Source organism: Pleurodeles waltl, chromosome 3_1 (genome assembly GCF_031143425.1).
Source record: "Pleurodeles waltl isolate 20211129_DDA chromosome 3_1, aPleWal1.hap1.20221129, whole genome shotgun sequence".
NCBI lineage: Eukaryota > Metazoa > Chordata > Amphibia > Caudata > Salamandridae > Pleurodeles > Pleurodeles waltl.
In genome coordinates, this window is record NC_090440.1 from 1,893,866,161 (window position 1) to 1,894,442,876 (window position 576,716).

The following is a 576,716-nucleotide window of genomic DNA, read 5'->3' on the forward strand; positions in this document are numbered from 1 at the left end:
GTGTGCTGGACTTGGACTCCGAACAATTGTGGCTCTACTCTTAAGATGTCATCCACCATGACTGCATGCTCTTTATGTATAATAGGTGACAGTGACTTACTAAAAAGGGGTAGTGCAAAAGGGTATGACTGAACAAAAGTGTGTACAGGGTGTTGCATGGAATGGTGAAAAAAGTGGTGCCTAGTATCTGTCCTGTGTGGCAAATATATCATTCTTGCTTGTGTGTTTTGCATTGTAAATACCGAGGATAAAAGGTGGGAAGGGGTGTGTTTTAAAATGTGATTTGAGGTGTGTTGAGTGTGGCAATAAGTGTCAGTTGTGTTGTTTTCAAATCCATCCATTATGCTGTTGTGTATTACTTTGGTGACCGTGGTTCGGACCGCTATTGGCTTACAGCCATGCGTACCTGTCACTACGACTTTGGACTTGTAATACGGTCAGTGGTTGGACATGGGGCTGTTGGTGCTGTATTTCAAACCGCCTATTTCCGGATCTCCGCACCACTGCTTGTGTGCCTTTTTTTGTTAGCGGTTAGCAGTCTTGCCTGTAGAACTCGTAATAGGGCGGTCTGGGAGGCCGTTAACTTGTGGTCTTTTCAGGCCCACCAACGTGGCAGTCTGGAGGTCCAACCACCAAGCTCATAATGAGGCCCTAAAAAATTGAGTTTAAATTACTTTATCTTTAAAATACTCCTGAGCCCTAGACCCTAACATCCGGCAACTTAAAATTCAATTTACATGGTATTCTTTATATTTTTATCTCCCCCACATCTATAATCTTAACATACAACTCCTTATTTTACATTTTTATTTAGATTCTAGAATATATAATGTAATATATTTACCAATATTTAATAATATTTACAATTTAATAGATTATAAAAAATATATCATGCACCAACATGCAGGGTAAAGGTATGCGGAGAAAAGGCTTGCAGGGTAAATGCATGCAGATTAAACTTACGTGCACAGTAAAGGCTGCTAGTTAAAGGTAACATGCAGTAAAAGTTGTGGGTTAGAGGTAACATACCAAGTTGGCACTATTTTAGGTTCTCCCATTTGGAGACAAACCAGCCCCCATTGGGCTCACTAGCACCCTTACTCTGCCAGAATGCCTCCTGGATGCAAAGAGTATTGAAGATGGATGCAAAGAGTATTGAAGAACCACTGTAGTTGGTCAAATGGATGATTCATGCTAAGTGATTCTGAAATAGATTGTGAGATTCTGCCTGGGTTCTGAACTTACAGAAATATCACCAGGGGGCATCAAAGGTGTTTCATTTAATTGGCACATTTATTAATACAGTGCAGGGGAAGGTTTTCTTACACAACAGACAGATCTGAAGTGCTAAGAATATTTTTTTGTAGTTTTATATAGCACGTGCAAACTTGATCCGTTGGTATTGGAGCTCATTACATGAGGATGATTTACATTGCACAAGGACACATTCATTTTGGTAGGCACAGGGAGAATTAGGGCCTGATTACGACTTTGATGGTCGGACCAGCCAACCGCCAAAGCCGGGGAGAGGAGGCTGCTGTCATGCGGCGACCTCCTTCCCAGTCATATTACAATGTTTCCACCGGGTTGACCAGCGGAAACATCATATATCCCTCAAGGGAGCCGAGGCCAATGCTGTCGCACAGCATATTGGCGGTGCATACTTCATCATCATCGGCCAAGCCTATTCCAAAAACACAGTTGACATGGTGACCCTCTTGTGGCAGTTAGCTGGCAGCGGTCGGCCACCGAGGTATGCTCACAGCCAAGCATCAGGACTGTGGCCATTGGATGGATTAAAACAAAAACACAGCTGACATCCATTCGCCAAGTGGATACACCCGAAAATCACACTATAAAAAATACCCATCCCAGATCATGATCTTTGCCTCTCCACTGCAGCACAGCAAGACAGAGGCCACACTACTTTTTGCAATTTTCGTCACACAAGGCAGCCCTTTTTTCCTAACCCATTTTTCACCTTTCACACACTTCCCAAATATCAAGTCTTGTTTAGTTTGTCACTGTCATCCACTTTTTTCTGCATGTCACAAAAATCCATGTTTTTCAGAGAACGAGTTGAAAGTTATGGTGGATGAAATCATAAGAGTAGGGCCACAATTGTTTGAAGTGCAAGATACTCCTCTCAGTAGGAACATGGAAATGTGGCAAAGGATAGTCAACAGAGTAAATGCTATAAACACCACCTTGCACACAAAGGGGGATATTATGAAGAGGTGGAACGATCTGAAGGGGAAGCTGCATTCCTCGGCCTCCAGTCAACACCTGGAGTCCCTGAAGACTGGTGGTGGTCCTCACAGTGCTCTATTACAACTCTTTCCCTGGGAGGTGACGGTCTTGGCCATCCTGCATCCTGGGGGGCTTGACAGATATAGCTACTAGATCAGAGTCTGGTAAGTCACACCACAAAAACTGTCACAAAACTTCAATGTCCTTTATGCTCACATCTCAGCTTTTTCCATTGTGTTGTTCATCTACTTTCATAACCTGCAGTACCCTAAGTTTCAGAGATGGTAGATTGCCAATGTGTATTGTCATACATAACATCACATGAACCAATCTCCATCACATGCCATATGTTGGAATGGGGTCTCTAAGGGGGTCATTCTGACCCCGGCGGGCGGCGGGAGCCGCCCGCCTGGAGGGAACCGCCAGAATACCGCAGCGCGGTCAAAAGACCGCCACGGGTATTCTGGGTTTCCCACTGGGCTGGCGGGCGACCGCCAAAAGGCCGCCCGCCAGCCCAGTGGGAAACACCCCTCCATGAGGATGCCGGCTCCGAATGGAGCCGGCGGAGTGGAGGATGTGCGACGGGTGCAGTGGCACCCGTCGCGTATTTCAGTGTCTGCAAAGCAGACACTGAAATACAAAGTGGGGCCCTCTTATGGGGGCCCCTGTAGGGCTCATGCCATTGGCATGGGCAGTGCAGGGGCCCCCAGGGGCCCCACGACACCCCTCACCGCCATCCTGTTCCTGGCGGTCGGAACCACCAGGAACAGGATGGCGGTGAGGGGGTCGGAATCCCCCATGGCCATGGGGGATTCCCAGGGCAGCGGAAAACCGGCGGGACACCGCCGGTTTTCCTGTTCTGACCGCGGCCGAACCGCCGCGATCAGAATGCCCTGCGGGGCACCGCCAGCCTGTTGGCGGTGCTCCCGCCGACCCCGGCCCTGGCGGTCCTTGACCGCCGGAGTCGGAATGACCACCTAAGTGTTTTAATATCAAAAGATCAACCCAGGACCAACGTGTCAACATGTAAATGTATGACCTAACCTAACTGCAGTGTGGCAACAGGTATGTCAGACTTAACATTTATCAAGTGCTAGGAAGTAGAGAGAGTAACATAACTACAACTACCATGAGGCCCGCTTTCTGTAACTGAAAACAAGAGGCCCTTGTGCACTTGCCCAAAGACACTTGTTAGACATGTCACAACTGATATTCAATTAACCAAAATTCATAGGATCACAAACTCAAAAATGTATAATGGAATGCTTCAAATGATCATACAAAATCCACTGGTAATCCATGGAACAGGTGCCAATCAAGGGTATCGCCTTCTGATCAATAGGCGCACAGATTCAGACTGACCAACCAAGCAACCTCCAATTTGGGGGTGTCCCCCTGATGCACTCAAAAATAAAATTTTCAAGCCTCAAAAAGTGTTGATGAATTCAGTTATTTATTAAAAAAACAAAGAAGTCTTCTTAGAGTTGTGTGATTTATGAAGTAATGAACAAAAACATCAAATATTTAATCTCCAATCCTTGTGTTAATCAAAAGTGAACCATGGGGCGTTCTTGATGTTGTGGGTGGCGATGTGTTTTCTGAGGGGGCTAGTGTGTATGCACAGGTAGTGATCCATTTGGAGAGGTTGTGTGCTCCTGTGTTGGGGTCGTTGGCGTGGGGGGGGGTATGGGCCAGTTGGGAGTTTAGTCGTTCTGTGGGGATCTTGTCTCTCATGCGGTAGGGGGTGGTGTGTTGATGGTAGTGTGTGGGGGGTTTGGTGAAGGAGAAGTGGACGCAGTGGTGGTCAGTCCAGAGGAGTTCGGTGGTGTGGGTAGAGGCTATGTGTTGGCTTGCGGTGAAAATTGCGTTGAGCATGTGTCCTGCTGAGTGGGTGGGTGCGGTGACCAGTTGTTTGAGTCCGAGGTTGGTGAGGTTGTCTATGAGGGAGGTAGTGTTGTGGTCCTGTAGGTTTTCTAAGTCAAAGTTGAAATCACCGAGGATGATGTAGTCTGTGGAGGTGAGGGCGTGTGAGCTGATGCTGTCAGCGATGGTGTTGCAGACTCTGTGGACTAATTCAGGTCACTTTTCCATTTCTGACAGGAGGAGTAATTTGGACTTTGGAATTCAAATGATTTGGCATCTACAGCTATGGTTTCATTCACTATGACTGTCTCCTTCACTTTTTATTATGTTTGTTTTTTCACCAAGTATGTCCTCACCTTTAACACTTTAATAAACTCACAAGTCACAAACTCATTGTCTGCTGTAGTAAATTTCACATTTAGCATGTAGATATGTCTGAGAAGATTTTTATTGCAGTGTTCAAATCATAGGCTGGCAAGATGTCAGATACATAGAAAATCAAATATGATTGAATTGTACTGTGCAAGTAATCAAATTACAGGTACAGACCTCTAGAACATGGAAGGAAGGGACATATCAGACATTGTCCTGTAGAATAGGCAAAAATAAATGAATTTGGTTGTTGTCATCAGCTGGAGCCATATCGCCTACCTCACAAAAGGATTCCAACATCACAGAATGCAACATTAAGACAGATGTCAGTACAGCAGTTTCTGAACACATGGTCATTACAGTCCTGTGATTCTGTATCTGGTGGTATGTCACATACAAACGTCAATGATGTGCCACATGCACTTGGCCGACAATGATGAAACACATAAACAGCTACATACAGTTAGAACAAAAAAGAGTTTAGCTCATGTGAAGTAAAACTAACATGGATTAGGCTTACATCTACATAAGTACTGACCACATAATGACACACATAATGTATAATGGCCACCACATGACAAGGAACAAGTCCAATGGAGTCTCCTAAACTTCCATCCTATCACTGTGCAAGCTGTCTTGGCACAGGTCAAATACACCTAAATTCTGTGACATACATTCCCCAAGAACAATCCCTGTCCACTTTGTATGTCCCAAAAGCACAAAATAGCTGCCAATATCACAAATATGAAATGTCCAAATGAAGATGCCTTGGTGAAGGTACCTAAACAAACACAAAAACAAAGAGTATAGTTATGAAGCCATACATATGAAACAATTCACATAGCAAACATCTGGAGAATACAATCTATGAAAAAGCTTCATCACCAAATACACTTGCCAGATTTTTCCAGAGCTTAAGCCTCCTAACACTTTTCTAAAAGCATACTCCTCACATCATCACAACAAGAGTCAAACTCAGGACATCTCATGACATACTTACACACACGAGAAGAAGTTGTTGAGGTCTTGGTGCAAGTTAGCTCCTTCCTCTTCACCACAATCATCATAATTTGGCATTTCAGGATCCTCACCAGGTGGCACCTCAGGCTCTCCCTCCTCGGCGATGTAAGGGATGTTCCTGCGAAGGGCGATGTTATGGAGCATGCAGCAGGCCACGGTGATCTGACACACCTTCCTGGGTAATTAGAGGAGGGCTCTCCTAGTCTTGTCCAGACAGCGAAATCTGGCCTTTAGGAGCCCAAAAGTCCACTCAACTGGCTGCCGTGATCTTCCATGGGCCTCATTGAAGCGGACTTACCATGGCGTAGTTGGATTCCTCAGTGGTGTTAGCAACCAAGGACAGTTGGAATATGCTGAGTCTCCTGTTTTGAAATGAGACTTAAAAGCTACAATGAGTCACTCACTTCCTGATCATAGCTTCTGACATTGGGCACACTAAGTTAGGACATATGTTACTTATCAACAAGCCAGGACCTCTCTGGTTTCAGTTGTGACATCAGCTGCGGTATGGTGCTCTTCCGCATTACAAAGGAATCATGGGCTGAACCTTGGAAGCAGGCACAGATGCTTGAAATTTACAGATCTGGCAAGCAGACAACTTTCACATTGATGGAATGGAAGCGCTTCTGTTTCCGATAGACTTATTCACTTGCATGCTGTGGCACTAATGCAATATAGGTGCCATCAATGGCTCCCACCACATGTGGGAGGCGACCAAATCCATAACCTTCACATTGGCTAAGTCCTCATGTCTGGGGAACCTGATGAAGCTGTCAATGTATTTCATCATTTCTTATAGCAAATCTTTTAAAACACAACTGAACATAAGTTGTGACATACCACCAGCTATGGCCACTGAATATCAAAAGGACCCTGTGCCCAGAAGGTGTTATACTGCCATGAGTCTCACAATGGATGATATACATGTTGGATTTGTGTTTTGAAGCAGAGATCTAGCTCCAACTGACGACATAGATCTTGTATAGTTTGCTTATTCAGATGGAACTGCTTCATCACATTACTTTTTTCCTTGGTCTAAAGGTATGGAAATGGACGGTACACTGGAGGTTGTCATCTTCTCCCTCTCCCCGGGTACCTATGTGTGGAATCAAATAAATAGGTGCATCAGTCATAGTGTCCAGAGCTACATTTATGATGTGTAGGACAAGAGTTATGTGACAAAACATCACTGACTGAAAAATCATTACACACATTGCACATTTCAATTGTCTACTCCCCAAGATCCAGCTATAATTCCTATTGTTGTCTACACATGTCTACAAAATATATGTGCACATCACACACCTATATGGTCCTCATGTGCATCTTGCCATGGCAAAATGTGTTTTCCCCTCCCACAATACCGTCATCGGCGATGTACATTGCACCGTGTTTATGTGGCATTTATGACCAGTAACACACTAAACTGATCATTGTGTACTAGGAATTACACATCAATGTAGTATTGCATATGTGTACATGTTATGACACATTTGTGGAGGCAATGATGCATTTACCAGTCAGCAATACTGTAGTTTCAACCACTAAAACAGCAGATGCCTGATATCGCAGAAAGGACATTTGGAAGTTTCCACCGCCGACGGAAGTCAGCCACGCCGTGGGCAGTTTCATCCACAGAGGTCCCAGCCTTAGGCTAACGTTGTTGATGTTGGCGGTCATAGACCAATGGCTGCGCCTGCCAACGGTGAGGACCGCATATGTACAGGTACGCTGTGGTTTGAAAAATAATTCATTTGCCTCCTGACAATGCTGCCATCAACACCTTCACCACTTGCCATGTGCAGCCTCTGGGAGCAATCATGTCAGGCCAAGCAGGTGAAAGGGTCCCTGCCTTCTCTCCAGAGGAGCTGGAGAAACTTGTTAATGAGGTCCTTCCCCTGTATGATCAGCTCTATGTCTCACCAGAGAAACGGGTAACTATTTCACATACATATTTGACTCTGTTCAACACCGTCCTTTTCTTTCCCACAGGCTACAATGTGTCTCTGATTCCCAGATATCTTTTGCTTTTCTACTCTGATCCATCCATAGGATGCACTTGTCATAGATTGTGGAGCCCTATACTTTGTGAATTTCAAATGTGCATTGTGTTGTGTGTGATAAGCCCTAGATCCTTCTTCTGTAGCATTCACATGTTTATGCAAGAAAGATACTCAGAAGTATTTCGATTTGTCACTTTTCCCTAAGTCATGTTTGCACTGTACTGGCCTCTTGCACGACTGACAAATGTACAGTGCAGTTTTGGAGAGATTTTTTACATGTGAGTCATAAGCTTTGCTACACTGAAGCAATCTAACCAAACATACCTTGGTATGTTGAATGTCATCTCTGTAAGAGTGACACAGATTGTAAAAGGTGTGTCCTGCAGTATCAGTACAAACCACACAAACTCAACCAGATGTAGCATTAGATTCCATTATATTGTTCCAGTGGTGGCTTGCTTCGCTCATAAGGAGTAGGGCGGGTATGGCACGTGCAGGGGGGGTCTAAAATTTAATTAAAAAATAAAACAAATAAAATAAAAACTAACCTGGATCAGCCACGCCGCTCTTCTTTCTCCCGTCGTCGCTGCCGATAGAGGCTCCCATCCTGCCCTGCAGCCAATCCTGATGCTGCTCAGAGCAGCATCAGTATTGGTTGGCTGGCTGGCTGGCAACAGCCAGTAGTTAGTTATAGTTAAGACCACTTTTTTCCAGAGACAGAGCATTTTTTGTCTTGCCAATAACTTTGGCGCCGTTAGATGAACCTTCACAAAATTTTCAAAACTAATACGACATTCACTTTAGCTGGTGTCTTGCAAGTTTCAGGGTCAATCATCAAGGGGAGGGCAGAGAAAAAGAGGGAGTCCTAAAACTCTTTTTCCTAATTATATGTCTGTGGATCTTTTCAAATTTTGAACACGACTACAGCCTGAACCACTGAATGGAATTACACCACATTTGGCAGAAAGTTAGATCTTGGTCCAGAAAGTGTGTTTTATTAATTTGGTCTAAATCCATCCATAGTTTTGGAGTTATTTAAGGTTAAAAAATAGAAATCTACACAGTCGCGATTCCTCCACTTATCCACCCGCAGTGGTTCTGCGGATCTGAGGGAAAAGCAAGACCCTGAATGGCTGGCTGCAGCCAGCCAGAAAAGTTGCATTTTCTTTGTTGCATCGGCTGGGTGGTGGGAAAAAACACTGCAAAACACATAAGGGGTCAAGACACAGGTACCCTGACCCCATAGAACACATAGAGGGGTTCCTTAGGGACTCCTCATGGGCAAGACATTGCCCAATTATTTTTTTTGTCTAATCCGTGGATCCTCCAAAGGGCTCAGCGCATCCCCATGTGTAAATCTGCAGTGGAACCGCAGATCCAGAAAGAAAATGAAAAAAAACACCCACTGCATCCAATACCATGCTGCGCACAGCCAAAGGCCGGGCACAGTTTAGATTTGGGTGCATATGGGAGGGTTGGCTGCAGGGCTTGGTCATTTGCCAGGTCCTGTGGCCAAACCCTCACCGTGCACGGCCAAAGGACATTCTAGGCGCTGGTTATATTAACGTGCGTGTTAAAAAACACAGAAATTCACTGAAAAAAACAAAGGCTACAGGGACGTTATAGTTAAGTTGACATTTTTACATTTCAGGGAAAAAACACAAGCCTTCTTCTGCAGCCCTTTTTTCCCATTGTTTTGAAAAAAACGAAATTTTCACTCTATTTTGGCTAATTTCTTGGTCTCCTTCACGGGAACCCACAAAGTCTGGGTACCTCTAGAATCCCTAGCATGTTGGAAAAAAATGAAGCAAATTTGGCATGGGTAGCTTATGTGGACAAAATGTTATGAGGGCCTAAGCAAGAACTGCTCCAAATAGCCATAAAAAGGCCTGGTAGCGAAGGGGTCAAAGTAATATTTTCTTACCATGTATAACTATGCCAACTCCCCCCTTGCGTATGGTCAAAGGTAAGGGTGGGAGTTATAGTTGCTTTAAAGCACAAGTTATACTTATTTCAGATAACTATAAATAGTGAATTTCAGTGGTATTCTTTCTTTAAAACTGTAACCTAACTATAATATCCTTTTAACTTTTGTTTTTTTCAGTGAATTTCTAAGTGTTCTTTATAATTTAAAGTAGGATACTATTACAATTTCTAACTATGACAAAACTTTAACCGTTGATGTTCTCAGTAAATTTCTGTTATTTTAACGTAAAGTAAAATGTCCATCGCCGTGCATGGCATGGGGCTGGGAGTGCAGCTTGGCCTCTGGTCAAGCCCTACACCAAACCCCACCGACAGACACCCCACTGCGCATGGCCTTTGGCTGTGTGCAGCATGGGGTTGTGCGCTCAATCCTCACATGTGTACAGGCAGATCCTGAGGCCAACCCCCCCATTGGTGCGCCAGGCTGACTTTGGCCCTCATTACAACCCTGGCGGTCGGTGATAAAGTGGCGGTAATACCACCAACAGCCCGGCGGTAAAAAAAAATGGAATTATGACCGCAGCGGAAACCGCCAGCACAAACAGCCACTTTAACACTCTGACCGCCACGGCGGTAGCAACAAGCACTGCGGTAACCGCCAACAGACAGGCGGAAGACAATGTACCGCCAACCCTATTACAACAAGCCAATCCACCAGCTTTTCCGGGGCGGTACCATCGCCATCAAAAGCACGGCGGAAACAGTACACAGAAGGGAAACGACTCACCTATGGACATGCAAGGAAGAACCACGATGCCATGGAGCCCGAACTACAGGTGTTACCTATGCTGGTATACCTCCTCCTACACCAGGAACACGAACGGCGGCGAAGACGACAACGGTGAGTACCGCACCTAGCACACAAGGGAGTGGGGAGGAAAAAGAGAGTGACACCCACGCAACACGCATCACCCCCACCCCCAACACCATACACTAAAACAGATGCAACAACATTACATATTCACCCCATAACCCTCAGGAATAACGCAAGGACAAAAGGAAGTGAGTAAAGTCAGTGTAATAATATAAATTGCGAGAAATACGTCCTCAAAGCACAAAACAGTATCTCTGATCCATCCATAGGATGCACATGTCATAGATTGTGGAGCCCTACACTTTGTGAATTTCAAATGTGCATTGTGTTGTGTGTGATAAGCCCTAGATCCTTCTTCTGTAGCATTCACATGTTAATGCAAGAAAGATACTCAGTAGTATTTCGATTTGTCACTTTTCCCTAAGTCATGTTTGCACTGTACTGGCCCCTTGCACGACTGACAAATGTACAGTGCAGTTCTGGAGAGATTTTTTACATGTGAATCATAAGCTTTGCTACATTGAAGCAATCTAACCAAACATACCTTGGTATGTTGAATGTCATCTCTGTAAGAGTGACACAGATTGTAAAAGGTGTGTCCTGCAGTATCAGTACAAACCACACAAACTCAACCAGATGTAGCATTAGATTCCATTATATAGTTCCAGTGGTGGCATGCTTCGCTCATAAGGAGCAGGGCGGGTATGGCACGTGCAGGGGGGGTCTAAAATTTAATTAAAAAATAAAACAAATAAAATAAAAACTAACCTGGATCAGCCACGCCGCTCCTCTTTCTCCCGTCGTCGCTGCCGATAGAGGCTTCCAGCCTGCCCTGCAGCCAATCCTGATGCTGCTCAGAGCAGCATCAGTATTGGTTGGCTGGCTGGCAACAGCCAGTAGGTAGTTATAGTTAAGACCACTTTTTTCCAGAGACAGAGCATTTTTTGTCTTGCCAATAACTTTGGCGCCGTTAGATGAACCTTCACAAAATTTACAAAACTAATACGACATTCACTTTAGCTGGTGTCTTGCAAGTTTCAGGGTCAATCATCAAGGGGAGGGCAGAGAAAAAGAGGGAGTCCTAAAACACTTTTTCCTAATTATATGTCTGTGGGACTTTTCAAATTTTGAACACGACTACAGCCTGAACCACTGAATGGAATTACACCACATTTGGCAGAAAGTTAGATCTTGGTCCAGAAAGTGTGTTTTATTAATTTGGTCTAAATCCATCCATAGTTTTGGAGTTATTTATGGTTAAAAAATAGAAATATACACAGACGCGATTCCTCCACTTATCCACCCGCAGTGGTTCTGCGGATCTGAGGGAAAAGCAAGACCCTGAATGGCTGGCTGCAGCCGGCCAGAAAAGTTGCATTTTCTTTGTTACATCGGCTGGGTGGTGGGAAAAAACACTACAAAACACATAAGGGGTCAAGACACAGGTACCCTGACCCCATAGAACACATAGAGGGGTTCCTTAGGGACTCCTCATGGGCAAAACATTGCCCAATTATTTTTTTTGTCTAATCCGTGGATCCTCCACAGGGCTCAGCGCATCCCCCTGTGTAAATCTGCAGTGGAACCGCAGATCCAGAAAGAAAATGAAAAAAAACACCCACTGCATCCTATACCATGCTGCGCACAGCCAAAGGCCGGGCACAGTTTAGATTTGGGTGCATACGGGAGGGTTGGCTGCAGGGCTTGGTCATTTGCCAGGTCCTGTGGCCAAACCCTCACTGTGCACGGCCAAAGGACATTCTAGGCGCTGGTTATATTAACGTGCGTGTTAAAAAACACAGAAATTCACTGAAAAAAACAAAGGCTACATGGACGTTATAGTTAAGTTGACATTTTTACATTTCAGGGAAAAAACACAAGCCTTCTTCTGCAGCCCTTTTTTCCCATTGTTTTGAAAAAAACGAAATTTTCACTGTATTTTGGCTAATTTCTTGGTCTCCTTCACGGGAACCCACAAAGTCTGGGTACCTCTAGAATCCCTAGCATCTTGGAAAAAAATGAAGCAAATTTGGCATGGGTAGCTTATGTGGACAAAATGTTATGAGGGCCTAAGCAAGAACTGCTCCAAATAGCCATAAAAAGGCCTGGTAGCGAAGGGGTCAAAGTAATATTTTCTTACCATGTATAACTATGCCAACTCCCCCTCTGCGTATGGTCAAAGGTAAGGGTGGGAGTTATAGTTGCTTTAAAGCACAAGTTATACTTATTTCAGATAACTATAAATAGTGAATTTCAGTGGTATTCTTTCTTTAAAACTGTAACCTAACTATAATAGCCTTTTAACTTTTGTTTTTTTCAGTGAATTTCTAAGTGTTCTTTATAATTTAAAGTAGGATACTATTACAATTTCTAACTATGACAAAACTTTAACCGTTGATGTTTTCAGTAAATTTCTGTTATTTTAACGTAAAGTAAAATGTCCATCGCCGTGCATGGCGTGGGGCTGGGAGTGCAGCTTGGCCTCTGGTCAAGCCCTACACCAAACCCCACCCACGGACACCCCACTGCGCATGGCCTTTGGCTGTGTGCAGCATGGGGTTGTGCGCTCAATCCTCACATGTGTACAGGCGGATACTGAGGCCAACCCCCCCCATTGGTGCGCCAGACTGACTTTGGCCCTCATTACAACCCTGGCGGTCGGTGATAAAGTGGCAGTAATACCGCCAACAGCCCGGCGGTTAAAAGAAATGGAATTATGACCGCAGCAGAAACCGCCAGCACAAACAGCCACTTTAACACTCTGACAACCACGGCGGTAGCAACAAGCACTGCAGTAACCGCCAACAGACAGGCGGAAGACAATGTACCGCCAACCCTATTACAACAAGCCAATCCACCAGCTTTTCCGGGGCGGTACCATCGCCATCAAAAAGCACGGCGGAAACAGTACACAGAAGGGAAACGACTCACCTGTGGACATGCAAGGAAGAACCACGATGCCATGGAGCCCGAACTACAGGTGTTACCTATGCTGGTATACCTCCTCCTACACCAGGAACACGAACGTCAGCGAAGACAACAACGGTGAGTACCGCACCTAGCATACAAGGGAGTGGGGAGGAAAAAGAGAGTGACACACACGCAACACGCATCACCCCCACCCCCAACACCATACACTAAAACAGATGCAACAACATCACATATTCACCCCATAACCCTCAGGAATAACGCAAGGACAAAAGGAAGTGAGTAAAGTCAGTGTAATAATATAAATTGCGAGAAATACGTCCTCAAAGCACAAAACAGTATCTACAATACATACAAATGGAGGGACACTGCCCAGTCCAAATTGTCCGTGGCCCAATGGGCCATTTCACATAGGCCAAGGCTCCACTTGATTCCTGCCTCAATACAGAGAGAATACTGCTGGGGCATCAGGTCCAAAAAACACAGGAACCTCAGGAGGAAGAGGAAGGGGGGCACCTCATGCGGAAGATGGTATAACACCACTGCTCCTGGAGGGGGCTACATGCCCACTGCTTGGTCCTGGGGAGTGCAAAGCCACAGTCTCTCAAGAGGGTGGTTTGCCCACTGCTTGGTCCTGGGGAGTGGAAAGCCACAGTCTCTCAAGTGGGTGGTTTGCCCACTGTTTGGTCCTGGGGAGTGCAAAGCCATAGTCTCTCTAGTGGGTGATTTGCCCACTGCTTGGTCCTGGGGAGTGTAAAGCCACAGTCTCCCTAGTGGGTGGTTTGCCCACATGTCTGGTCCTGGGGAGTGCAAAGCCACAGTCTCTCTAGTGGGTGGTTTGCCCACTCCTTGGTCCTGGGGAGTGCAAAGCCACAGTCTCTCAAGTGGGTGGTTTGTCCACTGGTTATGGAGGGGGCTTTGTGCCCAGTGTGCTTCATCCTGGCAAGGAGGGGGTGAGTGGAGGCCTTCTTCCACTGGTTCTGGAGGGGTCTTTGTGCCCAGTGTGCTTCATCCTGGCAAGGAGGCGGTGAGTTGATGCCTTCTTCCACTGGTTCTGGAGGGGGCTTTGTGCCCAGTGTGCTTCATACTGGCAAGGAGGGGGTGAGTGGATGACTTCTTCTACTGGTTCTGGAGGGGGCTTTGTGCAAAGTGTGCTTCATCCAGGCACGAAGGGGGTGAGTGGATGCCTTCTTCCACTGGTTCTGGAGGGGGCTTTGTGCCCAGTGTGCTTCATTCTGGCAAGGAGGGGGTGAAAGGATGCCTTCTTCCACTGGTTCTGGAGGGGGCTTAGTGCCCTGTGATGCAGATCTTGGAGGGTGCAAGGTCACAGTCTCTCACCAGGGTGTCACACCTACAGTTGTTGCAGGGGCCAGGATGCACTACGGCCTATGGAGGCACGACTACACACTGTCCGCCGGTGGTCTCGGCTGCTCAGTGGTGGCAGTGTCGGTGCTCGCGGTGCTGGCATCGGTGCTGCCTGTGGTGGGGGGAGGCTCCAGCCCTTCCCCCGCAGCCTCCGTCGGCTGCCCACTAGGGCTGCTGCTGCTGGGAGTGGTGGTGGCAGTGGTGCTGGTGGCGGTGCTGGCGGCGGTGCGGGTGGCGGTGCTGCCTGTGGTTGGGGGAGGCTCAAGCCCTTACCCCGCAGCCTCGGACGGCTGCCCACTGGGGCTGCTGCTGCTGGTAGTGGTGGTGGCAGTGGTGCTGGTGGCGGTGCTGGCAGCGGTGCTGGCGGCTGGGCTGGTGGCAGTGCAGGGAGGCTCCAGCCGTTTCCCTGCAGCCTCGGACGGCTGAAGTGCCATGGCTGGTTTTGTGTGCCCAGATGCTGCTCTAGCACCAGGCTCCATATCCATCCTTCCTGCGGCGTCTGTGCATTTCTCATTGTCCTTGGCAGCTGGTGTTCCCTTCCTGTCCTTGCCAGCTGGTGTTCCCTTCCTGTCCTTGGCAGATGGTGTTCCCTTCCTGTCCTTGGCAGATGTTGTTCCCTTCCTGTCCTTGCCAGCTGGTGTTCCCTTCCTGCCTTTGCCAGCTGGTGGTGCCTCCTTGCTTCTGCCAGCTGGTGGTGCCTCCTTGCGTTTGCCAGCTGGTGGTGCCTTCTTGCGTTTGACAGCTGGTGCCCCCTTTTTGCCCTTGGCAGCTGGTGCAGGCACACTGGCTGTGTGGCTGTGTGGACGGGTGTCTTCACAGTTCCTCTCACAACTGCAGTGGCTGCAGAAACGACGGTGGCCGTGGACTGGGTGGCTGAGGTGCTAGCCTGGGTCCTGACCACCCTGGCCCGAAGTGAAGGATGTGGGGGGGAGGGGTTAGGAATAGGTCAAGGGTGGAGAGGAAAAACTTTTTAGGGACACTGGGACTGGAGAAGGCTTGGGAGTGCAGGAAGAGGGAGTGGTGGTAGGAGGTGTCTGTCTGCTGTGTTTGGGTGCAGGTGCATGGGCTGGATGCTGTTGTGAGGTGGATGGATGTTGGGTGTCTGAGTGCTTGCGTTTGTGTACCTTGGGAGGAGGGGGCACAGACACAGTGGAAGAGGACACAGGGGACGTGTGCATGAATGTGGGGGTGGTGACTGCCAGTGAGGGGCGTGTAGTGATAGGCGTGATGGTGATGGGGTTGTGGATGAGGATGTAGTGCATACAGGTGTGGGTGGAGACGCTACTGGGAGGAACGTGGACAACGATGAGGAGGGGTACACAGTGGAGGCAGTAGATGTTGGTGTGTCTGCATCTGGATGGTGCTTGCGTGAGTGCCTGTGGGATGAAATGTGGTGCTTGTGTTTGCCTGAGCCACTTCTGTGTGTTGATTTGGGTGCATGCTGGTGTGAAGGTGTGCTTGGGATAGGCTGGGGTTGAGGGGAATGAGACTGGGTAGAGGAAGTTGGAGGGGGAAAGCTAGAGACAGGGACAATGGCTGCCATCACGGAGTTGGCCAGAGCCTGGAATGATCTCTGTTGGGCCGCCACGCCAGAGTGAATGCCCTTCAGGAATGCATTTGTTTGTTGCAAATGCCCTGCCAGACCCTGGATGGCATTCAGTATGGGTGACTGCCCAATAGAGATGGATTGCAGGAGGTCAATGGACTCCTCACTGAGGGCAACAGGGCTGACTGGGGCAGGGCCTGAGGTGCCTGGGGCGAAGGAGATGCCCACCCTCCTGGGTGAGCGAGCACGGGAAACACGGTGAGGGGCTGCTGGGAGGGCGGTGCTGGTACGGGGGTGGCGGCTGTACCAGTAGTTGGGGTGGCCACAGAGGTGTCCATCACCGCCAGGGAGCTTCCATCGGAGGAGGTGTTGCTGTCAGAACTGTCCCCTCCAGTCTCTACCGTGGTGCTCCCCTTGCCCTCCGTCCCACTGGTGCCCTCACCGTCGGTGGATTCAGCCTCATGGCCATGTGGGATGCAGCTCCCTCCGTCGTCTGTGCCTCTGCTTCTCCGCCAGATGATGCTAATGCAAACAAGGACAGGGTGACAAAACAAAAAGGGGGGGAAGAGACAGGGAATACACTTGGTCAGTGCCAGCAACAACACCACTGTTGGCGTACACAACACACAGGGAACAGCCCTATGCACTAGGCCATGCGCTACCAGTTACTATGCTAATCCCCAGGATATGGAGTACAATGCCTAACGCCAATAGCAGCACAGCTGAAACCCACAGGACCCTGTCCAGTAGGAGATGCCCACTAGCATATTTGGGATTAGAGTGCATCAAACCCTGCCCATCATGGAACCTACCCTGCCATGTTCGTCCTGGCCTAGGGTCATCCACAGACCCACATCCCCCACCCAGATAACACCTCAACCCGCACAATTTTCTGAATCTAAAACTGTACTCACCCCATTGTGGCTGCTGTGATGCCTTCAAGCGCCCATCCAACTCCGGATAGGCCACCGCCAGAATGCGGAACACCCCTTCCTCCTTGGGAGGCCATCCCCAGCTGGGCCTCCGCAGTCTTCCTTGCCCAGCGGCGATTTGCGACAGTAGGTGCTCCGCCAGTCAAAGACCCCTAGGGTCCACACTTCCTTGGCGATGGCATGCCAAATACCCTTTTTCTGATGGGCGCTGACCTGCAGAAAAAGATACATAGAAAAAGTTATTAGTCATACCGTCCGGCCTGTTACACTCATGGCCCGCCATGTCCCTCCCATCCCCTTACGTACAGACATTGACCACCAGACATGCAGCACTCTGCCCAGGACCCCTCAGCCACCCCCTCACTTACATGAGGCTTACACACACAGTACTCCATGCATTCATGCCCCATGCATCCTGCTCACAGTGTACTCACCTGTTGGTCTGGAGGACCATAAAGTAAATGGTACTGGGCTAGGACCCCATCCTCCAGTCTCTCCAACTCCTCCGAAGTGAAGCAGGGGCCCTTTCACCAGACACTCGAGCCATGATCACTTCCAGACACAGGTAACAGCAGCACTGGCAGTGTAGGTCCACTCCTGTTGAAGGTCAGGTAGCAAGTGAGTGAACATATAGCAAATGGCGGTCACGTTTGCGGCGGTGCGTAGCGTCAGCGCCGGCGTACATCACCATTGGCTTCTGGAACCCATAGGGCCCAATGATAACCAATGAGGTGTTGCACAGCGGTCGTCGACTGCCTCCCGCATCGGCACACAACGTCAGCGGTATTACTTCATTTCCACTTGTCCGTCCACACAGGTCAGGCGGCCGCCATTTCAGGGGGGAATAGGCACCTAACTGCATCACAGCACACATAGGCACATTAACGGAACTACGCGTTCGCATATTGTTTCTGTCACAAGCAAGGCATTTTACTCTGAGGATATGTATGAATATGACCATCTGCTCACCGTTTTTCACCCTAGAGTTCAACCGCTGCAGATGAATAGGAGATGGAGACATACCCCGTGTACAGACCCCTGGTGGACCTGGCAACAATGGAGGACAGGCACATTATCCTCACCTACATACCTGATAGGGCCACAATCCAAGAGCTGTGTGCCCAATTGGAGCCAGACCTGATCCCAGCTATCCGTCACCCCACTCGGATAACTCCTCTTGTCCAAATCCTATCAGTGCTCCATTTCTTAGCAAGTGGCTCCTTCCAAGCGATAGTGGCCATGGCAGCAGGGATGTCACAGCCTATGTTCTCAAACGTCCTGACCAGAGTGTTGTCTGCCCTGATGAAACAGAGGTGCAGCTGCATCTTATTCCCCCAGGTGGAGGATTTGGCCACTGTGAAGGCTGACTTCTATGCACTGGGACATATCCCCAACATCATTGGTACACATATTGCCTTTGTTCACCCCCGGAGAAATGAACAGGTCTTCAGAAATCGAAAGAGCTTTCACTCTATGAATGTGCGGATAGTGTGCCTGGCCGACCAGTACATCTCCCATGTGAATGCAAAGTATCCTGGGTCTGTGCATGATGCCTATATCTTAAGGAATAGCAGCATCCCCTATGTGATGGCTCAACTCTAGAGGCACCGGGTGTGGCTAATAGGTGAGCCTATGGTCCCCACCCAGTGGATGTTGGTATGTGGGTGTGGGGTTGGCCCTAAGGGTGAGTGTCTGGCTAAATGGCATCCTTCGGTATTTTCAGGCGACTCTGGTTACCCCAACCTCTCATGGCTACTGACCCCAGTGAGGAATGCCAGGACAAGGGCAGAGGAACATTACAATGAGGCAAATGGGTGAACAAGCAGGATCATTGAGGGAACCTTTGGCCTCCTGAATTCCAGGTTTAGGTACCTCCATCTGACAGGTGGATCCCTGTGCTACTCACCCAAGAAGGTCTGCCAGATCATTGTTGCATGTTGCATGTTGCACAACCTGGCCTTGAGATCCAAGGTGTCTTTTCTGCAGGAGGATGAGGCTGGAGATAGTCATGTGGCAGCGGTGGAGCCTGTGGACAGGAGGAAGAGGATGTGGACAACAGAACAACTATAATACATCAGTACTTCCAGTGACACACAGGTAAGACACTGTAATCTCACCTTCCATTGCTGTTTTGTGAAGTTAACATTTTCTGGCTGGCTGCTGTTCCAACTACACAGCCCACTCATTGTACCCTTTAACATGTCTATTTGCAGATATTTGTGCACTCCAGTGGCTTCTGGTGTATTGACTGCAGCACATTACAGGTCATAACTATGTTTACACCACTGTACTGTCTATTTGCAATGTCTACAGATTGTTAAACAACAACATCATTAAATCATTTGACAGACTCCATACGTGTTTATTCCAAGGGTGTTTATTTCAGTGCTGAGAAGTAAATGGGGATGTGCAATGGGCTTGGGTGATGGTGGAGGAGAGTCCATGATAGAGTACCAATGGTATCACAGGTGCATTGTCCAAGGGGGCATAGGAAGTGGAGCAATGGCAGTTCAAGGTGGACAGGGTGACAGTGTGGGACAGAAGGGTAACAATCAGGAGAGTCTTATTTCTCTGCGGGGGTCTTGGCAATGTTTTCTGGCTTCTGCCTGGATCGCCGAGACAGTTTGCGGGGTGGTTCTCCTTCTGCAGGGGGTGGGGTGCTGGTGGCCTGTTGTTCCTGTGGCGGGGCCTCCTGTCCACTAGCGTTGGCAGAGGTGGAGGGCTGTTCATCGGTGTGGCTAGTGTCAGGGGCCCGCTGGTGTGCCACTGACTCCCTCATGGTGTTGGCCATGTCTACCAGCACCCCTGCAGTGGTGACCAGGGTGGTGTGGATGTCCTTCAGGTCCTCCATGATCCACATGTACTGTCCCTCCTGTAGCCGCTGGGCCTCCTGCAACTTGGCCAGTATCTGGCCCATGGTCTCCTGGGAATGGTGGTATGCTCCCAGGATCCCTGCAAGTGTCTCGTGGAGGGTCGGTTCCCTTGGCCTGTCCTCCCCCTGTCGCACAGCAGTCCTCCCAGCTTCCCTGTTGTCATGTGCCTCTGTCCCCTGAACCGTGTGCCCACTGCCACTGACCCCAGGTCCCTGATTGTCCTGTGTTTATGGGGTTGCCTGGGGTCCCTGTAGTGGTGGCCACACTGCTGATTGACGTGTCCTGGGGACAGTGGTATGGGCCCGCTGGGTGGGTGCTGTGGTGGAGTTTCCTGAGGGGGGAGGCTCTGTGGTGGTATGGGACTGTGGCTGGGTAACCGACTATCCCGAGATCCAAGGTCATCCATATCCAGGCGTGCAGAGCTGCTGTCATCACTGTGGGCCTCTTCTGGGGGTGGACTGGATGTTGCTGGCACCTCCTCTACGGTGACGTTGTGTGGGGGTCCTGTGGGTATGTAAATGAAGTGTTATTGTTTCTGCGTGTGACATATGGTGCAGGGATGTGTTTACGGCTATGGTTGTTATTACCAAGGCAGCTTTGGCTTGTGTGAGTTGAAATTTGCTTGGCTATGTGCTTGGCGCTACTGTGCATGCTGTGGTGATGGGTGTCCATGCAGGTCTGTGATGGGTGTCCATGCATTGGTGTTGCATGCAGGGCTTGGTTGTGGGAGGGGTGGGTTGTGATGGTGGGGTGTGTGGGAGGTGGTGGAGTGATAGGAGTGAGGGTGGGGGTATGTGATGGCATGCAGGTAGGGGGGTGAAAGTAGTAAAGATTTGACTTACCAGAGTCCAGTCCTCCTGCTACTCCTGCCAGGCCCTCAGGATGCATTATTGCCAAGACTTGCTCCTCCCATGTTGTTAGTTGTGGGGGAGGTGGTGGGGGTCCACCGCCAGTCCTCTGTACTGCTATCTGGTGTCTTGCACCCACAGAACATACCTTCCCCGTAGGTCGTTCCACCTCTTCCTGATGTCATCCCTGGTTCTTGGGTAGTGTCCCACGGCGTTGACCCTGTCCACGACTCTCCGCCATAGCTCCATCTTCCTTGTAATGGATGTCTGCTGCATCTGTGATCCGAAAAGCTGTGGCTCTACCCGTATGATTTCCTCCACCAGGATCCTTAGCTCCTTCTCAGAGAATCTGGGGTGTCTTTGTGGTGCCGTGGGTGTAGTGTATGTGTGGTGTGTGTGAGTGTGTGGGGTGATGTGTTGGGGTGTGTGCTGTGAGGTGCGTGGATGGTGGATGGGTGATGGTGTTTTGTGGCTCTGGTTCTGTGGGTGTTCCTGGCGTGTCTCTCTCTCACTCTGTTGTAAATTGTTTGTTGTGGTAAAGGGTTGTGGGTAATGTGGGTGGGTGTTTTATAGTGGTGTGGGTGTGTGGGTGTGGTGTGTGTATGTGTGCCAGGTGTGTGTTATTCAAATTGACCAATGTGGTGTTGTTTTATAGGTTGTGTGTATTCTGAGCACGGCGTATGTACCGCCAATGGTTTACCGCGGTTGAATGTCCGCTGCGGTGATTCATGGGTCATAATGCTGTGGGCGTAGTTCTGTTGGCGTAACAGTGTGGGTTTTGCTACCACCAGTTTATCACTGACCTTTGGTGTGGCGGACTTGTGTGTGTGTCTGTATAGTGGCGGATTTCTATTTTTTGGGTCATAATATGCATAGCGGTATACCGTTGCGGTATGTTGACGGCAGTCAGCATGGTAGTAAGCGTGACTTACTGCTAATGTCATAATGAGGGCCTTTGTGTTGTAATAATATAAAGGGTGTAATTATAAGTGAGTCAGACTTTCTGACTTTGTCAAAGGGTCAGCACACCAAAATATAAAAAGTGGACATATGGGACTTATCAAGGGATCTGCACATCAACATCTATAATACAGACCTATTGTCTTTGCGAAAAAGTAATCTATAATGATATTCAAATCTATATTTTGTACATTCACACATTGCAATATTTAATAAAAGTGACTGTCGTTAAATATTTTTAATAAAGCCTGATTAAAAGAAAAACATCATGTCCTTGAGTGTCTTATTTTTAATTTTCAGACCACAAAGCGCAACTATAGAACCAACCACAAGGAGTCCCTGCACTGCAGCTAAAGATCATAAAGCTCCAGTTCAAAGTGATTTAAAAATGTGGTAAACTCTCCTGGGGTCATGGATTCAATGCCCCAGGAGACTTCCTGTGCTTTTTTTTTAACTTGCTGGTGGATTGCTGCATTTCTGCCATTTGCCACAACATAACAAAATGGTTGTTGGTGCACATGCCCCTTCTAGGGGCGCCATAAGGAAGAAAAAATACATGTAAAAAAGCTCTATTGCATTGTGGGGTGCTCCTTGCATGGAGCAGTGAATAATATATATATTTTTAAAGTTGGTACCCAAAAGCCTACCCAGGGCACCCACAACATACCCAAATGTTGGAGGTTGGAGGAGGAGCCCCAAGGCCCTGGGACCCCTGCTGGCTCTCCACCAGCATGCATCTTTCAAAGTGGGTGCCAAGGTGCAAAGTTGTGCAGCGTGCCCGGGAGAGTGCAGGCAGGGAATACAGCAGTGTCCCGGGGATGGGGTCCCCTAGACACTGAAGCATTGCTAGGGCCGATGTATGGCCCAGGGAGGGGGGCTGGATGCCCACCTTTTCTGAAAACATTCCTAGGGGATGGGGTCCCTGGGTCCTCTAAGAGACTCAGGGATTGTGGCTGCACCCCTCACATTAAATTTAAATTGTCCCATGGGGATCGGGTCCCCAGAGCATCAAGCAGGCTTGGTGAGGGGGCACATGCTCTCCTCCCTTATAAATGTATTCAGCCTGGGGAATGGGTTCCATGGAGCTTCAAGATGGCCGCACGTCCCCTTCCCCTATTAAATGACTTTGTGCAGATTCCCTGGGCCCGACCTACCTGGGAGGCTTATGTTAAAATATTGGGGATGCCACACTTTTTTTCTTTCAAATGGCACAACAGAGCGACAGTTGACGCTTTGGGACCACCTGTCAGTCCTGAGCAGGCACTGTAGCCAACCCCTGCTGTGCACGGCCAAAGGTCACATGCAGCTGGGGCTGGGTGTTCCATAGGGGGTGAGGAACAGGACCTGGCCTGTGGTCAGGCACTGCAGCCAACCCTAACCAAAGGCCATGCACAGTGGGGGTTGGCCACTTGCAGGGCTAACTCTTGGTCTTATAGACGTAGGGATAGCCGTACAGCACTATTCCAAACAGACCACCTCCTTCCAGAACAAAGCACTTGTGTCTAGCATTTGATATGGAACAAATGAAAACAAAAAGTAATTGATATTTTGGATCAAACTATTAGCCTGGCTTAGTTCCAGAATCACTTTCCTCTCCTGCAGTTGATGTAGAATGGCACCACAAGGGTGGTGGCATCCCCATGGAAAGCTTCCAGAGAGCACCGGTCACTGACATATGTAACTTTGGCCTCCAAACACACCTTCACAGCACATTACAAGACAGAAAGTGCAGAGGTCACACACTTTGTAAAAGTGGTGCTCAGCTACGTTAGTATGTACAAACAAGTTTTATTATTTGTTTTTTCTGTTCAGTCTCAAAGTTGGTCACAGCTGAGACAACTGCTTAGTGATCTTACTGTAAATAGACTGGGACGAGGATGAAGGGTGATAGAGTAGTGCCATGATTACTTACAGTTAATCTGCATTACACTCAGGCCTCTCTTTCTCCCATGACTCCTTCATTTCACATCTCCTTCCATTCATCTATTGTCCTCTGTCTTACCAAGATGTATGAATGGGTGCGTCTGTGTGCTTCCTCTGGGGCAAGGGATTTGCTGTTTTTTGTATGAGTTAGTAAAGAATCTGTCACCAGTTGGATCACATCACTGCCGAAGGACTTTAATAAGGAAGAGTAGTGATGAAAACTATCAGTAAGTAATCGGGGAATCACCAGGCAACTGTATTTTTTAGCACCCATATATGATGGCTGTAGTGTGGCAATCGGGTTTCTTTTCTGTTTTTAAGACATGTTTTGTCAGCATTTCATAAACATCACAGACATACATTCACCTTTGCGTTTCATTCCTCAACTTTACAAGATTTTATCAGGTGCACAGAAGCATCCACAGGTGTCTAAGCTTGCAGGCTCTTCTTTGTATAAGCATTCAAAACTCCTGCTAGTAGGTACAGTTTGTAATTTTTTTCTGCTACAGTTTCGTACAATTTGTGGTCATTAAAACAATATGTTCATCTTGATTGACATTGTGCCAACAAGGTATGTAGCCAAGTTCATGAAGGTGACAGATAATATGTCATGACAACTTGTAACCAAATCTTAACCTTTCCCAAGGGCTTTAAAAGGTAATGGGTAACATCTTCCAAACCCAAAGTTATAAAGATAATGTGGATCATCCCATCCACCTGTGGTAACACCTCAGGAATGTAGATGTAGTCGAGGGTGTCCAATGCATAGGGAGGATCAGGTGCCCAACATTTGGGTGAAATAAGGGAGGCTCCAATAGTCATGGAGAACACCATCTCGATTTAGAAGCAGTTAGATGCCAAGCTGGAGGAGAACTCTGTAATTATCTCAAAGAGTTCTTGCATCCTCTTTCCTGGCATTGGACAAGGCTGTGGCATTCATCCCACTCCCCAGCAATGGGTTATTCACGTAATCTTTAGGCCTCTTCTCTGCATAGGGCTGTGCTTTCTATGGCCACAATTTTATGGTCTGCTGTTAGCCATTGCTTTGTATTGAGCCCCAAAACAGATTTGCAGGTCATTGTTATGGCTAATTTCACCAATAACTATAGGAGGTCAGCAAACTTTGTCACTGGCCCACCACACCTGGGACTGGAGGCTAAGCCAATGAGACACGCCTCTGGAGGCTTGTATGGTGACCAACTCATCACCCATTTTAGCAGAGCCTTAATCTTGTGTCCGTACAGAGTGGTTACTGAGCACCTCTACCTCATATGAAAAGAATTAGCTATCTCTGCTTTGCAGTGGGGAAGCAAACCACTCCATTGTGTTGTAGCTTACCTCTCACATGGGGGACATTTAAGCCCTATGTGACTGAGAGTATTGAATCTGTTGGAACTTGCATTTCAAGAAACTTTCCTTGGATACTCAAGAAACCTATCCCAATTATTGTCACTAATGGAATGGCCCAGATCCCCCTCCCCCGGAGTTCGAAGTCTGGTCAGTGGGGTAGTGAATTACGTGACATGTCTTCACCCTGTGCCCATACTGAAAAGGGACTGCATTAGGGTGACCACTTGGGATGGAGGCAAATTCTGGACAGGACTTGAAACATTCATGACAAAGGGTAAAAATTCAGGACAAAAATTCAGAACTAAGGGTAAAAATTCAGGACAAAAGTAAAATGTACCGACACATCCAAGGACAGGCCATACAGGACTACTTTATCAGTGCATTGATTTACTATTTTCTGTTCTTTATGTGATTGCCTCTAGGAATGCTACAGTCAAGTGGCACGTTATGTCCTTGTTCAGTAGTAAATTGGTACCCTTGAGCACGGAGTCACGGGCATCCGCGCTATCCAACTTTTCCCAATCTTTCTCGGAAGAAAGCAACAGCAACATTTTGGTTATGTTTCTAAACATTTCAAAACCTATGCATACAGTTTGGGAAACAATACTAACTGGGAGATAGACCTGGCTAAATCTCTGCACGATGCAGACTGTGCTAAAGTATTGGAATGTCCCCATAAAGTATCATGCGGCTTCTGTTTTAAGTATATTCAATTTAATATTCTGAACTGAGCCTACCTTACTACTGCCCGAATTACCAAAATATAAAAGGAAGACGCAGTTGCATTTGCCTATGAAGTTAGATGTCAGTTTGCTTCATATTCTTTTGACTTGCCTCACACTCTTTTATACTGCCAGAGAGTTGCTGAGGTGCTGTCAACCATGATGGGCTGTGTACTAACAAATCTCCCAGAAATGGTCCTACTCGGCATATTCCCTGCCCTATGTTCGAGAAACCCTCCACCAAATTCCTTGACTTGGCACTTCTTATAGTAAAACATAATATTACACTGCACTGGAAGGATCCATTTCCTCCTATTAGCATAAATTTGACCAAGGATTTGCTCTCTTCGTTTTGGTCTGAGAGTACCCTATTACACAGGAAGAAATGAATGGTCTGAGAAAAAAGTTTATTGCACAGAAGTAGGATATTTTGGTGGAGGCTACACCAAGGATGATACACTTCCCCTGCAACCCACCCCGACACACACACTCTTGGTTTCTATGCACGAGTTGTTCTTGCCAAATTTATGTAATGACACAAGACAGTGGTCTAGGGGCACCTAACACCGATGCACTGCTGGATTTCCACACTAGAACACCTTCCTTTAAGCACCACAGGGTTCATTTCTCTGCTTCCCTCCACTGAAAGTTTAGGCAGCAGCGATTGGGCAGGAGGATGGGGATGAACAGTTTATTATGGGTCAGCTTGTTACTCAGAAACTTTTAAACATTGTGTGCTAACTTCTCATAAATGTATATAGTCCAGCACTGTACTTCTGTCATTGTGCAAAGGAATCTTTTGCTACATACCTGACTACCATCATGCGATGTAACCTCTTTTTGGCATACAACAATAAAATCTTTAAGAAGTATATACAGTAGTGTTTCAATTTAGTATGTTAGATCAGAACATTGCATCTGTATTTATTTTAAGTGAACCTTTCTATACATGAAGTTTAAAATATTCCTTAACCCACCTTTTTGACAACACCAGGAGTGGACTAAGTGAACCAATTATCCGGGGTTCCTTAATAGCCAGTTATTGTTATGGATGGTGGAACAATACAGACTAATAAAACATACAAGTGAGTTTTTGTGCACAGTCCATCTTTAACTGAATTACTTGAATGTGCTCTTAAATATTATTATCATGTAAAGATCCTACAATTTATTTATGAAGGGAATCTTGGATTTTAACCAAGGCTTTCCTGGTACACTTAAGCCACTGACTAGATTAATTTATTTTTCTCAATCCCCTTTAGAACTAGAAGACAGTGTTTTGGTACAATCCTATTAAATTAATAGTACACTGTGTTAAATAAACACAGATCATAGGATAATCTGACACAAAAAAAAAAAAAAAAAAAGCATTGGCAAAGCCAATAGGTCTCACCTGTACAAGAGCTAATGGGCTTTGGCAATGTTTTTGTCATGTTGTACACCAGTGTGGCTGCTGTTCAGCATGGCTAAAAGTTAGTGGTGTGGAGTGTCAGAGTGGAGTGGGGGAGTAGAGTGTCATAGAGTGGATTTGCTGGAGTGTTGTGGAGAAGGTGGAGTAGAGTGTTGTAGAGCGGAATAGAGAGGAGTAGCCTTCAGTGGTTCAGTGGCAGAGAGTGATGTAGAGTTTGGTTGAGTGGGGTGGAATAGGGTCAAGTGGGAGGGTGTGGATTGAGGTAGTTGGGTGGATTGGATTAGAGTAGAATGGGGTGGATTGGAATTGAGTAGAGTGGGGTGGATTGAGTGGAGTAGGGTGGACTGGAGTGGGGTGGATTGGATTGGAGTGGGGTGGTTTGAAATGGGGTGGAGTGGATTGAGTTGGGGTGGTAGATTAGATTGGATTGAGGCGGGTGGTTTGGATTGGAGTGATGGGGTGGGGTGGATTGGGGTGGGGTGGATTAGATTGGACTGGATTGGGGTTGATTGGATTCACTGGATTGGAGTGGGATGGATTGGACTGGAGTGGGAGATTGGACTGAAGTGGGGTGGATTTGAGTGGGGTAGATTGGATTGGATTGGAGTGGGGTGTATTTGATTGGAGTGGGGTTGATTGGAGTGGATTGGAGTGGAGATGAATGGGGTGGATGGATTGGATTGGATTGGAGTGGGGTGCACAGAACAGGGGTAGAGTGGGGGTGGATTGGATTGGGATAGAGTGGGGTGGATTGGAGTAAAATGTGGTGGATTTGAGTGAGTAGGATGGACTGAAATGGGGTGGGGTGGATTGGAAATGGAATGAAGTGGGCTGCAGTGGGATGGATTGGCTTGAGGTGGATTGGATTGGAGTGGGTGCATTGAATTGGAGTGGGGTGGCGAGAATTGCATTGAGGTGGGGTGTATTGGATTGGAGTAGGGTAGGCTGAATTGGGATGGGGTGGGGTGGATTGGAGTGGATTGGATTCGCATAGGGTGGGTTGGATTGGAGTGGGGTAGATTGGATTGGATTGGAGTGGGGTGTATTTGATTCGAGTGGGGTGGATTGGAGTCGACTGGAGTGGAGTTGAATGGGGTGGATGGATTGGATTGGATTGGAGTGGGGTGGGCTGAATTGGGATGGGGTGCGGTGGATTGGAGTGGATTGGCATAGGGTGGGTTGGATTGGAGTGGGGTGGATTAGATTGGACTGGATTGGGGTTGATTGGATTCACTGGATTGGAGTGGGGTGGATTGGACTGGAGTGGGGGATTGGACTGAAGTGGGGTGGATTTGAGTGGGGTAGATTGGATTGGATTGGAGTGGGGTGTATTTGATTGGAGTGGGGTTGATTGGAGTGGATTGGAGTGGAGATGAATGGGGTGGATGGATTGGATTGGATTGGAGTGGGGTGCACAGAACAGGGGTAGAGTGGGGTGGATTGGATTGGGATAGAGTGGGGTGGATTGGAGTAAAATGTGGTGGATTTGAGTGAGTAGGATGGACTGAAATGGGGTGGGGTGGATTGGAAATGGAATGAAGTGGGCTGCAGTGGGATGGACTGGCTTGAGGTGGATTGGATTGGAGTGGGTGCATTGAATTGGAGTGGGGTGGCGAGAATTGCATTGAGGTGGGGTGTATTGGATTGGAGTAGGGTAGGCTGAATTGGGATGGGGTGGGGTGGGGTGGATTGGAGTGGATTGGATTGGATTTGCATAGGGTGGGTTGGATTGGAGTGGGGTAGATTGGATTGGATTGGAGTGGGGTGTATTTGATTCGAGTGGGGTGGATTGGAGTCGACTGGAGTGGAGTTGAATGGGGTGGATGGATTGGATTGGATTGGAGTGGGGTGGGCTGAATTGGGATGGGGTGCGGTGGATTGGAGTGTATTGGCATAGGGTGGGGTGGATTGGAGTGGGGTAGGCTGAATGGTTTGGAGTGGGATGGACTGAACTGGGCTTTACTGGGTTGAACTGGGATAGAGAAGGATGGATTGTAGTAAAGTGTGGTGGACTGGAGTGGAATGAAATGGGGTGGGGTGGATTGGGATGGGGTGGATTAGAAGGAGTGGATTCAGGTGGGGTAGGTTGGATTGGGGAGTGGTGAATTGAATTGGGGTAGATTGGAGTGGGTTGGATTGCATTGAAGTGAGATGGATTGGATTGGCATGGGGATGAACTGGAGTGGGGTGGATCGGACTGGAGAAAAGTGGATTGGATTGAGTGGGGTGGATTGGACTGACAGAGTGGATTAGATTGAATGTGGTGGATTGGATTGAGTGGGGTGGATTAGGATGGGGTCGTTGGAATTGATTGAGTGTGGTGGATTGGGTGGGGTGGACTTTTTTGAGTGCGGTGGATTGGAGTAGACTGGAGAAGGGTGGATCGGATTGACTGGGGAGGATTTGATTGGAGTGGGGATGATTGGATTGGAGTAGGGTGATTGGATTGGTGTGGGGTGGATTAGATTGGAGTGGGGAGGATTGGATTGGAGTGGGTGGATTCGATTGGTGTCAGGTGGATTGATTGGAGAGGGGTGGACTGGATTGAAGTGGGGCAGATTAAGGTGGTTTTGATTGAGGTGGATTGTACTGGAGTAGGGTGGATTAATGTGGACTGGATTGGATGGAGTGGGGTGGATTAAAGTGGACTGTATTGAGGTTAAATGAATTGGGGTAGTGTTGGTGGATTGGATTGAAGTAGAGTGAGGCGGACTGGTTAGCAGTGGACGTAATTGGAGTGGGGTGGATTGGTGTGGGCGTATTGGGTTGCATTGATTTGGAGTGGGTGGATTGGATAGGAGTGGGGTAGGCTGGAATGGAGTGGATTGGGGTGGGGTGGGTGGATAGGATTGAATTGAAGTGGGGTGTATTGGATTGGAATGGAGAGGGGTAGATTAGACTGGGGTGGATTGTATCGGTGCGGAGTAAACTGATTTGTAGTGGGGCGGATTGGAGGGGAGTGAACTGGAGTGGGACAGACTGATTAGGATTAGGGCAGATTGTACTACTGTGGATTGGAGTGGGGTGGATTAGTTTGGTGTGGGGTGGATTGGATGGGAATGGGGATTGGAATTGGGTGAATTGGGGTGGAGGGGTGGATTGGATTGGGGTGGGGTGGATTGGATTGAGGTAGGGTGTATTGTTTTGGATTGGAGTGGGGAGATTGTAGTGGGACAGATTGTTTTGGATTGGAGTAGGGCAGACTGAAGTAGGACGGATTGGAAAGGGGCAGATTGTTTTGTATTGGAGTGGGGCAGATTGGATTCGAGAAGATTCAAATGGGACAGGTTGTTTTGGATTAGAATGGGGTAGATTGGAGTAGGGCAGATTGTTTTGGATTGGAGTGGGGCAGACCGTTTTGGATTGTAGTGGGGCAACTTGTTTTGAATTGAAGTATAGCAGTATGCAGTGGGGTAGATTGTTTTGGATTGGGGCAGATTGGAGTAGGGCAGATTGTTTTGGAATGAAGTGGGGTAGATGGGAGTGGGGCATATTGTTTTGGACTGGAGTGGGATGTATTGTTTTGGATTGGAGTGGGGCAGATTGTTTTGGATTGGAGTGGGGCAGATTGTTTTGGAGTGCTGCAGATTGTTTTGGATTGAGTGGAGTCAATTGGAGTGGGTCAGATTAAATTGGGGTGGGTTGGGAGGATTGGAATAGGTAGGTTGGAGTTGATTGGGGTGAGTGGTTTGGCTTGGAGTGGTTTGGAGTGGGGTGGACTGGTATGGGGTGAGGTAGGGTATTGTAGTGGGGCAGATTGAAGTTACTTGGATTGGGGTACTGCAAAATATGTGTTAAAGAAACATTTCAGAAAGTACACATAGTAATGAAACAATGTTGCTTAACAATATTTAGAACAAGATAATCGTCATCTTTTGAGAACAGAACCCACTAGAAAAAAGAAAAGAAAACATGAGTACTGGACACGGGGGCGTGGCCTGAGACCAATGGAGCTGCACGCGTAGTGCGGCGCTCTCGGACCACAATCCAGGCCCGAAGCTTAAATCCTGTCATAATAACGACCGGAGGTCTTAAAAGTTGAAGAGAAGTGATCGGAGAATATACAGCACAAGTAGAGACCGAGGCGATACATTTTGGGGCAGAGTTTACTAAGAAAACTCCCCCCGACAACTCCGCGGCTGCCGTGACCTAAAATGGCGGCCGCGACAGAGCAGTGAACCCGCTGCAGCCGCAGTCCGCGGCTGAGAAGATACGAATGTCCCGTGGAGGTGAGGGCCCCCACATCATTCATTGGAGGGTATGAGGGGCTCAGACACCTTCGCCACAAACGGCGAGAGCAACAGTATGAAGCGGAACATCAGCGAAAGCGGCATAGCGTGGGGCCTCTGGGCCACAATCCAGGCCGAAGTTTAAAACTTGCCATAGTGACGACCGGAGGTCTTGGGGATTGAAGAGAAGCCATCGGAGAATATACAGCACAAGTAGGAACCGCGGCGCCCCACCCTGGAGCAGAGATCACCCGGAAAGCTCCCCCCGAAAACTTTGCGGCTGCCGCAACCCAAAATGGCAGCCGCAACAGAACAGAGAGCTCGCTGCGGCCGCGGCCATCGGTTGTGAGGACACGAGGATCTCGTGGAGGTGGGGACCCTCACGCCATCCATCGAGGAATACAAGGGGCTCAGACACCTTCACCACCAACGGCGAGAACAACATTACGAAGCGGAGCATCAGCGAATGCGAGTAAGGTGGCGCCCCCAAGCCACAATCCAGGCCCGAAGCTTAAATCCTGCCATAATAACAACCGGAAGTCTTAAAAATTGTAGAGAAGCGATCGGAGAATATACAGCACAAGCAGGAACTGCGGTGCTCCACTTTGGGGCAGAGATCGCCCCCCCCAAAAAAAACTCCCCCTGACAAGTTTGCGGCTGCCACGACATAAAATGGCGGCCGTGACGGAGCAGGAAATCAGCTACAGCTGCGGCCCTCGATCCATTGAAGAGCGCAAAGGACTCCGTCACTTTTGCCACTAACGACGAGAGCAACAGTACGGAACATCAGCGAATACAGTGTAGGGCAGCGCCCTCGGGCCACAATCCAGGCCCAAAGCTTAGATACTGCCATAATAACAACCTAGGATCTCAAAAAGTGAAGAGAAGCGTCTGAGACCTGTTACAATGGTAAAACCAAAAAAGCAAGACAAATCACCAGCGGGGGACTCCCCGCACACTGAGAATCCACCCCCAACGCCCGCCAGAGAATTGCAAACGGGGCACGAACAACAAGAAACAACTCTGGACACTGTGCTACTGGCTATTAAAGATTCCCGGGAAGCGCTTGAGCGTAAAATCGATAACCTCACCACAGATCTTTCCCTTTTGCGAGACGACCATCGTAAATTAAAAGAAACAGTGGGTTTGCACGAGACCACGTTGACAGGAGTATTAGCGGGGCACAAAGGCTCATCCTCAGAAATCAAAGACCTGACCACCTGGCTGAAAACATTGGAGGCAAGGGCAGAGGATGCAGAAAACCGAGCCCGACGGAACAACATCAGATTAGTGGGGGTTCCGGAGGGGGCGGAGGCCTCCGCAGCTAATATAGAAGTATTCCTAGAACAGTGGCTCAGAGACACGATAGCATCAGAGGGCTTCTCACCATTCTTTGCAGTGGAACGTGCCCACAGGATCCCTGGCGGACCACCCCCACCAGGAGTCAGGCCACGGCCAATAATCGCTAGATTACTCCACCACAAAGATAGAGACTACGTACTGTCACAATCTCGCCAACTAGGTGAGATTCAATTGGATGGCCAAAAGGTTATGATATTCCCAGACTTTACGAGAGAAACACAGGCGCAAAGGGCATCCTACATCGCAGTAAAACGAACCATGCGAGAGCATGGTATAAAATATGCCATGCTCTTTCCGGCAAAACTCCGAGTGGAATACGATAACAGAACCCACTTTTTTCTCACACCCCAGCTGGCGATGGAATGGCTTGAATCGCTGAACATCCACTGCAGAGCAACCCGCGACCGGACATTCCAAAACCCCGGGAAGAAACGTAGCAGATCCTGGAAAAAGACCACAGAAGCGACTCCATCGAAACGTCACTCACAACAGGTGATGCGTGATGCGGTGGAAACAGCAGCAGCATTAAGCGGGGGAGACTTCCACACACGCCGGACACCAGATGCTACATCAGACGTTGACTCAAACTGCGAACAGTCCTCATTATCCTCCCAGGACACTCTCGTCGGCTTGCCTTTGATCACCCCAGGAACGGCAGACGAGATTATCTGACCTCGCTAAAAGAACAAGTTGGCAAGTGAGCGGACAATTGTGGGGGAATCTCAATCTGTTTAGGGACATTGATAAGACCCAACCGTAAATATAGAGCTATAGGAACCTAGATGTCATTTCTTAACCGGCACATTACATATAATCGGGCCTGGGGGAGAGTTCGGGACGCTGCCTCTTGGTCTCTGGCACGCCTCCCTCCAATAGGTTGATAATTAGGATTACAATAGTTGTAATGGTTTGGACGGGGAGAGTTGTAGGTACCGGTCCTGGGGAGAGGGAGTTACAAAGGGGGTTTGATTTTGGTTGTGTTGTCTTCAGGGTTTATCAGGCACATCTATCTCACAGCCCAAACGGTTCACACCTTAGATTACGAGACTCAATAGGTTTGTCCAGTAGTAGTAATAGAGCGGTGTTAGCGGACCGCCTCCACACCCCTCCCTAAACTATGACCACAGAATACAAGATAATCACATGGAATGTCAGGGGCCTAAATAACATGTCCAAGAGGTACAAAGTTCACAGCTTTCTTAAACGAAGGGGAGTGCACATAGCTATCTTACAAGAAACTCACTTGTTGGAGCAGGAGATCAAGGCCTTGAAAAAGCGCTGGAGGGGACAAATATTCGCCACTAACCACTCAGCATTTGCGAGGGGAGTGTTGATATGGATCAGACCAGGCGTTCCATTACAGGTTCTTCATACCTTGATCGACACTGAGGGGAGATACGTAGTAATATCTGGTAGATTGGACGGGAGAGAGATAACTCTTGCGGGACTATACGCCCCAAATCACGAACAGGGAAAATTCCTAGACAGATTATCACTGACCATGAGCACACTTCTCACTAGCACTACATTAATAGGAGGAGACTTTAATTGTGTAGTGGATACCGCAATGGATAGATCGAATCCACCATTGTCACAATCCGTAACTCATAAAACAGCACTGCACTTCCAGCAGTGGCAAAAACACTGGCAATTAACAGATTGTTGGCGCAAACTTAATCCCCCCAATAGAGAATACTCTTTTTATTCAGCAGTTCACGACCTGCATGTACGACTGGACACCGTTCTGGCATCTCCAGAGGTGCAATCTGTGGTGGCGAAGGCCGAGTATGTTGGCCGCACCATCTCAGATCATAATCCCTTATTGATCTCTTTGGCCTGGTACGGCGAAAGACCTTTGATTCCCACTTGGCGCCTGAGAGCAGAGTCACTTGAAGACGAAGCTTTTAGACCCCAACTGGGCACGCAGATTACGGAATTCTTCGAGAACAATGCTGGAACTGCCTCATCCAGATCTGTCGAATGGGAATCCTTTAAAACAGTGATCAGGGGATATTGTATTAGCACTACTGTGGGAGTACGGAAAGTGCTAGAGACAGAACTAACCGATCTCGAGAACTCCCTTAGGGAACTCGAACGTAAGCACCCATCACAACCCGACCTCTCAACACAACTAGAAGAGACAAAGACTAGAATAATAGAAACTAACACTAGATTGTCATGTTTCGATTACAAACAATTCTTGCAGAAGCAACATACAGAGGGCGACAGAGCAGGCGCCCTACTGGCATGGCTGGCCAAACCGCCCCAACTTCAAACCATAGTGGTGGAGTTGGAGACCACCCCGGGTATAAAAGTATATGGACAGAAGGAGATCAATACCACCTTTCTTAAATATTACTCAGAGCTGTATGCGCCTCCCTCCGAAATACTCAGCGACGCTCAATTACAAGATCTGGGGAACCTCAACCTCCCAGCATTGAAAGGGGAAGATAGAATAGCCCTGGCGACTCCCATATCACTTACAGAAATAAAGGCTGCAATCCAGAGTATGGCAAGGGGCAAGGTACCGGGAGGAGATGGTCTCCCTCTGGAGTTCTACCTTACATTTCAGGACTCATTAACCTCCCAGCTCAGCATCTTATATGCAGAGGCATGGAATAACAACAGCTTACCTCCTTCCACTACAGAGGCAATAATGATTCCCCTTCTGAAACCTACCAAACCCCCCACAGACGTTCGATCATAACGCCCACTATCAATGTTGAACTTAGATTAGAAAATACTAAGCAGGGTACTAGCTAATAGACTTCTATCATATATGTCCTCATTAATCCATCAGGACCAATCGGGATTCATCCCAAAGAGAAGCACTGCCCAAAATATCCGTCGATTGATCTCACTCCTTCATGCCCTACCCCCTGACGCAAACAGAGCAGTAATCATCTCGATAGATGTTGAGAAGGCTTTTGATAGCTTACGATGGGACTACCTAGAACGAGTGATGCTGCAGCTAGGACTAGGAGAAGGATTTGTCAAATGGACGAGGCTTCTCTACACAAACCCCACAGCGAGAGTACGCACTGGCCGTACAATATCCCCTTCCTTTGCCATAGGTAGGGGTACAAGACAGGGATGCCCGCTTTCACCTTTGCTTTTTGCATTGGCAGTTGAACCTCTCGCCCAATCAGCTAGGTCCCAGAGGTTCTACGAAGGTATTACAATCAATGCTTGGACGCATCATATTGCTCTCTATGCGGATGACATGTTACTCTTCCTCCGGAATGCAGAGACCGATCTACCAGGAGCAATGACAATGTTAGACAACTTTGGAGCCGCATCTGGACTCCGGATAAACTGGGGGAAGTCGTCCATTTTTCCAGCTGCTAGGGGTATCGAAGAACCAATGGACAATCGGGGTCTTCCGTGGTCCCCGTCCACATTCAAATATTTAGGGGTCAATATCTATCACTCCGCTGAGGATTTACTAGAAGGGAACATTCAGAGCACAATTAGGAGTATCAAAAACAGCATGATATTCTGGCAGACACTCCCGCTAGCGGTTACTGGGAGAGTTGCACTGATTAAGATGATAGTGTTACCTAGAATGTTATATTATTTTGCAACCATCCCACTCATTATACCGAGGGTGGTATTTAAAACAATTTCGTCCTTGATTACAGGATTTATATGGGGAACCAACAGACAAAGGATAGCATTGCGCACCCTCCAGAGAACAACAGCAGAGGGTGGTTTGGCTGTTCCTGACTTTGAATTATACTATTGGGCGAGCCAACTCCAATGGCTGGCGCGAATCATCAGAGCACCCCCAGTGGGGGAAGCACTAAGAACCCCTCTCCACTGCCCCCGTGATAGAATTCTGGGCATTCTACTAAACCCCAAGAAACAGAAAAAAACACTTCCGATAGAATGGGAAGCATCACGTCACTGCTGGGAACAATACCTAAAACGAACACACACCAGAACACCGTACTCGCCAGAGGCCCCCCTGATCTGTATAGGAACCGTCACAGGTAATCATGTAATAAGGGGTATCACCCAATTCATGGCACTTCAGATCAACACCATAGGGGCTCTATATAATAACGGGAAACTATGCACTTATGCAGAACTGCAGGAAAGGTTCCAGATACCACCAGGGCTGTTCCTAACCTTTAACGCAATTGCTAGGACTCTTCGTAGACAATGGGGTACAGGACTAGAAGAGCCCCCCAGACATAACACCTGTGACCAAATATGCACTAAAGGAGACCAAGGGAAGTTGATTTCAGGGATATATACATCTCTACTAACCAGCATATGTCTTCCCTTAAATAAACTTAAGACCAAATGGCAGGGGGAACTGGATGTTACAATAGATGACACACAGTGGACCAGAATAACCACACACATATATACAGTTTCCAGAAATGCCAGGTTTAAATTAATAAACATATATGTTTATCACAGAGCTTACTTAACCCCCTATATGATATCAAAGATTTATGGTGTAGAAAATGCCAGCTGCCCCCGATGTGCAGAACTAGCAGCAGGGTTGCTGCACATGCTCTGGAGTTGCCCACTAATCGGGGACTACTGGATGGGGATATGTGAAGCACTCTCCACTTGCACGGGCAGAAAATTATCCCGATCAGCCATGGTGGCGGTTTTGGGAGATTTCCCTCGCCCCAGCAAGCATAAAATCACAAACAGATTCATAGACCTGGCTTTGATACTTGCAAGGAGAGAAATAACTTCACACTGGAAAGATCCGAAGGGACCACAGATAAATCGTTGGAGAAATGCATTAATCAAGTGGGCGGAAACTGAAGGGACAGTATTACTAAGGGAAACACTCAGGGGACTAGGAACTAGAGACAATGCTCAGCACTGGAACATGATACTGGAGAATTTTAGAACACCTGACACTTCTAACTCTGATGCGGAGGCAGATTTACCAGAAACAGATCATGTATAATTGTTCAAGACATTCCTGTTGAAGATCGTACAAGAGACCAAATAAGTGATTCATTTGTGAACCAAACAAATACCTCTGTATAATTGATGGGAAGTGCGAAAGGGGAGAGGGATGGGGAGGGGGAGTTACAAAAAGATGGGAAGTTATTTTGTTTTTGTTTGCGTTCATGCAATTATAAGGCAATAAAAGAGATCTTAAAAACAAAATGAGTACTGGACACGGTTTTGCATGTCAAGAACCTTCTGTTTGCAGGGCACTAGAACTTAAAAGAACAAAATAGTATCTCAATCACAGAGGGAGCGGTATACGGGCACTGATTAAGTTGAGTCAATTAGTGCTTGGTCCCTGCTCCGCACAGAGGAACGGAAATGATGCTTGGCCTGCAGTGACGAATTGCGAGGCTGTAAAGAAGAGTACCACGCAAGCCAGCAAATGGTAAGCAACAAGCAGGCCATAAGCACTTTACTGTACACAACAGAGTCACCCAAGTGAGATGCATGCCCTAGCGCATACACTTGCAGCCTCAATCCTAAAAAAAGTACATAATGAAGGTAAGGGAAGGCATGACACCATATCCTAATATCACTGGCTTATTAAGACATTACAGGGCATATTTAGCAAGGTTTTGCATTTCCATTGTGCCACACAGTGCGACGCAAAACCCAGAATGAGATTTACCATGCTATTCAGATGCACCCTGCATGGCTTGGTAAATCTGTTATAGCGCAAGGCAGCACAAGTCGTTTCCCTGTGTTACTCCATACCGGGAAGACATTCTATGGGTGGAGCTTGGATGTTCCCATGCATCCACCCATGTATTCTAAGGATTCCCAGATATACTAACAGTGGTAGACCTGGGAATGCGTTAGAAGTGTTTCCCTTCCCAGGTGAGGTGCAACAAGGAGAATATCTTTATTTCTCCTTGCTGTTTCCTCCTTATGCTTCTAAGGAGTGTTTCGTGTAGGGAGGTGTCCTGTCCTGCACAAAAATAATTCTGCCTGTAACACAGGTACTCTTGCACCACTGCACAAGGGTACCTGCATTAGCACTAGGCTGCAGTTTGTGCGCTAGCACAGGTAGAGGACAGCAATGCGCAATCTTTTGCCCTCTCTCTTCAAGCAGCACAACAAGTTGTTCTGCTGCATTGCATGAAAAAAATGTTAAATCTGGGCCTACATAACTATTCAAAGTGGCAGTCGAACTGCATTTAAAAAGTATGAATACTGCAATGGGGACAGAGGTCAGTGAAGGTGGAGTGGGAATCAAAGGCACTGATAAAAATAACAAAATATTCTGTAACTGTTTTGCTGATCTTTCACAATCAAGTAACTACATATAAAATAACACACGCCCCAAATGAAAAAATAAATGAATGTTGAACTTTACAGTGGCAATGCATTATTTTATGTCATAAAACCTCTATTGGTTAATGCAATCACTACAGATGCCTATGTGTGCAACCAGAGGCCCCTCAAAATTAATCCTGTTTTGGTAGAGCTCCGAGGTCACTCAAAGCACTCTGAATGTGTAATTCATCATTTTAAACATGCCTTACATGGAGTATGATATAGTCTGCCACATAAAGATCATATACATTTAAATTAAGACAAGCAGAGCTTCTAAAGTATATCTTGCAGTAATATATAGAGTATACCTAGTGCACACCCTTTGTATAACTTTCCATTAAAAGCATGCACTCCACAGCTCAGCTTGTAGCGCCCTTTCAGTACTTCTCAAAAAGGAAAATATAATGTGTCACAGGAAGCTTAAGGTGATTCCATCAATTAAGGCCTATCTTAGATTCAGAACACCTTTTACCATTGTAGATTTAACCAAATGCACACATTTGTATTTCTTCCTGGGAAGCAGGCACCCTCCGAAGAAAACTTGTTTCTTGTTAATGTGTCTGCCTCTCCCGCGGAATGTAGAAAAGGAGACTTCCTCCCTTCAGCTTCAGCTGGGGTGTGTGTCCTTTAGCTGAAAGGCCAAAATTACGGGCAAATGGTGTCCATTAAACCTTTCACAATGGACAACAGACCTGATGGTGAAATTACGGGCAGTCTGTGAAAATTACGGAGGGGTGGTCACCCTAGATTGCATGTGACCCTGGGATTGAGGATCCGAGCTTGTGATGCCTCAGAGTGGGCTCATCTGTGGCAGAAGAGGTCTATGAGCCAAAACTAACTGAGAGCAAGGTCATAACTAGGAGTGAGTCAACAACGAATCTAAAAGGATTAAAACTCCATTCTCAAGAAGATTCCGCGGTGTAGCAAGCCCCGCACGTTCCCAGCGGTTCACTGTTCTGGTATCCCAACACAGCACAGTTGCAAATAAAAATGTAAGTGGTAGATTGGCAATATAAGAGGATGTGCCTTTTACCCCCCGTGGTACCATGCAATGGCAGTATTGTGCTACTCGTTGGAGGTAGAGAGTAGTAATTGTGGTCACTTCAGCTGCAAGAAGCAACCAGGTAAGGTCTTGAACTGCTGCTGTCCAGTTCTAAGCTCATCTAGCTCCGAGCCATCAAAAGTGAAAACCATTGTGCTTGAGCCGCTAAATAATGTAACTCAAAAACAAATCCAGTGCCCTCCTGCACTACCTGCCTCTGGGGGGTGTCTAAGGCAACATTGTGGCGACTACCACTCCAGATCAAGTTTCATAACAAACTGCCCACTAATTTAAAATGTTGTTTAGTGAGAACACTTGGTAAGGTAGCACACTAATAAAGGTGGCGTGGCAACATTATCATTAAGAGAAGGATATCTGCCCAGCTGCCATAAGAGGGAGAGAGGATCAGAAGGTCACCTGAGAGCAGAGGGACCTCATGCCTTCAATAACGTCTGCCATCCCTTGGTAGAAATGTGTTCCCAAGTATCTGAAGGAGGGTGTTTCAGGTTTGGGGAATACAGACAATGGATCACCCCATACCGGGGATCTAGGTCTCAAGGCAAATAACTGGTCTTCCAACAATTCACCTATGGAAATCAGGTTTCTTCCATATGCAATTTAATCACTTGCCTCAGGTTTTACTTGGACATCGAATTTTTGCTATGATAATTATTTTTTCCATGATTTTTGACATTTTCTTTAGATATTGCAGGCCAACAACCAATTACACTGCACACTATGTTATTATATTATCAGATACAGAGGCTAGAATACAGACGCAGGGATCCCAAATTGGTGACAGGAATACATGTGCGTCCACTGGATCCAGAAATTCATTCCTGCAAGGTAATACGCTCCTGCAACACTTCCTTTTCACCATCTTTCCCTTTCATTCACAGCCTCTGATGTAATGAATGCATTTACTAATGTGAAAACCTATAAATCATATGCAAAGTAACTGGAATTGTGCATAACCTCAGGATCAAATTATTTGGAAGGGTATGACTTAATTATGCAACAAGAAAAGGTAAATTATGGAGCATGTTCTGTGACACCATTACCTCGATATTTTCATTTTTATTGTATTTGATTGGTTAACGTGTCTGGGTATTGGTGTGGGTCGGAATATCATAACTCCTAATCAGGCCCTAAATGTCACATGTACCAACCTTGGTTGATTGGATCTATATTTTCTGATCAGTTCTGCAAACTTTAAAGAACATAATGGAATATGAAGCAAATCCATAATGGCATAATGGCATGGAAAACTCTGCAGCCCTAGAACCAAATAATAGAAGTAGTCCCAACCATAATGATCAACTGCTCTATTGAACTTGATTATTTTTTTTGCCATAACACCATCCATTTATTTCTATCATGATAGTTGTTTGGGCCATTTCAACATATATGGCTACTCCAAAACAAAGGAACCAGCAAGTGGAAACCACCAGGTCATGCAGGGATCAGATTGTATCCCAGTAAAAAATAAATTATGTTGCAAAGGTGAGAAGCTAGTCATTCTTCTTTTACACTTCCAAACTTGGAATCACATCGAACTTAAAACAGTGTGGCACAGCAACATAAAACAATGTTTAATTCACCCCGTATGTCTGACTTTGCAACCTCACAATGCGGGCTCCTGCAAGCAGCACTTCCTCCTTACTCATTCCAGGTCACACAAAAACTAACCACAGTTCTCACAGCAACATTTTTGAAGGGGCCATCCAGTGAATGATGTTACGATGTCTCAAAGCCCCAGCAGATATCATCAAGAAAATACATTTTCTAGAACAGTGGTTCCAAACGTGTGGTCAGGGATCCCTTGGCGTCCGCGAAACGAATTCAAGGTGTTTGTGAAGGCTTTAAAAATTAAATAATATTAACAGTAAATTATATATATAAAAGAAGCAAAATTTACAATTGAAAATGTTAAAACATTTAGTAAATATGAAGGAATTTCAAATTGGAAGCTTAAAATCAAGGTAGTATCTTCAGAACTGTTCATGGGGGAAGTGCAAGTGCATCAAACAGAATATGGTCTGGGCAATGAGATGCCTCTGTTAAATTTAGAAAAGCTCCAAACTTGCATTTCAAATTTAGTTTTTTTTTATATTTGTTTGTGAATTAAACAAAACATTTCATCATTTTTATATTTGTTTGCTAGTTTCTGTTTTTTTCTGTATTGTTTTGTGGTTCAATTTATTGACTCAGTAGGGAGCACCCGATTCCAGTAATGATTCAGTAGGGATCCCTAGGTTCCAGTAATGATTAAGTAGAGGTCAACAGAAGTCAAAAGGTCAAGAACCACTATTTCAGAATGTTTATTGTTGATGGCTGAGCATGATGCCAAATAGATTTTTTCTTTTCATTCATGCCTTCTTTAAATCTTCTTGTAAAGAATGTTACACGTCCAGCACCAGCCAGTTGAACACCATCACATCTCCAAAACTCCCAGCAGCCTTTCTTCATAACTACAGTACAAATGTGGGTATGGACACCATGGAGCTTCAACTAAAGCAACAATCTTTAAATAGCTCTATTTCTTAAAATATAGTGGTGCTTTAACTATGCCCTCCTTGATGGCCGCAGTCCTCAACCTCTTTTTGTCTTTAGTTGATGGGTAGGGTATGTTTGTATATCTGGTTTCTCCCAATCAGCACCCTGACAGAGGGGGACCATAGACAAAAACTGCAGCATATGTTGTTTTGTTGCTCAATTACATTATTTGCTTTAATGAGTTCCCATTTAGGTTAGCAGAGGTCCCCACTGGCGGTAATGTTTGTCAATGCTAAATTTATTTTGCCTCCACAGTTTGCTGGATTTTGTAACCCATCTCTTGCATGGCATCTCCTTCATCTCACATCAAGAGGCCCTAGCAACTGATGGAGGGCTCCCAGGCTCCTCAGCCTCGTGCCCTCGGAGAAGTAGGTGTTGTCCATACGCCACATTGCAGGCAGACTGGTAAGTACCAACACTACCTCTCACACAATAACTAATACACCATATTAGCAATTTTAAACCCTTAATCCAGTGGTCTTCAAACTTTTCAAGGCTGCCCCCCTCCCCTTGGAAAAAAAGAATCATCTGGCCCCTCTCTGAATATTTCACAATTACCCTGTGAAATGGACAATGTTTAAATATGTGTACACTTATTTAAACATTGCAGTTATGTTCTGTTACTGTTTTAAAGTGTAATCAAATAAATGATGCCAAACATGCTTTTCTTGTCAGGCAGACCTTACTAATGTGTAACTGTGTCCACAGTGTGATTATTAGACGTGGGGTTAGGGTGGGGGTTTCAAAGAGTATTTGGAGTCCCTTCCTTTTTGACACAGACTCCCAGCTTGGATATAAAGGACAAAACATGTTGGTGATGGCCAATTACATACCGGTTTACTGCTGCTCATTTTGTTTAGCTTAAAACAAAGCCCTGTAATTAGCATAATGCTTCTTTTGGCCAGAGCCAGGCATCCCCCTTCTCTGGGATCACTGGAGGCACCCCTAGGAGGGACCACCCCTCCAGTTTGAAGACCCTGCTTGAAACCCTAACACAAGTATGTACACTTACAAACGTTTTGCACATGTTGGCTATCTGACGTCTTTCACAACTACCTACATTATCTATATATTTATAATCTACATTTCACTGGCTCAACATTCTCCTTAAAACAACTCATAGGCAACAAAATCAACGAGGTGTGGTCTGACCTTTGGACAACACCTCCTATGTATTGACTACTGAACTTATGACCATGCAAGCTCAGTCTACTCTTATCATAGTCACATAAGACATACTATCTCTCTTTATCTGATACAATATAAAAGGAATAACGTGTGGGAATACAAGTTCGAACAGGTGAAAATGATCCAGTTCTGATTTGAGAGTTAACATATCACTGAATTATGGGAGTTTATATGTATTCCTTTATGGGGTTATCGAACAAGCACACAATTCTAATGATATGTGAAAGTTAAGGAATGGAAAATTTAAGCCATAGTGAAGTTGATCCATTTTGTCTTGTATGTAACACTCTACTTTGACACATATTAACGTCACACATAACTTAGTTGAAAAGTGCAGGGACAACTCATTTTTGTTTAACAAACAAATACACCTCTGTGGGCTTGTCTACATCCTAGTGGAAATATAATAATGTGTATATGTAGGTCACTGAACAACACCACAAAGTGGTCTGTGTCTGCCTGCTGACCAGAGTGATTCAGCTGTCTAACTCAACTTTAGCACAAAATGCCTCTGCTAACAACAGATTATCAGTGGAAGGGACACCTTTGCCACATGATGACCAGATATTGCTTGTCAGTCTACAGGGAAAATACCGCCATAAATAGAATGGAAGAACTGGGGTGTGGTGCTGCACCTTCTCTGTGTACCCAGCTAAGATACCAAACTGTAGAAAAGGGGCTGGTGGAGTTACAGAGATTCACACTTGCATTTTGCCTAACAAAATGTGTAGACTGTTACAATATACAACTGGTATTTGTCATACAAATCAGGAGTCATTGTGACTCTATACTTCTAAATGGACTATACAAGTGTTGCAATTGTAAGGTGCTGTATATTCTCATTCACTTCCATAAGAATCCATGGGATTGTTCAGAATTACTAATATTGACATCTAAGCATTTTGAGGGACTCAATGCAGTTTTGCTAAGACATAGTATGATGAACCCAGGGACAGGAGAGTGAAACAACTAGGCCACACTAGGCCAGCCCTGACTTGTGAAACCCAAAATAACTTATTTTCATTTTGAGCTAATCTTTCTCAAAAAAACATTTTTGGACCCTCAGTTTAATCTGAAGTGTGAAACAATTCATCATTGATGACTAGTTTGACTTTAATAACATGAATATTGGGCAAATGTTCTAGAGTAAATACTTTTCTAAAAATTGGTATCAACTATCACTGCAGTCGAAAATGTTATTTTATTTATATTCAAGGTACAGCAGCAAGCCATCAACCTCAACTGTGTTGGCCACTCTACCTGAAGAAAGAAGATCACAAGCCTTCAGTGAGTGCAATATTCTTGTCAATGAGGATGATCTTCAATACTTGCCTGGCCTATCCCTACATCTCTACCTTTCCCTTGCAATACAGAAGCACTACATGCAGCAGAGTCCTGACCCCCATTATGTACACTAGGACCCCCACAATTAAATCAGTGCCTTAATCTTCATTACTGTCAACTTACTGACATGGCACCAACATCACCCTGGCGTTTCTACTAGCAATCGTGATCAGGGAAAAATGTAATGTTTATCTGCAGAGCAATGTTGTGAAGCATACATGACACAACAATCTTGCAAGCCTTGCTAGAAGATTGGAAGAGGGCCCTTTGATCTTCTCCAGGCATCTGAACTGGGCCTGCAAGAGCCCAAAAACCACCTCCACAAGACCCCTTGTTAGCAATTAGGCCTCATTCAAGCCACTTCCTCTGGCATTTGTGGGTCTCTCAGAGGTGTTAATAGCTATTTACGACTTGGGAAAGCTGAGTACCCTGAAAAATATAAGACAAAGGCAAACATAAGTAAAATTATGATTAGAAAGGCAGAAAGTTAGAACAACAATTGACACCAACATAATTTGTAATACTTACCAACAAGGCAGGACCTCCTTGGTGCAATGTCTGCCATCTGTTTTGGTATATAGCTTTTGCACAGAATCAGTGAGTTATGGGTGGAACCTTGAAATCTTGTACAGACACTGGTGATGTTTAGGTCTGCTATGGAAACCACCTGCACACTGATGGAGGGAAAATGTTTCTTTTCGTGGTACACTTGCTCTCAGCCATTAAGTGGCACCAGTGCAACATGGGTTCCATCTATGGCACCAACTACAGGCGATATGGTTCCCAATCCATAGACCTCAGACTTGATAATTTTCAGTGTGGCATCATCTGTTGTAAATTGAGTGTACTCATTCATACGTGTGAGCAAAACTTCCAGGACCTGGTTAAGAACAATGGAAAATGCCCAATTGGAATTGCTAACATGTACTGGAAGGAGTCCTTAGCACCAGAATTTAACACTCACATAATCTTCACAATATGTGGTATGGCAGCCTGAATACTGATGTCCTGCAAAAGCTTTTTGGGGCATCGCTCAGCCTGCATATCTTAAAGGTGTGTCTTTTCTGCATGGTTTCTATAACAGGATATGGTCTGTATACACGTTTATTTCTTTGACATATCGTCTTGCCTAGGGTGGTTGATGAACATCCTATGAGTGCAATGTGTAAATATTATATGTTGACCCACCTTTCTTGGCCATATGACAAAAATATTAAAATTTGGCACTTGTCAACATACAAACAAAAATTATATTTCAAGAATATAAAAAATGTTTATACATTTGGTTCTATAATCTTTAATATCTAAGAAAATATGTATAAACCTGTATTTCAAAAAAATACAATTTTAGAAAACTCACAAAAATTTCAAAATGTATATTACTCAATTTTAACACATATTTTAAAGTAAGAAACTATCTAAATTTTTATAAATGTTAAAAATAGTGTATGGATGGTCAGAATATTTTTAGATTTTTTTCTATCATTTTTGGAAAGAATCACAAAGTTTTAGATAGGTCACATGGGAAACTGTGTATATCTATAATTTCTAATAGGCATGTTCTAGTTGTTATTAATGGAAACAACTTCATGAATTGAGTTTTTTTCAGTCAATAATGTACTCCCAGTCTGCCATATTCTCTGGCGTACCCTATGCTGACAATTTTGTTTTTTTATGATGGACCAAACATGGCGGATGCCTGACGTATTCATGAATGACAGACTACTAAGTGCAGTCTGTACCTATCTTTTCCTGTGTCAGCAGTCCTGCATTGGTTATAATGGTCTGTGATTGACAGAACTCATCATTCGTCATGTAAGGGTTCATTGATGGACATTCTGTCATGCTAGTATACGCATTATTGAGACCACTAGGTCACTTGTCTCCTAGCCATCAACTGTGGTAGGCCTCCTCAAGTGTTGCTGCTCATTTACTTCTGCTGGGACCCACCATGGCTGAAGGATCAGATGACAAGACCCCTACCTTCACTCTTGAAGAGTTGGACATTCTTGCGTATAGAGGTCCTGCTCTATTACAGCCCGCTAAATGGGCTAGCAGAGAGCCACGTAAGCTACATATGTGAAAAGCACCCATATTTATATTGATGTAAGTAGTAAGAATACTGTGAGTGACTACACCTATAGGGGGTGACACTCCGTACTTACTTCATTCCCTCCCCCACCTCCATACTGAAGTCTCCTGTCTTCTTATACTGGTCTTCTTATGACCAAATTCCTCCCCGGAGCAATATCATCATCCAAAGGCTCCTTTTTGACCTTCGTTACCTTATTTTTAGGAGCAAACGCAAGCGCTCCGTCTCTCTTCTAATCTCTCTTTAGGGGGATTTTAACTACGCCAATGTAACGTCAGTCACTTTCATTGTTTCGTGGGCTTGCCTTTTAAAATCAGCTTGTTTTAATTTGTGAAAGGCATGCATATGTCATGCCTTTTCTGGTGTTTAGCCCTCCTCGAGAACACCGGTAAACTACTGGAAACACATGAGGCTCCATGTTTTCGGTATGATTTCTGGACTACTTTTTCTCTTTATTTCGCAGCGTGATCGCATTCATTTTTTTATTTTTATTTAATGTGGCAAGAAAAGCCCGGCAAATAGCTCTAAGTCGACGTAATGCAAGACACATTGCATTGCAAATGCTTGTTTTCTTTATTTCTATTTCTATTTATGTTTTTCTTGTATGTTACTTGCAAAGTTGTATGCCGATCCAGCACTTGCTAAGCCCCACTGTCTGGCTTTATTTTCAATCCTGCCTTATTCCTTACTTGTTTAAAACTGACTGTTTAGTCCATGCTGTTACTACAACAGAGAACACTTGTTGGATATCTTCATATGCTATCAAACTCTGTATTTCATGCTATCTTGCTTTGAAAAACCTTGTCAATAAAAAGATTTCGAGTAAGAAAAAGAATTCTGGGAGTGACTTGACAATCAGTCCCTAATATTTTAAATGTTGCATCCACCAATTGAAAACATGTTCACAACCAGGCATGATCAGGCAAAATGTGCTTTATACACGTGTGTAAAACCACATTTTAATGTAATTTGTGTCTCTAAAATTAGAGTTTAAATAATGAATTAACATATGTTTTACTGAGGAATATAAAAAAAACACTGCCCTAGCTACCCACCCAGTTTTCATTACTAAAAGGCAATGTCTGATCAAAAAAGCAAACATAGGTATTTTCACTTCATAGATATCTGCGTGGAACATTGTGCAGGGTCTAGTATATATTTTTGGAACTCTAGCATGTCAGCATTTTGTACGTGATGTACTCCCTAAACTTTAACAATCTTGACAAAATGATTAGCACCCATACTATCATTAAACATGTCATGCTTTCCTTTGCCTGTTGTTTTAGGACACAACAGCTATTACAAACTGCAGTAATGGGATCCTATAACATGCACTGAAACTCAGAGTGGTAAAGTAGAGACTGGTTTGTGCTGCAACAGACAGTACCCCTGCAGCAAATATGTACATTCATGGGAAATGCAAAAAAGCACAACCCCACTAAATATGATAAACGTCAGTCCAGAGCACAAAGACAACTACATTAAGATTAATTCCAATGCCATATTTACATAAAAAGACTTATTTTTTAACTAATTGTAATATTTGTTTGTGTTTCCACACTGGGGGAAAAAAAACAAATATATATATCCAAGGGATTTTCCATCTTGCTGTATTTCATTTTTTTAAAGTAAAGGAAATTCGAACTAAACTGAGCAAAGTGGAGAGCACTATTTACTGGGCCCCTTAAGAAACTTGACAGAAAGTGACAACCCACACTCACTGAAGAAATGACTTCTACTAAAGGAAATTAAAAAACAAGGGTGTCACTGGTTGAATAATATGGAGCCTAAACATTGAATGATGGCGGGACCTGGATGGCAGAGCTAAGGTGAACTGATAGTCAGTCATCTGTCTTTCCATTTGAAATATCGACCGATCTATTTAAAGACTGCTCAGCTGTTTGATTCTTTTTTGCGCATTCACTTTGAGAAAGGCAAGTGTTGCTGAAACGCGTCTGTGGCGCAATAAATTGGATTCAAAGCACCCGTGAGTGCCCCATGTTTTCTTTTGTTTGTAAATTGATAACGTGCAGCCACTAGCACGTAATGGAGGCAACCGTTAAGAGTTCGGCAATTACAAGTGGACATTGGTGATTAATATATATATATATATCTATATATATAGATATATATTGATATACATATATATATATATATATATATATATATATATATATATATATATATATATATATATATATATATATCACAGCTACAAAAGCACAGCCAAAAATATGAAGAAACTTTATAAGATACAGTATCCATACAGATGTACCAAATTGCACACATTGGCCCTCATTCTGACCCTGGCGGTCGGCGGAGAGGCGGCGGTCGGACCGCGAACAGACCGGCGGTATTAAAAATGGCATTCTGACCCTGGCGGGAACCGCCAACACAGCCCGCCAACTTAACACTCCGACCGCCACAGCGGTACAAACAAACAGCGCGGCGGTTCCCGCCAACAGCCCGGCGGCAGACAAAGTACCGCCCACCCTATTACGACCCACCAATCTGCCACCTTTTCCGGGGCGGGAGCACCGCCGAAAAGAACACGGCGGAAACAGACTACGAACGGGAAAACGCTCACCTCTACGCACTCCACGCGAGATTCCGGCAGTATGGAGCCAGAGTTGCAGGTCATCCCCGCACTCCTATTCCTCCTCATATACCAGGAGCACGCCCGGCGGCGCGGAAGACATCGGTGAGTACTGCACCTACGACACAGGGGAGGGAAAAGATTACCGGCACACACCCACCCACCCACACCCACTACAACACACACATCAATGCATTCCCACAGATCACTGTCACAACCCACAAACCACCCCCCTCCGAAATAATGCAAAGACCAAAAGAAGAGATCATAAACGGCCAGATATATTGAAATATGGACACCAGTAATCCAAATAAATAAATAAACTAAGTACAAAATATATACAGCTACTAAATGTAGTCCAACCACTGTCCGTGGATCACAGGGGTCCTGTGCAAAGGGGCAAGGCCCAGTCCCACGACAAGAACTCCACGGAGAGAACACTGCAGGGGCATCAGAAAGAAAATAGGACAGGCACCTCAGGGGGAAGGGAAGGGGGGGCACCTCAGCCACTTGAGTACACGACGCCAGATCCACGAGGGGACTCCATGACCACTGGCCCATCCTGGGGAGTGCAAAGCCACAGTCCATACAGTCCATACAGTGGGTGGCCTGCCCACTGGCCCATCCTGGGGAGAGCAAAGCCACAGTCCATACAGTCCATACAGTGGGTGGCCTGCCCACTGGCCCATCCTGGGGAGTGCAAAGCCACAGTCCATACAGTCCATACAGTGGGTGGCCTGCCCACTGGCCCATCCTGGGGAGTGCAAAGCCACAGTCCATACAGTCCATACAGTGGGTGGCCTGCCCACTGGGCCATCCTGGGGAGAGCAAAGCCACAGTCCATACAGTCCATACAGTGGGTGGCCTGCCCACTGGGCCATCCTGGGGAGTGCAAAGCCACAGTCCATACAGTCCATACAGTGGGTGGCCTGCCCACTGGCCCATCCTGGGGAGTGCAAAGCCACAGTCCATACAGTCCATACAGTGGGTGGCCTGCCCACTGGGCCATCCTGGGGAGAGCAAAGCCACAGTCCATACAGTCCATACAGTGGGTGGCCTGCCCACTGGGCCATCCTGGGGAGAGCAAAGCCACAGTCCATACAGTGGGTGGCCTGCCCACTGGGCCATCCTGGGGAGAGCAAAGCCACAGTCCATACAGTCCATACAGTGGGTGGCCTGCCCACTGGGCCATCCTGGGGAGAGCAAAGCCACAGTCCATACAGTCCATAACAGACCCCACTGCCACTGGAGGAGGCAAGTTGGCCAGAGGACATCCTGCAGCCCTGCCCGAGATAGATCCTGCCCTGCCACGTCTGCCAAAGGGCCAGCGGTTCTTGCCCTGAAGGGCCCAGTTCAGCGGTTCTTGAGACGGCGGGGCCCAGTTCAGCGGTTCTTGCCTTGAAGGGCCCAGTTCAGCGGTTCTTGCCTTGAAGGGCCCAGTTCAGCGGTTCTTGCCTTGAAGGGCCCAGTTCAGCGGTTCTTGAGACGGCGGGGCCCAGTTCAGCGGTTCTTGCCTTGAAGGGCCCAGTTCAGCGGTTCTTGAGACGGCGGGGCCCAGTTCAGCGGTTCTTGCCTTGAAGGGCCCAGTTCAGCGGTTCTTGAGACGGCGGGGCCCAGTTCAGCGGTTCTTGCCTTGAAGGGCCCAGTTCAGCGGTTCTTGAGACGGCGGGGCCCAGTTCAGCGGTTCTTGAGACGGCGGGGCCCAGTTCAGCGGTTCTTGAGACGGCGGGGCCCAGTTCAGCGGTTCTTGAGACGGCGGGGCCCAGTTCAGCGGTTCCTGCCTTGAAGGGCCCAGTTCAGCGGTTCTTGAGACGGCGGGGCCCAGTTCAGCGGTTCTTGAGACGGCGGGGCCCAGTTCAGCGGTTCTTGCCTTGAAGGGCCCAGTTCAGCGGTTCTTGAGACGGCGGGGACCAGTTCAGCGGTTCTTGAGACGGCGGGGCCCAGTTCAGCGGTTCTTGAGACGGCGGGGCCCAGTTCAGCGGTTCTTGCCTTGAAGGGCCCAGTTCAGCGGTTCTTGCCCTGAAGGGCCCAGTTCAGCGGTTCTTGAGACGGCGGGGCCCAGTTCAGCGGTTCTTGAGACGGCGGGGCCCAGTTCAGCGGTTCTTGAGACGGCGGGGCCCAGTTCAGCGGTTCTTGCCTTGAAGGGCCCAGTTCAGCGGTTCTTGCCCTGAAGGGCCCAGTTCAGCGGTTCTTGAGACGGCGGGGCCCAGTTCAGCGGTTCTTGAGACGGCGGGGCCCAGTTCAGCGGTTCTTGCCTTGAAGGGCCCAGTTCAGCGGTTCTTGAGACGGCGGGGCCCAGTTCAGCGGTTCTTGCCTTGAAGGGCCCAGTTCAGCGGTTCTTGCCTTGAAGGGCCCAGTTCAGCGGTTCTTGAGACGGCGGACGGTCTATGGCCAACTGCTAAATGCCTGGTGGTGCCCTCCTGGGCAGCGGGGATGGTGCTCCTTCACTGCCCACCTGGGCTGTGGGTGGTGGGGCCCTCCTGGCCAGCTGGGCTGGGTCCTCCCTGGGCAGCGGCTATGGGGCTGGTGGGCTCTCCCGGGGCAGCTGTGCCGGTTCCTCCCGGGGCAGCGGCTATGGGGGTTGTGGGCTCCTCCTGGGCAGCAGGCCTGCTGCCTGACCTCTCCAACTTGCTGCCCTTGCCCTCCTTAGTCGTCGGCCTGTGGCCCTTTCCTCCCTTTGGAGCTGTGGCTGGTGACTGTCTCTGGGTGGTGTCCGGGGGGGATGTAGAAGGCGGGCTCCTGCGGCGCCCCTTCCGCCTTCTGCTCCTCTTCCCAGGGGGTGGGCTGGCTGTCCCCTTGCTGCTGGGCGAAGATCCAGACATGCGGGCTGGCGGGCTCCAATACCCCTGCACCCTTGTCAAGGGGGCTGCAGGGCTGGTGGTGGCTGAGGTGCTCTTCTTACCCCGACGAGAAGGAGGGGGGGGCTCTGGGTCAGGAAAGAAGTTAGTAGTGGCGAGGAAGAGCTTCTTGGGACAATGGAGAGTGGTAGGTACAGTGGGAATGGGAGTGGAGGGAGAGGATGTGGTTGTAGGTGAGTCACGTTTGCTGTCTTTGGGTGCAGGTGCAGGAGGGATAGGCTGTCGTGAGGTGGATGGCTGTTGGGTGGGTGGGTGGCTGCGTTTGTGTGGTGTGGAAGAGGGGGTGACAGACACAGTGGGAGAGGACACAGGGGACGTGTAAATGGCAGTGGGGGTGGTGACTGCACGTGTGCGGACTGGAGTGGAGGGTGTGCTGGTGATGGAAACACTGGCTGATGGTGAGGTGAATGGAGGTGTGAGTGTAGACGTCACAGGGAGGGAGGAGGGAGACGAGGAGGTGGGGGTCACAGAGGTGGTAGTGACTGTTGGCATGTCTGCATCGGAATGTTGCGTGTGTGAATGTCTGCGTGATCTGTGGTGCTTATGTTTGGATGAGCTTCTCTTGGGTGTTGAGGTGTGTGCAGGCTGGTCTGATGGTGTGGGTGGGACAGGCAGAGGAACAGGAGACTGGGAGGAGGGAGTTAGTAGAGGCAGGCAGGAGACAGGGACAATGGCTGCCGTCAGTGCTGAGGCCAGAGCCTGGAACGATCGCTGATGGGCAGCCTGACCCGAATGAATGCCCTCCAGGTACGCATTGCTGCGATGAACCTCCCTCTCCACCCCCTGGATGGCATTCAAAAGGGTAGTCTGCCCAACAATGAGCGTTCGGAGGAGGTCAATGACCTCCTCACTGAGGGCAGCGGGGGTAACAGGGGCAGGGCCTGAGGTGCCTGGGGCGAAGGAGATGCCCGGCTTCCTGGCAGAGCGGGCACGGGGCGAACGCGGAGGGGCTGCTGGGAGGGCGGAGATGGTGCGCTGGGTGGCGGCTGTACCTGTAATGGCGGGGGGCACGGATGGTGCCACCCCCGCAAGGGAGCCCCCTTCCGAGGACGTGTCCGTGTCGCTGCAGGCTCCAGTCGTCCCCGTCGTGGAGCTCCCCTCGCCCTCCGTCTCACTGGTCCAGTCTGACTCTGTGGCATGGCCCTCCTGGGCCATGTGAGATGCAGCTCCCTCCTGCCCCGATGCCACTTCTCCTCCGCCTGATGATGCTGATGCACACAAGCACAGAAAGACAAACAAAAAGGGGGGGGGAGAGAGAAATAAAGGGATATTGAGTACATGGATCTCCGGTACAGTTAGCGGACATGACAGACACAGATGCCCCCTGCACTAAGTTGCGCACTTGGGGTCCGCTACGCATTCCGTGGAACATGCCCTACACGCCTAGAGTTGTCAACTGCACCCATGGATGACACGGCCCAGGGATGGCTGTACTGACACACTACTGAGGGTGGTGGCTGGGGACACAGGGGCTTACGGGGGTGCCCAGCCTACAGATATCGCCCTGGCCTAGGGGGACCCACAGCCCTCCTCCCCCACCCAGACACCTCCACTGCACGACAACAGAGTAGATGATGCTTGTACTCACCCCCTTGTGTCTGCTGTGCTGCCCTCACGCGCCCATCCAAATCAGGGTAGGCCACCGCCAGGATCCGGAACATCAGGGGGCTCAGTTGACGGCAGGCACCCCGCCTACGTTGGGAGGCCATCCCCAGCAGAGACTCGGCGGTCTTCTTGGTCCCGCGGCGGATGTCCTCCCACCTCTTGCGGCAGTGGGTGCCCCGTCGATGGTGGACCCCCAGGCCCCGGACTTCCTTGGCGATGGCACGCCAAATCCCGATCTTCTCATGGGCGCGGACCTATGTGACACGTACAGGGAGGGAGAAATACCACGTTCAAGTTACTCAGCATTTTCCTTTCCAGTGGCCCAACGCCCCCCATCCCCGCCAGGCCCCCCGCCAGGCCCCCCGCCAGCCCCAACATGCACCCCATCCCCGCCAGGCCCCCCTCCAGCCCCAACATGCACCCCATCCCCGCCAGGCCCCCCTCCAGCCCCAACATGCACCCCATCCCCGCCAGGCCCCCCGCCAGGCCCCCCGCCATGCCCAACATGCCCCCCATCCCCGCCAGGCCCCCCGCCAGGCCCCCCGCCAGCCCCAACATGCACCCCATCCCCGCCAGGCCCCCCTCCAGCCCCAACATGCACCCCATCCCCGCCAGGCCCCCCTCCAGCCCCAACATGCACCCCATCCCCGCCAGGCCCCCCGCCAGGCCCCCCGCCATGCCCAACATGCCCCCCATCCCCGCCAGGCCCCCCGCCAGGCCCCCCGCCAGCCCCAACATGCACCCCATCCCCGCCAGGCCCCCCTCCAGCCCCAACATGCACCCCATCCCCGCCAGGCCCCCCGCCATGCCCAACATGCCCCCCATCCCCGCCAGGCCCCCCGCCAGGCCCCCCTCCAGCCCCAACATGCACCCCATCCCCGCCAGGCCCCCCGCCAGGCCCCCCGCCAGCCCCAACATGCACCCCATCCCCGCCAGGCCCCCCTCCAGCCCAAACATGCACCCCATCCCCGCCAGGCCCCCCGCCAGGCCCCCCGCCAGCCCCAACATGCACCCCATCCCCGCCAGGCCCCCCTCCAGCCCCAACATGCCCCCCATCCCCGCCAGGCCCCCCGCCAGGCCCAACATGCCCCCCATCCCCGCCAGGCCCCCAAGCCAGCCAGTGGCCCCAAATCCAGATAGAATTAAACTCACTTGTTGGTCTGGAGGACCGTAGAGTAGCGCATACTGGGGGAGGACCCCATCCACAAGTTTCTCCAACTCCTCTCCAGTGAAGGCAGGGGCCCTTTCCCCAGTCGCAGCAGCCATTGTCCCTTCCAGACCGAGGTCACAGCAACACTTGCAGTATAGGTCCTCTCCTGTGAAAGTTCAAGTCGCAAGTGGATAAGTAGATAGAAAATGGCGGTCACGTCCGCGGCGGTGCGTACCGCGGCGGTGCGTCCCGCCACCGCCGGCGCCCTTCGCCATTGGCTCCTGAAACCCATAGGCTTCAATGTTAACCAATGCGGCTTCGCGCCGCGGTCTTGGCCCGCCGCCCGCCGCGGTGTGCCACGCCAGCGCATTGACCTCACATCCCATTGTCACACTTCACAGGTCAGGCAGCCGACATTTCCAGGGCCCACATGGCTCAATTTCAACTGCGTCACACAGGCCTAGGCCTTGCATAGCCACTCATACACGCCATTCACTGCATAGAGAATCGTATACTGTGCTAGCTGTGAGTACGTACCTGTGGGTTGCTTGACTGTGTGCTCCATGTTGTCCTTCCTAGGCACCGTCCGCTGGGTTGGGCGAGGAGACGGATGAATCCTCCCGTGTACCGACCGCTGGTGGACCTGTCGACAATGGAAGAACGCCACATTATCCTGACCTACCGTCTTAACCGTGCCACTATCCATGAACTGTGTGCCCGGCTGGAGCCCGACCTGATGTCCCCCATCCGCCAACCCACAGGGATTCCCCCTCTGGTGCAGGTCATGTCAGTACTACATTTCTTGGCAAGTGGGTCATTTCAGACAACCGTGGGAATTGCTTCCGGGATGTCTCAGCCCATGTTTTCAAAGGTGTTATCCAGAGTGTTGTCTGCCCTGATGAAATCCGTGAGGAACTACATCATTTTCCCTGAGGTGGGCGAACTGGCTACAGTGAAGGGTGATTTCTACGCCCTTGGACATATTCCCAACGTAATTGGTGCCATTGATGGGACCCATGTGGCTTTGGTTCCCCCAAGAGACAGGGAGCAGGTGTACAGGAACAGAAAAAGTTACCATTCAATGAACATCCAGGTGGTGTGTTTGGCTGACCAGTACATCTCGCATGTAAATGCCAAATTCCCAGGGTCAGTGCATGACGCCTACATCCTCAGGAATAGCAGCATCCCTTACGTGATGGAACAGCTACAGAGACACCGTGTATGGCTAGTGGGGGACTCTGGGTACCCCAACCTGTCGTGGCTACTGACCCCAGTAAGGTATCCCCGGACCAGGGCAGAGGAACGGTACAATGAGGCCCATGGGCGTACTAGGAGGGTGATCGAACGCACCTTTGGCCTCCTAAAGGCCAGGTTTCGCTGCCTGCATATGACCGGTGGATCCCTAATGTACTCACCTAAGAAGGTGTGTCACATCATCGTGGCCTGCTGCATGCTTCACAACCTGGCTTTGCGCCGCCAGGTGCCTTTCCTGCAGGAGGATGGTCGAGACGGTGGTGTTGTGGCAGCGGTGGAACCTGAGGAGAGTGACGAGGAGGAAGACGACGGGGCTGAAACAGACAACAGGGACAGAATCATTGAACAGTACTTCCAATAGGACACAGGTAACATTTCAAAGATAATTTAGTAAATGTTAACTACTCTGCAGCATCTCTGCTGCCTGTCTATTTGCCCCAGTGTATGATGACTGAGTTTTGGCTTTTCCCTCCCTATTTCAGATCTGGGGTCCCCACTACGAGTCCTGTGCTTCGTTTCCCCATGGACTACAGCTTTGTGGCAGCTGTTTGTTGACTTCACCATGTACAAGGACATATTTGCACTGTCATGTCAATTACAATCTATTGAAATCACAGCCAGACTCCTGATATTTTGGTGCAAAATAGGTGTTTATTGAAGTGCTCAAAATGGGATGGGTGGTTTCAAGTGGGTGGGGGCTATGGTGAAGGAATGTCCATGGCAGAGTCCAGAGTAACAGTCACACAGGTGCATTGTCCAGAGGCCTGTGGAGAGATGGAGCATGGGCAGTTCGAGGATGGACAGGGTGACAATGTGGGACAGTGGGATGACATCAGGTGGTATCCATTGCTGGCGGGGGTCTTGACATCCTACTCTGTCTTGCGAGATCTCAGGGCCCTCTTGCGGGGTGGTTCTTCTCCTGCAGGAGGTGGGGGTCTGGTGGGCTGCTGCTGTGCGGGGGCCTCCTGTCCACTAGCGCCGGCGGAGGTGGATGGCTGTTCTTGGTCCCGGCTAGTGGCAGGGGCCCTTGGGTGTTGTTCAGTGTCCGCCCTGCTGTTTACGAGGTCCTGCAGCAGCCCTACCATGGTAACCAGGGTGGTGTTGATGGCTCGGATGTCCTCCCTGTACCCCCGATAGTGTTCCTCCTGCAGCACCTGGATCTCCTGGAACCGGGCCAGTACCGTCGCCATCGTCTCCTGGGAGCGGTTGTATGCTCCCATGATGGTGGTGAGGACCTCGTGGAGAGTGGGTTCCCTGGGCCTCTTCTCCCCCCCCTGTCGCACAGCTGCCCGCCGAGTTGCCCTGTTTCCCTGGGCCTCTGCCCCCTGGCCGGTGTGCCCACTACCACTGCCCCCAGGTCCCTGTTGTTGTTGGGGTGGTGGGTTATCCTGGGTGCCCTGTAGTGGTAGACACACCGCAGATTGACGCGCCCTGGAGACAGAGGCATGGGCCCGCTGGGTGGGAGCTGTGCTGGTGTTCCCAGAGGGGTTAGGGTCTATAGTGGCCTGTGCCTGTGTGAGGGGAACCGACTGTCCAGAGGTCCCCGATGGTCCGGGCTGGTCATCGGTGTCCAGATCGACAGAGCTGCTGTCATCGCTGACGGCCTCTTGGGTGGGGGGTGTGGATAATTCTGGCCCCTCCGCCGCGGTGTGTTGACGGTCGGGTCCTGCAGGGGTATAGAGGTATGGTTATAGTTTCAATGTGTGGCATATGGGTGTATCTGTGGGTTCCCGTGTCCCCAAGTGCTGGCATTCGTGTGTGGGGGCTTTGGTGAGGGTGGCTTGTGGGGGGGATGTGTATATGCATTGGGCATGCTTTGGTGATGGGTGTCCATGCTTAGTGGACGCATGCAGGCCTAGGTTTTGGGATGTGTGGGTTGTGATGGTGAGACATTGGCGGGGAATAGGTGTGCTGGGGGTGGGGGTGAGGATGGTGGTGGGGGTGAGGATGGTGGTGGGGGTGAGGGTGGGGGTGAGGATGGTGGTGGGGGTGAGGGTGGGGGTGAGGATGGGGGTGGGGGTGAGGGTGGGGTTCGAGGATGGGGGTGAGGGTTGGGGTCTGATTTGGCATGCAGGTGGGGGGGAAGCAGTATTGAAGCTTCAACTTACCAGTATCCATTCCTCCGCCGACTCCTGCGAGGCCGTCAGGATGCAGGATGTTCAAGACTTCCTCCTCCCATGATGTGAATTGTGGGGGTTGAGGTGGGGGTCCTCCGCCAGTCTTCTGCACGGCGATGTTGTGCCTGGATACCATGGAACGCACCTTCCCCCGTAGGTCGTTCCATCACTTCCTGATGTCTTCCCGATTTCTGGGGTGCTGTCCCACTGCGTTCACCCTGTCGACAATCCTCTGCCATAGCTCCGTCCTCCGGGCAATGCTGGTGTATTGGACCTGTGTGCCGAACAGCTGGGGCTCTACACGAACGATTTCCTCCACCATAACCCTGAGTTCTTCGTCTGTGAAGCGGGGTTGTCTTTGGGGTGCCATGGGGTGGTGTGTATGATGTGTGGGGTGGAGTATGTGTATTTAAGTGAGTTGAGTGTGGTGGTGTGTGTTGTTTTGTGTGTGGATAGTGTGTGGGTGATGGTGTTGAGTGGCTGTGGCTGTTATGTTTTGGATGCTGGTGTCTCGCTCTTGCCTTCTTAACGAATTTGTAAGCGTAGGGGTTTGTGGGTGATGTGGGTGGGTGTTTTATATTGTATTGTGTGTGTGGGAGTGGTGTGTGTATGTGTATCAGGTGTGTGGGATTCAAATCGTCCAATGTGGGTGAGTTTTGTTCGTTGGTGGGTATTCTGACCGCGCCGGTGTGTCCCGCCAATGGAATACCGCGTTTGAATGACCGCCGCGTGGATTCGTGGGTCGTAATGGGATGGGCGTATTTCTGTTGGCGTGGCGGTGGAGGTTTGGTCACCTCCACCTTTCCGCCGACCGCTGGTCTGGCGGTCTGTTGTGGCGGTCGGATTTTCGGAGGTTTGCCTTCTGCGGGTCAGAATGACCGTGGCGGGTTTCCGCGACCGCGGCGGGATTATGGAGGATTTCTGACCGGCGGTAGGCGCCTTTTACCGCCGAGGTCAGAATGACCACCATTGTCTCCACGTGTTCCATTTGTGTTCAAGATGATATACAATCAATCTTAAAGCTTTCTAGTTGTAGCTTTTGTGTTGATTTTGTTCCATAACAAATCGAAGAGAGGAACAAACAGCCAACATGTGTTTTGTCTTTGGAATAAAAACTTCTTCAGGGCTTAGACATCACGCCAGGGCAAATCAATCAATAACCATGTTCCTAACTTTGGCGTATTGGCATACTGAGGTCTCCAGGTTGTGGAATTGTACAACTGAGATTTATAAATCCTTATCAGAGATTCTTCTGTTCGCCTTATTCTTGTGATGATTTTCTCGTTTTTTCATACAAATTCCTCAATAAAGAGCACCCCCATTTTTTGAGGTATCAAGGTTTCGTTCTACTTGTAATACAAAATTATAGCTGTTTTTTATTCTTCTTTACTGAGTCAGTCTGGAGTGATGATTATTGATGTAAATATGGAATTGGATTTATTCTTAATTTGATCATTTAGAACATGGCACTTTCTGAGCCACAGGAGGCCCTGGCTGTGGAAGTTACCTATCCTACTTTCAAGCTACTGAGGACTGTATATTTTAACATTTTGCAATACGCTTGATTTGTAGGCTGACACTGATAATTTGTTTTGCGAGAGGGTGCTCCCTGACATTAGGAATGGAGTACCGTCAACATAAAGCACCTGTATTTCTGTTTGCCAGAATGGTTACTCTATCACAGCGTGACACACACACACACACATAATTCCAGTACTCTCTAAGGCAATTGTAATTAGGTGGATTGTCTACCCCTTACATTGTTATGTAGTAATTTGTCCAAAAATTTATAAATGTGGACCAGAGTGTGGTACTTAATGGTGTCACACAACAGTGAGTGATGGCCAAAGTGAAACTAAAATACACTTTTCACAGCAATTTTAAAACACAATAGTCAGGTTAAGTGATTTGTTTGACATGTTACTCGAACACAATGCAATGGGTATCTCATCCAACTTATTACAAGCTACATAGTATAAAACACACTTGATGGTATATCTGTCATATTTGTGATGCAGTAACACTTCAAGAAAAAACACTATCAGCTCCAGTGTCCAGAAAAAATATAATGATGCACATTTATGTCTTTGAAGACATGATTACTAATATATATTTTATGTTTACTTATCTTCCTATGTGTAGGTTAGCCCCTACAATCAGAAGAAGATATGGTGAGCCATTGCCAGGTAAGAGAACCACTCGGAGGCCTTCAAGCACCGCAGCATCTACTGCATGAAATGTTTGGAGGACCTTCAGTGGTGCACCTGCCTCATCGCACTAACAAACGTTGGAAGGTCCTCCAAGCAAAAAAACAAAAAACAAAAACAAATACAGCAGTTGCTGACCCCCATGATATGGCGAAATCTGTCAGGGGCCTATCTCAACTTCGATGGGGAGCTGAAGGCCATAGAGCAATGACCAGGGTGTAAGATTATTCATGTGAACAAATATGTATGTTGTTTGTAACCCTTCTTTACAGATTTCAGGATGCAATATAATGTCAAAAGATTAAAAAATATAAGAACGTGCCTTTTACAGGTGCCATAGGATATAATGATGTTGGACCTGAATTTGGGAATAGTGGACAACTACTGAGACACAATTGCTTTAGATGTCCTGTTCGTCTTATTACAAGTGCCATTGGAGTGAATGCACGTGTAGTAAGGTGGACAGGATATCAGTCATATTTGTGCCACATTACCACAACCATCAAACTATAAATCAGACCCACTGTCAATTAGATTTTTTAACTTTCTAGATGAGATATCTTCAACAGTACTGATGGGGTATTTCCTAAAAACAAAAGTTGCAGCTTGACCTTTTATCAAGTGGTTAACAGGACATACATTCCTGTGCCACACGTAGAAGGTTTTGGACATTTTCATATCTGTATTAAACATACTGTGTTGCCACTGCTGTGCTAATAATACTATTATATGGCATGGACAGTCCCTTTAGCCATCACTACAGGCTCTATTTTGTTTTGGACATCCAGGTTCTGGGCAAATGTATGAGCACATTATTGTACAAAGTTTACTTTTGAGCCCATATTGTCAAGCAAGTGTGATAGCAAGCCTGTTCAGCTGTGAATGCAGGGCATGGGCTACGTGTGTACACCATGCACTGAACCTTGCTGTCAACAATATTTCAAAGCAAAAATACAAAAAATAACAATATGTGTCTGAGTTTGAGTTTTGGAGACGGCATATACCTTAAATAGCATGGCTAAACAGACACACACCATTTCCCAAGTGCGTTAATGTATATCTAATTTGCAATGCGCTACATCAAACTCTACAGATGTGGCATGCAGTTTGACTTTGGATTACAATTGTACATACTTATGGAATTTTAGATTCACTGAAAATAAGCTCATTAATATATTTTGCATAAGTATGAGATTTGCACATGGGTAGTGTGTCATAGAATTGACGGATATCCCGTTCGCTTTATTACAAGTGCTAAATAATATAAAGTGCTTGTAATAAGGCAGACAGAATATCGATGATATTTGTGATGGAGCAACCAGTCTGACAAAATGAAAATCAGGCCCTCTATGGTGGCATACATGGTGCCCTTTATTGACATTAGTATGCTACAAGTTCACATGTTTGGACCTCTTTGATATCTGCACCTTTTGCTATTGACCTCTGTAATATGTATCTGATGTGGGCACATGTCTGCTTTTGGCTTCCTCCAAGGCAACCAAGGGAAACATTGGCCAGACTTTTAGAGACCAGCCAGAGAGCCACTGGGCGTCAGAAGGTCAAACCATCGACATAGAGGAAACTACTGGCAATGAGTGTGATTGAACTGCCCAGGAGGCCACTAGTATATCTGATTGCAAGGCCTCAGACTTGGGCCAGGCCCTCGTGGGCAAAACAACACATCACAACAGCTATTGCTGTGGCTACCACTACCAATATCAACACCACCACCTCACTCCTACCCCCTGATCAAATGCCAGTGGTCTCCTTCACCCGGACACCTCTCCTCTGCCACATCCTGCTAGGGCTGGTATCAGACAAGGCACTAGAAATTCTAAAATATTTCTTTGTGTGGCAGACAGCATTGTTGGTGTCAATCCGAAACTCTTAAGTTATTGCCAGGACATCAAGGAGAGGTGCTGTCTCTTGTAGTGTCTCTGATGACACCAGTTGTTCCAGCACACTTGAGGCTATTCCTTTTTCTGCTTCAATTCCAACCCTTGAGCCTATTCCACCACCTGTCTCCATTCAACCTATTGACAAGTTCCACCACTAACCCCCATTCAAAGCCCAGAGCCTTTCCAAAGCCCACCCAAATTTCTCCTGGGCATCCAATCTCTCCACCTCCCTCCACAATTCCACCTGTCCCAAAAACATACCATATTGCTAAACATTTGCATCTCCCCAATCACTCTCAAACACAAAAACCTCACGATTCCTGTTGTAATTCCTCTCTCAAACCCTGTGGCCATGTTCATCCTAAGAAGATTGTGAAACACCCACCCCATCCCAAAACGTAGTTGGCCACATATGCATCTGCTCCAGGAGGATGAAGAGACAGATGAGGAGGACACTGCTGGGATGTGGAGGCACGATGAAGGCCTGGAGCCTAACACAGACTGTGATGGGGTACTATTCTTATTACTCAACCCCAGAATTTCATTTGAATTATTACTTTTTAATGACGTAAAACTACCTAGAGAAAGAATTTTTTTGTTCCTTGTTTTTCATTTGATAAAAGTTGTAATTCAGCTTTTTGTGTCTGTTGTTTACTTGTAGATATGTTTAGTTTTGTTCAATGTTATAATGTTTGTTATATGTGATGGAAAATTCCAATATGATGTTTACGTTACCCATTTGTTTCGATTTCCAGGTCTTGTGAAGTCCTATATGTTGCACTGTGGACCATGATGTTTCTATCCTTTCCCACATGTGTTAAGGGAAGTGGGAGTGTTGAAGTGAGATCCCGGTGCATGTGATTTTAAGGTAGGGATGTGTGTGACTACATTTAGGGCCAGATGTAGCAAAGGTTTTTACCCATTCTGCGTCTATGGGAAAAAGTGTTTGTACATATGGCCCTTAGCTTTATTTTTGTGAAACAAATTCAATAAAACTTTCAGATAAAGGAGTTCAAATATTGAGGATTTGGGTGTACTATATGATATGGCTGTCGGTCCTTATCCTACAGTACACTCTCAAATAACGTCATGGGTCCAGTCAGGTATGTTTACTTAACCTTCAGCTCAACTCTGGGTAGCTGTGCCTGTGAGCAGTAAGGCTTAGCAAAGGAGCAATGTGTATAGCATTTAACAGCACCAAACAACGAAATAAGAAAGCAATGGCACACAAAACAAAAAGGACACAGATTATAAAAATAGATTATATTTTTATGATTTTTTAGAGATATTAAGAAACAAAATCCAGGAGAGAGTTCTGGAGATACAGACTTTTAACTATTTTATTACTGTTAAATGCTACCGCAAACAAGCATTATTCAACAATAACTTTGGAAAGTTTTGAAGAGTTGCAAATATTTAGTTCCACTACTCAGGTATGGGTTGGGCAACCAATTCGAGCGGGACAGAGGTCTAGGTGACAGAGTGGACACTTCGGACAGTTACCCGGCCACCAGAGCATTTTTGAAGCAAAATCCAAACTCTACAGGACAACCGTCATAGACGATAATGGAGTAGTCTTGATTCTATGGTATGCAGGCAAAAGATGCTCAAAGTATGCTCTGATTGTGGTGCGGTCTACGGGAATATCCTTGTGGATGCTCCATTGTTCACGGGTAAAGTGAAGCGAACTTGACCACAGAGATCGGAGTCCCTCGAAACCCTCTACGTTGCAGTAGCAGGCCAGATGATGCTGGACTACTGGTCAGCCTGCACCACATTTGGGGCAAAATCCTTAGGTGGGGGCTGTTATCCCTTGTGTATGCTGAATCCAAACTTTGATAGCACTCAAGGGTCAAGCAGACTCAGTGCATATTTTGCCTTTCTCTGAATTGTCCTTTTGTGTGCCAGGTGACTGGTAGCTGCAAAACTTCTGCAGGGGCTAGCAACTTGGTGATTTGGGCAACTTCAGCCGTTGTGTCCCTGGAGCTGGTACCAGGAGATCAGCCAACTCATCCTTGGAGACACTGCTATTGTTGGATGTTGGGAATCAACTTTTTTCCCAAACCAGGATGAGTATGCACAGTCAAAAATGTTCTAGCACACAGTGAAACAGGTGCAGTCCTTTCGAGCATGCAATCTCTCTTTGTTCAGGTTAAAGGGCAGCTGGGCAGTCTTTCTTTGGTCCTCTCTTCGATTCCAGCATGATCTGAGGGTCAGAGTACCAGAGATGCCATATTTATCCCTGGAATGTGTCCTGAAGGTGCCACACAGTCACTAGCCAAATCGCTACGGGGTCCCCTCCTAGCTAGTGTGAAGTACCTTGGATGTGTGGCATCTGGCTATCCCAGAGTACCACATTCTTGCCCATTTCAAGATGACATGACCATTACTCAGTCGTTAGGAGCTTGGTAACCCACCCTAAAGGTTCAGCTACCAGCGGGCTATACGCCCATGGTAGAACTGGTTTAGGGGTGAATTTTTCCTCCTTGACCCTGTCTCCACTTTGTCTGCAGGAACAAAAGGAATCCTCCTCAGGGTTGTTTGTGCTACTTCCCTCACAAAGGTGTCTTCACCTTTGAAGTTCGCCTTTTGGGCTAACACCCTGAGTGGACATCCGGGAGGAAGAGGTAACACCTCTCTCCATGGCAACTGCCTTTGTTTCTGTGCTGGGGAGTTGCTCACGTCTCCCCAGGTGGTCAAAAATCTTTCTGTGTGCCATGGCCTATAGATGTCCACTGGGCTAGTTGGAGCACAGACTGGTAACTTTCTAAAATTTGCTTATCTTTAATAGTGGTATTAACTTTTACTTGGGCATCAGGTAAAGGGACAAGTACTACACTCACCCTCTACTGGGTACTTTTTCAGGAACAGTGATAAATACTACACGTTCACCCTCTATGCAAACATAGACTCAGCCATAGATACTGCTCCCATATGACTCCTGCATAATCATCCAGGAGCAGAGTTTCAAACAAGAAGCACTAACTCCTCTCAAGACTCTTGCATAAACAAATACAACAAGCACTTTTTCCTGACCGCTCCACACAAATAGGGATAGAAGGAGCAACATGTACAATACAACTGACAGAATCTCCGGCACCAAACACAAATTCCTCCACTCTGGTGAGCGACATCTCCCCCGAACCTTCACATATTACACTGCCTGTGGACCCAAAATTACTCAGTTCCAGCATGAAACTCAAAAGGAAGCCCTTTCACATTTCTGAAAGTGTGGTTAACTGGTCATTGATGCTGCAAAAAAATAAGTGAGGAAGCCAAACGTCATCTTTGTGGTCCGTTTTGACACAAGACACCTCTGCCCAACTGAACGCTTCACACTGCCAAGCACTTCCTGGATAAAACGCTGCCAAATGCTTCCTGGGCTTGCCGAGGCCCGCCTTGTCAAACAAAGCAGTGCGCGTTCCAGTCGCTAAGCTGTGAAGTTACCAGTCACCCGTATGCTCGCACCTCATACGTGCTTGGGAGAAAGGTCTGCACTTGTGCCAGGAACAGGAATGCCCTTATCCCCCTGGAATTCTCAGCAGCAGTACACTGCAGCCTCACGGTCATTTTAAATGCTGCACTCAAATGTCATACTCAGAAATCCTGGCAGCAGCTTACACTAGCCTTGCGGGCCTTTTCAAATATTGCCACAAATACACATGTTCCTAATGCATGCACAATTGGATAAGGCCAAAAATAATAGTCTACGGTCTAACACTTGACGTTAAGTGCCCGCTTTTCACTCACTGTCTGTTCACTTTCCAGTGGTATGTTTTACTCACTGATGTTTCGTTCACCACTGGTATGTCTTCACTTACTGCTGGTATTTCTTGAAAAAGAGACGAATGCTGAAATCAGGTCCACACAATATTGGCACTGGTTACACAGTTGTCACCTGTGTATATTCTGAGTTCAGTAGGCCACACTTTTATGTCTTACAGTCTTCGATTTCATTGTCTGTAGGCTTTCTGATAGAAAAGACACTGGTGGGGTACAGGGCGTCTCTTTTTCTCATCTTGTTCCTTCAATGTACCTTCACTTCTTTCTTTCCATGAGTTCCCTTCATGTGTGGTTTCACTTTCAGGTCATCATCAGCGTTGCAATTGAAAAGATTCCCTATTGGTAAGCAGGAGACAGGTAGCCAGTTCACATAGGTTAATAAGTTATAGGTTTACTGAAGCTGTCTGCTCAGTCCACTCTCTCTGTCTTCTCCTTTAGTCACTCACCAGCATTACATGACACCACACACTGGCTCAGCAAGGCGGGGAAACAGAGAAGCTGTGTATAGAATGCATTGCAACCATTTGAGGTTATTACATTCATTACAGGTTATAACAATAGTGTTAAGGGATAGGGTGTCTTTTCCATTGGAGAGAATGCAAAGTCAAACTAGCAGTGAAAACAATGTCCTTCCACTCTGCAGTGGCAGGCTGGGGGGCATTTTGTACCTTATCACACACAGGGTTGAGCAAATAGTGTTGCAGCCCTGAATGGACATTCTGCCTTACATGCCTTGGGTACCCCATACAGGGGACTCATAAGTAAGTTAGTCCTCGTCATTTGGGTGTATTCAATTCGACATGCAATTTGTATAGGGCAGAAGACTGCCACTGAGGTCTGCTTAGCAGGCCTCAGTGCACTCTCAGAGTCTAAAAACTAGCAGCATCAGTCCATAAATATGGGGTGAAGATGCAAAAAGAGGCATTTGCTTACAATATATAATCCATACCATAATTTATGTATGCCTGTACCTAGGTTAACTATATGAGTGCAATATATGGCATATAAGTGTGTATCCTGCCCTCGATATTATGTGGTGGAATTATACACACCTGGACATACGTACTTGGAGTACATGGTTGAATCATATGATTGTGTTGTGTGTGCTAAGTGGGTAAAGTAGGATGAAGGGAATGCTTGGATTAGTTAAGTGATTCACATAAAACACTCACATTTGAAAAATATTATTGGTATACATTTATTTGGTACAAAGATAGAACAGCTTAGTTATGGTTATATTAATTACATTAGCTAGTACATATTACTCAGTTCCATTAGTTATTATATATTAACTTATAGTTATATATTATTGTGCTGTGTGAGAAGTGCCTTGACATGGATATCTATCAACTCTTTAAGATTCAGTTGCTTTTGAACTTCTTTTACACTTTGCAAAAACATTTAATGAACCCTTGTTCTCGATGTGAGGCTATAATGGTCTGGTGATATGTTTGTGATAATTCAGGATATTGACAAGACAGCATATGTACTAGATGTTTTATCCAGCAAAAGAAAAATGTCACCTTACTTGACTGCTGTTCTTACACTGTATGGTACATAGACATTGCAGCTTGCTATTATCTGTTTGAATTGTGAACGGTTCTTTAGTACCCAGTATGAGATATCTCGATTTGGTACAAGCCATTTTTATGGCTAAATGTTCTCTTTCAAATACTGGATAGATCTGCTCACTCTCGGACAATATGCGCAAATAATAGAAAACATAGGTTTTCCGGCCCATATTTTCAAAATTGTTGCAGGACAGGTTCAACTGGAGACTGAATGAATAACTTCAAATTGTAAGTAATATAATTAGTGAATTGAACAACCCTTTGAAAATTGCTGATTAAAGCTTGCAAAATCAAGAAAGTTTTGAGCCTCTTGAACATTTTAGCGAAAGAAAGCCATATCAAGATGGCTGAAATGTTTTTCCAATACATTGGCAGCCCAAAGGAACTGAACCTAAATCCTTGATATTGTAATTATTTTGATTTCAAGTTCACATTTATCAGATTTGCTAAGGACATGCACATGTACTAGGAAGTAATGTCTGCCTTCTGCGCTTGTGCAATGCACTTGAGTTGTTCCATGCATGCACAGTCTTGAAACACTGCTTGCCCCTATTTAAGGTGCACTGATATAGGCTGTAGCACTTCACAAATGACTGCCGACCAGCCAGCATTACAAAGATCATGTTTCCTTACTTTCTGCCATTTTGTAATTCCTTTTGCCCCGCCCCAGCCTTGTGCAGCCTTCTATTGTTTGTCTTCATCCTACCTCTGTCTTTCTTCTACCTCCAGAGCTCTCTCCTTTCCTCATTTTACCAGTTAGTCTTGTGTTTCTTCCTGCCTCACTGCCTTTCTGCTATCACTTGTCCATCAGTTTTCTCCTACTACCTCTCTTCCTTCCATTGGTCCTGCAATTGTCTCATGATTTTGAGTCCCTCTCTATCTTCAGCACCAGTTTGGCTCACAGTGAGGCCATGGGCTATCATCCTATGAACCTTACTTCTGGAATCCTCACTTGGCCCTACTATGAAGATATCATGATGGTGCTCACGTAAGTCCAGTTTACCATCCATTGGTAATTACTGAGAGACTGGTTCAGGTCTGCTACTCACATTTCTCTGTCCTGACAGAAGTGAACGAGGGTAGAGATGAGCTCCTCTTAGTAATCTGATGAAGGTCTATTACCAAAGGACTGCTGATTATTTATTCCCTAGCAATGCCATTTGGCAGGTGGTTAGAGTAAGGGGCGGGACTGCCGGTTCTGTTGTTCAAGATGAGGTCTTTCAAGGCTGGTCCTTGTAGTGTCGTGCCAGTGATGAAACTGGGCGCTCGGCACTACCACTGTTGTTTGGTGCTGAGGGGTTTGTATGTTGCTCCTCAGCACCTCGTGGATGTGTTCCTCTGCTGAGGGGCTGTTGGTTGGTTGGACCCGAGGTCATGTGACCCAGGGTTAATAAAAGGCTGTGAGGCCGGGGGCGTGTGTCTAGTGCGCCGCAGAAGACACCGGAGATGAGCGTGTCTTCCCACGGTGTTTTCACACACACGCATCGGGCCGTGCCAAGCCACAAATAAATAAATCACGGTGTTGGCGTGTTTTCATTCCATTTTAGTAGTGCCGGCCGGAGCCGACACTACAATTTGGCGACGAGGGTTCGGAACCCTCGCAACGTGCGGTACCCCGCGGCGGCCGCAGGACAGGCGGTGCTTGTGCCGCGGGGGGCCCTGCAAGTGTACAAACTGTTGCCTAGCAACAGCTCCCTATCGTGGCCTTGCTCCGGTCAGGAAAAGGAGTGTCAAGGCCAACTATTAGATGGTGGAATGCACGCGACGTGCTACATAAGAAATAAGACCACGTGCTGCACAACAAATGACAGTTATTACCTGTGATGTCTCCTCCATTTGCCAGTGAGTAAAAAAATAAATAAAATAAAACAGCTTCTCTCCTCATGCCAGGCATTGTGTGGCTACCAACATTTAACACAGCGGCCACGCCCTTGTCTAAAAAGTCCCAAGGCCCCTGGTGTCAATAAACTGCGCTGCCCGTGCTGGGAGAGAAGGAACCACAGTGCTGTTCCAACTGCCCTGAACTGGTGTTCTAAAAAAAAAAAAAAGGGGGGGGCAAGGTGCTGCCATAAAGACTGCCCTGTGATACTGCCCCAGGTCCACGGTAGTTGTACAGCCACGCTCCCCATATAATCCATCATGTCTGTAATACCACCAATAGAGCCATTTATGGAGGAAGGAGCTCCGTCAGCGCAAGCTCCAAAATGGAGAGACTGGGTGGCAAGAGTCATGTTGTTCTTTGAGGCAACGAAGGTGGAGGACGATCAGAAGAGGGCAATGATCATTCACCTGGGGGAAAGACATTTACAATATATCCAAGAACCTGCAAGAAGATGCCCCCAAAACGCATCTCACCCTGATAGCTGGCCTGAACAGACACTTTGAACTAATGGCTAACACGGACTACGAGTGGTTCGTTTTTAGACAAGCAAGACAACAACAGGAGGAATCCATTGACTCGTTCCATATGCGGCTGCACGGACGGGCCAGTACCTGTCGATTCGCCGATGAAGCTGAAGAAATACTAGGGCAGGTAATACAGGGGTGTGCGTCAATAAAACTTCGCGAAAGAATCCTGGAGGAGTCAGGGAGGTCGTTAGCTGACTTCCTCATGATGGGACGCACCAAGGAGCTGTCAAAGGCGCGGGCGTCTCACATGGAGGCAGCACTGCAGAGACCCATCAAAGAAGAAGCTGTGAACATGGTGACTGCACTCACAACCAAGACAAAGCTGCGCATGCCAAGACAACAGCCGAGACAGTGTGGATATTGCGTTGGCACACCACATCGACCGACGGAGTGTCTGGCAAGAGGAAAGAAGTGTGCTGGATGCGGGAAGTTCAATCACTTCACGAGAGTATGCCGATCAGGTAAACCACGCACCGGCAAGGCAATAGTAAACATCACAACTGGTAAATCAGAACAAGGGAGTGACATGGATGACGATGAGGCTGAAGAGCACGTCATTCATTCGCTGTTTATCATTGGGAACACCGCCGAGTCATCCAAGAAACTACCCAGATGCCAGATAACGGTGGACACTCATGACATCCTTGCTGTTGTGGACACAGGGGCATCTATAAATATTCTCGCTGCCAGCGAATATAAAAAAATTATCCCGCTACCGACACTCAGGTCAGAGTGTATGCTTATGGACAGAACACCCCGCTGGCCTTAAAAGGTATGTTCCAGGCAACAGTAGCACATGAGTCTAACGCCATCAGTGCCAAAATATATGTAGCCGAAAATGGACATGGAATGCTTTTGGGCTGCCAGACGGCGGAAGACCTGGGGGTTGTCACTTTTGCGTTTGGAATACACCAGGAGGCTGTGGCAGAACTCATAACCCAGTACTGTGACATATTTGAGGGGATTGGGTGTCTCAAGGATAAGGACGTGAGGCTGCACATTGATGAGAGAGTTCAACCAGTGGCACTCAGGCACAGGAGGATAGCCTTCCACCTCAGGCCCCAAGTAGAAAGAGAACTGGAACAACTGGAGAAAGCTGGAATAATTGAGAGGGTGACAGGACCGACTCCGTGGGTATCGCCCATAGTGGTTGTGCGCAAACCAAAGCAACCAGGGCAAGTCTGCATATGTGTGGACATGCGTCTTCCCAACACCGCAATCAAACGTGAGAGACATCTAACACCCACCATAGATGACATCATAGCAGAGCTTAGTGGGTCATTTTGGTTCTCCAAGCTGGATTTACGATCAGGATACCACCAGTTGGTTCTCTCCGAAGAGTCGAGGTACATTACAACCTTCTCCATTCATGTTGGTTTGAGGAGATACCGAAGGTTGAGTTTTGGAGGATCGAGTGCCGCGGAGGTGTTTCAAAACACCATACAAGAACTGTTGAGGGATCTGCCTGGCACGATTAACATCAGTGACGATATTCTGATTCATGCCCCCACTGTCGCAGAGCATCACTCTCGACTCCGCAACGTGTTACGCAGGATTCAAGAATCTGGTCTCACCCTCCATCGCCAGAAGTGTGATTCCTGACAGACCATATTAAATTTTTTGGCTATGTCTTTTCCGCTGCTAGTGTAGCTTCTGAGCCTGCGAAAGTGAGGGATGTAAAGGACGCTCCTCCCCCGACCTGTGTGACTGAGGTTCGCAGTTTTTTAGGCATGGTCAACTATTGTGGCCGATTTATCCAAGACTTGGCGTTGTTGACGCAACCACTTCGAACCCTGACGAAGTTGTCGGAACCTTGGATGTGGGGTTCGGCTCAACAGGAAGCGTTTGAAGCTGTCAAAAGTGCTCTATCGAGTGACACCATGTTAAGGTATTTCGATCCAAAGAAGGAAACCAAGGTTGCAGTGGATGCGGGCCCAAAAGGTTTGGGTGCGGTACTGTTTCAAAGACAGAACTGTGGAGATTGGTCCTCTGTGGCATTTGCAAGCAGGTCCCTGACTGAAACTGAGCAGAGGTACTTTCATATAGAGAAGGAGGCCATTGCGGTGCACTGGGGCTGCAAACATTTTCATATGTATGTATATGGTCACCCATTCTTAGTTACTACAGATCATAATCCTCTCATACCTCTGTTTAATGGCACTGCTTCTAAGCCTCCGCCGAGAATTGAAAAATGGATGCTCCAGCTGCAGGACTATCGATGTCAGCTGGAGTATCGTCGGGGTTAAGACAATCCGGTGGACTACCTTTCCAGGCACCTTAGAGCCGCCTCGGATAATGAAATCAACGACGCTGAGGAAACCGAAGAATATGTCAGGTTGATTTCTGACCGATCCAGGCCCAGACCTCTCTCCGTCGGTGAAATTGTTCAAGCCACAGCCAACGATGAGTGTCTCCAAAAGGTATTCAATGCCATCCATAGTAATCAGTGGTTTCTGGTCAAGAAACAGATTCCCACTTTGACTTCCTCGTCACAAAGGGTTTTGGGGAGTTTGTACCAGGTGAGGGATGAGTTGACGGTGGATGCTGAGGGGTGCCTCCTCCGAGGATGTCGATTGGTGATCCCGTCGTCACTCACATCCTGAGTGGTACAATTAGCTCACAACAGACACCAAGGCATGGTGAAAACTAAGAGCCGATTGAGGTCCAAGGTATGGCTCCCTCTCATGGAACAGGTGGAAGAGGTGGTAAAAACCTGTGAGTGGTGTCAAGCATCGGGAGAGTCGAACCGCCCAACTCCGGTGAAAACTGAACCGGGCCCAACCTCTCCATGGGTTTCTGCCAGCTTGGATTTTGGAAGCCTTCCGGATGGACGGCACACTTTGGTTCTTGTTGATGACTTTTCCAAGTATCCCGAAGTGGAAGTGATCCCGTCTCTGTCCGCGGAGGTGGTAATTCCCCGTCTGGAAAAGATAATGGCTACTCATGGCCTCATATCTGAGATCAAGACTGACAATGAGCCTCCGTTTCAGAGCAAGGAACTGTCTGAATATTTTGAAAGATCTGGTGTTTGCAACCGAAGAATCACCCTGAGGTGGCCTCAGGCAAATGGTGAAGTTGAACGCCTTATGCACACGGTAAACAAGGTGTTACGCATTGCTCATGCCAGTGGCCAGCCAAGTGGATATGCAATATATTCTTTCTTGAGAAACTATTGTCAGACTCCACAGTCCACAACTGGTAAGGTGCCAGGGCATGTTGTGTTTAGGAGACCGGTGGTGGACTCAATACCTCATCATAGGACCTGGGTTCCCAATCCCATTGATCCTGTTCAAGTCCAGGAACGCCGGTCTGCCACCAACCGATTTGCAAGCCGCCGTCGTCGGTGGACCAGACCGTCTGATCTGAAAGTAGGAGATCAGGTGTTGCTCAAGGTCACCACTCCTGTGAAGCGACGAGGGTCATTGGTGGTGGCTCAAAGAGGGAAGGACGTGGTGACCAGAAATGTGTCGTTGTTCAAGAGGTTCCATTGCCCAGAAGGGTCTCAAGCGATGACCTATCCTTGATTACCAATGGCGAGGACTCGGCGGAACGCTGTATCGAGAGCGGAGTTGGTGTCCCGCCTGTGTGTTGTCAGACGAAATGTCTTCACCTGTCAGGTTCATCCATGAGCACTGGGCGAGCGGAGAATACCCGGTACCATTTGTGCCATAATCCTGCCCCATCAGCCAGACCTCATGATCATCTTGTGGATGTTTAGTCTGTGATAAACCGTGTTGTGTGCAATTGTTTGTTTTTCAATTTTTAGGAGAATTGTAGTGTTGTGCCAGTGACAAAACCGCGCTCTGCACTACCACTGTTGTTTGGTGCTGAGGGGTTTGTATGTTGCTCCTCAGCATCTCGTGTATGTGTTCCCCTGCTGAGGGGCTGTTGGTTGGTTGAACCTGAGGTCATGTGACCCGGGGTTAATAAAAGGCTGTGAGGCCGGGGGCGTGTGTCTAGTGCGCCGCGGAAGACACCGGAGATGATCGTGTCTTCCCGCGTTGTTTTCACACACACGCATCGGGCAGTGCCAAGCCACAAATAAATAAATCACAGTGTCGGCGTGTTTTCATTCCAATTTAGTAGTGCCGGCCGGAGCCGACACTACAGTCCTGTCCTTTTGCATACCCCTGTTTCCCCATTGGGCCTTGCTTTGAATTGTCCTGCTTAGAGCCAGCATCACTGATTCCTGCTTTAAAAAACATCATCTTACACAAAGGTGAAGGCTCTCACACTTTCTGGATGTTCACCTTGCTGAGGAACAGTGAGAAAATAATATTTGAAAGAGAAGCAATCCAAACCAGTTCTGAAACCTTGGACAGTGGATTCACATCCCCTGTCTAGAAAATGCATTTAAAAGTGGGATCCCAACCACCACACATAGGGGCCACATGTACGAACACATTTTCCCATTGACATAGAATGGGAAAAATCCTTTGCTACATCTGGCCCATAGTTCCAGTTCCACGTTCTTCATTATCAAGGGCGGGAGTGCTCCACAGAGTACTTTAAGGACTGCTGTTTTACTAGGTATGGCATCTGTCTGGCAGCCACATTCCCAGAAGTGAGGGGGATATCAACTGAAGTCTGTACATTCTCCTGAATGAGCTGGGGGCATGCCTAGGGGCATATTTTATTGCAATGTGTGATAATCCTTCAAAAACTACACTATCACACAATTGCGTCTTGCTAAATAGAACACATTAGGGGAACGCTGTGCATTATTTGTTAGAGATTTTGGACCAATGTAGGGATCAGGGAGATTACTATCTAACCAGGAGTACTAGTTCTGTTTTAGGAATGAACGATCATGCGGGTATTTAGAATCAAATATGCGGCACCAAGATTATGCACATGGCTGCCAACATTCAGAAATTGATGAGTGGCGATGTATTTAAATAGAATGTACAGCGTAAAATTCATAGAATGCGACACCTTAAATGAGAAGGCGACAATGTTGAAAGTGAAAAGTAGAAATGCAGAACAGTTCTGTGCATTGTGTATCCGAAAAGCGAGACGAAAAAAGCATTCTTACCAACTAAAAGGGCATGGGTATTTTGCTGTCATAAAACTGGAATTTATTTGTATTTTAGTTTAATGCGTTTGGCATGCACTTAAGCTTCATAATGACGAAGGAGGCATATAACATTACATAATGTAAATAGACAAATCGAGGTTTTAAAACCGAGAGTAAGTCATAAGGAATGTCCCCGTCACTGAGTGCCTGCGCTGGAAGGCCCCTCTGGCTGGCACGGTGAGTGCACGGCTGGGACTGCATGTGGTGGGGAGGAGGGGTGGAGTGTGGTCGAGAAGGGGCGGGCGCGAGGACGCACTAGGCCTCGCCTCCGCGCGGTAGGATTGGCCACAGTCTCGCTTCAGGGAGAGGGTGGTGGTGGGCTAAGGGAGGAGGGGAGAGCCGCCGGATGTGAGGGAGCCCAGGCCGCGGTGGAGGGAGGGATAGACGACCGGGAGGAGGGAGAGGCCCAGTGTGACTCACAGCTCCCGCTGGCCGAGACATAGAGAGACCGCTGGCAGTGGTGGTGTAGGCGTCCGGGAGCTGAGAGACAGACACTGGGCAGCGGCGGATATACCTGGCAGCGGGGCTTGTACCCTCCATTCATTCAGCGAGCAGAGGAGAGTGCAGGCCGGAGCCCGCGGCAGAGAAGGGCAGTGCTCCCGGTGCCGCGAGGACACACCGAAACGAGCAAGGTAAGTGCAGATGCCCTCCTGTCACTGCATTCTGCTCAATCACTGCAGCCCCATCCCTTCTCACGCTTCCATAGCTCCCTGACTCCGGCTCATCCCTTCCCGTGTACCCTACCTGACTGCCCCCAAGTCCTTGTACCCCTCCCATACTCTTACCTCCCCTGGCACCCCACCCACCTACCTGCATCCCTCTCACACTCTCCCCTCCCCTGGCACTGCGCCCACTGGCACCTCACAGGCATTTTCTCTCTTCTTTTAATGTGCATCCCTAATAACTGAACCGCCTTTATCGCCAACCCCTGCATCGCCCCCCATACTTATCCCCTGAGCACGTCATTCCTTCTAGCAGTACCCTTAACCAGATTACTTTATTTCCGCTGGACTGCTCAGTCTACGCTTACCCCGACCCCCTGCATGACAGCCCACCCCTCCCTCTCTGACAGTCTAATCCTGACTCTCATAGTACTCCCATTCTACCCGCTGCGTCCATGCCTGTCTGTGCAGCGCCTCCCTCCATCCCTCCCTGGCCGTTGCCCCTCTCCCTGCCTCGCTTTCAGTTGCTCGGTGTCCCTCCCTTCTCTGCCCGACTGTCATCCTTCTCTGTTCCATACTGCCCAAATATTTTCCCATTCCCCAAACGCTTACTGCTCAATTCCTCTTACTGCCCCAAAACTCACTCATAGCTGCCGACCTCTCCCTCCTGTCAGTCCCGTCCCTCCTCTCTGTCTGGCCCATCCCACCGCCACCATTTGCTCCACCCTGTCAACCTCCCCTTCGCTCCCATCGTCTACCACATCCGTCTCTCCCTTCCGCCCCATCTCTTCTTCATCCTCGATTAATTCCTTCACGGTCCCTCGTCCCTGGCTGTGTTCCCCTATTTTATTCATTCTGTTCCCTCCCACCTTGTTCCGGCTCCCAGATAGCCCATCTCCCCTGTGACTGCTTCTCGCGCTACTTTCTCCCCCCATTCTGTCCTTATCTCCATCCATCGGGAGGGATAACGTTTATAGTCTGAGCGGCATGAGTGGGCTACGGGTCGGGGCGGTAACTATCTTGGACACGGCTTGTGCGTGATTCTCCTCTCACGCATTACACACTCGCGTGTCTTTTCTCTGCGAACTGGTGTTGCACATTCCTTTATTGTTCCTAGAGGCAGGAGGCATCGTTTCTTGCTCGCCGTCTTTGCTGAATCAGGATATTTTTTTCTTTGATGGCTTGTATTTCTTGTTCTTGGGGGTGGGTGGAAGGTAACGATGGCTGTACGTGTTTGCAAAGTAGTAGTCTGATTAATAAAGAAAAATGCAATGGTAATTTGACCAAAATACATCTATTCCTAGTCAGTAAACTGCAATGCAAATTTAAACCTACCTGCAGCTGTTTGCAAGTACATCCGAAACCCACGTCTTAAAAATGATTTTGGAATGGAGCCTCCTCACTTGCATGGCTCTAGGACGGGGGATTCTGCAGCATGAAGTAGATGATGCTTTCCTAGGATACTGCCTCGGGGTCCGGTTGCATCCTGTAGGAAACAATCGGAGACCCGACCCAGGCCTTTGGAGAAAAACAGGATTCGGGCACAACACGGCCTGCGTCTCCCTTTCAGTAGCCAAAGAAACACGAACGCGTCTTTCACTTTTTCCATATTTGAAAAATTTTGCTGCGTGTAAAATGTCAATGTCTTATGAAACGTTGTCTGTTCAGAAGTGCTGCCGATTGTGCCAGGGCAAGTGGGAGACGGGCAGGCGTGTTTTGCCAGGATCACACACTTGGTCAAGGGAGAAGCCGTCATTAGAACCTGAATGTCTTGAGGCCCATGTTGCAATTGATGGGCATCTTGATGGCAGACCACAGAACGTGGATCACCTGTTACAATTTATGCTAAAATACTGCCCGGGGATATTTGCGCATAGAGGTGGAGCGGCTGGCTTGGGGTACTCTTGCACCGTCATGTTTGGAAAACCACATGTTACAATATCATGTGACTGTTGACCTGAATACTTTTTGTCCATTATTATTGCTAAACCACTTTGTATTTACTCTGTTCATTGATATGCAATAAGCGGAACCTTGAAAGTGGGTTTCATTTATCTCCGTATTGGTGGGTGCAGTGCTTAATGTGTATATAATGCATGTACACAAGGTTTCCCTAAGGGAGCCTGTTGCTGTCTTCATTCCACCTCATGCCTTTTATTCTTCCAACTCTCTGGCTTTTCACCACCACTTTATACCTTTGTCACTGTTTTCCCAACGTTCTCCCTTTTTATATATTTCTTTATCTACCGCTGGGCTTTCTGAAGACGACAGAGGAGTCCTGGTTCCCAAAACTGAGTGCCAGTGTCCACCTTTTCAGCCATCTATATGAATAAAGCACTGGGTGAGACGGTCAGGCAGCATAGATCTTGGTCGGTGGTTGCTTGGGGTTGATTAAAAGTGGTAGTGGTTGTTGGACCGAAAAAGGTGGGGTTGCACGCTGTCTAGTGGGAACTCGGAGGGGATTTTAGGGTGATGCTGACCATTGTTTCTGGCCAACAGCAGAGTAGAGCTGTCATGGTTTGCTTTTCTCCTCCCAGTGGTTAGGCTTTGCTTTGAAATAAACTTTGGCAATGGGTTTAGCGTCCAAATGTCTTTCCAAAGAAATGTCCTACAACATGCTTTCAAGCTCCTTTCCCTCTCTAGAGTTAGTATTCTGAGGATGTCTTGCTCTGCCTGACAACTGACACAAGTACATTGCCTGTCTGTAAGGCTTTCATTGGCACTCGAGCCAAGGAGAGTTGCTTACTCTGAATAGAAATTCACGCTGCATGGCGTGGGAAGGGGACAAGGGTGTTTGTGTGTTTGTTAGTCTGTTCGTGTGTGAATGCCTTCTTGAATGCAAACGCTGGACAGGTCTTTTAAATGGACTGCTTTCTCCTGCTTGGTTTCACAGGCCCTACTGCCAAAGGCAACACTGAGTTTATGAAGTGACAAAGCTAATATGCCATAAAGTCACCCAAGCAAATGTGTAATGTATTATCTCCAAAGCCAATATACTCACTTTTTTATGATCACATCTGAAAATCCGACATGTCATACCATGCCCAAAGGTAGAAGTGCTTCTGCTTTGATAGTTGTACCATCTCAGAAGTTGGTAATTAATACCATATCACTTCTAACCGACTGTAGTATCTTGAACTCACGTGCATGATGACAACTTTGTGGTCCTTTGTTGGTCACAGCTAACCACATGCACAGTTCTTTCTTGGACTGGTGCAGTCACTTTACCTTTGTGCTGTGCTGCAAGTGTGCATGTTCTTCACTGTTGACTGCTTAAGGCACGAGGGCGTGCAGAGGAGGGAGGGCCTCACTGATTAGATCAAGATCACAATATGCTATGTTATCTTGCTTCATGGAGTTTCATTGACAGCTTCGGCCTTAATACAGTTACTCACACTTCCTTCCTTCTAGTGCACTCGGAAACTGCAGACTGTGCATTGCAGATCTTTAAATACATGTTGGCAACTGTATGTTTCACAATGAAGCTTGACAGTCGTTCCAAAACACTTACGCTTGGGAAAGAGAGCGCCCAGATTTGTGATCTTGCAGCCAAAGTTGATGGCATGAGCTCTTGAGCATTAACGTATCATAGTATCCCATCAGAGAGTGACTTGGCCTAATGATATCAGCATGGGTACTTTCTGAATCTTTTTCTGAAAGCCACAAACTTTTCCTGGATTCTTGGATGGTGGCAGAGGCAGTTCCTATGGATGCACTATGTTTTATTTGTAACCAGTGAAGGATTTTTAATGCCTGAATGATGTAGTCCGAGTGGTGCAGTCTCAGGAGGAGACAGTTAGAATAGTCCAGAGTCCTTTCTAATCTCTAGGTTTTTCCCCTGTGAAGAGGAAAGTTCCAGGTTTGATTGTGTGCCTCCTCCTGCAGAAGGATAGACATCATGTCACAGTGGTGCCTCCGACTGGATGTGCATGCTTAGGCAGGTGAGCAATACTGTGCTGGTAGCAGTATCAAACATGCCTAATAGTGCCACCAGACTCCTGTGCCTAGTGTACCCTCCCTCCGAATTTGCTGCAATCCAGGTGCTTTTTAATGGACTAGATAAAGGACAGTACAGGCGGGTACCTTATTTATTGGTAGGATGAACAGCACCTATTACGAGTTTCTGGGGAATAACATGGATGTTGATGCTTACTGCACCAAAATCTTTATGGTACGGTAAATACTGTGCATTTTACACTCTCAAATTCGTCATTTTTGTCATGCCTAAATTTAACAAAGGGTGAAATATATAATTCACCCCGTAATTACTGGATGCAGTAAATATCACCCTACGTGAATTCCTGTCCCTGAGCAAGCATGTAGGGGTCTGAAAGAAACAGACCCAATTGCAATCAGGGCCTAAGTGATTTTTTTTGGGGGGGGGGGAGGGAGGGATTCTGGACACAAGTAATTCCCCTCTACAATTTCTGTTAGTGATTCCTGTTCCTCTGTGATGGTGAAACCAGACTAAAATTTTCTTAAGCTGCAGTGTGACTCCTGGTGAAAAGTGAAAAGGAAATTGCTGTTGACTTTTGTCTCTGAAATCTTCACCATACAGAGAAGGCTAAATGTTGTCCAGAAGAGGGCTTGTGTGTCAGGGTCCGCCCCTTTCCTTTTTTGTGTGTGTGTTTTTAATAGAGGTGCATTCACATCCTTTTTGAACTTCATTTAGGAGGAACATAATTTGTAACAAGCATGTTCCGCGGAATGGACACAACAAAAGGGGTCCACCAGAGTCTGGCCACCTCAATTTAGAACATTTGTAGACCATATTTAAGCATCATGGTTGAACTTGCTGTTTAATATGGGGCACTCTTGATGAGTCACTCCTGACATGAATATGGGGCACTGTTGATGAAAAGCTTCTTGTGATGACTTTCTTTAAGTATCTTGCATAGTGATGGGATCACGTCGAGGACCATGTGGTGTTTTTATAATGAGAAGACATTGGAAGGGCTTCATTACACTCATCTATTTGTCGGAATGCTTATGGTTTGTGCTGCTACATGACAACTTGACTCTTGAGTTTTTGTTGAGTTTCACTTGTAGACAATAGCAAACCAGCCAGTGATTTGTTGAGGAAGGCGGTAGGTATCAGACTATTGAATATTAATGTTCTACCATAAAACACTCTCAGACCCCTCCTCCTTCTGCGAATGTGCACCCCACAGCTGGCAGTAATGTATGATTAACAAGGCCTCGTCTACTGTGGTACTTAAAGAGAGATGTTCCTGTTGCTGTGCATTTAACCACTGAATTAATGCTTAATGTGTGCCCTATGTGCATGTGTTCTATGACAGGGCATTGATGCACAGCAACATGCGTGAATATAATGCCGGAGGAAAGATACCTGTTGTACAAAGTGCAGGTATGATCATAGTGATGGGCATAGTAGAAGGAGATTTGTGGGGCAGGTTAGGATGGGGCTACGTAGGATCTAATACTAACTGGTTGATTGTGGTGTCTTGGGACTTTGCAGAAGAGACACGCCACAGAGTTACTTGCACATGATGAGGGAAAGGGTCTTGCTGATATCCGGTGCCCTGGTGTTTCCTGGATATCTCCCAGCTCTTCTTTTTTGGGAAGATGCTTCTCTTCTTGGAAAGATCGTCATCCTCCAACATGCCACGCGCCTTCTGTAGTTTAGCCAGTTCGTCTGCCATGCAAACTATCTCACCCACTAAAACAAGTTTCCATTCATTGACTTCAGTGAAATCACCTTCTAGAAACACCTCACTTCACCCTCCTTTGAGACCGGATAAGGGGTATGCATGAATGCCTGCAGGTGGACTGACCAAGAGGTCAACGGCTAGAAACAGTTAGGACGTAGGTTGCATGTGAGTACTGAGCCACCTCATGTTGAGATGTTCTAGCAATATTGAGTCATTTTTGGTCTGTGCTGGACCTTAATGTTTGGGGGTGTTTTAGTGAGCATTAGATAACTTGGTGTTCCCTCATTTTGGTAAGTTGTCTGCCAGCACAGCACCATTAATTTCCTAGTTATGGTGGGATCAATGTGTTGGGAAACAGGAGGGCAAAGAAAGGTAGGGTCTGTGATTGGTAGTATACATGGTGTCAACTGGTTTGGGAATCTGCGTGTTATACTTCTTCCACGAAGCTATAACAGGGCTAGTGAGCAGAGTGGGGGCAATAAGTTGACGGTAAGAAGGGCATTTTAGGGTATATGGTTTCTTTTCAGGATTCTTGTTTCCTAGGCGGGTACTTGAGAAAAGGGTGCTAACATTTTTCATATGACAGCCCATGCTGGTGTAATGTTCAGTATTGTGAGTAATGCAACATGACTGACAGTTTGGGGCGGTTCTCCTTGAATTCTGCATGCTAATGCAGTCGTGCTCAATTGTATTTGTTTATCGAGTTTTTCCAAATAGCATACCATGTTTTCTATTTGCGAGAGAATACGTGTTCGAATCTTTAACGTGGTTTGCGAGCGTTTTAGAAGAAGCTTGTAAAATCTGCCAGGGACATATTATTAGCTTCCCTTACACAGTTCCCCCTGTGTCTGGGTTGTGGATGGGAAGGGTGTGGCCAGAGGCAGTGTGTGTCTTCCCCCAGCTCATGTGTGAAGCTTTGTACTACACAGGGCTATTTTTACTTCTGAAGCGTTGGCGACATTCGGAGGCCCCTGTGTCAGGCCATAATTGCCCGTGGCATATAACGGAGGCATTATTTTTAAAAAGGAGCTTTTTGTAGTTTACTTGGCCGGATGAAGATGCTTTTTGGGACATATAGCAAGCTGTGTTGCGCCAGGGGGTGTGTGCCAGTGACGCAACTATGCAATAGTCAAACACATTACTCTTTTAGGGACCAAAGTCCTTCTTGCCCTTTTGTCTTGTTTGTTTGCCTACCTTTGCCATTAAACTTTGCTCCTTGGGCGTTGGGCACATCAATGACTTCTGGCAGCATTTCAATTTTTTGACTTGAGATGACTAACAGACTTGGCCAAGCATGTACTAGCCAATATAATGCAATATGCATTAGCAAAAGGATAAATGTGTTAATTCGTGTAAAGTGATGGTGAGCCCCGATCGTATCCGCGCGCTAAGAAGCACTAGAAGGCCATGAGCCAGAGGGCCCAGGGAAAATAATGGTTTTAAGGCAGTAGATTTGATGTCATGATTAAGCTGCCAAGTTCGGAACCAAGAAGTGGTCCGTCATGGATTAGCGTCTGCGCTCTGACCATGTAGCGCAAAGTAATGCATCCTCTAGGCATGCCACACCAGTGCTTAGGCCGAGCATTCGGTCGCTTATGACACCACAGCTTGGGCCTCGGGCGAAAGCGCAAGCATGAACCCTTTCAGTTGAGTGTCTGCAAAGTTTTCAAAATGCACACTTATCTAGGGTGCACCTTGAGACGTCCCTCCTAGAAAAGCAGCTCATCTTTGCTACTCCTAGCAGAGAGGCTAAACGTCATCTTAGAATCCTTCGTCTACCACGGATGTAAGTTTGACATTACTTGGAAGCCTTGCGGCTTTCTGCGGCTTCTCTGAGGGACACTTGTCAGAAGGTACCAGAAGCGTCGTTGCACCCTCCCCTGTACAGGTGAGGGTGGCGTCCTCGCATTAAACCGTGCACGTTGTGGGTGGATGTTTACACAGAGGGCTGGGACAGCCGGAGCCTGCCAGCCTTGTGGGCGCAGGAGGCTGAGCAGCCGCCGCTGACGGGTCAGAGGTAGCCTGGCAGTTTGGAAGAGAAGGGCGTTTACAACAACGCTCCTTACAACTGAAAACTTGTGCGGGGCGGTGACTCTTCAGTCTGATGACTTATGTTTTTGAAAGATGTGGTTGAGCGTGCCCACCTGTTTTGCTGGTATTCATTCTGCACTCCACCCTATAACTTTTCTTATGCGATTATTTCAATATCTTGAGTTTTCATTAAAAGTTCCCTCCTCCTCAAGTGAGTTTGCCTTTGCATTGTGAACTGGGTTTATGACGTCCTTCCTTGCTGAAAACCAGCAGAAGTCACACCTCCTCCCAGGGCAGATTATCACAGTGAGAGAGGTCTCGACAGCAGAGATCATGTGCACCCTCTGAGTTCGCAGATGGATGGTGACCTTTGTTATCATGGGTACAGACAGGTATCACGAAACCCCTCCAGCATCGGGCCCTTTGTTGACACAGCTTTAAAGGTGATACTGCATGTTCTTTCTTCTAATCACATAGTCTGAGTACCAGGGCAGCAATGTGAGGCAGGCCTTGCCAACTTCCTTGATGTGGTGAGCAGTCAGTCTCTTGCTCACGAAAAAGGTATGTGTCCAACATTAATAAAGATTGTTCTCCAGTCAGACGTGTCACCTTTCTAAAAGGGAGATCTCTTTTAGCAAAGATTTGCAAATAATCCAGATAAAAATTGAATAATAAGAATATCAGAGGCCTATAGCTAACTCTTGCAGTTTAGATCCTGAAACTGCTTTGACATAGAGACCGGTTTCCTCCCCGCTGAAAATCTATAGTATATTGTTTGCCTTTTGGCTTATTACCTTGGTGTACATTTTCCGCACTATAGAGAGCTTCAGAGACTTGTATGCAACTGAAGTATTTTACAGTGAGAGGGGTCTGTAGTCACAAAAATGTGCAAAAATGTTTTCCTAGTAATGTGTCTTCTCTTTCAATCTGTTATTTGCAGTTAAAGGAATAAGTCAAGGGCATTTGAATGAAAGTTACATATTAATATTCGATAGTGTTTTATTGTTATTCTCCCTGGAATTCTCATCCACCTCACTGTTAGGTGCCATTGAGTGGCAAAACAGTACCCTATCTCAGTTGGTGATGATCACGGTCATGATTTCCTTTGTTTCGTTTGGGGTCTGAAGGTCTTAATTGGTTTCCAGTTAGAGGCCACTGGAAGGGACAGCTGTTGTGTATGTCAGTTCCTGGCTGACACAGTTAACATTTTTGATTCCTCCTAAAGCACATGGGTGCTTTGTTATCGTTCAGTTGGGGGTCCACAAGGAGATGATTTGAGCCTAACCCGTCGTGGTCATGGTGAGGATTATTTTTTGCCCCTGGCTTGGCAAGCTCCTGTTTTTTTGTGGCCATGAACAGCAGTTGAAGCTTTTAATTTTGTTGGTTGCACCAGCTGATTTCCCGGTCAATTATAAATGGTGTTCCTGGTACCAGGTAAATCTCTTTGAGGCAGTATGTTACTCAGTTACTAACTCGCCATAGGACCCTGAATATTGATAGCGTGGTGCTCTAGGGAGGCCTTCAAAGCTGCTATAGAAGAATGTAAAGGGGTTAGGTTGCAAAGAAAAGTGTGGACCAGGGATGTGGAATTTAATAAAATATCTCCTTATCCACGGGACAGGTTGCTTCTTAAATCTACTTGTCCTGTAAAACATCTACTTGTCCCTTTGGTGTCATGTAGTGCAGTGAAAAATTATGGCAGCAATCTCATTATGTAAGAGCTTTGATAATAGCCCCTCTGACAGGGCTACTACTATAGTAGGGCTTGAAAACCTGCAATTTCAATCCCTACTATAGCAATTTCTTTATTTTGCCACCTTTCTGCAGATCTACATGCTGGGGCTGTAAGAAGCAGTAAGCAATAGTTCCATGGCTGGAATGCCATTGAGTCTGCAAACCTACTAACTTTCATGTTTTAAGGATTTTTACCAGCTCTTCTCTAATTTTTTTCCATAATGAGAGAGGTTGAAAATTTAATCCTGTCAATGGCAGAAGTTGTTCTTCCAGGGTTGGGGAAAAAAGTGGTTGAAGGGAAAGTGAACTTGTAAAGACTCAATAGATTTTCACATGAGCAAAACTACACATGCATATTTGCTCGTGCTAAAATACAGTTCACAAATATTTTGTAGGAGTATGATGTCCTGATCTACTTCTGTAAGTTCTTGTGAATTCATGAGAGGCACCAATTCCTAGACATGTACCATGGGTGCACTTTTGTGATGTTCTTTAAGAATTGGGTCCCTAATTAGGTCTGGCGTTAACAAAGACATTTTGTATTTATTAAAATTCTGTTTCTCTCTCTTTCTCATGGCTGGCTTTACTGTGAGTGATTGCATTCTGCTCTTCTACAAGGAGCATATTGGCACACAAAGTCGTTTTGCTCCGTGCCAGGAACTGCTGTGGCAGTCGGTGTCATAACAAGACTGTAGGTGGCCTCCCTGCAAAGAACATGGAGGGGGACACGCTCAGCCCCCCACCCCCAGACTCCCTCCCTCAGTGCAGGTGCCATGCTGAGTGGGCCCCCTGGGCTGCATGGCCTTTGTTAGGCTACTGGTGGCAATGTGTGCTTTTTGAGACAAAAACTTTCTTTGCTTTTTGCCAATATTTCTTACAATGGTAAAAGCTTGGCAGCTCCCACAACAATAAAGGGTTACAAAGGCCATGTCAAAACAATCATGCATTGACGAATCCAAAAGACTCACAAAAATGTTGGATTGGTTGGCTTTGCCAGTGCTTGGTTATTTTCATACTTCCCATACTGTTGTTGAAAATGGTTACACTGATTTTCCATTAGGAATATTTTTTAGAAATAGTGACACGCATCAACACATTTGACTAAATGACACTTCAAAGAAATGGCACCTAAAATTTCATAGTAGCAAAACTTTTTTTTTTTCCCACTTGCATTTTTTGCTGAACATTTTATTTTGAAAGCAGAGAATCATCACTCTTGCTTACAAGCTTCTGCAAGCATTTGCATCTAATTACAGAGCATTCTGGGAGCATTATACTTAGCCTCATATTGTTAAACTTTTAAAACGTGTGTAAAACAATTTGTTTTACTGGAACCACTGTCAGTAGTGCAGTGTGACCATAAAAAGTTTTATAGCGCACACCCTAATAATGAAGGCTTTTCATTATTGAACAATAAATACAAGTTCCAACAGCATTAACTTATGGACACATATTACTTCAACTGAGACAATTCACCTCTCTCTAAACTGGCATCCAAAGGGTTTGTGCTGCAGGGGTCTGGGCCTCCTTGTCCTAAGGACAATATAAACATGAAAACTTGTTGCCCCTGACCTCAAACAATATGTCCCGCGATAGAAATTCCACATAACTGATGGACACTGGCATGGAGCTAAGATCACAGGTTGTGCATTAGGGAAGCCTTCATGTGTTTTTTTGTTTCTTTTTGAGGGGGTAATGCAACAATTTTACACCCCACAGTGGCCACTGGAGTTCACAAGCATTGTTCCCACAATACAAGGCTGCCACCTCTATGGAAGGGTTTTGTGACCTTTGATGCATTGGTGGTGAAGCTATATGGTAGCCTGTATGTTTACTGTAGGCTGCTGTGCCTGCCTGCTAGCTTGGAAGTACTGCCACAGGGAGATCACAAGTGACCTCGAGGCCAGAAGTGGTGCTAAAGTCTCGGGAATCCTCACTATACACACTAAAAAGCTGCTACAAATAATAAGGTGCAAAGGGAGTGCTCGCTCTACGTCCTCAGGAACAGTCTAGCAAGCATTCCCCACAGAGTGACCTTTTGTGATCAGTTTCCAGCACCATTTAGCTTTCATCCAACATGAGGCCTTTGAGGGTAGAATCCAGGTGCTAGATATTTGCCCCTGAGCAACACTGCCCTCACAAGTGTTTATTGGGCTGGGAGTGGAGAGTTTGGTCAGCATCTGTCCCCAGGATCCAGAGCTTGCTGAATGAGACCACTAGTTCCAAATGTGGAGCCTTGTTCCGTCCTGGCTTGGATTACCTTTTCTTGTTTGTTATTCGAGCCAGCCCTCCCCTGAACATCAAAGAAGAGACTAACAACTGTAAATCCCCAAAACCTACTCAACCATGTGACTAACATCAATGTACTAATGTTGCTCATTCCTAAGTGAGTCCAGTGTGCACCTAATATTAATAGGGAGATGGATGAAGGTCTTCTTCTGTCCAAGACTATTGGAATTTTTCTCAGCACAACCAACGGTTTTAAAGATCTAACTGTTTATTTAATTTGGGGGCTAACATGATCTCCCTCTCATACCTTTCAGTGCTTCCTATAACTTAAGAGTCTCAGAAAAGCCTCAACATTTCACGAACAAGGCTGCGAAGAAGGCAGTTTTAGGGTAGAGGGATGACTGGTAGGAAAATGGTGGAGCTGGGTCATACGGAGAGTGTTGAAATTGCTACAGATTAGGAAGATTTAGCAGACGGTACGCACCAAGGAAACTTGTTGATAGTTTGACCGGAAGTTGTGAGAATGGAGGGAAATAGATGTGGTAATATGTGGTGGGATAGATGGTGGTATAAGTTTAAAAAGGATTAATAAGTTCTTGTAGGTTTTTACACCTCTAATGGACACCCTCCATTAGAGAAAAGGGGTGCACTTCTGGGTCTGAGGAGCTGATAGTGGGAATGATCACTGGTTTTCAGGAGGTTGATGCATAGGGGATTATGGATCAAATTGAGGATTAGGTGCATAGTTGAAAGTGTTCTTTTAGGTGAATTTGAGGAAGATTGAGCAGATGCTGGTGTGGTGGTAGAAGGATGCTATTCAGTTCAAGTAAATTTGATTAGTCATGGAAACCCTGGCTTTTGAGACGATCAAAAGCACAATTAGTTGTATGAATTAGGGCGTGGTCTAATGGAAATGAGTATCTGGTGAGAGAGCCAGGGCATTATATGTGAGAATGAGGTCCACGGGTTGCTTTACAAAAGATTGGTACAATAGTCGTCGTTAGGCACTGGTCACTCTAGGGCCAAGAGCATTTTTATTCATCTTGTGCAAGAGAGTCCAGGGCTCTTCGCTATCCCTCTTGGTCCATCGCGGTTTTCACCTACTGTACGATGAGCTTTGCTATCACCACTGTTAATCCACCCACATCACGACAATGTATTTTCTAACACCTGATTAAACAGGACAGGGTATGTTGGGGCTGGCACAAGTTGGGTCAAGACTGTTAAGACATGAATAATATCAAGCTGCAGATGTTTATCCAGACAAAGAGCGAAGTGATGAAATTTGGCATAGAGCACAACATGAGAATTTTAGCAGTTAAAGGTCTGCTTTCCTTGCCAGCTCCAAAGCCAAAAGCCTTGCCTCATTGCATACGGTGCTGCCAAAGAGAGCCTTGCCAGCCAGTAAAGTGTAAGACAGTTGGAAGGTTTTTTTGCTTCCCTTCTCGTGTCTCATACATGAAGGGGTTAATTGGTATCCTTATTTCCAATGAGCGTCTGACCCTTTCTAGTTGTACTCCCCTTCCAGAGCATTGACAAACCCCCCAAAAAACATATTTTTTGTCCTATTTCGATTTAAAAAAATTATATATACATATTATATATATATATATATATATACATACATACACAATCAGTAGCAGCTGCGTCATAATATTTGTTAGCCTATGTTTTTCACCCTACCCCTTACCTCACTGGAAGCAGTGGGAAATCACGTTATCTCAGGATCCTTCATAATCCACCCTGCCCAGGAGAATGTTGGGTTGAACACAAAGGGCACATAGGCCAGACCGGTACTGTATGCAGAAAATGGACTGCTTTTTAATAATAATAAAAAAAATCAAATTATAAGTTGGATATTTTTCCAGAACCTCTTATGGGCTGATCTCATGCAGATGAGTTTCAAGAGACATGGATAATTGCAATATTGCCGATACATTTGACTGAAAACGAATTTATTCTGCCTTTTGTTTCTCTCCTTCGCGCTCATGGCGGCCGTAGCGCTTTCAACCTGCTCGCTTATGTCAACTGTTTCACTTTTCATTTTAAATTTTATTTAACAAGAAATGTCCAGTTAGGAGTTTACAATGCTAATACTTCTAACTAGAGCAAACATGAAACCCATTGCATTGAAAGTGCTTGTTCTAACAGTATTGGGACTGCAGAGAGCAATTTCCATTAGTGGAGGATCAGCTTTGATGCGCAGTGTGCTTAGGTAATTGTTAAAATATGGTATTTAGGAAAAGCCGTAAGCACCATGGGTGTGGAGTTCTTTAAAATCCAAGAATTTGGTGAAATCTGCTGATGTGGTCCAACCTGAGAAGCCAATAACCTCCTTGTAACATTAGCCAAACTTATTCTCAAGAAGTGGATAATTAATGCCCCAAAAATTCTATCCTCTCTAGGTTTGCAGGTCACAAGTTTTATTATCCTCCAAAAGCATTTCCAATTACTTGAAGAACTCTTCAAAGTTCATATTTGTTATGGGGAGAGCTCAATACTAAGAGACAGCTGTGGTTTCAAACGTCGGCTCCATCTTTCACTGGAAGCAGACCCTGCCACACTTTCATGAAAGGCCTAAGATTCGCCCATAGCCAGTGCAATGACTGTGCCCTCCTGCAGGTAGATCCCAAGTGGTCCCTGGTACCCCGTGACTCTGGTGAGGGGCACCCTCTGGGGCATACTGAAGTGTTGCCCAACTCCTATGTGGTGTACTTTCATTGTGCTTCACAAAGGACTCCGCCTCCGTGCCCATGTCTGTAAAATGACTGGAGACAAAGGGTGTTATCATTTGCATGCGACCACGCCCCCGTGCAACCGAAGGAATGGCCTGTCTGGATTTTGCCAGCCCATTTTTCAGTAGGAGCTGCATTGCGGCCCCTCAAGAAACAGAAAACACACAAAACACCTGTTTTGTCTCCTGTGCACTTTCTTAATCTTCTTTAACATGGCCCCAGATGTTCTCACTTTTGGCAGGATTAGCTTCTTTTTATTTTTTTGGGGTGGGGTATATATTTTCATTGTATTCTACCAGGGTGCCGGTATTGTTAATGAATGATCGGAAAGGATTTTTGAAGATCAGTTGTAGTGGTAGTTATTGAGAAGTGAAGATTGGCTGGAAAACCTTTTATATAAATGAAGACGTGATGTTTATAATGGCTGTGTGCCTCAAATGTATGCTTAAATGCATGTGTGTGTGTGTACCACCTATGCTACAATTTAACTTTATTATTATTTGAAAGGGGGGTGTTATCTCTATCTCCCAACTGTGCTCTTATCTCGTTATATCCGCCCCCCCCTTTGTGCGAATATCTTTTATTTTTTTATTTTTGAACCGAAGTATATTTTTTATAATCCATTGTAGAATGTAAATTAGGATATTTTACATGCTCCATCTTATTGGGCTTTTTTCGGTGAGCCTGGGTACGTCACTAAACGATAGTCTAGGTGGTGTTCATGTAGTTAGCACACATCAAAAAGGGAAAATAATGTCCGCTGCTTCAATTTTAACAAGCCTACCCTCAACCGATGTTTCTTCCTGTCCCTTCCACGTGACTGCCGCCATTGCTGCGTAATGGTGGGATCAGTGCAGACGCAGTTCTTAGGCCTGTTCTATAAGGACAGATCAAATGTGTATAAATGACACACACACCTTAGATTGAGATGCATAAAGACCAAAGGTGGCAAATGTTTATTCATTATTTTACCCGATGTTCAGGTATTAAAACGGAAATAGCTTATTTTATGGAATTTGGCACGAGTTGCTAAAGGGATTTGAGGATGTCATACACTTTAATACAAGTGATAGAGGTTTAATGGCTTTTTTGCACCTTGTAAGTTGTTGAAAGTGGTAGGTGGCTCTGGTCGTCACCTCATACATATATCGGGTTACCATAGCATTATAGTCCACTTACGAAGGCTGTAGCAGCCAATATGTGTTCTTTTGCCAGGTTATAGGCCAGTGCTGCGGGCAACTAACTACTATAGTATGCGTGGGGGCATGTAATGAGCATGACCAGTATAGCATATGACAAACGAGTGTATTAATATTCGAGCCGTCTTCACATGGAGGACAGAACGTTCCCATTATATTACTCGGCATAACACGGGGCAGACGTGTCTGACCAGCAGAGGGCTTTTATTGACGGTTGCCTTCAGTGGAGCTCTCGACAGCCCGGTGTGCTGATGATATTTCAAAAGTATCTGTTGGTGCTCAAGCCTGTGTCGCCAAAAACATAACTTTATTTCACAAAGTTCACAAACACTAGTACTTCCCTCATGACACGCTGTAGCAATGTGTTTTATTCTTTCACTTGTAACTCTATGCAGCTATTTGTTTGGTACTGTTAATACGAGGCAATCAATCCTCCTCTTTTTTAAACCTCAGGGTGAAAATGTGCTTCCTTGACTGGTAAAAGCTGCGCATTGTCTGCACTGCCGTCAGATGGTGGCTTTAAAGCCTTTAGAACATAAGACAACCCTGCAACGTGCAAAGATCTGCGCGTTACTTGCTGCATCACTGCAGCAGATATCAAACTCGTGCTACAAGCTTTAACCAGCAGCTGCCCTTTGAACCCGAAGTGCTGGGGTGTACAAGAAACCAGCTCTGCTGCAATCCATTATTGCTGCCTGGCCAGACTTTTTTTTGTAAGAGTTGGGGTGTACTCGCCCTTGGAGTGACTTAAAGTGGGTTGAAGGAGACCTGTTGGTGCTACTTAAAACAGAAAAGAGATTTGTTTTACTTAAAAGGTATACTGTGTAGACATTTAATTTGGTGGCCAATTTAGAGCACAAACGTCTTGGCGAATAAAACCTTAGAATTCCCTTCAGTATTGGAATCTGGTTTGGAGGGAGATGACTGGCAGAAAGATGGAGCAGGAACCATCAAGAGAGATTCGGGTGGCACCAGTATTAGGAAGAACCACATCCTCTGAAGAGAAAGATGTCAAAGTTGTTGAGGTTTTAGTAGACCCCGTAATGATTGCCAGTCCCTGAGAGAAGATGATTGCTCCATAAACCAGTGATGCCCAAAGCCTACATAAAAAATGGTCTTCAGCTGTTCCTTCAATGTCTTATGACCAACAATGGCAGTCTTGCAAGTTAGAATGAATTTCCACTTTTTTCTATTGTGCCATACCCTTCTTATCTTGTGTACAGTGTGACAAACTCGCATTACCCAACATGTTAGCAAGCATTAGAGCAAGAACAATCCTAGTCATGGGAATCACCTATGTGTAAGAAGAAACGCACCACAATTGAGTCCTATCTCCCACCTACCTGTGTGCCCTACCCAACCTACACCCTCTTTACATTTGCTTTACTTCCAGCAGCCTCGAATATGACGATACCCAGGTTTGCTCAGACATGAATATACAGAAAGCTTGCCAAACAGCACACTCCTGGAAAGTTTTTATTTAGTTCCTTGGCTGTTGCAAAACTTGCTTCTCTGCTCAGCCCAAAAGGCGGCTTCACCAAAAAGCCACAGAGCTCTTGAGGGCTGAACGCTAACCAAAGAAGCACAGCTGAGCCCCTGACGTGCTGCCTGGATTAGAGAAAACCACATCCTGCTCTCGTCAGCCCCTACAGACAACCTTTCAAAACTGTTCCAAGACACCTAGTTCCTCAACAAAATTAGGTAATCGCAAGACTTGGCCCATGGCCGTGGGAGGAGCAGGAATTGCAAAACAAACTGGGAAAACCTGTGGAGGCAAAAGTTAATGGCAGTGGTATATGGAGACGGAAGATAAACACCAGAATGGAGACCGACAAACGGAAGGAACAAATAATGTTCTTATTTCACCCCATGAGGCCTCCAGTCAGCCTTTAGATACACATTCCTGGCCCTAAGGGCGTTTTTGAAAACCCACTCTTACCTGTCCTTTGAAACACTGAAGTGAACTACCTTCAAATGGCGTGTTCTCAGAATAGAACTAAAATATTTCGACCTCTTTCTGAGGTACTTGGACCATCAGCCTTCTGTGTAGTCACTATAGGAACATGGTTAAGCAGCTCACTGCTGGATGGTCCTTACTGACACCTCTAACTTACTGTGATTGGCATTACCAAGATGGATGATTTTCGGATTGGATATTATTGCCATTACTCGGGGCATATGGGTAGAGGATACTACTGTAGCTGGATGCCCAAAGCTAGGGGTGAGGGGTACAGTTGGCTTAAGCAAACTTTACGGTTAAATCGATTTCTCCTTTACTACACAGTACTTGATTAATCCATGAAAGGCTATAAATGAGTGCAACATGTCATTCTGCTTTTAGCAGAGCAGGATAAAAAAGGGACATGGAGGGCAGACCTAGAAAAGACTTTGCCAAATTAAACCATATTTTGAATGCATTTCAATCGCCTTTACTTTTGATGTTTGGATGCACAAACAATAGCAAAGCGGTGTGACGGTTAATTAAAAAACATATTATGAGCGTATTCCTTAAAAATCAAAAGAATTTAAACAAAAAATGCCTGCAGTGAAAAAGTAAATAAAAGTAACCATTAGGCATTATTTTAGTAGGACATGACGGGTGCTGCCACATAAGTGAACCGTGGGTAATGTGGATTTGCACAGGTGATCAGGAAAAGTGCAATCTCTGAAAGCACAAGGAAGTCAGTGGCTGAAGTGGTCTGACATGTTGCCTTGTACTATAGGTTATGGTGGGTGGAAGCAAAATGTCTGCGACAGCTGAACTGCCCAGTGGATGATCTGAAATCTCTCTACGTACATATGTATGCATTTATTTTATTTAGGATTTGTTTTCTTTATAACAGATTGGTGAAACAACCTAGGCTGTTAGGCCAGGCCTAAAAATGATGCCAACAGTTGGAATGGGGCTCAGTAGTTTACTGCCAATGCTGACCTATCGTTTGTCAGAGTTTTTTTCTGACTCTGTTCAGCAATAGCAAAAAGAAAAAAACAATGCAATGACACAAGTGCATAAATGCATCATGATGCTTCCGACTTTTTTACTTTAATGTTTCAAGATGGAGGACACCTGTCTTGGCACAGTAAATTTATTTATTTTTAAAGTTCATTGTGCACAAATTGCAACTGCCAGGCCCTCCAAAATCGCTTAAAAGAGCAACGTTGGGGGATAAGTAGGAATAATTGGGGAGGACACGGGGAAGAGCAACCGAGAGTCAAGTTATGGCAAAGCAATGGAGGAGCTTGAGGAAAGGAGGGAGAAAATAACAGAAAAGGGTATTGTGGGTAACGGAAGCAGTGCATAAGCTGGGGAGGAGGGAGCAACAAAGACCGTGGGCTGTTACTTAAGGTAGGAAGATGCAAACGAGGAAGAGAGCAACAACCAGCAGCGGCTCTTCCGCTTTGTGCAGTACACAAATGGGAAAAATACATTATTATCATTTTATCATTATTATCATTTTATTTTTCCTCGGGGAGCCAGGTTAGGGTGGGGAATGGCTGGAGTAGGAGGAGGGCTGGAGAGTGGAGTGGAGTGCACATAAGTGCGCACGACGTTATGCACACTTTGCATTTCTCCATCCGGCAATATTGAACAGCTGGGAGGAGAAAGTGCACAGGGCCCTGCTCCCTGTCTGAGCCCGGAAGCAGGGCGCTCAGACTAATCACGATGCTGCTGTCATGCTGTTGACAACAGCGTTGTGATTGGATAGGAGTCTGGAAACCTTGTACTTCTGGGAGTCCGAGGAGGACTGAAGGAGAGACAGAACCGTTTCTCCGAACACAGAGGTAAGTTTTGTTTTTTTAAATACCCGTCACTGGCAAAAAAACACATGACCCCAAGTTCTGAAGCAAAAATAAAAAAATGTATTTTAACAAGAAAGCCAACCAATGGCAAGCAGTGGGGTGGCTCAAAGCCCATTGTAATATTGGTACTGTCCGCAGTAGGTTTATGGTGGGACCTAAAAATCCTGCTGCAGACATGGCCTACATGAGTGGATGATTTACTACTAATGTGTGTCTCACCATTTGGTTTAGATTCCTTAACAAATAAATTAGCCTGGCTATGGTGATAATGCATCCAAGGGAGAGCTGTCTGGCTGCTGTCATAGGAAGGTGCTGCTCGCAGTTTGCGTGTCCCCGCAGCCTGGGGCTTCAAAGCTACCCTGGATGAGTTTGTAGGGACTCATTGTATTGGTGGGTCCAGTATTCAACTAAAAGTGGCAATTGTTTCATCAGAGTGTTACATTTTGTGTCTAGAAATTGTAAAGGTTTATGAAACTAGCAGATTTAGATTATATATTTGCAAACATGTGCTTTATTTTACCACAACACCCACCTACTTTAATATTAATTTGTAGTGAAGTACCATGGATGATTTGCTGTTTTTAGGCAACATACACCGCTAACCACCAACTTTGACTCAGGGTGATGACTTGATTGAGCTGGGAGATGGGACTGAAACTGTGCCAAGAAATATTGGACTGCTTGTCATTTTCATCATTTTAGGTGTTGCGTTAGTTAATAATTTTTGATTTATTTTACTAAAATTATAGACATTCTACTTTCTGCCTTCAGCAGCCCTCTTCATCCATTGTGTTTTTATGTCATTCGCTTTATTTATCCACCAACAATACAGCAGGGGGACTGGGCATCCCACTACACTCATGAGTTAATTTCACTGTGAGTGACAACACTGCTCTTTCATAAGGAACACATCCACACAGTTTTTCCCTTCAGTGCGTGGGCTGTTGTTGCAATGTGTACTTTCTGAGGCCCCAAAAATATTTTTGCTTTAAGCTATTTTTATATATCGACAAGAGCCTCCCAGCTAGCTGCTCAAGCAAGATTTTCTTTCTTTTTTTATTTAAAAAAAAGACAAAATAAACAAACATTGATAACGCCAAATGCCTGGCAACCAACTTCATACCTGTTGGCTTTGCCAATGCTTTAGTGCATAGGATAAAGTATTGTAGTGGAAGACTCTTCTTTCAGGCGAGGCCATAGTGCTCATTTTTAGGGTCGAGCCTGCGTTGCATGCGTATCGCAGCGAGACTCTTTAGGTATTAGAAAAGGGCTCGGAGCCCTGTCGACGTCACGTCAGTGTTTTTCATTGGTCCTTGGGCTTGCCTATTAAAATCTGCTTGCTTTCATTAGTCAAAGGAATGCATATTTCATGCCTTTTCTGGTGGCTAGCCCTCCTCGAGCGCATCGACCAAGTACAGAAAACATGCGAGGCTCGCTGTTTTCTGTCCGTCTCGTGGACTACTTTTTCTCTATTTTACTAGCACGATTTCGCTTGACAGAAGTCGAGCGCTTTACACAGTTAATTGCACTTTTTCGGGTTACGTACATAAATGCACTTTTGCCGATAGGTGAAAACTCGGGTTAGGAGTTTACAACACTATCAGCTCTAACATGAGCAAACGCGAGTCCCATTGCATTGCAAATGCTTGTTATTTCCTTGTTTCCGTTTTTCCCCAGAATCACTCGGCTGGCTCATAATTAAAGTCCCTGTTTGCATGCGCAGCCTGGGTTTTGTTTTGCCAGCAGCTGTTTGCTTGCTCGGGCTTATCAATTAATATTGTGTAGAGGAAGGGAAAGTAGGACCTAAAACGAAGACTGACGATCATTCAGAGCTCATGGGAGAGGATATCACAGCCAGAGCTGATGACTTTGGAGCTGGGGAACCAGTTTTACGTCTCGGCGCCTGCTCAACATCCTGTGATTCTGGGCAAATCACTTAACCTCTCCCCACATCCCAAAAAATTAATGTGATCGTGTGAAATGTAACTGATGTTCATGTAAAGCGCCCCAATACCTTTGGGTCGTGTTCGCGCAATATAAAACTGCAAAAAAATAAATCCTGGGACCTTTTGTGGCGGCGGATCGTTGTCTAGTTGTTGTGAAGTTGCCTTCCCCACCCATCAAGCCCCTCCCTTTCTTCGTTCTTGGTGTTTACTGCTTCATCGGTTAAACCTTTGGGAGGCTCCTCCTCGGCTGCTCTCATAGATAATGCAGTTCGTTGAGAGTGAGTAGAGGCGCGCGCCCCACCTTGATAACGGTCGTTAAAAAACGTCAATAGGGCGTGCATTTCTGCTGGTGGCCTGGCTGGCCTGGCTTGTGCAGCTTTGGTTTGGCATTGCTTGCTGCTGGCGGTGGCTGTTTCCTCTGTCGCCTTAAAACTCGATTCCAGCCCTGTTCTCTGTGCTGTGGTGCCAGACTGCATCTGGGCCTCGGCTGCTTCTCGCAGCCCCTCCCTGGGTAATTAGCGTCTTTCACCGCCCCCACCCCCACCCCCTCCTTGTTCTCTGACACTGATTGCCTGTTTCCTCTCAGTAAACAGTTGGGTGCTCATCAAATGCCAGTTGTGATCTCCTGCAGCCCACAGAGACTCCCTGCTGGGACTCGACATCTGCAGACAGCCACCCTGGTCTGGCATGGACAGGCCGCACGCTGCTTCCTGGCACGCCAGCCGTCTAGTGTGCTTTCTCGTTAACAAATCAGGACAACGATAAACGTGAGCATAATGACGGTGACGAACACAGTCACCGATATGGACCAATGACGAAAAAAGCGGAATCTCCCGGGGTCACATCGGACTTTGCAGCGGACTTCGTCCCAGCGAAAAGCCCCGCGCTTTCCCTCGGAACTCCGCTCTGGTAGTGGATGAACAAGCACTTCCAGGTGGCCTCCTGGTGATGTCAGCTTTACTTACCACTAAATAAAATAAATATAAGCACGGATATCAACACAATGGTGGATACATCGTGTCTCTGTCCTTGAAATATTGTGTGCCTTCTTTAAAGCGCTTGGTACAAAGGTGACACATTGTTAGGCCACAAGAAAAGCCAAACTCATTTGTCTCCTTATACTGCGCAGGAAAAAAATGTGCACAGTGCACCAGGACTCCTGAAACCTGTTTTAAACACAGTTCTGGGTAAGAGTGCCCACCAGTGATCTTGTGTTATGCAATGTCATTAAAAACTCTGTGGCAGAAAATAAAATACAGCCAGGATTACTGCTCTTGTACACCAGGGTGCCACCGTTCTTCACCAGGGAGCTTCTGGTAGAAGGTTTGCAGTATCTGCCCTTACTCCAAAGTGCTCTAAATTGCATTGATGTTCTGCTCACATATTGCAGGGAGTTGCTATTGTTTTTTTACCACAAGGTTTGGATTTGTTTCTATATGGATTCATCACCCGAGTACACTCCGATTGATAGGTGTAATGGAAGGATGTAATGAGAAGGCATGGCTTTCTCTCTTAGCGCGTGCTGAGGAGGCGGGGCTTTCCAGTACAATCGATGATAACAAGGCATGGACTCTGACACAGTATGTGAGAAGGCGAAGGCTTCCTGTTGTAACTTATCCCGAGGTTTCCTGGCATAATTTATTATGAGGAGGCAGTGACTATTTTAACAGTGTAAGATGAGGTGACTGGGCTTCCTGTTATAATGTTTTACAAGGATGCGTGGACTTTTGTTGATGTGTAGTGTATTTTGAGGAGGCGGCGGCTCCTGTTGCAGTGTATGAGTGGCAAGGACATCTGCTACAATGTATTATGAGGAGGCCCTGATGAGGAGACAGGGCTTCCTGTTACATTGTATCATGAGGATGCAGAGACTCATGTTGAAGTGCATGGTTGAGGGAGCAAGGGCATCTGCTACAGTGTATTTTGAGGAGTTAGCGGCTCCTGTTGCAGTGTATGAGCGGTGGGGACATCTGTTACAATGTGTTATGAGGAGGCATCGACTCCTATTACAATGTAAGATGAGGGAACGGGGCTTCCTGTTACAATGTATTATGAGGACACACAGACTCCTGTATGGGGAGGGGACAAGGGCACATGATACTGTGTGTTATGAGGGATAAAAACATCTTCTGCAGTGTAGCACGAGGAGGCCCTGACAAGGAGACAGGACGTCCTGCTACAATGTATTATGAGGATGCAGGGACTCTTGTTGCAATGTACGTTAAGGAGCCGGGACCTCTACTACAGTGTTAAAAGGAGATAGGGGTTTCTGTTACACAGAGTGACGAGGAGCCAGGAACCTCTGCTACAATGCATGATGGGAGTTTGCATGTTCTTTGCATTACATAATGAATGATGGTGCGAGAAGATCAGGCCGATTTGAAGGAGACCAGCCTACTCTGACATTAAGTCCCGTTAGTGCGATCTCCTTCCTGAGAGGCAAACCTGAAATTAGAAATCGCAGACTAAGATAATTAGATCAGAGAGGGCGCTCCATTACGACAAAACCGAATACACACTGCAACGGAGAAGGAAATAATTGCTACATCAATATACCTGGTTCAGGCAGAATTCCACCAGAAGGGTCTTGAAACCTCCATTTATTTCCGTCTATACACGTTCCTGACAGCTCCTGGCTCACCTAGGAACAACTAAGGCGTTAAGTACCATGTTGCTTTTGCAAAACCAGTACCGTAGCACATGGAGTAAGCTTCTTAAGTTTAACAAACCTCTCTTTTTAAATGCACACAAATAGGTTTCTGTTCAATAATTAAGAGCTCATCAAAATTATTGCTAAATGTAGACCATTTCAGTCGGAGAGTTTCCCAGGTGAAACTGGTCTCTGTTTGAAGGCGAGTTGGAAGGTAGAATAAAAAAAAAAAAAAATGTATTACATGTTTATCTCATTAAACAAATCTGCAGTATTCAGACATATGATATTTTTGCTTTCCGGTGCCTGTACTTCACAGTTGCATGTCAAATAGAAAAATATTATAACTTCAAACATAAACCCCATGCTAGAGGTACAGTCAAGTAACCTGTCTTGTGTGACACAGCTCTTTCTATCCAGTGCGAGGCGGTTCATTAACATCTTTCCACTTGGGGGTCCTCCACAACCCACTCGCTTCACCTCTCTATGTGGCTTATCAGCACCTTCCTCATGGTTCATCCAGTGGGAACCTTAATGTCCTGGGTAACTCTGGGGTCAGTTCAAACAAGTTTTTTATTTTTATTTATTCTAGCGCCTTCTGCTGTGCAGTGTTCTGCAACCTCTTTTAACCACCCCACCACTTCTAGGGTTCTATTACTGAGCCAGTTAATTGCCGTTTTTCTAGAAATGAGATTTGATCACATTTTTTAGCCCAGATAAACTAGTGTCATTCTCTCTATCTGTAGAGTTTATCTAAAATGTTGCTGTTCAAGATCCCTTTACCTCTACAGTATTTGAACTCTATAATATGATCACCTTTCAAATTAAAGTGATGAGCCAGAAAGGGTCCTGGTTAAAAATCAGATTAAACGGAAGATTCTTTGTGAATTCTGGAAACATGTCCAGAACCTGTTACCAAGTTATTTGACCGGTCATTTTCAGTTCCAGAGGAATTTACAAGCCTTGTCCTCTGAGGTGGGCCCAAAACTTAAGTATTTCCAAATGGTGGTATACTCAATTGGAAGGAAAGCTCCAGTTACAGGGGAGGAAGAGGCGCAGTGCTCTGGAACGAGTTACCTGTGCAGCAGTACCGTTTTACTGTTCTTTAGAGATTTAAAGTTACTTTGAAAATGTGCTTGCTACATTCTTCTGAGCCTAACTTGAAGTCTTAGAATAATGTTATGGTTCGTCTGCAGCTTGTTGTCATGAACAGCCATTCACCAAATGCCAGGGGTCGAAGAAGTGATGTCAGGCAGCACCATGTGTCCTTCTGGTAATATCACATAATTTACATCATCTGACCTTTGATCCATGTGACATCACAAAACGTGATGTCATGTCACATTTGAACCTGACGTCATCACAAGATGTGAATTTGCTTGACATTTAAAACCGCTTCTAGTAGAAGTTTCTTCAAAGTGGGTACACTCATTCAGGGTTACTAAAAGGATTAGAATGGTTTTCTTCTCTGGCGACAACTTTGAGTTATGCTGAATAACTCCCTTTGACAATGCTGCACAATACGGCCTTGTGTCTATGGTAAAATAGTAATAATTGAAATAAATATGCAATGTGAAAGAATACATGTTTGAGATTTATGAATAAGACAGCAGGGGTGTCAAAATTCATAAAATGTCTTTTTTTATCCATGGGATAGGTTGTTTATTAAATCTACTTTTCCTGTAAAAAAAAATCCACTTGTCCCTTTGGTACCACATAGAGCGGTGACAGATTATGGCAGCAATCTCATTATGTAAGAGCTCTGATAATAGCCTCTCTGATTAGGCCAGGGCTCATAGTATAGTAGGGCTTGAATACTAGCAGTTCCGTTATTTTGCGACCTTTTGCAGATCTGCATACTGGGACTGGAGTTAGTAGTAAGCAGTAGTACTGTGGCAATGTGTGCTCTTTGAGGCCAAAACATATTTTTGCTAATGTTTGTTAAAATGGTGAGGGCCCTGCAGCTCCCACAACAATAAAGTTTTACAAAAATCATCTAAAAACAAGACACGTGTTGACAAAATCAAAAGGCTGGCCGCCAATGTTAGACATATTGGCTTTGCCAATGCTTGTTTATTTTAATATTTCCCAAAATCTTGTTGAAACTGGGTACACTGATTTTCCATTATGAATATTTTGTCTATATGCTAGCGTGTACCAACACAGTTTATTAGATGATGTTTCAAAGAAATGGTGCCTAAAATTATTTCACAGTAATTTCGCAAAATGTTTTTTTTCTTTGTTGCATTTTCTGGGAAACATTTTATTTTGAAAGCAAAGAATCAATAATCTTGGTTTCAGCATCTGCAAATATTTGCATGTAATGAGAGAGCATTCTGGGAGCATTATAAGTACCCTCATATTTATAAACTTTGGAAACGTGTACACATTTTTATACAGGAACTCCTGTCAGTTATGCAGTCCGAGCCTATAGCATTTCGTTAGAGCGTTTCCCCTAATAATAAAGGCGTTGTGTTACTGAACCACAAATACAAGTTCAAACAGCATTAATATGTGGGGCACAAATATTACCTTAACTGCAGACAGTGCCCTTCCATGTTCCATAATGTGTTACAGTAAACTGGCAGCCAAGGGGTTTGTGCTGCAGGGGGTTGGGCCTACTTGTTCCAAGGACAAAATAAACAATAAATATTTCTGTCCTTGACCCCAGACAATATGTCCTTGGCATTAGGCTATAGGAGTTCCACAGTGATGCAATGCTTTGTTTAAGAATCTCAGTCATACTTACTAAAAACAGCAAGCACAACACAGATGAAACATATTCAGAAAAATTCAGACCCCTCAAAAAAGAATCCAGCAGGATTCCAAGCAAGAGGACCTATGTAATTCCTGTGTGGATTCAACAATATCCCTAAATTGGTACATAATTATGGGAGTACATGTAATCGTTATTTAATACATTCACAGCATGGGCATTGAATTTTCTCTTATAAGGTCAAAATGTCCAAGAGTCATTGATCAAAAACTCCTAGGTGGAGGGGTGAAGTCCAGTCAAATATTTTTCCATAATAATAATGCTGACGCGTGTTTTGGTGTCGTCTTCCCACGCTGGGAAGGAGAGACAAGTACTATGCACGACGCAAGGCTAAATGTAGACATTTTCAGTCGGACATTTGTTTCCTCTGTGTTGTTCATTCTGTTTTTAGTAAGTATGACTGAGATTGTGTGAATTATAGTTTTTCATTTTTTAAAATCTTTTTTGGCATTTCCCTTGTTGCAAAGGACTATTTGTGCTATATATATGCAATATCAAATCAATGTTATTATAATTGTAAAATTATATACAGTACCCTTATTTGAACGTATGTTAAAGACCTTGGCTTGAAGGGTTGTTGTTATCAAATTCAGGGATTCCGATTGATTGGAACCATCAGTGAAGGAGGGCTATTTGTTTTTTGTAGAGCACAAGTATTATTCAGATGTAGAGGGGGCACTGTAAGTTAAGCGTGAGTATGGAATCCAGGTGAACCCTACATGTCTGGGAGTGGCTAGAGGTGTGTGTATTTCCGAATCTGTCCAGTTGATGAAATTGTTATCTCCCACGCATGCTCATTGAGAATTATTTGAGCACTGAGACATCAATGCCCATGCGTAGTAGAGTGTAGTAGTGCTGAACACCATCAGTAGCTCGAAATCAGAAAGCAAGCAGGTGTCTCCTCATCCCATTACCTGAAGAATGTTGCACTTGAAGAGGGACCCTGACTGGTGGGACTCCAGCAGGTAGTGTTGGTGAGGGTCTGTATACATTTGGAGCGTCACTACGCTTATAATATTTTTCCTAAGAAGGGAGGCGGCAGATAGATTCACATGTGGTCTCTTTGTTGAGTTTGTTGTGAACAAGAATGTTCTTAACATGAGCTTTTTCGGAAAAGGTCTCAGAGAATAAATATTTGAGCTCGATTTTTAAACCCGTTTACCAAATACAATGCTGAGGAATGCAGGCCAGCCAATATTTTCCATCCTATTGAAATTGAGATGCAGTTCTTGAAAAAATATCAACTGAAAAAATATAAAATATGCGTTTTGGTAAGAGGTGATGCTTGTGAGTAGCAGTGCATTGTGGGTCTATATTGACATACGGACATTCTGGTTGGTTGGATGGTCCTGATACTTGACTACAAAACCAAAAGTGAAACAATTTGTCTTTTACCAACCAGATTGAACTGTAGGAACAAATTACAAGGGTTTCCCATGCATTTTATATCTTACATTGTGACGGAAAATGAAACGAACGGAGCCTGTCCTAAAAGGCCTCTGCTTATTCCCTGTCAAAATTAGGTTTAAGTTTAAAAAAAAAAAAAAAAAAAATCCATACACTGTGGCAGGCTTGGGGCGAAGATCATGATTACCTTAAAACACGGAGTGGACGATCCGCTCCAGTCATAACCTGCGCCCCTACGAGGCGCACTCAATAACACGGCCTTTTTAACAAACGGCAGCAGAGCCTTCTGGGGCAGAGTCTGAAGTTATGTGAGTCTTAGTAGCACATGTTTGAAGAAAGCGGGTTACCTTCAGTTGAGCAAACAAATGATAACCACACTCTTCAAACAGGTCAACCTAACCAGTGAAACATACAGAAGCGAATAAAGAATGCCATGTTCAGCTTCTCTGTAGACATACAACTGGGCTCATACTCTCATGTACCCTGAGCTTCCCTATAGTTTCTGTATGTGTTTGTGATCTGATGAGGCCTGAAGGGCCTGTAGTTCATTACAAAACCCAGTGTTGTTTTAAGGATTGTGGAGGTCCCAGGCAAAATATGTATTTTGGGGAAAATTTGAATTGCATTATCCCTTCTAGTCCACTTGATGTCAAACAATGCTAGATTATTTATTACTTTTGAAAAAGGTCACACAAAACAGTTTAGATATACCTTGCCATGGCCCCCCAAAATCTTAAAGGCTACACTGGTTGTGAGAGGCTGAGTAGAGGTAATGTTTGGCAGAGGTGAAATAGAGAGAAAGTTCAGTTTCCCAGAGGGCCCCTTGGCAGGCCTTAAAACGTCTCTGGCAAAACTTGTAAATACATGATAGTGTAATATTTATGTTTAGTATGTGTTACAGATGGAAAATCCGTGGTGAGTGGAAATTACATGACACTCCTAAACTATACTCCATAACACACGGGTACTTTGTTCCCGTCAGTGACCCTTTTAACCCATTGGCTAACATGAAATAGTACACCTTACTAGTGTTGTTTCTGGCGGCGTTGCCCGAGGCGTGTAGCGTTCTAGCTCTTCAGACAGCAGGTGATAGACGCCTCTCAGTGGTGCTCGTGTCGAAGATGAAAGGCTGAGAAGGGGGTCCTTGCCTCGATCCTAACATGCTATGTAAAGTTTGTACACACATTCCAGCGGCCAGTAACTCAATGGGCCGTGTTACAATCTCTCCCTATCGGCTGTAATCGGAAATACAGCTCTGTTGACTTGTACATTTAGGGTTTCGAAGGAAGCGGGGAGGTTTCCTTCCTGCAGCATCCTTTAGCATGTTGGGAGCACTTGTAAAACTTTACGTACTCACTTGAGTTTAAACTGGGTATTGTAGAGTCCGCCGGTGTACTGCGGCTGCCCTGCGTTGTTTTGCCTTTGCAAAGTCGCCAATATTAGCAGTTCACAAACCCACGCTTACTTCCAAAGACGACTCTTGAGTAGCTGAGGACATTCCAAGCCAGAGGACTCTCGGATGTCCGCAAACATGAGGGTTTGGGGTCTTTCCCGCCGACATTTTCAGCAAATACCCATTTTCTGTACCCTAAACGCTTTTCAGACGCAGATGAGGCGGTTTATGGCGGGCACAGGCCAATGCCTCGTCTGCCACGGGGGGGCTGAGTCCGGCCTCTGGTTGCCGTCCTTTGAAGGGACGTCCTGCTTCCTGGCCACTAAATTGCTGATTTTCTCCGCTCCCTGTACTGGGGGCGGCGGTGCTCGCGCGTGCTCGGCTTCACGAGCTGCACCACGCGGCCTTTCATTTCAAATCCATCTTTAAAACAAACCGGCCTTTGTGTTGCTTGTATTCCGCTACTTTATTTGGCCCCTGGGAGTGTTGGAAAATCTTTGAAGCGGTCATCAGTGTGTTTTATTTCGACCTTGTGACATCGATTAACATTATCACGGCGCACCTTGCCTCCAGTGGTGCCCACTGTGTGTGTGTTTTTTTTAATATACCATCCCCTTTAAAAATGTCACAAAGGAGCAGCCGGGACCGCCCATGTGTGGTCGAGGTATAAGGTCGCTGGCTGCAGCCCTCGGCTTCTTGTTTACTGTTCAAGAGCTGTTGGGACAAAATCCCCCCCGTCCCCCCCCCCCCTCCCCCCCATTTCCCCGGAGGAGGGCCACCTCTGCTGTGCAGTGTCTGTTCCCCTCCCTATCGGAGAGTCGGCTGTGTTTTACAGAGTATTCCCCCCCCCCCCCGCCCGAGGAGCGCCAGCTCTGCAGTACTGAGTGCCCGATCCGCTACTCGGGGGAGAGCTAGCTGTGCTGTACAGAGTGCCCGCTCCCTTCCTCGGGGGGGGGGGGGGGACAAGATGTGCTGCAGAGCCTGCCCACCCTTGTCCCGGAGGAGCGCCAGCTCTGCTGTACTGAGTGCCCACCCTTGTCCCGGAGGAGCGCCAGCTCTGCAGTACTGAGAGCCCGCTCCGCTACTCGGGGGAGAGCTAGCTGTGCTGTACAGAGTGCCCGCTCCCTTCCTCGGGGGGGGGGGGGGACAAGATGTGCTGCAGAGCCTGCCCACCCTTGTCCCCGGAGGAGCGCCAGCTCTGCTGTACTGAGTGCCCACCCTTGTCCCGGAGGAGCGCCAGCTCTGCAGTACTGAGAGCCCGCTCCGCTACTCGGGGGAGAGCTAGCTGTGCTGTACAGAGTGCCCGCTCCCTTCCTCGGGGGGGGGGGGGACAAGATGTGCTGCAGAGCCTGCCCACCCTTGTCCCCGGAGGAGCGCCAGCTCTGCTGTACTGAGTGCCCACCCTTGTCCCGGAGGAGCGCCAGCTCTGCAGTACTGAGAGCCCGCTCCGCTACTCGGGGGAGAGCTAGCTGTGCTGTACAGAGTGCCCGCTCCCTTCCTCGGGGGGGGGGGGGGGGGGAACAAGATGTGCTGCAGAGCCTGCCCACCCTTGTCCCTGGATGAGGGCCAGCTCTGCTGTACTGAGTGCCCACCCTTGTCCCGGAGGAGTGCCAGCTCTGCTGTACTGAGTGCCCGCCCTTGTCCCCGGAGGAGGGCCTGCTCTACTGTACAGAGTGCCCGCTCCCTTCCGCGGGAGGGGGGGGGACAAGATGTGCTGCAGAGCGTGCCCACCCTTCTCCCTGGATGAGGGCCAGCTCTGCTGTACTGAGTGCCCACCCTTGTCCCGGAGGAACGCCAGCTCTGCTGTACTGAGTGCCCGCTCCGCTACTCGGGGGAGAGCTAGCTGTGCTGTACAGAGTGCCCGCTCCCTTCCTCGGGGGGGGGGGGGGGGGGGGGGGACAAGATGTGCTGCAGAGCGTGCCCACCCTTGTCCCCGGAGGAGCGCCAGCTCTGCTGTACTGAGTGCCCACCCTTGTCCCCGGAGGAGGGCCAGCTGTGCTGTACAGAGTGCCCACCCTTGTCCCCACCCTTGTACCGGAGGAGGGCCAGCTCTGCTGTACATAGTTCCCACTCTCCTCCCGGGGGAGAGTCAGCTGTGCTGTATAGTGTGTGCTCCCCTCCTCATCGAACAACCAGCTGTGCTGTGTAGAGAGCCCCCATCACTTACTCAAGGTGTGCTGCACAGAGTGCAGTCCCTTCCTCGGGGAGGACAGAGGGCAGTCTTCCTGCGCTGGGATGTTTCTGCTGTTAGAGGCGCTGCCTCTCACTGGCCTCTCTCTTCACCAGTCCAGGTCTGGTTTCCTCGCAAAACTATTATCGAGTCTCCAGCGTCGGCAAGTTCACATTAGAGCCGAATGGCATGTGTAGCCGCTGCCACGCAGTCTGTGATCTGGAAAAGTTAATTTAATCTCCCCGTAGAGATATGGGACACTTGCTCAATTGGGTCTCTGTATTGTACCTCTGTTCTGACTGCCGAGCCTCTAAATAGCGCACCCCGGCCTCCATTGTTTCTTGGCTCTTGCTCAGTACAAATGAGTAGCATTAAGGTGAGTAATATTAAGGTCTACTATTTATAGAAACGTGCAAGACTGGCAGCATGCCATAACAAATAATTGTTATTGTTTTATGACCAATCTACCTAGAGTCAGTCAGTGTTACAAAGTGTCTTCTGCAAATGATGAAGTCCAAACTATCACCCTGACCCTGAAGAAAACACTTCCACTGTTTATCCCAACACGATTTACCCGCAGTTTACATTTAGGATCCTTAACACTGATATTGATGAGTTCATTTTCAGGCTGTTATGAGTTTTTGATTTTCCATTTATAGAACATATCAGTTTGCTTATTATGGTCACTTCCATCCTATTTCTACCATTTTTAAGGTCTGAATTTCACCTGGGTCAGTCACAATCGAGTGCCACGCGGGCAGTGGACAGCACTAATCCATACTTTGGTACCATCCCTGTATGCAGTCTGGATGAGAACACTGGAGCTTCTATCCCACTAAGTATGGTAAAATACCAGTGGTCCGAAGACACTGAGTTTGTGAAGAGAAGATGCGGATGAGTGCTGGCAGAGCTGGCCTTTGAAATGGAAGCTTGTGCTAGGAGATGGAGCAGTCCACAACCAGTTACACGAGGAAGTAACAGGAAGATGCTCTTGTGGTCTCACCAGCATTGGGGAACACCAAAGATTCTGTAGCAGTGGCGCTTATGTGTCGCTCGGGTTGAACATCAAAGAAACATTTGAGCTTAGAGGAAGTGTGGTAGGAAACAAACGTAGCGAAGTGAATGTGAAGTGCAATGAGTGGTCAGCAGTTTCCGTGGTTGATGGTTTGCTGGCCAGTGTTTAACCACAGTCGGAGGATTCACAGATAGTAAGTACCCAGCCTTTCACCGAGTGCCAGTTTCCGGGTAAGCCATGTATCACTCAACAGTCACCACATAGATAGGTGCTGATGCTTAATTTGAGAACAGGTGCTTCCCATTCAGGGGTGATATGTCTTTAAGTTCAGTCTTGTACCTTGCACCAGCTATAAGTGGCATCTTGATACTTCTCCACTATCTCCTCCTTCCAGAGTTGGTAGCAATATCTCTGTCTCTCAGGAGGTTATAACCAGTTAACCACAAAACCTCCACATGGGTGCTTAGGTAAGCCTGTCAATGGGGCTGTTCTCCGATACCAGACCTGCGATGGGCAGGTGTTTCTTTAGTGTTCTAGAATTAATTCTCCTTTCTTTTCCATGCAGAGAAGCCAGCTTCAGGAAATGCAATGTATCCCTAAATAATCTGCACTAGAATTACATAAATAACTAATGAAAATAAGCATGGCAGCCGGGAACACAGTGCTAAGAAAGGAATTAGTCAGTGCAGGCTTTCCATTAAAGGTAAGTGTGTTTGTTCTCCCCCGCTCCGCGGCGGCAGCAATGATGCACATCAGTTCAGCTCAGGAGCAGGCTGACATATTCTGAGGAAAACGAATGAATGAGTAGTCCTTTTGGAATGAAGTGCCTTTCATAGTTGCTTTGGTGTACTTTTATTTCAGCAACTGAGCGCTGACGTATCAGAACATCTCTGGTTTACAATGGATTTATTAAACACCAAAAAGACTAGTCCTTCCTTAAGATGGACTCTCCCTGGAGAGTTGAGATACATTTATCCTAGTTTTGTGGATTCTCATTATATTGTTTCTGCATCTGCTTGTTTAAGTATTGGTATCTTGCATGTGACATGGGTCAGGATAGGGTGGGAGAATATGGGAGACTTTGGAAAAAGTTCGAGCAGGAGTCAGACAATAAAACAAAGACAACCTTAAGACCTGAACCATCTTGGAGGACTGATCCAAGCAGTAAGTGCAGGCACATTCCTATGCCCACACAGGGGCTGCTCGCTGTTAAGGCATTTACCAATGTCTGCGGAAATGCACGAAGAGGGGGGCACTCCTAATTTTTCAAGTTTTGAGAGGGTGCCAAGCTTGAACTATAAACGGAGAGGTGTAACGTTCTGCAGAAATGGTCGAGCTAGAATGCAAATCCCCTGAAGTGTGCAAATGAATAACAAAATTCAGAATGACTAATGAACGTTTCCATGAAAGTTTTGCTCCACATTTGTTTTTGTTTAGCTCCCTCGTTTGTCTCTGGTGTGATCATCTGTATTCCATTTACTTATTCCCTATTTTCATACATTATTTGTGTCGATTGAATGTTGTTTTTATCGGGCAGACTAACGAGCTGAGTGGATTTACATTGAAATCTGGCCTTTATTAATCTCTTTGCCCCATAATAGGATAAATTTGGGCCGATGGCCTTTCGTGCAGGCAGAGTGTCTAATTGACTTTTCTTGAATCCGCTTCTAAGGAGACAAATGCAGATGACAGTTGTGGGGCAATTAATTTCTCTATAGCAAGTGGTGCATGGCTTGAGTTGGATGAGTCAGTTTCGTGGGACCCACCCTCAGTCAAGAACACTTACTTATTAGTGTTGGCAATGCGTCTGCAATCCCATGGTAACGGTGTTCTTAATTGGGATTCGTTTTCTACATGGAACATGGCAAAATAATATTTTTTCAGCCTAATTGTCCTCATTATCACTCTGAATACAGTTTGTGTTTATGTAGGAAGGTTTTACCAGTGACTTGATTGCATTAAATGTATAATGATGGATGGCGAGCCGTGTAGGTCTTCTACACCAGTTTGTGAGGTGGGAAGTTAGAACCCGAGGTGGATATCCCCCAATCTAGCATTTACTTTTCCAGTTGTTTAAGAGTATACGCATAAGCTTTTCATTTTTTAAAATGTATAATTATTTTTTGCCCCCTCGCTCATCTGAAGCTCCATGTTCATTCTGAATTTTAGCATTGATTATTTTGCATTTTTGGATGCAGCTTCTGCTTAACCTTAATGCGTTTTAGCCCTGGATCTACAGTAGCAAGTGAGACGGTGGAGATCCTCATCCAAAAAGCTGTGGATGTAATAAGTATAGCACTGGACAGTAGTGCTCGGCAGCTTTTTAAATCACATGCCCTCCAGCTTCCAGTACTGATTGCCCTTGTTTTTGTAACAGAGAAGATCTTTTGGGGCAGAGGTCTGTCGTCCCTCCTCTTGGCCCCTTTGAGAACACCCTACTAGTGCCGGTCGGAGAGTGGCACCTTAAGGAGATCACATGCCCTATGTTTTACTCTCTTGGGAGAAGGCTAATCTTTCAGAACGGGGCAGTTGTTAGGGAATCGCTGAACTGCCCGCTGGCCAGCACAGTAATTAACGTGGCCAAGCAGGCTAGCTCAAAGCATGACTTGCATGGTACGGTTGGCTAGGGAAATATGTCCCAATGTACAACTACATAAATAACATATATAGAGCAAAACAGACTCTGGCTTTGTGTTTCAGGCTAGGAATTCATAAGAAAAATCACATCAATTGCCTTCCTTCCTCATGCAACTAAGTTACAATGTAAGAAATAATTTTCCAACGTTCAATACAAATTTGAACAACAGACTTTACTCTTCAGACAAAAAGAAAGAGAACATTTCTTGTTGGATCTCCAAATGCATTGAAACACTAAAGTATACAAAAAGGTGATGAATGGAATGCTTGAAATAATCTCAGCAACTATTATTACTCAGGTCCTCCCCATCCATCGTTATTTTGCACACCATGTCACTCAGTTTGGTCCGAGCCATATGCAAATCAAGATTGAACTTACTCTAATGGGAACAGTGCAGCCTGAATTGCTGGCCAGGTCCGCCCTGAACTGAAACTCAATTAACTCAGGACCGGGTTCGCTCTACTTAGGGCTCTTCAGCCAGGTAAAGCTTGGTTCCTGTGACACAGTGTGCATAGGACCGACGTCCATGCGTACATGTCCCGCTTAGGGTGACACACTAAGGTATACAAAAAAGTGAGGAATTGAATCCTTGAATTAATCTCAGCCATGGGTAATTACTCTGGGTTGCATCCCAGTCCTTCCTTGGTTTGCATATTATGCCACCTCAGTTCAGACCCAGCCACGTGCAAATCAGTTTAGACCATGCTCGAGTGGGAACAGTGTAGCGCAAACGGTCTTACTGGCACCCACGGACACCCATCAGATGAAAACAAAAATATATATATATATATGTGGGCTGTCCTGAGTGTCTGTGGTGGGTTCCTGCAAACAGAATGTTGGCCATGTGGCCTTTGGCTATGCGTGACAAAGCATTGGCTGCCTGCCCCACACAGCCAAAGACCGGGCTCTGCAGCCAACCCCACGCAGCACTTGCCCAAAGATCATGTGTGGTGGATGGTTGGCTGCCCTTTGGGTGTTAGATGCAGGGCCTGGTGGGGGGCAAGTTATAGTCACTTTAGGGCACAAGTTCTGGTTACTTGAGTTAACTGTAACTGTTAAATTTCGGTGGTTTTGCTTGTTTAAAACAGAATGTTTTAATTTAGAATTTTTCCTGATTAAAACGTCAATTTAACTTTTGTTTTTTTTCAGTAAATTTCTAGGTTAGGGTTTTCTTTTAATGCAAAGTACAATTTCATTTCCATAGTTAATTATAATGACCCTTTAACCTTTGTTTTTTCAGTGAAAAAATACTTTGCAATCTAGTCAACAGTTTTTTGTTTTTGTTTTTTTTGTGTCCCCAAGTATAGTGTAATTGTGTTATCCAGCCTGAATGTAATTAAGGGATGCACAATGTCTTTCTGAGTAGAAACTGGGAGAAGTTTTAATGGTGTTTATTATTTTTTTTAATGATTTTAGTAGGACAAAACAGACCACTGCTGTCAACTGTACCTGTGATTGAAATGATAGTTTAGTGTCCGGTTGTACCCCCAAATTCCTGGCCACGGTTGGAATCAACGAGTCCCCCAACTCAGCTGGCCATAAACTCTGTATAGCCAATGCAGTAACATTCCCAAAGACTAAAAGATCAGATTTATCTCAGTTCAGCTGCAAGCATCCAGTTTGCTACAGCCGAAAAAAGTCCCTGAAAATTAGCAATTGTAGTGTCTTCCAATTGTTGAAAAGTAAGCATCAACTGAGTATCATCTGCATAAGTTATGATATTGAAAATCCAGGCTCAACTTCTAGGGCCAATGGAGCCATATACATATATAAATATTAAACAGGTGAGATTTAGAGCCGATCCCTGTAGCACACCACATTTTATTTCTCTATAACAGGAGGTGTAAGGTGATACGAATACTGCTTGTAGTCCGTCTATCAAAAAGAGTTTATCCACTGCCAGGCTTTTTCTTTGGTGGCCGCCTTCCCATGAAGTTTGGATACGATTAAGGCTCTAATTTTGCACACTCCTCCAAATGTACTTGTTCATGGGTATTCACCAGCTACTCTCCAATGTCTTCCCACACTTGGAAAGGGTGGAAATTTGCTCCTGAAAAGGACAAGAGAGATTTGCTTTTTTTTTTTTTTTTTTTTTTAGAGGTGTAGGGAAAGTGAGTTGGTGTACGGCTGATTTTTGCATGAGTAATTTGCTCTTGTGAGAGTGGAATTCACAAACTTTTGCTAAGAGCACAGTTTCCAGGCCTACATCTATAGCGTTTTATGAATGTATGAATTCTGGGTGCACTTATGTGACCTACTTTCAGGTTTGGGCCCCTAATTTATTTTAATGTTGTCCATAATGGTTTTACATTTAACCCTCATTGTTAACTTTTTTGACATTGGTTTGCATCAAACACATTTTACCAAATGATGTCTTACAGGAATGCTATCAGACATTGCTCAGTAGTTTTGAAAAACTAAGTTTTTTTTAAGTTGTAATTTTTGTGTCCATTTTTATTTTGAAAGCAAACTAACTTCACTGTTGCTTTCAGGCTTTAATTTTTATTTGCATGTAATCAGTAGGATTGTGCTGTAATTGGTTGCCCAAATGAGCTCCAATCTTTCGCATGTCTGCTACGTTTCAGAAAGAAACTGAGGAATTAATGTTCTCCTTATGATAACTTCAAATATTGCCTTCCATCCTGTGGTGTGTTCTCATACCTCTCAGCTACCATCACGTGATAGTGCCCTTATAGATTGATTGATTGTCTTATATATTAACTTATTTATTAAAATTGTTTGCATCAGCAAAACATGCAATTTTAAAACTGGTGTGCAGCGTGCATGCTTAGTTCAGAAATTCTCCAATGATTAACTGGACTCATTACGCATAGTTGCTTATTTTGTTCTGTTCTCGTTGTCCTTCGATTGATGAACAGGTGATGGAAGTTCGGTGGAATGGCCTCCTGTGTGTGTCATGGTGGGTGTGTGTGTGTGTGTGTATGTGTGCGCACCCTGCAGGTGTGTTGTACAGTCTCTAAATCCTCAGCTGGTAACATCTCCTCCTCCTCTGAGTAATGCTTGTGCAGAGCAAGCATTGCAGGGGTTGGTTGCCCTCTAATTAGCTAATTGCTTCCCCAGCAATTTCAACTGTGCTGTAAAGTCTGAACTTGCATTTATTTGTCAGGATTGGACCTGTTTTTGAGAAGAACATGCAAATAGCAGCCAAGTAAGCATTATGCGCCTGGAAAGTAAGGATGTATTTTCAGTATATCCAGTCTAATACCAAACATTGAGTATAGGCTCTTTGGCCGGATTCAGTGTGTGTTTTTTAAGGTTTTGAGTTGGAAGAACAACAGCACTTTGCCCAGTATTCCCACCCCACTGGGCAAGGAGGCTTATGTTGTGGGTGTTTATTTTTATTTATCTTTCTTTTTTTTCCAGTTGGCGAGGAAACTCAGTCCATATTCATCCCTGTGAGCACTTTTAGTCAAATATGTGAAGTAGCATGCCATCCAGGTGTATGATGCGCTACACAAATTCTCAAGAAGAAGAGTAAGTGTTCTTCGACTTGACCCAGTCAGTGAGATGACATGACATGACATGGGACAAGGAGCATTGTTGCTCTGGGCCTCCGTCCTTTGCGCCTACCTCTGGGTCGGCTCGGCATCTCCCCCAGTTTTCAGGAGCCGGAGTCACCCCTGCCCAACTCAGCGAGTTTTATGAAGCCCATGCACCTTGTTTTTGGGCGAACCGACCCTGTTGTTGGCCTTCGGGCTCCGCCGCGTCAGAAGAGCCCCTTTCGGGTTCTGCACCAACAGCTTTAGCCTTGGCTCTGCATGGGGGGTGGGATTTGTTTCCGGATCCCCACCGGCTTCGGTCATGCCAGTGCAACCTTCCCCGATGCTGGTGCAGACGTCGAGGATCCAGATGTCAGCTGGGCCAGCGGCTGCTTTGACCCCATACTTATCACTGACTCCGATACGGAGCTGGACTGGCATCGCTAGATGCTGATTTAGACTTCGATGGGGACTGTGCTTCCTCAGTCGGATCCTACCCCTTATTTGTGAGGCTACGGGAATGGTGAAAGTATGGATGGGTCACTGGACGCTTTAGAATACCAGCTTGATGACCCCATGGACTGGGCTCAGGATCTGGGTGAAGCCAGTGGTCTTGATACCTCTCCTGATGCTGGCATTCCTTCTTCCCCTACCGTGGCTATAGAGGAAAAAGAGTCCTATTCAGTGGTTAGGTCGTGGGGTTAAGGAGGTACAAGTTTAAGTTTTGGAACTTGGAACTTGTGGAGCCCGCCATCACATTGGGTTTCCATCACAGTTGATAGTCAGAAATGCCCAGAAACAGCTGTGTGTTTTCTGCAATGGCCTTTTCACGTCTCTGACATACTTCATTGGTTCCTTGTTGTTAACTTGTTGTCTGCTCTTGTCCCACTCCCTTAAACCGCTTGGTGAAAGTAAGGAGAGTGTTGCCCAACTATCTTCCCATTCAGAGTTTCATATTCTTTGAGGGTTTTTTTAATTGGTTCTAATGAATCGTCTGGGTTTGAATCTGGAGGTGGTTTTGCTGGATGCGGTTCTTCCAAAAAGAACAAGGTATCCCTTTTTTCAGACAAGAAGAAACACAAGAGACAAAGTGCTGGTTCCATGTGGCATCACAGTCTAGGCACGTCTTGGTTCTGTCATATTGGGTATTTTGATAATCCGGTAGGGTGCGGCAGAACACTTGACAAAGGGGCTTCTTCAGAATGTATTCATTTTTAAAGACAGACCGCAGTGTACCAGAGTCTGTCAGAGCTGAGGCTCACCTGGGATGTTACTGACTTGGCCACAAACTTAGATGCCATTCAGCAACCTCCTTTTTTTGGGGGGGGAAATCTTTTTATTGAACAACAAAACAGCAGTTGGGGGAGAACATGGCGGGCTACGCAGGTCGCGTAGCGCGCTAGAGCGCCTCCCGTTCTGGTTCCCGGGGGCGTGGCAGGACGCGGCAGTCGAGCGGCGGAGCGAGTGGAGGCACACGGATGTGCGCGGATGTGCGCGCCATACTTCACAATACCGAAGGAAACTCGGAGGGCAGCGGGGGCTGTCTGTTGGTATCGGGCTGCGCTGGAGCTGCGCAGGACCCGAAAAAACGTAGCGCGAATTCCCCTTCGGGGGAATAGCGGCAGCTGCAATATCAGAGCGGCTGGAGCCGCGTTTGAGAAGCGGCGGCCGAGTGAGCAGCCCAAGGAGAACTCGGAGACTGGCACAAGAAGCAAGACGGTGAGGCAGAGTGGGGAGGGGGGTGTTTTTCTTGCTCCCCCGCCCCCCTTAACAATAGTGGAGGGGTCGGCTCAGTTGTCCCAGGACAGTTCGGTTCCTATTATAGAGGAGAAAGGAGGATCTGTTAAAAAAAAAAAACCTTGAGACTGAAACCGGGGGAATGAGGTAGGACTGTGGGGTGGAAAGCGGGAGAGAGTAAACTTAAAGGCAGAGATAGACTGACACCCTCTTTAAGGTCCTTCTTTAAAGTGAGACCGGAGGTAGTTACGCTTATCCCCGGGCAGGTTAGAGCTGCAATGGAAGATACCACTAGGCAGGCGGAAAGTATTCTGGGTGAGGGCAGGGAGGGGGCAAGGACCTCCCCGCCAGGGCTAGGAGAAGAACAGACGGCCCTGGTGTTAGTTCAGACTCCAAACAATAGCCTGGCAGAAGTTCAAGATCACGTATCTAGGGCAGTAGTGCCGGAGCCCGTTCAGGCCACCTCGGGGACCCCCCCTTTATTGAGTACTTCATTGGAGGCTTTAATCTTGTCTATTTCTGAGGATGTTAAAAAGGGTTTTGCGAACTCGGAGGTAAATCAAGGGGAGATAAGAGAGGTGTGTGCCAATCTGGAAAAGAAAATTGATGGCGTAATGGTAAGAACAAAGGCCCTGGAGGAAGCTATGGGGGGTTTAAAGGAGGAGCTGATACAGCACAAGGTCGAGATTGAGACTTTGAGGAGGAGCGAACTGGCTGTAAAAAACAGGATGGAGCAGATGGAAAACTATTCAAGAAGGAATAATCTAAAATTGTTGAAGGTACCGGAAGGTGCGGAAGGAGGCGATCTTAAAACCTTTGTAGTGTCATTAATCAAATCAGCAGTGGATCTAGAGGAAACCGAGGATGATATTGGGAAGGATATTCAAAGAATTCACCGTGACCCCTTTAAGCCACGCACAAATAGCAGTAGACCTCGGAAAATTTTGATAAACTTTCTGTCCTACCAGATGAAAGATAAGATTTTATCCAGAGCATTGAAATTGAAGTCTTTGAGAGCGAAGGATATTGTGTTCGAGGTCAGGTCTGACCTATCCAGGGCGACTATGGATAGGCAGTGGGAGCTGGGGAAACGCTTGGAGATTTTTAGATCTATGGGGGTTTCGGCCCAGTTGAAATTCCCAGCTTTCCTTAGAGTCATGTATAACAACAAAATGTACAACATTAGAGACATTAGCGAGGCGGATGAATTATTGGCTATGGTTAAAAGTGAGCAGGCTACTGAATAAGGCTGCGTGTAATGTACAATGGCAAAACTCTCCTGGGAACCTGGGGGCGCTCTAAAATTTGGATCAGTATGGTCCTTAGTTGGGGGGGGGGGTTCTCTATGGGTGGGGGTAGGCGAGAGGGTAGTAGGGAGGGGGGCGGAGTGGGGGGGTTGGGGGGGGGGAAAGGGGGGAGAAAGTAAAAAGTAGAGCCTCGTTCAGCCCAACTATTTGTTACTATTTAAGATTGATAGATGGCTAGTAGGGGGGGAGGTCAGAGGGTGCTGAATATGCCACTACAAATTTTGTCATGGAATGTCAATGGCTTACGGGTGCGAGGAAGAAGGGAACGAATATTACAGTACTTGAAGGACTCTATGGCACAAATTTTAGTTTTGCAGGAAACGCATCTTACCAAGGCGGAGTGTACTAATTTAATACAAAAATGAAGATGGGTGCGAGCATTCGCATGCACAGAACACAGCTATCATAATAAAGGAGTGGTAATTTTAGTTAAACATGTACAGCAGGGCGGTGTAGCAATTTTGGAGTCTAAATCAGATTTAGCAGGGCGATGGGTAATAGTAAAAACGCAATTTGGAGGTCGGAATTTGATATTAGCAGGATACTATGGGCCCAATCACGACGATATAGAACCCTTAAAGCAGCTTTTCTCTCAGCTTTTGGAATTTTCAGATCCGGTTATTTTGATGGGTGATTTTAACGTAGTACTAGATAATGAGTTAGACAGGCATAACTCTAAATCACGAGGTACTCCTAAGTCGCAACAGTATTTAAGGACGATGATGAAGGAATTGGGTCTATGCGACATTTGGAGGCAGAGGGCGGGGAATAGTAGGGATTTCTCTTTCTTTAATAAGAAATACAGACACGCTTCGCAAATTGATTATTTTTTATTGGACATGCGTTTGAGAGAGGAGGTGGAGAATATTGCGTATCTGCCTTCGCATTTATCAGATCATTCTACGGTGCAGTTAAATTTGTGCTTCCGTCAGACAAGTTCTAGTGGTCGGTGGACGATTGATCGAACTCTGCTACTAGATCAAGAGGTGTTGTTAAACTTGCGTAAGGAAGCTGAATTCTTTTTTAGTGTAAATATGGGCTCCGCCCCTCTATCGGTAGTATGGGACACGTTTAAAGCAGTCATTCGCGGGGAATTAAGGAGTTATTCCATCCAGAAACATAAACGGTATAAGGAAGAGATTTATGTATTGGAGCAGGAAATGCGAAAATGTAAAGCTAAAATAATCGAGGCAGGGGAGACTGCAACGGTGAGGTCCAGCTGGGAGAGGCTGAGAAGTCAGATGGAAAAGGTACTACAGGGAAGAATTCAAATCAAATGGGAAGCAAGCAAGTTGGCCCATTTCGAGTACGGGGAAAATGCCGGGAAGTTGTTAGCCTGGAAAGGCAAAGCGGACCGTGTCAGGAATTATATTAAGGAGGTTGAAGCGGAGCACTCAGGTGAAAAAACAATAGAAGGGACGGTAATAGAATCGGCTTTTCGGAATTTCTTTTCGCAACTGTATTCCGAGAAGTTGGAGGTGGATGAAGGTATGATAACAGATTGGTTAGGGGCTGATGCATTCCCTGGTTTATCGCGGCAGGAGAACGAAGTATTGAATGCCCCAATAACAGCCGATGAAATTAGGAGAATCCTGACTAGTAGTAAATCGGGAAAAGCGCCAGGCCCGGATGGTATCCTAGTGGAAGTTTATAAGGTACTAGAGGATTTAGTTATCCCAGTGCTGACAGAATTGTTTGGAGGGATCCTGGAGTTTGGCAACGATATTCCTCTTTCATGGAATGAAGCAGTGATCTCCCTAATCTTGAAACCGGGTAAAAACCCAGCGAAGTGTGCCTCATACAGGCCTATATCTTTGTTGAACAGCGATTATAAACTGTTAGCTATGCTTTTAGCGGATAGGCTAAGTAAGACAGTGAATACTTTAGTGCACCCTGATCAGAAAGGGTTTTCACAAGGTAGATATCTGTATGAATCAACTTTCGAACTGATTGGGGCAATAGACCTGGCCACAGCGTTTGGCTCACCCTTGGCGGTTATGATGTTGGATGCAATGAAGGCTTTCGATCAAGTTAATTGGAAGTTTTTGAAATCTGTTTTGAGGCGGGCCAATTTAGGTTCAAAGTTTTGTGGTATAATCAATCAGATTTACACTTCCCCTTATGCTAAGATTTTGGTGAATGGTAAACTTACGGGCCCTATTTCCATTTCAAGGGGTACAAGGCAGGGTTGCCCCTTGTCCCCAGTATTGTTTAATCTATATATTGAGCCACTTGCTAGAAAAATCTGACAAAACCCTCTTATCCCATCCTTCCGCTGCAATGGTTGGGAAAAGAAAATTTCTTTATATGCAGACGATGTACTAATATATACTAATAACCTGACCCTCGCTTTTAATACAGTTAAAGATTTGGCTGAACAATTCGGAAGGATATCAGGGTACCGGATCAATGCGGGGAAAACAGTAATTATGAAGTGGAATATGGTAGGAGGGCTATCAACAAATAAGCAGGAAATACAGTACCTGGGTATTTTAGTGACCCAAAATTTGAAGGACTTAGCAGAGAAGAATACTCGAAGGCTATTAGTCGAGTGTAAAAGTATGCTACAAAAATGGGCATGTCTCCCTTTGACGATCATCGGGAGTACAAATCTAATTAAGATGTTTATTCTGCCCAAATGGAATTTTCTGTTTTCAGCTATTCCTTTGGCAATGTATAAGGCCCACTTGGATAAAATGCAGCAAGCAATAAGTAGTTTCATTTGGAACTCAAAGGGGCCGAGGATATCATGGAAAAAGCTGCGTAGAAGAAGGGAAAAGGGAGGATTGGCTCTTCCTGATTTGACATATTATGCGTGGGCTTTTTTGTTTAAGAATTCAAGTATGCTGTTTAGATCCCCAGACGACTCTACAGTGGGCAGAATGTATAAAGCTATGGTGTCATCGGAAAAAGGGGGCTCACAGTCTTTTTTATTTAAATTTGGTGACCCGAAATTTTTCAACAAAGTAAAACTAAAAGTGCTGCAAGGGATAGCAAGGAGCTGGTACCAGTTGAGGCGGCAGTTGGGTGTACACTATTACAGTTATCAGGCCCCTATCTGGGATTCCCCGGGCACCCAGTATGCTTCCAGGATATTCTTGTATTACCACTTAAAAAGGCAGGTGTGGAAAGGTGGGGGGAGATTACGCGAGAAGGTACTCTACTTTCCTGGGATGAATTGGTAAGAATAACGGATGGTTCTCTGTCCAGGTTAAAATATTTACAGATAAGACAGTGGGAAAAAGTAACTAAGGAGGGATTAGGGGTGGTAAATGTTTTGGAGGACTCTTTTTTAGACCTGACCGTTTCGGCTTGGGGGAAAAAGGTGGCAGCTTGGTATTGGGAAATATTAGAAACTCTGGACGAGAACTTCGACCTACCAAGCAAGTTATGGGGCAAGGTGATGGTAGGTGATAAGATTGGGTTGTGGTGGAGGAAGTCGTGCATGACTTTATATGAAGTAGTAAAGCCGGCCCCACTAAGAAAAAAACATCTTTACACTCTACATAGAGCATATATATCTCCAGCAAAACTTTCCAAATTTAAGAAGGGGGAAGAGATTAAGTGCTTGAAATGTGGTGGGTTAGGAGCAACGGATACACATATGTTCTGGGACTGCCCTTTGATACGGCTGTTTTGGGAGGAGGTTTTTAGGGCTTTGTCGAGTATGTTGGGCTGGAAAATCAACACATCACTCCCACTAATTATCTTTGGGCAGCCCCAGGATGAGGGGATATGGAAAACAGTGAATAAAAATAGTCGTGCACTTTTGTTTTATGTAACTGTGCTGGGACGGAATGAAATCTGCAAAAAATGGCTGAAGGAGCACCCGCCGAGCTTTACAGACTGGTTGAATGCTGTTCTTCGTGTGGCGAATCTGGACCTAAATGTGCAGGGCCCAAAGAAAAGTGTAGAAATGTGGGCACCATTAATAAAATGGGCAGAGCATCGTCCAATGTTGTCTTCTTGAAAATAGTTCTTGTTAAAATTCTCACTGAAGGGGATTTATCTGGAATTGTAGATTGGAGGTTTTTCTTTGCCTTAGTCCAATGATTAAGCACCGTATGAAGTCTTGGTAGGTCTGTCTAGGCGGACCAAGTGAAACAAAGGTGCACCCCTGACTCGACTCTCTCTTCTTAGGTAAAAGGGCGAAGAGGTTACTGGAATAAAGAGAGATTCTAAGCGGGACTGAATGAGGACAAAAAAAAAAAAAAAAAAACAGCAGTTGTGCAATGCAGCATGCGACAATATAAGACCGATTGTTTATCGACAACTCAGAGACCGAATTCAGTAGGTGTCAAATATCAAAGATATAACATTTCAATCAAGTATCCCCAGCCATTCAGCAACCTCGGCCTTCTGAGTGATCCTGCAATTTCTCTGTAGGCCTCTTTGACTCTAGTACTTATGCCCACATCTAGGACAAAGACGTTAGCACCGTGGCATGTCTAGGTGTACCAGCGATGGGACAACAAATCTTCTATATTCTGTTGAAAACAAGCATTGGCAAAGCCAGTGGGTTTTGCCTTTGGGACCACTTGGCTTTCCCAAGTGATTTTAGTGGTTCTGTACAGCATTGGTACACTTTGCAGCATCATCAGAAAAAAAGGCCACTGTAAGATCTTGGCAACTGAACAATAGGTCTTTTGTAAGCAGTCAGCTTGCTCTGTCTGGTAGGCTTGTCCTTAAAAATAAATAGAATATAAAAGTCCGATCAGGTGACTGCTGCCCGACCAAGGTGATAGTTTTGTTCTTAAAATCACTTTCAGTAAATAAAAAAAATTGCTCCTTAGAGGTTGCTCCATTGCCTACATTTCAGACTGAAAATAAATAATTGTGGCAGGGTAATCTTTCTGTGAGGTAAAATTTAATTTTGATTTCTTCTGTGCGTCTTAATCCACAAAATGTGCATAATAAGGGAGTGTTTTGTAAAGAAATCGAGATGAACATGTTAAACATATGGTCACTCAATAGGTACCTGCTAGGATTAAAGAACATACACTTGGTTTTGAAGCTATATTGAAATCAAACTTTATTTCCATTTGTAGGTTTAGCCTGCAGTGTGCATTCTTTATCAGCAAAATCTATTGTGAATTTAACAAAAAAGCTTAACGGCTTAGAGCCCACCCTATACTTAATGTTACTTACTGTTGGTTGACTCCCACGTCGCTCTCGTTTCCTTGCTCCTCATTGGTTAGAGCCTCCTGCTGCTTCCATTTTCTCTTCTTCCTCTTTGGTCGTCTAGTTATCCTTAGAGCTTCGATGAAGTACATTTTCTAGTCCCTGTGGGTAGTGTCCTTCCACTGGCCACTGATGGTAGAGGTGGTTTTGTTTCCATTTGTAATCTAGCACTCCAGAAGAGTGCATGTGTGTGCAGGCCCTCTCTACCCCCTCTCCTATCCTCATTGCTGCTTTCCCTGTTCCTCCCACACCTTCCGCTTTGTCGTTGCCTATGTAGGTTTTTTTCCCTTTTTTTTTTATTTTATTTTTATTTAGCGCAAACTTGACCCAAAGGTATTGGGGGCTGCATCGTTCTTTTCAACACACTCGTCTTGCCTCCATTGTTTTCAACCCTCCTCCCTACGGTTGCTTTTAAATATATATATATATATATATATATATTTTCAGAATGTTTATATAGCACGCACTGGACCCGAAGGTATTGGAGAGCTTTGCACAAGCAACATTTACACATTAGTTTTCATTTTTAGGAACAGGGAGTTTGTGATTTGCCCTGAGTCCATTCCAAGACGCAAACCTGCAGCGGCAGTTCTGGATATAACACCACATCCTCCCTATAAAACATTAACAAAGCCAAATAGCTCGCACAGAGGTATTTGGGTTTGTTAATGTTTATTAGAAATGTTGCACGGCAGTGCAGGCTGGGGTGCAACATATTATGGAGTAAACAAAAAAAGCAGTGAGACACTGTCAGCGCTGGCCGCGCCGTAGTGGTTTGTTTTTATTTACTTTCAGTCAAGTTGCACAGTAGCTTTCGCTGCTGTGCAACATCTTTAAAAAACATTGACAATGCTAGTAGGTCTCGCATAGGCCTCTGGGTTGATGAGTGCTTCAGATCGTCTCGGAGGTGTTGCTAGTTGTGAGTCATGCAGTCGTGTTTGTTAGTGAAAGATGCACTTCCTTCATTCCATGCCCCTTGGAGGTGTGAGATGTAGGTGTGCTTCTGTGTCTGAGCTTGTCTGCTGCTTGGATGATCAGAAGCTGAAGTGGGTAATTCTGTTAAAAGCAGCATCAATAGATTGCCCTTTCAGCTTGCTTTTCTTGTTGTGGATACCATTGATCTTTCTCACATACCCTCTTCAAGTGGCCAGTGGGCCTCGGCAACCATTTTAAGGTGTTGTATGGGATGTACTAGACAAAATAGCAGGCTAAGGTTTGGGTGGATTTTGTTTATTGATCACTAACTTGAGAACATGGTTCAGCATGCACTGATCATGCAGAGGCACACTCTGTACAGACATGTTTCTTACTGTTCATCTAGTGGCCATCTTTCCTATAACTTGCCTGATTTAGTGAAGTTTACTGTAATCTGATGCGCCTGTCTCCTTACATTGTTGAAAATGTAAAACACACTTACACCTTACTCGATAGAGTGCCATTTGGAGATATGTAAGATAAAAAAATGATTTCATGGTAGTAGAGGGGTCTTGCAGCCACAAAACCGAGGAACTCTTACACCAAAAGACAGAACAGAAAGTCATGTAATGCGCAGGTCCGGAAGCTGTACTGGGCATGCCATGTTACTTCCGGTTATTTGTGAAAGGAGGGCAGCAATTTGTATTTCAATAAATGTTCTCAGATTTGCTCAATAATGAGCATCCGCGTTTACCCTGATGGCACTACTTCATGTGCCTTGATTGAAGGGAAGCCCTGCCAATAGGAGCTCGGGATACAATCCCGTGTCCAGGCCGCAGACGTACTTACCTGTCCCCCAATGACTGCCGTTACAAATTGTGTTGCGTTTGATGGAGCAAAAGAAAATTGAATCAGTCCCCTGGGCTTTGAGCACAGGTTACATTGTAAGTACGGGGTGGATTCGCCCATGGCAGCGAAATGTAAGATCATATCATGCAGCCCTTTGTGGTGCCCTTGTCCCGACTCTGACAGCCAGTTGTTTCAAGGGGGATAATGTTGCTTGTTTAGGAGGTGGGAATAGACGAAGAGAGCAGGAGGCAGGTGATGTCGGCGGCAGCGCATAGTCCCCGTGTCCTGGGGTTGGGGAGGGGGTGGTGTCAGGGGAGGGGCTGCCTCAATGTATGGCCGGTTAAGATCTTTGAGATTTGGAAATCTCCGGGGCCTTTCGACCAATCTGCATGGGGTGTGGCCGAGTCATCATTTCCTACATCACAGAGTGGGGTAAAAAGTCAATTTGCAAGGACAAAACACATTTTCCATTTGTTAATCAGCGGTCGTGATGACTTTTTATTGAATCAACTCTTGACACCTTTTTTAGTTATTCGGATTGTTTTAGGCTAGGCAGAAGGAAATAGTGCCTCCATGGCAATTGATAGATTTCACAGCATGCATTTTGGGAAATGTCCCGGTTTCTCCCTCTCCAGTCTGCCATATGCTTGTTGATAGAAATGCTCCTTCAGATTTTTAAGCTACTTGTGGCAGAACAAAAAAACTACTCGATTCCACACTTTGTAAGTTCCTATCTCCTGCCAATGGTATTGTAAATTCTTTTTGAAGTGTCCTTTGTTTACTGTTTGACTGCTGGTATTTCACAGAATAACAGATTGTGTCCATTTAAAACTGTCCTTTGTTATGGAAAGCTTTGGTATTATCCTTGTGAATTAATAAAAGAACAATTCTTCAGAACACGTTTATTCTGTACTCAATTTCACCAATGGTTCTTTAATAAACTTTGCTCAGGAAGTAAACCAGCCTTTATTGTGTCTAATTTGCAGTACTAGTAACACTTTTTATTGCCTTCTTTTTCTTTCCGTTTTTCCTTAGTTTATTTCCTTTCGTCTTTCTCACTTTCTTTCTTTTGTTCCACTTTCCTTCTCTTCTCTTTTGTCTTTAATTTTTCATCCCTACTTTTTCCTTTCATTCTTTCATTCCTTCTTTACTAGTTTTTATTTCATTCCTTCCTGTGTTCTTTCCTTTTTTCATTATTCCATTCCTTCTATCCCATTCTTTCATTCCTTCTTCCTTGTTTCCTTTTTTCTTTCTTTCCTCCTGTCTTGATGTCCTTTTTTCTTTCATTCCTTGTTTGCTTTCCTTTTTTATTCTTTCTTTCTTTTACTTGCCTTCTTCCTTTCCTTCTTTCTTTCTTCTTTCTTCCTTGCTTTGTTCCTTGCTTGTCTTCTTTAGTTGTGTCCTTTCTTGCTTTCATTCATTCTTTAATGCTTTCCTTCTTTCTAGTTTTCCTTCCTTCTAGTCTCTTTCATTCCTTCTTTTGCCTTTCATTTTTCTTTTTTCACTTTCTTTCCTGCTTTTATTTCTTGTCTTTCTTCCTTTCTTCCTCCTTCTGTCTTTCTTCCTTTCTGTCTTTACTTCTTTCTTTCCTTCTTCCTGTTCTATCATTTCTTTCTTACCTTTTTTCTCTCCTTCTTGCTTCCTTTCCTTCCTTCCTTTTTTCTTTCTCAGTGGCAAGAGGCTGACCAACTATCGCTCAGAGGTTGGCCTTTTTAGGTTTGTGTTACTAAAATTATGTGTAGGGGATTACAGCTGCACTTAATCCATTTGTTATTGGTTATTTCATTTACATTTATCTCCAGCCCATTCAGGCATCTTGCAAAAGGGCAACAAATCACCCCACTTCAGATGTTGGCTGACTTCTCCGAGTTACAGCATCTTTATTCAAGGATTTTGATTAGATTCTCAAAAGTCATGACAAAACAAGAATGGACAATGCCAGACCTATTGGCTTTGCCAATGCTTGTTTTAAATGCCTATCTTGGTTACATCTCATTTCACGAACCCTCACACTTTCACCCCGCATTTCTGGAAATTGCTTTCGTCCATTTCTGCGATCAATCCCAGTAGGGAGTGATGCACATCCCGAACTCTCTTCACTGATCCCAGCTTATCTTTGGTTTCAAGGTTGTCTTATGTCTGCATGGTGGTTTTTATGGCCAGAATTAGTTAAGATTTTTTTGTTTTTCCTCAAGTTATAGGCATAACATACTTACAGGGGTTTCAGCCAGCCCTCTTCATCCATTGGTCTGTTACTGTGTAATTCAAAGTTTTTTTTTTTCTCCCACCACAGCATGCAGCAGTGAATCGGCCCACTTCAGTAATAGGCCAAATTCACTTAAGGCATTCTGCCCTTTCACAAGGAGCACATCTACACAAAGCAGTTCCTGACAGTACCAGGGGCAACTATGACAAGGTGTGAGTGCTTTTTGACACCTACAAATATTTTAGCTTTTAGTCATTTTTTTTATTTTTTGATTGACGTGGGCGCCACAACTTTTCCACCAACAATGTTTTCCAAAAACAATAACACAACAAGGAATAGCAAAGCTTAACAAAACTGTTGGCTTTGTCAGTGCTTGTTGTTGTGCAGTGGATCTAGCCCATTAAATTGGCACCTTGGGTTTTCAGATTAACCTTCATTGCAATGCAAAGGCTACTGAGTGAACAGTCTGACTCCATCCAGCGTACGATATTGCTAAACTAAATCAAAAGCAAACAATCTGAAAGAAAATACAACGTTGTAGCAGAAAACCGGAGGTTGACTTTAACCAGTTGTATAAACGCAAAATTTCACTTTTGTTTTCGTCTGTTTTGTTCTTCTATTTTTAGTGGTAGCAAGCTGTGATCTTAGGGTTCAAGAGTCTGAATCTAAAATTGACAGACACTAGCTGCTGTTTTATTTATGGAATTGAAAACATTCAATTATGCCCAAGCCATGTTGCTTACATTGTGGCAGAATTGCCTCACGACAATGTAGTGCCACCGCTAAACATCTGGGTCAAGCAGACAGATGTGACTGGTGTATTCACTTCATTTTATGCGGTTTACATTTTCTGTGGTTTTGCAGACCAGAGAATGTAATGTCAGCAGTGGTGGTGATTGTCACATGGTAACTGGGCGCCTCTGCTCCGGAACCACTGGACAGCGGCGTCACAGCCAGATTGCCATATGCTCCAGTTCTACTGTTCTTTGCCTTGTAGAGTGGAACTGTCAACAGGTTGGGTGTTATGGAGAATCAAGAAGTGCAGTTTCAGATAGAAAAGGTGGTGGAAGGCACGACAAATAAGGCATACGCCTTGAAATAAGCCTGATGCTGCACTAGGTCACTCTAGAGGTGGGGCATCTCGTGGGGGCATTCATTGTGTTGTTGGAAGCCCTGCAGAAGTTGGGGTTCGGCTTGCTCGGTGAGTTGCCGTCTTTTGTTTCAGCTCTGTTTCTCAGTGCACATCGCAGGGCCGGCTTGTCTGCTTCCTGGTGCAGATGTACCGGTTGCATCATTCCAGGTAGAACTGTAGAGCACAAGGGAGACGGGGAGCGGCGGTGCGCAGCCGCAGAACAGCCTGTAGTAAAGGGCTTGCCCTCGGGCTGCACGACTATCAACCTGCCTCTTTCTCACCTTTTATCCTCTTCCTCCTTTGTTCAAGAGACAAAGAGCTGACTCCTCCAGACCTGACCCTGGGGCTGCGCCTGGTCACACCTGCTTCACAGACAGTTTATTCAGTGTGGCCTTCAGAGAGCTGTTCTCATGGCCCACAGAAGGTGCAAACAGCACAGATGCACGGAGCCAGCAAGTATTTTGCAAAAATCGCTGTTCAGTTTGCTGCATGTTGTACCTTGTGATACTTTTGATTGAACAGAAAAAAATCTGTAAAACATGCATAAGCCATCTTTGTGCTTCCTTTGTTGATTTAAAGAAATAGACTCCCTATTCGCCAAAAATAATTATTAAATCAGCAAAGTGATGATTTTTTGCTGGTTGTCTATAAGGTCAATCTTTTTTTGCAAATAACATGGTAGCAGGGTTGCAGCACCTTGCTCCCACTCGGACTTTTCAGATGCAAATTACGCGAGTCCAGATTACGCCTCATGCAGAGATCTTTCCGGTGTAGCAACCTCCCTGACCGACGAAGCTTGAGAAACCCATGGAAGTTCTAGTGGCCTCAAAACATAGCCCTTTGTTGAGCCCTTGACTTAGAGCACAGTGTTTCTGCAAGTTCTTGGTACACAGACTTATATCTTAATGCAGCTCTCATTGGTCCCACTACTCGGCCACTGTGTGGCTGGTCCATGGCCAGTTTGTTTCTTAGTCACGTTTTGCCATCATAGCACTTTCTGAAGATGCTGAAAATCCAATATCTTGGCAAAAGCAGTTAGAAAGGAACCAACGCACTTCTCTTTGTTATTTCTAATGGAATATTGCCCTAGATTATACAGGCAGACCTCAGAAGTAAACATGTCATTATTTACACTCTCCTCATCTTCCTTTTTCAGACCCTAGAGCAAAGTTCCTGGTTCTAAAGTGGGCATAGAGAAGGGCGTTTGCTTGCACACTTCTCTTGTCCCCTTCAAACCAATGCCTGCGTCCGCCATCCTTTGAAGCTGGCAGGAGGCACATTCTGTGTTCTCCTTCATCTAGCCGCACGCTGACGGCAATTCACGCCATCCCCGCCGATTAAGGCCAGAGATTTGTTGCGGCCATATTTAAGTATTGTTTTTCACCTTGTTTCCCTCTCCCTAACCATCCCTTACTCCAATGGAAGCCGGACACACACACTTCTGTTTGTGCTGCAGAAGGCCCGCCTCCCCGATGCTGGTTTTAGGTTGGCAGCATCAGCCGAGCACCAGCTTAGTGCAGGTCATCAAGAAGGAGAGGCGTGGCACCAACCCCACGCCCCTGCCCCCTGGCTGCAGAATGGGCATCTCCCCCCTTAAGGGCCCAGTGGGGCTGGTTAGTGTAATGCCTTACCCGAGCAGACTCATAGGTATATTTTTTCTAATACTCCACAGAGGAGTCAACAGTAGCTGCTTTCTTTATCGCATTATCCAGTTTCTTGCAGTGTCGGGAGGCTGCAAGGGCAGACTTTGCAGTTCATGCACGTCTACGCAGATTCCAGCTGCGTTCGGGCAACTTCAGCAAAAAGAGCCCACTGGCCCTCGATTCTTTCCTTCGGGGGCGGCCGCCAGAAGGAATAAAGAAAAGCTTCTTCTCTTGTGAAAATGTTAAAGTTGCTATCGCCGACCCCTCGCCACCAGGACACAGGCCTGGTTGGTTGTGCGCTGAAATGTTTGGTTTTGCTGCAGAGCGCGCTGTCCCTGCCGGTGCCGACGTGTCAGAGGGGCGGCTGAGCTTCGCAGCAGCTGCCCCTCCACCCTCAGCTGTGTGTAACTTGTGTTCTTCAAGGGTCAGGGGGCGGCAAGACACTGGCCCCTCTCTTGTTTAACAGCTGTCTTCATTCGCGATCCACATAGGAACAGAGACTCTTAAACTCAAAGCATGATGAGGTTACCAGACGCAGGCATGCTTGAATAAAACACGCCCCTTCGCTTTCTATGTAGTTTCCCATGCTTTACGTCTATTATTTGCATCACATGTAATTGAACGTGGAAAGGTAACCGTGTGTTTTGAATGGGATTGGTGTTAACTTGCTGTTTTTCCTCCTCCCAGAGGTGCCCATTAGAACAAAGTTTGTTTGCTAATTCCACTATTTCTCTTTTCTCCTAATGTTATGAAGAACGAAACAATCCATTCTTACACTGTCGTCTGTTAAATTTATGTCCTACAGATTCTACGGTTGTAATTGTAGATGCACTTTTTAGGGTACAAAAGTTGGCCTTTTCGCGGTTATATTGTTCGTTTGCAGGTGTATAACTGCTAATCTAAGGTTAGTATGGTTTTCAACAGGGCTTTAAGTGGCTTGACAACATGATGGGGGGGGGGGGGGAGGGGTGTCTCAAAAGGGCAGCCCAATGTAATTTAGGCCGTGCCTTAAACACGTAAAATAAAACTGTCTGCTGTCTCACTGGTATTTCGCTGCCTGTTTCTGTTATTGCATCTAAATATATAACAGAACAAGTGGCATGCACTTAAAAGAAGCCCAGGCTATTGGCTTTATCAATGATTTTTAGGTGTCGAAGAACAGTGAGTAACAATGACTGTGGTAAATAATAGTGAAATGCTTCAACTGTGTAATTATGAGACTGTGAAATAACTATACCACTCTATGAGAAAAGTTAAATAAAACTCTTTGTAAAGTACTTACTTTTTTTTGTCGTGGGCTTGGAAAAATATCTAGAAGCTGGTAATAAATATCTGTCAGTAGCTCTTTCACTGCACACCTGTTAAATTTAGAGCCATGAGGCAGCCCTTCACTCCTGCCCCTCTGCGGATCCCCACCTCATGCACTTCCCGATCACTGGCAGGTGATCTCTGCGGATCCCCACCTCATGCACTTTCCGATCACTAGCAGGTGCTCGTATCTTCTGATTAGCTCCTTCGTGGCAGCATGTGTAACAAAGGAGCCTCTCCAGGGTTACATCAAAGGCTGATGATGGCTGGTAGTGTCCCCTGAGTGAAGATCTTTTTTTCACACTGGGGCTGAGGGCGAAAACAAAGAGCCCTACAAGGATCTGTCTCAGCCACCTCTTTTTTAGAACTTTCTGTGCTTAGCACTGGCAGAGCCCGGGCCACTTAAAGCCCTGTTTTTGTAATATCTTTTTGTTGTTTAGGTTGTGTCTATCCAGATGTTTCCACTGTGAATCGGAGCGTGATTCGGTTAAGAGGAGTTGTGTGTCGAGAATGTGAACTTCAATGAGTTACAGCTCATCCTTGCTGTTTGAGACCTTTTTTATTTGGTTCCAGTGTCCATTGTCAAATGTATATATTGTAAATAGTTAATAGTAGAAAGTTTGCCACATGTTCTCAGCTTTGATGCAATAGCTGTATCCACAAGTGGAATGAAAACGTCACAGTGAGTTGTGGACTTTGTAGATTTAGGCAATTACTGTTGTTATTTTCTTTTTTTATCAATGGCTGTTGATAATGCAGCTTTTTTTGTTTCTATCATGGTACTCTTCTGTCCTGTTTTTTTTTCACTCGAGAACAGCTTTGCTTTGAAAGTAATAGTCTGGAGGGTAATTTGACTGTTAAACTGATGTGATCACATGAATGCAAAAAACCTAGACATTTACAAAGCCAATTGGCTATGCCTTTAAAAGGCGCTTGTTAACGTTTTGGCTTTGGCAATGCTTATTCCCAATTTTGAACGACATTGACAAAAAAAAAACCAACCCAAATCCAGACCCTGCCTAATGACCTTAACACGCACACGTAAGTGTCATGAGGCGGCAGCCATTTTAGCTTTTTTTTATTTAGCGTTTCAAGCCAGCAGACGTCCATCTTGGAGTGGTAAATTAAAAAAATCAAAAGTAATTGAAAGGGCATTTTGAAAAGGGAGCAATAAAGCACCTCCTCCCCCCCACCCCCACCCCCCCCCCCCCCCCCCCCCGAAGCAAAAAAAAAAAAAAAATGAATATTAGCAAAGGATGGGTACAAGTCACCCTTTCAAAAGTAAAGCAAAGAAGCTATGCATGCACCAGTGGATGGACATATGGAAGAAGTTTGAAGAAAGCCATCAAATAAGCAAGTATTTGAGTTTGGCAAGAAAGCTAGCCAGTGATGACCAAATGGACTGACCCAAAGCCTCCTGCAAGCCTTTACATTGTACACAGTAGGTCTTTTGACACCAGACAGCTAAAGCTTTCTGTAGGCCAGATCTAAAAAAAAGTTAGTATTTCAGAAGCCCTCTACATCCATTGGTGCAGTAAACCTGTTGCACTCACGATTGCTGTATTTTTTTTTTTTCTCCGTCTCTTTTTCTGTCCATCCTCTTATGCTAGAAGGCTTATCTGCCCGTTGCTACCATTTCTATCATATTATCATACTATATTTAAGACCCAACATGCCTCTGCCAACTTCAGTCAGTAACCTCAGTTTTGGGTTTGGCATCCACTGAATTATGCAGCCTCTTGTGCAGTGTTACACTGTTTTGAGAATTTCACTGTATCCACCACGTCTGCACTTGTAACTTCATTTTATACATTTTTTAGGTTTGTTATCAGTTCCTCTTATGTCTCATCATTTTGGCTGTCCTGTTTGTTCGGTTTTCAGTCTGCCATTATTCTATATTAAACTAAGTTTAATCCAAACCATCCCATTTGTTGCTTGTTTTTTTATGAATAATCTCTGTTGCTTCATAGTGTGGTGAATAGTTGTGGGGTGTGTGCGGAGCACAGCTCTGGGAGTACCTAGTCCAGAGTTGAGTTCTCTGTTGAATATTGTGTGGTTGAAGGTGGGTATAATCTGGTCGGTTAGTCCAGGTAGAAATACATATTTATTGCCATGGTAAAAGTGTCTTGTTTTTAAATGTTTAGGCCTAGCTTGACAGCACAGTTGTCTGCAGTACATATTGTTGCCTGTTCCTTAAAATAAACATTGGTGAGCTTTGCCTCCTCCGAGAAGAATATTAGCCTCTCATCTCATGCTGTTGTCTGCTTGGTGTTGCATTCTGCCCCCTATGGAGTTGTTGCATTGCAGTGTATGCGGGACTATTTTACATCTAAGAAATACATTGTTTTCACAAATTCCACCCTTTATTACATACATACATTTTATTTTATCTATATAATTGAGTAATTTCATTATTTATATTTTCTAACTGCAGGAGGCTCCTTTTATTAAAGGGGGCATCCAGAGTGGAGAAAAAACACTTGGGTGTAGCAATCACCAGCAGTAAGTGTTCCAGAATGTTATTTGTTTGATGATGTCAGCTGGAGTTTTTAGAGCTAGTATGACAACATTCTCCTGATGGAGCTTTTCAAGGTTTTGTCGGGGTTCGAGTGCAAACAATTATCACCAGTACCTTTACCATAATCACCAGTACTTCCAGCATTATAGCCCCAGCAGTTGTGTGCATTCTTGTAAGCAGTGCCTTAAATGGCCCGGTCCCGTCCGGTACTCTGTACCGGCACTTTTTTATTTTGAGAGAGAGAGTACCTGCACTTCTCAAGAAAAACACAAAACTTTTAATTGCGGAGTACCGGCACTTCGCAGAAACAAGCAGGTACTCTGGTAGAGAGTACCTACATTTCTATTTTTCCATTTCAAGCACTGCCTGTAAAGTGTTCTCGTGCAGGTGACTGTCCGTTCGATGTTCCTCTATTGTCTACAGCGTATTGATTGTGTTGGTGTGCGTAGAATTCCTCACTTCTGTATATTTATTTGTGGCACTAAAACTGTGCCATCAAGAGCTCATGAAACCATGATGAGTACAGGCGCTAATTTCAGTTAGCTGCCCTCGTTTTCTGTGCAATTTAACACACCCAGTGGAGATTATTCGCGTCCCTGCATTAAAGTGATATTGATTACAAAAAATGCAGCGTGAATTGAGGGTTTTTGGCAGCACTCTTTCAGTCGGTTCAATCCATTTTAGCTACAGTGTACTAACACATGATAGAAAAAAGCTAACAAATTGCTTTGCTAATCAAGGTAAATCAGCATTTGCATCAGGAGACTACAAATGAGATTACAGTAATTAAGTGCAAGATAGACTTAGATCGGGCAACATGAGCCTGTTTTCTCGAACAGTCTTTGATGGGGCTGACCTATTTTTTCTGTACAGCAGGAGTGAATAAATCGCATCTCATAAAACGGCTGGATCGCTCCTCTAAGTAATAAAACTGCACCATCGTACAGTACCAGTTGGTATAAACTGTAAGATATCTTCCATAGATCTTCTGCCCCTTGAGGCACTCCTCTTCACTCCTAGAACCGCCTCCTGCCCCCACGAAGCAGTTTCTTCAGGGGCGAGTCCTTTGCAATGCCGATGGAGCGTGGCCCTCCTGGCTTAGAGCCAGCAGCTGAAAAATGAAACAATATTATATTATATTATATTATTGTTTTATTTTTCAGCTAATGGCTCAGCCCGCAGGTGCTGGGAGAGGCGGAGCCAGTCCATGGAAGGGGATAAAAGGGGGAGTCCAGTCAGTGCACAGGTCAGTTTGGCTAGCTGACTCAGGCAGGCGAAACTGACATGCGCACTTAGGTTTCTCCAACCTGGCTGTGTTGCACAGCCGGGTTTGGAGAAACTACACAGACTCCCATGCAGTGTCTGAGTGGCAGAACAAGCTGCTTAAACCAATTCTGGTGCTGCTTTCATGCTAGGTGAAGCTTGAGAGCAGCACCAGTATTGCATGGGGAGCCTGGGCTGGTGTCCCAGGGACTAGTGTAGCACCAGGAGAGAAGAGGAGGAACGCGGCAGGCGTCGGAAAGATATGTTTTTTTTTTTTAATTTATTTTTTATTTCCCTGGTTTCCTCCCCACCCCTCCACCCCCCCCAACCCCCCCAACCCTCCACCCCTCCCCTTGAGATTTGCGGTGGCTGCCACTGAGTTTCTTTCAATCCACAAGGATCCGGTCAGGGGACAAGGGTTCATAGAGATGTGCTGTGTAACATTCAACAACTGTGGGGTGGTCTCGGGGCGGGCAAGTAACGCCACTCAGAATGCCTACCCTATATCATGATTGGCATCCTCCCTTATCGATGAAACTACATGACTGAGGTGGTTTGGGTAGAGCTAAGTCTCTGCAGAAGCCGGTCTTCTCCACCACCTCCCTCTGATGACATGAGCAACCACTGTCTGGTTACAGGAGGTGCCTTGGGCAGTGGACATAGCCATAGAGACTGCCTGTTCACCACTGACCTATACAGTACATATTTTCTGTTAAGCCCTCAACCTTGAAAAGTATTGAGGAAGGGTTCCAGGAATTCTGGACTAAAGACAGATTTTCATTACCACTGGCTAATACAGATGCTCCGACTAGACAGGGTCGACCTGACAGACATCCTACTGGTCCACGTTTGGAAGAAATCTACCTTGAGCTATTGGAAGAACGCAGGAAGTCTGTACTCATTGTCCTTTGAGTTCAAGGCTGGCCAACATTCTGTAGCAAGTGGCATGTGGTATTCCCACACTATATTCTTGTTGTATCAATCCCGACACTACTTCCTGTCACCATTCCCAAGATATTTTTTTTATGAGAACTCAATATAATCAGTCCACCTGAGCAGACATACAGTGAAAGTATTTTTTCTGAATCTATATTCATTACCCATACCCTCAAGGTAAGGATGACAGAATTAGGAAGTATTCAATATTCACATTAGATTTGGTTCCATAGAGTAATATAAGGGAAGTTATTTAGTTTTTGACTGGAGTACAGTCTGAGGTACTAGGCCTGCACTCTGATAACCAAGAACAACGGAAGTCGTTCTATTTCAGCGAGAATGGTGTGTGTTCTGCTTGAAGAAGCGAAATATAGGGTCCTTGAAAGTTTTCAGATTAAGTCTGTCACTCTGGGTTCTGTCAAAAGAACAAAGTGCATTACTTCATGAAGTCACTAAATCCGCCAGACCTCAAGTACTACTAGAAATATTTCAACCTAGTTGCACATGCCAACTGTGATTTATAATGTTCATGCTGTATCAGTTTCTCAGCTGCCTAGGATGAGTCTGTTAGCAGTAGTCCAACTCGTCCACTTAAGGTCGTACAGTGCTAGAAAAACGAAAACTGTTGGGTCCGAGGTGTATTATTTTCACAGATTGCTTTGGCAATGTTGAGTGCAGTGATATACTTGGTTTAAAACTGTATTATCCCTTCGGGGTTTGGTTAACCAGCGCCAACGCCTTGGAGTTTGGTTTGACGTGTTCTGTACATTGAAAGTAAAACAAGAAGACATTTTAAAATATTAGCTTCAGCCCCATCTGTGGAAAACGGGAGCAAATGTGGCTTAGCGTTAGAAACCTGAAAAATAAATGCTCTGTGTGACTTACTGCTAGAGGTGCGGGTGCTGGTAGGTTTTTTGTTATTTTGCAATTGCTGCCAGTAGAACTGCTATAACCCATAAGTGTGTGGATGATTGCATAGTTGCAGTTTCCGGCCCCACAGAATGCTCCCCCACGATCTCTATCAGTGCAGACTGAAGGTGCATAGATTGTGCTGGAGGACAGCAAGTATCCTAGCCAGAAGCATTATATTCTATGGGACATTTTTGCCAGAGATTAATGAAAACCCACCACCGTGCCCTTGTCTATGTTCTTCCGTGTGTGAAAACTGGAAACTCAATGTTGGTGGCACCACTGGTAGCCCATGCTGGCAAAGACATGTTGTGCACTAACAACATTTTATTCTGCACTATTTTTAAATATGTTCCTCTTTGCCCAAGAACAGTATGTAAGGACGAGTGAGTAAAAGTGAATGTTTTTTTTTTCTTCATGTGAAATCTATTGTCGCAGAGTAGGTACTAAGCTCAAGTGTAGAGAAGTAAACAACCCAGGAAAATTCATCTGAGCCATTCATTTTACTTCCTTTTGTTTTGTAAGAGCTGGAAGTAGAGGTTTACTCTCGCTAATGGTTCAGGTGGAGAACCATTATATTGGGTTGGTTGTTGGCCACATGTTCTTTTTCAGAAATGCTGTTATTTATTTTTGGATCGGGCTTGGATTGTTGATTTGCTTTTACTGCAACTGAATGCGCCCCAAGTAATTATCAGAATTATTGTTTTCCCTTCTGAGGTTGAGCATTTCAGAACTGGACCTTTTCCATCTGTGGGACGCAAGCGGCATTTATTGGTATTTGCTTTGCTCTAAAGGTATGGGCTTCGGAGGATGCGTTAAAAAGCCTGGAAACTGGAGCCATGCCTGGTCCACATTATTTCTTTGTCTGTGGCATATGGTCTCTTAATTGCTTTTTTGGCTTGATCCCTGGAGGCCTCCAGTACTGTCCTTCCTGAAGGGCCTATTAGCAACCCCTGGAAATCAAATCAAGATACTTGGAGTAGCAAAAACAAATATTTCAGGTGAATGCTAAGAAATATATTTTAAAGCACTAAGTCTAGCAAAAATGTATCCATGAATCGATGCCGTGGTGTTTGGCCGTCATAGTTTCCTTCTTCAGGTCACTATAAACGGAGATCCGTGAGGTGGGCTACTTTGGTTGCTGCTGGAGATCCACAGAGCACAAGGGAATGATTCCGCCCCACTCTTGGCTCAGTGCCTCATCACATCAGAGCTAGAGGACCACGGAGGAAAGCATACTTTAGATGCAACTTGTACCAGTCTTCCAGCTGCCAAATAATATGAAGTGGCTGTTAAAACTCTCAAAATAAATATCCAGCGGATGGAAGGGACGGGGCTCCTCCTGGGAGTTGCCTCCAGGGTCCTGCAGTTGAAGGCATTTGCAGCAGGCAGTGCCCCCCCCCCCCCCCCCCCCCGACTTCTGAAACTGACCCTTCCCTCTCTACACTTCCCCTCTCTCTCTTACCTCCGTCCCTGCTTTCCCTCTCGCCCCCCTCTCCTCTCATTTGTGTTTTTATTCATCACATGATGATGCTTGCAGAACGATTTGTATTCGTTCTGCCACAGTCTTGCTGTTTTTGTTGTGCTGCCTTTCTGTCATTGTTACTCTTTGTCCAATTGTCACATTTTGTTCGATACCGCATTTGATCAACTCAAGGACAACCTTGCGCTGAGAAAATGCTACATTGGTTGGTGGGTCAGGCAGATGAAGTCATAGTCAAGATCATTTGTTTTTAAAGTGAGACAGTTTTCCCATTAAATAGTAATGTCAGTCTATGCAGGTGGTTGATTTAGGATCCCCTCTTAGATATCATGATTGGGACTGCAAACAGTGTGCTCCTCGTTTTATTTGTCAAAAAAGCATCAGTGCCATTGCAACTCTTTATCACAATATTTTACATCTTCATGCTATGTAGATGAAATAATTGGACGAACCAAATTACTGTAACATCCCGGTAAAGCCACACTATGTATTGCACTACTGTTCGTAGCGAGTAGAAGAACATCGGATCCCAGCTCCCCGACCCTCAAGCATCTCTGCTCGCTACAGATAGAAGCATGTGTGACTTTCAAGATCACCGGTGTAGCACACTGAGCAGTACACTCAGGGACCCCATGCTACCTGCAAGAAAAACTCCACACCAATAGGATGCAGAAAGTAACAAGAGGGAAAGCAGACTAGCACTGGAGGTCCCTAAAAACGAAGAAAACCAAGAATGTGAAGCTGGCTTATTCCTGACTAGCACCAAGAGTATGGAACTGTATACCAGAATCCATAAGAACCATCCCAACCCTGCTAACCTTCATAATGCACGTTTTCAGACACTTTTTACCATAGCATTCTCTTTCATTGTACCTAGGTGCATTCCAGTCATGCAAATTCCCCCATAACACAGTTAAAAGTAGAAGTTGTAGACCTGTTCTTTTGTATCTGGATTGTAAGGAACTCCACTCTTCGTGTGAGTAGTTTTGAAGACATCAAGAAAAAGCTCAGACTGGTGTTACACTGGCCTTGCTGTATAGACATCTTTTTTGTGGGGTGTTTCTTGGAATTAAATAATCAAATAAAATGTAGGAGAATTTCCATGCCCACGGCCTTTTCTATTATGCTGTCTTTTTTGGGTGGTGATAAGGGGAATGGATATCAGAGTATCCTTACTTGGGGGTTATACGAGGTAGGAAGATTAATTAAGCAGCACTTGGGCAAAACTGAATAACATTTTCTATGGAGCCAACAGAATATAAGCATGTATTTATGTACATAATGTACAAAATAGTGCAGGGCGAGCAGTTACCTGAGCACCGAAAGTGGCTTCTGCATCAAATAAATACCACTCCCAGTGGTCCAAAACTCATACCTCTGCAGAAAGTTTCCTTCTTGCGTAGAAAAAGCCCGCACAAGGGCGAGGATTGTCTGACCGGTCAGATCACACTGCAGGAACAGTAGTAAATAGGATAGAGGCCTGCGTAGTACCTCCCAGTCGGCTTGGTGCACTAGATTCCTTGCAATTCTTTGCAATTCAGTTCCCCTCTGCCCTCGTGTACATCCACTTCCAGCCTGACATTTAGCGAAACTTGCCTCATTTGTTGGTGGTATGCAGGGATGGATTAGAGTCACCATCTCATGGCCTCTGATGGAGGAGAATGCCTAATGTACCACTTGCCTATCTCACCCATTAAAAACAGTGGGTTAACCCACCCACACCCCTTAGCATGCCAGGTTTGAGATGGGTACCTCTGAATTTTATAAACATTTGAAAATACTATATTTAATCATGACCTTTCAAATGTGATTTGTTTGTCTTAAAATACACAGCCCCTTAGCAACCATGAAGGAAGTGAGTTCAGTGATTCATTTTGGAGGGGCAGCTTTAATGTGGTAACAGCAGTATGTGGAAACATCAACCTGTACTGTTTTCACCCTGGCTGCTGAGTCATGGTTGGATAGGTCACTCACCCAGACGTTGTAGCAATTATCCCTTGAAGTCTCAGTTGCTAAGAAATCTGATTTGTCTGTTGCAAATGACCTGCGAGGTTCTAAAATACTTCACTTGTTAGTGATCAATAAATCGGCACAATCCTGTACCCCTGGGGGACTGCCAAGGTAATATTTCTTTCAGGCATGTTTTCTCAATCTTTGTGTCGGAAGCACAAAAAGGGTATATAGCTTTAACAACATGTGGTTTTAACTCCGTCCACAAGGGTGCTAGGACGTTCTGCTTTGCTTTGTTAATCATCATTGTTGCTCTCCATTCAGCCTGTCTTGTAAATGAGGACATATATTCCATCTAAAATATAGCTTTGGGTGGCCATTGACCTTTGAGTGTTATATGAGTGTGTCATGCGGTATCTCAGTTGCTAACTCATCCCCTCCTAGGTTAACCATTGACTGCCCAAAAGAGTCCTAACCAAATGCGAGCCTTTTACACTTTTGAGAAGAGCAGTGGAAACCATGGCCCTTTGACATCAATGTTTATCACATAGAAGCTACACATCAACAACAAAGGGCCCAGGACCCACAGAGCAGGCCATGCCTGCTCCTGATTTTTTTTATTTTTTTTATTTTCCCCAAGTCAGGCCCACCCTGCTGCTTGTTTAACATCACTTCGCCATACTACTCGCCCAGTGTTTTTTCTTACAGGACTTGGGATTCGTTTCTTCAGGTGTCCGATGCTTTGATCATCTTTAAAGTGTTATCCAAAAGGTTCATTTTGTGCCGCCATCAAATTATGTGCCGCCATCAAATTATGTGCCTGCACCTCTACCCTGAACTGTTTGCACATCATTCCTCCTCCACAAACAATTATGCACTGGAGTGCTGTGAACACATTTTTCGGTATTATTTAGATGGTCGTTCTGTCTTGATTTGGGTGCATTCTTGTTCTGCAGCAGTGTTGTATTTTCATTTGAGTCATTGGGCCTGTAGGGACTGCGGTCACCTAGCAAATTCAGAACCAGGTCCTGATAGTCTAGTAATTTTGCCACCGAGTGGCATTCGGCACTCCTCCGGGGTTTCAGTTGTGAATGGAAGCTTACCTGGAGTGACACATTACTTTAGAAACTTCTCAGAACGGCTGTTTTTACTGATCCCTTCTTAAGTAAACACTGCATATTCTAGATACCTGACGAGAGTGGTACTTCTTTCAGAGGCTAGTAATTTGATTTTGGTTTGACTGAGGTTGTCATATATAATCCTTACTTATTGTTTACAGTACGTCTGTGTAGGAAAATACGAAATCAGGATTCCAATTTTTAAAACTGCACGTTTTGTAAATCTACTGTGTGCAGTTAGTCTTTTTTACTGAAAGTTTGCTAAGGGCTTTACATCCTATTATATTTTAGTCCTGATTGGTTAACTTTGGGGTGGTAGAATTGCTTAGGTACAGAATGTTTGTCTGGAGCACAAGCCCAGGATTTATGCAGTCAACAGCTGCTTGTACCAGCTGCGCCATCCTTCCCTTTTTAGGGTCGAGCCTGCGTCGCATGCGCTTGCGCATGCGTATCGCTAGCGTGACGCTTTAGGAATTAGAAAAGGGCTCGGACCCCCGTCCACGTCACGTCAGTGTCTTTCATTGGTTCGTGGGCTTGCCTGTTAGAATCTGCTTGCTTTCATTAGTGGAAGGCACGCATACGTCATGCCTTTTCCAGTGGTTAGCCCTCCTCGAGCGCAGCGACCAAGTACAGAAAACATACGAGGCTTGCTGTTTTCCGTCCGGTTCGTGAACCACTTTTTCTCTATTTTCGCAGCGCAATCTTGCTTGGCAGAAGTCGAGCGCTTTGCATAATATCGACCCTGTTACACAGTTAATTGCACTTTTGCTGGTTACGTATATAATTGCACTTTTGCTTTTAGGTTTCATTACGAGTGAACTGTAGCAGCGCGATCACGCTGTTTTTTTCTTTAAGCTTATATCTAGATCTGCATGTATGTAGAGACTCAGCGCCAAACATGATTACCACGCTTAGTGCCCCACATCGGGACAGGAATATAGAAGGCTTATTTCCTGGTCACGAATAAAAAAAATGCAACTATTACAGCGTGTGATGGCCCCACCTCTGGTTTCGGTTTAGACATTCACTCAGGGAGCCAATAACTCTCACGGCGGCGGTGGCACTTTGAATTGGCTCCCTTCTGTCAACTGTTTTACTTTTCATTTTCAATTTATGTGGCAAGAAAAGTCCAGTTAGGAATTTACAAACCTAATAGCTCTAACTAGAGCAAACGCGAGACCCACTGCATTGTAAATGGTTGTTTAGTTTTCCATACTATCACTGAAAGAATCGTTTTGGGGGGGCACAGCATAGCTACACTCCATGAGTGATATGTTCCTCCACCATTGGAAGTTCAGTGGTGCCCTGTAAAGGGAGGCTGTTCTCATGTCACCCCATGTTGATTTCCTAGCATGCTATATAAATAAGTGTGTGTCTAACAAGATGGTCGAGGTGAGCCACATCCTTTACTGCTCCTTGGTTTGTCCAGGACAGCGGGGGGAACTACACAGTCATTATTGGAAGCCAGGGGCCACAGCCTACGCAATTTTCTGTAATTTGAAAAATAATGCACAAATACAAAAATAAATGGTAAAATATTGAAACATTTTGTTTAATTCAGAAATATAGAAAACGTCATCACGTTTTCAATTTCCCTCTATTTGTGTATACTTTATTAATTTTGAAGTATTCATTTTAATATTATCTAATTTTGTAACACAGTGGTGGACCCCCTGAGTAAGCCGCAAGGACCCCTAAGAGGAATCTACAAATTTGCCTTCCCAGTGAGACTGCCTGAAAAGGAACTCTTGGAATGTACCCTGCCTGTACGTTAGACAAATCTCACAGCCTACTTTAAGTGGAGATCCCTATTTCTTGCCCAGCAGGGAATAGCCCTGCTCTAGATGTCTGACTTCTACATGGTGATTATACGCACCCCGGCACCACCAAGTGACCTTTTGTAAACTGGGAAGCCTTCCATATGTCGTCCATGCAGGATTCCCCCAGCCTTCATTTAGGGTGACATGTGCCACCAGTCTTGAGAGTGGGTGCCAGAAAAATGTCCATACGCCACATTATGGCTCCCCAATTACCCCGGCAAGCTGTTTGTTGGCCCAGCAATTGGCTGGCTAGGAGAGAGCGGATTCTAAATTTGTGAACATGTACTGTGTGGCCCGCCTGAGCAAAGATTGTAAATGATTTAGGATTCCCAGCATGTCAAACCAAATAAATTGACTCATTCTCTACCCTGGACCACTGGGGACCAGAGTGACTCTTTATTCAGAAGATAAATGTTATGAATAACAAATCTACGGTTACTTAACCTTAAAAGAGAAATAAATGTGTTATGCCGCTGTACAACTTAGTTCCTTTTTTCGTGAAATAACCAACTACGGTGTTTGACTCAGTTGAGAGCCCAAGTAATTAGGGGCCAGGGACATTATCATAGGACAAGTATTGGTTTATTATATTGCAATAAGTATTTGTACACAAAGGAAAACAAAGTTCTGCTGACTCTTGTTCCTTCACAAAATATCAGCCAATCCTGACGTGCAGTCACTATTCCCCTGTGAAGTCTCTATTGGGAATCCCCTTATACAAATGGTGCTTCGCTCACTCCAGTCTACACACTCACTCCAGTCCACCTCACTCTGTCCCAATCCAATCTACCCCACCACTCTCCAGTCGAATTCACCCCACCCCACTCTAATCCACCGCACCCTGATCCAGTCCACCCCACTCCAGTGAATCCAGCCCACCCACCCCTCTCCAGTCCAATCTAATTCACCCATCCAATCCACCCCACTCCAGTCCAATCCACCCCAGCCCCATCACTCGAATCCAAACCACCCACCCCAGTCGGTCTCATGCACCCAATCCACCTCACCCCATGTCAGTGAACCGCACTCCAATCTAATCCACTCCGTCCACCCCACTCTACCCCAATCCAATCTACCCCTCTCTACCACAATCCAATCCACCCCCCTCTACCACAATCCAATCCACCCCCCTCTACCTCAGTCCAGTCCACCCCACCCCACTCTACTCAGTCCAATCCACCCAACTGTACTCCAATCCAACCCACCCCACTACCTCAGTCCACTCTACCTTGTTCCACCCCACTCCACTCTACGACATACCCCACTCCACTCAGCAACTTTCTACTCCCCCTACTCCACTCTTGACACTCCAACAAATCCACTCTGCGACATTCTGCTCCCCAAATCCACTCTGACACTCCATACCATTAACTTTTAGCCATGCTGGACAGCAGCCACACTGGTTTACAGCTTGGCGAAACACATTGCCAATAGCTCTGGTATAGGCGAGACCTATTGGCTTGGCTTTGCCAATGCTTGTTGGATAAAGCTGTCAATTTCTATTCATGTTGAAATGAGTGACAGGTTGGCCACTCAAGACTTGCCACGTTTTGTTGTAAAGTGTAACTAATTTGGGATGAGTTAACAGTTTTACAACAAACGTGAATAAACCAGCGTGTGCACACTCTTTCTCCAGTTCTGGCTCTTTACCGCCCGTTCCCACTCTTTTTCACTGGCATCAGTGCTTTAAATGGGCCGGTACTCTCCGGTACTGAGTACCGGCCCTTTTTTATTTTGAGAGGGAGAGTACCGGTTTATCTCAAGAAAAACGTAATACTTTTAATTGGAGAGTACCGGCACTTCTCAGAAACAAGCAGGTACTCTGGTACAGAGTACCTGCACTTCTATTTTTCCATTTAAAGCACTGACTGGCATGCTCCTTTTTTAAGATGTGAAGTTTTCTATACCATGGAGAAAGGGCTGTGGGAAAACAGAACGGCTGCCTCACGGACAGAGGACTTAGAATAGGCTTCGTGTTCTTTGGAAATATAGATTAGGAAAAAACGTGCAGAACGGTACAAATGCCACATAACTACCCTTTTTCTCCCGGTTTTCCACCTGCACTTGTCTCAAGGGGCAGATAGAAGTGACATCACTGAACACCCTCCTGTCAGTGCCTCCCCTTTTGCGAGACAAAATCCAATGGAATTCTTCCGAAAAGCTTAGCGCCACTATTTCTCTCAGAATTTAAAAAACAGCCACAGTGAATCGAAACAAGTGCATGCTTGAGAGAGAGCTCAATAGAGAACGGAACATACCGAAAATATTCCCCCCCTCCCCGCCAAACCCGGTGGCAAATGGACCCTTCTAGGTAGAGCTGCGTTCAGGACATGGAGAACGCGAAAGAGCTGATCCGGACCCGAGATCACCTTCACAGTAGGTAGTAACACGCGGCTAAGGCCTGCCCTGCAGCCCCAGCCACTGCTGCGTCATCACCTCGCCAGGTCTTGCTTTCGACATGTCTGCATCTAATGACAACCTCCGAGGCTTTTTAAGACAAGTTTTGCTTTTTCATAGACCTAGAATGAATATTCGGCTAGCAGTTTTTTAATGGCTTACCAAATTTAGAAATAGTTAGTTGGGAAGTCTTCCAAGGAAACGGTTTTGAGCACTAGAGTGCAGGTTCCCCCCTGGGATTTCTGCGTAATAGATCTACCTCACTTCCCCTGACATAACTGAACTACCTCGCATCTCCTCGCATCACTGAACCACCTAACTTCCGCTGGCACGAAGTACGAATAGTTCGGCCCAGCGTATTATTAGAAAGTCTGATCTATAACCGCAGTGCTATTTTGCTGAGCCGCTCGAGTACTAATGCAGCGTCCGGTCTCTCTTGCCAACAAGATGTCAGATACTTTCCCGCCAGTTCCACTTCCCTGTTTCGCATGTTGGAGACCGTGGCTCGCGCCTCACAGCGCAGCGAACGTAGGCCCTAAGGAAGACACGTCAGGCTACACCCAGGGGGACAAGTTTCTACTTATAGAATGTGTTACAAAGTCAGCGCATGTGGAATTTTCTTGGAGATGTTTCAGTTCCAAAACAAACATGGAAATACATTTTAAAATTATTCTTAATGATGCCATATTATCGCAGAAAAACCTTTCGGAAAAAGCCCGTCCAGCTGCACAGCTGTGAGGATGACACAACATTGTGCACATGTTCTAAATAGCTACAAAAATCAACTTCCTTCCTTTTCATGAAAGCTGGGGTTGGGACCAGCCCCTTGTCTGCCTCTTCCGAATGTCTTCAACACGAGGTCTTTACAGTGGCGTCAGCGTGTACTGTTCATACTGTGAGGCATCCTTTTTTCTAGGTGATTAACTCCTCTCAGGCTACCAACCTGAAAGAGTGAACCTTTTTTTGGAAAATGTATTTTTAACGGAACAGCACGGTGGGACTGGGACACAAAATGGGCCCTTGCTCACACCTAAAAGTGTGGCCCACGTTAGTGTATTAGCTTGCAAAAAATGGCTCATGTTTGCAGGTTGAGGCAGTTTTTAGCTTGTAGCGATATGCTGAATACGTGTTCTGCAAGGTATAGATGACAGCGTGGATTTGCGCTTGCTGATGGCAAGGCTTGTTTTGATATCGGAAAATTAACAGTAAAAGCTGGCTCAGCAGAACATAGCACAGGCCCACAAACAGCCCAAAAAGTAGGCCCACACAATGACCCGCCAGAACAGCCCTTTGGGCACTGTCTGATTGCCCTATAGACCTGTCCGACTCTGGACACCAGTGTGAAAAGCTGGGATGACTGTAGATATGGTTAGATACGGTTATTTTTGTATTGAGGCTTTGTTGCAGTATTGTTCTCAGTTAACCTAAATGCGAAGCCTTTATTATTTAAAACAAATCTGTACACAAGCCAGGATTTTAAGTCTGGTGGGTGTGTGTGTCAGACCAGTTAGTAATTAAAACTGACATTGAAACGGGTCCCTTGGGGCCCTATGTTCATGTCCTTTACTTTACTGACAACCAACATAGATCAATTAATGCAAATAACGTTATGATAACCCATGTCAGTGAAATAGGGCTAGATGTGCAAAGCAATTTTGCATTTCTTAACGGTCCGAAACGCCAGTAGACTTTGCAATTTGCGATCTTCTAAATAAGTAATCACTATTTGTGATTTCCTATTTGCGATTCCTATTCAGATGTACAAAGCATTTCCTAAATTAAGGAAGTGCAAAATTGCATCTACACACAAAATTGCATCTACACACTTCTAGCCCACAGTTTTGGTTCATATTTCACATCTTTGACTTAATCTTGCAACAAAATACCGGTCGGGTGGCACACTATAGTGATCACAAAAATTTAGTTTATGTGTTTAAGCCACACTCCTGGTTACACAGGCCACGCCCTTGTGTAGACGTTCTTCTTGTTGCATTAGACTTAAAGCCCTGACAAACTCATCCTTTCACCAGCAGCGTTTAAAGACGTGGCTTTGTGTTGGACTTTTCACGTACTCCATAAGTTGAATTTACATCCCTCTTTTTAACATCAAATGTAACGTGAGTGTTCATGTTCGATTCTTGGCTTCAGTGCTCGTGCTTTGTCACACGGGTATTGAAAGCATTTGAGGTTGAGTCAGCCGTGCATGTGAACCTAGATGTTGGCAAAGAGCACTGAACCCTTCATGATCTTTTATATTTTCTGAAGAATAGATGATCTCAGATACATTGCATATGGAATTTCTCCACATGCATTCATACTGCAAGATGAGCTCATTTTTAGGTTTTGAATATGAACAGCTGTTAGCTGTCTGTTTTCGACGTACTATTGTGAACGATGCCAATACTTATAGTGGGTTTAAAGTTCACCAATTGGTAAGCTTTATCATCATTCTCATTTGCTTTCTTCTTATTCGTCAGCTTCCAAGGTCTTTCATTCATCTACTACTGTTTGTCCTTCCCCAGAACAAGGATTCATTACTTGCATCCTCCCATTTAAGATGCTACTGATTTTTCTCTTTCGGTAAGAACTCTGAGAGTGCATGTGTTTTTCAGCTGTCTCCATCGTGTACTTAGTGTTCCTTTTTCTTGCCTGTGTGGTTCTCCTTTCACCCTCCCTCACTTGCCATTCTTCCTGCTTCACCACCCACCCACCTTCTTTTGCCATTCGTGCTTTTCCGTCTCCCCCCGCCGCTATTCTGCCCTTTAAAACATTAAAATGGACCTGTGTTCTTTTATATTTTTTTACATTTACCAGTCCAGAATGAGCATCTGCCATCTTGTAACACTAAATTAAAACTTAAATAAAATAGCTACCTTATCATGACTCATTATGTTTTGGCCCCTATGGCTTCATGATGCATTTGTGCAGAAGCATGTTGACACGTGCACACATACTCATCAGTGTTTTTTTGTTGTTGTTGTTTTTTTTGGCTGATGCATTCGGCAAATGAGCATTCTGCATCAGCAAAAAAGCAATGGCATACCAAAACTCTTCGGTACCGCCACTGAAAGGTGAGATTGATTGGTTTTGGTAATTCTGGTTTTGTAAAAGAAAATGTTTCACTGAGTGGTGAGGCAATTTTTTTTTCTTATGTGTTTTAAATTCTAAAACAAATTATTGGCATAGCTTTGAGATCAGCACATTAGAGAACAGGACCAATGTGTTGTTTAGAACTTTTTGCTCAACGCTGAGTCTGTTTTCATAAACATTGGTAAAATCTGGTTAAAAAGGTTGGACATAACAGCATATTTTGCAAATGGAGCAATAGAATTCAGAATTGTTAACAAGTTGGAATTGTTGTGAATTTTGGAATTGGGAGGATTTTTTAAATATGAATTTGTATGCAATAAACATTGTTGGCTAGTTTTAAAATAAGTGACAATGTTATGGAAAACAAATTTATTTTAGAACTTTCAAAAATATTGAATGTATTGTAAAGACGTTTACAATTCTACGCTGATGGTCTAGTGTTTTTGGAGCGTTTTTGAAACTAATTTAAAAACCTTTTCTTTAAAAAAAAAAAATACTTAATGTTTTCATATCTAAATAAATGTTAAAAGATTTTAGCAATGATACTTTTAATTCAATACAGCCAAAATGTATCAAATATAAACGGTTAGAAGTTCACAAGACTTGCAGTGATCTGAGTTTAACCATTAAAAATTGCCCAGCGCCTTCCAGAAGGATGAGTCTTGTAGTGACCCGCTTCTTTTTGTGTATGTGTAGTGAGCAATAGGAAATGCTGCACCGAGATGTTTAGGTTTCTTTTAACAGCAGACAATCCCACAGGTGAAGAGCTACTTAATGAGGCTCTTAGAGTCCTGGAGGCACTCGACACTTAATCAAAATATACTTTCTAATAGCATAATTGACTTTATTCATAATGGAAACACCAGCTTTTCAATTCGAAGTACAAAATATTGCATGAAACAACCACATTTGCTAACTCATACAGATGTCTTCGTTATTAGCCTTGTCTTTCTTGCAGTTTTGTTTCATGTACTTGCATTATGCAACTCCTGCTCCACCTGCAGCACCCACATAAGCTACTGTTAATGGCAGACTGCTAGAAAAAGCAAGGGTGCCACAGCTCCTGGCAGTATTGGGTATTCAATGAGCTTGGGCAGACCGCCAACATGTGCCCCTGATGCTTTTTTTTTTTTTTTTAGTTTTCAGGGTTTACATCCTTATCAGCCACATTCATACTAAACAAAGACCAGTATAGCCTACAGGTTTTTGGGGGGATCTCTTTACTCCTAAACCATTTGTTCATTTGTGTTTGATATGGCCATCTCCCTCATCCTGTTTGAGGCAGTGAAGAAGCTTGGTCTGGACGCTGGCACTGGCCACTGAAAATAACATTTGACTACCGGTAGAGTTAATATAGGGAGAGCGTGGATTGCATCACACAGAGATTACTTTGTGAATTACAAAGCATCGACAACTGTTGTCCTTTGCAGTTACACCCATTACTGAATCCAGTGGCATTCGGGAAGTATGACTTGGGAGTTCAGACCACCTCAACCCGAGCCAAGTTTTGCAGCCTCATCTTTTGACCATCCGCTGCTTCCTGTGAATTTGCCAACAATTCACAATGCACACATTTCCGGCTAAAATTCTCTTCTACAAACTGCAGGAAGTGACTGCATCGGTGACCTGCTCCCTGATCACAAACTTATTGTAATAACATTTGAATCTGTCCCTGTTTGCAGTTAAATAACAGGGACCGTGGATGTGGAGGAGGTGACACCATCTACTACGCAGGGACTGGCTGTCTTGGCCGCCGCAGGCCATGTATCTGGAAAGTGAGGTCACTTGCTTTCCTAGAGCTCAGAATAGTGGTGTGATTTCATTAGACTCCACGGAGAACGGGATGTGATGTGTGTTCCTTTGCTTGGCTTTGGGCAGTATTGCAAATGCTGCCTTCTGCTTTTCAGGAAGCAGGCAGGTGTACAACACAATGGATTGCACAAGTGGCCAACTGCATGCTCCGATTAACGCTCTGAAGGCAGAAAAGACAGCAGAGTTCCTTGTGACTCCTTGTAATTCATCTGTTCCCATGTAGTACAATCCAGACCTTTTGATAATGTTGAGTCCATACCTATTTAACTAACATGAAATGCTCCCTGGTTACTATGTGTCTGGTATTTAGTTTGGGACATTTTCCTCTAACCGGCAGTCCAGAGGCATTGGCTAAATGATGTACTGTTAGGAAATGTTTTGAAAATTAACTGCAACATCATGTTTTTTTTGGTTGAAATCCTATCTCTTGACTGTTGCCTTTGACTGACCACGAGTTGCTGTGAAAACAGCATTCCTCATACACCCCCCAATCTTGGGAGACTTTATCATAGCTTCAAGTAAGCTCTGTAGGAGACCTCGTGTTGTGCCTTCACTAATGCTAAACCTGCAATGCCTGGGCCTACTGTATGCATCCAGAGCCTTTAATTTTGCAGGGGGGTGATGGGGAGTTGTAAGGAGAGCATTCTACTATTTTTTGAAGATCATACACATTAGGATTCCCAGTAGTGAAAGTATAGAGGACAGGTACAAAGGGATTTACTGTACCTTGGGAGGGATCCTCTGCTGAGATCCCAGCTGGTAGTAATGTGGACGTGGGTTTAGTTGGGGCACATGCTGATATACCAAAATGTACAACTTTCACTGTGGATTTAAAAATTCTAAATACGACCCTTGGGACATTGATTTTTGTGTAAAGTTGTCTTCCCTTTGCCAACTATACCATTGCATGCTGGATGAAGTACTTCGGTAGCTCAATAACTCTTCAAGAATTGACCTGCATGCTCAGGCATTGACTCACTATTACAGGTCACAAGTGTTTTGGTCAGTGTAGTCTCATAGAATATTATGTGTTTTGGGTTTAAAGTAGAGATCACTCTAGGAGGAAATGCGTGAATGCACCGTAGTAAGATCATGGTGTCACCGGTGAGAAATGTCCAGTAATCCTGGTCATGTTTAGCTTCAGAAGAGTTTGGTGGTCATTCGTTAAGGAAATGACTGGGCCCACTAAGACAACGTACAATTCCATACTGAGTGGTTCTGTACTGTAGTGGGAATTAAAGCACCAAATCCTAAAGGTCATCAGGCCTGTGATCACTTATGTCATGGACGGACCAATCTTAGAAGGAGCCCTGACATAGGGTCACCGTTGTCACATGGGATATCATTCACTATTGTAACCTCATGATGGTGTTGACGAACAGCTGTTATTTGTGTTTATGCCGGTATACCTTCTAAAGTGACATTGTTTGCAGACTGTCAGTAGGTAGTCTTTGCATGCAGCATGGAGTCTGGTGTTTCACTTGAAAGAGATTATACTAGTTGCACTCAGCTGGGTAAAGGCCATTGCCTGCGTCTTTGTAAGTCTACGAAGAGAAATCTATCGGGTTTAGCATATTCTTTTGTTACCCATTGGTGACAACTTATATGGTGCAGGTTGAGTCATTGCTACGAACATTTATTATAAGAATGACGACCTGATTCGGCCTGAGAAATGCTTTAGTTTGCAGAGTTTTAATGCTAAGGGGTGCAAGTATCCGGTGTCTGGCAAAAGTGGTTTAAAGAGTTTTTGTTTATCAGGACTATGTTGGAATCGAGACATTGCTATTGTCTTTTTTGGAACTGTTTTTTCTGGGTGTAAGTATATTTTGAAAAATAATGGTGACATTTGAATCCATTATTTGAGTCTTACAAGGTATTGTGATGGGAGTGGACAACCCTAAAGTGTCCTTTGATACACATATTGGACAATTGTTGGAGCGCTGTGTAGGGCGCATGGTATGAGTTTAGTGTATTCTTGGGCTAGTTTCCCTTCTGCTTTCTCTGTTCTCAGATGTGGAATTTGATGCTCTTACCTAAGGAGTCTGTCCTTGACTTCTGAGGGTTCCAAATAATTTAGAAGTTCGTCAGAAATCTAGAATGAGTTGTTCATTGCAATGCAATTTTAGATGAGCTATTGAATAGTCTGCAACATGACCTCTGACAATTGGTATAATTCATGGCGGTCTTGTGCGCATATTACAAGAGGATATAGGACAAGCCGAATTTGTCTCAAAGTAACTTTTCACATTGCATTTCCTTGCGAATTCTGTATCTCTGAGTGTTATGCAATGGATTGGCAAAAATTATTATGAACATCTTTTGTTATTGGCTAGCAAATTAGTAGTGAAAGTAGAGTGTATAAATTCTGTCCGCTTCATATTATAGCTGTCACCCTTAGGAAATTAGGGTATTTTCAGCCAACAGCACTAAACATGCCAGCACTTGCATGCCCGTCTTAATAATAGAAAATGTGAAACTTTAATTACAACTACATGGTGCTGTTTGCTGAAAAAACATTGTTGCTTCAAGTAACCTTCGTGATGTGGTGTAGGTTTGCTTATTGTACTATATTGTGTGCAAACCGCATTAAGTCAGAAATTCCGTTTCTTGCATGGCCCTGCCGAAGGAGGCGTGACCGTGCAAGCTTTAGATACAGGGCAGATTGGTTCTGGTGTCATTAACGTGCATATAAACTAAAGTGTTGTCACTTCTTTACTGGCAACACTTTGCTACTATTAGTGTTATCCTGTCTGAGTTTGGGAACAAGTAGCCAATGAATCTCTGAATTTGATTAGATTACTGTGATATAATGAGCATAGGACTAAAAGAGGGGGCAGGGGTGTGGAATTTAACAAAATATCTACTTTTCCATGGGACAGGCTAGATCATAAATCTACTTGTCCTGAAAAAAAAACCAAATCCACTTGTCCCTTTGGTGGCACTTATTGCTGCGATGAATTATGGCAGCAATTTCATTACATAAGAGCTTGGATAATGGCCTCTCTGATTATGCCAGGGCTCCTACAATAGTACAGTTTGAATACTAGCAATTTCCATTTACCACCTTTCCACAGATCACATACTGGTGCTGGAAGCAGCGGTGAGCAATAGTGCCAGTGATGAAACGGTCATTTCAATCTGTACAAACCTACTAACTTGCATGTTTTAGGAATTTTTACCAGCTCTTCTTTGATCTTTTTCCATACTGAGAAAGGTTGGAAATTTAATCCTGACAAGGGCAGAAGTAAAACTTCTCCCAGGGGTGGGAAAAAGTGGTTAGAGGTAAGTGAACTTGTAAATACTATGCATGTATATTTGCTCATGCTAAAATGCAGTTCACAAATATTTTCCTGGCCTATTTCTGTAAATTCTTGTGAATTCATGAAAGCCATAAATCAGCGCTAATGTAAGGATATATACCATATGAGCACTTTTGCAACTTTCTTTAAGAATTGGCCCCCTAAATGGGTCTGACGATATCTAACACAATTTGTTTTTATTAAAATTCTATCCCTCTATTTCTTGCTCTACTCTGAGTGACAACTTTCTGCGCTTTCACAAGAGCATATCTGCACACAAAGTAGTTTTGTTTAGTGCCATGGGCTTCTAAGCAATGTGTGCTTTTTAAAACCAAAAAATAATGTTTCCTTTGGGCCTGGTAGCTCCCAAGACATGCATATGACAAAACCAAAATGCTGTCTCTGTTCCCCTCCCCTACCAATGCACAGTGTCCCAGAGTAGACTTAACCAATGGTTCGCTGACGGTATGGTTGGCCTGGGTGATTATGTGGGTATGGGAGCCATGAGCCTCCCTACACCTCCCTAATGGACTAACGATGTTTAAAAATAAAAATGAAAACTACTGATGTATAGAGGCCAATCAGTAGGCTTGCAAGCTAAACAGAACTAGCCTTGGCAGAGTTAACAGGCCTGGGTTTAATGTGGCAGCCAGCGGAAGTGGATAGAGAGGGGTGTAGCAGTAAAGATGTTCCTCATGCAGTTCAGTGCAAGCACTCAAGTGCAGGCGGAGTGGTACACTCAAACAGCCAATAAAACTGAGAGATTAATGACCACTGGACTGAACACAGCTTTTATTGACAACGTATCAGGCCAAAAACTGAAAGAGGGTATTTAAAGAAAGCCATCGGCAGTAAGGGGCAACAGACCTAGCGCTATACCATGTGTGCATTGTTATTGTCCTTTTGACAAAAGACGCTACCAAAACCTAGACCTAAAAATAAGAGGCCCATTGCCCCGGCACCTGCCGTGCCCCATGCTTCACAAGAATGCATTCTGTCTGCTCTCGCCACAGCGGCCGTGCTCTGCTTCTCTCCACTATATGCCTCTGTTTCCTGTGGTTTCTTCCAGACTGTAGGATGCAACGGCAAGGCTAGTGTAGCAGGTTGCCAGTTGTCCTGGTGCTCCTGCCTCTCTGCAAGGTGCCAAACGACGCACAGCCTGCCCCCCGCCCACTTCTCCCTCTCTCTCTGGAGGGCGCGATAGACTTGCAGGGAGTCACTACGGTTTCCGAAGAGCAGGCACTTGGGCTGTGCGCTCCTCCTGTCACCACCTCATATGGTTAGCGTGGCCGCCGCTGTCAGCACAGAAACGGAGAGCACCGAGCGCGGCCAGTCGGGCATGATGTGCTCTGCGAAGTCTTTCGCGTGTTTACTGTTCATTGTAAAAGACCCAGCAGCGTCCTCTGTGATTGGCGGGGGCCTGTACAGCGCAACAACTCTCCACATCACTGTCCGAAAACATCTGTGCTTAGGTAAGATTTCTCAAAGGGACAGGAAGGCCTGGACATCAAACGACATGTAAAGTTCTTTCCTTATCAGGAGACCTGGAGAAAGCATGTCCCTCCTGACCCGTGTTAGTGCAGAATGTCTGCCCTCACTTCACTAGCCGCTACTCTGCCGCATGGATAGAAGGGAAGTCGGCAGCAGCGCTGCAGCATTCGGCCTGCAAGAAACCAAGATGGCGGCGTGAGGCCGGCCGACATGTGACGCTGAGATTGAAACTCGTTTCATGCACTGGTTAAAATAGAGATTACAAGGGTACTGAACAGGTTTGTCCGGCTTGGGGAGTGGGTGTGGGTCGTTAGTTGCTTATTTGTTCGGACATGAGGCAACACTTGCTGTGATGCTGTAGAAAAGCTTGGTGATTGTGCCTGATGAAAGCTAGCCAAATGGTTCCTATGTGGCATCTGCGTAATTAGGTCCTGAGGAGGCTCATATGGGCAGTCTCGTGAGCCCCTCAGAGTTGGAAAGGTAGGTAAGGAATGTGCCATTAAATGAATGTATTAGATGGTGGATTTTCAGGATGAGTCCCATATATTTGGGTATCTTCTCGTTCTGCGAGTCTGCTCATTGCCATGAAGAAGTATTTACACGGAGGTAGCTGGTGGAGCCATCTGCGGCTGGGTTCCATTTTAAATGGTTACCTTGGAAGTGTGATAGTTATGTTCTTATGAGTTATGTTGCAACATTTTTGTGTGTTAGTGCTGTGCATTGCGTGTATATTGAAATGAATATCTGGTAAGAATCTGGGCCGCTGTGGAAGAAATGAACACACACAAGATGTGGAATTAACTGTCCTTCACTTTACTTGCAGCAGATCTTCAGTTCCTGTAAGATATTTTATTTCAAGTGCTGAGTTTCATTTCCAGTCCTGCTGCTTCTGTCGCGTTATATTTTGATCTCTGTCTGCTGCGGGGCTATCAGCCAGGCCCGGCATTAACCACTGCACACAGCGTGGATGTTAGATATATCTGCGGATTGGTACAATTGCAGCCACCTCATGCCAGTTAATCACACAGCTTTAACCAGTGGCACCCTTATTAATACAGGATATGGGGTGCGAGTTGTTTTTCAATGCTTGGGTTTGCTAAGTATCTTCATTGATGAATTTCACCAATTAAAGGTGCCCATCCCTCACCAGTGTGAGCCAATCCACGCACGCTCATAAGGTAGTTGAACTGGCCTTCCATGCTCGGGTTCCTCCTGTGATGGTGAAGAGTGGGGTCTTAAGGTTTTTAGTAATTAGGACTATGCAAGCCCTTGATAGCACAAATTGTCGTGATTGGCTAAACTGTTTTGGCTATATTTCCAAAACATGAAGTTGTCAGGTAATCAGAAATATAGAGGTGTAGAAAGAGAATATATAATGGGTAGCCATATAATATGGTACATTATTGCATCAAGGAGACCGTATCACATCATAAACGACGAAGCTGAAGTCTGAGGGGTTTGTAAATGTCACCCACCCCTGAGATATCATAGACGAACATCTGTTATGTTTGTCTGTTATGTTTTGTTTATATTACATGTTTATTTTGAGGTAGTTAGCTAGAAAAGCTGTTTTCATCAAATGGAGTTAACAATAGGCACTGATTGAAATTAGAATGTTTAGGGTTTGTTTACCTTTCTTGAACATATTGTTGATAAAACAATGTACAATTGAGAGGTCCAGTGAATTTATGCTATTCTGTGGCTGCAGCTGTTGCTGCATAAATATTGACTTATTACATTTGCCACATAATTTGCATGTCACCAAAAAAAGTATTTCTAATAAAAATAGTACTGTCAGAGGATGTAACATAATTTGCAGATTTTTGTTACAAAATGTAGGTAACCTTGCCACAGAATTTGTTTTACCCTAAGAAATAATATAGGTCATGTTCATTGTAGGATCCTCTTTGCTTTGGGCACTTGCCAGTGAACTACAAATAATTTTTTTTACGTAAAAGGTATCCTTGTCATTATTTTTTGCTAATAATGTGACTTTGACTGGGCCAAGTTAACATGTTTTTGAGAGTTCTCAGATGACTTTCTTAATTACGTCCAAAAGTCCCATGCACACATAGTCTCAAGAAGAGGCTGGAAGAAAAATATTTTGATTCACTCATGTATGAGTGTATATTTAAACTCCACTCTGGTAAAGCAGACTCCTTCACATGTAGAGAGAGGCCTATGGACTTGCAGAAATACTACCAGTTGGAAAGGTCTCTTGAAGGTGGAATTTTGACATGGCAAATTTTTTTTTTGCTTGTATGTGTTGAGTATCATAGGAAGCCAAGATTCAAGTCAAGTCAAGTCAAGTCAAACTGAAGGATGGTGGTTTATTAAGAGCAGCAGACGCTCTTATGATGAGCCGTTGCTGAATACCTATTAGCGTCTACAAAAAGCAATTCTCCCAGGTGCTTAAAGTTGTAATGTTCTACTTGAGGAAAGGTTTGGTTATTTGGTTGTTGATTTTTGTATGGTTGCAACTCCAAGATTATAAACGGCTAAGAGCTGTTTTTAAGACCCGTCTTTTTATTTATTCCGGAAGGCACCTGAAATATATTTGCTTAAGCGCACCCTAAGAGCAACACTATTGCCAACTAGTATCTATCTAGCTTTGTTAATTCCAACACATCCTCTGCTTTGAATTACCCTCAATCGATTATTAAAATAATCCCATACCTATTATTTTATGGGAATGTTTCAACGGAGACAATGGCAGTGAAGGCTGAGCGACTTAGCTTAACTGCCCTTCATACTGCCTTGCTTGAAAAGCGGGCGTGTGTTTTTTACACATTTTGAAAATGAGCGGCACCTCACCCATGTTACTCTCTACGTTTTGAAAACGGCATTGACAGAAAAAAAACCTCCTCCTCTGTCACGCAGTAGAAGAGTTCTATGGATGACGTCCCATTTGAAAATGCATCTTTTAATGTATTGAAACTCTACCACTGGGAGTGATAGAACAAGGATTGTAAAGTGCATTGCGACCTCATCAGGGCACTAAGAGAGCGAAAGTTGAAAACTGTACTTTAATTGGATGTTTAAACATTGTGCTTGCTCCCAACTTTTGTCTTGTTTATTCGGTTGTACTTCGAAGTCAAGCTACATGTAAGCACTTTGCCTGGGTGGATAATGGGAGTGGTCAAGAACATAATCAGATTCAGTTATGGCATGTTCAAAGACCGCATCTTCTGGCAGGATGTTGCTGCTTCAAGGCCATCAGTTGTGGTGTAGTCCTGTTGGTTCAAATGACTTTTCTGGACTTTCCTGAATGCCCAAGTCTGCTTTGAGGTGAAAGGGGTAGAGGAAGGGAGATTCAATGAGGTGTCCTGCAGGCCTAAATAGTTTAAAAGATTGGCGAAGGGCACAAGTCTCAGGTTCAAACCACAATCTTTATTATCTTGCTGATTTGCATAAAATCTTTCGACAACACTCATTACGCAAATTATTCACTAACTCAGCGCCGCATAGTGGTGTATCACAATCAATAAATCAAAAACCCTACATTCAAGTAAATATGTAAACTCCTACTTTGGGAAGAAATGTTACATTACTTCTAGATAACTTTGCTTAATTTCACACATACTTGTTGGCCTGACCTCTTCTTGTGCATTCTTTTATAGGTCATTTTGACACAGTTTGAGAAATACATGTACTAAATGCAGTACACTGTAACCACATCTCTACAGATATGTATTTAAAAAGAACTAGACTAGCATCTTAGTATCTCACAGTGGTTCATTCGTATTCACCGTAGTCCAATATTGCAGTGGCACTGTATTCTAATCTCAACTATGTTGATAACAAATTGTCTCAAGGCGCACAGGCACACTTCATAATCTACGACAAGTTGATCTCTTTTTATCTTCAAATTACTCCTCAAATCCCCCTCTCAAGAATACATTATTTTTAATAAGATACAATTACCTCATTCTCGCGCTTCACTGTTGTGTATTTACTGCAGATTTCTTTGATCACATACTGCTGTTTGACAGACTTTTTTCAACACTTATCAACTAGCTCTCACATGATCCATGTTTGTTCGCAATTAATTTACAAAAATTCTACAATCTAATACCGTCGTACCCATCCTTAACCGGATATGACTCAATAATTTGTAATCAATAAATAATCAGTATAACATCTAAAACTTTAACTATTGTTTACACATTACGTACTTCATCGGCAGTATTATTTAATAATGCTCCTCACTCACTAGTACTATCAAATGAAGGATTGCCTCAACCCCCTTATTGTAAAAAGTGTCTTCTTTTATTTTGGTAATAAGGACGTTCCTCATATGTTAAGTCATTTCCTTGCACAATATATGTATTTAACAAGTCACTTAAAAAGATGCACAGTGTTTTACTGTTTCAATGTCGAGCCGAGCAGGTTTAGTGCCTTTCCCTGTGCGAGGACACAAAGTTTTAACTCCAAGTGGCTGACCTTTATATAGGGGTGTTCCAAAATGGGTGCTACCATCTGGAAAACACATTGAAAGTCTCTATGGCACCATCTTTGATGGTGACGTTTTTCGGCTCTATGGTTTCATTTATTGCACAAAATGGTCGCCCTTCACCTTTGGGGTGCCCTTCCCAAAAGTCAAGCCCAAAATGGCTACCTTCACGTTCAGGTCATGTCTAAAATCTCAATGCTGTTTCTCTTTCATATCTTAAAATATTTTAATATTATATTTATGATCAAAACGATCACCATATGTAAATACATATTATAAAAAGTATTAATTCTATAATCATAACTATTGTGTGTATTCTGAAGCACACAAATTAAAAAAAAAAATTGACTGAGACTCAAACCCATAGCCTTGGCTAGTCTTAATCTCACTTGTGGTGCTGTTGAAGTCAGCTAACACTTCAGATCTCATGATATTCTATAAATGCCATCACCTACGCAGTATTGTATAGATCTATTTCTAATATAAATACAGTTTGATGTATAGCAAGCACGCAGAAGAATGGTTGGGTGGTGAGACGTGTGTATCACACTAACAGCTATAAAGTGTCTCAGCCGGGATTCATGCAGGCCAGGAGCTGCCTTAGTAAACACAGCTCCATGCTTTTTCATTGGAGACATACATATGGGTGTGGGCGAAATGATAGGGAATCCTTTTAAGGCAAGGGGTGCTTTTGTCCACACTGCCCCTTTCAATCAAGCCTAATCTTTCTTTTTCTCTCTCTCTGTCTCTGTCTCTCTCTCTCTCATTTTCTCTCTCTCTCATATGCACAAATGCACACACTGCCTTTCCCCACCCCAGAATCCTAGTAGCATCTATTGTGGGGCCCCTTATCGACTTTAGAAGATTCAGGATCAGTATTGCAAGCAACACACCAGGGATTTCTGAGTGAAACTATGATGGTTTTGACCAACCTTCCACCCCTTATATGCTAAATAATGGGACTGCCATGATTCCTGGTCTGGGACTATGTAGGAATTATCTACAACTCCTGTTAGACCACAGTGGACACAGACCTGCTAAGGCAGTGGACTGCTAAGGTGCCCGGACCCACTCATAGGCTTGATCACCATATGTGGCCATTATGAGAGGTTGCCCACTTCACCACCAGGATCTCGGCTGCTCTAATCCATCAAAGCAGAGAGTGGTTCAGCCCATTCTGAGCGTTATCTTCCAGCAGCTTAGGATAGGCATTTTGCACACCTGATCTATTGTCAAATTGCCTCTAAGTTCTGTCCCAGCCGATGGGGGAGGGCAGGGGTTTGGCTGCATGACTGTGGGCCACAGGTAGAACACCTCTGAGGGTGCTGAATCAACACTGCACTCACTGTGGGACTTTGTTACCAGTGTGTCACACTGGCTGATCAGAATGTTCTTGGTCTAGGCAGACTCCAGGTACATTCCTTCATCCAGGTAGACGGCCACTCACTAATTTGTGTATACCAATAACCAGGCCCTACCGGGCGTGGTATTAGCCAATTTCTTGTTATGTGAAATTAACTCGTATTCAACCCCTTCTTGGCCGTGTCTAAAACCGCCAGCAAAGCACATGCATGATAACTACAGATCTGTGACTGGATCACAGATGCACAAAACCTTTCGCTCTGTGATGAGGACCTTGCATACGCATATCATTGTGTGCGAAATTCTGTATTTTGGAGTGGCTGAAAATCTGTTTTGGGGTGCCCAGCCCAAAATGAATTTTGTAGTTATCAGAGTGTATGGTTGATCAATACGTCGTCATCAGATTCAAAACTTAAGAAAAATGCTCAAACATGGGAGTTTTGAATTAAACATTTTGCTTGGCTGGGAGCCAGTTAAGTGGCCATATACATGGTCTTTATGCTTCAGGCCAAGAATGAGGAGAGGACCGAGACGTTTTAAGGCATAGGTAAGGTGAACTGTGGCCCAGGGCCCCAGACTTTAAGGGGGCACTTGTTTTACAGAGAATCTTGTGCTGATGACTTTGGGGCCCAGGGCCCCAGCTTTTAAGGAGGTGCCCCTTACATGCCCCCTGTTCTGCAGCCAATCTTGTGCTGATGAACACGAATATTTCTTAAAAAAAGATTGTTTTAAATACTGTTTCTTTTAATTAATTTGTGATGTGGCTGGTGTGTGGGTGTGTATTACAGACATTTTGCAGAGAAAAGTTTGTTTCATGCAGCATCCGTAAAAACGTTTTTTTGGATTAAAAGCGGACCTCACATTTGAGAAATGGGAGGGAGTCACAGAGATTATTTTCAATTATATTGGTGAGCTGCAACTGTTTTACCAATTGCAAACTCACCTCACTATCTTTGAATATTAGTTGCAAACACATTTAGAATTTGGACCTGTGTACTTGTACACTGTCACTGACCTGGCCAAAGAAGACATCAAAGAGCTCAAATTATAGGATACATTTAAAGCTGTTCCGAACAGATTTTGGGGTCTGGGGCCCCCAAATTTTTTTAAGATATCCCTAGGCAGGGACATGATATTGCACTCTTAAATGTTTTTTTCCGCCTTGTCGGGGAAGGGTGCAAATCATAGTATAGAGCTCTGCTGTGGCTTTGGCCTCTCAAAGTTGGCAAATTCCTCAATTTAAATTTGAAGCTCAATGATATGTATAAGATGTTCTCCTAATTAGTACAAACTATACTATTTTTCTCCTGTTCCTTGTTTTCTCAGCTCCTTCTGCCTCCACCTCCCCCTCTCCTCAGCCCCCACACACCTCAGCAGATCCATTGGGCACGTCCTCTGCCATGGTTAAAGAATTTAGAAACAGAAGTTCACACAACCTTACCACACCACATGCAGGGTACTTGAAGGGTCATGAATCAGAAAAACCTGAACAGAAAGAGCTTGCCCAATAGACACAATTCATGGAGGAGATTTCCGATGTTTGGAACCAAAAATGGCTCAATTTTAGCTCCATCCTTCTAAAATTATCTCTGCTTCAATAGAAGTTAATGGGGAAAATGCGTTTCCCCGATTTTTTTCCCAAATCTCCCGTTGTGTAGTTTCAAAATGTTTGCATGGTTGATTACTCTCGTGCACATACATACATGTCTGAAAGTGTGTTTAATGGGCGCTTTCAGCAGTGACTTAGCACCTGGTTGTCTTGGAGTTTTCGCATCCCTTCCACTGCTAGTGCACGATGGTCCGTCTGTAAAATCAGGTAATTGCATATAAGCTTAACCGGTGCGCATGCGCACTAGTTCTCGCTCGTTTTGTGGAGGCAATGTATAGAGCACACATTGGACTCTTTCGGCTTCTGCAGTTAAAGGGAGCTGGGCTTTGTCTCTTCACAGTGAGCTCTCTGTGTTGCTTTCTGTCGCACTGCCCTAGCGCCTGAATCATACAGAAATGTTTGTTTATTAGGACCGGCCTATCCTTCACTGCAGCAGAAGCTGGCGATAAAGTCGCTAAAGTTGCCCTTCTGTCCAGGTCGGGAGAATGCCGTTCATTGTAGATAAGCGTTTGTACCTCAGTGTTCCTCACCCGTGCCGGCGACACTCACAGCTGATGGCAGATGCCCGAGATGTTTTGACAGCTGCCAGTGGCCTCCCTCGGTGGGTAGGGCTCATATATTTTTGTTTTGACAGGAGGAAACGGTTCTGTGGGTAATAGGTTTCTACTGGAGTGTATGTGTCCTCCGCCAAATTCCGGTATAGCCTTTTTTGTGGTGATTGTCAGGTGCACGTTGTTAAGGGGAGTGGATAATAGCTTGTTTACAATCGTGTTTCATACAGCACACCTGCCTTTTCTAAGCACTGTAAATAATAAATATTACTATCATCTTCTTTAATCAAACCTAGTTCATCGACCTTGGAGGATGGGGGAGGGGGGAGTCAAGTTTGAGGGGATTTTAACTTGTGCACTGCAAATCACTGCACGCCAATTAACTCACTCAGCCATCCTGCATTATATTCTGCGGATCAAAGCGAGAGTGTGGGGTGGACTTAACTATTTTTTTATGGCCTTCTTGAAGGAGTCTGGGGTGGACCACGTTGTGTAGGGACAACTGATCCTAAAGCTTATAGACCTGGATGGTGAGTGAATCGGAGACCCCTATTGAGAAAGAGACCTCTGTATGATGTGTAACTGTCGAGATTTTGTATAGGGCAACAATTTCAGTGAGATATCTGGATAGCTCAGGAGGTAATTTAAGAATTGTTTTTCCTCTCATTTGGGTCCTGTGACGTTTCAGCGGCCTGCAGACCAGCTTAAAGTCCTCCTGTCATATTTTGCACCACCAGGAGGTGGTTAAGCTGGCACTTTGAAAGAAGGCCTAAGAACAGGACACGCAATCACTATTAGAGAGGGGTAGGTGCAAAAAGCCACCACATTACCTCCCTTAAAGTTACCAAATCACAACAGGGTGCTCTGGCTTGCAGAAAAGCCACTATTATGCTCTCAACTCCAGGGTATATTCCAGACCCCTATTTGGGTAGGGAAAAGGTCTGTCCGCTGTCTCCCCACCCTAGGAGGCCAGTGCCACCTGTGCGGACTCAACCTCCCTTAATGTGGCAAGTGGGAGGGGTTTCTTAAATTATACTGGATAGCAGTGGGGATCCAGAACAGGTTAAAAATACCTTACGGAGCCCAGGTTGTCAGCTTTATTAAATTGGGCCCATGGGTATGGTTAAAAACCTTATGTGGTGGTATTTGAGATAGAGGACTCACACCATCTCTTCAGGCCAGCATGTTTTTGCTCTTCTAACAGCTTAACTGGTCCACAGCATTCATAAAGTCGGTAGGATCCCTAAGAATAGGCCAAATTGTCAGAATATTTATTCTAGAACAGGTAGCTCCTACATGAATAAACAAGTGAAGTACTCTATTTTAACCGGTATCTAGCCTCCTGGTCTGGAGAATGGAGGGTGTCCTCTATAATCACACTTCCATCAAGGGGTCTCCGTACCTGTGAACTTGCAAGTATTCAGCCCAGTTCCCAGCCGCAATTGGAGCTTGAGAAAAGGTGACTGAACTGACATGAAACGTTGTGTTCACACCAGCAATATGGATGGACTTCCATATTTCTTACTAACATGGCAAAGGTGATGAAAGCACCTGGGTGCATGAAAAATATATTTTTTTAGCAGGTGTCTGGCCCCAGGAATCAGGCTTCACTATTGACCCTGTTCAGCTAAATCCTGCATGTGACCACCCGATCCTACAGACATGTTTGTCTTTCTTTTAGAGATGAGAAGTCATGTTCTCTATCGACCCGAAGGTAGATATGAGTGCTGTCTGTTCCATTCTGAGAGGAGAGACCTAATTGGTTCTTAAGAGTGGGGAGCACATCTAAATTAAACTGAAGTGGTAATGGGCGAGCTTTAAGCTTCTAAGAACGGGAACTATTGGAGGCTCGAACCTGCAGCTGTGACTCCCCTTATCTTTTGGCCAAGTGTTGAACTCTTTTGTATCAAAAGGAACAAGATTAATGTAATAGGAAGAACATTTAAGGATTCTTCATCAGTGATGGTTAGGAGGTCACTTCAGACTTTGAGGTAAATCTTTCCATGGCTTACCGCCACCTGCATTCTACAGAATGCAGGACTCCAACAGATACTGAAATTTGGAGCAGGCCTATGTTTCCAGTTACTTTGTAGTGTCCTTGAGTCGTTAGGCTAACATTTAATTTAGAAACTAGTATATGTATTATCTTATCTTGATTTTCTATTTGAGACAAAGAAACTTTAGTCCCAAAGTTTTCCAGTGGTCTTGCTGAATATGCCAGGTGGAGACTTCCCCTGTTACACCGTAGCCAAAACCGGTATTCTTTCCCCTGTGCTTCAATCTGTGATCCCGCAGCTTGGCTCCTGCGGAGCTATTCTGTGCACCAGCACTTACATTCTCTTGAAGAGGGCAGTACCCTGCTAGATCTCTGTGTATGTTCAGGTACGCATTGTCAGTGATGGCCTCTGTTAATTGATATTTGAAGTGATGATTTTTTTTTCAGCCTATGCTAGCTCTTTTTCAGGGCCCTGGGCATTGAAATGGCACGTTTTTGCATAATAGTATTGGCCTGGCTTTTAAACTGCAAGATACATATGTAGGAAGCCCATTGAACAGACTTCCATATGAATAACCGTGCCGCACAGCTGGGTACACAAAGGCTCAGTACTTATTGGGCTGGCCATCGACAACTTCACAGGTACAAAATTCAACGTATGTCACTGATTGTTCAGAGTGTGGTAAGCTCGACCAAGCACCTGGTTGATGTTCTGTCTTAATTTGTACAGTACTATACCCAAACTGATAGAACCACCCTCCTTGATTTGTAGCATCTGAAAACATAATGACATGTTGCCTAAATTAGGATAATAGAAGGACACTGGGCTGTTTATGCCAACTAGAACCACAGTTGCAGTGCTATTCTTTTTCACTCTCTTGTCAAGCTTTCTCCTGCTCCTTCTATCCATTGCAAGGTTTTGAAAGAGAAGACCTTGACATAAGTGGAAGACGGACACTTGCCAATATCTTGGAGACTTTTCAGTATGTGATGAATGCCATGGGAAGGTCATCAATTTCCAGTCCTTAGTGCATGATACTACCAAAGCCTACAAAGATGTATCATTTTAAAAAAAAAGAAAAAAAAAATCCTAAAATTTGTGGTTAGTCCACTAATGTTTTTACTGAATTTCTTTCCAAGACACCATTTTGCACTTCTCCACGATGTTGCTTCATGATGATATAGAGTTAAAAGATGCACAAGGTTTCATGTACCCTCAAATGGATGCCTTTCCCACTTTTGCTTTCTTTTGGAGGATGCCTGCGAGACCTTGCAGTATTAAATTCACTCTTTCCCTTTGGCCTGTCTAACTCCTTTGTAGCTGTTGGTTGGCAGGTGTTCAGCTAAGGTAGATAAGATTTAATGCACCAGAGTGCTTCTGCCTTTCAAGAATATAACTGAATTCCCCCTTTTTTTTGACAACCAAATTTTTATTGAGTTTACAGAGCTGGTGTCATCCAGTGCGATAGGTCATCAATAGAAAAGCTTGCCTGGAGAACAGTAATATATCAAACAGTAATTACAAACAACAGCCCCATCATGATGGCATTCTGTGATCAGCCCACCATTTCCCCCATATTTTATCATGCTTCTGGGTACAGCCACATGCCTCATATCAGTTTCTCTTAATGAGCACACCAGTCAGCTCCCTTGCACCATTGTTGGATTGAGGGGGGAGAGGGGTGTTTCCACAGGTGGGCAACGTCTCATTTTAGCTGCCATTCAGGCCAGCCCTATAGAAATCCTCTTGGCGCGTAGCCCCCCGGTTCCTCCAGAAGACCCAGCAGTGCCACCCTGGGGCCCAGGTCGATCAAGAAGCCCAGAACTGCTGGTAGTTCACAACCAGTCCCAGAAGGAGCGCAATGATGGGTCATACCACGCCACATGGTAGAAGCCTACAGCGGGGAAAGCGCAGTCCGCAAATGCAGGTTGTGCTGACCTGAATTCACCTTTAGGAAAACTAAAATATGCCACCACTTTTATGGACGTTTTCTGTGAATCTGTCCATTGCTTCACCAGTGCACTGTAGTTGTTACTCTGATCTGCCTTTGGAGGTGAGGGCTGGGTATTGTTATTGTTTTAACTCTAGTACTACTAACTCGGGCTTTACAGCCAGGTCATTGATTGAATGAAGTAATTGCTATTGGAATTAATGGTGCAGATCAAACATTATCGTATTGCTTTGTGTGATTAGACCACTAGTTACTGGATCAACCATACAAAACCTATAACGTTGGAGCTGGGGTGAAATAAAAGCTTGAGGGCCAATGGAAAAGCCACTGGGATTACTAAAAAAAACCAAATAGCATTCTGCAGCGTTTCTTTTTTTTTTGTGTGACTGTATGGTTACCCCGGCAGCTTTTGTTGGTAGGTGTTAATGATTTTGATACATTTAAGGCTTTACAAAGCAGATGTCATGTGTCACATTCTTTGCGATGCTAGAGAAGCCTTTTGTGGCTTTTTCCTAAGTACCTCTCCCGTTGTCTCCTCCTGGTCATATTTTTGTCATACTTGCATTGAATGATGCAGCACACCGTTTCTGATTGGACAGCCATTGCTGCTTTAATGTGTTTCCTGACATTTGAAAGTCACAACACAGTTTTCCTTTGTGAAAAAAATGTATTTGGAAGTTATGCATGCCTGTTTTTTCAGTACTCTACTAATGAAGACTGTCTGCTAAACAGAAAATCTAAGGAGGTAGAAAGACAACCATCCCTAGCTTCAGGACCTCAGACTGTTTAATTTATTCGGTTTATGGAGGCTTAGCCTGCTTTACAGCAGGCCTTAGAATATAAACCAAAGCTGAGGTTCTATTCTGGGCACTAAACAAAGCAACCGATGTTAAAACATTAGCCGTGATTCGAGGTGAAGAAAAGCATGAATCGGATCAGAAAACAGTGGGCTCGATTCACAATTGCAAATGTGCAGATCTGTAAATCTGTTATATGTATTAATAGGGTTTGCCCAGATGTAAGCATTTTTGGTCGGGCACAGGACCATATAGGAATGTGTATGAGGCTCCTTAAACCTCGTTGGTGGCACAAATTTTCAAAAATATTTTTTCGACTTTCTTAATGTGTTTTTCCTTGATGATGAATACATTTTGCCCATGGAAAAGACCCTTCTTCTTCACCCGCATGAAATATGGGGTCTACCCACCCCTCTTCCACCATAAAAGGCGTTTTCTCCTGTATTTTACCGAAATAGTAATGCGTGAGTTCCCAGGGTAGGATCTGACATCGAACAAGTTTGTGAATTCTTTCAACGTTTGATTTTGTGAATGTTGACAGCCTTTTTTGTTTGTTTGGCTTCCATGTCTGGTTGGAGAGTTACTTCATCAAAGATGCTTCACAACTAGCAGATTGTCTCCATTAGCAAATCTGTTTTGCAGGCAGAAATTCCAGTGAACCGGATTCATCAAATCGGGATTTGAGATTTTCTATGCACCAATACTTTTTTGTGCACATTTTCCCACTTGTGCACATAAAACGCTCAGTGAATCATGCCTTGTACACGTAGTAGCCTTGTTTCCTCTCGCCCATTACAAATAGAGTCGAAAACAGTTGATCGAGTTGATCTTGGAAGGTGGATATTGTGATTATTGTTTCAGTGCTGTATTTTTCTTGGTTTCTTCTTGGCGCACACGGTTCTGATCCTTCTCTTTCTGCCGGAGGATGGATGGAGCAAGCTGTGACAAAGACGCAAACTTCAGCTTCGCCTAAACATATGAAAAGGCCATTGCGGCAGTCCAAGCAATTGTTTTACACATATTGCCACCACGTGTCTTTAGTTGGAGGTTGTTCGTGTCCATTTCAATACTCCCAGAGAGATTCAAAGTTGGTTTACTACACACGTTCGCAGCACGTTACTGGAAACGGGAACAAGCCCCAGGCATTGTACAGTACAGACATTGAATTGTAACTTGGAGTTTTGATGGACCATTCATGGTGGTGTTCCAGAAGTATTACTGACCCTAACCAGCGGGTTCACTGAAGATTGCTGACACTTAATCTAAATCAGTACCACATTAGAGGTGGGGTTGCTTTCTAGGTGGACCCCTTTCGACCTTGCTGCTGAGACGAGCTTTTGACAACCATCATTAAGCCACAAACTTAAGCCGTTTCTAACAAAAATGTGCATTGTCAGGACTCCAGCTTCTTTCTTGACTGTGAGTCGAATATGTTTGTTAAAGGGCCGAGGGCGCATGGGTGGTTGGAGAATTTTTTCTACTGTACGTCATTGTGAGCACTTTTCCAAAAGTCCTTCTGTTTGCATCGGAGGCATCTTACCGATTTGCTTATGGAACAAACTGAAATTACTCTTGGCATTTCAATACGCTCATCTTATCAACCATTTAACTAAGAATTGCTGGCTCTTAATTAGAGTGTGCAACCCGCAGGTTACATACAAAGGGGTCTCTGCAGTGGGCACCCCACCACTGGGGGTATGTTGCCAACCCAAGAGATATTATACTTTCTATTACCAGTGAAAACCTTCTTCTAGGCAAAGTGTGCTTAGAGCAGAAAAAAAGTAGGTGTTCATCAGTATTAATGCAGAATCTGCAGTTTCTGGTGCCATCTAGTGAAATAGCCCAACGTGCAGTAAAAGCAGCAATAGTGAGTGCTGCACCTAAACTGCAGTAACAATCTGCAGGCACATAGAGGTCTAATAAAAGCTAACAATTCTTCAGCCATAGGTATAGCTTTGTGAATTTAAAAAAAAAAAAAAAACATTTAGTCAGCGTTCCTCATCCACCGTCCTGTTAAATCCACATATTTACCAACCCCCAATATCTTTGCTTAGCCTTTTGGGTAGCATTAATCGGGGAAGTCCATGGAGCATCCCAGAACTCCAGTAGACCCAGGTCAGGCCAGACTTTCTTCATATTCCTTAACCACTCAGTCTTCGCCATTGCCTTCTTGCACTGCATAACATTGCCGAGGTCAGGCCCATTACTTTGGAGTTCACTAGTAGTTTATAGATTAACCCATTATAGTAGCGGTCTTAGCGCTGCCAACTCAACGACTGGGTAGATTCCAAGGTCGAGTGAGAGGGGCAGCAATGGAGTTCCTTTTCCTGCACCCGTACTAGCTCTATGGGAATTATTCTCCTTAACGCTCATGGTACTCAAATTATAGTGCCCCAAGGTACTGCCCCTTATAGGGCTCCTCCACTTACCTGCATTTTGTAAATGTCTACCTCAGGATTAACTGGGAACCACCGTACTTTTTTTGCTGTTCTAATAATAGCCCCTGCTCGATGGCTTGTAGCCTGGTTGCTTTTAACTGTCCGAGGGAGCAAGGACTCTGAATCCGCCAGTCTCACACCTAAATAATCAATCTCGTTACCCCTTTCCAATACCTCATTATTTAGAAGGGCCGCACCATGAAGCCTCTTCAGTTTTTTTAAAATAAATCTTCTGTTTGTTTACTTTCAGGCCAAAGTATTTACAGAATGCCCAAAACCTGTTCACTAGATTTTGCAACCCCATTCTAGTTTTGCTTAACAAAAGGGTATCATCAGCATAAAATAGACCTGGGATTTTCTGAAGGAGAGTCAATGCAGTTAGCTAAATACCCTATGCAATTATTGATGTAAAGCAAGAAGAGGGCGCCAAGCAGCAGCTCAGGCGAACCCCCTTATTGACAGGGAGTACGTCCATTAGTTCACCCTTAGTACCATACTGGATGCTCACATAGCTCCTTTCATGAAGGCGTGTGATAACATTTAATATATCTTTCAGGACACTCATCTCCCGAAGAGTAGCCCACAACATCCCCCCCGGGAACTAAATCGAACGCTGCACGGAGGTCTACAAACACCACATATAAATCTCTCCCTCCTCGATCCACAGTCTTCCATTAATCTAGATAATTCTGAATACTTGGTCAATGGAACTGGTTGCAGGTCTAAATCCTGCTTGTAGATTAAAAATTACATTATTCTCATCTATCCAGTCCACTAATCGATCCAGTAGTTATTTACAAAAAACATTCTGGAGGTTGTCCAGAAGGCTTATTGGGTGGAAGTTTGCTGGATCACTAGGACTTCCCTTTTTAAATATGGAGATAATATCAGCCCCTTTCCATGTCTTGGGGAATTGGAGCACCGGCAGTAGTAGTATTTGCAATTTTATTAATGTATTGCACCCATATAGTGGTGTTGGATTTATTCAAGTCCCCAGAAATTCTGTCCAGACCAGGGGCCTGCCTTTGTTTAAGTGTGTTAACCACTGCTAAAGGTAATTAAAATGTAAATTCAAGGAGGCTGCAATCTCAAAATTGTCAGATTTGGGGACCTCCACATTAAATTCTGGATATATCTGGAATAAAGACTACCAAAGTGGGCTGTCCAGTCACCTGGGAGTATAGAGGACCCCGTCAGCGACTGAGGCTTTCCACTTCCATTGCTGACAAGCAGCCAAAAGCCTCTTTGATCATTATTCCTGTCCACTTCATAGAGGCCAACCCACAATTCGTCTTCCCATTCTCCACCTCTGTTTGGAGCCAGCCATAGGCAAATCAGTATTGCCGCTGCTCCATTAGGAGCAGTCCATCCCAAACTGCTAGGCCACATCCTCCCTTGAATGGAACATAAGCAACCCTAGGCTAGTTTTGCCCAAACTGGGGCTTGGCAGTCAGGTGTAGATTGGTCCCAGTAGCACAGTGAGCACAGGACACACATCTGGGCATACCCTTGACCACTCGGTGGTACTTGAAACACACAAAAGGTGCTGGAAGAATACTTAGAGTAAGTCTAACCATTGGCAATGGCTCAGGGTAGCATTCCAGTCCATCATTCTTTACCCACCATGCCACCTCAGTTTGGACCCGACAAATGAGTTGCGACCCTGCTCCAAAAGAACAGTCTAGCCTGAGCTGCCAGGACATGTCCTCCCTGAACCAGAACATAAGCAAACCAAGACCAGTTTCACCTTAATTGGGGCTCTTCTGTCAGGTGTAGCTTAGTTCCAGTGGCACAGTGAGCCCAGGACCCACATCTGGTCATACCTTTGGCCACTAGGGAGGTACATGAAACACACAAAATGTGACTGGAAGATCCTTTGTTTAATGTCAGCAAGGTGACTGGAGTGGTTCTGGATCCTTGAATGCTTGGATTGTCTTCCTCCCCTTTCTGAATAAAACTGACCTTGGCGGAAGTGAGTCCAGTAACTTCTGTCTGAGTATCCTCTTGTTTAATATGGGGGGGCCTGTTGAAGATGCTGGCTGCCAAGCAATTGACATGCTATTTCAAGAATCTCAACATTCTTGGCTCCTGGAAGACGGGCTTTAGTCCAGGCAGTGGTGCAAAATTTTGTAGTTGCTCTGGATTGCATCAGACTCATCTTGAATGAGGGAGATATGAGCGAGTGATTCTCCTGGATCCTTGTCACCTTTGATGCTGTTGAACATGCTATCTTACATAAAAGGTTGGGTGAAATTGGCACTCTATCATGCTCTTTACCCCTCTATTCTCACTGGTACAGGTTATATACCTAGGATGTGACATGTAGAGTGTCACAAGGATCGTTCCTGTTATCTATTCTCTTTGATCTGTATGCTCAACCTCTGCACTGATTAGTTCGATCGGGAGAAGGGCTGCTTGAGGACACTCAGCTAATCATTGGGTTTCAGCCTCAACCTCTGTCATGAATCTTAGAAATCTCCTGTTAATACTCCAATGGATGAGACAAACGACCTAAAGTTAAATTTGTTCCTTGGAGCTAACAGCATCTGATGGGATAACACCCTCTAACTAATGATTATTTGACTCTCACCTATGTTTATTCAACTTTGAACAGCTTGTATTCCTTATCTTCTGGTTCTAGTACAGCGCTTGTAAAACTTTACATAACAAATTAATTTGTAAATAAGCCTGGGTGAATGTTTTTATTACACTGGCCTAATTCATGTAATTTTGTGAATTTCCTGTTTTAGTTCTTAGGCAAAATTCTGTCATTATGCCACTTTGTGTAATTATGATCCACTCATGGCAAAAATGTACTGCGAGCGCACCGTTTGCGGTACAAACTTACTGCGAGCGCACATGCGCAACAGAACCCAGTGACTTATTCGTGGAGATTTGTTTATTTGCACTGTTTTTTTCTTTTAACACAAAGTGACTGATTTGCATTTTACATAACCCATACATTTGCATATTTTGCTGAAAGTTTACATAATCCTACAAAAGCTAATTATGTCAATTTCGCATACCCTTAGTTGTAATTCAGGAGGTTCAACTACACGTTCGAAGCAGGGAGGTAACTGCTCTTACGTGCGGTGGAAAAGAAGGCGCAGTGTATATTTTATTTGGCTCGCAGATGCTAGCAGGGAGGTGATGAATCAGAGTGACCACAGTTGTTGCAGCTATACTCTTCTACTAAAATGTTGGGTTCAACAAATCCGCGCAAGATATGCGTCCCTCGCATGAAGAGGGGACGTACTGTAGGTGGTCTTCTCTCGTTCTGCCACCAAATTATGGAACCAACTGGCCCTGGGGCTGAGAAGTCGAGAGCGCTTTGAGTTTTCTTGTTCCTTGAAAATCTTACTCTTCTACTAAGGTGCTTTTCAAGTAGATAAGCTTCGTCGTTTTATTGTTCCTTTGTATGCTTCAGGATCAAGACGACTTCTTTGCAGTCATGTATTTTATAAACAAAAGTAATCTAAATAAAAGTGGAGCTTCACCTAAGTTCAACTTATGCTTCTGCACCACCTCTCCCCGCACCCCAGCCTTCCAAATGTGACAGTGTTTCATGCTTTGTCTTTATTTGGACTCTTATCTCACTTCTCTGATTCCCTCTTTCCTCGAGCTCCATGACTTACGTCTGTAGCATTTATAACCAGCCCTTCAGTCATCACAAGCATGCCGGCATCCTACCACAGGCAGGACAACACCCTGGATGTCCCACACCCATTGTGCAGCGTGGACATATGGTCTTATGAATTCCAATTGCACTTGGAGTGCCACAGTGTGCTTGTCCAGGGACCTCGCAAGACCTTCTCGCGATCATGATGCTGGCACAGGCAGCTGTCGGGACCAGGGTCCGGCTGCTGGCTGTCTGCACTGCTGTGTGGTGTGTATTTTTAGCTCTCCCCATTCTGAATGCTCCCATTGAAAAGGGAACTTATGCAGACTGAGAGTGGACAAAGGGTACTATACATGTGGTTAGTGTAGACCAAAGCTTGATGTCAAATTATTGTTTTGGCTCCGAGATACACCACTCAAAATTGTGATTTCCCAGCATCAAAACTAAATCTGTTTTGAACATCATGACATTACGGGATCCCTTACTTGGATGTGTGATGTTGGGGCGCGGGGGAAGGGGGTCAAAAACCACTGTTTAATGTTGCCAGCGCTGGTTAAGCTATGCACAGCTCTTTTAGCTTTTGTTGAAAACTAGAGTCAACTCAGTCACACTGGTCCCTTCAGAAGATGGTGTTTAGGTTGAGCGTTCTTTCTTGAAATTGATCCAGTGGACACCCGTACCTTTTTGGAGTGTCTCTGTCTAAGCGACGCATGTGTCGGGATGAAGGCAATTGGTTCACTGGGATGGATCAGAGCAATTTCAGCAGAATGGTGAGACTGTAATAGGGTTTCACTGTTGCTTCTCTGTTGGCTGAAATTCAAATCCGGATGATTCAGATGCAGGCGACGCAGGACCAGGGGAAATCGGCTGCTGTTAATAGATGCACTTGTCTGTCACTTTCAAGAGCGAGATACAACTCATGCAAGTAGTGAAATAAAACCATGGTCGTTGACGAAGGGTGAAACGAGTATCACCACTTTAGAGTCTATCAGTTTTGCGATCCAGATAGCTTCGAATCTTTATCTTTAAACATATTTCTGTGGCAGTTAATGGTGAGGGGAAGAAACTCCCTTAACTAGGTGTAGTTATCCATTGCAGTTGATCTGTTTGAGCACAGGCTTCCACAGACAATGGACCGTCCTTAGAAATCGTCCTCTGATGCAGAATTGTATCTGTTGGTGCACTAGATATAATGGTTTTGCGCGGATGCTTTCCCTTTTCTATTATCCCGCCAACCCACGGTTTTCTCCATCTCTCCTTCTGTTTTCCTTTCCCGTATCCTGGCTAAATTATAGGCTTCTTTTGCGCTCGCTGTGCTTGTGAGTCAGCATATCCCCAAGTGCCCTTTAATGATACGTTTGCAAACATAGGAGAACATGGAACGGGGGGCTCTGCATATTTGATGCGTCTTTTCTTTCCGTCATCCTTTTGTAATGCATTTTTTGTTTCCTTATGAAATTTGTGCAAGCTTCAATTTAGGGAAATAGCACTTGCTTCAGCGCTGAAGAACTAACTGGAAACGGGCCCCTCCTTTATACACCAGGAACAGGGGGAGCTGGGGAGGTCGGTTCTCAAACACCACTTTTATGGGGTAAATATGTTTAACACTGTATTATTTAATAGCTGTTAAGATTGCAATTTATAATCCTTTGCGCCCTCATTAAAATAGCGTTTTATTCTGTAGCTGTTAGTTAACCATTCAATGAAGGCAGCCATTTAATAGAAAGCCTATCTTTTTGAGTTTCGGTGTGTTTTTTTAAAAGTTAGTGATATTGTTTTTTTAGGGGTGTAGTTTGCGACACAATGTATCTTTCTACGCTATTGTGACTCAAAGTCCTGCCGTTTTTGTGCCTCTTTCCCCTTTCCACTTCCTGATAAGAATGCTTTTTGACATTTTATATTGTGAGCTGTCATCCAAGTGATCAGACATGACAGTTCTGGGTTTGTGCTAGAATTCCATGGTGCTTGCTATATACGGGTGGGCCTAGTAACTTTCTATGGCACAAGTAATCCTCGACCATCTGGCTATGTTGAAGTTGCCTTGTCGGTGGCAGAATTACATTCCACAACTGGGCTACCAATTGCTTGGAAATAGTGGGTAACAGAAACTGACCCACCCTGCCTGTTTTGCAGATGCTTACAGTAGCGACAGCTGTTGCCAGCCCTCTCTTCAGGCTACTAAGGACTTCATCTGCCACTTTAAAGGTGTGCTACTTTAGCCCTTCAAAGGAATGAGACCCTGCATCCACAGTTGCAGGAAATGGCTGCCGCCGATGGTGCCATCATTTGGTACTCCCCAAGTTCAAAGTGTCCCGCTAGCCTGCTCTACCTGGGAAGAACATGAAAAGCTCCAGTCTCTTATCCCTCCCACAAAAAAGGCGGAGTTATAGCCAGATACTCTGCTGTCCTGCCATGTTGGCTAAGTATAGCTTGGGAACAATCTATGGTGATGAATCAACCATGTGGCTGCACACAGCAGCTACCTACCTGAACTCCACACAGCACCAATTTATGTTCTGACATGGCCCCCCCCAGTATAGAAACAAAAGTAGTGCCTCCTTTGTGGCAGCATATTGCCCTTGTTCCATCAACAGCTTTCTTACCTTGCATGTGTTGATCAAACCATACCTTACTATGTAGACAAAGCTTCTCCAACGAGTAGCTTGTGAGCTACTGGTAGCTCTCCGGCCACCTATGAGTAGCTCCCCTCTGTTCAGCCCACTAAATTTGAAGCCTTTAAGTGATTGAAATAACATATGTGCACCTATATTGAGAGTGCCTTTATTTTCATAACTCATAAGCTATTTATAGAAACATGGCTGGATTTCCAAAATATAGTCTGATATTTCATTGATAAATCACGTGACAGTGGGGAGACTTTTTACAGATGTTATTACCTTGGTGCCACAGGCATTGCTGCTGTGGCTGTGATGTTTTACCCATTGTTAAACCTGTCAGCTATTGGCATGGTTCCCCCTGTCTTTTGGCTTCTGACCTCCTGTTTTTGATCCTGTGCTGCATTTTGCTTGTGTTGGCTTTAGTACTCTGGGCACTTTACCACTGCTGACCAGTGCTAAAGTGCAAGTGCTTCCTGTCTAAATTGTATTGGTCATTGTTGTATCCATGATTGGCTTATTTGATTGACTAGTAAGTCCCTAGTAGAGTGTACTATGTGTGCCCAAGGCCTGTAAATCAAATGCTACTAGTGGGCCTGAAGCACTGATTGTGCCACCCACATGAGTGGCCAGGTAAGCATGTCTCAGACCTGCCACTGCAGTGTCTGTGTATGCAGTTTTAAACTGCCATTTCAACCTGGCAAGTGCACCCACTTGTCAGGTCCAAACCTTCCCTTTTACTACATGTAAGTCATGCCTAAAGAAGGCCCAAGGCAGCCCCATGGGCAGGGTGCAGCATATTGAAAAGGTAGGATATGTACTGGTGTGTTTTACATGTCCTGATAGTGAAATACTGCTAAATTCTATTTTCACTATTGCAAGGCCTATTTCGCCCATAGGGTAACATGGGGATTGCCTTGAAATATCTTTTAAGTGTAATTTCCCATTGGGATCAGCTAGACATATGAAGTTTGGGGGTCTCTGAACTCACAATTTAAAAATCCATCTTTTTGTGAAGTTGCTTTTTGAATTGTAAGTTTGAAAATGCCACTTGTAGAAAGGGGGCATTTTCTTGCTTTAACATTCTGTGCCTCTGCCTCTCTGCTGAATACACGTCCGGTTCAGGATGACAGTTGGGCTGTTTGTCCATTCACTCTAGACAGTCACACAAAGGGAGTCGAGGTGTGACCGGCATATACTAATGGACTATCATCAGGCTGATGGGTCTTCCTGAGTTAGAGTGGTGGGAGGAGCTGACACTTGCACCTGAATAGGACTGTGCCTGTCCTCACAGAAAGCAGTCTCCAACCACATGGAGTGTGCCAGGGGCCAAGGCAGGGAAAGACAGGGTCTTGTGCATTACAAGACTTCTCCTTGAAGTTTGCCTACTTCAGAGACAGAAATGGGTATATATACTGGACCTCTGACACAACATAGGTTGAATCCTTCAGGACTGAGGAAATTCTGCTAGGAAGAAGAGCTGGATGCTGTAAGAGGGACTGTCACTCTGCCTGTTGCTTTGTTGTGCTGGCCTGCTTCTTCTGTCCTGGGAGTGAAAGGACTGGACGTGGCTTTTGTACATCCTGCTTCCAAAGGTTCTCCAAGGGCATGGGCTCAGCTTGCCTCCTGTTATGAAGTCTCAGGGACATCAAAGACTTCACCCTTCAGCACCTGGGCTATCTTGCTGAGAGTCCTGACTTTCCAGGTGGTGCCAAATCTCTAGCTCCTGGACCCTTGGGGAGTGAGCTCTGGTGCAACAAGGAAGAGACTAGAGCATCGACTTCCAGAACAATTTCAGAACCAACACCGCTGTCTGACCCCGTGCTACTGCCTGCACAGGAGGCTTTGTCCCCACTGAGTTTAACAACCGCTACCTACAACGCAGGCCTGATGAAGCTGCAACGCCTCAGAAGTCCTGCCACTGCGTGAGACTAGAGTGTCATGTCACCTACGTCCGTGGCCCACAGCTCCGTTGCAGCACCTGTGGCCCCATGATGTGATCGCAACACCGCGAAGTCTGCACCTTACGTCTTAACCTACTGAATTCATCAACCTACTGTTGTCGTGAGGAACCACCGCCTCGCCCCCAACGCCCCATCACCTCCTCTGCAACCGTAAGAAACGGATGCCTCACCTCCCCTGCCTAGCAGTAAGAAACCAACACCTCACCGTCCCCGGTGGCAGTTCAGAACCGACGCTGCACCGGCTCCAGCGATGCCTCACCTCCCCGACTCCGTGCAGCGTCTTTGTTCCCATCATCGTTTTCCAAGATACTGCAACTGGGGTCTACACAAATCAGTGGCTGGCCACGCTCCCTCGCGGGTGGCGCTGGACTGTTGGAAGTGACTCTGTCATGGCCATTTTGATAGCGCCAGCCGTTTTGATAGCCCCAATTGGAGCTATGTGTTTCTAAGCACTATATTACATTTTATCTTTGAAAAATTGTAACTTTATTTGTGTATGTTGGGTTTTTGCCATTTTAGTCTTGTTTTACTCTGATAAATATTGGCTATTTTGTTTTTTAAACTGGTGTGGAGTACTTTTGTGGTATTTTCACCATGGCATTGTGTGTGTGTTTACAAATACTTTACATTGCCTCTGAGATAAGCCTAACTGCTTGAGCCAAGCTACCAAGGGGATGAGCAGGGGTGGTCTTAGCTGTGTGACTCCCTAACCCTGACAAGAGTAAGGGTCCTTAAACAGGGTTCAAACCACTGCCAAGTAGAGACCCGATTTCTAACACCCATGTAGAGGCATTCTGTATTAGCAAATCTTTTTTTTTTTTTTTTTTTTTTTTTTTTTTTACTGCTGTTAACCACACCTGATGCCCTCAGTTCATCACTGGTAGTAATCTTCCATATGGTGGCCACTAATGTAATCTTGTAGTGATGTGGTCACTATTACAATGCAAATACTCATAGTAGCTCTCAATGAGTTTCATTGAACATAAGTAGCTCTTATTACAGAAAAGGTTGGAGACCCCTCACCTAGACTGTTGTCTCCTCTCCAAGATTTTCTCAGGGAATTTAATGCAGCTCATGTTAAAATACCTGTGATAGCTGCTTCTTCACCCCTTACGTGAAGCCATAGATAGCCTCCACTATCCACATCCATCATGCCAACAGGTGCTCTAATCTGACCACACCCTTGCATGTAATCCTGCCAGCACTCACAGCTGCCTGGAACCAAGCCGCTTTCTCCTACCTTCACATAAGTATATTTTCCTCATTAGTAGCATGCCAACGGTCTAAATACTCCGCCCCCACCCACTCACTCATCCACCACGTGGTCTTCACTGAACACAGATGCGCCTCCACACACATCCTGTTTCTAGCTCCCTCTCCCACCTGTCCCTCTTACCCAGCCCACTTCACTGTCCGATTTATGTGCTATTCATATTGCAGCCAACCCAGCTTTCAACCACCTACCCTTTCTAAATAATATTATCAACTCACTTCCTGTGATGATATCACTCCACCAGGCTTTTTAAGATATAACTCACTAGTTTGTTCTGTCGCACCACCTTTTCAAACATCATTGTTCTTTCACATCTCCCACCAAAAAAGAAAAAAAGCTAATCCTATTTGACCTCACAAACTGCTGCCCTCTCTGCCTACTCCCTTAACTCTCCAAGATAGTAAATCTACTAAGTTTATACAGACTCAGACTTACTCACAACACCCTGAACAATCCACTAACATTAGGGGTTCAGTGGAAGCACTCCAGAGACCACTCTTACACAGGTATCCAATGTTACCATGACAGTAATGATCCATCCTACTCGCCACTTATTTTGCCATTGATGAGCTCCACATTACATGCTCCTTGCCACACCAGTCTATTTCTGCATCAGGCAGGCATCTAGATGTGTTCACTTTCTGTTTGGAAGCCCACCACTAATGTGGTTCATGTGCTTTGCCACCTCCCCTGACTCGCTTTAGGCTTCCTAAGGTCTCTATCATCTGTCCCCTCTTTGCTATACCCCTACTATTGTCAGCATTAGAATATGTTTCGACTTCTGCCAGTTCTTTAATGGTACAGAAATATTATACTGCCACTCCTCAAACACCAGTGCCAACACTGAACCTCTGATAGACTTGACAGCCGTGCTTCACTGGAAGGCCCTGCACTGCCTTCTGCTCATACAAGCTGAAGTATAGATCACTTCCTTCTTGACCTCATTTCCTACTCTTGCATTGAAGCTTTCTCACACCATTCCCTCCTCTTTTTCTCTTCAATGTTAGTCTCTCTTCTTCCACTGGAAACTTGAGTCCACTTGGAAAGCCACATTGAATGCTTTTCCTGGCCCTCGCTCGTTTGAAGACACCTCTTACTCTGTCTGCCTGCTGAACTGTTCTAGACATGGACTTGGTCCTGAACTTCCTCATTCCGCTCCCACCTCCTCCTTTCAAGACGATGCTGGCTGCACAACAAAGCTAAAAAGTCTACATGGTGACCTACATATGTGACATCCCACTTAAACCTTGCCCAGACTATTTCCCTTTAAACACCTACTTGTTCCCTTTGCTATCCAGCTGTACATCTCCTACCCACTCTTGCCTGCATCCAGATTGTTTCCTTTTCCATTACAGCAGCTCTGCACTGTAAAGCATGAGCAGTTGACCTGAGAGCCCCCTCACCCCGCCTCAACCCACATTCAAAGCTGACTTAAAAAATATTGACCAATAAGCCTCCACAGAGTCTACGACAAAGATCCCTTGGACACCTGATCTGAAAGGACAACCAAATACTTTTCTGATGCGTCTTTCTTGTATTGGCCAGCGTCCTAATGTCATCCCCTTGTCCCACTCCCTATTGTTCAATATCAGGTGCCAAGTAATCACGTACTTTCTATGCAGTGCTCATCCTAAGCATAGGCTTTCTTTTCTTTAAAAGGTTTTCTTCTTCAGATAAATAATACTATTCATGTACTTCTGGAACACAGCCGGAAGACTGTTCTGTACCTTACATGACTCATTCTCCCACTCAATTTATGTGCCTTATTGGGTGGTTCTTGTCGTGGCAACGTTCTACACTCTGGCTCTGAAAGAGGAGATATCTTCCAAAGCATCCCGAGAGTCATTGGCCATATCTAGGGGGTTGAAAAAGATTTTAGCACAACTGAGGCCTGCGGATGTTTGCTCTGCTGCCAAGGGTCAGCTAAGGAGTGCCTGCCTGCAGATGTCTTTCTTTATGATAACGTGCTAGGCTCTGGGAACAAATACTTTTCCCAAGGATAAAGTCCGTTCCTTCTAACTCTGCAAATTCTTTTCCCCAACATGACTTTTTAATAGTTGTTTAAGGAGAAGGGCATTCCTTCCACTGCTGCTTGACCACAGATTATCCCCATTTCCTCTGATCAAAGGAATGAAAACATGCAGTCAATTTCTTATGCTGTCTCCTAAGTAGACGGCACGCCTAAATTTGGATCCTGGATCGGTGGCTAAACCCATTGGAGGATATGACATTTAGAATAAAATAAACTACTAATGTGAACATGGAAAAATAACCTAGGACAAATAGTCCTATAACGTTAGTACAAATGCATGTATCCACATACTAATAGAAAACAAAATGCCTGCCTCTGACTGCTTGAATTAAGTTTGAAGTTACTAATCCAAGTAATGCTGCTACAAAGTTCAAATACCAAGGATCAAAAATGTGGCACTTCAACAGTTTTCATGTTTACTGCAGAAATCTGTGCATAGCTGACTAGGCACTGGTCTGAAATCAGCAGCAAGGACTATGACTTTTATTTTAAAAACGGATAAAACAAAACATCGAGTTCGGCAATATCATCTTGTTCGAGGAATTAGAAACAATTTCATTTTTGGTCTGTAGTATATAAACGATAGCTTTTTTTTAATTACCGAACAGCAACATTTTATCCTCTCCTTTCTCCCATAATACTGAGTTGCACTTTTCCCATTCTTCTTTTACTCTTCCCCTTCCCCCTGTTAATTCATCTTCAACCACATCCACTTTTTCTTGCCTCCTCGCTGTGACTTCCTCTCCTCTCCTCTGTTTGTTTGCCTCATTCGTCCCTTCTCTTTTCCTGTTTCCTTCTTTACTATCAGATATTCTTCAGACTACCAGGTACCACAGGTGGTTTATAAAAGTGATCCTATACAAAGCATACGTTTGTATAGGATCACTCGGTACCCATGGTATCCCCTGGTAACGCGCTCGGCTTCTAATAGGAACCCAGAAGCAAAACGGCGTGGTCGACATCTTTGCATCTCTGGTCCCTGACAGGCCCTTGTTGGTGGTGCCCGAGTCCGGGGCGATGCTGGCGGCGCTGCCTCACCGAGCCGGGGCTGGTTTACGAGAGACGGTTACTACTCCAGAAACACGTGTATTTACTGTGCTTGGATGAGGCCGCTCTGGCGTTCCTCCTGGAGACAGTCCACTGACAGTCTCCTGCCGAACGGATGCGGCGGTCAGAGTCCGTATTTTTTCCACGATCCCGGGAATTTCTGAAACGTGGCCAACTGGAGCGCGAGCTGGTTCCGTGTTAGCGCGACTTTTGGCCTGGCCTCTGTTTTCTGTCTACGGCAGGCCCAGATCCAAATTATTTTAAATGAGTACACATTGAACCCGCAAAAAAAAGAAGAAAAAAAACAACGGAATACGACAGCCAATTCAGAGGAAGGTGAGGTACGCAGCACATTTTAAAAGCATTCTTAACTGTCTGCTGTGATGCACCTGTGAGTAAGGACACAGAGCCCCGCCTCCCCTGGAGAGAACCCACTAGTGCGCATAGCACCCGCTTCACAGCACTACTTCTCACCAGGGGCGGCTCCTCCATTAGGGCAGAGGAGCGTCCGCCCCACCACCCACCACCACCACCCCTTGCAAAGCAATCAAACGATAATAAGCTATATGATTGTGTGGTTGTTAAAGGGGCGGGGCCATGGAGTATGATGAGGGAAGTGCACTGTGCACTCCCCTCAGTGTGCATGTGTGTTTGGTCGTCCGTCTCGGGCTGGCTAAACACACATGCGCAGAGGGCTCTCGCCAGGCCATCAACACAGTTGCCGGGCTGGAGGGAACCTGCACAGGCTCCCAGTCTGCCTGGGAGCGCCCTGGCTGGGAGCTCCCAGCCAATCCTGACGCTGCTCTGAGCAGCATCAGGATTGACTGCAGGACAGGCTGGGAGCCTGTGCCTGCTTGCAGCGACAGGAGCAAGAGGAGCGGCGCGGGAGCGGAGCAGGTAAGTTATATATATTTTTTACATTAAAAAATATATATTATTATAATCCCCCGCCACGCGCTGTGCCCTTTTAATCCCTGTTAGTCGCCACTGCTTCCCACTCTGAACACCTCAATATCCTTGTTCATGGTTTTCATTTTTTTAAAAATTTTGTATAGCAGAAAGGAGCTGTGTGCGTCGCTGGGTTAAACTTCATCAACTGTGTTCTCTGCCTCGTGGTGCCAGCCCCAGAATGTGTAGAGTCCCGCTGGTGGGCACAAGTGTCTAGTTTATTGCAGTGTTTTGCAGAAGGTATTGGCTGTATTCCCACTGTGAATGTTCACAACATTACTCTTACCGGATAGTTTAGTAATGTTGTGCAAACTTTAACTACGTCGGGATAATTGGGGTCGTTTTGGTAATTTAACGGTGCTCTTTTGGTTCAAAATTTCCAATAATTATGTGATTATGTCCGCTTGCATAATTTGGAGTAATTAGCAAAAATGCCTCCCAAGAGCACAGGAACGGACTGCGAATGGATTTCGGCTGCCACTGCTTCTACTCTGTTGCATTTAGCTCTGTATTATTTTTGAGCACAGAATGCATCTTTGGGTTCATTATGGACCCGGTGGTGCACTTTCAGCTAAGAACATACAGCTAAATGCAGGGTTATGCTCCTCGCGTCACTCCTCCTAATTTTGCATAAACCTGCTACAGCAGATCACGCGAGTTAGGACGTATCGTACTGGTTGGTATTCTTGTCGCCTCTTCACTCTGGGGTCTGCCTTTTTGGTGAAGGTGTCTGTCGGACTACAAACTCTCCAGTAGGTTCTGCTACCCCTAGCCCATCTCCAGAGCGCCACGCAGGACGAGGCTCTAGAAGCACCTGTGCAAAGCATCTGCTGCCTGCTTGAAAACCACTTACTTACCTTACTTGCTGTGGGTTTGTGAAAGCCTTGTGCTGTGCAGCTCTCCGGGAGCAGCCGGGCCCTGGCGTGGTGGCTTGCCATATTGTACTGCGATTAGAAACCACATCCTCGGCACAAACACGCGCTGGCCGGTAGAGCATTGCCCCCTGCCTCTGGGCCAAGGGAAGGCCAGTCCTTAATATTTACAGTGGGTTCAAAAGAGCACCCAATTCTAGGGTCCCGCGTGCTGTGAAGGGATGTCACTGGAGTTCATCGGCTTGCATTCGTCGCATACTGATCTGTGGGTTAAGTATTTCGTCCGGCCAGGACAGACGGAACATATCACTGACATTGCTCTGCCCTAAGATATCTCTGTGAGGCATTTGCAGTTTTGCGCAACAGAGTAACAAAAACATTGCTTACACAACACCAGCTGTACTGCACAAACTTTCCACAGATATTTTGGATGAATTCCTGTGATTCGTTGACCTACTTTATCGCCAATCATTATGAAATGACATTTATGTGACCTTTTTCTTTTGAGAGAAGTTTAGATAACTAGAATATTATCAGCTGCGGGGCAAAAGTGTACTAGAAGCAGAGTGTATAACAACAGTTCTGTTCTTAAAACCACAAGCGAATAGTGTGCAATGAATCTGGTGTGTGCTGTGCAGCATGCACTGTGCAGGAGAGCGAGGCCAAATTATTTTATTCTGGTTGTTGGTACCTGGCAGCCTGTACAATAGGGAGAGTTTGAAAGACCTTACAAGAGAACAACGCATTGGCAAAGCCTAGATGGTCTTGTCTTTTCATTTTGTGTCCTGGCTAAAACTTTAAAGCAAAGCCTACTGCAGGAAAAAAATAAATATTTTCTGCTTACAGTGCCCGTATTGGATAAATAATTTAATGTATGACTCATCAGTTTAATTTTGAGATGTGAAAAAGAACATCGTGCACTGCAGTGGAAACAGTCTGTAGCAGACGCAGTGCTACACCACACAGCCAACAGCAACAAGTGAGAGAAAAAATACTCTTGGCAGAGCCAAAATCTACTCATATACATTTTAAGAATTATTGACAATAGTTCCTGCAGGCAGTTGCACTATCAAGTCAAACCTAAACAATCATAGACAAAGCTAATAGTTATGGTATTGATGGCCAACCTTTTGCCTTTGTTTGTGTTTGATTTATGTCACTGTTGGCTAAAAGAAAAGGAATGTTGGTCTCAAAAATCACACATTGCCATAGTAGTCTCCAGCACTGAAGAGAACTGCATTATTTGGGATAGTGCTGCATGTGAAAGGGCGTAGTGCTGTCACTCACACTGTTAGCCAGGAACAAGGCTTATCACCCAATGAAGAAGTGTAGTGAAGTTAAAGCCTTCATAGTTGTGCTGCATCCAAGGGAGGGGCATTCAAAGAGATTCTTGAGTTTGTTTCTGAACCACTTTTCATTGTTGAAATTGTTTTGCAGAATTAGGCTGCGGTGGGAGCAATGTTTGAAAACCATGTTGAATTCTTCTTCCATTTAGGAAGACAATGGCACCATGCACATAGCATTAACCTGTGCCATAACATTATCCAGGCTGAAAAATACATTAAATGTTTAAATGTTTGAAAACTATGTTGAATTCTTGTGGCTCTCAAGCGAGCCACTGTCAAGCGCATGGACAATCCACTTGTTTCACTGGGTCCCTGGTGACCAGCGCAGTGGTGACACAGGCAATGATGTACTAAAGAGAGACAATACATGTCTGTGTAACTTTACCTATATGACCACAGCGATAGTACAGAAAGCGACTTTTGGCGGATTGTGTGCACAACAGGAGTTAGGATAACTGTGATATTTTTGGTTCAATTGTCGTCAAGCAGCAGTCCCAGCTCATGAAAAATGAACCCTTCTGATGTACAGTGGAAAAGACATGGCAGGATGTGGAAGGATGTGATGATGCAAGGAAGTCAAACCCCAGTTTTTTTTACCATTTAATCAAGGCATAAAATTTGGAGACAAAAGAGAATACATGGTTGATTTCTGTGTGAGAACTTCTTATTCCAGTGAGGATGTAGGCTATTTTTTTTTACATGTTGGCGCAATGGTGATTTAGCCCCACTATGAAAAAACTATTATAGTTCATCTTTCAAGAAATGGACAACTTTGCAAGAGGTGGGTAAATGTATTACACAGCGTCTCTTTGCCATGACAAAGGGGCATTGCTCTGACCCTTGCAAATGTGCCAGGAAAGTTTGCACTGCTGATGCCCCTCTGCTGCTTGTGCCCTTAGTTTTGCTGATGCTCGAAAAAACGTTTTCACTAAGCCAAACGATTGACATTGTCAATGCAATGACAAATCACAGTACAACCTGCTTTATGCACACACATTTAAAAGGATACAAGGTGCATACATACAGTTGGAAACAAAATCTGGAGACGTTCTTGGAGGTACTTGATTTTTGGAGGCTATGTCAGATGTTCCTCTGCCCTAGTATCTTGTGAATTGAAAGTACTGCTTGGCTGCTGCTAGGAAGTTTATCCTTAAGCATCTGCTTTTGAGATGCCACAAACACTATACAACGTGTACACTTGATTATTGTGTAAATGGATTTCAGGGTAGCCACACCTCAAATGTAACCTTTCATGCACATGCTGTTCTTTGTCTTGGCGACCTATTAGCAGTTGTAAGGAAGGCCCAACTTAAATACTAAGAGAAATAATAGTGTTCCAAAGCAGTCATGAAACGTGCATAGGCTTAATTACACCACTGGCCTTTTTATTATAAATCTCACCAAAGCTTACAGTTCCAAGGATGTTGTCAGTAGTACTCAGTGAAAGTGGGTGAGATAACGCAGAACCCTCCCTCTTGTCATTGAAGGCTCCAACTACCGCCTCCCATTTCACTTGTCCTCGTGTGATTGGCCGATAGGACACCTGGCTGCTATTGGCTGATTGACAGGGACTCCTATGAGCAGCTGCTAATCCCTAAATACTATCCCACTGTATGGCGGAAGACTTTGCAGTCCGAGGACTCTCCCTGACGCCATGTAGTGGAAGTAAATATATATTTTTTTAAAAGACACCCACACAGAAATACAGGGACTTGGTGTCCTTAAATTGCCTCCCCACCTGCCCCTGGTCACCTTTGACCTTTTAAGTGTCCTTTTTAGAGGAGTTGCAGTGCGAGCAATGCGTCGCCTTTCTTCCCACGTTCACTTTTCAACCGGGGTGAAAATGATACGGTCGCGGAGAGGTTTCTTCTAAAGATGGCAGATGTCATGTGTTGACTGTAACGGACACCCCCCTTGTGGGAAGAAAGAGAGAGGACAACACACAGAGACCAAACAAACTCGGAGGCGATAGGGTTTTAAAAGCTCGCGCTGGCCAACTGCTCGCAGCTGATCTCTGCGAGGCACGCGCATCTCGACTCCCGGGCTGTGCACGGCAGAACGGTAAGAGGAGAAAAGATGGATCCCAAACCCACCTGGCCCCAGCCCTAAAAAAAGAGATCTCCCCTAGAATCGTGGCGAGGACTCATAAGGAGTATGTGTAATTCTCGCGTTATAGCCTAAGAATTTCCCAGTTTTTAAATGTCTTTGTTTGAATCATCCCGATGGCCACAACATGGCTAATTATTCTTCCTTGGCTGACTTTCACATTTAGTGGTCCTAGCTGTAAATTGGGAGATTATTCCGAATTTATTATAGGAATCTGAAGACAGAAGTTTGGACTTTCTCAGAGATAGTTTGCGTGCTTGCAGTTTGACTGTGATGTACAGCTTGCCACAAGTAGTGCATCTTTGCTCCCATAATGTTTGTGTAATTTTTGTAAGCATTGTTTATAACCTCTACGTTGTAGTATGACGGGTGCATTACTCTCTTCTAGCCTGGTAGGGCTTATGTGAGATTTGTTTTGCACAGCACACAGACTGCAATACTGAATGGGTGTAGCTGGATAGCTTAGACTGTGATGCTGTGGGACAGGTGCATTCAATATAGAAGTGAAATTGTGGGGGATCGTGCATCAGGCAAGTCTTGTTCATGTCAAGGGCTGGTGCAAGGAGGGAGCAGTGCTCTGTGTAGACTGTGAGGAGGAGGATGAACAACCCTCCGTACAAGGAGTGGTCCCTGTATTTACAATACCATGCTCTACCAGTGTGTGTATGTAAGATGGCTAGGGACACGTACTAACCAGTAGCCATTCAGGAGCCACCATATCTTAAATTCCTATCCATGGACTATTAAGAACTCTGCCTCATGTCAGTCATAATGTAGGCACTAGCTTCCATTTAGGAAGACAATGGCACCATGCACATTGCATTAACCTGTGCCATAACATTATCCAGGCTGGAAAATACATTAAATGCTTTACTTATATATTTTTTTTAGCAGTCGTTGGATTGCCTTTTTTTGTTTTCCTTTACATTTATTGACCCTTCCAGGTTATATACCCCTCACTAACCAAGGATACACCAATCTGGATACACCGGTTTACCTGTCCATTGTAGGGTACTGAAACCACTCTCCCGAATGGCAGGTCTAAATGTCGGACCAGGTATAGCTCTGCATGTTGAGTCTGCTCAACTTGTCTTTCACCGTTGACACAGCGCGCCATGGTAACCCTTTGCACCATCTTCATTCTGTAGCCCATGCCTCTGACCATTGTGTAATCTGCTTCACATTTTCCTCAGTGGCTGTTCTCAAGTAGTAAGACTAGGAGAGTTAACATTTTATCACTGCAACTTATGGGGTCACCCAGGTTCCCCTCTGTTTCCCTCCTTCTTTAACATCTATGTAGTACTCCTCGTCAGTGTGTCATTCATTCCACCGCCAACCCCCTCCTATGCTGATGAGTCAGTTTTGAGATTTATAGGCTGCACCAACCCATATGAGAATGTTTCCAGTGGTCACAGCTGAACTCTGTCTCAGAGATTGAAATCCTAGTTATCGGTCCTCACCCCCTATCGCTTGAAACAGATTGAATCCCTCTACCTCACACAAATCTTCTTCAGTGATACGGTACCTTTCAAAAACTGCGAGAAACATAGGCTCTGGTACATCGGTTTCAGTTTATACTCACAAATTGCATCAGTGGCTAAATTATGCCTCCCAAAACTTAAGCTGCTGAAAAAGACTCCCTTTCATTCTTAAAACATCTCACTCTGCTATGGTGGCACTCTAGTTAACTCCTGTGTGTACTGTTCCAACTCTCTACGCCAGCCTTCCAAATGGACTCCAGAAAGGACAGAACTCTGGAGTCCGGTTCATAAACAGCCATAACATAAAAAATTGCCAGCACACCTCACACCAGTGCAAAAATCTCTAATGGCTAACAGGCAGGATCATTTTCAAGATCCTTTGCCTCAACTTCAAATGCGTAAGTGGCTCAGCACCAACTTACCTACAAGATGTTTTTAAAAAATATCTCCTAGCTAGCCCACATGCAGTCCACAAACGTCCGCCTCCTCTACACTCTCAAGTGCAACTGCAAATCCAGAGGAGATAGATATGGATTGTAGAAGGGTCTTTACTTCGCTCACAGAACTCCAGTAACCTCTTCTCCTTCAGAAAACAGCTAACGTGTTCCAATTGGTTCTCTCTCTCCTGGTGTCCTAGCTCCACTTTCTTCTGCGCTAGGACTAGTTCAGTAATGCAGCGTGCACAATACAAAAATGTCTAGATTGAAAAACCAATATTGTACCTATGTAGCACAGTTTTGTCCTCGTTTGCCGCAGCGATTTTGTAGGCTAGTGAGGCTAAAGCTGACTGAGACAAACACTTTCAATTTGAGTCTTTTGACTTTCTCAGTACTTGTTTTATTTGTTATGTTTTTTGGTAAAACATTTATTTTGTAGAGGGCAGGCCATTGGTTGTCACTAATGTGAAAGCCCAAAATTGTATGCAAATTCACTTTTTGTTTGGTCTAAAAAACCACACAGTTTCATAGTAGTCCCTGGCATTAAAGGGAACTGCTTGGTGAGTGGATGTACTCCACATGAAAGAGCAGATTGGTGGCATTCACAGGGAAGTTAGCTGGTTGGTGAGGTGGGCTGACCTATTGCTCCATGCTGTAGTGAGTAGAAGAAAAATGTGAATTACAAAACACAAATGGGTGACTGGGGCTGACTGAAAACCTCTATAAATATATATACAAGTGTGTGTGTGCATGTACAGCACACACGCACAAGTTATAGTTAGGTCAGAGTTTCCAAAGAGAGAGGGTTTTTTTTTTTGTTTGTTCCGCTAATAACTTTGGCGCAGTCTGGTGAATCTGAGAGAAACTTTTTTTTTAAATGTTCGACATCATCTTTTTCCTGGAATATTTCACACTGGTCAATCGGAGGCCCAAAAAAGTTGAAACTTTACTCAAAGTTTTATTTTTTTGTATTTGGTGCAAATCTCTTCAGCCATTCCAAAGAAATTCATGTTTAAAGAGGTGTTTAGGTTGGGCTTGTAGTAGTTAAAATGTTAGGAACATCTGTACTATTGGTCCCATGGAAGTCTCACAGTACCACAAATTAAAAAAATAAAACCAAATAGGACCCTGTGAGAGCAGCTGCAGAAGTGTGTCCCCCCCCCCCCCCCCCCCAGTCGACCATTTCAGTACCCCGGGACCAGCCCTGCGGTACCAAGCAATCTGATTGGCTGCCCACAACTCAGATGTAAATGTTGCTGCCTGCATTACAAGATTCGGGGACAGGGGCCAAAATATTACAAAACAAGTATTTGCAATGCAACAGGTCTCGCATTTCTCCGAGTTAGAGCTATTAGCAGTTATAAACTCCCAACCGGACTTTTCTTGCTACATTAAATGGAAAAAAAAGTGTGTGATCGCGCTGCTACAGTTCACTCGTAGTGAAACCTATTGGCAAAAGTGCAATTATCTACGTAACCGGCAAAAGTGCAATTAACTATGTAACAGGGTCGATGTCATGGAATGCGCTCGACTTCTGCCAAGCGAGATCGCGCTGCGAAAAAAGATAAAAAATAGTCCACAAACCGGACGGAAAACAGCAAGCCTTGCATGTTATCAGTACTTGGTCGCTGCGCTCGAGTAGGGCTAACCACCGGAAAAGGCATGACGTATGCATGCCTTCCACTGATGAAAGCAAGCAGATTTTAACAGACAAGCCCAAGAACCAATGAAAGACACTGACGTGACATGAACAAGGCATTGAGCCTTTTTCTAACTACTAAAGCGTCTCTCAAGCGAAACGCATTCGCAAGCGACGCAGGACCGACCCAAAAAAAATGATACCGTAGGTACCTATGCTACTGCCTTGAGCAACCATTCAAGCTTCAACTCCATGGCGCCGCAGTACTGTGCAAGCTTCCTCGGGAATGTCATCACTGATGCCATTTAATGTGCCATGAGTGATGTAATGTGTGTGGTCATAAGCTGTAAGCAGAGCATGTGGGGGTGCGAGTTATAGTTAGCAACTTTTTTTTGTTTGTTCATTTTTCTTATTTAAACACCTATCCATAATCTCACTTTAACATTTGTTTTTTTGTTGTTGGCAAACAGATATGTCAAATACACAGCCGTGGAATATTTTATATGCTGGAGAGATCGTAATGTTTTCTCCGTAGTACGTAAAAATGACAGACCAGTGAAGGCTATAAAATTGCCTTTCAGTTTCAAGTTGAGGAAGTCCAAGACTGACCCTATCACACTGTGGAACAGAGGAAAGTGTCGGGTGGATGCGTCCCAGACTGCAGCAAGACAGACGATGCATCTGGTGCCCCATCTTCAGCAGGAGTCTAAACTCAGTGCTTGTTACAAGGGGATGGTGCCAGCAGTTGATGCAAGAGCACGGTTGCTTCCTGTTACGCAGGACGTTGCGCTCTTTGAAGGGCAGGTTTGCTGCTGCCTCTTTAAGTGCTTTTGTTGAAATATCTACGATATAAAATTAAGGGCTAAGAGTAGGAATAGTTGAGTCACTTTCTGGAAGCTCCTGTGAAAACCATGCCTGGTCCATCCTTGCATCATTTACATGCTTGCACGCATTTGTGCTGATGCCAAAGCATAATGGCACCAGCCCTGTAATTGTCAGGTAGCGTCAGCCTCTTGGTACCACCACTTAGGGATGCAGCAGCACTGTTAATGGACGAATACTGGCACCAATTAAAAGAGTGCAAGGATTGAGTCTGGAGCACTTGCATTTATGTATATTTTATCCAGGGACTGGGCGGCACAGATCCTAGCCCACAACTGCTGCCCTGTTTTGGGTCTTTCAGTGGACTGTGGTAGTCTCTAGAGCTTCAATATTAGGACATGCAAGTAGGATGCCAGTGCTGGAAATGTACTTCCCGGGCCATTAGGCCCCTTATTTGCTGACAGAGATCCATCACTGCCTTATGGCTGTCATAAGGACCTTTCTGCAGTGGCAAGCGTAGGTAATGTGATGTTGTTTTAGAGAAGGTCGCTGTGCTCGATAGTGGTCTCGTTCACGCAGACTTTGCCAAAGAGATCTTTTTACGTCCTCCTTTTAAATGAAACCCCTCGAGGTTTATATAATTGACACACTGCATTCCCTCACCCATCAATATTTTATCAGAACTGTGCATATGCACTTTCACCCTCATTATTAATAGAGTGCTCTTTGTGCAGTCGGAGGTTGCTCACAGCCCTTCCAGCCTCAACTCCCATACCTTTTCTCCAACAATGACAAGTCTTGACAATGAACACCATTCTTTAATGTTGGAGATGTTGTATGGAGCCTCTTGTCTCTGAGTATAACTGAGCGTGAATTGAGACCAGGCCTCAGGCAGTGCGCATATCTGAGAGGCAGTGACCTAATGTTGCAACCAGAGGTGTTGTAAGCAGTATGCTTGGATTGAGGCTGGTATGTGTGGCAGCTTACCTGTATGCCTGATTGGAGGAGGGCCGACAGAGTGTGGCTGTGTTTGCAAGGAAGATTAGTCATTTTTTTCTGAGTGAGTCCTGCTGGAGTAATGGCATATGGTTGACCAGACAAGCTGGGTTCTAGCTGTGCAGCCCTCAAGGGAGAGTTAGGGTCCCTTCTTGGAATAGATCGTTGAAGGATGACTAAAAGGGCGCTCATGGAGCTAAGGGTTCGATGTGCCAGTACCAAACTGATTCTGGGCCATTATTGGGCAGATTCTCTGAGACCATCCTGGTCTTCTTCCTTCTGTGCCGCACAGGACAGCACTGGAGGTAAGGAGGTGGCTCTGAAATCCCAGATCTATCAGTCCCCTAAGAGGCAGTAATTGTATTTGCTCAAGACATCTGTTCTCACATCTCAGGACTCCCTTTGGATGCTTAGCTGCAGGGACGAGGGGACCTTTGTCCAAAGTAGGCTTTTAGGATGCATTGTGATTCTTGAGCACTTTGGTGACGGCTACAGGATAGTGCTCACTGTGGGAGAGGGTAAGTAGTATCTCCAGAGTGCAAAACATCCGTGGTGCATAACCGGTCCTTTCATGGTCATGAGCTGTTTGCCTGTAGCCAGTGAAATGGGGTGACACGTTTTTTTACGATTATCCTTGTGACGTTTCTTTTTCAGGGTGTGCAGTAGACTCCGGTATGATTAGTCCGCTCGCAAGGATTACTGTTGAAATGGTGCGCAGTGACTGTGGCTCTGTTGGAGTTGGTGCACTGAAATCACGGTCTTGTGTTTCCAGAGCATCAGCAACTAGACAGCTGATACGCTTCTTAAGCTTGGTGGGTGTGAAACAATATGCTTACCTCCAATCCCAACCGTTGTATAGCCACCCTCGGTTGTCAGGTACCTACATATTTTCATCGCAGAGATGACAAGCTTTTCTGACTTCAGAAAGTAGTTTTTTTAATATTGTTTAACGGTGGTCTATCTGGACCTGGTTAAAATAGAATAAGCAAGTATTTAAAGCTTTTCCTTTCTGGATCCACAGCCTTTATAGTTTTCTGGCTTTGATCCCGCTACAGGACCACAAAAAATGTGAACAATTCTAACAGTTTCTTATTTCCTTGGCTCCTTTTAAAATGTTTTTCCAATGCTGCACGTTTATTGGTTAAGAAGAGTATGTGGCAGTAAATCTCCACTAACCTAGGAGAATGTCATTGGCTCCAGTAGGTTCAACGACTGGGCCAAATAAAATGTGCAGCCCTTTGTATCATCACCTGCTCTTTTTATGGTTTGGACACTGAAAGGTGTAAATGGCAGCATGCCAGTGTGTAGGAATGGTTGTCTCTCCTCAAGAAAGTTGGAGTCTCAGCGGAACATCTAGTGAACTGCACCAAAGCCTGGGCGCTCCTCACACTGTTATGCACACAGGAGACTGCAACTCACTGAAAGCTATTGGCTATTGGTTTAGTATTTGTTTTTCCGGTTGTGTCCAGCCAGCTACCGCCCCAGCATCACTCAAGGGATAATGTCGAGACTTTCCTAGTCAGATGCCTTGCTTGCTTCTGTTCATTCGTCTTCAAAAGTGGAGCTGTCAATCTGGTCTGGAGCCTTCGAAGTATGGAAACGCTGATAATGTGGAAAACATCAGAAGCATATATTTAAAAAGACAGACTCCTCATGCAGCAAAAATCTGACTCATTTGCTCTTCTTCGAGAGCTGTGATGGGCGTCTTCCTCTAGAAGACATTCTGGAATGCTGCTGCAAACCCGGGTTTTTACTGAGAGAAGACCACATTAGCTTGTCTTAACTGATGAAAACCAAGCCTTTTCAGACTCGGTTTCTGGAACATGTTAAACATGTCCCTGGTTTATGATAGCTGTCCTCACAAGGAATTTGTTATTGACTCAACTTAACTGCAGAATGATTTTGAGGGCAGGGACGATCGCGTGGAAAGAGATCTGAAGTGGGAATTCTGTCTTGCTGCATTTTTGGGGGTTAATTGTGGCCGTGTGCGTACTTTAACCACACGTGGACTTCCGTCATAGTGATGGATTGTGTTGCACATGCCTCTATCATACGATTTTACCTAAAGAGCGAGCACATCTTTGTCTGGCACGTTGTGCAGACAGAACTCAAACTCTGTTGTACGTTTGCTTTCTGCAGGTTTGGTTGCATTGTGTAAACTAGCAGCGAGGGAGACGTTTTTAAACATTTTTGTGACATCTTATGGAATGCTAAGCCCTAGCGGCTCTTGAGACTGCTGATTTTGTTGTCTTGGTCAAACTCCAGAGCAGTTCCAAGAGATGTGGTCTGACTTCGCTTTGCTGCCATTAGAGGAAGAGTTGCTGGGACTATCAGTGTAATTTAGCAGAAAGTGTTAACATCCGTGCACTTGGTTTCAGCTATATAACCCATGGCCATTGATTTTATCCACAGAATACCGGTTAGTGCACTGTTCCCACCCAGATAAAAAAAATCGTAGGCATAATGGTGGTGAAATGCTGCATCTAACCTGTTGTTCCCAATTCCCTGGCCTAAAACATTGTAAATCAGAATGACGGATCTTTGAAAGACTAGGACACACCTGAAATTTTCAAAGTAGCACTTACGAGCAGAATGTGCTTTTAAGCAAGAAATACAAGAGGTTGGAAGTTTTTTCCCAAACTCTGTGAGCGTTTGGATTGAGGGTTTTGAGCAGCGATATAACTGCACGCCATTCCTGTGAAAACCGAATATGGGCCTAGAAAACACAACAGGGCTCAGTATTTCACAGGGAAGCTATGAGAGGCATAATTGTGTTCAGTCCCTACAGAGATTCATCCTTGCAGCTCCCTAAGACAAGGGTTAAGTCTGCTGAGCAGTTCGTTTTCCCTACCAAATGTGTTAAGAATGTTGTGCCTGTCTATAGGGCTTTACCTGGTGGAACTTTACTCTCAGCTAATCTTTACTTCAATCAAGTTATGAAAACAATGAACGAATATGCTGCTAATTCCGATGTGTGTGTTTTTTTAAAATGATGCTTGGTTACTGGTTTTGAGACGTTGGCTCATTTTTGGACTGTCAGAAACGAGACCAAGTAGCTGCTTGTTTTCTTGAGTAAGCCGGCCTCTTGCACAGCTAATGTTAGGATGGTTTGGGTGGGGCCTTGGAAGTAGCTGCCGAACAGCTCAGAAGATCGGTGCCAACTTTATACCAGCATCAGACGGCTTCACTGCTTGAAAAATATTCCTTGTTTATCCGACATTCTCAATAAGGCACTTGACTGTGGTGACCCGTGGCGTTTCTGCCAAATAGTGGTGAAGGCTGGTCTCCTTTCAGTGGTTTGTTGTTGGTGAAACCTTCCAGGACCCAGTGCCCTGCATGTGTTAAGAAGAATAATCCCACCTCTGTTCTCTAGAGGCTACCGGATCGCCTTGTTGCTGAACATGGGTTTCCATTCTGCACGAGTTGGAAAGGGAGCACACACTACCAGAATTGTTGCAGAGCAAACATTGAGTCGCGTCTGGACAGAAAGTTATAATTTCCACTTGTTTGACTCCACTAACAGTCCAATTTCACCAGCCAGACTTTGCAGCAAATAAAATGTATATCCTATTATGAGGAGGCGAGCCAAGGTCCAGGTTTTCCCCTGCTTTATTTTCAGTTTAACAGATTCTTTCCAAATGGGATTGTAGTTGCAACGTTTGGTTAACTGTTTTACACTGTTCAGAAAGAAGGTGTAAATACTTGCAGCTTTTCATGTTGTGTAGCTCTGCAGTGTTCTAAGTTCAAAGCATTCATTTTTAAAGTCTCACCTAAGACTGCAACTGCGCTGTCTCTTGTGAGAGACATAGTTTTCTAACAGTGGGCTTAGACACCGCCCTTTGCCTACCACTCTTTGGCTTCATTGTCACTCTCATTTGCTTGCCTCTTATTGGTCACCTGCTGTAGGCTTCCTTCTTCTTCATGTGTTGTCCCTTCACTGCAGCACAGCTGCATTACTTGGGTCCTTCCACTGCTCATTTTTAGGTGATACTATTTTCTTTGTGTTTAATAGCTCTACAAGACTGCATATTTTTAAGCTGTCGCCATCATGTACCTCTCCCCCTTTTGTGTTGTCCCCCTCCACCCACCCTCCCTCCTTCTGCTGTTCATGTTGAAACCCACCTTCCTCCCTCCCTCCTTCCGCTGTCAGAGTTGCAACCCTACTTTTCACATGCCCTCCCTCCTTCCGCTATTCGCGTTGCCCTCCCTCCATCCGCTGTCTGTGTTGCCCCCACTCACCTGCCCTCCCTTCTTCTAGTACTCACCCGCCCTCCCTCCTTCCGCCACCTTCCCTCCTTCCTTCCGCTGTCTGTTGCCCCACTCACCTGCCCCCTCCCTCCTTCCTCCACCCACTCACCTGCTCTTCCCTCCATCTGCCACCCACCCGCTCTCCATCTGCCACCCACCCGCCCTCCATCTTGCCCGCCCTCCATCTGCCACCTGTTCATCTGCCCTCCCTCCATCTGCCACCCATCCACCCGCCCTCCCTCATCTGCCAAGCGCTCTGCCACCCGCTCTCCCTCAGCCACCCGCTCTCCCTCCCTCTGCCACCCGCCCCCCCCTATCGGACAAGCCCCCTGTCCCTCCATTCGCCACCCCTCCTCCCGCCACTCCCCCCCCCCCCGCCCGCCCTCCCTCCATCGGCCACTTCCCCCCCACCCGCCCTCCCTCCATCGGCCACTTCCCCCCCCCACCCACCCTCCCTCCATCGGCCACTTCCCCCCCCCACCCACCCTCCCTCCATCGGCCACTTCCCCCCCCCACCCACCCTCCCTCCATCGGCCACTTCCCCCCCCACCCACCCTCCCTCCATCGGCCACTTCCCCCCCCCACCCACCCTCCCTCCATCGGCCACTTCCCCCCCCCACCCACCCTCCCTCCATCGGCCACTTCCCCCCCCCACCCACCCTCCCTCCATCGGCCACTTCCCCTGCCCGCCCTCCCTCCATCTGCCACCCTCCCTCCATCTGCCACCTGCCTCCCCATCACCCCCTGACCTGCCATCCCTCCATCTGCCGCCTGCCCTCCCTCCATCTGCCACTCGCCCGCCCGACCTCCCTCCATCTGCCGCCTGCCCTCCCTCCATCTGCCACTCGCCCACCCGACCTCCCTCCATCTGCCACCCTGTGCCCCACCCGCCCTCCCTCCCTCCATCTGCCACCCTGTGCCCCACCCGCCCTCCCTCCTTCCGCTGTGTTGCCCCCACCCGCCCTCCCTCCCTCCTTGTCTGCCTCCCCTCCTGCCCCCCTTCCTTGTCTGCCTCCCCTCCCTTCCTTGTCTGCCTTCCCTCCCGCCCTCCCTTCCTTGTCTCCCTCCACCGCCGGCTCTCCCTTCCTTGTCTCCCTTCCCCATCTGCCCCCACCCTCCCTTCCTTTTTAGACAACTTTTTATTATTAAGATTCCAGATGACCATTCAGCTTCCCTAATGATAACATTTTGCAACAACTCCGTAAAAACAAACATTAATAAAGCTAAAAGGCTGGAGGCCAAAGGCAAACTTATTTGTTGGCTGCGCCAGTGCTTGTTTTTAATCCAAGCAGGGTCAAAAAAAAATTAAATAGCACTTGCCTGCTCAGTCTTGTGGCTTCACAACCCTTCAAATAATACTTAGTCAACTTAATAGTACTCGATTTGCTTACCTTTTTTTAGGATAAAGTACGGAGTTGCTGTGATCCAAATCTTTGATTTATAGAGGTATCATAGGTTTCAGCAGTGCTATTTTATGGATTATAACAGACTATGAGAAGGCATATACTCCTGTGTTAAGGCTCTATCTTGGACTGGGGTGACTCTCTTACTAAAAGTGTTAATAGTAATTTATAGCATCTATGTCTAAAGCATTCATTCTAAGGCCGGTGTGCTGAATGTATCCCTCATCTTTTATGGTGCTTCACACAACAATCCTTTTGCAAAAATGGGTCTAGAAGCTGCAGGAGACTGATGGAATCTCCTCATTTCATGACATGTAAAAATTGCATTACTAAGGTAGCAAAACAGATAGGACAACGGGGGAAACAACATTTTTAAAAAAACCAAAAAAACACAATTTTCGTTGCGTCGCCCGTATCCTGCCGCCTCCAGCCACCTCACTCTTCTTGTGGTGTCTCCGCAATCCTTGTGCTGCTTACATGCTCAACATAGCATGAAAGCAGCTTCAGGATTGGTTTAAGCAGCTCAGACTACCACTCAGACACAAGTCTGAGGTCTGTGCATTTCCTCCAGCCTGGCTGTGTATACAGCCAGGTTGGAGAAACCTTAGTGCGCATGTGTGTTTGACCTCCAATGGCCGGCCAAACACACATGCACACTTAGTGCACTCTCCCCTCCTCCACCCTCCCACCTTCCGTGGCCCAGCCCCGTCCCTCCCTGTACACTCTGCTGGGTGGGGGAGCAGATCTAAAATGATGAAAAATAAAACAATAGCAAGCTATCGTTTTATTTTTTCATCTGCTGGCTCAGCCAGGGAGGCGACGGCCCATCCACCACAGCAGAGGAGCCACCCCTGTTGAGAAAAGTTTTTGATGTCAAGTCTGAGGGCCAGGATTGTAATATTTTTTTGATTTTGTTGCAGCACCTTCATGTACTGTAAATTGAACGGAGTGTGAGGTGCAACCGTTACACTTTAAAATCATGGGTGGACAGAAATGTGGAAATGAAGTGCAGCCTACGTGGGAATATTTTTGTGCTCTCTGTCTATGTCAGGCTGCCTACATGATTCAGCTGTGTATGTGCAGCTGCGCTTGTGTTTAGAGTGGGGCAAAGGAAAGTGAATTAGCTTTGCATGTGTTAGTGCCTGCCATCCATGAAGTGATTAGTTTCAGTTTCAGGTGGGTATCATCCTGTGTCCTGTACTGTCCATCCCCGTTTAGGGATGGCAAATAGTTATGTTTGAATGTTGTGGGGGGTGTGGGGGGGGGGGTCATCTTGGGAAAAACCAGGTCTTCACTACCTTCCTGATTTCCAGATGGTCTTGGATATTTCTTATTTTTGCTGGTTAATAATTCCTGTGTGTTACTGCCTGCAAAGAGGAAATCCTACTGATTTGGTGTTTCGTGTAAAGGGGAGATCGTTTTCTGGGTAGCTAGTGTTGACTGAGAGGGTAGGTGTTTTTTTTCTGATAATGTCTTTACAGCGTTACCTAGATGATTGATGGGTCTTTACTGTTGATTACCTTGTGGGGGACGCCAGTGGAGTGCTTGGAGGGCCAGTGAGATGTGGTCACTTAAAAGGAGTACACATAGTTCTCTTGCTACGTGCTACAGTGTGCTGGATTCTTTTCAGACTTCAGAGCAGAAAACCTAGAGATGGAAACATTTGTCCTAGAGTGCCCATAATGTACAGGGTGATTTTTGTGACTTGTTCATTTGGGAGACCAGTGATCGACAGGAGTCTTAACTCACTCCTACATTTTTCTCTCAACGTCTCTTTTGGCCTTCCAAGTTCGTGGGGCCAGGCAGATGTTGGCTAGTAGTTCTTCTAATCTCTGCATCGCAGGATCACTGTTTTGGGCAAGTGAAGTTAAAGGTGATTTCTCGGCATCCTGGGGTCTATGGCTCAGAGATAATGGCCTAGTCATGAGGTGTTAAGCTCCCTTTGCTTCCTAACTTTAGGATGATCAGAGTGTCGTCGGCACGGTTGTAGTATGTCAGGTTGAAGGATTTGATGAGACATGGTAGTGGACTGAGGTGTGGGTGTTAATGAAAATGGATGTGTTGATCAAGCCTTGAGGTATGTCAGTGGGTGCAGCAAGATGATGCTGGATCTGTCGCAGATGTAGGCGCCAGTGACTGTTGTTTCCCTTAATGCCAAGTTTATCTGGAAACTTTTGAAGGAATTGCTTATTGAATGCTGCCGACAGATCCAGTAGTAGAAGTGTGGTGACTCCTTTCCAGTCATTGGAAGTATTCTGATCATTCCAGGTGGAAATCCCAGTGGATTCTTTGGTTCTCACATGGCGAAATCCAGTTTTTGTCTGCTAGTAAGTTTTATTTATTTTTTTTTATTTTTTTATTTCTTCCTTTCATGCGGACACTTCTCTGACTAAATGCTGTACTTTAGTACAACTTTCTTATAAATGTTCTTTCTTCCTGATGCATGGTTATATGTGGGAAGTCTTTAGGTCTGTTGGGAAGGTGCCTAGTGAAATACAGATGTGGGCGATGCTCATAGCTCGGTCGTGTCAGCCACTGGGAGCAGGGTATTCTTGTAAGTTTGTGGTGGACAAGAGTGCAGTCCTGAGCCTTTCCTACCGTCACCACATCGTACAGTTCTGAGGCTGAGAATTGTTGGAAGCAAAGGCCTAGATTCTGGCAGTCTGCATCAGTCTCTTGATTTTGGCCCTTCTGGGCTGGGTAACGGCTGCCTTGTTAGTGGAGTATAGTTCCAGCATCTCTGGCAATTAGATGCTTTGTGATGAAGAAACAAAGTTTGGGGCTGAGAAATCTATGTGGTAGTGTTAATAGGCCAGTGGCCGCAATTTAATGTCCTATAATGCTGCTCGTCACTTTTGGGACATGCATCTTAAGGCAGTCTGACTGCTGTAACAGCAGCTGAACTGAGACAAATTCCTTCATTTGTGTTCTTCCATGACAAGAAAACTGGTCAATATCGGCATGTGTAGTGGTGTGTCAGTTACTCTCTGTCCTAGAACCGATGATTGAAACAAATCTGGTCAGGTGTCTCAGCTGATTAAAAGGCACAGTGTCTTTGAAACGTGGTCTAAAAGTGACCCAATGTTTTCTAGAAGAGAGATGGTAAGTAATTTTGTAATACCTTTATTTATTCGATATATTGGCGAATGTTTTTGATTCGACTCCCTTTATTTTCACTTATTTCCATTTCCCACCATCCAGGCTCCACCTCTCCACCCACCCTCTCTGCCAGGGCCTTCCTGAGACAGTTCACCCTCCCAGGAAACGCTTGTCCCTCTGCTGCCCAGGCTTTGGGATGCACTGTGCGGTGACACCAATATTTTTTTTTAATTGGTGTCTGCCATCTGGTCACAAGATTTTGTCCTCCATTGTTGGCTAGTATAAATCCTTTAGACCTGGAGAGACATAATCTGATCCTGGTAGCGCTTTTGGTTGGTCCCAATACCCCCTATTGAACAGTACTTGCTGTTCTGTCATTGTATGAGCCACTTATGTTATTAATTCAATTCAGGGTATTTATTATTTATGTTTTGGAACTCAGCAGAGATCCACATACAGAATACAACAGTACACCCTTAAAAGATCATCAATACAACTTTATAAAAACATTCCCAGGAGAGCACATTTACAAAAAATACATATAGCTAAAATAACAAGAGGTATTGTTTCATCCATCCAACATAGGTTAAAAACCTCCATGGACATATCCATCGTAAGGCCTCAGTCTGGATGAATATCCAGTATAGTGCGATCTTAATAAAAATGCTAGAATTTATAGTGTGCAAATACGCAACACCAATACAAAACCCAATATTCTGTTATAAGGGGCAGATGCAGCACGGATGTACAAACTAAACACCTTGCTTTCCTGTGTTCCCGAAAGTGCATCTTGCGTTTGTGCACTCCTGGAAGTGCAGGCAGTGTTGCTCAAACAAAACATCATCTTTCCCGTGTTCCTTGACGTACAGGCAGGGATGCTCAAACTAAACAACTTGCTTTTGCGTATGCCTGGAAGTTCAGTAGGGGTGCTCAACCTAAACAGCTTGCTTTTGTGTATGCCTGGAAGTTCAGTAGGGGTGCTGAACCTGAACATCTTGGTTTCTTGCGTTCCTGGAAGTTCTGGCAGCAACTAATGTGGCCTAGAATACTTTTCACACTTTTTGTTAGGCTTTGATTGCTGGGGCAAACTCTTTGTTTATCAGCGCAGCGTGGCGGCCCAGCCTTATTTGTCTACAAAGATTGCAAGCCAGACCTTAGTCACACCCAGGTGATATCAACACGGAAATGAGCGCCCCGCGCGAGTTGATCCACATCATCCTCGGGCCTCCCAGCCCCCCTCTCACGTGTACTTCTGGATTGTGCAAGGTTACAGTCGTGCACAGCGTGCAATCTTTAAAGAGAAAGCACCGCAGACGTAAAGTGGCAAACCCACGGGTGTCACTGGGTGATAGTGGGAGTTTTATCTTCACCCCCGCACAGGATGAAACACGTGGGTGTGTACAGAATTATCATCGGGGCCTTGCAGCCAGTGCGTGCGTGCTCCGAAGTTACCGGCCTGTGCCACCGCCCTGTAACTTGCACAGCGGGGGAGTTGTCTGTGGAGGTTTTCTGCTTACAGATAGTGCGAAATATGATTCATCAGAACGCTCAGCCAATTTTGCAGTCTGGTGGTTCACGTCCCCGTCGCATTGTATTTTTAACACTCCTTTTTATAAACTTTGCGTTCTTGTTATATATACAAACGCGTTTTATGTGCAGTTACTTTTAACCATACAAGCTACACATTATCGGTCTTGTAAAAATTGTAGGTCTCAGATGCTCTCTTAGATGTGATTGTTTGCCTTGGTGTGGGAAGAAAGATTGTTTTAACATTTGAACCTATTTATCATTTCTCAAGGGGTACAAAATTAACAAAATGCAAAGTTGTGTTACAGTACCGCAGTAGGTCTTCTGTCATGCCCCCCGCCCAGTATCAAGCCAAAATCACGCAGCTGGTAGCCGTAACTTGTGGGGGTCATGCACAAACACATGGCCTTCAGTCGCGCCTCTGCAGGTGACACTTGTACAGGTAGGCAGTGAACTGCATGCGGGTGGTAACGTGTAATCACTCCGTGCCGGGCATGACCTTCGGCCATGTGCTGTGCTCAGAACCGTACCTGCAGTCCATACACAGCTTGGCCTCTCGGTGCTGTATGCAGTGCTTATCCATGTCCAGAGTGTTCTGCATGGACTGATGGATTCCTCTGTCTTCCATTGTGCCCTTCTCTCAGACCTGGACCAGAGACCAAGGGCTCAACCTTTGCCCTTGCCCTGTGCCCATGCCTCCATTACCATAAGGCGTGATGTTCAGCATTTTGTTTTTGTAAAGCTTTTTGAAAGTCCGATGATGGGGCCAAAATTATAAGGGACATTAAAAATGCTGTTTCTGTGGACAAACAATCTGAAACTGTAAGTAGGGAGAGGCCACCCCAGACTCTGAAATAGATGTGCTTTCAAGAAAAGAATCTGGATATGTCTCTAGTCCTGGTCTTCTCCAAGCCACCTTCTGCTCTGAGATGGGAACTCTTTGATATTGTTTTCCATATGTGCCCAGTAGATTACGTCTTTGGCTGCCTGAAGAACATAATCCAGGTAGATACATTGTGCCACGGGCTTGGTAGACTGCAATACCCCATTTTGCTTTATTTAGTAAATGTTAGTACTTGGGCTGTTTGTTTACCACACCCCTGCTTTTGTACAGGAATCCACAGCCCTCATACGTAACTAGTTAACGGATTACATTGTCTCATTGTATGGAGCCGAGTGTTTCTTCATAACTCACTGTGAAATGAAAACTGAATAACACAAACACCACTCTTTCTGAAACACCAGCAAATTATGCTACAGCTCTGATGTATCTGAAGAGCTTCCTCAGGTAAGGAACCAGCTCCTACTTCCTGTGTTGCAATCGAGCCAGGGCAGCCCTGCCATACTGTTCTGGACCCAGTGTAAAAATGTCAAGTTCAGATGCACAGGGCACTGGAAGTGGGAAAGCACTCAAGTCAAACACCCTGCGCTTACTTAACCCCTTCGCTGCCAGGCCTTTTCCCCCTCAGGTGGCAAGCCTTTTTTTGGCTGTTTGGGGCAGTTCGCGCTTAGGCCCTCATAATGTTTTGTCCACATAAGCTACCCACGCCAAATCTGCGTCCTTTTTTTCCCCTAACATCCTAGGGATTCTAGAGGTACCCAGACCTTGTGGGCTCCCCTGAAGGAGACCAAGAAATTAGCCAAAATACAGCAAAAATGTCATTTTTTTTTAAATGGGGAAAAAAGGGCTGCAGAAGAAGGCTTGTGGTTTTTTCCCTGAAAATGACATCAACAAACTGATTGCGATGCTAAAATCACTATCTTCCCAGCTTTCAGGAACAGGCAGACTTAAATCAGAAAACCCAATTTTTCAACACAATTTTGGCATTTTACTGGGGCATACCCCATTTTTAAAAAAAAATTGCGCTTTCAGCCTCCTTCCAGTTAGTGACAGAAATGGGTTTGAAACCAAGTCTGGATCCCTGAAAGTTAAACATTTCTGAAAAGTAGACACAATTCTGAATTCAGCAAGGGGTAATTTGTGTACATCCTACAAGAGTTTCCTATAGGAAATAACAGCTGAAATAAAAAAATATTGAAATCGAGGTAAAAAAAACAGCAGTTTTTCTCAAAGTTTTACTCTGGAACTTTTTCCTGCGATGTCAGATTTTTTTAAAGCAATATACCATTACGTCTGCCGGAATCTTATGGTTACGGGGATATATAGGGCTTGTAGGTTCACCAAGAACCCTAGGTACCCAGAGCCAATAAATGAGCTGCACCTTGCAGTGGGTTTTCATTCTGTACCGGGTATACAGCAATTCATTTTCTGAAATATAAAGAGTGAAAAATAGTTAACAAGAAAACCTTTGTATTTCCAAAATGGGCACAAGATAAGGTGTTGAGAACCAGTGGTTATTTGCACATCTCTGAATTATAGGGTGCCCATACTAGCATGTGAATTACAGGGCATTTCTCAAATAGATGTCTTTTTTACACACTGTCTTACATTTGGAAGGAAAAAGTTTAGAGAAAGACAAGGGGCAATAACACTTGTTTTGCTATTCTGTGTTCCCCCGAGTCTCTCGATGAAAATGGTACCTCACTTGCATGGGTAGGCCTAATGCTCGCGACAGGAAACGCAACATGGACACATCACATTTTTACATTGAAATCTGACGTGTTTTTTGCAAAGAGCCTAGGTGTAGATTTTGGCCTCTAGCTCAGCCGCCACCTAGGGAAATCTACAGAGCCTGCCCATTTTTGAAAACTAGACACCTAGGGGAATCCAAGATGGGGTGACTTGTGGGGCTCTTCTTTGCAAACATCAAAATTTGGCCAAAAAAACACTTTTTCCTCACATTTCGGTGACAGAAAGTTCTGGAATCTGGGAGGAGCCACAACTTTCCTTCCACCCAGCGTTCTCCCAGGTCTCCCGATAAAAGTGGTACCTCACTTGTGTGGGTAGGCCTAGTGCTTGCGACAGGAAATGCCCCAAAACACTATCTGGACACATCAAAATTATCAAATCTAAAACTACTTGTTTTTGCGGGGCACCTGCGTTTTTGGTCCTGGGCTCAGCAGCCATCCAGGGAAACCTACCAAACCCAGACATTTCTGAAAACTAGACACCCGAGGGAGTTCAGGGAGGTGTGACTTGCGTGGATCTCCCAATGTTTTCTTACCCAGAATCGTCAGCAAACCTCAAATTTAGCTAAAAAATCCAATTTTCCCACATTTCTGCATGGGGTCACTGCCCCGGGCCAAGGTTCCTACCACCCAACGTTCCCCTCAGTCTCCCAGTAAAAATGATACCTCACTTGTGTAATAATTTGGCCCCTGGGGAGCGGCCCTTGCCCAGGGGGCTGCCCCCCTTATGCGTAAGTATAATTAAAAAAAAAAAATGTCCTGGGTGTTTAGTGGTTTCTGCGCCCCTGGGGGCAGAAATGGCCTAAAAACAACTTGATCCCCCGGGGAGCAACCCTTGCCTAAGGGGTCGCTCCCCACACATAAAAGAAAAAAATAAACAAAACAGAAATGTATCCCTGGTGTCTAAGGGTTTTCTGCCCTCCCCGGGGGAGGGGGGCAGAAATGGGCTAACAAAAAAGTTGCTCCCTGGGGAGCGACCTTTGCCCAAGGGGCCGCTCCCCTCATGACAATAACAACACTAAAAAAAACATCTCTGGTGTCTAGTGAGCATTTCTGGTGCCCGATCGTGCAGAAATGCTGAGAGAGACATGAAAGGAGAGGAAAGGCCTTTCCTCTCCTTTCATGCCTTTCTCGGCTCCTCCAGTGATCGGAAGAGAAATGCAAAAGCATTTTTCTTCCGATACGCACGCTGGAAGCTGAGCTTCCAGCACGAAGGGGCAGGCCTCTGATGAGGTCGTTATCAGATGCCATGGGGGGGGGGGGGGGGCAGGGAGGGTCGAGGGTGTAAGGGGAAGTGATTCCCCTTCCAACCCTGACCTTGGCCCTCGGGGGGAGCACTAGCGCTTCCCCCGAGGGCCAGTACACAGACGTAATGGTTACGTCCGTGGTGCCTGAGAGGCGCCGCCACGGTGCCTGAGAGGCGCCGCCACGGACATAACCATTACGTCTGTGACGTACAAAGGCTTAAAGACAAAAAACTAAATAAAAACAAAAAAATGTGAATGCAACAAATGATTATAGGGTAGAGATGTTGATCATTCAACTACCTCAACAAAAAAATGGTTACGGGTTTTTGGACAATGCCTTAGTACCCTGGTGTAGAGAGCAACATTCAGTCTTTTCAAGAACAGTCAATTATTTAGTAACTTTTTCTGTAGAAGCATAGAAGAAAATATGATTTGCTTTCAGTGTTGACTTCTGTCATAGCTGTCACCTTTTTTACAGAGCTTTAGGTGGTTGTAGGGAGAGGAGGAACACTGCAATTTTTGTAGAGGGATTGTGTTTTAGTCCTGTAAAATTCCATGTTATAGCTTCCCCTTAGAAAATCGTATTCCCATAAATTCATTGATCCGTATGCCCTGGTAGTAGAAACCGTTGTGTACAGATCTATTAAAGAAGGTACGGCGTCATGCTCTCTACAAAAGTGTATTGGTATTATACTACTGAAAATGCATAGTCCACAGGGAGCTTTAATATCTGCCTCTATTCTGTATTTGCAGAGCACAAAGTTCCCCCTCAATGAGGTCTGTGAGACGCTGTTGACAGACAACAGACGCTCATTATTACCGGACCCAGTGGTACTTACTTTATTGACTTCAGAAGGATGTAAGGCTGATAGGAGTGCCAGGATTGGAGCCTGTGACCTTAGGGTCAAATACAGATTCCTGGAGTGGATGCTTTACTCCTCCCCTCAGCAGCTTGACCAGGTAGGGGTATGGTGGGGAACATTCAGCCGTACACTGATGACCTCCTTGATGGTGTTGCCCACTTCAAAACCAGTTGATCAATTAGTTTATGAGGTGGTTGATATCGTCACCGGATGTATGTAGTGAAATGGGTGATACTCTTTTGAGAAACCAGTAGTGGAGACTTGGTTGAATACTCAGTGACCCCATTTGTGACAATATCCATCCACTGCTGCTAATGTGAATCATCTCAGAGTCTTTTTGGAGGATGGTTTGACTTTAAAAGCCAAATTATATTCATGGTGTTCCAGAGTTGTCTGTAAAAGTAAGCTTCTAATAAGTCACGGCACTCTATTTCCTCTAGTATATCTGTAGAGACCGCCTTGAATTCTTAATTATTGTAACTCTGTATAAGTCTTCCAGCAGATGCACTTCAAAACTCCAGGGAGTATAAATTGATCGGACGCTGTTGATTGAGGGCTCAGGAAAAGGGGTTCAAGCGTTCTAGGAAAGAGCTACTCTGCACTGGTGGTGATAGAGGAAAAGTAGCCTCTTGAAACTAGGATGCATAGTTTTCACTTTCCCCCATGGATTAAACGATGTTCAGTGAAGAAAACTACTCTGAAATCAACAGAATGACAGCAGCTGACTACACCCAGAACCAAGCCGAAATCAAAAGGAGGTAAAGCATTTTCCATCAGGTCCTACATTTATGGAACAGTCGGTTATGAGAGGTCTGACCCAACGACCCCCTTCTCAAGGTCAGCAGGTGTAGCCAGTAGGTTGATTACAGCTTTACATCAGCACCCAGAGGTGCGTTTGATATGCAAAGTGTGCTGTGCAAGTACAATAAATAAATCAACAAATGCTGATCAGGAACTGAATGATCACACAATAACAGTGGGGAGGGAACACAACTGTAAAGTCAGAATCAAGCCAGTACTTGCAAATCCACACTTATTAAGAGCACGATAGTCTAGCCCACTCCCTTTCTCAGGTTTTCAGATATTTCTCTGTTCCGAACTAAAACTCTCCAGAAAGAGAAGCACAGGGTGGCACCTGAATGTACCATAAGTGATATAATTAAAAAAAAAAAAGTCAAAATGAGCAAATGTGTTTTTTAATCTGTTTTTTGGATGATGGAAAATGGCTAACAATGTACAAACACCTTTTTAGATCCCTCATCTCTGAACATATGTCCTTATTTGATCCCCCTGTATCTTTTATGAAGCCTGGAAAGAATGTGGGCCAGCATGTGCGATGATGATATAAACTTGAAAAAACAAGTAAACGCTCTTTCAGTGTTAAATCGCCAAAGAATCCTCCTTTATATCAAACCCTGTGCATGATCAGTAATATTCAAGAGGAGGCTGTCGATTCTCAAGTTGCTGGGAATTCCTATCGCCCGACGCCCGGGACATCTTGTTTGGGGTCAAGGGCAACAAGTTTTTATGTTTACTTTGTCCTTGGGACAAGTAGGCCCAACCCTCTGCAGCACAAACCCTTTGGCTGTCTGTTTACAGAGAGTGGAACTCTCTGCAGTTGAGGTAATGTGTTTCCAAAAGATAATGCTGTTCGAACTTGTATTTATGGTTCATTATTTGAAATCCTTCATTATTAGGGTGAGTGCTGTAAATAAATGTTTTAAGGTCACACTTCACTACTGATGTTGGTTCCAGTACAAAAAAAAAAAACGTGTATACACGTTTGAAAAGTTTAGGCTATGAGGCTAAGTATAATGCTCCCAGAATGCTCTCTGATTAGATGCAAATGAAGTGTCATTTAGTAAAATGTGTTGGTGCATGCTAGTATTTCCCAAAAATATTTCTAATGGAAAATCAGTGTAACCATTTTCAACACGATTATGGCAAGCATGAAAATAAACAAACACTGACAAAGCCAACTGATCTGACATATTTGTATAAGTCTTTTAGTTTCATCAATGCGTGTCTTGTTTTGACATGGCTTTTGTAACACTTTATTGTTGTGGGAGCTATCAGGCCCTCAACACTGTAACAAACATTGGCAAAAAAAAAAAAAAACGTTTTTGAACTCTAAAAGCACACGTTGCCACCAGTGGCATAACAAAGGCCCCGCAGCCGCTCTCCTGGGGGCCCCTTCAGCACAGCACCTGGCCTGAGTGAGTCTGGAGAGGGGGCTCCTCCATGTTCTCTGCAAAGGGGCACCCTCCAGTTTTGTTACGTCAATGATTGCCACTGTAGTTCCTGACACTGAATAAACTACTTTGTGTGCCAATATGCTCCTTGTGGAAGAGCAGAATGCGATCGCTCACAGTAAAGCCAGCCGAAAGAGAGAGAAATATAAGTTTAATAAAAACAAAATGTTTTGTTAACACCAGACCTAATTAGGGACCAAGACCCACATATAGGTAGCTTTTTGCATGTCGCAAACAGCGACTTTCGCTGTTTGCGGCGTGCAAAAAGCACATTGCGATGCACAAACCCAGTTTTGCCATTCGGTAACCTGGTTACCGAATCGCAAAACGGGTTTGCGACTCGCAATTAGGAAGGGGTGTTCCCTTCCTAATTGCGACTTGCAGTGCAATGTAGGATTGTTTTGTGACCGCGAACGCGGGCGCAAACCAATCGCAGTTTTCACCCATTTCAAATGGGTGCTAACACTTTCGCTAAAGGGAAGGGGTCCCCATGGGACCCCTTCCCCATTGTGAATGTCACTGTAAACATTTTTTCAGAGCAGGCAGTGGTCCTGCGGAACACTGCCTGCTCTGAAAAAATGAAGCGAAAACGTTTCATTTTACGTTTTTGTAATGCATCTCGTTTTCCTTTAAGGAAAACGGACTGCATTACAAAAAAAAAAAAAAAACAGCTTTATTAAAAAGCAGTCACAGACATGGTGGTCTGCTGTCTCCAGCAGGCCACCATCCCTGTGAGGGCCACCATTCGCAAGGGGGTCGCAAATTGCGACCCACCTCATGACTATTCATGAGGTGGGCATTTGCGAAGCCCTTGCGAATCACAGATGGTGCCATCCTACATTCGGATTTGCGACTCGCAAATTGCGAGTCTCTCTGACTCGTAATTTGCGGGTCGCAAATCTGAACCTACTGACATGTGTCCCCAAATTCTTAAAGTCACAAAAGTGCACCCATGGTATATGTCGTACCCCTATAAAATATTTGTGAACTGTATTTTAGTATGGGTAAATACGATGTGTAGATTTGCTCATGTGAAAATCTATTAAGCATTTGCAAGTTCATTTTCCCTCCAGCCACTTTCTTCCCAACCCTGGAAGAAGTTCTAATTCTGCCATTATCAGGAGTAAATGTCCAACCTTTCTTATTATGGGAAAATATTAGAGAGAAGCTGGTGAAAATCTTTAAAACATGCAGGTTAGTAGGTTTGCAGACTCAAAGGCATTTCAGCCCTGGAACTATTGCTTACTGCTTCCTCCAGCCCCAGTATGCAGATCTGCAGAAAGGTGGAAAAATAAGGAAATTGCTACAGTAGGGATTGAAACTGCAAGTATTCAAGCCCTACTAAGGTAGTAGCCCTGGCATAATCAGAGAGGCTAGTATCAGAGCTCTTACATAATGAGATTGCTGCCATAATTTGTCGCCACACTACATGGCACCAAAGGGACAAGTAGATCTTTTTACAGGACAAGTAGATTTGAGAAGCAACCTGTCCCCTGGGCAAGTAGATATTTTAATAAGTTCCACACCCCTGCCCTTTTTAGGTCGAGCACGCAAGCACATTTTGACCTGTTGTAAGTATTCTGTGGGCTTTTAACCATGCGCATCTCACTCCCATCACTTTCACTCGTTCATGGGCTTGCTTTTCAAATTCCCTTTATCGTTGGTAAATGCTTCACATTTGTCCCGCCCTGGGGCGGTTTTGTTACCGCTTTGCAGATTGGCCCTGTTACATGGATTATTGCACGACTGTAAAAATACTTCAGTGTGGGTGAACTATTTTTTTTGGTTCAGCATAAGCATTCAACCTCGTGTATACTTTTAGTAGTCTTCTTATGGCTTAAAGCGATTTCATTTGTTGGTTTCAATGTCCTTTAAAATTTCTTGCTCGAGAGTGGGTCAGCTCTGCTTTTTTCTCCCTCCTTTTTCTGTTTCAGAGCAGTGACCAACTACTGTATTCCACTTTGGTTTCTTTATTTGTTGGTTTGACATACTATTTTTGTCATTTCTTTGGTGCTCCCCTTTCACTGTGGGTGTTTTTAAACTGGTAGCTGCCTGCGTTTTATTGCAGCATTCCATTCCTTCCATCTCCTCGCATGTCGCTGACTTGTTTTTGCTTTTTCCAGTGCGGTCCTCATTTTCCTCTGGTGCCTAAAATAAGCTTATTTTACAAAAGAAACACCCAGCCATTTAGCTCACTATATGGAAAAGCCACAATATGCCCTTTCTGGTAGAATGTAGCTAAACCTAGAAGCGATGATGTGAAACCTGTTAAGCCTCGCATTTCTAGTCTCTTTGCGAGCACTCAAGACATTGCACACAGGGCATTGCTTATCTCCTTTATTGGGGCCATTAATCTTCTCTGGCTGCTCTGCTCTTTGAAATGCAAGGCAAGAAAGCTTGCAAGACATTTCATTCCGTTAAAATAAAAAGAAAATACTTCTCCAGCCTAATTTTCCAATTTCTGTTCAGATTTCTGATGTCAGTAGCTGCCAGTGACCAACAAAATATAGCAGGAAAAGATGAAATTATGAGACCGGGTTGACCAGTTTATGTGGCAAGAAAAGCCCAGTTCTGAATTTACAGTGCCAATAGCTCTACCTCAAGAAAATGCAAGACCTATTGCACTGCAAATGCTTGTTTCTTTTGTCTCTCCCCTTCATGGTCCATGGCGCAATCAGCGCAGAACAGCAGTACGAGCTCCATCACTGGTATTGAAGTGCTGGTCACATTGTTCACACTTTTACCTAATCAGAGTATATTCCTTTGGCTCACCCCTTCACGCCCCACAGCTTTCACAAAAACACTTGTAATTGCCAAATGCTTTACGTAAAAAACACAGAAATCCTCAAAGCGGCTCTCCCGACATAGAGGGAGAGCCGATATTACACTATTCACTGCGCTCAGGAAACCCGCCCCATAATGCTTTGCAAGCATTCTTTGAAAAAACATTTTTGCCTGTCGTGGTCCTGGGACAATGTGACCACCACCAAAACATTCAGCAGGATGCACTCTGTGTCTACGTTATCGCTGGATCCCCATACTAGGTTAGTGGGGTCCCCAAAATAATAGTCCCTCCCACCATTCAGTATGTTTTTAAGCTCTCTCATGGCTAGAACTTTAGTTTTACAGCTGAGAGTAGTTTGTGAAAAAAGCTATTTTTATTGTGGTGTCCTCTAGGGGCTGTTCTCAGCATTACAGTCGACATACTACAATATTTGCAGCACTCAGAAACTTGCCCCATAATGCTTTGCAAGGCATTCTTTTTTCGAAACATTTTTGCCCATAACTCAACCTGTGGTGGTCCTGGACAATAACACCACCACCACACCTTCAGCATGATGCACTCTTTCAGTCTATGCCAACTCTGGGTCCCCACAATATGTTAGTGGGGACCCCAAAATAACAACCCCTCCCACCATTCAGTGTTTTTTTTCAGCACTCTCATGGTTAGAACTTTTGTTTTGCACCTAGGAGCAGTTTGTGTTTTAAGGGTCTTGTTTGAAAAAATATTTCAGTAGGCCTAATTGCTTTTCAGTTATATGCAGGGCCACTGGAATTACATGGCAGAAAGGGCCAACATATACTGCAGGGTTGACCCATTAATGTGCAAAAGAAGTCCAGTTACAAATTTACAATGCCAATAGATCTAACTCAAGTAAATGCGAGACCTATTGCAAATTCTTGTTCTAAAAGGCCATAAACTGTCTCATAGTTGGAGCAGAATTACATTGAAAAGTATTTACAGAATACTTTATCCCACACACATCTGCAGACCTCTGCTCTGCCAACCTCAGCCACAGACTGTCGAGTCAGTAACCAGTCTTTGGGTGCCTAAGACACACAACACTGCAATATGCTACTTAGCTGTGCCCTTGAGTCCGAGCTAGGGTGACCAGACGTCCTGGATTTCCCGGGACAGTCCTGGTTTTTAGAGGACTGTCCCGGTGTCCTGACGCTTCTCCTAATTTTAAATAAATGTCCCGGTTTTTGGGACCAACGTCAGATCATCTAGGGAAGCTCAAATTGAAGAGGCCTAAAAAGTATGAAATAATTAAAGTATTTTATAGGTCACTGTCAGGCAACAGTCCCCTGTCTGCTTCTAGCAGAGAGACGGAGTAGGGGGCAGTGAGAGGTGGGTGGGGGCGGGTTGGGGGTGCAGGGTGGGAGGTCAAGCCATAGCTAATTTTATATATGTAGTAGTATTGTACGTGTGTGTGTGTGTATAAATATATATATGTGTGTACAAACACACACACACACACACACACACACACACGTACGTATGGGCACACATTCACAAAGCTATGCAAAAAAAAGGGACAGGCCAGATATAAAAGTGAGTAATGTCTTTAGTCCTTCTTTTATGTCTGACCTGTCCCGGTTTTTGCTCCTCAAAATCTAATCACCCTAGTCCGAGCCCCTTGAAGCCTCCTTCCCAATCATCATCCAACCTTTGGACAGTGACTGCATCAAGCAGCATTTTCCACTTACAAGCATGGAGTTGGCCTCATGGAAATTAAACTTGCAATGAACACCTTCAAAGGTATTAATAATACCTAACATAAATCCAATTTCGGTGCCCTCTGTCTGGATTAATTGTGAAGGTGTAGGTCCAAGAATTAAGATACCACGTTTGCAGCATTTAAATAGTATTGGTCACCACCTCGCTGATTAGCTTCTCTAATGAAGGTTTGCAGAAATCACAATTTGCAGCAGTGATTTTTTAGAGCGCCTTGAGAAACCCATACATGTACAAGAACTAAGATCCCACGTTTGCAGTGTTTAAATAGTATTGGTCACCACCTCGCTGATAGGCTACTCAGTTGGAGGTTTGCGGAAATTACAATTTACAGCGGTGATCTTTTAGAGCGCCTTGAGAAACGCATGCATGCTCGCCCCCAGAAGTATATCCTGTTGCTCTGCATTTACCTCATTTATTCTGGGGAGAGGAGGAGTCAAGGAGTGATGGGAATTACATTCTCCAGCTCTCGAGGCCTCTGTTCAGCTACTGGGGGCGTTGTATGCCTTGTGCAGCTGAGCGGGGCGCGCACACTGCTCCCGAGGCGCCCGGAGAGCTTCCACAGTGGGCGCTGTGCTGACATCTCTCGTGCATCCACCACACAAGACCCTCCAGCAGCGGGCTTCGTTACAGATGAGTTCTACCAGGCCTCGCCGCTCTATGTTCGCGGGTTCTGCTGGCTTCGGTCACCGTGACTTGTACTGCTGGCGGCCATGGCGCTAACAAGGCCTCGCCGGCTTGGCTTCCCTGTGAACATTTGACAATCACCCTTCTCCTGGAGGCAGGTCTGTGTGCACGTGCGCGCCACAGGAATACTGTCCACATACTGCGTTAATCGTTCCCAGACAATCTCCACGCTTTGTATTTTGTAGTGATTTAATTTCCATGCAGTGCAAACATGAAAGTTCATTTTTTACATTCGGTCCTTGCAATGCGTTGACGACGGCATAGGATCTGCGCTCTGGGGCCCACGAATACACGCGAGCTTCGCACTCGCGAAAAAGAGAGCCCATGTATGCTTTCCAATTTCCTGCTAATTTTGGCCTCGAAAAAGCCACTGTCTCTTTTTTCGGATGTAAAAAGTGCCACAGAATGTGATGCCAAAGCTTTAAGAGGGAGGAAAGGGCGTGGGTGGAGGGGGAACGTTTTCTGAGCCATAAATCATAGAATTATGCAGTTTCCTGTGATCATTTTCTCCCTCCCTCGCTCCAATTCTAAGTCAACTGAATTAAAGCAATAAGGCGTGTACTGTGGACTTTAGCATATGGATCTTTGTCGAAAAGTGTCTTTCACTTTTCTTCTTTCGTATGTTGGTTCATAATGTATGTTGCTTACCCCTGAAAATGACGGAGTAAAACAACAAAAATCCAGTTTGTGAAAAAAGGAACATTTGAACCATATTAGAATGTTGGACGGTTCAAAATGTGAATAATAGCCGAGCAAGACATATGTGTGCGATGTGTACATGTGCTATCAGCAGTCGTACAATACAGTAAGGCACACAGACTTTGAAATGTATTAGTAAATAGTAACTTAAAAATATAAATATAGTGGTGATAACACTGGTGTGAGCTCGAGCCTTTGTGGTAGATATACCCAAATGTAAAGCATGCAAAAATGGGGAAAACATCAAATCCCTAATGGTAGGAGTAAGAATATTACATAGAATTAAGGGTCACTACACTTGTAAGAGCGATTTTGTAATATATGTTTTAAGATTCAGTTGCCCCAAAATGTATGTTGGAAGTACTAAATTGCAAGCTTATAATCGAATCTTGTGACATTTAAGAGCTATACAAAATAAAAATCCGTTATGAGTCAATAAATCGATTTAAAGTAACTGCGGAGTGCCGTATCCTTTGTGGGAACCCTGGAGGAAAGTGATAATAATAGACGCGGTGGCGCACGTTATACTTGGCACACCCAGCGTTTTGGAGCAGAAGAGCACTCCGCATTCAGTGCTGAGATATATATATATAGTAAACAAGATATACTGATTTAAATATTTTGCAGGACTGAAATAGTGATGTAACAGAACCATTAGCAGTTGAGAATTGTCGCTATGTGAGAATGGGTCAATTAAGGGCTATTTTACTAAGCGTTTCTTTAGTTTTGATGTGAAGAGAGGGAGCGAGTGTTGGGATCTTTGAGTATCTTGATACATTGGGTGTTGAGTGGGGTTAAAGTGACAATCTTATTTAAAACATTCTCATTTTCTACATAACAGTAACATTTATGTATCACTCAAGTCATATTTGTAGAGCTCAGCTTGTCACCCGAGAGGGTATCCAGAAGCTTGTTGCCTATGTTAGTTGAGTGGCTGCTTGTGTTAGTCGAAGAACCACGTCTTGAGCCCTTTCCAAGTTTTGGTGGCGAGGTGGGAGAAGGAGCATTTTCCAGCTTTGCAGCGGCATATGCTGGGCATTTGCGCGAGGGCGTGGTGTGTGGAGCACAGGTTGCTGGGGGCTGATGGAAAAGCAGCGGTGGTTTAGGCAGGTGGATCCTTGGTCGTGGAGGGCTTTGTAGGTATGTGCCAGGAGTTTGAAGTGGCATCTTTTCTGGATTGGGAGCCAGGGAAGGTCTTTCAGTTGCTGAGTGATGTGTGTTCTCTTGGGCAAGTTGAGAATCAGCATGGTACCTGCATTCTTGAGTCTTCATGAGTTCAGAGGTGGTTCAGGCAGAGTGCGTTGCCGTAGTCCAGTCTGCTGGTGATCAGGGCCTGCGTTGCTGTCTTCCTGGTGCAGCTGGGGAGCTTTTTGAATACTTTGCAGAGCATGCAGAGTGTGTGGAAGCAGGCTGGGGTGACGGTGTTGACCTTTTGGAAGCAGGTTGAGGTGATGGCGTTGAACTAATGTTTCATGGAGAGTTCACCGTAGAGGATGATGCAGAGGTTGCATGCATGGTCTTTCCGCGTGGGGGTGGGTCAGAGTTCTGACTGCCTCCAGGAATCGCTCCAGAGGGCCTTGTGTCTACCGAAGATGAGAACTTCAGTTTTGTCAGTGTTCAGCTTCAGGCAGTTGTCCCTCTTCCAGGCAGAATTGTTTTTCATGCAGTTGTGAAGTTGGTCTTTGTCTGGGTGGGGTCTGATGGGAGCAAGAGGATGAGCTGCATGTCGTCAGCATAGGAAATGATGCCGGTTGTGTGATCTTACAATGTCTACGAGTGGTGTCATGTAGATGTTGAAAAGGGTTAGGCTGAGGGATGAGCCTTGGGGGACACAGCAGATGATGTGCTTGGCTTGCGAGGTGAAAGGGGGAGAGGAGGACTCTCTGGGTGCATCCTAGATGAAAGGGTGCCATCCATCTGAGTGCATTGCCTATGATCCCAATCTGGCCTAGTTGGTCAATGAGAGTGTGGTGGGAGACAGTGTCAAACACTGCAAAGAGGTCAAGTAGGATCAGGGTGGCTGATTCACCTCTGTCGAGTAGTCTGCTGATGTCGTCTGTTGTGGCGATCAGTGTCAGAGAGTGTCGTCTCTGTGCTTAGGTTGGCTCCGAATCCTCATTGAGATGGGTCTAGTAAGTTGTTTCTCGCAAGGTGCTCTTTGAATCAAGTTTGTGCAAACACTTTGCCTAATGGGCCCTTTTCTGTGGAGGATAACTGCTTTAGGCGCTACAGTTCTGCCTCACCTGGTGCTTTCATGCCACTCTTAATTAGTGGTGGGCGTAACTTGCATAATTTGCTGTTGCATAATTATGTAAAATTACAGCAAAATTATGCAAGGTTAACTGGAATCATGTGCGGAATTTATCCCAGTATTTCGCACTGGTCTTGTAATGCAAAATGCACCCTCCCTTCTAAAACGGACTTGAGGATGCATTTTGCACTAAGTAAATAGCCCTTAATACAACAGAATTCGAACAGCAACATCCAGCAGCGAGCGTCTTGAGCTTGCTAAATTTGTTGTTGCTGTGGTAAGATATTTGTGGCAAATTACTCCTAATTACGCGAATGGACATAATTGTGTAACTTTAGGTAATTTCAGAAGATTAATGCAAAATTACTCCAGCGTAATTAACATTTCAACTAGGCCTTCTATAAATGCACTGTACTGGGCCTCCATTTGTACAAATCCGTACGTTCTGGTAGCTGCCGTTCTGGTTCAGCTTCATTGAACCGAATGGAGGTGTCAGATTGCAGTTGTGTGCTAAAAGAAGCCTATACTGGAAAGTGTCCCTGGTGATATGGAGTCCTCTGCTAACCCTAAGACAGAAACACATCAGAAGCTGTGATGCGTTAATGTTCAATCGTGTGAATTTTCTTCCGGTGATCGCCTTCAACCAAATAGTGTTGAGTTATTGGAAGTTCACCAAAATACACTCTTGGCAGTGTCATGCGTTGGTGTATCTTCACTCTAGTCCTTTCTGCTGTATTATCTTCTTTGCGTTTTTTCTTTGAGACCTGAATTTAATCATTAGCTCTTGTATTAGCCAAAACCTTTTGATTTTTACTAAAATTGTTTGTTTAATATAAGGGCTTTCAGTCAGATCTCTTCATCCCTTTGTCTGTTAATAAGTCATCACATTTTTTCTTCTGCCACCACAGCATGGACTGTTCAACATTCTGCACCCATTGGCTAACTTCGCCTGTGAGGGACGGCATTCTGCCTCTTCACAAGGAACACTTTCACTCATAAAGTACTTCCGTTAAGTACCAAGGACTAACATAGCAGTGTGTTATTTTGTAGGTTAAAAAAATACGTTTGCTTTTTGCTAAGGTTTTTGATTGATGAGTGCTTTAGAATTTTCCCACCTATAATTTTTGCAAAAAAACATGCAAAATCCATGACAAAAACAAAAGACTGGCAGTCAACACACAACCTATTGGCTTTGACGGTGCATGTTTGTTAATGGACTTAGAGCTATTAGCTTAACCTTCTGGGTCTTTGGTAACATCATTACGTGATTCTATACAACCGTGAAGAAAGGGCGTGTTGTTTGACTGTGGTGATTGAAAACAGAATCCAGCTGGGAGATAATACAGTAAGCATTCTTACAACATGTCAACATCTTGCCAACATTTGCACGCTGGGGGCGTATAGTAACATTCACTGGGGCGCCATTTTTTTTATTTTTTATTTTTTTAGTGCGCGTGACAGTTATCAATGGGGCTATTGTTTGTTTAGAATTGCGACTCCTACTCCCAGCCTTGGGATGAATGTCTGATTTCACCAGGCTTGGGGGTGGGACAGGGGGGTCACTGTTGCTTTTCTTTCATGATCTTAAAATTTGTGGCCCATCTCCCGATATCAGCTGAGAAGTGGACTGGTCTTCGAGCAACTTTGTAAGGTGGACAGGGCTGGGGAAGAGTCAGTTGGTCACATTATCAGTCAGGAGCAACAACCTGTCAATAACATTGTTTTACCCAGAGATCAAAGTAGGCAGGATCGGAGCAGCATGGCAAGCCCATACTTCTTTGATTTATGAGGAACTGGTCCCCTACTTTTGGTAAAAAGACAACCATCCCAACAATTCTCATAGTTTAAATGCTTCAGCTGAAGTGTCATTCAGTGACTCTCCTGTGCTGTGGAACCGAAGCCGAGCAGGCAGTTAAACAAGCCTTTCTGCCAGGGTGCCTGCTTGCCTGAAAGAAATCCAAATGTGCACTACAAGTTAATCTGCAAACGTAAAAGTTAATTTGCAAATGTAAAGGATGCTTGGGAGCCGACACTGGCTTTAATTGATTGAAGACTGGAAGCTTTATGGTGACAAAGATTTAGGCCCTCATTCTGACCCTGGCGGTTCTCTACCACCAGGGCCAACGGGGGCGGGAGCACCGCCGACAGGCCGGCGGTGCTCCCTTGGTCATTCTGACCGCGGCGCTTTGGCCGCGGTCAGAACGGGAAAACCGGCGGTCTCCCGCCGGTTTTCCACTGACCTTAGAATCCTCCAAGGCGGCGCAGCTCGCTGCGCCGCCGAGGGGATTCTGACCCCCCCTACCGCCATCCTGTTCATGGCGGGAAAGCCGCCATGAACAGGATGGCGTTAGGGGGGGTCGCGGGGCCCCTGGGAGGGCCCCCGTAAGAGGGCCCCGCAAAGTATTTCAGTGTCTGCCTTGCAGACACTGAAATACGCGACGGGTGCCACTGCACCCGTCGCACCTTCCCACTCCACCGGCTCGATTACGAGCCGGCATCCTCGTGGGAAGGGAGTTTTTCCCTGGGCTGGCGGGCGGTCATTTGGAGACCGCCCGCCAGCCCAGGGAAAAACTCATAATACCCTCCGCGGTCTTCTGACCGCGGAGCGGTATAATGGAGGGCGGGATCCTGGCGGGTGGCCTCCGCCGCCCGCCAGGGTCATAATGAGGCCCTTAGTCTTTTTGAGTGGTAGTGCAAAGAGTTAACTGAGCTGTGACATGCATGCTTTTAATTGTAACTGTATTATATAGCACTTGCTACTCCTGGAGAGGTTGACAGGACAGTAATGTAATAAATAATGTTCACATCCAGTCTTGGTATTGATAAAATCGTTATTTTGGAAGCACCATTTTATCTTAAATCTTTTTGCGCATTTTGTAGCAGTCTATAAAATACTGTGTTTAATGCAAGATTGAAATAATGTCTTACATATTCACAGTGATTTCTGTCTCAGGCTGTGACCTCATAGCACTAAAAACACACTATTCTCCACTGCACCAAACAGAATGAAATTCTGTCTTTCTGGTAACACACAGACTTCCGCAGTGCATGAAACTAGTAAGAGTTTCATAATGTTCTAGAGTGTATTACCCACTGAGCAACAACTTTTTTTCATTTATTTTACATGTAAGCTGTGTGTTATTTCATATGTAGCTACCTGACAGCGAAAGACCAAAAAAAGTACTGAATATTTATATTTTTTTAGATACATCTTGGACCCTGCCCCCACGCTCACTGACCCGACCCCCACTGCATGAAGCATCACAGTACCCATACTGTTTTTTAAGTGCAATTCGACCGCTGGATCCACACTCCCCTAACACCCCTATGCCTTACACAGTTTACTGGTGCCTGAAGGAGCAGTTTGGAGCTGTAATAACTACTGTAAGAAGTACTGCTTAGGTGTATGTTTCTGGTAAAATCATGCCTGTACCAACCTAAACATCCCTATGTCGGATATCAAAGAACAACCTAGCAGGATTTATTTATTTATTTAGTTCAAGACGTAAGCCTGTGCAAGGAATTTTTTGCCAAGTTGTCAAAAACCGTGCTTTTTCCAGACTCCAATCCAAACTGGATATTTGGACAGGGAATAGTCCATTACATGTTTGCACTTAGTAGTTTAGTAGCATTTTAGTCAATTACAACAAATACATTTGTTCTGTATTGTAGTAATACATTTAACAAACAGCTCAGCAACCCCTCTGTGTATTAAAACTTCCATATTGCACCCAGTACAAGACTGATCTAAACAATGCGACTGCCGCAGGATGAGCTGACTAATACAAAAAACACATAGCCTGTGTGCTAGTCCACAATGCCTGCTTTTTTATTACATTTGGCATCCTACAAATTCTTATACTTTTTCTCTTGCTTGGCATACTCAAGAATTCTCCCTATTTTTAGACAGACTGTGCTCTCTTTGTTGTGTTTGGCTTTGAAGTTGCCAGTGCTAGTCTCAGTCTTCTTAAGTCTTTTCCTCCAGCATGTTGATTCTGGCTGCAGCAGTGTCCAGTCACTAATCCGCCTCTTCTGTGTTAGTTTCCAGTACTCCAAACAACATACACATTCTGTAAGCGTTTTATTATTTGGTATTTCCAGGACCTTCATCCTCATCCCCAGTTTTTGACCTTTCTCAATGAAACCACATCCTTGGTCCCATGTGTGTTAAACTCCGTTGTCAAGAAGCACATAAAGTTCTCTGGTGCATTCTTTGTAACTTTGCCCCACTTGTGTGCTGTTTGACTCCTCAACAGACCATGTGGCCAAAAGTGCTTGGATCTTTCCCACTGTGTTCAGTCACAGTCTAAAGAGGTGATGCAAGCAACTGAGAACATCAGCTCTAGTGTGGACACCTTTTGTTACACTCTGCACCATTTTTACCTGCAGGTGCCTGGGTGTTTTCATCTACAGTTGTCTGGATGTGCCCACAGTTCATTCCCACAGGCTGCTAATGCTCTGATGTCTGCAATACCGAGCAGTCTGGTGTTTGAACTTGACTGTGTGTGCCTTTAATGATGGCTCCTCACCTAAGAACAAGGTGGTGGCTGCTGATGAGGACATAAATCCCCAAGTGGCTTCCATAGTGAGAGATCTTAGGATGGCCTTCTAGAGCTGTCTGCTGCTGACATTTACTACCTGCCTCGTCTTCGCTTATGACCACAACAGCCTACATCTCCACTAACAACCAAGGTGGAGGTTTATGAGCTGGGCATTTTTTTGCATGGAGTGCAAACACTATTTCTCCTGCGTGCCGATGCAGCAGTAAGTGTGACTCCAAGTACTCACTGGCTAGAGGAACACTGATGAAACAGCCTCATTTCCTGAGCTCACAAGACCTTCAGATTCTCAAAACATTACATCCGTGTCTCTCCCCATCACCGTCATGGCCACCATGCACAAGAAGTTTACAGCAGATCCTTGCAGGCAGCTTCCCTTCCGTTCCTTGGTCTCAGGCTCTAGTATCAAACTTTATATGCTTCTACGCCCCACCCAAACAACATCAGCCTGTTTCTTAAGTTTGATGGTGCTTGGAAGGTGGAGGAGCAGAGGATGTTAAGAGATCACTTGCATCTTCCTCCTTCCATTGGCTTCATTCCACTCCTGAGGAAGGCTGAAATTCTGGAATAAATTGTGAATTCTAAAGGTGCAGTCCCCCAAGCCTTCCACCAAAGAATCCTCCCATCAATGGAAGAAAATTGAACCTTTGATCCTTGGAGTAGTACAGCCAGTCTTTACCTTGCTGCGCGAGACCTCGGGCAGATCTGGTAGCGCATCCCTTGCCCTCAGAAGGCAGCTTCCAGTTTTAGCTACTGGAGTGTTTGACATTTCCGTGCTGCTGTGAGAACACTTCCACGCTGCTGGGCTGGCGCTCCTTTCCCAGAGGGCCCCATAAACCTAATTGTGCGTTCCTGGCCGGGTTGAAAGAAATATTGCACAATATGAAAGCAAATGAGAAAGGCTTGCGAAGTACTCCAAGCAGCATTTTATTGACCTCGGGAAAATGCATATCGATCTTCAACATCCGGCTTTGGTCCCCCCCCATCACCCCCCCCAAAGCCAGAGGTAACGCCAGTGCGTGGCGCCAGATCCTATTAGCTGGGGATACGAGAGAAAGACAGAATTGAGTGGAGCTATCGCCACAAAGGTAACTTTATCTTTCCGGCGTCCACTCAAAACAGTTTGTGTCCATCCTTTCTCCTCCTTAATTATTTTTTTTCAGGAAAAAAATCAATAAATTAATTTATGAAGTTCAATAACACGTTCTAACTGATGTTAAAACTCTGTATAACAAAGTTTCCTACACTAGATCCTAGGGCTGTCTTTGCGTGTTTTCATTTGGAATCCTGTGCGTCTGAGAAATCTCGTTTGTTCCTTGAAAATAATGGCAAAGACCGATCTGAGCTTTCAGTCTGTGTGCGGGAATGAGCTACTGGCAGGCGCTGAGGTGTGCGCGCGTGACCCATAAGGGCCCCATTTCCACCACTGACCTCGCATGAGGTGCTCTTCTGCTTTCGATCATAGATTTTTATTGAGAGTGTGAGGATATTTTTGCCCTTTGAACCTTTACGCCTTTGTTAAGTAGTTATTAAATTTACGCCTAGAGCTTTTAAACGCTTTCTCTGATTCGCAGTTATCGAAAAGCGGGAAGTAAGCGCCTACAGGACCCGGAAGTAATGATATTCATTTTTATGCTTGTGATGTGAGGCATTAATAATGCATCAGTGAAAACAACGTTCATGCGTTTTTGCCGCAATTATTACAATTCCACGTGGTCATCGTTATGTTTTTTGTTTTTTTTAATTTTAATTGGAAGGAGCAGCCCAGTGTCTGAAGTGAGAATATACGGAGGTCAAAGGTTCAGCCCGAATAAGCTTTAGCTTTTATCGGGTTCACGCTCACGTGCGCTTCACGGTTTGTCCCGCCTTGAGGCTGCTTTGTTACCTACCACCTTGGAGACTGACCCTGTTGCATGGATGATTGCACGATCGGCCATACACCTTAGTGTGGTGCACCACTTTTTTCTTTTGCCTCGCCGTTTCAAGCCGTGTGGCCATATGTTGTTTCTTCCTCTTCCTCTTCCTTGTTTTGGGAATGCTGCGGTTTCTTTGTGGTGTCTGAGCGCTTTACATGAGGACATGAAGATTCATATACTAGATTGGAAGAGCGACTTAAATGACTACATGAAGTTTCATATAGTGCAACTTCGTACTCATTTTTCTTTTTCAAACTGCATATTACTACTGCCTCCCCCCTCTCACAACCTGCATGCACAGTCCTTTTATCAAGACAGGCGCCACGCTTTATTTTTCTGCACGGAGCCCAAAAGTCATTGGGGATGTGTTGTATTCAAGATTGTAACATGCAGTACCTTATGTGGCCAAAAGAGGTCTCAAGAGACACCTAGTGAAAGCCTGTGGTACTGCACCCTTCCCCTGCTTCAGGCACATTACAACAGTAAATGTTGCAGGTTTTTTTCAGCCGGCATATAAGTGTAAAAGCGTTAACGTAACACATGCTTTACTTAACCTAGCATTCTCTGAGTGTTTTTTTTTTCCGGATGTTGTTACTTATCTTTTTTCTCAGCCAGCATATTACTCTTGCCGCCCCTCCGTCATAACCTTTATCCCATTTTCTCGCTCTCCAGCACCACAAGGTCATACGAATGGCAATAGCACTATGCAAATATCATCACTCCACTGCATACAAAAAAACAAAAGTTTTTCAATGCCATGAGTTCTAACTTTCACAAATGCGACACCAATTTCTTTGCACATGCTTGATTTCTTCTTGCCCTCTTCACCCTACCCTCGTATTGTGAGAGGAGAGTTAGTGCAACAATTCTCCACTTCTTGTGTGTACACACAATCAGCATCAAGGTTCTCAGCTGGGCTAATTCTCCAGCAACGATGCCCCTTGAGCGGGTTAGGCCTTTGATTGCTCTTTGGAACGTTTCTGTTGCCTGACACACAATTTTGTCCGTAGTATCCTACAAGGAAGGCCTTCCCTTGGATAGATGAAAGCTTCTTATGCTAAACTGAGGTCAAGGCCACTATTCCTGGGGATGTGGCGAAATAACCTAAGACACTTTAAATCATTGTAGTAAAATGATGTATTGGCCCGTACATGATGGACAATCTCATAAAATAAATGTGTGACAGCCAGTTTATATATTTTGCGTTACTTGAAATTTATACAGTGGTTGCCAACACATAGGTTTGCCTTTGTTTTGGATCAAGGTTCTGAGGAGACCTAGATATTTTCACTCCATGTGCACACAGTACAAATAAGTTAGCTTAAAAAGTTTTCCTCAGCTTATCTTCTCATCGATTATACCATTAAATGATCTGCTTGGTATGGAAGAAGTTAATACATCGTGTTTTGTCATGGGAAAATGCTTGTACGAAAGATTCACTTTTAAATCGGTAGATGAGAGGGAGAAGCTAAAAAGTAAACTGCTTTTATTTTCCTCACATTTTATGTCCGGTTTTCAGGTCCATCAGTTATTCAAAATTAAATCATTCAACACACTTGACAGTAGTTACTGTGTAACTTACTTTTCACCAATGCTTTAGTTTGAGGGATGGAGGCTTAGTGGTGGCTTGGTGAAGGCCGGGAACTAGGGGGTGGAAGAGGTTTTTTGTATGTGTGTGTGTGTGGGGTAGAAACAGATGTGAGCAAACAACACTACATGTTGCTTATTTTTCATAAATCCAAGGATTCTGTTCTGTTCCTGAGATATAATGCAGCTTTATTGAATATTCCTATGTATGCATAAAACAGAAATGGCTTTCATCAGCAACTTCAGCAAAATATGGCTCTGAAATAAGTACCACATTCAGACCCAACCCGTAACATCAAACCCTGTTTCATTGTTGAAAGTTCTAACCACCTTCTTCCTTTGTGTTTCAGATGGAACAGTTATCTGACGAAGAGCTGGACCATGGGGCCGAGGAGGACAGTGATAAAGAAGACCAGGACCTGGACAAGATGTTTGGGGCATGGCTGGGTGAACTGGACAAGCTTACCCAGGTTGGACATTCTGATGAAGAGTGCATGCCTGCCTAGAACTGAACTGTGCCACAGTCGGGAATAGGTTCATGCTTTGGGTCGGTGTTGCCACCCTTATCCTAGATGCAGGAGAAATGGGAGAGACCTAAACAGAGAGGGAAACGACAATAATCAGGAATATTAGCAATAAGAAGAGTAAAGAACCTTTAAATAAGGTGCAGATGGTGCAGAACGACTGGTAAAGGAAACATTAATTACCCCTTCACACGCCATGATCTCACATTCCGCAGTTACCAATCTTGAAAGGCATTACCTGCTAATGTGAGAGTACAAAAAGTAGTAAAACTGTCTTGCAGGATTGCAAAAAAACTAGTAATACTTTACACAAAGTATATACAGAAGTATGTCTGCAACATAATGCAGAAACTGACTGGGATTAGGAGAACGATGTGTAATAATGTAAGTGCGGAGCAGAATCAGGATTTGCAAAGAAGTAAGAGCACAGTATTGGCAAGTGAGGTAGTGAATAGATCTCACAGGATTTAGTGCTAGATTACATACTGTTTTTGTGCAGGCAGCGAAAAATGCTGTCTTGTTTTCTATTTGTAGTCAGCCTCCTTGCATCAAAAGGAGGACTCTAGAGTCTGAAAATATTTAGACTTTCTTCAATTGTTTACTGTCCTGGGGTTGATTTATATCCCTTGATGGAGTTGACCACCACACTGGTCATTGTGCTAGAGTGCAAAATGTCTTCCAAGGCTGACGGCCAAAAGTAATATGCTGCCTGGTCCTCCGAAAGAAAAGAATAAAAACATTTTTAAAAGACTGTGATTCCCGGGGGGGGGGACACACAAAAGAGAGTACGAGGTGGCAGCAGTTGGGAACAGTCAGGTGTAGAGGGAAGAAGCACTTGAGGGAGAAGCACATGATTGAAGAAGCAATGTGAGGGAAAAGCATGACACTGAGGAGAGCAGGGGAGAAGCACACAAGAGAGTGAGAGCAACATCTAGCACATCTTAGAGAGGTGCACAAGAGAGATAGCTGGAAAACACATGCGATCTATTTGGCTGTTTAACCAAAAAGAAAACAAACATTTGCAAAGCAATAGGTCTTGCATTTGCTTGAGTTAGAGCTATTGGCATTGTAAATTCATAACTGGTCTTTTCTTGCCAGCCACATAAATTGGTCAACCCTGCCTCATAAATTTGGCTTTACCTGTCATATAATTCCAGTGACTCTGCATATTACCAATGCACTTCCATTTACCTAGTTTTCTATCTGCAGCAAAAAAATGAAAATGTTGCCATTTAGCATCCTAATTTAAATCTGCCATGCTAATTCCACTAGAATACCACTTTTACCACCCCACAATCAGAGTTGCTGGCTAACAAAATTCCTCCAAAAAAGACACAAGACAGCCACAGAGGAGAAATAAACTAAGAGGGTCACACAAACATATCAAGAGTGCTCAAACAGTCATAGTGTAACCAGGATGTTAAGTTGGCCCTAATTATGGTCATAATTGTAATAAGGTGAGATTAATAAAACATAGACAATTATCATATAAACCTTTAGCAGAAATAAACTTTTGGCATTAGACTGTAATGTTAAAAACATCACCTAGATGGTGCCATAACAAAACTATAATTTGTAAGAAACATTGTCACATAACCCTATTGTTAGCCCCTAGAGGGTATAACCCCATGAAAACAAACAGGAGAAAGTAATGCAGTGTAACCATGTAATTAGCCGCTAGAGTGTTTTTTTAGGTCTTCCCCCAGCTGTAAAACAAAAGTTGTAGCCATGAGAAAGCTTAAAAGACTGAATGGGGGGGAAGGGGTTATTATTTCGGGGTCCCCACTAACCTAGTGTAGGGACCCAGAGATGATGTAGATGGAGCATTTCGATGGTGGTCCAATTGCGTTAGGACCACCACAGTCAGAGTATGATAAAAAAATGTTTTGTAAAATAAATGCCTTGCAAAGAATTATGGGGCAAGTTTTTGTGCCACAAATATTATAGTATGATGACTGCAATGCTCAAAATACCCCTTAGAGGACACTACAATAAAAATAGCATGGTCATGTAACCATACAGTAAGCCCTTGGAGAGCCTAACCACATGAAAAAAGAATTGGAGAAATAATGCTGTGTAACCATATATGTAATCCCCACAAAGCATATGTTTTTACAATGTTTTGTAAAAGTAATGCCCTGCAAAACATTATGGGGCAAGTTACCGTGCCCTGAATATTTTAATATGTTGATATGACTGTAATGCTCAGAACAACCGCTGGAGGACACCTCAATGGAAATAGCATTTGAAAGACACATAGTCATGTAACTATCTAGTTATATCCTACAGGGCATAACCACACACAAAGAAAATGGCAACAAATAATGCAGTGTAATCATATATTCAGTCCCTAGAGGGCATGGTGTTTTACACAATTTTAGGGCTAGCAGGCCTATAACAATGATCTTACAAACGAGGCCATTAAAACACAAGCTATTCCCAGCTGCAAAACAAAAGTTCTAGCCATGAGAAGGCTTAAAAGAAACTGAATGGTGGGAGGGCTTATTATTTTGGGGTCCCTACTAACCTAGTGTGGGGACCCAGATGACCTAGACAGAAAGAGTGTGTCGTGTTGAACATTTTGGTGGTGACCCATTGTCCTAGGACCCCCACAGTCTGAGTTATGAGCAAAAATGTTTTGTAAAAGTACTGCCCTACAAAGCATTATGGGCAAGCTTCCCTGAGTGCAGTTAATATTGTAGTATCCGCTCCCCTGCTGTGCCTGTAGAGCCGCTTTTGCTTTGAGGATTTCTGTTTTACGTAAAGCATTTGCCAGTCTCAAGTGTTTTAAGGAGAGAGCCATAAGAGATGACTGATTAGGTAACTGTGAACAATATGACCAGCGCTGCAATACTGTCGATCGAGTTCACGCTGTAGTGCCTGTTTGTGCCATTGCTGCCATGCAGCAAAGACAAAGGAAAAAAATAGCTCCCCACTCTGAAGTATATCGAGAATCAAGCAATATTCCATGTAACAGGGGCGGTCTGCAAGATGTGACAAAAGCAGACTCAAGGTGGGACCAATGTAAAGCATTTAGCAATGACATTAAGTGATTTTTGACAGGCAAGCCCAGGAACGAATGAAAGTGATGGGTGTGGTTAAAAGCCTATAGTACCTACAACAGGTCACAGCGCTTGCGCGCTCAACTTAAAAAGGCAGTGCCTGAAAAGCAAGCACTATAATAGCACAAGTAAAGAGACTATGAGGGACAAACCTAAGAAGACGGAGGAGTGCCCACACAAGTTGGGAAATACATAAAGATCAAGCAAATGAGTGACAATAAACCGGCCCTTGGTAAACATTTTTTGGTGTGTAGGCCCACTGCAAGCTGACAGTAGATCTTTTCACAACCAGATTGCTTTGTTAGGAAAGACCTTAAAAAGGATTCCTTTTTTTCTACAGAACTGTCTGCCCAGCTAGTTAGAGAGTGGGGATGTTTGGCTGCCTGCAAATAGTGTTCCTAAGAAGTTCAGAATCTGATTTAATGTGTCAGGTTAGAATCCCGAGGATTGTCTTTCCTCTTAGAAGTGCTGGACACTGCAACTTATTCTTTGACAATGTTTTGAAGTATTAGCTGTGCTTCAGTGTGTACCTGTAGAGGCCAATGCCCACAGGCTTTTTATTACTTATTTTGTCTTTAATTGAGTTGCTTTGAATGATGTTGCATGTATGCGAGAGCCACTATCCTATATTGCCCAGTATTTGTTGTGCAACCATAGTTTTAGAACACCACCAACAGTTACACGAAGTCTGTGCTTGTATGAATACAGTATAAGGCAAAGTACGTGAACATGTTTGAAATATCTCATTGTGAAACAGAGAAAGCAGCATCTAGTTCCCTTTATTGTACAAACATCTATGCAGTTTGTGGGTTTAGGAGATTGACTATACTCCAAGAAATATCCCCATTCACTTTCTTGTGAGCATGGAAATGTTTTGAAAGGGTGAGAAGATGAAGTCATATATGGAGACATGCTGATGGAGAGCAGCAGTGAGCCTCAGATTTCCCGACAATCATTCTGCCATATCATGTTAATAATTATATGGGAAGCTGCGCATGAGGGGGGCTTCAAGGCCAGTGGAAAAGGAAAGGAGTATGGCTAGTGAGGGTACTTAAAACACAGTATTTTGTGAGATAACCAAGTTCCATGACCTTCAGAATAGAGATGAGTGTGTGTTTTTGTCTGAGGGAGTATTTAAAAATCCTAGGTGAAATTCCCCAGACCCTTACCATACCCGAATGAAATCTCTTGTACCCAAATATGTATTAAATAATACATTTATTAAGGGGGTGTAACACTCCAAATACCACCCTCCTCCCCCAGACGTTAAGCCCCTGTTTCTAACGACCCCATAGGAGCCACAGGAGAAAAAAAAAATATTACCAGTAGCTTTTTTTTATCATGGATGTGAAGGCACTCACCCAGTTTATAATAACACAGTCTTGTTTGCATGCCAAGTTTATGAAAATCTAGTAATGGAAAATGTAATTGAAAATAAGGTAATCAACGTTCACTAAAGTGGAGGACCTTTGAAGAAAAGCCATCGCTGTTCCTTTGTGCCGAAGTGATAAAGGTGGTGGAATAACACAGGGAAGTTAGTGGCAAGGCTAGGGATCGCATGAACAGATTAACCTTTTGTGAGTCGATGAAACGGGGGCTTCCGTTCTATATCACACAATTAGCTAAACAGCTATCTCGCTATTTCTATAGAAATCAGTCCGTGCTTGGATGGATAATTTATATATCTAGGTTTCTAATACTCAGGATAACTGTGGCTCTTGGCCGTGGCTATATGGTGATCGGTTCTAGGTATTGAGGTTTGCTTTTAATTGTGACCATTGACACAAACTATCAAATGTTGTGTATTTTAAGTTTTGAGTATTTTTATTCATTTTAATCATAGTGTATCTTACTTCCCTCTCTTTTTTTTTTTTTTTAGAGTTTAGATACGGAGAAGCCCGAGGAACCAGTGAAGAGATCTCCACTTTGTCAAGAAAGGAACCTGGCCAATTTCTCATATCGCTTCTCCATGTACAACCTGAATGGTATGCCAGAAATGTAGGATGATTGTTGCTTTTCTGAGTGCGATTTGAACTTATGAACTCGGAAGTGTTTTTTTATGCCCCTGTCGAATTATTAAGAATGTTGTTATGCTTGACCAAGGCCCTCTTGCTTCTTGGTTGTCCCTCTTGTGCCCTTCTATGAAAAAAGTTCTCACTGCATGTTAATGTCACATGTGGATGAATGATTGCTAACTTGCATAGAACCTGAGCACCGTGCTGTGCAGTGAGAGCTCTCAGCTGAACAAACCTCCTCCTTGATGTTGGAAGTGATTGTGATTTAAATCATTTTGCAAAGCCCAAACGATCTTAGTGTGTCTAATTCCCACTTATGAGAAACCCATGTAGTACAAAGCATTAAAGTTAGTCTCCTAGATAGACCACAACATATTGGTATTTGTGGCTGCTTCTGAGCATCGAATAAGTGAGGGTGAGTTAATTGACATCCCTGATAGTTTACTAAATAATGAACAGAAATTTTGTTCACAATTATTGTCTGCATAACATTCTTCCATCTAATGCTTCCTGGCATTACAGTCTCCTTATCCCTTTTCTCCAAATTCTTTGCTGCTATTGTCTGTGCATCTCTTTTATTAATGCAGAGTATAGCTGTATTGTAAGCAAATGCCCTTTTTATTCCCATTAGTACAGCAGATTCCTGCTCTTTAGACCAGTGGTTCCTAACCTTTTGACTCCTGAGGACACCCACTGAATAACTACTGGAAGCCAGGGACTCCCAAGCAATTCGTACGATTTACATTTCAAACATTAAAACACTAATTCGCAAAAATACACAAACAAGTACACACCAATTCCTCGAATTACTAAAATGATCTTATATTGAGAAAATTTGCAAAAATCGAAAAATTTTAATGGGAAGGTTGGTGCTGCATCTCGGTGACTATCTTTTCAATGTTTGGTTTTATTTAGGAAAGCTGACTCCTCACGTCAGATTCTGCGTTTCCAAGCGATTTCTGTTTTATATTTTTTTACGTACATAAACTCTGAGAAACCTTTTTCACATAAATATGTGGTATGGAAATGAAGTAAGATCACAAGGGCCTCATCTCTCCATAGTGTCTCTGTCACATGTAATTAATTTTTTTTATAGCACCTCTCATACTAGTGTAGGGCTTCGGCGCACTTTACAGGGGACTTCAAGGTGTAGGATTCACGTCATTAATACTAGTAGGCATTTTCTAAGAGTCATTGGTCTGGAGAAGCACAAACTCAGGATCCAGAACATAACACATTGGTTAGCATTGGCTTTAATAATAAGAATGTATTTCTACGCAAGCAAATCTTTTTTAGCAGCATAAGGATAATGAAAGACTGGGGAAAACCATAACTTTCTAATTTGTGCCATGCAGTTTGCATGCAGCTCTTTGATGGCAGATCAAGATGGCTGTGCTAGATTATGATTGTAACTTATGAACTGCATAGTAACAAACGGATCTCTGTGACAAAAGCAGTTTTCCACTGAGCTATAAACATAAAATACTGTTCTTTGCATGATATATGTTCTTTGCAGCAGGCACATTAACCATCTGCGGTATCCTTGGATGAGTCAAAACTGCCACTAGACATCTCTCTCCAGCAGGTACATTAATGACCAGAGTTATCTTGAGGCTTTTATTTTTGCCATAAAGCTGCTGCCTGACGGTCCAGGCCTGCGAACCCTTTGGGAATGTGTCACAGACACCTGGGGAATGTCATGTACCCCTTGGCGTCCGCGGACCACAGTTTGGGAACTGCTGCTTTATACTATGGCAGGGCAGGAGTATTGTTATTGTATTTCTTGTGCAGGGCATTTCAGCCCCCACTCATCCCATTAGTTCCCAGTCAAATATGCACACTTTCTCATTAAAAAAGTGTTGCTTCTTTTACGCATGTTCCTTAATACTCCCCTCAGCTAATTATTTCTGACCAGAGTAGAATGGCTGGGAACAGTAGGCACTGTGTGGATGCTCCCTAGTACCTGGAATAGGGTTGGTGGCTGCTATATCATGCATCCCATCACCAGTGCAAATTAGATGTTTTCTTTCCAATTACGCTACTCTGTTTTTCTTATCTAGTATCCTTGACTCAACACAAGATTAAAGTCTCTTGACTCACCACCCTGAAGTGAGTGTTAGCATATGGTGCCAAGTGCAGACTGAAACTTATTTTCCAGGTTTCCTATACCCCTCTAGTTTTTTATCCCGTTTTGCAGGTTTTTGCCCGTGTTTCTATTCAAATGTCTTATAATAGAGAGTAAAACGCTGCTATGCATCTTGCCAGGCTTGCCAAACGTAAATAAAAGATGAAGGGGCTTGGGTGTCTTATTTTTGCAAAGTTGTAACACCCTTTATTCTTTGCAGAGGCCCTAAATCAAGGGGAGACGGTGGATCTTGATGCGCTTATGGCAGATCTTTGCTCCATAGAGCAAGAACTTAGCAGCATTGGCTCACAGTCAGCAAGGAATACAGCAAAGTCTCAATCATCCGAGAGGAAGTTTTCTACCAAGCCCATTGGTGGTCGTGTGGCATCAAAGTCAAGTAGCATGAAAGGACTACCATCTTCATCTGGTAGGGGGTCAAAGCCTTCACATGCCAATTTTTCTTTGGATGACATCACTGCACAGTTGGAGCAGGCCTCTCTTAGCATGGATGAAGCAGCCCGGCAGTCAATAATGGAAGACACCAAACCTGTGGTTACAAGCCACCACCGGAGGACAGCATCTGCTGGTACTGTGAGTGACAGCGATTTACGCTCTGTCAGTAACTCGTCTCGCTCAAGCATCACCTCAGCAGCCTCAAGTATGGACTCTTTGGATATTGATAAGATGGGCCGGCCCCAGGAATTGGATTTGATTCAGCAAGGACAGCCCATTTCCGAGGTAAAATGAGATTTTTGGTGTTTGTATTTTTCCATTTTTAATATATCAGTCCATAGTATACATTTAGCACCACAATGTACCTCCCTAAAGAACACGTAGATGAAGGGCATTGGTAAATCCTTTGATGAGCAAAACATAAATCCCTGTATTAAATAAAATTTTATTTACAAAAGTACGTTTGATTCAAATAACAATATTCAAATGTGAATGATGTTCATGAGGCTTTTTTGAAGTCCTAGTTAAGCACTTCTAATTTTTTTTAAATTGCTCTATCCATGTATTTGCCATTTACTTCATAGGTATATTTTAAACCACCTCTTTAAATTAAATAACTAAGCTCAATGAAGGCAAACTACACTGAAAACCTGTAAATGCATTATAATTAAATGTCTCTTTTAATTTAGCACCATTGCTGTTAAAATACAATTGAGTTCCACTTTAAGGTCCTTTTTTCCTCTGGCAAATTGGTGAAATAAGCACCATCGTGTGTGGGTTGTGTGGTTTAAAGGGACGTTAATTCTCTGTTCGTTCCTGTCCTCTGCTTCATCCACATAGTGTTTGTCAATCTTGACAACATTTGTCAGACTCTGGGATTTCACGAGAAAGTTGCTTAATATTTTTCTCTGAATTTTGTCACACAGTGCTGTTTGTATGGTCTTTAAGTCCAGTTATGGGGATTGAAGTAAAAAGGTCAAGCGCAGTAGCAAAGATGATTGGGCAAATGTTTGATGCATCCCAGTGGTTTTCAAACTGTGGGGTGCTTCCCCAACATTGATGCCTCTCTTTATGAACTGGTTATCACTTAAGTAGAAACGCAAAACAAGTTTTAACCCACACAATGACATTGACAGCTTTAGCACAGCTATTGTGGGTTCAGGTTGCTCTGGACTCCTTTTGCCAGTAAGTTAGGCTTGCACTGTGAGACCGTATCTTATGCACTGACTGTTTCCAGAATGAGTTTTCCACAGGTGGGAGCCAAAACGTAGTAGTAGTGTGCCAGTTCAGCAAAGCATATATAGGGTATCTATGCGGAAAGGGGAGCATGGGAAATGTTGGATGTAGACTTTAGGGAAGCATCATCCCTCAAGTATGCTTATAGTCGGGGCCACTGGAATTATGCAATTGGATGGCAAATTTTCACATACTTATGATTTTGCAGCATTTGCCATATAATCACTCATCTGCCGCATAATCTGCAGAGCTTGACAAAAACATTGTTTGTAGCTCTAATGGTTCACAAGTTGCAAAAAAAGGAGCAACACATGTTGCTGCGCAGTGAAAGGCCCTTTGCAAAGTTAGACTGGTCACCTTTCTGTTGCTTATTATTTTTTCTGGGTGTTAAACTGGTACTAATGAGGTGCAACCAATGCCCATGCAGTGTTAACAAGTTTATCAAGCATTGGCAAAGCCAATAGGTCTCACCTATAAAAGAGCTATTGGCTGTGGTAATGTGTTTTGCCATGTTGTACATAAGTGTGGCTGCTGGTCAGCATGGCTAAAAGATAGTGGTGTGAAGTGTCGGGGGTAGTGTCATAGAGTGGATTTGTTGGAATGTCATAGAGTAGGAGGATTAGAGTGTCGTAGAGTTCTGTGGTTCACTGGCAGAATGTCGTAAATTGGAATAGAAGTGGGTTGGAATAGGATGGAGTGGATTGAGGTAGTGGGGCTGATTGGATTGGGGTAGAGTGGAGTGGATTGGTGTGGGATGGATTTAAATGGGGTGAGGTTGACGGGAATTGGGTGGATTTGAGTGGGGTGGATTAGATTAGATTGGATTAGGATGGTGGTTTAGATTGCATTGATAGGGGTGGGGTCGATTAGATTGGGGTGGATTCGAGTGGATTGGATTGGAGTGGGTGAATTGGATTCAGTGGGTTGGATTGGGGTGGGCTGTATGGATTGGATTGGGGTGAGCTGCATGGATTGGATTTGGGTGAGCTGCATGGATTGGATTTGAGTGGGCTGGATGGACTGGAGTGGGTTTGGCTGAACTGGGAATGAGGTGGATTGGATTGGGATACAGAAGGTTGGATAAGAGTAGAGTGGGGTGGGGTGGAATGGAAAGGGATGTGGTGGGGTGGATTGCATTGAGGTGGGGTAGATGGATTGGATTTGGGTGGGGATGATTTGATTTGGGTGGGTTGGATTATTGTTGATTGGAGTAGAGTGGGGTGGATTGGAGTGAGGAGAGTGGGGTGGATTGGAGTAGGGTGGAGTGGATTGAAATGGCATGGGGTAGACTGGAGGGGGAGATTGGATTGGGGTGGGTGCGTCGGATTAGGGGTGCTGTAGATTGCAGTGGGGTGGATTGGAATGGGGAGGATTGCCTTGAGGGGGATTGGATTGGCTTTGGGTTAATTGGATTGGATTGGGGTGGACTTGATTGGGATGGATTGGAGTGAGGTGGATTGGATTGAGTGGGGGGATTGGACTGAGTGGGGTGGATTGAGGTGCCTTGGAGAGGGGTGGGGTGGCTTGGATAGGGGTGGGGTGGATTGAGTGGACTGGATTAAAGTGGGGTAGATTAAAGCAGTCTGGAGTAGGGTGTATTGGAGTGAAATGCACTTGGGGTGGTGTGGATGGCTTGGAGTCGAGTGAGGTGGATTGTGGGGGGGTGGACTTGATTGGATTGGGGTGGGATGGATTGGAGTGGGGTGGATTGGACTGGAGTGGATTGGGGTGGTTTGGATTGTGGTAGATTGGAGTGGGATGAATTGGATTGGGATAAAGTGAGGCTGCTTTGAATGGGTCAGATTGTTTTGGATTGCAGTGGGACAACCTGGAGTGGAGCACAGTGTTTTGAATTGCAGTGAAGCAGATTCTATTAGGGTGGTTTGGAGTTGGGTGGATTGTTTTGAATTGCAGTAGGGCAGATTGTTTTGGATTGCAGTGGAGCAGATTCTATTAGGGTGGTTTGAAGTGATTCGGATTGTTTTGAATTGCAGTAGAGCAGATTGTTTTGGATTGCAGTGCAGCATATTACTTTGGGCCAGATTGTTTTGGATTGGAGCGTGGCAGATTCTTTTGGATCAGAGTGCGGAAGATTGTTTTGTATCATAGTGCATCCGATTGTTTTGGATCAGAGTGCAGCCGATTGTTTTGGATCAGAGTGCAGCCGATTGTTTTGGATCAGAGTGCAGCCGATTGTTTTGGATCAGAGTGCAGCCGATTGTTTTGGATCAGAGTGCAGCCGATTGTTTTGGATCAGAGTGCAGCCGATTGTTTTGGATCAGAGTGCAGCCGATTGATCCAAAACAATCGGCTGCACTCTGATCCAAAACAATCGGCTGCACTCTGATCCAAAACAATCGGCTGCACTCTGATCCAAAACAGAGTGCAGCCGATTACAGTGGGGCAGATTGTTTTGGATCAGAGTGCAGATTGTTTTGGATTGGATTGGGGCAGATTGGATTGGATTGGGGCGAATTGGAGTATGGCAGATTAGGTTGGGATGGGTTAGGAGGATAGGAATGGAATGGGGTGGGTTGGATTGGTTTTAGATGAGAGGTTTGGACTGGAGTGGGGTAGACTGGTGTGGGGTAAAGTGAAGTGAATTGGGACAGATTGTAGTGGGGTGTGCTGTACGATTATGTTTAAAAATGTAATTTCAGAAATTACACAACATAAGGGAACAATGTTGCTTTGCAGTATTTCGAACAAGATAATAGTAATCTTTTAAGAAGAGTGTCCACGAGCGAAAACATGAGTGAAAGTGAGAAAAGACGACTTGGCAAAATAAAAATAAAAAGTTAGCTATAAAAAATAAAACCTTGCATTTTTGTCCTGCTGGGCACATTTTTACCAGTCACAAGCCTTCTGTTTGCAGGGTACTAGAAGTGAAAAAGAATGAAATAGTATGTTAATCACCTTGGGAGCTTCAGACGGGCATTAAATAAGTTGAATCAATCAGTACTTGGTCCCTGCTTCACAGAGAGGAACATAAATTATGCTTGTCCTGCAATGACCAATTACAAGGGTGTAAAGAAGTGTGTCATGCAAGCCAACAAATGGTGAGCGACAGGTGAACTTTAAGCCCTTTACTGTACACAACAGTCTCTCGCAAGCAAGACACGTGCTAGCGCATGCACTTGCAGGCTCAACCCTAAAAATAGCAAAATAATGAAGTAATACTTTGCTAAAATGTGGCACTTTATGCTGCATAATTTGGCTTTTCTTTCCACATAGTTTATCCCGGCCGCATAATTTGGCCAGCTCCTGGCTCATAATTCTAGCGGCTCTGCTGATAGTGCTGGGGAAGAGTCAGTGACATCAGGATGATCATACACCCCCTCCACCACCCGCTTGGGCACTGATGAAAGTGGAGGATTTGGCAGGGAGTGGGTAGTGACATGGATGACTGGCTGTAAGAAAAAAAGAGGGACATAGACAGGAGAAGGGGGTAGTGAGGTGGAGTAGGTAGTGACAGTATGAGATGTGCTTAGTGATGGAGCAAATTTGAGGGGCTTGAAAATAAAGAAAGTGACGAAGAAAGGAGTAATGATTGGAGAGGTGTAGGTGTGATGTGAAAAGTGGGCAGTGATGGGAGAGAGGGACAGTGACGGACGCGAACAGGAGAAGGGGACATTTTCTGAAGAGGTGAGCAGTGGGGCCAGAGGGGAAAGTAAAGGGGAGATGTTGAGGCACACCTGTGCAGCAACATGACAAGCATGCCCTGAACTGAGAGAAAGCTGTGAAATGAGAGGGACTCAGTAGGTGCATTGACAAGAAGGATGTGAGGCTAATTAAAAGAAAATAGTAGTAAGACAGCATCTATAGGCCTAATCCTTCTTTACCCCCGACACTTTAGTACAATCCGTGTTATGCATACAGCTTATTAATCTTCCTCCCACACAACACTAACTGCTTGTATGTATATTGTATTTCTATGTCATGAATGTAGCCAGAAAGGAGTGCAGCTCTTTTACAGGGTTAGAGACAAGCATAAAATCAACGAGTGATAGTAGCGGTAGCTGGGTTGTAAACAGACTCACATTTAAAGCCCCCTCCTCCAAACCCCCCACCTCACCCTCCAGTGTCGAAATTTGAGTGGGCCCAGATTCAAAACGTATTACTTGGGTGCTTGGCATTACAAATTTGAAGACCATTGACTCTTGTGTTGAAGCAGTATGTACACTAACCCAAGTGATGGAACTACTGGCTCTTTAAAAATTGATGCAGTTGCCTCGCTGAAAAGAAGACTTAATGAGTTGACCAAACTCACATTCTGAAACTCAAATGCTGCTTGCATAATTTCAGGAGACTGCTAGAGTACTAAAACTCTACACACTCCTTTGTGGCTTTTGTGGTCATTTGTGATATTGTTCTGTCCACACAACACTTACAGTTGTGAATTCGGAATAACCAAAGGTGACCTGTTCTGGGGTTTGTCTGGACTGATGGTCATTGGCCTTTTCAGCAAAAATATCTATGGTGAAACAGATGCTGTTGAAGATTATTGTCTTAATCCATGCACCTGTCACACATTAGTGCTGTCCTAGAGCAATCCTTGCCTATGATAATCTCAGAAGTGAAAGTCACTCCTTGTATAATTGGTTTGCTATACATTTGAAACCAAAGTATATCATTCAGTTTTAGGCAAATTTTGGTTCTTATCCTCTGAATTTGGGAAAGGCAAACTGTAGATATGGATTTTTCTAAAGTTTTGAAGTAAGAAAGTGCCTAGGAAAAAAAAGTCAGTCGATCACTTTACAGTGGAAGGGACCTAGGTGGAGGTCAGATACACTAAGCAGGTTGTCCCAGTCAAAGGTTTTACTTTCAGACGCAGTCTCTGTTTACTGGAAAGGCTTCTTCTAGTCAGTCCTGCAGCCCCTACCTTCTCAGGGCAGGCTTCTGGCACCACATCTCTCTCCGGCCAGGTCGAATGAGGAGTCCTCCTGTTTACCTGCTTCACATACACAAAAATTAGATGGTCAGTCACTTTACTTCTGAACAGAAGGAACACTCCCTTGCTGTCAGCAGAATTCGGGGCTCCTTAAGTCACTGCGCATGTCCTCTTTCCCCAGCAGGAGTCGGCAGTTGAGAGCCAGGATTTGTTTTTCTTCCAGAAGGGCCCACTTCATAAGTTGGAGTTTTCCCATGTCCAGGAATGTTCTGATGAGGTGGTGGTGGTGGTGGTGGTGGTAGGGGTACCCTGTGCTCTAAAAATAATTTGAGCAGTCGGATTTGAGCAGTTCTACCACCCAAGCATAACCATTTTTTAATTACTCTAGGGCCTCTCTTTCAATATGGGAGTGGTCTAGCTGCTAACAGGAAGGCCTTGCCTTCTGCTTTGAGACACCTCCTCTAGCTGAATGGTCAAAACTGGTTTTCCTTCTTGTCCTGGATAAGGCCAAGCTTTCTATGATAGTCCTGGGGATGAATAGGAGAATCCTTCCCTGACATCTTCCAGTCAAGAGAGGTAGTGTTAATGTTGTCCTTTGATCTGCTGACTCATCCTGTCCACTTCCAGATGCTAATCCTTGCTAAGTGGTCAGCAGTTAGCAACCAGTGGCCTTCCATTGTCCCAGAGGCAAGTCATTAACCTCCGATCCAGACTCGCTAACTTTCCTAGCCAAAGATGTGTATTACAGCTCTGGCGATGTGTGGTGGCAGAATTGGTTTCAAGCTGGTTTTGGCCAAGGCAGCGTAAAATACATTTTACAAAGTTACTACTGTGCTTAGATTAACATAAATCTGATCCCACCATTAATTCAGGTTTTAAAAACTAAGCAGGATATAACTTTGAGTCATTTTTCTAGCCCTTTCCTAAGTATGAGTGTGAGTGGAAAGTAAAGAGTTTAATCCCACTTTAGTCTATAGTTTATATAGTGAAATAGCGTTGGGTTTTATGTCACTGTGAGGGCAAGCTAACAACAGTATGTAGTATGCCTTTCATATAACATAGGGGAGTCTATAATCCCTGTATAAATGCCACTCTCCAATGTCTTTATAACCTGCTTGTGACACACTCATTTGCCGATCAGAACTCCACTATTATAAGTTATTACAGTCGAGTTCTGACCTCACCATGCCTTCTCCCAGAGCTAGCAATCAAAATGAAAGGCAGGTTAGGTCACAGAGCATAACTGAAGCAGCTGCTTGAAGCTATTAGAAAGGGAACATTGCTTTTCTTTCTTCTGCTCTGATTTTCTAGCTTACAATGACAAGCAGAGTGAACATGTTTATTTTTTGCACTCCATAGATGGATAGAGAAAAGCTAGAATCTTTCTTCATGCCATAGAGAAAAGCTGGAATATTTCTTCATGCTTCTACACATTCCGAGCTAGGGCAGCTGTTTCTTCTTTTAAAGAAAAAAAAAAAGACTTGCTTAGATTGAAGTGTTCCTTATATCTGTTTGCAACAAATATGTAGCAGGTTTTGATGTGTTTAATTGTGCACTAGAGGTTTTATTTTTATACTTCATGTTAGCAAAAACGCTCGCTTTTTCATATGAAAGAGCTACGCACCAAGGTTTTAAGTGTTGTTTTAGGAAAGGTGATGGTGTGACTGTTATATAGGATAGTGTACCCCCTGGGGTATATGATAAGGATATTGCAAGTCACCTCGGAGTTCCATAACCTCATAAAGGAACTTGGCCTTCAGCTCATTCCTCTATATGATTATGGAACTCCTCAGTGACTTGCAATATCCTTATAATGTATGGCAGAGAGTGCTTTATCCCTTCTGTATTACCATCTTGCCCTGCAGACGTACAAGCCACAGTTTATGGGTGACTTATGAATATATAAAAATAGGCTTCTCCTACATGGCAAAGGCATTTTTCCATGCTGTGTTTCATTGCAGTGCATTTAAACTGCAGCCTACCAAGAGCACTGTGCTGCTCCAGGCAGAAAGATGTGTTTGTCATGTATGTGGGTGAAGTAAATACACACTGCTGTCCACATATGATATTTAACTTTACATGCCATCTGTGCACTTAAGGCATAATTTACAGTCTGCTCATAGGGAAGTTAAATAGGCAAAATAGGAAGTTATAATTTACAGCACTTGCTTTACTGCAGAAGGATACTGTTACTCTTGTAGGGCCATGGACTTCAAAACCTTTTATAGTCAGTGCAGGTGATGCATTCCCCAATCCCAGAATGTCTACTCCTTCATAATGTACCTTGTGGTCTTAACTTTATCTCAATGCTTGGCCCTCCTCGCTGTGTGCTACAGTCGTGTCACTTGTGGAATATGAAGTGAAAATGTGAGTCGTAAAGCACCCTGTCTTGTGGCCTTTTGTAACACCATATAAAGTGGATACCATTTTACTTGGGTGACTGATGAAATATAGAGTGAGAAGGCTTTCACTGTTAGTGGTGGATTTTAGAGACTTTTTATTTCCTATAGTGTGATGGGTATGAATCATGTGTGCCCTTACTATAAGTGACTACCTATTGGAAACACCGGGTTAGATCTTTTCGGTAATGTATGGTGTTGTAAAGCATTTTAGATGGGTGATTGCCGTCAAAGTTGGATATTTAACAAAAAATGTACAAGCAAAGTTGTTACGGTCGGAAGATGCTCGTACACATCCCAATTGATCCGTGGGTAGGCACGCTTGGGACCTCCCCCCTCAATACATGCAGACGTTGGTCGAGCCGGAAAGCTGTGAGTGAAGACGGAATAGACGGCTGCAAGGAGGATGCCGTTTTCTCTTGAGGTGCGGCTGCCCTTACTGCCAATATTGATGAATATGCGCACTGCCACGGTTTTTGAGGAGTCGGCCTGCACAACGTTCTTTCTAGAAGCGCAAGCAAAGACGAACCGGATGGGAGCGAGGAGGACGTTGTCTTCGTTTGCAGTGCGCCTGCCGATACTGATGAAGAATAAATTTCATAGCCACAGCTGTGGCCTGTGAGGAGCCGATCCGTAACAATGCCTTCTCCAGGAGCTGACAGGTTTCTCACCGCTCGGTAAGCGCTTGCTTTGGTGCCTTTGTGCTTTTCCTGACGGTAGAGGGTGAGTGTATATCAACGTCCTGCTATGGAGTGACATTTTGAAATACAATAACAGCCTGGCAATAGACTGGTTTAGCTTTTTTTTATTTCAAGCACAGATAATTCGCTAAGAATTGATTTTTATTTTTTTTTGTATTAGAAATGCGACAGCTGTCCAACAGAGGCTCTAAGTCTAGCTCCGAGCCTACTCATTCGTCTTCACATTTTCAAAAGGGCAAAATCCATCTCATTCATCCTCCTGCGGCACATAAGGGCAAATTATCTGGAAATCTCATTAGGACAACAGTGGACAAAGCTGGATTATTGACTCAAGTTTTAGCTGACCCTGAGGTTCCCCGGACTGAAATACAGAGAGTTCTTTACATTACAGCTTATTGAATCAAACGAAGGAGAGGTTTTTGTACAGTGCACACCCCTGAGGTCATGTGTTTCGAGGACCTCTTACATGTGATAATGAAGATAAGAGTGAAAGTGAAATAAAACAATTGCCTAGGATCGCACAATTGGGTACAGTGGGTAAGCTGGGAATAACTAACAGGTTTTCTGGTTTCACGTTGTGCAGTTGAGCCACTAGATGTATATGCTTCACTTCCCCTCCAACCATATACCCAACAACCCTACTCCTGCCTGAACACCTCTGTTACACCCTCCCCTACCATCACCCGGCTGTCATCGATGTGGCCCTCGGTCACACAACAGACCAAACTTTTTGGCCCCTGCGAAAATGTTTGCGAGTACCCCTGTTTTAATGGTTACCTCAACTCTGGCAGATAGCGCATGTGGCGCTGACAATAGGCAGAACTACCATCTATTCCTGAAGATTACCAACGCCATGAACCCAGTTAATACCACATGATCTGTGCTAGAAGGCGATGGGGTGCAGGAGGGGTGTTGCAGTTCAGATGGCGCACCTGCATGTGAGTCCACAACAAATTTGGCATCAGAGGGTCTAATTCAGAAAATACCAAGCTAGGCAATTAGTCGGGAGCAACCATCAGGTGATGCGTTAGCGGAGAGGCGTCACAAATCAAATCAGTTGTGAAGATAGAATGGGTGAGGATCAGATTTCCATACAGGTGGGAACTGCGAGCAGTCAGACTGAGCAATTCAGTAACTGGCATGGAAAGGATGCAGCGGACCAAGCTCGGGCGCAGTCACTTTCATTGCTTGAAATAATTTTGCGGGAACTGTGAGAGCTTAAGGATTCGCAATGAAAGGGGACGGCTGTGATCAATCAAAGGCTTGACAAAATTGAGACATTAATGGGGCAGATTCCAGCACGTCTTCAGGAACTGGAGCAGAGAATATCGGACATGGAGGATCGCTTCTTAGTTTGGGATAATGAGCTGCGTAGGCTCCAGAAGCAGTTGTCTGTCTCTCAAAATAAAATAGACAATGTGGTAAACCACGCAAGGATCCCGAACGCCCATTTTGTGGGGGTAACGGAAGGAGCAGAAAAACAGGGTGGCTATCAGGACATGCTGCAGTTTATGGCCGCCCTGATTAAGACTTACATTCTGGACAACCCTCCAGCCGATCTGACAATTATGCAAGCTCATCGGGTCCCCTCCCAAAAGCAGCACAACTCAAAGTATCCTCGTACTATTATTGTCAATTTTGCTGACTATAGAATAAAATAACGGATTCTCACAAAAGCAATCCAGCAAATATCACTCTCTGGACAGAAAATGAACAGGTGTGGGTGTTCTCTGATATGTCAGTGCCTTCAGCCTGGAGAAGAAGGGTTCTGTTTGGCATGATTGGCCAATTAAAGGCAGCAGGGGTGGAGGCCTCTAGCATTCAGCATTCAAAGTTAAACATTTTGTTTAGATTCCAATTCCATTTTTGCACAACTCTGGAAGATGCTCAGAATCTTTTGGGGGAGGCAAAATCTGGTTAGCGTTGGCTTTAAAGCATCCCACATATTGGTATACTAGTTAAAGATGCCTTCAGTTGGTAGTAGATCCATAGTCTGTTAGCCAGAATGTAATTAGCAAACTAGGGAGGGGGGGCGATTAAGCGGGTGAGTGTGGTTGAGCACTGCACGACTATGGCCCAGGTTTTGGATCAGGGGGCAGAGGCTGAGACATCCGCATTCATTCCAGAGTGTGTCAAGATGCTTTTCCAGGGCACCCAAATAGTAGTTAAGGATGGCAAGGGGTAGCGTGGGCTATTTCCCCTGAAGTTTGGGAGGGTACTTTGGTGAGGGGGGGGTGAAGGATTTGGTGCTGGTTGGGGGTGTATGGAGTGTGGCAGTTTGGGGGGAAAATAAAAATGAGCTGATTTATATACGTCTGCAAGTAATCTTGTGCAGTGCTAATCCTTCCAAGGTAATCTTAATGAAGTTTTGGTGTAGTGATAATCCTTTCAAGGGAATCCCAGCAGAATTTCGGATAAGTCAAGAGAAGAAGGCAAAAAGGGCTCAGTTGCAGCTGCTGTTGAGTTTAGGGGTGACAAAGCTAAGCCAAACTAGATGAGATGTGTAATATTACAGTCTTATTGTGCAATGGTAATGGTATGCTGAATGGGCAAAAAATATTGTTCTGTAATGAATAGGCTAGCCACATTTAATCCTGAAGTAAATTTTTGCAGGAGACCCATCTTAAAGAGCACACCAAAAAATGTTATTCCTCGGGCCTACTCCCACGTTTTTTGCCTCAGCCGGGCTTGCAGCATGGGGAGGGGGGGATCTTTTTGTCTAGATCGCTAGATTGGGAAATTAATGACGTCGCTAGAGATGAGGAGGGACAGTGGATCTTGTTGAATTTCGGGTCCAAGGAGCTTCCCTTAACCTCCTTAATTATTATGGTCCAGTTCAGGATGCAGATGCTCCTTTGAAGGCAGTTTTTTCCTCGGTAACGGGTGCGACAGGCCCATTAATTGGGAGGCGATTTAAATTTATTTTTTTACAGGACCTTAAGTTAGACACTTCAAATACATTTAAAATGTTGAAACCTAAAAAAGCTAAGGCTGCAATGAAAAGTAGTCTAAATTTAGTGGACCCCTGGCAACTTGATCACAATGGGCACGCGCAGTTCATCTGCTTCTCTAGCCAGTGTAACATGCCTTCTTGGCTGGATTACTTTTAAGTCTCCAAATCAGTAAAATGGGAAGGGACTAGGATTTGTGTGACGCATTTTCAGGTCACTCTTTGGTTTAGGTCACTGTGTAGTTTGAGGGCACTAAAATCTCTAGGGAAGTTTGGCAGTTTGATAGGGTGCTCCCGGCTCAACCAGGAATGGTTGGTCATCATGCATAAATTTATCCAGGAATTATTTCAGATCAATCGGGGAACTGCCTCACCATTTTCTGTATGGGAATCATTTAAAGCTACACTCAGAGGACAGGTTATTGCCTATAAATCAGCTCAGAGAAGAGTTCAGAAAATGCATGTTTAGGAACTACAGGAAGCTCTCTATTATACCCACTATGCTTAATTTAAGGGGTGGCTCTGTGCAGAATGGACCAAAAAGTTAAGTATGATCAGGCCAGACAAAGGTGTGATTTGTATGTTCTTGAAGAGATTACTACCTCAAGAACCTTTACGCAGCAACAGTATAAGAAGTATCAGCCTGTGGGCAAATTGCTTGCCTGGTTGGTGCATGTGAAACAAGATGCATTGCGTATTTGGGAGATCAAAGATCCCAGCGCCAGTCTAATCCAAAAAGATGATATCGAAATTGTGCACCATTATAATGATATTTATGGCTATAACAAGGTCATTTCTCGATCTAGCCTTGAGGAAATGTATAGTTTATTCAGGCTTCCAAATTTGGCGGGAGCGCAGGTAGAGGCCTTATTATCCGATATTTCATTGGCAGAGGCGGTTTGTGTGCTCCAAAGGATGCCCAATGCTAAAGCGACTGGTATAGATGGAATTACAACTGAAGTATATAAGACATTTCAGAAAGAGCTTTTGCCGTATTTAGTAAGTTTATTCAATCAAGTCAGCAATGGTATAAGCGCTTCTTCGGCATTTAATGAGTCAGTGGTGATAAGCTTTCTGAAAAGAGATAAAGATCCCCAATAAGCTTACTTAACACAGATTATAAATTATTAGCCAAGATTTGGGCATCTCGTGTAATTGAAGTTGGGCAGACTCTGGTTCATAAAGATCAGTGTGGGTTCTTGCTAAAGCGAACAATGGCTGCTAATACTCAGTATTTGGTCCAGGCCATCTACTTTTTTCCAGGTGCTTAAGATAGGGCCATAATTGCAGTGATTGACGCTGAGAAGGCGTTCAATCTCGTAAATTGGGATGCTCTTTTTTCTGGGCTAGAGAAGTTTGGATTTCCAGATCGAATTGTCTCAATGTTTAAAAGACTACATCAAGGGGCAGAAGCACATGTCATAATCAATATAAAGCTTGCCGGTACTGTGAAGATAAAGGGAGGCACAGATGCCCAGTGTCCACTATATTCTTTACACCCATTATTGAGCCATTAGCGGTGCGTATACGTAGTGCTAATAGTATTATCCCCCCTTACAAGGGGTGTCCAAGGTCAAGTTCCTTGTGGATGACTTGGTGCGGTATTTGAAGGCTGACCAACTTAATATAAAAGGAGTACTCAATATTATCCAAGACTACTTGGGGGGGGGGGGTATAATGTGAATCAGGATTGCTCTTTAATGCCTGTACATCAGTGATACTGCCAGCATCAATTTAGAATGTGTGTAACAATCCTGCTATATGTTATCTCAGCATCCTGATGACAAATATTTATATGGATTTATTCAGATTACATTATGAGAAAACAATGGTCAAAGTGAAAGGACTTCTTGGAAAAATGGTCCTTGTTTCTGCTTATGTTGATAGGCAGAGTGTCATTAATTAATGCCAGTTCTGCTGTTGTTTTTATTTCTTTTTGCAAAGCTCCCCATAAAGGTCCACAAGGTTTTTTTTGTTTTTTTTTTAAATTAGATTCCCTTATAATTAAGTTTCTATGGGAAGGAAAAAAATCCTGGAGTGAAATATTCCATTCTCCAGTTAGACAAAGAACAGAGAGGACTGGCTTTACCGGATTTCTTTATATATTACCAGGCTGCATGGTTGGACATGAGGATCCAAATGGGTATGGTGGAGGTGGGTTTAGATGGGGGATTTGACTTTTTTTTTTTTAAATAGGAAAAATGATACAATAGAGTGGAGGCAGCTTGCCAGTTTTTCTAACAAATTGTGCAGTTGCAGCGAAGAACAAGATACAAGGTGCTAGGTGATATTCTTTAGTTTGTACAGATGTTTTGTTAGATCTAGGCATATCCCGCCATGTCATCGCCTGTTAAGGCTGCAGGATTGTCAGGGGTTTGATTTGGCAATCTCAGAAATTATTTGTAGGACCTGGAACTCTAAAGGGTACTTGACACTGAATGATTTTGTACTCCGCTTGCTCACTGGGCGGAGATAAAATTACGAGTTGTGGTGGAGGCTACCCAGCTTTAGTATAGCTTCATTCAATTTAAATGTTTGATAAATTGCAGTCCTAAACGGATGTCCCATTTTTTCAGGGGTTATTATTAAATAGTGGTACAAAAGTCAATCCATGGGAATAGGAAATTGGTATAGGTCTCTCTGAAAATATACAGATTTGTCATTGATAGAAAGACATCTGAGTAAGATGGAGGAGGAGACATGATGTAGTTTGACATTTGGAGAATGGGAGCATATCTCGATATTAAGTTATAAATCCCTTCGGGCAGCTAATTTTAAGAGAATGAGTCTTTTATCTCACTGGTTAGCATATTATAAACTGAAAGCTATCCATAGAATGTGTCCATGGGTTATCAATAAATGCTTTAGATGTTCCCAAAAGGAAAAAGGGCACTGGTTACATATTTTTGTTTTTGAGTGTCCCAAGCTGTTTTAATTCTGGGATGGGGGTCTTTTGTGTGAATTGAATCAAGGAATCTAGGTGACGTTGAAGCTGGAAGCAAAGCTGTTACTTTTTGGGGTATCAACCCAAACGTCTTGCTTAGATTAGTATGTTCAGAATTTTGTCTCCGCATCATTAGCCGTTGCAAGGTCATTGTTAGGGTCGAGTGCGCAAGCGCTCTGGCCTGTTGTAATCTCTCAGTGGGCTTTTAACCTCGCCCACTACTGCTATTCATTCTTTGTTATACTGGTCTTAAATGCTTCATTTTTATTGGTGCATTTTGTGAAATGTCCCTCTTTTGTGTGCTGAGTTTCCTCCCAGGCGATTTCGCTAAGTGAACATTTTTGTTGGCCATCACACTAGGTTACGCTTTCTCCTGTTGCAGTGTGTAATGGCCCCTCCTCCGGTTTCTTTTTGCCTTTCATCTCAGCCGCGATCCTTTCTAGGCATTCACGCAGGGAGCCAATAACTCCTGCGCTCATGGCATCCGTGGCACTTTGAAGCTCGCTTATGTCAACTATTTTACTTATCATTTTCAATTTATGTGGCAAGAAAAGTCCAGTTAGGAATTTACACCCATTGCATTGCAATTGCTTGTTGTTACAATGCTGGCGTACTGCTCCAGTGCCAACATCCCAGGAGTGGTTCGCGGAGCTACAGAGTACAGGGCGATTTGAGGAGGCATACGTTAGGCAAATGGGTAGCCTGAAGAAATATGTTAGCGTGTGGGCTCCCTTCGAGGCGATCATCATGTATACAGTAGTATTGTAATTGAATCGCCCTGTTCGTTTATGGTCAAGCCATCGAGGGCTCCCATAATGTGAAGGAACTAGGCAATATTGATATGTAGTGCGATCAAGTCACTCTAGCATAATCCAATATGTTAGTTAAGGTGCAACTGGTATAAAGAGTTTGTTTCGTTCTAGAATTCAAATGCTGCGAACACAAAAGCATTTCGGGAATCTATGCACTTTAAACCAAATTGGTAAATGGTTCCGTTATGCTAATCTGTTCTGTAGAAAAGTACTGTAGCATTCTAGCACTTTCTGTATTGGATTCCAAATTTTTGCACCGAATTTTGTCGCACTTTAGCTCTGTTGCTCCTTTTGCCTTGAAAATGGCATCATAAATATCAAGAAGACTTATTTGCACAATGCGATGGAGTTTAAGTTAAACTTTTTTTTAGATCTGTAAAATATTTATTTCAGCGGGATGAATAGGGTATACAACCCGCAGAAAAATCCAGTTGCACTTTAGTTTTTTATTTATCTAACAGTTTATTTTTTTACCAATTCATGTAGCACTTCAATCATTTCTTTGTCATTGTGGCAAGCTGCCTACCTACACTAAAGGCACAAGATGGTTAATTAATTCATGTTTGGCTCACGCCAGCCTTGGATAAGCGAGCCCTTTTGGTTAGTTTCATAATACTCTTGAAATGCTTCATCTATGATGATGTATATGATTGCTTCGAGAATATGTTTATTCTGGTTTGTCTTTTTCTCCCTTTTTTCCTTTTTATCTGGGAGACCTTCGGTCTGGCGAATAAATTTATGTTGTACTGTTGATTCTGATGAATATGCTCAATTTAAAAAAATGTTTTATCACTGCTTCGTTTCTCGTCTCCCCCTGGCTCCCTGTAATAGGTGAGCCCACCTGTACGGTGACGTTTGTCCTTGACGAGCATGAGAATGTAAATTGAGTAATGCATTTCTGACTGGTTATTCCCAGTTTTAGAGGCAGGCAATTGACTTACCCTGCACTTCAGGGTCGGATGTAATGTACACAAATGTATTGCTTTCACTGGTATCTTATTTTCTTTGCACTGCAAAGTGGTGATTGAACAGTAAAATAGTGAGGTCTGTCTCTAGTTTAGTCTTGGGCTTGTAGGTGGTTTTCAGACAAATTATGTCCATTGGAATCATCCTTATCGAAGATGCCGGGGATAGCATGAGTAAATTGCTTTCAAAATGACATTCAAAACATGAAATTAGAAGTAAAGCCATTTTTTACTCAATGTGTCATCTCAATTTGTCATACTTTTGAAAATATATTCTCATTTTGTGTAAACAGCAAATATGGATTGCTGAAGAACTAGACAAATAAAAGATCCTCATTGAGACTTGTGTGTGGGCTTTCAGAATGCGAGGTGTTCACTTTTTCCTTATGTGGCAGCTGGTTTTGTTAAACAGAGGCAGGTACAGTGCATTAGATAACAATACAGGGACCATTTGCACCTTACTATGAAACCTTCGTATATAGGTCCTCCTTGTTGTTTTTGTTTGTGTTTTGGAAAGTCAAAAAATGTAGATCTCCTAGTGTGTACCAGTTATTGCCTTTAAAAAGGATACAGCATGCATCTCAGTAAACTACTGTAAGGAAATGCCTCTTTTTGAATGCTCACCCGCACATTTTGGACGGATACTGCTGGTTAACTCAGAGTGTACGGGGGCCTGCTAACCAGACCTCTGGGCCAGTGTTTTAACCCCATACTAAGTAAAAAGTACATGTCGAATTGGAGATACCCAATTGGCAAGACCTGACTGACTTATGAGACCCAGGTATATGGTACCCAGAGCATGTAAGACAGTGTCCACTAAGGGCTGCAACACTGATTGTGCCACCCTTTGTATCTCAAGGCACAAAATGGGTCCAGGCCTGCCACTGCAGACTGGATGGACAGTATTTTCACTGCCAGTTCGACTTTGCCATTTAAATGGCAAAGCCCCCATATCCCTTAACATTATGTATGTCTCCCCTTGGGAAGGCCTATTGAGTCCTATGGCAGGGAGCTTTATTTGATTAAGTAAGACATATGTTTTCCAATATGTCATGAGGAACACTTGCAAATTGTTGTTTTGCTGTTGGTAAAGTTGGTAGCCCTCCTGGATACACAGGGTTACTGAGTGGTATCCCAACATGGCTAACGTTTGACTGGGACTGCCAAACTGGGTCATGTAAGGTATCAAATTAATTGCGGACCTGATGGCTAATTCAAAATTAATGTCACTATTAAAGATAGGCAACTTTTAGAAAGTTTCCACTCTGTCCTCTGCTCATCCAGTAGCCTTACAGAGGCCTACACGCACAGACAGCTTTTTGACCGCCTGAGGAGATGTTTGAACAACTCCCAGGCTCAGAAACAAAGGCAGTGCGGCAGCAACAAGGTGTCACCTCTTCTGGCAGGATGGGCACTAGTGGGGGATCAGCCCAGAGGCGAGCTTCAAAGGGGAAGCATTCTTTGATGGGCTACCCAATCCCCCTTATCAGGATCCCTTTTTGTTCCTGTAGGAAGCACGGAGACAGGGCCAGAGAGGGGAAACTTGCCCCCAAACCAGTTTGACCATAGGTGTGTTGCCTTCCAGTAGCCACACCTCTAAGGTGGGCTGCCATGTTCCTGACAAAGAAAGGGTTATGCCATCTTGAAGTTGGCAAGAATGTGTCATTCTGGGGTAGCCAGATGGCACTCATTACAGAAACCTTGTCACTAGGGAGGAGGGGACCTAGTAGCCCATTGGCTAGTGACCACGTGGTCCCCTTAGGGCACGTTCCTGGGATAAATATGGTTCCCCTAGCACCCTGTTAGATCACTCTGGAGTCGGAGAGAGGGCTGAAGAAGGACTACCAAACTACCCTTGGATCCGCACAAAGTAAGGCTTCGTGCTAAGAAGGACTGCTGCTGCAGCACTTACGACTAGCAAAGATTGGATTATGCCTACGTGTAGGAGGCTGGACTGGCTTGTAGTGAGTACCAAGGGGTACTTACACCTTGCACCAGGCCCAGTTATCCCTTATTAGTGTATAGGGTGTCTAGCAGCTTAGGCTGATAGATAAAGGTAGCTTAGCAGAGCAGCTTAGGCTGAACTAGGAGATGAGTGAAGCTCCTACAGTACCACTAGTGTCATATGCACAATATCATAAGAAAACACAATACACAGATATAAAAATAAAGTACCTTTATTTTTAGTATGTCAATATGGCAAAGTATCTCAGAGTGTACCCTCAGTATGAGGATAGCAAATATACACAAGATATATGTACACAATACCAAAATATGCAGTAATAGTATTAGAAAACAGTGCAAACAATGTATAGTTACAATAGGATGCAATGGGGACACATAGGGATAGGGGCAACACAAACCATATACTCCAAAAGTGGAATGCGAACCACAAATGGACCCCAAACCTATGTGACCTTGTAGAGGGTCGTTGGGACTATTAGAAAATAGTAAGGGTTAGAAAAATAGCCCACCCCAAGACCCTGAAAAGTGAGTGCAAAGTGCACTAAAGTTCCCCAAAGGACATAGAAGTCGTGATAGGGGAATTCTGCAGGAAAGACACAAACCAGCAATGCAACAACGATGGATTTCCAGTCGAGGATACCTGTGGAACAAGGGGACCAAGTCCAAAAGTCACAAGCAAGTCGGAGATGGGCAGATGCCCAGGAAATGCTAGCTGTGGGTGCAAAGAAGCTGCTACTGGACAGTAGAAGCTGAAGGTTCTGCAGGAACGACAAGGGCTAGAGACTTCCCCTTTGGAGGATGGATCCCCCACGCCGTGGAGAGTCGTGCAGAAGTGTTTTCCTGAAGAAAGACCGCCAACAAGCCTTGCTAGCTGCAAATCATGCGGTTTGGGTTTTTGGCTGCTGTTGTGGCCCAGGAGGGACCAGGATGTCGCCAATTGCGTCTAGGGACAGAGGGGGCGTCAAGCAAGACAAGGAGCCCTCTCAGAAGCAGGCAGCACCCGCAGAAGTGCCGGAACAGGCACTACGAAGTGGAGAGAAACGGTGCTCACCCGAAGTCGCACAAAGGAGTCCCACGTCGCCGGAGGACAACTTAGGAGGTCGTGCAATGCAGGTTAGAGTGCCGTGGACCCAGGCTGGACTGTGCACAAAGGATTTCCACCGGAAGTGCACGGAGGCCGGAGTAGCTGCAAAAGTCGCGGTTCCCAGCAATGCAGTCTGGCGTGGGGAGGCAAGGACTTACCTCCACCAAACTTGGACTGAAGAGTCACTGGACTGTGGGAGTCACTTGGACAGAGTTGCTGGATTCAAGGGACCTCGCTCGTCGTGCTGAGAGGAGACCCAGGGTACCGGTGATGCAGTTCTTTGTTGCCTGCGGTTGCAGGGGGACGATTCCGTCGACCCACGGGAGATTTCTTCGGAGCTTCTAGTGCAGAGAGGAGGCAGACTACCCCCACAGCATGCACCACCAGGAAAACAGTCGAGAAGGCGGCAGGATCAGCGTTACAGAGTTGCAGTAGTCGTCTTTGCTACTTTGTTGCAGTTTTGCAGGCTTCCAGCGCGGTCAGCAGTCGATTCCTTGGCAGAAGGTGAAGAGAGAGATGCAGAGGAACTCTGATGAGCTCTTGCATTCGTTATCTAAGGAATCCCAAAAGACAGAGACCCTAAATAGCCAGAAAAGAGGGTTTGGCTACTTAGGAGAGAGGATAGGCTAGCAACACCTGAAGGAGCCTATCGGAAGGAGTCTCTGATGTCACCTGATGGCACTGGCCACTCAGAGCAGTCCAGTGTGCCAGCAGCACCTCTGTTTCCAAGATGGCAGAGGTCTGGAGCACACTGGAGGAGCTCTGGGCACCTCCCAGGGGAGGTGCAGGTCAGGGGAGTGGTCACTCCCCTTTCCTTTGTCCAGTTTCGCGCCAGAGCAGGGCTGAGGGGTCCCTGAACCGGTGTAGACTGGCTTATGCAGAAATGGGCACCATGTGTGCCCATGAAAGCATTTCCAGAGGCTGGGGGAGGCTACTCCTCCCCTGCCTTCACACCATTTTCCAAAGGGAGAGGGTGTAACACCCTCTCTCAGAGGAAGTCCTTTGTTCTGCCATCCTGGGCCAAGCCTGGCTGGACCCCAGGAGGGCAGAAACCTGTCTGAGGGGTTGGCAGCAGCAGCAGCTGCAGTGAAACCCCGGGAAAGGCAGTTTGGCAGTACCCAGGTCTGAGCTACAGACCTGTGGGATCATGGGATTGTGCCAACTATGCCAGGATGGTATAGAGGGGGCAATTCCATGATCATAGACATGTTACATGGCCATATTCGGAGTTACCATTGTGAAGCTACATATAGGTAGTGACCTATATGTAGTGCACGCGTGTAATGGTGTCCCCGCACTCACAAAGTCCAGGGAATTGGCCCTGAACAATGTGGGGGCACCTTGGCTAGTGCCAGGGTGCCCACACACTAAGTAACTTTGCACCTAACCTTTACCAGGTAAAGGTTAGACATATAGGTGACTTATAAGTTACTTAAGTGCAGTGTAAAATGGCTGTGAAATAACGTGGACGTTATTTCACTCAGGCTGCAGTGGCAGGCCTGTGTAAGAATTTTCAGAGCTCCCTATGTGTGGCAAAAGAAATGCTGCAGCCCATAGGGATCTCCTGGAACCCCAATACCCTGGGTACCTCAGTACCATATACTAGGGAATTATAAGGGTGTTCCAGTAAGCCAATATAAATTGGTAAAATTGGTCACTAGCCTGTTAGTAACAATTTGAAAGAAATGAGAGAGCATAACCACTGAGGTTCTGGTTAGCAGAGCCTCAGTGAGACAGTTAGTCATAACACAGGTAACACATTCAGGCACACTTATGAGCACTGGGGCCCTGGCTGGCAGGGTCCCAGTGACACATACAACTAAAACAACATATATACAGTGAAAAAATGGGGGTAACATGCCAGGCAAGATGGTACTTTCCTACACTACGGCTCCTGGCTCGGGAAAAGTTGGCTGGTCTCCTGGAACCCGCTTCAGGTACCTTTGAGCTGAAGTTGCCGAAGTCGCAAAGGTGGTAGCCCCTGCAGAAGTCTTTGCTGCTTCCAAGTCAGTGGGCACCCAAGACTACAAATCCAAGATTGCCAAAACCTGCACCCATGACTGCGGTCCCCAGGAGTGTTATCCAGGAACAGAGTCGTCCTACTCAAGAGACACTTGCCCCCACTAAAGGATTTTGCCCCAACCTCGATGCAGACTGGCCAGTGGCCCAGCATTGGCTGGCTGGCTATTGCAATGTAGAGGACTTCGAGGGACCCCGACTTCTGTGGCCAAGTTCACTGGTGGACTGAGGAATCACCACAAAGGTACTCCTGTCGACCACACCACTACCGGAGCATCCTTTGAGCATCTTTTTGCCACCATCCCTCAGCATCAGGACCACTCAATTGATGTTGGTGGCAGTTGCCCTGTAAAGTTTGGATCTTGCCTTAAAAACGTTCTGGTGGCCAGATAAATATCCAGAGTATCTTTTCTGGCCCCCTACACCTCTGTACTGTGGTATGTGGTTGTCCAGCGGGGTCCATTGTTATCAAATTAACTTTCACAAACTTTTCAAAAGTTTCCAACATTTTGTTGGGCAATGCTTGTTTGCGGTTGATATATGTTAATTATTACTCCTAAAATCTGTATCTCTGGAACCCTCTGGTGGATTTTGAAGCTTAAGACCTCTAAAAATGTATAAAAATCTACTCTACTTTTATAAATTGACGTCTTGTTTCTTTCTTGTTTTGTGACTTTCTTATTCTGTTGTTTGGTGCTGTTAAATGCTTTACTCATTGTTCACTTGCTAAGCCTTACTGCTCACAGCCACAGCAACCCAGGGTTGAGCTTAAGGTTAAGTAAACGTCCCTAACTGGACCTAAGATGGTATTTGTGAGTGTACTGCACTAAGACCTAGCAGCCATATTGTATAATGCACCCAAATCCTCACATCTACTATAGTTAGTTGAAGTTTTAACACTGATATGTACAAATATAAATAAGTAAAGAGCTGGAACACTGAACTTTGCAAAAACAAAATGCACAAATTTGTTTTTTTACCAGATAAGAAATGAATGCAATATAGTATTATTGGTCAGATGGTTGCAAATGGTGTTGCAGAGTCCGGTTTCATCTTCTTGTTAGATGCAACTTTTTACCAAATGTGGTACATACTGTGTTTGCCTCTAGGGCAGGGTTTGGATGTTTTTTTTTCGCCCTTCCTTACATCGATGATCATGCTGTTGTGTCCCTCAGTTTCACTAAGTCATTCTTATTGACATGATTCTGGGATTTTGATTGCCATTCCTTCCATTCAAAACAGGGTCTATAAGCCTGCCGGCATCCATGAGAATTATCATGGCAGTCGTGTTGAAATACCTGATTTTTGGACCAGTCTATTCTAACTTGACTAGCAAGTTTAAAAGACGACGTTTTTATTAAATGTCAGCAGTGGTGTTTTGCGTTGTCTGGGTAGAGAATGGGTGTGCACGTGTTTATGGTGTTTAGGGTGGATGCCCACGATAAAAGATGCTAGTATGGATTTGCTGTGAAACTTGTTATTTGAAAGATGATTTTCAGTTAATTGGTTGATGAATACAGCACTGACACAGTTCGGCTGAAGCTGAATTTGTGTGTCTGGTCTCTAAGTGAGAAAGTTTGATCAACTTAGTCACCTTTTTCATTTGTATACATCTCTGAACCCTCCACACTAGGATCTACAAGGACTCTTGGATTCCAACTTCATACTCTCCATACCAATTGCTTGATGCCTCTTAACATCTTGTCTCAATAATAGGATTACCTGTATCCTTAATATGCACGCTGTGGACAAATTAATTTTCACTCCCATTCGCTCATTGTTTTCTTTTGACACAATTTTTAATGGTGCCACTATGCCACCAGGGTGGACTCCGAGCAGTGAGGACAATAAAAGCTGCAGATTGAAAGGCTCACTGATAGTCTGGAATGGGTTGTAGTCAGGAGATCAGTCTGGTGAAGTAATGGGATGAGACAGAATTCCAAAACAAGGCCCAAGCACAGAAAGAACATCCACCTCTGTTCACTTTGCGGCTCGACCAGGGAGGCATGGAAAATGAAAGTGAAAACGCATGTGGGATAATAGAGGTAGAAATTGCTGTAGAGGATCAACTTATCCTGACCACAGTAGACCCCATGGTCAGTGCTGAGCGACTTGAATTTGACTCTTGTACAGCAGGATCCAAAACAGGACCTTTACGTTTGGAGTGATTGAAAAGATGAAGGTGAGGAGCAGACGGCTACCCCGAGCAACTGCTCTGGAGGTCAGTCCATCTACTAAGCGTTGTAGTTCAGGCAGCAGATTAGAATGGCATTGACGGTCACCCTGTGGGTGACGATGAGAAAAGAGAGGACACTTTGTATGATTTGTGAGGTGGAAGCATGTTCCTCACATCAGAGGTTCTCTGTAGGAGGAGTACAGAGATCTGATCCAATCCAAGATCCCAAAATGGGGGCTGCAAGTTTGGCAGTGAGATGTGTGCCCGTGGAAGACCTGTCACTTATTGCTGATGGAGCGTGCCGTGCAAGAGGAGCAGGTTTTGTCACATCGTACTGTGATTATATAATTATCAGCAAACATAAATAAAAAATTAGGACAAACAATCTGACCAACAGGCTGTAAACAATGGGGAATGATTATATCCCTGAGGGACACCATGTCAGGTTGAGGCAGTAGATGAAGAGAAGGGGCATATGAAAATGGTAGAGAAGCTGCCAAGCCTTGTGTTTTGTTTAAGGTTTATCGGAGGGAGGGAGAGCTGAGGACTACTCATTTTGCAGGATCCTTAGGCTTTTGTGAGGGCAGAGTATGCTTCTAAGGGCTTCCCTCTACAATTCTTAGCCTAGTTGGCCTTGACTGTGCCTTTGGTGCTCACAAGGCCTTATAGCAAGTGTCTGGGAAAAGTTGCTCCAGGGACATTCAGTGCTGGTGGCCTACAGAGATCTGGAACTCGAGTTTAGAACATCTGGATGAGGCTGGATCTGTAGCCAATCCATTTGTCTTCAAGATTTTGGACGAAAGGAAACGAATCTTCTAAATGTACATATTTCCATCCACAAAATGCTGTCCAGCTCGAGCTTCAGTCCAGATCGTCTTTCACCTACAGACCCATGCATCTGCTGCCCGAGCACCCCCTCGCCTCTATCTGCACGTTCTTATTGGCCAAGCATTCCCTAGACCTGCTGCCAGTGGTGTGTGTCTTGATATAAACCACCTTCAAGAAGTAGGAGCCCAGACACCTAATACTGTGATGGCAGAAGGCGCAGGGACTTGTTTTCTTTGGGCATTTGGGGCTTGGGTAGTCGACTGAGCCAGGCTAGTCTTTTTTCCTCTTTAAAGGAGTGATTCAGTGTCATGGTGAACATCTATAGCAGGCAGATTGTGAGATATCTCTGACAAGGTCACAGTGGTGCATAGAGACAAGAGAGGTTCAAGGATTATTGGAGCTATGGGCAACTATGTTTTTGTCTGTTGCGCTTTCTTCTTACCCAACCAATGGTTGATTTTTTTCATCAGCTTGCTACCATTGGCCATTTGAAGCTGCCTTAAGGCTGCTGTGCTGATTCACAATGTGAACTCTCTTGCCCTGGGTAACACTGCATGGGTGAGAAGAAGTAGCAACGTGTGCATCTCTGCCAGTGGATCATAGTTGAGGTCTGTGTCCACGTGCTTTGTGATTTTCAGGTTGATGTAATGCTACGTCATTCCAGACACAGTCACCCCCACATCAAACACCTAAATTAAACCTTGCACAAGTGAGTTGCTTTAGTCTGACCACAACACTAGATGGGTTGATTAGACATAATCATGTACATTTACAACAGAAGCTCAAGAATGCTACTTAGTAATGTTTTCTTTGTAGACTAAAGAAACCCTCGATCAGTAAAAGCCCATCTGTTAAAGACCCTCAACAACTAATAGGTCTGACGCAAGAAATATCCCAAGTAGACCACATGAATTAATGGGACTTCTGAAAGGCTGACCGGGCTGGGTCTGAGTCAGACAGAAGTAAACCTTGGGGGGTGGAGGGATTGCTAGTCGGGATGAGGAGTCTTTTGAGAAGGCCAAGCACCCGAAATAGTTTTTGCATAGACGGTTCTTGTATGGGCCCCGTTTCCTGTGGCCCCTCCCCTAATCAGTGGTAGAAACTACACCAGTGGTTGTTGTTAAAATGCCTATTGTCACGCACTTTAGTGGCACTTGACCCCTTTGTTGGCGGACGAATATGAGTATTTATTATAGACCGCCTTCTCTCAGGTGAAGCGGTCGCCTCCCCTTCCGGGTGACACTTCTCTTGTTAACTATGCTCTTCCTATATGAGTTGCTTTTACTGGACGTAAATGATCGAGTGACAGTGCACTCCTTCGGCGCAGGCTCTGTACCTCTTTAAACCTCCCCTGACCCCACCTGTTCACCCCAAGAAAAAACATATGCTGTGTTTACATGTAGTTTGCACAGTACTTTTGACGTGTTAGCAAAACAGAACCAGCCTTTTTCCTTACTTTAAATACCATCAGACGAAGGCCTTTTATTAATTAGTAAAGCTTCTGAATTCTAATTTCAGTTCAGTCTGTCCCTGTTTGATTACCTCTCCTGCCAGTTTGATGCCGAGACATTTGTACTTTGTGAAAGGAATTTGTTTTTCGACAGTAAATTCCACTGCGCTGTGGAAAACAGAAGCATTATATAACTCTCATGGCCAAAGACCTTGTGAGGCAAGTGTTTAAAAAACACCGAGGACGCAAAATGAAAAGCAGCAGGCGAAAAAAATCCCTTTACTTAAAAACAGTGTCTTATGTAAATGAGCTTTGTTATTTTGAACTTCTCTGCCATCGTCTTTTGTTAACAAGCATTGAGTGTCTGTGGTCGCTGGAAGAACAGAAGACAGTCGGGTCCCCAGTGAGTTTGAAACATGTGGGTTGGTATAACTTGCAGTCAGAGGCCGTTGGAACAGCAGACTTCCGGGAGCCTGCGGGGTAAGGAGGAACTGGGGTCTGGGTGCCGTGTCACAGTTAACAAAAGCCGCAGGTATGAGCAGGAGGAAGCTTCCTCTGGGCGCACTGTGGCATACTTGAGGATAAGGAGTTCATTCAGAAATAGAAATGATTGTTTGCAAGGAATTGCATGCTTTGGAAGATAAAATCTGCATGGCATTGGGAATAGCACAGGCACATCACAAAAGGTCTGATCACGTGAGAACAGGGCCACATCCGGTCTCAACTAACAACCCCACAGAGGGGGGTCAGGCTTCATCCAAGTCATGTTACCGCTTTCTTACCAGTGGATCACTCCGGTAGATTGAGAGGTTTAGATTCCCTCCCTCTAGGCCCGCTTCTACTAGATCACGAACACTTGTCGTCTTGGGTGATAAACCACAATCGGATCCTCAGTCTCCCACCTGGAGAAGCTTGCATCGATGCCATTTGTGTGAAGTTGAACGCCCAGAGTAAATGTGTTTCGATGAATGTCTCTTCCAGGGATGATGCAGTGTTCCATCACACCGCACCGTGCTCCGTTTATGCCCGACTTGTACCTGGCACTAGTTGGTTCACCTCCTGCCATTGGTGCGCCAGCTAGCCTGTGCCCATGGACGTGATTCTGCTTTTATTGGTCCTTGAACTCTCTCCCATTATGTTTACACATTTGCATACCCCAAGCAAGCCCCCTGCTGCCTGTGTGCCTTTTGACATCAACAGTCAGTAACCAGACATCATGCTAGTCGGCTGCTCAACATAAGTAAATCATCAGAAGGATTTGTTAAACTGTTCTTCACAGGTTGTGTTCTTTCAACTGCCTACTGAACAGCAGCCTCAATACACGTGGCTGCAAGCAGTATTCCTTAGTCTACTGAGTGGTTGAGGTCGGTTGGTAGAGAACATAGCGCTTCTCAGCTGTGTAGGATCAGAGGCCCTTTGTGAATCAGTGGTGAAAGGTTTGGATATGAAACGTTTCTTCTACGGTAGAATGACATGAAAGCATGCCTTTATTGCACGAATTTCCGATGCCCTTAAGAGTTTGGTCTCATTTGTTGCCTTCTCCTGCAATGAGGAGTACATAGTAGTTTAGCTTGCATTCAGTAATCGCCCCGGAAGTGTTTGGCATGTCCCCGTCTATTAGAAATAGTTGTAGTGCAGAGAGTTTTCCACACAAAACCAGGGCGTTCTGCAGGCTGCACTGTGCAAGCACTTCCGTATTCAGACATTCCTCGTCCATTTGAACGTGGATTGTCTGCTATTAAAAGCAAGGGATTCTGATAACTGGTGTCAGTGCTTAATTTCTTTAAAAAAAAGTAGCAGCTCCATACATATACAAGTAGTAATCATCGCACTGCTACAAGTGTGACAATTCATGCCCGCAAAGCTATAAGAATGGCCTGGGCGGCATGCATCAGTTGTTTTTTAATGTATATTGAAATAATAAACAGCTGTTGTTCTGCTCATCTTTAAGTTGCACAAATACCGCCACCAAGTGGCATCTGTCATAAGTGCTGGTGTTGACAATTAAGCGCCGGTGCACCGAAAAGCACCGCTCACATTAAGCACTATGGGGGTTATTCTAACTTTGGAGGAGGTGTTAATCCGTCCCAAAAGTGACGGAAAAGTGACGGATTTACCACCAGCCGTATTACGAGTCCATTATATCCTATGGAACTCGTAATACGGCTGGTGGTATATCCGTCACTTTACTGTCACTTTTGGGACGGATTAACACTCCTCCAAAGTTAGAATAACCCCCTATGTGGTTTGTTCGTACCAGAAGCAGGCGTCATTGAGCTTTAGTCACACTTACGCTGTGAGCACCCATTCTCTTGTCCATTTCACGCAGCACCTCATTGGCCAGGGAACAGTTCCTCACAGTTTCACCTAGTGTGTCAGATATTTCTGTCTAACTGTGTGCTTGACACCGACAACCCCTTTTCCTTCATCCTAGCTCAGCATCTCAAACATGGTCCTGTTACGCACAAAAACAAATGGGAAGTGACGTGGATGCACTCCAGAGGAAGTAGACTTCTGTGTGGTGGTGGGGGGGGGGGGGGAATGATAAACACCTTCTTCACTTAAGTGATGACATTTATTACAAGTTGAAAATTGAGAAGTCTTTAATGTATGAGAATACTCAACCCTTTATTTTGGAAGTTGTTTTGCTTAATTACTCTGAAGTCACATCATATAGGAACAGTAAAGGGCGATGTACTGAAACAATAAACAGCGAGCAATCATTTCTGAATGCATAATAATCCTATGTTCAGTTTGTTTGGGTATCTGACATATTTACATACGTTTTCTGAGGCCATGTATAGTTCAACATTGTGTCCATGTGGTGTAAGGAGGTGTTTGTCCCTGTCTTGTTAATCAGCCATGTTGTCAAATTGCGGGGTTAGCTGAATCTATAGTTCTGATTGACTATATTATTGGCACGGATTATTGCACACATTTGGCCGTTGAACCAGCTCTTGGCTAATATTTTGCCAACGCCTTGAAAATGATGCACAGCACCCATCTGACACCAAGAATAAGTGCTCGCCTTGGCCTGGTGGTCCATTTCACTCGCTGGTCGTTGGAGAGCCACCAAACTGTAAGGAATACATGGCTAGCTGTTATTTTCCTGCCTGTCTCCTTTGATATGGTACTCCCTGGGGAACCTGTACCTCTCTTTAGCAGTCTTTGACTATTAAAAATGTCCCATCTTGATGCGTTGTCCTTCCAGGCAGCCTTAAGTCTCCAAGTTACTAGGCTTTCTATGCAAGCCAGGTAATTCCGCTCCGCGTGAGCTGGAGGTGATGTGCAGTTGGAGGCTGATGACACGGGGTAACAATGCTCTGGTGACTAGGAAGGGGTTTACTCGGATTAAGAAGGTTGTGAAGCAGCATCTGGAGCTCCACGTCCAGACCTCAGACCTTCAAAAATGAAGACCATTTTAACAGGAGTTGGTCAAGTTAGATCCTAAATGTCCCACTGTGACACTGTAAAGGAAGGAGAGGGAGAGTATGGGAAGGTGGAGGAGGAAGGGCCATGTCTCGCTTTTTTTACTACTTCAAGCAGAGGGCATGTGAGTTAAATTTCAGTGCTCAACCTTTTACTTACACTTGATTTTTTTGAGGGATTGTTGAGAAGCTGAGGAGTGGGGCATATATAGCCAGGGTGAGGGGGCGGGATTGGGAGGAGAGTGAGGTAGGGTGATCCAGCATATGTCCAGGAGGGCCAGTCTGTGACTGAGTTCATTGGATCCATATAGAATTTTGCATACTTTTACTGTAAATGGGACGCGTGTTCTGGGTATCCTGAAAATCTAATGTGGACCAGCACTTCTAGACCTATGTTAGACACGCCTAGAAAACACAAAAATAAAGCCGTTGAAACGGCGGCTAGCACAAACCACAGTTTGTGCAGTGAGAAGATTTAGAAAAGGTGCTTTTGTGGAGGATATAACAGAGAGATTTACATTGACTGTTGGTGAACAACTTTTCACGAGAAATCCAGGATCATGCTTAAAAGCCCACTTAAGCATCATAAGAACCAATGTTAACTCAATTGTGGGTCTCTGGACAATCAGTTTGCTGAAATGACTTCCCCCCCAAAATACATGCTGTATTTTAACATATGGTAAGCATCACTAATAGACGTTAAGGTACGAATTTTCTTTTTGAACAAAAAATGGCTACTTATTCACCCTTTTTATTCTTTTTTTTTTTTGTTTCTTTAGCATACACCCGTGCCCTGAGTTTGGAGGTGTGTGGTGGAGCGTTTTGTGTAAATGTCACAACTGGCACTGCTCTCCCACACAGTATAACACAGAAATTGGTGTGCAAATGTAGATGTAGAAGGGTAGGTGGCAGACATTTGGCTGCACATTATAGAAAGGTTGATGTTCCTATTTACTATTCATGTAATACACACCACAAACTGATTTGCTGGTAGCTCAGTACCTTGTGTTATTACTACACATGTCAATGGTGTTCAGTTTAGAAGTTAATTGTCTTACAGTGGTATCTTTATAGGCTGCAGGCTACTAGAGAGTGCAGCTGTCTGGTTTGCTAAAGGCATCTTGAGGACATTCAGAAAGCTGAACTAGGAATGCATTCTGCCCATGGCTTGCCATTGGCTTTGTGGTTTGTAAATTAAATTGTTCTTCTTTTTCATTTGCTGACATTATTTGTTCTAGGCTGTGCAGCTTGATTTTGGTCCTTCCCCTGCCTAAATCGTATTTACAGTATCCTTCCCAGTGATCTCTTACTTTAAACAGGCCGGTAAATCTTGTTATTATCTTGTCACATTTGCATTGCATTCAAACACTGAGGTCAAATGTCAGGCACTGTCTTCCAGGGCGCTTGTTTACTTTTCTTTCTCTGAATTAAAAGTGAGAGGATTTATGAGACAATTTTGCTGGATACTAGGGGTAGCAAAGCGTTTTTTTTCTAGCATACAACAACATTTAAATTAGCTGTGTAAGTATTTCAGAATTAGGAACACAAAGCACATTTTGTTGTTTCTGCAATGTGTTGTAAAACAATTCATTACACTAGGTGATTCAATTTTCACACATTATTGTATGTGCCATGTATAGTTTTATTAGTAAAATTGTATGTTTGTACAAATGTATTGGTCATTTCAATTGAAAACGTGTTGTCTGTAATGACAGTGTGCTATTACATCATGAATACCCCACTCTGTACCATTCCACTCTGCACCACTCCACAGCACTCTGCTCTGTACCATTCCATGCACCTGCACTCTACACCACTTCACATTGTGCCACTACACTCTACACCACTTCACGCTACCCTACTCTGTACCACTCTCTTCTATGGCAATCCACTCTTCACCACTTCACTCAACACCACTCCAGTCCAGGCCACAACAGTCTATTCTGCATAACATAACTCCACACCACTCTGCCACACTGAACTCTATGCCACTGTACTCTAAGCCAGTACACTTGTGCCAATGCACTTTACTTTGTGACTCAATTCTATATCCCTGCACTCTAAGCCAAGCCACTGTATGCCACTCTAATCTACTCTGCACTTCTGCACTCTATGCCACTGCATTCTACACCACTTTATGCCATTACACTCTATGCCACTCTATGCAACTGCACTCTACCCTGCACCACTCCACTTTACGCCACTACACTGTACTCTGAAACGATGTACTCTATGCCACTCTACTCCACTTTAGGCCACTCCGCTCTCTGCAACTGCAGTCTGTGCCTTGTTACTCTTAACCAGTGCACTCTACACAACTGTACTCTGTTACTGTACTCTGGTACTGCTGTCTATGCCACTGTACTCTGACACTCTACATGCAACACTGAACTGTACACCACTCTACTACGCACTACTTCACTCTATGCTACTCCACTCTATGCCACTGCACTCTACTCTGGACCACTCTGCTACTCTATGCTCTTGCACTCTATCCCACTCAACCCTACGTTCTACACCACTGCACTCTGTGCCACTCAACTCTACTCTGCACCACTGTCCTCTGTATCACTCAACTCTATGCCACTCTACTTCGTCATTCTACGCCACTGCACTCTACGCCACTCTGCTCTGCGCCACTCTTCTCTGTGCCACTTTACTATGCATCACTCTATACCACTGCACTCTACAACACTGCATTGTACACCGCTGAATTCAATGCCACTGCAGAAATGCCACTGTGCTGTATGCCACTATACTCTACACCAATGCACTCTACTCCAACCCACTCCAGTGTATGCCACTCTGTGTGGCTCCACACTATGCACGATGTTCTCTGCCACTCCACTCTACAACACGCTACTCCACTATGCTACTCTGCGCCACTGCAGTCTATCCCAAACGACTCTAATCTGCACTGTACGCTACTTGCTCTACTCTGCATCACTGACCTCTGCATCACTCAACTCTTTGCCACTTTACTGTATGCCATTCTACGCCAATGCGCTCTGCACCATTACGCTCTGCACCACTGCACTCTACTATGCACCACACTATACAACTGCACTCTACGACACTTCATTGTAAACCGCTGAATTCAATGACCCTGCGCTCTGTGCCACTATACTCTACAACACATTACGCCAATGCACTCCACACTGGTCCACTGTACTCTAAGCCACTCCATTGTTTGCCACTCTTTGTGACTCCACACTATGCACGACGTCCTCTGCCACTCCACTCTACAGCACGCTACTCCACTATGCTACTCTAAGCCACTGCAGTCTATCCTAACCGACTCTAATCTGCACTCTACGCTACTCTGCACCACTGCCCTCTGCATCACTCAACTCTATGCCACTCTACTGTATGCCATTCTTTGCCACTGTACTCTGCACTACTGCACTCTACTATGCACCACACTATACCACTGCACTCTATGGCACTGCATTGTACACCGCTGAATTCAATGGCACTGCACTCTGTGCCACTATACTCTACAACACACTACGCCAATGCACTCCACACTAGCCCACTCTACTCTAAGCCACTCCAGTGTATGCCACTCTGTGCAACGCCACACTATGCCACTCCAGTACATGACGTTCTCTACCACTCCACTCTACAACACTCTACTCCACTCTCCACTCTTCGCTATTCCACTCTTCGCCAGTCCGCACCACTCTTCTCTACGCCACTGACATTTAACCATGCTGAACAGCAGCCACATTGGTGTACAACATGGCTAAAAACATTGGCAAAGCCAATTGCTCTTACATACGTTAGGCCTGTTGGCTTTGCCAATGCTTTTTTAGGTCTCGCCTAAGCCAGTGCATGCGGGGTCTTTTGCCTGACCTTTTATTTTCTGATAGTGAGCTTGGATACGGCCTATTGCTTACCATTGGTTGGCATCATTGTCACTCATTTTCTTGATTCTTATTTCATTTGGAGGTATCTCTGTGTTTCCAGTTAACGTCATCATCGCCGTGTGCGGCGCAAGAGAGTCGCACACCGCAATAATTGCAGTGATACCTACAGTGTGGTGAGCTTTCGTTCTTAGAGTGTTATGGGGGTGCAGCGAGGGCAGCTAGAGGGTGGCACTTTGCCTCTTCAGATGGAGTTTTGTGTGTGCACGATAGAGAAGTGCTGTGACCTCAGTCTCATGAGGACACAGATCAGAGCCTCTCAGAGCTATGTGCATCGTGAGCGTGGTGTGTTTTATCTTCATATAGAGTCACACACATCACGAGAGGGGCAAGTTTACGTTTCATATAGATCTTGATGGAGTCTCGGGCATCTTGATCTCGGTGTGTTGCCCCCCTCTAAGGATTTTCGTGTAGTACCTGACATTTGGTGTAGTTTGAGTCTAAGATGGACTCTTCTACGCAGTAGGAGGTGGTTGTTGTGTCCTCAAGCGTAGTTAATGTTGGGCCTTGAGGGCTGTAGCGCTTCGAGTTTTGTGATTTCGCTGAATGATCGAAGTGGAAGTGATTGTCACACCTGAGGAGTGGTCCCTGGAGGATAGGATCGCAGTTAATATTCTTGTTCCTAGGGGTCGCTGTTGACATGGTTGTGGCTTTAGGTTTCATTCAGGTTTAGCAGGGGCGAGTAAACTGTAGTCAGATATGCGTTATTGTTTCCATGTGCTGGGCTTTAAAGTTAATGCTTATGTTCCTAATTAGTGGGGATCCATTGCAGTTGATGCTGCGTGTGGCCATGTAAGAGGCCAGTGTGTAACACCAGCTAGGAGTTTGCTGCAAGTTCTGAATAGTGCCTTATGTTTCCAGATCAGTCTAACCGATGCCTTTGGAGTGTGCGTCGCAGCGGGCGAGAGGGTATCAGACGATGCTTAACTGTCATGGTTAGCACGGGTTTCCTTGTGTGGGCAGACCAATTGAGCTGGGACAAAAACAGTCGCATTTTCAGGTCTGAAAAGCTTCGCTCGGAGGCTGAGACGACTTCTTGAGATTGTACCTCGGGGTGAATTGTGGTGTGCGTGAGAACAAGGTGATGGTTCAGATGGGTTAACATCAATCTCTTCCCCGACAAGCATGAAGTCAGTCCTCGAGAGGAGAACCCCATGGTTTATGGACAGATCACACATTCATTCCACCAAGATTGATGTTTGTTAGGTAAATGTTGCAGAATAGTCCGATTTAATGTGCAACTTGTAATGCTACTGGGGTATTTTCTCATGTGCATGGTATTCCATATTATACATCTTGATCCAGGGATGTCCAACGAAGGTACAGGAGAGCCGATTAGCGGCAGATTTCCAAGGCAACGAATGATACCTTTGACATTTGTGTCCATAAGTGTGGGTTTATTTCCCGCAAGCAGTAAGATTACTGTAAACGTTTTTGCACACACTGCTCTTCTGGACTCTTTCCATTTACTCTGCCACGTCACATTTTGCATGAAAACGCTGCTACGCGTGTTTTCTTTTCATCGATTACTTTTCATTTGCTTTTGTTTTACTGATTTTTGTTGGTGTTTCTGCTCCACATCACGCTTCTTGCATGAGGATTAAAGGTACATTTGTGTTTGTTTCTTCCCCTCCTACTTCTGTTCCATTCCCTCCTCTTCCACCTGCCCTTGCACCGTCACAGCATGTCACATCATTGGGAAGACCCAGACAGGCCCAGCGCCATCTTGACTTTACAGAAGAAGAGGCCGAATTGTGCCCTGTAAGTTTCCATCATTTGTTTTCATGAAAAGCTGCGCCTTTCAGTTTCTGCGAGTGATAAGTTCAGTTCACTGTGTAATGCGGTCGCCCCGCCCTTGCTTCTGAGCTCAGCATCCATAAGCACAGTGTAGGTTAAGGACGGTAGCGGCCATCTAACGTATGGTGGCAGCGCGCCCACGATCACCAGGGCAGGGATGAATGAGCTAGAAGTGTAGCATTAACGAGCTAAGAGTCGATACAGGTATTACATTACATTCTACATACCTTTGGATCAACCCTGTCTCCAGGGAACTCGTTCCTGCAATCTGATGCAGTCTCCTGACCACACACTGTGCCGCATGGAGATCATGGTATAGGGGGAAAAACTCGGTGCTTTTCAGGTGGAAGCGTGCCAGTATAGCGTCTTTCGTTCCTCCTTTCTGTTTTTCTGTGTTTCTTTCTCTTTCTTTATCTGTCTTTCTCAGTCTTTCTTTTTCTATTTCCCCCTTCCTTTCTTCCGTTGAAAGCATCAGAGGAACTATGGCAAAGTAAACAACCAGTTGTTCAGAATTTTGAAATTTCGACAATATTGTTTCTCTTGGGGTAAATTCCAAAGTCTAGCGGCCTCCACTGTATGTGTCCAACATCCTTATATTCCGATTGCAGCTGCAAACGTGTGCGCCTGAATAAATGAAAGCTTTCACTATCCTCGAGCAGCTCTGTCTGTCTGATTACGAGGCCTTAAAGGCTGCTGCCAGCACACACACGCACGCACGCACACGTCAGATGTCTGCACCCGGCTAGCTACACGATGGAACCGCCTTGTCCTAATACGGGGGTCTTTAACCAGGCCTGCAGGTATCACACAGCACTGCTACCCCTTGCCTGGCCGGGCCCAGTCTCAAGAAACTGGGAAGAATGGTTGTAGGAATAACTATAATTCCAGAAGAGGGTCGGCGTGAACAGTCGTGGCTGTGGCCTTGCATGCATGAAGATTGACCCGTGCATTGCTGTTGGCAAAGGGACCTACGGACTGTTTCCTTAACGTTCTTACTGCACACCATATGTTTGGTTTCCTTTCGGGAAACTACATCCCGAGGCCTCATAACTTAGGCAGGAATCGGGCACAGGCACTTCTGAAGGGCCCTTTCTGTGCCACACAGAATACATCGGCCAGCCTTCCCCCTGCACTGGAAGTATCTCCGAAGAGGAGGCTCGAGGTATCAGTAGGAATCTGAGCTTTCCAGTGCATGTGTTGCAGTGCTGGCACTTTATGAGCTCGGCAGTAGCACATCAGTGAGTGACCAGACCATCTAAGATCCCAGCAGATCGTTTTCTTCTGTAAAACATTCAGTTAGTTCTGTTTGTTCCACCTCCAGATAGTAGGAATGTGTACTGCACAGAATCATGACCTGCATCGACCTGCTCACAAGATGCTATGATCCTTTGGGTCACTACAGGTAAACTGAGCTACAGATGCTAATGGCTCCTTGGCAATCTCGAGTCAGTTCAACCATGCAGGCTTTCGTCATTGGGAGGTAGGGACTGGGTGGGGGCAAGACTTTGCCCTGTCAGCCAGAGCAGGTCCTTTCATCCCAGGATAGGTCAATAACTTGTCTTCCAGGAGCGGACAGCAGCTTCTGCATTGTTCTCTGTTTCCAGATTCTGCAATCCCTCAACTGAAGCCCCAACAGAGTTCATTACTTGCATGTCAACGTCTCTCAGCTAATTCTGCAGAACCCAGTTCGAATCTAAAACAAATGTGAAATACTGGCTGCACAGGCCTAGCACCTTTCTGAAACTGGGGTCACTGTCCGGACGTAAGTGCCCAGTCTGAATGTGTGCCCGCTTCTAATTTGAATTTCTCAACCAACTAGAGCAAGAAGCACCTTTGCTTACATTTTCCTGGGCTTCCTACCCTAGATGGGGAACCGATGAGGGGGTAGGGACAAATGGTCTGTGGACATATCTGTGACTCCCAACACTAACATCCCAACTGAGGTTAGGATTTTGACAGATAGAAAATAGCTGATTCGGCACAAAACACACAGAACGATCTACTCCAGGTGCTGCAGTAGGACAGACCCTGTATTGGTTGTGTATTAAACCCTGAAATCAGTATGGACGAAACCGCTAAGGGCATAGGCCCTCAGGAGTGCGTTAAGGACAGGGGAAGCCACCAAGCAGAACTCAAGTGCAGGAAGCCACCTTATTTTTGGTATACAAATTGTGCCCTTCCAGAAGTTAACATGCCATAGCATATGTACTCCTATTTTTGCACCTTTCTCTCAAAGCAGATGTTTAGGAAAGCATTGAAGTTGAGGGTTAGAAGGAGATGAAACCCACTTACAGGGATTGAAAAGGTTTTCTGGAGAGGTCTTCTAGGGCTGCAAACAAAGGCCTGTGGGTATGACTATTAATTCTGTTATTTCCAACTGTCAGTTTGCCAAAGTCTAACAAAGATACCCGCCTCAACTTGAGAAAGGGACACACTTTGGGTGTACCCTCAGGTCAGCATAATCCAGATACTGTGCCTGGGAACACCATTAATATGAAGGCAAACCTTCAGTAGTCTTAAGGAGGTAAGAGATCTCCAAAGCTTTAGCTCGGGGGAATCTGGAGGCAAGGAATAATGGGCAAAGGTGGTAGAGCTGCCAGCTTTATTGGGACTTGTAACCCTTGTAGTGAGGTCGACATCTCTCATGTTGGTGGCATTATTGTTCAGGCCTGGTACCTTCAGCGTGTACTTTGGTGTTGCCTTCTTAATGTAAGCATTGACATTTCTGTTGCTCTCTTCTGATTAACCAAAAAGTACTGTAGAGCCTTTTCGCAGCGCATAGATCAGTTTTCTCAGCACTTCTGGTTCCTTCTGTTTTTTGAGTTCATGCTGGTCTGTAACCAGAACCTTGGGCTTTTCCAGCAGTGATGAGTCTCCTCACTTCAAATCTGAATACCTTCAAGGTTCACCCCTTGTCCCTCCAGAGCTTTACTTGATTGAGGTATAAACCTTTCCTCCTTATACGGGTAGGCTTACTCTGTTTGGTCTTATTGTTCTTTGATTTCCAGGTGAAACATTGATAAACTGTTCATTTATTTTTTTATTTTTACATATCCACCATTGGCCTGAAACCTGGTCAAATCAGATTCTAACTTTGTGACATGCAGCAGTTTGTGACCATCAAGGAGTGTTCGCTCTCTTCGTTTTGGCTCTGTGGACACGGCTTTATGGTAGTGAGACCTTTCTAATGTTGAGCCCCCTCCCTCGTTAGGGCATTACCCTCCTGCCATCAAGGCACAAGGCTTCTGCTACACCTGTTATTTTGGTCATATCTTCCTGGCTCATGGGCAAATGTTTCTGCCATGCTTTTTGGGTGTGAGATTGTCCTCCGACCGTGTGGCTGTTAGGCAGTACATTAGTTGAGGTGAGCTCATGACTTCACCAGGCAATTGTTTTTTGTGAGCCAGCCTTTATCTTACCTTAAACCTATTCCTATTCCTAAACCTATTCTTTGGTCGGGTCTGTTTGGTTTTCCTAGCCATGATTCAGAGTGTGAAAACCATTTCGGACTAGGGTATATATTCACAATTTAAAGGAACTAAGCATTTCAGTCCCGTCAATTTATTGAGTCTTGACAGGGACATGTGCATGTAAATTTGCTTCTCACTGTTATGGGCCTACCACTATCCCTGGGGGCTGCAGTGAAGTTTCAATTATTTTCCTAAACCCTGTTTGATTGTCTCATTTTTAGAAAAGGCTCATTCATATGTGCAAGCATACACAGTCATTTTAGCACAGGAGTTAGGGAATCCGTGCACCTGTCACTTGAAAACTCACCAGCAAGGATTGATAGCCCAGTGGTGATGCAGCATCACATTTCACCTAGCAAGCGGCTCATTAGTTTAATAGGTAGTTTTCATGGCTAGTATCCAAACAGTGATTCTGGGAACATTAAAGAGGTCATTGGTACTAGAAGGACTGTGTAGCTTATGCTATCAGGTCATCGCACTCGTCACACTCAGATTGATTATTCGACTCTATGTCCATTGCAAGAGGTTGGTACTGTTTGCTGCAGAATTCTTAAAAAAACCCTTTCCACGGAGCATGCAAAATCATTGTAGTTAAATAGACAGTAAAGCTGAAATCTCTGGGCAGTGCCAGAACATGGAGGAGCTATCCTCTGTGAGATGAGCAGAGTTAAAAATATTACCTTAATGTGCTTTATCAGTGACAAGGACTATACTTGCTATACCTAAAGTACGCTTGCCATTTCAGGCTTTTATAAACCATTTACATAGTAGATATCCATAGTTTGAGGTAAGGGTTTTAGTTATTATTCTGAGCTCTTGGGCTCCAGGTTTATCCCAAGCCAGCAATTGTCTCCCTAATTCAGGCATGGAGCCCAGTACATAATATTCACTCATTTAGGCAGTTTGTTCCTGACTATCTGCTTTCACGTTAATCCCTTAAAGTTTGTCGGATGCCCTGAAATCCATAAGCATGCCACAGTTGGGGAAATTTTGCACATTAGTTAAAACCATCTGGGTCTCCACTTTTGTCTGGCGGGTGCCATCTTAAAGGACCCTACTTTACTGAAATCCAGTTTTCCTGGAAACCACAATCTTCTCAGCCGGAAACCACAAGCTTTGGGAGCTCTGTCCATTATCCAGTCAGGCTTTGCGCCACTGAACTTGGCAGCTTTGCTCATACGCACACGTTTTTTGGGCAAATGGGCCAATGAGGTCTTACCTTCAAAACTTAATTTACTTTTAGACGTCCCAGGAGCAAGGCTAAATAACGAGCTGCAAACCTTTTGAACTTCTGATCTTTACCCATATCTCAACTACTTCAAAGCTGTCTCCTCTAAATGCCTTACCTAAAACCGTCTGCAGAGCTTTCCGTACCTTAAAATGGCCCGAAATGTACCTACAAAGGCAATCTTCAAATCTTTCCTTACCATTAAAATGGTCTACGGCCATCTCGAAAGATTGAGCGAAGCATGAGCTCCCATGGCTCCTGCTCTGCTCAGGATAAAACCCCTACAGTGACTTTTCTCTTGTGATACTTGTATTATCGTCGCATTTTCGCTAAACAGTATTTTCTTAATGTTTTACAAGGCTGACGTCTGATATAGTTCTTTCAGAGTCCCTTTTCCATTTTGTGATTTTCCATTAATGTGCCTTCAGGGTATTCCCAAGCAGGCTTATCGGGCGTACTAAGGGACCTTTCATGATGGAGCTTGTAAAAATGATGCTTCTAAGCGTAGTGGTCTCTGTGGCTCTCCGCGAGCCACTGCTCTCCGACTAGCCTCTAGACTTCCACGAGCCTGGGGTGTGATGGTCCCCTTGGGCATGGTATTGACTATTGCAGACAATTGTCAATAATTGTACAGATGGAATTCCAGGCCCGCATGGATCGTCCCAAAAACATACTTCTCACTACCTTTTTTGGTTTAATTGCAAAAACGGAGTTTTAAACACTTTTAGTTCCATCATAAATACAGTAGCTCTCCTCGACATTTTATTGAAGATATACAATGCTGTGCTGTCTAATTACTATCCTCACTGTCATGTATGTTTAAAGCCTATTTACTAATTGCATCACGTATTCTCCGGTGTAAAATCTTAAATGTCTATAGCCTCTGTAAAACATTTTATGGGGAGCATTTGTTTTGATGAATATGTGGAGCTTTTGCATGATTGGGAAAGCCTTATAAACACAGTGCTAAAGAGCAGCTGGTTCATGACCTCAGCCTGGAATTTAAGCCGAAAGATAACATCCTCCTGTTTGAAGGGAGGGAGAGATTAAAGATTGCAGGAAGTGTTCCCTGTCCTTGCTGCAGCTTTGGACATTCGACAGACCCTCACCTCGCACCAGGGTCACGAGCTCCTTAAATACTCGTTAGTTTTCAGTTTTCATTAATTAAATAATAATTTCTTTGCACCTTATTCCGGCGGGGAAAAAAACTTTATGGTTGCTTATGTGTTTGTTGTGGTTTATGGCCCAACATATTTTCTTCCGCTTAAATACACACAGAGAGGTCTACCACCTACAAATTGTGGCGGCAGTCCTTGGCTCCGAATACATTTTATGATTTTGAGTTCAGGGTGCTAGCTCTGTTTTACCACGTGGCATTGCAAGAAAGATAATTATGTAGTATCGAGAAACATGGATTATTCACTGTAGAATGTTCGTCCTTTGATGACTAGTGACCATTAATCTCTGCCAAGTCACAGCAAATAATGGGGCACCCTACGAGTTGGGATAAGTCACTGTAAATGGTGTGGACCTCGACTGAAGCCCATAGATGAAATTGCAGACCCCTGGAGCACTCATAATTACGAAGGCAAGCACTTGGCTGGACAATGGATTATTGTGTTAGGTGTTTGACTGTTTGAGTTCTGTGTCTCTGTCTTCACACTACCTCCCTGAGAAGCCCTTACCTCCTCGCCCTCTGTTCCCTGAGAATGAAGTGTGGAGAGGGTGTAGCGGGAACAGTTTCAAGAGCTGGAGTAGGACTGACACCAGAGACAAATGACCCCAACCAGTGGTTGTAGCCCAGTAGTCCCTGCCAACCGTATGAAACGCTGCCTCATAAACCACCCACCTATAAATCTCCTGCCAGAAAAACACTGGTATTGTAACACATTCTGCCGAGGTGAGTGGCCTAACATCCAAGGCCTTGCTCACCACAGCCATCTCAATTTACAAACTGGATCAAACTGCAGAGGCACTGTGTATGCTTTCCACCTCTGTCTAGGCATACGGTCTCACTTGATTTTCATGTTCTCGAGTCTGTACTGAAAAATTCACAAATAGTACTAAAGAACTTAGTTCTAAAGAACCCTAAGGTGTTCTTGACCACAGCAAATAAAACATCTATATAAATGAGCTGAAGTGATGGATTTGGTGCATTTAATGAACCTTGCCAAGGTATACCCGGAGGCACACGCAACACAGCTTATAATCATGAGACAATCTATGCCACAAATCTGACACATTGTAGCCTCTGCATCCTGAAAAGGGTATTTTTAGGCGAGGATGAGCCAGTGCAGACCAGAAATTAGGGATCCAAAATTATCAGCGAGAAGAATACACGGAGAAGCAAGAAGAATACTGATGGTAGATTCAGGAAATCCCTGAAGGTGGATAGGTTTACCCATTTTTTGATTGTGTTATAATGTGTATGTATATATGTATGGCTTAGAATATGTTTAATGTGAAAAATAATGTAAAACCTAGGGTGGTACTTGGCTGCTTTAGAAGTAATTGCCCTGGGAGTTGAGTAATTAAAACATGCTATGGCAGTCATAATGCTCCCGGAGGTCCAATCTGTGTTTGCTGGTTGGTGAAGGACCGTTCAGTTTATTTTAGAGGTACTCTGTTTTAACTGTGAGAAATGTTGATGACTGTGTTCTAATTTTTGGTGGAATCAATTTGTAAAGTTTTTTTCTCATTAAAACATAAAGGGCTTTGCCAAGTATAGCCAAACCCGCTTGCCACAGTGAGACTTCTATAGTTGTTTCACTCTCCAAAAGACAGAAAACACTTTATTTTTTCTTTTGAAACGTAGTTGCTGTGGACTAGGCCGTGGAGTCCACTTTTCAGTTCACAGTTACAGAAGACTGACTTTTCAAGCGTTTGTTCTTTGTGCTGGTCTCGTTTTGTAATGCTATTGTTTGGTCTGTGGCAAACTTCTCACAGTGATCACAAATATGTTGTGTGTTCTCCAGGTGAACCAATTGTGTTCCAGAGCCACAACTCTGTGCCTAAACATCCTGCACACTGGAAGCCCTTAGCACTAATTCACATTTCTATCCAAGACGTACCATCCTACAATGCCATTTCATTTGCCTAACGCCATGGCACATTTGCTCACGTGTAAAAAAATCACTTTGTTGTCAGCCCTTTCCTTCCAGCTTGCTTTGTCTGTCCATGTGGCCTGTATTGTGTTTTGACTGGATGGGTTCTTTGTTGACTGAAGCAACCTATTGTAGATACTAGTAAAAAGTTCAGGTCTCACAGGAAAACAGCCCTAACTATTTGGTATTAGAGTGGAAGTTAGAACTGGAGAAAATGTTATAGGGTTGGTGAGGGACCAACAGCAAGATTTATTGATTTATAAACTGAAAAACAGTAGTAGCTTGCTGTTGAATCTTGGGGAGGAGGACTGGAGAGGAAAGCAGGAAAGATTGCAAGGAAGGACACAGAGGAGGGATCTTCCAAAACAACTTGCATCGGTGTCTTGTCATAAGTCAATCATTGCTGTAAGTTGAGAGTATGAGAGATTCCATTTATTAAGCGTCTGGGCGTTTTTGTTGCTTCCCTTGTAAGGGTTTTTATCAATTCCCTCTCCTGCCATCCTAAGCTTCCCATGTGTCCCTGTTCTTGTTGTCTGTGTACTCCCTGTTAATCTGACTGGTGTACGAAGATTGCGTGTTGTCTCTGGTGGTGCCTTCATATGGGTGCACAGGTTAAGTCTTGTAAATGTGGAGTGTGCAGGAAGAGATGAAAACGTATGGAGAAGTGCAAGGGAAGACAGAATGGCGGCTCATGGAGCCAGTGCATTCACTCTTGAAATCTCTGTTTGACACACGGACACAGGTTCGAATCCAGGTTGGTCTACTCACGTTTTGATCTTTCTGGTGTTAATACAAGGAGTACCATTGAGCTGCATATTAATAAACATCTGTTATCTGTCAGTAGTGCCATGAAAATGCCTGGGTGGTGAACGGAGCGCTCAGTACGTACATGTTATATAATGTAGGTGAGAGAGGCAAACCATGGGTCACAGAACATCAGCATTCTTAAAGTGTTCAACTAGTGAAAAGTTGACATCATATGGAGAAGTTAAAGTGAGCAGGTTTTCAGATGGTCTGTGATGGTTCTTCACATATTGTAATTGTGAATTGTGTTTATATAAGGCTTACTGCCCATGATGAGGAATTGGAGCAGTTTGCAGAGAGTAGCACGCTACTTCAGAACCCAAGTTTAGATGCAAATAGTTAACAGGTTAGTAATCTGTGCTTCCTTTTCCTAGCAGAATTAGTTGCGTTAAGGTTGTTAAGTTTTTGCTCTCGAGATTTCATGTATTTAATTATGTATTCTCCTGTTTTGTGAATGAAATCTTAGTACATCTAGGCCCCTTAGTTCTTACATATGCTGGACCCTGTCACTTTGTAGTCATGTAATAATTTAGTAGTGACCCTGGATGCTCTACTGATGGTGTGCCCTGTTTTGCGTTGTTCACTGCCTCGCCTGTCCTTTTATCTTCTGTCTTACTGTCCCTCTTACCATGTACTACATTTACCTAAGTGTCTTCTTAGAAGCAGCTGCATGTTACATATGCCACATCTTCTTACCTTACCACTCCCCCTTCTGGTAGTCCTCTTTTCACTAGTCCTGGCACTTGCTTTTTTTCTCTTATGTTCATATTAAATCCATCTGTTTGCTATCGACGGCGTCTCCCCCCCCCCCCCCCCCCTCAGCATTAGCCAGATATCTAGTGCACCAGATGATTTGTTCGCAGCCTTACCCTGAAAATGCTGCCGATCGACGTTAACCTGATTAACTCAACAAAAAGTATTGATGTAAAAAGTGTTTGTGGTCATTATCATTGTTTCCAGGTGTTGATGATCTTTAAACAACATGTTTTCTATTCTTCTTCTTTAGTAGGATGTCTTAGAGTTAAGAAATCTCTAGATGAATTGGGGGTTTCCATGCTTGAAGAGTGAAAGACTTGAGCATAACTTATACCATGCTCCTACCATATCACAAATCATTTAATTTATGGTTCATAGTATATTGGATATCTAAAATGAGTTCTTACTGAAATATTTCACTACCACAACCTCATACTTATTCTGCTGTGTTTTTAAATTTGTTTCCCGAGTCTGGAAGGACCGTGTGCTGAGACATTTGCATCTACTTTGGACACTGGATGATGTGGGGCAGCAGTTTGCTAATTTAATTGAGCATGCTAAATGTTTCTGCCAGGCATGACATCCATTAATTGGGGTACTTAAGGAATATCAAAACAAAGACGAGACGAATCATTTCACAAGTATGTTGGGCAACGTGTTTTCCTTTGGTTTAAACTGTTTGCACTCTGTGCTATTTTGCTGTCTTGTTGGGTTAGGCTCTTGCTAAAGAAACTTTCCCAGGCTTTGATCACTTGGGATGTGCACCGCCTGTCTCTGTTTTATGCTGTGTATATTCTTGTTCCTTTTGCTTGTCTATTTTATAATCAACACACCTCTTTAAAAAAAATTGCTGCGCTGATTTCTTGTCTTTTTTTCTTTCCTTCTGCACAAGCATTCCTATCTGGACAGGGAAACCTCCCTCCTTCTGAGAAACATTGCAGGGAAGCCTTCTCATTTGCTGACCAAGGTGATGCTTCATCTCTTCACCTGCATGCCTCTTCCTGTATAGCTAGCATGTCATTTATGAAATGGATGAAGGGCGCTAGATCAAATAATTCTGATTGACTCTTAGAGGATTTTAATGCATAAGTGGTGTTTTTAGCCAGGATTTCCAAACAAATTCGTTTACACCTATCCGAAACATACATGTGGCAATCTTTAATGCTCAGATCAAAATTGCCAAAAAGATCACTCAATCTTTGTCTTGTACGCCATTACCAAATCCATTTCATAAAGTCAATAAGGCTCTCTGGTGTTGGGCGCTTTGCAGTGTGCTTTGCCTCTTTCTGTCAGTGGATGAAGGCATTAAGGCTTAATGCTTAGCATATGATTGCCGAGTTACGTATTAGAAGGTGGCATCATTGATGTTTAGACAGATTTTCTTATATTGCATGTGTTTGTTTAATCCAGTTTTTTTTCCATATGGCGCTTACTGGTGGGTGCATGTTTACAGGCTTTTACTGCTTTGTCAAACAAGGGAAGTACTAGACTATTGTGAATAAAAACGCAAACTAAGAAATCACTGCTCCTGGATTCTAACTTAACCTTTCTGGTTAACTAAATTATATGGACGTAGGGATATTACTATACATCACTGTAACTCACCTCCTTTAACTGTTGAAACTCGGGGAGCCTAAATTCAGACTGCAGGGAGCACGGAACTCTGGTCTCCTGGATCCCCAGTCGAAAACTTAGGTAATAAAGTGGAACTCTTTATGGTAGATTGAGTGCTTTGCAGAGTATCGCTACAGGCTCCTGATATCTTCCATCATATTGTAAAGCCCAGCCTGACAAAATCAAAATGATTGGTGGGTTTAGTTGTGACAAAAATGGTCAAATTCGTACATCCCCAGGTACTACACTCCTGCACATTGTAATGTCTTATCTTCTCACCCTGCACATGCACTCATTGAAGTCTCTTCTTCCTTTCTGTCACGGAGGTTGCACCTGGTCCACCTTGCACTCGATCCACTTTGTTCACTGCAAATGCCCTGGACACAAGTGCTTGTTGCTGATTTCTTTCTTAACCTGGTGTGCTCCTCATTGTGTCCCGCTCTGCACTGTGCCAATGACTTTTCCATTCTGAACAGAGGCTGTGGGCTGCTTTTACAGCTTGGACAGGAAATATCTGCCGGATATCATTTTTCTATTTTAATTGGAATTGCAATAAATGGTTAACGAGATATCTATACTCTAGCAAGCATCACATGTATATCTTGGAACACTTCTATGTTGCAGAAAGGAATTAGGACTGTCTTTTAAATATTAATGATGATGATTTTACATGGTTTACTAAGTGCAGTGTTTATTGTCTACTATATGCGCGCAACAAGCGTCTGCTTGTGCAAGAGTGTACTCCCTGGATACCTCTAGGGAGTCTTCTAAGCCTTGTACACGCTCTGTATGTTCCTATCCATAACACAAGAACGGTTCCATTTGGTGGTTCTGTGTATTTGCTTATTTCATCAAAAAAAACGTTATTGCATTTGACAGTCCGTTGGTCAAATACAAATGTACAGTGCACAGTGTTACAGCAACATTCAATATCTAATGTATTTCCATCGCAAGTGAGGCTGTAGATACACACGCTTAGCATATTCATGCCATTTAGGTATGGGCTTGGACATTTGCAAGTTGTTTTTGTTTGAAGTCTCTTGAGGTGTGACTCCTCTCGTTGTACATTGCACATGGGCACTGACTCTGTGTTTATTGCTTTTTTTTCCGCCATCGGGTTCAGATATTCTCCACATGGATCTGGAGTTTGCCATGATCTCCATGTTCCTGTCTGTCCTGCCAGTGTGCTAACCTATCTCTTGCGATGGACTCAAGCTCCATTGTCAACTAGATTTTCAATAGAAACCCTTCATGCCTTGAGGACCATAGTATTCATCAAAAGCATTTCAGACCTAGTCCCCTTGGGGGGCCCAGCATACTTTCAGGCTCTCTGTTGCCCAAGAAGGAGCCAAGGGCAATGGAACGTACATTGTGCCAATACTGTGGTTGACGTATTGCAAAATGTCCATGGACTGACCAACACAAAGTGTGCAATCTTTGCTTCTCCCTGGACCACAACTTAACCACCTGCTCCTCGTGCCTGGTCTTCCAGTCAAACAAGACGCTCTGGTACTGCAGGCAACACCTGCGGGAAAGCAGCTGGGCTCACAGCACCGTGCATCTGGAGAACCTATCTGGAGCTCCTAATAAAGACTTGCTTAACAACATCAATTGGGCGCCGACGACTGGACCCTGGTTTGAAACCACACAGAGGGCCAGCTACTCAGGAAAAACATAAAACATTTGTTTATCACTCTGAGGCAGAGCATCGCTCCTGTTGTAGTAGGGTGTCGAACCCCAAGATTGGCAGTTGAGGCAAGTCCACCCACATGCCACTGCCACCTTCTGGCTCTGGTCGGCAACAACAGAAGGCTTCGGAGGCAGCAAGCCTTTGATCATACCCAAAGGCCATCTGCAATACCGAACTTTACCTCCGCTTTGACGTCCTCCATTGCGCCGACATCTCACTCAGCACTCAAGGTCATGACCACTCTAAAGGCTTCAGTTCCACCCAAGTAACTGTCTGTATCAAAGCCAACCTTGAACGCACTTCGACACCAAAACCCCACCAAGGTTCCAGGAAGAAGGATGAACACAAGCCTGAGAGAGCACCCTCTGAAGAGGACATCGAGGCCCCAATCCTCGAGTAACTGCAACAAGAGTTGGATGCTAGGCATCAACATGTCCTTATTTAGCTGCTCACCCGCAAGATCTCCACCACGCTGTCTCCACCATCCGAGTCTATCCCTCGCAAGTGGTAGTTTACTTTTCGTGAAGGCCCAACACCTTCTTCCCCAGGACCTCTACCTAAGAGGTATAGAGATGCAGCCATCAGCCTTATATCTTCCACATACTCTCTCCCTTACACTCCCACTCTGGCCACCCATCCCTTTACCAATACCTGCATCAGACTCTCAAGAGTGGTCTCCAAGCTCAGGGTCTTGTTATGGCAGTCCCTACAGACCTTTTGACTCTTATGACCTGACAATGGGAGAGAGGCCCCCCAGATGACCCATGGGTGAAACTGTAACATAGCTCCCTCAAGTGAAACTGACTTAAACCACTATATGGTCAGCTTTCCTCTACCCCGATGGTACAGCTGCATACCCTGAAGTGTTTCAGTGGGCAGCCACACACCACAAAGTGGACATGCGTATAATACAAGAGAAAGTTACTTTCCTCATGGAGGCACTCGCCAAAATAGAATGTTCGACCTACTTTCTCCCTGTGCTGAAAGGGATGCTGAAGTCTGCCCCTCAGAATTTTAGAGAGCCCGTCAAGGCCAGAGTAGACTCCCCCAGGGTGAAAAAGAAACCCTCTTTCAGTGATCCTGTGTATATTAGTGGACAGGTCCCACCAGACTTTCTAGTGGTCCACACAGCCTGCATGCACGCCTCTGCCCAAACTAGTAACAATGCTCCTCCATCAGTTAAGGAGAGTAAAAAGATATGCACTGCAGGTAAAAGGGTGGTGGAGGAAGCAGCTATCCAATAGCGCATAGCTGATTTGGTGGCTCACCTATCGAGATACGATGGAACGCAGTGGGAGGGGAGAAGGACCTCCTTAAACACCTTGGAATGCCTGCATCTGTTGTGTGTTTGATGCCACTATAACGCCTGGCTGTGTATTTCCTTATTTAAACCCAAGGTCCAGCAGCATCTCATCAACCTTTGTTTTGACAGTGATCATCTTTTCAGGCCACAAGTTGATGAGATGCTTGAAAAGATTAAAAAAAAGCTAGGGAGACATCCAACTCCCTGGGCTCTCCTGTCTGTCATTTAGGGGCTCAGTTTGGAGGCATCCAGAGGGTTGGTTAAGTACACCTCTCAAAATTAGGCCTATTCATACCAGAGGCAGTAGCAGGCTTACCACCATCAAGTCAGTAAGAGATACATTATGGGATCTGCCAGAGGAAAGAATAGGGGTGGAGGACAAGGAGGCTCCAACAAGATCTCCCCCCGCCATGCAAGGACGTACCCAGCATCTCTCTCGATCACACACCTATCGGTGGGTGATTGCATGATTACCTCCACCTTTGCCAGGAAATCACATCATGGACAGATGGGTAATAGACATCATACACAACAAGGAGTACACTGTTCCAAAGGAAAACAAAGGGAACCTACAAGTTTAGGAGCAAGAGCCCTCACACATCTTTTCGGATGTCATGCTTCATCATCGGGGATGCTCCTCGTCAGACCGGCGCTGGAATGTCTGACTGGCTCCCCATGAGGGAGCTGTTTGCCGGAGATCTTTTTTGGTGACTGCCATAGTATAATGTTCAAGGTAGTGCCTACGGGCAGACACTAATCAAGCAGGAGAGAGGATATTAAAATTGGTTCTAAACCTCAACAAACATACCATTTATTTTTTCAAAAAACAAGAGGATTTAGACCAAGCATTTAATCTGCAAAGGGTCTTAGTGTTTTAGCACCTGTCTGCCTCTTCGAGCCAAACAATCTGACAGTCCTGCTATTTTGGGAATGATAGTTCTCACAGTCAAGCTTCATCTTTCAAGCACTCACCATTCAGGAGCCTTTCATACAGGTCCACAGGGATAGGGTTCTTCTTCCAACGAATTGTAAGTTCCTCCATAAGGTAGTGTTGCCCTTCAAGCTTAATTAAACCATAGAACTTCTGGGGTCGTATTATAGAAGTTCCCCATGGGCGCAACAGGCATTTGCACCCGCTTTGAGCACCTCCAGGGAACCTTGGTATTACAGAAGGGGCCACAAACGCTAAAGAAAAGCTACAGGTGGATCACATAGTAGGCTTATCATTTGTCAGCAGGCTAACAATAGTGCCAGTGGGTCTCTGAGGCCAGGAATGGTTACTGCATTGAAGTCCAACAGCCTCTCTGAGCAGATGTGTCTTCAGTGATTTCATGAATCATAGAAGGGATACTGGAATCTGGCTCCACAGAGAAGACGCTTCTGCCCCCAGTACCTTTGATGACCGAAGAGTCCACTATGGGTGATCAACCTTTGGCTTCTCGTTGGCAAATCTGGTACCAGTTGCTTGATAAGGCAGAAGAATGCCTATGGCCTTCTGCACTTCTGTGTATGCAGTGCATTTCAATAATAACTTTCAATAATTACTTAATTATTTACTTTAAAAGGACTCGTATGACATTCTTTCTCTTGAATCCCTTTGCAAAAAACATGATGGATTTTTTCTCTCTATGTAGCTACTTATGTTTTCTAAAAGCACAAAGCCATATTTTTGTTTTCAGGGATGTGGAATTCCTATCGCCCGGGACATCTTGTTTGGGGTCAAGGGCAACAAGTTTTTATGTTTACTTTGTCCTTGGGACAAGTAGGCCCAACCCTCTGCAGCACAAACCCTTTGGCTGCCTGTTTACAGAGAGTGGAACTCTCTGCAGTTGAGGTAATGTGTTTTCAAAAGATAATGCTGTTCAAACTTGTATTTATGGTTCATTATTTGAAAGCCTTCATTATTAGGGTGAGTGCTGTAAATAAATGTTTTAAGGTCACACTTCACTACTGACGTTGGTTCCAGTACAAAAAAAAACAGAAAACGTGTATACACATGTTTGAAAAGTTTAGGCTATGAGGCCAAGTATAATGCTCCCAGAATGCTCTCTGATTAGATGCAAATGAAATGTCATTTAGTAAAATGTTTTGATGCATGCTAGTATTTCCCAAAAATATTTATAATGGAAAATCAGTGTAACCATTTTCAACACGATTATGGGAAGCATGAAAATAAACAAACACTGACAAAGCCAACTGATCTGACATATTTTTATAAGTCTTTTAGTTTCATCAATGCGTGTCTTGTTTTGACATGGCTTTTGTAACACTTTATTGTTGTGGGAGCTACCAGGCCCTCAACATTGTAACAAACACTGGCAAAAAAAATAAAAACCGTTTTTGAACTCTAAAAGCACACGTTGCCACCAGTGGCATAACAAAGACCCCGCAGCCGCCCTCCAGGGGGCCCCTTCAGCATAGCACCTGCCCTGAGTGAGTCTGGAGAGGGGGCTCCTCCATGTTCTTTGCAAAGGGGCACCCTCCAGTTTCGTTACGTCACTGATTGCCACTGTAGTTCCTGACACTGAACAAAACTACTTTGTGTGCCAATATGCTCCTTGTGGAAGAGCAGAATGCGATCACTCACAGTAAAGCCAGCCGAAAGAGAGAGAAATAGAAGTTTAATAAAAACAAAATGTCTTTGTTAACACCAGACCTAATTAGGGAGCAAGACCCACATGTAGGTAGCTTTTTGCATGTCGCAAACAGCGACTTTCGCTGTTTGCGACGTGCAAAAAGCACATTGCGATGCACAAACCCAGTTTTGCGATTCGGTAACCTGGTTACCGAATCGCAAGACGGGTTTGCGACTCACAATTAGGAAGGGGTGTTCCCTTCCTAATTGCGACTCGCAGTGCAATGTAGGATTGTTTTGCGAACGCGGGCGCAAACCAATTGCAGTTTGCACCCATTTCAAATGGGTGCTAACACTTTCACAAAAGGGAAGGGGTCCCAATGGGACCCCTTCCCCATTGTGAATGTCACTGTAAGAAAAAATTCTGAGCAAGCAGTGGTCCTGCGGACCACTGCCTGCTCTGAAAAAATGAAACAAAAACGTTTCATTTTTCGTTTTTGTAATGCATCTCGTTTTCCTTTAAGGAAAACGGGCTGCATTACAAAAAATAAAAAAAAATGCTTTATTGAAAAGCAGTCACAGACATGGTGGTCTGCTGTCTCCAGCATGCCACCATCCCTGTGCGACCCACTTCATGATTATTCATGAGGTGGGCATTTGCGAAGCCCTTGCGAATCACAGATGGTATCAGGGACACCATCCTACATTCGGATTTGCGACTCGCAAATTGCGAGTCGCAAATCTGAACCTACCTACATGTGGCCCCAATTCTTAAAGAAAGTCACAAAAGTGCACCCATGGTATATGTCGTACCCCTATAAAATATTTGTGAACTGTATTTTAGCATGGGTAAATACGCATGTGTAGATTTGCTCATGTGAAAATCTATTGAGCATTTGCAAGTTCATTTTCCCTCCAGCCACTTTCTTCCCAACCCTGGAAGAAGTTCTAATTCTGCCATTGTCTGGAGTAAATGTCCAACCTTTCTTATTATGGGAAAATATTAGAGAGAAGCTGGTGAAAATCTTTAAAACATGCAGGTTAGTAGGTTTGCAGACTCAAAGGCATTCCAGCCCTGGAACTATTGCTTACTGCTTCCTCCAGCCCCAGTATGCAGATCTGCAGAAAGGTGGCAAAATAAGGAAATTGCTACAGTAGGGATTGAAACTGCAAGTATTCAAGCCCTACTGTGGTAGTAGCCCTGGCATAATCAGAGAGGCTAGTATCAGAGCTCTTACATAATGAGATTGCTGCCATAATTTCACGCCACACTACATGGCACCAAAGGGACAAGTAGATCTTTTTACAGGACAAGTAGATTTGAGAAGCAACCTGTCCCCTGGACAAGTAGATATTTTAATGAATTCCACACCCCTGGTTTTTTTCATCGATAAATCACTCATGTTCATGATGTGAGTGTACGTTTGCATCCAGGAACCTGAAGCAGGGTATAGCGTGTTAAAGGTTTAGCTGTATTGGGTTCTATAACGTCTGAGCTTGGCATAATGGCTGGACTGGCATGCCTATTCACAGCATATTATCATAAAAATCAAAAAGAATCTACTGATGACAGAAAAAGAAGAAATAATTTGGGGAAGTATACCATATTTTGAGCTGTAAACCTCAATTTCTGGCGTCTCTTTTTCCTCGGTCACTTTATTGAGTGCTCCTTTCAATTTTGATCAAGATGAAAATTCCTGGAAGAATATAGAATAGGATATTCTATGAAGAAGTTCACACTTTTGCCAGAAACGTGTTTGCCGGGAGTATGCCCCTTCTCTAAACTTACCTGCTTAACTGTACCCCTTCAAAATATTCTCTTTGGTTACTTAGTGACCTGCCTTAAAGACACACGTAAGCTGCAGTTCGATATCACATTTGTAAATATTTCATCTTCTGCATTGCCTTTTAAATTTATGGTGGAATGTTCCTTTGCAGGTTGTTAATGGACAATAAAATGTAACAAGACAAATGTTTCAGAACATTGAAAGGGCCAATTAACCCTGCTATGATTTATTTTTTTCAGTTATTTGTAATTATTTTCTGTCTTCCTACCTCTGCTTGCCATAGTTTTTCCTACAGGTTTCCAAACCCTTTGTGTTAGCTACTTCGTTTTAGAATTTGTTTGCTTACTTCTTTTTGTCACTTTGGTACGTTGTTTTCAAATTTCCTGCACTCTGCCTCTTGTGACTCGTACTGCTTAAAAGCAAATAGGATTATGGAGCCTTTTCAACTCTGAGGTATTTCCATTTTGTGTTTGGTGATCTCCTTTATGAATTTTAAATCAATTTCCATGTTCGTTTTGAACAGGGCAGTTAAAACCTTGTAATGATTTTGCCGGAATGTGTTTTCTTGTAAAAAGCGTACAAAATATTGAACTTCCATTGTAGCACAGACGAACCACCTTGTGCATTTCAAATTGAATGGAAGGTTTACAAAGTAAGTTTCTCCAGATAAGTTTTGTGTGTGTCAAGGACTGCGATAAATAGATAATCAAAATTAGAACTGGTTTGTCTTTTAAAATAGTTAAAATAAGGTTTTGATGAATGCAAATTAGACCTTTTCTGGCATTTGTCATTTTGAGGGACAGTTTGATGACTGAGCAGTGTTATTAGTTGTATGTAGTGCTTATTCCCTGCAAGATAGATTTCCTCTAGCCATTGAGCCATAACCATTTTATAAAAGTGTCACTGATCATAACTGAGGCAAGTTGATAAAGTATCTCGTAACTAGTCTTTCCACAGATTAGTTTTTTCTGATTTGTGTATCACTCTGAAGTGCATAAGATTGCAAATTATAAAAGAGTAGTGCTTGGCAATAAAATCTTTCTGGTGATGCTACAGGAATTTGTCCATACATTTGAAGCTACTAGGTCAAACACTAACTCCTGTGGCCAAAGTTTGAAACAATCTAATGTTACAGTTGTGCATGATTTATAATCATCTTTCTTCAGGGAAAACACTGAACACATATACTTTCACTCTGATCTTTCTTTCAGGCAGAGTTCTCCTAGCATTTTATTACATCTTCGGACTGTTTACCTTCCCGTAGGACCAGTATCCCCTTATCCTGGCAGTGTGCTTTATAAATTTCACTAACCTAACATTATCTGTGGTAGATTAGTATCGTCTGAGAGCAGGATGGTGTCAACCAATGAAGGGAGTAGCAAGACAAGGATGAATAAATATTGGTAGACTGGGAGAAGGGTGACCGACAGAAGACACAGGTTAATCTTTGTTATGTCCGAAGAAGGGACGAAAAGGATAACCGAGATGATACCAGGAGTCCAACCAGCATTACTGAATGAAGTAGACTAATGCAGACAGAGAACTAAACGGGAAGGGGAAATGACTCGGAAAGGAGGGTCGTTTGAGTCAAGGACCACACAGCAGAAATCTAGAGCAGAGCTCCCAGGCGAGGATGCAATGCTGACGTCCATGCTGGTTTCGTATTAACGAGTTCCTTTACTAGACCACTTCAACAAATGCTTCACACACAAAGTTGAATACACACAACAGGCAAGAGTGTACTCTTGAAATACAAGTATAACACATAGGTAGATTACCTAAAGTCACATAGCTTGCATACAAATTTGATCCTAATTTCCAGTTTTTGAACTATTGGTTAGTAATTTAGAGTCTAACCTTCCATGCAGCATCATGCCCTATTTCAGCATTTTTTTTATGGAAAAACCACCATTCACGTATCAAAATAGTGCGCACTGCACCTCTCCTCCACCACAATGAGGTCACTTACAAAACAGAAGGTAAAACACTGGTTGACTTTGAGGAGCTCTGGTCATCTTGTTAAATCTCACACCGACCTCAATAAGGTAGGAAGTAAATTAAATACACCGGTCCATACTGAGGGCAGGTGGTTAGACGTTGAGTGGCTCAGGATCACAAGACAGGCAAACCGCTCTTGAATGAAAGGCGGTATAGTTTTTAAACCTTCGCACGTCACTGGCAGGTTTTACTTTGCTGTGCTGTTAATTTGTACACATGAACTAATAACTCACATTGGCCAATACGATACTACATGTGCACGTATTTATATTCATTGCTTATCTTTTGTGTGTGCTATGTTGCCATGGCGAGAACTAAGGTGTTTTTATACTATAATAGTAAACAGTGTAATGTGTGTACTAGATACATGCACGTAACATATTTAAGCAATAAACGTCTGCCTTTCATATTCCCTTTATCTTGGGGAGTAGAAATATTGTGAATGACAACAATGAGTTGTTAGACATAAGAATGTGATCTAGATGTGCAGGTTATACGCATATATCCATGCAGGCATTCAGATTAAAACACACCGTTGCCCCTTTGGCCACTGCAGTATCGCCCACGTCACCACCACCCCGACAGGTGCAACACACTGACATTCCAGAGGTCTTCCGGGTTGCACTTTTCATCTGTGCCAATAAAGCAAGAGGTATATTTAGCTGAAATAGAGGTTATCCTTTGGTATAAATGTGTGTTGGATTGCTGTCTCCCTTCTAGCTGCAGTTGCCTCGTGCCTCCTGCATGCATTGGTGGATGAACGTGAGTTGTTGGACCCTTTGTCTTTCTTTGAGGAGGTTTAGATAGTTCTTAGTCGGGTGCCTTTCCAGAGACCTCGCAGACCTGCTCCAGGGCACTCTGCAGCTATCATCGCCACAATAGCTATTATGTAAATGACAATGCTCCGGGCTCACAATCTATACGCAGTTTGAGGGGAGACCTGCTCAGGGGAAGCCAGTCATGTTGGCCCCACCATGAACTTCGGCAATTGTGTGCTTGGAATCTGTCTTGACATTTACATAATGGCGTTTGTACAAATAATGGCAGTGAGCAGAAATGGGCCCCAGGCCATCGGAGCTGACAGCGGGCAACAAAATAATGAAATATTGTTTTCTAATAAGTCTCGTTTTAGGGCAGGTTGGTGCTGTGTGCAGTCTTGATCCTTCAATTACTGAAATGTATGACATTAAATGCGTTCAAAGAAGAATGTATTTGAGGAGACGCTAGGAAATCATATTTTAACTTTAGTGAATGGATTTCAAGAGTTCTCCTGTGGACCCCTAGTCTGGTGTATGTGCACAGAACTGGACTCCGTTTAACACATCAATGACAAATGTCATTAAGAGTGACATCAAACTTTGTGTGTGTGTATATATATATATATAGTAAAACCACGTCACTTAATTTATACGTGATTACTCTGGGAATACTGCTCTTTCCTGCGTATTTGAGAGCTATAAAATTCCCATCCATTCCCAGCGGTGCATCTCGCGTCATAGGCTGCTACCCTGTAAATAGTATAAAAGCAATAACTACAGATAAATGGTGGTCCTTTGGATGCAAATTAGACCTTCACATGTTCCGATTTCATGAAGCCCAAATTAAGAGGGATTTTGGAGTAGCCTTTTTTCAATTACAAGCTGTATAAGTGTTAACTTGTCTAGAACAAATGATTATTCGATATTTCTTAAAACTCAATGGTTTACAATTTGCCATTTATTTTATAATTACAAATTGATCAGTCATAAAGCGACCTTCTATCCAAGAAGCTACCCAGTAAGTGTCATGACACAAATCAGTGGTGCTGTTTCTGTCGACGTTCGTATCGTGACTGCGACTGCAATGGCCATGCCTGAATAAGAGCCCATGGTCAGAATTTCCCAGGCTTATCCGTCAGAAGCTCAAGCAGTCGAGGTTTTTCTCTTCACATTCTGATACTCGTAGACCCATTATACATCCAGAACGACAAATAGCAGCGCTCTCTCTTGATGTGAAGCCATTGGCCATATCACATATTATTGCTGGCATTGTCCATCCTTCTGTCAGTTTGCCCAAGCTCTGGTACTAGAGCCGTAACTCACAATGCACACTTCCCACTTCGGGACTTGGCAACAGGATCAAGAACAGACTCTGAGACTAGCGCTCATAGATTTATAAGTTGGTTTTCATTCTTTTTTTTTTTCGCAGTCTAGTGTAAAATTGTGATCTTGTGGATTTTCTTTATCAGTCCCTTTGAAATATAAATGTTTTACTCAAGATTTTGCTACACGAAGTATACACTGGAATCTCTGTTTACTCTTGTCAAAGAATTCGATCCTGTGCAAACAGCTCTTGTCTCTCCAAATGTAGAATAACAGACCCAGAAAATCATAGAACTTGCAGAAAATAATTGTGTCCTATGCAGCCCCCTCCATGATAGTGTCAGAGAGGCTTCTCGGACCAGACAGATTCATTATTGGGGCTTCAGAATTCTTCTGCACATACCTTTCAGTTGTCCACAGGCTAATTCCACACCTGGGGCCCAGTTCTTGGGATCCCTAGCTTTTCATTGCCTCTGGGAGCTAGAAGGTGGGATTGACGAATGGAAACCCACAGTTTCTGAACAATTTGATCATGTTGCAACCTCTGACGTCTGTTTAATGTGGCTCGAAGAACTGCAGACTTCTCTGTAAGTATTTGAGAAATACTATTCAGCTTGTCATCTGATCTGCAAAGGCACGCAGTAATATTGCAGTGTCACTTCTAAATCTCTGTTCTCATTGATCACACAGCGGACCTCTTCGGAGACGAAAGAGATAGAGCACCTACATTCATTAGTTGCAAGTGCCATATTGTGAATTTTTGAATACCAGTGATGTCTCGTTGAAGATCATTAGACCCCATTTGAGACTATTCTGCCTATGCTCTTTAAACTTTAATACTAGATGTTTTTGAAGATCTTCTGGCTGGATTCTCCGTTTAGGGCCTGACTCTTAGCATCATTACCAGGCGTGGTCAGTGTGATCCAAAGCCCCACTTCAAACCCTCTCTGCAGACATCTCTTTGATTGTGAACAGTACTTCCCAGGTACATACCAGCTGTTGGATTCACCTTCTATTTATCCTTGCAGCAGACAGCCTCTGGCGCAATTTGATCCAATAGTCATGACTGAACTTACACAAAAGACTTTTACATCAGAGATGCTCGACCTCTCACTAAATAGGCGTGCAGGCAAGCGTTACCGCTATTTTGTAGCTTCAGTTTTATAGGATTACTGAACATTAATCATATGAAATTTTGAATAATAGATGAGAAGGCTAAGAAACATTAAGATAATTACTTGGAACTACAACAAAACACAGCGTCATCCTGAATGCTGAATTGATGCAGATGTTCCTTTTGTGTGCTGTCCCCTTGGATGTGATCATCTCGTATTGGCAGAAAATGCTTTTTTGTGTTACAGATTCTGCTTGGTGTCGAATTGCCAGACACGTTAAAAGCTTTAAGACTTTACTAGTCTTAGCCCGTTTCGTCACACAAATCTAATCTCTTGGGAAAGAATATTTAATGGTAGGACTGGCTCTAGTTTTACATGCAGCTTCTTGTGTGTTGGCCCTAGGCAGACAATGCCTGATGGTTTTCTTTTCTTGTGTCCATTTACTCTTGGGCCAGAGGCATGTAAACAGTTGATCTGTGGCGTCTCATTAAATGAAGAAGACCAAAGCACAGCCATTCAAGATCTGTAAGGTGCTAAACACAGTTCGATGGACAGGTGACAGTCGTGATCGCCGATTGGATTCCATGATCTCTTGGTTGTAGGATTCGGAAGCTGTTGGAAAGATACCCTGCCCTTGGGATACATGCACCATTCCTGTGGATGAAAGATTTGCTGCAGTGTCGGCTGCACGCTTTTGTGGAGGGTGAATACTGGTAACAGCTCAAGCTCACGCCACCCTACAGGGAACTTTCTAATTCACAAAATCTATAAACAGGAACTCTTCATTTGGACCCCTCTGCCTTCTGCGTGAGAAATAACGGGTTTGCTTGTGACCAAGGTAAGAGCTGCAATACTCTTTCCTTAAACTTATTACATACTGTTAAATCCTCTAAATAAAATGCTACTCTTTTTTTGTTGTTGGTTAAGATCACTATAACTTGCAACACGTACAACGGTTTAACTCCCCACAACTTCCGAAAAATCGCACAGTTCATGACAACCATTTTGATGAAAACAGATTTTTTTTTGCAGGTTCTTGGATAATCCAAAAATACTTTTGTAAGAAACTAAACAAATGTGTTTGTGTATGCTAAGGTCAGGACTAATGTTTTATCTCAGCGTGAAAGAGCATAGTTATTTCAAATGTCCTTAAGAAAAGAAGTGTTGTGAGACAAGGAAACAAAGTGAAGGCCACGGCACACCTAAGCGGGAACACAAGCAGCACCAGACAAATAACAGTACAGTCAATATGCCTGTTTTAAGAACTACATTTTTGCAGTTGTTGATGATCCTTGAAACTCCGATTATTGAATAGGAAAAAAAACACCAGTCCCTTTTTGGTCTCAGTTTTGTATTTCAAACTGACCCATTCCATACAATATAACCAGTGTTGGCTTTGGGTCTCCCCTTTTTGACCATTGACTTTCTCAAAGCAGCCTCTTTCAGCCTTTGACTTAAGACTGTCAGTTGCATCTTGGCTCAGCCTATAGGAGTAGTCTTCTTTTACCTAATGCTGCTGGCTGATTGCGAATCCTTTTACCTTCACAGGACTTGTTGCATTGAATTGCACAAGGGACTACTTTGTAACTTCATACCCCTCTACTCCTGCTGGCTCCCTCCTGTGTGTCTGACTCTAATGTGCCAACTCGTCAAGTGTTAGCACTTGAAGCCCAGACCGCTCGACTTTGACAATGCCTTAAAAAAATGAAAAAGTAGAAGCTCTTTTAATCATTCCAATCTTCAGCCTTGTTGCTGACATAACATACTTCAAATGCATAATTTCTCTTTAAGGCCCTAATTGTGAGTGGCCCGGATAAGGTTGCAGTATTTCACCACACCACAAGGATCGAAATTCATCAGTGTGATAATTAGCTCTTATTAAAGGTTTAGGGGAATGAAATGCAGATTTTGGTGCTCAACATGGCAAAAAATCTTGTTCAGGTAACTACTGAACATTTTCTCTGTTAAAGTTCGACACACTTGACTTGCCTAAATTTAACCAGGTGTGCAAGCTCAATTGTACCCAGTATTTACTCAGTGTAGTAACATGCATTTAACTTGTAATTCTAGTCCCTCTGCAAATAGGAGTTTGCACAAGAGTCAAGAGTTATCTGGGCCACTCTTAATACAGGACTAAATGTCTAAAAGGTGCATAGTGGTAAAGTGCCCCATGCCTTCTTGCTAAAGTGTATTTAAAACCCCTACGTTTTTTTTTTCCTTCACCAATTTTGCTTCTATGGTAGACTGCAAAATGCACCTAAGGGGAGAAAAGTTAGCTATCCTACAGAGTAGTCTTAAAATCATTCCATTATTAACTGGTCTTTCCTGCACATTGTTCACTGAAATTTGCCATTCTTTTTCAGCTATTTCTTGAGAAGATCACACATCTCTGGTAAACTTATCTTTAAATCAGTCTAATTTTGTTCACTATAACTGGAAAATATTATACTTTAAATGCACAATATGCCAGTAAATATTTTCCAAAAACACCGTTGATTACTGCAAATGTAAATGCATTATTTATGGGTAATGAGTAAATTACTTTGCAAACTCATGTTTCAATCCCATTACACACAAATGATACTCATTGCTCACAAAAGGTTGAGGGTCAGTTCCTAAGAAATTAAGAACTCCCCTCCTATCCGAGAGATTCCAGTCTTACGTATGAAGTACCCTTTCTCAGCATTGTTAAGGCCTTTGTGAAAATGCAACAAGACTCTGATGGCAGTTGGGAGCCATTTCTGGCAGAGGAGGCAACCTGTTGTGAAAAGGAAGTTGCTCTGTGATGATGGGGGACTAGTTTGGGGCTGCCCGCCATCAAATCTCCCAGCAAGTGGTGTCAACATAGACTGCTAGGCAGGAGAAGCCCAGTGAGGAAGATGGGCAAAAACTGGCAAAACCTGGCAAGGAGACAGTTGAGGGGAGTTATAAACTAAGTTGATATGTCCCATTGTATAGCCCTGCGCTTAAGAACAGCTTGTGGAGACAGTGGGAAGAGGCAGGAAATCTTTTACAGTAAGCATACATCCGGAAACCCATAGCGGTTCAAGCAGTAATATATTCAGCCATGAAATAGGGAGAAGCCTTGATTAGTGTGCACTATGATTTTTCAACTAAGTAGACCATTGCACAGGCTAGTCCCTGTCTTCGAAGGGTCCTGTGTGCCTCACTGGTTTTGGTGCAATGTGATGTTTTCATTTTGCGTTATTTGAATTCAGGTGTGATTTGTGTTGGGCTCATACTTGCCTCTTGAGCTGCCCTCATCGCTAGAGGCGCATGTGCCATGTCGCGGGCAAAAACCCTGGTGAGCGCACGAGGCCTTACTGAGTTTGAGGAGAAGAATACATGGTCTCTAAGAGCACTGGTTATAGGCATTCTGCATATCTTATGGTGTCAAGAGTAGAATAGCCAGACGAAATAGCACAGCTCTTGGTGGCGGTATGGTCAAAGCAATGAACAGAGGTTTTGTGACAAAGCACAGCACAGAGTAAATAGGAACTCTCCTCTCTGACCAGTCCTCAGTCGGTGCTTGAAGAATAGAGTGTAGTATTTGGGGGCATACAGCGTAACATGCTCTTGGAGGAACTTCACCAATGTCTTGGATTCCAGACTGGCGGGTCTAAGTGGAGGTGCTAGTTATACAGATTTTGACAATATAAAGGAAGGTAGTCAACTGATGTTTGATTGGGACATGGCTGGAAAAGTTGAACGAGTACACAAGTCCCCCGGGTTAACTTAGAAAAAGTAATAGGACCATATCCAAGTATACTTCAGAAAGAAATTAGACTGTGTTGCTCCAGGGTATTCTGTTTCCTGAAGTCATAGGAAATCATATCATCATCTGCTTGACATGTGTCCAATTGCAGTGTTAGAATATGACATTCAGTTAATTAATCAGTGGTGTTATTTGTCTTTTATAGCGTTTGTATTAATTTGTGTGCATCTGTTAAGAAATGTGATTTCTTTCAGACTCAGTAAGGTTCATTAGGTAGGGGAAGGGTTTGGTTGGTGATTCTTGGTTATTGAAATGTTTTCCTATGTATTCTATTGGTAAGGCATGTTCCCGGTAAGTAGGTTTCCATGTAATATAACTTCTGTTGTTTGGGAATTTCATTTTATGTTAATGTTTGCAGTGTGCTGAATACTTAGTTCTACGAGACCGGCTGGGAAGGTTAAATTGCCCACCTGTAGTTTGCTATGGGACTACATTGTGAACATTTACTTTCAACTCCAAAAGTTTTGGTATGATGGAGTCTAGTGTGTAGAAGATGGTGTGTGCCCTTTTGCTTGTTATTGTTTAGACGAGAGACCAGGTTTTGCAGATATGGGGAGAGTAGTCCCCTTTTCAAGTGACACAAGTCTAGTACACTTGTGTGTGTTGGTGTGAACTGGGGAAAGAACAGTACCTTGTCGTTGGGGATTATATGCGGGGAATACGTCCCATGGTATGTGAAGTTGGGGGAGTGTAGTAACCTGTTGTGAGAAGTTGTGTGGGGCAGTATCACATAGTATGCTAAGGTGGGGAAGAGTAGTCGCCTGCTGTGGAAGTTACATGATGGAGTACCTCACGGGTGCAGTGTGAAAGAAGAGAAGTACCTTGGCCCGAGAGATTGTAAGAAGTACCAGCTGGAGTGAAAATGTGGGGACGTGTAATACCCTGCCATGTTGTGAGTCATAGCCACAAGATTCGACTGACTGAGCTCTGGTACCGGTCTTCTTTCTGTACAAATGGAAAGATTTGACAGGCCTGGCGTACAGGAGTGTGAGTATTTTTGTGATTGTCTTGTGGAGCGTTTCATTCACTTTACATATAATAGTCGGTCAGTGTTGTGTTTGATGTAGCTCTAGTGCATTGTACGTGCTTTCTCATTTATCTGCTGATGTGGTCTGGTTTCAGTGATTGTTTTGCGAGGCTGCGCTAGTATTTGACTGTTGTGGTGTATGAATAATTTTCCAGTATGTGTCTACTGGAGGCTGTCGTGTTCAGAAGACGTTCCAGCTTTTTATGGTGTTGTTTCAAGAGGGCGTAGTACTAGGTGCAGTTGAAGTGCCATTCCCTTTATGTCTCAACTGGTGTCTGAGATGCTGAGAGTGCATGATGTAATAGAATAGTGTCTTGAAGTGGAATCTAGGAGATAGGTACAGTTGGAAGATGGATGCAGCCCTGAGGTGACTTACCTGTTGTTGCTATAGCATAAAAGCCTAACTTGAAATAAGGAACGTACCTACCTGAGCCGCTCCATACTTCTGTCTGAAGACCCTGTTTTCTAAATTCAGCATGCTCCAAGAATATTTTATAGTCATGTGACTTCTTTGACAGTCGTACTGCAGTGTTCAATGCTTCCTTTAAGAGAGGGAAAATAGACATTGTTAAAACAGTTAAGGGACGTTGTCTGTGTATGCATGCCTTCGGTGTGAGTCGCAAATATTCAACGATGTTGACTCGGAATAAAAATCTATGAATCCTGTTGGTACTAGTCAATAACTCAGTTCTGGCAAAAAGGTTAAAGGGTACCTGTTGAATTCTATATTTTTTTATAAGTTGGAGTAGCCATCCCTGCAAATATCTTTCTTTATTGTGCAGCTGCACCATAGCTCAGTGGGAGAGTTGACCTAAATACTTCATTTATAGTTGATGAATGAATGATGCATGAACTCCTTGTGAAAGCCAGATATAACTAAGATGTTGCCAAGCCCGGCACACGGACTGACATCTGTTTTCAAGACTGCACATCAGATATAATTAAGACCACCTCCCACTATCCCATTCCAGAAATAATAAAAGAGCAGATGTTTTTGCACAGTAGAATGTGTTCTTGCCTGCATTAAAATGCAACAGTGGCCACTTGTTTTAATTACACATGATCCACACCTCCCATGTTGAGTATTTTTTCAGGTAAACCACCCTACTCCCCATATTGGGGCTGTACTCGGCTCCCCCTCTAGAATGACAAAGCCGCCTTCAATGGCAGTAGTTGATTTTGGTCAACAGTAGTTCATGTGTTTTATACAAGACTTGTACTGTAGCATATCACTAATCGCTCCTGCAACTTTTGGCTTCTTTCTCACAGTTTAAAAATGAGAACGGCATCACAAAGACTTTTGTAGCCCTGCCCCATTGTAGGACTACAGCCAGTGCCTTCCTCTTGGCTAGCACTTGGGGTTACGAAGGAACAATGTCCATCTTCCTTCAGCCTTTCTTCGATTCTGGCAAGCCTATCCCTGCGTAGCATTGCAATGTGCTTACCATTGATCAGCCCACTAACTAGCTATTGTCCATTTCAATAAAACATTAATTTGGTGTCCTCTTTCTGAGCTACATGAAACCGTTTTTCCTCAAGCAAAGTCGACAAGTCTATCTGAGGAGTTCAGGGACATGAATACAGACTGTCTTAATAGAATGCCTTTTGTTCTGTCACCAATTGGGATTTGAGATAATGTTTCAAGTCTCATTCTTTACTCGTTGTCAGTCCACTGGTCTTTCATTGTAAGGCATTGTGTTTCTGATGGAGAAGCTCACAACGCCCCTTCCCGACTCCCATCCCCCAGCTTCTGTTTCCTTCCATTTGGCCAGCAGCATAGAGATGTGCAGTCATCACAGACTGGTGACCAGATATCAGCAAATTCTCAACGGTTTAATGAAATGCGATAAAGTGGAGAGCTCAAATGTTTCTAAGACTGTAACATTACAGGAGACAGATCTCTGTCTGGCTACCAAGCAATCTTGAAAGTCAGTAATCGGAGTGCGAATGAAGCAAGTGGTTCGATTCTGAAGAGGATGATCATGGATTTCTGCCTTTGCAGCATGATCTAAAAGTCATCGTTTCCTTCAGCTGCATCATACTCATCTTTAGAAGTAGCTTTCTTTTATGCATAGGAATTCTTGTTTCTGTCTCGCGTTGAGCACATTTTTGACTTGTTAAGTTATGACCTGCATTTGGTCATTCAGATCAATCGTCGCATGGGATCGGCCTAACAGGAACCCCTTGAGTGAGATTTCCCAAAAAGCAGGAGTTCCGTCTGATTCAAGCAAGTTTCTTCATCAGCTCTCCTAATGGGTTTTTACTACTATGTCTCGGTGAGTATGTCTCGGTGGTTGCAGGTGGGTAGGTGTTTGACATTGTGTATTATCCATTGGAAGCCTTGTGACGAAAGGATCTCCAAACGAAGACTACACGGGTCAGCTTAGTTGTACTCTGTGGCATTAGTTAAGTCTCCATGTCTTGATGTTTAAGTTTCTTAGTTACTCAAAAATTTAGATCCATCGAATTTTTAGATGCAACTTTTTTTTAGTATAGGTTTTCAAGCCATCTTTACGGAGTGTGAGAACGCGGTTGTGATTTTCTTCTCAGTATTTGTTTTCCCTGTTTTATAACCGGTATAACAGTGTGCATCTCTTTGGATGGAGGTATAGGTGAGGAAATTCAGGTTAGAAATAAAACAACGTGGCTTACAGATGGTTGGCTGATATTGTTGAACAGTGTCTACTTCTGTGAAACAGAACAAAGTCCTTTACTCCATGAGCCCTTTAATAACCAATGATAATAGCTCTTACTGTGATTGGGCTTTCAAGTCAGGAACGGAGTAAGCAAGTCTCAGGTTTACCCAAAGTAGTGCAACCAGGAGACTGCATACCAAGTGCAGCTAAAATAATTAAATAATAGTGATAGCCAGCTGGAGCTCCTCGTTTTACTATAAATCTATCCTGGACTGAAATTGGTTACTTTTATTTCATAAAAAGCTGCTGCACAGAAGCCCTCCAATAATCACAGGAGTGAATAAGACAATATAAACAGAGTAGCGGAGTAGTAACCTGACAAGATGTGTGTTAATATACCTTAATTTCCTGTGCAGTGAAATGCCTCTAGGCGCTGCAATAAGTACTATTAATTCACGCTGTCCTTGTTATTTTGTTAACCGCGTGAAGATGAAGGTTGTGCCTTACCTGCCCCAGTCTCAACCTATAGTCGGCAGGCCTTCAGTCCGGCCAGGCTGTTTTACAACTTGCAGCTTTGCAGCATCGGTAAAATGGGCCTCGTGAGCGAGGCCCTCGATATTGTTATTGCGCCATCTCCTTTGATTTAACCTAAAAATCCAGTCTCTGAAAAATTCATAAATGCGTGAGAATCGGAACCCTTTCAACAGAGGAGAATTTGCTCTCAATAAGACTTCATTGTCCTTGCTAAAAAAGCATCGACTGCAATGTACAAATACAAACTGCTTCCTTTAGCAACTGTTCAAAGCTCCTTAGAATGCTATTGTATTTTTTTCCTATTTATTAATGTTTTTTTTTTTTTTTTTTTTTTTTTTTTTACATTTTCGAGTGGCTAGGTGCATATGATTAAAAGATTGCAATGCTTCCAAATTGAAATATCCTAGCGGGGCTCATGCCTAGCCCCTCACACTTTGATGAACTGTTCGAACATATGCATGAGGTACATTAAATTAATGAATGTTTCACGTATACAGAAGTATTTTTAATTATCACTAGACTATGATGTTGCCAGGAGTCGAGGAGTGGGGTAGAGTGGAGTGGCGTAGAGGGTGTTGCGTAGAATGGAGTAGAACCTTGTAGAGGAGAGTGACATAGAGCAGAGTAGATTGTGTAGAGTGTTGTAGAATCGAGTGGCGTGGAGGGACAGACTGGAGTGGGGGAGTGGAGTAGTGTGTCTTAGAACAGAGTGGAATATAGTGGCATAGAGGAAGTTGTGTAGAGTGTTGTAGAGTGGAGTGGTGTTTTAGAGTGGCATAGAGTGAAGTAGAGTGTTGTGGAGTAGAGTGTCAGAGTGGCGTAGAGTTTAATGGAGTACAGTGTAATAGAGTGGAGTCTTGTTGTGTGTCATAAAGGGGACCATAGCGAAGTTGTGTAAAGTACAGTAGTGCAGAGTAGATTGATGTAGAGGGCATTGGCTTAGTGTAAAATGGTGTAGAGTGCAATGATAAAGTTGAGTGGTGCAGAGTAGACTGTGGTGACGTAGAGTTGAGTGGCTTAGTGCACTGACAGTAGATTGTTTCAGAGTAGAGCGCATTTGCATGGAGTGCAGGAGAGTGGTACACAGTTGAGTGGTGCAGAGGTGTAGAGTGCAGTGGCATGGTGCAGTGGTGTGCAGTACAGTGGTGCAGTAGGGAAGAGAGCAGTGGTGCATAGAGTGGGGTACAGTGCACTGGTGTTGAAAAGGAGAGTGGCATAGAGGGCAGTGTCGGAGTGCTGCGGTGTACAGTAGATTATAGTGGCATAGAGTGGATTGGCATAGAATAGAGTGGCGTAGAGTAGAGTGCACAGGGCAGATTGCAGTGGTAGAGAGTGGAAGGCAGCAGAGTGGTTTAGAGCAGCCTAGCATGCCATAGAGTGCAGCAGTGCACAGCAGATTAGAGTGGCATAGAGTGGTGTATAGAGGCATAGAGTAGTGCAGCGGTGCAGATTGCGGTGGTGAAGAGTAACGTGACGTGACGTAGAGTGCAATGGTGTAGAGTGGCATAAAGTAGAGTGGTGCAGAGTAGATTATAGTGGCGTACAGTGCAGTGGTGCAGAGTAGATTGGCTTAGAGTGCAGTGGTGTAGAGTGGATTGGTGTAGTGTATTGGTTTTGGGCAAAATGGTAGAATGCAGCGGGGGTGTAGAATAAGCCTACCAAAAGGGGCACTTTCCTACAGTGCGAAGGATGATTCAGTGTTCCTAACTGGTCCTAATCAGGATTGAATATCATGGAGGAGGAGGTGTGTGGTTCTTTTCATCACAGTTTTGCAGCTGTCCAGTAGCTTCCCTTTCGATGACTTTGCTGAGGTGTGGTGGATTGGACATTTGTCCATAATTTGCCACGATTATCCAGTTTACTGATGGGTTTTTCACATGTGTAGAAAGAACGGTGTATTTTAGAAGGCAGGGACTACTTCCTTTAGTTGAGGTGCTTATCACGTTCCTGAGATCTCTAGTTGGAGTCGGAGGAATTGTTTGAACTATGCAGCTGGTCGATGGATGGTTAATACGTGGCAAAATTCTGAGACATAACAGAAAGTGAAACAGATAACGGGATAATGTTCGGCGAAAGACACGTATAGAGCAGAGAATAGGATGAAATGCACATACAGAAGATGATGTATTGTGAAATATACGGACAAGAACAGAACAATATTGCTTGTATGTCATAGCTCACAGCACTTAAAGCAATGGTGACTTGTTAAAGGAAAAAGACACTATTATGTGACTGCTTTTGTGTACATTGTGTTGACTTTGTTCTCTGTTACACCACAAGGAAGTTAGCAACTTCATAACATGGCCCAGGACGATGTTATCGGCTGTCTTCTTGACCCACTGGCAAATAGGACTTTTGCTAAGACCACAGCCACATGGCGTTATTAAATACTGCCATCATCCAGCAGCACCTACAGCTTTTATCTAGAGGAGGGTAGCCTACACTCAAGCAAGCTTCTCCAAAATAAACATGTAATATAAACAACACATAACCAATAACTTGTAATATGGACCAGTATTGCATTTTTGGGTTCTGGTGACATTTGCAAACCACTGTGCCCCTGACCTCTTGGTGTATGTTCCACGAGGGCCTGTTTCAGTGTCAATACTGGACTCAAGGCAGTGCCCAGCAGAGTGTGGCTGGGGCTGCGAAACGGGATTTGGAAAATAAATGCATCATTAAAAAAATAGCTATGAAATTAACTTTAAAAAAAAAGATTTAAATGTTTATGACTTAAACACGACAAACCACTGAAATTTGCCACTTATGGCAGTCAAAGCACACAACACATGGTGTAAATCATGCCAGCCACCATGCCAGCCAGTGGCACAGTAATAAAAACAAGCATTTGCAATGTAATTGGTTTCGTGTTTGCTCGAGTTAGTGCTATTAGCATTGTAAATTCCTAATTGGACTTTTCTTGCCATATAAATTGAAAAGGAAAAGTAAAACAGTTGACATAAACAAGTCAATTTAAAGCGCCTCAGCTGCCATGAGCATGAGCGCACAGGAGAGTCACAAAAGGAAAAACGTATCAGCAAACGTGCAATTATCTATGTAACAGGATCGATGGCCAAGGTGGAAACAAAACTGCTGCAAGGAGGGACAAATGTAAAGTACTTACCAGTGATGACAAAGGATTTTTGAAAGGCAAGCCCATGAACGAGTGGTGGTGATGAGCGTGCGGTGGGTGTGGTTAAAAGCCCACAGATAGATTATAACACGTCGGAGGGCTTGCGCGCTCAACCTAAAAAAGAACTATCAACAAAGCGATGTGGTGGGTGGCCTGCGTTATGGCGTGTGTTCTATGCTTTGGCAAACATAAATTGCGAATATCATTGGTTTGTCACGTTTTAGCCAGATCTTTAACTTTTAGAACTTGTTTTTTTCAGTGAGTATGTATTTACATTTAAATGCTACATTTTGTGACTCCTAGCTACTCTCCTTTCAATATGTTTCAGTGTGGCCTGGTTCATTGGCTTGTGTAAGCGGAAGATAATTAACAGTTTCCTTTGTGCTACATCTTGGAAACACTTGTTTTGATCAGCACTGATTCCTCCTGGAGATGTGTGTTGTTACTGTTACCAATTGGTAGCGCTTCCTGCCTGATAGTCCAGTCTTGAATATTTCCAATCGTTAAAAGCTCCCTTAAAGGGCTTACAATGTCTAGCATCTGCTTAATGTAATTCATCTCTGTTTACAGGAAGAGCAGGCGGCCAAGCTCAAGGCGGAAAAAATCCGCGTGGCGCTCGAGAAGATAAAGGAAGCCCAGGTCAAAAAGGTATGCTGAAGCTACTGTAAAAAAAAAAAATGGAAACAGTTTATGGACATTGGCAACCCATTTCATAAGTGCGCCATGTGGCTCAGATTCTCACTGCAGGTGGCTTCTGCAGGCAATGTTTTTTGTTGCCTAAAAGTGGCAAGACATAGAAGAATCCATTTTTTCATACATTCATCATGCTTACGTAAGCAAATCCAAACCAACGCCAATTGTTCTTAATTAACCGTGGACTTCAAACCTGAGTTTGGCTCGGTGGCTGGAAACAAAGTTTGAAAGCTTATTAACTCACACTTCACACAGGTCTGTAGCTCTTTTAGTCCACTGATTGATTACGCCAGCATCCAGCACTGTGCCCCTCCCCCCCACCAGATCTACAATCCCAGCTGACCAAAACAGCAGTATTTAATTAAGCCAGTTGCAATGCACACATTCCTTTCCTGGTCGTCTGTTCAGGCCGCCCACTCACCTCAAGTGTTCCTGCTTCCAGTCACTTTACCACCTCCTTCACACATTACCCATCACATTATCATTACTCCAAAAATGACCCCATTTCCTTCTCTCAAAAACCTGGAACACAAGCTGATACGAGAGCAGGATGCATTACTGGAATTAATGGAATTAAAGATAAACTCTGCCAGTTGTTTCGGCTCTGTAAATGTTCCCCGATAATGGCACAAATTTTGAATGCTTTTTTCAGTGTCCAGGATTCACTTCCTACCCTTTAGGTTCTGGTGTCAGTGCTATTGCATCCTCAGAGTTCTCCATTAGTGCCTGGGTCACATCACTGATTGCAGAGCCCAAGTAAGTCGTGGTGGGCTGGCCTAGATTTAACTAAAGTGCATCTCCAGCCAACCCTATACCACTCAAAATGTTTATATTCTCCCACCATATTTTGTATCACCTTAAATTGGTGCCCCTCAAATGGATCTCAGCATACATAGGCAGCATATTGTGAATCATCCGGTCGAACATCATGGCAAAATTGACAATGACAAAATTGAAGGTCTCCACCTAGTGAGATAAATGCCCAATGCCTGGTCTGAACTCTTCATGCAGCAGGATTGATAGTACTGAGAAAGTGGCACCGAAAATCAAGAGGGGTATTTCTCCAGCAATGGATGCCTCTCAATTTTGACGTTGCAATTTAAGTTTCTCGGGCCTTGCATAATCTTGATGTACCACTGGGATTCCAGACGGTTCCCTGGTGTTTAATCAATCGAACAACCTAATGAATCCAGTTAGTTATAGACTGTACACATTTTTACTTTAGTCTCCCCCTGTGACTACAAGAATGTTTCTGAATATTATGCATATAGAGCATATCATAGTCCATTAAAGTCATGCTATGTAAAAACCTTGTTAGTTTGCCAAAGGTTTTTTCTGATGAATACTCTTGAAATGCCCTCTAAAACTTTACCCCAACCCCACCTTTCTATACCTCTTAGTCAGCCCTTGTGCTTGCTGTTGTCTATTATGATGCAAGGTAGTACCCACACTTTTGGATCTCACCATAGAAAACCGCTGTGCAGAGAACTCCCCAACTCAGCACAATCTCATTCAAAGTAACTTACTACTTGCCTCCCTTATTTTACATTTGGCTTCAAGGTCAAAGGTACCACAAAATACCTCTTTTGGAACTTCTGTACTTCAAAGCCACGGATGTATTATCCAAGCCTGAATCTCAAACACTCCTGGACTTTGAATGCTGTATCTGATCACCAAGGACACCCAGCTTCACATCACTGCACAAATGTTTGCAAACTTGCACACACATTCACTTTGTCTTCTTCTTTCTTACATCCCAAAGCAGGACGCTCCTTTTTGGTGGTTCTAATGGAAACACTTAATTTTTTATAAAGCTTCGTAATGCTGTCCTCTCTTGCTTCTGTCGGGACTTTTTGTTCTCTTTACTAACTCACCTTCCCTTCACCTCTGTGCCTACTTCAGGCCCTTAAAACACTTTGGCCCTCATTCGGGTGACGGAAGCACCACCAACAAGCTGGCGGTGCTTCCTGGGCCATTCTGACCGCGGCGGTAAAGCCGTGGTCAGAAAACCGGGTCCGGCGGTTTCCCGCCGGATTTCCCCCAGTTGCCCAAATCCACCATGGCGGCGCTGCTGGATTCTGACCCCCTTCCCGCCACCCTGTTTCTGGCGGTTTTTACCGCCAGGAACAGGATGGCGGGAACGGGTGTCCTGGGGCCCCTGGGGGCCCCTGCACTGCCCATGCCCCTTGGCATGGGCAGTGCAGGGGCCCCCTAACAGGGCCCCAGCCTGCTTTTCACTGTCTGCATAGCAGACAGTGAAAAGCGCAACGGGTGCTACTGCACCCGTCGCACACCTGCAACACCGCCAGCTCCATTCGGAGCCGGCTTCAGTGTTGCAGGCCCCTTTCCCGCTGGGCCGGCGGGCGCTAACTTGGCTAGCGCCCGCCGGCCCAGCGGGAAAGTTGAAATGGCCCCAGTGGTCTTTTGACCGCGGAGCGGCCATATGGCGGTTACCGCATGGCGGGCGGCTACCGCCGCGGTTAGAATGAGGGCCTTTGTCTCTATGGTATGCGCCACGATGAGCGACTCTTGCAGAGATGGTTCACCCTTAATCCGATGCATGTTATGCACCACTGCGCCTTTATTGTTCAAGATGATTTGATCTCAGAGGAACTCGTCAGATAGGTTACCAAAAAGACAATTTATCATTAAGTTGTTGGAAAATATAAAATAATCAATGCATCTCTCTGAGCCCTTTCTTCCTCCTGAAGATCCTTCTGAAGATATTGACCGGTATTTCGTCACAAATATAATTAATATTTAGAACCCTCCAACATTGAAACTCTCCAAAATTGTCACCACTTGGCTCCAGTTTCACACCATCTGTTTCCGGAATGTACCCAAAAATGCATTTACCTTCTGGCTCCAGTGCATGTAGCAACATTTCTTCTTTTTTACTAGATCTGTAGCTTTCCTTCGCTCTGTAAGATACACAATAAAAAATAGTTGTTCATCCCTTCCTTTGCAGTGTTGATTCACCGGAGAAAGGATGGAAAGATTTAGGGACGGGCAAATGGAACTCCAAGTCACAAGATGAGTACAGTCAGACCCTGGTGTAATTGTCCACTGGTATTGAATCAGTGGCCTTTTGTTTAACATCCAGAAACCTCCATTGAGCAATAACAGGACCGAACCCTGTTGAACTCAGTGGCCAGTGTTCTGGTGTTTTGTTATTCACTGCAAGAACTGTGTTCTCATTTCAATATTTTTTAGAACACATTTTATTGTTTTTTTACATTATTCACATAAACCCAGTACTTGTAATCAACGAAGATAATAAGCATGTAGAGAATAACAGCATAGTGATATATCTGGTTTGTGTTCCATCACCAATGAACAGTGTGTATAAAGACTGCCAGTATGATGCCTCAGGCAGCAGCATGCATCAGGCTTCCGCAAGCTAACTTTAAGTGAAAAGTATGTGCACACTTACCATCGGAACAGTTCTCCACATCATGAGGTAAAAGGTTAACACTCCAAGAATATGACTGAAAAGGACGAGAAATGGTAGACACTGGGCAATTAAACTTACTGTAGACCTGCTCATCTGCGCCCTGCTGTTCATTCAGTGATTCCACCTGCACATCACCGTTTCCTGCCATTCTGCAGCACCACAGTCCCCAAACAATCCTAAAGATAATCAATGCACCCGAAAACTATCAGGAAATGAGAAGCCAAGCCATAAGCCAAAGCATTACTTGTCACCTTCTGGTAAGTCTCTTCATTGGAAACTATCTCCCTAAAGATCTTCCCACAAAAAAACACACAGTGCCACAGGAAGGAGAAATCCTCTTCCATAAGGAAACAATCCCACTCCTAGATCAGTTCGTAGAATCAACATCGTTCACTGTCAGAGGAAATTCAACGTTGAAAAAGATTAAGCCGGGGTATTCCTGGCCCCATCAGTTGACAATTTACCAGTCAATGCCCACTGGCTAGTAATGCTGGATTTGCTCAGGGCTGCTCCAAAACCTTCTGTGCAACTCCCCAATGGTGAGCCTGATCCTATTCGTTCGGTGACTCTGACAGCTTCAACGTCTCCCAATGCTTGCTTGGCCCCAGCAGCTAAGAAGTTGAAGTATGTCAAGGCACCAGCCCCAATTGAGTCTACGCCACTTCTACAGTGATACAGACTCCACCCTCGGAGCAGTCTCCTGTGAACCCTTTGACGTTGGCTTAAATCTTTCAAGGTTGAAAGAAAAGGTCAACACATTTGTTGATGACATGCCATTGGAAGAGCACTTTGCTTGGACACAGTGATTTGCCAGATGGAAGAACTATTTAGGCTCAAATCATAGGCCCTATGCATGCCTTATCAAGATTGCCTGTTCGGAACATGGTAGCTCGGAGTCTGATAACCTCCTTCCCTCCTGCCTGTAATATGAATGCTGACCTTGCACTCTGTGGATGCAAAATGTAACATTTTGACAGCCATATTGCAGCCATATTCTTCAGTTACAGAGCTAAAAAAGCTTTAATGAGTCTGTTGTGGAACTTTTCGTGGTTGCATGGGAGACATTCTTTTCAGGGTCAGCAGTCATAATCAATGTAGACTTTCCCCAGCTGACCACAATTTCTGTAGTCCCACCTTCCACAAGTTAATCTAGTTGTCCATGCTTCTTCCTCAAAATTGAACCCAAATGCCTTTCCCAGACACCTCTCAATAGTTTAAAAAATGGACTCTGTGGGCTGTAAAGTTTAGCCTTGCCATTCAAAGGGTAAATGCTACCTGCCTTCTAGGTTGCTATGGCCACAGCCTGTAGGACTTGGTGAAACAACCTACCAGAACAAATGAAAAAATATATTCTCCGATCTGGTCAACAATGTGTTGGATGCCTCAAAACAGATCTGTGGCTTGATCCTGGGGCACAGCTGTTATACTGCACCTCCATGGTAGGATGCTTTCCACTGACCCAGGAAATGTCTAGGCACTCTCATGGACATGCTCCTAGATGGCAAGCATTTTTTTTTATTTTGTAGAAAAGGCTGATTACGCCCTGGAATGTTTCAAAAACATATGGGCTGTTCTGGGATATACCATCTTTTCGCAGCAGTGCCAACTTTCTCAGCCACTAAATATATCCCAGCAGATATACTGTTCCTTTCTTTACTCCGCTGTGGACCATCCTCTCTTCATGAGGACATGCCATCTGGCACAGGCCTTAATTTTAAAGATGATAGCCGTCACTTTACTGAACAAAGGTGCCATAGAGGTGGTGCATCTGGAACAAAGAGACATTATATTTTACTCATTTTACTTCTCTGTCCACAAGAACCATTACAGGGTCTGAGGTCCATCTTTGATCTTCTCATCCTGAACCTGTTCAATTGGCAGGACAAATTCAAGAAGGTGTCCTAGAATCAAGTTCTGCTGCCTCTCCATTCAGGGATTTATTGGCATCCCTGGGCATCCAGGACAGCTATTGCCATCTGCCCATTGCCATTCCTCCCTGCCCACAGGCTTCACTGTTGGGTCCCAGCAATGTGAGCTGAAGTTCCTACTGTTTGGATAGATGCCACATTGGGTCATTGAGGGCTGACAGTTGTGTTTCAATACTTGGATGACTCAGTAATGGAAGATGAGTTCCCCTTTTGGCCGAAGAACATCTTCAGCACACGATCACTTTACTCTGTGACTTCTGCTTTACTATAAATACTCAAAAGTCTCACTTAACACCTACCCAAGGGTTAACCTAAATAGGAGCAGTGTTGGAACAAACTGCTGAAGGCTTTTCCTCTTCCTCAGAGAATCAGGGATATTTGGGAAATGATTCTGATGTTTGTGACTAAAGCATGGGCCCTGATTCTGAAAGTTTTTTCCCTACTTGGTATCATTGCCTCATCTATCCTGTGGGTGCTATGCAACAGTTGGTGGATCGGGGCTTTTCTGCTTGTGAATCTAGAAAAAATAATGCTGCAAAAGAAAATGCTGCTTAGCTGTGTTTTTTTTTTTTTCTGGATTCACATGCTTTGCATCATTCTACTGTAAAGAGATGCCAGCACTGGAAGCCTGTCGTCAGTTTCCGATTCTTTTTCTACTCTTTGGTCTGGAACCAGACCAACAGGATACTCAAATAAAATTCATTTTTTGTCAAGTGATTATCCTCCAAAAACTAAGAATCCTGAAATAAAGCCAAAGGTAGAGCGCTGATATCAAGGGAAGTGAGTTTCCACTGAGAAATGAAAAGGCTTTTTTTATTTTTATATTTATTAAGCTCACTATCAGAGAGATGTCAGCAATGAGATTAAGAGCATGAACATTGGGGATTGTGGGGATGGTGCATACCCCCTGTTAGAAACGGGGTCTCTAGTTGGCAGTCGGTTTGCACCCTGTCAAAGTAGGGACCCTCACTCTAGTCAGGATAAAAGAGATACCCAGCTCAGATAACCCCTGCTCACCCCCTTGGTAGCTTGACACAAGCAGTCAGGCTTATCACAGGAGCAATGTGTAAAGCATTTGCCCATAACACACAGTAATACAGTGAAAACACTACAAATGGACACAACACCAGTTTTAGAAAAATACCCAATATTTATCTGTATAAAACAAAACCAAATAGGATAAACATCCAACATACCATAAATGAGATACAATGTTTTTGTAAGGATTACTCAAAAAGACAGATCCTTGAAGTCAATAACTCTGTCTGGGGCTATCACGGCATCGTTAACAACAAATCCAACAGTTCAGGTCGACCGCGGCGTCGTGGGCCAGCTACAGTGCTGAGAAGACCCGCAAACAGAACCTTGAAAATGCGGGGCGTTGTGATCCTTGTGATGAGGTCCGTAGAGCGGTGTTGGTTCCGGAGGTCGGTTCAGGGATTGTCTGGCCCATGAAGTCACACACGTTGCAGATCGAACTCCAGGCTGATGAAGTCGGGAGCGCTGGCATGGATGGCATCGGGTTTGCAGTGCGAAGCAGGACGATGCGACGTGCGGTGCCCACAGGTCACGGTGCGGGCAGCAGCTTGGTGATGGCGTCCAGCGGTGTCGGTGAGCCCAGGGCTGCGGTGTGAAGCAGGGCAGTGCGACGTGCAGTGTCACCAGGTCACAGTGCAGAGCTGTCATTGGTAGGCCCACATTGGCGGTGCGGCGTGGGACGGGCTCCGTGCGGTGTCCACAGGTTGCGGTGCAGACAGAGGCACCTGGTGATGACACTGGAGTTGATGGCGCTGGCGTCGGTGGACTGGGGATGTGGTGCGGGACAGGATGGTGCTTCGTGTACCTCACGAGCAGTGTCCACAGGCCATGGTGCAGGAAGCGGCGCCAGTGACAGCAGGAGCAGCGTCACCGGGATGCCCAGGCTGTGGTGTGAGCAAAGTGATGCCGGAGTGCGGGTCCCACAAGTTACTGTGCAAGCAGTGACTCGGTGGCGGCATCCAATGGCGTCGGTTAGACCAGGGTTGCGATGTGAAGCAGGATGGTGAGGCTCCGTGTGGCTTCAGCAGATCACAGTGCAGGCCAGCGGCTTCTTTGATGGCGTTGCAGTGGTTTTTATTCTTGAACAGCACAGAACACACAGTTCCCAGTGCTGCAGGCAGATTAAGCTGAAGTCTTTGGTATCCCTGAGACTTCCAACATGAGGCAAACCTTACTCCAAGCCCTTGGAGAACTCTCTCAAGCAGGATACACAGCAAAGTTCACCCTTTGCTCTCTTTTAAGGCAGAAGCAGCAACTGCAGGCCAACCCAGCAAAACACACACAGCGAAGGGGCAGTACTCCTCCTCTAGCTTATCTGCTCTTCTCCTTGGCAGACGTTAGTCTTGATCCAAAAAGATTTTTCAAGTCTAGGGTTTTGGTCCACTACTTATACCCCTTTCTGCCTTTGAAGTAGGCAAACTTCGATGGAAAGTCTCTGTGGTTGACCAGATCCTGCCTTGCCCAGGCCTGGCCCCAGACACCCACCAGGAGGGTCGGAGACTGCATTGTGTGAGGGATGGCACAGCCCTTTCACGTGTAAGTGACCACTCCTCCCTCCACTCTAGCCCAGATGGCCCATCAGGATATGCAGGCCACACCCCAGCTTCCTTTGAGTCATTGTCAAGGGGGAATTCACAACAGCCTAACTGTCAGTCTGACCCAGACGTGGAATAAACAAGCAGGCAGAGGCAAAGCAAGAATATCCCCACTTTCTAAAAGTGGCGTATTCAAACAGACAATTTAAAAACTACCTTTGCAAAAATATGTGTTTTTAAATTGTGAGTTCAGAGACACAAACTCAAAATCTCTATCTGCTCCCACAGGGAAACTGCACTTAAAAGTTATTGAAAGGCAGCCCCCATGTTAACCTATGAGAGAGATAGGCCTGGCAACAGTGAAAACCGAATATGGCAGTATTTTACTGTTCGGGCATGTAAAACACATCACTACATGTCCTACCTTTAACATACACTGCACCCTGCCCATGGGGCTACCTAGGGCCTAACTTAGGGGTGCCTCACATGTACAAAAGGAGAAGGTTTGGGCCTGGTACACTTGCTAGGTCGAATTGGCAGTTTAAAACTGCCTACGCAGACACTGCAGTGGCAGGTCTGAGACATGTTCACAGGACTACTCATGTGGGTGGCACAACCAGTGCTGCAGGCCCACTATTAGCATTTGATTTCCAGGCCCCGGGTACCTCTAGTGCACTTCACTAGGGACTTACAAGTAAATCAGATATGGCAATCATGGATAAACCAATCAACAGTACCATATATATTGGGAGCACTGGCACTTTAGCACTGATCAGCAGTGGTAAAGTGTGCAGAGGCAATAAATCAGCAAAAACAGAGCCCAGTATACCATACAAATTGGAAGTCAGAAGGCAAAAAGACAGTGGAGACATGCCAAAAGCTTCCAGGTCTAATACACCCTTGCCCAGTTGCACAGAAGGACAACAACAAGGTTTGTACACTCGGTCTACCAACAGACCACAACACGGCCGACTGTGATGCTGGTGCAGAGTTTAAACCCAAGATCTTCAAGACAAGGGAGAAACAAAGGTGGGGTGATGATGTAATGACATAGTCACAGAAAACCTTTCCTCACGACCTTGGGCAGCCAAGCAGTGAGGAGACCTCTGAGGAAATGGAGGTAGCACAGGGGAAGGGCACTGACATTGAAGTAGAGAGGGGAATAGCTCTGAAAAATACATCAAAAGAAAGTGAGGGGAAGAAGTCTCCGGTAATAACACAGGGTTGAGTGTGGGGCTGAGCTGGAAAATTTGCACGCAAGCCGATCAACGGTACTCCAAAGGGTATCCTGACACAAAAGGCAATGGTGATCAATGTGATCAGTTTGACCAAGGTTCAGAGTCAGTAGAGGATGGGTGGTAGGACATTGAAGCAAACTCACCTGAAGAAGTGGTGGACACTCACTCCTCCAGACCATCACCCCAACAACATTGTAATGGTTAATGCCCCGATTAATGGGGCAGTGGACATGTACAATGTGCAGCTAGTGGAAGAGCACTGAGTCATGCTTTCTTCTGGAACCTGTCCTACCAGCACAGAGGAAAAAATAATTCCTCACAATGGTACCTCGTGTCCTGGATCAAGGACGAGAGGTCGTTGGGGAACCAGCTGCAGTCAAAGCTGTGACACCCATGGTAGAGAAAAAATACAAACACTGCTCCAAAAATCCAGTGTACATCATAGGCAGTGTGGTGGCAGAATTCATCATCTGATTACCCACCAGACAGGGAAAGCAATAAGATGGAGATGGTGGGTCAAAAAATGAAGAAGTTGATGGCCACCCAATGGCGCATAACCAACTTTAAACCCTTTTCAGCAGGTACCTCCACTAATAATTGGAAGAGATGTAGGAGCTCATGCAGCACTTCCCAGAGCAGTACCAAAACTGGGCTCAGAGGCTCATAAAGGAAGGAAAACAAGCCAATTTCCAAGACGTGCCTAAAATCGGTACTGGATGTGGCAGACACAGACAGCTGTGCAAAGGCACCACCCTAAGGAGGCATGCCATGGCTGAGGATCTCTGGATTAAAGCAAGAGGTCTAAGCTGCAGTCTTAAATATGCCCTTAACAGATGAAAACCTTTTTGGCTCAGCAGTAGACAACTCATTGCAGAAGATGAATGACAGTGAGATTGCAAAGGCTATGTGAGCCCTCCAGTTCAGAGGGTCCTTCTGAGGAGTAGTGGGGCAAAGAAGAATACCAGCAGCTACATGGGGATCATAACTAATCACTTTCCATGCCTGTTTTGTGCCACATCCCAGCTCTGAGTGCCCCATCTCTGTTGCAGTATGTCAGCACACCAAGGCAGCCCCTTTTGAGGAAGAGTTGGAGGGGGAGGCACTGCTCTGCAAGGAACAGGTCATGCAAGTAATAAAGTTAATTGTCATCTGTGGGTTCCTGTACAAATGGAAAACATTCACCTCCTACAAATGGGCCCTAACCTTCTTCCAGCGTGGCTATTTTCTGAGCTGTTAAGATTGCCACCAAACATGGGACCAAAAAGGTCTTGCAACAAAGAGAAAATTCTGTGACTGCAGCAGGAGGTGATGGATCTTCTAGGCAAACTTGTAATAGAAAATAAAACCTGAAAGAACACAAAAACCAAGGATACCAAAAACCAGACAACACACTGGCCCATTCTAGACCTGCATGCCTTAAACACACAAAGATGCAAAAGTTCAAAATGGTCACACTGTAGGTGGTCATCCTGTGATCGCGGAAGAGAGACGACTACTTGTCAACCATAAATCTCAAGGATGCATACCTGTTTTACCGGTGAACAGACATAAGAAATAGCTGATTTTCATTTTGGGAAAATGCACCCCCAGTTCTGGATCTTGCCCTTTGGAATAAAATCTTCTCCAAGGTTATTCGCAAAGTGCCTTGTTCTAGTGTTGCACCCTGGAGAAGACAGATTATACATGTCTACCCTTACCTAGATGACTCACTAGTAAAGGCCAGATCATTCACACAGTGCCAAGAGAACATAAACACAGGCAGACAGACGCTGCATAGATTGGTGTTTTCCTATAAAATGGAGAAATTATGACCAGTGCCAGCAAGAGAAGAGGCGTTTTTAGGGGCAACACAAAACTCTAAGGAGGCAAAGGCCTACTCAGTTATACAGAGAATCCTGGCAATAGCATAGCAAACTCGCCTTTACCAGAAGGGACAGTCTCAGACAGTGGGGAAACTAATGGGCGTCATGCATACTCCTAAAGCCACATTCAAGTTTACACGTGAGACCACTGCAGGAAAGGCTATAAATGTCAATGGTCAAAGAAAACCGGAGTTGGGAGGATCTCATGGTTGTCACGGAGAAAGTACAGATGGAGATTCGGTGGTGGAGCACAGGGAAACATCACTGTAAGCAGACCTTTCAAACAGCAAACTCCCTTAGTTGCCATAAGATCAAATGCATTCCACACAGGAGGGGGAGCCGACACGGGAAAACTAAATTTCAGGTACTTGTGGAACCCAGGAGGGTTAGGCATATAAGTGTACTGGAGGAACAAGGTCACATGTACTGTCCCACCTAGTTCAGGACATATCGAGGTGGGCCTTTAAAAGAAGAAGAATATTATTAGAGGTCCATCTAGAAGTTAAAAACATGGAGGTAGACAGGCAAAGCAGGCAAACCCCTCACCCGGGTGGAAGCTAAGAAGGGGATAGTGAAAGAGATTTTTCATAGATGGGGAAACCACATATAGACCCATTTGTAACACAGGCTAGGGACTGACTGTATGATTACAGGACCATGGGGGTTATTCTAACTTTGGAGGAGGTGTTAATCCGTCCCAAAAGTGACGGAAAAGTGACGGATTTACCACCAGCCGTATTACGAGTCCATTATATCCTATGGAACTCGTAATATGGCTGGTGGTATATCCGTCACTTTACCGTCACTTTTGGGACGGATTAACACTCCTCCAAAGTTAGAATAACCCCCCATGTTTCTTACAAATGTTATTTTTATAGTGGTGCCCTCTAAGGGCTGTTCTGAGCATTACAGTCAAGGTTCTGCAATATTCGCTGCACTTGAAAACTCTCTTCATAATGCTTTGTGCGGCATTCCTTTTACAAAACATTTTTGCCCATAACTCACCACATGACTTGCTCTTTCTGCCTAGATCCTCTTTGGGTCCCCCACACTAGGTTTGAGGGGACCCCCAAAATAAAAATTAAAAAGCTATAATAAATAATGGCAATATTTTCATTTTTTGCTGCAGATAGAGGAAGAAGGTAAATGAAAGTGCTTTAGTTATATGCAGGGCCACTGGAATTATGTAGTAGAGAGGACCAAATTAAGCAGCAGGGTTGACCACTTTATGTGGCAAGAAAAGTTCAGTTATGCATTTACAACACCAATAGCTCTAACTCAACCATATTTGAGACCTATTGCATTGCAACTGCTTGTTTTAACATCTAGCAGAAAATAACATGAAGTTTGTCTTCTGCCTCGCATTTTTTATTTGTGACTTGAATTGTGAGGTAACTTGAGGCAACATCTTGCAATTAAAACCAATCTAACCTACATTTTAGGAGTTCTCTTTTAAACTAAAAAACACTTATTGTTAAAACAGCTCAAAGCACACCTATTTGACCAGGACCATTTTCTATCCCTTTAATGTAGAAATTGTAAACAACCTCTATCTCTTCATCCTTTTCATTACATAAAAATATGGCATGCTTGGGCTGCGATTATCTTTGTGGTTCTGACAAAATGTTGCGACAAATCTTTACATAAAGTAGTCAAACATGTTTTCTGAGCTGCCTAGTGAATCCTGGTACCAATCACAAGTCAGATTTATCTGTAGAAAAAGGACTGAGGATCTGATTCCTTTCATTACCTCATTAAAGGAGAAGGGAGTGGGCACTTGCAGTAGGACAGCCTTTAAGGCAGTATTCAAATTTTGGAAGACTCTGCAAAGTATAATGCTGATTGGGACTAGACTGGGTGGGGGGGGTTGTGTTGCAGACAGTAAGTATGCCCAGCGTCATAAGTGGGTTACCATTTGTTTTCAGGAGAAGTTTAAAAAATAGTTGACATTTTTTTTTGTTATCAATTGAATTTCTCTACATTTGTTTCCAAATGTAAGCCAATGTGTAAGAAAGAACACATTTTCAACATGCCTTTTGAATCACGTGATAGTATGGTGATCACCAAATTCAAGGATGTACAAATGACCACTATTCCTAAACTCAGTAACTAGGACACATTTTAAAATTACTAAAGTTTCCTTCATACCCATTTTTCATTCATTATATTTTACTATATGAATTGATGTGTGGTCAGCAACAATGAAATATTATTCTAAGCTGCTGCTGAGTAATTGGCTCTGAGTGTTTCACTGTTTTAGACAACCAGCAGCCCCTATATATTCCTGCAATCAAAAGGGTTTGATGAATGTAAAGGTGTATTACTTTTGTAAAATGGCCATTGAGGCAAAAGATTACAGATAAAAACATGGCCACCTATTTAAATTTGTTTCTACTTATTTTCAGTATTTTTTCAATGAGTAGTTTATTTGGGAAAACCATAAGCAAGCTACACAAATTACCCTTTCCAAATTCAGAATTTTGTCAATTTTTCAGAACTCTTCGGTTTTCTGGGTTCACCCATGGGTTTCACACCTGTTCCCACCGCACACTGAAGGCAGAAGGAGACAAATAGGATAACTTGACTACCACTTGGAAAAATGCAAAAACTGTGGTTAACAAAATGATTGTCTTTTTAAAAAATCTCTTGGTGGTTGAATTTGGGAAGATGGTAATCTTAGCAGATGTTTTATTTATGCATTTTTTATTTTTTTTTAAAGAAAAACGAATTTTCGCACTGCACTTCCATTTTTCCTGGAAAAAGAGGTAGCTAATATTTTGCTTATTTTTTGATTCCCTCCAAAATAGTCCACAAACCCCGGCTAAGTTTGAAATCCTCAAAATGTTTGAGAAACATGAATAAATTTAACATGGAACATTTTGTGGGGAAAAAAGTATGATTGCTTAAGCGCATGTGCTCCAAGCATAAAAATAAGGGCTCCGCACTGTGGCTGGAAACTCAGCAGCTAAGGGGTTAAAAGTGGCATATTTTTATCGTTTTTTTGATAACTGCTGCTCACCACCCACATAAAAGCTATCTGTTTATATCTTTTGAGATAGATTATCCTCAGAGAACCTCAGTGGAAGTAATTTAGGTCTGTAATGTGTATGTGTTGCATGACGAATTGTTACACATCGTTATGCCCTAAAATGTAGTGCTTACTTTCAGACCGAATATGTTTTGTAGTTCAAGTGAATGGCAGAATTTCTGCCGTAAAATACTTTTTATTACGACTAAAATAATTGTTTTAGAGACATGTTGAATAATAAGGTATTTGCAGTGGGGGATTAACCATGTATGCAAAATGTCCCTGTTCTAAAATTCTTGAGTGAAAGTTTCAGCGCGTGCATTTAATATGAGTAATAATAATAAGGAACGTTTATTTATCACACAACATAAATTCAATAATGTGCTGTTTTTTTCAGGAACTCCCATTGTACCAGTATGCCTAAGGCTTCTCGTATGTTCAAGCAATTAACACGTTTAATCAACAAATGTGACTTTTGGTGCCTATAAAGTCATGAGCTCAGTACCTTGATGGTTGAGATAAACAAACGCAAACCGAGTCTGCAGAGTACTGAGACAAGGAAAAAGCAGAACTAGGATAGCAAGGGAAATAATATTACAGTGGAGTTACACATTTGAGCTTATAAGAGAAGGTCGAATAGGGGGATGAAGTTTTAGTCAGGTTCTAAAGGATGAGAGGACTTAAGCAAGATATCAAGAATTATGTTCTTCTATAGAGTCGCCTAATGACAAGGCGGGCGGCCAGATTCCCAGTCACCTACCTACGGTATGTTAGACATTTTGGTGGAGCCAAGTGAACGACATGACAATAATCTACTAAGAAGATCCTGAGTAGTTGATAGCTATGATAATATCCAATGTGCAATGTTTCGAAGCACACTCTCGTCGGGTAAAGGAATATTTACAAAGGTAATAGTTGTGCCTCATTTTCGTCATGCCCCTGAGAGCGACCACCCTGCAAGCTCTATCTGATTGTCTCTGCTACCGCCACCCTTTCTCATGGCCTTTGCTTCTTAATCAGTCAAGAGAAATAGGGTCTGATTATGTGTATCACAAGTCCACAACCCCGTTCCTTTATTTTCTTTTATTTTTATTTTTTTACATATAATGGGCTAACGAAATATGTCTCTCAGAGGACATGAGGAAATAGCTTTACTTTTGTTTTATCTTTATCTGCACCTCACATTTGCAAATGATGGTTGAAGTGTGCCCCATGTTTTATAAAGAAGAATGTTGACCGATTTTACCATGCAGCAGGTTTTCCTTCTTGTGTGAATGAAGGATAGTTGCCAATAAATTTTCGTCTTTTTCTTGGGTTAACCATTAGACTCCATCTGTCGAATCACAGTGATCTGGGTATACCTTACATGAAACCTCCCCTTGAGCGTGCACCACATTTAAACACTCTTTTTACATGTAGTGAGTTGTGATTCAATCTTTTGGGTTGAGTTGGGGCAGTGTGTGTATTGGATTTTAAAGTATCTTCCATTTTTCTTGGAATCGCTACAGTTAGTGATCCGCGTGCACATGTCTGATGACAGCTCCAAGACTATGATGGTGGATGAGCGGCAGACAGTACGGCAGGTCCTGGACAACCTGATGGACAAGTCCCACTGCGGCTTCAGCTTGGACTGGTCCCTGGTGGAGACCATCAACGAACTTCAAATGGGTAAGCATGCCCGTTGAGTTTCACCTTTTATTGCCTGCCGTGGCTGCAGATATGTACCCTGTAAAGTAGGTTTTAATATCTGTTTTTCAGGAAACACGGTCCTGAACAGTGACTAGGGTGTTAAGCTAGTGGTATGAACTCACACGGTGGGTATGTAGCACCTCATCACAGAAAGTGATTGTGCTCACTGGAAGGATGGACTGCTTTAACCAGTATTCTGTCCTTCTATACTCTGCTTTCAATCCCTCTTTTGAATATACCAGAACAAGCTCATTGTTAATGACCATCTATGTCACTCACGATCAGTTTCCAGCCTTGCCCCTCCCTCAGTAAGGTAATTATTGTATCAGACTCGCATCCTCTGCTCAAATTAAATCATACCATCCTATACTTATACTGTACTCGTATTCTCCTATTCTAATCTACCATTAATCCTTTTGGGTTCCGGGGTAGCATGCTACTCGCCGAAAAGCACTTTAACGCCTCTTCAGGGTTAGTAAGTGCTATATAAATACAATTACAGTACTTTGTGATATCCCCTTAGTTGTGGGAATTGAATGTCGTGCTGCTGCGTAAACAAAGCAGCAGTGTACCCTGAGCCATTCTTTTCTTTTTGTACATATACATCCTGAATAGCAGTCTTATTCCTTTCATCCCCCCCTTCACCTGCACAGTGCACCCAGTTTACGCACACATTCAGCCCAGAGGTGATGGGAATGAGACCTGGTCATCTCCCTGAAGTCACATAACCCAATCCAGTGGCTCTCTGGCTGTAGATGGTGATAGAGCTAGGCTCAATCCACATTTTTCAGTAAATGTTTTGAAGATCAAATGTGGATGATGGGCTCTGTCGTCCATATCTCTGTGGAAAGACGATGATATGGTGCTTCTAACAACTCCTGAATATTTGCTAATTCTAAACCTCTGACCAGTGCCACTGGCACGAGAATCATCTATAATGCAAACCAGCCTGGGAGTCACGTATCTAGAATAAAAACATTATAGCAACAGCTAAAAGCATCACTTAAACAAGGCGGAGGAGGCTATATAAAAGGGTTCAAAAGCCACATAGTCTGCTGCATCTTTCCCTGTGTGAAACAATTGAGATGTGCTGTGCTATATATTCTACGGTTGGTTCTTGCTATAGTTCATCAGCTTGAGTGCCAGTCATAGTGATGTGTTAAGCCTGCAGGCCATACCTGCCACAGGTCTAAACTCAACCATTCATCTACCCGAGGTAAGTAAATCGCATTATTTTTAAGTGGCGTTTAGACAGTCCAGCAAGTGATTATGGTAGAAACCATGAACCTATATATTTGCTTCTATCTTCTATTCCTGGTAGCACACAGACCACGATTATGTGTCCTGAGAATAAAAATAAAAAGTTTGGTCAGGGGGTAGTCACCAGAATTATTTTCCTTCTAAAGTAAGTGTGGAGAGGGGCAATAAATGTTGTGGGGAATATATTTCTGGAATCACAGGTTCCCCTTGTGCATCTGCACCCTCTCAGTATGTCAGAAGCTTCAGGAAGACAGAGGATCTCAATGGTTTGAAGCTTTTATGTAGTTGACACAGCCTGAAGAGGCAAAGTGATGGGGGATGGGCCATGGCTTGATTCACATCAGAGTGGATGTTTTACAAAAGCGGACCAGGAAGGCATCCATTCTGAAGTAGTTGGTCCAGTGTACTTTCTCCTCTAAATACTAGGAAGGTGCAACACGTGTAAGTCAATGCAAGGTCAACTCCCAAGCACCTCGCCTGCTTGATGGCCTTTTGACGATCTATCTGGTTAATCTACACAGTGGGTTGGCTGGTCTGTTTTGTTGGGCAGCTCAGTGGTTTTTCAGAGTGGCAGAGCTGGAAACTGAACTGCACACCACTACTGATCCATGTTCTTGAAAACCTGGCCAAATCATCTCTGATCATCCTGTAAAAACAAAATAAATATTGGCTGTAAACATCAGAAGCGTACAATCCATTGGTCAAACTTCCAATTAAACAAGTGCATTTTTCAAAGTGTGGCTCGTGTGAGGCTATCTGCTGCCCATCAGGTGGCGAGTTATCACAGTTGCAGACAGGAATCACTTTAGTAGCGATTGCAGTCATTGGTTACAGCATTTTACTAAACACCATGCACTCCAGTGTGGTAGCATTTGCTTTCTTTAGGGGACTGCTTGAATTAGAAGTAGAAGTTCTAGGGTACCGTGAAAAGGCTGTACCCTAAAACTCTGATATCCGCCACGCAGTCCCCCTTATAGACTGCCAAAGGAAATTATTCAAGAAAGTGGGTACCTTTAGTTCCCCACTGGGTAGCACCCTAACTATCCATTGGTGAAAACTAGAATTGGCACCCTGGATGTCTTGTGGGCTCAGAGACAATATGAAAAACACATACAGTGAAACTTTTGAGACAAACTGTAAAAACACCCAAGGTTGGCCTATTGGTACTGGCAGCACCTGTCCCCTTGTCCTTGAAAGTGAAGAGTTGTCAGTGGAAATGATGGGAAGAATGTTAGTATAACTACCTAAAGTTAGGAATCTTTGGAAGAAAGAAATGGTCAATAGCTTTTAGTAATATTAGTATAGGGAGTATAAAGCATCTAGAAATTGGCCATGGAGCTTCTTAGCATTCTTTGTGGGAGTATATCAGCAGACTGCTGATTAGAGAGGCGCATTTAGGAGATGAGGGACAATGATGTGCATGTTTAGGGTACCAGTTTGGTACCAAAATAGAGAAATGTGATTGGGTGAAGGCTGGAGGAGATTATTAGAGGGTAAAGGATTAGGAAGGACTTTGTGTTCGATGCAACTGTTTAAAACCATGGGAAACTTGATTAGAGTCAAGTGAAAAGTGCTGACAGGGTTCCTGGTGGTGTGGTTGGAGTCTAGCAAAAGAAGTCCACGACAACTCTTTGGACTCATAATGGGAAAACACAAGCTTATGTGTTGTGCATGTTTTATGATTAGAAGTTTACGACTTATGGTAAGGCCCCTACACCATGATGGTATGATAGAGCGAAGGGTAGCAAAACATGATCAGTGGAGTCAACACAATAGAGTTTGTGGCATGCCTGGTAATGAAGTAGTAGTATTGTTTGCTAATAAATACTGCAGCACTAAATGTCCACTTAGATTTGAGTGCCTGTATTTACAACATGAATAGGTCTACTCCTAGGTTCTTTGTTGAGGCTGTGCTAGCAGACCTGGTTTGTGAGCCAGGGATGGGCAGTTGGTGGATTGTACTCTGCCTTGATGGGGAATGGCAGGGGACTGGAAAGCATGTGAAAATACAATGTTGTATTGTTTGATAAGCTCAAAGGAAGAGCAGGTGTTGTGATTAAAAAGGGGCGTGCCCGAATGGCTGATGGAATATGTCAATGGATTGGCTATTGCAGGTGAGTATGTAGTGAGGATTTTGGCACCTAAGATGCATGTCAGCATTCTCAGGGCTGTTAAGATTCTGCATATCATTTTTTAAATTGCTCATTCAGTCCTGTTATTTTTTGTGGTGTGGTGCTAGGAAAAAAAAAGCCTTTGGCAAATGCAGAAGGGTTAGCTTTAATGGCCAAAGTATGTAAACGTGCAATTCGCAGATCTTACGTGAATGCACAAATGCTGTTTATCACAATAAAGCCTGTTTCATTGGCTTTGCCAATGCTGAGGGGAAAAAGTGGCAAAAAGATTACGTTTAGTACGGAATGCATATTAGAGATAGAGAACAGCATGTGACAGACTTGGGTAATGGCTCATTGTACTTTTCAGATGTGAAATAGCCTCTTGTGCATTCTAGTGGAAGCACTTTCTGGAAGGCGGAATGGAATACCAAATAGCCAAAAGCATGAGGTGACAGAGTAGCACTTCTGTGGCTGAATTCAAGGCCCACTCTCTGTCCTTTAATGGACTGGTGACAGTATGTCTTGCAGACAGCTTACGAACATGGAGCAATTTGAGCTTTTGGTATTCAGTGCATTATTCACTTCATAAGCAGGAGTTTAATAAAATCAGTCCAAAACAACACCTTAGCTAAACTAAACTAATATGAAAATGACTGCTGCCTCTCTGTGACAGCTCTGCTTCTCCTCGGTTCATTATGCTTCTGAGTTTTTTTTAAGTGCAGTATGCATGTTTATATCTACTGCAGTTCACTTTCCTGCATTATTAGTGGGCTTGGTCGGCAGGTCATTCAGTTCCTTGTGTCGTGAGCCAGGGATGTCAGTCCGCTCCATCGAAAGATGCTGGTCAGTAGTCTGGAATAGGAGGGCCCAAGCTGTTGTTGGAGTGAAGTGGTTAATGTCAGTGTAAGGCTAGCACCTTAGAAAGCCATTCAGTTTACACCAAAGTGCTCTAGTTAACCCGCTTAGTGTTCTTCCTCTGTGGTTCTTTCTTTGACCGTCTACTTCCCGTTCACGTATGTGTGGACTGAATGGATATTCCTAGTGGGGCCTAATGTTCGGAGAGCTTTTGTCAGGTAGATTTGGCCTGTCTTAAGTACTGCGCTGAGTCTAGATTTGTATTCTTTGTTGTACTGGAAGTAAATGGACGATTTTCAATACTATTGTGGCAGATTTGATGGGTGTGCCATTGCACAAGATTTTTCAAAATTCTGTCGGACCATGTCTTAGAGCTCGTAGATTATTTGATGGTTGAAATACAGTTGAAGGAATAGGTTCCCGAGTGAGTAATTTGTTATTTCACACTCTTGACTGAGACATTGGCGGGGGATGAAGTCATTTCCGCATTGCAGAGAATCCCCAGGTTTGTAGCCTTTGCACTCGTTAGGGGGTAACAGGGGCTTTAACAAGCTCTTAGCCCTCACCCAACGCCTTCTGGTCACTCAAAGGCTCTCACATGCGCTTGATAAGTATTTTAAGCGTGAACCACGTTCTGTTGGCAAGGAATGATGTTTTCTCACGTAATAACAATGAGTTGAGTGATAAACAGGACATCCTTAAGATGCAGTTTGAAAATGTGGCTGGCCTAACGGACGGTGTACATATGTATATTTTCGGAAGTGCAGCCACTAGTGGCGTTAATTGTTTATCCTGAAAAGATCTTGGCCTGCAAACTGTTTTCCCTGCGGCCCATGGTTGAGCACAGTGAAAGAGCCTTGTTTCTTTACCTGCAGTGCAAAAGATGCATATGACCTGCCTGCGCCTAATTCATAGAGTAAGTAGAAAAGGTTGAAATAAAAAATGTCTCACTGGTGTAAATTAATTTGGGGAAGTATCTAATAATTGTGTGCAGCGCAAGCGATATTTTTTTCTTCTTCACTATCATTATTATTATTGAAAACTCGCTCCATAAAGTAAACTTATTCGACTTTCATAAATTATTTTAAACATACTAAATACGCTAGAGGTGCTCAACGATATGATTTCTTTGGAAATATTTTTTTTTTCTGGTGGACCTGAAATGAATAAATTCTTAACAGGGTGAAAGGCATCTGATTGTTAAGCAAATTTGGGAGATAATTGGTCTTTGGTAAAACCTCATGGAAGTGACAATACTATACATTTTTATACTGTTTGGAGCTTGGATCTGGAATTGTTGAAAAGGCTGTATCTACTCGCTGCTTCTGTTTTACTCTCCATTTTCATGTGAAAGCCTTTGGTGTGAGTACTACTGGTTGTGTGATGGATAGATTTTCATGCACAAATGGATCTTCTCTACTCATTAATATGACCGATTTTTCAGGAACCAGTCTTGATAGGTGACAAGGAAAATTAGTGATGCTGATGGCTGGTTTCTACTTTCACCCTGGACTAATTTGTCTGGTCTGTTCTTGGTAGAACAGCAAATCAGTATTCATTAATCTTGTCATTTTTAATTTTCTTACTTGGTGAACTCAAAACACTAAAGTGTGGGTAAAAGAGTTATTGCCCATGAAAATCTGCTCATCAGCTATATAAAGGCTCTATCCCTCCTCACAACTCCCAGTAACTCTTTATCCGAACACAGGATCACATAGTTTTGTGCTGAATTCAGTTCCCCATCTCTGCTTAAGATAGTGAGGCACGGAGGCGCGTAACTGAAATAAATACAGCCAACTTCAAATAACACATCATTATTTTGGATAGCACGAAAAAGCTCGCTTTTCACCACTGCAGGCTCCACTTCAACACGTAGCAGCGCCTAAGGTCCAGCTGCGGTGAATTTGGGCCCATTCCTAAAGATCCTCTTGGCCAGACCCAAAGTAAATGTCCTACCGCAGCTTCCGCTTGATATGCGCGTGCCCGGTCCAGCAAGGGGCCAATAACCAGCAGCACAGGTGTGTGTCCAGGGCCCTTCCGCATCCCACTGCTTTTGCCAGATGTCATCCTGTTACTGTCACGGTCAATAAAAGGCTTAATTATAGGAGGCAGCGAGGTGTCGACCCGTCACCTCGCTGTTCATTAGCCCTTGATGGCAGCACGGATTTTCATTAGTGTAAGCCGCGCCTTATTCCTTCAGCCGGAGTAAAGTGTGATTAATACGGGCTGGAAGCGGAGTCTGGCCCGGGCGCGGCGCGCAGGGCAGAGGAGGGGTCACTCCCGCGGACTCTGCGGTGATGGTTCACTGACTCGTCGGTGTGCGTCGGGAGTGAGGGGAAAAGCGAAGATTAACCCGCTGCGCTGCAGTTAAACTCGTGCTCGATACATGAAAATACATGTGTGCGCTGGAACGCTGCATTCGGTACTCAGAATAAAACGAGAACGCCTCCTTTCTACCCTAAAATGTACTTGATTACCCTTCAAGTATAAAAAAAATAATATCTGAAAATGAGTATTTTAAAATGATACGTTTATCCAAATGTGGAACATGTTCGCATTGCACATGGTCCGTTTGTGAACGCAGACATCAGTGTCTACCATGAATTGTTGGAAAAAAAACTTTGGCTCGTAGCTTTAGGTGTGGCTTTAGGTGGACTGGCTCAGTTAAAGGATCTACTGGTCACTATTCCTCCACTTGAGGCTGCAGTCTCCACCATTAAAGTGCGTGTAACAGGATCCACGAGCTCATGTTGTGCGGCAGCAGCACACTCCTGGCAGTGTGAAGCGTTGTGCTCCTGTGCACCTTAATGAGAATGTACCTCTTAACTCTGTCAGGTGTTAGATTTAAACCCAGACACACTTGCTCCGCATGTCACCCTACTGAGGCTGGTAAAATGAATACAGTTGAGTGGAGTAACAAGGATACCAATTTTCCAAGTTTGTCAGTTTTGAAGCCACAAGTCATTTTGCTGTATGTGCAGTGTGAAGTGCTGTGTGTTGTGGAGTTCATTCAGAACAAGCCAAGCTGGGTGCCAGTCTCCGCGGTGCATGGCAGTGTGGGTATGGGGAATCTCGTGAGATCATCCTGTGTGAAAGGTGGTGGTTGGGTGAAGCAAGGGATCGGCTCTGTGGGTCAGTGGAGCTGTGAGTTTCCCGATCCGCGGTAAATGCACCGCTGCTTAAAAAGCTCCTTTCTATGAGAAGGTTTGAGGGAAATTGTGGGCATTTCGTGGCATGCTTTGATGTATGGGAGGTTGTAGGGTGTGATATTGTGCAAATAGTGATTTCGTACATTATCTTGACCGTGGTGACGTTGATGGAGGTTATGGGCTCTAAAATCAATACAATTCAGTTTACAATTTTGTTTTTTAAACTCCTTTCTAATGTCGTGTTTGTTAAGGATGTTTGAGCTGATCTTATTCCTTTGATCTCTTTACAAGATGGATTGCAGGAAGGGACCGCTTGGCCTCACATCCTTTTCAAGCATCTAACAGGAGTACTGTTGATTACAGTAGTATTAATATCAATCCTTAAGTGCCAATTTACAAATCCGCTTGTCTGCGTGCTAAATAACTTACTTTTATGGTGAAGTGTGGAAAAGCAGTAGTTGAGAGAAAGGGATTACCAGGGGAGGGAAAGACTATTTCAACATTTTCATATATTTGTTTTATATTCCACTCATAGTTACTAATTATGGAGCACTCTACACTATCAGGGAAAAGGTGCAGTGAGGAGAACTAGTTTAGGTCTGCGGGGCGTAAAGAAATAAAGTTCAGGGTGACAGCGAAAGACTTGCTGCCAAACAAAGAAAACATGAAAACAGTGAAGGAGAAACATATTATGTTCTTTGCTGCAGGGACATGAGAGGTTTTTTGGAATGAGGGGTGAGTCTTCCCCCTCCTCTCCCTACCTACCAGTAAATGAAAAGCAGTGGGTCCGTGCCACAGGTATGTCAGGGGTAAGGAAGACATAGTTGTTTACAGTTTTAGGAGCTCTGATCTCCCATCCAGTAGATCCCACTCGGTGAAGTCAGGACTCCCTGTATGACTTGTCAGTATAACAACCTATCCCATAAAACAGAATTTATGGCTGGAGTTGTTGTTTGCGGATAATCAACCAGAACTAAAGGGCGAATTACTTAGATCAGCATTGGCAACCAATGCGCTCATTGGGGTCAAGGGGTCTGGCTAATAAGCTGTTTTAATTTATTTTTTTATTTTTTATAAAAGAGTGTCCCTAAAGTTCCGTGTACTGCTCCCCAAGACTATCAAATTCTTCCCTTTATTTTATTTCGGAGTAGCACCCAGAAATCATTCTAGAAGTCAGCAGGCAAACAATATATGTTAATAACCTGCTGGTGCATCCACTCACACGGTCAGACACAAGACACGGCAAATGGCAGTTGTGAAAAAAAAACTTTACCTACACCCTTCTCCCCGTGACCTCTGTAAATCAGGTTTATCCTCGCAGTTAGTATAAGATACCCAAAACCAATTCCATGAAAGCAAATCCCCCATGAAACCACATATGCTAGTGTGCTTACAACTCCTCAATTCATTTCCACAATCACCATTTCCTTCGTTCCAACTTGTGCGCACACTACTAAAAACCTCAACAGCATGCCCTCTTCAGCCTGTCCGTAGGCATCCACCAAAAACACCTTCCATCAATTCACACCAAAAGTTTGCCTCCCTATCACCTCAACCCTAAAGTCCCAAATCTCCTTTAAACTACCTTTCACCGACTCGCCTCATAACAATACCAAGAGTTGACTACCTGACCACAGATCCCCAAATCAGTACTTCACACCCATGCTAGAAAACACAACTCTCCCAATATAATATCTACATTCCTCACATAATTTGGATCACCTATCGACACTCACACTTTCCAAGCAGTACTTTTCCGCCTTCATACAACCCACAGCCACCACTCATTGCATGAATGAGAGCAACCACGCACTGAGCCAAACATAAGGCTCAAATAAACAAATTGTACAGGCAGTTCTGAAGAGAACCCCGTGAAATAGCCCAGTGCTGTGTGAACCAAGTGTAAATTCACTGCAGCACCTTAGACCCATAGCTCTTCTTTCGACAGGAACATTAGCTCACTTTGAGCAGTGTTTTTGGTGTTGACAAGATTGCTGGGAAGTGACATTTTTGTACTTTATCAGTGTCCTGGCCTCAAACCTACCACTTGTTTACAAGGCAGCTGAAGAACTAGGACAAAGGGTAGAGATATTGATCTCAGTATACTTAACATAGTGCACTGTTCAGTCTGCCACTTCTGCTGTATTCAGTGGCTGCTGGCCAAGACGCAGCAGTTCTGAGGGTAGCCGATAATAGTAATCATGCCCCATAAGGGTAAACATTTTCCAAAAGGGCCCTTGTTATTTGAATTGTAGCATCTTACTGAGTCAGCACTGCAAAGTTGTCTGGGGTCATATTTCGGCAACAAAAGGTGTTCTGGGTTTTTTCCATTTTCAATTATTTCATCTCCCCTTCACGTTTTCCATATGTAAATATGTATGTTGTTTTAAAGTGATATATATCTGACTGGAAAACAAGCTTCTGGTGAAGTTACTGCCATACTATGTGTGTAATATGATCATACGATATCTGATTCCCAACCAACTTCCTTCACCTGGACTAGAGTTTGACTTTTTGACCTAGTGAACTTATTAAAATCAACTGTTCAAAGGGATTAACTTGGTCTTCCATGAGGAGTGCAGTAGGACCTGAATCCCTCGGACACTTATAATACATGATAGTACTGGCTGCAGATACTGTCCAGTAAGCAGTGACAGGCCTAGACCCCAAAGGCTTTACAAGTCTTTAATTAAGACTTTTGAGCATCTGTATTGGGGATTTGGAATCTCTGGCATCATGGAACTTTACCATGGTTTACTAGCCCTTCAGTCCCAATCATCAGAAGAAACAGGGAAAACATAGTCCACAGTTCGTGGCATGGTTATTAATATTTTTTCTTGACAAAAAGTGCTGTGGTGGGGTATGAGGTTCTAACCATGATAGTCCCGGCCACTTGGAGAGTGCGCACACCACAAAAGGGCCTTGCAAATGCAAATGAAGTGTCTAGAAAAACGTCCGTGCCTGTCCTGAAAGCTGGTTCCCCGTTTCTAGGGAACATTTGCCTCTTGATCAGATAAAAATACCAGCTTAGGGTGGTTTTCAATGGTTTTTGTAGCTGCTGAATATACAACTGATGAACTTTATTGCCTACTTTGTGTGGTATGCACGTATTTCATGGGAGTTCTGTGAAAAATTAATCTTTTTGCTGCTGTGGCCAAAAGTGTCAATAAAATAAAGTGTTGAAATGATTGCTTCTTGGCATACAGCTAATGTTGGTCAGTAGGAGATTCAAAGAAATGGTTAGTCTTTTGACTCTCTACAGATTATAGTGGAGAAGTGTGGCTCAATGGTTAGAGCGGCAGACCCTGAAGCAGAGATCTGGCTCAAGACCAGGGTTCAAGTCCCGCTTCGGCAGGTCTTGGGCTCAATTCCCCTTGACCAGATAATTCTCGCCTCGGTGCCTAATCTAATTCATGGGTCCCACTCTGCAACTCTGGGCAATAGCTTGCTTAATCTCCACAACGGCCCCAACAGCGCTTGGATGCCTGGCTTCACCCTGGGGGTGCTCAGGAGTGGGCGCCTCACAGGGAAAAGCCAGGAGGGGTTCCATAGCGGTATGAGTACAGCGCCTTGAGACCCTAACGGGTGAGTAGTGCGCTATACAAGTGCTAATTTACATTTACATTATGTTCAAATGATCTGCTATAGTGTTGTTCACATTTTAGTTAATTGCATTGAGAGCTTGTGGTGAGTCCTCCTCTCGTTTCCTCCCTGCAGAGCGGATCTTTGAGGACCACGAGAACCTGGTGGAGAACCTACTGAACTGGACCAGAGACAGTCAAAATAAACTTGTATTTGTTGAACGTATAGAGAAATATGCACTTTTCAAAAACCCTCAGGTAACTTCTGAATCTGAACTTGAGCTGCATTTCTAGAAACTGTTCTTGCTTGCTGAGTTATTTTTAATTATGGTTCTATTGATGTTTTAACCTGCTCCACGTGTATTAGGGGATGGTCTTTTACTTGATCTAGTGTTCTCCTAATCTTGTGATATTTGTCCCCTTTTCCCAAACTGTTCTTCTACAGCTCTTTTCAAGTCACTCTTCCTTGAGCTCTAGGCCTTCTTTTTGCTGCTTTTCTTCAGCTTACTTCTGTCTGTTGTGTAGGAGTGTGTGAATTTGCAAAAGGGTTTCAAGGAGTTTCTTTTAAAATTTTACAAAGTTTGCAAAGTTTTTAAAAAAACAACGACCAAAAATATCTGCTACAAATAGGTTTGTAAGAGAAAAAGTTGGCAGAAACGCCCAGCAGAAGAATTGTCTCACAAAAACTTTATTTTGCAGGATATTACTTCCAGAGGCGAAGTTGGGAAACTCTGAAAACATTCCCAAGTCTTTCAATTTGCTAACTTTGAGTAGGAGGTTTGTGTCTACCAAATCCTTAAAGAATCATCTTTCCTGTTCTTTCTTCTAATATTTGTTGGTATGTCGCACTGGAGATGTATCAACCTTTTATTTTCTTCCACACCAACCAATATTTCGATTTTACATGGAAGCTTAAGTAATAATGGTTAGCTTTTAATTTTAACCACTACTCTGTTTCAACAATAGAAGTCGGATTGTCAGTGAATGAATAGAATTGATAGAATAACAGGTTTAAGAAAATATAACTAAAACTTGCTTTCAGAAGTTTTTAGTTTTCTGGCTTCATCTTTTGGATCTTTAAGCTTTCACGCACGTGCTCTTTTGAGCAGCTATAAGCAGCTTCCCTCCATAGAAACTTGGCTTCCATAATGGTGACAGCCCTTCCTCCTTTTGTCACCTGTGTGCAAAAAAATTGAAACTGTGTAGCTAAAATGCTTTGTCCCAGAGTGTTCCCATTCCAAATAAATCTTAACCCACATAATGTTCTTCTCCCTGTGAGGAAAGTCTTGCTCTGCAGCCCAGAGCTGCCCTCCACACCCGGCAGACTGATATCCTGTGCTGTCACCTTTGCTGGTGCGGCAGCTCAGACTAGCCCTTCAGTCCCAATCATCAGAAGAAACAGGGAAAACATAGTCCACAGTTCGTGGCATGGTTATTAATATTTTTTCTTGACAAAAAGTGCTGTGGTGGAGTATGAGGTTCTAACCATGATAGTCCCGGCCACTTGGAGAGTGCGCACACCACAAAAGGGCCTTGCAAATGCAAATGAAGTGTCTAGAAAAACGTCCGTGCCCGTCCTGAAAGCTGGTTCCCCGTTTCTAGGGAACATTTGCCTCTTGATCAGATTGTTTGGGTATGCCTGGAACCTTCTAGGCCAGTGGTTCCCAACCTGTGGTCCGGGGACCCCTGGGGGTCCACGAAGCCTTCGCAGGGGGTCCGCGAGAGCCTAGAAAATTAAAAAAATATTAACAAATATTGACAAATTAGGTCCCCAGCTTCCAGTAATGACTCAGGCGGGGGTCCCCGGATTCCCATGATGATTCAGTGGGGGTCCCTGGGTTCTATTAATGTTAAAGTGGGGGTCCACAGAAATCAAAAGGTTGGGAACCACTGTTCTAGGCAATCAGTCTGGAAATCTCCTGACACAACTTGAGTACGGAAGACTTAATCACCTTGGCCTTCACTCCCATGCCCAGGGTCGGATTGGGATCACAAATAGGCCCCCCAAAAATGGCTCATGTTCCTAGATTGTCTCATTGGACTTATTTTTAGATAAATGTTGTTAAATTGGGCATTTGAAGGCTTATAGAGCTGGTAAACTTGAAGCACTGCAGTTCATCCAGGCTGGCAAGGTGAAATTAAACTGCCACAACCACATTTCTGACTAGGGATTCCAGCTGGCCGTTTTTTCTGTTTGACAGCATGACCAGTATTTTAATGTCCTAGGTGGTACGGAAATCAAGAAAAACACCCTAAGCTGGTATTTTTAACTATGGTCATTACATACTTTAAAAGCCAACTTAATGCAAAAGCACATTAAAATATTTTCTTAAAGATGAGTTAAACCTAGTCGTACACAAAAGGCAGAAAATCCAATCTGAAAAGGAAAATGGATGACTTTACATAAAGAGTCCTCATTATTTATCATGGCTCGGGCTCTGTTTATTTTTTCTTTGTGTAGTTTTATATGGTGTGACCTCAGCCCAAAAGTATTGTATCCATTTGCATGAGCACTAGTTACACTGCAAACGATCAAATTCACTTTTAGTTAGGCCTTGCGACAGTAATTGATTTGCACACAGGATTCCGAGAAATGCTGGGACTCGAAAGTACTTTACAGCCTATTTTTTCTTCTCTCCAGGAATGGTGCCTCACTGTGAGGCCTATGCAAACCACCTCCCCCCCACCAACCAGTCTAAAAGAAACTAGGGGCATGGTGACAACATCCGACTCCCCCCCACCCCCCATAGGCATAGGCCTCTGAATACTCCCTCCTCCCCACGGCCAGAATGTGGTGGCCCAGCAGGGAGGCATCAGGGGAAAACTGCTGCTGTGCTGGGTCAGACGCCTGAGGAGAGAATGGCCCAAGGGCCTCCAGGCTGGCTCTGCTAGGTGGAGGCATGGCCAAGATGAATGAATACACATTACAGTGGCCTGGTAGAGGCCTGCCAGACTGTAAGGCTCTGTGGGCCGGTTAACTGAGGCATTAATAAAACCGGCCCACATGTGACCCTGAAGCACCGGCCCACCGGCCAGTTCCCGACTGCCCGCCTTCCCAATCTGACTCTGCCCATGCCCCACACAGTCCTGGGGATCATATGATATCAGGCAATTGTGGCCATAGGAAGAGTTCTACAAATGCCATTCAGTATCTTAAAAATAAATATTCACTGATAGTCTTCCTTTGCGGGGAGGCCATTTTATACCCCTTATGTGCAAGATTAAATCGTAGGATGAGGGGAATGAGCTGTACTGCATGAGGTCCATGAGGTTTCCCTGTAAGCCAGACAAGCAGATATCACTGATGCCTCGTATATTAAAGTTCATCCATGTGTAGTTCAGTGATGTACCACAAGTTTCTTCATTAAGGAAAGATGTCGCTCTGACAATAGAATGCCTGACACCAGGTATGCTCTCCTTGCTGACATGATTCGATGAGATGGAGAATTAAAAAAGTGTCACTATACAGGATTCATTTAGTCACACCCAATTGGCGTGTATATATTGTTCGTAACAGTCACATTTCCATCGTCCTGTCCACTTGTCTGAACTGGAACTGACCAAAGCCTTCCGCTGACTTGCTCCTTTCCCAAAGGAGTGAGGTAAAAAAATTGCAAAATCTCAACCCAGTGCCGTGATAGTGGCCGAGTACACGTTGAGGAAATTATACTCACACAGAGCAGCTCTGTTTTCCTGTATTGATTAAACCGCTATTCGAATCGTAAAGGGCCCTAATGGGTCAAATCAGTTTGCCGGGGCACCTTGCAGATGAACAATGGCTTTTCTTTACCTCTGATCAGTTTTTGGTCTTGGCAGCACGATTGTGATCTCTCCTGATGTCAACGATACATCATGTTGGGGCTTTGCTAGTAGATCTCTTTTGGCTTCCAAGGGGAGGTTGCAGATTTGGGAGATTCCCTGTCAGAGGGGCCTAACCTTTAATACTTCCATTTTCACAGTGGGCTGAAGTCCTGCATCGGGATGGGCCGAAGCAGAGGCAGCACAGATCTTTTGCAATACCTGGTGCATTCCTTGTCCCCCCACTGGTACCACAATAAATTAAATTTGAATCGTCCCTTTTGAGTGCAGACCTCTTGGAACCCTTCCCCCATTTAGACGGGCTAGCTAACCCTAGCAAACTCCTATTCATTGAACCTCGAGAGTACTCGACATGCAAATATAACAATAGATTAGATAAATTGAATAAACAGCAGTATTAAAAAGTAAGAAACAGAAGTATCGAATAGCAATTTCATGCATATGATAGTAAAAAATAAGCAGCTTTAACAATATTAAAAACCTAAACCTGATAACTTGTGGTGCACGTTGTAGCAGAGTGCATAGGAGGTCACACAAAGTGTGACCCAAGTAGGTTTTTATATTGAAGGTCAGGGGGACATAGAGGGCTCACCCTTACTGTCCAAGAACTTATAGGCACCTGCTCCTGAGACCGCGGAGCTGTAATGCACATGGCCGGCCCACCCGCCGACTGTTAGTGGAAAGCCTCCACGCCAGGAAAGTCAGTAGTATGTGGCTAGTGAAAGGCAGTGTCTGTCATCTACACCCAGCCGCCTAATGTACTCTACTCCCCGTTCAGGGGTGCACGTTTCAAAAAGAATACTACCTTTGAATATGTTTTTCAGAGCATTGGCTAACAATAAATTATATAGCTTATGTTTAACCAGTGCCTGAAGTGGTTAATAAAAGTGATGCTCTGGTGTTAGTCCAAAGGAAGGACAAGATTGAAGGACTTGCACACTCACAATTCTTCCTGTTGATTTTCAACACTGTAGATCAGTGGTTCCCAGCCCTTTGACATCTGTGGGCCCTGCTTTATCATTATTGGAACCCGGGGACCCCCACTGAATCACTATTGGAGGCTGCTTCCCCTCCACCCCCAATCTCCTTCCACTTAGCCCAGCCACCTACTCCCCCTTCCCCCTTTAGCCATTACTGGGAGCCGGAGACTCCAGGCCTAAATATTGTTAATGATTTGAACTGCAAAACAATACACAACAAATACAGAAACAAGCACTCCATCAAACACATACACAAATGGTAACACTTTATTTAGTTTGCAAATAAATAAAATAAAACTTTTTAATAGGAAGGTTGGAGTTTTTCTAAATTCAATTAAAGCCCCTCATTGTCCATCCTGTGTTCTGTTTGATGCACCTGCACTGCTCCCACCAATCAATCTGAGGATACTCATTTATTTTTTAGCCTCCAATTTCAAATTCCTTGAGATTTGCAGTACGTTTTAACATTTTCAATTTTACATTTAGCCACTTTATTTTTAAACACTTTATTAATCTGTTATTATTAGTTTTTTTTATTTTTAGCAGTCACTGACCCCCTGAGGAGGCTTCGCGGAGCCCCGGGGCTCCTGGACCACATATTAGGAACCACTGCTGTAGATGTTTGACTCAGCTGCAGAACAGGCAACAAAAGTGTCTGTTCTTCCAATCTGTTCTTCAGGCATAATTGTTTGATTGTAAATTATTACGTTTCTAAGAAGTAAAGGATTTCCATAAATATATAGATGTGCGCTGCCTGCTACTTTAGTAGGATACAGCGGTGAAATATTTTATACTTTTAAAAAAAAGTGTAGGGTGATTTTCTTTCTGCTTTCAATCTTTTTGTCAGCGTTGGTTCATTAAGGCGCTGTCCATCAGTCGACGAGTTGCCATTTTCAATCAATTGGGTGTCAATTAAAATCCATATAGAAAAGTGTAAATAACTTACAGATACAAACACTAGTTCAACACTTGTTGTTCGCTGCTTTTGTTGGTGCCACGGTACATCACGCAGATGCCATTTCTAATCACCTTTCAGTCACCCATATCGCACAAATCGATATTTTTTAAAAGGCAGCGAAATCCGCCTTAGCTTTCATTTGAGTAATCTTATGCATGGGTGCTTTGTGTTTACAGAACTACCTGCTGGGAAAGAAAGAAATCTCCGAGATGGCAGACAGAAATAAGGAGGTACTTCTGGAGGTAAGAGCGCTGAATAAGAAAATCTGTGTTCATGAGCGTTTTAGGCTCTTGTGGTACTTACGCATTGTGTTCTGTCACCGCATTTGTGGGTGAACATGGGATGTGAGAATCAATGTTGAAGTCTCTCTCTAGTGCTGCCTTGCTTTGGAAGTGTCGCTCCCTGGTTTTGTAGATGTTCTCCATGTCCTACAGATATTTCTGCGTATAATTTTAACATTGGCTTGTAACTAGGTAGGTGCGTAGCGCAGTGCATGGGAGTTTGTAGGAAGGGCACGCTGGTGGACAAGCTGGTAGGGAATAACTGCACTGCTGAAGTATGAGGGACATTTTGGAAAGAGACTTTCAAGTAGGACTGTAGGATCATTATCCAGCCTGTAGTTTTTCCCCGAGGACATTAAGATGTCCCTGGAGAGGGTGAGCTTGACATGACTGTGCTCCGAATATGTCCACTGCTAAAGTCTGCCTCATTCCCCAGTAGACAGGAACTCCTCCGTTGGTTCATTATGGCTAAACAGGGACCTGTCAGTCAAATGGACAGCAGAAAAGGTAAAGCCCAAAAACTAAACACCCCGTCAACCAGTGTCAGAGACGGTAGTTAAGCCTAACTAATCATCGCGCCTGTGTTGTGAGCTTGTGTTGAATCCAATAACCAGTTAAACAGCATAAGGGATTTTCCAACTCCGTGAAACTGCTGGGAGCATCTGGGGCCTCAAGGAACTCGCAGGGAAGTCCTCACTTTAAGCGTTGTGACGCTGCTTGAACATCAGTTGCCTCAAAACACAAGCATGGTGTGAAAGGAAGCAGTTTGATGGTTACTTTGCGAATCCTCCGAAGGTTTTGGTCCATTTAAAGAAATGTTTCAATGTTTAGCACTTGAACTGTGCCTTCTTTGCTAGAATAACCCGTGAGAATGCTTCTGAGGTTGACCTTCTACTAAAAGGTTTACTACTAGCAGCGAACGTCTAAATACACTATAGTAGTTGTTGATTGTGATCATCTTGTACATGGAAACAATGTAAGGCATCCCTGGAAGCACACAAAAGCATCCCAAGAAGTGTTGACTTTTGCTCCCAGTCCCCCCTGCATGCTAAGAAAGCTTCCTGTTAGTCAGAGGTTATCTGGTAATTCAAATGAGATAAAGGAAGAACCTTTACAAATGAGGAGGTCTCAGTGGAAAAAAAGAGTCTTTCTTTGCTAACCCGGAGGCACCAAACCGTTGACCTCTTGGTAGTTGATGGTGCACTTTGGATGTAACAGAGGCGCACCTGCGGAGGGCTCATAGAATACCATGTACCCTGCTGGAAACTCACATAGCAAGTTAGGAAAAATTAACACTAAAGAGGAGCACAACTTTCTGAAGTCATGCAAAGAACATCCGCCTCAGTGGAGAAATCGGGAACTTCTAAGGCAGGCCACAGTAGCGGACAGAGGCTCTCATAGATATCCTGTCCCAATAGAAGGGGTGTCAGTTGTATCAAGGTGGATTCTTGCCAGCAAGTGCATGAAATTCAGGAATATTGCAGACCTTGAACAGTAGGGTAGTTGGCTATGCTTCTTCCCTGGCATACACCTCTCATTAGCAAACTCTCATCAAGCCTGTTGAAGTCATGTTTCAGGATGCTATCTGTGATCCTTGTATGTAGACAGTTGCATAAAACGTGGTTGTCTGGGATCAGTTGTCCTGTTTAGATCAAGACTAGGCAAATATTTGAGTGTCAACAAATAGGATGGAAGTGGCACCTGAGTGCCTCCAAAAGCTGCAAATCTTACCCCTTGACTTGAGAGATGAAGAGGGGTTGTGAAAATGCTACCTTGCTCAGTACACCAAAACATAATTGCTCCAGCCCTAACCAGTATCTTTCTTCGGGATGAGAGCCTATTAGTGCCTCAGAGTAACAAGTCCAGGAATGAATGGCATATGCCAACTAATGATCTGAACAGCCAACTTAACACTGGCTGGAAATGAACGTATTGCGGGCAGTCGATTTTACAATTAGCAAGCTGGGAACATCTGAGTAGCAGATCAAGTTTAGCTGCAGCCAACATCTGGTCCCAATTGAAACCAATGGGACCGCAAAGACAGTTAGAAATAACATCAGCTAGCTTAACAAACGTAAACATCGTAACTGTTTCCCAGAGGAAGCAATGGGCCCTGTAAATATCTGAGCTATGAACAACGTAGCGACATCTGGAAGCTACTTCTTATGGAAACTAGAGTAGAACATTAAAAACTCGTTTTGTTCTAGTTTTAAGAAGTGAGGGAGAAATCATCAACTTCATCGAGCAGCTTTATTAAAGTGCAAATATAAAAAAAAAAACAATTACCAAGTTAAATTTAAAGCAATAAAAATGAAATTGGTGCATGTAGTTTGGAATGCATATCATAATGCCAGCACAGTCAGTGTGTCTTTTTCAAAGTAAGCAATGATTTTGAAAGGATTAGGCATAGGTTATGTAGAGAGCCTCTATCATATATTTCAGTTTCCGAATCTTATAACCCACTGGTATGACATAGCAGCAGTTGAGTAACGAAACTTCTTGCCCACTGTTGTGATGTCTTAAAGTCCTTCAAGGCCAGGCTGGCAGGGCTCTCAGAGCCTGTCAGTGCAGTTCTGCTTCTCTGCTCAAGGTATTTGGGATTTGGTCAAGGACGGTAGGTGGGTTTTTGAGACAGGGATACATAATAGAGGCCATGGTATATATGGCTCCCCCATTACTCCTCTGCCATTGCATTGCAGTTGAAAGCAGGGCAAGATTATTTTGGGGGCCATACATAACATAAAATTATATCTATAGGTAAAAAGTGAATTACATGGACGTTTTTCACCAATAGATTCTGAGTGACATCACTGGCAACTCGAGCTTTGCTATTGTTGTCTATTTGAGGTCACTCCCTTGGTTAAGAACATCCCTATAAGTTACCCATCCATAATTCTTTATGTTCTGCATGGCTCACGCAGAGAGCCATTAGTGAGAATGACTGCAGTTGAAATCCAGTAATTCAGTGCTTTGGCATAAGAACTGTGGGTAACAGAACTTGTAACTCACTGTTGCTATGTCATAAAGGGTTTATTTGAGAGCTTGTCAGAGCACCCTTGGGAGCTGGCAGCAAAACTTCTAACTGAGAGAGAAGGGATGGCACAAAGAGTAGTGGGGTTGGTGGCAGAGGGTCAGCTTTTAAAAAAAAAAAAAAAAAAAATATGTAGGACAAAGAGGATAGGCCATGTTACGTATGGCTCCTCCATTACTTCTCCCCCGCTTAGTAGTTGAAAGCTGGGGCAGATGATTTCGACCGCCATACACAACATAAAATTATAGATGGGTAAAATGTGCATTACAGGGATGTTCTTCACTTTGGGGTTCTGAGTGACATCATAGACAACCCAAGCTTTGCTCTTGCTATTAGATGTTTTTCACTGAGGGGATCTGAGTCGCATCAATGTAATTCACTGTTTCCAATCTATAACTCTACATATAATTTGTAAGAGAAGGTAGTCTCCCTGTTTACCTATTGTGAATTTCTTCTCACAGTCACGTTCTATACCAACAAAGTGTGTCTGCTTGCTTGTAACAACCTATTAAAGTCATGTAGGAATGTAGTGGCAATAGTGCATCTCATGCTGCCGTCAGATGGACTTTTCCCCATCTATGACATTAGCTAGGAGAGGAGGAAGTCCGTGCAATGAGTAAATTGTCATGTTTGCGAGAGACCGTGCATGACGGTGCGCCCCCAGCTCTTAGTATTGGGAGGCTCAACAGGGTGGCCCTACTGCTGTCATGCATGAGAGGCTGAGAAAGGCAGCTTTGCAGTCTCACACATGCTGGTGACTAATGACGGTAAAAATTATATGGGGTATAGTAGCCTAAACAACATACATAAGGATGCATCAAAATATCTTTGGAGTTCCATGCTCTTACAAAAAAAAAGTCACCCATCAGGCTCGTTCCTTTAAAATGGAACTGGTTACATGTAATGTACAGTTGAGAGTACATTTTATTCCTTATATCAGGCCAATAGATTGTTGTAAGGAACCTTTAGAATGAAGAGGTCGTGCTGAGGGCACTGGTAGGTTCACAAACTAAAATACAATATGAAGAGAAATATATTTGATTACTTTCCAGTAACTGCAGCTACTCTGAAGTATCGGTGAAGTGCCCATTGCAAAGCAGTTGTCAATGACCAGTGAAGGGTTGTGGTTGCAGAGCTGACGTCGTACAAAGAACCCATGTCTTTTGCTTTTGTAATCATTACATGCAGCATTATGTGGTGTGAGGGTACCAAATGGGTACTCCTATGGCATATTCGACTCTGGTATTGAAATTTGGTTAATTGGCAATCTTTGGAAGTGATTCAAGATGAGGAGGACACACATGAGCAAAGAGTAGGAGGAGATTTTAAAAATTTCCTTCACAGATGCACTTGAAATCGTCCGACAATCACTGTGCAGGAGGCACATAATTGGGCAGCGGAGGAGAAATAATGCCTAAATTGATTCTGTAATTAATTCACTCTGATTGAAATATCATTTCCCTCCCTAGCAGAAGCAAATAACAAAAAAAAACTAGGAATGCACAACTGAAGGCAATGGTGAGATATGAAATGAATTTGCTTTGGAACACAAATCGGGGCTAGAAGAAATCCAGCAAGTTACATCAAGATTATGCACAAAACAGATGCAAAGAGAGTCAAAACCTTTGGACTGAATTGTTAGACGCACCCTTATTGTACGCAGGAGAAAAGTGAGGTCGATCTCTGTTTACTTAGTTGAGTGGAAATCTTTTCATTAAGGGTTGCGTTCTGTTTCTACCAATTACGACATTTTCTGAGAAGACTTTGTCTCCTGAATAGTGTCTCTGCAGTTGCAGTAGAGCATCCTGAATTAATCCATGGCACCAGGCGAAAAAACTAATAAAAACATTTGTAAATACGCCATTTATATTTGTCTACTTTGCACGTGCCCCGCTCACCCTTAATTGTAGACGAATTTCCAGTCTTTCCTGACTCTTAAAATTAAGGTTGAACTGGCAGCTGGTTGTGATGAAAAAGTATAATTGGACTTCAAGAAATATTGAGACTAACTGGGTCCATGCAACACCTTTTGATGCACTTCAAGAAGGCACTATTAACGGATTGAATCTATCTGTGAAGCCTGCTCAGATGTTTGTCAGTCTGCTCTTCATTAAGACCAGCCATCTCAAGAGAGGGAGGAAAGGCCCCTTGACCATGTGGGTAAAAGCAACAGCAAATCCCCAGGGGCCACTGACTTCCAGAGTGACCATCCTTTCTTCCTTTTCTTTCTTCACGAGAAATAAGGGCTTCCAGATTTGCATCTTTGTGACTTTGTGTGGAAAAGATCACCACTACTTGACATTCTAATAGATCATATCATGCTGAGTACTGTCCATGCATCCATATATATGACCACAATGACAAAATTCTCAACATTTATGGGCACGCATCCATCAAAGCATTGAGGTTTATAGAGCTCCTGCATCAAGATTCAGCAAAATATTTACTTTAATTCTGTGATAATGCCACCGGTTTCATTTCTGGGATCTATGTTGTAAAGCCCTCCTTCATAAGAAATCTGTCATGGTAACGCACACCTGAATTTTACATTCTTGCCCAGTACCTGCCTCTTTGAATTTCACAAATCATAGGCAGTACAATTAGTTATTTATTTCATTTTTGGTGTTTTGTATTTGCAAAAGTTCTGCATGTAGCGCAAAGCTGCCTTAAAGCTCGTCTGAGGATGGTGAACCGCAAAGGTGGTTGGCCGATTCTGTAGTAGATCCTGATGGAATCAAGGTCCACCGCCTTGCAGCTTGTTGGGTTATTGATTCATGCATAAGTCCAACTCCTGAGTAGAGAGTTTGAAGATAAACCCTTGTTGTGATGACCCAGTTTGATCGAACACAGACTGCGATGTAGGCAGATGATTGGCTGGTTTTAGGCACGTTAACGGCTAGTTGTTACTAACCAGCCGGATAACAGTGCTATAATATTGTCATTAATTTACTAGCAGGCTTCCCTTCAGCAACTAGTCAGATGAAGCTGCAGAAACATTTATGGCGCTTGATGTAGAGAGAGACTTGTTTTAGCTTAGAGGACCTACACATGTGCCAAAAACCCAAGAGATCAAAAAGAAAAGCTTAGAACACTGGGAATGCACAGAAACAGTGGTTTGTGCGAAGTATTTGAATGCAGAGCATATGTGACAAATAGGAAGCATTCTTTCAAAATTTACAACAATGTTCATTAGGTTTGGGCTTATGAGTTCTCCTTTGTGTAGTGCCCTCACGTTTGAAATTAATTACTGTTTTTTGTCTTGATACATGGCAGAAAAAACTATTTAGGTAGAAATGGAGGCACTATGAATCATTGTAAGTTAGAAGCCACTTACTGCAGGATGTTTGCGTTGCACGTGCGTGCCAAATATGCTGTCAGTGAGAGGAGCCTTGGGTTGCAGAAGACTGATGAGCAGAGGGGCTCGAGGATTTACATGATGGCCTATTTTCGCATCTGAGACATCTGGAATGGAAGATACTAAATACCTTTGAGTTTCCACTTGGAACATTTTTAAATGAAGTTCAGGAAAAAGAATAACTTCCACTACTCAACTTTATTTATGCACAGCAGTGGCTGGAAATTTAAGAAAAACACATATCCTTTCGAACCTTCATTTTGGCAAACCATATGTGTGTATTTTTTCAACAAGTGTTCACTTAAAAATGCAGTGATGGCTACGATTCCATGCTAGATAGTGCTGTCAGTGGGTAAATAACATTTTTAGACTGATTTTTTTTTGACCGCTTGAAAATTTCAGACTCACTATAAAAGAGGAATTACGTAATAGGAAAACTATTTCAGTTGTACTTAGGAGTGTAGGCACTCTCCCTCAAATAATCTGAAAAATACCGATGAAATGGCTGTGTTGAGTCAGGGACCATCCCTAGGAGAGACCCAAAAGGAATCTGGCTTACCCCCCCCCCAAATCAGGTATTTTATAATAGATTTTACAGTGGAAATCAATGGAAATCACACACTCCGCATAGGTAGCACATTGTAAAATCTCATTATAGCGTTATTAAACATTATTTAATACCATCATCCTAGCACTATCCCCCTTAATGAATAATATTAGGTTCTCTACTGACCTAATGTCATTTGAGGTGTTACAACAAATCTGGAAACATAAGCAATTGAACGTCTCGTGAAGAAATAGCCTACTGTGAACGATCAGGAAGAGCCTTGAAAAGTAACAAAAGGCTTCCTCCGGAGTTCTTCCAGAACAGTATGTCATCACAAAGCAGCAGTGCACATTTTGATGCTCTCGGTGTCCATGACAAATATAAACACACAATGAGTAATGTGGATGCTCCACGAAACAAGATGTAGTCGAAGCCTAGACCAGGAAAACATGGTTCTGTACACCACAGCATTATCATTTCAATTGCAAAAGGCCAGTGTTAATAATAAGATATTATTCTAAGCAGAAAATAGCTGCAACGGGAGCATTCTGGTTGATGCTGATTCTCATTTAGTACCATACCACTGGTCTTTTCCACATTTTTGTTTTCAATGTTCTTGTAATCAATTGAATTCTAACACTTCTTAGTCCGGATTTCCTTTCTGAGGTGTACGCCTTGGCTGGAAATACTACTTCACCTGCAGGTGTTGCAGAGGTAAAATTGACCAGACTTAACGTTTTTGCAAAAACAATGTCATTTTGCCCTTAGCTGAAATTAAGCTGTCCTGTTTGTGTAATATAAATACCACTGGTTGATAACTCTTCCCGTAGTTGACAGTATGCCTGATTTTTGATTCCATTGTTGGTAGGTGTTGTTCGACAGAGGCTCTTAAGGAAAACAGATGTTTAAAAAGTGTAGTTATTGAGACCTGGAATTTTCTATGTCCTTTTCATAGTTCGAGATCCCACATATAACTGCGTTATTAATTGCCTTAACGCAACAACTTTGGAATACCTAGATAATACTTACAGACCAGGTATTCTTTGAGATAATGTTGTCAAGTGCGTTGTGGTTTCAACAACCTTTGCCCCAACTATGAATAAACGTGGTGCATATGGTATGGTCCACATAATTACTTCCCCTAAACTCATCTTGACAGAGGTACAAAAGTTCTGTCCTATTAGTAGTTAAAAACATTTAAACTCATTGTGCAGTAATTCAGCCTTGAGCCCGCCGGAAATAATTCTTGCTATAATGTTTCCCTGCTGGTATCTTTGCTGATCTTGTTCCAGGATTGCAAAAGCCTCGGACTGGAAGAAAACTCTCAGTGGAAAGGGCAAACTCGAGTGCATACTTTCCTAATACTGCAAATTAAATTGTACTTTGATGCCTGACTAGTCCCTGGACTTCATGATGAAATGCCAAAAAACGGCTGTATTTAACGACTCGGTAATGGCAACTGTGCCATGGGCATTTAGTGCATTGCAGTCCATCCATGACCATGTGATCATCCCCACAGAGCCAGAATTGTTCATTCAGGGCACAATTTGAGAGGTTGGAGCTCCATTACTGAAAAGGACACAGGATTGAGTAATCACTCCAGGTTTAGTCTCAACCCAGGGTTTATTTCATATGAAATGTGGTCTGGCCTCCTTCATAGTCTAGCTTTCAAAGTCTTGAGGCCTCATTTAGGGCCTGATTTCAACTTTGTTGGAGGAAGTTAACCCGTCCCAAATGTGACGGATATCCCGCCCACCGTATTACAAGTTCCATAGGATATAATGGACACATAATATGGCGGGCGGGATATCTGTCACATTTGGGATGGATTAACCCCCTCTGCCAAAGTTGTAATCAGGCCCTATACATTTTAGTGGGCATGTACCAAGCAGCTGTGCGAGCTGCGCCACCACCAGCTGAGCTATGGCCAGACTACAATATCTAGATTTTGCCTGACGGAAGTGCTCAATGGTCTCTTGTGCTGGGGCACCATGACAGACTGGTCAGCATTTTTTTTTTTTTTTCTTCACTTTCCAAAGGCGAAACCCATCAATTTCCCTGGCATGCGGAAATTACTTTGCAGAGCGCATGGGGGAAATTCTAATTGATTCCTCCCATGGACTGCGACGCTTTGCTTGGCAGTCACTGGCTGAAAAGTAATGCCAACACAGTCTGAAGGCCTGCCCTAAATAGGTTGGGCCTTCTGTTGCCATGTCAGCTGGTGTTCTGATAGCTAACTGAGTGTTTTCCAGCACAAAGTTGACTGTGGCTCCACCGTCTGAAACACAATTCCTCTTCTGCCTCTAAGTGAGATTTTGGAACCAAGAGATGGGTGGATAGAACAGCTGCCAATGTGTGGCTGATGCCCACTTATAGCGCAGTTCTAAATAACCTCCTTTGTTCTTTGGTACCAGTTGGCCTAAATTATGTGTGAGTCTAATTTGCTCCTCTGCACTGGACGGCTTCTTAAAAGGTGGGCCACTCCGAAGCATGACACAGCTTAATCAATGTCCTTTAAAATAAGTCCCCTCGTCTTCCTTGGTGGTTTTTCGGTACAATCCCTCAAGAAAAAAAGCTTCTCAAAACCATAAACGGGGGAAAAATGGAGGAAGATGTTCTTCAAACTGGTTCTGCGTCCTCCTTATTCAAGTCGACCAAGACACGCTATCTTTATTAACATAACACATGTATTTGTAAAGCTCACGATCACCCCTTAGGCACCGACATAAAAGGTGCTTAATGTCAGCTACAGCAGGAGCTGTGCTCTGAGGAAGTAATTGACTGTGCAAGAGCATCAGGACAGAGATTGTAATCCACACATCCTCAGCTTCCCATGTCAAGACCCTTTGCCCTATCCCTTAAACATATAGTGGAGTCATGTGTACTCTGCCCGATACCCAATTAGTTAAATTGGAGGTACAAACACTTCTTCTTTGTGGTTCTGACTCAAACTGTGAATCTTTGTTCCTAAGATTCGTGAGACTTTTTCTTGCAGGTCACACATTTTACCCTGGTGCGTGCCCATTCCCAATAGTAGTCCCTTCTCTTTAGTTCTTTTGTGTCAGAACCTCACTTGTATAAAGACGTCAGGCGGCAAACTCATCTCTTAATTTTTGACGATGCCCCCTTTAGAAAAACTATAAATTATGTTACCTTAATACTCTATGAGTTTGACTTTTATTGAAGATGCTGTTCTGCCTTGTCAGCCATAGCGCGCCCGGCTGATGCAGAATCAATTATCCCTCTTTATTATGAACCTTAAATGATCGGATCATTTTGGGTTGGGAGCTCTCCATGCACAAAGTAGGGGAGAAAGGGGCCTGCTCGTATTTTCCAACCTCGCTTACTTATCTCGAGTATTTTGGGCAATGTTCAAGAAGACTGGCGCCAAGAAACTCTTGGGTAATGTGTCCGGTACAAACGCTCCTGTTTGTACATAGTACAAATCTAACCGTTCCATGCACCACTCCCCAGCCACATAACATTTGATCTGATCAACGGTTGGGGCCTGATTACCACCTTGGCGGAGGGGTTTACTCCGTCACAAACGTGACGGATGTCCTGTCCGCCCTAATGCAAGTTCCATAAATTATAATGGAACTAGCAATACACGGGGGGGATATCAGTCGCGCTTGGAACTGAGTAATCCCCTCCGCCAAGGCCATAATCAGGCCCAGAGTGTCTGATCCTGTGGATACAAGTGTTTCCTCCCGCTTGCTCCCTAGCACGATTAACACTGCACCCCGTCTCTCAGGGAGGATTTAAGGGACGGACTGCGCTGCGCAGTACGCAAATTACCGTCGCAGAGCTGGAAGAAAAACCGTCACCCCATATCTTAATGCATTGCAGATACAAAAATTCATAATTCGATTATACAGGTCACATTTCGTTAAAGGTCGATTTCATAATTTTACAGAAATCGCAACTATAGCCTCACAACAACTTTGTTTTATGTGGAACAGCCATTGTAGCGGGGATGTAAGATTTGTTGCGAGACAGCTTCCTTATCGCTCAGGCGAGGAAATTGTTATACGAGTCGCTGCTTACCAGTGAGCAGTGTCCGTGAAAGTTCAGACGCAGCGGCAGCCAGTATGATGATCCAGGCCTCTCGGTGTGAGCATGGCACAGCTTCCCTCCTTGGTCTCCTGGTTCTGTGATGAGAGAAGTCCATTTATAGATTACACCCTGGATGCTACATGCAAGTACCTTTTCTGTTTACCTAAATCTCAGCTGGAGGACACGTGACTTCAAATGAACGAAGGTAGAAGGTGTTTGTTCAATGAATTGTGGCGAAGAAACTGGTAATGTGTCATCCTAACTGATGAAGTGGGTGTATCTTCATTGGTTTGAAGCCCCGTTAACAATGTGTTTGTCACGTTCCTTGTAGGAGTGTTTTTGCGGAAGTAATGTAACTGTACCAGAAATCGAGGGTGTCCTTTGGCTGAAGGACGATGGGAAGAAATCCTGGAAAAAGCGCTACTTCCTCCTGCGAGCATCTGGAATCTACTACGTCCCGAAAGGGAAAGCCAAGGTGAAAACAAAATCTGATCTGTGTGTTGAGCATGATGTTCTTAGAAATGTGCATGTCAATGAGTGTGGACCACCTAAGACACTGAAACGCAAACCCTGCCTGTACACAAGTGTCGGGGTGTCTCCTACAAGCAGAACTTTACTTGAGTTGCCACATATATTCTATATCACAGAAAATCATCTGTTCATTGTTAGGATTTTTAAAACGGCACACTGTTTCCCCTGATCAATATTGACAACCCGAGGACATGGACTGTAGCCTCTTGTCACCTACAGGGCCTGGGTGTTGAATCTCTCCAGATCTCAGAATCAGGCTTTGGACCTCGGAGAGTCCAAGGACAGGCCTAGGCCTCAGCCAATAGTCTGTACTATCCCGTGTGCTGGGCCTCAGAAAGTCAGAGTACCAGATATCACATGCAGATGGCGCACTCAGGGCACGGGTACACGCCTCTTTACCTGCAGGGTGCGTTCCCATCCTAACACTGCTGGACTAGGGCCTTTTCACCCTTTTAATGTATTGTGTGTAGGCCTTTGTGTCTCCAAGAAAAATACTGTCCTCTGCCCAAATTTTACTGTGGTGTTCCCTGCACGACTTGTATCGGTTTGCTTTATAAAACATCAACGCAAACATTACTTCAGAATTTCTGTAAATTGATATTTCTTGGTGATGCTTGGCCGTTTTGCTTTTCAGCTCTATTACCTCAGTATGGCATGCCGAGGTCGGTCACGTTATTTGTTTTCATTTATGTTCTCTTGCCTGTTGACCTTTTTCTCTGGCTTTTTCCAAAAAACGTTTTATTTTTCATTTGTAGGCCTCTCGCGACCTGGTGTGCTTCCTGCAGCTGGATCACGTTAACGTGTACTATGGACAGGACTATCGGAGCAAGTACAAGGCCCCGACGGACTACTGCCTGGTGCTGAAGGTACCCTCACACAAGGCGCTAGACTCCTCGACGGAGAGGTCCCCTTAGGCCATGTCACCATGGATACTGTTTCAGTCCACTTCTTTCCCCTACAGATCATTGCTATGTGGTGTGTTGGTCCAATGTTTTCAAAGAAAGCCAACTAAAACTATAGTACTAAGAAGCACTAAGCTGTTGCAGAGAAGCCCATGGATGGAAGCTGTCTGTGATGTCATGGACTGAAGTGGCCTCCCTGGACCCTGACGGTCACTCATAGCAGACTGAGTCTAATTTTAATAGGTAGTCAGTGCTTTAAATGGGCCGTACTGTCCGGTACTGAGTACGGGCACTTCTGTGTTTCCATTTCAAGCACTGTAGGTAGGGCTGGAAAAGGGTGAAGAGACCTGTGAATATTTGGAACCCGGCCGCAAACCTTAGTTCGAACTATTAAACTGTCCAAAGAAGGGACTATTTGTTTGTTTTGCAACAGTGCAGCGCGTGGGGAAAAAATTATGTTCTAGTAATGTAAAAGGTTAATTTAAGTATTTTCGCGTATGTGTGCACACGTGGTTTAGTCTTTAAAAATGATGCTTTATGCAGAGCTGTTTGCCATTTCGCCTTATTCTTTATACGAACAGAACTGCCGCATTAAATCTTTACCTTGGACCCCAGCGGGAATGACGGCAAGGTACTCCTGAGAGGAGACGCCTGGACTCCGCGCAGCACAGATGGCCCATCACATCACGGGCCCAGGCTGTAGTTGTACACAGTGCTTGTTGTTTCCGGTGCTTACTTGTGAGGGCCGGCACTTATTTTCTGCCTCAAGCATTTACTGCGAGCAAAAGAGACATATGGGATAGACAGTGTAGGGGTAAAAGGAAAAAGTGTCACAATGGGAGAAAGCAGAAAGTTGCAGAGTGAGCGGAAGGGGCAGGTGTGGATGTAAATGGGTTGAAGAGGCCCGAGATGGCTTCGGGATCACGCTGCCTCAGTATTCCATGGTCATTTAATTGCGGTAGCCGCGTGTTTAAAAGGAGAGCTTTGCCTTTTCGTTGCACAGTGGATTTGTTTACGGCCGTGCAGTAAGAAGCACATCTGAGAAGGAACGCTCTTGTTGTAGAACATCCCCAACTCCCCACAACAAAGTTCAGCCAACGGATATGCTGTGCCACACCGCACAGCGGATAGAAGCTGGGATCTGCGCACAGCTGGTGGTGAGGCAAAATGCAGCTTGCATTCTAATAGATGGCATTAGTGCGGCAGCGACACCTCGTGGCCAGACACAGAAGTGACTGGTGACGGCTGCGGGAAAGAAAACTAGTGATCTACATGAATAAGATCTGCTAAGGGGCACACACTCGTGGAAATCCTACAGTCTACCGGTTGCGGTGAGGGAGAGAAGTGCTGTAGTTTGATTTAAAAAAAAAAAAATAATAATAACGCCCAAAATGGCAGTAGAAATCCACCTGGTAACAATCATTTAGAGAGGCTGTATAAACAACAGGTAAATGTAGCCCTATCCCTTGTATTTTATTTTAGGTTCGGGACTCTTCTTTCATAAAAATAGCGCGATGCACACTGATTTTAAAGCTAAAGTACAGCAAGGGAAGGGAATCCAGACAGCAGGGAACATCTTCTGAAATCCAGAGGATAACTGGCACAGGCCCTGGCTTCCTCAGCTACCAGGCCACGTCTGCTAAGAGAGCGTAGTACTTGGCCATCCCGTGGGATGAAGCCCTCAGTATAGTCTCTCAGATTCGAGCAGTGGTGTGGGGTATCTTTTCAGGCTGTGCTGCTGAAACTCATCACCCCTCTTGTTCAGATTGAGCCCCACAATATGTTCGTGGGGCTCTCGCTTGATTATGTCTGTGGTTCATAACTACCTGGCTAAGGCTCGCGACTGTGCAGAATGTTGTGTTAACCCATTATCTTTGGTTTGAATGAAGATAACGTTATCACTCATTCCTTCCGGATACCCCAGGAAAGAAGCTCTAGCAAAACTAGTAGGTACTGCTTGCATTTTCAGTCCTGAAAAGCGTCAAAAAAGTTGCTGCTGTGGAAAAAAACAAACCAAAACTGATTTGTTCTTGTTTACAATGCATCTATGAAAAATAATTGTATGTGTTTTAATTGAGCGCACTTTTCTGATATAAAATACTCCCTCGTTCATTGTAATACGAGTGCAGATCAGGAGGAATGATTCACCAAACAGCCAAGCCCTTAGAGTGGAACAAAAGCCCCCCTCTGTGTAGTTTGGTTAATTGGTAACGAGAGGTTTGTCATACAGCGGTGCTTTCAATTCAGGCCTAAAACTGGTGATGTGCACACATGGGATTAGACAACAGCAGAACTTACACAAAGCTCACTCAGTAGCTTGGGTTTGGGATGTTTAATGCAAAGTGTTTAATTCATCAGTTTTGAAGCACACTGTCACTGTTTTGATGTGCATATGTTGTATGTTGAAGTCAAGCACAAGTGAGTAAATGCCTTTTGCTGTGCTCTGTTCACATTAGGTGGTTTAGCCACAGACACTTTTGTAGCAGTGTGTTGGCGTTTTTATTCAAGTTTTTTCGAGTTATTTTAGCACGACATGTTAATAGTGGCTTTTTGTGGTCAGAAACAAATATAAGCAAGATACGATTTAATGAAGAGAAGAAATTGCAATTGTGAGGAGAATTTGTGTTTTTCATAGGAAGAGCGTTACATCCAGATTAGAATGGTATAGAGCAGGGCTTAACTTGAGCCAGTTGTTTTCAGTGCTCGGCACCAGCACTTAATTACAACACCAGCATTTATCACAGTCTGCCACATGGTGGTTCTTTTTATCTAATTTAGAGACAAGCACATCAGCAGAAGTTTATCAATTCAATATACATTAAAATGAGTGGTACCTGCCGCCAAAGCTATTCTTGTAGCTGTGGTGGCCTGGAATAGTCAGAATCGTCCCACTTGTGGCAGTGTGATGGTTAGGAGTTTTGTTACTGCAGTTGGTACCAATGCCAGTCATAATATGCGGTGCAAGTGGCCACCTGACGATGGCCCTGGCACTTTTATTTTAAACAAATTAAGCACTGATAAAGTGTGTCAATAAGAATAAGGCAATCCAGTGCTGGAGTCCTAGCTGACCAGTCAATGTCTTAACAGGTGTCATTCGAATGATTTAAGTGGAATGTGATTTGTCTAATAACCTAATGGTTTCAGCTGTAAGCAGACATATAGAGTAGATTCTGATGGTCCATTTACTTCCTGACCTCAGTAACATTTTCTCGTATTCTCATTAATAGAATGAAGATAGATTCTTGAAAAAAGAACGAGGAAAGTAAATCTTTAGTGTCTTGGCGAATAGTTAACCTCTTTCATTTGAATGATTTAGGAAATGCTGATATGACAGTAAAACATATTGTACGTTGGGGTTCAGTTTCCACCATTAAAATACAAACCAGTGCATCTAAATAGGATCAGATTGTCCTCTGCCCTGATGAATGTAGAATGTCAACATAGACAAGAAATGTCCAATCCCTAAAAAGTAGTAGAGAAACAGCAGGAATGCAATAAATATTGTGAAAATATCCAGTCTTCATTCTCATTGAATCCGATTTTCTTTCCTGTCTCAAAGCACCCTCAGATCCAGAAGAAATCTCAGTACATAAAATACCTCTGCTGTGACGATGTCCGCACTTTGCACCAGTGGGTGAATGGAATCCGGATAGCCAAGGTAACCTTCATGTTCTTCCTTCTCACCTGAAAAATGCGTATCCAGTGGGCTTCTAAAATGTGATAGAAAGTAAACGTTTATTGGAAAGGGCTCCATGGATTGTAGTGCCAGTGTCCAGTAGATGCCTCAGTTTGAGTTGACCCAAACAAAGTGTGATCCTGGACACCATCTGGAATGGTAGGAATCGAGCTTGTGACTGTTTCTCCTCTGTTCAAAGCATTGTTCCAAGAGTTATGAAATTAATCGAGAGGGATATTTACTTGCCCTTATTTTAACCACAACAAGGTACATATGGCCCTCCTTTGCCACGAGTCGAAGTATTTTTTCTCCTATTATGATTTACAATGTGCTTTGTTGCCCTGAAGGGTGGCTATTTTATATATCGTAATTACCCGGGCCTGTCCATCCGTGATGCTGCGGCCTAATCATTTTACAAGGAAAGCACGCATATTTAGAAAGCGTTTATCTATTCTTTCACAAGTCAATTCTGTTGAGGTCCAGGTGATACTAATACAGCCCTTGCCTCGCCTAAAAAAAAAAATGAAATCGGCAGGATTGCACATCAAGGACGAATTTGCCTATTTTGTCCTACATTTTATAAAATCTGGTTTCATATTTGTGTATATTAAAATATGGGTGATAGGGTGTCTTCTGTGGTTATTTTATCTTTTGATGCCAGGAGTGGAAACTAGGTGGTCTAGGGGAAGTCAGAAGCTGAGTTGAGCAGTGGTCTGCTGCTTACATTGGTTGGGAGGCAGGTGTGACAGAGATAAGCAGATAAGGGCAGATATTGCAGGCAATGGAAATGGGGGTCCTCGTAGGTCTCTTTACTCTGTCTTGTTAGATGTTAATTGACTTCTATCATCCTAATAAGTGTTGGACGGTAATAGTATGAGTTGTAATGAAAATTAAAAAAACAATGGCAGAGTAATATTTTGAAATTAATATATGGGTGTAAGTAACACATATTGCACCCCCTCGGTATATTGCACATCACTGAGACGATCCGTGACTATTTTGAGGCACGAGGCGACAGAGAGAAGGTGAAATAACTGCATTAGTTACTTAGGTGTATGTTAGTATTTGTTGGGAAGGACACATTTCTGTTTGTAAGCTGAGAAACACAATACAACACACAGCAGGCAACCCTTAAAAGTAAGGAATTATTTTGGGCACATCCGGTATGGTTGGATAGGGAAACAGTAGTTTGGAAAAAAAACATTTCTCAGTAGGAGCACTGAACAGGCAGTACAACCGGGTCAGCAGGGTCCATGTGCCAGTATCTGAAGCCCTTGTGTGCCGGGTGCCTGCTTGGTCAAATAAGGCAAAAAAACGTGCTTCTTGCAGGAAAGAATCCAATGAAGTGAAGTTTATTGCACATCGACCTACGTAGCACTTTATGTATTCTTGCGCAAAATGGTTTTCAGCCTATCTTTTTATATCTGTGACTCGGGGCGAAAATATAACCAAACCGGAAGTGATTCAGCTCGCATGAAGATTGCATTGTTTAAAGACCTCGGTAATTTATTGCACGCAGTTGTCGCAATATAGATTTATGTAGGCATTTCCGATCTACAGAACTCAAATTGACGCATGAGAAATAATTGAAGCTAGTTGTGAGATAAGGACTTCCTGTTTTTGTCAATTTGGCGCTGCGTTATAGCAGATCTTTGCGCACAGCACTGTTCTTGCAGCTCAGGAGGCTTGTATAGTGGCCAGGTTAAGGGTATTGATGTAATGGCCCCAGAGGAATGTTGCAGTGGCTCCAAGCAATCCATCTTGTCCTTTATGAGGTGGGTCTGAGACCCTTCCTTTCGGTCAGGAAGTACAACAGTAACTGGTGAGGAGCATGCTGGTGCGGAAGTAGATCTACTCCAAAATCTTCCAGTGCTAAACATACCAGTGATTATCTAGAATGTGGACCTCGTGAGCTAAGCGAATGAGCCCAATCTTTTTGAAAGCGTTCTTCCCACAAGATTTTTTTAAAAGCAGTGCAATGTTGGATACATGATACACCATCCCCACATAATTTTAAGTAGTCCAAATCTGCGGCTTTACCACTAAAACGCAGGGCAGATAAGTTGCAGCCCATTTTCAAACCACTGGAAACCACAAAGAAAACAAGCAGTGGTAAATCCAAAAGGTCTCTCCTCTGCAAGAGCTACTGGCTTTGCCAGTGTGTTTGAAGCCATGTTGTTCACCAGTGTGGCAGCTGTTCAGCATGGCATAGATGACAGTGGCGTGGAGTGTCATAGAGTGGAATGAACAAGAGTGGAGTAGAGTGTTGTAGGGAGGAGTGACAAAGTGATGTGTATTGGTGTGGCATAATGTGGAGTCACATAGAATGGCATACACTGTGAAGAGTGCAGTGGCATCGAATTCAGCGGCGTACAATGCAGCAGCATAGAAAGAAGTGGCATAGATTAGAGAGGGGCATAGTAGGATGCAGTGGTGTGGAGTGGTGGAGAGTAGTGCGAAGGAGTGGGGTAGTTTTGAGTGATGCAGAGAGTAGTGGCCTAGAGTAGTCTTCAGTGGCATAGAGTTCAGTGGCGGAGAGTGCAGTGTTGCAGAGTAGAGTGTCAGAGTGCAGTGGCGTAGAGTACAGTGATGTGGTGTAGAGTGCAGTGAACCAGAGTGCAGTTGTGTAGGGTGGCGTGGCATGGAGTAGCGCAGAGTAGAGTACAGTGGTGTAGAGTAGATTGTTTCAGAGTAGAGTGAAGTGCAATAGAGTGGAGGGGTAGAGGGTAGAGTGCAGTTACATAGAGTTGCATAGAGTGTTGTGGTGTAGAGTCAAGTGGTTGAAGAATAGATCACAGTGGCATGCACTGGATTTGTGTAGAGGGCAGGGGCATAGAGTTGAGTGTTACAGAGTAAAGTGCATTGACATTGAGTATATTGGCATAGAGTGCAGTATTGCAGATTGGCGTAGAGTACAGTGGCGTGGAGTTGTGCAGAGTATATTGGTGTGGCTTAGACTGGAGTGGTGTAGAGAAGAGTAGCGAAGAGTGCATCAGCTCAGAGAGGCATAGCGTGAAGTGGCATAAAGTGCAGTGATGTAGAGTGGAGGGGTGTAAAGTAGAGTGCAGTGGTGTGGAGTGGTGCAGAGTATAGTGGAGTAATGTGGAGTATTCATGGTGTTCGTGCACGCTACCATTACAGACAACACATTTTCAATTGAAATGGCCATTACATTTGCACAGACATACAGTTTACTAATAAAACTGAAATGTGTTGAAATTGCATCATCTAGTGTAATTATTTGTTTTTGTCATAATAAAGTATTTGTTTCCAACACACTTAAGAAATAAAACAAGTGCTTAATTTGTGCCTTCATAATTCTGATATACTCTGAAATACTTACACAGTTCATTTAAATGCTGTCATTTAAATGTTGTTGTATGCTAGGAAATAACCTCTTTCCTACCCCCAGTATCCAGCAAGATTGTCCCATAAATCCTCTCAATTTGAAGTCAGAGAAAGAAAAGTAAAAAAAGTGCCCTTGGAAGACTGCGCCTGACATTTCACCGCGGTCTTTGAATGCACAGCAAATGTGTTGAGATAAGAACAAGATTTGAAGGCCTGTTAACAGAAGCCGAGATTGTGGAATAATACTATAAACACTGTTTAAGCAACGGGAGGGACAAACTGAACCTGGACAGCCAAAAGGAAATAAAGCCAGAAAGCATGAGTTACAAACCACAAATCCAATGATAATCAACAAGCAGAATGCATTCCTAAGTCAGCTTTCTGAAAGTCCCCAAGATGTCTGTAGAAAACCAGACAGCTGCACTGTCTGGTAGGCTGCGACCTAGAAACAAGCTTAAAAAACAATTGAAAATAAGGAACATTGTGTTTCACTCTCCTAAGACATACGATGGAGACATTAAGTGACCAGGCCGTACGCAAAGTGTCTTGATATCATGTCATATGCTTAGACATGAATGATTCCTTGTTAGATGCAACAGTTTTAAAATGTATAATAATGTGTTTTTTTAATTGCAATTGTTACCATATTTTGCTGTTACTTTGAGTTCCACATGAAATCCAATGACATGGTGCTCGGTTTATCAACATCAGAAGGGTTATATATAGTCTTGTTCACCTCTGCTGGATTTGACCTGTGATTTCTGGGTTGCATTCACAGCCCAATAGCAAATGATTATCTCAATACGTTTTTTTTAGCAGAAAACGATCATACTATCATGACATGACATCAAATGGTATGATGCTTGGCTTCTAATAACCGTATCAATCTCTAGCAGTGATATACAGCAATATCATATAAGGCAAAAAATACCTGAGATGGTATGACCACAAATGAATCATGCAATTCAATTTCAAACCGGTTGATTATATGACGTTTAATGATTTCATAGGAAATATATCTAATGATACCACGTCAGCCACCACAGCATTGTGCAAAGTGAAGCCAGAGGAAAGTGCATTACATGGAACTCGTGACATAATAAACCCATCGCCCAAGAGATACACATATAATAACGCAACAGACAACCGAGATGCTCCGTCCAGCATTCACCCAGTCATACACTTATGCCAGTAACACACCAGCGCTACTCCCAGTACCCCAGAGCTACAGAGATTCTAAGTAAAAGCCCTCCAAAGAGACCTTAAATCCCTTCCAACAGCCCCATGGCACGGAATTTTTGAAACTCCAATACCAAGGAGCCCATATCCCTCGTAGTAGCATCCCCCCCCCATAATCTGCCTTCCTTCTGCCGACCACAGTAGCTATCCAATCACAGCTCTGTGAGTCCTTAGGACCGTCAGGCCACTCTTTGCCTGGGAGAGGGAGCTGCGGTCCTGTGGAGGTCGAACCACTGGTTCATGGCATTTTCATGCCCCAGAAGATGGAGAGATGCATCGGGCAGCTTTCTGCCACCCGAGGCATGCACAGACAGCACCTTCCTGCAAAGCAGCCTGAACGACAGATGGGAGAGGCCCGGGGCTTGCAGGCCTCGGTCACTCGAGTATCCATCTGATAGCTGTTCCACGAACTGATACCTCAAAGTAGGGAGGATGGCGCCATCTCCACCTTTTACAACGTGTCACAGGTTGAGGTGTGATCAGCAACTCGCTAACTCCACCACTGCCTTTGACAAAACAGACAACAATGGAGTTATTGGTGTGGCGGGGATGTTGCATAGGCCTTCACCTTCAGGCCAGGCAGTGGAACCCTACGCCCAAAGCACGTGGTAAATGTTCACCTATGACCCCCCGCCAGTGCTTTATTTTATGTGCTTTTTTGTGGCCTGGTCAGCCTGCAGTCCCACACAAACGTAGAGGACGTCTTTGCTCTGGGCCCAGGAAATTCATATGGGATGTAGCATGCAGCAATGACTATCACTGTATCTTCAGTAAACAGTGCACAGAGCTGCTGCATTGTTTATTAACTTGAAGGGACTGTCAGAAATGTGGGGAGAAGAGGGGAGGCGCGGAATTTTGTGGGTGGAATCAATATCCTGGCTGATGTAGCAGAAGGGTATGGTAACCTTTACTTCTCGGTTCGGTTGCTGGTTAAAGTCAGTCCAAGGCATTGTGAGTAAATAGGTGTTGTTACCATTTAGGAGTTTGTTTGGCGGTTCTATTATTGTGACAGGGAAAAATATAGCTATGCCCTTATTAAAATCCTTCCAGTCAGCAGGCAGACTTTGGAAGGAGAACCCCCTTCAGTGTGAAGTAGAGGTGTACAGTTTGCTTGGTCAGACTTTAGCATGTGCAACTGGATCCCTCGCACCGGGCACTGACCTCCCAGGGGCGCACGAGCTCCCTGCAGCATTGCCCTAAGACTTGGCTCCAAGCGATGGTGTGTTTAAACACTATCTCTGAAGTCTGCTGGCACCCCTGTGGACAGTTTGTTTTTTTGGCGCTCCTTAATCTTACCCCTCTCTTCTTCCAAACTTTCAATCTATAGACAATTAAAGAGAATGAAAGATTTGGGGGAGTGGGATGGGGCACCAAATTTGGTTTCATCAATGGCGCTCTATGAGCAAAGGCAAGCCCTGACCGTCCCCGCTCTTCGAAGAGAAGGGCCTGAGGGTCCTTCTATGGCTGTTGCCTTGGTCTAGTCTACCTGTGCACGAAATGCACTTACCTGCTTTGGGATGGGTCACTCTGCTCTCCGAGTGTTGCACATATAAATTCTACAAAAATGCCAACGTGTGATTCCATGTTCGGTCTTCGGGGGCAACAGTGATCATCAGTGAACCCATGAAATGTGCCAGTAAAGTCGCTTAAAGGGGCTCATGTATTTCATTAAACCTGAGCAGCAAGAAAGACAACAACTGTGGTGATAATTGTTTTTCTTAAAACTTAATACGTTACTGAATTAATTGTTGTATACATTGAAGCAGTAAGTTTGTGGCACCTGGGTTCCTCACAGTAAACCACTTCTTTGGGAGTGTCTCTAGTCTTGCAGTGCACTTCGGTATCGGTGCAGCAGAGGTGAAATAGGTATTTGAGTTGTTTTCTCCCATTGTCAAAAAAAGAGACCACTACAAAATTGAAAATTACAATCTGGCACCTTTTTTGAAAGATATTTAAATCTGTGTATGTAGTTATCTTTGTTTGATCCGAATGTTGTAATTCATAGCTTCTTACTAGGCATAACATTTACAGAACATCAGCTGAGCAAGTTGTATCCGCTTTTGAATCACCGTGGCATTATCCAAGTGAATGTCTGCTGCTACAAGTGTTACTGGGAGCACATTCAGGCTATTTGTAATCCCAACTGGTGTAATGCAGTAACTATTGAACTGTTACACAACTGGTGCATGCCATTACCTTTCACACACAGCTTTTTAGACGTTTGCAATGCCAATATTGTAATAAAAGAAATGCGCTCTGCTGTGTTTGCTTTAGTATGGAAAGCAGCTGTACGTGAACTATCAAGAGGCCCTGAAGAGGACCGAGGTGGCTTACGACTGGACTTCCCTATCCAGCTCCAGCATCAAATCTGGATCCAGCTCGTCAAGTTTACCAGGTAACGTTACAGCATTGTCACTTAAAATGGCGGAGGAATGTCACAAGAAGCAGCCTCCTTACCCGCCAACTCCGCCCCCCGACGAGGGGCAAATGCAACTATCGATCTATGTTAGAGCATTGCTTCCAGATAGAATAGCAGTGTCTTTTAAGGATGCCGCATCTCTCTGTTCTGCAGCTGGAGACAAATATCTAATACTCAATGGTAGATGCAGGTTTATAGACAGAAGTGTGGACTCCTCCCGAAAGTAGCCTTCTCCTAAAATCTAGATGGTCAGCTATTGCTGCATTGCTGTGTATCACATTCGTACTTTTTTCTAGTCTGAAGACTGTTGTGCTCTAAATGTAGACCCAGAATGTGTCTGTAAGTGATTTTACACATTTGTCACCCCAAGTACCGAATACTGTTGGTTGAGTTAACATGATATTAAGGCCCTCATTATTAGTGCCCTGGAAAATGGCTTTGATTTTTCCCAACTTCGGAGTTACCAATGGGTATCTGTATAACGGTTGGGGATAATCAAGGCCAGTACAAGTTGGACCCTGAAGACCCCCCTAAGAAATAAGGAATTGTGGGGTGAATTGGTAATTCCGGGTCCAATTCCAGCAATAATTCCTCACTTGCCCCTGGATTTTCACACCGAGTTTTCAGCTGCTTTAAATCTCCGTGTGAAAATAAACAGATCCGCATAAATGTACCTGATCTGGTACTTCCCATGTTGCCGGCTAGTGGCCACATTGGAATTAAAAGGCTACTCATAACGAGGTCTGTTAGTTTTACCATTAAAGGCACTCGTAATGAGGTCTAGTAGTTCTAGCATTAGAGGCACTCGTAATGAGATCTAGTAGTTTTAGCATTAAAAGCATTCATAATGCGTGTAGTAGTTCTACAGTTAGAGGCCCTTGTAATAGGGGCCAGTAGTTCTAGTGGGAGTAATGAGGTCTAGTGTTTCTAGCAGAAGGCAGTAGTTAGGAGGTCCTAACTTTGCTAGGGGCACAGGCTTTTTCTCATGAGTTTTTACTCTGAGTCATGGTGGATGAATAAATTGTTAAACTACACAAATGTGGAATGTATGAAGACCATGTGGGCACAAATTTTAGTCTCAATATGAGAAGCCAAGTAGGAACAATAATACCCCTTACCATTGTCTTACTCTTTTGAAAGTTATCAATGAAATATAGAAACCAGGATAAATATCAATTCATTTTCCTACAGAGTCCCAATCCAACCATTCTTATCACTCGGATAGCGGCCTTTCAGAGACACTGAATACAGCGCACGTCCGCTCTCAAAGCATTGTCAGCTCCATCTTTTCTGAGGCCTGGAAGCGGGGGACGCAGCTGGAGGAGTCCAGCAAGGTAACAAGAACATTACACAAGACAACCCGCGCCGTGATACGGTGAATGGCTGTCGCTGCATGAAGCCATGCTGCACCTCTTGCTAGGATCTATCCTTTTGGCTTGTGTTGAGCATATTTCATGTTGAGTTTGTCTTCCACATGTTGTAGCACTCTAGATCGCGTAGAGTTTGTATGTGCATTGCATTTGTTTACATGTGCAACTGGATCCTTTAGATAAAATATCTAAAAATTATTATAGAAAAACAATTTGAGCAGTGCTCATCTCACCATTAGTAAAAATTAAACAAGTAGTATTCCCCTGCCACATGCGTCAACCCCACTAAAATAGGAGACTTTATGTGGGTTTCATAGCAGCATCATTGACTCTTAAACAAGTGACCGTCAGTGCTGCATGCCCACCCACGTCCGTAAGAATGGACACAGGCCATGGGGAAAAAAAATGAACTTGTTTGAGAAGCCCATAGCTTTTCTTCTGATGAGGGTTTTCCATCACGTACTAAAGCTGTAGGAACCTGGAAAGGGCCAGTTGCCTAAATCAAAGCAGACTATTACTGCTCATCTTACTCACAGTGGCCCACATGCAGGCTCCATCTAATTATATTGTGAGTTTTAAGATCAGATCCCAGTAAGAATCATTAACAAGTGATATTTGTAGAATAAGTAATCACGTTATATAATTTCAGTGCTACTCTCTGAAAGAAATCATTTTGTAATGCACAGTAATTGACTATGATTTTAGCTTTATTCTAAAATTAAATCACCATATTGTGAAATTGTTAAGTACAGGAATACTGGTGGCACTTTGGAATTCTAAGAACAGAGGATTTCTCCACACCATGTTGTCCTGGTTCTTTGGATATAATTTTGTTATACTATTTCACGCATTGCCCCTTTTCAAAGGAGGATCCAGACCTGCTGCTAAAAATGTATTTAATTGACTAGCACCTTCATCTGAACATCTGTAGAGTTATTTACCGCAATCTACCAAAGATGTTGTATGTCCTACTCTGGATGGTCCAATTGTCTTCATTCGCAATCTGGTTTGAGTGCCCCCAACCTCTGACAAAAACCTAGAATGTACTGTCTACAGTTTAAAGCTCTCTTTGTAATGTGCATGACTTAAATCACCAGCCAAAATTTTGTGCTGTGTTTCTACTTGCACTGAGCGTTCTGTCTTACATGGTTTACTGAAAATTCAAAGACTCATATAATGATAGGCCTGCCAAGGTCAAGCAGCTAAACTGTGAAATTATTTCTTTAGGACCTCACATATCCAGAGAAGTCACGTGGTGTTCACGCAGGCAGCTGAGAACGTATTTGTTTGCTAAAAATGCATTTTATTGTTAACAACTGCCCATCTGTTATAGCAGCGCTAAGTAACCTTAATTGAGTTAGAGGCAGCCAATAACAAAAACAATAAGTATATACTGAGTGAATTTATCAGGTGCTAAAAAATGTATCTGAAGTCATTGCTTCAAAGAGGTAACTTCTCTGGGCTTCTGCACGTCTGATGCTGGAGCGAGAAGGGATGTCTTAGCTATTTGTGTTCAAGTGCTTAAGGATGCCACAATGAAGGTGCACACTGAATTTCTCCTTCACATACATGTCACGTAATGGGTCTTCAGAGCACCTGCTGGGAAAATCTGGTCACCCCCGCCCCTTCCTCTTCCTGCAGTCAAAAATACGTGTTTTCAAATCATTGATCACACTATGCAGAAATTGTGTAAGGTATTGTTGGCTTTCACATTTTCAAATAATTCTTCATGTGGGATCTCTGTGGGATTTTAAAAGCGTCTGCAATTCATCACCACATGCCTAGAATCTTTGGGAAGGGGATTGCACACATAAAAACCTAATGGAAAACTATTGAGAAGCCTAGATTGCTCTAATTTACACTAGGTGATACAGGTCTGGCTCGGAAAACACTTTCTGAGTCTATTCAAATGCACCTGCCAGAGCTAGATGATGCCAAGCTTAGATGTTGGCTCCTTATAATGCCCTTCCGTTATTATCCCTTACTATCTAGAGTTGGAACTGGGACACAGCAATGCCATTGCATCAATTTTTTTTGAGGAGTGGATAGGGACCAGCAGTTAATGGGTTTTTCTGGAAAATGTTCAGCAGTAACATTGGCATTATCAGTGTACCTCTCACATTAAGTACAAGTTTAAGTGTTCTTCATCAAACCATTTGTAAAGTGGTCATCAATTTTCAGTTTTCAGGTCTTCAATTATAGTGGCCTGTTACAGATTGTGATTGTTTTAAGACATAGGTGCTGTAGAGCGGAGACTATATAATTCCTCAACATCCGGCCTGTATTTATGGTCTTTAATTCCTGTAAAAATGTACACAGTATTACACATGTTCTTCTAATATTTGATTTTCCTACACACATTAAGCGTTTTGTACTGAGGAGGTATTTATCCATTTTCCATATAATACTTGCAGTGTTGGGGAAAAAACACATTTTTCTCTTGTCACCCTCTCTGTGTTTGACAGTGCTTGTATTTCTCCCGTTGCCTCATTGTCTCAGGTACCAAAAGCGAAGTCCAGCTCTGCTAAGGTCTGCAAGCCCATGGCGCTTTGTACGGGGCAGAACTAAGGTCAGGGGTCGTTTCAAAACACGGTTAACCTGGGTGGGTGATTGCTGTAACCAGAATCCCACAAACTAACTTTCTGAAGACCTCCTAATCATTCTTTTCTCAATTTGCTAGTTTGAACCTAAATTTCTCTCTGATAACCTCACTTTTTTAATCGATGGTTTAGGCTTTTACCACCCCATGACCTCCTATTCTCCCACCTTCCTTAATAAACCCACTGCTCTTGTCCGAACACCAAGTACTAACTTATCAATATTGCAGGCTGAATTGACTGGGTCTTTTTAATTGTAAAATTGATGAACGGTCTCCTACTAAAGCCAATTTGCTAAGATTGAAGCCATTTACAACGTTACTAGTCGCTATATTTCAGTGTTTGAAATGTGTTATGTAAGAACGCATGCCCATCAAAAAGGCTGTCCTGGCGCTGGAGAGCACTGGAAGGTTACATTAAATCACGCAGTCAGTCTAAGAGTTGAGCATGTGGAAACCAACAGCTTTTAAGGTCTTTCCTGGATGGAAAGATGATCTCCAAAAGACTTAGGGGGTCATTTCAACCCTGGCAGTACAGGACCGCCAGGGCTGAAATGACGGAAGCACCGCCAACAGGCTGGCAGTGCTTCCAAGGTCATTACGACCGCGGCGGAAGCACCACGGTCGCACCGCCGGGGCTGGTGGTTTCCCGCCACAATTGCCCCGGCGGTAGTAATCCGCCAGAGCAGCGCTGCTAGCAGCGCTGCCCAGGGGATTACGAGCCCTCCTACCGGCAGCCTTTTCCTGGTGGTTCAAGGCTGGCGGTACGGGGAGTCATGGGGCCCCTTGACAGGGCCCCAAGCGGCTTTTCACTGTCTGCTGTGCAGACAGTGAAAAGCGTGACGGGTGCAACTGCACCCGTCGCACAGCCGCAACACCGCCGGCTCCATTTGGAGCCGGATCCCATGTTGCGGCCCGCCGGCCTAGCCGGGATGTCATATTGGGCACCGCGGAAGTGCGGCCGCATTGGTGGGCGCACGGCGGTTACAACTTGGCGGGCGGCAACCCAATGTTGTAATGAGGGCCTAAGTCTTGTCGCGATCACTTTCCAGTGTTTATCAGCTTTAAAAGAGAAAGAATGCCCGCCAAGGTGAGAGAGGCAAACATAGGAAATGGCCAGAAATCTACCCAAAGTGAAAAGTAAACTCCGGGTATGATTGTCATTATTTGACTAGGAAAGTACAATTATAGTTTTGATTTTACGTTTTTAAAATTTACAAGTAGTGGAAACGTTTTCAACAAATGCCGAACGATTGCTACCAGTTGAAGACAATAATTCTAAAACGTAGAAAATATATATATATATATATATTTTTTACATGTTAGGAACATATTCTGCCTAAGTCTGTTTGTAACTAGGTTCATAAAAAACATCCTGGAATTTATTCATGGTGAGTGACATCCTTAAAACATGAAGGAGCCTGACCAAATCCAGTTTTTTTCTTTTCAAAAGTAGTTAATTCCAGTTTCAGGTTGTATTCACACCCCAGAAATACACTTCCAGTTGACACCGAGTTTTAAGTCCCCCACTCGACGCCAGGCTGTGCTGCCTCTTCTAGTCTCCCGCTCGTTCTTTCCAATACTCGTGAATGTACCCGGCTAGCTCGACGTCTGAGGTTTCCTGTTTACTTTTAAAAACGTATGTTTCTGAATTTTAAATTAGGGGGTTCCCAGACGCATGCTTTTGGCATGGCACAGGTAATTGCTTTGCATGCTCGAACAGAGTGCCAAGGTTATCCAGTGAGAGGAGTAAAGTGTGCATGGAACAGACGAGGCCAGTGAAAGGTTGCTTTAAGCTCGGTTTTCAACAAGTAGGGATTCTGGATGTTAAATAGAATTCCCAATTGAAATAAGAGTACTTTAGTATTTTTAAACCATGTGCAGCTTGCGGGCCCCAGTCTTCTCTCTCACATGCCTAGTAGTCACATGAGTGAAGAGGTGCCCTATAACCTGGTGACAACCCGACGCATCATCCGTGTTACAGTGGGTTCATCTGCCAACCGGATCACATTTGCCCCATGTTTTCAAAGAAGTAATTATCGCTATTACAGTGAGCCCAGGGTATCGATGCACCCTATTTGTTAATGGAAATGTAAAAGAATGTCCAACTCTACTGTGGATGCAAAAGATGCAGAAGTTGAATTCAGCCCTGATCTTTTATAGTGACATAATAATTACAAGTTACTTTAATAGAAAATATGTTTAATAAGAGCTTAGGTGTTGCAATAGCAGATTGCAGTATTTCCCAACTCAGTGGTATTTAATTCACATCTTTTTATATTATTCATAAGAATGTTGGCCTCAGCAGGCACAGGCTCATTAAATTGAGGCAGTGCACCTTAGAACGTTTTAGCCCCATTTTCTAGACACATTTGAGGCGATCAGGAGTTGCGGCAGCCGGCAGTGTGCCTATCGAATCGTGGTTCCTTATGAGGTGTGGCTGTGTGGCACCATATTTAATCAGTACATCTGTTCGTTTAGAATGGGCTAGGTTGCAGCCTGCTGGAGTCATGTAGTCTACACAGATAAAACATGTCCTGCTTTTCTCGAACAAAACAAGAATTAGCAGTAAAGTGAAGAGGATTTTTTTTGATGGCCTCCAATCTATAAATCACCTTATGATTTACTTGAGGAACTCTTTATTTCCTTTCTCTGCTAACCAATGTTAAAATACCAATAGGCTGAGTTAAAAAGTATATCATTGCAGTTCCTCCTCTTTTCCTACACTCCCTTTCGCTGCTATTTTTCCTTTGATCAGTTTTCCGCTTTCATCATTCTTTTGTTCCTTGCACCGAATTTTTACATGTCACTGTCCATCCTGTTGCACATCCATCAAACTGTTGCTTTGTTTATTTTTGTTGGGAAGGAGTTGGGTTTATTTGAATGTTAAAGCTCACTTTTGCTTAACATGTTTACTTTCTCGGTGTTGGTGAAATGGGTCTGGTCGGCAGCACTGACAACAGAAGCCTACTTTTCTGCCTAAGGTCAGAGTAAGAGAAGATAAATGGGTGTGACCAGGTACACGCTTCAGTCATATCTGTTCTTAGGAGCAGTTGTTTTTGAGAATTGTATCCATAGTTGCTACAGTCATTCTTTGTATTTTCCACCCTCAGTGTTGATGCAGACTGAGAACCATAGGATAACCCCACTTGTAGCCATCTTCAGTTTTCATCCAAGCATAAAACAATACATAGTTTCTCTATGATGCCATATACACCTAAGAAAATCCTTTAATGGAAGTAAGGGCCTGGTGCAGAGTTTGGCAGACTGGTTACTGTGAAACAAACATGGCGAATATCCTGTCTACATTATAAGTGTATTATAACCTATGGCACTTGTAATAAGGCGGACAGAATATCCATCATGTTTGTGATAGATTACCCTTCTGCCAAACTGTAATTGAAGCCCTCAGTCTCTTTGTTAGCAGACTTGCATAACTATTTGCCTGAAATGTGCAGAAAAAAATGCTTTAGTCTAGATCTGTGACTGTAGGCTGAGTTAATACACCCTGCAGAACTCTCCATCGCATTTGAAAGCCAGGCCGGTGGTAGAAGTGCACCTTTGCCTTCAGGAGCGCTTCTTCCATCTAGATTGTGGGGTTTTCAAGACTTCAGTTTAGGTCTGCAACATCCCCAATCTCATCCCACAGAGATAATAGTTTTAGAAGTGCTTTGTGGTCAAACCAAAACCATTAATGTAGCCTTTAGAGGTTCCACTCATTTCACCCATAACATTCCCACACCTTGTCCAAAGGGCCTCCCCAAATTAGCCAGTCCTTCAATCACCTGCCTAAACCCACTCCACATTGATCAAACTGACCACAACACCATCCCATTCAACATGTAACAAAACAATGAAACCGATACATCACAATCCATTCAAGTAAGCCTTCATCGAAATGTTGCAACAAGCACTGATCTCACTCCCATTCACCAAAACATTAATTACTAATTACCCCCAATCATTCATCTCCACACTGTGATCTTTAGCAAACGTTCATGGTCTCCCCCTCTTCTTCCAATTTCACCACAAATATTAAAAGTAAAAAAAAACTCTGCTATCTGGGTTAGTGCACACAGAAAATCAGCATCAGCAAATGACCAAAAATTGGCACAAATATAGTTTGTGCTTATGAACTGTGGTAAGCTTCTTCACCAGACCCGACAATCAAATATAAAACCTTACTAACTTCTCTCCTTCCTGCAGTGCACATGCCAAATCCTTTAGCTTTCAAATTGATTTTAGGTATTCTTTCTAGGACTGTCTGATGAATTAATCTGACCTCGTCCATGGAATTAAGCCATGACCTCAACCCAGCAATTTCCACTCCACTGTGAAAATTATTGCCCTGTCCTTCATTGATGGGAACTATGTTCAGTTTACCGCTTTCCCAGACACAGCCCTTGTTCCAGTGAAACCTATCTTAAATGCAGTTGATCACCAGTCCATATTTGACAGTACCACACCCTAGTAAAGACAATTCACGAAGCCATCTTCCTCCAACCTACAGAACATTCATGGGTAGCTGAAATAAAGAGCTACCTTGCACACAGGTTCCACATTTGAAGCATTAACCCCCCCCCCCCAGCACACCACATGCATTGCAAGGTCAGAGCTCTGGAAAGCTCAGAAAGAACATATCTAAAACTAGCCTTCCCCCATCTAGGCCTCAGGAACTCCGAGCCTACATTTTCATCACATTCGTGTTTGAAACGTACTACGTTGGGTCTTATCAACCTGCACTATACTCATTCAAGTCTTCTCCCAGCACTGGTTGTACTCTAAATAAATATAAAGGAATGTATTAACATGTGTACTGTAAGTGCTCTGTAATCATCCTTCTCTACACTCATGGACCTTGTAGGTATCATTTTTTCTATGTAAAAAAAAACCTGCTGCCGCCTGGAGGCAAAATCAGTTCATTGTCAAGAGCTGAGCACCAGCAGGAAACCAGACGGTTGTTGCAAATAACTCTTGGCCAAGATAAGTAACCAGAGTGCACTAGATATTAATTTCCAGGAGCCAACCCCCTCATAGCTCCCATCAGGCCTATTGTCCTGCTGCGTAGTAGACCTAAGCACTGGGACAGCAGAACAGGGCAGGGCTGAAACTCGAGCTATATATACACTTCTACAGTCAAGCGACAACCCATACATGTTTAACCATCTTAATCAAGATGCTTTGTACAGAGTCCTGATTAACTTGAGGCCAAAATGGGCTTTGGGAAACCTAGGCCTTTGGTCAGTGGATGACAAGGCGATTTACATCAGCCTGATGAAGAATAAATCGATCTTACTCACTTTTTAGGTAATCTTTACTGCTTCTCTAGTTGAAGACCATTTGGACTACTAGAACACTAGGATTATCCAGTTGAACAAGAAAGGGACTCGGGCTTTCAGCCCTTTCGGTTTTCCCAGTTGGTCAGAGCTCCGCGATTGAGTGGCACACCACCTCTACTTATAGCCAACATTCAGCTAGCAGAAGCAAAACATGAGGAAGATAGATTTTGCAAACTCCAATAATACCTCACATAAATGGGGCCAAAACGTAGATTGAAACTTTGACTTTGGAGTCTCTTTCAAAACAAAGTTTGTGCCATTAGCTGGTTTATTTTGCCTCATAAACTGGATTTATGATTGGTCCAGTATCTCTGTGGATCCCTTTCTATCGGGTTGCTAAGAGTAAGATTATTCCAACCAGCTTTAGGGAAATGAATGGGCCACAATGGAAGGTCTTCAAATGATTTATGCATTTAATGCAACTTTTGTCACTTTCCCAACTTTAACCTCTGAGAGTTAACAGTTGTCAGCCTCCATCCTTCTCCGTCTTGCTATTGCCTGACACATATCAGTTGAAAAAGAGGCACATGATACTTTGCTTTATGTGAATACATTAGGATGAGTTTTTTACAAAGGTGGTAGCATGTCTGAGGTATGTTGTCAAGAGCATCAAAAGCTACCAGTTCCCATGATTTAACTTTTTACTGGCTAAAAAGAGGCCCTTTGTTTTCAGTGTTGCCAAAAGGGTTCCCTTAACAACATTTACACTTGTATAGTATGCATAATAAGCTTCTTTGAGACTCTTATTTGTTTCTTTATTATTGCTTACCATGACTTGTTATTAGTGTTTACCTGTTAGTTTTCCTTGTTGTGTCTGTAAGTTTTTAGATTATTTGTGTTTACTGACTTCTATTTACTTTTTCTCTTTAGGCTAGAATGGAGTCTGTGAATCGGTCTTTCATTTCATCGATGCCACCTTTAACCTCTCAGATCCGTACTGTTAACTCCCAGGCTGCTTCACAGCCATCCCCACCTGCTCCTTCCCCACCTCCTCCGCCGCCTCCTCCACCACCACCACCACCCCCTCCTCCTCCTCTTCCTAGTCAGTCAACAACACCTTCAGTTTCCACCCCAACTATATTTGCTAAATATAGTACCATAACAAGGCTGCAGAATGCCTCTCAGTATAGTGGGCATCATTTTAAATCTGCTTCTATTAACCAGCAAATTACCCCCGTTCTCACACAAGTTAAACCTCAAATGCTGGTGACACCAAATGGAGGAATTCCTCCACCACCTCCTCCCCCGCCACCTCCACCTCCTCCTCCACCTGGCTCAGCTATGGCTATGCTTTTAAGGCCGGCTCCTGGCACCCAGTCTGTACCACAGTTTACCCCACCTCCACCACCTCTAAAAATTCAACAAGTTCAGCTTAGTAATGGATATCAGTGTGCACCACCACCTCCCCCTTCTCCTCCTCCCCCACCTCCGCCACCACCACCACCTCCTGTGCCCTCTCAAGCCCCTCCCAAGCCTATAATGTCTACTCCTCCACCTACCATTCCTAAGACAGTGTCCCCAGCCCCTAATGTTACACTACCTGGAATGAAAAAACAACCAAGTTTTACAGGTTGTGACATGACACCACTGCCACCAGCCCTTACTGGACCAACACCTCCACCAACTTTACCAAAACAACATTTTTCAGCCAAGCCTCCTCCATCCCCCCAGTCTTCTTTACCTTCAATTGTGAAGCAGATCGCCAGTCAGTTTCCTGCTGCCACTGAGCCTCAGCTGTCAAAGCCTGCCCCAGCAGGCCCAGCCCCACCATCTCCCCCAGCTGTAAAAGCAAAACCCAAGTGGCAGCCTAATGCTGTTCCATCTCCTGATTTTCCTCCACCACCACCTGAAAGCAGCTTAACATTCCCACCACCACCACCACCACCTCCACCACCTCTGCCATCTCCCCCTCCACCACCTCCTCTTCCTGCAATGACTGGTCTGCCACCAGCTCCTCCTGATAAAATGGGATCTCCAGTTAAAAAAAACAGCAAGACATCAAGTCCTGGAGGAAAGAAGCCGCCACCAACACCTCAGCGGAACTCCAGCATCAAATCTAATAGCTCTGCAGAGTATCATGAATCAAAGAGGCAGTCTGTGGACAGCCTAGTGAGCAAATTTGCACAGCCCTCAGAACCTTCTGGCTCTCCATCCAAAGAGTCTACACCACCTCCTACAGCTCCCCCAAAGCCTGGAAAACTTAATCTTTCAGGGGTGAATTTGCCTATGGTTTTTCAACAAGGAAGCATCCCAGGAAAAACACCAACCATGGGAACTACAGGGAACATCCATGTGATTGAATTTCCTTCTCCTCCATCCGATTCTGACTTTCCACCTCCACCACCAGAACTAGAACTACTTCCGCCTCCACCTCCTCCAATAGATGGAACAGCTGCTTTTTCTGGTAATACCTCTCCAAAAGTTGCTGTGGTTAACCCACAGCCCCAATCATGGTCTAAATCTTCAATAAAGAAAGCCCCTCCTCCAACACGCCCCAAACGGAATGATAGCACACGTGGAGCAGCAGCTACAGAAATTGTGGAACCACAGTTGCCCATCAGTCCTCAAGTGCCCACCTCCCCAAAGCCAAGCCTTACTGTCCAACCAGGATTTCTTGCTGACCTGAATAGGACTCTTCAGCGCAAGTCTGTCACTCGGCATAGCTCTCTATCCTCTACTCGTCTTTCGAGATCAGAACCCACAGCCACAATGGACGATATGGCCTTGCCTCCTCCACCACCTGAACTGCTTAGTGATCAGCAAAAAGCTAGCTCTTATGGCAGCAGTCATATATCGGGCTATGCAACTTTAAGAAGGGGGCCACCACCTGCTCCTCCAAAAAGGGACCAGAACACTAAGCTTTCTAGTGATTGGTAATCATTCTGTGAGGGACTCTATGAGCGATGAACTTCTCAGCTAATCCTACAACTACCGGTCTAAATGAGCTGTAGGTTTAGTGGGCTCCTTGTATTATACCATATGAAAAAACAACATGGTTTACCGCTGTAGCAAAGGTTAATTGTAAACGTTCTCTTGTTCTTACCAAGCCTATAAGGATAGCTCTTCCCACGGGGTGGGGGAGGGGCAGGGGGTTTGAGGAAGGCTCTTCCATCTCGGAATTTTTGTCTTTTATCCTTCAGAGGGATAGGGCCAAAATCTTCTTTCTTATATTTTCTGCATTTATGAAAATATATTTTGTAGAGTATGTTGGCGTGGGACATGTCTGTGCATGTGTTACAAATGGTAAGTATATAATGCGTTGTGAAATACAGTATACATATTACAATCAATATATAACATAACCAGAATTCTTTTGTACACCTGGGCTTATTTGTTTCATAGAAAGTGCATTACTTTTGAAAGAAAAAGCACGTGGCTAATATATTTCTAATTGCAATTGCGTTTTAGTGGAAGGGGCAAATCATGTATTTATTATTACTCTTTCCATTCTACCTGCTAAGTCGTTTTGTAAACGATTAGTCTATTGTAGCAACTCACAGCAGGGTTCATTCCTGCAGTGGGCGTGCATGAATTTGACAGCTAGGTGAAACAAAAAGGCTTAATGTATAGAAGCATTCTGGTCTTCACACTACTGAAATTAAGTCGCTTTTGGGGAAAACTTTTAAAACCCCATGCAAGGTGACAATTCCTGATGGATCTAGCTTTAAGGGGTGGGTGGCAAGTGAGGTCTTGGTTGGGAGATGGTCTTCATGCATCCTAATAAAACCAATAATCTATTGTACCTTTTTGGTTGTTTGCTGTTACAAAAGCGAATTTTGATTAGCCTTGTATATCATACACAAAAGTGGTTGGCAAATCTACCTATTGCAGAATATACATTTGGGAGAGCTTATGTCAAACCTGACATGTTTCTGGACACTGTCTGCAGTGATACATCTTGCATGATAATCTGTTAGACCACTTAGTGATTAACAACTTACTAAGTCGTATTATGAAAGCTGTGCCTAGTGCCTATCACAAAGCAATTCTGATCACAAAAAAGACATGGCCGCAGTAGTTGAACAAATGCCGCACTCCTCTAGAGCATATACAGTTGTTCCTACTGACATTCTGCTCAACAGGTGAGAGCACTATGCTATCAAACTAGTGACTCATGTAGTGAGAGAAACTCCCACATCAGCATCAATAAGTAAACACCCAGAGCAGATCCAAAGTTCCATAAATTGTAAGAGGACATTCTGTAATTCCAGTTCATACAATAGCAGTAACAAGAATGTGATGTTTATTTCACTTAGGAGCAAGCAGCCGACGCATGTTTTGTCTTTGGCAACGTTTTCAAGGCCAAATAACTGATGCCAGTGAGCACCCAAGATAGATGCATCAAATCCGTATGGGGACTGGGCGGATCCATAATATATTTAACGGAAAGAGCAGGGCCAAGGTACAGGCTTCTACGAATAAGTCAAATCTGTTAAGTTATACACGTCCCTGTAACCTTTGTTTTTTTTCAGTGAATATATTATATATTTCAGTGACAGTCCGAAATAAACACCCAGCATTTGGCGAGGGCAGCGTTTGATGGGCCCGGTTTCCTGCTAAATATACACTGGCTCTCCTTCTTTCCATCAAGACAAGCTGCACACCAGGAGCGAGTTTCCACTGCAGTTTATTGAAGCAAAAGGAATAATTCTTTCTGCGTAAATAAATTGCAGTGAAAGCTCACTCCTGGTGTGACACGTGCTTTTCTTGATGGAAGAAAGAAGGGAGGATGGATGGATGGGTTACAGAGTGGCAGTATACACTCTGTAGTTATAGATTGGGTGACCAGAGATAGGGATTTTTTTTATATTTGTCCCTTAATAACTTTTCACCCATTTGATGAATGTCCATGAATCTTTGAAAAACATACTGCCCCAATTTAATTGTCAAAGTACTAAAAGTTTAACAGCATTTGGTCAAGGGGGTGCAAGGAAAAAAACAGGCTTGAAATCCAATGCATTTTACATAGACTTTTGTATTTTGCATAGCAAGAAAACTGCCAGGATTTTGCTGAAACTTGGCAGCATTAGATATTCGGTTGCACAGATGATTCTTTTGAGTACTGCAGGTAAGTAGAGTAAGTATTTTTATTAATTTATAAGGTTTTTCAACTAGTGCTCTCGTGTAGCACAATACTGCTAAAAGTAGCAAGGAAGCCTAAAAAAAATACTCGACAGCATATGTAAAGTTTCAGATCAATTACTTGAGCAACTTAGAGATCCATTTATGGTCACATGCTACTTGAAACCTATAAGCAAATACATACAAATAGAATACATCTTAAGCTACATACGTTTTCCTTGCATGCTCTCAGGCATGGATGTCATTTAGGGGTCACCAACAGTCGCAGCAGCGACCCCTGGCTTGCCCTTTGTGACCTCTGGCACTGCCTTTGCAACCCCTGTCCTTAGATGTGGCTAAATAGGTGCCTGAACTACATAGGTAGCTTGTCCTATTGGACATCGGTTGGGGATTCACTTTCCTGGTTCTCTGTCATTTGTTTACTGCATAAATAGCGAATGTTATTAATCCGTACTTGTGTAATAACAAATGGAGTACAATTTGCTGAAATATGACCCTGTGTGTCAGCTAAGGTAAGTAAAAAATGCTTTCAAATCTGCCTGGTACACGTACCTGCAGGTGAGAGTGTGTTTATGTGAGAGTGTTTGTGAATATGTGTATATATGTAAGCATGTGTATGTGAGTCACAGTAAAGGTCAAATGGAATGTGATGTCACTTCCGCTACCCCTGGCATCTTGGTGAATTGACGCCTATGATCTCCGGCTCACAAAATATAAGTGGCCCAACATGCCAAACATAAACCATCTGTTCGATGGCATGTGTGGCTGTAGATACACATGCTCTCCATACTCCTGCCACCTAGTGTTGGGTCCAGAGTATTGAAAGTTGTTTTTCTTTGAAGAAGCATTTTTCCAAGTCACCGGACTGAGTGACTACTCCTTCTTGGTGATACTGTGCATGGGCATCAACTCCTTTGTCAGATTGTTTTCTCTATGCCGTTGGGTTCGGACGTGTATCTCTGCTCTCTGTCTTGCGACTCGCTCCTGTTCGAAATCTTTCCTTCGGTTTATTCTTTATCAACAGTATTGTTTCTTGATCACGTATTTCAATCTTCGCATTTGTCTCCACTCGGCAATCTGGGCATCGACCACACGCCCTCCAGGGTTACCTCGCCTGTTTTGGCCCTATCTACCACGTGGCACTGAAAAATATGCTGAGCTGATGGAATGGATGCCTTTTTGTTTCTGCCCTTGGTGCAGCTCAAAAATCCCCCACATAGATCAACAAATGGTGTGTAACTTATGCCTCTCCTCCAACCACCAGGAAGCTACCTGCGACACCTGTAAATCCTTCTGGTCAAAGAAGACCCTTCGGGACCGAAAAGCTCATCTTTTGGAGATAGCACACAAGACTCCGGACAACAGCCCGGACATCTTTGGGGAAGAACACACCCAGGAGGAGCCATAACAAGAGGAGGCCTTTTTGATCCAGGACTCCAAAATGCAGTTAGATTTCGAAAGCCAGTAGGTAACATTTGTGCACCTCTGCTCCACCTTAAGACTATTAAAAAGCCCCTTGTAGAGGTTGCCAGAAAGCCACTGCCACCAGGCCTTGGCAGGTCGGGAAAAACTGTTTTGGCTGCCCTGCCCTCTGGGCAAATAACATCTTTGGCATCAACCAGCGGCACCTCAGTCCGAAACATCGTTGCCCTCTTGGTCCTAACTTCGGCCGTGAGTACTTTGGCTCCAAACTGACCAGCATCCGCCTCTGTTTCGGTGCAGATGAAAGGTCACCAACAGAAAATTCCGGCGTTGAAAACAAGGGAGCCAACACCTTCAGAGCAGAAAGACTCCAGCCAGTCTTCAGCTAAGCCATCACCTATTGAACCTATTTTGGAGGCAATGGATGCTTGACAGCACCACCTCCATTTCCTGGAGGGTGTAGGGTACATTATCACTTTCCCTCCCTCCCACCCCTCACCCTGTTATGTTGAAGAGGAAACTGTCATTCCAAGAGGCTTTGGACACTTCACCTCCAAAGAAGGTCACTAAGGACAAGGCTACCAGCATAACTCACAAGCCTTGGTACACCTTCTCCACCCCCTCCACTCCCTGATTCTCCTCCACCTCCCTCGCCTCCTCATTCACCTGCCTCACCTATTGCAGGTGTTGACACACCTTGTGGTTTCCCTGTATGTTCTGGGTAAGATATGAGGGGGACACAGCAGGACCCAGATCCATGGGACATATAGGGCCATGATCCCATGTTAAATACTGACCCAGATTTGTACCCCGCAAGACCCTCCCTCCAGAGGATTGTGCATCCTACCAGCAGGTAGTAGCTCTGACAGCCTCCTTCCATACTGTTGAGCTGCACAGGAACCCCTTCGAGCAGGACTTCCTGTTCGATTCCCTTACATCCACACATAGGGATATCTAGGTTCTCCCCATTCTCCCAGGCATGTTTCGTCGCCCTGACTAAATTTTGAAAGAACCTGTCTGCTCTAGGGTTTTCACCCGTAGAGTAGACAGATATAAGCCTGCTCTCTCTGACCCGCTATATATCAAATCCAAGGTCACTCCAGACTCTATAGTGGCCACGACTGCATGGAAACGGGCCAGTAGTCAGGCCACAGGGGACTCCTCCAGACAAGGAGAGTTAAAAAGCTGGATGCTGCTGGCAAAAGGGTGGCTGCGCAGGCAACCAATCATTGGAGTATCGTCAACTTAAAGATGCTGCTAGCTAAATACAATTCTGCTCACTGGGTAGAAATGTAGGAGCGCCTCCAATTTCTCCCAGATGAGCACCGCAGAAGAGGGCAGCAGATTGTTGCAGAGGGGCAGACAATCATAAACCACTCCATCCGTTGTGCCCTAGATGCTGCAGACACAGCTGCATGCTGTATTAACACTAGTGTTTTAATAAGAAAGCACACATGGCTTAGATAGTCTGAGTTCAAACCAGAGGTCCAGCAGGTGATGCTTAAAATGCCCTTCGACAAGGAGCACCTTTTCAGCCCTCAAGTGGGCTTCACCCTTGAAAAGCTGAAAAAAAGATACAGACACCTTAAAAGCCATGGATGCTCTTCAGTCTCCTCACAAATTGGCATTTTTCGTTGCTTCACGTTCACAGGTTGTTACAAATCTACAACCTCAGAGGCGTCTACTTCCCAGCCCAGACAGCCTTCAGCATCCTATTCTAGGGGTTTCTTCAGGGAAGCCTATAGAGGCTATAACAACTGAGGCAGAGTTAAGAGCACCACCACCCAAGGTTCTACAAAAAGCAGTGACTACCTCCGTCTTCACCTTGCCCACTCCACACCTGTCGAGGGACGACTTCAAAATTTTCATCCAGAATGGGTCAACATCATCGCGGACCAATTGGTCTTTTCCATTACCCAGCATGGTTACTGTCTGGAGCTCATTACCACTCCTCCAAACGTTCCCCCTCACACTCACAGACTATCTCATGAGCACCTTGCCCTTCTCAAGCAAGAGGTTCAATCCCTTCTTCTGAAAGGGGCCATCAAGCATGTTCCCATAAAACACCAGGGATCACAGGTATACTTACTAAACTTTCTCATTCACAAGAATGATTGCTCTCTCAGTCCTATTCTGGACCTCAGACCATTAAGCCACTACATTTTCTCAGACTACCTTCATATGGTTACTCATCAAGACGTTATTCCGCTTCTACAACAAGATGACTTTATGATGGCCCTACTTCCATATCCCCATTGACCCTGCACACCGAAAATTCCTAAGATTCGTGGTTGCAGGCAAACATTACCAGATGAAAGTCTTGCCTTTCAGAGTCAGGACTGCTCCCAGAGTCTTCACAAAGTGGTTAGCAGTAGTCGCCGCACATCTCAGAAGACAAAACATACATCTTTCCCCTACCTAGACGACTGGCTCATCAAAGCCAGCATACTATCACAGTGCCAATATCACACTCAGATGACAGTGTACCTGCTTCACACATTGGGATTCACAATCAACTTTGCCAAATCCCATCTACAACCTCTTCAGATACAGCCCTACTAGGAGCTGTTATCAATGTAGAGTTGGGGTTAGCATACCCCAACCCAACACACGTTCAGAGTTTTCAGTCTCTGCTCCCTCAGTTCCAGGAGAATCGCACATCCACAGTCAGGGCTATTATGTAATTGTTAGGGATGATGGCGTCCTGTATTGCAATTGTTCCCCATGCCAGACATGCATCTCCTACAGCGGTGTCTGTCTCATCAGCGGTCTCAGTCATAGGGTCACTTGGAGGATCTAGTGTTGTTAGACTACCATATTCACCGCTCTCCGCAACAGTGGAACACCACCAACTTGTTAAAAGGATGGCCTTTTCTGGACCCTGTGCGTCAGACGATTCTGACCACAAATGCATCACTGACAGGTTAGGGTGCTCACGTTCAAGACTTCACAGAAAGGGCCTCTGGGATCTCAGTCACCAATCCCTCCATATCAATTGCCTCGGGATTCAGGCAGTCTTTCTAGCCCTGGAAGATTTTCTTCATCACCTGTCTCACAAGGTTGTCTTAGTCCGCATTGACAACATTACAACAATGTATTACCTACAGAAACAAGGGGGATACGGTCTTCCCAATTGTCACAACTCTCTCTGACATTATGGAAATTGTCTCTCCACCACCACATTCACCTGATGGCAGAGTATCTCCCAGGAATGGACAAAGACTTCACTGCTCAGCAGGATGCAGCAACAAGTCCACAAATGGGAACTCCACCCGTAGGTCCTTCAAAAATACTTCCTAAGGTGGCGAACTCCTCAGATAAAGTTTTTTTGCCACAGCAGAAAATGTAGAGCTCAAGCTTCTCCTCCAGGTACCCTCAACCTCTATCCAAGGGCAACGTTCTATGGATGAACTGGTAAGGGATATTTACTTATGCTTTTTCACCTATCTCTCATTCAATTTCTGGTTCGGTGGAGCAGGCAGACATCTCACCCAGTGCTCCTTGTGGCTCCCACTTGGGTGCGTCAGCCATGGTTCACCACACTTCTGGACCTCTCAGCTGTTCCTCGCGAGAAGCTCCCCAACATGCCAGATCTTCTCACTCAAAATCAAGGACCGATCAGACATCCAGAGCCCAGGTCACTCAACCTTGCAATATGGCTCCTGAAGTCATAGAGTTTGGTTACTTAGGATTGCCTTTGGAATATATGGGAATATATGGACATTCTCAGGAAAGCTCGTAGACCCACAACTAGAGCATGTTATGCTGCAAAATGGAAACATTTTGTATGCTACTGCTAACCCAAACGTATTAAGGCTACAATCCAAGACGTTTTTTTTTTTGTTCCATTTACAGAAACCTAATTTAGCTTACACTTCCATTTGTTTACATCTCACAGCTATAGCTGCATATCTACAAAACAGACAACATACTTCTTTCCAGTCATCAAAGCTTTCATGCAAGGCCTTAAAAGGGTTATTCCATCTACAGTGCCTCCTGCACCATACTGGGACCTCAATATAGTGCTTACCAGGCTCATGGGCCCTCCTTTTGAGCTATTTCATTCATGTCCTCTTCGGTGTTTTTCTTGGAATGTGTTGGTTTTGTAGTTGCTATCACATCACTCAGACGTGTTAGTTAGCTCCAAGCTCTAACCTTGGAAGAACCTTTCTTCCAGTGGCCCGTCACACAAACCCGAAGTTCCTTCCTAAAGTGGTTTCCCAATTCCATATCAACCAATCCATTGAACTAATCAGTCTCCTTTCTGTAGCCTTACTCAGTTGTGGAAAGAGGTTTACACGCTTTAGATGTTAAATGAGCACTTACGTTTTACATTGACAGAACCAAAGACTTTAGGAAAACTAAACATCTCTTTGTAGCTTTTTCACTGCTTCACAAAAGCAGTCCAATATCCACAAACAGCATAGCTAGATGGATAGGGAAATGTATACAAACTTGCTATGCTAAAGCAAAGAGGCAGTTACAGGTTACTCCTAGAGCGCATTCTACTAGGAAAAAAGGAGCACCACAGCTTTCCTCAGAAACATACCTATCGCTGACATTTGTAAGGCAGCTGTGTGGTCTACACCACATACATTTAGAAAGCATTACTGTGTGTCTGTACTAGCACATTAGCAAGCCAATGTAGGCCAAGCTTTGCAAAGAAAACTTTTCCCATCAACTGCAAATCCCGCGGGCTAGCTGCCACTTTTATGGAGGGACTGCTTTACAGTCTATGCAGTGCATGTGTGTCTACAGCCACACATGCCATTGGACGGAAAATGTTACTCAGTAAGCACCTGTTGGTGGCATGTAGTGCTGTGGATTCACATGCGCCATCCCTCCTCCCCAGACGCCTGTGGCTGTTCCAGTTACTTTATCTTTGTGTATACTTGTACATATGTAGTCACGTTTTGCATGGACATCTCTTTCTCTATAATCCCTCTAAACTCCTTTTCTCAACTGTTTGTGGGAAAACAGTGTAATAAAGGATTCGATGCCCATGCAGAGTATCATCGAGAAGGAGGAGCCACTCAATTCCGTGACTCAGAAAAATGCTTCTGCGAAGAAAAAGAACTTGCAACACTCCAGACCCAACACTAGATGGCAGGAGTATGCAGAACATGTGAATCTATAGCACTACATGCAATGCACACTTGTTTGCTGGGTAAGGAACATTTTCCTTCAAATGCATCCCTGTGCAACAAAATAAAAAATTGACCCATCAGTGAGCCACACAAACTACTATTTGGAGGACATAATAATGATGGACCACTAGAGAAAAAATTATCAAATTTTTCATAACAATAACAAAGATTGCCTTTCATTCACTTTGGCCTTTACATGCAGCACAACTCTACAAAAATTAGCAGCGAGGCCCAAAGAATGAACTACACTGCATTTAAGGCTTCAGATTTACTTCATGAACAACTGAAAGAACCACTTATAGTCACATGCTAATAGGAAATTTATAAACACATACATAACCAATGGAATATATCTTAGTCTGCATAAGTGTTCTTTGCATGTTCTCTGGCTCACAAAATAAAACTGTGCCCAGCAAGCCATACAATAAACATCTTCCGTATGTCCGTTGCAACAAAATGGAAAAGTGACCTATCAGTGAGCTACACAATCTACAGTATGGAGGACATGATAATTAGCCACTAGGAAAAAATATTTCTTAATTTTTATAACAGTGATTGCCTTCCGTTCACTCTGAGCTTCATATGAATCACAACCCTTCTAAAAGTAGCAAGGTAGCTAAAAAAATAAACTAGACTGTATATGTAAAGTTTTAGAATTACTACATGAACAACTAAAAGACACATGATTATGCAAACCATTAAATTAATACATAAAAAATTAAATAGATCGAAAGAAATCACATTGAATCTCATTGCCATTCTGTAGTTATAGTTGGTATTCCCAAAGATAGGAATTCTTTGGATAGGCTCCCTAATAACTTTCCACCCGTATGATGAATCGCCACAAAATTTTCCAGACCTACACCTTTTTCTGGATTTTGAGATGTCAATTTTGTGGTGAATCCTTAAGGGAATGCAAAGATAAAAGGAGGGTCACGAAATGCATTTTTCCTCCAGTGCACTTTTCATAAACTATTGTATTTGACTTAGCGCAAAAACTGCTGAATATATTTACATGAAATATGGCAGGATTAAATTAGGATGCAGAGATTATGTTTTTTGAGTACTGCAGTGAAGTAGGGTAAGTAGGTTTTAAGTTATAAGGCATTTAAACTTTGTAAATTTGTTTTGCGAAACTACCACGGTACATGAAGTAAACTCACTAAAAAATATATTTAAAAAATATAAATACATTTCCATACATATTACCACTTAGTTAAGTAATAGGTCCCTACCTACTATCACTTTAACTATATCTAAAGCCCTAATACTGAACACAGGCATCGTGTAGTAATAACAATATGGCAGCCTTTCATTCTCTGAAAAAAGCCATTACTGAATTATATACTGGCTTGTGATTGCCAAGCACCAGGTTATATTACAAAGGTATCACTGTATACCATGGCCCAAAATATAGCTAAGGCCTAGCTGTGTTATTTGATTGCGGTACCCTTTTGTCACTCATGATGTCGCATGGTCAGTGCAGTACTTAAGCAAGATTTACAAAGGAACGCAAGACAACTATGCATGGCCCTGCTTTGACTGGTAAATCTGGAGAAACACAAAGCAGCACAATTTGCTGTGTTGCATACTCTGCACACCGTAATCTACATTTCTGCTAAGTTTCCTATACATCTGTATGGCATGGCAGTGTAGCCACTCCACTATATGTTATTCCACTCAACAAGACTCCACTCTACACTATTACATTTTATGCAACGCCACTCCAGTGTACGCCACTCCACTGGACACTGCTCCACTATACACTTTTCCAATCAATGCCATTCTACTCTACGCATCTCCACTCTACTCATTTCCACTGTATGCCACTTTACTCTACAGCACTCTACTGTATGCTATTCCACTATATGCAACTCCACTGTACTCTACTCAACTCTACGCCATGCCAGCGTATGGCACTCCACTCTACGACTCTTCATTCTGTGCTGTCCAACTGAACCCCACTACAATGTATGCCTTTACCCTCTAGCCCACGCCACTGTACGCCACTCCAGTCTACATCACTCCATTATATGCCACTCCACGGTACACTATTACTCTCTACCCTACTCCACTATACAATACTCCACTCTGCACTATTACTTTGTACACACTGTCACTCTACACTGTTACGCTGTATGCAACTCCACTATACGCCTCTTCATTGTACGACATCCACTGTATTGCACTCTATGTGCTACTCCAGTATATACTATTTCACTCTTACCCATTTTCATTGTATGCCATTCCACTGTATGATACACCACTCTGCCATTCCATGTATGCCCCACCACTCTACTCCACTCCATTCCACGCTCTTCCATTGGAAACCACGCCACTGTACAGCACTCCACAGTATGCTGTTACACTCTACTGTATTTTAGTCTGTGCCACTCTAATGTACACCACTCCACTCTGTTACCCTGTAGGCCACTCCACTATACGCTACTCCCCTCTACACCACTCCACTCTATGCCATCCTGTGGTACGCTAGTCCATTGGACGCCACTCCACTCTACACTACTTCACTATATGCTACTTCACTTTACTCCAAGCCACTGTACACTACTTCTATCTACACTGTATGCTATTCTACTCTACACTGTTCCACTCTACATTCTACTCTACGCAACTCTGTTGTACTCCACACTATGCTATTCCACTGTAGGCCACTCCATTCTACGCTATTTCACTCTATGCAGCTTATCTTTGCCCCTCTACTGTATGATATTCCAATCTACCCAACTGTACTGTATGCTATTACACTCTACTCCACCCCCATAGTACACCACTCCAGTCTAAACCACTTCAGTGTATGTCACTCCACAGTACGCTACTACACTATACACTGTTACACTTTATGCCACTGCACTGTACAGTACTACACTATACGCTGTTATCCTCTAAGCCACTTCACTCTACACTATTCCACTGTATGCTGCCTCACTGTACACTACTCCACTATGCTCCACTACAATGTACTCTCCTCCACTCTATATAATTGTGCTCAACTGTATTCTGCCACTGCACTAGACTCTAATCCACTGTATCCCCACACACTGCACTGTCCACAATTGCTCTTGATTCTATGACTGTACCCTCTATTGTACAACACTCTTATTACACGCTACGACACAGCACTCCACTCTATTGTATGAGATACCACTCCAACTTATGTTTCCTTAACTCTATGCTACACCACTTCAATGCATGCCACCCAACTCTACACCATTACACTGTACACCAATCCACTCTACAATATTCCACTCTGTCACTCCAGACTTTTGTACTCCGCTCTACACAATTCCACTGTATGCTACTCCACTTTATCCACTCTAAGCCACTACAGTGCACACCACTCCACTTTATGCTACTCCATTGTATGACTCTCTCCTCCACTCTATACAACTCCAATGTATAAGTCTACTGTAATTCATGGCACTGTATGACATTCTACTCCACTCTGTCCTCGTACACTCTTGTCCAACTCTTTACTCAACTGTATGCCCTTACACCCAAATGTTCAAAACTGTGTTCCACTATTACACTTTTCTATACTACTCAGCAGTCCACTCTACTTTACAAGACTCCACTTCAATCCAGTTTGTAACATTTTACTACCTGCGCTAAGCCAGTGCACTCCACTGCATGCCACCCTAATTTTACTCCACACTGTTTAACCACTCCACTCAACTCTATTCCATTGTACGAGACTTTACCACAATCTGTGCTACTATACAACAATCCACTCTACGCAGCTCCATTGTTTCACACACTACTGTACTCTATGCAGCTCCACTACACTGAATGCCACTCTCTAACTGTATTAGAATTTATATGCCACAGTACAACACCATACTCCACTCTACTTTACAATACTCGAGTCCACTATACAACACTGTACGCAACTCTTTGAATGCCACTGCAGCCCACTTTACTCCACTCTACTCTAACACAGTACTCAACTCTACTCCACTGTACACCACTCGACTCAATGCCACTCAGTGCCATAGTACTCTGTAACACTGGATTTTGCCAACCCACTGTACCACACTCTGCAACACTGTTCTGTGTGCCACACCACTCTACAAAAATCAACTAGAATGTATGCCACTCCACTCTATTGGGGTCTAAATCACTTTCCAGTATTGACACCTCACTACACACTACTCTGCGACACAGTACTCCAATTTATGGCACTTTTCTAGACTGTGCGCTTTGCCGCTCCACTCTGCTGCTCCCTAAGACACTATAGTCTAAAACACACCACTCCACTGTGACACTTTACTCCACTCTACACTACCCCACTCCAGTGTACTGCTCCCCACTATACTCCACTCTTCACCTCTGTACTGCGCTCTATTCTGCTTCACTGTCCGACACTCTACTCCACTGTATGCAACTCTACAACACTGTTCTACACTCTGAAACTCTACTCCGCTCTATGCCATCCATTCTTTGCCACAATACTACATTGTATGACATTTGATGACACAACACTAAACTTCTCTCTACAATACGCCAACCAACTATATGACATGGCACGCCACTCTGCGGCGCTCTCCTCCACTGTACTCTACACCACTCCACATGATATTCAACCTACTCCACTGTAAAACGCTCTAATCCAGTCTACGACACCTTACTCTACTGTTTGACATGCCATTCCTCCGTACGACTCACTGATCCAGTCTACTGCACTTGACTCCACTGTATGAGACACCATGCTACTACACAATGATACTTTACTGCCCTGTAAGATACGGCACTGCACTGTGCTCTAATCCACTCAATTCCAATCTACAATACTCCGGTCTCTGTCAATAGCTTTAAAACACTCTCCTCCATTACCTCAAAGTGTAGGAGACACTGCACATAACAACCCTCCACTTGGGACACTGGATTCTACAATTTGAACCATATTTTTATTCAACATTTTTAAAAACCCTTGAAGTTCAATAAAAACAAAACAAAGGTTAAAGCTTAGATATAGTAAGTAAAACGTATACAAAAGTTTAAACTACACAAACTTTAAAATTATAAAGTTATAGTAATAACTTTATTTTGCAATTTATCCACCACCTTCAAATTATTATAAGCAGCTGACCTCATTACACACTCTTTTCAGCTCACTAACCAGACAACACTAACCATAATTTACTACTCTACCATCCACTATGTTGTGATAAATAATGTTAATTCAAAGTGATGTTTATAAAATGAGCAGTGGTAGAATACACATAATGTGTCCAAGCTCTAGGGGAGGGAGTAACACAGAGAGAGGAAGAAAGCCTGCAGCAGCTTGCCAATAAGAAGCAAGCAAATAAGAGACAACGAAGGCACCTAATGGTAAACAATGGGCAGCCTTTCAGCCCACTTTAAGAAAACAAAAGGCCCCAAAGAGACAGATCATGTGCTATCTAGGCAAGGCCTAAAAATAAAGAAAAGTCAGAGGATGAGGGAGCTTTTTTCCCCATTGAACACTTCCAGAACATTGACCTAATGGCTCCAATTGGTCCGTTAAAAGAGAGGCAACGACTCCTGAGGTAGAGGCAAAAGTGGGTCCCTCATTGGAGATACCACCACTGCCAAACCTTCGCTTGCCTATCCCCTCCTAATTGCACAGCACCTGTCAGGCAGCATCCACAAGGTTTTTCTCCACATGGCGGAATATCACCTCCGACCAGTGGATATTATATGTTATCCAACATGGTTACTGTCTTAGAGCTTACTGCCGCACCTCCCACCATGCCACCCTGTAAACACAGACATTCCCCAAAACACTGTCTGCGCAGGAAAGAGATCACAGTGCTCTTCCTCTAGTGGAGCTGGGGGCATAGAACGTGTCCAACATCATCTGCAGGGTACGGGACATCACTGTACTTCCCGATTCCCAAGTAGAACGGCTCCCTCAGACATATCCTAGATCCCAGGCTCCTCAACAAATACATCCTATCAGATGTTCACATAGTCACTCTTCAGGATTTTATTCCACTGCTACAGCAAGGTGACTTCATGGCCGCTCTCAAGCTGAACGACTCCTACTTTCACATACCAATCCACCACTGCAGTTTAGGTGTTCACCAAGTGTCTTGCAGCAGTGGCCGCTCACAGGCGCAGACAGGGCATCCATGTTTTCCCTTACCTGGCTGATATAGAACACCACACTCCGACAGTATCTCAAACACACATAGGTCACAATCAAACCTCTGCTCGAACTAAGGTTTACTATCAATATGACCAAATCTCACCGCCAACCCCCGCAGATCTTACCTTACTTGGTAGCAATTCTCAATTCATGAATTGGCATGGCTTAGGCAAACACTGCGCAGAAACAGTCCTTCTAGGTGCTGCTTCCTCTCTTCCAACAAGGTTGACAGGTCGCAGTCGGGACAGTCATGTGCTCCCCTTGGTATAATGGCCTCCTGTACTGCCATAGTCCCACACACCTAAGTTGTTATTGTGTCTGTTGCAGGAATGCTTAGTGCAGCACTGGTCTCAAGTGAAGGGTCATTGGGCCGATCTAGTGTTGATCGTCCAACTCACCTGTCACTCTGTGCAGTGGCGGAACGCCAACAACCTGTTGCAGAGGCGGTCTTTTCTCGACCCAGTTTTGCAGATGACAATCTGGATGGAAGCCTCCCTCACAGGGTGGGAGGGCGCATTTACAGGACCTTACTGTCTAAGGCTAATGGAAGTCCAGACTCCAGGATCTCCTAATCTGTTACCTGGAACTTTTAGCCATCTACCTAGCGTTGAAACCTTTCTTTCCCCACCTGACCGGCAAGGTTGTTGTCATCGGAACAGACAACATGACCATGTACTATCTCTTTATACAGGGTAGCGCGTGTTCTCCCCAGCTCTCTCAGCTTGCCCTGGGCACTTGGCAGGGGTCTCTGTGTCAGAAGATCCACCTTTTGGCAGAATGCCTCCTAGGCACGGGCAACAACTTTGATGACCTCCTCAACAGGATACGGCAACATGTCCATAACTGGGAATTCCACCCAAGAGTCCTCTTTCCATATTTCCTGCAGTGGGTGGGGTTTTCCAGAGGTTGACCTCTTCACCACCACAAAAAAAACAAATGCTGAAGCTTCACCTCCAGGTTCCCACACCCATAATCCAGAGGCAAGGCACTACGGATGAACTGCTCAGGGATATTTGGCTGTGCTTTTCTGCCTCCTCCACTACTTCAATTTGTGATTCGGAGGATGCGCAAGACATCCCTCATCCTCATCCTAGTGGCCCCCACTTAGGCGACCAGCTCTGGTTCATGAGCCTGCTGGAACTCTCAGTTGTTCCGCATGAGGCTCCCCAACAGGATGGACCTTTTCATACAGAACCATGGAGAAATGAGGCACCCAGACCTCATTTTGCTCAATCTTGCGTTCTGGCTCCTGAGGTCTTGGAATTCAGGTACCTTAACCTACCACTTAAATGTATGAGCAACCTGAGGAAGCATGCAGGCCTGCCGCACATGCCTGTTATGCTGCCAAAAGGAAATAGTTTGTCTGTTATTCTAATTCTAAACAGATTGACCTTTCAAAGCCCAGGGTCAATGAAATAGTCTGCCTCCTACTCCCCTTGTGGATTTGTGGTCTGGCCTTCACTTCCATTCACCTTCACTTGACCTCAGTGGCTACGCCAGGTGGCACATCTCCGTATTCCAAATACCCATCATTAAGTCTTTCATTGAGGTCCTCACAAGGCTTATGGGTTCCCCATGTGAGCCCCTTCATTCTTGCTCCCTTCAATTTCTTAACTGCAAGGTAGAATTACTTGTTGCCTTCACTTCACTCAGGAGTGTAAGTAACCCTTATTTCAAGTACACAAAGATAGGGTTTTGTTCTGCACCTAGCCCAAATTCCTTCCAAAGGTCCCCCCCCTTTGAGGGTCTCTACGGGATTCTTGAGAAACATTCCCATAGCTGGCATTTGTAAGGCCGCTACATAGTCCACACCACACACTTTTACCAACACTACTGTGAGGATGTGCTGGCCCACCAACAAGCCAACATTGGCCAGGCAATACTCCAAACACAATTTCACTCCTCTGCAACACCCACAGATTAGCCACCGCTTTTTGAAGAGGACAACTTTACAATCTATGCAGAGCATGTGTATTTAGAGCCACATATGCTTCAAATGGAAAATATTACTTATCCTGTAAGCATCTGTTTGTGGCATGTAGGTCTGTAGGTTCACATGTGCCCACCCTCTTCCCCGGATGCCTGTGGCTTTTTCACTAGTCACTCTTCTATAAGTTTTTCTCAGTCTCTCTTGCATGGTCATCTATCTCTATACATTGCTTCACTCCTTCTTCGTCCTCACCCGCTGTGCAGTAAAACAGTCTAACAATGCTGATGCCCTTGCACATTACCAAAAAGAGTAGAGATCACAATGCCTTGTGACTCTAAAGACTTCTTCGAAGAAAAACAACTAGCATACATCTGCGCCCAACTATAGATGGCAGCAGTATGCAAAGCAAGTGAATCTACAGCACTGCATGCCACGAACAGATGCTTACAGGGTAAGTAACGTTTTCCTATGTGCATGCAAAGACAGTGCTACAGTAAGTATTTTGATAGGCACTATAAAGAGTCAGACATTTCATCTTCAGTTAGGCAGTTGCTAGACCACAACTCCGGCCCGGTCAGCTGAAGGGCTGGAAGTAAAACGTAATGGCTGGGCGTACATCTACAGGGAGTGCAGAATTATTAGGCAAGTTGTATTTTTGAGGATTAATTTTATTATTGAACAACAACCATGTTCTCAATGAACCCAAAAAACTCATTAATATCAAAGCTGAATATTTTTGGAAGTAGTTTTTAGTTTGTTTTTAGTTTTAGCTATGTTAGGGGGATATCTGTGTGTGCAGGTGACTATTACTGTGCATAATTATTAGGCAACTTAACAAAAAACAAATATATACCCATTTCAATTATTTATTATTACCAGTGAAACCAATATAACATCTCAACATTCACAAATGTACATTTCTGACATTCAAAAACAAAACAAAAACAAATCAGTGACCAATATAGCCATCTTTCTTTGCAAGGACACTCAAAAGCCTGCCATCCATGGATTCTGTCAGTGTTTTGATCTGTTCACCATCAACATTGCGTGCAGCAGCAACCACAGCCTCCCAGACACTGTTCAGAGAGGTGTACTGTTTTCCCTCCTTGTAAATCTCACATTTGATGATGGACCACAGGTTCTCAATGGGGTTCAGATCAGGTGAACAAGGAGGCCATGTCATTAGATCTCCTTCTTTTATACCCTTTCTTGCCAGCCACGCTGTGGAGTACTTGGACGCGTGTGATGGAGCATTGTCCTGCATGAAAAACATGTTTTTCTTGAAGGATGCAGACTTCTTCCTGTACCACTGCTTGAAGAAGGTGTCTTCCAGGAACTGGCAGTAGGACTGGGAGTTGAGCTTGACCCCATCCTCAACCCGAAAAGGCCCCACAAGCTCATCTTTGATGATACCAGCCCAAACCAGTACTCCACCTCCACCTTGCTGGCGTCTGAGTCGGACTGGAGCTCTCTGCCCTTTACCAATCCAGCCACGGGCCCATCCATCTGGCCCATCAAGACTCACTCTCATTTCATCAGTCCATAAAACCTTAGAAAAATCTGTCTTGAGATATTTCTTGGCCCAGTCTTGACGTTTCAGCTTGTGTGTCTTGTTCAGTGGTGGTCGTCTTTCAGCCTTTCTTACCTTGGCTATGTCTCTGAGTATTGCACACCTTGTGCTTTTGGGCACTCCAGTGATGTTGCAGCTCTGAAATATGGCCAAACTGGTGGCAAGTGGCATCGTGGCAGCTGCACGCTTGACTTTTCTCAGTTCATGGGCAGTTATTTTGCGCCTTGGTTTTTCCACACGCTTCTTGCGACCCTGTTGACTATTTAGAATGAAACGCTTGATTGTTCGATGATCACGCTTCAGAAGCTTTGCAATTTTAAGAGTGCTGCATCCCTCTGCAAGATATCTCACTATTTTTGACTTTTCTGAGCCTGTCAAGTACTTCTTTTGACCCATTTTGCCAAAGGAAAGGAAGTTGCCTAATAATTATGCACACCTGATATAGGGTGTTGATGTCATTAGACCACACCCCTTCTCATTACAGAGATGCACATCACCTAATATGCTTAATTGGTAGTAGGCTTTCGAGCCTATACAGCTTGGAGTAAGACAACATGCATAAAGAGGATGATATGGTCAAAATACTCATTTGCCTAATAATTCTGCACTCCCTGTAGGAAAATATCAAGACCTTTATGCTGGGTTCAAAGGAAGAAGTAAACTCAATATCCTAACAGTATAATAAAATATATGGGTAACAAATGCAGACATTGAAAAATGATGGAGCAGATGTCTATTAATGTTTGTCCTCAAGTTTAGTTTACAGAATTAATTATAAAAGCAAAGAGGTTTGTTTGGATGTGCCTGGTTTGGCATAGTACAAGTTGGAGGGTGAGTACAACTTTCAGACAGTGGAAGTGTATTGCCTGCACTTCTGTGGCTGGAGGGCAGAGGTCCAGACACTGAGGTGTTGCAGGTGATGACTGGGCTCTCTTAGAAATTCAGTGAAGGCATTGTTAGCAAGGGGTTGCTGATTAGACTTCCTGAAGCAGTACGTTTTTGTTAGACAGTAGGGGTGGGAGGTGGAAATGCAGATTCTGTTATGCATGATGGAGAGGCCCTTAGGTAAGGTTCTGCGTTTTGCCTTCCCCTCTCACACTTTTAGTTGGACTGATGCAGAAACCTCATGTCTCTTTGTTCCTCTTTTGTGGGTGCTCGGGACTTGAGACTGATCTGATGTGAGGGGTATCACAAAACCAACGCTGTGTGGAAAGCAGCCTGGAAAGGACATTTGAAGAGGACGGGACAACCACCTCAAACCGGTTCTGGTTCATGAGACAGTTGATGAAGTTGCAGAGTGAGTCAGGGAAAAATATGTTTTTATACAACTATATATAGAAACACACAAGACTTTTTCAAAATGTAAATTGGAACCGTCTCATCACATTTTTGTGCTTTCCCTTCATTTTAGCATGTATTTTTCCTCTGTTTCATGACATTTGTTCATTTTCACATTTACTACATTACCATTAGGGCTTCCCTGCCACATTCCCTTTTGTTCATTTTATCAGGTCTTACTCCTTCCTTCATTTGTCGTTCCAGTTTGCCCTCTCCTAGCTACTGTCAGTGCCTGAAATTGACTGCTGAGGGTCGTAGTACCAGCCCCCTGTGAAAGAAGCCCAGAGGCCCTGATGCAGGATACACAGTTTGTGGGGCCCCATTAACTTCTCCTGGCGGCCTAAAGCAGCGCAGGAGACACTGCCTCTCAGTTTGGACCTGCCACTAGCCCCAGCAGAGCCACCCTCCTACACCCTACATCAAATACCCGAAATAATATTAGCAACACTATGTAACATACGCATCTGTGTACTCCTGGGAACAGGAATGAGTTCTACTGCCTTAACTCATTTCATTTCAGTAACCATCTCTACACATACAAGCTTAGTGCAGGAATAGCACTTGCTGCCACTCCCTATGACTACTTGAACCACAGGCATTGCTGTCACCAACACTGTGGCACTCACCATATCCACCCGAAAAGGATGAAAGGCTTAGTCGTCCCAGCAGTGAATTGAATGGGGAACCCCAGCCTGCAGCAAGCAAGCAAAGTCATGCAGCCACAAACACACCTTCTCTCACTTGCAACGTTACTTCACAAGACTCTAGTATTCCTGGCTTTTAGAAGCCACCTGTGACTGCAAATAAAAGTGTCTTAGAGACTCCACAAAAGCCCTCTAAGTAAAGAACATAACTGCATAGCCTGATGGACATGATAATCTTTCAAACAAAACAGTTGCTTAACTGAGAAGTGTGAGATGGTTCTTAAAGATTCCCAAATTTATCCTCACAAGAAGAATTGGGTGTAGGAATAATAATGTGCCACAGAACTATCCTGCATGAGTTCAAGCTCTACCATCTGAGTGTATAATCATGCTCCCTCCTTCACTCTGTACTATATCTTCTTTTACTCTTTTATGTTCCCTACTTCTGTTCCTCTTTTCATAATCAGTACTTTAGAACTCTTCAAAGCTCCTCTCCGCACTCAACAATGCTCAAAATTTAATATCTATCCCTTCACTCACTGAACTTACAAGATGCTTTGGCTCGGAAGTTAGGACCTATACAGACTTCTACTGATGGAATGCAGACCCTCTCAATTCAAGAAATTCTGAGGATTTCCAAACATTTAGATGCTCCTCGGTTTCTACACAGAGTATTGTGTTTTACCTCCTGCACTTGTTAAGGCAGGAGTTATCTACATGTTTATAGGCCTGCACTTAACAATGACAGAGTACCTCCAAAACCGACAACACTCTTCCCTGTTTAGGCTGCCAGTCATTAAGGCCTACATGGGGAGCCTAAAGTGGGTAGTACCTCTAAGCAGATGCCAGTCATATTTGGAATCTTAGACCCATATTTATACTTTTTTAGCAACACATTGGCGTCATTTTTTGACGCAGAAACTGCGCAAACTTGCAAAATAAAATTGTGTTTTCTAAGTTTGTGCCGCTTTTGCATCAAAAAACGACACATAAGCGGTGCTAAAAAAAGTATAAATATGGGCCTTAATGTGGTTATCACTCAACTAAAGTTCTTAATTTGGGAGGTTTCTGTCTTAATCATAGTTACCTGCGTCAGGCGTATTATTCAGTTCCATAAGGGCAGAGTAGTTTTTTGAACCACGCCAACTATCTAGCTAAGGTTGTTTCACCATTCCACGTGAATGAAATAGTTGAGCTTGCCTTTCTTCCCTCAACCAGTCTAGCAGAACAGCACTTCACACTCTCAAAGTTGAGAGTGCAGTTGTACTGCATTGATTTAAGCCCTTTAAACAAGCCTACTCAACTTCTTGTAGCCTTCACCAAACCTCACAGGACTCAGCTGTTTCTAAAGGTGGCAGTAGCAGGAGCATTTTCAAGTGTATTGAATCTTAGCATGCCAAGGTTAAGCGCACACTCCCCTTGCCCCACAGAGCCCAGACAACAGGTGACATTTTCAAAACCTAAAGGTTAAATAAAGTTCATAAGCAGGAGGGGTGTGGCCACAGTAACGACCAAGATGGCCGACTGGCTGTGAAGCTCTGGCGGCTCCATTAAACTGGGTTTTGGGCCTGTACCAGCACCCATCACTATTGGGGAGTGTCGGCTGCCACTTCTGGACTAGGTTTGACAGCCTTGTGGACGAAGGACGAGTCTGGCTGGCAGTGGCCCAGCATACGCCTTCTAGGCCCCGTGGTGACAGGGTCCCGGCACACATGACACTGTGAGGGTGGAGGTGGCAGCGGGATAAGCGGAGTAGACCTGTAGATCACTTGGGGACCCCCCTTTCTCTTTTATGACAGTTTATGCTCTGCCCGCCCCACAGCAAGCCCACTACTCTGGAGCAGCCAACGGGGCTGGATATGGAGTGGCTGAGTCCATCAGCCATAGGGACCTTCTTGGTATATACCACTCTCTCTATTGTTAATTGACTGTACTTGTTTCTCCTGAAGCTCCTCACCCTGGGTCCTGCTACCTACTGCTTCTCTCTGAGCTGTACCACCAGCTTCCGCTAGTACTCTGTTGCATTTGCCGGTATCATGGGGGTCAATTTTGAGTAGCCTTCTGCATATTATTCATAATGGCAGTTCAACTTGCGTATATTATCTGGTCCCCCAACCCTTCCTCCTGCCACACGATGGGAAGGGGAGACCATAAATAACAAAAACTTTTCTTTGAACAACCTAAGGCTACCCGGTACCAAACTTCCCTCCTTGATTCAGAGGATGGTGTAGCGGGGAATGCTATGTCGTGCCATCGGACAGCACTATGGCTATAATGCAGAGCGCAGCACTGGATTTTGATCAATGATGCCAGATTTCACAACCATACCAACAGACTTGATCGAATGGGTGAATGACTGGACCGCCACGCAACCAGAATGAATAATGCCAAAGAATGCATCTCAGTACTGGTCGATGTGCTACGACTACTGCAAAACACCTGGAAAAGCTAAAGCGACTCCTCAAGACTGTTGCAGCTAAAAATGAGGACCTTGAGGTGCAGTCCTGCCACAATAATATCTGCATCATAGGAGCGGTGGAGTTGTGAATATGGGCTACCCAGACCTAGTTGTTAATCATCTCATTGCTGACCTTTTTGACCAGCAGAGCTTTATGGAAGAATTTGTAGTATTGCAAGCCCATAATCCTTCTGCTCTTGCCCAGAACCCACCCTCCACACCCTCTTGGTGCTCGCCTGCTCAACAATAGGGATTGGGCTGTGCCTGGTGCAGGAGCGAGGCCTACTGCAATTCCAGGGCTCCCCCATATTTCACCTTGGCTGTACAGGAGGCGAGGCACAAATTGACAGATGCCAAAAATGCTCTCCATAAACAAGGACGGAAATATGACATAATCCATCATGCCCACTTACGGGTCAAGTCAATGGTAAGTCTCGTAGCGGAGTCCACTGACTTTTGTAAACAACATGGTATGTGGAAGACATCTCCCCACCAGAATACACCGCACGTCTCATTCTGCTGTCCCTGTTGCTGCAGATGCGAACTGCTCTGGATGCCATGTCATCTAATGTGGGTGAGTGATGGGTGTTGTACGCATGTATGGTTATGGTTTGTTTGTTTTACTAATGTCTGTCTGGTATGTGTTACTCTCATGCACACCTATGCAAGACCATTAATGTGCACTCCTCGATGACAAAGGCACAAGTCTAGAGGGACAGGGTGGCATAACTCACCTTTATGAAATGGAACATTAGGGTCTCAACAACCCCTGCAAAGACAAACAAGTGGTAAGTTCCCACTTCAAACTGGTAGTTTATAAGCATTCAATTGCCAAATATACAATAATGTTCCGTACTCCAAAGCTACTGATCAAGCTTGAAATTTAATAGACAGTTGTAAGTCACTTCATGTCATACTACAGGTAGAAGGAACGTAGAAACTAGTGGATACTCAGCCAACACGTGTTTCGCCCTATGATGTGCATTCACCAGGGCTTTCTCAAGGCATCATTGTTGATCATTTTTGCTAATGAACAGTGTTCAGAATATTAATATGGTAATAGTCAATCCGTACCAAAAACCGCCGGTATCTGCCGAGCATGGAAATTCAGAGAGGTGCGTCCACTGCCATCTTAGGATCAGCTGATGAGGCTGATTTCACACATCTGACCTGGACATGCCCACGCATAGGGACATACTCCCAGTTATTCACCACAATAGGAACCGTACTTCACCAGATCCTCTATTGGCCCTTCTGGGGTATGTCAACGATGTCCTGAAGGAAATGCGTAGATTCACTGCCATTGCGTTACTACTTGCGAAGCGAGGGTTGGTGCTTCACTGGGGCAGAAAGACGTCCCACTGGAGTTGCATGGTTGAAAAACATGGTCTACTGTGACACAACTAGTGAAGTGTATGCTACATTACAACCCCCCACTTCATGGCCCAAAGGCATATGGCAACCACTCCGTGACTACCTGTTGACCCTAGACACTGATGTCCCTGCTTGGTCTATTAAACTGTATTTTTTGTTGTGACACTCTCTATCCCTCCTCTATTATATGGCATGTATTATGACACCATGCCATCCGGAGCTGCGTTCTGCAAAATATCCTTAATTATTAGTCACTGCATCTTGAGTGTGTATTATTACTGAAGCAATGCATTATGCTAACCTTCTTACCACTTAATGTCCTTTAAACATATGCCCTCTTTCTGGAATTCGTATTCCCTCTCAAATTCTACTTTTATGTTGAAGCTTTCCAAACAGCACAGCTATTTGGTTGAGAAAGACATCTTGGTAACATACTAAAAGCTGACCTAGTGATGCATTGCTCCTGTTTCTTTTTTTTTTTTTTTTAAACATATTTTATTGTAGTTTCATTCAATCATTTGGCAGATAGTCATTATACCATACAGTACAACATATAAAAATCTTGTTATCTAATGCCTAATTTCTACCGGATCCTTAGAGTCCTACTTCCTAAAAAACCTGATATCGCAATTATTCCCTTAACATCCCCCGTCATCCGCCCCTACAGCCCCTCACCCCCAGGTGGGCCCAATGATGTGCTGTAATAGCTTCTGTGGAACTGGATGTGCCATGGTTAGGTGTGGCCTTCCTCTCGTGTATGATAATATGTACCTCACCCATCATGTCTATCCCCCCGAATCTGTAATCATAAGGGAACCGCTAGTAATCGGAACTTAATTATGTCTCTATTGCCTATTAATCAATAATTCGTTCAGGGGGTCGGTTCTGACTGGATTTCGTCTCCAAAGGCTTCTATCACCATTTCCCAGCCCTGTGCCACTTCTGGAGGTCTTATTCCTCTCTTGGCCTCCCGATAGAGAACATTTCCCTCACAACTAGCCCATTTAGTCAACTCTCTTCTCCATTGGGATATTCTCGGCCATGCTGGGTTCTTCCAGGACATTGCGATTTCTCTTTTTGCCAGTGCATAGGCCAGGTCCTGAAACTTGTTAGTAACCTTGTGTTTGGCTGTGTGCGGAAACCATCCCAGCAGGCAGTGACCCATTGTGCAGGGAATTTCCCTTCCTATAGCTCGTGCCACAATCCGGCTCACCTCTGCCCAGTATACCTCCAACCTGGGACACTCCCAGAACATATGCTTAAATTCCACCCCGCTAGACCACATCTCGGGCAACCCACACTTTCCGTTCCAAAGTACTTATTAATCCGTCCAGGGGTAAGGTATGCCCGATGTAGTACATAAAAGTTTATAAGCTTAAATCTGGCATTACGAGTCATTTTAGGGAACCCCTCCAGGATGCGCTCCCAATCTTCATCGGTAATATCAACGCCCAGGTCTCTCTCCCAAGCCAATTTAAGTTGGGTCAGAGGGGAGGTCTTGTCAGCCCGAATCTTGTAGACGTTTGACACTGCTTTATATTTGCCGGAAGCCGTCGCCAGATATGTGCAGGTTGGCTGTGCAGGAGGCTCCCCCACTCCTCCCCACCAGTGCTTACGAATACTGGCGCTAGTGAACCATTTAATAGGAAATGTCCCCTCGGTAGCTCGAATTCTGCTCTGAGAGCCTCAAAGGGTATCATTGTTACTTCTTTAAATAGTGTTCCCACCATCTGGATTCCGGCCTCTACCCAAGTCTGGAGTCCACTCCAAGCACCGCGATGGGGTAAGGCCCGCAGGGACAGAAGAGGGAGCTCTGATGAGTAGGGAGCCCTTATTTTGATTTTGCGTAGGAAGCCATTCCAACATTGAGTCAACAGTTTTAATTCTGGGGAGTCCCGCTTCCCATCTCCCGAGCATCTCAGCAATACCTCAAATAACCGAGACCCCAATGGGGTGAATGTCTTCACTCTCACCCCCGGCTCTACTCTACTTGCAATCCATTGCGCCAGCCACTGGAGTTGCGCTGCTAGGTAGTAAGCTTCAAAGTCGGGAACCGCTAGTACTCCATATGTGGAGTGCCTCTGGAGCTTGGTCAAAGCTACCCTCCTCCGCCCATCGCCCCACAGGAACGCCATGACCATAGTTTCCAGCTCCTTAAATGTATCCCTGGGTATCCATACCTGCAGTACTGTAAAATGGCACAATAGCTGCGGTAACACTATCATTTTAAGAATCGCTACCCTCCCCGCTACAGATAGGAGCAAGGTTTGCCAAAAAACCATACTGGACCTTAGTGATCGCAGGGAACCCCCTACATTGCTTTCTAGGATATCCTGTGGGTCGTGAAAGATCTTGACTCCCAAATATGGGAGACCGCTTGGAAGCCACCTGACCAATCCCAATCCCAGCCCCAGCAGCAGCATCACAGAGGGCCCCAAAGCGAACAATCCGGTTTTATCCCAGTTCACTCCCAGGCCAGAGTGTCTACCGAACTGATATAGCATCTGCTGTGCCCGGGGTAGATCTCTGTGCATATCCTCCAAAAATATCAGCAGATCTGCATACAGGGCTATCTGATGCCTCTCGCCTCCTGACATTATCCCTGGACCACCCCCACAGCTTACGCTGCGGCCTCAACCGTTCCAGTGCCAAGGCAAAGAGCAACAGCGACAGGGGGCATCCCTGTCTAGTACCCCTCTCGACCATATAACTTCCGGATATTGTCCACCCAGTGCGTACTCCAGCTGTAGGTTTGGTATACAACAGTCTTACCCAGGCGATCTACTTGGACCCCAACTTGAGCCGGGACATCACGGTGTAGAGGAACTCCCATTCTAGACTGTCAACGGCTTTTTCTATGTCCACAGCTAGGACCCCAAGTATTGTACCATCTGAACTTTGATCTCTTATGACTGCCAGTAATCTGCAAATGTTATCCGCTGTGTTTCGCCCCAGGGATAAATCCCGCCTGATCCGGGTGTATTAGTGTTGACATATATGGAAGGAGCCTAGTGGCCAAAGTCTTACTGAGGATCTTATAATCCAGGTTTAACATGGATAATGGTCTGTATGCCCCGGTCTCCATTGGAATTTTACCAGTTTTTAGCAAGGATATTATTATCGCTTCTCGCGCTGTTGTTGGTAACACTCCCTGCTCTTTGGCGGTCCTATATAAAGTCTCCAACCTTGGAACCAGTAAATCTACGTAGGTGGCATAAAATTAAACAGGTAGACCTTCCGTCCCTGGGTCTTCCCTCTTGCTAAATCCCCAATGGCCCTCTTGAGTTCTGGCTGTGTAATGGCCCCCCCTAACAGTTCCGTAACCTCTGGATGTAGTGACCTGAGTTGCATCTCGGATAAACAATTCGCAGTAGAGTCCCTGACATATCAGAGTTTACTTTTATACAGTTGTTCATAGTAAGTCATGAAATGTGAGTTGATTTGCTCCTGCCCATATATATGGTCCCCTTGCTCTGTTGCCATCTCCAATATAGCTGAGTTCCTATGAGTTTGTGATACCACCCATGCCAGCATTCAACCCGCCTTGTCTCTCTCTCTCTCTCTCTCTCTCTCTCTCCATGTACCCGTGTTAGGTAGTTTCTGTAATCAAAGCATCGGAGACGCTCTACACAGTCTGCTACTGTTGCTCTAAGCTCCAGTATAGTGCTTTGTAGGTGTGAGTTTTCGGGTCTATTTTTCTCAGCCTCTCTTAGCATATCTTCTGCCAGCTCAGTATCCCTGAGAAGAGTCCTACGGACCACCACCGCTCCCGCTATGCATCTCCATCTCACCACCACTTTAAAAGCATCACACTCAATCAGGGGGCTACTAGTCGAGGCCTCATTGTCCTCGAAGAATTAAGTAATATGTTGTCGCAGCTCCCCTTGAAAGTGCGCATCGTCTAATGTTTCTGCCTTCAGTTTCCAAGTGGGGATGCAAGGGGGGGGGGTGAGCCCCACCGCAGTGATAACAAGAGGGGGTTGTGGTCGGAGAGAGTGCGGGCTAAGTATTCAGTGTTGTATATATGCAGGAAGACATTTGGCGTGCAAAAAAACCATCAAGTCTGACATGTAGCTCATGCAAGTGGGAGAAATACGAGTAGTCCCTATCATCAGGGTGCAACCTCCGCCAGGCATCAACCAGCCCCCAATTCGTTTGCCAGGACGAAATTTGTTGTGCCACCCTAATCAAAAAGGAGTCGTGCAATGGCAGGTGCGAGCGGTCCATAGTATGGTCCACCACACAGTTGAAGCCCCCCCAGTACCAAGGGACACTGTAGATATGGTGCTAATAGGCCTGATATACGTGTAAGAAATTCACTTTGGTCTGAATTTGGTGCATAGACATTAACCAATGCTAACTCTCTGCCCTCTAATCATCCCCGAATTGCCACAAATCGGCCGTCTGGGTCTATGCAACCATCTAGCACTGCAGGCGGCCATCATGCCTCAACCCAGTGAGAGCGCAGGCGTCACAGGTCGTCAGTATGAGGAAGGCACAGAAACTACGCATGCGTTATCTATTTGTCACACAGACTGCACAGGCGCTCACAATCTTCCTCAGTATAGTAGCTTTATTGGCAGAAAGGCTTCTGCGCATGCTCAGGAAAAGGTAGTGTCGCCCCAAAAAGGGGCGTGGCTATTTATGAATAGAAATCCCCACTCTTAGTAAGGATTGCAAGAACTAAGGTGTTGTTTCACGGGTCCGCGCCCCTTTCTAAAGCCGAATTCATACTTTGTCAGGCAAACCCCTACTTGGTAGAACATCCGCTCCCCATTAACTGACCCCCAACAAATAACATCCCAACTCCCCTTCCCCAGGACAAAAGTTTGAATGTCTCTCATCTAAACTCAGAAATTAGTTCAACTAGTCTATCGAAGCGGGGGTGCTCCTAGTTCATACAAGGAGTGTATCGCAACGCCAACCCCCACTCCCGGATTACAGGATTCTCAGGGATTTGTGGACCCAGTCTTCTGACTGATGCAGCTCTCCTCCACGGAGCCAGCCAGCGTCTCCATGATGTCAGCCGCAGCTGTACCAATCATGATTGCTTTCCATGTCCGATCCATCTTTTCCTGTGTGAGCCCAGTAGTGAGTCCGATGATACAGTCAGATGTGCCCGTGTCACTTCTGGGCCTGTCCTGTCTGATGTGTGTGATACTTCCGATTCCTGCTCTGAATCTGACTGTTTCAGTTCTTCCTGTATCCGTGCATAAGATCCGAGGTCGGAGCCGCTCAAAGAAACAGCCGCTTCCATTGCTTTTTGCTGTTCCTTCTGCATCTATGTGGGAAGGGCTACCCACTTTACGGGCCTTGCTATGCCTGTTTCTCCTTTGCCGTCCTGTGCACAGGCCCCCTGACAAACAGTTTACCTTCTGCCGGTGTTTGTGTATCAATCCACTGGCAAACTTCTTCTGCTGTGTTGAAAAACTGTGTGCCGTCTTTAGCCACCACTCTCAGTTTTGCAGGGAACAACATCCCATGTTGGACACCCATTTGGCGCAGTTTTTGTTTTGCTTCTCTGAAAGAGGCTCTTTGTTTCTGCACGTCCCGGGAGAAGTCAGGGAAGATACGAATCGTATGATTGTCCAAGATGCTATCTCCTTTTTTCCTGCTTTGGCTCAACAAGTAGTCTCTGTCCTTATAGTGGAGTAGTCTAGCTATTATTGGTCTTGGGGGGGGGGGGGGGGCCTGGTGGTGGGGTGCGTGCCGGGACCCTTTACGCTCTTTCAATCGCAAAGAAGGGAGATAGTCCATCCTCAGCTACCTCCTCTTTAAGCCAGTGCTCGAGGAACTCCACCAGGCCAGTCTTTTCATTACGTTCAGGCAGGCCAATCACGCGGATATTATTTCACCGTGATCAGTTTTCCGCGTCTTCAGCTCGCAGTTCCAGGTCTCGAATTTGCTTCTCCATTTGCTGCGCCATCTTGGTTGTGTCTTTAACATCTGGCCGAAGCTCCTCCATCCATCTATCCGCAGTGGCTACCTTTTCGGCCTGGTGGCGGTGGTAGTCTCTAAGTACAGTGAGGTCTGTGGCCAGAGGGTCAATTTTCCCTTCTACTGCTACGCGGGAGGCTGTTATGGCCTGCAACACATCCTGAGGGGTGGGGTCTCCGCCCTTCGTCTCAGGCCAGCCATCTCCTCCGCGGCTGTCCCACTTTTTTGTTCCACGTCCCTTTTCCGACCCGACTTATCCATCTTCTGGGACACCTTCCCTATTTTTCCTTGACGTTGGGGGGTGGCCCTGGCCTCTCCTTTTTCCGTATAGGCTTTCTGTGCTTCCAGTTTTAAATCTGCGCTGCTTTCGTAAGTTTACTGCTGCACCATTCCTTATCTCTGTTAGAGGGAGTGTCTCACATTGCCAAAAGGAACAGTTTGTGCCCTTTGTTATCTCCCTTTGCCGGTCGGGGTGTTCCAGGTGTCTTCTCCCTTTCTCACCCGGTCTCTCTCGTGTATTAGACTAAGCAAAATCTCAGGGGGATCTCTTTCCACCATGCCAGGCCCCACCATTTATTGTCCGATCTGAGTAGAGCCCCACCAGCCTGCCCCAGGTTTTACCCGTGATACTCATAGCCTCGGGCAGCTCCGATGGGTCTCTCCGTCGGCACTGCTTAGGTCCTATGTCTCCGTCAGACGGCTCTGCTGGTGGGGGGGACAGGACTCGTTGCATCCCTCCACCTTTGCACACCCCGCGTTGGGGCTCACAACCCGAATAGGGCAGTCACGGCACCCCCAGGACCTATGCCGATCCAGGTCCTCTGCTTTGCCGTCACCTTTCGCGCCCCGGTTCCCCTGGGCACCTTACGACGCTCGGCCGCTGTTGCCGTGTTCTCTGGGGCAGCGATTCCACTCGGCGCTCCCCTTGCTCTATCACTGGCTCCTCCAGGGGTGTTGGACGTTCCTCCGGCGCCTCCTCTCCGATCAGAGGTGTGCCGGCCCGTCTCCTTAATGGCGGCTGCCATCTTGGTTTCCTCGTGGCTCCGAGCCGCGTGGCACTCCAATCTCTGGCCCTGTGTTCCGAGCAGGCTAGTCGTCTCCCGATTAGTCCCAGGGCTTCCCTGCACCTTCAGCCACACATTTGGCTGGGCTGGGGGTTCACTGTAATACAGGATGTACCGAGGTGGGGGAATGCCTCACGAGGAGACTTCTTTCGCCATCAGTGTCAGACCACACCCCCACATTGCTCCTGTTTCTTACCATTGGCTTTGCCTTTTGTTATTCACATTTCCTTACTTTCTGTTGGCTTGCTTTATTTGTATTATCCCAGTGGCAGCTCATCAATAGGGGCAAATGAGTGTTGCCACACCACCCACAAACTGCCACAGAATGTCTGATAAATGCACTGTCAACTGAAAACATTATCAAAACCTTATGTGAGCTGCGCTGCAATTTCATAGTTACAGTTGTGTAGGAGAGGAGGCATGGTCCTATAGAGATCGGGCTGCCATGAATCGAGGTGCACACGTTGGGCTGGACAAGAGCTGTGGTGAGCCCAATCTGACGTGCAATTTAAAGGCCTCAGATCCCCGTCCTAGCAGAGAGCCTGGGGGACTAAGACGGCAGGTCCCTTGTCTCTGAAGTAGCGTTGAGTTGGCCTGCTCAAGCCTATCCTAATGCTGCTCTCATACACTTTTAATAAAAGTCTAATGCTCTTAATTTTAAAGAGCAGTGTTGGGATTGGCCGGGCAAGGCGGGAAGACACAAAGCAAACGCCGCTGCTCTGAATGGCATGCAGCGTGGGGGACATGAAGTAGCATATTACTCGGGGCTCTGAAAAGAGTAAGCTCTAAGCATGTCACAGTTAGACCAGCGCTGAGTGTGTATCGTAGGAGAACTTGGTGAGTAGTACTGCAGAAGTCAACTGAAAGTGCATGAATCCCTTTCTGAATCCTAACTAGATGCGCAGTAACAATGATAAAAAGGCTGCACTATTGAGCTGCTGTGCCAGAAACAACAATTTAGTTCACTTTTAAATAATGTACTCTATTTCTGTTAGTCTTGAATCATCAGTCTTGATGAGCATTAAGTATTGTTGTGTGTATGTGACCTTGGGGCCTAACTTAATATTGAAACCACCAAGTTTGTGCACCACTACCTCAGAAACGTGAAGTAGCAAAATATGCTGCAGACATTTTTGGTTATTTCTATTTCCCCAATAACTTCAGTAAACTCTTAAAAATTGAAGTCAAAGTTATGGTCTCTGTACTTTTCCAAGCGCTAGTGCTGCTCAATGATATTCAACTCTCTTTCCGACATCTGGAGTTTTGAATTAAGGTTTGTATCAGAGGATCCTGTATGTTACATAAAAACATCTTGAAGGTTCAAATCGTTTTTTTCTGAAGCCCTTATTGATGATGGCAAGTCTTGTCATTTGTTTTTCGTCTGCGAAGTACAAATATTGACAGCTTACTACTTATGTAAATGTTTGTGTTTGACCCTTAATGTTCTTTTTAAGGTATTTCATTTTTGTGAAGCAATCCATGAGTGCATGTGTTTTGCAGCAGTCTGCCTTGCATGCTTTTCTCCTCTCCCCATGTCGCTCTGAAGCAGTATGTGCTTCTCTGCACTCCACATTAGTGTTAACCATATGTTTTTGCCATCCATGTATTGTTCTCGCTACCTGTGTGCTTCTCTGTGCCCTGCTCTCGCTATTCCTGGCTCATTTGTGTGCTTCTCCCTGCTAACTTAGATCAGACTGCAGCAGCCAAGAAGATTGGCTTCAGCTGATAAATCAGACTGGTCCTTTGTGATAAAACAGGAGTGCAGTAATCACAGAGTGTTTCTGATTGAGACTTCTAGCCACAGATTCCTCACTTCAGGCTAGATCTGGAAAATTTTCAGTAGAAAGGTAGCGCCTTGCAGCTCTACACTGACACTGTTCCTCTCTGGAAATGACGTGTAGGTCCTATATAGATGCCACTCCTGCCTGTTGTTGTCAGTTCCTTTCTTTCTGTGCCACCAGATGCGGATCTGGAGCTCCCTTACTGTCTCGTTGAGACTTGTACCTCCAAATTCTCTCAGTTGCGCAAGGGACGTCACCCCCTCACAAACTACAGGCTTCATGTTGATGAACCCGAGGCCATCTGGGAATGTGAAAATCGAAGACTTCCACACGGCAATGCTCCAGCTCTTCCAATCCCTTCCCATTCCCTCTAGCATGCAAGTGGGCCCCAAGGAGCTGCAAGGCCTTCCTTCTGTCCAATCCCTTCCCACTCCCTCTGGCATGCAGGCGGGCCCCAAGGTGCTGCAAAGCCCTCCTTCTGGGATACATCTGGATCCAGCTTCTGGCCCGAGACCTGTGTCAGTCTTGGGTTTTTCCACACCGGAGGAACCAATTGTTCTCATCTACTGAATGTTCCTATTTCTCAAGGGAGGCAGCCCCCCTTGCAGTCTTTCCTTGGCAATTATTATGCGGACTATGACTAGGGTGATGAGTTTGCTCAACCCTATACCGATCATAGTTGGTACAATGACTTTGACAGTTCTGAGAGAGCCATTTTTTCTCCTCCTGGGCCCGCCACAGGAATATGCTTCCTACACTATGGTGAGGTGTAGAACCGCTAAAGTTCTTGACCTCCCCCTCTCCACACTGGTAGTCAAAACTGTTTTGACTAAGGTCCTACAACCTGGACAGACATCTGCTGGGCCTTTATTCTCATTTAATGAGGCTTTGACTGACGCTTTATTAGCAGCCTTAGCCAAACCTCGTTTGGGGGCCCCATCAGCCAACAAGTTGCCAGATGCGATTACTCTATTTTTATTTGCAGCATCCTTCACCAGACACCTTTATTGGTCAAGCCTCCACAAGTAGGTCTAATGCAAAGATAAGACCAACAACTTATGATTTCCCTCTACTCCTGACAGGAAATCTAAACCAGTAGAAATATTTGGCTAGAGGGTCTTCTCTTCCACAAGTTGAGCCCTCTGCTTTGTAAATGCCGGCTGCTTGTTGGGCCCTTACTACCATGCCCTTTGGGACTCAGTGACTGAAGTCCTCTCAGGTGGTCTAGACATCTTTGTCCCTTCCTTGGCCCGGGCAATTCAAGATGGTCAAGATGTGGCCAAATTCATAGTACGTAGTGACCTGGATACCACCGATTACATTGGGTGGGCTATTGGCGCTAGTGTTGCCAGTCACTACCAGTGTTGCCAGTCTCCACTATGCGTGGCTGCTTTCTACTAGGTTCTCTAGCAACATCCAGTCCTCACTAATGGACATGCCCTTTGACAGGACACACTTGTTTAGGGACAAGGCTGAGTATGCCATGAAGCAATTTCAGAGATTAGGTTGCATCCTACTCCTTGGGCATCTCCGCCCACCCTCACTAACTGCACCAGTTTAAGTTCTCCTTTTGTGATTTTTGACAAAGTGCACCTTACCACCAGTAAGACTAATCCCCTCAGGGGCCCCAACGATTTTCACAGCTAAGGTGCCTACCGCACATGTGGTTGTGGTCAGAGTACATCCATTTCGCAACCCACCTTCAGCTGCCCTACCTGTCAGACCTTTTTAGCTTGCCCTTGATAAGGCACAGCCACCCAGTGGGAGGCAGAATTTGACGATTCTTTCTTGGTTAGCAGGACACATCAGACAAGTGGATCCTGCAGTTTCCCTGTGCTCTATGCAGACAAGCTCTCCCATTCTTTTCTTCTCAGCTGCACCTTCCACTGTTCCCAACAACTGAAGGATAACCATCTCTCTATTTTGCACAAGAAGGGGGATTCGCACCATGCAGTCCCCTCCCACCTCCAGACTACGGCAAACCTCTCGTCATCTTTAGAGTTCAATACCAATGTGCCGAAGTCACATCTGACTTCTTCTCAGACACTCCCTTCATGGGAGCAGTTTTTGACATGGTTCGGTTTCGGCCCGTTTCCCCTGGAAAGAGAGTTCAGGACATATGGGCTATGATCCCGATCTTCAAAGCTTGGTCCTGATTTTCAGTGAGGTTGACTCTGAGGCTGCTGGGACTGATGGCCTCCTGCATCTTGCTGGTCAAGCATGCTGGTGGCATTTGCAAGCTCTGCATTGGGATCTGAAGTCCCAATGGGCCCAACATCAAGAGGATCTCATCAACCATGTTCAGGTTTCAGAGAAGACTGCAAAAGATCTGCGTGGTGGACTGTGATTAGGTCAGCGGCAGCCCCTCGCTCCACTCAACCCAGAGCTAATAGTGGTGACCAAAGCTTTGTTTCTGTGATGGGGCAGCCACCAACGAAAGGTGGAGATCACATTATCACATTCCAAGAGCCATCCGATTGGTGCTGAAAGCCTTCCTGCCAATCATCAAAGGGAGACTGATACAGGTGCTCTCGGACAACACCACCGCCATGTGGGACTGCAACAAAGAGGGCTGGTGTGTTCATAGACTAAGCTAGGAGGCCTTGTGCCTCTGGAAATGCCTAGACCACCACATAATATTTCTTGTGGTGAACCATCTGACAGGATCATTGAATGCCAGGGCGGGTGAGCTCAGCTGTCAAAACTGGGTGATTCACAAGTGGCATTTACACCTCCTGGTGGTGCAAGATCTCTTCCATGAATAGAGAGAACCTTAACTTGATCTGTTCTGCACCACAGAGAACGCTCAATTTCAACACTTCTGCGTGTTGAAGTTTCCTAGGCATCTCTCACTCTGAGATACAAATGGAACACGGGACTCTCGTATGCCTTTCCGCCAATACAGCTTCTGCCCTGAGTTCTCAAGAAGACCAAGACAGACTGGGCCTAAGTAATCATAGAGGCTTTGGATAGGGCACGGAGAGTATTGTATCCAGCATATGTCCTTTGATCAGGCTACCACTCCTAGAGGCCCTGCTGCTGCAGCAACGATACCCGGGTTATGAGCCCGGACCATTGCAGTCTTCACTTTCATTCTTGGAAATTAAGCAGCAACTGCTGAATACCTTCGACCTTCCTCTGGAGTTGGTTGATGTAATCTTGGCAACCCGGCATTCCTCAACGAAAACTGTATATGCCTGTTGTGAGGTTAATTAGTGGCTTGGTGCGGAACACACCAAGTAGACCCTGTTCAGTCCAAGTTATCTGATGTTTGTTCCATCTCTTGCTAGTGAAGGCTTTGCTTTGGGCACAGTTAAGAGTTATCTTTCAGCCCTCTTATGGTTGCCGGATCAGCCCTCGCTGTTTAAATCACCAGTTGTGATGAGATTTTTTTAAGGGCTACACCACATGTTTCCCACTTCTCCCTATTTGGTGCCTCAGCGAGAACTTCATCTGGTTCTATATTATCTGATGTGCCCTCCAAGCTTCACAGCTATCTCTTACGGCCACTGCCCATCAAGACTGTGTTCCTCAGTGTCCTCACCTTGGCACAGCGCATGTTAATCTGCCTTACACAACCTTATTCCAAGACAAAATGGTCCTGCGGATTCGGGCATCCTTCCTGCAAAAGTTGTGACACCGTTCCGAGTCAGTCAAACCATCACCTTGTGGGGGTTCTATGCTCTGCCTCATCCCCCTAAAAGGAGGCGAGACTCCATTGCTTGGACCCCAAGCGAGCTCTGACCTATATCTATCATACGAAGGAATACCAGGTGGCCAACGGGTCTTTGTGGGGTTCGCTGGAGGGGGAAAAAAGGCAAGGCTGTATAAAAGAGAAAAAATTTCTGCTGGATGGTGCTCTGCATGAAGCTCCTCTACGCACTGACTAAAAAACAAAAATGCCTCCAGAAGAGTGGCATGCACATTTTACCAGGGCCAAAGCTACTACCACTGCGTTAGCACACAGAGGTCCCAACCTAGACATCTGCCAGGCAGCCACTTTAGCATCCCTCAATATGTTCATGAAACACAATTGTCTGGACAATCAGGGTCGCCGAGAGGGACATTTTGCCAGTTCAGCCCTGGATGACTTTCTGGTTTGAGTCCTCTCACAGGCCCACCTCCAAATAGGTACTGCTTTGGTATCTATTGAAATGGTGAGTAATCTGCAGAAAAACAAGTTTATTACCTTTGGTAGCACTCTTTCTGGTGCAGACTCTAGCTAGCCACAAATTCCTCGCCGGTCCTCCCATCCTCCCAATTCTGTGATTGAACAGTATCTGTTAATAAGATCCTAAGCCTATACATCTGCACACTGCCTACCCAATTGCTTTTGGGGGTCTGCATCTAGGGTTATGGACGATCTTTAAAACAACTGATGTCAGCATTCAGTGGACCGATATAGGCCCCAGGCATCATTTCCAGAGCAGAATGGCATCAGTGCAGAGCCGCAAAGCGCCACCTTGTGGCTCGCAAAAGTCATGCTAGAAAGGTTCCTGAAGGCAGTGAAACACCTGGGAAAAGGTGAGGAATCTGCTGCTAGATAGTCTCTACCAGAGTGTTATCATAGGTACATAACTTGTTCTTTTAATGATAATGAATCCCAGCACTTGATTAGCAAGGAGAACACATACTTGTGCGTGTAACATGGCACAAAAACAGCAACCACCTTTTAATTTTGTGTTAATAATCATGTAAGTAATGAATTACTTGCTCTGACATATACATATACGTTTTTCAACAAGAGCCGTGCATCATCTTTTTAACAAGTGATGTATCAACTTTTAAAATAAACATTAATGGTAACATAAGGTTGTTTTGCCAGGTTTTAAAATATTAGGCTCCTTCAATTAGTGGTTAAGCCACCTGTCATCCCCTTATAAAAGTCGCAATGCAAAGTCTGAACTGAACTTTTTATGGAACTTACTTCTTCTTTTCGAATTAATCACTGTGGAAAAAAACACATGGTATACTTGCCAGCTTAAAAAAAAACTGTGCGCAGCTGAAAGGGCTCGAGGAGCAGAGCACCAGTGTGTCTCTGGAGCCAAAGCAGAACCCCCAAAACAAACCTGTTTAAAGATCTCAGCCAGATGTTTTGTGTAAAGGACATTACTGCTGTACCTCGAATAGACCTTTGCACTGCTATAGCTTAATCTATGTGAGGCCATCTCTTCCAGACACCACCTAGGGTGCAAACAAAAATGTTTTCCGAGTGCAGGCAATAAAGAAATAACATTTCAAAATACCAGCACCAAAGAATGAGTAGGTGGTGTAAAAACATCTACAGAAAGAGAGAAGAACTCTGACAGTGTTCTGGTACACCTTACTCAACAGTCGCCCTAGGCGAACAGTGCACACTCAACTTCAATGCACGCTTTCTTTATTGTCATGTAAATAGTCATATTGCAAAATGCAATTTCAAGAGCTTTTCTATATGAAGTATTCTCACGTTTCCTAGGTCCATGTGAGTAGTTCACCCTGTCCAGGTTATAACTTTGCCGTCTGGGACTAGTAGGTCTCTGTACCCAATAAATAAAATCACAACTACAAGTCCCGAAATCCAAAGAAAAATGCTGGCCTCGAAAGGCTAGTCACTCCTGCAATGTGGGAGCTCTGACATATACTGCAGATGTTTATTACAGTGCTGGCATGTTCATACCTTGAAGCACTTGCCTGTAAACAAGATATATGCAGGGGTTCTTGTGTCAGCAATACGAAGGCCTATACTTGTCTGCTAATCCCAGCTTGTAGCCCTTATCATATTTAAGCCCATTGAACATAAAGTAGGTTCTGCGTCTATTAGTAGAAGTGAAAAAATAAAACAAATATTAACAATGCCAGCAGGACTAAGATTCACTTTACCCAAGTCCCTAGCTGATTGATGATCCTATCCCAGAACCCTGCTTTGCCTACCTCATGCTCTTTATGTGAAACGTTCGCGATATCAAATATATGATCTTGTGTGTTCCGTGTATTGTTAGGGATAAAAGTGCAGCACTGTGTGTTGATGACCTTGCAGACCTCACCTTCCCATGCCAATCTCAGATCCAAAGCCATTCTGTTTTGCAAAATCATGCTATGCATTGCAATCTTTTTTTGTGAATATTAGATCAAACTGTGGTGTCATTAGTCTCTCTATTAATTGAGCTTGCTTAATTTTTCTTACTGCACTTTTTGTACCCCTACTGGAGGAACCATCACTGAGAACATTTCTAAAGTGTCTTTACCCTGCGTTAAAGTGGATGTTCCTCAGTTGTTTAGTGTGACATATACATGAAGATGCTAAAACTACATAACAGGACCCATCCTAGCTGGAGAGCAGAAGTAAGCAATCTTTCTGAAAACATGATAAATATCTCAGTAACTCTTCACTTCTTTTGGGGCATAAATTGCCCTGCCATGTTAAAGGTGTTTGTGCACTTACTCTCATCCACTTTTAGAGTTCCCTTATGGGCTTTGTAGAGCATCCCTACTCATGCCATAGATTCAAAGCTGGATGCATTAGCATTTTCCCTCCAAATCGGTTGCTTTTGGAACCTTAGCACCCCCTTTAATATTTGTATACAATGCTTAGTAGCATTTTTGTGAGTAGCCAAGAATTTGTTTTACCCTCCAAGTAACATGCATTGTACATCCAACCCTTTAACTGCTTGATTTTGTGCAAAATGTTACAGGTACCTGTGCATGAACAAAGGAAAGTAAATAACACATGACAGTGGAAAAGGAAGTGGTCCTTAAGTATATGTAACTCATTCACCAATGAGGTTGGGATGTGGGTCCACGCCCAATGGTTGGTCAAATTCATAATTGAATAGTAGGTTTGTGTTAGTTAAAATGTGTTTCAGATAGACTTTTAGCTGCAGATTCCTCATCTTTTAAACATTCCCTAGGCATCAGACTCGATATGGAAACTTTCTAGCAGTACCTTTGTTTGCCAGTAGGTGGTGCTGTGTGGCACCATACTGCTGCCTTTCCGCTTCGGAAATGACTTGTGGAGCCTCTATGGGTGCCATTCTGCACATTGACATCAATTGCTTTCCTTCAGCACCACCAAAAGGGCATCCAGTGCTACTTCTCTTTGACAACTTTACCTCGAGAGAAAATAAAAAAAAATAAAGTTTTGCATTGTGTAAAGGACATGTCATCTTACAAAACAACAACTTTTAAGTCCTGTGAGGAGTGCAGCAAACACATGTCTGTGACAGATCCTTATTAAATTTGCTTGTGGTGGCTGGGGTTGAGCCACGACCTGCAGTGACAATGTGTCAATAAACCTGGAGGCCATACTAGACAGTGAGATGAAACTCTACATCGCCAAGCACCGGAAGACTCCAGGATGTGACTGCTTCAAGATGAAAGTTAAATCCCAGCCCTGTTAGAAATTCTGAAGTGTCCGGATTCCTTTCACTATTGTCTCTGTCTCTGTCCAAGTCCTCACTAAGTTGAAGAAAAATACACAAGAAATCTAAGCAGAACTCGGACCCTTTCCACCACTCTTACTCGGTAAGAAGGCACTGGGGCGGCACCATACAGCTCAATTATTGCTCCTGAAGTAGTTGGACTTTGGAGCCGAACCCGCTTCTTGGCACACCCTAGGTTTCCAGAGCCGCCCACCACTCTTAAGCCTATCGAGGAGTCCTGCAAGGCTAAGCTCCAACTCTTAAGATCCTTACCAACTCTCTCTGGTGTGTGTCTGCGGGCCTCATAGAGCCAAGAGGTTCTCCATCTGGGTTACTGCCTGCGGGTTTTCTCTCTGTTTCAGCTGGACCCTCTGAACCTATAAGGGGGCCGGCCCTGGATTCACTCTCAATTCTGCCTTTGGAGCCATGGCCCACACTGGTTCCTGGTGCATCAACACTGATGTCAACTCCATAAATGACTCTGGAAGACAAGGTTCCAATTCTCCTCTCTGATGTTCCCAGCCACCATAGAGACTCCACTTCCTCTGACCCCACAACGATAAATGCACACTGAGGATTCTGTTTGGCACAGATTCAGACAACAGTTTCAATGCTGTTGATGAGATTGGCCAACCTTTTTATGAGAAGAATTGGTATGATGACCTCCAATAAGCTAGTGGCCTGGAGTCTGGACTCTCACCCCCTGGCCCTGTCATTGAGGAGAGTGCTTCTTATGCCATGGTGATGAGTTAGGTGGCAGAAGTCCTTGCCCTCCAGCTCCCCACTTGGGGGTCAAGACCAATGTCTTTAAGGAGGTTCTTCAGCCAGGGTAGGCATCTACTGAACCCCTCTTACCGTTTAATGAGGCCTTTATAGATACTCTGTTGGGGGCATGGTCTAAACCATGCTTTGATGCCCTCCAGTCAACAAGCAACTTGCATGGCGGCACCACCACCCTACCCCGAAAGATCCTGCGTTTTTATCTCCTCACTCCTCACCTGAAAGCTTGGTGGTGCAGGCATCTTCAAGGAAAACTAAGCCCAAAACATTCCCAACTCTTCCTCCGTAATCAGGATATGAAATGGATGGCGATGTTTATGAAGATAGTTTTCTCATTCACAGGCTTGGCGCTCAGATCAGTGAATGTGAACTGTCTGGGCGGTATTCTCACATCCATTAGGACTTTTGGTGGCTCACATCCTCCCCGAAGTCCCTGACTAACTGCGACCGGTCCTCGCCCAGTCTATAAAGGACAGTTGTGACGTGGCTAAGTTCCCAATTCATTGCAGCTTGAACTCCACCTATTCCATTGGGCAGGTCACTTGTAGCAGTGTTGCCATTCACCAACATGCTTGATTGTGGTCCACTGGTTTTTCAGGCGATGTCCAGTGATCCCTCCTGGACATGCTGTTCAATAGGACACACCTGTTTGGGGACAAGGAGACTGCACTCTCGAGTGATTCAAGGAGAGCAGGGCTATGGCATGCTCCCCGGGCTCATCTGCTCCATCTCGCCAGCCAGCTGCATGATCCCTGCCTTTCCTTTCACTTTGGCAGATGTACTCCATAATGTCAGTCAAACCTACCATAGCAGGGCATCAAACAGTTTGCAGTCACAGTTATGATGCCTACCACACCTATGGTCAAGGTCAACAGGCCACCCAGTCCTCCCCCTGCCTCATTTACCAAACCGCCTTTAGCGTGCCATTAGAGGAGCACAGCCACATGGTAGGAGGCAGGATCCAACGACTCTAGCTATGATGGCAGGCCAAAACACAGGACACACGGGTCCTGCAAATGATTTGTAAGGTCTACACCCTACCCTTCTTTTCTGCACCTCCCACTGTCCTCCCCAACAACTGACTGAGAATAACCTTTCCATTTTATGACAGGAAGAGCAAGCCCTTTTGGAAAAAGGGGCAATCAAGAGGATGACCCTGCCAGAAGTAGGACGCTGTTGTTATTTCCTCTACTATCTGGTGCCCAAGGAAGACCGAGGACTTCGCCCTATTTTTCACCTGTGTCCTCTCAATGCCTTCCTCCAGAAGGAAAAAAGTTAAAATGTTGACACTGGCCCAGGTTTTGTGTGCTATTGACCCCTGATACTGGATGGTGATGTTTGACCTGCAGGACACCTATTCCCATATGCCAGAGGTCTTCAATCTGTGGGGCGCAACTCCGGGGGGGGCACGTGGAGTCATTGGAAGGGGTTCCTCAGCCATACTGTCAGCACAAAAAGGATTTATGAAAAACTTCTACTTTTCGTAAGACAACCGTCACGGGATGGTTAATTACAATATTGTAAATGCTTCAGCTGAAGTGTCATTCATGAAGTGTCCTGCACTGTGAAACCAAAGCTGGGCAGACCACTTCCTGCCAGGGCGCCTGCTGCCTGAAAGAAATGCAAATGTGCGCTCTGAATTAATCTGCAAATATAAAGGACACTTGGGAGCCCAGACTGGCTTTAATTGATTAATCTTTGTGATAACAAAGCTTTATTATTTTTGAGTGGTGGTGCAGTTAACAACTGAACTGTGATGCCAGTTCTCTTAATTGTAATTGTATTTACATAGCACTTACTATCCCAAGGAGGTGATGAAGGGGCAGTTAAGTAAAAATAAAAGCATTTCAAAGTCTGAGTATTGCTAAGATCTACATTATGGAAGCACCATTTTATCATAAACCTTTAATGTATTGTGTAGCAGTATATTTCATGCTGTGTGTAATGCAAGTTTAAAATAATAACTTACATATTCACAGTGCTTTCTGTCACAGGTTGTGACCTCATAGCACTAAAAATACACAAGTCACTATTTCCACTGCACCACCCAAGATTTAATTGTGTGGCTCTCTGGCTACACACAGACCACTGCAGTGCATTAACTAATAGAGGCTTCATAACATAATGTTGTGCATTTCCCAGTGAGTAACAACTTTTTGTATTTAATTTTATTTTAAGCTGTTATTTTATATGTAGGAACCCGGCAGTGAGAGACCTGAAAAACGTACACAATATTTGTTTTTGGCCACACCTTTGTCCCTACCCCCACGCTCACTGACACAACCCCTACTGCTTGCAGGATCTCAGATGCCTTTTTTTTTTTAATGCACTTCGATAGCTGGTTGGCCTGGCTGCCCATTCCCTTGTGGATGGTTAGAGGTTGACAAGAATTGGAGCACTGTACTGCACACAGCACTTACGCATCAGTGAGTACAGTTCACTCATCGCAATATAGCTGGCACTGGCCTGGGGACTTAGCTGCACTGGCTGCAGCAGTCTGACCACAGCTGAGACTCACTCAGGCTGGGCTGTAAGGGGCAGTTATGTTTCTTTTTCGCACTGCTGTATGTGCCTCCAGTTTGGTGCATTCCTCATTCTTTCAATCAGTCAATCAATCAGGGTTCTTATATAGCACGACTGCTCACCCGTGAGGGTCTCAGGGTGCAACCACTGACTTAATCTTGGGCTAAATTGAACCCTGCCTATGTATTTTTTTTTTATTGTGAGGGGCACCTCACCTTTAAGTCGTGCCGACATGCACTGTCCTACAGCACTATGCTAGCTGCTGCCACAGCTGCTCTCCCACCCAGACAGTGCCTGCCTCAGCATATGACTGCACCCCTGCACCTAGGCAGCATCAGAAAAATAAATCAGTGTGTCGCAGGTGCACACATTAATTAAGCCCTATGGTGCATGTGGGCACAGCACAGGATGTTTTACCACCGGGTCGGGAAGCGCTATCACATGGCTCTCCGTGCTCAGACTCTTAAGGCCCTACAGCCTACCCCCCCTACATGACTGACGCAAACATCAGCAGCCAACTAACATAACTAGGAGTCACCCACAAATCTTTGGTTTGCTAAACACTGTTTAATATTATTTCTCTACCGTAAAGATGATATGCTGTGGGAATTGGGGGAATTTATTGTTGTCGATGATGAGTACCACCAGGTTCTAGACATTTTTGTCAGTAGGGGGTCCTAACACCTAAAACATTTTGACAGGGGGGGTCTCGGCATCAAAAAAGTTTGAAGACTTCTACCATATGCCCATCCTGCAAATCCATCAGTGCTACCTGAGGTTTGTGGTGGGACAGGAATATTTTCAGTATGCTCTGCTCCCCTTTGGTCTCTCCAGTGCCCCTCGCCATTGTGATGGTGGCAGCACATCTTTAGAAGTCAGGGTGTGCTGGTCTTCCCCTATCCAAGTGACTGGCTGTTGAAAGTGGGCTTGCCTCACGTAGTCAGCAACCACCTCCAGACTACGGTGAACCCTCCTGTCATCTTTGGGGTTCGCTATCATCATGCCAAAGTCATACATGACTCTTTTTCAGATGCTCCTTTTCATCTGAGCCATCCTGAACATAGTTCAGTTTCATGCCTTTCCCCCCAAGAAAGAGAGTCCAAAACATTCAGGCCATGATCCTGATCTTTCAGCCTAGGTCCTGGAAGTCAGGGAGGTTGACTCTGAAGTTTTTAGGATGGGTTGCTTGCATTCTGCTGATCAAGCACCGGTTGCCATATACGGGCTTTACAGTGGGCCCTGAACTCTCAGTGGGCCCAACATCAAGAGGGCCTCGCTGACCACATAAAACGTTGTGGAGAAGACAGTTGAGCAATCTGCAGTAGCGGTAAATGGACCACGATGGGGTCGGTGGTGGCTCCCTCTTCCCTCCCCATCCAGAGTTGATTATGGTGTTGATGCATCGCTTCTGTGTTAGTGTGGCCATCTAGGAGAGGTAGAGAACAGAGACCTCTAGCCTCCGGCCAAGTCCAGGCTCCATATCAACTTGACGTTGAAAGTCTTCCTTTCATCCATCCATCAAGGGGAGGCTGGTACAGGTGCTCATGGACAATACCACTGACTTGGTACTGCAACATACAGGGTGGGGTAGGCTCACGGAATCTGTGCCTGGGTGCCCTGGCTGGACCACCAAGGAATCTTCCTGTTGGTGAACCACTTGGTTGAATCATAGAATGCAAAGCAGACAAGCTCAGCCATTGGCACCTAGCAGATCACGAGTGGCAGTTACACCCAGAGGTGTTGCAAGGTGTCTTCTACAAATGGGGAGAACCTTGGCTCAGTCTGTTTCCCACCACAGAGAAGAACTGTCAGCACTTCTGCTATTTGGAGGTTCCAAGGCGCCTCTCACTCAGACGTGTTCTGCCTCAAGTGGAACTTGTAACAAGTGTATGCCTTTCTGCCAATACCATTCCTGCCCCAGGTTTTCAAGAAGATCAGGACCGACTAGGCCCAAGTCATCCTAGTGGCTCCAGACTGGGCACAGAGTACTGTATCAAGAACTTGCGGACAGCTACCCTCAGATCAGGTGGACCCTTTGGGAGGTCAAGCTGTTGCAGCAACAGAGCAAGGTTCTGCACACAGGGCTTTGCAATTTACATCTTCATGCTTGGGGATTGAATGGTAACAGCTGAACACCTTTGACCTTCCTCCAGATGTGGTTGATGTTCTCTTTACAGGCAGGTGTCCATCAACAAAAATTGTATACGCCCATCCTTGAGACAAATTTGTGGCTTGGTATATTTCATGGTGAACGGCCTCCCCCCCAACCTCTCCAGGCTAAGTTATCTGCTTTTTTGTTTGTTTTTTCCTTGGCCCAGCAAGGCATTGCTTTGTTCACAGTTAAAGGATTTCTTTTGGCTCTTTTTGCCCTTTTTTCCGGTTGCCAGATCACCCCACTTTGTTTAAGTCTATAGTTGTTACTCGCTTTTTGAAAGGTTTACATTTGTTTCCTCCCTCTCCCTTGTCATGCCACAGTGGGAACTTAGCTTAGTCCTTGTATTTCTGATGTGCACTCCATTTCAGCTGCTTCACAGCAGGCCCTTGTGGCACCTCATCCTCCAGACAGTGTTCCTCCTTGCCATAACATCAGCTCAGCGTGAGTGAGTGAGCTTCTAGTTGTACACCACCCTATTCCCAGGTAAACTGGTTTATCGAGCATGGGCAACTCTCTTGCTTATAATTGAAACTCTGTTCCTTGTCAATACCAAAATAACATTGAGCTTTTTACATACATTAAACAATGAGCACTGGGTGGACAATCAGCTCTTTGTGGGGTCTCTGGAGCAAAAAAGGCAAGACTATACAGTAGAGAGACATCTGCTGGATCGTGCTCTGCATTAAGATCTGCTACACACTGGCTAAAAAGCAGCTCTGCAAAGACTACTTCCTCATTCTACTGCTGCCTTGGCATATGGAATCACTGTCCTAGATGTTTGCTATGCGGCTTCGTGGGCGACACTCCATACGTTCAAGAAGTCTGAATAGTCCTGTTCACCAAGAGGGGCATCTAGTCTGCTTGATCCTACAGGACTTTCTCATTTGAGTACAGCTACAGACCTAGGTTCAAATACATACCACTTTGGTATCTATTCAAAAGCTGAGAAATCTGCAGCTAGAAGTGTCTAACAAAAGAACAAGTAGCTTACCTTCAGTAATACTCTTTCTAGTAGACTCCATCTAGTCAGATTCCTCACTGACCCTCCCTTCCTCAGCATTATGTTGTTGGCCTCTATCATTAATTAAATTGAAAGTCTAGGAATCTACATATTAGTCACACCAATTTGCTTTTGGGGCTCTGCGTTTCGGTCGTGGACAGTATCGTCAGCACAGGAGCAGAATGGTGTTGGTTCTGAGCTGCATGGTGCCATGCTGAGGTACTGCTGAAAAGTTTCTGGATCTAGTCTGACCCTTGGGAAATATTCAAAAGGTGAGGAATCTGTGGCTAGATACAGTCTCTACCAGAAAGAGCATTACAGAAGGTAGATAACATGCTGGTCTTCTCAATACTCATTTTGGTGATGAGAACACATTTTCATCTCATCATTTGAAGCACTGCTTGGGCAGAACACATAGATTGTCACTAGATGAATCATTTGCATCGGCAACAGCACGACCAGTCTTGCTTCTTGGCGAGCAAAATATCTGTTCACACGAGCCGGAGTAAGATAGGCCCTGTGGATGATATAGAACTGGATTAGGCGAAATCTAGAATTGCAGGGCACATTAACGTGTCCAGAAAGAACTAACGTCCACTGCGTGTCCGTAACGGAAGTGGACGCACTCCTCTGGTGCTCTCATATTTTCTAGTATGGGATGCATGTACCCAACTTGGTGGTTTTTCACATTTGACAGCAGTGTAGATTACCTACAGGACCTGGTAAGGTCCCTTCCAGTGTGGCTGGAGGTAATTCATCCAGACACGGTTCATCACTTTGACCCAGTCTCTTGAATTTAGACTGTGTATGACAGAATTTCAATGTATTGGAGTTGCTTGTTGAACTTGGTGAGAAACCAAGCTCATCACACTATACAGTCTTTGCCAATGTCCATGATCAAATCATCAGTTATTTATGGCAATGCAATTGTTGCATGTTGGGAATCCTTGCTACCCCATTGAGGTAGGGCATTGTGCCATTTCATTGTGGTGGATGCTTACAGGTTTGCCAACTTGTTTTTCATTACACTGTTTCAGCATTCAACCATGCCCGAAGATGGAGATTGATAAGCACAATGCAGTCCGTGTGATACCTACCCCCTTGCATATTAGTTTAATGATTTCATTTTTGAAGTGTCCACCCTGATTACTTTCTTTGTGAATTGGTACCCAGTACTGCAGGGTCAGTTCTTTAAGTAACAGTTTTGCCCCTAGTCAGTGTCACACCTGTGCATTGGGTAGGTTTGCACCCACCTTGAGAAGATGAAAATGCAGATTACTTTCAGTTCATATCTTTATTCTTCACAGGGTGGCATCTCTATAAAATCAATGGTCCATAAGAGGAATGACTTATCGTAACCATATGTTCGGTGGCATGTGTAGCTGCAGATACACATGCTGTGCATAGTCCGCCGTCTGGTGTTGGGCTCGGAGTGTTACAAGTTGTTTTTCTTCGAAGAAGTCTTTTCGAGTCACGAGACCGAGGGACTCCTCCCACCTCGGTTCCATTGCGCATGGGCATCGACTCCATCTTAGATTGTTTTCTTTCCGCCGTCGGGTTCGGACGTGTACCTTTTCGCTCCGTGTTTCGGGTCGGAAAGTTAGTCAGAATCTCGGAAACTACGTCGGTATTGTTTTGTTCGGTATCGGGGTAGTTAAAACCAATCGACACCGAATCTTGAAGAGCTTCAGGAGCCCTTCGGGGTAATTTCGAGCATCCGTTGGGGCCTGGTCGGCCCGACCGCGTGCAACATCGAGACTGATGGAACGGACCCCGTTCCGATTCTGTCCTAAATGCCATAATAAGTATCCTTATACGGATCAACATTTGGTCTGTAACTTGTGCCTGTCCCCCGAGCACAAGGAGGATACGTGCGAAGCCTGTCGCGCGTTTCGGTCGAGGAAAATGCTCAGAGACCGAAGAGCCAGGAGGTTGCAGATGGCGTCCACGCCGACAGGACAACAACGGTTCGAGGAGGAGGAAAAAGAATCTTTCTCCATCCACGAGTCGGATTCCGAAGAATTAGACGTCGAAGAACAACTAACCGTGAGTAAGACGTCGAAACAGACATCACACGAAAAGACTGACAAAGCCCAGGGGACGCCACCGCCAACAGGCCATGGCTTAACCCGGAAAGTAGGTGACCGTCCAACGGCACCGAAAAAGGGCGAGCTGCTGTCGAAGTCATCCGACTCCGGTCGACATACAGGCACGCAGCACTCTCGGGACTGAGAGAGTGACGCAGACAAAGTTCGGCACCGACACAGCGGCTCCGAAGTTGGTCGGCACCGAGAGGGCACGACACCGAAAAAACGAAAGATCTTGTCGGAGCCGAAAAAAATCAAAGGACGCGGTTTCAGTGCCGAAACGCCCGGCAACCGAACCGAAAACTGGTTCGTACTCAGAGGAACATGGACTGTCCTCTCAACTAAAAAAACACAGATTGGAGGAGGAATTACAGCCAACGCAGCCTGATCACACGCAAAAGCGGATCTTTATTCAAAAGGATACAGGGAAGATTGGCACTCTTCCCCCAATTAAAAGGAAAAGGAAACTTGACTTCCAGCAAGGAGACAAGCAGCCACAAGCGAAGGTGGTAAAGAAGGTAACTCCACCACCCTCTCCACCACCATCAACTCATGCATCACCGGCACAAACTCCACCATTAACACACTCACCAGCTCATACCACAATGAGCCAGGATGATCAGGATGCATGGGACATCTACGACGCTCCAGTATCGGACAATAGCCCAGAGTCGTACCCAACTAAACCGTCACCACCTGAGGACAGTACATCATATGCACAGGTGGTAGCTAGGGCAGCCGAATTCCATAATGTCTCGCTACATTCGGAGCCTATTGAGGATGACTTCCTCTTTAACACCCTGTCCTCCACCCATAGCCATTATCAAAGCCTTCCCATGCTTCCAGGAATGCTAAGGCACTCAAAACAAATATTTCAAGGCAATATTTCGAGCCAGTTAAAAGCAGAGCCATAACTCCAAGGGTGGAGAAAAAATACAAGGCTCCGCCCACAGACCCTGTCTTTCTTACATCACAACTGACACCAGACTCAGTAGTTGTGGGGGCAGCTCGTAAAAGAGCCAACTCGCATACATCAGGCGACGCACCACCTCCGGACAAGGAGAGCCGCAAATTTGATGCAGTGGGAAAAAGGGTTGCAGCACAAGCGGCAAATCAGTGGTGCATCGCCAACTCGCAAGCACTCCTGGCAAGATACGACCGGGCTCATTGGGATGAGATGCAACAGCTCATCGAACACCTCCCCAAAGAGTTCCAGAAACGAGCGCAACAGGTGGTGGAAGAGAGACAAAGTATCTCGAACAATCAGATACGGTCTTCCATGGATGCAGCGGATACAGCTGCAAGAACAATAAATACTTCAGTCACCATAAGGAGGCACGCATGGCTGCGCACATCTGGGTTTAAACCCGAAATACAACAGGCTGTGCTCAATATGCCGTTTAATGAACAGCAATTGTTTGGGCCGGAGGTCGACACTGCAATTGAAAAATTAAAAAAGAACACCGATACAGCCAAAGCCATGGGCGCACTCTACTCCCCGCAGGGCAGAGGCACATTTGGCACATTTCGTAAAACAACCTTTCGGGGAGGGTTTCGAGGGCAACCCACAGAAACCAGCACCTCACAAACAAGACCACCAACCTACCAGGGACAATATCAAAGGGGAGGTTTTCGGGGACAATACAGAGGGGGCCAATTCCCAAGAAACCGGGGAAAATTTCAAGGTCCCAAAACCCCTCAAAATAAACAGTGACTCACACGTCACACAAACCCTTCACACAACACCAGTGGGGGGACAACTAAGCCAGTTCTACACATCTTGGGAGGAAATAACAACAGACATGTGGGTCTTAGCAATTATCCAACATGGCTATTGCATAGAATTTCTCCAACTCCCTCCAAACGTCCCACCGAAAACACACAATATGTCAAAACAGCATATAGACCTTCTAGGACTAGAAGTTCAGGCATTGCTGCAAAAGGACGCAATAGAACTGGTACCACGTCATCAAAAGAACACAGGAGTTTACTCACTGTACTTTCTAATACCAAAAAAAGACAAAACTCTAAGACCAATACTAGATCTCAGAACACTAAACACCTACATCAAATCAGACCACTGGGGGCTGTCACTGCTGAAAATATTGCAGCGTACTCAGCTGAGGCATTTATTGCATAAAACCTAGCCAGTGCATTTGCAAAATTATTTCCTCTGGACAATTCATCTGACTTTTCCCAAAGTGCTGCACATCTTATGACCACTATCTGAAACAGCATTTGCAAAGCTCACAACAAATCAGTCGCTCAGGAATCATTGCATATTAGAATACCAGCTGATGTCATAAACCAATTCTGTAACCACAGTTGTCCATAATCATGCACTACACCAAACCTATAACTAAAATCAATAACAATTATCACATTCACTTTTTTTGCTTGACAAATTGCTCTTGTGAGAACAATCAATTCTACGACTTGTGCTGATCCTACACTCATTAAAGAAGAGGCTCCAATCACTCTTTCAGTGGTGCACACAGCACATGCAGTCCTTAAATTTCCTGAATTGTCTCTTAAGCACATTAGCAAAAATTTTGAAAGGTTCATCTTTGAGGTCTGGACAAAGCATTTTTGCACAATTGTCACCGCTACACAATTCTGATAATCTTTTTCTGGCAAAGGGATGGCAACTTTAATGTCAAGATTAAAAAATCCACACTTTTTTTACTGATACAGTGGGAGTAAGAAGCAAGGTTATTGCATAATGTCTAAGTCTGGTATCTATCAAGTCTTGTGTTTTACATTGTCTTAACAAAATTGCAACTGAATGGGGAATGTCACAGGATTCCGCAATACAATATTATCAGACTGTTACATGGACACTGCGGCAATGCTATCAAGCACCTTAGGAAAGTTGCTGTTACAGGACCAAAGGAGGTGAAAAATATGCATCTTGGCACTTGATCACCATGGTGTTGTGTCAGCACTTATAGAGAGCACCTTCCCTCTCAGTGCATTATAGAAAAAATCTTTATCATAATATGGCATACCGCAGGCTGAGATGAACATTAAACATGTTTGACTTCTGTAACAAGCTGATGATACGCCACTCTCGCTTGACTACTAGCCTGTACTACCATACTAATCAAATCCGCTGCGCTTAATCCTTTCCATGCCGGACCCCTCCTTGACCTTTGAACATAGTACGGTTGCCTTTTTTTTTTGTTTTTGCTCTTCTGGGAGTTTCTCTGGCATTCATTTTGGCATGTAAGGCGGTGGTGGCAAAACATCATTCAACAAATACTTCAACAAGACTATCTTCATCTTCCTTTGATCTCTCAGGATGTGAAGGAACCACCAAAAAGGGATATAACCAGGACCACTGGAATTATACGATTGTGCGGCGATTTTTGCATAATTGTAGATTTGCCGCATTTGCCACCTAATCCATCATCTGCCACATATTCTGCATATTTTAACAAAAGAAAATTGTTTTTAGCACAAACGGTTCAAAAGTTACTAAACACAGAGTGACACTTTTGCAGCGCAATGGAAAGTTATTTACAAAGGTTGACTAGTCACCTTTCTGTAGCTAATCGCTATATTTAGGTGCTAAACCGGTACTAATGAAGTGCAAATAATGCCCAGGCAATGTTACCAAGTTTCAAAATGACAAAATAATGAGGTAATACTATCACAAAGCATGGCACATAATGCCACATATGTTGCCTTTTATTGCCACATAATTCACATAAACCTGCTGCATAGCCTGGCTCTCCCCTGCCGCATAATTCCAGTGGCCCTGGACATAACCCAGTCTCTTCCACAGCACCCTCATGCCAACACTCTTTCCCTTTCTACAAAGCTTCTTTTTTCATACCCAACAACACTTTGCAAACCTGTTCTTTAACCTCGCTCTGATTGTCTTTATCAGTTGCTCGCTGTTCCCATTCAATCAATGACTCAACTTCAGGCTTATTTCATTTATTCATGCTTCTTTACAAATACCGCAGACATTTCATTTCAAAGGAACCATTCTCAGGAAATTGCTACTTTAATTCTTTCTTGGTGCGATCATGCCATTCTTTAAAACGCAAATAAGTATGCATACCAACCTTTATCTACATTTCACATGCCGATGTCTCATTGGGGGTGGCCGTGCCTCATCTAACCTGCCTTTATTGTTAGACTTACCCATACTTGGAGGTGAACTGCCCTATCTAAGGCATTTTTGCACTTACAACCTCGAAGGGAGAAAACTGGCACAGATAAAACCTCTGCTTTCTAACAGCGGACCTGTTGGACATGTTCCACTATCAGAAAGCGGAGTTATGTTTGCTGTGACTTGGCTGATGCTGTCAAAGCTGCAGCCAAGCCACAGCAAACAGCTATATCCAGGGGGCACACCGAGACATAGCAGGAGCCAGCCGTGGGGGGTGCCAGGCCCATCAGTGGCTCCTCCAGGAGACCAGGGGATGGGTGCATAGCCCTGGGGAGGTGGTGGTCCCCGGGCTGTAGAGAGGCCATGTGGGAGGCCCTCCCAAATTCCAAATTATAACTGCTCCCGGGACCTGGCCTACCAGGGGGCTTTAAAAAAAACACAAAAAAACAAGCATGGGAGCCCGCACGTTTTTTTTTTTTCTGCAAGTTTGCTTATTTCACGAAATTGCTGCAAAAAAAACCTTTTAAGAGGTCAAGGTATCTCTACCCTGGCCCCTTTTCTTTATTTGTTATTTTTTATTTTGTTTTTTTCTAGCGTTTTTTCTGGGACTTGGCTGAAACAGAGTCCCATGATGGCTGCCAACACTTCCTGGTTTGAAGTGTTGGCAGCCAGTCAGAGCTGTGCATTTCCCTGCACGAGCTCGTCTTTTTTCACAAATCATCGCAAAGGATCAGCGAGCCGAGAAACAAATTTACTTTCCCCTTTAAAATCTCCAAAACTACTGAAAGGATTTCCACCAGATAAGCGAAAGCGTAATCTGTTTACCGAAAGCTAGCTTTCTGCCAAATCTGGTGTAGTTCCATCCAGTGGTTCAGGCTGTAGTTGTGACTAAAGTTCCTATGGGAATTAACATGGTAAATACAATGTTTTTAGACCCCCTTTTTCTCAGCCCCCACTTAAGGTATCACCCCGGAACATTCCATGTGCAACAAGAATCACCAGGCCACTTTTTTGGAGAAAAGTTTGTGAAGATTCATCAAACGGTGTCAAAGATATAGGCAAGTAAAAATACGTTTTTTCTATGGAAACATGTCCTAACTATACCTAGTGGTGAACGCCACGAGGTATTATGTATATATATTATCATAATACACTTGAAAACATTAAGATTGCCCTGGTTAAAACAAAAAAATAAATACAAATACACATTACCAATATGCAGCAATTGTTTTCATGCTGTTATAATTATGTCCTAACATCCAGCGTCTGCACTGGTGGGAGTGCCCCACACCCAAGGGTGAAGAGAGCTGTACATTGAGTCTTTGAATTTCAAACTTTTTTTGAGTTGTCAGGCACACATGTATTTGTATATGAGTTGATAAAGCTAAAGTGTCACAGTTGCAACATTACTTAGAAATCAGGGCAACGGGGAATTACTGAAACAACATTCTGCTAAAGGAGGTATACAAATAATACTTAAAGCAGGTATGGATGAATGATACCATGTTGGTACATTTTGTTCATGAAGAAAATGCATTCACTGAGCAAATGTACATGCTATTCATTTAGAGCCAGTAATTGTTTGCTTCTATTAGACATACCAATGAAAGTGTCCTTTTAACCATTTATGTTTGCACTGCTCTAAAATTATAATGATGATTTTTATGTAACACTTAATGTGAGCAAGATCCATTTCTAGACAAGGTACCTGTATGTTGCTTTTATCGAGTGATGCACAATTCATTGACCTTGTAAAGAAATATCTGTGTCCAGACAGCATGCCGTATGCATGCAAATGTTGCCACTGGGTGTATGAAGTGTGATCTATGGGGGCATAGCCAAGATGGCGACCATGCAAGTCACTTAGAGCTGAGCTTCAACAACCTGGGCCCGTAATAATACATCCTGACCCCCAAACGGTAACCTCCAGGGCCACAGGACTGGTTGGGCGTAACAGGCCTGTACATCGATGCTAGGGTCACACTGGAGAGGCTGAGTGGTGCATTGGGCCGTGACCACCACATCGCATTGGCATACAGTGCCAGGAGCGGAGTACTTGCAGGACGAGATGCGGGCCCCTGCCACAATACTGCATAACCCGGGAATTCACGTGGGTGCCCCGGTGGAGGCTGTCCCCGGAGGGGCCTGACTTGCTTGGCCCCGCCACCTCCAACATCCACAGAAAGAAGCTGCTGACACAGCATCGGAACAGTGAGATGCGGCCTGAGACACAGCTTGGGAGGCTGGAACTCTGTGGAGCAGAGCAGGCCACTTTGGACTCCACATTGGTGGGGTCTGTCCTGCCGCTGGGCTGGGGCCATATGCCACTTATGGAGATGGGCCCTCAGCCTGCTGTCCTATCGGGCATTCCGAATTGAGGAGGCCACAAGTAAGAGGTGGTAGGGTGGCTTCCTGCACTAGCACAAGGCCGTGAGAAGCCTACATCAGACTGCTGCTGTATACCGGGGCAGGAACCCACAAATAATATCCCATGCCTCACACCCACTTTCCTGCCCCCCACGGAGGTGCATGGAATATCATTGGAGCAGGAGCACTCTGGAGCCTGCACTCACCCCACTAATTAATTGGCTGATGGAGGGATCTCTGTGAAGGTGCCCGTTAAGATAAGCGGTCTCCCTTTCCCACTGAGGTCGCTGAAGGTGCAAGCTGCAGTTGGAAGGGGCTCTTGAGAACACAGTAGAAAGGCACACTTTGTCGACGTAGCTGGGTACGGGGCAGCAAGCAGGACGAAGGGCGCCGGAGCGTATTCTATGGCCACCGACCTCAAAGCCCCGACTCTTCCAGACTCTTCCTGCACCATTGTTGGAGAGCCAGGTCCCGGGGGCCAGGTGTTGGGAATCGGGAAGGTCAGACGCTCACCCCAATGGGTGCGAAGTGGGCACGGGGAGTGGAGTGCACACTGAGTGGAACAATGTAAAGGGCAGCACAGAGGCAACGAAGTAAAGTGACGGTAACGGTGCCCTCAAAGCCCTTAGAGCATTGGTGAGACGCCGCGAGTTCCTGGTGTGCGGACTCATCTCTACATGGTCATCTCTGCACATTCTTGTACATTTTTGCCTACTTACATCCTTGCCTGCCTGCCTCTGAAAGAGACTGTAACACTGATACGTTGGCTACGCAGGGACTAAGCAAGGGTTCAGCCAGACCCTAATAGCCTAGCGTCACCCAATTGGTTTGAGAAGGGACTCTACCTAGCCCCCTGCCAACCACAACATCACAAAGGTCATCATAAGGGCCAAGGGCAGTAGCTACCAGCGACAACAGAACCCTCGTACCTGAGACTAACATCCAAGACCGAGATTGAGACCGAGATTGAGATTGAGACTGAGACTGTGGCTGAGACTGCGGCCCAAACAAAGGGCAAAGGGCATAAAAGTTTGACTAAAATAGAAAGCAATAACAGGCAGAGAAGCTTGAGAAGGAAATAACAGGCCACAGAGGGTAGCGTGGTCGTGCCCCCCACCACAAGGGCGGGTGTGGCAGCGCTCAATCTGCCTAGCCCATGCAGCCCGTGCAGTCAGTGCAGTGTGACCAAGTGGCACCCCCCTGTAGTTCCCAAAGGTTATACTAGGTGTATTGCAAGCACCAATAGGAATGAAGCACCATGAGAGAGATGACAATGAACTAGGTGCCACAGCAGGTCAGCTGCCAGTAGATGAGAACAAAGCTCTGAAAGATCACAAGATTGCCCTTAAGCTGAAAGTTCCAAGCTCCAAGAAAATCTATATCCACAATTACTTCACAAGAGCAAGGAGTGGGGTAGGAGAAGGAGAACCCTCTACACTTACGGGTGACCCTTCACCACAGGTGCTAGCCATCCTTCTATCCCTGATACTGGAGCCTGACCCAGTACCAAGGTCAATACGAATAGAACAGAAATGAGAACAAGAACAGGAGCAGAAACAGGACTCTGCCAGCTGTGCGATAAGTTTTGATATGGACTCTTCAAAAATTGGAGAGTTGGTAGAACTGGCAGACACTGCACTGGAAGAGAGATGGAATAGTCCCAATGATAAAAACAAGATGCGTGAAAGAGCTATTGGAAGCAACATGTGCCTTGTGAGCACTGAGCACGAACTTGAGGCTGCAGGACCAGCACCCACCATAGCAAGAGTCAAACTGGAAAGGAGGAAGCTGGACCCTCCAAGTAATAACAATTGGGAAACTGTGGTAGAGATCCACCAGCAGGCTCGATCACAAACAGAGGAGGTTTAGGCAAATTAATTCATAGAAAATGGATGATCCTGCTCCACTCCACTACAAGGTTTAATGGAAGCTCCATGGGAGCGGCTAACCAGAATAGAGCAAGACGGTCGGCCACTGCGAGAAGCAAATATGGGAGTACCAGGAACCGGTAAAGGGACCAAGGGGTCCCAGGAGGAGGCCACGAGAGAGGAAACCCCCCTCCTCCCCAAAAACCCCCCAACAAGGAAATGGGAGAAGTGGGCAGATCAGATCACATCATAGAGACTATCAATGCTTCCCTCTTAGCTGCAGTTAAAGCCTTACCCTAGCAGTCACACAAAATGGAGATCCATCTAGAATTAACCCACATGCTAGCCCAAAGTGTACTAACTTTAGACCGCAAACTGAACTCGCTTTGTGGGAAACTAGACAACTGGGATTACAGATGAAATAGGATAAGGAGGTGGAGGAGTCACAAAATGATGAAATAATAGATAAACTAGCGACCCTGCCAGACTTACTAACCAGCATTATCCAGCATTGTAAAGCAGCCTCCTGAAACAATAAAAAAACAACAACTGGTAAATGGGCAGTGGAAACCAGCAGGAGACAGGGACTACTGAGTCATCCTACAAAGGGGGTCCTACAGTACTTCCAGAAGAGGAAGATGTGCAACAAACAGTGAAACTCCCAAAACTGCAGCCCTCTGTAGGTACAAATGCACCAGGAAACAGTACAGAAGAGTAAACCACAGGTCACCATGTGAGCAAGATCCCAGGTCAAGCACCAACTGCAGCTAACAAGACAACAGAAAAAGAAGTTTAAAAAAACACTTAAAGCCACAAAAACAACAATACACAGAGCTGCATTGGGAATCACCAGCAGGTTTCTGGGCAGATCAAGACCTACCCTGGGAAAGGGAAGGAAAAGTCTCATAAGGACAAAAACATGGAAGACAGCCATAAAGCTGGGCCGAAAGAATACAAAGCGAACACTGACCAAGTACTCTCTAATGGCAAAGATCCCGAAACACTGGACAACTCAATACCAACAGGAGAACAAGCAGCTTCACTGACCTGTGAAATAGAATTCGTGATGGACCTAGAGGAATTGGCCTTGGTTGAGGGATGTGACGTCCCCATAGAAGGGGCTGCCAATATGAAGCAGCCGCCCCTCAACATATCAGCCAGACCCATATGGCAGGAGGAGCATCTCATGGGCCAAGGGAGTAGGGACACCCTTACACGTAAACAACAATGCTCCCAAATCATATGAAAGATACAATAGAGAGGTCATGATGAGTTCCACAACTTGGCATCAACTCCAGGAAGCATCCATACAAGGTCCCAGCAACCAACTGTTCGGAATGGAACAGGAAGGGAGACAGGAGGAATATCTCTGGGAATCTAGCCTAGGGAAAAAAAAAGCCGACTGGAAGACCAACAAAACCTCAGAAGAAATAACTGTACTCACAGAAGCAAGGGAGCTCGCTCAGGTGGACGCATGGAGCAGAAGGCATAGGTAGCAAATACCTGTACATACCACTATATGAGAAAACTCTACCATATATAGGCAAGGGAATGAGTGGGTGCACCAAGGGTCTTCAAATACAAACAGTACAAATCGGAAGGAAAATGATGAACAGCTGACAATATTCTCTCCCCTATATGAATCACAGGGTCCTTGAGATATACTTAATAGGTCAGACATCTTGAGATTACTGCACCGCATAGCATCACTATCGAACCTCACATCTGGGGACCTCTTAACAGTAAATTTCAACAAATATCCATGGATTTGCCCAAGAGAATCTACATGAACATCTTGGACAAACCAGGGCATGGTTGATAAAATATTAGAATATGAGGGACTGCTGGAACACTGGGGCATAAAAAGCAAACCAGGAAAAGAGCCCTACCTCCGAGTGCTGACCAGGGGAAACCAAGCCACACACCCATCCAAAAGATCATTCAGCACTCTGAGGGGCACCCCGGTGATAAAACCCCTGATAATAGATAAGAAAATGTCCCCTGGGCATGGCCATTGGGCAAGGGGGCATGACTCCTGTCTTTGCTAAGACAGGAGTCATTTCAATGGGGGTTGGGCTTAAAAAAAAATGGCGCAAATCGGGTTGAGGCCAAAATTTTGCCTCAGACCTGACTTGCCCCATTTTTTGACGCCCAAGCTCCATTTTCCCCTACGCCGGAGCTGCCTGGTGAGAGTCATTTTTTTGGACGCACACCAGTCCGCAGCGCCGGCTAACGTCATCCAATAAATAAGGCGCCCGCATGGCGCTTTGGAATGGCATTAGCCGGCGTTCAAATTTTTTACGCACAACTGCGTTGGCGCAGTTGTGCGTCATCAAAAAGTATAAATATGGGCCTGAGAGTGATCGCAACCCTGGCACAATAGAAATAGACCTCAAAGGAGCGAGACAACCGCCCTATATGGCCAGCAGCCAGCAATGCACAATTAATTTAAGCCCACTGACAAAGAGGATCAAGTGGAGTGAGAAGGACAAGGTAAAATATGATCTCTTGAAGCAGGCCTATGGACCATCAATTTTTTAAGGCGAGACAAGTAACGTCGGTGAACAGTGGGCACACATGATAAAGAACTAACACAGCTGCCTAGAGCAACAACGGATCACAGAAAACAAAAGACAAAAGGCATGGTCGTTCACCGCAACAAGGGAAATACATACAGAGTAAAAGAAAGTGCAGACAACTAGAAAGGAGATATAGAAGTAACAAATCCCGTGCAGCAGAAACTCTCAGGAGACAGGCGAGGAAAGGTTATAAGGGAATAACATGGAAACTGAAGCAGGAAATTGAAGAACGCTGGATCCGTTTATACGCATTGCTGCATCCGCACAAAAGTAGAGAGTAGTGGGACCATATTAACTTGTTGGAACACGCATCAGCAAGTAAGGCCAATGCAATAGCTGCCAGCATCTGGGAAAACATGTGGGCTCCCTCTATGTGGATCCAGGATACACTAAAGCTCAGGGCACTATGGAGTGGCAATTCGATCTAGACGACCTACAAAATACTACACTAATGGTCACCGCTAAATTGACCAAAATGGTCCTTAGCAGCATCAGGCGGGATGGAGCTCCAGGACCAAATGGCCTCCCTCGGAGCATATTCAGAGATGACCAAGATTTCTGGGCCGCCCCCCTGACCACTCTTTTTAACAACTGCCTACATCATTCAGTTGTCCCAGAAGCCTGGAAAGGCTCAATATTGCACCCAATCTTCAAAAAGGGAGATTCCACCCTCCCGGGAAACTATAGGCTAATAGTTCTACTCGATGTAGACAGCAAGGCCCATGCAATGGTCGTACTTCAAGAACTGGAACACTGGATCACTGAAAATAAAATTTTACCAACCTATCAAACTGGAGTTAGAACATGCTCATCCACCCTAGACAATGTACTTATGCTCACATATTTAGGCCAGAAAACCTTGAAACAAGCTGCTCAACCTCCTTTTGCGTGCTTCATCGACTAGAGTGTGGCTTTTGAGGGTGTAGTACGTCACATACTCTAGAAGAAGCTGGCCACCTGGGGGATACCAGGGAACTTGCTAGCAGCGATAATGGCACTTTATACTGATACCTGGGTGAGAGTTAAGATCACGAACACGCATGTGATTAAAAGAATATACACCAATAAGGGTCTAAAACAAGGATGTGTCATTGCTCCAACCCTTTTCAATCTGTATGTGGCCGACCTTGGCAAGGATCTACTCAGAGGAAATACATTTCTCCCGAAACTAGGAAAGACAATACTTCCCATAATCCAATATGTGGATGATTTAGTCCTGCTTGGCCAGACTCGGGGTTGAAAAGGGGTCTGGCCATTTTGCGTGATTACAACAACAAAAAATGCACTGAAGGTAAACCCGGCAAAAACCAAGGTTCTGGTGTTCGGAAATCAGATGCACAAATACCAAAAAGTCTGGAAACTTGGCCCACTAAGAATAGATACGGAAGAAAAGTCCCATTACCTTGGAGTGTGGATATCCAACACCAGGAAAATAGTACACCAGCCAACAGCACTGAGAACTAAGGCAGAGAGAACTACCTATGCTCTAGCCAAACTTCACCTTCGGCTCCAATCACCCACATCAGAATCAATTAGGAGAGTTATAAAAGCCAAACTTCCACCTGACATTAGTTATGGCCATCTTGCCAATCCTGGCAGGCTAATCACAACACTGGAGACATCTCAAATGAGAGCTTACAAAAGGATATTTCAAATCCCCAAATTCACCAGACATGCAGGGATACACCTAGAATTCAATATAACAAGCATGGATATAAATTGCAAAATGGACATAATTAAGCTATTTCACGGAGTTTGTAGGGCCAATACCGATAGTTTGAGGGGGTCATTGAAAACAATCTTTGAAAACGCTTCTAGTAGCTGGGCCATCTATCTTAGGCTAGCCAAGGAACTCTTTGACTTAGTCTCCGCATATTAATTGGACCCCCGAGTATCGAAGGACCATCTGAAAAAGATATTGAAAGATCATGGCATGCAAATCTCCAGAGAAAAGGATATCTTCACAATTCGGGAAACTAGTGGGACAGAGGGCTTAGCTGAGTCGTATAGCTCTGCCAACATCCAGACATATATGAAAGCAGCCCTGGGAGCCTGAGCCTTTCAGAGCATTCTGCACATGTGACTCCTAACACTACCTGCCTGGGAATTTAGATGCAGCTGGAAGCCAATGCGGGGATACTCACAGGAAGGCATCCTAAGCAGCTATCATATTAAATCTATTAGTCACTTAAAATGCTGCTGTTGTGTAGCCATTTAGTTATAGCTCCATACCTATTTTAGCAAACTAGGCCTGCCGTTGTGCAGTTATCAATATACTGATACACGCCAAACTCGTTCCTTTCAGGACTCACTGGAAAAACACAGTGAGAGAGGTGGGCAGTCAGAACGAAGAACTGAGTACGTGAAACCGAGACAGGAATCACAAGGCTCAACAGAAGTTTCTGTTAAAAAAAGAAGAGAAACTTCCCCATTAAAAACCCCAATTCAAAAAGAAAAAAGTGGCAGCAGTTGCAGTTCAACATGCCACTCAAGAAGGGGGCTCTATTGAAGAACAAGAAGTGGGCATTAGCGCTATTAGACAGTTCAGCACAGGTCACAATAGTTCGCCCGAATCTTCTAGAGCATCTGGAGGTGAAAGCAACTGATGACTTCCTACAAGTAGAAACTGCGCACATGCGTGTCTCCACGCATGATAGGGTGTACAAAGTAACGTTACAGTTAGAAGGAGACTTTGGGCGCACAATCAATGCAATCTTTTGGGACCGCATCGTAAATATATATGGTATTCCATTGGCCGAAAGCGATCGGCCACCTGAATTTGTCTGCACTTGCCCGTATGGGGAAGACGTTATCAAACCTTCTTTCTCTCCCCTTGTTCCAGAGGATCTCGCAGAATCCTACACCATCAATTGGGCATTGGCGCAGCACCTGCATTATTTCGCAACCACGTAGGGTGGGATAAAGATTCCCCCTATCATGTAATCCCTATTAAAAATCAACCCCAACAACAATCCCAGTTTCCAATAAAACATGATGCTAAAGCACCCGTAAGGGAAATCCTCACACAACTACAGTACCAGGGCATAATCCAACCCTGTGTCTCACCAATGAAAAATCCCTTATTCCCAGTAGCTAAACCAGACCATTCGTACAGAATAGTCTTAGACTACAGACATTTGAACTGTCATACACACACTTACGCTATACAAAACTCACATAGCACAGCACTCATGAACAACAGTGCGCAAAAACTACAAAACAACACTGGACATTTCCAATAGTTTCTTCTGCCACAATATAGCGCCTGAGAGTAGAGACTTAACAAGTTTCAGCACACTAGGGTCACAGTAAAAATGTTGTCGTTTATCCCAGGGGTACAAGAACAGTCCAGGACTGTTTGCGGCTCGGTGGAAGCATTGTCCTATGTAGATGATATCTATCTCACAGATGATGAATTACTGCAACATCTAAGACGGGTAGCCTGCATTGTTGTAGGATTTGCCGAATTTGGCTATAAATTATATTTTTTAAAACAAAAATAGCCTTCCTAAGGATCCTGATTTTGGGATATGAGCTATCAAGCAAAGGAAAGAGCCTAGCGCCTCAATTCTTAGAAAAATGCACAAAGTTACAACCTCCAAATACAATTAAAAAAAACTCCAATCCCTATTGGATTTCCTAAATTTTGGCAGAACCTACATACCTGATTAAGCATCTTGCATGAAACCTTTATATGACTTAATACGTCCAGACTTTTCCAGTAAATTTTGGACAGTGGAACGCACACGCATTCTCAGAGCTTTGCAAACAGACATGCTTGCAGCACAACACTTACACACAAGGGACAACAAAAAACATCTGGTCATCAAGTAATTGCTGGTGCCATTGGTTTCACCTATGCAACATTTAATGAGGGTGAGACGGTCATCATTGCATACAAATCACATTTATATTCAGCAGCAGAACAGTGATTTGCTCCCACTGAGAAAATTCTTACTGCTGTTCAGATGGCTGTCATTAAAGAAAGACCACTAGCCCAGGGGAAACACATTATTGTCGTATCTCCAATCCCAGCCCTTCAGGCTGTTACCAAAGCCAGCGTTCCAAATGCTAAAGCATTACATCCACGTTGGATTAAATGGGCAACGTCTTTGACAGCCACTGATGTTGACTACATTTTCGACCCAAAGTTACAAACTCAATAATTTTTGCAATATGAACTACTATACCTAGTTCTGGCAAATACACTGCCTATTGATCAATATCAAAGAGTCATGTACACCGATGGCTCGGCACAACCTGCAATTGGCACAAAACATCAATACTCCGCTACTTACACAGTACATGGAGAATAATACATTTTGTTCCCAACATACATACATGCAAACCCTAGGGGATTGCACAGCACAATTAGCAGAGCTAAAGGCTTTGGTGATGGCACTAGAACACATGGATCCTGCAAAACTAACACTGATAGTCTGTAATTCGTATTACCGTGTCCTTCAATGAATACCTGCATTACTGGCGCCAGAATGGGTTCAGAGATTGTAAAGGCAAGACCATCAAACACAGACTTCTGTGGGGGAAAGTAGTGAATCTGAAGGAAACTCTACCAAACGTCCATGTTGTACATAAACTTGGACACCAGCGCATTGGAATACACATTGCTGGAAATACACTGTTGCTACAGTAACTCATTCTGGAACGAAACCGGATGATGACATAGGGGCTGCCTTGAAAGCTTTGGCTGAAGACACGCCCTATCCAAAAGCATTTCCCGCAAAATATTCCTACTGAATGGGAGGCTTCCTTGACGCCGAAGTAAAAATACCAGGCATGGGAGTTCGAGTAATTCCCAACAAGGACATGAGAACAGAGTTGATCAAAGCAGCGCATGAAGGGGTTGCATCTGCCCATGCTGGTGTGGCGGCTACAATATCATTATTGCAAGCGTGTTATTGGTGACCAGGTCTATACAAACAGACCAAGCAGTATGTCTTTTTTGTTGTGACATCTACCAACAAATTAAGAGCTCCACCGTCAAACGCCCACCTCAGACACCCCTCCTAATTTCCAACAAACCATTACAATGTGTGTACTTGGACCATTGTGGTCCCCTAACACTGGAGAGTGAATACAAATATATCTTAATTGCTGTTAACTCCTGCTCCAGATTTCTATGGGTGTGGCCACACACTCGGCTGACGCTTGGACTGTTATTAAAAATGTGCAAGTCTTTATTGGCACATATGCAGTTCTGGCTTTCCACTCGGACCAGTGCCCTGCTTTTGCCTAAAGGGCATTCAGGGATGCCATGGCTTTGTTAGAGGTCCAACTCCATTACTCGTCTCCATTTCATCACGAGGGAAATAGTGTTGTGGAGCGACAAAACCGTAATTTAAAGCCGTCCTTAACAGCCAGAGTCTTAGGTATGGGTCGTAGTTGGCTTAACCACCTGTATGGAGTCCAGAGAGCACTTAACAATCTGCCTAGAAGGTCCCTGGTGGGGGGGTTGGTCATACTTCATATGAGTGCCTGTTTGGAACTCTAATATATGTTCCAGATCTTAATGTTTTTGGCATGGAGGCGGCAGAAACACCTTTTGACATAAATGAACGTGTCCCTGTCTTGCAGGAATTACAACAGTTACATGATGACAACGCTTCTGCCAGTGCTGCCTCCACAGGAATTAAGAATTTACCAATAACACCTACCGGCTGGATTACTAAAGTTGGGCATCTAGTACGTGAAAATGTTGGTGTGAAAAAGGAGTTTGGTCCTTCTTATCATGCACCGGTCCCAGTCTTGGGAATACATGGTACCAGAACTGTGATTCTACCACCGTTGGCTGGTGCTAAAGAAAATCACTTTGTACCCATCGACAATGTCCAGTTACACAGTGGGGCCGATCCTGCACAGGAGACGAACAGAAGCAGCCAGTAGTTCCCAAAACCCTCTCACTACTGGTCAATACGTCCCTCTACAAGTCTTGAGCAGCAATGCTGACACCTCTCTGAGCTTGGGGAGGGTGGAAAATGATCTTGCATTAGTTCCACTAACATCTGTTACAATGAACAATTTTGAAATTACTGATCGATTTGACACAACTTCAACACAGACGGATGGCATCATTTACTATGAACCATTGCAGGAAACCCTTACAAGTTCTCCTACAAATACGGCTCCAGTTTCTTCAAGAACTGCTTCTGGATACTTTGTCGACATCAACAAGACTTTCTCAAGCTCATTTACCTCTTCTACATCTGAACTGGTAAAAACACGTAAGCTGATAAACTGGCTTAAAACAAATTACTTTAATCTCCTACGGAACTATCTGTGGCTTTCCTTGACTGTATTAGCTTTCCTCTTTTGGATTGGCTTTGTCATAACATTCTTTTTATTAATACATGGTAATTTTCGTCCTGAAAGATCAACAGTTGAACTGGTGGATGAGGTCCGAAAACACCACTTTTCTTCTCACAAGGTCGCAGAGACTTGTCTTTCTTGAACATTTCTGCTATACCAATTCCTGATGGGATTGTTTGGGTTAAAGTCACATTTGATATATACGGCCCTACAGAGGTCATTCAAATACCATATGTGTTTAAACTTTCTATGAACGATGTAATAATACCTGGAGTTGTTTATGATGAGTGGGATGTGAAAACAGTTGATTATATGATAACTGAATTGCAATATTTCACTGTATTTGAAAGTGAAGATGTTTATCAATCTAAAGAGAACTATGATGATATATTTTTGCTATAATTATTATGGGCACCATTTCATTCACAGAGCAAGTACCCTAAAGACTATTTTTAATTACACACAATGGGAACATTGTCCAACTCCACCACAAGGGAGTTCTAAAACTTATTCTGGAAAGTTTGCATATTTTTCTGGGTACAATGTTAAAAATGCTGAGTCATATTATTTGAAACTGCCATGGTTTGAAAATGTACATATATTATTGACCGATAAAAAATTCATTTATTCGGATTCCTTTGTTTCCCGGTTGACTATAGAAGGCTATAAATATTGGTTGAAGTCGATTGACTTAAAAAGTGTGTGGGGAACAGAAAATTGGCAAATAAGGGGGAAGTGAAGCTTTATTTAGAGCATGCCTGATATCTGTTCAAATTATATTTTAAAATGAAACTGTACAACGGACAAGTTGTTTAGGCTTAGCAAAGATTGAGGAATTGAATGCGCCCAGTATTCCTGCCCCTGCAAAATTTTACAAATGGCAAAAGTATATAAATACAACTGAAGATCAGCTCGATGAATGGGTCCAGAATGGCACGTTTAATACTTCACTGTCACGTCCTGGTTATTGTGGCCAATAGATACCAATGGGTGACATAAACGTTTTATTAACTCCATGGGGGTTTTTAGAATGAGTGGGCCGGACCCTCGCTATTTGTCATCCAAACACACGGATATAGAAACATACAGTGTAGGGAAACTATGCCAGCAATGGTTGAAGAGTTCCTCACTAGATGCTGTTAGAGAACACCTCTGTCTCCTATCTAATAACACTGACTTACAAGATTTCCTGTCAGGCCCCAGAAAACAACGCAGAAAGCGCTTCTTATATGCAGTCTGTAATGAAATTTGGAAGCTTTCCCAACAAGAAGCTGCTGCCCGGTTAAGGCAAATAGACCAGGAAACTTACAGAAGGCATTAGCTGTTGTAGATAATGGGACTACTACCCTGTCCAACCGGATATACACCTTAAACAACATAGTTTCTTCTGCAATAGACATGATACAAAGTGATATGTCTTCTTTACACCATGGACGGAGTCATCTAAGGTCCATTATGCAGTTGGGTTGGACACTTCAAACACTGAAGGCGCAGGTTGTGTTCCCTGGAAACACATTAGCGCAAGGGACATATTTTCCACATTTAATTTAATGCAACAACAACTAATGGCTAAGAAAGAAACAACTTATGTCATGTTATATATTGAAAATTTAGATAATTAGCTTTTTATTGTAGCTGAAATAACATCTGCTGAGTGGTTAATACACAGGGTCATTAATCTGCCGATTTCAACACTTCCATTCTCATCCTGCTTAAAACACATTCCAGTAGGCCGATATGAAAGGCTAGGAGATAGTTACATCCATGAGGTGTGGGAGCTACCCTTCTCGTACAAATGTCTCAAGAGGTCTTTCTTTACAGTAGCGAATGCGAGACTTCTGTCAGCCATTCAATGGTTTGTAAACAGCTGTCCTTGCGGGGGGCGTGCAATGCTTCGGCAGCGAACTTGGCTTGTTATCTGAAGGGAGTGCCAGTCCCCTTGATTAGACCTGCATTCCAGGTACTCTCAAATGGCAGCTATGTCCTCCTCAATGGTGAAAACTGTTGTGGGATGCGAGCTGGAATAGTTTATGTAGTTTCGGTCTCTAAGTTTGTTACATGCTGCGGGAACGTTACTTTTTCCTCCCACAAGACAGAGGGAAGTAGCTGAGATTTGGCCCCATATCGCTACTTCAAATGTGACAAGTTGAGCAGACTCAAGGCTTTTTTGCTCCAAAAATATGTGGTGCTCACATATGCACGTGAGACCTATGCGTTCCAGGTGGCAAGGTCATCAGCAGATATACAGTCCCTTTTAAGTACTAACTTTCAGAGACACTTTGGTGAGCTTGTGGGACGAATATTTAGTGCGTCCAGTACTACTGGAATCACAAATTGCTTTAAGGCTGTTGGTTCTGGTTTCGTTCACACCTTTTCCTTTATATTCGGTTTAGTACCATCATCCATCCACTCAATGTTCTCCAGTATTTTGGGGGATTTCCAATAACTTTGGCTATAATAGGTGGCATCTTGCTATTGCTACTTTTTCTGCACAATGTCTGTCCCGCCGCACAAGGAGGACTGAAAGCCCTCCCACCAACGCAGCTGTGTCGTGAACGCCTGATGCAATACTTCGATGCAACACTCCTGGAGCAATTGGAGTGCGACTGGTCTGTCATTCAGACCGGTTTTGCATTGTCTGCAGCCCGAGTTTCGGTGCCTCTGGTGCTCGTTCAAACATGCACTGAAAGTTTCTCTCTACGCAGCGCTTGCTTTCATTGGACGCTGATCTGTTGATTTTCTCATTGAGGGCTCATTATGAGACATGCGCATTGAGGGTGCGTTTGCTACGGGAAGCGGCTTATGAGTTGCCTTTCATGGAGGATGCAGCTCTAAACTCATTGTTGGGCACACCACGGAATGCTGCTGCCCTGCTGGTGCTCAGGCTTTGGAACATGAATGCTCCTTGGTTTCCCTTGGCGATGAACTTCCTACTTTACCACCTGCCAAAGTGGAAGATTTCCTGTCTTCAATTATCCCAGATTTGATTGGCAGCTTCCAAATTGACTCTGACTCTTGAAATTCAGCCTTTTTTTACGCCACAGTTACCATTTTAAAATTGTCCTTGTACACATGCTCGTGTATCTTTTTAACTTGTAATTATTTACATTTTTATTTATGCCTTAGGTTAAATTTTAGTGGCTTTTATATATAATTAGGCTTTGAACCACCTTTGAACTGGCAAGGGGAGGGTGTTGTGTAGCCATTTTAGTTATAGCTCCATACCCATTATTTTAGCAAACTAGGCCTGCCGCTGTGCACTTTAACCTAGATATATTTTATTCAGCTTCATTTTATTACTTTAACAATACCCTCATTTGCGGTTCTGTTTTATTTTCTCTATCTAGCTGTTATTTGCCTAGGCCAGCACTGCATTCTTAAACAAAACATTTCTTTCACTCTGTGCTTTTCTCAAGGCTGCGGTAAGATAGGTTGCTGGCAAATGTGGTAACGCTTTGTCTCTAGTGTTCATAGAAACATACACACTGTTACGTAGGGTTCCTTTCTTGCAACATCAGCTGTTTTATTATAAAAACACGTCTCTGTCCCATACACGTTAGAGGGAGATTCCTGCCAGATGACCAAAACCGTATGCTGATTGCTTCGCTGCAGCTGCTATGTAGACTACAGGTCTCTTGCTCAGGTATGAGGGATGATGTCTTCCCAGGGGAACCTGAAGGACAGAAATAGAGCTTAACATGCTGTGCTCTAACATAGCCTAGGTAGGAATTATTTTAATGATTTTAGTGACAATATTGTAGTGTTATTTTTATGCTTTACTCTCCTCGTCACTATTTTAATCCTGGCATGTGTTATCGTCTTGGTTATTGCAGTACATGCTTTAGTATCAAGGATGCAGTTGCTTCGTTAAAACCTTATTGAAACATATACTGCATCTGAGTGTCCTTGTATATGTGAGACTAATGTAAATGAGAGAAACAGATGCGATCTGAGTGACCACGATTTCCCTGAGGAATCAATTGTGTCATGCACTCAGCTGCCCAATCATCCCTGCTCTTGGATAGAGATGAGGCACTGCTAGTTTGCCGGAGCAAAACCTGGATTAGGCCGACAGGTGTCACCTTTAGTGGGTTAGACTCAGTCCCCTGCAGTGCAAAAGATTCTGCTGCTCAAATCCAGTAGTCTCATTAGAATAATGAGAGCTTATGCAACACTGCTGGCCGGGCCTTGCCTCAAACGCCGACTTTTAAAATCTATTTTTTTTAAATATGGCTTAAGAACAAGTAAAGATGCTGTTAAATACATATTCATTGCTGAGACTCCCATGTAATTGGCCCACTTTTGGATTTTTGTTTTTACCATCATGAGAAAGACCCTACTGCTAGCACACGCCCACTAACATGCAGAAATAAAAAAGGGTGAGGCAGCACCCAAAGCAACATTGCTAACGAAGGGGCTGACTAATCCCCCCAAATGCTGATCAAGATCAAAGAAGACAACCATGCACTGCACTAGCATTTACATGGCTGTTCTTACAGGCACTCTTGCACTGATAAAGTTTCTTATGAGACCTGATGCAGCACCAGATTTTTAGGACAGCACCACAGGTGAAGGCTCAGATCGGTGGTAGACACTGCACTCCAGGGCATTTGCATTCTTATTTTAAAGCCCTAGAGATTTTTTTAAATATATTACACATATAGTTTTTACATTGTTTTATTTTATATTGCCTTGTAAATTTATTACACTTTTTGCATGCAACAATTTTCAGCAATTATCTAATAAGCAATTATTAATTCATGTTCTGCAAGCACCCCACACTCCATAATTATAGTGGCCCCCAGTTACACAACACCTTTTTAATAAGCACTTTACAGTGAACTCTGATTTTATAACCTTAGTAGATTCAGGGGACCTTATGTAACGTGTTATAAACATGTTATGTAAGGATTTTGCACCACATATTTTTAAGGATTCCCAGTTATATAGCACTTTACAACAAGCACCTTTTGTGTGATTTATATTTACAATGGTCTAAGAGACTTTTATGTAATGTGTGATGAAAGGTTTTGGAAGGATTGTGCCTCTCATGATGAACTGTGATTTTGAGTCTGTAGCAGTCTTAAATAACTTTTATGTATTGTGTTTTGCAAAGGTTTTAAATAATCATGCAAATAAAGACTCATTAATTCACTTTGAAAATAACCCTTCTGCATGGCCCTGTGGGCAGGTGAGGAAGGAGTAAACTGGAACCAGCTGCCCTCCCATTCAGTGTCCTACTATGTGCAGTGCAGTAGTGTGGCCGGCTGGGCGCGTGGGCTTGATTCCCCCATGCCCCCCTCACGATCATGAAGCGTACCCACACTCTCTTGCAAGGACTTTTCAGCCCACAGGAGTGCCACCCTTGGGGACTGCTGCTGCCCTGGCACCCTAGACCCCGTCCCCCTCATGAGCCCCCCGTCCCCACCTGCAGTGGGGCACACCAGACTGTGTGGGACCACGACATTCTGGAGTCAATGCCCTCCAAGCTAACGGCCACATAAAAATTGCTGCTGCAGTGAGGAAGAATGCTGAGGTGAGTGGATTTGCCCCCTTTCCATGAATCCAGAGGGGGCATACTACCGTACTGAGGTAGAGTTACCGAGCAACACATTTATTCCTCATCAGTAGGGAGGAAGCTGGTGCCCGTGCTGTCCACCCCGCCTGACGACATCCGCAGACCCTTCGATAACCTTGTCCCACTGCGGCCCAATCATTGATGTGGTGGGGACTAGCCGAGAGACACCTACAGCCACACACTACCAAACATTATATTGGCAGCAGTAATACCTCCTTCCCCAACAACTACGATGCCTCTCGCTTCCCGAAATATGTGGGTTTGCCCGGTGCAGCAGGTCATGCCCCCTGCTGCTGTGGGACTGGTGCTGCACTAAACAGGACAGACCAATGTAGGGAACACCTGGGCACACGGATGCAAAACGGATGGAGAATGCTTGCGCCCCCCAGGCTGAACCCCTGAGTGCCACATTAGTGGTGCATTCATGTAGGTTCGATGAGATCCTTGCCGCAGTACTGGGTATCAAAACCACGCTAGAACCCAAGATCGATGCTCTGCGGATAGATATGGGCCACATGCGAGATGACCACAAGAAGCTGAAAGATCGAATCGAAGCTACAGAATCCACCTTGGCATCCCCCAGGCCATCAGTTTCAGACACCACTGCACATATCAGGACCCTGTAGAGGGAGGTAGCGCAGCTTCATCTGCAAGCGGATGACCAAGAGGGCAGATCCCGCCGCAATAATGTGCACATGGTGGGCCTTACAGAACTAACTGAAGGCCTCAGTATGGAACTATATCTCAAAGAATGGCTCTCATAAACAGTCCTCTAGGGAAAGCACTCAACCTTCTTCTCAACTGAAGGCGCACACAGGGTGCCGGGCAGGCCTCAACTCGTGGGAGCTCCACCTTTTTACAAACACTTACACCGGCTCTCCTGCACAATATATTAGCACCTTGCTTCTTGGGGGGGGGGGGAGGGGCTTCAATTGTGACCAATTTGAGACCAATTTAGACCAAGATCGCTCACACCCAGCAGTGGCTGGGGCCCAATCCGCAGCCCTCATGTAACATCTGCAGCAGTGGACAACCCATGCTCAGTTTGGCGAGCCTGCACCCCAACACCGGAGAATTTTCTTTTTACTCCTGTCTCCAAGACTTACGCATCAGAATAGACCTCCTCTATTGTAACTCAGAGGACCTAACAAAGGTCAATAGCCCAGAATACCTTGAACACACACTATCTGACCACTGCCCCTTGAGGATTTGGTTGGTAATGGTGCGCTGGTGCCCAAGTATACCCACGTGGAGACTTTCTGCGCCAGCCCTACAAGATCAAGTATTCTGAGATACCAAACTTGGCCATATCAACACCTATTTTGAGACCAATGTGGGTACGGCTTCTGACACAGGGGTTGAATGGAATGCATTCAAGATAGTCCTTAAGAGTCACACGATTAAGACAACTTATGGCACCAGGCTGACATTATACCGGGAGCTGCAGTCATTGGAGGCCAAAATAAAATGATAGGAATGGCTTTTTCCAATAGATTAGACTGGGACCACCCCATTACAAAAGTCCATATCGACTATAAAGCAATATTGTGCAGGCTTGGCAAATTAGACTACAGGGAATACCAAGCGAGGAAACACACGGAGGGCGACAAGGCAGGCAAGCTTTTGGCCTGGCTCCTAAGATCTGACTTTTCCCGAGTTCCAATTACCACTATTCGGGACGGGACCAGGCAGCTACCCAACACACAGGAGTCTTTCAACTCTGCCTTTCGCTTGTATTATTCCAAACTATTCTCTGCCCTGGAACACACTGAGAGTGACCATATGGAGACATTCTTGGATAGCATCCCCATTCTACGCTTGCAACCATTCACGTGCACTGATTTGGAGGCACCTCTCCAGTCCTCGGAAATAGAAAAGGCAGTTAAACATATGGCATGTGGTAAAATGCCCAGAATAGATTGCTGGGTGATTTATTTCTATGCCATGTACCAAACGCAATTTGGCCCCCAATTGCAGAAGGTATATACTCCGCTTACAGTAAGGAGCTCCTACCTGCCTCCAGGCGAGAGGCGATGCTACTCAAACCAGGTTGAGACCCCATACTGATGGGGTCCTATTACCCCCTCTCCCTTCTTAATGTAGACTATAAGATATTTGGCAAGGTACTGACAAACAGACTGATCCCCATAATTAAAGGTATAATTAATCCCAACCAAAATGGGTTAATCCCAGGCAGGAGCACCTTCATGAACCTAAGACACCTATTCATGCTCATGAACTGGGCAAGAACCACAGAGGACACCCCTTGGGTCGCTTTGCTAGATGTAGAGAAGGCATTCGATACCCTGGGTTAGGATTACCTGCTGACCTCACTGGAAAAAAAAGGGCATTGGCCCTCGCTTCCTTAAATGGATCGCTCTGCTCTACAACACTCCCTTAGCACGAGTAAAAACAGGTAATATGATATCGGATGCCCCTTGTCGCCACTGATATTTGCACTGGCGATGGAGCCCCTGGCATGTGCCCTTTGTGCACCCACACCTGAGTGGGCTTTACGACTTGAGAACAGATATCATATGCTTATATGCCGATGACACCTTAATATACCTGCGCAACGAAGTTACGGTACTAAGCCACCTGATGGCTCTCCTGCGTCAATTTGGAAATGGGCTGAGGGTAACTTGGGTGAAATCCTGCTTGTTTCCCCTCACACCCTTAGTGGAGGAACAGCGTGAGCAGCTCCCGATCCCTCCTCTGACATGGGCCCTTGACACCATTAAGAACTTGGGCGTCAGAATCTATCACTCAGAGAAGGACCTAATAGAGAGGAATATTGGCAGTGTACTAATGGGAATACAGTAATCCCTCCAGTTTTGGACCTCCCTCTCCCAGATGGGCAGAATCTCCAAAATGCTAGTATTTCCAAGGTTGCTTTACTACTTCTCAGCAATCCCAGCCCTGCTACTCCATAAGATGTTTGCCGACATGCGGTCTGTGATGACAGCATTGATATGGGGATGGGATAGACTGTGGCCCTGGACAAACTATGGCCCAAATGTATACTTTTTTTTAGCGCCGCTTTTTGACGCAAAAATGGCACAAACTTACAAAATACAATTGTATTTAGTTGTGCCGCTTTTGCGTCAAAAATTGACGCAAATGCGGCGCTAAAAAAGTATAAATATGGGCCAATATGCTTCAATGAAGTGGGGGGGCTGGGTGCTCCAATCTACGAATGTTATTATGCGTCCACCCACCTTCAATGGCCTATGCACTGGTTTGCCTCACATAACCAGAACGAACTAGGGGATAGACTTGTGGGACATACATCAATCCAGGTGCAGAAGTGGCTGTTGAGAACTGTCTCAGAGTTGCCAGGGGTGGACATTAATATCTTAACGTGGGTTGCCAAGAAATGCTGGCACACCTACACACGTACGAAACACTTCCGCCCTCCATACGCACCAGGTCTATCCTTGTGGGCATTACCGGGTTTCTCAGATTAGCACACTCTCCCAGATGCAGCTGCTCGGGAGAGAGTGGGCCTCACAGAATGGGGGGGACCTCTTTACAGATCAGGTACTAGCCAGGTACAGGTACTGGACTACAGCATACCACCGGGCACCTTCCTGACATACGCTACACTCATGCGCTATCTGAAACAGTACTGGGACAAAACACACAATGAACCAGAAACATCTACACTATTACAGGTGCTACTGACACAGGGAGGCACACATGGGCTGTCACCAACATCTACAGCTCTTTATGCACAGACAGAGAGCAACCCATTTGCATGCTTAGAGCTTACTGGGACTCTGCTCTCCACATAACACTTATAGATAAACAATGGACGCAGTCCCTTTCGGTGCCAAAGGTCATCTCCACTAATGCCAGGCTCAAATATGCACAATTCAACAACCTACACCATATCTACCTCACTCCTAAGCGATTGGCGAGGATATACCCGGGGGCAGTAGACGTATGCCAGAGATGCCAGCCACATGAAGCCGATTTCATACATATGGTTTGGACATGCCCTCATATAATGCCCTACTGGGAGACCATTAATGGGATCCTTTCCACAATAGTGGGAGATCACCTCCATAGAGAAGGACTATGTTATATACTGGGGGTCACTTCCTGCACTGTGCAACACAAACCTATCAACAAATTCATTGACCTGGCACTAATCTTTGCAAAGTGCTGACTGACAATGTGCTGGAAATCCACTACAGCTCCACCCATCGCTCTATCGCTATCTGACCTGCATGCAGGGATACTTGCTGAGCTGCAGGCAGCGCTTACTACCAGCCCCTGTGGTACACCCTGGACCAGGCCACCAGACTAGCATAGATTTCTAGAAGGTATTGAAACACTATCTACTACATGAGTACTCTGAGTAGGCCGCCATGCCTAATGGAATGCGGGTCCACACTGAGTAGACGCACCACACACTTTGGCAGCCCCCCTCCCCCCAGTCACAACAGTCACACAAGGAGCAACCTGAACCAGTAAGGCCGCACCTCCTTTCCGCACTGGTTTGTGTGGTGGTATTAGGGACTAGAATGGCAGGACGCTCTCCATCCCTCTCCACCTGCGCACCGTGCCACAACTTACAATTTGCTAATCAAGATATATATATTTAAAAAAAAGTGATCTATCATACTGGATTTATTTACTTATTTTTAATTTAGACTTTATAAAGCGCAGCTAATCACTCGAGAGGGTATCCAGGCACTTGCAGGCCCCGGAGGCTTATTAGAAAAGCTAGGTCTTGCTGGCCATTCACAATTCTGGAAGTGAGGTGATGGACGGAGGTGAATGGGTAGGCTGTTCCAGGGTTTTGCTGCGATGTGTGTATTTTTTAGCCAGACTGACCATTTTTTTTGTTGCCAGTGATGTGTCTGGAGCTAACCCTTTTTCAGTTTTGTGTAATAGGAATCCTATTGTGTCAGTCCTCATTTGTCCCTGTCTTGAAGTCTAAAGTCTGGTTCCCTGTACTCCTTCAATTTCTTCATGTAGACTCAGGCCCTTGAAGACTCTAGGGTCCCTCTGTCAGCTGCAATACCATTACTCTTCTAATTACCACGGCTCCTTTGCTATTGTGATTATCCTCTCTTCAGCTTGGGTACTTAAGAATCTCGCTGTTGTATTGTGGAACTAGAATCTCGGGAGGTTCGGGAAGGGAGAGCGAGGATGAGAACACTGGAGAAAGACGGTTGATTTGTGAGAGGAGGCTGGGTTTTATTTTACGGAGACTTCATCTTATCAGAAATAAATTTCACAGAATACTTCTTCACATGTTTGTGAGTCATCATTACCTTCATAACACTCGCCTACCGGAAAGGGGAGAGCATGTCAGCTATACAAAAGTCTCGGCCCAGCTATGATGCAATCTGGCTAAGGGATATCAACTCAAACCCTACAAAACCAATGCCATCAAAAACCTCAACACAAATGAGGCCTTGGTCATTAACCTAATCAGAACAGACAATACTGGGTAATTGCCATTGCAAATGCCACTTGTGCGGCGTGAATTTTCCTGAATTCTTATGCTGTGTATCATTACACAATCTAGAGGTAAGGTCCAGAATTGTTGCTGGAAGTCCCTTTTCTCTCTCTGAGCAGCCTTGACCATTTGGTGTCCTCTCCATTCCCTTGTGACCTCAGACGCCTGCCGCAGAATTCCAACTGCATGGCCCCCATACTCAAATTCCTTTTGCCGCCTTTGGGTCAGCTCAGAGCACGGCAGTTGGTCGAGAGAAAATCAAGTTTCTTTGTAGGATTATCGACCAAAAAAGGAGGCCTCTGTGTCTGTGGAAGATCTCATTGTCAAAGAGCTCCTAATGGCGAGAGCTAAAAAAAAAAAAATACAAGCTCAAAGCCAAAAAGGAGGCCCCCAATGAGGAGGAGGAAACGTTTATTGATTCCCTAAAAGCATTTTGCATTCTACTGAAGCTGAAGAGGAAAGAGTGCCAGGAGGAGGAACACACTGAACTGGAGCCTTCGATTATACATGAGCCTCAAAGAGAGGAAGAAGAGGAAATCGTTCATGATGAAGGGTACTCTGAAGAAGGTCTGTTTAAGTAGGGCTCTTTTCATGAACAGTAGCCAGATGAGAGGTGGCAGGACACAAAACGGACTCCCCTGGAATATGGGTAGCCACATACCCCCCCAGATCTTCACCCCCTGACAATATTGCAGTATACAACACCCTGGGTAAAAGATCAGCATAGACGCAATTAGAGAGACAACAGAACAGATGTAATCTTGTTACCTCCTAGAGACCCTGCTGCCATCGCAAAGGAAGAACCAGTTCCTTCTAGTGTTTCTCACCATCCTGGAACATTAACAAATGGCATTTAGAGAGTCATTAGCAACACAAAAAAAATGATGAACGGAGTGCTGACAATGCAAACACTCACCTCCAGTCACAGATGTGGGTTTAATCCATTGTTTTTTTGCTGCCCATGCCATTCCAGTTTGGACCCAGCCATATGCAAATCAGCCTTGACCCTGTTCCCCATGGGAACAGTCCAGCCCGAACTGCCAGGCCAGGTCTTCCCTGGACTGGAAACAAGCATCCTGGGACCGGTTTCGGGGTTTCACCCCTCATCAGCCAGGCTAGCTTGAATCCAGTGGCATGGGAAGCACGGGACCCACGTCTGGGCATACCCTTTCCACTTAGGGCGACATTAGCAACACAAAAAGGATGATGGACGGAGTGCTGACAATGCAAACACTCACCCCCAGTCACAGATCTGGGTTTAATCCATTGTTTTTTTGCTGCCCATGCCAAGCTAGCCTGGCTGATTAGGGATGAAATCCCGAACCTGGACCCAGGATGCTTGTTTCTGGTCCAGGGAGGACCTGGCCTGGCAGTTCAGGCTGGACTGTGCCCATGAGGAACAGGTTCAGGACTGATTTGCATATGGCTGGGTCCAAACTGGGGTGGCCTGGTGAGCAAAAGAGCGATGGATTAAACCCAGATCTGTGACTGGGGGGAGTGTGTGCATTGTCAGCACTCCGTCCATCACCCTTTTGTGTTGCTAAATTTAGAGAGTCAGCCTCCACCAAGACTGTAAGACCCAGGGTGGAGGAGTAAAGACATTATTCCAAAGACCAAGCATATCAAAAACAACATCGTGGCATAGTCCATCAATCATCACAGTATGCAAAATAGCTAATGCACCCAATGGCCCAGGGCAGTCACCAGACAGGAAGAGCAAGATGATGGAGTTGGTTGGGTGAAAAATGGAGGTCGGCTGCCATGCAATAACGCATTGCCAGCTCTAATACCCCGTGCAATAGGTATGGCCAACAACAATGGTACGAGGTAGAGAAGTTAATGGGACATCTCCAACAGCAGTACAAAAATAAGGCATAGACAGTCATCCAGAAGGGCAAACCCATCATCAACACTTGCTTAACATTGGCACTGGACGTGGCAGCCAGCAGTGGCTATGTAAACCGTAAGCAGGCATGAATTTCTGAGAGTGGCTGGGTAGGAAAGTGCAGGGGGTGTAGTGACCATACCTCTCACCAGTGGTGGTTGGTGACATTTTAAAATGGTGGGGAACCTTGTATTCAAAGTATGCGCTATACGAGCAGTATCTATATATATATATATATATATATATATATATATATATATATATATGTATGTGTGTGTGTGTATATATATATATATATATATATATATATATATTTATTTAGTGTGCTGTGCAAACTCAACCCGAAGGTATTGGAGAGCTTAACATGTGCACCAGTTGCATTACATTATTTACATAACATATAAACAACTTTATAATAACTTTTAAAAGCAAAGTGAAATATTTACTTACGTATTAGCAGCCTGTGCCACATACTTGATCTTCTCCGGTCCGCGGTTCCGAGTGCAAGGTCCCACTGGCAAGTCCCTTAACCAACCCAGACGCTGCTCTCATCCATTTTATGTTAAGCAGCATGAGTGAAGGATTGGTTGGAGAGAGTTGGCTCACTGCTCCTACAGGCACTGGAGGACCGTACCTGCTCTCCACCCAGCTACGACCGGTCAGGTTGGAGAGGTTTGAAGTGTCCATGTCAGGCTGGCCACTGCAAGACAACCAGCATAACCACATGCACAATTCAAAATTAAGTTGCTACTCCTTCTGTTGCCAATCAGCAGCAATGCCCATTGGCCTCACCCCACACTCTGCTTGGGCTGGCAGAGTAAACAAGCATTTGCAACGCAACAGGTCTTGCATTTGCTCCATTAAGAGCTATTAGCATTGTAAACTCCTAACCGGACTTTTCTTGCCACACAAATTTAAAAATTAAAAGTAAAACAGTTTCACATAAGCGAGCCGATTCACAGCACCACGGCTGCTATGAGCATCAGCGTGAAGAGACACACAACAGGAAAAAGTAGTTTGCTCACAGTCAAACTTATTGGCAAAAGTGCAATTTAGCCGTATAACAGGGGCGATAGCCAAGGTGGTAACAAAACCTCCCCAAGGAGGGACAAATGTAAGCGATTTACCCATGTCATCAAAGGATTTTTGAAGGGCAAGCCCACAAACGAGTGGTAGTGATGGGCATGATGTGGGCATTGTTAAAAGCTTTTCATCCTTGGCGTGGTCTCCCTTAAATTTTTGCCTGCTTCCCAGGTTGTTGATGTGTGCTGGACTCTGATTTTGCTGTTTTTGTTACTCTGGGCACTTTACCACTGCTAACCAGTGCTAAAGTGCAAGTGCTCCTTTACAAAATGTGTATGTAAGTGGCTTATCCATGATTGGCATATTTGCTTTACTAGTAAGTCTTGGGCCTGTAAACGAAATGCTACTAGTGGGCCTGCAGCACTGGTTGTGCCACCCACACAAGTAGCTCTGTAATCATGTCTCAGACCTGCCACTACAGTGTCTGTGTGTGCAGTTTTAAACTGTAAATTCGATTTGGCAAGTGTACCCAATTGCCAGGCCTAAACCTTCCCTTTTCTTACATGTAAGGCACCCCTAAGGTAGGCCCTAGGTAGCCCCAAGGGCAGGGTGCAGTGTATGGTTGAGGTAGGAAATATAGTAATGTGTTTTATATGTCCTGACAGTGAAATTCTGCTAAATTCGTTTTTCACTGTTGCAAGGCCTGTCCCTCTCATAGGTTAACACGGGGGCTACCTTTAAATATGATTAAAGTGTAGATTCCCTTTGGGAACGGATGGACATGTGGAGTTTGGGGTCTCCGAGCTCACAATTTAAAAATACATCTTTTAGTAAAGTTGATTTTGAGGTTGTGTGTTTGAAAATGCCACTTTTAGAAAGTGAGCATTTTCTTGCTTGTACCATTTCTGTGACTCTGCCTGTTTGTGGATTTCCTGTCTCGGTCAGTTTGATAGTTGGGCTGGTTGCACCTCACACTAGACAGTGACACAATGGGAGCTGGGGTATAGTCTGCATTCCCTGATGAGCAATCTGTGCTAGGAGGGAGGGGTGGAGTGGGCACTCACATCTGAAAGGGCTGTGCCTGCCCTCACACAATGCAGTCTCCAACCCCCTGGCGAGTGTCTGGGGCCTGGCCTGGGCAAAGCAGGATTTCACAATCAAGAGAGACTTTGCTTTGAAGTAGGCCTACTTTAAAGGAGAAAATGGGTATAAGAAGGGCACCCAAAACCACAGACTTTAGAACACTTCTGGAAACCAAGAGGAACCTCTTCCTGGAGAAGAGCTGAAGAGCTTAGCAAGAAGAGCTGCCCTGCCTGTGACTGTGCTTTGTGGAGCTATCCTGCAGTTGCTGCTCTTGCCAGAGTAAGAGGGCAAAGACTAGACTTTGGGCACTATCCATCTTGTGAAGATCTCCAAGGGCTTGATTTAAAGCTTGCCTCCTGTTGTTTGCAGTCTCAGGGACAGCAAAAACTTCTCTCTGCCAGCACCTGGAGTCTCTGGAGAGACTCTTACTCTGCCCTGTGGTGCCCATCCAGTTCCTGGGATACCGAAAGGAAAAGCTAGCAGCTTAAGAGGAAGAAATCCATGCACAGAACGCCGTGCGGGGAAAAGATCGACGCAACTCTGATCTGCGGCTGAAAAATCAACACGTTGCCGGCTTCGTAGCTGAAAATCGATGCTCGCCTGCAACGCGACCGAAGAATCGATGCACGGAGCTGGAAAAACGACGCACAGCATCGCTGACAGAGGCTGGGAGATCACAACCCGCGCTGCATGATTTTCGGATCATCGTGCGGCTGGATTTCAACTGCAAGTACTGCTGGGCATGTAAAAACAACGCAAGGCCTGCCCGGACCCAAGAGTGCTGACCGGATCGCCGCATTGCTCTCCTGCAGAGAGAAGAAACAACATGCCCCAACCCGACGAAAGGAGAAACAATGCAAGGTCCCGCTCATGAGTGGAATTGACACATCGCAATCCCTTTTTGGCGCACACTCACCCGTGTGGGGTTATTTTTGACGCACCCAAGGTACATTTTCACGCTCACAGTGTTAGTGTGTGTTTAAAACTACATGAAGACTCTTTGCTTTTTAATTGATAACTTGTATATTGTGGATTTTTGTCGTTTTGTTTAGACAAATATTCTCTATTTTTCTAAACTTGTGTTGTGTCATTTTGTAGTGTTTTCATTACGTTACTGTATGTGTTGGTACAAATATTTTACACCTAGCACTCTGAAGTTAACCTTACTGCTCGTGCCAAGCTACCAAGGGGGTAAGCAGGGTTTAGCTGGGGGTGATTCTCTTTTACCCTGACTAGAGTGAGGGTCCTTGCTTGGACAGGGGATAACCTGACTGCCAACCAAAGAGCCCATTTCTAACACATACCACCATGTCAGACAAGCAATGCTTGCACACTGCTTTGCTCGACCTAAGGCGAAAATCTCTTTAGCAGTGGACAATTCATTGCAAACAATGAAAAAAGACAGTCAAACATCAAAGATGATGTATACTTTACATTTCAGACAGCCTTTGTGGAGGAGGGTTAGCACCAAAAAAAAAAAAAACTTTTCCTCCTGAGGTGGTTAGAAGCCTGTCACTCCCTCATGCCAGCTTTCTGCCCCCATCCTAGCTCACAAAGTGCTCGATCAGAGTAGCAATACTCTACTACCCCAAGGCAGCCCTTTCAAGGAAGAACTGGTGGAGAATGATTGCCTTGAGAAGGACAGGGAGCTCTGACATATGACTTTGTACTGAAGCTGCCACTGCACTCAACACATGTAGGGAGCACAATCAGAGGATTTCTCCAGGAAAGGAGGAAAGTCCCCTCCGACAAAAGGGCTATAAACATTTCTCAACATGAGCATTGTATAAAACGGTTCTAAAAAGCTTCTAAACATCAGTCAAAAGCAATGACTAGCAGCGGGGAGGAGATGCTGCATCTGCAGCAAAAGGTAAAGCATCTTATAAGCATATACCCAGCTGCTAAAAGAAAAGATACATTGGGATCTACTAAGTTGATTTCCTGAATCAAAGCCAGACAAGACACTCAGATCCACTCTAGACCTACGCCCTTTGAATAACTTCAGAAAAATGCAAAAGTTTAAAGTGGTGATGCCACAACTGCAGAAAGAAGACTAGTTGGCAGTCATAGACCTTAAAGTTATCTACTTGCATGTACTGATGGAATTCACACACAGAAGGCGCCTGCAATTTGTCATAGACAATGTATACTACCAGTTGAGGGTCCTGACCTTTGGGATATACCCTGAACAAAGTGCCTTGCAATGGTTGTAGCACACTTGAAGAGACAGGGGATCCATGTCTATCGTTACCCAGGCGACTGGCTACTAAATGTGAAACCATTAAGGCAGTGCCAGAACAGCAAAAACAGTCATGGAGATGCTCCACAGATTGGGGATTTCCCTAAATCTAGATCAATCATCCCCACTACCTGCAAAGAGGGTGGCTCTGCCAAAGTCAATACCCACACCACTGTAGAACTCATCAAGCCTTCCTCTGAGTCTCTGCATGTGGTGGGGTCAAGAGTTTAACACTCAAGACAGCTTTTCTGATTACTATCATATGCTTGTGGAGAAATAGTGAGCTGGAAGCACTCACAACACAAGAACCTTATTTGAAGATATATAAGGACAGAAAGGTAATGAGGACAAATCCACACTTTCTGCCAAAGCTCATTTCACATTTTAATGTCAGCCAAGGGATACAGCTACCAACTTTTTTCAGAAAATCAAGGTCAGAGACAGAAGGAGCCCTTCATATGCTGGATGTTAGAGGGGCAGTGATGTATTACTTGTCAGGAAACAAACCAAATCAGGACAGGAAAACAATTTTTCATCTCCCTTGCCCCAGCAAGCATGGTCTCAACAGTCACCAAGGGGAGTACTGGAAGATGGATAGTCCAAACTTTACAGCAGGAGCAGTCCTGGGGCAGAAACCAAGAGCACACTTGAGAAGGAAGAAAGAAGCAATACTAGCATTCATAGTGATTATCTTCCTAAATAAAATCTTGTGGCAGTCGCTTAGGCCCATATTTATACTTTTTTAGCGCCACATTTGCCCCGCTTTTTGACGCAAAAGCGGCGCAAACTTACAAAATACAATTGTATTTTGTAAGTTTGCGCCGCTTTTACGTCAAAAATCAGCGCAAGTGCGGCGCTAAAAATGTATAAATATGGGCCTTAGTCTTCTGTACATACTGCCACAAAACGTTGTTGCATTGTTATCCAAGCTACCAAATTGGCCCATTTGAAAGTAAGAGTGATAAAGCACCTGTTCACAAATACAAACTCATTTTAACCCAGCCTTCCAGGAGTGGAGAATACCGCTGCTCACCATGTGAATCCAGTGAAAAAATAATGCTGCACTTACTGTAGAAGTAGTCAACTGGAAGATTTTTCTGGATTCACATGCAACCTTCCCATCCCTCTGGAAATGAGGAGTATTTTAGTGACAGGCAAAACGTGTAAAGGAGATATAGAAAGAAATAGGAATCCACAGCAAGGACAAGAGTTTCCAAAAGGAAATAAAGAATCTGAAGTTGGCAACCACACCAAGGCACTTCTGTGGCAAACGTCTTAGTCACAAGGGGATGTCCAGTACAACAGATGCTTCAAGCCACCCTAAGAGAAAAAAAATAAAGAGCAGGCTACAACAAACAATACTGGACCGAACCACTAGACGGCAAAATGATGCACATCATGTGAATCCAAACATTTTTTTAAACTGCAAAACTATTTCGTTTGCGACCGCCCCACACTACAACTACGAGATACTTGTATAGGAAAATATTTCAGAAACTGTGCTGTCTTCCTGCCTTTGTCAGGTCATGCCTTGGTACACCACAGTTCACCTCTACATAATCAATGACATATTATGTCCGAAAATATTACTACTCAATTGGGTTCACTAGAAAGCCACTTTGACCCGTCTTCATTCTTTGAAAGGAAAACCTTCCAAATTGTTAGTTTTACCTCTCTTGTCTCAAGCTCCTCACTATTCAGGCTTTGATGCCCCTTTCATTGCCATTACAACTCTTTAGAAGGATGTACTAAGCACTTACAGCTTCAAATGCAAAATGCATGGGTAGGGCCACTTTTCTAGCGCCCCTTACCACCCCCCTAATGCCACCGTGTGTGCGCCCTATGTAATATACAATGCACCATGGCCATAGTTAGGAACTAGCATCATCATTTTTTACACTAGTTTGGCTCTTTGCAGAATTAGCGTAAAAAATCTTGGAACTAATCCTCAAAGTCCATTGAGGTCCATAGTATACAAAGGTGTGCCTCCTTTTAACGCCTGCTTTGAGCAGGTGTTACAAGTGCCCAAAAAAATGCCGCTAAGAAATCTCTTAGATTTCTTTGCACCACTTTTTCGGCCTCCCTAACTGGGCAATGCGCCCTTTGCATACAGTATGCCTGGCGCAGGCATAATGTAGTGCAAAGGGTTACAAAGTGGTGCAATGCATACATTGCACCACTTTGTAATATTGGTGCTGTGGTTTTGGCCTCGTTGATCCACATTAGCGTAAAAAAAAAATGGTGCTAATGTGGCGCAAGAAGGCAATAGGGGCTCTTAAATCTGCCCCTAAGTGTCCTACTTTGGACACTGGTGTCTTCAATTTTTTTAATCTTTTCTTGTGTTAACCTGTATGCGTTTGCTTCCAAATCAAATGTAATGAGTACATTTAGTCCTAGATATAAGAGGGCCTAGCGCCATTCTAACGACACATTAGCAATATTTTTTTTACGCTAATGTGGTGTTAGGTGGCCAAAAATGCTGCGCCATATCTACAAAGTGGGGCAATGCATGCATTGCGTCACTTTGTAACCATTTGCGCCACATTGTGGCTGCGCCAGGCATATTGTATACAATCTAAGAGATTTCTTTGTGTCATATTTTTGGCACTTTTAATGCCTGCTATGTGCAGGCGTTAAAAGGAGGCTCCCATTGGTTACAATGGGCCTCTGGGTGCTTTGCAGGATTAGAATGTTTGATGCTAATCCTGCAAAGCGCCGAACTAGTGTAAAAAATTCTGATGCCAATTCCCTAACTAGTGCCATGGTGTGCCATATATTAAGTACGGCGTACACATGGTGACGTTAGGGTGACGCTAAGGGGCGAAAGAAAAGTGGCGCTGCACTCGGTGCAGTGCCACTTTTCATAAATATGCCCCTTAGTCTTCTGGGCTTTTTTTCTGGTGACAGGGAGTGCATCCATTTTTATATTTAAATATTAGTTTATTCATCCCCTCTTTTTCCAACCTGCCTAGAAAAGAAAAGTAATCCATCTACAGCATTACTTACACCAACACAGACCACCTCATGGACGTGCAATCCAGAGAGGATCTAAACATTTTAAATAACTTGTGATATGATTGCCTTTAGGTGACGCATTGTTGGACTTTGTATAGAAGGCTATTCTTTACGATTGTTAGAAATCAGAAGCAATAGGGAGAAACGTTTTTGATTTGAGGAAGAAAGAGTATGTCAAAAATTACCTACAAATTTCTCACAGACCACACACGAGTAAGGCACTGACTTAGCCCACTGACCAGCAACTGGAGAACTAGCTGACAATTTGAAGCCATGGACCCAGCTACCACCTCCAAACCCTGTAGAAAGCTAACACGAAGAGCCTCACTTTAATAACACATACCTGTTTCCACTTGATTGGTAACTTTCCTGACTTAAAGGGAGAGTTAAAGGGAGAGTTAATCAACTGGCAATGGAAGAACTAAAAGATGGCACGATAATGTGAAAAACACAAGCCCGGCAAGGTAATCCAGTTTCGATTGATTTTAATGTTTATATTAATTTGGTATCAGCACACAAGAAAGCTGAAACTCTTGAATCAGTTTGGCCAAAAAGGCTACATATAGAATAATAATCAGGGATGATCCTTGTGGGACTCCACATAAGGATTTAGCTGAAGACTTGAACAGGGCATGATGACTGGCTCAATTTGACTCGTAAGAAAGGAGCTGAAGCAGTCCAAAGCGAGTCCTCCCATCCCTACTCGTGTAGGCCTTTCGCTCGGTACGGATTGACGAACCATACCAAAGGCTGCAGAGAGAAAGAGAAGGATGTGGACCACACTGCCAAGATACATCATCATATGTAGCTTGCTTTGTACTGCAATAGGTGCAACCTCCATACCACGATAGTCCCAAAAAGCCTACTGTGGAGGGTTTAGGACTGTTTTTTTTGGAGATGATCTCTGATAGGTGTGTGTTGGTTACCTTTTTGGCAACATTAGCACACAACAGCAAAAGAGAATTTTTGCAATAATTAGTAGGGAAAGACTAGTCTAAAGAAAACACTTCAATAAAGGAATAACACAAGCTGTTCCCATTCGATTGGTAACTTGCCTGAGATGAAGAAAGAGTTTTAAAAAAACTGGCATATGGAAGGGCTAAAAGATGGCACAATCATGTTTTTTTTTTAATTTTAATTTAGTGGATGCTTAGTTACTAAAACCACATACACCAATAAAATGTGCCATTTAAATTGCAGTACAAATCTTAATAAAAGTTTTGTGGATCGATGTGGCCATTGTTGCTGGCAAAGGGTCACGATAGCTATAAAGTACATAATAAGCTATATAGTTAATTTGGGAGATGCATGATTAAAAACGATTTAAAGGAAGAAGCCAGCAGTTTTCCACTATGTGACGTAGCTTCATCATCTGGGTTTCCTGAAGCACTTTTTTAGTCGTCTGCACATTTAGACTTGTGTTTACCCACGTCAAAGCATACAATTACTGCTTGCCGGCATCTTCAAAAGACGTTGATGCTTATTCAGGAATGCTGAACAGATACAAATGATGTGTGTGATGGCTTCATGGCCTTGGTAACAACCTCTGCAGAGGTTATTTCTAGTTGCAAGCGATTTTGGGCACAAGTCAAGTGTTGGAAAGTCTACCAAACACAAGCACATTAGTTTTGTTCTCATGTTGTATGACCAGCCGAAGCCTATATAAATCTATTGCATCAAGGTTTTATAGGAATGAATAGCCAGACTTGAGTTCGCTTGGTTTGAGAAGGCATTTTTTCTTCCAATAGAGATAGAAATGCCACCTTTTATTAACGTGTTTCTTGAAGACATGAAAAGACTGGGAGTGCCCACATCCCCGTAATTTGTAGGTTCTCTAAGGAAAACCATCGGTAGCCCGTATGGGGGTGCAGAAGAGTTTTTAATAACTGAAAATGTATGCAATTAATATGCAGAAATAACCTGTAGTCTTCAGACCAAAAAAAAAACATATTTTAAAGCAAGTGAGTGCACTAGTCATAGTTAAACATATTACATTTGAATAACTGCAGAATGCCCTTTTTACAGAAGCTGATCTAGGTTAGGATTGTGAAATATTAAGCTTTCAACGGAGCCAACGTGCTGTGAAGAGAATGACTTGATATAAGAAAAGTTGGATTATGACCTTCACATAGGCTTGTTTTTCATAGAATATAAAATGTTTAGTTTAGTTCCACAGAATGTTTCTACATGAACAATAGTTTAGTCAATTGAAATACATGAGAAACCTATGATTTAATAAAGTGATGCAAAGGCCTAACCATGAACTGTAGATTTCTTATAGTAGCTTACTGGTGGGAACTCTTTTGAGTTCCTACAAAATGTTTAATTTGCATATTGATATCTGCAGACCATTGTTTTTAACTGCTTAGATGAAGGAAGCTTTTCTGCTCCCATACAGAAACCGGTTGCTGATTGGCTGAAGATGAAATGGGAGCTGAAAATTTGTTGCAGAAGTTTAGAGATGACATGTTATAATGGTGCATGTCCCTAGAGTAGCGAGATCTCTCTCTAGACCCTTCCTCTATTCACACATTTCCCCATATCCTTTGGCCAGAGACTCTGGCCCTCTTTATGAGTTTGGTGGTTTTCGGGCAAGGCGGTCATGAGAAATGGCGCCACCAAACTGCCAGTGGTGGCGGCATAGCAACCATTGGATTACGAGTCACAAAAAACAAACCGCCCAAAATCAGACACAAAACCAACACCACCAGGCCAACACACGAAAGAGGATGGCCACGCCAACACCATTCCGACTGTCATAGTTAGAGACAAATTCCAGCCCAGCGGTACCTGCACGACGGTAAACCATTGGCGGTTCGCACCGCGGAGGTACGAAAAAGCACTGCAGAAAGTAGCCAAAACCACATTGGCCAGTTCGAATATCCCACATCTGAAACTCACACACACCACGCATACCTGCACACGCCACCATATAACACCCCCACACACACCCACAATCTCTAGCGACAAATACGAGCAGACACACTTGACACGAAGCACACCCCAAACACAACCAAGACAATCACACTGCACACATTGTACAAATTTCCACCACAGCCCAGGTAGAGCAAACATCGATATGCAGGAAAATTGAGTTATGGCAGAGGATCGTCGACAGGGTCAACGCAGTCGGCACCTAACCTTGCACAAGGGAGGGCATCAGGAAGAGGTGGAACAACCTCAGGTGGAAGGTCCGTGCCATGGCTTCCAGGCATCAGATAGCCAGCAACAAGACTGGCAGTGGGCCCCCACCTCCTCCTCTTGACCGGACATCCTGGGAGGAGAAGGTCCTGGACATCATGCAACCCGAGGGCCTGACTGACATCAGCGGAGAGCTCGACTCTGGTAGGTCAACAATACCCCCAAGCACCAACAAACCCTGCCACGCATGCCTCTGCACCACCCTCCAACCTATTACAACCCACTCCACTGTACCCCTCCCAAACGCTCAATGCCCCTCCTTTGCATGCCACCTCACCCCCACCATCCCCACTCACTCACTCCTAATGCACAGATGACAACCACAATGTAGAGAACCACGGCTCCCACAATCCAGCACAACCCACACAGAAACACACCACAGACCCACTGCACACTGAAACATCTGCATAGACAAACATACTACAGCTTCCACCAACTCGCTGCCACAACCTCGTCAGAACACATGGAAAAGACAACCACCATCCACATGGAAAACATGCTAAAAAACCCTACCCCAAATCAAGGTCTGCAGTTCAGCAGCTGTCATTGCCATCATTGGGAAGCAAGTCGAGCCACTGCATGCATCAAAACATGGAGATTACTACATTAAGCTCTACTGTTTCCATCCACAGGTACCCCTGCCACTGCCAACCTGCAGAGGATGCCAGCCCTCCGTAGGATGAAATCCCCACTGGATGTCTGGATGGGGACGACTTGCCTGGGCAACCTGGGGCCACTGGACAGTCCAGACCCACCCTGGACACCCCAGACGCCTCCACCCATGTGGCAACAACACCACAGCCAGCCCCTGAACCCCAATCCTGTGCCCCCAGGACCTCACAATCAGAGGTTTGCCCCCAAAAACAGGGGCCAGAGTCAAGGGCACACACCCCAGACAATGAAGGCACGGCTGCTACTGGGAGTGGGCACACTGTGCCATGGGCACAGGCACAGAGGGGCAGGGGTAGAGGGAGGGGAACCGTGGTCCAAGGCTTGGGACAGCCACACCAACTGACTGCCCAGGAGGCCCTCAACCAAGTCCTGGGTGTATACCAGCAGACTCAGGACACAGTGGCCCAGATCCTTGCTACCGTGCAGGAGACCCAGAGGCTGCAGGTGGAATACCATCAGGCGGCAATGCAACAGTGGCAGGCCCACAATGCCACCATGGCCTCCATAGCAGGAGTGCTCAAGGACCTGACCACCATCATGCGCGAGTCCCCCACCCACCAGCAGGCCCCTTCCACCGGCACATCCCATCAGAGCTCTCCATGTCAGCAGCAACCAGTGGTATGGAGGCCCGCCACAGGACCGACAGGTCTCCAGCACCCCTATCCCCTGCAGCTGAGGAACCCCCACGTAAGCAAGGACGTCCAACTAGACATCCAGCCAGACATGATGCCAAGACCACAACCATCGCCAGGAAGTGAGCCTCTCCTGAACATTCTCTTTTGTGTGTGACAGACACCCTGTCCACTCTCATGCCTCCGTTTTCCCATTGCAAGCATACTGGACCTAGACTACCCACAGCTGGCCTCACCACTCTGATGTTCTCAGCTGCCATAACCCAACCTATCACCTCTTGCTATTGTCCCTCCCAAATAAACACAATTGAGCACAGTTACTGCCTATGAATGGAACTGCCAATACATGTGCAACTGGCACCCAGTACAAGCATGGGAGGGTGATGGAGGGGGAAGCAAAATGCAGGGAGGTCGATCATGGAGCAGCCAGTGTCTGGAGATATGTGTCAAGGGAGGCAACAGGGCAGGCAGGGACCAGAGTACACCACTACAATGACCTGAAAGTAGAGCAGGACAGGGACAACAATCACTGTAGGAGTCAAGGATGCCAACTCAACACATATGCACTGTAGAAACAGGTATCCAAGGCAGATATGGCAGTCAAGTCCACTACCCTATGGCCAGTACCAACACACAAAAACAACACATACCAACCCAATAGTCCCACACTCACAGCACCCAGCGCCAGACCTGACCCCATACCCACTTCCACAACAACAATGTAGCACTGCCACCCAATGTTGACTCCCAGAATAGATGCTGCACAGATGCAACAACCCTGTGTTGGACACACATCGCACTTGAACTGGCAGCTCAGGGCACATTGTACATACACGTTGATGGCACTAGTGCACCCGCACAACAGCTGCCTGACCATAGGCCTAACTTGTACACTGTGACTACCTAAGTTATGGGCACATGTGACATCCCCCCAACCCACCCAGATGCACAGCTGAAACCAATACTGTCAGTGGTCACAGACAACAGGTGGTAGCAGGGACAAGGCAGACAGTCGTAGGGGACACATACCAGACAGTTGACACATACCTGCATCTCAGTCAAAGTACTGTCGAATCAGCTATGCCCGGGAGTCAGCTGCATCCTCATCATCCTCCTCTTCATCACTCACTATGTCCTCTTCATCAGCCACTGCTACAGCTACCCCCTCCTCTGCATCCAGCAATGAGATGTGATGACTCAGGGCCAAATTGTGCAGCATGCATCAGGCCACAATGATCTGGCACACCTTCTGTGTGTTGTAGAGCAGGGCACCTCCAGGGATATGCAGACACCAGAATCTGACCTTCAGCAGGCCGAAGCACCTCTTAATGACCCCTCTGGTACGACCATGGGCCTCATTGTAACGGTCCTCTGCATCTGTAGTTTGATGCCTCACGGGTGTCAGGAGCCAGGGTAGGTTGGGATAGCCAGAGTCACCTGTGTGCACAGAGGTAAGAGGCATGTCAAGACCAGGAGGGCAATAGGGCAGGAACACAAAAGTGCGGAGATATGAGGGGCACACATATTCATGGGTACATACCAATGAGCCAGGCCCAGTCCCAGTTAAGTGGTGCCATCATGTGTGGGACACTGCTGTTCTGCAGGATGAAGGAATCATGCACAGAGTCTGGGAACCTTGCGGTCACCTGGGAGATGTATTGGTCCACGAGACACACCACCTACACGTTAACTGAATTAAAGTTTTTGCGGTTCCTATGGACCTGTTCACTCCTTTTGGGTGGCACCAGGCCAATGTGGGTGCAATCAATGGTCCCAATGACATGAGGGACGTGTGCCGCTCTGAAGAATGCAGCCTTGACAGTGGGCAATTCTGCATGTTGGGGGGACCGGATGTAGCTGCCCAGATGTTCGAGCAGGGCACATAGTACATCCCTTAGGACGTTGCTAAACATGGGCTGCGACATCCCTGCTGCCAGGCCCACTGTGGCCTGGAAGGAGCCTGAGGCAAAGTAGTGGAGGACTGACAAACACCTGCACTGTGGGATGGATGACGTTGGGATGGTGAATGGCAGGTAACAGATCTGGCTCCAACTGGACCACCAGTACCATGATGATCTCACGGTTCAGGCAATAGGTGTGGATGACATGACGCTCCTTCAGGGTGGTAAGGTCAACTAGGGGCCTGTATACCAGTGCATTCCTGATCCTCAGTGTTACATCGTACCTGGGAACAGGAGCGAGTGGGTATTATGTTGTGCACCATAGACTGTGTAGACGGTGTTGAAGTGGCCACAGGTCACCAAAAGTCACCCATTATGCACTAATAGTTCACCCACAACACACATTGGACATGTAAAATGGCAGCCGCCTGTCCTGCATGCATGGTACAGGGAAGAGAGCTCATCCCGCTAGCATAACATGTCATGGTGGTAGGCGGTCACGACCACAGTGCAACGTACCTTATGTTACACTGTTGCCTATTGGAGGCAGGAACCAATGATGATCGGCGGTGACGGTGATGTCCGTGGCGGCCATGACCACCGTTTCATGTGCTCACGCTCACTTGACTCCTGAACCTCGTGCACTGAAGACCTCCACTGCATGTGCTGCTGTGTTCTGACTCTGGTAGCCAAGATGCCACATCCTGCAAGAGACAGGGCCCCAGCCTTCACCCAGGAAGAGTTTGAATGTCTCGTGGACGGGGTCCTTCTCCTGTATGGACAGTTGCATGAGGCACCTGAGCAGCAGGTGAGCCCAATGTCATTGGCCTGTTTGTGAGTTGTGCGCATGGGGATGGGTGGCAATGTGTCTGGAACATGGACATGGGTGAGGGCCTAAGGCTACGTTGGGTGACTATGTGTGGGTGTGGAAGTGTGATGTGTGCTGTCCACTGCTGTCCTAGGGATGCCACTCTACATGAATGTGTCCATCTGTCTGTGTCTCCCATGCAGGTCAGCGCCCATCAGAAGAAGCTTGGCGATGGCATGCCAAATCCCCAAGTGCGGACCCTGGGGTCCATGCCCGGCGGAGCACCAACTGCAGAAAGCGGTGGGAGGACCTGAAACGATGGGTCCGGAAGACCGCGGAGGTCCAGTTGGGGATGTCCTCCCAATGAGGGATTGCATTTGCTCTGATGTTAATTGATTATACTGTTTATTAATTGATTGATTATTGCTGATGCTAATTAAATAAAGATTTTACCACCAAAAAGATTTTTAAATAAAGCTTTTGAACCCAAACCTACCCTCATAATTGACTCCTAAGAAATTGAAATTGTGATAGCTAGTTTGATTTGATTTGCAGCTCATTGTTAATTTCATCTGTGTCCAAGGTCTGTCTGCCTGGTGGCACGGGGTTACTGCCTTGCTGAGGTGGTAAATCTGACTTCATAAACCAATATTTAACTGCTATCCCCGTGCTCAGCCAGTGGCAGTGTCCGAAGTTATTTGACAGTTCAATTTATAACCTTAGGTTGAGTGTGTTCTCTTTGGCAGTTGTTAGATGGTGGCAGAATTCAACATAATCACCTTGTCATGCATACTTTCTTTAGCAAGTCAGAAATCTAGGCCTATTTCGGGCAGAAGTATAAATGGGCAGAAGCATCATTAGCAGCTGGAAGAGCTGCCTATGCAAGTTGAGAAAGTGTCTGTTGAAGTTGTCCACATATCCTATTTTAGTAGGTCAAAAAAGTTTGCGAAGACCTTCAGTCGGGTTACCTGTAGCGAGTATGCCCTCAGTGCCGCCTGTGCCTCTTCAACCCATTTCAGACTCCACTCCAATGTCAGAGCTGGCCTTCAATCAAGCACCAAAATCCATATTGGGCCGGTTTGCATGGACTCTGGTCCTGCCAGTGCCAGAGGAAGACCCTGTCCTAATAGTTCTAACTGACTCCAAAACAAATTTGGCTGAGGCCACATCCCAAAGCTGTACTGTTGCACCTTATCCCAGATCAATCTGGCACAAACAGAACTATGACCAGACGTATGAAGCAGTTTTGCCAGTCGCTAATGGCCCGGCTTCTGGCCATATATCATCCCTATTTTGCGAGTCTGTAACTTGTTACTGACTCGCAAAATAGAGATTGCAAGTCACTATTAGGAAGGGGTGTTCCAAGGGCATCCTTTCCTAATAGCGAGTCGCAGGTCCGTGTAAGAATTTTTTGCGACCGGGAATGTGGTTGCGCAACATTCTCAGTTACCACCAACTTCAAGTTGGTGGTAACCCATTCGCAAGGGACCCCTTCCCCTTTGCAAATGGGACTGCAAACATTTTGGAAGAGCAGGCAGTGGACCCACAAACCACTGCCTGCTCTTCAAAAATGAAAAGAGAACTTTTCAGTTTCCTTTTTGTAATGCATCCCATTTTCCTTTAAGCAAAATGAGCTGCATTACAAAAAAACAAAAGACTGCCAGCAGGCCACCATCACTGTGATTGTCGCCATTTCCAAATGGGTTGTGAATTGCGACGTGTCACATGAATATTAATGAGGCAGGTCCCTTGCAACCCATTTGGGAATCGTAAACATTGTCAAACACACTACTACAATCTCCTAATAGCAAATCGCAAAGATTTGCTATTAGGAAATTGCAAACCACTATTTACATCCATCTGGCCCTATGTCTTTAGCTTGGAGCTGCACCCCAGCAACCTAACCACTTTTCAGTTCCAATTTGGATCAGAGTAAACCACATTTTGAAGGCAATAAAGGAGATTATTTTCTCCCATAATATGATGATCACAGTCTGTAAGTGACTTGCCAGTGGGTTAGACACTTCCCCAGATACCAGTGTGTGTTCTCCTCCCAGTTCATCAACTGAAGAGAGTGTCTCCTTTGCTGTGGAGATAAAGCGGGCAATGGATATATTAGACTTACAGGTGTCTATTATAGAAGTTAAAACTACTGTATTAACAGAAGTAAAAGTTTTGTAACTTGGACATTCTTCCTCTGCACCTTTACTACCATTCAATGAAGCCTGACTCACACCTTAATGGCCACCAGGCAACCCTGACTTCTTGATGTAGCACCCTACACCAGAAAGTCTGGTATTTGAAGCTTCCACCAGCTAGGTGAACCCCAACTGATTGCCTTTGACCCTTTCAGAAAGGAAGCAAAAAATAATTGAAGCATTGAGAAACAGATGTTTTTATGGCCAGCATAGTCCTCCACTCAGGCAATGCCAGCTGTTTGTTGGAGAGATACTCCTATTTTATTGGATATGGATAGTGAGATCATGCCAGCAGTCCTTAAAGAATTTTGTGGCAATCTGGCTGGAACCATCCAAGATGGTCAGAATGTGGCGAACCACTATATCAGTTCTGGACTGGACAAAATCAAATGCTCTGGCACTACCATGGTGCTTCTCTGGGGATGTGCAAGCTTCCCTAATGGATATGGTGTTCAATGGATCTTGCATGTTTGGAAAGAAGGCTGATTCCTCATTCCAATTGCTTGCCATGCCATGGTACATTTCTTAGGACCTTCTACTCCTGCAAAGCAGTACCCTCAACAGTTTCACCCCTTTCAAGTCTATTCCATTGGTTTCTTGTACGGCCAGCAACAGGCATCCCAGTCCTTTTGAGGGTAGGGATCTCGCAGTGTTCAGAGTACCAGAGGAAGCCATCTTCCCAGTTTAGTTTGCCCTTAGTGGCACACAACCAATCTGTGGGAAGAAGGATCAGACATTTCCCCAAAGGGCACCAACATATTAGATCTAAAAAGTGGGTCTTACAGATTGTTCAACAAGGCTATGTCCTGCTATTTCGTTTCGACCAGCTGCATCTTTTGTCCACATAAGAACTTCTTTCAGAGAAGCCTCTGTCCATCTTGCTTCATAAGCTACAGGCTCTTTTGGCCAAAGGAGCCATAGAGCGTATTCCAGCCCCTGAAAAATAGACTGGGTGTTATTCATGCTTGTTCCTCATGCTGAAGAAAGGATGTAGGCCTGTGTCCTATTTTGGATATGAGCCCTCTGAATGCCTTCTTGGGGAAGGACAAATCCAAGATGTTTGCGTTAGCCCAAGTTCTCTTTGCCTTGGATCCAGGCAACTGAATGGTGGCTTTGGACCTGTAGGATGCCTACTTCATGTGCCCTCTTGCAAAGCCACAGACACTACTTACGGTTCAAGTTAGGCCAGGAGCATTTTCAATTTCTTGTGCTCCCCTTCAGCCTCACCAGTGCCATTTAGGTGAGCGCAAAAGTGATGGCAGTATGTACAGCACACCTTTGCAGAGTGCAGGATGCCAGTTTTCTAGTACCTTGATGACTGGCTGTTGAAAGTGGCTGACCACAGCCCATCCTGGACACCGCCAGATGACAGCGAGCCACCTGACTTGGGGTTTCCTGTCAACATGCTGAAGTCAGACCTCACTCCTTCACAAAGGATCCTTTTAATCTGAGCCATTTTAGATACCATTCTGTTTCAGCCCTTCCATCCATTACAATGAGTCCAAGTCTTTTGGGGCATGATACTGATGTGTCAGTCTCAGTCAGCCTGCCCAGAGTTCTGAAAAGCACCAGGAATGACTGAGCCCTATTCACCCTAGTGGCTCTAATTGGGCAAGGGGAGAGTGGTATCCATAACTTCTGGCCGTAAGCATCCGTCCTCTGATCAGGCTACTGCTTTGGAAGTATCTCCCATTTCAGCAGCAGGGCAGCATCCTGCTTCTGAACCTGCTCAATCTGCACCTCCGTGTGTGGTTATTGAGTGGCAGCAGTTGACTGGATTCAGTCGTCCTCCAGAAGGTCTGAATGTCATCCTTGCTGCCAGGCAGAACTCAACAAACTCTGTCTACTCTTGCCACTAGGACAATTTTGTGGCCTGGTGTGGCGTCCACAATACAGATCTATTTTAGGCCATACTGTTGGATGTCTTGTTTATTTTATCCTGGCAAAGTAAAGACTTTCGTAAGGAACCATTAAAGGATATTTGTCTGCCATTTTAGAGTTTTTGCTTTGCCAGGCCAACCGTCCTTGTTCAAATCACCTTTTATAATGAGGTTTATAAAAGGTTTGCAACATGTTTCTTCCCAAAAGCTTTGTGGTACCACCGGGGTATCTAAATTTGGTCCTTACTTTCCTCATGTGCACTCCCTTCAAACCGATGCATGGCTTTCCTCTATGTCTCTTGACTCTGAAGGCTGTATTTCTGGTTGCAAGAACTTCGGCACACCGCATGAGTGAACTGCAAGCTCTAGCATTGTAGCCCTATTATTCTACCTACTAAGGCGACATTTATGCCAAATGTTGTGACTCCTTGTCATATTGGACAATCCACCACTCTCCAATGGCATTTGCGCCACTCACCCCTCAAGAGGAGGAGAGACTCCATCATCTGTACTCTAAGAGAGCCTTAAGCTTTATATAAGAACCATCAAAGATCATTAAGTGGACAATCAGCTTTTAAAGCAAAGGAATCCAGCCAGTGCAAAAAATTATTTTGTCAAGGCAGATATTTGTCTATTAAGATCTTTCGCACATTGGTCTAGAAGCAGCCTCTTGAATGATTGAGTCCCCATTCAACCAGAGCCAGTGCTGCTGCCAGTGGGTTGATATGCAAACTGACTATTCTTGATATCGGTCAGGTCACGTCATGTCATGGAAAACAGTACACATGTTTACTAATTAATACTGCCTTTACAGTCAAGTCTGACAGAAGGGGCATTTTGACTATTGGTCCTTCAGGGCTTTTTAATCTGATCCATTGCAGAAACCCACCATCTTGGGAAGTACTGCTGTGGTATCTATTTTAAAAGTGAAAAAGTGAGGGATCTAGGGTTAGCAATATAATCAGAAGAACAAGCTATTCACCTTTGGTAACTCTCTTTCTGATGGATATCTGTCTAACTGCAGAATCCTCACTGCCCTCCCTCCTCCCTGTTTTGGGGAATGGTCTCTTTTTCCAACAAAAAATGTTCCAAATCAAAGATCTGCACACTGGCATAACTGATCATTGTTTGGGCTCTGCATCTGGAAGTGAGGACAGATTGCAGCTCCATCATCACTTCGAGGGGTGGAATGAAGAGCTGCATGGAGCCAACTACTGGTGAGCTGTATCAATGCTATTCAGATCTCCCGGACCCAGTCTAGCCACCTGGGGATATTCTAAAGGCAAGGAATCTGCAGTCACACATCATCTACCAGAATGAGTGTCACTGAAGGTAAGAAATGCGTTCTTTAAGTTTAGATCTGAAATCAGATTCTTGGGGAGTTGAGCGGAGTTTGTGGGGGAGAGAGTTCAGAAATTGGATACCAGAAGAGCAAAAGGTCTGCCACTGATGTGAGAGTACTTGATGGAGGGCTTCCAATCAGCTTGGCAGAGGAGAATCTAAAATGCCTCCTGGTGATGTAAGGAAAAATCTTTGAGATATTTTGTCCCTCTGTTATTTAAGGTGTAAAAAACAGGTGCCCCACTTTAAACTAGCATCTTTTCTGTTCTTTTTTTACTTTGAAGATGTGTACGTTAAACTAGCATCTTTTCTGTACTTTTTTGTACTTTGAAGATTTTTGAGTTGGATTGATGTGAGGCAATGAGAAGGTAAGTAAAGAACTAAGGAGCATATTTACATGCCCCTAGTTGCACCGGAGCGTCACTTTTTGTGCTGTGCACTGCACCATATTTACAAGGCGGTGCTAAGCCACTTTTTGTGGCTTAATGCCACCTTGTAAATATGGACCGCTCCAACACAGTTTTCTGCGGAAGAGGGTGTTTCACTGCAACACCCATTGCTTTTGATGCTGCCCCAGATTTACAAGAATTTGTAAATCTTTGGCAGCGCCAAAAATTAATGCCACTCCAGGGGTGGCCTTAGCATGGTGCAACGAGGAGAAATACTTTTATATCTCCTCGTTTTTGCTTTTTCTATGAGTGCTGCGTACTGCAGCACATATAGAAAGACCAAAACGCCATAAATGATTGCTTATGTGCAATAAAGTGTTCCTTCCTGCACATAAACAATCATTTAATAATGATGACTTGCATTGTGTAGCACACATAGAAGTAACAAATCACCATTTTAGATTGTTTATGTGCAGGAAGGGTGACCTTCCTGCACATAAACAATCATTCCCTTCAATGCAGACACACTTTCACTATGGTGCAAGGATGCCTGTGTTGGCACTGGCATCTAAATTTAGTGCCAGCTACTTGTGTAAATACGGCACATCCCTGCGTTTCAGAGGTGGCATAGTGCTGCCAATTTTGGCACAGCTCCGCGCTGCGCCACTTCTGTGTAAATATGCCCCAAAATGTGCCACCACACTTTGAACTGTCAGGAGTTTGATCCTGAATTTAATAATGGCCAGATATAGTGATTTGCAGTAGTCCAGTTTAGACATAACTGTGGTGTGGACCACAGTTTTTCTGCAAAGTTCCAGGAGCATTAGAAGCACCTTCTTAAGCGTTTTCAGGGAGACAAAATGGGAGGCAACTACATGTGATATTTGAGGGTCAAAGGAAAGGTTGGTGTTTAACCTAAAGCCTACATTTCTGGCTGATTAGGTTGGATAGGGAGCAGGCACCTCTTCCACTGGCCTACAAGAGTCTCACCAGACTGATGTTGAATTTCCCAAAAGTAAAACCAGATCTGTTGTTATACAGTTGCTGTTCATCCAAAGACCAAGAACTGAAAGTCAATTGCGGAAGGCCAGGCAGGTGGGTGCCTAATTGTCAGAGGTGGAGATTATTAACTCGGTTTCATCCTTGTAAGATTTCATTTTGAAGCCAAAAGATGAGGCCATAGAGGCTAACATGACAACGCATATATTTGTGTATAAATTAAATAGGGTTTTGCTTAAGAAGAAATCCTGGCAGACAGCTTCGGCCACTTTGGTGGCTTCCAAAGTATATGGGGTAGAGATACTGCCTGGGTTCTCTTGAAAAGCAAAGATTCCAAACATCTGAGTGCCCCTCCACCCCACCTTAAATACCTGGATTGTGTGGTCTGTCTAGCAAAATGGTATGAGAGACTGCATCAAAGGCTACTGACAGATTGAGGAGGATTAATGCCAATGCCTGTGTAAGAGAGCCTTCAAATCCTCTGCAACTTCCAGCAGAGCCTCTTCTGTGCTGTGGTTTTGGTGGAAGCTGGATTGCAATTCATCTAGAAGCTAGTTCATACAGTGTCATATGGTGTGTATGGATATGATTTTCAAAAACCTTTCCTCTGGAGTGGTAGCAAAGAAAGAGGATGAATTGTTACTCAGTGTTACAGGGTCAGCATTGTGATTCTTGAGTAATGGGAAAACAATAGTGTATGTCCATTTCATGGGAGCTGGCACAAAGGAAATAGAAAGGTTTAGATGATCAGTAAGCACTGGACCAATTGTGTTGGCTGAAGCTAGCCTGGTTGGGTGGTGAGGCGAAGTGTTAAAATGGTCTGGAGGCCAAGAGAAGGGTGAAAAAGCCAAAAAATTCTGAGTGTGGGATATTATAGTGTCTTAATTTAAAGAAGAGGAAACCAATGGAAATCAACCAGTGCATTGAACTATACAAAGGAGGGTGGAACAGAAAGAACACTGGGTCTTATGGAGTGGGTCCACAGAGGTCACCAGCAAAGATAACAGTATACAACTTCAATGATGCTAGCCCTGATAGTATGAACCCCATAGGAAAGGACAGTATCCCAGCAGAGGTTTCTCCTCAGGATGGAAGCGCGTCCCCCACCAGATGCCAGTGCCATAAATTAAGTCCTTTTGCCATGTCCAAGGACTGCTGGGCTCCCGGGCTGTTCCACAGGTGCAGCCTGCAGGGGCAGGATGTAAACCAGGAGATGGCCAATGGGAGATTGGCAGTGAATGGCATATGCCAATACCATCAGTTGACATCCAGTGCCTAAGTGAGGTTGGACAGGTCTCGGACTGTTTCCGATCCGACATGCGCATTTCAGGCTTAGAACCCAGCGCTCTGCTTGGGAGCCGGGGGAATATAGCACAGCCTCTCTTGCCGCCTTTGGAGCATTGTGGTTGTTAGAGAGCAAACATTAATTTTAAAAATGTGAAGACCTAACTGAAAACTGTGTGCTTGAAAAATATAACATACACTTTGAAATGTGCTCACTCTGGTGTCAGCCACTATGAAGTTCGACATGAACTTAAATAATGACTAATGAAAATATATTTTGTTTAATCATAATTAAATATACCGAGGAGATAATTATTAATATATATTAAAAGGTTAATGGTTTAAAATTAGCATTAGTTAAAAACACATTTTAGTAATTTTCCATAGGCACAATGTTTAAAAGAGTGTTAATTTTGAAAAATAATGTTTCCTCAAATATCCTGTGTGGCTTGCACGGTGGAAATTTCTGACCTGCTTTTATTGTTCAGGTTGTACATTTCCTTGGGATAAAAATAGTTAGTTTGAAACAAAGAATCTCAGTGTTCAATGTCATATTTTCATGTTGCATATTTTGTTCTTGCTTGAGTTGTAGTTTTTGGCAGGAAGCACATTTCATGTTTCTACTTTGCATTTTAAATATATTTAATCACGGAAGTTGGTGACCGGAGACTAGAGAGGAGTGACAGCGTAAACCAATCCTGGGTGCAGAGAACAAGAACAGATACATCTGAAGTGCAGATTATGTTTTACTGCCTCCAAAATAAACCACCCCATAGTCTTGTCCAGTAGAGGTTTACTTAGTAACTTTTGGGACTTTGATATAGCACAGCTTTAGGTGACGGTAGTTAGTTCACCATTCTTAGAATTTTTGTTAGGATGTTGCTTAGTTCTTTGCCTATGATGATGATAATAGTTCAGTTATATTAGGCTCAACTTTACTGAACTGTTTCCCTTTCATGTCCTGATGCTGACTAAATGAAGACCTGATGTTCCTGATGTTGGCTCTTCATGAAGAGTCTACTGATTGCTGATCCATTTAGGAGAGGTACAACCAATGTGCATTTGTCTTTCTTGCAGGTTTTTATCTCTTAGAAAATCCAACCACTTATTTTGGTTAGCGCAATTGTTAGGTGTTTTCCAAATTAATTTTGGTCTCACTCTTATTTTTGTATGTAGCCCACTCCTGCTTTTCAAATTAGAGTGTTGGTTAGGGACACCTGACCCAATATCCAATTTTGAATGCATATTAACTAATTGTGATTCATTCAGCCACACAAACTAAATGTATGTCATTTCTATTTTCCACAGGATTCTGTTGTTATTCTGCATTATTCCTTTGGAGTGTCTGTTAAATGCTTTAGTTAGACTGAGATTCTTCAGTCATTTTGGACAACCTGTGACGTTGTTATGTTTCTATCAATTTGTCATGCGTATGATTTACGTTATCTTAGCATTGTTAATCTAAAGGGCAATACATGTTTAAACTTTACTAAACTGGTGAGGTGATTCATGGCCACATATTTCATGGTGTGTTTGAATTACTGACTCCAATTAATTATTTGATGTTATACTTGATATTTATTGGTTCACAGTGACTGTATGGATGATTTCACACTCCTGTCTGAGTCAAAAGGTCCGAATCGACCTCTGAGGGTAATAGATATTTTATCCTATATGTGTAACCTTACCACAATAATATAAAATAAAATGACACACCCACAGAACTTGGTAGCAGCGGAGGATAGTTTTGTCTCAATAGGGGGGAAACATCCTAGTTTTGATGGTTCTAGCTCAATAGGACAGAATTGAGAGATTTGGTTTTGCCAAAGCTTGTTGAAATTTTGTTTTTGAAAATGTGGTTTTGCCAATGTTTGTTAGGGTGAAATTTGGTTTTGCCAATGCTTGATTAGATGAAATATGATACGTTCTCAGTGTTCCCAGTGATTGAGTTCTGAGTAGGGTTTGCGCTTGCAATGCTCTGGCAAATCCCAGGTAAAGTGTGATGTATGAGAGAAATAGGGAGTTTGCGTACTCCAATGTAGTCGATTAGAGAGTTTGCGTACTCTAAAGTGTAAGTGTAGGTAAGTAGTCATATTAAAAGTGAATGTGGAGCTTTGTGCACAAAAATTGCCCACGTGGCTGTTGATGTACGGACCCTGCGTGGTCTAAGGCTCTGGAGTATTTTACATTTATGAGACACTTGGTTGTTGTTGTAACTTGTTTGCTGTGTTTGGTCAGTTGGGCATGGCTGAAAAATAGTATTTTTTAGTGTGTGTGTTGAGGGAGTGTTAGTTTGACCGATAGTTGGTGATTTCTGAGTGCGTAAGGTGGATCTGGCATTAGTCAAAAGTGAAATTTGCTTGTCTAATTTTACTTGCATATGGAAGAAAGCCATAAGTCAAAAGAGTACCTGTCAGAGCTAAAAGCTGCAGTTGAAAATGCTGTAAGGCTTCTGAAATGATTGAGTCCCTACCTGGAGTAAACAGACAAGTTGGTTTGTTGATTTTTTTAGTGCTCATAATAATTTTGTATTTAGTTTTCGTGTGAATTGAGTGCGGAAAACTAGCTGTGAGACTTTGTCAGCTGCTGTGTGTGTGAGTGTGCTGTCACTGGGTCTGTGTTGGAATTGGTCGGTTGGAGAAAAGGAGCCACAAACTGATTATTGGACAATAGCGTTTCACTATTGGTTGAGAGTAGCAAGTGAAAAGAATTTTGGGATTGAATTACTTCCTGCTTTGAATTTAATTCATAGTTTTGAGTCAATTTAAGGTAAAAATGAAATTTTTCAAAGCGTTAAAGAGTGCGATAAAAGGAAATGCTTTCATTCCAGTTAGAGTAGGAAAAACTGTCCCGCCAGAAAGTACACCTGCATACACAGTAATTGAAGAGAAGGCTCCTTCAGCATGTATTTGGTTATAACAGTGGTACAAAATTACAGAGAAGGAAGGGTGTTTAGCATTTCCTGTTCATGGAGGTTTTAATATGAGAACTTTAGAGAATTTGAGAAGAATACTTTTATGAATTAAAGCCCCCTCCGAGACCAGCACAATTTGAAGCTTTAGCTATTTGGGAGTTAGTGGCCAGACAACAAGAGAAATAAAAAATTGGGAGACGAATGAGAAAAGCTGAGAAAACATTGCTAGAAGCAAGATGGGACAATGAGCAGAAATTTTGGAGAACAGAAACTTTACAGGGTTTTGAAGTGTATCCTGCAACCACACAAGAGAAAGACAAGGAGAACAGTGATAGACAGAAGACAAAGAAAAAGTATAGGGATATTGAAGAAATTGAGTCAAAGTCAGATGAGACTAAGAAATCGCTGACTGACGATAGGACTCTTATGATGATGAATTTATAACACTATTATTGAGAAATTGTCCTCCATATGCAGCACAAGAGGCAAGTCCAAGCACTAGTAGTAGTCCAAGTGCACAACATCCAGCTGTGGTAACACAGAGGCAGGTACAGTTTGCAACTAATGTTCCTGCTATTAGAGTTACTCAGACTACTATGATTTAAGCTGAGCTACCTGTGGTTTATTCTACAGTTCCTACTGTGAGTTTTGCACTGAGTATTACGGTACCTAGTCAACACCTAATTCAATCACTCCTGTTCAAGTTGTTGGTCAAACTCAGACAATGTCAAGGTATACTCCAGTAATGCAAACAAGCTCCTCAGTACTTGCAGGTCAGAATTCTGGAGTAATTTAATCGAGAAATCAGAATGCTACATCAAGTCCGGAAGCATTAACTGTTCTTCTTACAATTGGTACAGTTGTTCCATTGTATGCCCAGGGAATTAATGAGAATAATGTGCAGAATTGTTTTAACTCAAGTGCAGAAATGGAGAGACTCAATGCTACTCCAAGAGTTATGACTCCAATGAATCAGACTTTTGACAAAACCCATCCGCTTATAGATTTAAGTTAGTCCAGTATTTCTCAAAATTTGGAGAAGTCAAATTAAATTCAGTTCTGATGACACCTGAAAGAGTAATGGGTCCGCCACGTAATACTCCACAAGGCATGCCCAATGTAAATAATAATGTTTCCTTACAAGGCTTCCCAGCTCAACAGTTAACAGATTGGTTGGAGAAAGTTGAATGTAGCATCAGCAATGAAAATAGTTGCTGAGGGGGAAAAGACACTGAACCTATCAAGATTAAAATTAGAATTTAGTAAAATGAATGAAGAAACACTTGAATGAACTAGAATTGACTTGTATAATGAATATGAGTTACGTTTCATGTGTAAATATGTCTCAAATAGAGCATGATTGGCATTTCAGAAATTTTCTGAACTTGCAGAAAAATATGAAGGCGAGATTGAGAAATCAAAGCCACTGAAAAGGAGTTAAAGATTAGAATTTTATTCACAAGACATTGAGAACATTGGATCACTTGGAATGAAGATTCACATTAGAGAATTAATCCAAAGTATTCAAACATGGGGAGCATTAGATAAATGGGAAGGCAGATGGGTAAAGAAAAGAGATCAGAAAAAAAAGAGGGTCTGCTAATTTGAACTCTACTGATACACAGCAGACTGATAGTGCAATAAAGGTATTACCAATGAGAGAAATTCTTGGAGGGAATTATGCTCACATACCATGGAGTAGGAATGATATTTTATCATTCACAAATCATTACCTGAGATTGAGAGAGAAACCAGTGGAATGGTACCAGCAGACAGATAGGTTTCTGAAACTCAAAAGTACCTGTGGGAGTATTTAAATTGTTTTATGGATTGAATGTAAAAGGAGTGTTGATTAGCTGACAAGAGAACCTCCAAAAGATCCAGTTACAGGTGCATCATCTCCTACAGCAATGAAAAGCTATTACAAAGTGATTGAATTTCTGAAAATGAGAATGTCCCCTAAAAACATTGATTTGCAGAGAATTGATAGGACAGCCCAAGAAGCAAAGGAGTTCATACATGCGTATTATGAAAGGTTGTTGCTGGCGATCAAACATTACAGTGGTACAGAAACAATTGAGCCCAAGGACATGATTCATTTTGTGTTCAAATTTATTGAAGGGTTGAGACCTGAAGTTAATAACATGCTTAAGAGTCATTTGATTTGCTGGCAAGCAAAACCAGTTGATGAAGTATTACTGTTTGCTAAATGTTGCACTGACGAGATTGAAATGAAGCAGAAAAAGTCGAAAGAAAAGGCAATGGTGATGCAGATTAGAGCAGCACGATCAGGGATGCAGGGGATTCCACAACTATAGGAAAACATGCAAATGGTTTAGAGTCAGGGACTGGCAAGAGGCAGAGGACATGGTGGTTTTGGAAATGTAAATCGTATAGGTGTTGATTTGAATACTATTGTTAATTCAGGTGATATGCAGACAATGAAGATGATGTTACCTTGTCACGCTTGCGGGGTCGAGAACACTGGAAACAAGAGCGTCCAATGATAGTACAGGAAGGTGTTGTGTGGGTGAATGAATATAATCAATTTCCAAATTTGGGAGGACTGAGAATTCGGAATCCTAATTTAAATGTCTAGAATATGAATAATGAGATGCAAATTCCTCAGCAAATGCAAAGAGCCAACAATAGGTGCCACGTTTTCAGGTACAACAGCAAAAGCAAATGAAAGCGCAGGTGCAAATCACACCACAGCAGCAAATGCAAACACCTCAAGCTCTCACGGCATAGCAGCAGATAGTGGTTCCTCAGCAGAACATGTGTCAAAAGTTAAGTCAAAACAGTCAATCATGCATTACACAGTACACTATACACAGTGAGGATAAATTGAGTGATGAAGTTATGAGTGAGAGTTCGGATGAAGAAGAATGTGTACTAGCAGCTTTGTTAGAGGTGGATCAGAGTGGTCCTTATGTAAAAGGAACAGTAATGGATTATGATGTTTCTTTCCTGGTTGACACAGGAGCTACACACTCTACTGTCAGAAGTGCAGAAGTTCCTAATTTGCCAATTTCTGGGAAAAGAGTACAGGCTTTAGGAGTAGCAAATCAGCATTTGACAAATCTGATTACTGAGCTGATTCCTATTAAAATTGGTAATTTTGAAGGCATGGGCAGATTCATAGTCTGTGACTCAAGTCCAGTATGCCTTTTGGGAATAGATTTGCTGTGCAAAACAAGATTTTCGATTACTTGCACAAATGATGGAATTGCCATCCAAACAAACAGCAATGCTGAAGAATCCTGTTTACCAATTGGACATTGTAATTTGATTAATGAAGAGTTCCCACTAATTACTCTTTATCCTGCATTTACATTATTGGACCTGCCGATTGAGTTGTGCAATACAGTTATTTTAGATGATTGGGATCTTTCTGGGAAAGACATTGGTCTAATCAAAGAAGTTGAACCAGTCAAAGGTACAGTGAAAACTAATGCAGTTTTTCCAAAAACTCCTCAATATCACATGGCAACAGATGTAATAGAAGGTGTTACTCCTGTAATTGCAGAGTTTTTTATGCAGGGAGTCTTGAAAGAAGTGCTGAGCAGCCCATGTAATTCACCTATTATGGGTTTGCAAAAACCAAGTGGGAAATTTCGCATTGTTCAAGATTTGAAAACAATTAATGACATTGTAGTCAAATGATGTCCAGTGGTACCCAATCCAGCAGTGATGTTATTACAAATTCCATGTGACACAGAATGGTTCACAGTAGTGGACTTGTAACAAGCATTTTTCTCAGTCTCTCTACATGAGAATAGTCAGTTTCTCTTCTGTTTTAAATTCTGCAATCATGTGTATTGCTGCTGTAGAATCCCATAAGACTTTTCAGAATCCCCATCCATATTTAATCAGGTGTTGAAAAATACTTTGGAATAATTGGAAATAAGTTTCCAATCAAGATTGGTTCAATACATCAATGACTTACTAGTTGCTTCAAGGGCACAGGAAGCATGCAATCAGGATACTATTGCCTTATTGAATCATTTGGGTGAAAGTGGACATAAAGTGTCTAGAGCAAAATTATAGTACTATCAAAAATAAATGAAATACTTGGGACATCAGATAGAGAAAGGTGCAAGGAAGGTATCCAGAGAAAGGGTTACAGCTATTTTGCAAATGAACCCTCCTGTTACTCAACGAGATGTCAGAATGTTTTTGGAAGTGGGAAGTTACTGTCACCAATGGATTCCCAATTTTTCTGTTATTTCCAAGCCATTACAGAGGTTGGCCCACAAAGGCATTGCTAACCCCGTTTCATTTGACAAAGCTTGTATGAGAGGTTTTATTGAGCTGAGAGAGAGTCTGTGCAGAGCACCAGCTCTGGAAATGCCTGATTACACAAAACCATTTTCACTGTTTTGTCATGAACATGATTGCTGTGCACTTTCTGTCCTGATGCAGGTACATGGTGGCGTAAACTGCCCTGTAGCATATTTTTCAGCTACGTTGGATCTGGTGGCTGCTGCTCTGCCCAGCAGCTTAAAAAATGTGGTAGCTGTTGGTTTGAGTCTCACTCAGTGTGAGAGCATTGTGATGAGACATCCTTTAACTGTTCTGGTCCATCACTCAGGTGAGGTCTTGCTTACCAGGACCAACACTCAGTATTTGACAAATGCTCATCTGACTAAATTTGAGTCACTAATTTTAGGTTCCCCAAAAGTGTCCCTTAATCGTTGCACTGTGCTTAATCCAGCAACCTTGCTACCTGTAGACAATGCTGAATCTGAAAGTTTAAATGAAGTCTAACATGACCGCCTAGAGGTTACTGAGTTGTGCACCAACCCCAGACCTGATATTCAGTATACCCCATTAGAGAAAATGATCAAATCATTTTTGTTGATGGTTCCTGTTTAGGAGACAATGCGGGAACTTTGAGATCTGGTTATGCTGTATGCACAATCTCTAGCAAATGCAAAGCTTTATGGCTTCAATGAGTATTTTCTGCACAAGTGGCTGAATTGTTGGCTCCTACTAGAGCATGCTGTACTTCTCAACTGCTTAACATTAGGAGTTTTACAGACAACCAGTATGGATTTGATATTGTACACATTTTTGGGCAGTTATGGTCTCAGAGAGGGTTAATGACCTCATCTGGCTTACCAGTTAGAAATGGTGTTAGAATTCATAATTTGTTACAAGCCCTACCATTGCCTGAAAAAAAAAGCAGTAGTCAAGTATAGTGCTCACCAGAGATAGAGCGATTTCATGTCTATTGGAAATTCCTATGCAAATCAGGTTGCTCGCTTCTGTACATTAAACTGGGTGAGATTTAATGAAGAATGGAAAAATGTTGGTGCAATGAATACTGATGAGACAATTCAAAGTTACATGTTAACAGTAATTGACACCAGGGAGGAGAGAAAGAGACTCCAAGATGAGGTTCCAGAATATGAAAAGAAAAGCTGGATCAAATTGGGTTGCATTCAAAGAGAAAATGATGAACTTTGGGTTTCAAATGAAGGACAGGTGGTTTTGCTAAACTGTCTACTGGTGCAAATGACAAGATACTATAATGGTCAAACACACATTGGCAGAGATGCAATGATTCAAACATTTAAGCAATACCGGTATAATCCAAAATTTAGACAGGTTGCTGAAGCAATTTGTCACAGATGCATTTCATGTCAACAAATGAACGTGGGAAAGAGAACTGTTGTCAATTTGAGTCACATTGGAAGAGCAGGTGGTCCAATGGATTTCAGTGTGTAGCCTCGCAATAGCAAAGCTGTTACTTAAAGAGTTGATCAGCATTTTGGGTTCCCAGTCTCTTTAGAATCATACTGAGGAAGTCACTTCAATAATGAGGTGATTAAATTACTATGTTCAGCATTAAATATTGAGCAGAACCCGCTTTGTAGCTACCGTACTGAAGCTTCTGGATTGGTAGAACAAATTAATGGAACTTTGAAAGCTCGATTGACAACAATGTGTGCATCCACAAATCTGAAATGGCTAGATGCTTTACCATTGGTTCTAATGAGCATAAGCACGCCTCAGAGAAAGAGTGGACTCTCTCCCCATGAGATCCTAATGGGCAGAGAAATTAGATTGCCAGCTGTTCCTGCAAGTGCACTTGTAAACATAACCGATGACTTGGTGCTGGATCACTGCAACAGTCTAGCTAATGTGGTTTGCTTTTTGTCTCACCAGATGGAAGCAACAGCCGTGCCCACCATCCCAAGATCAGTGTCACAGTCTTTGGGCTGGTGACTGGATGGTGATCAAGAAGCACGTGTGGATGATTTGCTTGGAGCCTAGGTGGAAAAGTCCTTACCTGATTATTCTGGTGACGACGACTGCTGTGAAGTGTGCTGGAGTTCTGAACAGGGTCCATGCGAGTCACACTCGGAAAGTGACATATCCTCTGGTAGAAGGTACATTGTTGCTGAGAGCACCAGCAGAAGTTGTACAGTCTCAAGAACAACATGTGATAAAGACAGAGCAAGAGACTGCAAAAGTAAAGACAGTGTAAACTGGTGAAGATCCAGGTACTAATCTGAGATATGAAATAGAGGTCAATCCTGATATTCCTCTATCAGCAGAAATAGGAGCAGATGTAGCAGGAGAGTCAAGTATAAGGAGGACTCTCCCAGAAGCAGACGATTAGGAAAAAGAGATAACGCAGATCTCGTTCCCTGAAGAAGCTGAAAGTGGAGTTGAGTTGAATCAAAGTGATATAGATTGGACTCCTCCTGAAGTGACAAATAGTGCAGGTGAATCAAAGTAAAAAAAGTGCATGTTAAAATCCTGCTGAACCAAGAAGAATCGTAAGTTCAGTTTTGCCGTCACTATTTAGAAAAACTGTGAAAGGAGACAGGTGGCCTACACTGCATGAAACTGAAAAGATTCCTGATGTACTGTCGGACATAAATGAGGAAGCAGAAGGAACAAATCTGAGTGAAGAAGAGACAAGTGCAAATCGAAGAGAAAGACAGTTGCAAGTCGAAAATACACAGGTCCGGAATGGGCATAACTCACAGCTGATGAATGGGAACACAAGTTTATGTCCTTTTGTTTTGACTATGAGAAGACAGTTTTACATTTTGGAACTTGAAATTGCATTTGAACTGAGTTTTGAAATCACATTGCCAATTGAACAAGAGAGACATTATACACTTGAAGTAATAGTTAGTGATCAGCAGATTATGATGTAACAAGAGACAGTTGAAACTGATTTTGACAAAGTTGCTAAACCGATTTTTGACAAGTTGTGGAGAAAAGCCTAAAAGCTGCTGTAAATAATTGCAAAGAAGATTGAAGAATACTTTTTTACTGTTTTTGGCTGCATAGTTTAATCTATTTTTCTTTTTCTTTCACTTTCTGATTCCTTACAAGTCATGCATACCAATCACAATCACAATAGATTCAATGGGTGTTGCAAGTGCATGTGTATTAGATTAGCAGTTGTGTGTGTGTTGATAAGTTTGCTGTTGATTGTAAGTATGAGTGTTTCTAATAAAGCTGAAACGAATTATACACCTCCTCCAGAGACTAGTAGACTTTCAAAATTAGAGAAGTTTAATGAGAAATATTTACATGTTGCACCACTTTGCACTTGGCTTAACTGTCCACCACCACATTGGCGGTCACAAGTTACAGACTCCATTTTGTATACAGCTTAGCCTTAGTTTCACTGCCACGTTAAAGGTGCAAGTATTTGTCCGTGCACAACAAGTTATGCAACGTGTTTTCCTGTTCATGTTTTTATTCTGCGTATCTGTGCATTCTTTCTCATCTAGGGCTAGGACATAACGTGGAGGAGTCAGTCAGTCAGAAAGATAAGGATGTTCTAGGATGACGTTTATGGTACGGCAGGGAACTGATTTGTTTTTGGAGGGACACCTTGGGATCCTGGCCAGCTCCAACGTGTTTCTTTCAAAGCTGACCTGAAGTAGCTTTGAATAACAGGGAGTGGGGGGGTATTCTAGAGATCTCCTCTCTGGGTTGTTTAAAGTATGTAAGAGGCCCAAAATTGACAGTAGGATATTCAAGCCATATTTATACTTATTGACGCAAAGCTGCGCTGACGTAGTTTTGCGTAAAAAATATTACTGCCGGCTAACGCCATTACTGTGTGCCGTGCGGGCGTCAAATCTATACTTTGCCGCACAGCGGCGCAATCCACAGGTGTAAGTCATTTTTTTTTACGCACACCGCAGCGTCACGTCGTAAAGGAAAACGACGTTAACGCAGCAGAAATTATTGTGAGCTGATTTACGACACCGCAAACCGGATATGAGGCGTGTCTTGATGCAAAAGTGTCAAAATTCCCGGCAAACACAGCCATTTCAGCAGAGGAGAGCCAAAATGCATCCCAGATGCCTGTACAGATCCCAGGAAGATGACAACAGACCAGGAACCAGCCAGGAGGACCCACACAAGACCCAGGACAGGGAGAAGAAGAAAAGATAGTGTCGCTTCAGTGCAGAGGAGCAGGAAATCCTGGTAAAAAAGGTGACGGAACACCAGCACCAACTGTTTGTCACCTCAAAGTTGCCAATCAGTAGGAGAGAGGCATTATGGCAACAAATTGTTGACAAGATTAACAGTGTGGCAGAAGTACGCAGAACAGTCATCGAGTGCAAGAAACGCTGGCATGACTGCAAGCGCAGGACCAAGGAAAAGATGGCCAGGAACAGGAAGGCAGCACTGCAGACTGGAGGTGGGAGTCCAGCACTCCAGGAGCCCCTGAACCACATGGAGGAGATGGTCGCAGCCGTCATCCCTGAGGAGATCCTCACAGGGATTCAAGGACAGGACAACGCAGACTACCAGGAGACAGCGCACATGCAGGGTAAGTCGCATGGGGAAATAAAATGCACTAATGTCATCTACAACCGGAGGGGGGAGATACCGACTACAAAATGCATGGAAGTCATCATATACATTGAGTGGCATGGGTAAAGGGGTACGGCACATGGAGGACAACAGACACTAACCTAAACACATACTACACAAATATATATATTTTTGTAAAAAAAAAAATTAAATATTTTTTTTATATATATATTTTTATTAGTTTTTTAAACACACAAGAACCCCAACATTGCAGACACCCACCCACCCACACACTCAAAAAGAAACAGTATAAATAATCAGGACCCCCCACCCACTAACACTAACTAAACTAACAGCCTATACTATCCTAACACTAAGCCCTCTAAACCCACAAAAGTATAACAATAAGGAAAGAGGAGGAAGGGGAGGGAATCATGTCCATCAACATGTCTATAGGTTGGCCCTCCGGAGGGTCCGCTTGATTGACCTGGGTGGTGGTGGTGGTGGTGGCGGCTGTGGTGAGCAAAGAAGGGCTGCCTTGTGGCAATGCCCTCAAGGCTCCGGAGGCCCGTTCGTGCCCGTATCTGTAGGCTATTCTTCGGTACCCAGACTCTACCTGAAGTATGTGCTGATACCTCATTGCCCGCCTTTGAAATTCCCGCACCTGGATGGGTGTCATATTTGCAGCTCTGAAGACAAATAGAAAAACCAACATTAGGAACTGCATTGTGTGAAATGGCACAAGAAGTAAATCAGACAATACATCTACTGTACTTGTAACAGCTCATATCATCATACAGATCATTGATTATCCCTGAGGAAGTACATGGCAGGCCAGCCTACAAAGCTTCTATCACACATAGACCCTAACCCTACAAGATGGGTAACAACTGGCATCTTTTGGCATCATAGTTCGGCCAGTTGTCAGCTAACAATCATGCAGAACATCCTCTGTCAATGCCAGGGCTACAAATGTCATTGTATGGGATGGAAATCTAGGGCCACATGAACTGCAAGTTGTAAATGGACTTGCTAGTATAGTACTCATGTGGGAAAAATGAGTGTGTATACTAGGTTCAGACAAAAGATCCACTGATCAGTCCTAGGTACACTATTCACAAACCCATGCCTGTGTTTGAGGGTGGGGGGTGGACTAACTAACAATTGCAAACAACATGGACACCCAGGAAGCTTAGGAAAGCTGGACATGTGTTTGGCTCTACACACACACCACAGGTAAGGTGTATCTACAAATAGGAGACAGCAAACCCTTGACCAATCCCAGCGCCACACATGTCTGGAAATGCAGACCTTTGTCCGCATCATATACTTCCAGTAAGCCATGACTTACAACAAACACAGAGATGCAAGAACACCCCTGGCCATGAGTTGCATGCACACCTAGGCCATTGCACTCTAGTGCCACATACTCGTAGCACTACATGTGGAGCTAAATGCTGCTAGGAAGTTCAACCTACAGTTTAATAAGTACATTAGTGAATTGGGAAGCAGAAGTCTGTGGGTAAGCATTTAGCAGCCCCATTCCTGGAGAATGTGGGTCTGACAGGCTGACTAAATCACAGATTAGGTCCAGTGCGACTCTTGCTGATATAAGTGTTATCCACATGACTCATTCCCATTCACATTGCGGGGCCTACAGGACTGACCTAGAATCCCTAAATAAGACAAGAGGATAAGGATTGGCCGACTCAAGGTGGTGATAAAATGAAAACCCACTCATGGAACAAAACAAATGATTGGCCAGCGCATCACACCTTGCTATGTGTTAAACACACGGGAATCCATCACACATCACCAGCAAACACAACACATAACAGACATATCAACACTTACTGGAGTTGTCTGGGTCCTCGAATGTAGCCACCTCACCAACAGTGTAGGGTGCGGGTCCACCTGTAAGGCATGTAAGGGATAAATGTGCTCAAATTCTGTGCACTGTCCAACAATTCCAAAGACAAATACTATGTGTAAGATTACATAAGTAAGTAAAGCCACTCAGACATGATGATACTGCATCCGATATAGCACGGCTAACATGTACATACCATGGGTCTCCTGTGAGTTTTACACACATATCTGCACACATGCAGTGGCCCTAACTATCATGTGGTGGCAAACATGCTCCTTCATTAATGAGCAGACATAATAATGGAGAGTATTCGTCTCATCATGTGTATCCAAAAAAGACATCCTGTAGGAAAGTCCTCCTTTTTGCCCTGGTCACCCCCACACTTTTTGGACACGTACTCGTGGTTACTGACTCTTGGCTGTGCCCTGGGTACTGCTTACCAGTCCCAGGGCCAGTGCTCTGTGTAAAATGGATATGCAAATTAGGCTAATTATAATTGGCTAAGTTAACCTACCTATAAGTCCCTAGTATATGGTAGGGCATGTAGGTTTAGGGACCACAGCATAGGTAGTGCACCCATAGGTGCACTGCTGAGGTGCCCAGTGTCATTTTAAAGGCAGGCCTGCCTTGCTGGCTGCTTTTAAATTAAAGTTATATGCAAATTCTACTTTGGATTAAAAGTAGTTCCAAAGTCTCAAACTACCTTATTTTTACATATAAGTCACCCCTAAGATGTGCCCTATGTGCCCCTAGGGCTGGGTGCCATGTAACTATAAGCAGGGACTTTATAAAAATAGTTTTATAAGCCCTGGTGAGGTAAAAACAGCCAAATTCGTTTTTCCCTCATTGTAGTAAATGGCCTTCATAGGCTAGAATGGGGAGACTTTATTTTAATTTTTAAAGTCTCCTTAAATGATGTATACCAAGAATTTGGTATCAAATTAATTGTTGTAATAAATCCCACAACTTCCAGTTGTTGGATTTAATATAACTTGTTCAAGTAAAGAGTTTTAAACTTTACCTGAAAAGTTGCCCATTTCAGCCCTGCATTGTGTTTGCTGCTGTGCTCTGATTGGCCAGCCTCTAGTAGCTTGGCCAAGCTGCCTTGATGAGGTGTGAAGTGGCCTTGCTTCACACAAAGGAATGTGCCTGTGGGAGGGAATCTCCCCTCAGCAGATGGTGAGGCAGGAAGGGGGAGGGCTGCCAAACTGGTCTTCAAAGTCAGAGAAGGACATTTGGAGCAACCAGCAACACCCCCACATCCTGCAACCCCAGACAACTAGGTGCCCCTTGATTAGATTAGGAGAGGGCAGGAGAGGGGTGTGTTTATGATTTTTAGCCACACCAGTGGGTGGGCTCAGCCAGATGTAACCTCCAAAAATCAGATTCAGCCATGATGGATTTTTAGAGAATGTTGCCTCCTGGGATTGATTTTTGCCACACTTCCCCCAGGAAGTGGTCATCACAGGGGGAAGGACCCTGCACCTGACTGGAGAACCAGGACCCCCCCCGCTTTTCACCCAGGAACAAGGATAAAACTGGCAGACCTGCACCCACACCTCAGATCCCCATCAGATTCCAACAAGGAAGAACCAAAGGAGAAGAAGGACTGCCCTGCTGGACCCCTGGCCTGCACCTGGAACCTGCACTCAGAAGGACTGCACCAGCTGCACACTTGGGCTTCACCACAAGGAGGACTTTGCCTGGCTTCAACTGGTTCAAGGAGGGACTCCCTGTTTGCTACAGGTGAAAAATTGCTATCCAGAGCCCCCTGCACCAACTCCTGAAGAAAGCGACCAGCTGACCACTGTCCAGTGGCCAAAAATGAGTTTGCGCCAGGTGCATTCTGGGAGTTGTAGTCCGCACCCCCCCAAGGACCATCTCAGAACTTCTGGACCCTTGGGGTGAGCTGTGGACCCCAAAAGAACCTTAAAAGGACATCTGGGAGAAGCCCCAGAAGTTTGGAGAAGTTTGGACAACTTTTGTAAAAAAGCTCCATAGAGGGACCGACCCGCTGCGGCAACTCTAGCCGGCTTGCCTCAACTGCGACCCGGCCTGATTTGCTGGTTCGTCCCAGTAAAGAAAATCTCAGAAAAAGAGACTAAGTCCGAAGGTAAAAAGGTGACCGGGACCTCCCAGCCAGCGTATCCGAAGAGGGCTCCAGGGACGTAGGATCAAGATCCAGGTTTACCCCGGTCGAAGGATTTTCACCTCGAAAAAACGACTAAGTCCGAAGGTAAAAATCTCCACCGAGGATTCCAGCATCGCGTATCCGGAGAAGGGCTCCAGGAGGTCGGATTGGACTGGCAGGTTCGTCCCGCTGAAGAAAATCTTCGAAAAAAAAACTAAGTGTGAAGGTAAACTTTTAACCGAGGCCTCCCACGGCCTGTAGCCGAGCAGGGCTCCATCGCGGTCAGCCTTAAACTTTGACTTTGCCCCGGTCGAGGTGCAACCAGATGACCCGATTGGCGCTTTTTGTTTCTAATTCTTTAAAAATTCATATCTCCGGTTCCCTTTATCCGATTTTATTCGTTTTGGTGTCATTTTAAAGGAAAAATATAATCTATTTTTGTAAATTGGTTTTGGATTTTTAAACTGTTTCCTGTGTTTTATTTAAATACTGTTTTGTGATATTTGAATGCTTTACACTCTGTCTCCTAAGTTAAGACTTGACGCTCGTTGCCAAGCTACCAAGGGTTGACCTGGGGTTAATTTACTGAGACCTAACTGGACCTTAGTGGAGGTTAGTGGCCTATTGCTAAGTGTAGGTACCTACCTGCCCTTACCAATAACCCATTTTCCAACATTTTTGTTGAGCAGTGGTGGGATCCTGTACTTGTGTTCAGTATCACGTTACAGTTTTAAGTAAAACAAATTAAAAATCCTTTAAATTGTCCTAGTGCAAAAATTGTTTTAAATTTTTTAATTTGGATTAATTTCAATTATTGAATTTTTGTGATTTTTCTAAATTCTTGTTTCCAATTTTTGCAAAACGTTTTTGTTGACACAAAACTAGGGAACCATGGAGCTTGATCTGGCTAGCCTACCCACACTGACAGTAGTCCAGCTTAGGGGGTTGTGTACTGAAAGAAGGTTGCCTGCAACCACTGACCTCAGGAAGCATGTCCTGCATGGGCTGAGGCCCAAGAGGTAGACCCAGAGGAGGGAGAAGTAGGGGAGGATGCTAGCTCCAACCACTCAAGGGAGGGAGGGCATCTGAGCCTAAGTGAGGATGAGGAAGACCGGTCCTCATTACATACAGTCACTAGGGGCAGATCCAAAGCTAGTTGGGGGAATGGGGTCCCTTCAGGAGGAGAGAACTTGTCCCTCAGGGAAAGAGAGCTGGAGGCCCAGCTAGCATTCATAGCTTTGGAGGCAGAGAAGCTGGCCCTAGAAAAGAAAAAGTGGGCAAGGGAAGAGAAAAGAGATGGTGGCAGCGACAAAGAAGCTGAGGTGTCCCTGGGTGGGGGGGTTTGCCCCAGATTACCCAAAGGGGTGGTTCCTGCCTATGTAGAGGGGGATGATATAGATAAGTGGCTAGGGGCCTTTGAGAGGGCCCTCCAGATGAGGAGAGTCAAGCCTCAGTACTGGGGTTCACTTCTTTGGGAGTTGGTTCCCAACTCTGGGAGGGATAGGCTCCTAACCTTGAGGGGGGAGGAGGCAGACTCATACCCCAGTATGAAGAGATGCTGGACTAAAAGGTTTGGTCTGACCCAAGAGCAGTATAGGCTCCCAAAAGACAAGCACCCAGTCCTGGGTGGACTTTGTGGACATTTCAGTAAAAGCACTGGAGGGCTGGATACAGGGCAACAAGGTAAATACCTTTGAGGGGCTGTACAATTTGATTATGAGGGAGCACCGTCTAACCAATTGTGTCCAAGAGAAGCTCCGCCAGTATCTAGTTGACTCTAAGTTGACCAACCCCAGAGAGCTGGGGGAGGCAGCAGATGACTGGTTAAGAACTAGGGTTAACCAGAAACCCCCAGGGGGTGATCAGAAAAAGGGAGGACATGGTTCTTCTCAGGAGAAGAACCAAGGGAAAGATGATAAAAAGCCCAAGGAGTCCTCACAAGAGTCCCCAAAACCTTCTCAGGGTGGGGGAGCCCCGAGCCATTCCACTTCTAAGGGGAAAGGGTATCAGGGAAAGAATTATGATCCTGCTAAAGCAGGAAAGTTTCAGGAGCTTGCTAAGGCCGGCAAGTGTTTTGAGTGTCATCAACCTGGACACAAAAGAGGAGATGCTATCTGCTCCAAGAAGCCCCCCACTGGTGGGCAATCCCAGGGGATTGCTAGTGTAGGGTTGGGGGTGGAAGTTGGCCCAGGGCTGGGATCAGGGTACACAGAGGTCACCTTAGTATCCGTGGGTGGGGTGGACATTGCAACTATGGCCACCTTACCTCCCAGCATGGAGAGGTATAGGCAGAGGCCTAAAGTCAATGGGACTGAGGTGGAAGCTCTGAGAGATACAGGAGCCAGTGTGACCATGGTCACAGAGAAGCTGGTTTCTCCAGAACAGGTCTTACCTGGTGTCTTCCACCAAGTGACTTATGCAGATAGCAGAACCAAACTCCTTCCCATGGCCATGGTGAGTCTGGAATGAGGAGGAGTGACTGGCCCTAAGAAGGTAGCTGTAGCTCCTGCCCTCCCAGTAGAGTGTCTGCTGGGAAATTATCTTGAAGCATCTGAATGGTCGGAGGTGGAGAGAAGGGTCCATGCACAGATGCTGGACCTCCCTGAATGGGTGTGTGCTGTGACCAGGTCACAGGCAGCACAACAGGGAAGTGCTGGACACTTGGACCCTGGAACAATGGGCCAAGGCTCCAAGAAGAAGAGAAAGGGCACTGGGTCTGGCTTGCCAGCCCCTACAAGTACAGAGGGTCAGGAGGAACCCAACCCTGAGGGGGAGGATCTGACCTCTGAGGGAGGGACACTTCCCCTGCAAGCTCTGCCTGACTTGGCAGAACTGCAAGTGGCAGGTGGGCCCACCAGAGAAGAGTTGTGGCAGGGACAAAGAGAGTGTCCCACTCTTGAGGGCCTGAGGCAGACTGCTGCCAGGCAAGAACAAGGGGATACCAGTGGGACCCACAAGGTTTACTGGGAGGATGCAGTTCTCTACACTGAGGCAAAGGCCCTCAAACCAGGGGCCACCAGGAGAGTAGTGGTCCCCCAGAAGTATGAAGAATTCCTCCTTACCTTAAGCCATGATATCCCCTTAGCTAGACATTTGGGACAGACCAAGCCCTGGAACAGGCTGGTCAACCATTTTTATTGGCCCCAAATGTCAGAAAAAGTCAAGGGGTTTTGCAGCTCCTGTGTCACCTGCCAAGCCAGTGGCAAGACAGGGGGCAAGCCAAAGGCTCCCTTGATACCACTGCCAGTGGTTGGGACTCCCTTTGAGCGGGTGGGGATTGACATTGTTGGTCCCCTAGACCCACCAACTGCCTCAGGTAACAGGTACATTTTGGTGGTTGCGGACCATGCCACCAGGTACCCTGAGGCAATACCCCTCCGGACAGTCACTGCTCCCACCGTGGCTAGGGCCCTACTTGGTGTGTTCACCAGATTGGGGTTCCCAAAGGAGGTGGTCTCAGATAGGGGCACAAACTTTATGTCAGCCTATCTGAAAGCCATGTGGGATGAGTGTGGTGTTACTTATAAGTTTACCACCCCCTATCATCCACAGACCAATGGTCTGGTGGAAAGATTTAATAAGACCCTGAAGGGCATGATCATGGGTTTGTCTGACAAACTCAGGAGGAGATGGGATGTTCTCCTCCCATGCCTGCTGTTTGCCTACAGAGAGGTGCCACAGAAGGGGGTTGGATTCAACCCCTTTGAGTTACTGTTTGGGCACCCTGTAAGAGGCCCATTGTGCTTGGTGAGAGAGTCTTGGGAAAAGCCTCTCAGAGAGTCCAAGGAGAATGTGCTAGATTATGTGCTGGGCCTGCGGTCACGCATGGCTGAGTACATGAAGAAGGCAAGCAGAAACCTGGAGGCCAGTCAGGAGCTCATGAAGCTCTGGCATGATCAGAAGGCTACCATGCCTGAGTATCACCCAGGACAGCTGGTGTGGGTTTTGGAGCCCATGGCTCCTAGGGCACTTCAGGCCAAATGGACTGGGCCCTATCCAATTCTGGAGAAAAAGGGTGAGGTCACCTACTTGGTGGACCTTGGCACCCCCAAGAATCCTCATAGGATCCTGCATGTTAACAGGCTGAAACCCCACCAGGACAGGGCAGACATGACCATGCTGATGGTCACTGATGAAGGGAAGGAGGAGGAGAGTGAACCTTTGCCAGACCTCCTGTCCTCAAATGCACAAGATGGGTCGGCGGAGGGAGTGGTACTCTCTCCCAGGTTGACAGACCATCAACAAAATTGACTGCAAACAAGTTTTGGAACAGTTTGCTAGTCTGTTCTCCCTGACCCCTGGACTCATCAATTGGTGTTTCCATGACGTTGACACTGGTGACAGCTTGCCTGTCAAGAACAAGCTGTACAGGCTGTCTGACCAAGTCAAGGCCAACATCAAAGCTGAAGTGGCTAAGATGTTGGAGCTCAAGGTAATTGAGCCCTCTGACAGTCCTTGGTCCAGTCCAGTGGTACTGGTGCCCAAACCTAATCCCCAAGGAGGGAAGAAAGAATTGAGATTTTGTGTGGACTACAGAGGTCTAAATGCAGTCACTAGGACTGATGCTCACCCCATACCTAGAGCTGATGAGCTCATTGATAGGTTGGGGGCTGCCAAATTCCTGAGCACATTTGATCTGACCTCAGGATACTGGCAGATTGCCTTAAGTCCAGGAGCTAAGGAGAGGTCAGCATTTTCCACACCAGAGGGCCACTTTCAGTTCAAGGTGATGCCCTTTGGTCTGAAAAATTCTCCTGCCACCTTCCAACGGTTGGTGAATAGAGTCCTGTCTGGGTTGGAATCTTTCAGTGCAGCTTATCTGGATGATATAGCTGTATTTAGTTCCACCTGGGAGGACCACCTGGTCCACCTGAAGGAAGTGCTTCAGGCCCATCTTCAAGCAGGCCTGACTATCAAGGCAAGCAAGTGCCAGATAGGGCAAAGCTCAGTTGTGTACCTGGGCCACCTTGTTGGTAGAGGACATGTACAACCTCTCCAACCCAAGATCCAGACTATCCTGGATTGAGAGTCTCCTAAAACTCAGACTCAGGTCAGGGCCTTTCTTGGCCTGACTGGGTACTACCAGAGGTTTGTTCAGAATTATGGGACCATAGTGGCCCCTCTGACTGAGCTTACCTCCAAGAAACAGCCCAAGAAGGTCATTTGGACCCCAGAGTGTCAGAAAGCTTTTGACACCCTAAAACAGGCTATGTGTTCAGCACCAGTATTACTGGCCCCTGACTATAGCAAGGAGTTTATAGTGCAAACAGATGCTTCAGAGGAAGGGATTGGGGCAGTGTTAGCACAAGTTAATGAAGAGGGCCAAGATCAACCAGTTGCCTTCATCAGCAGGCGACTACTCCCCAGAGAGAAAAGATGGAGTGCCATTGAGAGGGAGGCCTTTGCTGTGGTCTGGTCCCTGAAGAAGTTGAGGCCTTACTTGTTTGGCACTCACTTCCGTGTACAAACTGACCACAGACCTCTCAGATGGTTGATGCAGATGAGGGGGGAGAACCCAAAACTGTTAAGGTGGTCCATTTCCCTACAGGGGATGGACTTCAATGTGGAGCACAGACCTGGGACTACCCATGCCAATGCAGATGGCATTTCTAGGTTTTTCCACTTAGCTGATGAGGACTACCAGGGTGTAGGTTAGTACCCATCACCTTTCATCTGGGGGAGGGGGGGCAGTGTAGGAAAGTCCTCCTTTTTGCCCTGGTCACCCCCACACTTTTTGGACAGGTACTGGTGGTTACTGACTCTTGGCTGTGCCCTGGGTACTGCTTACCAGTCCCAGGGCCAGTGCTCTGTGTAAAATGGATATGCAAATTAGGCTAATTATAATTGGGTAAGTTAACCTACCTATAAGTCCCTAGTATATGGTAGGGCATGTAGGTTTAGGGACCACAGCATAGGTGGTGCACCCATAGGTGCACTGCTGAGGTGCCCAGTGTCATTTTTAAGGCAGGCCTGCCTTGCTGGCTGCTTTTAAATTAAAGTTATATGCAAATTCGACTTTGGAATTAAAAGTAGTTCCAAAGTCTCTAACTACCTTATTTTTACATATAAGTCACCCCTAAGATGTGCCCTATGTGCCCCTAGGGCTGGGTGCCATGTAACTATAAGCAGGGACTTTATAAAAATAGTTTTATAAGCCCTGGTGAGGTAAAAACAGCCAAATTCGTTTTTCCCTCATTGTAGTAAATGGCCTTCATAGGCTAGAATGGGGAGACTTTATTTTAATTTTTAAAGTCTCCTTAAGTGATGCATACCAAAAATTCGGTATCAAATTAATTTTTGTAATAAATCCCACAACTTCCAGTTGTTGGATTTAATATAACTTGTTCAGGTAAAGAGTTTTAAACTTTACCTGAAAAGTTGCCCATTTCAGCCCTGCATTGTCTTTGCTGCTGTGCTCTGATTGGCCAGCCTCTAGTAGCTTGGCCAAGCTGCCTTGATGAGGTGTGAAGTGGCGTGGCTTCACACAAAGGAATGTGCCTGTGGGAGGGAATCTCCCCTCAGCAGATGGTGAGGCAGGACGGGGGAGGGCTGCCAAACTGGTCTTCACAGGCAGAGAAGGACATTTGGAGCAACCAGCAACACCCCCACATCCTGCAACCCCAGACAACTAGGTGCCCCCTTGATTAGCTTAGGAGAGGGAAGGAGAGGGGTGTGTTTATGATTTTTAGCCACACCAGTGGGTGGGCTCAGCCAGATGTAACCTCCAAAAATCAGATTCAGCCATGATGGATTTTTGGAGAATTTTGCCTCCTGGGATTGATTTTTGCCACACTTCCCATGAAGTGGTCATCACAGGGGGAAGGACCCTGCACCTGATTGGAGAACCAGGACCCCCCTGCTTTTCACCCAGGAGCACGGATAAAACTGGCAGACCTGCACCCACACCTCAGATCCCCATCAGATTCCAACAAGGAAGAACCAAAGGAGAAGAAGGACTGCCCTGCTGGACCCCTGGCCTGCACCTGGAACCTGCACTCAGAAGGACTGCACCAGCTGCACACTTGGGCTTCACCACAAGAAGGACTTTGCCTGGCTTCAACTGGTTCAAGGAGGGACTCCCTGTTTGCTACAGGTGAAAAATTGCTATCCAGAGTCCCCTGCACCAACTCCTGAAGAAAGCGACCAGCTGACCACTGTCCAGTGGCCAAAAAGGAGTTTGCGCCAGGTGCATTCTGGGAGTTGTAGTCCGCACCCCCCAAGGACCATCTCAGAATTTCTGGACCCTTGGGGTGAGCTGTGGACCCCAAATGAACCTTAAAAGGACATCTGGGAGAAGGCCCAGAAGTTTGGAGAAGTTTGGACAACTTTTGTAAAAAAAAGCTCCATAGAGGGACCGACCCGCCACGGCAACTCTAGCCGGCTTGCCTAAACCGCGACCCGGCCTGATTTGCTGGTTCATCCTGGTAAAGAAAATCTCAGAAAAAGAGACTAAGTCCGAAGGTAAAAAGTTGACCGGGACCTCCCAGCCAGCGTATCCGAAGAGGGCTCCATGGACGTCGGATCAAGATCCAGGTTTACCCCGGTCGAAGGATTTTCACCTCGAAAAAACGACTAAGTCCGAAGGTAAAAATCTCCACTGAGGATTCCAGCATCGCGTATTCGGAGAAGGGCTCCAGGAGGTCGGATTGGACTGGCAGGTTCGTCCCGCTGAAGAAAATCTTCAAAAAAAAAAACGAAGGGTGAAGGTAAACTTGTAACCGAGGCCCCCCGCGGCCTGTAGCCGAGCAGGGCTCCATCGCGGTTGGCCTTAAACTTTGACTTTGCCCTGGTCGAGGTGCAACCAGATGACCCGATTGGCGCTTTTTGTTTCTAGGCGCTAAAAAAAAAAAAAATCTTTAAAAATTCATATCTCCGGTTCCCCTAAATCGATTTTATTCGTTTTGGTGTCATTTTAAAGATAAAAATATAATCTATTTTAATAAATTGGTTTTGGATTTTTAAACTGTTTCCTGTGTTTTATTTAAATACTGTTTTGTGATATTTGAATGCTTTACACTCTGTCTCCTAAGTTAAGCCTTGACGCTCGTTGCCAAGCTACCAAGGGTTGAGCTGGGGTTAATTTACTGAGACCTCGCTGGACCTTAGTGGAGGTTAGTGGCCTATTGCTAAGTGTAGGTACCTACCTGCCCTTACCAATAACCCATTTTCCAACACATCCAAACCCACTTTCCTTGAGGAGTGCATTACCAGTCAAACAGCCATTGTGCCCATGACAAATTTATGACACACAGGTACAATGTACAGAGGGGCAGGGACAGTTTTAAGCCCTCATGTTGTTACAGTTTCTTCATTTGATGTGCAACAGCTATGATGAGTTGCACCAACCATAGAGATATGAACCCATGTGCATACCTTTGCCCAGCCATCCGTAAACAAAAGGTGGAACAACAAACACCAAATACCAGTCTAAGATGTTAGCTGAGGGCTGCTTGAACTTGTTCCCTATGTCTCCAAATTCAGATCTCACATGTATCCGAAATGATGAAGGGCCACACTAATCCCTAAGATTTTTAGAATTTCCGTGATCGCTTTCTTTACACATCACCAGACACACATGAGACATATGTTTGGGCTACATTGCTATCATCAATTGATGTGAAGCCTGCACTCATTTTCAGCCTCATGTAGTGTTTCAAAAGTCAGTCTAGCTGTTGCGTCAACAAATGTTGGGAATGATTTGGAAAATCTATACCTCACAGGTAAATGTGACCTATATCTATACATAATTGGCTCCTGATTTGTGTTGCTGTTTGACACAAAGGCAACACCAACTTACATTAAGCAAAAGTACTCAGTAAGTTTGCAGAGCACTTGCTTCCTAACAGCTAGCAAATGTGGTCCTTAACATAGTACATAAATGACCCTGTATGTTTCCAAAGCATTCCACACACTCAACAACATTGTCTGCAGATATTGTACAAATCATCTGGTGTCACTAGACAGCATTTAATCGTGCACATGTACATGATTTGTACTCAACAACAGGGCCACCAATCACAATGCCCAGGTGGTCCAGCAGATCTTGCTCCCTGGAGATGAGGTCAGCCTAGCGGTGCTTCAGCTGGTGGTCATTCCTTGGTGTCCGATAAATGCATTGCAGGTGATGCAAGACCTTTCCTCACCGGAGCCTCTGCACCTCAGTGTGATACCCCTCTATCACCCGCCCACCTGCCTCAATCATAAGGGGAAGGAAATGGCACACCAGCCATATGAAACCACCAAGCTCCTCCTCACCCATCTTGCCAAGACGAGGCCTACCCAACATCTTAGCAGAAAAAGGGAAATAGGGGATAAAGGGGAATAAAGGAGAATAGGGGGAAAGTAGAATTTGAAAAACTTAAACTAGACAACTAAAACAGCCCAACTAGACCCAAACTATCACTACCCACAGCAGACTCCCAAAAACAACAAAGACAATGCAATACAACACAATTGTACACAATAAACACTCAGACAGGATACAAGAACAATATTTTATTCACAAAATGACAAGAAATGGACCACACAGGAGACAAAAGCACAATTTAACCAGACCAAACTCTCAACGCAGCCACACAGTCTAGAAGAATCACAGACTGCAAAGAGAAAGTGAAAGTCATCCCACTGTACACAATCTGTAAACAGGATACCCTATTACATCACTTCCTGCCTAAAATGGTGGCCGTTTTTATCGTTATGCGTCAAACAAAATTGACGCATACAGTCTGGGCGTCATATTTTTCAACGCACAGGAGTAGAAATCAGCCCGCATCCATTTTTTGGGAAATAGTCTAACACTTAACCAATTTTCTGAGGTACAGTGTGGAAGAGTCAATGGTGTTTTCAGGGTATTATCTGTCGTTTTTCGCACATAAGCATAGTTTTTTGACACTTGTGTGTCATTTTTTGACGCAAATGCATCAAAATTTCAGGGCATTCACTGGGTTTGGGTCATTTTACCATTTTAATGTTTGTGACACAACTGAGATAGGCTGATTGCACCCACTTTGGTCTTGACGGTGTATGGGCACATGTGAGATATACTACTGCGGATCATGATCCGCTACTTCATTAACAGGATTTTCACTCTTGGCTGACGCACTAGATGGCCATATGTGTGGCCTACACATATGTACTGCACAAATTGGGCATGTTTGGCATCAGGAGAGGATGGCAATGTGACGCACATAAGTACAATACCTCAATGCCTATGGCTCAATGTGTGTGCATTGGCAACTAATGTAGTTGTTGACCCAGTGTGTGTGCATCACAAGATGCATTATTGCACATATGCTTGTATAAATGTGAAGTCAATGTGTTCAACATTCAGATGCAAGTCAGTGTGGAAATGAGAGAGGACATGAGTTAGTCATACATGTAGCAACATCAGTTGTGTGCACTTCCATGATTTTGGGTAACGTAGACACCACAAATGACAAAGCATGCACCGGATAGATGGCAGATGCTTGTTCATGTCAATGGTCCAGAATTTGCGCATCACATGTCCTGGAAATTTGGATACTGCTTCCTAGGCACTTGTTGGTGAACCCACCATGAGTCAGGCACATGTATAGACTAAGTGGGTACCATGTTATTGACACGGAAAGCCAAAGGTGAACCACAAATGTAATATGATGCCACAGTTGTGGTCATATGACTGAGCCACAACTCTCCTGTGGCAGTGGTGGACCAGCAGACGAGGCAGCACGTGGCCACATATTTCCAGTGATCAATTGCACAGAGGTGTCTGGTTCATGTTTGTGGTCCAATGTTGATCCTGAATATTTTTAGGGGTCTATGTTGTCACAGTTACGTCCAGGTCTCATTATGAGTCAGTGGCGGCTATTCCTGTGTCTACTGAGTATCCTTCGGAGATCAATGGAAGTAAAGCCAATGAGGACATGAGAACCTACATGGGGATGGTCCCACCCTGTCACTGCAGACGTATTATGAGACTGTCAACAGGGCAACCTTGGTGTGCTGATTGAGATCATAGCTCAGGAGTCATGGTCCGGCAGGTGTCATTACAACATTTGTACACAGGTTGGCCTGTAAAGTTCCCACTGCATCTGGGAACATCATAGCCTCTGTGTTGATTAATCTTGCAGCTATTCAGCACGCACAGGCCATCAATATGTTGTGAGCAATCTGATTCAGCGTGTGAACTGTCAGGGTCCTAACATTTGTGGAATTTTCATGCACATTATCAGAGGTTGCTGGTTCTGCTGGAGGCACCATACCCAATCCCTGCATACGGCCCTGGTACACTGTCACACTTTGTCGCTCATGCATACATGAGACCCAAACAAGGGATAGGCCATGATTTGGATATTTGGAGACAAGTTCACAATTATGGTACAATAAAAAAGCAGATTATGCTATACAATGTATTTGAGTATGCATAGAGGAGGCACCTGACAAAATACCCCCGGAGGAATGTGAGCGTCGGGAAAGCAAGTATGCTACATATGTAGCCACAAGGAACCTTTAGGGTAACGCACAGACAGGTGCCAGTCAGGCTGAAAGGATGTAGGGTCAATCAGGATCCAGCAATTTCACAAGGTACATACTCAGTGGTATGACTAAGACTGGTCGGATGAAGAACAAGACAGTTGACATGGAAAACTGTGTTTGTCCTGTGTTTTGGAAGGTGACACATAAACCCAAGGGCTGTGTTACACGGCTTATTTTTCTAGCAATGCATAACAGTGTAATCGACAAAATGGCAGCTTCTATGCTGTTCCAAGTATCTGCAACGGCAGTGCAAGTTCAAATGGGTGGTCTGCATGGAGGTGCTCACAGGTGTGTGCTGCATCAGTTTCTCACAAGTCCTGTAGGTGAGATTTGAGTTCTAATGGCCAACAGTACCTTTCACATGGGAAGCAATCTACAGCTGATAACAGGGCTTAGAAACTACAAGCCAGTGCATTATTTGACCTGACGTCCATGCAGTCAGATGTACTAGGATTGTGGCATACCATACGAAAGGGTGAAGCACACTGGATTACTATTGTTAGTCTGTGTGTGTGTAGAGGAGGGAATATCTGGGTACACATTTTACCATTCCGGGGACCTCTTAAGACAGGTGGGGTGAGACCAGGAGCATGGGTGTGTCAGGAGTTAGGGCATGGGCTGTCATGTACATGGCATGTCATGTGCGCAGTGCTTGTCATAGGTGTGGCACTTTTGCTGTCTATGTTCTGCTTATATGGAACTCTAGTCACAGATAGTCCTTGCAAAGATAGGTGCAGTATGACTTACTGCTGTCAAGGGTCTGGTCATACATTCCTGTTACCAATGCTATAGCACATCCACTGCCTCATGTATGCACAATATTTTTCCCTTATTGACTGATGGTGTCTTAGTTGTGTGCCAGATACTGCTATGAACCATATTGCCAACATGTATGCATGAAATAGGTGTGGTCCTCTGCTATTGCCCTTCAAAGGTGAAATGTACAGGATATATGTCATTCACAGTGTGTGTGTATGTGACTGTTGTATAATACGCATCACAATTGTTTTGGAATTTTCTGTGTCCTGATCGGTATGTCAGCAATGCTCTATGAGGCTACACTCTTATTCTGATAGTTAGAGATAAAGGTGAGCAAAAATGATTAGCCAGACCATGATATGGTGATTATTATAGGTGTTTATTTACATATGTTGATACAGTGGTGATGGTGAGTTGTTTCAAAAGAAATTGTTGACAATATGTTGGGCCTACTCAATCCAGCAGCTGTGTTTGGTTGGTCCCCCTCATGTTGCAGGCCAGCATCCTCCTCTTCCTCCTCTTCAGGCATTTGTGGCTCTGGTTCTAATAGGGGAATGTTCCTTCATACACAAATGTTGTGCAGGATGGCACATGTTAAAATCTTGCAGACCATTTCTGGTGAATATAGGAGGCTGCCACCAGTGATTTCGAGGCACCTGACTCTTGACTTCAGGATGCCAAAGGTCCTCTTGACTATGGTGCGTGTCATCCTATGTGCCACATTGTAGGCACACTCTGCTGCAGTGCTTGGATTGCCAAATGGTGTCATAATCCATGGCTGGATCCCATACCCCTGATCAGCCGAAAGAGAAAATGATTGAGATCATGTTGATGTAGCTTGCCCCATTAATATCACCTTGCATGGCAGTAGTTGTCCTGTGTTGTCTGTAACTCTTTTGTGTTATTGTGTTGATTTCTAGTATGTACCATTAGCATTTTGTTGTTTCCTTGGCTGAACAAGTGTTTGCCTGCTGACCTGTTGTCAGCTGTATGTTTTGGAATTTGCGTTACAGTGTGCACTCCCTAGCATTGTGACTTGTGATACAGGTGTCACTGTGTCTACACTGGGGGTGAGATGATAGTTCCATACACAGATTCAATTTGACAGTGGTGGTAACACGTTAGCATCTATGTACCCTGGACATCACATACCTTTAGACATATGCAATGGATTAATTTAAACATCAGTGAGACGCTTACATTTTACAAGGTGACAATTAGCCAAACCTCTCCATACGTTGTGATCATTCACGTATTGACATTAGACTGTACACTGATTTCAGATGTGTGATACGTTCACTGCAGACCTATCAAACATGGCTAGCGGTGTCACAACCTCGGTGTGTTCCTGTCCACATGTTGCTGTCGTGCTGTATGTGTTTTGTGTCCTAGAGGGTTGCTGTGCTGTGTGTATATAAGTAGGTTTCTGTACTTACCAATAAATAGTCCATTACCATATCGTCCATCCTGGAAGTGTTGATTGATGGTACAGTGATGGAAGATGAATGAGTCATGGACACTCCCAGGATACTTTGCCACAATATTGGTGATTAATCCTTGGTGATCCACAATGGCCTGCACATTGATGGAGTGTGTGTGCTTCCTGTTGCGGTATAGGTGTTCAGTTGCAGCAGGTGACACAAGGCGTAATTGTGTGCAGTCAATGACACCAAGGACGTGTGGGAATCCATTAATGAGGTAAAACCCCTGTTTGGTCTCCTGCTGCTTCTGCTGTGTGTTTGGGAAGCAGATGTGGCGGGGTGTGAGTCCGATGATGGCATCCAGTACTTTGGGCAAGAAGGCGGAGAATGATGGCTGTGATATCCCGGCAACTAGGGCGCCGGTGGTTTGAAAGGAGCCACTTGCCAACATGTGAAGCACAGCTAGCAGCTTGGTTTCTGTTGGGATGGTGCGGGTGTCAGCAAGCTGGGGGCCAACTGTGGCTCAATGTTGCGCAGCAGCTGCTGAATGGCTTGCCAGTTCAACCTGTACCTCTGGATGATGTCATGTTCCCTGAGGCCATGAAGGGTTGTCCTGGTGTGGAATATCCTCTCCTGCCTTCTGCATTGCCTTTGGGGTCCCTGCTGGTGTTGTGGTAGCTGCTGTTGTTGTTGCTGTGCTCTGCGTCTGCGTGCACGCTGGATGAGAAGCCCCTCCATGTCTCTCTTTTGCTGCTCTGCTGTTGCTTCTGTGTGTTCTGATTAAATACAGGTGTGTTTGCCCCCATTTTAACGCCTGCCCTGACCCAGGCGTTAATTTTTTACGCAAATCGGGCTGTGGCTCATTTTACGACTCCGCCTCCCGGCCGTGCAGGATTTTTGCCCAGAAGCATAAATATGACGCATGGGCATTTAAGAAATGTTTTGGGCGGGAACACCTACCTTGCCTATGATTAACGCAAGGTGGTTTCCCACATCCAGAAAATGACGCACACGGCGGGATTTTGATGCCGAATGTGAGTCAAAATTTTGGACGCACATTCGGTGTAGAGAGAATATAAATATGCCCCTCAGAGACTTCGGTCAGGACTGCGATGTCAAATACTTGACTTCCCCTGGGGCTAGATCTCTTTCTCTTCCACAGCCAATCTTGGAGTCTACGGACTGAAGCTACTGAGAGAAAGATGAAGAAGCAGCTGTGCCCCATGGTGATCAATTTTTACTAATTATTTGCTTTGCCTTGTGTATGAATATATATATACATATATATATATGTTCTGACTTTATTGTTGCACACATTTGAAAGGTACACTTTTGGTTGTACTGAACTTCCTTCACGAGCCTTGCAGAGTGATTTAATGAATGTCTTCTTTAGACTTAGAGGAGCATTCCAGAGATTCTTTTGACTCTTTTCAGTGTGTATATACTTAAGCTCAGTCAGCAGTAAAGCAAAACACAAGGAGATCTTTCTTCTAATGTTTTCTATTGCTTATTGTATGAATATGTTGAGACAATGCATGAGAGAGATTGCTGTGTGTACACAAATGCCTTAATCAGTGCAACTAACATATGGAATTAGTTGCAGTCTTCTATTGCCAAGATTCTATAATCAAGAATACATCCAATATTCCTATTCAAATATGGATGTTGTCTTTTCTTTTGTTCCAGTGAACCAACATTTGATTAGTATTGCTAAAGCTAAGAACATTGACATTGTAGGAGGTTTCTTTGAACCTATAATAACATTTGGTACAGTTTACACTCACAGGAATAACCTAACATGTACACTTTCAACAGATGAGAAAACTTTCCTAGATCAGACTGATGATAGAAAAAAAGAATTGAAAGAGAAAATAGAGAAGGGTTTAGTGAAATGCATTTACAAAAATGATTATGCATATAATGTACCTAAGACACAAGGGAAGCTTGATTTAGACTACCAACATGTAGGAAAGCTTTGTATATACAGAACATAATCCAGAACTGATACTTAATTTGTGGGAATGAGTGAATGCAAACATGTATTTCCTTTTAAGAATACATAGGACTTTATGCTGAATGGACAAGGTCCTGTGATTCCTGGGGTTTATTACAATAGTGGAAAAAGTGCTTATTATCAGCTCCCTAGGGGATTGTATGGTACTTGCTACCTGGGAGTAGTTTTTCCTAAAATTTATCAAGTTGACAACATAGACGAAACACATGAAATTCAAAGATCAAGATCATAAAGGTCAAGTTATTTGGAAATAATTGGAGATATATTTGGAGCAATTATTCCTTCTGTAGGAGTTGTTCTAAATGACATGAGAATTAGAAAGCTGTCTACTATTGTAGATAAAATGAAAACAGATTTTTCTGGAGCAATTATATTGATGGATACTGAAATCGTTGCAGTATGTTCGTTGGTTCTTCAGAACATTCTTGTGTTAGACATCCTTTTAGCAAAAGAAAGCGGAGTCTGTCGGATGCTCAAAGGGAGACATTGTTGTACATTTAAGCCTGATAACAGTAAAGGAATTAGAAATGTCCTTAAGAATGTGTCTGATCTAAATTCTAACCTAAAAGACCCAGGTGTAGGGGACAACGTAGGCAAAAATGTTACTGAATTGAAACATTGGCTGGGAAAAATTGGTCCTGGTGTTGTGGGAATGATACTGAAACCATTATTAATAGTAATTGTATGTGTCATTTGCATAATCGGATTTTAAAAATTGTCCAGATGCATTCAAAGAAAAAGGATGAAAAATGTACAGAGGAGGGAAGAAATAAAAATGGAAAGGCTGAGTAGCAAATACTTTCATGATTTGAAAAATTCTGAAACCTGGACACCGAGAAATAGTAGATATATTAAAAAAACTACGTTTCGATTAGTCTCATTAGTATTAATACAAGTATTACATTTCTTTTGTGACTGAATATATAGTGGTCAGAAGAGGGATTGTTAGAGAGCAAACATTATTAACAAAAATGTGTCACTAAAATATGATGTCAAATAACGTGTATTAAAAGGCCTAACTGAAAACTGTGTGTTAAAAAAATAAAACATATACTTTAAAATGTGCTCGCTCTGGTATCAGCCACAATGAAGTTCGACATGAAATTAAATAATGACTGATGAAAATATATTTTGTTTAATTATAATGACATATACTGACAAGATAATTATTAATATGTACTAAAAGGTTAATGGTTTAAATGTAAATGAAATGTTGTATTCTTCATGTTTTAGCATTAGGTAAAAAGGCCTCACATTTTTGTAATTTTCCAGAGGCACAATGTTTAAAAGAGTGTTGACTTTGCAAAATAATGTTTCTTCAAACATCCTGTGTGACTTGCACAGTGGAAATTTCTGCCCTGCTTCTATTGTTCATGTTGTACATTTCCTTGAGATAAAAATTGTTAGTTTAAAACAAAGAACTTCAGTGTTCAGTGTCATATTTTCATGTTGCATATTTTGTTCTTGCTCGAGTTATAAGTCTTTGGCAGAAAGTACTTCATATTTCTATGTTGCATTTTAAATGTATTTAATCTCAGAAGTTGGTGATCGGAGAGGAGAGAGGAGTGACAGCATAAACCAATCCTGGGTGCAAAGAACAAGAAGAGATACATCTAAAGCACAGATGATGTTTTATTGGATGCAAATGAAACCACTCCATAGTCTTGTCCAATAGAGGCTTAATTAGTAACTTTTGGGAGGACTTTGATATAGCAAAGCTTTAGGTAATGTAAGTTAGTTAACCATTCTTAGAGATTTTGATAAGATGTTGCTTAGCTTTTTGCCTAGCCAGTTATACAAGGCCCAACTTTACTGAACTGTTTTCCTTTCATGTCCTGATGCTGACTAAATGAAGACTTGTTGTTCCTGCGCTCTGTTGATGAAGATTCTACTGATTTCTGATCCATTTAGTAGAGGTATAATCAATGTGCATTTGTCTTTCTTGCAGGTTTTTATTCCTTAGAAAATCCAACCGCTTATTTTGGTTAGCGCCATAGTTAGATGTTTTCCAAATAAATTTTTCTTACTCTTATTTTTGCATGTAGCCCACACATGCTTTTTGAATTTGAGCGTTGGTTAGGGACGCTTGACCTAATATCTCATTTTGAATGGATATTAATGTGTATATATATACATATATATATAAATATATATATATATATATATATATTAACTAATTGTGATTTATTCAGCTGCATGAACTAAATGTATGCCATTTCTGTTTTCCACAGGATTCTGTTGTTATTCTGCATTATTCTTTTGGAGTGCTTTAGATAGATTGAGGCTCTTCAGGCTTTTTGGACAACCAGTGATGTTTTTGTATTTCCATCATTTTGTCTTGCGTATGATTTACGTGATCTTAGCATTGTTAATGTAAAGGGCAATAAATGTTTAAACTTTACTTAACTGGTGTGGTGATTCATGGCCGCATAGGTCATGGTGTGTTTGAATTACTGACTCCAATTGATTGTTGATTATTTGATGTTATACTTGATGTTTATTGGTTCAAGGTGACTGATTGAATGATTTTACACTCCTGTCTGAGTCAAAAGGTCCAAGTCAACCTCTGAGGGTAATAGATGCTTTACCCTATATGTGTCACCTTACCACAATGATATAAAATAAAATAAGGTCTGATACACCAACATGTTCACCTGCTCCAAACAGTTGTTGGTTTGCTGTCATGCAGCTTTAAGTATAAAACTGCATGAGAGCAAAGTCTGGATTGGTTTGTTTGAGAATAATAAAAAACCCTTGCGGGCCGACACTTTCAGGGAAGCACATGCGGGAGGCAGTGGGCAGGTTGACAACCTTCTGCGATCTTATTGCAGCCTGCAGTAGTGATGAGGATTTGTGTTAATGAAATTGCCTAACTGTGCTCCTGCATTGCCAAATGTGAGGTGTCTGTTCCCCTTTATTAGCTTGGATGACTCTAGCAGCATGTGCCTTCTTGCTAGATCTTATGCTGGCAAGGGAAAAGTGTCTGGACTGAACCTCCCTTTATACATTTTGTGTGCTGGAGGCACTCGGTCTACGTCCCAGTTTGAATTTGTGGTTTCCCTTTCTTTTTCGGTCTGTTCGGGGTTCCTTCTGCCCTTTAATTGTTCAGGCAGAAGAACAACTATTAGTCCTCAACAATTGCAGGGACTTCACTTTAATAATGGCACAACATCTCACACAGTCTGCACTGAGATGGCAAACTTAAAGAGATTTGTGAAAATAAATAAAAAGCTCTTGGCTGCAGCGAAAGATGCTGCAGCGACAGACAAGGCAGCAGAAGAGCTGCTGTTCACCTACATTGGGGTGCTGTACCCCGGCATGCTGTGCAGCACAGAGACTTTGTAGGTGCTGGATGTTTTCCAGCTCCAGGCAGACAGCCTGCTCATAGTTTCTTACCCTATACGTGATGAGTACGTACACCATTTATATTAATTAGGTTTTTTACAGAAACCGGACTCTCTTGGTGTGGCTCTCACTTTGCAGGCTGGGTGTGGCCCACACATTGCAGGCTGGGATTTTTCAGCTCATACCATCAAAGCTGAAGTGAAACTACAAGACCCAGAATGCAATGCTGTTTGGCCCCTAAGACTAACACTGGCTGATGGGTTCCAGTCACAACTATGGATTACCTGTCGAAAACCCATACATACTAAATTCAGTTGTAGTCTGGTTATGATCTCGACTCTCCGTGTAGGTAGCTAATGACATCACTAATGTGATAACTAACACATTTGTGTGGTGACATCACAGCGCCTGATGCCAGAGATGGCAATGAGCATGCAGTGTGCACATCTTGATAGAACTAAGTTAATGACACTGTTTTTTAGCTGTGCTCCCTCCCTCTCGTCCAGAGTGCAAAATGTTATCCGTGCTGCAAAGTCGAGACAGACTTCTCTGATATTTTGTACATCATGCACGGCATATGTCCCATGGACTCTGACAGACTCTTTAGAAAAAGATGGTCCTCCGTTCTTTTTTAATTCCACAGCTGCAGGAATGTCAGCTGATGTGCACAAAGGTAAGTGCGCGATCAACTTCATTTTAAGCTTCTAATATCAAATTCCTTAATATTTGTAAAGCGTTTTAAATGTTTCAATTTCACATTTTGGTTTTCTATGTATAAATAAATAAGTTAATAAGACGTTGCAGACCCCTAGGGGTCAGCAGACCCCAGGTTAAGAACCACTGTTTGCAGAGTTCATGACCTTTGTGGCGGTCCTAATCCTCCAGTGTTGAAGAAGTCAGTAACACTGGAGATCATACAGGTTAAAATACAAACATCCCAGGGGTGTAGCTACCAATGAAGCACCTGGTGCAGTGGCACCGGGTCCCCAGTGTGGGAGGCGGCTCGCTTTCCATACCTGAGCAAAGGACTGAAGTCTGCATAGGCAGCTGTAGCGAAGCGTTCAGCAATCAGCATACAGTTGTGGTTCTCTGGCTGGAATCTCTCTCTAACGTGTGAGGGACAGGGAAGTGTTTTTATAATAAAACAGCTGATGTTCTGCGAAAATGTCCCTATGTAAGGATGTGTGTTTTTCTATGAATGTCAGAGACAAATCTCGTGCCAAGTTCACCGTCAACAACCTATCTTACTGCAGCCTTGAAAGAAGCACAGAGTGAACAAGAATGTCTTGTTTAAGAACATAGTGCTGGCTTAAGCTAAAACAGCTAGATAAAAAGAAATAAAACAAGACCTCAAAAGTGGCTATTGTAAGAATAATAAATCAAAGCTGAATAAAATATATCTAGGTTAAAGTGCATAGCAGCAGGCCTAGTATGCTAAAATAACATGAATAGAGCTATAACTAAAATGGCTACACAACACCCTCCCCTCGTCGTTGAAGGTGGTTCAAAGCTTAAATATGTATAAAAGCTACTAAAACTCAACCTAAGATATATATGTAAAAGATGGCAATAATGGCAAGTTAAAAGGACACATGAGCATATATTAAAGGACAATTTAAAATGTTAATGTGGTGTAAAAAGGGCAGAATTTCAAGAGTCAGAGTCATTTTGAAAGTTGCCAAATGAATCCTGGACCATGGAGGACAGGAAATCTTCCACTTCGGCAGGTGTTAAAGTTGGAAAGGCGGAGCAGTCATGTTCCATAGCCTGAGCACCAGCCAAGGTAGCAGCGTTCCGTGGTGTGCCCAATAATGAGTTAACATCCGCATCCTCCAGGAAGGGCAACTCATAAGCAGCTTCCTGTAGCAAACGCACCCTCAACGCGCATGTCCGGTAATGAACCCTCAGTGAGAATATCAACAGATCAGCCTCCAATGAAGGCAAGCGCTGCATAAAAAGACAAACTTCCAGTGCATGTTCGAAAGAGCACCAAAGGCACCGAAACACGGGCTGCACACAATACAAAACCGGTCTAAATGACAGAGACCAGTCACACTCCAATTCCTGCAGGAGTGTTGCTCCAAAGTACAGCATCAAGCGTTCATGACACAGCTGCACTAATGGGAGTGCTTTCATTCCTCCTTGTTGTGGCGGGACAGCCATTGCGCAAAAAAACTATCAACAGCAAAATGGCAACTATTACAGCCAAAGTTATTGGAAATCCAAATACTGGAGAATATTGAGTGGATGGCTGATGGTAATAAAACGAACATGGAGGAGAAGGTGTGAACGAAACCAGAACAGCTTTAAAGAAATTTGTGATTCCAGTAGTACTGGACACATTAAAAATTCATCCCACAAGTTCACCAAAGTGTCTCGGAAAGTTGGTACTTAAAAGGGACTGTATCTCTGCTGACGATCTTGCCACCTGAAGTGAGTAGGTCTTGCGTGCAGATGTGAGAGCCACATGTTTTTGAAACAATAAAGCCTTGAGTCTGCTCAACTTGTCAAAATTCCCATTAGAATTAGCAATATGGGGCCAAATGTCAGCTACCTCTTTTATTCTAGTGGGAGGAAAAAGTAAGTTCCTGCAGCATGTAACAATCTTAGAGACCGAAACAACATAAACTATTCCGGCTCGCATCCCACAACAGTCTTCACCATTGAGGAGAACATAGCTGATATTTGAAAGCTCCTGGAACGTAGGTCTAATCAAAGGGACCGGAACTCCCTTCAGATAACAAGCCAAGTTGGCTGCAGATGCGTTACACGCCCCATGCAAGGACAACTGTTTACAAACCATTGAATGGCTAACAGAAGTCTTACATTCACTACCGCTAAGAAAGACCTCTTTCATGCCACTGAGACATTTGTACGAGAAGGGAAGCTCTAACACCTCATGGGTATAACTATCTCCCAGCCTTTCATATCTGCCTACCGGAATGTGTTTTAAACAGGAGGTGAATTGTAAGGTGGAAATAGGCAGATTAATGACCCCGTGTATTAACCACTCAGCAGATGGTATTTCAGCCACAGTAAAAGGCAACGTTTCTAACTTTTCGATGTTTAGCATGACATAAGTTGCTTCTGTTTTAGCCATTAGATGTTGTTGTTGTGTTAAATGTAGAAAATATGTCCCTGGCGCTAACATGTTGCCAGGGAACGCAACCTGCCTTCAGTGTTTGAAGTGTCGGACCCAACTGCTTAATGGACCTTAGTTGACTCTGTCCATGGTGTAAGGAAGACATATCTGTTTGTATGATGTCTAGAGCAGAAGAGACTATGGGCCTGATTACAACTTTGGCGGAGGGGGTTAATCCGTCCCAAATGTGACGGATATCCCACCCACCGTATTATGAGTTCCATAGGATATAATGGACTTGTAATGCGGCAGGCGGGATATCCGTCACATTTGGGACGGATTAACCCCCTCCGCCAAAGTTGTAATCAGGCCCTATGTTATTTAAAGTGTATATCCAATCGGACAGAGTATTAATCCCATTATCTACAACAGCTAATGCCTTCTGTAAAGTTTCCTGGTCTATTTGCTTAACCGGGCAGCGGCTTCTTGTTGGGAAAGCTTCCAAATTTCATTATATACTTCATATAAGAAGTGCTTTCTGCATTGTTTTCTGGGGCTTAACAGAAAGTCCTGTAAATCAGTATTGTTAGACAGGAGACTGTGGTGTTCTCTAACCGCATCTAGTGAGGAACTCTTTAACCATTGCTGCCATAGTTTCCCTACACTGTATGTTACTTTACCCGCATGTTCAGATGATACATAGCGAGGGTCCGGCATACTAGTTCTAAAACCCCGTGGTGTTTTTAAAATGTTTATGACACCCATTGGTATCTATTGGCTACAATAACCACCTGCCAGGGCGTGACAGTTAAGCATTAAACGTGCCATTCTCAACCCATTCATCAAGCTGATCTTCAGTTGCACTTATATATTTTTGCCATTTATGAAATTTTGCAGGCGCAGGAATACAGGCATGTTCAATTCCTTAATCGTTGCCAAGCCTAAACAACTTGTTTGTTGTACAGTCTCATTTAAAAATATCATTTGAACAGGTATCAGGCATGCTCTAAATAAAGCTTCCTTCCTCCGTATTTGCCAATGTCTAGTTCCCCACACACTTTTTAAGTCAATCGACTTCAACCAATAATCATAGCCTTCTATAGTCAACCGGGAAACAAAGGAATCAGAATAAATACATTTCGTATTTGTCAATAATATGCGTACATTTTCTGCCGGAGGCAATTTAAAATAATATGATTTAGCATTTTTAATATCATGCCCAGAAAAATATGCAAACTTTTCAGAATATGTTTTAGAACTCCCTTGTGGTGGAGTTGGACAATGTTCCCATTGTGTGTAATTAAAAACAGTCTTTGGGGTACTTGCTCTGTGGATGAAATGGTGCCCATACTAATTATAGTAAAACATATCACCATACTTCACTTTAGATTGATAAACATCTTCGTTTTCAAAACAGTGTAATACTGTAATTCAGTCATCATAGAATCAACTGTTTTCACATCCCAATCATCAGACACAACTCTGGGTATTATTATATCGTTCATTGAAAGTTTGAATACATATGGTATTTGAATGACCTCTGTGGGCCGTATATATCAAATGTTACTTTATCCCAAACAATCCAATCAGGAATTGGTATGGCAGAAATGTTCACAAAAGGCAAGTCTCCGTGGACCTTGTGAGAAGAAAAATTTGGTTTTAGGACCTCATCCACCAGTTCAACTGTCAATTTTTCAGGAAAAAAAGTGACCATGTATCGATAAAAAGAATGTTATAACAAACCCAATCCAAAGCCGGAAAGCCAGTACAGTCAAGGGGGGGCCACAGATAATTCCATGGAAGAATAAAGTAAGTTGTTTTAAGCTTACGTGTTTTTGACAGTTCAGGTGTCGAAGAGGCAAATGAGTCCAAAACGTTGTTGATTTTGGCAAAGTATCCAGAAGCAGTTCATACAAAACCTGGAGCTGTGTTTGTATGTGGAGTTGGTGTTTCCCGCTGTGGCTCAGAATAAATGCCACAGTCAGTCTGTGTTGAAGTTGTGTCAAATCGATCAGTTATTTTTGTATTGTTTGATGTCAGTGGAACCAATGCAAGATCCTTTTCCACCCTCCCCAAGCTCGGAGAGCCTGCCAACGGTGGTAGAATGACAGTCCTGGTACTGTGTATTCCCAAGACTGGTGCCGGTGCACGATAAGAAGGACCAAACTCCTTTTTCACAGCAACCTTTTCACATACTAGATCCCCAACTTTAGGAATCCAGGCTGTGGGCGTTACAGGTACATCCTTAATTCCTGTGGAGGCGGCACTTGCAGAAGCGGTTTCGTCACTGAACTGTTGCAATTCCTGTAAGACAGTGACACGTTCATTTATGTCAAAGGGAGTTTCTGCCAACTCCACACCAGGACCATCAATATCTGGAACATACATTTTAGTTCCGAACAGGCATTCATAGGAAGTACGACTCCCCAGGGACCTTCTAGGCAGACTGTTAAGTGCTCTCTGGACTCCATACAGGTGATTAAGCCAACTACGACCCGTACCTAAGACTCTGGCTGTTAAGGATTGCTTTAAATCATGGTTTAATAGCTCCATGACACTATTTCCCTCGGGATGAAATGGAGACGAATGCTGGAGTTGGACCCCCAATGAAGCAATGGTGTCCCTGAATGCCCTTGAGGCGAAAGCAGGGCCCTGTCCAAGTGGAGAGCGGCAACTGCATATGTACCGATAAAGACTCGCAAATTTTTAATAACAGTCCGAGCGTCAGCCGAGCGTTGAGGCCACACCCATAGAAATCCAGAGCAGGAGTCAACAGCGAATAGGATGTATTTGTATGCACTCTCCGGTTTTAGGGGACCGCAATGGTCCAAGTACACACATTGTAAAGGTTTGTTGGAAATTAAGAAGGGTGTCTGCGGTGGGCGCTTAGCAGTGGACACTTTAATTTATTGGCAGATGTCACAACAAAGGACATACTGCTTGGCCTCTTTGTATAGGCCTGGCCACCAATAACAGGCTTGTAACAATGATATTGTAGCCACACAGGCATGGGCAAATGCTGCCCCCTCATGTGCTGCTTTAATCAACTCTGGTCTTAAATATTTGTTTGGAATATCTTGAACCTCTACACCTGGTATCTTAAGCTCAGCGTTTAGTCATCCTCCCATTCGGTAGGAATATTTAGCAGGAAATGCTTTTGGATAGGGAGTACCTTCAGCCGTAGCTTTCACAGCAGCCTGTATGTCTTCATCCAGTTTCGCACCTAAGTGGGGTTACTGCAGCAACAGTGGCCGTAGCTACTGCTGACTTTGCAGCTTCATCAGCCAGTGTATTCCCAGCAATGTGTATTCCAAAGCGCTGGTGTCCAAGTATATGTACAACATGGACATTTGGTAGCGTTTCCTTCAGAGCGGCTACTTTCCACCAAAGAAGTCTGTGTTTAATGGTGTTGCCTTTGGAATCTCTGAACCCATTCTGGCGCCAGTAATGCAGGTATTCATTGAAGGACTGGACACAGTACTACATATCACAAACAATCAGCGTCAGCTGTGCAGGATTCGTATGTTCCAGTGCCATCACTAGAGACTTTAGCACTGCCAGCTGTGCTGTGCAGTCTCCTAGGGTTTACATGTATATATGTTGGGGACAAAATGTATTATCCTCCAAGTAGCCGCTTACGACCACGCAAGCAGCACAGTATTGATGCTTTGTTCCAACTGCTGATTGCGCTGAGCCATCGGTGCACATGACTCTTTGATACTAATCAATTGGCAGTGTGTTTGCAGCAAAGGGGTACTCTAGTTCATATTGCAAAAATTCTTGAGTTTGTAATTTTGGGTCAAAAATGTAGTCTACACCAGTGGCTGTCAAAGACGTGGCCGATTATATCCAACGTGGATGTAATGCTTTAGCGTTTGGAATGCTGGCTTTGGTGGCAGCCACAAGGGCAGGAATTGGAGAAAACAACAATACTGCGTTTGCCCTGGGCTGGAGGTTTTTCTTTAATGACAGCCATCTTTACAGCAGTGAGAATTTTCTCAGTGGGAGCAAAGCGTTGTTCTGCTGCTGAGTACAAGTGTGATTTGTATGCAATTGGGACAGTCTCACCCTCATTAAACATCACATAGGTAAAACCAATGGCACCAGCAATTAATCTGATGACCAAATGTGTTTTATTGTCCCTTGTGTGTAGATGTTGTGTTGCAAGCATGTCTGTTTGCAGGTCTCTGAGAATGCGTGTATGTTCGACTGTCCAAAATTTACTTGAAAAGTCAGGACGTATAAGTCATATAAAGGTTTTATGCATGTTGCATAGTCTGAAATGGAAGTTCTGCCAAAATTGAGGAAACCCAACAGAGATTGGAGTTTTTTAATGGTATTCGGAGGTTGCACTTGCACGCATTTTTCCAAGAATTGTGGCGCTAGGCTCTTTCCTTCACTGGATAGCTCATATCCCAGAAACAGGACACTGAGGAAGTCTATTTTTGTTTTTTTTTAAATTGAATTTATAGCCAAATTCAGCAAATCCCACAACAATGTGGGCTACCCGTCTTAAATGTTGTACCAGTTCATCATCCGTGAGATAGATGTCATCTACGTAGGACAACGCTTCAGGATCAATGTCGTGCAAGATTGAAGTCACACGAGCCACGAACAGTCCTGGACGGTTCTTGTACCCCTGGGGTAAACAACAGGATTTTTTCTTGGAGCCTAGTGTGCTGAAACTTGTTAAGTCTCTACTCTCAGGCACTGTATTTAGGCAGAAGAAACCATTGGAAATGTCCAGTGTTGTTTTGTATTTCTTATGCACTATGTTGTTCATAAGTGCTGTGCTATGTGAATTCTGTATAGCATATGTGCATGTATGACTCTTAAAGTGTCTGTAGTCTAAGACTATTCTGTATGAACGGTCCGGTTTGGCTACTGGGAATAAAGGATTATTTATTGGGGAGACACAGGGTTCGATTACTCCCTGGTACTCCAGTTGTGTGAGAATTTCTCTCATGGGTGCTTTAGCATCATACTTTATTGAAAATTGAGGTTGAGGTTGATTTTTAATAGGAATTACATGTTAGGGGAAATCTTTGTCCCATCCTATGTGGCTGCGATATAATGCGGGTGCCTGCGCCAATGTCCAATCGATGGCGTAGGATTCTGCAAGCTCTTCCGGAAAAAGAGGCGAGAAAGAAGGTTTATTAACATTTTCCCCATATGGGCAGGTACGGACAAATTCAAGCAGCCAATCTTGTTAGGTCAACAAACTACCATATATGTTTACTACATGATCCCACAATTGTGTCAATTGTGCGTTTAATGTCTCCTTCTAACTGTAATGTTACTTTGTACACCCTGTCAGGCATGGAGACACACAAGTCCTCAGTTTCTACTTGTAGGAAATCATCAGTTGCTTTCACTTTCAGTTGCTCTAGAAGACTCCGGCAAACTATTGTGACCTCTGCCGCGCTGTCTAGCAGTGCTAGTGCCCACTTCCTGTTCCTCAAGTGAGCCCTCTTCTTGAGTGGCATGTCGAACAGCAACCACTGCCACTTTTTTCTTTTTTAAATTGTTTTTTTTGTTGGGGAGGTTTCTCTTCCTTTTGAACAGAAACCTCTGTTGAGCGTTGTGATTCCTGTCTCGGTTTCACGTACTCTGTTCTTCACTCTGACCGCCCACCTCTCTCACTGCGTTTTTCCGATAAGTCCTGAAAGGAACGAGAATGGCGTGTATCAGTATATTGATATCTGTCAGGTGTTTTTTTTATATTGTCTCTAATTCTGAGATTATATCTATTCTGCAGGGCCTCCGTGAGTGGAGATTCTCCCCTTTCTTTTTTAGGAGTTTGTTGTTTTTTATCCCAGTGTTTCTCATTACCTCCAGGAGCTTGCTTGGTAAAATCTTTATTAGATTTACCCTGAAGTTGTGGTTTTGTTGGTCTGGCCCACAGACTATCTTGAACAATACTAGAGTAGGTCTCCGCGATAATCTTTGGCAGATCAAGTTCTTGATTCTGTTGAGGAACATCCCGGAGCCGCATGCGCACCGCTAGTGCGACCGCTTCCCCTTTAAGGTTACTTAAAATAATTGAGGATACTGTGGCAAAATTGGCCATTAATTGCATCCCCATATCTAGGGCTGGGGCAGCCCCATATTCATCCTGAATCTGTTTCAACACTTCCGGTAGTATGCTAAAATAACGTGCATGGAGCTATAGCTAAAATGGCTACACAACAGCACCAGCTGAAGTTCTTTCGTAGGCTCTCTGTTTAGTTTTATTAAACATCCATACCTAAACTACACATTTTGCCTTGTTGTTGATATTAAATAGCCCTAAAAAAAATATTTTCTGTGACAAATTAGAGTTGTAACCCTTCTTGGTTTACAGTTAGAAGGTATGTGACAGAAATCCATGTGTGTCCATTAAGCTTGCTTGCTTCACTTGTTACGTAAGTCATACCCAGCTTTTACGTCCCCCCACCTTCAAATGTCCCAGCCACCACTGGTTTACAAATCATCTAATGGCTTACAGAAGTCTCATGTTCACTCCAGCTAAGAAAGTCCTCTTTCATTCCATTGAAACATCTGTAATCATTAGGGGGGGCCGAAAAAATGGTGCAAAGAAATCTAAAAGATTTCTTTGCACCATTTTTTGCAGTTTTTTTAACACCTGCTCAAAGCAGGTGTTAAAAGGGGGCACACCATTATTTATAATGGGCCCTTGTTTACTTGTTTAGGATTAGCGCCAACATTTTCAATGTTATGCATGATGTAACTCGCTTCTTTCCTTTTTCTTAGTCATTATCTGATGTTTCTGTGTCAAATTAAATGCAGCAAATAACTTTTTAGAGCTAACGTGCTTCCAGGGCACGCGGCTGTTTCTAAGAATTTGTAGCATCTAACTCAACTTCATAATGGACCTAAGTTGAGTTTGTCCATAGTGTAAAAGTGACATATCATTTTAAATGTCAACTGCAGAAAACATGATGTTGTTTAGTGTGTAAATGTGGTTGGACAATGTGTTCATACCATTATCAACAAAGGCTAGTGCTTTCTCCAGACTTTCCTGACCTATCTGCCTTAACCATGCTGCAGCATCTTTTTGGGAAAGCTTCCAAATTTCATTATATTTTGCATATAAGAAACGTGTTGAGCATGGTTTTCTGGGACCTAACGACATCTTTGTAAGTCTATATCTTCTGAAAGGAGACAATGGTGTTCTTTGACAGCTGTTAATGTGAAAGATTTTAACCATTGTTGACAAAGTTTACCCACACTGTATGTTGTCTCAGTACCAGAGTGTTGTGTGGTGACGTAAGAAGGGTCAGGTCTGCTTGTTCTAAAGCCCCTTGTGGAATTAACAAAACACGCATGACAACCATTTGTGTCTACTGGCCACAATAGCCACCCATTGGGACCGGAAAGTGTTGAATTAAAGGTGCAGGTTTTAACCCAACCATTGAGCTGTTCTTCAGTGACATTTAAAAACTTTTGCCAATTATAAAATTTAGCTGATGAGGGAATACCAGGGCACATTTCTATAATTTTCACCAAGCCTAAACAACTTGTTTGTTGTAGGGTGTCATTGAGAAATACAATTTGTGATGGAATAAGGTATGCTCTAAATAAAGCTTCTCTACCCTGATTTTGCCAGTCTTTTGTTCCCCACACACTCTTTAAGTCAATCAACTTCAGCCAATACTCATAGCCTCCTACAGCCAACTGGGAAACAAAGGAATCTGAATAAATCAGTTTGGTGTCTGTTAGCAATTTTTTTTCTTGAAGGTGGCATTTTATAATAGTAAGACTCAGCATGTTTAACATCATGCCCAGTAAAATAAGAACATTTTTCTACATATGTTTTTGAACTCCCCACTGGTGGAGTTTGACAATGTTTCCACTGTGTAAAATTATAAACTATTCTTGGGGTACCAGCTCGGTGCAGAAAAAGTTGTCCGTAATGGTGATAACAAAATCATTTCCCGATAATTTGCTGTTGTTACATAAACATCTTCACTTTTAAATACAGTATACTATTTAAACTCAGAAAGCATAGAAGCAACTGTTTTTACACCCCAGTCTTTAGAAACAACCCCAGGTGTAATAATATCATTCATAAATACTTTGAAACTATATGGACTTTGAAATCACTTCAGTAGGGCTACAGATATCACAGGGTACTTTATCCCAAATAGTCCCATCAGCAACAGGAACAGGAACAGCAAAAATGTTCACAAGGGACAAGTTTCTTTGGACCTTTTGTAAGGTTAGGTAAGGTTTAAAACCTTGTCTACCATTTCAACAGCAGAGCATTCAGGGAGATGATGCACATGTATCAGCAAAATGAAAACAATGACAAAACCAATCCAAAGCAGAAAAGCAAGAAAAGTTTGAAAAATCCACAGATAATACCATGGACAAACCATATAATTAAATTTAAGCCACATGTAGACTTTATGTGCTTTTCATACAGGTACTGTTGAAGATGCTGAAGAATATGAAGAGAAGTTGTCAGTGTAGGCAAAGTAATCAGAAGCAGTCTCTGTAAAAACTAGACAAGTGCAGGTGAGAGGGAACTGGACTCCATACAGGTGGTGAAACCAACTATGACCAGTATCTAATAGCTATTAAGGATTGCTTTAGGTCTCAAATTTTCTGCTCCACAATCACATTTCTCTTAGGATGCTAGGGAGACGAGAAATGCCATTGAATACTCCTTGTTGCCATGGTGTCCCTGAATACCCTGGAGGCAAAGACAGGGCCCTTGTCTAAGTGGAATGCTGCAACCACATAAATCCTGATGAAGACTTGCAAATCTTTAATAACAGTTTGAGCATCAGCTGTTCATTATGGCCACACTCACAGAAATCGGGAGCATGGATCAACAGCAACGACAATATATTTGTATGCACCATCAGGTTGTAAGCGACCGCAGTGGTCCAGGTAGACACATTGTAGCGATTTGTTGGAAACTAAGAGGGGTGCCTGCAGTGTGCATTTGATGGTGGACCCTTTTATTTGTTGGCAAATGTCACAGCTAAGGGCATATTGCTTGGTCTTTTTGTTTAGGCCTGGCCACCAGTAGCATTTGTGAAATAGGGAGATGGTAGTCATGATACCAGCATGGGCAAAAGCAACCACCTCATGCGCTGCTTCGATAAGATCTAATGTCTGGTCTTGGTTGGGGATCACACAATCACCCACCCCTGGTATTGTTGCAAATGCAATGTTGTGGGCAGTTAAGTGGTAGGAATATTTTGCAGGACATGCTTTTGGTAAGGCTTGCCATCAGCTGAAGCTTTCACAGCAGCCAGTGTTTCACCATCCAGTCTTCCAGTCATCCAGAGTAATTGCAGCAACAGAAGGCGTAGCTACTGAAGATTTGGCAGCTTCATCAGCCTAGTTATTTCCTATAACGTGTATTCCAAGAAGTTTGTGACCTAATGTATGTACTACATGAGGGGAAACATCCTGAACAACGATGTCTAAACCACTACTTGCCTGAACAATGACCCCTAAACAACTAAAAAGTCTCTACAACGAAGTACTGAACAACTACTTGCTAAACAACGCTTTTGTCTGAATAACAATTGCCTAAACAACAAATTTTAAGGTAAGTTTTTGTTATTTTTTTTATGGTTTATTTATAAGTTGTTTAAAAATGTTATATATACATATATTTTGTGTGTATATATATATATATATATATATATATATATATATATATGTTAGTTTAGAATTTATATATATTTTTTGTTTATATAGTTGTTTTATTATTTGCTAATTATTTAATATAAAATTTTGGTTTATTTTTATAAATTTATGTTTTTTTTAAATACAGTAGAGGTGAGTGATTATTTGTTGAACTTTCTTTTATGGACGGGATGTTAGGGATACAGGGGTAATGGTTGGGGAGTGTATTAATATATACATATGGTTTTCTTAGGGAAATATTATAATTTAAGATAAAATGTGTTTTGGGTATGTATTGTTATTCTAATTCTATCTCTGACTGAACTTATATGTATTTTTTATATGCTTTTCCTTGTTGATGTTGTTTGGTGAAGGGAAGAAATAATTCCATGGTGGTGTAGAAAGTGTTGTAGGACTACATTTTCATGCATCTAAATTGTCTTTATTGCCCGTTTCATTTTACTGTTTAAAAATGTTTTATTTATATTTTTTATTTTATTTTATTTAGCAAAGCTGTTTCCAACTTATGTTGTTTTAGCCAATTCATCATTTTTTTTATTTTCACATTTTTTAAAAGTTTTTTTTATAGTTATTAAGGTAGTGGTTTTGGTATGCGTGGTAATTGTTTTAGTTGTTTAGGTGTATTCTTTTTTAATTGTATTTTTTTGTTCTTTAGGCATCACTGTTGAAAAAGTCGCTTTATGCGTTGTGCATATTCTGGAGTGCAGGTTCTGCCAAAATTGAAAAAAACAGGAATGACCTAGTGAGGTATTTGCAGGTTGTACTTGCACACATTTTTCTAGAAGGTGGGGTGTCAGGCTCTTTTCCCTCATTTGATAATTCAAATCCTAAGAATAGGACACTTGGAAAAGCAATTTTTTGTTTTCTTGAAATTAAATTTGCAGTCCTGTGCAGCACATCCCAAAATGATGGAATCCACCCTTGGAAAATGTGTGCTGAGATCATCATCTGTCAGATAGATGTCATCGACATAAGACTCTGCTTCAGGATCAATGTCTTGTAATGTTGATGTTACACAGGCTGAGAACAATCCTGAACTGTTCTTACACTCTTGAGGGAGTCTACAAAATGTTCTTTGATAACCAAGTGCAGTGAAGGTACTGAAATGCTTGCCTTCATGCACTAGATTTTGGGAGAGAATGCTACTGGAAATATTCAAGGTTGTATTGTATTGTTTACGCACTATGTTGTTAATAAGTGCTGTGCTACATGCATTTTGTATGGCAAATGTGCATGAATGACTGTTTAAGTGCCTGTAATCTAAGACTATTCTATAAGAATGGTCCGGCTTGGCTACAGGTAGCAAAGGGTTATTCATTGGAGATACAGAGTTCAATTACTCCCTGGTATTCAAGGTGTGAGAGAATTTCCTTCACTGGTGCTTAAGCCTCATGTTTAATGGGGTATTATGGTTGAATTTGTGGAGTGGATCTTATTGGTAAAATGTGGTAATGGGAATCCCTATCCCACCTCACATGGTTGCTGGACAGCACTGGGGGTTGCGCCAATGCCCAATTTGTGGCATAAGCCTCTTGTACTGCATCTGGAACAAGGACTGAGAAAGAAGGCAAAATGACATCTTCTCCTTGTGGTAGTGTACACATAGATTCAAGTGCCCAATCTTTTTCTGCCAAGGGGATATCATAACTTAGTGTTAGTCTTCCCCAGAAGATCACTTTGATAGTGTATTCAATGCCCCCCCTCAATCTGAATTTGTAACTTGTAAACCCTGTTGGGTAGGGAGAGGCGGTTGTCTGTAGTTTTGACTTCGAGAAAGTCCAGAAGTTGTACAAGATTCTGGCAAACTATCGTGACCTCTGCAGCACTGTCTAGCAGAGTCACTGCCCACGTCCTGTTCTTGAGTAAGGTTCTCATTATGTGCGGCATGTTCCTCTTGACCGAAACTTCGGATGAGTGGTGTGGCTCCTTTCTCGGTTTCACGTACTCTTTTTGGTGCTGTGACTACCTTTCTTTCTCACTGCATTTGTTGGGTGAGTCCTGGAAGGAATGAAATGGGCGATTATCAGTAAATTTATATTTGTCACAAGTTTTTAAAGTTTCCATATTTTTTAAATTATAGCGCTTCTCTGTGTGCATAGTCTCCTCTTTGCTTTTGTTTATGATTTTTAACTTTTTGTTTATCACAGCATTATTTAGAACCCTTTTGTGCTTGTTTGGTATTATCCTTATGGGATTTACCTTGTAATTGTGGTTTACCTAGTTTGGCTCCTAGTCTATCCTGACCTATACTGGTATAAGTCTTAGAGATAATCCTATAAAGCTTCCATTCTTGTTCCATGTTGAGGAACGTACCGGAGCTGCTGGTGTACTGCCAGTGCTACTGCTCCCCCCTTAAGATTACTTAATATAATTGAGGACACTGTAACAAAATTGTCCATTAATTGCATCCCAAAGTCCAGGGCTTGGGCTGCCCTGTATCCATCTTGAATTTTTTTTTAACACTCCTGGAAGATTTGCAAGTGTTGGTATACTGTGTGCGGTAGTGTATATTGCAGCAAAAACTGCACCCCATGTGACAAAATTGTCTCCTGAGGGAACCATCCCAAAGGCCAAGAACATTGTGAGTATTCTATGTTTATCTTGGGGACCCGTATTGGGAAACACTGCTTTAGCTTGTTTACTTTAAGTCCTAGCCAAAAACGAATTTCTTCAAGTTTGGTGTGTACTTTACCCATAATTGAATGCACAGCCATGGGATTTAGCCTGGTTGTAGCCAAATGTGGTGCTGCAGGACGAGCCCTTGCTGGGGCATTGTTTACGGTCCACATTATGAATTGTATTAAGCGTGCACATATATCTACTAAGTTATTTTATAAGTGACACAGATTTTTGCTACATTGGGGTGTTGAGTGTATGTGGCTAGTTCTGGGCATGTAGGTCATTCAATAATTAAGGGACCTAATCCAACATTTTCTACAGCATGTGATAGGGTGCCTTCAAACCAGTTTTGGTGTTCTTGATAAGATAATGGCATTTCTTAACATGAATATGGTTTGTATTGTGGAGGTGTGTTTGCTATTGTGTAGTTGTGAAAAGTATGTGAGTTTCCACCTCTTGCTGGAAAATAAAATTTGAAAATCCAGGAATAGAAAATATCTGTTCTGTACAAATCGTGCCATTACCATGAACGTAACATCCCCACCCTTATCAATGAGTCCATGTGTTAATAGATGTTGTGAGAGAGGTTTCTCATATTTACTGGAATTGTGACCCATAGCGGGTCCACCGTACTTTAGAATAGTGAGATTCAGAGATAGAAACACCAATTTGGGGAAATCCGGTTAAGGTTCAAGCTTGAACAAACTACACCCTAAGACAATACTACCTATTAAGCTGAGGCGGATATTTCCCTAAAACCACGGACATCTATGTAGAAGGTAATTAGGGTGCCCTTAGCATGTGAGAGACAACGATACTCGGGAGATCCGTTAAGTTAGTGCCTGACCAATGTTGGTGACGCCATGTCGTAGGACTCTCACCAGCGGGATAAGACTGCTTGGTTTTGGGCAGCAGCAACCACCGTGTGTGGGTGACTGAGTCACTCCCACACCAACTGGAAGCTGTCAGTCTAACCGTTTTCAGCTAGCTAGCAGCACCTCATCTAACCTATAAAGTAAAGGTGATTAGTGGCAGCCTGATGCATGACACTGACTCCTCAGGGAACAGATCTTACCCCTTTCTCTCATTTGCACAAGTCTCACATATGTGAAGACAGATGAAGAACGCAGGTTAAGCTTTAATACATTTATTAAAAGAACTGCATTCTATGATAAAAGGCGTGAGCTGCCATTATTAGGAAAATGAAAAATAATATGGCTAGAATTGTGATCGTTAGAGTAAAAAAGATAAACAGTCTCAGAATCCTGACATAATCATAAATCTAACCATTCCTAACTACACTTCTAGCATCTAAAGTGAGAGCATAGCAGTGATAGCCCTTCTGCCCGTACTAGTTCATGGAAGAAGGCCCGCTTCCATACTTGAAAACAGGGGCCTACCTTTTAGTCTGCTGGCTGACTCTTCGGTTGGCTAGAGACAGGGCCAAGATCAGCAAAGCTGTGACGAAATGGCACACAGCATAAGTTGTGCTGGCAATATTATGTAAAATATCATGTACAGTCTTGAGCAGAGGTATAGAATGAAATGTAGTGCAAAGGAACTAACAACAATGCTTTCACAGGAAAGCAGCTGATTAGAAAATGAGACAGCTCTGCTAAAATCAAGCAATGCTAAACATATAATAAAATGAATAAATGAAATTAGATATGTATCTGGGTAAAAGGGCACAGGCCACAGGCCTCAAGCTAATATCAATGTACCCAAGCTAAACGCTAAAATGAACCCACAATATTAATGGTAAATATGGGGTCAATTTCAATTACAGGGGGTTAGGGGAGTAAAAAAGTTTTTAATTTAGAAAAATAATTGTAAAAAAGTTTTCATTTATTAAAAAATTATAAAATGGGTGGATGAGGTGGGGGTTTACCTCCCAAAATATTAGTAAAAAAGTTTTTCGTTTATTTTAACAAAACTGGATTGGGGGTTTACGCCCTGAAATAGGAAAATATTTGTAGTTCTAAAACAAAAAAGGGGCGGGGCTTAAGATGTTTTCCCCTAAAAATTAATAGTAATGCATAAGTTAATGTTAGCCCATAGTCTTTTAATACTAAGGTACTAATTTAAAAAACACAATCTCAAAATTAAATATTTAAGTAAAATAATAAGTATTAAATATTATGCTTTAAGTGATTAGAATTACAATAAGATGGAAAGTAGGCCCCAGCAACAAACTCCATCAAAGTGGCTCCTACATTTAGCACATCATATGCATTCATGACACATGAACTGTCAACAGTTGCCCATAGGTAAATCAGGATCTCAGACAACTCCATTTGCATGGGTGAAGTTGTGCAACTCAGTAACCATTGAACAGCATGGAGACCTTATCACCTTCAATGGGTTGCCTCATGTACCATACCTCAGGTACCTGTTGTCATACAACAGTAGGCCAATGCCAAGTTGATTTCCACAGATCTCACTCAGTCATGCATACATTTATTTGTCACATACACAATATCGCAATAATAAGAAATGATGGTCCAAACTCCTGGCATGTTGCTGATAGAAGTACAGTATCCTGAAGAAGAGGACATGGAAATATCCATGTCACACTGAAAACGAATCAACAATGCTCACTTCACCATGTGTAAATTGTAATTATGGAGGTTGTACTAATGTTGCTTAGATATACTACAGGTATAGCATGGAAATGTACACTGTAGGCAAATTGTGCAAAATGTCAAGGAGATATGTCTACAAAATCCACAATACAATGAATCAGCTAGCCCTTGGAAATCACCTTTCTTGTATGGCATCCCTTACAATGACATACTCTGATGGCATCAGTAGTAGCCAATAGTCCTTTGAATGTTGGAGAAGCCCAGGAATTCTCAAGTAGTAGTAGAATACCCTCAATATGTTGTCCAATGGGAAGCTAAATCACTGTCTCAGTTCTGGTCATGCAAATCCAGCTTTCCGTGGATGAATGGTTGTACACAACCACATGTGATTCCCACATAACTGCAAGTCACTCAATGATGCATGCCAACAGTCAGGTAATGGACTTTCCACATTTCAAATGTGCAGAGCACTTTGCTACATGATGCCACATCAATGCCATGGAAATGCATGCTCTGGGTAAAAACTGTAGTCCTACCTGTCATTTCTATCATTGCCTCTGCAGTTGTACATGCCAAATGACATGCGATGTCGGGTGAGAGCATGTTTGAGTCACCAATCAATGGTGATATACTCCGGTCTGTGGCACCACATGAAACGTAGCTCTATGACATATGTCCAATTCCAAACACATTTTGGCATGCACACATATGTGAGGGAATACAGAAATCATCCTGTGAACACAGGTAGACGATGATCTGTAGCTGAACCAAAAGAACAATGTATACTCTGTCACATGTATGGTGGCCACCTTCACATGACAGACAGTAGTGAAGCAGCAGTACCTGTGACACACTGGAGACAAGTGGCCTCTGGGTGGCAGATGCCAATTTAGTTACTTGAGCAGACACATGGATGAGGACACTGATCCATCACTTCATTTTGTCTGGGCTCTTACATTGAAGAGTAGGGGACTGTTGAGTACAAATTACACCCACAACAACAACCAACATTACTTGATTGATCACTGTACACAGCCATGTGTTGGCCCTGGAGAGCAAATTGTTTGTGGACTGTACTCTGTTATGTCCTAAGTCCCTGGGCTAATAGGTAAGGCACATCAGTATGCACCAACTTCTATACCTACACAAACAGTTACTCATCTTGTGTATAACACATGGCCCATCCCCAATTGCCAGCGGAAGATATCTGAAACTATCACATCAACTTGGCAACGTGACAGACAGGAATATGCCCTGTACTCACCCCCTTGTGGCTGTTATGCTCCCCTCAAAAGCCCATTAAACTCCAGGAAGGGCACTGCCAGAATGCGGGCCATTTGGGGGTCAGGGTCCGATGTGCACCCCACCCATGTTGAGGGGACAGCCCCAGCTGGACTTCTGCGAGCTTCCAGGTCCAGTGTCTCAAGCACTCCCACCTCTTCTGACAGTAGGCACTCTGCCGGCTATGGCTCCCCAGGGTCAGCACCTTCCTGGCAATGGTTCTCCAAATGTCCTTCTAATGGGTGTTGACCTGTATGGATGCAAGAGACAAATCAAAAGGTTACATACACACGTTGTTGCACAAATGATTGTGTCACACATCAGAAACACAAAGCACAACATTTTAAATGTATCAACACACCACAAATGTAAAGCACACATGCTGATAAGGGTAAACTCCTAGGGCCTAACTAGTCAAACACATTTACACTCAGCAACATTGACTCAATGCATACAACTCCCTTGTACTTGGATTTAGTAAATAATTCACCCTTAGACTTCAGTGACAATGAAAGGGCTTCCATGGTGGGCACAGAAAGTTTCTGCCCTGTGCATGTGTGGATAAGTGGCCTACCAAATGCAGATTCATGCCCCTTCAGGGTGGTATTTACATGTGCCACATACACCTTTGAACATATGTGGCAAACCTACAGAGATGGCATCCAACATACCAAGTTATGTTTGGTTTAATTTCTGCTTTGTAACCAAGCTACTGAGTCACTTGTCATAGCCTTCCTGTAATCTTCACACTATCTGCACTGTGGGTTTGTCAATTGTGCAAACTGTACTGGACATATAGGACTTATGTGAAGGTGACAACAGAGCTGTGGGAGTAAGGGACTGGTGATGAGTGACAAACACACATTGACAATGATGCAAAATCCACACATGGAATTTAACTCAGTACCCACTCCTAATCTAATCTATAAACTGATAAACGGGGCAGGTTTTGCCACTAAAGCCTCACATTGGCCACATGATAGGATCTGCAGGTCTACAGGGAGTGTGCACACTGCCACAGTTGCATAGCCATGGTGACTCTCCCACAGCCTGGAGTATGTCCCGTACTGTGAGATACATTTGAAGGACCCTGGTCTCTGCAGCCTGAGCATACAGAACATACATGACACTCACACATCCCTCACTTCCATGCACGATAGTACATCATGTGTCCCTCATCAATGGGACTTGTGTGGCAACCTGAAGGGTACAGTGAGTTATGATTTACCTTCCAGACAACAGTTTGGCAAGGCCAGATGTGGAGTGAAATATATGTGGCACAATACACATTGCTCATAAGATCCTCAAATTACTCAGACAAGATGCATACACAGCACATGCTGTCATGCACATACATGCTGTCTGACATGTACAACCATTATAAACAAAGAAATGTCATAGTATGGCAGTAAAGTTTCCTTGCCTAGTTATATGCATCCAACACACAGGGGATCTAGGGCCTCAGAAAACATCACACAACGTGAATGTCCACAACATATAGTACTTGTCTCCAATATCTGCACCATGTACATCCCATTGATGCCACACAAAGTGCAATGACAGGCACACAAGTAGTCTAACTTGCAAACAGGGGCACATTGTAGCCTGTGAGGAGGGAAAGGATAGTGTTGAACGGAGTCAATTGTGTCTATGAGGTACTTACCTGCTCCACTGGTGAGCCATACAGCTGAACATACAGGTGTAGGACCTCGTCCACAAGCCTCTCCAGCTCCTCTGGAGAGAATGAAGGAGCCCTTTCACCTGCTGGCTGTGGCATGATTGCTCCCAGAGGTGGCACACAGCAGCTATAGTGGTGGAGGTGCTGCTGGCAGCAAAGTCAGGAGTCAAGTGATTTTGCAAAATGTGTCATATGGTTATCACCACCGACGGTCACAGCCATTGGACCGCGACTGCTACTGGCAACAATGTTAGCCTATGGCTGTGTCTGCCGCAATTGGTACCGCCCACCATGGGGACAAGTTCTGCCAGCGGTCGCAGGCGGTTTCAGTGGAGTAGGTCAGGCATCCGCCATTTTAGAGGTTGGTAATACAGTAAATAGCCCGGCTAAATACATCACAACAATAATATATGTGTGTGATGATCACAAATATCCCAAATGAGTGTTGTTGTGTAGGTCCTACCATACAATCACCAGTGTAGTGTGTTGCTGGGCACAGATGGCATATGATGGCAATGAACTGTCTACTGCCGCTGATATTTTTTTGACAGTCGGAAAACACTGTTAAATTTGAAAGGGCAATTGAGTAGCAACTGGTTGGGTGTTGCATGAATCCATATTGTGGACACATGTTTTGTCAACCATGGGGGTCACATTTGCCCCTTGTGTAGTTGACAGCTGTGATGTATACTGGTTGTAATGTATTTCAAGTCTGAAATGCTTTGTCACATGATTGTGTTGGGATTCATCATGTATGTTGGAGTAGATACAGTGACTAATGCTCCCACTCATGCATTTTCACACATAGGTACCCAGGGAGAGGGAGGATGCAGCAAGCTCCAGTGTACTATCCATTGCCAGACCTTCAACCCATGGAACAATACAACATTATTCAACTATATTATCCGAATAGACAAACTATAGTGGATTTATGTGGTCAGTTGGAGCCGGATCTGATACCTGAAAACACTAATCCAACATGCATACCACCCACTGTAAGATTAACGCGGCACTGCAGGCCTTCCAACATATAGTGGCCATATCTGGTGGTATGTCCCAACCTATGTTCAGTCTTGTGTTTAGAGATTTCCTATCAGCAATGTTGAAACACACTTACAGCTATATAATGGTTCCCCAACGTGAGGATGTGGCAATGTGAAGGCTGAATTCTAGTGTTTTGACCACCTCCCACATGTGATGGGGCCATTGACTGCACACATGTTGCTTTGGTACCACAGCAGGCCACTGAACAATTCGATAGAAAGAGGAGGAATTTCCATTCAATCAACATGCAAGTTTTTTGTTTATATGATCTCTACATCAAAAACGTCTGTGCCCATTTCCCTGTATCAGCCCATGATTCCTTCATCAAGCAAAACAGCACCCAGCTGATGTCAAAACTGCAACCAGAGAAGGCCTGGCTGATTGGTAAGTCACATCCATCCTGATTGTGTATGTGCAGTATAAGGTGCTACAATCATGAAGTGAGTGACTCATTCTTGCACTTATGTCCCATTCCTAAACAGGAGACTCAGCATATCCAAAGCGTCCTTGGGTATTGACACCACTGAGGAATCCAATTACGCCAGCGGAAGTCCACTTCAGTGAGGTTCTTTGGAAAAAATGGTGGGGAGCGGAGCAGGCTTTTGGGCTCCTAAAGGACACATTTTGCTGCCTGGACAGGTCTGTTGGAGCCCTCCACCATTCCCCTGGGAAAGTGTGACAGATCACTGTGGCATGCAGCATGCTCCACAACCTCGCCCTGTGCAGGAATATTACTTACATCCCAGAGGAGGGGGGCCTGCAGTGCCACAGGGTGGAAATCCTGGAATACCAAATGCCGATGACAGTGGTGAAGAGGAAGGAGCTGACTTGAGACAATATCTCATCAGCAGCTTCTTCTCATGAGTGTAAATATGTCATGTGATGTCATGAGTTTGGCTTTACAATGTACTGCAGTTGTGAGAATGTGTCGGATTGATTCTTTGAAATAGTTACGGAGCTGACACTCAGCCAAAAATCAGCCAAAGGCTGTTTGATTAGATAGCTTTTGACACATTCTTATTGATGTGTTTGTGTAATTTTTATTGAAATGTACTTTGTATTCCAGATGCCTGCTATGTGACTTGTGTCATATGTATGTTTTTAATGCCTATACTCCTTGTTTTGTTCTTTGTTCGGGTACCTTCACCATGAATTCTTCATGTGGGCATTTCAGAGTTGTGGCATTAACAGCAGACAATGAGTTTGTGACAGGTGTATTTATTTCAGTGCACACACATAAAATACAGTTGGGACAGAAATGTGAATAAAAGTGAAGGGGTCAGTCATCGTGGATGAAATCATTGGAGTAAATGCCACTCCATTGGAAGACCAAAGTCCAGAGCACTTCTCCAATAGGAAATGGAAGGTGGTTCATTATCAGTCCACAGAGTGAATGTGTAACACACAAAGGAGGCGGTTAAGGAAGAGGATTATTGCTGGCAGTGATGGGTGTCTGGCCATCTGTAGCTCCTTGATTCTTTGCTAGACGTCCCCATTTACAGGAGGGAGGGTTTCAGCTGCTACAGAGGCAGGGGTGCCTGTGGAAGGTTGTTCCTCTGACAGGGCCTCCCTTCCTGTGGCTGACGCTGATGTACATGGGCCTGTTGTTTATGACCCAAAGGAAGGGGAAGATTGGTTTTGAAAAGCCCAGCTCAGGGTTGTGCAAATGTCCCTCAGCACCCCTGTTAGGGAGGCCATGTTTGAATTGTGGGCCTCCATTTGTTTGTACATCTCTCTGTGCATGTCCCTCTGTAGCTGCTTGATTTCCCGGGGTTTGGTTCACACCTGGCCCATCACGCCTTGGGACTCCTGATAGATCCCCAAGACATGGTTGATGGTGTCCTGGCAGACAGCAGCCCCAGTGGCCTCACTCTGCTTGCCAACACGATCCCTCCCATGCTCCCTTCCCTACGAGCCTGCGCCTTTGGTACAGGGGGCCCTTTCCAACTGGTTTCTGGACCCTCAGTGTCCTAAGTGTTGAGTTGCACCTCAGGATCCAGGACTAGGGGCACAAGATGGTGGAAACTGTGCTAGGTATACAGGTTGGTGAGGCATGGTTGCCTTTGATGTAGAAGGAACAGGGCTGAGAGGTGGTGTTGTGGCCACAGTGAGACTCACTGTTGCCGTCTGGACAGGTTGCCCAGATGGGCCAGAAGCTTCCTCCACGTCCCCAAGTCCAAGAGCATTGTCGTCACTGATAGCTTCATCCAGGGAGGTAGTGGTAGTCTGATCTGTGGCCTCAGTGTTTCCAGAGGCAGCTCGACATATTGATGAAGAACATACATTTTTATTGTTTGAAATGTGACATCTATCTCCACACTTTTTGTGTTACAGTAAGTAGAGACATTTGACATTCGTAAGTTATAGATTAGCCTATTGTGCCATGTTACCATGGCATTGGAGTATTTGACATGACATGCGTGAAGCTTGCCTAAACTATTTGACTCAAGCAGCTGATGAGATGAGCAGTTCAGTTGCATTTTTGAAGATGGGCTGAAAATGGCATCTCACTACAAGTGGAGCCAACACAGTGGAGAGGCAACGTATGCCTTAGACCATTTGGAGGACTAGCTGAGTGGGATGCAACCAAACACGGGACTTTGTGGTATATGTCACTGGAGTCCTTATGTGCCCAGTACTGTGTTAATGTGTCTGCTGCTGCTACCAATCTGGTGATGCACTTTGAGGCTTTAGAAATATTTGTACATACTTGGTAAGGTGTCATTCTTGTCCTCAATGATTTTATCTTTGGTTAGCTGGCAAGGTTGGCAGACATGTCTCTGAGTTCAGCGTGATTTGTATATTGTTCACTCACAGGTGAGTACACTTTAATTGAGAGTTTACAAACAGGAGTATTTGGGCAAGTGGACACTGGGCTGGTGTTTGAAGTTACAGATACAAGGCCTCCTGGGAGTTTCAGTAAGATCACTCCCTCTACTTCCCAACACCTGACTAATGATATACTCCCAAGTGAGTTAATAGAATTAGAGAGGCGACGAACAGGGGTATATGGGCAAGGGACTATTGGGTTGGTGTTTGGAGTTACAGGCACAAGGCCTCTAGGGAGTTATTGTCAGGTCACTCTCTCTACTACACACACTATACAAATTGTATCCTCCCAAGTGAGTACACATCAATTGAGAGTTGAGAAACAGGAGTATTTGGATGGGTGACCACTGGGCTGGTGTTTGGAGTTATAGACACAAGGCCTCCTGGGAGTTGCAGTCAGGTCACTCTCTCTACTACACACACTAAACAAATATTGGGTATTCCATATCTGTAAGTAGACTGCATTTAGATGTGGCCATACATTTCCATGTTGAGACATACCATGAGTCCTAGGGTGATTTTTTGATATTAAAAGCCTTACAGGCACCATTTGCATATACGGCATGTGATGGGCCTTGGTAGCTGTGGTGTTGGGACATTGCACTGTTGTGACTTACCAGACTCCACTCCCCCAAGTATTCCTGTCAAGCCCCGAGAATGCAGGATGGCCAAGACCTCCTCCTCCCAGGGAAAGAGACATAATGGGCAATAGGAGGGCCACCACCAGTCTTGTTGGCCTCCAGCTGCTGCCTGGAGACCAGGAAATTGACCTTTTCCCTGAGGTCATTCCACCCCTTCCTAATGTCCTCCTTTGTGCACAGGGTGGTGGCTACAGTGTTCACTCTGTCGACGATCCTTTGCCACATTTCCATTTTCCGACTTAGTGGAGTGTGCTTGACTTGGGCTCCAAACAATTGTGGCTCTACTCTTATGATTTCATCCACCATGACTCTCAACTCATCTTTCAAAAAACGGGGATTTTTGGGACAGGACATGGTGGAAAAGTAAGGTGGGTGACAGGGAGTTACCTACAAAAGAAAAGCAATGTGGGGAGTAGATGGAGAAAAGTATGTGAAGGGGTTTAAGGGATGGTGAACAAAAGAAGTGCCTTATCTCGCTCCAATAATCTCAACTCTTGGTTACAGTGGAGATGCAAAGGATCATGGTCTGTGATCATGGTCTGTGAAGGGGTGTGTTTTATAGTGTACTTTGCAGGTGTGTTCATTGTGCCAATGTGAGTTAGCTGTGTTGTTTTTGAATTCATCCAATGTGCACTTATCTGTTACATATCTGTTACTTTGGTTGGTTTGCAACTAGTGTTTTGACATGCTGGATTTTTCTTACTTCCAGGTTTGCTGCAGAAACAAAGTGATTATGTTCAGCTGTTTTTTCACCAAACTCTTCAAGTGAAACAGATCTACCTCTGCAAGATGTTGGGTAGTAGTCTACATAACCGCCAATGATCCCTGGGTCCAGTATGTCTCTCCTTGCAGTAAAAATACCCCCATGTTTCAGCAACCATTTACCACGCTTTCACAGGACATAACTGACTTGATCCATGCTTTCTATTTTCTGCATCTGGAACAAAAGTAAAACAAATAATTGTTTGAATAACAATTGTGTTAATTAAATTTCCTTTCAAATCCATGAAATCCTTGTATGCACCTTTGTTGAGAGGTATTAAAAAAATTGTTGAAGCTGATGAGACAAAAGTAAGTATTATTTGGTTATTTTTTAGCATTGATATGTTTTATTCAAAATGTCTGTTACTTTTACGAACAAAATTTTATTTAATATTTTACACCATGCTTTTAGTTAAAAGAAGGTTGTTTAACCTTGTGTCTGAATTGTTTTTCTAAAAGAAAATTAAAAAGTGAATACAAAATTATTTTGATATTTTATTTTAATAGTATTTTTTGTCTTGGGCTGCTGTCTGAAAAGAGTTAAAAAATAATAATGCTGTTTGAGAGAAAAAAATATTATATATTTGATGTTTGGCTCTAGTGAATGTAAAAAGGCATAATTTTTTTTTTTTTTTTTAGAATTATTATTTGGATTCTAATTTATTTACTAGGTAAGGTTACTGTTATGTGTCAGGCTGGTATTTTCCTGAAGGTAATGCACACATTTCCCAGGTTTCTGCAAGTTATTTTTGAAATGTCTATTATGTTACAAAAAACGTTTATTCGATATGATGTTTTTTTATAAATGTATTTTAAATGTAGTCAGTTTTCTCAACAAAGGTCTAGCTATCCTTTTAAAAAAGAAACACGTTATTAAATATAAAATGAATTTAATATGTACCTTTGTTTAAAAAGGTTATTAAGATTCCGTGCTGTGCTCCTGATAGGCTGTACCTGAGAGTACATTTAATTAAAAAAAATTATATAATTACACAAATTTTGAAAATAGCAGTCTGCTTTCATATGCTCCGCTGTGAGGAAAGTTGTGTGGTCAGCTGTGAGGTGTGTTTTATAGTACAAATGTGGTTTCACTATATTTTAAACTAAAAAATGATATGTGAATCACACATATTTAACTTTATATGTGTGACTAAAAGACCTTTCTTTTTTCACTATAGCTGTCCACCATCTTGTAGTACTAGTATATATATTTGCTTTCAAAAGACCGAATTTACAAGTCTGTATATTTATTTTTAAATACAGTAGAAATCATTAAAAGTTGTTTGTGTTGTAAAACGCATATACAGCAAAGGTAAAATGCGCAGAAATCTATGCATTTGTGTGATAAAGGCAGGAGTAATAAAAATAAGCATTCTAAAGTTCCGCGTTGTAGAGGCATGTGTTGGAAGCCATACAACCCTCATGATGAAAAGTTGGTACTGGTTCCCAAACATAAGTGTCGGTGCCAACCACCTACACAAATTCAGCAGCATTCAGCAGTTTAATTAATTCATTCATAGATCCTGATAGCTCAAGATTAATTGATGTGAGTATAGTCACACTGGAGGGGCCCCCCTAATTCCCTGCTGAGATATCCCTCAAATACCCAGTATGTTAAGCATCTCTAGGAGTGAGAGCATGATTCATTCTTCGAACTGGTGCAAGAAGAGCGTTTAGAGTTGGGTTCCTGTTCTTCAGCGGATGCTGCCATTGAAGGGTGTTAGGGGTGTACACACCAAAACTGATTTCAAGTTACATGGATAGTAATAACCACCAGCAATTACCATCCACATCTTATTTTAATAAAGTAAGGCTTTCTTAAAATTGTGCTGCTCGCTGTTCCTGGCTGCCTGCCGCTCTTCCTGGCGTCCTCTCTGACACAGGAGTCAGGCAGCTAGGCACTATCCATAGAGGTACATGAGCTAGTGTACATGTGCAAAATCACATTTCTATCTTGTTTTAATCTAAGCATGCCAGAGCTGACCTAGAGTCAGCCCTGTACTGCTATTTTCAGGGATCGCAAGAGACCACCCACTTGTGACACACAGGAATACTGTACTCTCTCGGGGCTGCTTGTCAAGCACTTTGCAGGCTGCACCATTTCCCAAGCCGTCACAGGGTCAGTAGGGATCAGGAAGCAACCCTGACCCCACCTTACCCTATGAAGATTTGGGAAAGGGTGGGGTTACAACATGTAGCCTGTGAATGTGATTGAGGGCATGTGACCTGAAGTCACAGAGTCATGAAGCTCTGTGACATCAGATCACATGCATGATGCAAACAGGAATACTGTACGTGCTTTACCATCCACGGTATTTCTGTTTACAGCAGTATCTCCTCATTTAAATTGGAGCAGCAATTCTTGTTGCCAGTGGGCATTTACAGTTAGGCCAGCATTTCCATAGGAAACCTGTTTTTTATGATGCTTATAACTGTAGCACCATTTGCCAAATCTTCACAAAACTTTCCAAAATGTGTTCTTTTTTTGCCTAGTTAGTGCATGGAAAGTTTTGGGAGTTCCATTGTGCAAAATCCCCATGCATTATGCATAAACTTCTTTAAGAAGTGGTACAGTGAAAACTGCTGAACGGAAATACACCAAATTTGGCAGAAAGCTAGATCTTGCTACACAGCTTTTGTGGTGTGGTGTAAATCTGTTCAGTAGTTTTTGAAAAATTAAAATATAAAAATATTTGTATATCCGAACGGTTGGGTCCTCGAGAGGCACCAGAAAGTCTCGCTGGAACACCAATTTAAACATGGAACATTCGAATTGGCCCGGGGAACTTTTTTTCCCTTTGGCCAATTAGCTCCCATGGGAGTCAGACTCCTGCGGGACCGAGCACTTTGATTGACTGCCAGCAACATCAGAAAACTTTGCTGGCAGTCATTATAGTACTCCGGGACTGAACTTTAAAAAATAAATGACATAAGGGGGCAGGTAGGGCTGCTCTGCCCCCTCTAGGACCCTAACGGGGGGACCCAGAGGTCCATGCAGCCCCCTTCCCCTTTAAGAAAAACTGCCCTGCGGGATGGGGTTTCCGGGCCTGATAAGGCTCAGAGAGGGGCGTTGTGCAGCCCGCCTCACCTTTAAAACAAAAAACGGCTGTGGTGGATAGGATCTCTGGGGCCTATGAAGGCTCAGGAAGCGGGAGCATATGGTTCATCTCCAATTTTGTATTATATTTGACCCCGGGGACGGGGTCCCTGTGACCTAATATGGCTCAGAGAAGCAGGCTACAGGGAATGAAGTTGCTGGGCTCAAGAAGGGTTTGAAAGGGCGGCGCCTGGATCCCATCTCATGTTCTATTGTATTTGGCCCTGGGGATGTGGTCCCCAGGGCCTATCAAGTCTGCAGGAGGGGCATTGCAAGCCCTCTTCCTTTGTTTTATTGTACTTGTACCCGGGGGATTGGGTTCCTGAGGCAAATTAAGGGTCAGGTTTCATGTCTCCCTTCCCTTAAAATATACATTTTGGCCCCAGAGGATGGGGTCTCTGGGTCCCGAAGGGCAACCCATGCAGCCCACACCAAATGTTTTGTGCACAATGGGGTTGCGTGTCTGCTGCGGGTTTGGCTACACGACCAGGGTAAACATGATCAGGAGCGCACAAGTGCTGTGCACAGAGTTTGGTTGGCTGTCTGCAGGGAATTGGAAGCAGGGTCTGGCTGCAATACATGCCCTGAAACAAATCCCAGGACACGCACGACCAAAGGCTGTGCATGGCATGGAGTTGGCTGCCTCCAAGTGGCTGTCTGCGGGGAGTAGGACACAGGGCCTGGATACAAAAGTTTAGGTAACGTTATAGCTAGCTGTGATAAAAATATCTGTTTTGTTTGAAAAAAAAACATTAAACATTCACTGAAAAGACAAAAGGTTAAAGTAACGTTATAGTGTGGTGGCTATGAGTATAACAGTGGCTATGAGTATAACAACATTAACGTTTGGAGCTTAAAACCTCTGAAATTCACCAGATATAGTTAGCAGAGCTAACTATAACTTGCACCCCTGCCATGCACTACTTATGACCTTATCTATTACTTAACACATGACATGTTCTATGATATAATTTACGACATCATGGATGACATCGCAAATGACATAATTGATGATATCACTGATTACCTCATCCAAGCTCCTTTTTTCACACATTACTCTATAAACTAGTATGGCATTAAAGGCCTAAAAGTATGCACAGAAAAGTTCACAATAATATGAAGCATCATTAATGCCATCACAGATACAACTCCCTTAGAGACATATTTATACTCTGTTTGCGCCAGATTTGCGTCATTTTTTTTTTTTACGCAAATCCGGCGCAAACTTAACTCCATATTTATACTTTGGCACTAGACCCATCTAGTGTCAAATGTATGGAGTTGGAGTAATTTTTTTTTACCGTGGAAACCTACCTTGCGTTAATGAGATGCAAGGTTGGCGTTCCAGGGCAAAAAATGACTAAGTCCTTTGCGCCTTATTCATACTCCCGTGCAAAAATGACGCGGGGGAGGGCCTTAAAAAAATGACTCTACGCCAGTTTAGTGTAATTTTTTAACGCCTGGATCAGGGCAGGCGTTAAGGGACCTGTGGGCTCATTTCCATGGTCTCCAACCATGGAAGCAGTCCAGAGGTGCCCTTCTCTGCCCCAAGGGACACCCCCTGCCACCCCGCCCACCCATGGATGGGGGGACCCATCTAGGGTAAGTAGAGTTTTTTTATTTTTATTTTTTTAAGTGGCCTAGGGGGGCCTAACTTGGGCCCCCATACATGCCATTGTGCCCAATGGCCATGCCCAGGGGACAGAAGTCCCCTGGGCATGGCCATTGGGCAGGGGAGCATGACTCCTGTCTTTTCTAAGACAGGAGTCATTTCCAATGGGGTTGTGTGTCAAAAAATTACGCTAGTCAGGTTTGAGTCAATATTTTTGACTCTCACCTGACTTGCACCATTCTTTGATGCACAACCACTATTCTTCCCTACGCCTCCGCTACCCAGTTAGAGGCATTTAATTTGACGCTAACTAGGCCGCAGCACTGGCTAACATCATTCCATAAATAAGGTGCCCGACTGGTGCGTTGGAATGGCGTTAGCCTGTGGTAAACTTTTTGACGCAAATCTACGCTAGCGTTGATATGCGTCAAAAAGTATAAATATGGGCCTTAGTGTCTGTATTTGAGAGAGTTAGCTCACTGCTACTCCCAGGAGACACTGTTTCTCGAACTCCAAACACCAGACCAGTGTCAACTTGTCCCAATACACCTTTTTGTTAACTCTCAATTGAAGTGTACTCACCTGGGAGGATACCATGTGCATAGTGTGTGTAGTAGAGAGAGTGACATGACTGCAACTCCCAGGAGGCACTGTTCCTATTACTCTAAACACCAGACCAGTGTTCACTTGTCCAAATACCCCTGTTTGGTAACTCTCAATTGAACTGTAATCACCTGGGAGGATACCATTTGTATAGTATGGGAAGTAGAGGGAGTGACCTAACTGCAATGCACAATAGGCTGTGTGTCTGTAATTCCAACCACCAGCCCAGTGTACACTTGTCTAAATACCCCTGTTTGTTAACTCTCAGTTGAAGTGTACTCACTTGGGAGTGTATAGTGTGTAGTAGAGACAGAGAACTGACTGCAACTCCCAGGGACACTGTTTCTATTACTCCAAATACCAGACCAGTGTACACTTGTCCAAATACCTGATTGGTAACTCTCAATTGAAGAGTACTCACCTGAAAGGATACCATTTGTGTAGTGCATGTAGTACAGGGCATGACATGAATGCTAAGGCCAGGAGGCTCTGTTACTGTCACTCCAACCACCAGCCCAGTGTTCCCTACTCCAAATACCATTTTGTGGTAACTCATGAATGAAGTTTACTCACCTGGAAGGATAACATTTAGATAGTGTGCGTAGTACAGGGAGTGACATGACTGCTAAAGCCAGGAGGTCCTGTAGCTATAATAACACTGGCACGGTGTTCAATAACCCTGTACCTCAACTCTAAACTGAAGTGTACTTAACTGGAGGATACCATGTGTATAGTGTGTGTAGTAGAGAGAGTGACCTAACTGCAGCTCCCAGCAGGCCCTGTTTCTATTACTTCAAGCACCAGCCCAGTTTTTACTTGTCCATATTACCCTGTTTGTTAAGTCACAAATTAAGTGTACTCACCTCGGGGGGGAGGGGAGTAACAGTTTTATAGTGTGTGTACAGGGATTGACCTGACTGCAACTCCAAGGAAGCCTTGGGTCTGTAACTCCAAACACCAGCACAGTGGTCACTTGTCGAAATGCCCCTGTTTGTCAACTCCCAAATGAAGTATACTCATGTGGGAGTAATCAAGCACAGATCATGCACAAATCAGAGACATGTCTGTTGACATAGCTCCATCTGTACTTGCTAACCCAAGATGAAATATTCATGGATAGGAATGACACCTTACCCAATATGTATAACAAGCATTCATAAGGCCTCAAGATGAATTACCAGATCGGTATTGGCAGACAACACATTCAAACTGCACTGTGCACATAACGACTCCAGTCACATATACAAGCAAGTCCTGGGTTTGCCTGCATCCCACTGTGTAAGGAAATGCCTCCTTGGCATGGTTACCCCCTAACTTTTTGCCTTTGCTGATGCTAAGTTTTGATTGAAAGTGTGCTGGAACCCTGATAACCAGGCCCCAGCACCAGTGTTCTTTCCCTAAACTGTACCTTTGCTTCCACAATTGGCACAGCCATGGCACTCAGGTAAGTCCCTTGTAACTGGTACCCCTTGTACCAAGGGCCCTGATGCCAGTAAATGTCTCTAAGGGCTGCAGCATGTCTTATGCCACCCTGGGGACCCCTCACTCAGCACATGCACACTGCCTCACAGCTTGTGTGTGCTGGTGGGGAGAAAATGACTAAGTCGACATGGCACTCCCCTCAGAGTGCCATGCCAACCTCACACTGCCTGTGGCATAGGTAAGTAACCCCTCTAGCAGGCCTTACAGCCCTAAGACAGGGTGCACTATACCACAGGTGAGGGCATATGTTCAAGAGCACTATGCCCCTACAGTGTCTAAGCAAAACCTTAGACATTGTAAGTGCAGGGTAGCCATAAGAGTATATGGTCTGGGAGTTTGTCAAACACGAACTCCACAGTTCCATAATGGCTACACTGAAAACTGGGAAGTTTGGTATCAAACTTCTCAGCACAATAAATGCACACTGATGCCAGTGTTCAACTTCTTGTAACATACACCCAGATCGCATCTTAGAGATGCCCCCTGAATGCCAATCCGACTTCTAGTGTAGGTTGACCAGTTTCTGCCAGCCTGCCACACACCAGACTTGTTGCTGGCCACATGGGGAGAGTGCCTTTGTCACTCCGTGGCCAGGAACAAAGCCTGTACTGGGTGGAGATGCTTCACACCTCCCCCTGCAGGAACTGGAATACCTGCCGGTGAGCCTCAAAGGCTCACCCCTTTTGTTACAGCACCCCAGGGCATCCCAGCTAGTGGAGATGCCCGCCCCTCCGGCCACTGCCCCCACTTTTGGCGGCAAGGCTGGAGGAGATAATGAGAAAAACAAGGAGGAGTCACCCACCAGTCAGGACAGCCCCTAAGGTGCACTGAGTTGAGGTGACCCCTGCCTTTAGAAATCCTCCATCTTAGTTTTGGAGGATTCCCCCAATAGGATTAAGGATGTGCTCCCCTCCCCACAGGGAGGAGGCACAAAGAGGGTGTAGCCACCCTCAAGGACAGTAGCCATTGGCTACTGCCCTCCCAGACCTAAACACACCTCTAAATTCAGTATTTAGGGGCACCCCAGATCCCAGGAAATCAGATTCCTGCAACCTGAAGAAACAAGACAGACTGCTGACCTACAAGCCTGCAGAGAAGAAGGAAGACGACAACTGCTTTGGCCCCAGCCAACCAGCCTGTCTCCAACTTCAAAAACCTGCAACCAGCGACACATCTGACAGGGACCAGCGACCTCTGAAACCTCAGAGGACTGCCCTGGACTAAAGGACCAAGAAACTCCAGTGAGCAGCGGCTCTGCTCAAAATCAGCTACTTCTTTGCAACAAAGAAGCAACTTTCAAAGACTGCACGTTTCCCTCCGGAAGCGTGAGACTTCACACTCTGCACCCAACGCCCCAGGCTCGATATCCAGAGAACAAACACCACAGGGAGGATTCCCCAGCGACTGCAAGCCCGTGAGTAGCCAAAGACGACCCCAATTAACCCCTGCAGCGACGCCTGCAGAGAGAATCCAGAGGCTCACCCTGACCGTGACTGCCTGTAACAAGGGACCCGACGCCTGGAACCAGCACTGTACCCGCAGCCCCCAGGACCTGAAGGAACCAAACCTCAGAACAGGAGTGACCCCCAGGTGACCCTCTGCCTAGCCCAGGTGGTGGCTGTCCCGAGAAGCCCCCCCGTGCCTGCCTGCACCGTTAGAGTGACCCCCGGGTCCCTCCATTGAAACCAATACAAAACCAGACGCCTGCTTTGCACACTGCACCTGGCCGCCCCTGTGCCGCTGAGGGTGTGTTTTATGTGCTTACTTGTGTCCCCCCAGTGCTCTATAAAACCCCCCTGGTTTGCCCCCGAGGACACAGGTAATTACCTCCTGCCAGACTGGAACCGGAGCACCCCTGTTCTCCATAGGCACCTATGTGTTTTGGGCACCTCTTTGACCTCTGTACCTGACAGGCCTTGAGCTACTGGTATGGTAACTTTGGGGTTGCCTTGAACCCCCAACGGTGGGCTGCCTATGCCCCAGAACTGAGACTTGTAAGTGTTTTACTTATCTCATAATCTAATCTTTAGTTACCTCCCCCAGGAACTGCTGATTTTTGCAGTGTCCACTTTTAAAATAGCTTATTGCCATTTTAACAAAGACTGTATATGATATTGCTTTTATTCAAAGTTTCTAACTTACCTGTGTGAAGTATCTTGTATTTTATGTTTTACTTCAAATCTTGAACCTGTGGTTCTTAAAATAAACTAAGAAAATATATTTTTCCATATAAAAACCTATTGCCCTGGAGTAAGTCTTTGGGTGTTTGTTCCTCGCTTATTGCCTGTGTGTGTACAACAAATGCTTAACACTACCCTCTGATAAGCCTAATGCTCGACCACACTACCACAAAATAGAGCATTAGAATTATCTAATTTTGCCACTATCTTACCTCTAAGGGGAACCCTTGGACTCTGTGCACGCTATTTCTTATTTTGAAATAGTATATACAGAGCCAACTTCCTACACCACTCAACTAGCCCTCCAAATGGTCAAAGCCATATCTTCACTCTCCATTGTGTTGGCTGCACTGGTGGTAAAATGTCATTTTTATGCCATCTTCCAAAGTACAACTGATCTGCACATCTCATGAGCTGCTTGAGTCAAATTGAGTTGGCATGCTTCACATGTCATGTCAAGTCACCCAATACCATGGTTACTTAATTAATAATTAATAATTGTATTACCTACAACTTAACTTTGCCCAAGGTCTGTGCTCCCTATAACACAAAACCTTTGGAGGTAGATTCCATAATTCAACCTGTAGCATTGTTTACATCAATAAGTTGAGCTGCCGCTGGGCACACAGAGGCCACGAAACAGACAATCACTACCCGCCTGGATGAAGCCCTCAGTGAAGAAGACACTCCACAATGTCTGGACGTGGAGAACATTTCTGGCCCATCTGGGCAACCTGGTCAGATGGCATTAGTGAGTGTCACTGTGGCCACTAAGTCACATCCCAGCCCGGTTGCCTCAGCATCACAGACAGCCAGTTGTTCCCTGACCTGTGTCTAGAGCATAGTGTCTACCATCTTGTGCCCATACCCCCCCGGTCCTGGATCCTGAGTTGAAGCGCAACACTTCAAACAGAAAATCCTGGATCAAGTTGGAGAGGGAACACTGTGGCAAGGACACAGGCCCGTTGGGGTAGGGTGCATAGGAGGGATGCTTTGAGGCTGGGGGGTATACTGGGGCTAATCTTGTCCAGGACACCATTAGCCACATCTGGGGAGTCTATCAGGAGTCCCAAGGAGTGATGGACAGGTATTGCCCGAACTCCGGGAAATCAAGCAGCTACAGAGGGCCATGCACAGAGACAAGCGGGAACAGATGGAGGCCCACAATACCAACATGGCCTCCCTAACAGAGGTGTTGAGGGACATTCACACAACCCTGAGCAGTGCGTTTCAACAACAGTCTACCCCTTCTTTTGGCTCATCAACAATAGGCACATCAACATTGGTGCCAGTCACTAGAAGGGAGGCCCTGTCAGAGGAAGAACCAGCCACAGACACTTCTGCCTCTGTAGCAGCAGATCTACCCTCCCCCCCACACACACAAATGGGGACAGCCAGCTAAGAATCTAGGAGGTGTGGATGACAAAACACCCACCACTGCCTGCAAGTGACCTCTTCCTAAAGGAACTCTTTTGTGTGCCACACATTCACTCTGTTGACTGATCCTCAACAACCTACCAGTTCCAATGGGAGGAGTACCCTGTACTTTGGACTCCCAATGGTGTGGCATCTACTCCAATGATTTAATTCACCATGACTGACCCTTTCACTTTACATTTGTGTTTCTTTCTGTCCAAAATTTATTTTCTTCATTAGCATTGTGATAAATTCACCCATCGCAAACTCATTGTCTGCTTGCTTAATTTTCACATTTAGCTATGTAGATATGTAAGACCATGTGAACCATTCAATGAAGATACAAGCTACTTGTGCAAGCATGGATATGTTACAGGTACACAGTGTCCAGCTCAGGATTATAACCATTACACAACAACATATTAGTGCTAGTGCCTGGTCAAACCAAAACTATTATTAAAGTGTTCACCACATAGGCTGTCGATATGACTGGAGTTTTGGAAACAAGAATATGTAAATTAACATATTTCAAGGTACAGAGCCCCAAGACCATGGAAGAAAGGGATTTGTCAGACATTGTCCTGTAGAATAGCCAAACATTAAAGTGGTTGATATCAGCAGCTTGAGCCTTATCACGTACCACACCAAAGTAATCCAACATCACATAATCCAAGATTCAGACAGATGGAAGTACAACATTCCCAGATCACAGAGACATCATAATCCGATTCTCATGCATCTGGTGGTATGACAAAAACATATCCCAGTGTTGTGGCACAGTAAAACAATGAGGCAAATACCCTCTAACACTTATGACCAGGGTAATAAATGTAGTTACATTAAAGGTCAATGCAAGGGGGAAGTAACCTAGACTTCCGCGGAGTATAAACGGTTTAGGAATTTTCTGTGTACCATAAATGTGATACAAAAAGACATTTATTACTTCATATATTACTTTTGATCATATTAATCCAGAAGTTTTTCATGTAAATATCGATTGAACATGTAATTTTGTTCGCAAAAGAGTATTATATTTTTACACTCGTCTCAGCAGGTGCTCCTAAAAAAAACAGTGAAAGTGCTGAAGTGCAGGTAAGTGAAGGTGATATATACAGTCAGTGCAGAGTGTGTTTTTGAGAAAGTTATAAACTTCCAGTGGCTCCTTCAATTCAGGAAGCCCTGAAGTTTCACAAAATTTCTTTGTATTTGTCTCATCCACTCTTTGGAGATATGTTGACGTTTCGACACCGTAATAAGGTGAGTCAAGGAGGGGTCATCATCAGGACAAAGATAATCCAATAGGTAGCACCTAAATTCCAGTGTAATGAACCAATCATGTGAACAGGGACATCTTCAGGATATGGAAGAGTCCCAAGGTCTGAGGATCTACGCTGGTCTGTGGTCGTAGTACCAAAGAGCACCAATGATCGTTAGTATCTGGTGCTCAGGTGACTTAGCAGTCAGCATGCGGGCATGAGTCAGGCCGGTAAAACAATTAACCCGGGTTGGAGAAACTCCAGGGTGCGTCCGCGATGTATCCAGAGAGGCTCTGGATGCATCGCGGACTCACCCTGGAGTTTCTAAACTGTTTATACTCCGCGGAAGTCTAGGTTACTTCCCCCTTGCATTGACCTTTTAATGTAACTACTAGTGTTGTGGCACAGGCATTGTGGCCTGCAATGATGAAACACATCTACATCCAAGGAAAAATGATTTGCTCAAAAGTTAGGACTACATATTTTCAGACCACATGATGCCACACATGACGCATCAGGCCCACTACAACACACTAAAACAAATGCAATGGGCACTTCTGAGCCTCTGCCCACACACCTACACAATGTGCAAACTGTCTTGGTACAGGCCTTCTACATCCAAACTCTGCAACCAACATTACCTGGAACAATCCATGCCCAATTTGTATGTCAGAAGAGCGAGCATCAGATACCTGCCAATGTCAAAACTCAGAAATGACAACATGAAAATGCCATGGTGAAGGCACATTTCCAAAGAACAAAACAAGGAGTATAGGCTTGAAACCATACACATGACACAAATCACATAGCAAGCAACTGGAAAACAAAGTACATTGCAAGGAAAATGATACTGAATATTGCAGAGTATCAGCTCCCTAGTTGTTTCCAAAACACTCAACTCCACACATTCCCACAACTACAGTTCATTATACAGTCACAGTCATTACATCACGTGACATACACTCATGAAACGTAGCTATTGATTAGATCTTCCCAAAAGTCACCTCTTTCCTCTTCACCACTGTCATCCCCACTTGGCATTTCAGGATTCTCACTCGGAGGCACTCCAGGCTCCTCCTCCTCCTGGATATAGGGGACATTCCTCCGCATGGCGATGTTGTGAAACATGCAGCATGCCACAGGTATATCTGACACACTTTTAAGGGTGAGTAGAGGGGGGTTCCCCCAGTTCTGTCCAGACACCTAAATCTGTCTTTCAAGAGCCCAAATGCTCGCACCACTACCTACCGTGTTCTTCCATGGGCCTCATTGAATCGTAGTTCACCTGGCTTAGTTAGATTCTTTAGTGGCATCCCCAACCAAAGACGGTTTGCATATGTAGAGTCTTCTGTTAAGTAATGGGGCATATGGGCAACAATGAGTCACTCACTTCATGATTGTAGCACCAGACATTGCACCCACACAAATAGGACAGAGGTGACTTACCAGCCAGCCAGGCCCTTTCTGTGTACAGTTGTGACATCAGCTGGGGTATGGTGCTGTTCTGCATTATGAAGAAATCATGGGCTGAGCCCAGATAACGGGAATAGATATGTGAAATGTAGAGATCTGCCAAAAAGACAACTTGCACATTGGTGGAATGGAAGTTCTTTCTGTTGCGATAAACTTGTTCATTGGCCTGCGGTGGAACCAAGCCAACATGTGTGCCGTCAATGGCCCCCAACACATTTGGGGTGCATGCAAAACCATAAAAGACAGCCTTCACATGGGCTAATTCCTCACCATGGGGAAAATGTATATTGCTGTCAAGGTGTTTCAGCAGTGCTGAGAGGACATCCTTCAACATAGGACTGAACATAGATTGGGACATACCAGCAGATGAATGTTTAAGGACCTTGGGGCAAGGAAGCGCAATATTGACATGACTTGTACAATGGGTGGTATGGAGGTTGGATAAATAATAGCTGGCATCAGATCTGGCTCCAATTGACAGCTAAGTCCTCTATTGTTTGCCTATTCAGATGGGAGAGCTGTATGATGTGGGATTATTCCATGGTTTGAAGGTCTGGCAGTGGACAGTAGATAGGAGGTTGTTGCAACCTTCCTCTCCAAGGGTACCTATGTGTGACAAGACATGATTTGTAATATTAGTCAGTGTGTCCACAGCAACTTACATGATGCATGCCAATAATATCATGTGAGAAAGCATTTCTGACTGGATAGACATGACACCCAGTATACATCCCAGCTGGCAACTACACAAGGGTCACATGTGACCCCCATGATTGTCAATATGTGTCCACAACATGGATTTGAACGAAACTCATAGATATGCTACACAATTTCCCCTCGAAATGTGACTGTATATTCCGACTGCCAAAAAGACCATCAGCAGTAAAGGACCATGCACCACCATCAAATGCCATCTGTGCCCCGCAACACACTATACTGGTGGTTGTGTAGAAGGACCTACATGACAAGACAGAATAAGGATGTTTGTGATTCTACAACACATATATTGTATGTGTGATGCAGTTTACAGAGCCAAATACATCATTTCAGGCTGCCAAAATGGTGGATGTCTGGCCTACTCCACTGGACAGTACGAATTGCCAGTGACCGTAGGCGGAAGTCATCAGGGCGGTAGGCAGTTCCAACCATGCCAGACACAGCCATAGGCTAACTTTGTTGCCTGTGGCGGTCGTGATCTAATGGCTGTGTCTACCGGAGGTGACGACCCTGTATGTGGTGGACGTGACCACCATGCACATTCACTCACTTGACTCCTGACACTGCTGCCAACACCACCTCCGCAACCTGAGCTGCTGTGGGCCTCCTCTGGGAGAATTCATGCCATGTCCAGCAGGTGATGGGTCTCTGCCATCTCTCCAGAGGAGCTGGAGAGGCTTGTTGATGAGGTCCTACCCCTATATAAACAGCTCTATGACTCACCAGAGGAGCAGGTAGGAATCTCATAGGCACAATTGATTCTGTTCAACGCTATCATTTCCCTCTTCACAGGCTACAATGTGCCCCAGTGTGCCAGTTAGACTTCTTGTGTGCCAGTTGATGCAGTCTGTGTGACATTAATGGTATGTACATTTTGCAGGTATTGGTGGCCAGTTCTATATGTTAAGTTCAGTCACATTGTGTTGTTTGAGGTTTTTGGGGTCCTAGATTCTCCTTGTGTTGGATACCCATAAGTAGGTAAGGACACTACTGTCACACAATTAAATCTCTCACTTCATTCTTGTTGTAAGTGCTGCACAACATGTATGTGCATGGCAGCATGAGCTGTGTATACATCTTTTAGGAGTCATTTGAGGATCATGTAAGCAATGTGTATAGTACCACAGATCTTTCAACCCACATCTGGCCTTGCCAACCTGTGGTCTGGAATCCATATTATGACTCATTCTGCCCCTCAGGTTGCTACACACACCACATGCCAAATTTCTGAAGGCCCCATAATGTACTGTCATGCATAGAAGTGATGGAAATGGAGTGTCATGTAGGTTCAGTATGCTCAGCCTGCAGAGACTAGGGCCTGTCATATGTAACTCCAAGTACGGGACATAGACCAGGCTGGGGTAGACTCCCCATGGCTCCTCCCTGTACACCAGTAGATCATGGCATGTGGACAATATAATTCTCTAGTGGCAAAGCCCTTCCTGAATGCATCAGTCCATTGACTAAATTAGGAATGGGTAATGAGGTACATCCCAGAAGTAGTCCATATATGCATTATGTATAATTGTCAATGTGTGTCTTTGACTCATGACAGGTCCCGTACTCCCACATCTCTGTTGTCACATTCACATAAGTCATATTTGTCCTCTGCAGGCTTATTGCACTAATGACAGTCCACAGTGCTGACAGTGTGTTGATTCCTGAGAGGCCATGATATGTGAGTCAGTACCTTGGTCACATAGCAGAAACTGTACAATTCATACCTCTGTATGTTGGATGCCATCGCTGTAGGATAGACACATATATCCAAAGGAGTGTTCTGTGGTACAGGTACATACCACAGAACCCACCGCCAGAACTGGCATGAGTCTGCATTTGGTACGCCACATGTCCAGACATGCACAAGAAACACACTTCTGTATCCACCATGCCAGCCCCTTCGTTGACATTCAAGTGTAATGTTGAAGTCTGTACTATGGATGTTGCATGTAGGGACTCTATGCAGTGAGTCAATCTCACATAGTTTAAATGTGTTGGTGCATTCAGCCCTAAGGAATTTACCCTTCAGAAGCCACATTGGTGTGAGGTATTTCTTTGTGGCTCACATCACAGCTGGAGCCTGGGCTACCTGATGTGAGTAAGCTTGCTTAGTCATTGTATGCCCTGAGCAGGGTAGAGGGTTAGTCTACAGATGGATACAAATGTCTGTAGTCATGTTCCTGTACTTGTTCCCATACTTATTGGCTTGTGTGTTTCTGAAGTGTGTGAATCAACCATTTGTGCCAAAATCTATGATTGTAATCTCCTGATTTGTCTCTTGCATCCATGCAGGTTAACGCCCATCAGAAAAAGGACATATGGAGCCATCGCCTGGAGGTGTGGACCCTGGGGCTCCAGAGCCGGCAGAGCGCCCAATTTCACTAGATGTGGGAGGACCTGAGATGCTGGGCCCGGAAGATCATGGAGGTCCAGCTCGGGCTGTCCTCCAAATGTGGACGGGGCACACATCGTACCATGACCCCTCCTAATGCCACGCATCATGGCGGTGATACACCCAGAGCTTGATGGGCATTTGAGGTGAGCACAACAGCCACAAGTGGGTGAGTAAATGGCATATTCCTGCCTGTCACATTGCCAAGTTAATGTGTTAGGTTCTGACATCTTCCCCTGACGATTAGGTATGAGCCATGTGTGATACAGGAGGTGAGTAACTACGTGTAGATAGGTCATGTGGTGCATACTGATGTGCCTTGCCTGTTGGTCTAGGGACCTAGGATACAACTGTGTACAATCCACAAACAATTTGCTCTCCAGAGACAACACATGGCTCTGTGCATTGATCAATCAAGTAATGATTGTTGCTATAGTGGGTGTAAATTCTAAGCAACAGACCACTACTCCTCAGTGTTACAGGCCAAAGGCAAGGAAGGGATGGACCACTGTCCGCAGCCATGTGTTTAGTCAAATGAGTATACTTGCATTTGCCACCCAGACGCTACTTGTTTTCAGTGTGCGACGGGTGCCAGTGCCTCACTGCTGTCTGTAATGTGAAGATGGCCATCATACATGTGACAGAGCATACATTCTTCTTTGGGAGCAGCTACAGGTCAACACTTTCCCTTCGTAAGTGTGGAATGCCCATTGACATGATTTGTGTGCTTTCACTGTTGCCAACATTTCATGTGTCCCTTTCTCTTTTGATAAAATGTGTGCATTGCTGTTTCATGCATGGTCTACCTGTGTTTATGGGATGGTTCCTGTATTACCTCACATACACATGCATGCCAACCTGTGTGTGAAATAGGACACTTGCAATGGGTGTACATTTCATGTGGTGCCACAAACAGGAGTGTGTTGCCATTGATTGTTGGCTAACACATACCCTCAACCATCATTGCATGTCATTTGGCCTGTACACCTCCAGTGGCAAAGAGGGACAAGATGTATATGGCTAGATTTTCTAGCCATGATGTGCATTTCCAGGCCGTTGATGTGGCATCATGTGGCAAAGTGGACTGTACACGTGTAATGAGGAAGGATTGTTACCTGACTGTTGGCATGTATCATGGAGTGACTTGCAGTTATGTTGGCATGTGGTTGGGCACAGCCATTCATCTACAGACATCTGGGTTTGCAGGACCAAAATGGAGACAGTAATGTGGCTTCCCAATGGACAACATGTTGAGAGCCTTCTACTGGTACTTGCAATGGACTAATGGCATCTACTGTTGCAAACAGAGTAGGTAATAGTAAGGGCTGGCAGACATTAGTGGTGAGTTCCTGGGTCTTGCTGATTCATTGTTTTGTGGATTTTAGGGGCATACCTCCCTGTCAATTTGCACATGATGTCTACAGTGTACATTTCCATGCCAAATGTGTGGCATATCAGAGCAACATTGGTTCTACCTCCATGACTTCAATGGGACAAATTTCACTTGGTGAAGTGATATGTTGATTATTGATATGTTTCCAGTGTGACATAGATAATTCCACATCACCTTCTCCATGCTACTGTACTGTTGTCAGCAACATGGCATATGCTGGGTGCATCATTTTTTATTGTTGTATTATTGTATGTATGTGACAAATACATTTCTGCGGGACCTTGTGTGGGATCAGTGGGAATGGACTTGGCATTCAGCTACTATTGTATTACAACAGGTAACTGAGGTATGCTCCATGAGGCACGGCATTGAAGGTGATGTGGTCTCCTACGTGTTCAGTGGTTACTGTGATTGTACAACTTCAGCCATAAAATTGTAGGTCTCTGAGATCCTGATTTTCCTGTGGGTAACTGTAGGCAGTTCAGATGGCATGCATGCATATGGTATGGTACATGTAGGGGCCACTTTGATGGAGTGTGTTGCTGGGACCTACTTGACCTGATGATAACGTTTGCTGATCAGAACTGTAGTTCAATTGCAATCTGGAAAATGTGGTGACCCCTTTCTCTTTGTATTTTCAGCATCAGCCCAGGCAAGCGAAGGAGACGGGGCACAGACAATTGGGGAAGTATCTGGCTATGGGACCTCTCGTCAAGACACCACCAACACGGAGGGACCCAGTGGCCTGGAAGGTGAGGAGAGTGCGACGGAGGAGACCGGATCTACATCATCATCATCATCATCGGATTCAACCTCCAGTGGCCAATCCCTAGTGGAGGCGGACCCATCAGTACATACTCCTGTACCATCTTTGTCCACCACCCCATTTCTATTGCCACTCTCCCTGTTGCTCCCCACCCAGTTGGCCGTGCCTGTTCAGACAAGAAGCAGGGTGTCTCCTTTGCCGCAGGTATTTCCGCGCCAGCCCGTTACCCCTGCTGTCCTGAGTGAAAAGGCTATTGGCCTCCTGAAGAACATCTCTGTGGGTCAAACTGCCATTGTGAATGCCATCCACTTCAGCTGATCAATGTTTTTCTGGAAGGCATTCATAGTGCCATGTCTGGCCTACAGAGATTTTTTCAGGCTCTGGCCTACTCACTGATGGCAGCCAGTCACCCCAGGCACTTCCTGCCCCCCCTCCACCTCCCTCTTCCCAATCCAAATCCCCCACCTCTACCTATCCCAAGCACACAGACGCATCCGCACACACCCACCTCAACACACAGAACCACCGCCCCCCAGGATGATCCCTGAGGTGCCTGCCTTCCCACTTGATGCCTCTTCCTGTGGAGGTTCCCTGGCAGTAATAGGAGTCAAGTGTAGGCACAGTACTGTGCAATGACTATCTGATGGACTGGCCAATGGCTTTTGCTATTTTGCATTTTTTTATTGATAAACCCAAATAGTTGTTTTTCTGGGTGCACATTTGTGCACCAATTCCTTTCCTACCTTCAGAGCAATTTGTGTTTTCTGCTTACAGTTGTGTGTGTGTTCAGCCTGATTGCTGATCCATTTGCTTTTGTGATGAAAATCTGACTTTTTGGGCAATGCTAGTGTCACCCAGGACAAAGGTAGATGTGGACTGTATGGATATGTTTGCTAATGCAATTGTGGTGTCACTGCATTGTGATATGTTTGGTATGGTAAGTATTTCATCTTGTGCTGTCCAATGTCAGCATGTCAGTATGGTGTTAGAGTTAACCCCCGGATATGGATTGTATATTAGTCTCACATGTGGCAGCTTGAGTTTTCTTACTGGAGACATGGAGAGTGTTCAATTGTACTACCTTTGTTTGCATTGGACTGTGCATGTGCCCAGTTTGCTGTGTGTACCCTGCAGCTACTTCATCTAGATGTACGTGCCATGCAGCTGCTGTTGTATTAGCTTTCTTGACTTGCACTGCCACATTCTGTTGATAGGCATGTCACTTTGTTCTAGTATTGGTTGTCCCAGAGATACATGAAAGGCCTGTTCCTGTGCAAATGCTGTTTTAGGGGCATGTACAAAGCGAACTGTGCCTGAGTGCAGAATCCTTCCCAGAGGGCTCCTGAGGCCCCCATTCCTATTTTGCAGGTAGTGTTTGCATAGTGAGCTTTGCATATTGTGCATCCCATTGTCCTTCCATTGTATTGCAATGTGGGTGATGTGTTTGCATATCAGGGCTATTTAATGGAAGTGGTGTTTGTGTTTCATGACACATCCATACATATGTGTGTTAAATATGACAACAGTCCATGGCTTGTGTGCAATGTGAAGGTGCCAGTTGTATTTGTAGATGTTATCTTTCTGTGCTGTTGGCGTTGTGTGACACAATGTTATGTACACTTCACTATCCCTGTGCCTAAGATGTGCAGACGTGTTTTTGGACAGTGTTTAGGTGCAGTGGGAGTGACCTGCCCACAGGGAGCATTTTGTGGCTGTGAATGTGTACTTCTTTGTGAATGACTCCGACTGTGGACATGATGACAAGTGTACTTGGTGCCTGTAGTGTGACCTCCATATCATGTGGATGACGACGCAATGATCTGTTGTTGAGCGTAATGACACAGGTAGGTGTGTGCACTTATGGTCAGTTGCGTCCACGGTGAAGGGGATTTTGTGCATCTTCAATGAGCAGCGGCGGAGCGTGTGTGCTGGGCTCCATGGCAACACAAGACGTGTGAAGCTGCCTTCAGGTGAGTTGCTCCCTTTTCACCTGCTGAGCAGACAGTGCGCATTCTGATGGTGTTGGGGAGGAGGGCCCCTGCACTGCCCACAACAATGTCGTGGGCAGTGCAGGGGTCCCCCTGTGGCCCTAGCACTTGTTCGCCACCAGCCTTTCCATGGCAGTTGAACTGCCATGAAAAGGCTGGCAGAGAACATGGTTGTAATCAGCAGGGCCATGCTGACTTCAGCACTGCTCTGGCTATCACAACCAAGACCGCTGTCAGCACATTGGGATCAGAGATCCTGGTCAAAATGGCGGCTCTCTGGTGTCCGACAGCCAGGGTCGTAACGTGGTGGTTGGACCACCACAGTCTCGGCAGTCTGGCGGTCCTGAGACCACCAGACTCGTAATCAGGCCCATAGTACATCAAAAATATCAATTCACACAATATAGACTACAAAATTATCGCCAAAATATTTGAATCATCGTTAATAGAAAGATTTAAAAAACTTTTCACACAAAACAATTACTTGAAATAAACCCAAAACTTGTTATACACATATTTAAATTAAGTAAATATATCTTACATCAACAAAATATTTTCTGTTTACCCCCAAAACATTATGGGGCTCATTACAAGGCTGGCAGTCACAAGACTGCCAGCCTTGGGGTTGCGGTCGGACTTCTGCGGCTCTGGCGGTCTGACCTCCACATTAAGAGTTTGGCGGGCAGACCCTCATACAGATGCCATATCCCCCAGGATCCATTATCCCAACAGGATGACAGCGATCCTGGTTGTACTCAGCCAGGGCGGTGCTGAACTTAGCGCCGCCCTGCTGATTACAACCTTGTTCTCAGCCAGCCTTTTCATGGGGGTTTCCCCACCATGAAAAGGCTGGAGGCGAACAACTGCCCATGCCCATGGTATGGGCAGTGCAGGTGCCCCCCCGCCCAGCACCATCATAACACACACTGTCTGCTTTGCAGACAGTGCGCATTCTGAGGGTGTTGGTCAGTCTTTTAAGGGAGCCGAGTGCTATCTCGTAGCACTGTTCTCGCTAGTCAGACCCACAGGATTGCTCTATTTGAAGGTTTCCCCCACTCAGCCAGGTCAGGCTGGCGGAAATCTTGTAATAGGGTGGGGGGCCACCGCTATGGCAGTAACGTCCTCCCCGTGAGTTTGGCGGTCCCATGTTGAGACTGCCAAACTCGTGATGAGCCCCTATATATCTAAAATACATACAAATAGAATATATAAAATTTGCATTTGGGAAATGCTTGATACATGTGCTTTGGAAATCGCAAATAGGAATTCCCTATTTGTGATTTCCTATTTAAAGAATTGCAATTTGCGATTCTCTAAATGGGGTTGCAATTTTAAGGAATTGCTATTTATGCGATTCCTTAAAATTGCACAGCGAATGCCTTTCGTACGTAAGGCATTTTTGAAAACACAAACAGCAGAATTTTGCGATTTGCACCGTTTGCAAATGCAAAATTGCTTGATACATCTGGCCCTAAATGCTTAAAAAATGACAAACTCTGCAAGACGAGAAAACTTAGCCAAATTTTCTCAGCAAACCATTAAAGAAAAATATATACATTTCAACAACTAAATAACCAAGTAATGCTTATAATTAAACAAAAATGTAACTATTAAAATTAAAAATATAAAATAGCAATGAAATACTAACACACTCTCAAACTTGAAAACCAAGATACTGCCAGAAAATAACTATCACAAACCAGCAAAAATATATAAGAAAACAAGTACAAATAAATAAATAACAAATTATAAACGGACACAAATAGCAAGCAGAAATAAACCAAAGAACCTCAACCTCAACAAACTACTAACAAATTACCATTTAAAATGAAACATACATTTTGTTTTTCCATTCAACAGAAAAGAAAGCACATGCTCCACATTTAAACATCCCTAGCGGAAAAGCTACAAAACCATGCAAAACATCTCAACATAACATACATACATGTAAGTATACAAAACAGAAGTAGTTTCATTTTTTAACATGCTAAAAACATTTAGGCCCGTATTTATACTTTTTTAGCGCCGCATTTGCACCACTTTTTGATGCAAAAACGGCGCAAAGTTACAAAATACATACTTTTTTAGCGCCGTATTTGCGCCGCTTTTTGACGCAAAAACAGCACAAAGTTACAAAATACAAAAAAAGTATAAATATGGGCCTTAAAGTCTTTCACTACTTACAGATAAAATGACAGATGATGCCACGTTTATCTCTTCACAGAAAGGAAAGCAGTTACTAAATCACCTGGCCTACACCTACAGGGTGCAGCATCAGAAAATATAAACTGGAAATGTGCTATTATTCTAATGCATGCTATGGAAGGGCAACTACAAAAGATGATTTTGTAATTCCTGTAAGAGAACACAACCACCCCCCAAATGTGACAGAAATATAAGTTATAAAATACTGCAGAACATTAGAGAGGCAAGCACTAGCTTCTAGGAACCCCCAAGCTAAATTCTGAAAGATATATTACCTAGAGTCCCCAAACACATAACAGGACAACTACCACCTATCCCAACTTTAAACATTTAATTGCACAAGCTTAAGAAGCTACTAGCTATACCTCATCTGCCCAACCTTTCCTTTTACATGACAATCTAGATAATTAGAAACAAATCATAAAATTTTCTATAGCAAACAACTTAATGAAACTTAGGCAATATGAAACCTGGATGACGGATGGTACTTTCAAAATGAGTCCCAAACCATTCACTCAGATATACACCATGCATGGTGAATATCAAAACACAAATATCTCTTTTATATATGTCCTACTGTCAAATACATAAAGTAGCACTTACTACAAATGCTTAGACCACAGTAAACATAAAACAAGTAACTACTACCCCAAAATAATATTCATAGACTTTGAGCAAACCATGATTCAAATCATACTAAAAATATACTACCACACAGCCATACAAAGCTTTAAATCAAAGTATATGGAGACACCTCCTAAAATATGCACTAAGGGGCTGATTACGAGTTTGGCAGTCCTGTGACTACCAGGGTGGTGGTATGATCGCCAACGGTCTGGCGGAGTGAACAGCCATATTATTAAGAGTTTGGCGGTCGTACCCACAGAACACCACCAGCAGTCCACCGCCACCGCCAGGCAGCACAGACTGCCACAGTCACAAGCAAGCACAAACAGGCTGGCAGAGAACTGTTTCCGCCAGACTTATTACGAGGTTGCACACCACCAATGTGACCGTGGCAGTCCAACCACCAGGGGCAAGCTGAAGGAAGCAAATAGTATAAAGGGAGACACTCCCCTGTAAGTATCCTTACAAGTCCGGAGCCACCTTGGAGCCCTTCGCAAATGCCATGCCACTGCTCCTGTTCATCCAGTGACGACAAAATCAACGTTAACATGGGTGACACCGACCGTAAGTACACACACCTGCCTGTATCATTAACGCTTAAAAACTGCACGTAGTGCCGGCAAACACATCATGGGGAAGGGGACGCCCCGGGCAGCAGCTAGGCATTTTTTATAATACACACTCACTGATACACAGTAACACGGACACATATACATTCACAATAAGAACACTTTAGCCAGCACACTCACACTGCACAGCAACACTACACAAATACACACAACCACACAGCTCAGGCACAGGGACACTGAAGGCTACACAACATTGTTACACACAGAAACAACAACACGCCTCAAGCACATATACAAATACAACTCCCACACTCGCATCAAACACTGGTCAGGGACTGTCCCCACAAATAACACATCTCAATCTCTGTGGCACAGAACACAAACAACACCACCAGTAAACAACCATGACATGGACACACACAGCACACACATCACACCACAATGGAAGCACAATGCCATGCACAAAACACAGAGAGACAAATACAACAGGAACAACTTCACAACAATACCTACATTTTTGGGATGGGGCCAATTTAGACATCCAGTTAAGGAGACTGCACTGGGACATATCACACTCCCAACAGGACCCTCAATCAACATGTCCACGGAAATGGCCCTACATGGGTCACATGGACAAACAAAACTAAACACAATTGTCATGCACGTCTAAACAATGGGGAAGGGCAAGTCAGCATAAGCACCACAACTCCTACTACATGGACAGACCTCTACAGGAACCAGCTGCAAGGGACACACACCTAAATGGACACATGCACAGGCAAATGCATACACAGCTAGCACAACTGAATACACCCCATGTCTGCACTTCCAAAACTCAAGATGAGACACCTCACATCAGTACAGAAGCCATATCATGGGGTCCAACACCATCCATGCCTGCATTGCTCAACACAATAAGAAATACATACCACAACAAACACTGCACAACGTCACAATACTACAACATCCTCAACATCTCCCAATCTGGATTCAGGTCAAACCACAGCACCAAAACAGCCCTCTTGGCCGCAACAGATGACATCTGCTCCCTACTGGACAAGGGAGAGACAGCTGCACTTTTCCTACTTGACCTCTCAGCATCTTTCGACACAGTCTTCCATCACACCCTGATAAGAAGACTTCACAAAGACTTGATCCAATCCTTCCTCTCTGGCAGAACGCAACGAGTAAGTCTCGCCCCCTTCCTCGCAGATCCCACAATCTGCAGAGTACCCCAGGGATCTTCCCTCAGCCCCACGTTATTCAACGTCTACATGGCCCCGCTAGCCACCCTCGTCAGAAGCTACGGAATAAATATCATCTCATACTCTGACGACGCCCAACTCATCCCGTCCCTCTCCAACGAACCCGACAATGCTAGACACAGCTTCCACAAAGGCATGAAAGCAGTCGCCAACTGGATAAGAGACAGCTGCCTTCAACTCAACACAAACAAGACAGAAGTACTAATCATGGACCCTCAACCCAACGCAAGGAGCAACTCCTGGTGGCCACCCACCCTCAGAAACCCACCCACTCCCGCCAGCCAGGCCCGCAACCTGGAATCATCCTGCACCCCGACCTCAGCATGAACCATCAAACCAACTCAGTCGCCTCCACCTGCTTCAGCACCCTCCGCCTCCTACGCAAGACCTTCAAATGGATCCCCCTCGAACACAGAAAGACCGTCACACACACCTCATCACCAGCAGACTGGACTACGGCAATGCACTCTATGCCGGAATCAACTAAAAACTCACCTGCAAATTGCAAAACATCCAGAACGCCGCCGCCAGACTGATCCTCTACCTACCCAGACACTGTCACATCTTGCAACACCTATGTACACTGCACTGGCTCCCCCTAGAGAAAAGAATCACTTTCAAGATCCTCACCCACGCACACAAAGCCCTCCACAACACCGTACAAGTCCTACCCAAACCAGCAACTCAACTTCTACGTACCCTACAGGGCTCTACACCTAGCCCAGCTCTCTCTCACAGAAGTAGCCTGCTTCAGGAAAACCAGAACAGGAGGACGTTCCTTCTCCTACCATGCAGCCACCGCCTAGAATGCCCTACCCATCCACATCAGACAAACCACCTCCCTCCCCAGCTTCATGAAGGAACTGAAGACATCGCTTTTTTAATCCACCTCACCAGTACACGCTACACTCCCTCCCCCTCCAGCGCCTTAAGACCCTAACAGGGTGAGTAGCTGCGCTTTACAAACATTGATTAATCGATTGATTGAATACCAACATTGCAATTACACACACGACACATAGCCTCCTCTGGGGGGACACCGGCTCTGCACACAAACTCACATACTGCAAACAACACCACATGGAGCAGCAAGCAGGCACAAACACACACAACTGCAGGCACACTACTAAAGTAACTCAAGAATTACATAAAGCTAGAAAAGGAAGTGCAGGACAAAGGTGTACCTGAAAAAACAACTGTTGGGGCTTAATATGTGTAAAACTTCACAAAGTCCAAGGCCATAGGCCAGTCCATCAGATTTGCCTAAATGGCACAGTGTTGTGCCACTACTTGTCTACTGACTGCCATGTAACCTCCACAGGAAGGGGCATCAACGTGGCAGGCAGACACCTCAGGGATTATCTGGGGGTGTGGGTGGGGGTGTGGGGAATCTGACTTGGGAGGGGGATATTTGGGCTTGGGAGGTGGGCTTCTGCTTGGGAGGGGTGGGCTTCTTCTTGGTGGGGGAGGGGCATGGGTGCTTGCAGGGAGGGCAAAGGAGACCCTAGAGGTGGAAAAGACAGCCTTGAACAAGACAGGGGACCTTTTGGGTGTGGTACGGGTGGAGGACAGGGGTAAGGTCAAAATCACACAGGAAAAACTTCTTGGACACACAGGGACGGCCATCAGAAAGGGGCAGGATTTGGAGGTTGACGGAGTGGTCGTATGACATGTAGATGTGGATGTGGATGTTGTGAGTGCGTGCTTGTGGGAGGAATGCTTGTGCGTGGTGGGTGCCTGTTGGGTCAGTGAGTGAGGGCGTTTGTGTCTTGGACTTAGGGAGGGTGGAGGTGCTGGGGGATGCCATGATGGGTCGGTAGCTGTCTTTTGGGGTGGTGACTGTAGGTATGGTGGATGTAGGTGTATCTGTAGTTGTGGTCTCTGCATGTGTGGTGATTGGGGTGAATGTCTGAGGGTCTGCTGAGACGGCAGCATCAATCATACACTGAAGATCAGTTACTTCTGGGTGGAAGATATCTGCATACACATATGCCCAGACACACAGTAAAGGGCAGTGATTCCTCACCCACTTACCTATTGTCTGTGACATTCAGGGGAGGTGATCTGTGGGTCAGAAATCACAGCCATTTGTGGTCTCTGCAGAGGAAGTGGCTTGAGAATTCACAACAGGTTTGTACTAGGCTACGGGTTCGGAAGGCAATCAGAGTGAGCTCAAAAGCATTATGGGACGCAAAACAACTCTGTGGCTTCTGAGAGGTAAATTCCATAGGCACAAAGATTTCAATTCATTCACACTGAGGATGGTTATCCACCAACATTTATTCCAGCCTAGTGCCAGGGCAGAAGACCCAACCCCACACATGGGTAACAATGAAGGGACTGGCATAGTGGGTAAAGGAGGTTTCAAACATGTCCATGTGTGGACATATGGACTCACAGATGCATACTCATTCCACCTCAGGGGTTGGGGTAATGTATCATCTACTTGTGACACAGAGCATACTTCTGGAAATATGTGCCATTCCTACAGTGATGGCATCCAACAAACAAAGGCATGCTTTGTCCATTGTCAGCCCTGTAACACAATAGGGCCAGATATCATGGGTTCACAGGATTCATCACACTGTCTGCACTGTGAGACTGACATGGATGCAATAAGCCTGCAAGGGACAAATGTGAACTGTGTAATGATGATAAAAGGGCTGTGGGAGTAAGGGGCCTGTCAGAGACACACATTAACAGTTTAGACTCTCCATCCAAAACCATGTACATACTACTCAGCGAAGGAACCTCAGAAAGCTGCATCTTAGCACAGAGACTAGAGTGGTCCACATGACAGGATGTCCTACAAGACAACTAGTGGACACAGTGTCACAGTTGCATAGTCAAAATGTCTCAACTCAAGCCTAGACTTGGACCGATACAGTGAGATACAGTTGACAGACATTGGTCTCTGCAGGCTGAGCAGACAGAACCTGCATGAAAATCAATTACCATCAATTCCATGTATGACAGAACATCATGTAGCCAACAGCAATTTACCATGTGATGTGTATGTGGAAACCCAAAGGGCAGAGTGAGCCTGCATATGCCTCCAAAACAACAGATTAGCACAGGCAGATGTGGTCTGAAGCTCAGAGGCAGAATACACATGGCTCATTTTACACACACCTCACACATACAACATGCCCATGCTGCCCATGCAGTCATGGATGTACATGTGCTCTCACATCGTCAACATCCATGTGTCAAGTGTTGTATGGGTATGGCTGAGGAGTCCCCTCGCCTAGTTTAGCGCATCCCACATAAGGAAAACATGGTACACTCAAAACACACACACCCACAAAAGTCAGATGCCTTAGCATCTGGTACTGATCCAAGTTAAATGCACAAGAAGTCTCTCATTGATACCACACCAATGGCACTCCCATGGCCTTGACTTTACATACTGGTCACCATGGCCTCGATCTAGCCTGTGAGAAGTAGAAATATGGTGAAGTACAGGGTACAATAGTGTACATGAGACACTTAGCTGCTCCTCTGGTGACCCATAAAGCTGTCTATACAGCCTCCTCCACAAACTCCTCAAGCTCTTCTGGGAGAAGGCTGGGGCCCTATTACCTGCAGGACATGGCATGATTGCTCCCAGAGGCGATACGCAGCAGCTCAGGTCGTGGAGGTCTGTTGGCAGCAGTGTCAGGAGTCAAGTGAGGGATATTGCAGAACATGGAGGTCACGTATCCGGCCTTCACTGCTGGAGGACACAGCCATTGGCCCAAGACCACCACAGGCAATAATGTTAGCTTATAGCAGTGTCTGAAACAGTAGCATCTGCCTACCGCCATGACGACTTCCGTCGGCAGTCCAGGGTGGTTCACAATGTTCAGTTGAGTAGGTTAGGCAGCCGCCATTTTAGGGGCATGACATGCGGTTTACGGCCAAACAAAACGCGTCACAGGTACAAAAATGTTGTTAATGCTAGTGGTGAGTGCTGGTCTTGTCCTGGCATGTAGGTCATTCAACTTTTACACCCTTTTGGGCATATGCTACACACATATGGTTACTTGCTTTGTGACACAGACCCCCCCTCACAAATCATGTTATGTGACATCAACTTACAGTCCGATTGGCAAGTCTCATTCACAAATATTTGCTGTCCAGGTAGATGATGTGTAGACTGTTGTGGGAATGCAAGGGGGAAACGTTACTTCTGTGTGATTGACAGTGGTGATATGTACTGTGTATCATGTACTCAACCTCTGACATGCCTTGTCACAGTTTGTGAATGACCTTTTAACAAAGTACAGTGCAATAAAATGTTTGGTCTGACCATACCCTTGCAATATTGTGTTGCTAGTTATCCTCAGCATGACACTAACCAAGACCTCTCCCTCCTTTCATTACAATTTTACGTCTTCCTCGTGTGCATTCCATGAGTTTCACATTCGACATTTCAAAATTGTTAAAACAAAGAGGTAGTAGGCAGTGTTTTTGTGATAGGTGTGTTTATTTACATATGCACATGGAATAATTGTGAAGCTCTAAAAATAAAGTAAGGTGAAGTGATCAGCCATGATGGATGTAATCAATAGAGTAGATGCCACAACATTTGAAGTCCAAAGTTCAGTGTCCTACTGCCATGGTAACTGGAAAGTGGTAAAAGACCAGTCAACAGAGTGAATCTGTTGCACACAAAGGAGTTCTATTAGGAAGAAGTCACTTCCTGGCAGTGGTTGGTGTCTTGCCATCCGCATCTCCTTGACTCCTGGAGTCTTGGGATGGACTTCACTGCTTGCGGGGGGTGGTCAGTAGTTTCAGAGGCATTGGTGTCTGAGGCAGTGCTTCCCCTGACAGTGCCTCCCTTCCAGTGGTTGCCAGAGATGTTGAAGGAACTGGTGTTGCTGGGCCATAGGAAGGGGTATGTTGTTGTTCACGGTCTCTGATCCGGGTACTGCTGATCTCCTTGAAAACTCCTGTTAGGGAGGCCTCTCACTTTTCAATGGCTTCCCGATGGAAGTGTCTGAGCAGCTGCTTCATCTCCCTGAGTACGGTAAGTACCTGACCCATCACACCTTGGGATTGGTGGTAGGCTCCCAAGACTTGCCTGATAGTTTCCTGGCCTGAGCATCACCAGCAGCCTCTTGTCGCTGGGCCACACCATCCCTCCCACTCCCCCTACCCCCATGTGCCAGTGCTCTTGGCGCAGCCTGCCCTCAGAAAGCCAGGCCCTTCATTGTTGGAGCTGGCTTGCTGAGACTCAGAAACCTGGACAGTGAGCATAATATGTTAGTGACTGTCCTCAGGACACAGGTTTGGGGCGACTGGCTGCCTGAGATGTTGAGGTCACAGGGCTGGGAGGAGTCAATGAGCTGAGTGTGAGGCTCATTGTTGTCGTCTGACCTGGTTGCCCAGATGGCCCAGAACTGTCCTCAATGTCCCAGGTCCAGGAGTGGTGTCCTCACTGAGGGCTTCATTTATGGGGGTTATGGCAGTCTCTTGAGTGTCGTCAGTAGTCGCAGTGGCTGCTCGACCTGTTGATGTGAGAGATACAATGTTACAGGTTGTATTGTGACATCTACCTCCAATAGATGACAGTGACACTTGGCTAGGGCCATGTTCACATTGGGGTTAGCAGTTTACCCTTATATGACAGGTTCACATGCTATCCTTTGTAATGACCTGAGATTTTAGTAACATACCTAATCTGTTTCAGTCAACTGGCTTCAGAAATGTCTGAGTGCCTTAGCACTTGGAGGGATGGGCATAGACTTATATCTTGCCAGCAGTGCAGGCAAAACAGTGGCTGGGCAGGATGTGGTTTAGGTTATCTTAAGACCTAGTTGGCTGTTATGCAGGCAAACCCAATACCTTGCAGTATACCTTTCAGTGTATGTGATAGTTGTCAGTGCATTGTGGATATGTCTGCTGCCAATACCATTCAGATGATGCATCTTGGGACCTTTGATCTGTCAAAGTTTTGTAGCCCACATGTTGAGCTGTCCTTCCTTCCACAATATTTCATCTTGGCATAGCTGCTCAAGATAGTTCAGGGTGTGTAGCCACATCACAAAGTGAACCATGACCTGTATTGTGGTCCCTCCCAGGTGGGTAAACTTAATTAGTGAGTTCACAGACAGATGCACAATGTCACATGGCCACTAGCCTGGTGATAGGAGTTACATGAACTTGTCCTCCTGGGATTTACAGTGATGTATAGGTTATCCTCTGAGGTGAGTACACTTCAATTGCAAGTTAACCTACAAGGATATTTGTGCATATGCAGAGTGGGCTGGTGATTTGAATTGGGTAGACCTAGCCTCCCGACTTAGCAATCATGTGAATTCTTGTTCCTCATGCATTTGTTATGTGTCATCCACCCAGGTGAGTGCACTTCATGTGTGAATTCCCAGGAAAAAGGTACTATGGCAGGTATTCACTGGACTAGTATTTGGAGTGGCAGTTAGGGATCCTCCTGTGTATTGTAGCCATTTGACTCCATGTATCACGCACACATTATACAGGTGTGATCCTTTCTAGGTGAGTACAGCTCAATGGCTGAGTAGAGATGGATGGCTCATTTTGGCAGAGCATACTGTGTTGGCTGAGTGGGGTAACACCATTACTGAATCTTGGCCTTTGCATTCCTGACAGTGCCTGTCCTACACCCACACACTATAGAGTTGTGATCCTTTCTAGGTGAGTACAGTTCAATGGCTGAGTAGAGGTAGTAAGGTCATTATAGCAGAGGACACTGTTGGCTGAGTGGGTTAACACTACTAGTGCCTCCTGGGCTTAGCAGTTCTGTCATAGCCTGTGTGATACTGTACAGTTGAGATCCTTTCTAGGTGAGTACACTAGCTTGGGCTTTGCAATACACAGTAATTTTGCATGTGATACACAGTTCTGGTTTTGGGAATAGTAGGTCAGTGCCTGCTTGGATTTGTAGTACTGTCAGCCCCTGTCCTACACACAGTATACACAGATGAGGTTCACTCAGGTGAGTCTAGTTCCCATGTGAGATGGCAGACAGTGTTCTCTGGACAGGTGGAGACTGTGCTGGTGATTGGGGTGCCAGTGAAGGTGTCCAAGGGTGAGCAGTGAGCATGCATGCCACTACATTTAGGTGCAATATTTTTGTGTTATGACTTGCCCGATTCCACTCCCCCAGGTATTCCTGTCAAGTCCTCAAAAAGCAGGATGGGCAAGACCTTCTCCTCCCATGATGTGAGTTGTGAGGGAGGAGGTGGGGGACCACTGCCAGTCTTCTGGGGCTGCAGCTGGTGCCTGGAAGCCATGGCACGTATTTTCCCCCGGAGGTCGTTCAACTTCTTCCTGATGTAATCCCTTGTGCCCGGGGTCACTCTGTTGACGATCCTTTGCCACATTTCTATTTTCCATGTGATAATAGTTTGCTGATCTTGGGCTCCAAACAAATGTGGCTCTACTCTAATGATTCCATCCACCATGACTCTTAACCCATCTCTAGTGAAACAGGGATTTTTATTTTGTGACATGGTGGTGTTAAAAATAGATGGGTGGGTGCTGGAAAAATGAACAAGTGACGGGGAGTAAACAGAGTGGAGAGGTGCAGATGGATGTGCTAGGGGTGTGTTGAAGGTGTGGGATGTGTAGTTAGTGTAAATTGGAGGGTGCCTATTCTAGAGGATTTTACGGTTTGGGAATTTTGCGCTGTCTTGCAGGGTCTTACTGTGAAAATGCAAATGATTGTGGTATGTGAAGGGGTGTGTTTTATAGTGTGCTTGTTAGGTGTGTTGGGTATGAGATTGTGTGTCAGCTATTTTGTTTTCAAATCCATCCAATGTGGTGTTGTATATTACTGTGGTGAACCGCCGCAGTTCGGTCTGCCATTAGCAGACCGCCATGGCTGAAACACCACTGTGGCTTTTGACTTGTAATAGGTACGGTGGTTGGTTGACAGGCTGGCGGTGCTGGTAGTCTGACCGCCTATTTCCCACCCTCATGAGTCCTGGTGGTGGTGTTTTTTTGTCTGGCTTTTAGTGGTCCTAGCTGTATGATTTGTAATACAGCAGTCTGTATGACCGCCAACAGGGTGGTCTTTTATCAGCCGTCACTATGGCGATCTGGCGGTCTGACTGCCAAACTTGTAATGAGGCCCTAAGTCTAGAATATTCCACAAACAGCCAATTTGCATTTGAAATTAAACAAAACAATGGCACTTGCCTATGTCCCTGTCACAGAGGTAGCCACCACTACAATTTACTAATAGAAAGCCCTTTCTTCCAGCAAAATGAAGAGAAACAGTGCCCTAATGGATTATTTTACGAGGACACTTGGGTTGGCAGCCTGCATTGCTCAAACAAATACTCCGACCCAAATTCCAAATACCATGGTGGAATGTCTATGACAGCACCATGGCAGAGGAAGCCACAACACACAACGCAGTGAAAGGATGGCACACTGCCTTCCAATCCACACCAGGTAGAATTCAACTTACACTATAAAAATTTATAGAAGCATTACAAAAAGAGAAAATACAAAAAACTATGAGTGGAGCAATCTGTTAGCCAATTTGCCCCTAAACGTAGCAAGCAAACCAAAAGAATGCACAACATGCTACAATTTAAAATCTAACCCTTCATAAATAACAAAAGAGCAACTTAGTCTTCATAGCCTAAAGCATATTATAAAATAAATGTTAATCTACCAAAGTCCTAAAAAACCATCAGAAACTCGAAACCAACATACCAAATCCTTTTTCAACCCATACCATAAAATAATTACAACACATAATCCAAACAATTCCACGGAGCAATCACATAAATTTGACATAAACAATATGATTCCACATTTCGCACACAAAAATTATGAAATAAATAAGACCTACTGTTCTGTAGCTACAGATCTATCTCTGTTTCCAAATAATGAAAAAATAGTCATCTACCAAAAATGAGGTAAATTAATCCAAAATGCCCCCCAACAAAATGCTAAAGTACAACGGACCCAATCGAAATCCCTCGAAGCAATCCTAAATATCTAGGTTCCCATAAAAACCCCAACAAATTGTTTTAAGAAAGAACTGCTCAAGGAAACCCGAAAAAAAGGAACAAAAGTAAAAACTATTGCTTTAACATTAACCAAAATTGATTTCCTATAAAAAAAAAAAAAGAGGGCCTCATTATGAGTTTGGCGGTCAGACGAGCAAACCGCCAGATTCGTGGAGAGGACGCCCGCCAATACTGTAGCACACCAGCACCCTCGGAATGCACACTGTCTGGAAAGCAGACAGTATGCATTCCAATGGTGCTTGGCAGGGTGCCCCCCCCACACACTGACTTTTCACCAGCTTTTTCATGGCAGGTGGCTGGCCGAAAACTGAGTTGTAATCAGCACAGCGATGCTGAATTCAACGCTCCTGTGGCTGAGTACAACTCAGACCACCTTTAGCCCACCGGGACGATGTTCCTGGCGGGGAAGGCGATCTCCTGGTGGGTCCGCCCACCAGGGTTGAAATGTGACAGTCAGACCGCCACACTCGTAATGAGGCCCATAAACTCCAAATGCCCATAGACACGTTTATAGACAAAAACCTGTGAAGCATAATAAAAAACCCACCCACAAAACACATTTCTTTCCCAGAAATGCATATACATAACAATTAAACATCAAAATATAATTAACATCACACAATCTAACATAGCACAGTGATACATTACTAAAACAGTGTATAAAAATGCTAAATGACTAACTAGTGAAAAACACATACAGCAATACATCTAAATATACAAATATCCTGTAAACACTATAACTAACTTTTAAATCTCCTGCCTCAGTCCCCCCACCCCAAAACCCTTAACAAATCTTTAAAAAAGGACTTATCTCGTCCGACAAACATCAGCACCTTTCCGTAACCTGGTTCTGGGAAAATAGACTAAACTAACACAAACAGATTACAAATTAGAATGTAGTGTGAAAAATGGGCACTAAATGAAACTTTAAAAAAGACTCTCTCTCTCTCAGGTGAAATGAATGAGAAATATTGTAAAAATGTTTAATAAATGTTTAAAAAATAAAGTAAATTACATGTTAAACATATCAAACAATGTTATAAAAAAAGTATGAAAAAATTATAAAATATCAATTAGATAATAGTATAAAATAAATACAATTATTTAATATATACTATATAAACATAAGTTTATATAATGCTGAAAATATGTATATTATGAAATGTGTAAGAAACTCTAAATAAATTGTTAAAAAAGAAAATTACAAGTTGAAAATGTGCAACACATGAATGTATATAAATAGGAATTACCTGATTTTTATTAAAAAATAATAAAAAAAGATTGACTTAATTTTATAAATGTTTTATTTTTACTTGAAGTATATATGGTGCCTAATATTAAACTATAGAATAAATAAAAATTGCAAGCAAATAAAAATTGACAAATGTGTGACATGTCTTTATTATACAAAATTTGGGAAAAGTGCTGGACACTAAAGTAGTTACATTTTTACATTTACTATTTCCACTCCAACCTAAATCAAGTAGGTGAAGGTGTTGGACACTAAAGGGGTGACATTTACTATTCCCACAACAATTTAAAACAATTTGGGGAAGGTGTTGAACAATAAAGGGGTGACATTTACTATTCCTAATACAATCTAAAACAATTTGGGGAAGGTGTTGGACACTAAATGGGTGCCATTTACTATTCCCAATCCAACCTAAGCCAATTTGGGAAGGCGGTGGACACTAAAGGGGTATATTTACTATTTCCGCTCCAAGATAAACTAATTTGGGGAAGGTGTTGGACACTAAAGAATTGTAATTTACAATATCCACTTCAAAATAAAGCATTCTACATAGCATATTATAAAATATAAATATTACCTACACAATAAATACTCCAGATTCTCACATATTTTGTATATAAGATTAACAAATCTTATCTAAAAATATTAACCTAAAGTATAAACCTTTATGTACAGATTTATATTAAAAATAATGTATTGTGGAAAAATTAAATTGTTTAAAAAATTAACTTAAATTAAAATTACATTTTAAGAAAAATAATTGTACAATTGTAAATATTTAAAAAAATAATGTAACTATGTTAACATAAAATATTTCTAAATACTCCACTTGATTTACTTTTTATGTCAGTATTTTGTAATATTTATTTTTATTTATTTAAAAAACTATCATTAATTATCTTAACGTCAAATTAAAATACACTTAAAATATTAATAAACAAAATTATAAATATGCATTTCTGTAATATTATTTTAATTTAAACTATGTATTTTAAAACTCTTCCGATCCTCATCCCTAAAAACCCAATATCCTGCTACTAAAATAAATATTAAACAATTAATTATATATATACATTAATAATACAACTAAGAATACAAATTTCAACAAATGAATGAGTAAATATCGTACTAAAACGCAAATAAAAATAATAAAAACATAGAATCAAACACACTATGATAACCACATACTAATTAACACTTACAAACAATATTACATATAACAATATTTTCTATATAGATATGTTTGACAACAATATTAAAAACAACACTAATAATCTTTTTTCACTCAATATTCCTGTCTACTATATTTTTGATGTCCATTTATTCTTGACAGAAAATGTTTGTATCACAATTTTTTTCAGATATTTTGTCCAAACACCTTGAGATAGTCCACACCCCCAGAGTTTTCCCCTGCTAAATTTCAATCGTCTTGTAATTTAAAGGATGAAAAAGACCCTGAAAATACAAGGACTATCCAATTCTGGTGTGCAAAATATGCATGTTATGGCCAACTTCGAAGTGGACCCAGCTCATATTAGGAGTGAATTATCACTACCAATAAAATTAGAACCCCAAGAAGGTACCAGTCATAACTAGGGTCTTAGTCCTGTAGAAGATCAAGCTCCATGCTGGGCCTCCTTCAAAAGGTTGATTTTCAATGTCTTGTGGATCTGTTGTACTTATAACCAAATGGGAGTGACACATATTTTTTCTTAAGGCATCACATAGTGTCCCTCAGTCTATCCCAATAACACAGCCCATTCCACCACAACAAAGGCAGCATTTGTTGCCAGTGGTGACTGCTGCCAATAACACTTGGTGGGACAGCCCATGCGGGGGAAATTTGGAGGTGTAATAAAAAAATAAAACAACGTACCCGACGCTGCCCGACGCCGCCTTGGTGCTCCTTTTCCCCTGCTGCCTCGGTGCTTCTCTGCTCCCCTCCCCCACCCAATCCAGATGCTCGTCTCGTGCTGGTACATGAGAGAAGCACCAGGATTGGTCTGAGCAGGCTGAAATGCTGCTCAGTTATGGATTGGAAGCCTGTACTGGTTCTCCACCCAGCTGTGCAGCTTCGGTGGAGAGTTCTAAGTCTGTATGTCGGTTTGCCTGTCCTAAGACGGCCGGTAAAAATCGACATGCGCACTTACAGTGCACCTACCACTGCTCCCTCTCTTCTACTAACTCAGAGGATGGTCCCGTCTCACCGTAGAGTCGGCAGAGTGGCTGTGGCTGAGTAAGTAAAAAAATCAAATGATAATTAAATAGCTTTATTATTATTTTATTTTTCTGCTGCTTTTCAGCAGTGGGGCGACGCTCCTCCGCCATAACAGAAGGCCGCCCGTGTAAAATTGTTGCTTTCCTAAGGTATTTCCTTCTCACAGCGCTCGGTAGGTTGGGCACCTTAGCTACTCCACAGGCATTCTTTAAGTATTGCTCTCTGGCTTCAGGTTAGAACGGCTCCCCATCGAGAAATCCTGTTCCTCCAAACACGTTCACTCAAACCTGACTTGGGCCTGGGATGTCATCGCCTCGGAGCACTTAAAGCCTATGAGCGCTTCCCAAAATCTTTGACACCGAAAGAAGCAAAGCCACTCATCAGTAACTCTGGTACTTTGGTTCTTCAAGCACTCATCTATAAAGAAGCCGCTCAAAGATCTTGGCTGTACAGGGCCAAAGTATGTGATAGGGGAGGTTGCATCATGCTGCTTTTTATATGATAAAGACAATTTATTTGGCACATTCGTTTTCGCTATTGTCGAACTATTATCACAAAATAAAAGTACCCCCTGACAGGAAATACGGTTCAAAAGAAAGAAAGCCACATACACATAGCAGATATTATTCAAATGCTATTCTCCATCAATTAATGTATTGCTCTTACTTGAAAAAGCGACATAATCTTAACTCTAGTATCCCAAATGCATACAACATTTGAATAGTTGGTATAGGTTTGTATAGGGCAAAAACATTGTTGCACTCGGCAGAGCTTAAAGCTACATGTACACACCACTGATGAAATACACTACTGATGAAATAAAGAGTGCCTCTTCTTATCTGCATCCCAATTATTCCAAAACATTTTACCTGTAGATCAGTGTCCGATTTATTCTGTGTTTACATTATGAGAATTATGGTATAACTGCTTTTTAAAAAGAAACAGTCTTGAAAAACATTACTGTACAATACAAACTTATTCTTAACTTGTCTTGCTAGACCCCACTTTATACTTTGTAACATAAAACTTTGAAAGATGTGCATAGTGGGTAAGTTCTGCCATCTAGTGGTTGGTTCAGAAACTTAAACTATATTCTCCAAAACAGTTAAGTTATTGTAGGCGGCGATAGTGTAAGAGCCTGTGATGTCGACAGCGGCGTAACGCTAAATTACGTCCCTCCCAACCCCACAGAATATTGAGCGGTCCTTGACACTCACATGCCTTACTGATATTATTAGACCATGGGTTCAATGCTCCCCCCCCCCCGAGGGTGGACTCCATTTGCACCACAAGGGATGCAGGTATCTGCTTTACGATCCTGGATGTCGAGTTGTTATTCCCAAAACCTGAGTGTCGGCGACCGATATGGCTTTATTATTTTCGAGTTGGTATTCCCAAAACCTGAGTGTCGGCGACCGATATGGCTTTATTATTTTCCGGCACTGGGTTCAGTCACTGGGAAGACAGAAGTGCTACAAATAAAATAATTAGAAAGCAGGTTGGTTAATAACAGCCCAATTTGTTTGTGCTACACGAAGTACCAGTACATAGCCATATTGTACTGTGCATTGCACTGGATTGTATCTTTGCGGTAGGTAGATATCCATATTGTACTGCGCATTACGCTGGATTGAATCTTTGAGGTTGGAAGATATCCATATTGTATTGTGTCCGCAGGGACTGGCCCTGCGGCCAACCCCCCTATAAGCACCCAACCTTGCACTGTGCATGTCCTTTGGCCATGCATGGCGTGGGTTGGCTGTAAGGCCAGGGCTGAG

The 576,716-nt window shown here is 44.5% G+C and overlaps 1 protein-coding gene across 7 annotated transcripts; it reads left to right on the forward strand.

Moving 5' to 3' along the window:
• Window positions 1–76,125: 76,125 nt before the first annotated feature.
• RAPH1 (Ras association (RalGDS/AF-6) and pleckstrin homology domains 1) lies at window positions 76,126–375,502 on the forward strand. Of its 7 annotated transcripts, none has more exons than XM_069225997.1 (17): window positions 76,126–76,418; window positions 227,860–227,979; window positions 232,975–233,080; window positions 235,456–235,973; window positions 271,146–271,223; window positions 281,514–281,588; window positions 306,460–306,537; window positions 322,174–322,333; window positions 333,450–333,571; window positions 339,247–339,312; window positions 350,672–350,815; window positions 351,627–351,737; window positions 355,333–355,431; window positions 362,311–362,431; window positions 363,647–363,789; window positions 366,325–366,394; window positions 372,631–372,755. In XM_069225997.1, exons 2-16 carry the CDS (start codon window positions 227,860–227,862, stop codon window positions 366,391–366,393), a joined length of 2,010 nt encoding a protein of 669 aa, XP_069082098.1. In that variant the 5' UTR covers window positions 76,126–76,418; the 3' UTR covers window position 366,394; window positions 372,631–372,755. The 7 variants fall into 7 exon arrangements, with proteins under 7 accessions (XP_069082098.1, XP_069082099.1, XP_069082092.1 ...); XM_069225998.1 differs by having other exon boundaries at window positions 366,325–366,427; window positions 372,631–372,730; XM_069225991.1 differs by lacking the exon at window positions 366,325–366,394 and having other exon boundaries at window positions 372,631–375,502.
• The last annotated feature ends 201,214 nt before the right edge of the window (window positions 375,503–576,716 follow it).

Bases quoted from the DNA above. Each gene is read 5' to 3' on its own strand.
- RAPH1 (XM_069225991.1), top strand. From the start codon at position 227,860: ATGGAACAGTTATCTGACGAAGAGCTGGACCATGGGGCCGAGGAGGAC. The intron at 235,974-271,145 runs GTAAAATGAGAT...GCACCGTCACAG, and splicing joins AAGGACAGCCCATTTCCGAG to CATGTCACATCATTGGGAAG. The intron at 306,538-322,173 runs GTATGCTGAAGC...GAATCGCTACAG, and splicing joins AGGAAGCCCAGGTCAAAAAG to TTAGTGATCCGCGTGCACAT.